This window comes from Canis aureus, chromosome 11 (genome assembly GCF_053574225.1).
Source record: "Canis aureus isolate CA01 chromosome 11, VMU_Caureus_v.1.0, whole genome shotgun sequence".
Lineage (NCBI taxonomy): Eukaryota > Metazoa > Chordata > Mammalia > Carnivora > Canidae > Canis > Canis aureus.
In genome coordinates this window covers 57,768,967-58,270,330 of record NC_135621.1, presented here as the reverse complement: position 1 = coordinate 58,270,330, position 501,364 = coordinate 57,768,967, and the positions used below count along the sequence as shown (strand labels likewise).

General features: G+C 39.5%; 5 protein-coding genes, 5 long non-coding RNA genes and 3 pseudogenes across 31 annotated transcripts; 6 read left to right on the top strand and 7 right to left on the bottom strand.

Moving 5' to 3' along the window:
* Positions 1 to 21,688: 21,688 nt before the first annotated feature.
* On the top strand, positions 21,689 to 58,488 carry LOC144324145 (uncharacterized). Of its 4 annotated transcripts, XR_013389557.1 has the most exons (6): positions 21,689 to 22,309; positions 22,746 to 22,923; positions 42,657 to 43,245; positions 43,398 to 43,537; positions 49,080 to 49,145; positions 58,003 to 58,488. It is a non-coding gene; the product is annotated as an uncharacterized LOC144324145 (long non-coding RNA). The 4 variants fall into 4 exon arrangements; XR_013389559.1 differs by lacking the exon at positions 49,080 to 49,145 and having other exon boundaries at positions 43,058 to 43,245; XR_013389558.1 differs by lacking the exon at positions 49,080 to 49,145 and having other exon boundaries at positions 43,053 to 43,245.
* On the bottom strand, positions 42,966 to 61,018 carry LOC144324143 (uncharacterized). 2 transcript variants are annotated; one of them, XR_013389555.1, is made up of 4 exons: positions 60,735 to 61,018; positions 56,064 to 56,624; positions 47,372 to 47,513; positions 42,966 to 43,275 (listed from the first exon to the last, which is right to left on the bottom strand). It is a non-coding gene; the product is annotated as an uncharacterized LOC144324143 (long non-coding RNA). The 2 variants fall into 2 exon arrangements; XR_013389554.1 differs by lacking the exons at positions 42,966 to 43,275; positions 47,372 to 47,513 and adding an exon at positions 55,372 to 55,571 and having other exon boundaries at positions 60,735 to 61,017.
* LOC144324146 (uncharacterized) lies at positions 59,027 to 60,724 on the bottom strand. Its single transcript, XR_013389560.1, has 2 exons — positions 60,415 to 60,724; positions 59,027 to 60,163 (listed from the first exon to the last, which is right to left on the bottom strand). It is a non-coding gene; the product is annotated as an uncharacterized LOC144324146 (long non-coding RNA).
* Positions 61,019 to 61,420: 402 nt separating the features above from the next.
* Positions 61,421 to 63,533, top strand: LOC144324147 (uncharacterized). The gene is made up of 2 exons (XR_013389561.1): positions 61,421 to 61,704; positions 62,295 to 63,533. It is a non-coding gene; the product is annotated as an uncharacterized LOC144324147 (long non-coding RNA).
* Positions 63,534 to 71,283: 7,750 nt separating this feature from the next.
* LOC144324471 (U6 spliceosomal RNA) lies at positions 71,284 to 71,357 on the bottom strand (annotated as a pseudogene).
* A 9,145-nt stretch (positions 71,358 to 80,502) lies between these two features.
* Positions 80,503 to 104,839, bottom strand: CIMIP6 (ciliary microtubule inner protein 6). Its single transcript, XM_077915392.1, has 5 exons — positions 104,699 to 104,839; positions 100,458 to 100,668; positions 93,937 to 94,090; positions 81,892 to 82,007; positions 80,503 to 81,033 (listed from the first exon to the last, which is right to left on the bottom strand). Exons 1-5 carry the CDS (start codon positions 104,722 to 104,724, stop codon positions 80,665 to 80,667), a joined length of 876 nt encoding a protein of 291 aa, XP_077771518.1. The 5' UTR covers positions 104,725 to 104,839; the 3' UTR covers positions 80,503 to 80,664.
* On the top strand, positions 101,257 to 147,279 carry LOC144324142 (uncharacterized). Of its 2 annotated transcripts, XR_013389553.1 has the most exons (4): positions 101,257 to 101,451; positions 131,016 to 131,089; positions 132,058 to 132,190; positions 147,109 to 147,279. It is a non-coding gene; the product is annotated as an uncharacterized LOC144324142 (long non-coding RNA). The 2 variants fall into 2 exon arrangements; XR_013389552.1 differs by lacking the exon at positions 147,109 to 147,279 and having other exon boundaries at positions 132,058 to 132,747.
* Positions 125,051 to 372,721, bottom strand: ACYP2 (acylphosphatase 2). 13 transcript variants are annotated; one of them, XM_077915395.1, is made up of 12 exons: positions 372,397 to 372,721; positions 322,052 to 322,171; positions 309,877 to 310,187; positions 308,615 to 308,808; positions 308,095 to 308,233; positions 307,002 to 307,092; positions 306,210 to 306,300; positions 256,743 to 256,759; positions 255,304 to 255,413; positions 246,386 to 246,412; positions 175,852 to 175,971; positions 125,051 to 125,490 (listed from the first exon to the last, which is right to left on the bottom strand). In XM_077915395.1, exons 7-12 carry the CDS (start codon positions 306,283 to 306,285, stop codon positions 125,376 to 125,378), a joined length of 465 nt encoding a protein of 154 aa, XP_077771521.1. In that variant the 5' UTR covers positions 306,286 to 306,300; positions 307,002 to 307,092; positions 308,095 to 308,233; positions 308,615 to 308,808; positions 309,877 to 310,187; positions 322,052 to 322,171; positions 372,397 to 372,721; the 3' UTR covers positions 125,051 to 125,375. The 13 variants fall into 13 exon arrangements, 11 of the variants coding, with proteins under 11 accessions (XP_077771521.1, XP_077771522.1, XP_077771523.1 ...); XM_077915396.1 differs by lacking the exons at positions 308,095 to 308,233; positions 308,615 to 308,808; XM_077915397.1 differs by lacking the exons at positions 306,210 to 306,300; positions 307,002 to 307,092; positions 308,095 to 308,233; positions 308,615 to 308,808 and having other exon boundaries at positions 372,397 to 372,720.
* Positions 167,203 to 168,266, top strand: TSPYL6 (TSPY like 6). The gene is given in 2 exon segments (XM_077913236.1): positions 167,203 to 167,356; positions 167,359 to 168,266. Coding segments are annotated over 2 exon segments (1,062 nt in total).
* Positions 357,941 to 369,973, bottom strand: LOC144324136 (protein FAM136A pseudogene; annotated as a pseudogene). The gene is made up of 2 exons (XR_013389547.1): positions 359,181 to 369,973; positions 357,941 to 359,105 (listed from the first exon to the last, which is right to left on the bottom strand). The product of XR_013389547.1 is annotated as a protein FAM136A pseudogene (transcript).
* Positions 372,722 to 373,096: 375 nt separating the features above from the next.
* PSME4 (proteasome activator subunit 4) lies at positions 373,097 to 478,146 on the top strand. 4 transcript variants are annotated; one of them, XM_077915389.1, is made up of 48 exons: positions 373,097 to 373,352; positions 391,980 to 392,120; positions 392,732 to 392,848; positions 403,334 to 403,399; positions 405,470 to 405,514; positions 407,357 to 407,506; positions 410,392 to 410,455; positions 410,975 to 411,049; positions 412,217 to 412,339; positions 414,687 to 414,779; positions 415,332 to 415,597; positions 418,414 to 418,600; positions 419,372 to 419,461; positions 420,206 to 420,270; positions 420,528 to 420,678; positions 422,135 to 422,233; positions 422,438 to 422,507; positions 422,979 to 423,046; positions 424,323 to 424,538; positions 425,221 to 425,378; positions 426,802 to 426,897; positions 434,144 to 434,199; positions 435,748 to 435,804; positions 436,012 to 436,067; positions 436,159 to 436,257; positions 438,000 to 438,062; positions 438,205 to 438,300; positions 439,647 to 439,778; positions 442,661 to 442,870; positions 445,018 to 445,154; positions 446,279 to 446,332; positions 446,626 to 446,755; positions 447,425 to 447,506; positions 449,155 to 449,308; positions 449,847 to 449,916; positions 450,996 to 451,121; positions 451,628 to 451,780; positions 453,608 to 453,712; positions 454,193 to 454,284; positions 455,002 to 455,133; positions 455,495 to 455,703; positions 457,572 to 457,657; positions 468,339 to 468,467; positions 469,350 to 469,505; positions 472,638 to 472,800; positions 474,918 to 475,051; positions 475,916 to 476,054; positions 476,598 to 478,146. In XM_077915389.1, exons 1-47 carry the CDS (start codon positions 373,111 to 373,113, stop codon positions 476,048 to 476,050), a joined length of 5,598 nt encoding a protein of 1,865 aa, XP_077771515.1. In that variant the 5' UTR covers positions 373,097 to 373,110; the 3' UTR covers positions 476,051 to 476,054; positions 476,598 to 478,146. The 4 variants fall into 4 exon arrangements, 3 of the variants coding, with proteins under 3 accessions (XP_077771515.1, XP_077771516.1, XP_077771517.1); XR_013389546.1 differs by lacking the exon at positions 474,918 to 475,051; XM_077915390.1 differs by lacking the exon at positions 403,334 to 403,399.
* LOC144323140 (DNA-binding protein inhibitor ID-2 pseudogene) lies at positions 395,047 to 395,454 on the bottom strand (annotated as a pseudogene).
* A 4,551-nt stretch (positions 478,147 to 482,697) lies between the features above and the next one.
* Positions 482,698 to 490,219, top strand: GPR75 (G protein-coupled receptor 75). Its single transcript, XM_077915853.1, has 2 exons — positions 482,698 to 482,851; positions 488,585 to 490,219. The coding sequence occupies exon 2, from the start codon at positions 488,690 to 488,692 to the stop codon at positions 490,217 to 490,219; it is 1,530 nt and encodes a 509-aa protein (XP_077771979.1). The 5' UTR covers positions 482,698 to 482,851; positions 488,585 to 488,689.
* The last annotated feature ends 11,145 nt before the right edge of the window (positions 490,220 to 501,364 follow it).

Genomic DNA, 501,364 nt, shown 5'->3' with positions numbered 1-501,364 from the left:
CATACTGTTATTTTTTAAAACTATTTTTATTTTACCTTTCATCTGGGATCAAATCTGACAGAAATACATAAGGTAGAAATAGAAGGTGCTCCAAAATGCCAACTCCCAGAAACAACCAGCATTCACATTTTAGTATATATGTCATTACATTTATTTTTTCTTTCACACAGAACAAAAATGGAGTCCTTTTCTACATTATTTTTTGTAACTGGCTCTTTTTCCTTTTTACTGCCTCTTGGAACACTTGGAACACTTTGTATGTTAGTACCTGTAGCTCTACCTCATTCTTTTTGATGGTTTGTTTCCAGTTGATAGCTATTAGGAACTATGCTGCAATCATCATCCATGTGCATTTTTGTCTTTGTGTACTTCTGTGAGGTTTTTTTTAGATTATATTCACAGAAATGAAGTTTCTGGACCAACTTTAACATTGCAAAACTGCCACCACTAAACATTATATCGATTAACACACTCCATGAATATGTATCAAAGTGACTGTCTCCTCACATCTTCTGGTTTTATCATCATTCTTTTTGATTTTGCCAATTGGAAGTGAAAATTGCTATATCATCATCCCTTGAATTTTTAAACCACGAGCAAGGTTAAATATATTTTTGTATGTGTTTCTTAGGGTTGTTTTTTTTTTGGAGGCGGGTGGTTCCCTGAATTATCTGTGTCTATTCTTTGCCAATTTTCCACAGGATTGTTTATCTTTTTCTTACTGGTTTGTAACACTCATTTTTATGTTAAGTAAATTAGTCATTTGTTTTCTGTAGGCGTAATAATTGTTTTGTCCAGTTAATTGAAGCACCTAAGTAACATCCTATGAAACATGTTGCAAAGAATGTACATAACTAGAAAAAGCAGCCATGTGTAGATCCGTCTCTTCGAACTTTCCATACAGGAAATAGAGGCAGGGCACCTACTTAATTCAAATTTCTATGTGTGAGGGGTACATGGGTGGCTCAGTCAGTTAAGCATCTGCCTTTGGCTCAGGTCATGATCTCAAGGTCCTGGGATCAAGCCCCATGTCAGGCTCCCTCCTCAGCTGGTGAGTCTGCTTCTCCCTCTCCCTCTGCCCCTGCTCATGTGCTCACTCACTCTCTCTCAAATAAACAAAATTTTTCAAAAGAATCTCGATGTATGAATAAAATATAAGTTATACGTTTATAACATATACAATGGACACTGTATAATTGGAAAGTGGTTTTCATTTTTTTAAAATTTTTATTAAAGATTTTATTTATTTACTCATGAGACACAGACAGAGAGAGAGAGAGGCAGAGACACAGGCAGAGGAAGAAGCAGGCTCCACGCAGGGAGCCTGACATGGGACTGAATCCCGGGTCTCCAGGATCAGGCCCTGGGCTGAAGGCGGCACTAAACCGCTGAGCCACCTGGGCTGCCCTGGAAAGTGGTTTTTAAAAAAATGTTTTCTCTGTGCTAATTTTCTTTAAAAAACAAAACAAAACAAAACTATGTTGAGATGCTTGCAGATAAAATTCTTAAAATGCTGGGCTGTCGTGGATTATAAGGTAGAAGGAGAAATTTTTCTGAAGCTAGAAATAGGCTACAGATAATCAAATCCGGTGTTCACAGCTAGCAAAATCTTTTTTTTCCCCCTATGGCTAAACATAGTTTGGAAATCATCCCTCTGGAAGGTCTCAGGAAGCACTGAGAACAGCATCTTCAGAAGTTAGACTCTGTCCACTGAATTTTCTACTACCTTGAGCTTCCTGGTTCAGTTCCGTGGCTGCTCTTTGGCAGCTTTGCAGACAGCATTGCTAGGGGCACTGCCAGCCTAAGTTCAATCTTTGGAAAATATTTCCAAACAGAAATGACTTGTAGGCCAAAGCTCTTTTGTTTTTGCTTTGCTTTACCTGTCCTAACCAAGTCGGATGCTTTTTCTCACAATTTGGATCCTGTCATTGCATTTTGTAGGAGCAACTTTGTCAGCTTCAGAGACGCCTCCTACATTTGGTGATAGTGAATTATGTTCAGCTTTTTTACAACATTCTTCTTAATCATCTATCCTAGTTAAGTGGACATGCTGGCTGTGTGCCTGGTACAAAAATTAAAGATTAGTTCACTGGATGCACTAGGTACATCGCCCTCAGCTCAATTTAGGACACATGATTAACTCTCTTACCTCCCCTAAGTGCTACCCTCACTCCTCTGGCCTAAAAGTAACACAATGTTTTTTTTTTTTCTTGTTCAATTCTATTGACTTCCCCCATAGAAAGAAATGGGAGAAAAAAATAATCTCCAATTTTTGATACCCCAGCTGGATTTGTCAGCAAACTGGAAAACTTTGAGTCTCCAATAATAAAGCATTCTCATATGTTGCTTAGAGGGAGTTAGAATACATTTCATAGGAATTTGATTTCACACATGTAGGCGGCCCATGAGGGCAAAAGTAAGATATCCACCCCCAACCCCCAACCCAGCCAAGAAATTGGAAATAGAGAAATAAACACATACAGCCAAAAAAATAGGAAATAGAGAAACAAACACAGTTTCTGGCTGTTAAACTATGAAATCAACACATAGCACTGGGCAGAGATACACAAAAATCTTCTTAAAGGGGCAGAAATCAATGATCTATCCTATGCCTCTAAGGCTAAACTGCTGCTGACTCAAGCATGAACTCATATTCAAAGATAAAAATGCACAATACTTGTAAAAGGAAACACAGAAATGTTGCATGACAGCTTTTTTGGTGGTTATATAATATATATTAATTTTGTTTCATCATTGCTATTCTTTCCATCTGCTTTTTTTTCTCCCCACAGGAGTTACTCTCTGGAACAAAAGTACTTTTCCCTTTTATTTTTTTAAAGTGCTGTAATTGCTAACATCATGGGTCTGCCTCAGGATGGTGATTAAAAACACTCATCTGACTTGGTCGGAACAGAATCTCCAATAGCTACTTGATTTGTTTAGCTACAGCTGAAATATTTTGATAAGGAAAAATGGGAAACAGCTCTACAAATAAACAAAGGTATGTTCACGAGGGAATCAAAACTTTTCCTTCATGAGAAATAAACTAGCAATGTCTCTTCTTTTGAGCAGAGAAAAGCTCGCATAGAATGTGGTTTATTGCACTACTGATAAATTGATTTTAAAATTAGGTCTTATGGATGAAACATATTGACCATCATACCCTTTGGTTCCATTCCTCAGCAGCTATTCAACGAACTAGAGCTTCATAAACAGAATGTTCAGAAAAATATTCCTGCTGCTTCACAGACACACCCATAACATACCCGTACAGTGGTCTCCCACACCCTGGATTTCCACACTCATTCTGCAGTACACGGCAAACAGTGATCAAATACATGTTGATTCGATCCTAGCTAATCATCTGTCAGGCATATCATTTATCTCCTAAAAACTTTGAATGGCTAGAGATTTTGCAAGAATTTTGACCATCAGATTTGATGTTCCTGCTACCCCACCAGTTAGAAGAAAAACCAACCAACCGACCAACTACTGCACTCCTCATTCTTTTGATCTGAGTGATTGTGCCATGATTACTTAATTTGCGTTTCATACTTTGCAGAGGAATTTAAATAGCTCAGATGTTTAACTCTTGCAAAAATGGTTACTAGTCACACTTAGCAACTACTTCCTTAGAGAAATATCACAAGGATGTTTACAATTTATTGCTGGGCTTGTTCAGCCTAGCATGCAAACCAACCTAACATATTTACATCCTGTATCAAATATGATCTTAAAAACAAAGGCACCCCACAAGCCAAATAGAGCAAGGACTCTCATTGGCAACGCCATGGCGCTACTTTCCCTCACTCCAACGTTTCTCTATATGTTAAAATGGTTCCATTCCTACGATATATGTATGTGTCAGGACACCATGCCATGAGTGTCTGTCCAACTCAAAGCTATTGACCATAAGGCAAAGAGAATTCCACAGCAAAGGCCTCACTGGAAACCATGGCCACAGGGATTTAGTGGAGATTGCTTTGGGGAAGAGCTGTGCAACCAGCCTGAAACCACAGTGATGCCAATAAACTTGTGGACTCAGTCCCCAAGAGCACACCTGAAAGCACAGGTAGAAACACATTTAGGCTGAATAAATGGATTCCGAGGTGAGAAGCACTTTGGAATACACCCCAGGACCCCCACCCCAATAGAAACCTTCTGCAGTCTCTGACTGCTATCTGAAATTGCCTTACTTCTTTCATCTAGAGCTTTCTTAAGGCTTTTTTAGATAAAAATAATTTGAGAGAGGGATAATATTGTTTCTTAGTATGATACCTTGGTATAATAGCTGTTCTTAGTAACTCATGCCTTTATGTGAGGAAGGAATAGAATGTTCCTAAGATAAAATGTGCTTCTAGAGCACAGGGAAGAACCTCCCTGGGGAGAGGATGCTACAAAGGTGAGGAGCTGGGGGCTTGATGCTTGATGTTTTGCTAATGGCCTCGCTGGTACCCTCCTTACATTTCACTTCAGTGGAGAGCACTCTAGTATTTCAGCTGCCTGTTGGTGATCCCTTACAAAGTTGAAGCAAATGGGGAGTGGGCTGCCTGAGTGTCAAGCAGAAGAAAGCTGCTAATCCACAGAGGCAGTGCTGTGTAGCAGAAAGAAACAGAGTTTGTTGTTGGAAAACTCTTTTGTAGCTCTCTGTGGATTATAGGTTCTTTCTTTGCAATCAAGTCCCCTCTCATGGAGGATCGGCCTTCTCTAGATATTATAAAATTAACATTTCAAGTTAATTCCCCAATTCAAGCCTCCCAACACACAGGGAGGGCTGGAGAAACTTCCATAAGCAAGAAATGGCAATTGGTGGCTCTCAGAAGTCAGCCAACATCCCTCCCCCATTCCTCACTTGCTGCCACCACTGTGTCTGTGCCCAGAGATTGAAGATTTGTTTTGCACCTTTCTGAGTGGATCTCAAAGCCCTTGACAGACAAGAATGAGGGTTATCCCAGGACAGGACTCTTAGTTTGTATTCATCAGATTACACTTGGCCAAAGCAACAGTCTCAGTTGGAAGCAAGAACAGGCTTCATGCTTCCTAAGAAGTCTGGTAGGGATTTTGAAATCACAGGATGAGTCTGGAGTATAAGGCAAGTCTCAAAGTAACTAAAAAATGTGGCAGGGGTGTGCCTCACTGTGACCTACACACTCCATATGCTCTTTCCTTTAATCCAACAGGCCAGGTGGTGGCAGTGGCGATAATGGGCAGTAGAAAACAACAACCAGCACTTTGTGACATGCCTGATATTGTTCTAACACGCCCCCCCATATGTTAATTAGTAACGACCCAGAAGATCGGTACTATCAGCATCCTCCCGTTTGACAGATGAGAAAACTGAGGCTCAGAGAGATTAAGTAACTTGCCAGAGGGCACATAACAATAATAGAACTAACTACATTTTAAATTCTCAAAATAACTGCTACTATTATTGCCTTCATTTTGCAGATAAGGAAACTGAGGCTCAGAAGCCTACTGTAATTTACCTAAGGTCCCACACGCAGTGCTGAAGAGACAGTGTGGCCTGCTCCTAACATGGAGGGGGCCTGTAGCAAGAGTACAAATTGAGACCCATATTTCACGACAAAAGCTATACATCAAGCTTACAGTTAAATAAAATCTCTTCTCTTCTCCTGCCTCACAAAAACCTGGAAGGCCAGATTCAAATTCAGAATTTTTAGACTTCTTGGCTGAGCAGGGAGGAGGTGGTACAGTGAGTAATGCCCCCATCCTTGGCCTGGTGCCCTTCTCTTCCCACCCCCGAGACTCATACACAGATACTCTGGCATGCGCTGTCAGACTCCTGTCTGTACTCTCTTCAAACAGCTGCCCCCGAGCCACCCTGGAATCTGGGGGACACATACCCTTGGGAGGACACGCCTGGGAAGTGGCCTGCGCTGGTCCTGCAAATAGGCTCGGGACCCTTGCCACAGGGAACTCTGGTTTCTTAGTACCTGGAGCAGGGTCTGGATGGGGAGATACGGGCTCTGGTGGGCATATTCCTTTGACCTATGGACTCTTGCCTCCACAGGATGAAGCATGCCAGGAGGAGGGCCCTAATAGGACCCTCTAGACCTCATAGCCCAGGGCAGATGCCCTTCGGTCAGGGTCTGAGAGCAGCCCCCCAGTAGTACCAGGACTTTCAACCTGTCTGCTTGACTGCAACATCCTTGCCCTACCAAACCACCATTGATGTCATTCCTCTGCTTCTGATGCCAGTTTGCATGTCCCTGGGACTTGAAGTGGTAGAGGAACACCACGGGAAGGAGGGAACCCTAAAGGGTGCAGTGGATGAGGGGAAGGAGCCTGAGACCTCCCCTCACCCACTCTCACACTCCCCTTTCCCAGGCCTCTGCCTCTGGCCGCCAGCTCCGCTCCAGCAACAGGCCCAGAGCAGATCCAAGTCCTGACCACACCCTTTCCTTGTTTACAGGGAGAGAATAGCAACAGTTTTGGAAAGGATTCTTTCAGAAAAACTGTTAATTCCCTCTTAACCTGGAAGATGAGACTTCTGAAAAATTAACTAGGCTTACAGAAAAGCCCCCCCCCCCCTTTTTTTCCTCCCTTCAGATTTTAGAGGACAGCCAAGGGGCCTCGCTGGTCCTGCTCCTGCAGTTACTTCCTGGCACCTGGCATGGGCTATTTACATGGATTTAGTAAGGATCCTGTCAATCTGTCCAGGCTTCTAAATTTAGTTTCCATACATAAATGCAATTTCCTGTGTTAGCTATCATAATTGAAATTTTCCACAGGCTTAATTTTGTATTGTTGACGTTCGGATGTCATCATTCGCGGTGTCATGCTTCCCTTTTTAAAGGACTCCATTAACACCCCCACTAACCAACAGCTCGCAAGCTCTGGGCTGTATTCAGAGCTAAAACTCCAGGCAGCAGGGGAAGGGCCTGGGGGCGGGGGGGACCCCACTGCTGCAGTGCAATCCCCCCCACCCGAGCAGGCCCTCATTGCACCCTCTCTCCTTTTCCAAAGGCACTAGGGGAGCACAGCCAGACTTTATGCTGGAATACCAGAGCCAAGTGTCCTTGTCCAGGGACCTCAGAAACCCAACCAAATCAGCAGGAGGGAAAAAAAAAAAAAAAAAAAAAACCACGATATTGTTTCATGAAGAACAGGCCAGACTCCGCCAGAGAATGCATCCAGATCTCTCCAGAGGATTGAAAACAGGAACAGGAAAGCTGTTAGGAACTGATCTCTCTTCTCGCCAACCCCTACCCCGCCTTGATAGTTTATCTTTTCTCTCTCTCCCTGTGGTCCACTTGTCTCTGCTTGCTTCCCAGCTCCTCTGCACCCCAAACAGCTGGGCAGGCGGTCCTGTGTCCTCACTGTGAGCACCCACCTGACTACTGCCCAATTCCAAACTGAGAGCATCTGATTGGCCCCGCTTGAGTCAGGTGCCTAAGTCTGGTCTGATCAGCTGTGGCCCAAGAAGATGGGTGGAGTCAGAGACAGTATAAATAAGCCTGCAGGCCTGGTCCTAGTGATGGGTAAGAAGTCCTCTTTGGAGGGCACGTGGGTAAATACCCTCATGGTAGGCCTCGCTGCACTTCCCAGATCGTACGTGCAGAAGACAGTTGGATGAATACCTCTTTACCTTTACTTTAACTCTTTCTGCAGTCTGTCTTCACATTCATGCGTGTTCCATTGCACCCTGGGCACGCTTATTTACCGGGAATCGGCATCAGGCAATAGTCTCATCATCCTACCTCTCATCATTAACACCTTTCCTGGCTTTCTGTTGCGGAGCCATGACTGAAGGCCAAATTCAGAAATAGGAAGAAATATTTTTGAGAACCCAATATGATTACCCCTTAGCATTGTGCTTGGTTTAAGCCTGCTTGGAACTTGCATAGAAAAATGACTGCTGTTGATTTGATTCACTTTTTAGGCCTGGAGCCTGATCACAGCTTTCATTGCATTTACTTGACTTGTCTAATATATAAAACAATAGCCCATTCTACACTCTGAAATATCATAAACCTCTCAGTCCATAAATCCCAGACTGGGATATCTGAGGAATTTTTGGCAGATCCACCCAAGGAACATGGCCAATCTAGATGTTAGAGGAATTTCTTGAGTTTCAAGCCAACCCAGAACATTAACACTTCACCCATATTTCAGAAGAATGCAATCATTTTGTACAGTTGGACAGTCTTTAGGGAATGGGCAATATTACTATTATATATTTTAAGAAATGTGTATTTGGTTTCCCTGATATTAATGTTCATGGGGAACAAAGCACTCATTGCAAACTAAATTTAGGGCATGGTATGGTCTGTGCTGCCAGATTTTTTTCTTTTTTCTTTTCTCCCTCCTCCTCCTCCTCCTCTTCTTCTTCTTCAACTCTTTTTTGCTGGGATGACTGAAGAAATGCTCTGCACCAGAATCAAGACATAAGCTAAATTTCATTAATCTCTTTATTAATCAGTTTGCTGTTCACTGGGGATTTGTGATTTTGCTGGTCCCTGCACTAGATGCTGTGTATGCAGAGATAAAGGACCCAATCCTTGCCCTCATCACATTCACAGTGCATTGGTGAAGATAGATTTAGAAACCGAAAATGACAGTGCAATGCACTAAGGGTAATGAGTGCATAGAGTAATAAAGGAGGACAGACCAGGCACTCCTAACTCAGTCTGGGTTGAATGGGGTGAGGAAAAGCTTCCTGGTGGAGAATGAAGTCTGATCAAAATTTTAAAAGGAGTTATAGATGAAATGAGAATGGTATTCAGGCAGGGAGAGAGCACAAAAGAACATGATGCATTGTAGATATTTGGTGATGGCTTATTTTGGCTGGGGTGTAAGCCAGAATTAGTGCAGATAGGGCTGGAAAGGCTGGAAAGGCTGGCCTGTGCCCAGGTCACAAGGGGCGTTAGGCCAGGCTGAAGTATTGGGACTTTATTCTCAGATGCTATGGAATCCTCAAAATATTTCTATTTTAAGAAAAAAATTTATCGAAATGTAAAATATATGCAGAAACATGCACATATGATAAGTGTTCAGCCTGATGAATTTTCATGACCTGAACACAGCTGGGTAACCAGAAACTTGATCGCAATGTAACAAGAACCCCTGAAGGTCCATCTCCTTCCCTTCTAGTTACTACTTCCCTCTTCAAGGGGGACCACCTGCTGAACTTCTAACACAATAGATTTGTTTTGCTCGTTTTGAACATTATTTAAGTGGAATTTGAAAATATGTACTCTTCTGTCTGGATTCTATCAGCCAGCCTTATGTTTCTGAACATTGTTCACTCCATCACGTGGAGCTGCAGTTCATTCAATATCTGGTTGTATTATATTCCATTATATGCATTTGCCATAATTGATTTCTACTTTCTACTACATGATAACATTTGAGTTATTTCCAGTATGAGGCTGTTACGAATAGTGCTGCTGTGAATGTTCTTGCATACGTCTTTTGGTGAGTATATGTACGCATTTCCATGGGATAAAATACGTAGGAGTGGATTACCTGGGTTATAAACTCAGTATCTATTCAACTTTATTGGATCACCAGTTTTACAAAGTGATGGGACTAATTTAAAGTCCCAGCAGCAGTGTATGAGAACTTCAGTTGTTTGTTTCCAATGACTGGTATTGTTTACCCTTTTCATTTTAGCTATTCTGGTGTGTATGTGTATGTGCAGTTTTTATGGACTGATTTGTGCCTCCCCTTACCCTCAACCTGCCAAATTCATGTGTTGAAGCCCTAATCTTCAGTGTGACTGTATTTGGAGGTATAACATTTACGGAGGTAATTAAAGTTTAATGAGGTCATAACAGGGGGACCTAATCTGATTAGACCAGTGTCCATATAAAAAGGGGAAGAGACACAAGAGAGCTCTCTCTCAATCTGTGCACACACACAGAAGAAAGGACATGTGAAGACACAGTCAGAAGGCAGCTATCTGCAAGCCAGGAAGAGAGTCCTCATCAGAAGTAAACCCTGCTGGCACCTGGATCTTGAACTTCCAGACTCCAGAACCGTGAGAAAATAAATATCTGTTGTTTAAGCCACTTAGTCTGCAGTATCTTGCTATGGCAGGCCAAGCTGGCTAATGGAGTAATGGAATCTCACTGTAGTTTTAACTTGTATGTTACTCCTCAAAGTGTTTTAAATAACAGAAGGAAGTTACCAGATTTGTCCTGTAGCTGCAGAACTAGAAATAAGGAGACTAATCAGGAAGCTTAAGGAATAATCTTGGCAAGAATTTATGAGCTCTTGGGACTGCTGTGTGGCTCGGTGGTTTAGCACCTGCCTTCAGCCCAGGGCCTGATCCTGGAGACCTGGGATCAAGTCCCATGTTGGGCTCCCTGCATGGAGCCTGCTTCTCCCTCTGCCTGTGTCTCTGCCTCTCTCTCTCTCTCTCTCTCTCTCTGTTTCTCTCATGAATAAATAAATAAAATCTTAAAAAAGAGAGAGAGAGAGAATTTATGAGCTCTCAATCAAAGTCAGGGCCAGCGGCATTGGATAGAAGGAGTTAGGTCAATAAATGGAAAAGAGGTAGAATTGGCAAATCATTTAGATGTGGAAAATAAAGGAGAAAGAGGTGCCAATCTAGCATTTTGTGCAAGAGTGGCCCTGGAGTCAAGCTGTATGAATTTAAAAACTGGCCCTATCACATAGTAACTGTGTGGCCTTGAACTACATATTTTACCATTCCAAACTTTCATTACAAATTAAGGAATTAATAAAAATAACTTCCTTCTAGAGTTACTATGAAAACCAAATGAAATAACATAAACTATCTATTGGGAATAAATCTAATATATAATATAACTAATATATAATCAATATATATTTATATAGATTTATTTTCTGAAATTAATATAATATAATAAAAACCAATATATACTATTAATGTATTAATATATTATTATTTATGATCAATATGATTTTTAATTCACAATTAATACCAATATATAGATTATATAATTAATAAAATAAATCTGCAAATTATGATATGCTTTTAGATTGATTATAAAATTAATGTTATACTTTATTTATTTATTTATTTATTTATTTATTTATTTATTTTAAGATTTTATTTATTTAATCATGAAAGACACAGAGAGAGAGAGAGAGAGGCAGAGGCACAGGCAGAGGGAGAAGCAGGCTCCATCCAGGGAGCCCGACGTGGGACCCGATCCCAGGTCTCCAGGATCACAACCTGGGCCAAAGGCGGTGCTAAACCGCTGAGCCACTGGGTCTACCCTATAATTTAATAATATAAATTAATTACACAATTTAATAGCTTTATAGAATCAAAACCAGAGGCTACAATTTTATTATTAAAAGGTATTTATTATTTTATTAAACTTGCAAGAATGAGAAAATTCTTTTAGTCTGATGAGTACTTGTTTTCTATTATTTTTTTGTGAATACTTATAATTGTGGAATACATATAAATTCTGTATATTTTGTATCCTATTCTAGATGGAATATCTTGACAAGAGTATATCTTTCAGTTTTCTTTGCCCATGTTTAGCTGATGAAAAGTATAGGAGAAAATATCCAGAAAGTCCTGAAAGCCATAGTTAGTCCACTCCAGGGCGAGGGATTAGTAAATCAAAGGCGCAGTTAAATGACAAATGCTTTCTTTTAATTTAATCCTTGTGAAATAAGTTTACTAAACCATGCAACTATGTTTTCAAGCCATTCTTGCTCAAAGTAGGCCTTTCATTTAAAAAAAAAAAAAGGATTTTATTTATTTATTCATGAGAGACACAGAGAGAGAGAGGCAAAGACACAGGCAGAGGGAGAAATAGGACCCACACAGGGAGCCTGATGTGGGACTTGATCCTGGGATCTGGGATCACGTCCTGAGCCGAAGGCAGATGCTCAACTGCTGAGCCACCCAGGCATCCCTAAAGCACCCCTTTCATTATGGGACAAGCACATAATGATGAATGAGGAATTTTGACATCAATTTAGTTGTTTGTAAGAATGAAAAGTTATTAACCCAAGGTCTTTTAGGAATACGAAGCATTAGATTAGTAACCATGTTTGTTTTATTGTTAAATAAAGAAAAAGTAGTAATTACTGTATTTCCATATTGGTTGCCATAAAATTTAGGTTAAATTTACACGTATTCTCTATCATCTCATAATAAAGTTGAAACTCCCATATAAATAAAATAAAAGGTGATTTTAATAATCAACTTTAAACACAATGCAAGATTTGTCTTTTCCTTGACATTAGCTCAGAGCAGGGTGTGGGCTACGCACTCAGTAAACATTAGCTAGCTGCCTTCATCACCACATACCACTATCGTCACTACCCCCATCACCACCACCACCACCACCACCACATCCTCAATATGGAGGTGTCTAGGATTACTTCTGTGTAGATTGCAAAAGTCCTGCCCTTCTCCACCACTCTGTGTATCCACACCACTTGCAATTTGACTTTGCAGCTTTTTCCATTAAAAGGTGTGTATTTCTCCATTCCTTGACCCTGGGCTGGCTTTGTGACTTCTTGCTGATAGAATGCAATGGAAACAATAGTATGTTAGTTCCCATCTTAGGCTTCCAGAAGCCTCGAATGGTTTCCACTTTCTGTCTTAGAACTCTGCACCTCTGCTATGTGAATAAACCTAAGCTAACCTGTTGGAGGATAGACCATATGGGCCAGTTGCAGCAGGTGTCCCAGCAGAGACTCCAGACATGTGAGAGAGCCCAGCCATGATCAGCTGAGTTCTGGGTCAGGGCAGAGTAATGCCAGCTAATCCATTGACTTGTTAGCCAATAACGAAGGGCTGTTGTATTAAGCCAGTGTTTGCGGATGATTTGTTAGGTGGCTGTAAATAGCAGATACAAGTTCCAAACAGAGACATAAACTAAGGTAGAGAATACAGGAAGGAGCACCCATCTGAAGGTGGGAGAGCTCTGTTTCAGAAATGTGGAGTTTAAGGTAGCTGGGAGACATTCTGCAGAGGTGTTGAGGAGTACAGTCTGATCTGGAGGCAGAGATTTAGAAGGACCCAGCATTAGGTGGAAGCAGAGACCCTGGGAATAAGTTACATTTTCCCGGAAGACAGAAAAGAGAGCTGAGGAAAGTACCTCGGGGAAATGACAATTTAAGCAATAAATGGAGGAAGAAGAAGGTAAAAAGAACAATTGGAAGAAAGGAGTATAATGGAAGAAAGGCATGACAATTTAAAATTATATTATTACAATAAGAAGGCAAGGAAAAGGGCAGCCCGGGTGGCTCAGTGGTTTAGCGCCGCCTTCAGCTCAGGGCCTGATCCTGGAGACCAGGGATCGGGAGTCCCACGTCGGGCTCCCTGCATGGAGCCTGTTTCTCCCTCTGCCTGTGTCTCTGCCTCTCTCTCTGTGTGTGTCTCTCATGAATAAATAAATAAAATCTTAAAAAAAAAAAAAAAAAGGCAAGGAAAAGATCCAGAACACCCTCCCACATCTAGATGACTCTACGTACTGGAGGTACAAGGGAAGCATGGGATGAGCCTGAAAGATCAAGAAGGAGCTCAAATGCCATTTTAAAGGGGTCTGGATTTTATCCTGAAACATTCTTAGCAAAGGAGTGACTTAAACAGATTTTTTTGTTTGGGGGGTTTTTTGATTTTGAACATCATCACTCTGCAGCAAACGGGGTAGGTGAGCTGATTGGAGGGAGCGAGGCAGAAATTAGGGAGACTGGTTGCGAGGCTGTCAGTGAATCCATGTGAGAAAGGATGAAGGCCTGAGCTTGAAGGGATGATGAGCATGAAGGGAAAAGATGGCTTCAAGCCAATGTCAGGCAACAGAACGGACCGAGTACTTGGTGACCGAGTATGTGCAGTAGGTCAGGGAATGCCAAGGACTCCTAGGCCTAACTGCCTAACTGCCTAACCCGCCGGGAATCAGTGTAATCCAGGGGAAGGCCCTGGCCCCACCAGCCTGTGACTGTGACATAAAGTTATTCTTCCTTCATCTGCCCACATTCTTATAGCATAGAGCCGGCGCCAGAACTACTTGCTGGAAACCAGCTCCCGTCAAAGAGTGTCCTATCTGTTATTTCTCAGTGTCGCAGAGCCTCGCAGTTGAGCTACAGAACGAGTCCCTTGGGTCCTTCCCCTCTAACCTTCTAATCTTGCTGCTGAGCTGCTGCTGCTACTGTTCGTGCCCTTTGGAGATCCCTACTCTCTGGGATCAGTTGGCGTATGCGCAGCTGCTGCCTGTGGGCCCCATTCCAGCCTGGAAAACGGGATGTGCCCTCTCCAAACTAACCAGGCCCAGAACCTCTGCCTCAGTCTGGCATCTTCAGAGATCGGCTGCCCTTTTGCCTTGCCTTATCAGCCTTCACGTTGTTGCTGGATCAGAAATTTGGTGTCATCATTCACTGCCTCCATGTGACAACAGCAGTTCCTCTTGCAGAACAACTCTAGGCTTCTCCGTATCTCAGATTCTGACTTAGCTGGTCTTAGGCCCTAGATCTTTCTCTATTCTAGTTCAAAGCATTCCCTACCTTTGTTTCTAGCCCTAAGAGAAGCTACTTCACAGGTTGATGGAGCCAGAACACCCATTCTCTGCTGGGTAAACCTCCATCCCTGCATATCAGCATGTGGTTTTATCCTGTTGCTCAAAAGATGCAACCACACAATAGTTCAAGGTTGGCACATGTTCCCTAGCCTGGGTCACTCACTCCCATCCAGGGTTTCCTTGATAAACTGGCAATACAGGAAAAAGTTTATAGGAAGATTGTGTGTCTGTTTTGCTCTGGATGATGTTGAGAAGATGTGACATTCAAATAGATTTGAATGGGAAACGAACTCAGAAGTGGGAGAGACACACACACACACAGAGGGAGATTTCAGTGTGGAGGCGGTAGTGGAAGGGATAGGGGTGGTGGGTGCTGGAGCTGGCTCTTACAGCCAGGAGGGCCAATTTTTTACATGAATCCCCAGGTCCACAGTGATTGGTAGCTTGTAATCAGCAGGGATGAGAGTTTTACACCGCAGAAAACACAACGTTTATTGCACACTATTGTAGAGGGTGGGATCATCCCTGGAGAGCCAATAAAGTGAGAGAGGGAAAGGCCTGAGAAGGAGTGCTAAGGAAGTAACATTTACGGAGTGGACAGAGAAAGGGGAGTTATAAAATAGAACAAGAAGCATCCAAGATACAGCAGAAGTTTGTGCTATAGACATTAAAGGAGGACAGATTACAAAATAATCCATGGGCTATGCATCTTGAGATGTCCACAAACAAGTTCAGATTATGTGGTGATGACCAATGGATCAAAGGTGGTTATTCTTATTTTCTAAAAAGTTACTGTGATTGTTTCAAAAGCTGTTTCAAGCAAAGCATGGTCAAGCCAGTAAGTGGTTACAGCTGTTGAAATAACTAGCCAAGGATTTTTAAATCTTGTTACCTTGGTCATTGCAGCAATGGAATGATGTGACCAGTTTATTCTTGGGCAACAGATCTATTCAGAACTTCTGTCCAATTGCACAGAGTTATAAACATCAAATGATATTATTCTGGAATTCGAAAAGACCTTAAAGATCATCAGTACTCTCTGGTCATCCGGCTAAGACAACAACAGTTCAAAGGAAGGTGGCACGACACATCTGACCGACACACAGCCAGCGCTGGTTCAGGCAGCCTAGATCCCCACCTGCAACTCCTCTCACCTGCCGTCCCTACCTCTTCACAGAGACTCTCCCCAGAAGCAAGTTAACCTAAGTTCAGCTGAGATGAATCTTGAAGCACTCTTTGCAAACTTTCTATTAAAACTCAAATAAGGGATCCCTGGGTGGCACAGCGGTTTAGCGCCCACCTTTGGCCCAGGGCGTGATCCTGGAGACCCGGGATCGAATCCCACATCGGGTTCCTGGTGCGTGGAGCCTGCTTCTCCTTCTGCCTATGTCTCTGCCTCTCTCTCCGTGTGTGACTATCATAAATAAATAAAAATTAAAAAGAAACTCAAATAAACCAGGGTCACTGGACCTATTTTCTTCTGCTTATGGATCCATCTCCAGGAGTGGCAGGATTGAAGCCCTCCGAGGGCTCTGACTGCTGTAGCCAAGGGAAGCCGTGGGGTCTGGGACCCATTTTGTTTTCAAGATGTTTCCAGGAGGAGAGTGCTGGGCAGATGTTCTCTGGTCTGGGAAGTTGGTACCAACTACCTTTGCTTGTCCTGATTATCAGGAAAAGTCCTGCCTGCTTGCTGAATCACAAGATACGATTTTGAATCCGATTCAAAAATCACACATATGGGGGGGCACCTGGGTGGCTCAGCCATTGAGCATCTGCCTTTGGCTCCTCCGGTCATGATCCCGGAGCCCCGAGTCCTGCATTAAGCCCCCTGCAGGGAGCCTGCTTCTCCCTCTGTCTATGTCTCTGCCTCTCTCTGTGTGTCTCTCATGAATAAAAAAATAAAATCTTTAAAAAAATCACTCATATGATGCAGTGTTTCTTTAAAATATGACAATTTCTACTAGAACAAAATAGGGAGAATAGCTTTGGTTTTCCTGGGAATTCAGATCTATCCACTCGGATTGTTTTCCACCAAAGCTCTTCAGGGGGTGGGGGGAATCTGTGGTTCATGGTATCAACTTACTGAACAACCTCATTTCCTGACTGCTGTTCAGAAGCTCAAAAGACACCCCCATGGCTTGGGAAGAACATTCTACTTGGTTCTCTCATCAGAGGGGGCAGGGCTGGGAGGGCGGAGGGCTGCTAATTGAGTTTTCTTACTTTTTGACTTGAGTGGATCATGCAGCTGCCACCTGCAGAGCAAGGGTTCCAGGACAGAACCAATATGATTTCTCTTGTTACTGTTATTTATCTAGCGAGCCAGGCAGCGCCCCTGTTCATTGCCCTCCAGAAGCCCACGGGTCAGCGAAATGCCCAGAGCACGTAGTCCTTATTGTTATTTGCCTCTTATACATGACTACACTCCTCCAAAGCTCCCCCTGAATCCTGAATTAATTTCTTAAAATGCCACCTAACGAACTGTGACACATGTCCCAGCCCCCCCCCCCCCGCCCCCCGCTTCTTTCAGATTCTAGCTGGCTAATGCCCCTTCGGCCCAGAATCTTTCTCCTTCTCCCGTTACAACTACATTTCCACTCACTGTCCTTTGCCATCTGCATAGGCCCTGCAAGCGGATTTTCCTCTTTTCATCTGAAGTAGGTCATCTAAGGAAATTATTCACATTTCCATTTGCAAAAATATATCTTCCTTCTCATGTGGGCGTTACTCCTAAATAATTTGGTTCAGCCGTAAATGTAAATAATGCTTGATATCATCTGCCTCCCTTAGTTTTGTTTCTTAGTTTCCTCAGTAGACTAAACACTTTTTTGTTTCATTTGTCTCTGTTATTGGTGCCTTTTCATCTTATTCCTTAAAAAAAAAACAAAAAACATTTATCTTTAAAATCATTTACAGTAAAATGAAGGAATCCTCCTTTGTGTTCTATGTAAGAGGACTGGGATCCCAAATGTGGTGGTTATTAGTTTCAGAAGCTACTCCTAATCTTCTTTGCCTAGTAAAACTCTGTCAATCCACCAGTGTCTTCTTGATGCCTTACACCCACAGGGGCACACACATGCACACACACACATGCACCCGTGAGTACACACACATACATACATATTTATTTATTTATTTCAGATATCTTACTTGGGTTTTTGTTTGTTTATTTTGATATGTCTGGCTGTATAATTGGTCAATGTATGAGGAAACTTTTTTTTTTTTTTTTTTGGAAACTTCTAATTAACATTTCAATGCTAGGTTTCTGAGCTCACCTGCACATTACAATGCCCTAGTAGAGAACATTTTTTAGAGAGCTTTAACTCGCCAATGACATGCGAAGACATAGATATAGGAGACTTGCCAATGATTGCTCTTGATCTTGAGCCAGTCACTCGTGTCCATGACTCCCCATGATGCCAGTGATGACATCTCTGAAGGATGAGGGTGCAATGAGAGAAATGAACTCAATAAAGGGACAAATGAGGAAATGAAATCAATATATAGTTTTCATAAAACAAAGTTTATTCAATTAAAAAAAAAAAAACAGTGAAAGTTGCGGCACCTGGGTGGCTCAGTTGGTAAAGTGTCTGCCTCCAGTTCAGGTCATGATCCTGGGGTCCGTGTCAGGTTCCCTGCCCAGTGGGGAGTCTGTTTCTGCCTCTCCCTCTGCCACCCGCCCCCTCGTAGTGTGTGCTCTCTCTCTCAAATAAATAAATAAAATATATATATTTTTTAAAATTGTAGGTTATTTATGTCTTTTCTCCTTTTTGGAAGTAAAATGGACTTTATTTTATGGCGTGATGGTGAGAGTAACGGTAGATGATAATGTTCCCCCTAATATCTTTACTTAGCAAAATAAAAATAAAATGATTATGTTTGTCTCTCAACGGTTTTCTGAACATTTAGGGATTACTGTAATACCAAAGTCTAGAAAGTGAGCAATTTAATTCCTTGTGTTTTTCTGTTTGCTTACTATACCCCAATATCCTCTGCCCTCCTTACTGTCCATATGGCATCTACCATCCCCAAATCAATTTAGAAATTCAAGGTCATGCCTGAATTGGTATCTTCTTTCTTCCCAGTTATCATGCAGGCTTTCTGTGATACTCACCCTCTGGTTTTATGGGAAAACAGCTCCGCAGGGATGTCTATGTGCATGCATATATGCATTAGTAACAACTTGTTAAGGGCCTAGGTATTAGTTGATTAGCAGTGACTAAGATAGATAAGTCCCAGCTCGGTTGAGGCTCATTTTCTGTCGGGGTGGTGGTGGTGGTGGACAGAGCTGTGGGGTGGGGGGAGAGTAATAAGAAAAAGGCAAATAGGTAATAACAGAATTCCATATAGTGATAAATAAGAGGTTATAGAGCCATTGCAGGTTATCTTCATGACCACCAGAATGACTGGTGGTGCTGTGAAAGAGGGGACTACTTTAGGTGGGGGTCCAGGGACAGCTTCATGAAGGACGTGGTGTTTGAGTTGAGATCTGAGTGACAACATTTCTTTCCAGGAAACGACCAGCAGAAGAGTGTTTCAGGCCCAGGGAACAGCATGTACAAAGGCCCTGACCCACAATTTGTTCTTCGCAGGTAAAAGGTGTAGGGTATTGGGTGTAGGGAATAGAATAAAAAACTCTATTCTAAACATACTACGTTTAAGGTGATCATTGACATCCAAGTGAAGAGTTTTACATATGCATCTGGATATATTAGTTCTGAGTTTAGGCAAGAGGTTGAGGCTGTAGATAAAACTTGGGAAGCATCAGCATATGGCTGACATTTAGCCAGGTAGTGGGTAAAAAGATAGGGCCACGGAATGAATGACCCTTGTGTGAACTGACATTGAGGAATCAAGGACATACAGTCTGCAAAGGAAACAGAGCGGGCAGCTAGTGAGGTAGGAGGAAATCTAGGGAAATTTAGAGATGAAAGTATTGCAGAAATGAGGGCCAACCGTGCCAAAATACAGTATCGGCGGATTTTTTTTCAAATGCAAAAACCACTTTTCATTTATGTTGTTTTAATATACTTGCAGTTATAATACATACAAAGGCAGCTCCTGCCACTTGATTCAGGCACCGCTTGATTTAAATTAACCCTGGTTCCACGTTCACTTTCCCACCGCTCAGCCCTGCTTGCTGCTTCTGCTTCCAGAACAGCCTGGGCCACTGGATGCTGAGCACCATGCTAGGCTGAGGTACGTTCCCCATCCAGAGCCCAACAGAGAGTTCAGCCCCCTGACACAGGGTTCACTCTTAATTATCCTTCTAATTTTGAAGGCTTACTTCCCTCTCATGCTGAGAAAAGAGAATAGAAAGCCTTCTGAGACGTGGAGTCGGCTCAAATTCCAAGGTATGATTCAACCCAGTTTCCCTCTACCTCGACAATATAGATTAAAATTATTTTGCATAGGATAGTTTTGGTTTCCCTTTAACTAGGTTAGTGAATGATCAGATTCCCACCCCCCCACCCCCCATTCCCTTTTTAGACCGTTGCTGTCTTTAAAGACTGTCCCTTTTTCCTCTTTGGGTTTGAAAAACAGGCAGAGAAGCAGAACATTTAGAAAGCAGCTTCACATGGGGCTTCTCACATTCCTCTTTGATGGAGAGATGGCTGTGAAGGTAGCCTGGAAACTGCTGAAGCCTTATATTCTTTTGTATAATATTCTTTATTGTTATAATTCTCTTTTTGTATATCACATGGGCAAAAGGCATATGATGGAGTCAAAAAGTACTGGACTGGAATTTGAGAAAATCAAATTCTGTTCCTAACTCTGGGCAAATCAGAATCTCTTTGATTTTCAGAGTCTCTCAAGTAAAGGGAGGCGGCGTAGGCCTCCCTCTATCAGCTGTCTCATAGGTTAAAGCATAATCTTCAATATTCTCAAAATTAAGACTAAGACATTAAGATGCTAAAACTGGTAAGAAGAGCATTGGAGATGTGTGTGTGTGTGTGTGTGTGTGTGTGTGTGTACATAATTTAATAGAAAAAGTAAAAGATTGTCAAGTTAGATACCAAACTGGTTAAGTGACAGGGCAATAAACTGTAATCTCTGTGCTTATCTACTCTAATAGACAGAAATTATTTGCATCTTCATGAGACAAAAATTTTCACATTAGCCCCTATACCTTTGGAGGTATAAAGTCAATAGAAAATTATTCTCAGGGCAGCCCGAGTGGCTCAGTGGTTTAGCGCCTGCCTTTGGCCCAGGGCGTGATCCTGGGGTCCCTGCATGGAGCCTGCTTCTCCCTCTGCCTGTGTCTCTGCCTCTCTCTCCCTCTCTCTGTGTCTCTCATGAATAAATAAATAAGTAAAATATTTAAAAAAAAGAAAATTATTCTCAGTCCTGCACTGACAGGAGGCCCACTAATCTTTTCTGCCCATTTTCAAATGTCATATAATTTTTCTGACAAATATTTATATATATATAGCATATATATGATCTTGGTTAGCATTTCTTCAGCACTTAGTACATGCTGGGCAATGTGGACACATATTTCCTCTTTAGATGCTCACCACAACCCTATGAAATAGGCACTTTTATTATCCCCATCTTGTAAAAGAGAGAAAATTGATGCTCAGAGTAGTTCATGGATCATCCCAAGGTCACACAGCTCATAAGCAGGGCTGGCAATCAGACTGAGGTCTTATTCTTAAATCTTTGTCTGAACTCTTGTTGTTATTATGTGAAGGGTTAAAAGGAATAATGAATGTGGAGGTGCTTTAAAGATTGTGAATGTGCAGGACACCTGGGTGGCTCAGTGGTTGAGTGTCTGCCCTCAGCTCAGGTTGTGATCCCGGGGTCTTGGGGTCGAGTCCGGCATGGGGCTCCCCACAAGAAGCCTGCTTCTCCCTCTGCCTATGTCTCTGCTTCTGTGTGTCTCATGAATAAATAAATAAAATCTTGAAAAAAAAAAGATCGTGAATGTGCCAGAAAAATGAAAAGTGTTATTGTTAAATCTAGATTCCTATTAAAGAATAAGGCAGTAAGAGTTACGCCGGCCTAGGGGGAGATGTGTTAATTATGGAAAAGGTCTATTGCCCTGGGAATGCCTCTGAGACTTTATCTTTCAATCTGTTCCCTTGAATTGAATAGGTTTTACTGAACTCGGCCTTTGCTTAACTCAGCCTCTGTTTTCCTTCCGCCTTTTATTTTTTGGAGTGGATTTCACTGAGACAGTTTCTTAGCCCATTTCTTATTACGTGCACGGAGAGGTGTCCACTCTGAAACCTTTCTTCACATCTCTTTGTGTTTTTCCTCAGCGTAGGAAACTGGAAAGAACACGGGTCTCAGACCTGGACAGGCCTGAGTCTGAACTTCAGCACCTTGATGAACTCGGAAGGAACTCCCTTCCTCCTCTTGGCCCCCCTCCCCACTCTGTCCTCGCCCATCTCTTCTTGTACCCTTCTTTCCCCTCATCTCCTGAACTTCTCCTCCCCTTCCCCTGAGTTCCTTCCTTTCTGACTTCCCCTCCTCTTTCATCTTCTCTTCCCTCTCAAGAGGTCCCAGAGAGCGGATGCTTCCTAAACCATGAGGTTGGTCCTCACCTTACTAATTTGCAGAACCTTTGGAATTTCACTGTAGCAGAACTACTGGAGCCTCTTTCTTTTCTTTCTTTCTCTTTCTTTCTTTCTTTCTTTCTTTCTTTCTTTCTTTCTTTCTTTCTTTCTTTCTTTCAGATTTTATTTATTTATTCACGAGAGACACAGAGAGAGAGGCAGAGACACAGGCAGAGGGAGAAGCAGGCTCCATGCAGGGAGCCCGACGTGGGACTCGATCCCAGGACTCCAGGATCACGCCCTGGGCCAAAGGCAGGTGCTAAACCTCTGAGCCACCCAGGGATCCCATGGAGCCTCTTTCTATTCCACCTCTCACTTTATTTACGAGGGAACTGAGAACAGAGAGGTTAAACCCAAACCCGCATGTCCTGACTCCCAGTCAGTGCTCCCCCTAACACATGGCTGAGCTGCCTCCGAGTCTGCCCTTTTAACACCGTGTTGGGATTCATCCCTGTCTTTGCTCGCTGTTCGTGGGGGGACTGGGAAAATGGGATGATGGATTACTGCTATAGTTTGCTCATAAAGAGAGATAAAGTCTTCTAACCCCTGAGACCAAAGAGAATTTGTCATAATGCATAAAACAGAAAAGTCAAGCTTCACCAGCACATGTGCAGCGTCCTCCTTAACTAGTCAGGGAAACACAGCAAACACAAATCGCAAGCTAACTCATCTGCGGTCACTTCCACAGAGAACCACAGTTTTTGCATTCAGTGTCTCTGGGAAAGGAACAAAATGGCGTCTGGCAGGAGATAAAGCTGGTGAGAAAGAGACCTAATGAACTTGGTGGAGGCGCCGGAGACCAAGACCACACCCATCATGTCTCCTGCAAGTTTCTCAGTGGAAAAATGAACCTTCTCCACCAGCAGGTATGCCTCCTGCCCAGCCCTCCTGCTCTCCTCACAGAGGGAGGGAGCTGAGATGGCGCTCACCTCAGGGAGGGGCTCCAGTTAGGATGGTAGGTAGCTCTGCCACCTGTAAGGCAGATCCTCTAGATTGACATGAGTCTACATTTAATCCCCTTGTGTTATGTCTGAACCTTTAATCGATGGCCTTTGGTCTCAGTCAGCTGCCCTTGGTGGAGGACCAGTATCCACACCGGGGCCAGAGCACAGGACAGGTGTTGTCCCTGAGGAGGGCAGCAGTAATTTGGGACCTTCTCTCAGGGTAAGATGCACAAATAGGCAATTCTACAGACACAGAAGGTAGATTAGTGGTTGCTGAAGGCCAGGAGCAATGGGGAGTTTCTTTTTCAAGTGATGAAAGTGGCCTGGAACTGAATACTGATGATGCATAACTGTATGAAAATGCTAAAAAGCATTGAATGGTACACTTCAAATGGATGAATTTTACAGCATGTGAATTGTATTTCAATTTTTAAAATTTGAGGGGAAAAAAAGGGGCAAAGGTGAATTTTGGACTAATGCTCAGGGCTGTCAAAGCCAGCAGCTGCTCTCCTGCCAAGTATCCTGCCTGCATATTGTAAATGTGGGTTTTAAAAAATATTTTATTTAAAAAAATATTTTATGTATTTATTTGAGAGAGAGAGAGCACAAGTGGGATGGAGGGCAGAGGGCCAGAGGAAGAGGGAGAAGCAGACTCCCCGCTGACCAGGGAGTCCAATGTGGGGCTCGATCCCAGGACCCTGAAATCATGACCTGAGCTGAAGGCAGATGCTTAACCACCTGAGCCACCAGACATCTCAATGTTTTTAAGTGTCTTATATACTTTTTCATAATTTTCATTCTTACAGTGGAATGATGGTCCACCGTGTATCATAATTCATAAAGAGATAATTCCAGTGCTGGTGATTTAAGAATGTTCCATGTTTTACTGTTATAGATGGCAAAGAAAGTAAAAAAACCTCCCTGCACTCTGCCACAAATCTTGATTTTCCACAAACTTACTCCTGGAATCTCTATTCTAGTGCTGGATGACGCATGGTCTCTATTTTAACCCTGTTCCTTGTTGCCTGTAGTTTCATCCTGTCCCCTTGGGTAAGCCTCATCATAAAAATCTAGCTCATCCGACTTCATCTGTGTTTTTATTGCTGGACCTATTGCACCATTTTGTGATGTATTTATTTACCTATCTGCTCTGCCAGACTGTGAGCCCCCTGAGGTCAGACACAGTGTCTTACTAATTTCTAATTCCCTGTTGCCTCTGCTTGGCAGGTGGAATGTGTAAAGTATATGTTAATTGAATTTAATTGAATTGCAAAGATTCTGAAGAACACTGCTGAGGGTGTCTCTTTGCTTCTGTTCAATTATTCTCCTTAGTGTTAATTGCAAAAACTGGAATCACTGTGGCTAAAAGGCACAAATGTGTCTCCTTACTTGCCACGATGTTTTCTCAAAGCGGGTCCTGATTTGCAGCACCCCCTGAGATGAACACCAATATCACCATCACCTTGCCAGCCCATCAATTTAAAAAACGCTAATTTAGTAGATGTCAAATAACATTTCTCATTCAAGGTTGCTTTGATTTACATTTCTCTGAGTACTACCAGGGCTGAACATTTCTCAGGTGTTTATTTACTATTTTTCTCTTGGGGGGAACTGCTTGTTTATATTTTTCATCCATTTATCTATTAGAGTAAAGAAATATAACTAATAAATTTGAAGAAGCTCCTTTTATATTTTATACATCACCCTATATGCTGTCACATATGATCTATATTTTTCATATGCTGTATTTTGTTTTCGTACATTTTTGCTGTATTTCATTGTACAGAAGCTTAAAATGTATATACATATTTACCTATCACTTTTTTTTATGATTCCTTATGAAGTTTCAGGGGAAAAAAGTTCTCTTTCATGAATCTGCTAAGTCTTTTATCAATGCTCTGTTCTTTTCGCATAATAAAAAAAATCAAGTCATTAACCTCGCTAAATTATATCAAATCTAAGCTATTTTTAATATTACTATCACTAATTTCTATGCCTCTTATCAAATATTCCTTGGGTCAGTTATGATTATGTGACTGCAAGTAACAAAAGTCCAAATAACAATGGTTTAAACAAATAGGGGTTTATTTTTCTCACTTTACAGAAAGTCTAGAGGTTGGCAGTTTTCCTGAAATGTAACTGTGGGATTTTATTTTAGAGAGGTGACTAAGTAATGACACTGGGAGATCCATGCCATTGAAAAAAAAAGAATTTACTACTTACATATGCTGATTGAAGAGGGCATGCATGCCATCCCGGACCACAGGAGAAGCAGGTTTTGGTCAGAAGCAGTAGCTAGAGAAAGCCTAGGCCAGAGCCTTTATTGGGGTTTCTGCAGGCAAGACAAACCAGGTCAGAGTAAACAATTAGAAACGACTAGTTTGAATAATCCTGCTGGGCTTCCAGCTATCAGGGCGGTCTCTCTAGTTGCCTGGTCCCTGGCCCTGAGATGATGTTGGACTGGAGAAACGTTGGCTCTGTGTGTGTGAGTTACATAAAGGGGGTGATTGGTTACTTCCCAAGTAAGTTGTTTATGGTCTTGAGATATTAGCTGGCCCCGAAAGGGTCATTCTCCCCCAGCCAGCAAGATGTTTAAGATGTCAGGACATCATCAGATACAGAAAAGTTTAAAAACAAACAAAACAAACCATGATTGACATAGTATCTTTTTTTTTTTTTTTGACATAGTAGCTTTTGTCATCATTTCAGTATCTCAGTGATTTGGGGCTGGAGACTCAAATTCTCTTGGCCTCTCCCTCATGCTTACCACCTCATGGTTCCAAGATGGCTGCTGAACCTCAAGCTATCCCTGTATTTAAAGAAGGGAGAATGTTGCATCCAAAGCAACAAGAAGGAAGGGCAATGGGAACCAAGCCAGTTTCTTTGATCAGGAAAACAAAAATTTTCTCAGAAACTTACTAATAGGGACACCTGGGTGGCTCAGTGCTTGAGCATCTGCCTTTGGCTCAGGGCATGATCCTGGGGTCCTGGGATCGAGTCCTGGATCAGGCTCCCTGCAGGGAGCCTGCTTCTCCCTCTGCCTGTGTCTCTGCCTCTCTCTCTGTGTTTCTCATGAATAAATAAATAAAATCTTTAAAAAAAAAGAAACTTACTAATAAACTTTCGCTTAGGTCTCATTAATCAGAACTGCACCCTATGGTCACATCTAGCTGAATATAACCCTGCTTTAATAGTAGAAGAAAACAAAAGGAGGAAAAGGTTGAAAGGGACCATTGAATCAACCAACTAGAAGTGTTTGCCACACTCCTTCCTTCTCTCCTCATGTTTAAAAAAACTATTTTGTAATAGATTAAAATATTTTAAATGTATACGCATGTGTGTATTTTATATATATATATACACATATATACATGTGTATGTAGTTATACTTCAATTTATTCTATACAAATGCTTCTATAAATTGTTAGGCCTTTTAAAGTCTCTTTATCTGGTTCCATTAATCTGTGATCTACCTAGCACATTAATCCTTATTCTATTATATAGGAGTTTTTAATGGCTGATACTGGTAGGAACCCCCATTAGCTTTCTTTTCTGTACTCCCTGTTGATGATATTATTTTTATGCATATATTTTAGAACAATTTTGTGGATTGAACATAATTATTAGGCTTTCAATCAAAATAGTATTAAGTCTATAAATTTAATTAAACTCAAATGCAATTCTACCGGTTGGTTCAGACATTTTAATGTTATTGTCTTTTTACCTTGGAATTGTCTCTATTTCTTATTTGAATCATCTTAACCATCTTTTAAATGTTCTAACAAAGCTTTGAAGTTTTCTTTTTAAATGTCACATTATGTAGTTCCTAATCATTTTAAGTTTGGAAATTTGTGAGTGTGATTGTGTGTGTGTGTGTGTGTGTGTGTGCGCTTATAAATTCGATCTTTTTATTCATTATGTTATCAGGCTGGTAATTAAGTGTATGTAGGAGTTGTCTTTTATGTTTGTCTTGAAAATCAAATTCCTCATTTAAATGAACTTGTCAGTTGTAGGTAAGGGATTTGCCTACTTGTTGATCAAATCTCATTTTCTGTGTCAGTTAGTTTGGGTTTGGTTATAAGTAACAGAAAACCCAAGCCAAGCTTTCCTAGACAAGAGAGGCTCACATCACCGAGGTTAGTTCAGCAGCTCTACCGGTAACAAAGGGTTTAATTTCTGTTTAGCTCTTCACTCTGCTGGGCGACATAGCCTTCCTAGTGAGGCTGCTGGTCCTTGTAGTGATCAAAGGGCCAACAGAAAGTCACACTTCCTAGGGCGCCTGGCTGGCTCAGTGGGTAGAACATGTGACTCTTGAACTTGGGGTCATGAGTTCAGAGATTCCTTAAAAATAAAATTGGGAATAGAGATTACTTAAAAATAAAATCTTTTTAAAAAAAGTTTATGCACTTCCTTATTCGTATCCATGAAAGAAATGACAGGATTTCTTTTCCAGACCTTCTTCCCACCCAAACCTCCCTTTTTTTCCACAGCTTTCTCAGTCTTACTGCAGCTGAGTCCTTGCTTACCCCTGAACCGATAACTGGGTAGAGGAATGAACTTATACTATTTGACTTGATTTGAGGGTGGTGAAATTGTTTCCCCTAAAGCATGTAGGCTTCATGTAGAAGTTATGACTATCCACCCCCCCAATCCCCAGTCAATTCCAATCTCTACTGCCAATTTAAGGTAGTTACCAAGATTTGAACAGTGGAGATCAAGGAGGGAACCATAACGCCTGCTATAGTTTAGATGTCAGTTTTTCCAGGACACCTGCCTTGCTGCCCTAAGTCCAAGTCCCAAATCTCTCTTATGTACTCTTTTAACCACAGTAGACCTGCCTGTTTACTTATGGGACCAGAAAAATGACAATGTACTTATCATCCCTGGCCATCTTATATGGAAGATATATCTTGCTAATGGGAGAACTTTGTTGGACACCTGAAATGTAAGATTTAAGAAATTTCCATAAGGAAGAAAGATCCATAGAGCAACTTCCAGGGCAGGCTCTGTGCCAGGGACCTATGCCTAGACTGGGAGACTGGGGGGAGGAATAGGGTGGTGGGGTAAGGAGGTTAAGGGTTGTTGTAGTATGAGGACAAAGATGCTTATGGGGAATTTCAGAGAGAAATTCTATGCATTGTGAAATGTAAACTACTTCTCCTATACATTCCTCAGTAAAACATCCTTCATCGTGGCCTAGTACAGTGAATTTATTTTAGGAACATGAAGAGAAGGGCAGGGGTTTGCTTTCAAAATGGCAGGGCAAGAATGGGATCAAGCCTCAGGATATTGTGATATTGGGTTTCACTTGTCTGTCCTCCTCCCTAGACTCCAAGTTCTGTGAGGGCAAAGACCAGGTCTTTCTTGTTTACCTCTCTGCCTGGCTCAGTGCCTAGGACATGGGAGTTTAGTAAGCATTTGTGAAAGAATGGACGAATGAATGAATGAAGAAACAAACTTGGTAAAATTAGAGAAACATTAGTCAAATCCCAAGTCTGCCACTTTCTCATCTTTGGAATGGGCAATATAATAATCACCTTTGGAGCCTTATCGTGAGATTTAAGTCTAATAAATGGTAAACAAATTATAATTATTAACTCTTCCTAAATTATACCAGCAAAGCTACAAATTCTGATAACAACAAACACTAACATTTATTGAACATTTTTTTTTTTTTTTTTTTTATGATAGGCACACAGTGAGAGAGAGAGGCAGACACACAGGCAGAGGGAGAAGCAGGCTCCATGCACCGGGAGCCTGACGTGGGATTCGATCCCGGATCTCCAGGATCGCACCCTGGGCCAAAGGCAGGCGATAAACCGCTGCGCCACCCAGGGATCCCTGAACATATTCTTTGAGCAAGAACTTTTGGTAGGCTCTTCATATTCCTTACTTTATTTTTTTAAATATTTATTTATGTATTTATTTATTTATTTTTTCATATGCCTTACTTTAATCTCATTCCTCCCAACCAGCCTTTTCCTCCAGGACATTCCACACACACAGCTCCAACAACACCTCTAGTCACTCACAGGCACCAAAATCTAGGTAGGGAAAGAAGGAATGCTTTGCTGATCTGTTATTTGCTACTTCACTCTGGAGATGCACAGCTTAGTTGCTCTAACAAGATTGGATAAAATGTAAGTGACTATTTTTAATGGTGAAATGCGATAGATTCCTGGTTGTTGTAGCAATGAAGACCACGTGACCTTAAAGGCAGGCAGAGGCTGAGCCTGTGGTCACCAGTGATAGGAAATGTCGAGAGTGGATTTGTGAGCACCCGGAATCAGTGAGCTTTGTTTTCTCACAAGGTCCATTCCCGGAACAGTTGAAAATGCCAAGGGCTAAATTCAGATTTCTAGAAGATACTCAAAGATTGCCCAGCAAGGAGAAAAGATAAAGGGACATTGTTATGGTTCATATAAGTCCTCTGGGCATTTTAACATTTTGGGATGTTAGTTTTCTTATTTCTAGAATAGGAATAACAAATCTGATTCTTCGTCTCTTATAGGAGTATTTGGGTGTTTAATAAAATGATGTTTGGAATTTCTCTATGGAAAAATGTTACAGAGATAAAAATTATTTCAATAACTAAATATATATATATGAACTCCATATATACTATGAAAAGTTGAAGGAGAGGTAATACAGACTCATTTAAGATTAATTTCTCCATGCGTTTCAGGTCGGTGCTATGCACTGAAATCTGAAAAATACATTTACAACTCTACATGTATATATAATATGAATAAAAGTACTCTTATAGTTATGGATGTTCTTAGAGGCAGAATCATGTACTTGTTGCTGTTCTTAACTCCTTAGATTTCTGTCTTTTCAGAAAATATCAAGTGATCACTTTGACAATATTGTGTAACACTTATCATATGAAGTTGCCACTTGCTTTGTAAGTTAAAGGGACTGCTCAAAACTTAAAGCAGCTGGCAAAGAAATAAGGTAACGAGAAAAGCTGACTTCAAGAATTTCAAATCTTCTAGACTAAAATAAATCCATTGTGTGGGAAAAGTGTTTTCATCAAAGCAGTAGAAGATTTTAATCAAGAGTGATAATGATGGTCCTAATGATTGCTCTTAAGTTTTGGTAGTTAAAAGGAACAAGCTTCAGTTATCTGAAATAGATCCCCTGACATGGGATGTTCAATCTCTCCCTGTGAGTTCTTCTGTCACTAATTCTAAGGGATGCAGCATGGGGAGACCTGTGTTCTGCTCCTAATTTAGTGGGTGTGGGTGATCTGGAGAAAGTCACCTTATCTTGCTGCATGTTTTCCTACCTGTCAGTGAAGAGAATGGAGTAATTAATCTCTACAGTCTTTTCAGCTCTATGATGTTGTGACTACTTCCAATCATTTCCAGAAAACTTACTGCTTATCTTTCTAACAGTGCTAAACAATAGCCTGAAATGAGAGCCTAAAATTAAGTGGGGCCCATGAGGGTCACTGTAATAGCTACATTAGAGTGATCACACTGCACCAGACCCCATGCCTCAACCTTCGAGTTTGCTATCCATCCTCAGAATGACCTCAGGAATACCTGGCCGTGCATCTCAAACAAGGAATTTAACAACTTGTGGAACTTCTGTTACTAGCTGGTGGGTCCTTACCTACGTAATGACAGATCTAAAGCCTGTCAATACCATTTTGGAGTAGTGCAGGGAGAGAGGGTGGCTGGGATTGCTCTACGTGGTGCCTCTCCACCTGAGGTATTTAAGTAGGTGTTCACCAAGCACCAGAGCAGATCAATTCTTTGTCTTCATCTTCCTAGACATTTTGGTAGCATTTGACGTGGTTAATTGAAGCAGTTCTTTTTTTAAAAAAATATTTTATTTATTTATTTATTTGAGAGAGAGAGCAAGAGCCAGAACACAAGCTGGGGGAGAGGCAGAGGAAGAAGCAGGCTTCTTCTTCTTCCTGCTGAGCAGGGAGCCTGATGTGGGGCTTGAGCCCAGGCCCCTGGGATCATGACCTGAGCCAAAGGCAGATGGTCAAGTGACTGAGCCACCCAGGTGCCCCGACTGAAACAGTTCTTGAAACAATTGCCTCATATGGCTTCCATGACCCTGAACCCACCTGGTCCTTTGGCACCTCTCCAGCACGCTCTCTTGGTGACCTTTGTAGGATCCTCCTCATCTTCCCAGGCTCCACTTGTTGAAGGGCCTCTTCTCTTCTCCATCTGCACTCATTTGCTGGTGATCTCATCCAGCTTGTGGCTTTAAATAGTACCTATACGCTGATGATTCTAAAATTAAACCTCCATCCGGATCTCTGCTCTGAACTCCAAACAAATATATTCAGCTGCCAACTCAACATTTTCACTTGGATACCTGATCTCAAACTTAAGAGACCTGAACTTTTGATTTTCTCCTCCAAACCCACCCCTCCCACCATGTTCCATGCAGTAAAAGGCACTAGGACAGGGCACCTGGGTGGCTCAATGATTGAGCATCTGCCTTTGGCTCAGGTCGTGATCCCGGGGTCCTGGGATCAAGTTCCGCATTGGGCTCCCCATAGGGAGCCTACTTCTCCCTCTGCCTGTGTCTCTGTCTCTCTCTGTGACTCTCATGAATAAATAAAATCTTTAAAAAAATAGGCACTAAGATGTCCCTAGCTGAGAAACTAGGAGTCATCCTGGATTCCTCCTTTTCTCTGCATGCCACCTTTAATCCATCAGCAAATCCTGTTAGCTGTAGCCTGGGAAGTCATCCAGAAGCTGAAGGCTGTTCACTGGCTCCATCACCTCCTCTTATTCCACACGCCCAACACCTCTGCCCGAGACTATTGCAATAACCTTTGATGGGTCTCCTAGCTTTCACTTTTGCCATCAATCTATTCTCCAAACGGCAACTTGTGATTCCTTTAAAATGCCCATCATTGCAAATCCAGGTACCTCCCTTGTATTGGCAACACAATCCCAGATTCTTAGCTTGGCCTGTGAGAGCCTGTGGGATCCAGCTTCCAGCTTTCTCTGAAACCACATCTCTTGCCCCTACTCCCTCATTTACTCCAGCCACACTGGATTATTCTTTTTTTTCCAACACATCCAGTAGGCTCAGGTCTTAGGACCTCTCTACTTTCTCTTCTCTCTGTCAGGCAAAGCTTTCCCCAGAGATTGGAATGTTTCACCTCCTTACTTCATCCAGGTTCTGCTCAAATGGCACCTTATCAGACATGTCTCTTCTGACCTGCTCTATGAGAAAGAGGTTCCCCCTTCTCCCAGACACTTTCAATGTCTGAGCCCCCCCTTTTATTTCTTTGTAACTGTTAACTGTCTTCTCTGTTAGGGGCTTTTTTCTGTTGCATTTAATGCTGCATCCCTTTGGTTACAACATTGAGTCCATAACAGGTGCTCAATAAGTATTTGTGAAATGAATGAGTACATAAACACTATAACAACAAAGGCAAGTTTTATGATGTGAATAGATAATCCAATAGAGGAGTAACAGTAACAGTAAGAAAACATGTTGGCAGCAATCAAAGACACAATCTGTTTCTCTGACTTCTAAAGTTCTGGACTTTCTCCTGCCCTGCTTCAATTGCTCCTAGAGAAGCCCTCACTTCCTGTCTGCTCCACTGGCATGCTGTTCCTTGCTCTGCTCTGATCTCAGGGAACTCCCGAGGCCTTGGCTGTATAACCATCCCTCCACCTCCATCTTCCCATTTTAGGTTTTCCATGTTCTGATGAACCCATATGGACCTTTTTCTTTACTTGCACACCCGTGCCATCACTATCAAAGTTCAAGTCATTAATAAAATATCAGAATTATTATATAACCATTATCAAGGCAGTACATATTCAATTTATAATTAGAAAAAAATGAGGTAGAAAATAAATCAGACAAAACCTCTTGCACACATTCTTCAGAGATACCCTTCAAAAGACTATTAGCATTTTGGTTTAACTTAGGTCTGGGTAAGAAGCTACCTTGCCCAAGCTATGGTCATGTAGGATCCTCCCTGGCTGATTTAGACCTGTGGTCTCCTTGCCAAAAAGAAGGAAAATAATGGAAATTAAATATAATGTAGAATGTAGCATTTTATGAGTTGGTGAATCAGCAAAAAAAAAAAACAAAAACAAAAAACAGAACAAAACAAAAAACACATCTAAATAATGGTAGTACCATTCTGGTGATGTTGTTGTTAAACTTACAAATGTATACATATACAAATGTGTGTGTGTGTATATATATACATATATGTACATACATGCATATATATAATTAGAAGAATTTTAAACTGCAACAGTCATTCTGACTATATGAGAAATTGACAATATCTTATAAGTGATAAAAATATAGCTTTTTTGAGGTATATTTGACATATTATATTCATTTCAGGTATAAAGCATAATGATTTGATATTTGTATATATTGTAAAATGACCACCACAGGAAGCCTAGTTAACATCTATCATTATACATAGTTTAAACATTTTTTTCTTGTGATGAGAACTTTTAAGATCCATTCTCTTAGCAATTTTCAAATGTGCAATACTTTATTATAAACCATAGTCACCATGGTTTACATTATATTCCTATGAATTCAGGAGTTATTTTGTACTTAAAATAATCTAATAGCAGAAAAACTTACACTGGAAGATGTTATTAGTATATCTGATTTAGCCAAAATATAATAATCTATTTTAACCAAAAAAAAAAAAAAAAAAGGAAAAATCATCTGAGTTCAATAATGAGGAAATGGTTGTCATATCTTTCTTTTTTAAGATTTTATTTTTATTTATTCCTGAGAGACACAGAGAGAGAGAGGCAGAGACACAGGCAGAGGGAGAGGCAGGCTCCATTCCATGCAGGGAGCCTGACGTGGGACTCGATCCCAGGTCTCCAGGATCACACCCTCGGCTGAAGGCGGTGCTAAACTGCTGAGCCACCGGTCTGCCCTAAGTTGTGATATATCTTAAGGAAAAAACTTTCCATTCACAATTATAATTATAAACAATAAATAGGAAAATGTTTACAGCATAGTATTAAATGGAAAAATACGATGCTTTAAACAGGTAAAAACATTTAAGAATGTGGACTATGAACAAACAGGGAGTGGAAGACAATACACAAAAAACAAATCTTCATAACAGGGGGATGGGATTATGGGTGATTTTTTTTTTCTTTTCTCAAAGTACTATTTGAATATATTGACTGCTATTATTTTGATATTTTTTTGTTTTATTATAAAAATATGCAATTGCCGATCTCTAAGAGTTTATGACTTTGTGTCAGATGTTTGTAACCTACTCAGTAGCTCTTCTCAGGCCCCTGTCTCTTTGCCCATCTCCTACATAAAAGGTTGAAAATGCCCTATTTGGACTTCCCAGCCCACTTCACAGCCAGTGCTTGTCATGACCCACTCCTGGCCAATGAGATCCAAAGGAAAGCCTGGTGGACTACAGCTGCAAAAAAGTTTCCTCCCTTATAATGTCAGGCCCATTAAGAAGACCAGAAGACCCTTTTTGCCTTTGTCCTTTTGCTCCACCTTTTCGCTTCTGAAGACTGATTCTGGAAGGTGTGGTAACCATCTTGAAATATCACCAACTCTTTGTGGAGGGCAGGATAGAATGACAGAAGGACCCTTGGTACTAGACAATACCACCAAGTTACTGAACAAACTCAACAGGCTGCCTCAATACTTCCTAATAACTAAGCAATAAATGTCCTCGTGGTTTGAACCACTATTAGGTTTTCTATTACTTGAAGTTCAGTGCATTCTAACCAAGACAGCCAGACAAAAATAAGACTCACTGGCACTCAGAGCTATCTAGGTATATGGAAACCACAAAATGACAGGAAACATCACAATAAACATGCAGATTAATTTAAAAGAATGTTACACTCTTATAGATGGAAGCAAAAAAACCAAGAACCCCAATACATACTTATTTGTTGCGAATTCCCTGGATCTGTTAATGTTTCTTGGTAGAAAAAAACATTATATTTATTATATTTATTTTTATTAAAATAAAACAAGCATCCAGATACCTTTTTTGGCTTTAATCTTTTTCAAGTGTGTATCTCTCAGGAAGCAACCTTTTAGGGAATGATACGATGGCGGTTTTCCTCCCTCCCTACATCCTTTGACCCCTTTTATTATTATAGAATCCTACTAAATTATGTAAGATGGAGCTCCCTGGGATTTGATGATCCACTGCCTGGTGGGGGTGGGGGAAGAATGTGATTTCTTTATTGATCTAGTATGGGGAGTCTCTTCAACTTGGGCTTTGTGTCTACTCGATACAAATCTGTTTTTGAAGATGATAACGAGCAATTGAGTTTGCTGAAAAAGAAGTTGATTGACTAAAGCTGGAGAAGTTGGTGATGAAATAGCTTTGTATAAACAGACTTTAGAAATAGAATTCTAATGTATCCTATTTTTTCTTTTTTCTTTTCTTTTCTTTTCTTTTCTTTTCTTTTTTCTAAATGGCAGATGACCCTTATATTAAACAAAAAGCCAGGAGAATGGACCCCGTGATTATTGTCAGTGAGGTGGTAAATCCTTGGCTTGGTATGGACAGTGAAAGTGGAATTTAAATAGCACATAAGTGATAAAAGTGAAGACACTGGCTCTGCCCCACAGTGCTCTTAAATGATGATAGGGTGAGGGTGAAGTAGCCACATCATGTTTCATCCCTGTGGTCACTGGTGTTGGTTTGGAAACTCCAGTTGGCTGAGATTAGTGCAGGGAGAGAAAAGGAGCCTCCATCCTTTATTTCTGCATGATATTCCCTCCTGAAGCTGCATCAGGAGAGAGTGATACCCTCAGTTCAGATGGTAGTTATCTGCAAGTAGCAGAAAACCCATCTTAAAGTGTCTTATACAGATGTCTTTCCTTTCTCTTTTTTGTTTTTCCACATAACAAGAAACCCAGAAGTAAGCTGATGCTCATTTAACTCAGTTGATCAGTAGTAGCACCAGGAACCTAGTCTCTTTCTACATATTAGCTGCAGCATCCTTAAGGTGCTGGTCTTCACCTTCATCATTGACTCCTAATGATGGCAGGATGGCTATACTCCATTACTTGAATCCAAGGCAAGAAGAAGGGAATGGGGCAGGAGGATACTACTAGCAATATATGTATACATATACAGACAGACAGACACACACACATATATATTTAAAATCTGGAAAGTAAAATATTTCACAGAAAAATTTCGAAGATTCCTGTTTATGTGCCATTGGTCCAAATTGTGTCACATGGCCATCCCTTGATGCAAGGAGGCTGGGGGAAAAACAGCTTGTCACATTGCCTGCCTGAGCAATATTGGGATTCTGTTAGTACGATGCTGTCATAAAAATATAGAAAGAATAGAAACATTCTCTCCTGTTTTGCTAAAGATCATTAGTCCACTTTGGGCTCTTCAAGGGCTCCAGAAGTCATAGTGGAAACTTGTAGGAGACAGCAGCAGAGCTCAGGAAGGGATGCCCCTGAGAAAAACAACCTGGCCTCTCTCCTCATCCTTTACTCTCTTCTCCCCTGAAAGGAACAGTGACGTCTCTGATGGGGGATGTTAGGGGAGGGAACTGAGCATACTCTCATCATTCCTTTCCTCCCTCCTCTCCTTTGGGATTTCCTGATTCATCTATCTGTTTCTGATCATGCAGGAAACTTAGTGGACAGTCCTTGACCCCATGGGTGAGGACTGAGATTGTCCAGCTGTGCCTGTGACCGGGAGCAATGTGGAATAAGCCTATTGTTGCACAACTGGCTAGTCCTCTAATTTAGCATTTCTCAGTAAGAAAGCCAATAATTTTCATTTTCACTTATCTGACACCTGTGTCTAGCAGTTAATTATTATTGAACTCAAATGGGTGAAAGAGAGGTTGTATGTATGAACACCCTAATACTCTTCCATGCACGAGCCTCTGTATCCTCAGACTAGTATGGCCCCGGGACGAAGCTCTAATAGTCCACTGATACGCCTGAATATGGAAGATACCATCAAAAGATGTAGTCTCCTTTATGTGAGTAATGTTTAGCTTCCATTTCTATGGCCTTTTTCTTTTCTTGCCAGGATCATGTAGTTGAACACTTTTAGGCTCAGCTGGAATATTAGTCTATTTGCTTAAACTTATACAAAGTGAATCCAACATAAAGTAGCTGAGGTTTAAAGATGATTAAGGCAGTAAGACCGCCCCCAAATTACTTCAAGGATGGATGTTTAGTTGACAAAAAATAAGTCTTCATTCTTGGATTGAGTGAAAAACAAACTACAGAGGAAAGAAAACAGATTTCTGAAAATATCCTTTCTGTCCCCTCATGAAAAGAACATTGGCAATTCTTCATTGTAGAACAGCTGTGTTTGGAAACTGTTCTTCTTCATCTAGGTTTGGGGTTACTTAAGATCCTGTACAAGTCATGACCTGTATATCTGAGTCTGATCCAAAAGAAACTCATGTTAAAACAAAAAAAAAAAAAAAAAAAAAAAAAGGAAAGAAGAAAGAAAAAAGGAATTATATTCAGGAAAGTTCAGCCATGAGAACAATACTGAGAATTTCCTAAAGTGTTTTCCAGATCTCACCAGCTCTCTATGCATAAATATGCATGTAACCAAAATGTAGTTTTGTGGCTTCTGGGCAACTCTCATAATTTAAAGCATATCCTTAAAAATCAACAGACCCACCCATGTAGAAGAGTTAAATAAATTCTCACTGCTTGGCTGCTCAGCAGGCTTACTATTTTCCCTGAAAAGACCTCTTTACAGGATATGCTAGTCCTGTAATGTGGTAGGGAAGCTGATTGGGCAGACCAGAGGGCCTCAGGGTGCCCTGGACCACCTGGTTCTGAGGAAAGACTGGCAGTAGGGCATTCCCAAAGGTGGAGTTTGTACCCTGGCCACTTAGTGCTCCATTAACCCATCCTGGTGTTGTTCGTGTATGAGAACCTAAAGCAACATTGCTGAAAACAAAACAAAACAAAACAAAACACAAAACACTTAAACTGCTCCAAGCATTAGGATGGAAGTTGATTGCACAGAAGGTTGCTGGTTTGAGTTCCAGATGTTTGACCCAAATAGACATGTTTAAATGTAATTGCAGGTTTCCCACCCAGGTGAGGCTCATGGACGGGTAACCTTGACCTGACCAGGTATATCCTAAATCCCTTTTACCTTTACTTGCAAAAATGTACCCAACCAAACAAAATGGGTGTATCCACAAAGACTTTACCAGAGAAGCACACTCACTAGGGGTGGCACAATAACAAGGGATTGATTTTTAGGGATTTGACCTTCTGCGATGTAGGAGCTAGTTGAACAGTCTCTGTGAAGTAGGAGAAACTACTTCACAACTCACTAACTCACTCAAAGTTAGCAGGCAGGCAGTTGGGAAGAAGTGATGGGCGTGAAGTAGGGGAAGCATAGACAAATTGGAACATGTGAGAAGGAGGCAGAATTTGTAAGGATGGCTGGACCTCAAATGGCTTTCTTGGCTACCTTCAAGGCGCCAAGACTATAGCCCCACGCCAGTCCAGCCAGAGGAGCTCTGGATCTCTACGCACAGTGTGAGTGGCAAGAGCACCCTTGGCCAGTACCAACCTTCTAAGCACAAAACAAAAATGGTTACTTCATTTCTGCCTCCTGAACCTCAGACAAAACTTTACTCAAGCCCATGGGCCAAGGAGGAGGACTCTGGGAAACACAGTCCCAGCTTAGCTAAATTGACAGGATCCACATCCACCCCAGAGAAGAAGAAGGCAGCTGGGGAGGCTGTAGGAACACTAGTATCTTGATTATGTTTCGGGACGGAAAACTGAATGTGCTTTACAATCAAGTAGCCAGGTCAACTGAGGGCAGGAAAGTGGGACATTTTCACTTTACATGACAAAAGGAATCTGAGATGGAGCATAGAGAAGCTAAAAGCTCAGCATAAATTATTCAAAATATAAAAAGATACAGAGAAAATGAATAGACACCTTGAATAGAAACAAAGTGTGAAAGGCATACAAACTGCCCTGGGGAAGGGAGATCCTTGAAAGGGCTCTAGCAGCAACAGCAGTAAGAGCACCAGCTCAAAGGACAGCTAGGTCTTCGCTGACATCCATCTGAATGAGCAGGGGTGCGCTGGGGAGTAAATCAGGGGATTTCCGTGCTTACAAGAATCCCTATAAAGGAAAGAGATCCAGTTCTCCCTGTCAATTCTCAACATCTCTAGACAAGGTATCTCTGCTAACTCATCCAAAGGATGAAGTGAGGTAATGTACCCTAATCCATGGCCTGCCGGTATCGTCACATCTTTCAGAGTTTGGGGGTCCCAAAGGTGGATTTCTGATTGGGTTCCTGGAATTCTTAATACACAAGTTTGAACACTCTCTCATACTGTCTCCTCACTTTCTCTTACATTTTTCAACCCGCATAATTTTCTCTAAGGGGAAACTGAAGTTGAGTCATAAGCAGATGGGGAGTAGGAACCAGCCACTTACTTCTGCAAACAGACATGGCAGCCTTTAAAACCATCACTGTGATAACTGCTGATGACAGACATTCTGAAATGTTTCAGAGACATTTGGAAGATGTGATTTAGCCAGAGAGGCTTATGTTATTTGGAACTGTCACTTTTTTCTGTATATCATTAGGCTGTGCATCCTGCTAATTGCATATATACAATTACCCTCAAGTGCACTTATCCTTGACCTGCCCACATTATAAATATTTTAGATCTATGTGATTCTAGTCTGACAAGATGATTGTGATTCATCCTTTCCTCCCTGGGTTGCAAACCAGGTTGCTCTTTACAACTGGAATAGAAAGCCGGGACTCATTATGTTTTGGTTTTTATGATAATATTTTAAGGGGAGAAGAATTTTAATAGGCATGAATGACATAAAATGTATATAATGACTCTACGGGTTTTTTTTTTTTTTAAGATCTTATTTTTAAGTGATTTCTATACCCAACGTGGGGCTTGAACTCATGACCCCAAGATCAAGAGTCACATGCTCCACCAACTGAGCCAGTCAGAAGCCCCATGACTATATATTTGAAGATTTTATTTATTTATTTGAGGGAGAGAGTGAGTGAGTGAACAAGAGTGTGTGTGCATCCACAGGGAGGGGGAGGGGGAGAGGGAGAGAGAATCTCCAGGAGACTCTGCTCTGAGCACGGAGCCCAACAAGGGGCTTGATCTCACGACTGTGAGATCATGACTTGAGCTGAAACCAAGAGTCATTTAACTGACTGAGCCACCCAGGCCCCCTGAGTGTAGATTTGAAAGGGAAATTAATGCCATGAAAATTTAAACTAAAAGGGGAAAAAATAAAATAAATACATTATTTTACTGGTAAAAAGATAGGCATCTTGTTGACCCACTAAAGAAACAAAATCTCTTCATGGATGTCCCACATTAACCTCAGAATATTGCTTTCCAGTGTTTGACGGAAACTAGGCCTCTACACTTACAAGATGTAAGTGCAATTTATATTGACTCTTTCAGTTCTTTAACTTCTGACTCATCGGAACTGGAAACATCTCCAGAGCACAGAACACATACCGACAACTGAACATCTCAGCAACATAAAAAAGTATTGCGATAACATTAATACATTATTTCTAGTACTTACCCAAAGTGTTCCATGAATTTTCAAGATCTGTATAGTTCAAATCAATTTCTATCCAGAGATCTACATGGTGACCCTTCAAAGGTTTGAAAGTTTTGACACTAAAGACAGAATTGTAATAAGAGCCTGTAGTGAAGCCTTAGTGGCTTAAGGCTCTAAACTGACAGGGATTAAGATATGACCAAGTTCCATCTGAAATGGATGGTCCCTGACAAGCTCCAAAGAGCCAAGTACACCTGCCATTTGGTATGAATGATGCTGTCTTTGGAGACAGCTTCCTTTTAGGGGTCGAGTGCTCACGGTTCTCTTGGTATGGAGGAGCCAAGACACTGGTCAGCCTCAGAATCACTACCCAACGCCTTCCTAAGAGCAAGCAGGACAGCTTATGGCTGTAGACAATGGGTGTGGTCAGATGAGGGAACCCCCCTGTCTCCAGAGGTAACTTCCTAGTGACCTTCTTTATTAAAAAAAATAAATAAAAGAGAGAAAGAAAAGGTCTATTAGAACAGGCATGTCTTCCTTCCCCTCCACTCTCTTCCTTCCTCCCTACAACCAACCGGGACAAAATGGCCATTTGAATGAATGCTTTGAATGCTTCCTCAATCACCTTTGACATTACCACCTGGATGGGTGAGGCCTATTGTTTTTCTTTCCTCCTTCCCCAGCTCGGTTCTGAAAGAACATTGATGCAGTTACTGATCAATTATTTGTGGGGACTCAATGACCAGTCCTTAGTTTAATAGAGTAGAATGGATTCCTCTCAGGGTAAAAGCAAGGCCTTAATCAAGTCTTTGAGGGATCCAACATCTTTCTGGAAGCTATACTGGATCAGGGAAGGCATTCTGGTGCCTCTGTACACTGGGATAGCATCGGAGCCTGGAAAACCCTATGTGTGTAGTGCATATTCTCCAATGGCCTGGTCTCTGGTGCACCCTTGACTTTGAGAGACTTGTCTGATGAGACCATACTATTCCTGGGGCTGCCTTAGAGGAGAGTAGGGCAAAGTATAAAGCATTTCCAGCACCCAGAAGGCTTCCTGGGGGTTTCTAATTGTCTCTGGCATCATAATAGGCTCTTGGTTAACAGAGGCCTCCAGTTTCAGAGAAAATCAGAACAAGGACGCCTGGGTGGTTCGGTGGTTAAGCATCTGCCTTCGGCTCAGGGCGTGATCCGGGAGTACCTGGATCGAGTCCCACATTGGGCTTCCTGCATGGAGCCTGCTTCTCCCTCTGCCTATGTCTTGGCCTCTCTCTCTGTGTGTCTCTCACAAAGGAATAAATAAAATCTTAAAAAAAATAATAAAAAGAAAGTTAAAAAGAAAATCAGAACAGACCAGTGTGACATCAGTGACCCTCCCCCATCCCCAACAGAGAACCACTAGCCACAGAAGCAGATTTCTTAAGTCTCTCCGTCTCGAATCTCCCAAGAAGAGAGCTAGCACCCCCACCTGCTATAGAGAGCTAGCCCCTGAGAAGCAAGGGGCTGCTGGTGTCACAGCAGGTCTCATGCCCCACGCCAAATACACATACCCATTCCAAGCCTACTCTGGAGAAGGGGAGTAAAGCTTTGAATCGCATATGACAGTTTGAACAAATTTTAATAACTAAAAGAGACCTGGAGATCTCCCTATATCTCCCTAAAATAACACTAGGGTATGAAATGGATGATATGAAAAGACATGGTTAAAAGCAGTGATTAAAAATATATAAAGCCAGGGGCGCTTAGGTGGCTCAGCTGGTTAAGCGTCTGCCTTGAACTCAGGTCATGATGCTGGGGTCCTGGGATCCAGCCACCCCGGGGCTCCCTGCTTAATGGAGGATCTGCTTCTCCCTCTGCCCTTCCCCCCACCCCACCCCTGATTGTGCTCTTGCATGCTCTCTCAAATAAATTTTTAAAATATTAAAAAAAATGTATAAAGCCATTTCCTTCCTCAAGTCAAGGCTCCTCAAACTGGTTACCTAAAACTGTGTAAAAACTTAGTTTCTGGGGGCACCTGGGTGGGCCACTGGTTGAGTGTCTGCCTTCCCGCTCGGGTCATGATCCCAGAGCAGAAAGCTTCAGATTTTTCTAATTTTCTCTCCCTTGAGGGTATTTCACTTGTCCATGAAGAGGAACCCTGTGGCAGCCTGGGCTCTGAGCCCTGGGCAGAGAGTCAAGAGACCAGAGCCCCGGATCCAGCAGTGGCAAAGCCACAGGCCCAGACAACCCCACTGCCTCAGTCTCGGTTTTCTCATCCATCAAATACCCTGCAGCACTGGCTCCCTGGGTGCTTCCAATTTCTCCTCGACTTTCTTGTGGATGACTCATAACCTGATGTTTTATAGGGGCCAGAGCATTTGAAACACATCAAATATAGGGTAAATGCAATTCAGACAGTTAAGCCACATAGAACACCAATTACAGACGTACAGAGATTCATTCCTTCACTCCAGGGTTTGTGTGTTGCTCTGGAAGTCAGGCTAAATCTCCCCCCTGTTCCGAAGCACAGTTATTAAGTGGACATCAGTGATGCAGCCTGCGCCTGACATGGTCACTGCGAGATGGATCACCTGGGACCTCGAGGTCTCCACCCCCATCCGCAAGTGCAGCCCGGGCGCAGGCTCCTTCAGAGCAGCCGTTTTGCCATCTCAGTATTAAAGGAAGAAGCAAAATACATCAGAGCTCCTAGGGAAGGAGGTATTTGTGGCTTCTTTTTTTTTTCTTTCCCTGAAAAAGTTTTTAAAAAGTTATTTATCAAATATTTCAATTGTACAAGAAGATACAGATAAAAATATAAAACAGTACACCTTTACCTTACCCAGGTTTTGTTTTTTTTTTTCCTTACCCAGGTTTTAAGATCATTAACATTTGACCACATGTACTTAGATTAAAAAACCACAAGAAGGAAGGAAGGAAGGAAAAAAACATTTTAGTTGGAATCAAAATGCCTCCCTAATCTCAACTGAGGACGTACTGCCTCTCCCCCAAGGTAATAATTTTTTTATTCGTGTGCCTTTTTGCTGCTCATGTTTTTATACTTTTTCTACATATTTATTCATAAGTATATATAAGTGTGTGTTTTAATATTTTACGTAAAGGCTATGTCACTGAAAGTGACATTTTGCAACTTGCACTTTTAACAGTACATTTTAGATGAATCCATGCTGAACTAGGTGGATGCTTATTCATTTTAACTGAATGTACTATTTCCTTGTACGATGTTGAAACCATAATTATAAAAAAAAAAAAAAGAAACCATAATTATCTGTTCCAGTATTGGAAGATATTAACCCTTCTAATCGAGTCACATGACAAGCAGTGGAGCAGGGGACCTGTACCTATCTGATTGGCAAATAAGGGGAAATTGATTCCTTGAAGGTTGTGAGCACCTCCTACATTAGCAGAGGTTGCGGAATTGTTTTCCTAAGTGGCTCTGCACATTGACACCCCATTAGTAATATGTGAGTTCTTGCTGCTCAACATGCTTGGTCACATTTGGTATTACCAAACTTGGATTTTAGTCAGTCTGCTAAGTGTGAAATGGTATCTATCTCATTTGTGATCATAACTGGCATTTTCCTGATCACTAGAGATGAAGATTTTTTTCCCCTGTTTGTTGGACTTGAGAGGCTTCTCTTTTATTAACCGTATATATTCTTTGCTCCTTTTTCCATTGGGTTGTTGCCTCTTTCTTGTTGGCTTGTATTTCCTTCTGTTTTGAGATAGATAGTAATCCTTTCTTGGTTGGAATTAGGAGTTGCAAAGTAGGAGTTGTTCTGCTTTCTGCGGGTAGACGCTGCTGTCTCTTAGAGTGCTAACAACGGACACCTGGGTTTGGACTTGGGGATGGAGAGGAAGAGTTAGCTTCTCATTTGGCTTTGGTTTTCTGGCTATTCAGGTGCAGACAAAAGTATTGATTAGGTCCAGCCTAGTTCGCTACAGTACTGTAGTGAGACTGGGGCTGAAGCTCCTCGGAAAGGGTTACTTGTTTGGTTCTCTTCTCTGTGCATCTCATAGGAATGGATGGTTATTTAGGAACGGCTTAGGACCCCAGTGATCTTAGACCCAGGTTTCCCATGGTGACCTACACATTCAAATCTCCTGGGGAACTTCCAAAAATAGTATGGACAACCTGGCCTTACCCCCAAAACAATTAAATCAGAATTTCTGAGGATGGATTCCAGGCATCAATATTTTAGAACTTTCCAGGTGGTTTTAACATGCAGCCAGGGTGCTAAACCACTGCCTGCCACAAGTAGCATCTTCACCACACCCTGTTGTAACTTTCCACACTTTGATGTTTGAGTCAAGATACCTGCTCTCATTAAGAATTATTAATTAGGGGGGGTGGGGGTGACTGGGTGACGGGCACTGAGGGGGGCACTTGATGGGATGAGCACTGGGTGTTATTCTATATGTTGGCAAATTAAACACCAATAAAAAATAAATTTATTTTTTTAAAAAAGAATTATTAATTAGCTCTGGGGAGAGTTTAAGAGTTCTCTACGCAGATAGGGAAGAACTAGTAATACATGTATTTTTTAAAGGCCAAGAGACTGACTATGTGATACAACAAAGCTTCTAAATCACATGCACTGTTGAGGTCAACAAGCCAGGGAGTTCTATATTCTCTTTTCCTACCCCCTCCATTATTTGATCTTTGTTTTTGTCTCCTTGGAAGACAAAAATGCTAAGTCTATTATATTTTTGCAGCTAGAACTATAGTCCCTAGAGCCTGAAGCCTTCATTTTATTCTAAAGGTTGTGATGGTGACGCTGCAGGATTTACAGTATTTTTCTGTCCTGGTAACTCCCTTCTCTATTTTCCGGTTAATTCTTGTACTCAGAATCTTCTCTGCTATGTTGTGCTGCATTTTGGTTCCACAAAGGACCCCACTGGCACTGATCACCCTAGATCCTATTCTCCAGGGCATCTGGGAGCTTCCCTCGGCTTCATAGCCTTCTTGGAGGTAGGACCAAAATCTCTAGCATACATCACACAGAAGAACAGAGCTTCTTGGAAGATGCTGGGTTCTTGGAAGACAAATGTTTCCAGATTTCCCTTTGAGCCTGCCCTATTCTTTTCTCCAGGGAAGAGGGACAGGATTTCCTTTTGACATCGACAGACTGTTCAGATGCAGTCCCGGGGTATATGAGAAGAACTGGGCACATGTCTAAACTCCAAAGGAAATGTCTGCTGAAAGGAACTACTAGACGCTCCTTTTCTCTACTGATTAGAAACTCACTGATGAACGATGGAAGGCCCAACACTTCGCATTGTCCCCTCTCCCTACTACCCCCAGGTCTACACTGACCTCAGCTTCATTCTTGCTCACTTTCACCTCAACATTCAATGACAGCTATGCATTTTAGCCTGTTTCCATGCCAAGGATGTGGGTCTTTCCCTTTATCTTGTTTTGTACCGCATCTCTTAATTTTTTTCTTGAAAGAATGTTAGGCTTTTTCTCATGCTAATTGCTTGCTTGGAGGCTTGGGTTTCTTCTAAAACCTTTCTTTAGTGCTCTCATCAGAAAGTGTACCCCACTGTCTTAACTTTCCGTGTGACCTCAGGAGGCCGGGCCTGGAAAGGGACAACACGGTAATTAGCTTTTTCTTTATAAGATTTAAAATAGGGGACCCTGGGGGGCTCAGTGGTTTAGCGCCTGCCTTTGGCACGGTCCTGGAGTCCCGGGATGGAGTCCCGCGTTGGGCTCCTCGCGTGGAGCCTGCTACTCCCTCCGCCTGTGTCTCTGCCTCTCTCTCTTTCTCTATGTCTATCATGAATAAATAAATAAAATCTTAAAAAAAAAAAAGACAAAATAGGCACGTGTGGCTTCAGTTAAAAATATTAAAAAGTACATTTAGTGACACATAAAACTAAAAAACGTGCACCCTTTGTTGGAATTTATGCAACCCCATAATGTGTACATGTTGTGATAAATTTATATATTCAATGGAGGTACATGTACAAATACATAAATATAAATACCTGAGTGTATATAAAGCACTAAAGACACCGTTGAGCACCTAGTAAATGAACAAAAACAAACAGATGTGCCATCATGCAGCAGAACAAAGGATTCGTGGGGAACGGGCAGGCCGCAGGGAATGCCTAGTTGGGGGTGAGGATACAGCATGGAGAGCGCTGCGCAGCTCATGGGGAAGTGCTGGTGTTTTTTTTATTCTCATCAGAGAAACTGGAATGAGTTAAAGTCAAGGAGCATGCTGAGCTTTAACCCCTTCCATAGTTCCAGAGTGACACAAGGCATGATTTAGAGCCAGACAGCTTGCCCAGGTTTTTGGTTCTTAGTGGAAGTTGCCTGTGATTGATTACACAGGACCACGGGTTCGAACACCCATTGTGCCTGACCCAGGGCTCAATGCAGCCAGGCAGATGCTTTACTGCATTCCCATAATTTTTCTGGCTCCAGTCAAAGCCCTTGGATTTGAGTAGTTGTGAGATTGACCCAGGACTAGTTGGATGGTCCTGGACCCAGCATCCACTGCTAGGACCCCAAGGAGTTGAGGCCGTTTGCATGCCAGACCAGGGCACCCAAACCCGGAGACTGACAGGAGGCTCTGGGTACTGACCAGGGCTTTGAACATCCACACAACTAGGGTTGGGCTGTAAGCTAAGTTCCAGTGGGAGTGGGACACAAGGTCAACCAGGGGCAGTCACAGCCTGAGATGGCCTGAGACAGAATCATCATCAGACCCCTGCCTGGCAGGGAAGTTGGATTGGACGTGTTCTGACCTCAGCTCCATGGGAGCAGCTTTGGTTTGGGACCCATTGCACTGGTGGCAATGCTGCTCTTCCAACTTACAGTTTTCCATGAAAGCAACCGAAAATAGGAGACAATTACATTTACAATATATTTTTTTTGCAGATATGTCTTCTTGATCATTGTACTTTGTAACTGCACTTCTTTTTTGTTGTTGTTGTTGTTAGAAAAAAATGTCTGAAGCCTAAAGAAGCAAACAAAAAGCTGTATTACATGGTTACATTGGTGGTTGGAAATGATGTTTTTGGTAAATATTTTTTGAAAGTGTAACTTGTTTTCATTGGCATGGAAAGTTCCACGGGGACTTGTGAAAAAGTACAGGGGCTTCTTTGTGTTCTTAGGCAGTGATTCAAGGAATTGTTGATGGATCAATAATGCTACAACTACTTAAACTTCTGAGAGAATTCATCCTACTGGAGTGTCTTTAAGTTTAAGAGAAAATATTTTTATAAGGCTTACTTTGATGGGGGGGGTATTAATTGTTGATTCGTGATTGCTTAGGGAGGGACAGTTTGGGAACTTTCCTAATGACCCCATTCCGAGTGAGGAGCCAAGTCCAGCCCTGGGATCACACACTCACATCCTTCCGGCTATTTTAGCTCTGGAGGGAAGTCCATGAGTACCTCCTGTCCTGAGACAACTGCTTAGGGTGGGGACCAGTCAGAAATAGAAAGCAAAAGTACCAGGAGCTGTCTCTGTCCACGTCCCAGGCCGAAATTCTTGATTCATTTAGCCTACATTACCCCCCTGAATCAGTGCCCTCTGAGAACCTGACTTTCCCCAAAGGGTAGGAGTTTTTTTATAATTACTATGTGATGAAATCAGCCTTACTAGAAGTGAATCATATGCATGTTGAACACATGGAATAACTAAATGGTTCAGGTTCATTCTCATTTTAGTTCTCCCAAGACTTATGCTGGCCAAAATGTTGATTGTAATATTTAGAAATGGCCTGGGCACTTCTGTTTTTATTAAGAACAGAGGTGCTGATGGTTGGACCTTCTTTTCTCTTACTATCTGTGTCTACCTAATGACAGAGATGCGACAAATACTTATTACATAAATGAATAAAGAATAAAGGATGCTTTCAGTTCCATTTCAAAGCATTTATCAACTATCTGGTATGTCCAGGAAGAATGGACACAAACACCTGCTCCCAAATCTGGCCAATCTCGACTTCACCCTTGATATGTCATACAAATAATGATGAGACAATCCCCCCCACCCCACCCTACTTACTCCCTGAAAGTGAGTTTAAGGTGAATTTCTATGTGTTATGCAACAGAGTCAGCAAATGAGGTTTTCCCAATCTGGACACAATTGGCATTTTGGACTAAATAATATTTCACTTTGGGGACTGCCCTGTGCCCTGTGGGGTATTTAGCAGCCTCTCTGGATGCTGGTAGGGCCCACCCCCCATGTATGACAACCGAAAATGCTTCACGGTGGTGCCAAATGTCCTTTGAGGAGGAAATCACCCTGAGTTAGAAACCCCAGCTCTCCAAAAAAAGAGTAGCACGTGGTTACACCATCCTAAGCAATGCTGAAATGACAGAAAAACCCAGTAACCCACTTTTCTGTTGCTATCCAGTGAAGGTGTTCTATAATATTCTGCTCCAAGGAACTCACACTGAGTGGACTCTTCTCTGAGAAGCAAGGCTTTTGTTGATGGGAACAATAAGTGCTGTTTTAGGGTAGAGATTTAGAGTTTAAAAACCTACGAAAATAATATTTTGTTTCTTTGAAACAGAGTAATGGAAAAATGAAGACCCAAATAGTCGAATCCTCACCTTGGTGGACTTAAACGTTTAAAGAGGTAAAATGAGTACATACACGTAATAAAAAATTAATCCAAGGAGGGAAAAATGGAAAACAAATGTCTCCCCCTTTCCGGATCCCCCCTAACTCTCCCCAAAGCTAACCACTTTACACATTTTTTTTTTTTATTTCAGGAAAGTGAACGTTTATAATAAGGCAGGTTGAAGCTCTCCTTGGGGAGATGGGAATAGATACAGGTGTGACCTTGGCAACAGGGCAGTGACTTGAAGCTAATACTAATTCTGAATAAATCAGAGAGACCTGGGCTTTGAGACTATTCATTACTTATCTACCCTCCCTAGGAAGGGATAGTCTTCTTTTTCCCAGGCTGCCCTGGCTGCATACTTTAGAAATTAAGCTGTTTTAGTTTAAATCTGATAGGGTTTTCACTCCTAGAGCGAGCTCGCAGAGACTGGTCTTTGGCAGGGAGTTCTGACCCCATCTTTGTTAAGGCTGACCGGCTGTGTTTGTGCCAGGGACTCGTTGACGGCCTTTCTGCCTTGGTACACAGGGCACCCACTCTTTCACTGCATTAGCGTGTTGATCTGAAGAGAACAATTGGGCCTTTGTGGTCACGCTGAGGTTCCCCCGCCAGGCCCCATGAATGGACACAGGTTTCTAGAGAGATGGGCACCCATCGGTACAGTAGCTACTGTCTTCTCCCTCAACGTGCTGGTGGAGTGCAGTGACTTCCCTTAATGAGGTCGGCTCTTCAGAAAGTCCTGAATTGGTTTGATGTTCTGAAGCACTTGGGGCTCTTGATCTAAAACTACAGACTTTATGAAGAATTTCTTAGTATTCTCTAAGCATGTTTTTCATCCAGTCAATGAATCTCTTTATGTGTTCTAGCCTCTAACACCCTAAAGTTCAGACGCATACAAGTAAAAGGGGGCATTTGTATGAGGAAAACAAGATTTCAGGACAACAGGTTTTTTTGACTGTGAACTTTCATGACATTTTCCCTCTTAATATATTGCCATTTGTTCATTCACATTTTCCTGCAGTCACAGACATTTATTAAACAACAACTGTATGCAAGAGACTGTGTTGGGTGCTGTGTGGGATACAGGGACCGAGGGAGGGAGCAGATCAGAGTGGCTGAGAGCTCTGGGTTGGAAGCAGAACCCTTGGTGGCTTTCCCTCATCTGGGCCATGTGCTCTGGAGCAAGTCACTTCACCTCTCTGTCTCAGATTCCACATCTGAAAAATTATCACAAGGATTAATCAATAACATGCTTGCAAAGCACATACTGCCAAGCACCTTCTAGCCACTTGTTTGATGTTCATGAAAAAAAGGCATTTATGCAAATAATTATATTCCATGTGGTAAAGAACAAAAGAATGAAAGGAGGGTATAGTCAGAGAGAAAGGAACATTAGCTACTGTAACAAGCCCCGTACCTCTGGGGTAACACAATAGGGATGGCTTTCTAGGCTACCTCTGCTCCAAATGATTCCCAGATCCTGGCTCCTCCTGTCTGTGCCCTTCTTCAGCTTCAGAATCATTCACTTCAAGGTACGTGGGTAGGACAAAAGAACATGAGTAGGAAAAAAGAGCGTATGTGTGAAATAGTGCTTGTCATGTCTTGTAGCAAGGCCTATTAGTCACCTATTGTTGTGAAACAAAGGGCCTCAAATTTAGCAGCTTAAAACAACTCAGTTTCTGCAGGTCAGGAATTCCACAGCGGCTTAGCTGGAGGGTTCTAGCTTTGGGTCTCTTGTGAGGCTGGAATTCAGATTTTGCTGGACTGTAGTCATCTGAAGGCTTGAATGAGATAGGAGGATCCTCTTCCAAGAGAGCTCATTCACATGACTGTTGACAGAAGGTCTGTTCTTTGCTGGCTCTTGGCATGATGCCTGTTTCTTGCCATGTGGACCTCCCCACTGGGCTGTTTGTGTGTTACTACAACATGGCAGCTGGCTTCCCCCAGAGCTGATGATCTGAGAGGAAGAACAAGGAGAAAGCTCTAATGCCTTTTATGATCTAGTCTTAGAAAAAAAAAAAAAAAAGATCTAGTCTTAGAAGCCATATGCTGCCATTCCTGCTATGTTCGGTCATTAGAAGAGGGTCATTAAGTTCAACCACGTCAAGGAAAGTGGAATTAAGCTGCAATTCTTGAAAGGAGGGGTATCACAGAATTTGTGGACCACATACATCCTGAGCACAAACATCCTGAAGCCCAGGGAATTTCCTAAGTGATAAGAGGAGATAAAAGTGAAAGGAGTATCTTTGGTTATTTAAAAGAAGCCCCCTTTAACCACTCCTCAGTTTATTTTGAGGAAGTGACTTTTGGAAAGACCCAAGGGTTAGGAGAACCAGCCTTGTGATTTGAGGATTGGCATTTTCAGCCCCACTCCAACAACTTTGAGTGGGGAGCTGAAGGTTGAGTTCATTACCTATCATGCCTATACCATAAGGCTTCCATAAAAATCCCTAAAGTATCAATTCATAGCACTTCTTAGCTGGTGAACACCTCCACGGGCTGGGAGACTAGTGCACCCTAGCTCCACGGGGACAGAAGCTCTTGTGCTAAGGACCCTTCCAGACCTTTTGCTGTGTATCTCTTCATCTGGCTGTTAGTCTATACGCTTTACCAGCCTTTATAATAAACTGGTAAATGTAAACGAGTGTTTCCCTGAGTTCTGGGAGCCATTCTAGCAAATTACCAAACCAGAGGAGGGGATTGTGGGGACCCCAATTTATAGCCAGTTGGTTAGAAGTGTAGATGATAATGTGGGGTGTGCAATTGGCATCTGGATTGGGGGAATGGTCTTCTGGAACAGAGCCCTTAACTTGTGAGAGCTGAATGCTAACTCCAGGTGGATCATGTCAGGATCATACTGGATTGGACAGTATGCCCAGCTGGTGTTGGAGAATTGGTTGATATGGAGAACCCCCCCCCACACACACACCGGGTCACAGAAGTGAGTGGAACAGTGGAGGAAAACTTCACTGAACAAAGGAAAGGACTTTGCCTTTCATAGGTTCCAATTCCTTCTTGGATCCTCATTAGCTGTGTACCTTCGGGTGGTTTACTCAATCTCTATCAGTCTTGGTTTCTTCACCTGGACAGTGGGAACAATAATACCTCTTTTAACAGGTGTGAGGAAGGTTTGAGAAAACATGTATAAGATACTTAAGGCAGTAAATGGTAGCTCCAGTGATCAATGGAAGCTCTTTATAATGAATAAAGAAATAGTCCTAGAGAGTTTTAACAACTTGCTCAAAATCAGATAGAGGCTTGATTAGAACCTCACATTAGAACCAGTATGAACATCAGCCTAGAGATCCAAAATAACACCTGGGTCTGGGATAGAGGTGGCTGTGGAAGGAACAGAGAGACAGGACAGCACCAGCCCTTGAAAGCAAGAGAGGAACTTAAGCTGATGTACTAGAGAGAAAGATGTGATCATAAATTCTTGGGCAGGGAGGTGTTTTATGCAAACATATTCTGAGATTCAGTTGCAAATAGATGAATGATATAATTAATACAATAGACTTTGAATCAAGAATAGGAATATTCATTCAGCCACCAAGGTCAGTAGAGAAAGCGCTACTAAAAAGCACCCGGCGGCTTTCATCATGTAGTCAAGGAAACAAGGAGACTAAAAAAGATATCACCAAAGAAACTGTTTTGAAAATATCTATACAAGAAAAAGGAAAGCCAGCTACATATTCTGAACCCATGTTCCCATGGCAGCATGTGTCTGTATGGAGTGCCTGTCCCATAAAGCATGGGTATAATTGTGTGTGTATGTGTGTGTGTGTGTGCAAGTGAAAGGAAAATGTGGAGGATTCATACCCAACCCATGTGATGCTGCAGTTGAGGGAGAGGGTTTAAGCACATGGTCCCCCTGTGGCATCTATAGGTGGATGAGAAATTTCCAGGAGCTTTGTGAGCTTTTCAGTCTTCTGAAATATGATCTGTGGAGTAGGAGTAGCATCTCAGAAGTCCTTTTGTCGACATGGAAAGTATTGACTGGAACCTGGGATCTCATATGTATGCAAATAGAGAGAACCCTCTGTAGTAGTGGGGTGAATAGTGTAATGTCATGGACAGAACTAAACACACGGGGCCAGATGGACCGGCATCAGGATCCAGTCTTTGTACTAACTCACTGTGGGGCCTTTGGCAACTTGTCTTATCAGTACATGAGCATCTGAGAGTCCTCTCTGAAAGTCCTGAGAGAAAATGATGAAATCGACCTTTAGTGGTGTGAGAATCCAAGGAGGCATCTTAAATATCAGTACCTGGCATATGGGAGCCATCTAACACTTCTTTCTCCTCTCTCCCTTCTCTTCTGAATAAGAGATTCTTAAACTTTATAGTGTGTAATAATCATGTGGGAGATGCAGCCCTCACCTCCCACCCAAGAATCTGATCCAATGGCCTTTCAGGGGAGGGGGGGTGTCCAGAAATCTGCATATTTCCCCTGAGCCACAGGAGATTTGAGGAGGTGATCCAACAAGCCTACATCTGCAAACTCTGTCCTAGAGGAGATACAAACCAGAGAAAGCTAGATGCCAAAGGATAAGATCTCTAAGTGAACCTCAAGGGTTCCTTCCTGGCTATTTTTATTATGCTGGGGATGAGGAGGGATTGTGACCTGTCACCCTGACCCCAGACTAATCAGCCACATTAACAGTGGAAGCTTCATTTTTAAATCGAATCCCTATCAGCTCCTTGTGTAAAGGCCAGGTGAGGAAACGGGGCGCTGCAGAAGCTGTGCTTTGGCCAAATCCATAGCGTTCGTTCATTGGTTGTGTCATTGCTTCGCTTCTTCTTTCATGAATTACTGTCTATTATATGAAGCTTACATAGAAGTACAGGACCTGCTCTCTGCTACCAAAAACAGAAGATGTTAAAATAGGACAATTTGAGGGGTTCCTGGGGGGCTCAGTTGGTTAAGTGTTGGCCTTTGGCTCAGGTCATGATCCCAGGGTCCTGGGGTGGAGCACCACATTGGGTTCCCTGCTCAGGGAGGAGTCTGCTTCTCCCTCTCCCTCTGCCACTCCTCCTGCTTGTGCACACATGCTCTCTCTCTCTCACTCTCTGTCAAATAAACAAAATCTTTAAATAAAAAAAAAAAGGACAATTTGACTATCTGCAAAGACAACAGTACGGAATGTGATGAAAGTAGAAACCGAGCAGTAGAGATAACACATTGCGTAGCCGTGGGAGTTCAGTGGATGGGCATCCAAGAACGGTTTACTGGAGCCTTTGAGAACTGGGCTGGGGCTTGAAAAGAGAATTTGATTTGGACAGCTAGAGTGAGTGGAAGGCATTCCAGCTTTCTCCCTTCATTGAGTACTTTTTAAAAATGTATTATTTAGTGAATCATTATATATCCATTACATATCCTACCACATATCCTCTGTTTTTAGATGTGTTACTAAGTTTTGTCATCATTGTTCAGACCAGTACTTCTGCCCTTCATTGTTGGTGATACTCTGTTTCCTGGGGAAACTGAGCACTCTTGTAATTCTTGTACCCTAGACAATTTTTTGGTAAATTCACCTCCATATTTTCTGAAGGATATTTTAAAATAAATTTTTGATGTTCCCAAAAAATCCATTCGCATGTACAAAGCATGTGATTTGATCAGTTAACTAGAGAAGAGTTCAAATTGCTGTTATACATAGTTTTCCTGTTGAAAACCTTTTTACAAACTCTGTTGAGGCTCACCTTGGAGAGGCCTAGCACCCTGGGTAAGCTCGTGTGGCTGCAGAGCCTTGGGAGGCTGGGATGGTTCCCAAGAATGAAGGCAACTGATTATCCATCCAACCTGGGTGACCCAGAGGAATATTATCACCACAGACCCAGGACAGTTTTGTCTGTAGAACCTGCCACACAAGGGCAGCTCGCCTAGGAGATTAAACGGCAGACTGTTGCCAGGCACCGGAATGACAAAGTCAGGGTTGCTCCCAACCTGATTTCCAAATCAGGTAAAAAGAAAAGGAGTCAGGTTCAGCCTGCCGTGTCCTGACACTGCCTGGCTCTGCAGGCCTCTTTAAATAGCCCCAATCGATTACCTGGGATCTGTGGAGGTGCTCGTTCAAGAGAAAGGGTGCTGATACGTACTAAGCTCCTCTCAAATGCTGAGTGTTGTACAGATGTCCTTAAACATCACATCTGTTTTAAGAATATTCTCTACCTGTTTTATCTCTTTTTTTAATATAACATAGGCAATATTTATTAAATCATTAAATTAACAGTTAAGGAATTACTAAATGGTACATTAATGCAGAATGGTACTGGTTTATTTGACTCTGGTGTCCATGACTTTCCTTATCTACTGCGCTGTCCAGCCCCGACACCAAGCCCAAGGAGCTGTGAATCCGGACATCTGCGTCAACATAGGCCCTGCCTGTCAACATATAGACAGGCACATGGGTTGTCCAAAACATAGGGAGATCTGAGTATCTGTTAAGGAAATAAATGACTGTGACTTTTCCAGGCAAAAGAATATCTGTAACATCTTGCACTGTGGGAATCTCGGGGTGTGCTGGAGCCAGTTTGTACTGGCTTGCATGAGCCAGTTGCTAAATTTTCAGGAATTTTGTGAGACCATTCTTAAACTCAGCCATTTTTAGATGCTAAACTATGTGCATTTATGATTAAATAACTTATATTAAAAACAAATGTTGTAGGTGCAACTCACTTCCTAATGATTTTATTACACTTCCCCATTACCTCTGCTCTTAAGATAGAAATAGTAATGCTAGTATGTGCGTATGTTCCCAATATTCAGTGACATTTTGTTGGTATCTTGACCTCAGTCTTGGAAGTTGCCATTACGCTAAGGAAATTGATAAATATTACTAGCCTAGGGGTAGTTTGTCCAGCAAAGCTGGTTGTTAAACATTTACCAACACACCACCGGGCAGTATCCATACAGGTGTTGTCATGAATTACCTTTATCAGAAATAAACAGTCTACAAAGACTAACAAATGCCTTCTGTCAGCCCAGTGTGGTATCCACCCAGCAGAGACTTGGCCAGGAGAGTGGAAGTCAGGAAAACAAAAAATCTGTTGGGAGTATTAGTAAGGTGAGTAGTATAGACTCCCTATGTCAGAACACTTGGGCATTCACAAAACTGTGACACACAGGCTCTTGGGTGAGCTTCACACTGGTTCTGGAAGGTGGTTCCTCTGCCATCAAAGAAGAGCAAGTCTAATTTGTTGTCCTTGCAATGGTCAGCTGACAGAAGCCCTGGAGTGTGGCTGATGCTTCTTCCAGAGGACTCTGCTTCCTGGGCCTCAGTGCTAATGGCCAAGCAATGACAGCCCTGGCTGGTGAGCTGTGCGATCACCCATTCACAGCAGACTTCAGGATGTGGTTTCTGGATGGCTTGCTTTAACTTAGTACAACTCCTGTTTCTGGGTGCTACCAGCGTACTGGCCCAGTGAGTGTATACTGGTTTATGTCAGGTGACCTTCACCAAAGGTCAGATTTACCTCCATGGGTAAAGGCATCTGGAAATAAATAGGACAGAATAATTGGGAGAGGGTCAGAAATGAAACTCCTAGCCTTGCATGTAAAATCATATATCTCTATTCCAGTGTCAAGAGGAGGAGCTGTAAAGTAAACTTGAAATTTTATGGTAAAGATGGTCTTTCAGGGATCTTTAAAACTTGGTAGGTTGATACCCATGACAGAGATATACTTAAGATTTCTTTGGATCTTATTTCTTTTCTTCAATTGTCTTGATTAAGAATTTAGAAAACAATTCATTCCACTGAAAATTTTAAACAATATTCAAGAATATAAAGCTAAAAAGGAAATTGCGTGTGTACACCTGTTCTCCAGGGATAATTGCACTATGATTTGTATTCTTCTAGAACTTTATCTAAACATACACCCCTCCACATGATTTGAAAGTTTTTGGTAAAAAAAAAAAAAAAAAAAAAGGAATATACCAACTATATAAGTAGTTCTGTGCCTTGCTCTGCTCATAGTGTATCTTAGAGAAGATCTAGACCATGTCTTGCATGTATAATAGAGAATTCTATTGTGCAGATGTACCATCAGGTATCTCAAGAGCTCCCCATTCAAGAAAATAGAACTTTTCTTCAATTGTTTTTAAAAAAATTACAGCAAATAAACATCCACATAAATATGTTCTTGCCTACTTGTACTGTTATTTCTATAGGATAACTAGGAATAAAACTGTAGGGTAAAAATGTATGTGGATTTGCAATTTGGAAAGTTCTGTCAAATTGCCCTTCAAAAGTAGTACTTATTTATACTCCCACAGTATTACAGTAAAGACCTATTACCCCATTGATTCTTACCAATATTTTATATAAACAATCTTAAATTTTGTTCTATCTCAGGTATATGTTGCTCTTATTGTGCAATTACATGACATTGTTTACCTGCTTTTTGTGTTTTTTCTTTGAATTGCCTGTTTCTGCCCTTTGTCCATTTTCCTATTAATTTGTATTGACTCTATTTGACTTATAGAAGTCATATTCTCTTCATATAGAACATTTGGTAGCTTTATATATTAGGGATATTACTATTTGTAGTGCTACAAATATTTTCTCACTTGTCCATTTATTTTTGAACTTTATTAAAGTTCTATTTGGGGCCATATTTACAATTTGCATTCCTTTGTAGATAAATCTGATCTGTTCCCTCATAGCTTCCGGGCAAGGAGTGTTGTTTTGGATATTCTGAGATGAAGACAAGGTAACTAGAAAGCCTTAAGGAGAAAAAGAAGCCTTGAAACTTTGATTGATGTCATAAAAAGCCAGCATTTTTTAGATACTTTACTATTAATTCTATTATGTACAGGAGCAAAGCAAAATAAAATGTTTTTCCAACAAGTTTACTAAACTCTTTTTACAGACCAAGGAAAGAATAGAAAGCAGCAAGGACATCTGTGCTCAGCAAACACACAAGCCTGGAATAAAGCAGCCCCGACAGGAAATGGGGAAAAAGTCTTGACATGTAAATTTCATCATTTGCTCTGGAGCTGAAATTCAACACTCAAAATCATTCTGTTTTTATTTTCCAAGTAAAAAGAAAAGAAAGGATTAGAAAACTGCCAAGTGCTCTGTGTTTGAGAAGTGACCACTACTTTCAAGCTCAGGCATATCCAGCCTTCTCTTTGTAACACACATTTTTGAGTAACATGTATAATATTCCTGAAAAGGGGCCAAAATGTGAACAACTGGTTGATGTTTAAGTTCTTGAAATGTGGAGATGAATTAGGCTGTGATTTTGGAAGGAATTAGTTATTCCCTAAGAAATTGAGGGCATGTTTACTGGTTCTGTAAGCATTATATTACCTTTACTTAAAATATCAAAATCTTTATGCTCCTTTTACCCTGAGATCTTTTTTTTTTTTAACTTTAAATGCCACCAATAAGAAAAGGAACTATGAATGTCTAAACAATTCTTAAATATCATTCTTCAACGAGATAACTCTAATTTAATTGCTTAGAATAGCTTGTTTTGAATAAGACTTCCAGTACATGGGTATATAGTTGCTTGAAATATCTCATAATGGAACAAGAGAAAAGAAAAAAAGACCTCCATTTTCAGCATTTTAGGGTTCCGTCTGTAAGAATAACTGTAGGGCAAAGAGTGGTCAGCTAAAACTGAAACACCAGTTACTTTGGAGAGTCCTGAGTATGAGAGAGAAGGCACCATTGCAGGAAGATGTTGCTCAGTAAAATACAGATTACAGTGATTGGAAAGGAGACCAGAAACTGTATCTCTGGCCTTCGGTGTCTATATTCCATTGCTTTGGCAATGGGCAAGAAAGAAAGTAAACTTTCTTTGGAAAGATGGAACAAAAGCTAACACCCAGAAATAAATATGACCTGCTGGCCATTCCTGAACTTAATGTGGAGACTCAAAGGCAAAATAGAAGAACAAACTTTATTTATTTTTAAAGATTTTTATTTGTTCATGAGAGACACAGAGAGTGAGAAAGAGACACAGTCAGAGGGAGAAGCAGGCTTCCTGGGGGGAGCCCGGTGTGGGACTCGATCCCGGGACTCTGGGATCAGGCCCTGAGCAGAAGGCAGATGCTCAACCACTGAGGTATCCCGGTGTCCCAAGAATAAACTTTATCCAAGAGAAAGAGACTATGAGGAAGAGAAATCTAGGAGTAGAAATTAAAAAACTGAAGACCATGTGCCATGCCGGAGAAGATCTGGGTACAGATGGGGAGACGGGGTCAGAAGCAGCACAGAGGTGGGTAATAACTAATCCAGCCAACTTGCTGGGTGACTTCAACTCTTTGATCCTTTCTTCAGGTCTCCTTCAGTCTAAAGGCATAGATCACAGATGCTGTGCTAAGTTTTGTCTTCATTCAGTGGGGAGACCCCTACTTTTTTGAGGGGGGTGGGGGATGGCCTGTTGGCAGCTGTACTTTAAGAAGACATATTAGCGTGAAGATTATTCTCTGAATTAGGGTAGCAGCGGTGGAAACCCTAGAAGCATTGATGGATGACAGCTCGTATGCCAGGCAGGCTACACAGCAGCCCCCAGAGATGCAGAGTAGAGAGACAGACAAGGAAGTGCTACAAAAGCGACCTGTAGGCTGGGGAATAATGGGATAGTCAGCGACGAACACTCTGTTCTGCTTGGTGGAGGTGGAGCTTCAGAGAGTGTGAAATAGGGGACATGTGAGGGTGTGGGAAGTCCATACAGAGGGAAGAACATGGTTAAAGGCACAGAAGCATGAACGTGTCTGGAATGTTCTGGAAAGAATGAGTCACTTCAGGTGTGAGCACGGGGCTTTGGGCTGGAGGCATGACTGGCTGGAGGGAGGCTGCCAGACTGCGGAGGTCTTGTAAGTCCTTCTGACGGCAAGGAGGAGCCTTTAGAGAATTTTCCACCAGGCCGAGACTGAGGTGAGCCTGCAGAGACCAGTGCCAGCAGCCGGCCAGGGAAGGAACAGAGTCTGAGAAGCTGAGGCTGACAAGTCAGTGGGAGACGTGGCCTGGACATGAGCGGCGTGACGCGGTGGTCAACTAGGGCAGGCAGAGGCCTGGAGCTAGGAAACAGACGTGAGAGCTAGAATTCGGTGACCGATTGGAGATGAACACAGAGGTTTCTGACCTATGGGGTGACCTGGGATGCCATGAGCTTAAAGGCAGGAATTTGCAAGGGGGGACATGGGAGACACATTAGGGTCTCATTTGGGGCCTAATGAGTGTTCTGGTTATCTACTGCAAGACCATAAACCACCCTAAACTTAGTGGCCAACGACAATAACCATTTTATGATGCAGTGGGTGCGGCTCACCTCTCCTCTCCAGTCTGGGGCCTCTGCTGCTGCAAAGACAGACAGACGGCCAGCGCTACACCAGCCTGACCCGGTGGGGTGTCCCCGGGAAGGCCTCCTTCCTGGCCTGCCGGCTCGCGGGGCCCCTGAACCACCGCCTCCTACGACCTCGCCTGGGAAGGCCCGTGCCGCGGCCCCTGCCTTGGTCTCCAGATTCAAGGGGAGGCCTCCCAGGCTCCCCTCCAAGGGCGAGGAAGTTGGAGGTGCTGTTTGAAAACCGCCAAAATGAGTTAGAATAGAAACAAGAGGACAAATACACGACACAAATGCATGATACAGACCTCAGCAACTGCTCAAGTGTCAGGTCAGGGGTGAATGCACCGGAATCTCCCTGTTATCCTGCGCTGGCTGGGCGGCTTTTTTTTTTTTTTTTACTTTTTTTTTTTAATTTTTATTTATTTATGATAGTCACACAGAGAGAGAGAGAGAGGCAGAGAGACAGGCAGAGGGAGAAGCAGGCTCCATGCACCGGGAGCCCGACGTGGGACTCGATCCCGGGTCTCCAGGATCGCGCCCTGGGCCAAAGGCAGGCGCCAAACCGCTGCGCCACCCAGGGATCCCTGGAGGGCTTTTCTTTTCTTTCTTTTTCTTTTTTCTTTTCTTTTCTTTTCTTTTCTCTTCTTCTTTTCTTTCTTTTCTTTTCTTTTCCTTTCTTTTCTTTTCTTTCTTTTCTTTTTCTTTTTCTTTCTTTTCTTCCTTTATTCATGAGAGACAGGCAGAGAGAGAGGCAGAGGGAGAAACAGGCTCCGTGCAGGGAGCCCGATGCGGGACTTGATCCCGGGACCCCGGGGTCACGCCCTGGGCCGAAGGTGGGTGCTCAACCGCTGAGCCCCCCGGGGGTCCCAGCTCCCCTGCTTCCTAACAGCGTGGGCACAGGCAAGTTACATCATAATCTGGCAACTCCCCCCCCCTTGTCTCCTGCAGCGGCTGCAGGCTCGGGACCCCCACCCCGCGGCGCCCCGGGACGCGAGCCCCGCCCGCGCAGAGTCCCCGCCTCCCGGCCCGCGGGGTCCTAGCCGAGTGCGTGCCCCCCCCCCCGCCCCCCAGTCACCGCTGGAGGACCGTGACCCGGAGAGGGGAGGGGAGGGAGCGTTCTCAGGGCCTCCGAGCCCCCCCCCCCCCGCCCCGGGGGTTCGGGGTCAGCGGCTGTTCCTGGCGCGGGTGTCGCCCTCCGGGAGCTGCTGGGCCCCCCTCCCCCCTCGGCACGTCTGAAATTTACTAGAAGCCGGATTCCTGCAACTGTGACAGCAGGTGTGATCCCGCGGGCACCCGCCTTCCTGCTTGAAATGCGCAGCCGCTTGCACTTGCTCGGGGGTGGGGGTGGGGCTGGGGGTGGGGGTGGGCACCCGGGATTGGACCCCCTAGTGCACCCTGTGCTCCAGAGCACGTCCTAAGGCCCAGATGTTCCAGCCCCCTTTCCTGGCCGGAGGCAGAGGCCCAGACAGCACTGGAGGGAGAGTTGAATACAGGCAGGCTTGCTTCCCCCCACCAAAAAAAAAAAAAAAAAATCCGAAGGGAAATATCAGAAAGGGAGACAGAACATAGAGACTCCTAACTCTGGGAAACGAACTAGGGGTGGTGGAAGGGGAGGAGGGCGGGGGGTGGGGGTGACTGGGTGACGGGCACTGAGCGGGGCACTTGAGGGGATGAGCACTGGGTGTTATTCTATATGTTGGCAAGTTGAACACCAATAAAAAGTAAATTTATTATAAAAAAAAAAATCCGAGGGGAGCCAGCACCCTGGTGAAGGCCATCAGCCCCCAGTGGCGGGCGGAGCCTGCGGGGTGGTGCTCCTCAGCCCCGGCTGCTCAGGCGGGGATCACTACTTCTCCCCATCTCAGCCTCCCCACCTTCCCATCTGGGGTGCTCAACAACAGCAAGAAGACGTTCAGCACAGTGACGGGCTTCCTATTCCTCCCTGAACCACCTAAAACCCTGGCGCATCTGTGAGAAAATGAATTTATCTACTCCTCAGGGACCCTGAATCGGGCTGGAAAGGCAAAACTATGTCCCCGGCTCTCTGCTAAAGGGCACCCGCTAGGCCCCGAGGCGTTTTTTCCTGAATTACAAAGGAGGCCCGGCTCAGATGCCTGTCATAACACACTGCAGCAAACAAGGAGCCACCAGAAGTTCCCATTCATCTACAGAATCTTTGAAAATCCTGTCTTGGGTGGAGTGACATTTGGTAACAATAAAAGCAGTTCACTGGGCAGGCAGCCCGAGTATGGCCCAAGCTGTCCCTCCACGGATTGGGGCTCACCTCTCAAGGCTTCCAGGAAATTCCCAAGAATGTCAGGAACCCTGTCTGGCCGTGGTGGGTCCCAGCCCACGCCCACCCAGGCTTCCTCTCCACCCGGGTCACAAGAGAAGGTGCCTCCTTAACCGAACTTTCTTCTCCTGAAGACTGGCCAGGCTCCTTCACCTTTTCCCACAGCTCAAGCTGAGCAGGGTCAGTGTTTGAGAGTCCCCAGGCCGAGCCACCCACAGATCCAGAGTGTGTATCCCACCAGTTGTCTGGGTTCCTGCCCAAATCAGATTCTAGGGGCGGAATCCTGGGTGGAAAACCCAAAAAACATCACATCAGCTCTGCAGCAACAAGTCTGAGTTAACAAACTCGCTACTCCTTTTTATAGTTTTATTTTTTTTAAAGCAGCAAAATAACAGCTAATATTTGTAATGTACTGTTAAAGGAATACATACTTTTTATAATTAACATCTCATGATTGCCCATAACATTCTTACAGAGGTGGTATGGAATTTTATTTCCTTTGCCTCTTCTTTCTCTGAAAATGTAATTTTCACTCTTTTTTTTGATAGCAGGCACCACTGAAAAATAATACAGGACTAAAGTAGGATGGAATTACTCAGTGTTTTGTACTGTGTGAATGTACTGACGACAAGAAGCAAGATGAAGGGGACACTTGGGTGGCTCAGCAGTTAAGTACCTGCCTTCGGCCCAGGGTGTGATCCTGGAGTCCCAGGATCGAGTCCCACATCGGGCTCCCTGTGTGGGGCCTGCTTCTCCCTCTGCCTGTGTCTCTACCTCTCTCTCTGTGTCTCTCATGAATAAATAAACAAATCTTAAAAAAAAAAAAAAAGAAAAGCATGATGAAGAAGGGAACTGCCCTGCAGGGATGCCCTTCATTCCTATCCATGGGTTCCTTCGACAACTCTGGCAACATTGATGTTGTTAAAAAACAAAACTCATCCACGTAAATTTAAAGATCAAATTGGCTTTATTCAATAATTCATGAATTGGGCATCATCCCATCCAGCAGATAGAAAGAAACTCTTTTGAACTGCAGAAAAAGTTTTAAAAGGCAGAGAGAGAACAGGAAAAAGGAAATTATTAGCAAAGAATGCCTTATTTCAGGCAAGGTCACCCTGGTAAGTGGGACAGAGTGTCTCTCAGTGGGGTACCTCCTCGAGCTGACCAGGAAACTCCAGGTTGGCCGGTTAGAAATCACATTTCGTAGGGGATTGAAACCGTAGTTAGGTTAGGTATTGAGCCTTGGTTTGCTGACATGGACTTTAACATCAGTGACTCCATCTTGAGGTGGTAGTTTTCTTAATAGCAGGGTGATGAGAAATGTCAGCAGCCTCGCATTGACTTACAAACTACTCTGTGGCCTAAGAAGAAAACTTTTTTTTTTTTTTTTTTTAAGTAGGTTCAATGCTACTTGAGGGCTTGAACCCATGACCATGCCCCATGCAGGGCTTGAACCCACAACCTTGAGATCAAGACCTGAGGTGAAATCAAGAGTTGGATGCTTAACCGACTAAGTCACCCAAGTGCCCCATAATATACGTATGTATGTACATATACACATGTATATTTATGAAAATAAATGCACTCAGCAGTATTCTTTTTCCTCCCTTCCGAACAGTGCTTCACTCTAACCAAGGAATTGTTCTAGTTATTTGAAACAACCATTTTTATTTGCCTATTAAAATTTTCACAGGATCAGACTTCAAAGATAGGATAAAGGAACTCCACATCTGTCTGCTGTTTTACACATCTTAAAGCACTTTCAAATAAATTTTTTTTTTCAATGTGATGACCCTTCAGATCACCTGTGACTTAGGCAGAATGAATATAATTTTTCCTGGATTACAAAACTGATATTGATGTGGATGAGGTGACCTGTTCCAAAACCTGCCTTGGGGTTAGAAACCAGATTTTTCAGCCTTTGGCTTAGGTTTGGTCCCAGCTGCCTCCTTAGAGATTTCCAGGATTTTTTTTTTAGCTTCCCGAGAAGGGATTACTGGTAGATGATATGATTGCAAATGTCTGTATAAATCTAGTCTGTCCAAATCACTTCAGATAGACAGTCGTACAGACACACACGCTACACAAATTTTTGAAAGTTTTATCTATGTCAATTTCATTGTACTTTTTGGTAAACTGAGCATTTAAGTTGTTACTGTGAAAGGGATATCATACCATGACCCAGAAGGATGGCGAAAGGTTCTCGTGGCCAGGTGTGTGTCCTGTGTGTAAGCCGCACAGCGCCACAGGTGAGCAAGGGCCATTAGGATGAATGAGTAGCTCCTGGGGAAGCTGGGACTTGGTTCTGAGAGGATTCAAGATTTTCTGAAAGATTGGAAGGACAGGTGGGCTGGATGTGATTGAAGCTCCACACTGGGGTAGAGGTGAGGCAAGATGCACCAGAGAAGGGTGCCCCACGGCTAAGGAAACATCTGGGTTGGATCTTGGTGCTCTGCTGACCAGGTCCTACTACATGTGGGAGTCCATGGACGTGGTAGCCAGGAAGTAATGAGCCAGAGGGGAACCCCCTCGCCCTGGTCCCCTTCGCGGTCTGGAGGACAATGTCTCTAAGAGGGCTGGTGTGAAGAGATGAAGAGCTTCTTAAGAGGATGCGTACTTGGGGCCTAACGTCTGGGTCTGGCAGCAGCATTGGTATTTTATCTGACCAGCTGTGTACTTAAAATGTTTCTGAATTATGATTCCTCCCTTTAGAAGGGGCCTGGACTCCATAGTTTACTATAGGTTCAAGCACTGCCTATTGTCTCATTTTTAATAACTTCACTGAGATATACAGTTGGCATGAGTTTGAACTGTGTGGGTCCACCTTTATGCAGAGTTTTTTGGATAAATTCAGGGCCGTACTGTAATTCTTTTCCTTATGATTTTCTTAACATTTTCTTTTCTCTAGCTTACTTTCTTGTAAGGATACAATATGTAATACCCATAATATACAAATGTGCGTTAATCTATTTGTTATCAGTAAGGCTTCCATCAACGGGGCCATTGGTTAAGACTTGGGGACGTCAAAAGTTATGCCTTTTGGATATAAGTTTGGATTTTAGACTGCATGGCGGGTTCAGCACCCCAACCCCCTGCATTGTTCAAAGGTCAACTGTAATCAACATGCAGTAAAAAATGTACTGTTTTAGAGTGTAGAATTCAAAAAATAAATAAATAAAAATGTAGAATTCAGTGGTTTTTATCGCAGGGTTGTGTGTCGATCACCGCTGTGGGATTGCAGAACCCTTTCATCACCTCAAAAAGAAACTTTGTACCCATTAGCAGTCAATCCCATTTCTCCCTCTGCCACTCCCAGCCCCTGGCAACCACAAATCTTTTGTTTCTATGGATTTGCCTATTTTGGACATTTTCCATACTTGGAATCATACAACTTGTGGCCTTTTATGTCTGGCATCTTTCACTTGGCATAACGTATTTCCAACGTTTGTCCATACAGCTGCATAAGCTTCCATTGTATGGGTACACTGCATTTTGTTGATCTATAAATTGGTGGACATTTGGCTTGTTTCTGCTTTTTACATATTATAAATAATGCCAATATGAATATTTGTGTATAAGTTTTTGTGTGGACATATGTTTTCCATTTTCTTGGGTAATATTCCTAAAAGTGGGATTACTGGCATTACTGTATGGTAACTCTGTGTTTAACTTTTTGAAGAACTACCAAACTGTTTTTACAGTGGCTGCAGCATTCTATAATCCTACCAGCAATGAATGAGGGTTTTAATTCTCCACATCCTGGTTGACATTTATCTTTTTTTTTTTTTTTTTTTTTATCTTAAGGGGTATGAAGCAGTTGTTTGGTTTTTCATTGTGGTCTTCATTTGCATTTCCCTAATGTCCCTTGATGTTGAGAATCTTTTGTGTGTTTATTGGCCATTTGTATAGCTTCCTTGGAGAAAAGTTTATTCAAATCCTTTCCCATTTTTAATTGGGTGTCATTTTAATTGTTGAGTTTCTGAGTGGTTTATGTTTTGGATACAAGTCTCTTAAATGATTTGCAAATGTTTTCTCCATTGGGTTGACTTTTCTTTTTTTGATGGTGCTCTCTGGAGCACAAATTTGAAAGTCCAATTTACATAAGTTTTCTTTAGTTTCTTGTGGTTTTTGGTATCATACAAATCATTGCCTAATCCAAGGTGATAAAGATTTACACCTTTGTTTTATTTGTAAGGGATTTGTAGTTTTCACTCTGACATTTAGGTTGCTGATCCATTTTGAGTTAATTTTTTGTTAAATGTAAAGAAAGGGTCCAGCTTTATCCTTTTGGATGTGGTTATGGAGTTGTCTAGAGCTGTTTGTTGAAAAGACTATTCTTTCCCCCATTGAATTGTCTTGGCACCCTTGTTGAAAATCAGTTGACCATAGATGTATGAGTTTATTTCTGAACTCTCCAATCTCACTGACCTTTATGACCTCTATTTTATGCCAGTACTACCCTATTTTAATTCACTGTAGTCTTATAGTAAAATTTGAAATCAGCAAGTTGGAGGCCTCCAGCTTTGTTCTTTCTCAAGCTTGTTTGGCTCTTCTGGGCCCCTGGCATTTCCATATGAGTTTTAGGATCAGTTCAATTTTGGCAAAAAAGGCATTTGGGATTTTGAAATGTACTGTGTTGACACTGTCAACCAGTTGCGGGAGTGTTGCCAGCCAGTTTAAAATGATTTGTTCCAATCCATGAACATGCACTGTCTTTTTATTTGTTTAGATCTTCTTTAATTTCTTTCAACAACATTTTGTGGTTTTCAGTGTAAAAGTCTTACATTTTTTGCTATACTTATTTCTAATCATTTTATTGTTTTTGAGAATGGGATGGGAACAGGGCAAGTTAAAATACCACAGAGCTTACTGTTCTCACAGAGATTCAGTCATTTTTACTGAATAAATGCTCTTCCAATTGTTGTAAGCCTTTGGTTAATTTCCAGAGTTTTGAAACAGTTGATTTTGAGAATTTTTGTTAGTGTTCTCATTTCTTTTACAGAGAAATGGATTTTTATAATTCTTTTCTCTGATGTGCTAGAAATCAGAATTATCCATTGTTTATATCATTGCCTTTCTTAGATTACCTGTCTGGTCTCTGAGGATATTAGAGATACAGAAGCAAGTGACTAGCAAATAAGGAGGTATGATACAGAAATTCATTGTACCATGGGGCGTCTTGGTGGATGTCATATATTAACAGATATATTGGGCCCAAATTCTCATCACTGAGGTCACAGACAGAGTGGTAAAACTAGGTCTTAGAAGTTGTTCCTCAGTGAATTAGAAGTGAGAGGGCAATGAGTGTCTAATAATAAGGCACATTTTTCATGTTTCTTGGAGGAAGCTCACACGAGAAAGACTATTATTAAATCCCAAATCTAGGAATGACAAATGCATTTCAAGTGTCAACTTTAATTAATTCATAATACTAATCTGGAGCTCAGTGATAAGAAAATTCTGTGATCATATGTGGCCTTAGTGCCAATCACAGTATTGATCAGGTCCAGCCAGGAAATAGTGGCCACTCAAATTGGGTGAATGAGGAGAATTTAATAAAGGGAAGCTGTGAGCAGAGCTAAAGGAAGTCTGTAAGGGAGTGGTGCTAAACATAGGACAGAAATTGTGATTCCTACTCCCAGGCCTAAAGGATCTTTAATAGGATTGATTGAAGAAATGAGAGTTTTAGTGCTTAATCTAGAGTTCTTTTTTTGGCCATTTTTTAGTACCGAATATGAGATTTCTTGTAGTAAAATCAATACTTTGTCCTTAAAAAGTCCAGAAGTTCTTTTTTTAAAAAAATATTTTATTTATTTATTCATAAGAGACAGAGAGAGAGAGAGAGGCAGAGACACAGACAGAGGTAGTAGCAGCCTCCCTGCGGGGAGCCCATTGTAGGACTCGATCCCAGGACCCCAGAATCATGACCTGAGCCAAAGGCAGACTCTCAACCACTGAGTCACCCAGGTGCCCAGAAGTTCAGAAGTTCTTAACTAAAAAGGCTCGGGAACATTTTTAGAGCAAAACAAATACAATTTATTATTAGCTTTTATCAAACATTTCAACTTTATCTAATATAGTGAGATTCCACATTACCAATGATTTTCCTATAGATGTCCTGATCTTGCTCAATTTTCACAGTAAATAAATCCCTATTGCAAGGTTTGAGAGTCCCCAAGCCCATCCTGACTTTTGACATCAAGCTTGGGGGTTGTCAAGACAACCCTCACATTCAATAATTTGCTGGAAGGACTCACAGAACTCATGAAAAGCTCTTATACTCACAGTTATGGTTTATTACAGTGAAAGGAGGATATGCATAAAAATCAGTGGAGAAAAGAGGCACATGGGGCAGGGTCCAGGGGAATTCCAAGCATGAACTTCCATTTGTCTTCTCCCAGTGAAGTTGTGAGTAGTGCTAACTCCTCTCAGTAATGTGTGATGATACACATGGACTATTGCCAATTAAGATGCTTGAGTTTTGGTGTCCAGAGTTTGGTTGATTTTTTTTAAAGATTTTATTTATTTATTCATGAGAGACAGAGAGAGGCAGAGACAGAAGCAGGCTCCCTGTGGGGAGCCTATGCAGGACTTGATCCCAGGACCCCGGGATCACGCCCTAAGCCAAAGGCAGATGCTCAACCACTGAGCCACCCAGGCATTCCATGTCCAGAGTTTTTCAGTGAGCTTGGTCATATAGCCATAGTTGGCCATTCACCTGGCTGACCTGAGTCTCCAGCCCCTCCAGAGGTCAAACCACTACTGTGTGGCCCAAGACTCTTCCCCTTCACCAAAAATTGCATTGTCAGTGTAGACTTTCTGGTAATGGCCCAGGGTCCTCAGATAAACAAAGATACCCTTATCAAGCAGGGTATTCCAAAGTCTTAGATGTTAACTCACAGAAGTCAAGGGCAAAAGCCAGACTTCTCTTTGGGTAAGGTTAATCCTTCACTATACAAGCATGCACTGAGGTTATAGAAGCCTAATATGAAAACAGAATGGAGGAAACCCTACAGGCAGGCAGACATTGATAGGGATTTTCCTTTTGTCCTTTAGCTCAGTGATATTTTTTAGTGTATAGAAGAATTACTTGATACAAAATTTTGAATACTGGACATCATGGACTATATTTTAAGGAATTTTGACTTTACAGGCTGACTCTTAAAAATACCTTCTCAATATTCCCAACTCCTTGCAGAGTGAGACACATAGACTCTTGCTGCCTTAAAAAAAAAAAAAAAGCAAAGCAACATACAATAGTACCCTAAAAAAATTAAATTGTTTTTACAGAAGAATTTAATCTCGAAATTTGGTTTCTGTTAGTGCCGCAATTAAGATACTAGCCATGAAAATGTGCTAAGTCGTACATTTTTTCAATTAATTTGCTTATGATTGTGAAACAAATTGCTGGGAACTCTGGGAACCATTTTTGGGGTATCTCTTTCTGATGTAAAGTTGACTAGAGAATGGGGAAATTATGTGTCCTATAAAATTACTTAAGAATAAAACATTTGGGGATCCCTGGGTGGCGCAGCGGTTTAGCGCCTGCCTTTGGCCCAGGGCGTGATCCTGGAGACCCGGGATCGAATCCCACATCAGGCTCCTGGTGCATGGAGCCTGCTTCTCCCTCTGCCTGTGTCTCTGCCTCTCTCTCTCTCTCTCTCTCTCTCTGAGTGACTATCATAAATAAATAAAAATTAAAAAAAAAAGAATAAAACATTTGACTTTCTTAATCTTACAGAATTAGAAAGTTTACAAAGTAATTTGAAGAAAACTTTATGACAGTTTTTATTACAAGTAAAATGCAACGTGTTTTCTCTATTTCTCACAAAACTTACTCCTTCAGAAGTGTTCTATGTAGTTACTCATCTTTGATGAGCATGTAACAGACCTGGGTTCTGCATTCTGAGCTGAAATATTGTAGATCACCTTGATATAATTTATCAACAAAAAGCATTTTCCCCATAAATCTTAATGAATTAGCAATGAGTTTCTGTAGTGGAAAGGGTTTTTTTCTCCTTTGTTACCTTTTGATTGATAGCCTGTCCTTCACAGGAGCCATGTTTGAGGAAAATAGTGATTCTCACTAATGGTTACATGCAGCTTCTCCCTCTCACAGTGTGAAGACAAATAACAAAATATATTAATACCAATAAATATTTTTTGTATGGCATGCCAGTAATTAACTTTGCAAATTTGCTCTTCAAAAAAGAAAGAAAGAAAGAAAGAAAGAAAGAAAGAAAGAAAGAAAGAAAGAAAGAAAAATAACCTTTGTTACACAATAGATCAATAGTTGCCAGACTATGATTTCACAGACTAGGAAAATTACCAAAATTTTGGGAGGAATTGATATAGAGTTGCCAAGTATTTTCTTTTGCCAAATAAAGACACTATGAGAGGAAAAAAGTCCCCTAGAACCTAATAGCAGGATTATTTCATGAACGAACATTTTTGGAGTTAATATATAAGTTGATCAATATGTTTTGCTGATTTATTTTTCTTGTTTTTCTGCTTACATCTTACTTTTTCTGTCCAGGTTCCAACCTAACCTTTTGCACATGATCCCTGCACAGGGGCCGTGCTCATTTTCCCTGTATCATTCCAATTTTAGCAAATGAGCTGCCAAAGCAAGTACCAACCAGACCAACCTTTTAAATGACATCTTTCTGTAGTAATTTCATTGAAGGTCTGTGAGTCATGAACTCTATTCCTGTGAGTGATTAAACCCATAGAATCTGAAGCAGGATGCCTGTGTTTGAATCCCAGTTTTGCCGCTTCCTAGTTGTGTGACCTTGGCCAGTTACTTAACCTCCTTGTATCTTAGTTTCATCATCTCTAATACAGTAATATTAGTGGTATCTACGTCAGAGGGTTGTTGTACAGATTATGAGTTAAAATATATAAAACATTTAGAACAGTGCCTTGTAAAGTTGTATAGGTGCTTGCTATTATTGCTAACCTGTGTATGTCTGGCAAAGTCCATATTTTGTCCTTATTCTTGAATTATAGTTCAGGTAAGCATGGAATTCTTTTTTTTTTTTTTAATTTTTATTTATTTATGATAGTCAGAGAGAGAGAGAGAGAGAGGCAGAGACACAGGCAGAGGGAGAAGCAGGCTCCATGCACCGGGAGCCCGACGTGGGATTCGATCCCAGGTCTCCAGGATCGCGCCCTGGGCCAAAGGCAGGCGCCAAACCGCTGCGCCACCCAGGGATCCCTCTTTTTTTTTTTTTTTTAACTTTTATTTATTTATGATAGTCACAGAGAGAGAGAGAGAGAGAGGCAGAGACACAGGCAGAGGGAGAAGCAGGCTCCATGCACCGGAAGCCAGACGTGGGATTCGATCCTGGATCCCCAGGATCGCGCCCTGGGCCAAAGGCAGGCGCCAAACCGCTGCGCCACCCAGGGATCCCAAGCATGGAATTCTATGTTGAGCATTAATGCCTTTCAGCATTTTCAAGATATTATTCCATTTTCTTCTTGCATCTCTCATTGTGGCTGAGAAGTTCATCTATCCTTAGGGGCAGCAATCTCTTTTTCTCTCTGATTTGCTTTTAAGTTTTTCTCCACACATTTGATGTTCTGTGGTTTTATAATTCTGCACCCATGTGTGAATTTAATTTCATTTTTTCTAGCTCAAAACTCATTTTGCTTCTTCAAATTGAAAACTCAGATCTTTCTTGAATTGTAGAAAATTCTTTAAAAAAATTGTAGAAAATTTTCAATCATACGTTACAATTAGATTCTGATGCAAGTAGTTATAAAAAAACAACTCGGGGGATCCCTGGGTGGCGCAGCGGTTTGGCGCCTGCCTTTGGCCCAGGGCGCGATCCTGGAGACCCAGGATCGAATCCCACGTCGGGCTCCCGGTGCATGGAGCCTGCTTCTCCCTCTGCCTGTGTCTCTGCCTCTCTCTCTCACTGTGTGCCTATCATAAATAAATAATAAAAAAAAAAAAATTAAAAAAAAAAAAAAAAAAAAACAACTCGGGATCCCTGGGTGGCGCAGCGGTTTGGCGCCTGCCTTTGGCCCAGGGCGTGATCCTGGAGACCCGGGATCGAATCCCACATCGGGCTCCCGGTGCATGGAGCCTGCTTCTCCCTCTGCCTGTGTCTCTGCCTCTCTCTCTCTCTCTCTGTATCTGTCATAAATAAATAAAATATTAAAAACAACTCTAGGGCAGCCTGGGTGGCTCAGCGGTTTAGCACCTGCCTTCAGCCCAGGGCATGATCCTGGAGACCCGGGATCGAGTCCCATGTCGGGCTCCCCGCATGGGGAGAAGCTCCCTGCTTCTCTCTCTGCCTGTGTCTCTGCCTCTGTGTGTGTGTGTGTGTGTGTCTCATGAATAAATAAAATAAATAAAATCTTTAAAAAAAATAAAAAACAACTCTAAATCAAAGTGGTTCATATCAGATAGAATTTTGTTTTTCACATAGATTAGGCTCTCCAGGCGGTGTCTGATGGTGTCAGGGGCTCAAGGACCCTTCTGTTTTATTGTTCCACAATTCATTCTCAGAAAGTAGATTCTTTAAACAAACTTAAATCATACCATCTGCATTTCACCTACTAGGAAAGAAAGAGAGAAAAACTCTACCTCTTCCGTTAAAGGACATTTCTTGAAGTTGTACATCCCGTTTTGGTTACATCCCAGAACACAGTCAAGATGGCCAATCCAGGTAAAAAGGAAACTGGGAAATACTGTATTTATTCTGGGCAGCTGAGTTCTCAGCTAAAAATGGGTGATTCTGTGAAAATGGTAGAGGGGAAGATTGGCTATTGGGAACAGGTAGCAGTCTCTATCATAGTCATTTTTATTGCAGATTTCTCTCATATTCCCTGTATCATGTCCTTCTGGAACACTTAGTAATGTTCTGTTCTCTGTGCCTCTTTTTAATATTTCTTTTTTATCTTTTTGTGTTTCATTCTGTGAGATTTCTTCAACTCTGTCTTCCAACATATTTTCTTTTAAGCTATGTTTAGTCTATTGAGTTAAGTTTTTCTATTTTTTTAATCTATTGAGTTAAGTTTTGAAAAAAAATGATGCATTTTTTTATCTTTTGAATTTCTATAACTCCCCCCCCTCCCCGAAATATGCCTCTTATTTTTTTATGCTGTTCTGGTTTTTCTGTATGGATTTATTCTTTTATGTCCAGTATCATTTATGCTTACTTACTTTATAGTCTCTTTGCTCTGCTGCCTGTAATTCTCGGGGCATGAATTCTGCTAACCTCCTCCCCTGGAAGATACGTATTTTCTTTTTTTTAAGATGCATTTTAGAGGGAGAGAGAGCGAGAGCAAGCATGAGTGGGCGGAGGGGCAGAGGGAGAAGCAGACTCCCTGCTGAGCAGAGCACCTGATGGGGCTTGATCATGACCTGAGCCAAAAGCAGACCTTTAACCACCTGAGCCATGCAGGCACCCCTGGAAGATAGGTATTTTCCATCTCATCTTAGGTATTTCTTTCCATGATGTCTCATGTCCCCAGGATTGTAAAGTGTGACTATGGGGCAGCATTGTATTTATCTTTTGTCTATATTAAGGTCCTTCAATTTTCCCTGATTCTTCTGGATCCTTGGTTTAGTTTTTCTGTTGCTACCTTGGTTTGAATTTTCTGCACAACACAGGAATATACATGTGGCTCCCACTTGGTGCACAGCTTATTTTGGGAGGTGTGCTGTCTGGGAAGTAATCGGTTTGCTTTACCTCCTAATTTTCAGGCCGATGGGAGAGAGATTCTCCACTGTATATTGGGTTTCAACTCCCATTACAGCTCCTAAGCTCAACTTCTGATGCCACTTTGCCAGTTGCCTATTTAACCTTACCTCTCGATTACTACTTTGTAGTGTTCTCTTTATTTCTGGCACTTGAGGATTTCACTTTCTTGTTTTAGTGCTTAGTTGTGTATTTCAAATGTTTTTGTTTATTGAGCCTTTGTCTGTGTAGGAATGATAGGTGCTTCCCACATCAACTTAGTCCATCGTAGTGATAAGTAGTCTAACAAAGAGCATATTAAATCCCAGTGGTCATAAAGTGACAATCTCTTAATAAAAGTTTTGAAATTATTTGCTTTGATACTCCTTACACCATCCTCGTGTTTTCATTTGCAATGGGCCAGTATTGTCCTGTGCATTGACATTCAGGAATGAATGGACAGAGAGCACTGAGAAATTTAGGTTTTAGCCCTGGCTTTGTTGCTTGCTAACTGCTAACATGGGGAAATTACTTAAGTTCTCTGAGTCTATGATTTTTTTAAAGATTTATTTATTCATTTACTTATGATAGATTGAGAGAGAGAGAGAGAGAGAGAGAGAGAGAGAGGCAGGCAGAGAGAGACACAGGAGGAGAGGGAAGCAAGCTCCATGCCAGGAGCCCAACATGGGACTCGATCCCGGGACTCCAGGATCGCACCCTGGGCCAAAGGCAGGCGCCAAACCGCCGAGCCACCCAGGGATTCCCCCTGAGTCTATGATTAACTGAAAGATTGACATACACAGTATTATTTGCCCTGCTTCAGAGGACTATTGTAAAGATCCAATGAGATAATAGAGTGGAAAATGCTTTAAACCTTAAAGCACACAAAGGTTTATGTTATTATTAATAGCAATGTTAAGGACTGAAAACCATCAGTGCATTCATTAAGATATTTTTTAAAATATTAAATTTTATGAAGGGCCATGTTTTTTTGTTCGGTTTTCTTTGGTAAACAGAAAAAAATCCTCTATCCTGGTAAAAGCTATAATTCTATGAAACTACCTAATAAAGGAACTACTTGAAACCATTCGAATACTCTTGTGAAATTTAAGGGCACCATTTGTACCAATAGGCAGTTATAACTTTAATAGACTATGGAATTCATTGTGGACAGACACACCCTTAGCAGTTAAAAACAGGGCATTAAACCTGGAAATCATCATTGCATTTTGTTATTATGTGTTTTCTCAAACAATGGCTACTAAAAGTTCAATTACTATTTTGTAAGGAACCATAAACTTTTTTAAAATGCAGAAAATATGTCCTTAATATTTGAAAACGTTGAGAACCACCAATCTAGCCTATGGTAATAGTCCCTGAACTGGCCTATTTGACCCAGACCCTCCATCTCTCACTAAAGCACATTCCCTAAGACAGAAGGACTATGACAATCCTCAATAATGTTTACCAGTCAATTATGAGGTCATGAAAATTCATGATTTACTAATGGCCAAAGTACTAAGTTTGCAAATGATTTACTTAAAAGAAAATCAGAGAATGATTCAAGATGGCAGACTGATCATACACATCTACCACTTACTGCCCACTAAATCTCACAAAAATATATGTAAATAGATATTGATGATAAAATATAATTTAATAGCATTGGAAACCAGGGAAACCTACTATCAGAAGAAATAGATTTTTATTAAGTTCTGAAAGATATTACCAGAGGACAAATGTTTGGAGGAACAAAATTAAATGAAAGCAAAACCCAGGGGTGCCTGGGTGGCTCAGTTGGTTGGGTATCTGCCTTCAGCTCAGGTCATGATCCTGGGGTCCTGGGACCCCAGGCTCCTTACTGGGTAGGGGGCCTGCTTCTTCCTCTCTCCTGCTTTCCTCTCTCCTGCTTTTGCTCTCCCCCTCAAATAAATAAATCTTAAAAAGAAAAGAAGGAAGGAAGGAAGGAAGGAAGGAAGGAAGGAAGGAAGGAAGGAAGGAAGGAAAAGAAAGAAAGGAAGGAAGAAAGGAAGAAGATGCAGAGGCACCTGTGTGACTCAGTCAGTTGAGCTTCTGACTCCTAGTCTCTAGTTGTGATCTCAGGGTGTCATGGGATCAAGCCTCTCGTGGGGCTCTGTGCTCAGAATGGAGTCTGCTTGGGGTTCTCTCATTTTCCTTCTCCATCTGTTCCTCCCTCCACTTGTATACTTTCTCTAGAATAGATAAAATCTTAAAAAAAATAATAAAATAAAAAACAAGGAAAAAACCCAACATGTGGAGATGACTGCTGTAGAGGGAGGAGGGGATAGAACCACGAGCTTAAAGCTAATGGATATTAAGATATGGAAGGGGCCTTGGGGCATTTATCAACTTGGAAAATGAGAGAATTGCATGTGGAGCAGCAAATCAGTAACCTCTCCGTGTTCTGCATGCGCTAGGCACTGGGCAGCTGTGGATGAAGTGACTCATACACGAGGCCCAGAAAAGCAGGCCAGTGCTCAAGCAACTACTGACCTCTAGGAGGGTCATAAATCCCATTACACAAATCTTCTGATCCTGTCTGACTCATATCCCAACCCTGTCCCAAAGTCAGGTGCAGCAGACAGAAACAGTTTACACAGATAGGGATCTGAAAACCATATAATCGGAGAAGAGTATACAACCAAGAGTCACCAAACATTTGAGGGAAAAAAAAAAGTACAATACCAATAAGGTGAGGCATCATGCTCAACAAACAAAAACTAACAGAATTAAGAGAACAGAAAAAGATGTTAAGATGTTAAGCTTCATTACAATATTCTAACAGTGATAAGAAGAGCTATTATATCCAAAATATAGGAAGAGTCTTATGTATTTTTTATAAATATTTATTTATTCATTCATTCATGAGAGACACAGAGGCAGAGACACAGGTACAGGGAGAAACACACTCCCCGCTGAGCAGGGAGCCTGATGAGGGACTCGATCCCAGGACCCCAGGATCACGACCTAAGGCAAAGGCAACTCAACTACTGGTCACCCAGGTGCCCCAGGAGAGAGTCTTATGTCTTAAGGAAGCATTTATAGATCTTATAAATTAAAAATAAAATACCAATTAAAAATTGTTTTCAATAGACGGCCTGGTATAACAATTGACATGGTTGAAAAGCAAATTAGTTAGTAGAAAATTAACGTCAAGGGATTCTTGCATTACTTAGTGGTAAAATATCACAATGAGAGAAAAGTTAGAGCACATAGAAGATAAAGCCGAGTGTTCCATCATTCAGCTGGTAGCTGTTCCAGGAGGCAAGAGAGAGAATGGAGGGAATGGAAATAATAAAGGCTACAGAGTAAAATTTTCCAGAACTAAAGAAAGACAAGTACCCTCAAATAGTGTTTTCATTCTATGACCTCTAGTTTTGAGGCTTAACCATTCGCTTATTTATACTGCTGACTCTTACTCAGCTTGGTTTTCTTTTTTTTGTGATTTGTAATTTTTGTTTGTGACCTTACCTTTAGCAGGGACTGTTTCTTTGTGGATTGTGGAAATCTCTTTCCGGGGGGTTTGTATCTGCTTTAGTCAGGCACCTCAGTGATCTCACCAGCAGGACTAATTTTTGTGTGAATTTTGTGTCCTATGAGACATTCTGCATGTAAATTCATATTCCAAACTGGAATGTGGCACAAGCTTGAGGTTTTACTTCTCGACAAAGATTTTAACTGCTATGTATAGCTGTAGGAAGAGGCAAACTTGCTTGCTGTCTACCTGATTATACAAGCGAAGTTCTAGTCTGCCGTGTACTGATAGGCCAGCTCTTTGAGGGTTCTAGCTTTTTTTAAGATTTAAATTCAATTTGCCATCATCTAGTATAACACCCAAGGCTTATCGCATCACATGCCCGTCACTCAGTTACCCCAACCCCCTACTTACCTCCCCTTCTTCAACCCTCCATTTGTTTCCCAGAGTCAAGAGTCTCTCATGGTTTGTCTTCCTAATTTTTCCCCACTCAGTTTCTCCCCTTCCCCTGTGGTCCATTTGACTATTTCTTATTTTCCACATATGGGTGAGACCATATGGTAATTGTCTTTCTCCAAATGCCTTATTTCACTCAGCATAATACCCTACAGTCCCATCCATGTCAATATAAGTGGTAGGTATTTACCCTTCCTGATGTAATATTCCGTTGTGTGTGTGTGTGTGTGTGTGTGTGTGTGTGTGTGATGTCTTCTTTATCTATTCATCTGCCTAAGGACATCTCAGCTCCTTCCACAGTTTGGCTATTGTGGACATTGCTGCTATGAATATCGGGGTGCACGTGTCCTGTTGTTTCACTACATCTGTGTTTTGGGGGTAAATAGAGGGTTCTAGCTTTATACAGGTTTTAATCTCAACTCTACTTTGGAAGCCGTAAAGTTCCATCTCTGTTCTATTATGGATTAAAATTCAAGTCTTTAGCTTTTCAGACGTCTCTCCACATTTGCTATCAAATGCACATACACCCCCCACCGCCTTTCCCACACATACACTGAAGCTTGCATTCTTTTTTGCTCCAGTTCTGTTGTATATCTATACTCTGGAAGACTATGCAGCTCTGAAAATAATGAAGTAATCTACACATGTTGACAAAAGATCTTTAAAATATATATTGACACACAAATAAGCAAGTTCTCTTTTTTGGAACATGAGGGTTTCTCTGTCTTGTGAGCTTGGCTATATATTTGTTTGTTGGTTAGTTCATTTTATTCAGCATTTCAAGGTGTTTGTAATGAAAGGGGTTTGCTAGTTGCTTAATATGGTGTGTTGTAAGAACTGAAAGTCCTCTATACACAAATATATAATAATGGCATACATTCATTTGCAATCCATTAAAATTTCTTTAGTGGAAAAGAAAGCAATAAAGATACACCTATTGTCTTATCAACACTACAGAGAATAGTGTGCAACTGATATATTGCCATGGAAATTTGCTGAGCATATAAATACTCTTTTGGCAGCAGAGAGACATTCCACCTACTTCCACTTGTGTACAACAGAACATAGCTTCTGATAGATACATTTTGGCACACCAAACGTGCCAAATAGAATGGCTGATAGAATTAACCACACCAAACTCATCCAAAAAGCAAAGATTGAGTTAGTGCTAGAAGTGATCTAAGTAAAATAGAAAACAACTTAGGAAATATTTTTATATTCTAGGTACCCATATGTTCTTGAATTAAGTGTGTGTATGTCTGCTCACGCACACATTTGTGTAACTACCACAAGAAATGCTTTCAGACTTTTCACACTCTTTTTTTTTTTTTTTTTTTTTTTATGATAGTCACACACACAGAGAGAGAGGCAGAGACACAGGCAGAGGGAGAGGGAGAAGCAGGCTCCATACACCGGGAGCACGACGTGGGACTCGATCCCGGGTCTCCAGGATCGCGCCCTGGGCCAAAGGCAGGCGCTAAACCGCTGCGCCACCCAGGGATCCCCCACACTCTTAATTGTATACAGAGGGACTAAAGTTTTAGAATAAGGAGAAAATTCAAGGTTATAAGAGAACATTATCCTTAACTCGAAACTTTTATTATAGTAATAGTGATAATGTAATTACATTGGTTACATACTGATCGATGTACATGATCTCCTGCTCACTAACCTTGGAAAGTTGCTATTACCCTGATTTTAGAGATGAGGAAACTGAAACCTAGAGAGGTTAAGTACTTTACCCAAGGTCACATGGCTCATATGTGGTAGAGCCAAAATTCCAACCCTTCTTTGATTCCAGAGAATGACTATCTCATAGGACCTCTCCTCTAAAAGTTTTATATTTGTTAATTATGTTCATTTTTGTGCAAAACAAAATTGTTTTGTTTATAAATAATATAGAAATATGTCTCGGGCAGCCCGGGTGGCTCAGTGGTTTAGCGCCGCCTTCAGCCCAGGGCCTGATCCTGGAGACCCGGGATGGAGTCCCATGTCGGGCTCCCTGCATGGAGCCTGCTTCTCCCTCTGCCTGTGTCTGTGCCTCTCTGGGTGTGTGTGTGTGTCTCTCTCATGAATAAATAAATAAAATCTTAAAAAAAAAAAAAGTCTCATAATCCACCACTCATTAGAGACCACTCTTAAATTTTTGGTGCCTTTTAATTGTCTTTTTTCATTTTCCCATTTATGTAAATAGAATTTTTGAGGTTATTGATATAAGAGAAAGCAACCTGTGAGGGTTTGTATGATTCTGAAATTTCTCTCCATTCCAAGGATTAGATTTTTGTCTTGAAGAAGGTAATTTATCCTGATTTATCCTGACTTTTTATTGGTGGATTTAAACGATCATGCCTGGGGAGAAGAGCATTTACTGCAGTTATTTGGAAGATGTCTGCAACCTTCTCCCTTCTCTCAGGACTTCTGGGGCATGCCTTGGCTGCCTCTCTGACGTCTGTTTCTGATAAGTGAGTTTCAGTCTCTAGCAGCTCTGGGGAATTTTGTCGGCAGAGACCTGGTGAGATCATTTTGCTTTCCGCTGAGTTTCCTTTCTCTGTTTTTTTGGACTGTTCTGATGAGCATGACCCCGGAGCATTCCGTAATACCTCTGTTCCCTTAGGAACTATTGGCCTACTCCCTGGTTTTATCTCTGCCTGCACAAAAGCTCCATGTCGCTGGAAAGGAAAAAAACAAAGTTGACATTAACCAGGGCACACTAGTTGCTGGAAGATGCAGCTGTGAACTCAGTTCATGTGTTAGTTCAAGTTCTGGCGAGGCAGGCACTTATTTCTCTGCCACATCACTGACTGTCACCTTAGTCTAAAACTGAAGACAGCAGCATAATAATTATTAGTGAAACTTTTAAATCAATGATAAAATAGGGTGTGCCAGAAAATAAACGAAGAGGGAAAAGCAGAAAATCAAAAAAGCAGCATCTTATCTCTCATTCTCAACATTTCTATCAATCAGCTGGGTTGTATAAGACTATTCTTATCAAATTTCATTTCTTACTCTATAGGTTGCCATGGATACAAAGGCAACTACAGTTCACAGACCTAAGGATTTGTGATTGTATCCCAAATGTCAATTAGTTTCTTTTTTATTTATTTTTATTTTTTATTTTGTCAATTAGTTTCAATGAAAGAATTAAAGTGAAAAATGTCAAAACAGACATCTGCAGTTGGGAAAAAAAAAATCCAGCAACTATTAGATTTATGTTTGGCTTTGTAAATCTTAGATGCACTTCCCTGCCACACCCACATGAGCATATCCAACAGTTTATAAAACTGCTTTGATATTACCTTAAGTGAATGATTGTAGTAATTGAAACCAAACTCCAAAGACTGTGATCCAAAATTATGATATCATTCCTTAATTTTACCTATGTCGTTGAGACTTTATCCCCCTAACAACCATGTTAGTTTGTTGAAATAGACCTCTAGAAAGATGGCTATGACCTGGAAAGGCTTAATGTACTACCATAAATCTGTCCCAGCCTAAAGTATTAAATAATTGATTCTGAAGACTCTCACCTTTCCCCGGATGGGCTCATTGGGAATTTTCCTAGCATCATATTGATGTAAAAAAGAGATGTGCTCTATAAAATTCTTTTGAAGTTCTGCTGATACATCAGGAGAGGCAATTGGAACTGAGGAAAAAGATTTTGTGAAGTCAGGGCAAAAATTAGATTTGTACATGAAAATATAATCAATATTCAGAATCATGCTTTATCAAAAATTCTAATAAAACTACATTTTTTAAAGTATGGGTAAATATAATGGATACATCATCTTTTCTCCATGAAAAGAACCAAAGGAAAACAATTGAATTAGCCCCACATATGGAAATAACTAGTAATTTCTAAAACTAATATTAATGCAACAATGGCTTCAAAAGTATGTTAGATAGGTCTCTTGCATAGATACCAACCAAAATCTTAGGAAAGATATAAGTATAATTCATTTGTCAACCTATTATTTACTACTAGAAAGGCTATTACAAATTTATGCATAAGGTGCTCCCAAATGGCACTAATAGAATGAACTGGAAGACTCCAGGGCTGCTGTAGTTGTAGTTGAACATGTGATTCTTTTCAGTTCTCATTTACAGACATTCTGAAAATTTGTAAGACTATTAAACCCTTTAGAAAATCACTTTTAAATAATCTTTCAAGCTAGGTGATGGGTATATAGGGATTCATTCTATTGGTTCTTCTCTGTTTCACATTTTTAATGACTTATTTTATTTTTTTTATTTTTAATGACTTTTAAAACTCACTTTATTTTTACTTTTAACATGCAAGGTTATGTTAGCATTTTTTCCCTGCTATCAGGGAAAAAAAGATTGCCATTTCATATCATGTAATATACAAATACTTAAAGACTCATCATTCCTGCCGGTAAAATTAGTTTATATCAATGTCTGAATATTGAATTGAATTCATGAACACTTAATAAGTACGTATTTACTAACATATTTCTCCGTATATATTCTCCCTGATAACATATTTTTGAATTCTAATTGAGATCATTTACTCAAAATGCATTTTCTATGTAATGATTACCTTTTTTAAGGATTTGCTAATGCACAAAAGAACAGCAGGTGCCAAAGATTTACTAAAAATGTATGGGCAACTGACATTGAGAAAAATCTAACCATAACTTATACATATTTTTTCTACCATTTGAGAAAAGACTAACTGGGTTTTGGGTGAATGCCATTGTCCAGCTCACAGAACATTAGTGTTTTTAGAAACATGGTTTGATAGATTCTTGAATAAAATCAAACAGCTCTAAATTCGGTCATTAATCAGATGGAGTTAATGGAGTAACAGAAGCATGGGCTTTGGGATAAGATAGACATGTTTTCAAATTCTAGCCCTACCACATTTCCTAGTGGTGTGACTTTGGACAAATCACTTAATTTCATTGAGATTCAATTTCCTTCTCTCTAAAATGGGGATAATGATTTGCTTTGAGAATTGAAAGATGCTGGGATCAAATTAGAGAGGGTCTTTAAAACTAGGCAAGGGGCCAGTTCTTTTGTATCCTAATGAAAGGGAAAACTGTAGAAGAGAGAAGAGGCATGAATCTGAGGAACTATGGACTGTGAGAAACCCAAAGACTTTAGTGGACTGGTGTGAAGGGTTAGTGTCAGTGTGGGCTGGAGGGTAGGAGGGTCAGATATGGCCAAGAGAGAATAGGTGGGGGAGAGGTTTTCTTAAATCTCCTGACAGCCTCCGCCCACACATTGCCTTGGGAAGATTATTGCTTGCCTCAGGGGCAAGAAACTGGAAGCAACTGGCTAGCCATCTGTTGTTAACTTAGTAACTTTCAAACAGCACAGAAGTCCCTCTAGAGTAGGGAGCTGGTGAAAATGGGTGCATGCTGCCCCCTTGGGCATTTCCTCTGCTACCATTCCCCCAGCAACCATTAGTGCTGGTAGATTGAAAATATCAAGAGATTGTCTTTTCTTAAGATGCCTCTTTTTAAGAGTTTAAAGTGGAGAGGAGGGATGGTGTTCTGACTAGAGGACTGGCCTAAGACAGTGACAGCAGATGGAAATGGTCAAGGTCAGTTTTATGGGGTCTGACACTCTCCAGCCTGACCTTCATTTTCTTTCCTTTAAGTTGACTGAGAGGCACAAAAGCCAGACCCTCGTCCTTACATTTTCCCCCCACAGGGCTGTTGATTCCTCTTGGGGAACATAACCTAAGATACTATTAAGAAAGACATTGTAAAGAAAGACAACAAAATTTAAAACATCTACTATGTGAAGCAGAATAATTAGAACTGGTACTCCAAGAATTTAACGTAAGCATAACAAATACCCTGAAAGACACAGAAGGCATTTTTAATATGAAGCAAGAAGAGGCCATTAAAAAAGAATCACATAAATGTCAGAAATCAAACAAAATATAATAGCTGAATTGAAAAAGATGAGATAAACAAAAAGACTCATGAATGAGACAGACTGAGAAACTCCCAAAAGGCAGCAATAAAGGATAAAGAAATTAAAATATAATAGAAAAGCTAAAAGACATGGATGGTAGAATTTAGGAGACCTAGATAAAGAAACAGAGGGAAGGAAATAGCTGAAGAAATAGTGATGGGGTGCCTGAGTGGCTCATTTGGTGGAGCACATGACTTTTGATCTCATGGTCATGAGTTCAAGCCCCATGTTGGGTGTAGAGCCTTCTTAAAAAGAAAAAAAAAAAGGAAAGAATGATGATAAATATCCAAGAATTAGACAAAGATCAAAGACCTCAGATTGAAAGGGCTCACAGATTACCACGTAGGATGGCAGGTCCAGGAATAAGATGAGACAAGTGAAACTCATATGCTTACAATTTAAGGAGGCATTTACATAGGGAGTGAGTGCCTCCTTGTTTTGCATCCTGAGTCACTCTCTTGCCTCACTCTCCTCCCTATCCTGCAGGGTATGTAAGGGAAAACTCACATCCGAGACACTTTATAGAGAAATTTAAGGTCATCTGGGGCAAAGAAAATTCTAAATGCTAGCTTTTTTTTTTTTTAACTTAATAAAGTCTTTTTTTTTTTTTAAGATTTTATTTATTCATGAGAGACACACACACACACAGAGAGGCAGAGACACAGGCAGAGAGAAGCAGGTTCCATGCAGGAAGCCTGAAATGGGATCCCAGGACCTCAGAATTTTGCTCTGAGCCAAAGGCAGATGCTCAACTGCTGAGCCACCCAGGTGTCCCTTTAAATGCTTTCAAAAAGAGAAGGTAGTGGGGATCCCTGCCTTTGGCCCAGGGCATGATCCTAGAGGCCCGGGATCAAGTCCCGCGTGGGACTCCCGGCATGGAGCCTGCTTCTCCCCTGCCTGTGTCTCTGCCTCTCTCTCTCTCTCTGTCTATCATGAATAAATAAATAATTTTTTTTTTAAAAAGAGAGAGAGAATGTAGGTTACTTACAAAGGAGGAAAAAGCAGATTTATATCAAAATCCACAGCAACAACATTATAAATGCAAGGAAGAAAATATAGGAGAATGTTTTTGTGACTTTAAGGTAGACAAACTCTCCATAAACACCCAATGCACAATCCATAGGTGAAAATTCGATAAACTTGTTTACATTAACGTTTAGGACTCCTGTTCAATGAAGTGTCTGTGCCACAAAGATAATAGTGAGATTGTGAGGAGACATTTTTAACCTGAAAACTAAAAGGGATAGGATATTAGTAGGAACAGTGCAGTAAGAATCTGTGAAAAGTGCTCCTCTGTAATAATGATGAGAACACTTGGAAAAAAATAATCAAAATCAACTTTTTCAGAACTCTGGAAATTAATCAAAAGCTTGCAACGATCCAAGGGACATTTATTCAAGAAAAATGGCTTAATCTCAGAAGTGAAAGCAAACTTTGTGGCATTTTAATTTGCCCAGTTTTCATGTCTCTCTCCCCACACCTGTACAGAATCCTTGAAAACCAACAGCCCTGCAATTACAGTGAAACTGTATTTAAAAATTAAGGGCTTAAGGAATAAATTTTCATTTATAATATTCAATCTGTGATATTAATTTAAATCATAAGTAACTATAAATAACTCTTTCTGTATACAAAGCCCCCTTTCCACATTAAAAATCTTACACTGAAACATATTACTCTCAAAAGATTAACAATTGGGCTTCCTGCAGACTTGATGTAACAGTAGGATCCAGGAGACAATGGAATGATACCTTCCAAATGTAAAAGGTAAATAACTATGAGCCCAGAATTCTATACCCAGCTTTACTTTCATTCATTTGAGTGAGGGCAATTTAAAGACATTTTCAGACAAAATATAAGAGTTGGCTACTCCTAAACTCTCATGGGGAGAACAATTTAAGGATGCTGTGGTAGTCTATGACAGTAGTGGACCTAGTTTATTGGTCTCCCACTATTCATCTGTGCACAGTCCCCTCCTTGTGAATGTGGGGTGGCTTTGTGATTAGCTTTAACCAACAAGATGTGGAAAAAGTAACACTCTGCCAGTTCCAGGCATAAACCTTGATAAAACCTTTCAGTTTGTGTTTCTGCATTTTGGGGAGTCCTGAGATGCTACCTAAGAAGTTCAACAACCCTACTGGAAAGCCCACATGGAGGGACCACATGTTGACCACATGTCATTCCAGCCTCCCAGTCAAGTCCAGTCTTCAGGTGATCTGCCAAGTGAATGCAGCCACACAAGTGCCCACCACCAAGACCAGCCAAAGAACTGCCTGGCTGAGCCCAGCCCAAATTACAGAATCAAGAGAAATAAAATGATGGTTGTTTAAGCAACTAAATTTTGGGGTGACTTGTTATACAATTAAGAAACAGAAATGTGGGCAGCTCGGGTGGGTCAGCAGTTTAGCACTGCCTTCGGCCCAGAGCCTGATCCTGGAGACCTGGGATCGAGTCTGTGGCGGGCTCCCTGCATGGAGCCTGCTTTTATCTCTGCCTCTCTTTCTCTCTCTCTGTTTCTCATGAATAAATAAATAAATAATCTTGAAAAAAAAAAAAAAAGGAAAGAAAAGAAACAGAAATGTGCAGCCTGGGTGGCTCAGCAGTTTAGCGCCACCTTCAGCCCAGGGTGATCTTGTCCTGGGATTGAGTCCCGTGTCAGGCTCTCTGCATGGAGCCTGCTTCTCCCTCTGCCTGTGTCTCTGCCTGTATCTCTGTCTCTCTCTCTTTCTTTCTCCATGTCTCTCATGAATAAATAAATAAAATCTTAAAAAAATAAAAAGAAACAAATACTTCAGAAGTCAATTAAATCAATTAAAATATTTTTAAAATAGTGATCTAGAACCTCCCAGAATCTCAAAAATAATAACTTAAAAAAAAAACCCACTTCTTTATGGGGAAGAATAAAAGGAAAGAAAACAAATCTGAGCTATTAGAGAAATTCCTTACCCGGACATTATATCTATTAAAATTAGACATAACTACCATATTCATTTATTCAAGTATATGAGACTTTTAAAGAAGGCCATAGTAGTGAAGAACATCTAAGTAGGAAAACATCAAAGAAGATATTCAAGTCGTTAGTGGTTATTCTACTTCAGAATTCAAATTGAACCCAAAGTAATTACTTAAAAGAAGCCTTGTTACACAAGGATTACAAAACATAAAGCAAAGCCTATGAAGAATGTTTGAAATCCACTCTCTGTTTCTTGGAAACTTGATCTAATTAAAATAGAAATTTTCTAAGCAAGGATACGCCAAACAAGTTGGGGTCCAGCCATCTATATTTTATCAACAAAGCCAGGATTTATTCAAACACACAACTTGATCCTTGTATTGGTGGGAATTCAGCAACTTTTACTTTGGGAAATTTTCTTAACTGTTTGGGTCTACTTAAAAAAACATTCATCAATCATATTTTTCTATCAGAAACTCCATTCTTCTAAATAGTATTTATTTTGATCTTATAGAGAAGTATTATTAATGAAAAAGATAATGTTATAAATTTTCAAAATATAGTGAAAAAGCTTGAACATAACTCTAGAAAGAAATCATTAAGCTACATCTTGGTGCAAAAGCAGAACACAAACTAAAATCCACTTTAGAAAATTATTTTTGGGGCAGTCCCAGTGGCTCAGCAGTTTAGCGCCGCCTTCGGCCCAGGCCCTGATCCTGGGGACCCAGGATCGAGCCCCATATTGGGCTCCCTGCATGGAGCCTGCTTCTCCCTCTGCCTGTGTCTCTGCCTGTGTGTGTGTGTGTGTGTGTGTGTGTGTGTGTCTCATGAATAAATAAATAAAATCTTAAAAAAATATATTTTGATGATAATCGATTTTTTTGATAATCTGATTTTGCAATTCAAAACAAAAGCATTAAAATATCAGGTTGTTGATAAAGAGTCAAAGTTTTGTTTAAGTATGACATTCCTCATAAATTAGATCAGCCTTTCAATTTATAAAGTTTTATTATATAAAACCCAAAGTGAACACTTATTCTTGTAGTGATTCAGATATGATGGGAGCACAGCCATTTGTTGAAGTGACTATGGATGGAAGCCAGGAAATTGGGTGGTGGTACAAGAATAAAGGGCACTTTCATTATCAGCACAAGATGACATTGCTGAAATGCCAAAGACCAGGCGTAATTAAGTGGGCTGATGGAACAGAATGACCAGGAGATGACTTTTAATTGGTATGATGCATGTTTACATACATATTTTCTATATCTGTATGTATATGCACTCACATATATATACATATATATACATACATATATAAATATATACACATATATGTAAAATCTAGAATATACATATTTTTAAATGTTACACTAAAATATTTTTTTAAATTATTTTCACTAGTATCCAAGCACTATTCAAAATGTGAATAAATTGCAGGTGTATATTGTGATGTGTTTTAGTTTAAATTACATTATGTCTTTAATCTGTTGAATAATATGTAATTATTAAACTAATCAATAAATTTTTTTGTTGAGTCTGGGCATCATCTGGGACACAACAATGACTTTGGCAATGAGGAACACCAATAGAGAACAGAGAGACAGAGGCAGAGAGAGGAGGAGGCAGAGCAGGAGGAGGGTTGGGTGAAGGGGGAGGGAAGGTGAGGAAGGAAAAAGTGAGACTTCTACACCTGGTTTCCAATGCTAAATTCCAATTAAACACCTAATGTAATACAATACAATAATTAATAATAGAAATATTTTCCATTTGTTGTCTACTATGTACTAAGCACTGTGGTAGACACTTTACATATCTCTTATTTCTCCTAATAATCCTCCTAAGTAGGGATTATTATTCCCACTTCTTGAATTGAGTGAATAAAATGATGAAATTTAAGTAATGAGCCTAGGATCAAACCACTATTAAATGCTAAACCAATATTAAATTCTAAGGTGAGCGAATATTGATGGTGATAAGGTGACCATGATTTCCAGTTAAACATAACAATTTCAACATGTGCATTTCCTCCCGTTCCATCCCAAAACATTAGTACAATGATAGTAAAGATGTTAAAAAGCTTAAATCTTTAGGAAAAAAGGGAACTAAATGAGAGCAAAGATACTAGCAAATTTGGAAACTGGAAAGCAGATGGTTAAATGGCAATGAACTTGAGTAGACCACAAAAAAACTGGAAGATAAGTGCTTGTGGGGATGGGGTGGGGTCCCACCCAGTAAGGCTCAGAAAATGGAGGCATCTGACACCTCTGGGGCAGGGAGCATGGGACAAGGAGAACCTGCCAACAGGGGACTTATTTGAGAAATTCCAGACTTTTTGATCCCTGATCCAGATAGAGGTTTGGAAGATTTCACTCTGGGAAAAAACCGACTGGTTCAATAGAACAGACTTATAGGCATTGATCTGGGTGGGGCAGGGGGGCTTGTGTCTTGTGTCTCTCTATGAAATGGCTGGGCCTTGCCTGGTCATCCTAGAACAAAACCTAGCTTTCTGCTCTTATCCTCTACTATGTCCCATGGTAGAAGTAGAAGCAACTACTCCTTATGAGAAAGAACTGGGATCTGACTGGTTACTTACCCAAAAAATTAAAGAATCATAGAGAATTATATATACTAAACTTAGATACTTTATTTTAACCAGTTCATTCACCAAATTTTTATTGTAATGCATTTCCTTTGTGGAAGTACCCATGGATTGGAATTGCACTTTGTGTTTCTTGTGCAAACCTCACCCCTAATGTATCTTTCCTAGTTTGTTTCTTTAAAACAGAATGGAAACTTAAAGACATATTTGAAATAAAATGAATGCAGAAACCTTTAAGATTTAAGAAATTCACTCCACCTCCTCTTTTATAGTGATTTTGTCCACACCTAATTATCACTTTTAAAAATTAATAATATTTTAGGGCACCTGGGTGGTTCAGTTGGTTAAGCATCTAACTCTTGATTTCAGCTCAGGTCATGTTCTCAGGGTCATGAGATCAAACCCTGCATCTACTTGTCCCTATCCCTCTGCCTCTCCCCCTGCTCACCTTCTCTGTCTCTGTCTCTATCTCTCTCAACTAAGTAAGTAAATAAAAAAAAAAAAAAAAAAAAAACTTAGTGACCTTTTGGCAAGCCTTTCCAAAGTATTCGACTTTGAATGTATTATAGAAACTCTCTTAGTACTCAGATTTTAATTTACAAGAATATGTAAATTATGGAAATAAGTACACAGGCATAAATTGGTTTGGAAATAACCATGACTGTCAGAAAACATTCTCTACCTCCTTGGCCTAAGTTACATGCCACTCTTGAAATGGCCCTATCATGATATCATGAGCAATAGGAGATAGAGTCCATAGATTAAATGGGCCCATGTAGGCCATGGTGAGAAATTTCAAATTGATTCTACAGACAATGAGAAGTAACTCATCTAATGGAGGAATGCAGTATCATTTGTGTTTTTAAAAGATCCTTCTAACAATGGTGTGGAAAACATTTTTTGAAGGAGAAAGAGAGGAAGCAGGGTAACAGGAGCATTACAACACTAGTAAAAAGATTTGGAGTATATTTTGGAGATAGGGGTGTCAAGATTTGCTGATGGATTGGATATAGAGGGTAGGGAGTTTTGGAATGGCTTCTAGGTGATCAAAACTTAGGGGGATTAGAAGTGGCATTTATGGAAAAGACGTAAACCAGCAGGGGATATGTTTGAATGGCAGAGATGAACTGTTCTATCCCAGCCATGTTGAGTTTGAAAGGACATTAACTATCCAAGCAAAGATTGTTAGGTAGGTGGCTGGATAGGAGTTTGAAGTTCAGCAAAGAGGCTAGGGCTAAAGAGATAAATTGGTTCTTATATTAGTTCCTTTGACTTCAACCTTAAACTTCTATTCTTTGTTTCATCTACTTTGAGTAGTTTTTCTTGAGTATTTAAGTTAAATAAAGATATTAGCAAAAAAAAAAAAAAAGATATTAGCACCTTTCTCTTCTACTTCCCATCTTCTGTCAACTGTGCTTTTCTTGTTAAGGCTAATGAAATAATTCTGTTCTGTAACAACATTTAAAATTTCCATACTGTGTCAAGATAATGCTAAAAGCTGAAAACTATGAAATAGCATTTACAATATAATTATATGCGTTTTATTCATTTAAGGGCCAAATATTGTGCTAGGACTACTTTTCTTTCTCACTGGGTCCAAAGCCTGGTGCTGCTTGAAAAAGACTGGTTCTAGTATTTCTGTTAAATCCTCTTTTGTAAGTAAAAAAAATTTTCCCTTGGAAACTTTAAAGACATTAACTCCATTGTGCTTTTGTATCGGTGCTGCTTAATTCCATACTGATTCTTGTTTTTTAGATAGTGACATTTTTCTTTCTCTTTTTGGAAACTTATAGAACCTTCTTTTTATAATTGTATCTTTGCAATTTCATAATGATGTATAGGTTGTATCTTTTATCCCTTCATACTTGGAAGTGCTCAGTAGGCTCCATTAATGCCTCTCTTTTATATTGGGAAACGTTCTTATTATTCCAGAGGCTGTGTAGAGCACTGGTTTTAATTACAGGTAGATTGAGTTCAAATATCAGTTATTTGCTCTGTAGCCTTGAGCAAATTATTTAAACTCCATGCTTGCTTTCTTATATGAAAAATGAGAGTATTAATAACATTACCATACTAATATATTCCTTAGAGTTGGTATTGAATAAGTAAATATTTAGGAAGTTCCATAAAGTGCCCAGCAAATAGTATGCGCTCAATAAATGTTTTGTTGATAACTATCTGCACTTTCAATTTTACTCTTTGCTCTTCTAGAGCTTCAGAAAAGTTGGACCTCCCAGATGGATTCTCCACTTTGCTTTTATTCTCTTACACTTTTTAGGTTTTTTTTTTGTCGTTGTTGCTTTATATTCCGTGATGTTTCCTTAACTTTAACCGCCATACATTAAAAAAGATAATTTGGCATAATTGTAATCTTTGGCTGTCCATTCATAAACTAAGAATAGGACAAGAGATCAACTTGAATTACAAAAAAGGTAACTGGTGTGGTAGTTGACTATCTGGCCGGGACATTGGGCTCAATTAGTTTTAATGTTGACAGAGTAGTGTTCCTGACTGGGGTGGGTTTTTTGTTTTTGTTTTTTTAAGATTATATTTATTTATGAGAGACAGAAAGAGAGGCAGAGACACAGGCAGAGGGAGGAGAAGCAGGCTCCATGCAGGGAGCCCGGTGTGGGACTCGATTCCGGGAATCTGGGATCAGGCCCTGAGCCAAAGGTAGACGCCCAACCGCTGAGCCACTCAGGCATCCCTGGGGTGGTTTTTTAAAGACAGACTTTCAGGTTGCCCTTTGGATTCTCCCCTTGGATTCATTCATGCCTTCTGCTTTGCCTGCTGGCTGAGCCTCCAGCTACTTTGGGGTTTTGTCAGGCAGACTGGCTCTTTGCTGCTTTTCCCTCTGTCTTTTCTAGGCCCTTGCTTCTTTGCTTGCTAATCCATCAACAAGTTTTCATTCCTTTCCACATTACAGGAAATTCTTCTTTCCACTCTCTTCATCTTTATGGGTTGATGGTTTTACTATCACTTAATAGAGTCTTGGGAGGAGGGGCATTTAGATGTCTGTGTTCAGTCTACCATTCGGAATCGGAAGCGCAAGCATCATTACCTTTCTGAAGAAGAGACCATGTTACAGTTTACCTAACCGTCCTCTCCATTAACTCCTGCCCTTGAGGTGGAAATCATGCTGACTATGACCATTTTCTAATGTTCTGATCTTCAATCTACCCCCTACCCTTGTAACCTTAACTAGACTGGCCAGATCACAGAGGCCTGAAGGTTCAAATTAAGTAAGGGACTGTTGAATGATAAAAGTAACCCTTTGTTTACTTGTGTACCATTCAGTGGACATACTGTCATGTTCAGAAAATTATGTGAAATTTAGCTTATGAACTTTTACATGGAATGATGACCAGGGTGGGTACTCGGTAAATACATTTTTGTTTTGACTTGATTGTCCACTTCTTTAAGACTTAACTAAATAGATCTAATAATGTTTTAATAGTCCATGTAACATTGGTTTGTGGGATACCAGTTATGTGAAATACTCTCCTAGAAAAAGGATGAGGTGGTTAATAAGTGGGGAAAACATAATATTCTTTATTCCTCGTCTTGGAATGCATTATGCTTGTGTTTACAGTAAGAGTTTTAAGAGTTCTGTGGCTTAAATCTGTTTAACTTTATAAATTCAGTTTTTACAAATCTCATTTGACCACTTCCCCTTTTTTTGAGCAGCATCTATAAACATAAGGAACTAATGTCCCTCAGAGTACACTTAGAAAAATACTGCCATATAGTATTGCCTACAATTGTAGTAGTTACACTTTTAAAAATTTGGTGGCAGTAATGAGCAGAATGCTACTAGGTTGCATGACTTGGAGGCTGTTATCAATGATCAAGCCAATTTTTATTATGTTGCAGTAAATACATTTGGAAATAAGCTGTCCACCAAGAAGGGATAAAGAACAAAGTTGTCAAGGACTGCATTTGCTGTATGTATGTTTTCAACTCCTATAGCGAGGTAATTTTCTCAGGAGGTACCAGTATATCTAATCCATCTTAATTTGATAGCAGTAACCTGAGAAAATGCGAAGGAGGTTTTATCACAGCTAATCTTACCTATTCCACAAGAAGCCTTTTGCAACTTGCTGTGTTTGACTGGCAAAACCAATGGACACGTTGGTTTTTGAAAGTCACTCCTCTGGGTGCTTGTAGTGTCATAAGATGGTTGGAAGGGATATTCCAGTCCTTTACCATGTGACCACCAGTCACCCTTTATGGGGAAAAAATTGGAAACACAAAATTGGATACTGTAGGACATTTTCATGAACTGCTTGATGACTGTAAATGTTCAATAAGTTGATTCAATAAGTTATTGGATATTCTAGCATAAAATGGAATTCTGAAATCTAGGAATAGTTTTACAAAGACTGAATTTTTAAAAGGTACTTAAAAGTGAATTATCACATATTTTTAGCTAAAACATAGCTGCTAAATTCTTAAACTACTTTCCATCAACAGATGGAGTGGTAGAAATCAACCAAGTACTTATAGTTCTATGTTTTGTACTACCATTGTATTTATATATATGTATACACATGTATGTATATATATATGGCTTGATTTAATCTAAAAAATCAGATTCTATACTTTCAGGTAAATATAAATAATGTATTATCAGGTAAATATAAATAATGTATAAATAATGTATAAACCACCACCTAAGATGGTGGTTTTCATAGTTTTCAGTCCATGATCTACACCACGAAATATTTTGTCATGCAAGAAGACACAATGTATACACATACATAAAATGAAAAGTTTCACAAGACAATATTTATTCTTACTCCATTAAGTGCACTTGACTATTTTTCTATTTTATCCTTTATCTCTTCTATTCCATTTCACAATGCTAGTTGCAACCCACATTGCTTTATAACCCACTAGTGCCTCAGTTTGAAAAACTTTGTTCTTAGGAAAGATATCTCCAATGTTACAGAATTTTGAGTAGTGAAACCTGACTTAAGGACCCAGGCAAGGGAGAATTGATATACTCTCCATTAGCACATATTAGAATCTGATCTCTCAGAAGTTGTGAAAACAGCAAGGGAAACTTACCCAATTCTAAGTAAGCATTTTTTTAAAAAATCTGGATCATCGGGTAGACCTAAGACAACCTTGGGAAGGGGCAACTGTGACACCTAGAAGTTCCTGGATATTATTAAGACAATGAAGGCAACTTTGGGTATAATCTAACATCTACTTTGGACTTTGAGGAGGGAAATCAGGCTTCTAAAAATCAACCATGATTTTGTAGCCAGAAACTTGAAAAATATGATTCAAGGGGGATGAAGACTAGATTACATAAGTAAAACCCTGACAGTGCAATTGAAGCTATAGGGGTAAGAAAAGTAAGAAGGCATTTGAAGACATCTATCTGACTCCACAGGGAGTCAGCTCCCAAAGTGGCTTACCTTCTAAAAAGGCATGTATAAAAGAAGTGTACAATGTCAAATTAAAAAAATAATTTCATGGAGTCACCTTGTCAGGAGATTGTCAAGAAGCTTAGAAGAAATTCATGAAATATGCCAAAGGCTGCAAAAATAGGGTTTTCTAGGAGAAAAAATTCTGTTATATCAAGAAATCACAGAAAGGCTAAAAATTTGGAGAAGAGTTATACAATTCAGAGCTGAAAGAGCTACTCAGCTTTAGGTTCTTCGTTAAGGGAAATTATCTTCAAACTGAAAAAAGACAAGATGAACATGAACCTAAGAGGGAACTAACTGAGCCCTGACTAATTGAGGAGAGAGTTAGACCTCACTTGTCAACTTGAAATGAGTGCCAGTTTTCAGGCCAATGGCAAATTGAAACCTGGGGTACTAAATACGTTTGCAGCGATCGAAGAAATTTAGGAACTAGGGAATTTTGGAGAATAGGAGAGATGGGCTAATACCTCATTTTTTCAGAATGAGCTGAAAGGTGAATTACAAAAACTAAGACTACTTGATGTCGATCCTGGGAATTCTAGAACAGATTACTAAACAGATGGTGTCTTCTCACTATCTGGCTGAAAATAGTCACATCTAACTGTTGTCAGAAGGCCTGCTTCTTGCAGGCCTCCTCCACTGCACGGTTATGAGAGTTCTTATTATGCCCCAAGGTCTCAGATTTACAGGCCTTTTCTCACTTACCCTCACCACGAATCTGCAAGTAGATAGATACACCCACTTCACAGATGAGAAAACTGCTAGGAAATTAACTGTCCCAGTCAGAGCCCTGCCCCCATCTGTGCAAGCCTCATTCCGGGCTACATGGCTTTATGAAATCTGCTGTAGAATGAAAGCCAGATAAGCACAAACCTACTTAATTTATTTCAGAAGTAACAATGAAGAGATTTTAGGTATCATGAGAAAGATCTTTTATGAAAAGGTTTTAAGGAGTACACTGTGTATTATCTTCTCTTGTTGATCAGAAAACTTATTTTGCCAACACCCAAGTTACTGGGTAAGTGATTCTGGGATGAGCAAACTGCTAGGAAATGCCTGGCAGCATTAAATTATTTCTTGAACAAAAGTTATCTGAAAAGCAGAGGTATCAATTCATCTCTCAAGATTTCTTATGAGAGATCCCTGGGTGGCTCGGCGGTTTGGCGCCTGCCTTGGTCTCAGGGCCTAATCCGGGAGTCCCAGGATCGAGTCCGCATGGGGCTCCCTGCATGGAGCCTTCTTCTCCCTCTGCCTGTGTCTCTGCCTTTCTCTCTCTCTGTCTCTCATGAATAAATAAATAAAATCTTAAAAAAAAAAAAAAAAAAGGTTTCTTGTGGATTTAGAATTTTACCAAAATGGTCTCTTGAGTTTCACAAAACATAAAGGAAATAATGAACAATGTTTCCTCACGTGTGACTGATAACTTTTAAGTCCTCAGAGTTAGTGGAAGTATTCTGATTAGTGTTGTAAATTGGATGAAGCTTCGCTTGGGCGGAATGAAATCCCACAGTTCAAAAAATGCTGTTTTTATGTTTTCTATTTCTGGATAATCTGCCCTTTGCCTGAAGAGTCTGGTTTGTTCCTGGAAGAGTGAGAATGTATATGGGTCTGTGCACATGTGCGTGCCATTTTGGTCCAAGCATGTGCTCATAAAAGATTATAAGATTAAAGAGATAGGTGGAAACTTATTTTTCCTTCACCTCACGCTGGAGGGAAAATCGAAGAAAAATTTATTGTGCTGTCCACCATCACTTGAAGTGGATTGTGAGGGGTTGACATGAGTTTTGTATGATGAAATAAGCCAAACAGGGAAAAGTTGTACTGTGACTGCTTTGTCTAGGCTTCAGGGATCAGCCTACCTCTTACAGATTGTGGAAGGGTTTTTGCCTGAACAGATAGTTGCTCTCAGTTCAAAACTTTGGACCCAGAGAAAGCAGATCTTCCCTTCTAGCCCAAGGGTAGTTTTCTTTCCTGCTTCAGGGTAACAGTCGTTGGAGCTCCATAGTATGGACACATCTGGAGATTCCTGAAGAAGAGGCTCCCATTACCCCCACCCCTGGAAGACCTCATGGCCATTATACTGTGAACCCCTTAGCTGCATTTGGAAACCACTGTGAGACAGTCTTTGTGATACTTCTGCTATCTCTAAGCCTTCAGAAATGCATTAGGAGACATTCATTAGTTTTTATTCTTTGGGAAATTAGGGAGAGTCTTGGGAGAAGTAGTAAAAGCACTTGGGGCATCCTGGAGAAGGCAGTTAAGAGAATGCAAGAGGTGGTGGGTAGAAGTCCACAGCAGCCTGGCAAGGATGGCTGCTGCTGGCCCTGGTCATCTGTGGGACACAAAATCATACTTCAGGGATCCCTAGGGAAATACGGACTTTCGACACCTTACAGAGAATCACGGTTTAGTAGAGCTCAATGGCTTTAAACATTGAAGTGTTATGGGAAACACTAGAGTTACATTGTATCTATGCTCATCTCTATTTTGCTAAGGATACCAGGAATGCTGAAAATACCTCTTTTTAAGCAACTCATAATGTTCCTGATAACAGTTATTCCTAAATTGTGCTCTGTGGAATGCTAGCCCTGTGGCATATTAAATAAGGTGTTATATAAAAGAGGTTTCCAAAGTTAAATAAATTTGGGAAATATTGAGATAAGTTAAATAAGTTTATCACAGGATTTCTTAGCACCTTTACATACAAATGTGACTTGTGAAGTTTTAAGATCTAAATACACAGCTTTTCCAAAATGTATCTGACTTTGGAATGTTATTTTATTGAGCACATAGGCAGGGGCAATGCTCTGAAACATACACTTTGGAACATAATGATCTAGTATAATCTCTTTTAAAATACCAATATTTAAACACACAGGACCACCAAACTCTTGTGACTGGAAGTGACTGAGCTACAGCTCCTTTTTACTTTTTCTGGCACCCCCAATTTTATGGCTTTAGGTAGAACCGTGTAAGTGATTGTCTCATTTAAACATCTTGTAAATAAGAAAAATCAACCAATCTGGTGTTAGGTTCTTAAGATATTATCTTAGCAAAATACATGAGAGCAAATATGTTACTTTAAATATTAGGTAACTTTATTTTCTTCACTCATGCATTAAAGCTAGCACTATTATACAGTTACTTTTTCAAAATAACCAACCTAAACCTTTAAGAAGAAACTTGTCATCTTAAATAAAGGAACAAACGGTACAGATATGCGAAATGAGTATTCTTTATTAATCCTTGGGTACATGGAAATGAGTACACTTAAGATTGTTTTTTAAATATGAACAGTACCTTCACTCCATGCCCCAAACAGATACACTCTTAACTCTGATGCATCTTCAGTCTTTCTTTGTACCTCCTCACTCCTATCTACCAGCAGCCTCTCTTCCCTATTTTCTTACTTCATCTCAAACTTTTAAAGGTCTCTGACTCATTTAGCTTTGACTCATTTAGCTTTTAGCACCAATAAACAAGGATCCTACTGCTACTATGTTGCCCCACCTCAACAGCAGCTCCTAACATTTTCTCAAGACACCTATAAACTAGGAATACGAGAAAATTAGTTGATTAGTTTTTGAGATTTTTTTTACATTTTGCATCTCCATTCTCAAACCCACTTCTTTTCCTTAGTATCTCCAAGATAAGGATGGGTTCAATTAATAGTTCGGTTTTAATTCAGCCTGGAATTAGAGCTCAGCAGAGTCATTCATTAACTTTTGTAAGAAACATGGGAACTTCACAAACCTGGATTTATGGACCAGACTTATTTCCCCAGTGAAGGCTTGGACTATGAATTTCTTTTAAATCTCAAATAATTGCCTGTTTATAAAACAAAATAGCCTTAAAAGTGCCCACATCAGGTTTTACTATATGACATTAAAGCATATTTGAGGGACGCCTGGATGGCTCAATGGTTTAGCACCTGCCTTCGGCCCAGGGCGTGATCCTGGAGTCCTGGGATTGAGTCCCACATTGGGCTCCCTGCATGGAGCCTGCTTCTCCCTCTGCCTATGTCTCTGCCTCTCTCTCTGTCTTTCATGAATAAATAAATAAAATCTGAAAGCATATTTGACTGCATTAATTCCTGCCCAAAGAAGATCTCCCATTCACACACAGTGCCCTGGTATGCTATCTCTTTTATGACAAGAACGTTGGATGTTACCGATATGAAAGCAGGTCACTAAAAGCAATCTCCATTTAAATGTTAAGTTAAATCACAACCACACATAAATTTACAGGACAAAAGAAATTTTGCCACTGAGATTAAGGTAAACATTTTGGAAAGAGGACATTAGTCAGAATTATCTGGGTGGGCCCAAGGTAATCACACCCGTCCTTAGAAAAGGAATGCAGGAGAGTCAGAGATTTGAGGATGCCATGCTGCTGGCTTTGAAGAGGAAGGCCCCAGGAACCAAGGTAGGCAGGCAGCGTCTAGAAGCTGGAAAAGACAAGGAACTGGATTTTCCCTTACATCCTGCAGAAGGAAACCAGCCTTGCTAATAGGCAATGAGACTGATTCCTGAGCAAACCTAACTTTAAAGAAATAAGATAAAAAAAATAAAGAAACAAGATAATGAAATATATTTAGTATGATAGTGAATTAAAGTGCAGTTTGACTAAACCAACCATCCTGGGTCAGAATCATAATTGTGACATTTGCTTACTATGTAATCTCAGATATCTTCATTTACTTTGCGGTATGTTACCATCTGTAAAATATTCTAATACTACCTCCTAGAAACTGTTGTACAGATTAAAGGATATAATTTATATAAAACACTTAGCTCATCACTAGTACTTCATATATTTTAAATAAATGATAGCTATTATTTTACAGAGAGTATCATGGGAAATTTTTATATTAGAATATGTGACACAAATACAATATTATAGATTTCTTCAGTATCTGCCAAGCACTACTGAGTGGCTATAATCTGACCCAATCTAGAAAAATGATTATTTGGATTGTTTGTATGTAGTGGTTATCTGGGAGAGTAGTGTCAGGTTACTGCTTTTAAGTATTGGATTATAAAAAGTTGTAGTCTGAGATATGTCATATCCTTTACATAGTCTGTGACCAAATTATCCTGCAGACCAGCTTCTGAATCTAAATCTGTATTTGTATATAAGAAACATCCATCCAACCTGCTTTTCTGGGCCTTTTTTGGGATCTATGTAGGGAACTGGTTCGTTAAGTGTTCTTGCATTTGTATGAATGAATTTCGCATAATATACACGTCCTCTCCCAATACATGGTTTTGAATGTTGTATACTTTTTCCAGGTTTGCTGTCATGTTTGATTTCTTCTTTTTTTTCAGCTACATACACTATACCAGCATCTTCTATTTTATGCTCTCTGAAAAATAGAATAGTAAATTTATTTAATGAGCATTTCAGGACTGTCATAATTGTATAAAACAAAATTTAAATATATTTCAAGTATCAGTCAAGACAATTTAGGCTTTGTTAATAATTATAAGAGACTTGTGCTATTAAAATATGGAAGGATATCTTCTCATTTTAAGTCATTTAAAAGATAAAAGGATTTGTGTTAATAATGATTATTCATAATGATATACCACTGCAGTGTACAGACTTTCATTTGCTGGAGTAAAGAAGTAGTGATTTGATCATGGTTATGGATCCTGTTCGTAGGGTTTATTCACATAGCTAAGTTTCATGCTAATCTGAACTCATGTTTTTTAAAAGTTACTTAGGGTGTGCCTAGGTGGCTTCGTTAGTTGAGTGACTGACTTGATTTCAGATCGTGAGCTGGAGGTCTAGGGATCAAGCCAGAAGTCAAGCTCTATGGTCAGCAGGAAGTCTGCTTGAGCTCTCTCCCTGTCCATCCCCCTGCTCACATAAACACACACACTTTCTCTCTAAAATAAAGGAGTGAATCTTTTTTTTTTTTTTTTTTAAGATTTTATCTATTTATTCATGAGACACACACACACACACACAGAGGGGCAGGGACACAGGCAGAGGGAGAAGCAGGCTCCATGCAGGGAGCCCGATGCAGGACTCCATCTGGGACCCCAGGATCACACCTGGAGCAGAAGGCAGACGCTCAACCGCTGAGCCACCCAGGCGTCCCTAACATGGAAGCTTTTAAAATTAAAGCCCTGAGCCATGGAAGGTGAGTAAATAAGATTCTAAATTTATATAGAAAGTGAGTAGTTCTGCTTAGTGTTGGCCCTTAAAACATAACCCCTACATTACTTCAAACCAAAGCCAGGTCCATCTTTTCTATCATGTCATTTTTTGCTGAAAACCCCCAAATGGCTTTGTGTTGCATTTACAGTGAATACTGCTTCCTTATCACACTGAGGCCACCTGACCCAGCTCCAGCTAATCTCTTCAAATGCACTGAGACCTCCCTCCCTGCACTTCCCCAGACAGCACGTGTGCTTTCAGTTTCCCAGACACACCAGTTTTTCCCTTCAGGGCATTTACATACACTGTCCCCTCTGCCTGGGCAGCTCTTCCCCAGCTCCCTGCATGAGCTGGTCCATTATCATTTAGGTCTCAGCTTAAAAGCTGTTTCCTCAAAAGCTTTTCCTAGATTTCCCACCTTCTTTTCCCATGTGGTCTCTATTTGGGCACTTTCTTTCCTAACACCACGATTTATAATTTATGTACCTAGTTTTTGGTAAGCACTACAAATACCCTCTACTAGTCTGTACGCTCCATGAAGGTGAAGACTGTGTTTCTTTCATCATTATGTAGCCCCCCCCCCCGGGGAAGTGTCCTGTTCCTCACAGGTCAATGGAGTCCCATGACAATATTTGCGTATTTCTCGTGAATCTGCTGGGATTGTTTTTTTAGTCTGGCCTAGGAGAGCTGTATACTCCCAATACACCTACAAACAACATTCAGCACCCTTGGATTCTGGTTTCCTGCATCCCAACCAGAACTGCTCTCTGTAAAAGGTTTGGAAAAACTGATTACTGGTCAAGTGTGAATAACTTCTAAGGCTTTTTCTAGTACCTTTCCAGAGATATAAGTGTTTATTTAAAGGTCATGATCGATTTATTATAGACTTCTGACATCAGTTTTTTCCATCTGCCTTTTATGGTTGTAACTCAGCAATGCCTTTGTACTGGCGTCAGGTCCTTGAAGAAGGGACTGTGGCCATATGCTTGCATACATACGTATGCATTCGTTCAATTAAGTATTTGGGGTGTGAGCAGCTACAGATTAACATATAAATGTGAACTATATGATTCTATAGAAATTTCTTACCAGAAGGAAACACAAAAACACTAATGGGCAGTGAAGACTTGACCTGGGTCTGACTTGATCTGGGTTGGAATCCCAACTCTGTCATTTAGTATCTGAGCCTTGGTTTCCTCCTTTGCATGGTAAGGGCAAGAATGCTATTGAGAGAGATGTGACAATAACGTTGAATAATTCATTCTTTCAACAGGTATTTATTGACTAATGTGCCTGGTGCTGCTCAAAGCACTGAGGAAACAGGAGTGATGAAACACAAATTCCTGCCCTCGCAGAGCTCACATTCTAAGGAGGGAAGGCAGATGAGAGAAATCAAATAATAAGTAAAACATACAGTCTTTTGGATGGTGTTAAGTGCTAAGGACAACAATAAAGCAGGGAATGGGAAAAAGGAATGCATGTATGTGGGAGAGAGGCTGCATTATGAAGGTGGCAACTGAAAAAAAAGGAAAGAGGGAGCGGCTAAGAGGATATCTGAGGAAGCGCATTCTAGCAGAGTGAACTGTAACTGCTGAAGCACTGCAACAGAAGCACCTGTCCTTAGGTGCTTCTCAAAGAGTGGCCCTGGAAGTAGCTGCAATGGCATCAATTGTTACTTGTTAGAAGCACAAATTCCCTGGCCCCATCCCAACCTGAGGCAGGTTCCCAGGAAACTGTTTCAACCAGCTTTTCAGGTGATTCTTATGTATGTTATGAACAACTTATTCTACAAAAATACAGGCTTTGGAGGCAGATACCCCTGGCCACCTTATATTTAGCTGTAACACCTTGATCGACAGTTCTCAAAATTTAGGATACATCAGAATCACCTGGGGGCTTGTTAAAACTCAGATTATTGTGCTCAACTCCAAATTTCTGATTCAGTTTATCTGTGGTGAGGAGCCTGCAAGAATATGCATTTTTTTTAAAGATTTTATTTGTTTATTCATGAGAGACACAGAGAGAGAGGCAGAGACAACAGGCAGAGGGAGAAGCAGGCTCCATGCAGGGAGTCCTATGTGGGACTCCATCCCTGGTCTCCAGGATCATGCCCTGGGATGAAGGCAGGCGCTAAACCGCTGAGCCACCCAGGGATCCCCAGAATATGCATTTCTAATAAGTTGTCAGGTGATGTTGGATGGGGGTGGGGGGCACACTTTGAGAATTACTGTTAAGGATGGAGGCCTGTGCACTGGAGCAGAGTAGAGCCCGAGGGCAAGCAGCTGTGATAAGACCAGATAAAGGAGGAGGAGCAGTTGTGAAAATCCCACAGGCCTTTGTAAGGACCTTAGCTCTCACTCTGCAATGGCCCATAGAGGAGTGATCTAACTCAAACTTGGCAAAAAATAAAAAAAATAAAAAAATAAAAAAGAAGACCACTCAGACTGCTGTATTGAGGCGAGTGGAGCAGTCCAGACTGTTACAACACCCAGGTAAGAGAGGCTGGTTGTTGGGCCAGGGTGGGGTCGATAGTGGAATTCTGGATGTATTTTAAAGGTACAGCCTACAGAATTTGCTAATAATCGAAGTGTGGGGTGTGAGAAGCAGCGGATGATTCCGTGGGACCTGAATGTCGGGCCAGGCGATGCTGTAAAGTGCCTGACATACAGTGGGTGCCCCGTAAACAGGGTGTTTTAAAAAGTACGGGGATGCCTGGGGGGCTCAGGGCGTGACCCCGGGGTGCTGGGATCGAGTCCCGCACCCGGCTCCCCAGGGAGCCTGCTTCTCCCTCTGCCTCTCTCTCTCATGAATAAACAAACAGAACTGGAGTAGAGAAAGAGTAGTGATTTGATCATGGTTATGGATCCTGTTCGTAGCGTTTATGCACGTAGCGAAGTTTCATGCTAATCTGAACTCGTGTTTTTTAAAAGCTACTGAGGGGGTGCCTAGGTGGCTTCGGTAGTTGAGCGACTGACTCTTGATTTCAGATCATGACCTGGAGGTCTAGGGATCAAGCCAGAAGTCGGGCTCTATGCTCAGCAAACAAACAGAAAATCTTAAAAAAACAAACAACAAAAACAATAACAACAACCCAAAATAAGTGTTCGGGTGAGCGCTCAACTACTGGCTGCAGGAAGGCCTGGGCCGCCCCTCGGGTCTCACTTCACCCTCCCCGAAGGAGGGAACTATTTTTCACAAGGGGAAATAGAGGACCAAGCCCCAGCACTTACGGCTGCTCGTCCTCCTTCCGCTCCATGGGCTCCCCCGGCCCGACCCGAGGCGGCGGGAAGACGAGGGACCAGGCCCCCCGGAGAGGGACGCGCGCGTTGCTAAGCGACGGCGGCTCCCGGCGCGCGGCCTCGGGGAGCGGCGTGGGGGGCGGAGCCGGGGCGCGCAGGCGCAGTCGCGCGGAGGGGGCGGGGCCGCGGGATCGCGGCGGGGGGATCGCGGCGGGGGGATCGCGGCGGGGGGATCGCGGCGGGGGGATCGGGGCGGCCTCCCCGAGCCGCTCGGGGCTGGAGGCTGCGCGGCTGCGCTGGGCCTTTCGCGTCGGGCCGGGCGGAGCCCCCAGGAAGGCCCGCGGTGGCCTTGGGGGGCCCCACAGGGGGCGGCCCCGAGCCCCCCGCGGCGGCGCCCACGTCGGCGGGAGCTGGCTCCGAGCGTGCACGCGGGCGGGAGGGGATCGTGTTTTCGCCGCTGGAGAACCGCGCAAGTCAGGGGCGCTGCCGCTGGCCCGACCAGTCTTTGCTTGAAAAAGCGTGGCTGTCGCTGTTCTCCACGGTTTCTGGCCCATCTTCCTTCCCCAGCCCGGCAGCGGGCGTTCAAATAGAGCGAGGGAGCCCTGCTCTCCTGCCAGCGAGCTCCCCGCGGTGCGCGCATCTGCTCCAGCCTAACGGGGCTCGGCGGGGGCGGGCGGGGGCCGCGGCAGCGGGTCGGGGGGGGCTTGTGCCGCGCGGACCCAAAGGGAGTAAGTTCCTGGGAGAAGCGGCTGGGGGCTCTGCGTCCACCTTCTGGCCCCGTCCACCTTCTGGCCCCGGATTTTCTTACCTCATTTCAGCCATTGCTTCCCAATTTCCACTACCAGAGCCAAATGTCTTTGGCAGCAGTCGTGGTAACTCTTGAATTTATTTGCCTGAATAATGGGGGAAAAAATATCCTTATTGAGTGGAGTTCTGCTGTATAACCAACCTATGCAAGTGCGTAGGTTTTGTGACCTAGAGCGGGTATTAAGGGGTACGTTTTTAGCAGAGCCGAGTGTGGGCCCTGGACTCCTTGCACGTATGTGAGCTTAAGTCCTTCCTATGAGGCAGAGGAATATATGAATAGAAGTTTGGTATGTAGGTACCCACACACCTAAGTTGGTAAAAAGAATGGAGCATGTGTAAATACATGTGTGCATGGGGCGTAAGGATTCGATGGGCAAATAAATAGGGAGTGGGTTGAAAATCCATTGAGCTCCTGCTTGGGAGCCAGGCATTTCTCTGCAGCTTGTCAACCACCACCTGCTTACCCGGGTTTTGTCCTAGTCCTCACACTCTGGGAGCGTTGGCCTTGGGGGCAGTCAGTGTTTGAATCCTGGTGCTACCATTTAGGAGCTGCGTCAGTTGGACAAATGATCCAGTATCTCTGAGCCTCAATTTCTTTGTCCACAAAATGAAAATATTCTTAAGGCCTTTCTCAGGTGTGGATACTTTTTTAAAGATTTATTTATTCATGAGAAACACAGAGAGAGGCAGAGACACAGGCAGAGGGAGAAGCAGGCTCCATGCAGGGAGCCTGATGTGGGACTCGATCCTGCGTCTCCAGGATCAGGCCCTGGGTTGAAGGCAGGTGCCAAACCGCTGAGCCACCCGGGCTGCCTGGTATGGATAATTTTTAATACGGGCATAGTAGGGCCACACTTCTGATCAGTCTTTTCATCATTATTAGCTCAGGTTTGGTTTGAGCAATTTGATGTGAGTATGCTACCACATGTCTTTAGAACTCAGTCAACTCATTGTTCCCTCTAATATTCCATCCTTCACCAATCTCTTCAAGCCCCTAAAAGCTCTCACCTTCAGAGACAATCCCAACTGCTATCTGTGAAGAAATGAGGCATTTGTCAGCTTTGTCCCTTTCAAAACAATTAACACCTGCATCCATACAAAATGACAGTTGTTTGATTTTGAGTCATTTAGTAGAAGTCTAAAATCTAAATATATTTATGTCAATCGCTTTCCAATTGTTAAACAGTTCATACATAGATTTATTGAAGGATGTAAGAAACATTAAAATAATTATGCCTACCACAGAGAAGTCACAATCTGGTTAGGAATAAAAGACCTACATACTGGAAAAATTTGTGAACAATGATACATAATAATAGTTTGTAACTGATAGTCACAAGGGTCAAATTTCAGTACTAAGGATAATACAGTATTATAAAAATGGGCCAATTATTTAAAAATGCCAATTATGATTGGTACATCCTCGGCAGGGCACTGCAAAATAATGTGGATCTTATACTCACTTTTTAATGTAGAAAAAGCACTGGGATGTTAGTTTTTTCTACTGCTAACTAGCTACTCCGACCTAGGAGACCCTTGAACTTATCTGCTGTAGATTCTTACTGGTCAAAAAAAAAAAAAAAAAAGTAATTATCTAATCTTTATGATCCCTTCCAGCTGTAAAATACAGTGATTTTACTGGGAAATTTATGTTTGAAAATCCGTGAACACACTAGCCTCAATAATAGATGTAGTTTTCTCATTTATGTTAGGTAGTTTGGATTCTTGTCAGGGAAGAATAATTCAAAGTGGCTTACTAATATTGTGCAAGTTAAAAATACCAGTGCTATTTGAGCTAGAACACCATATGTGAGGAAACACAATAGGATAGAAATTGCTCATCCAAAATGTTATAGATGCAGAAAATCGTCAACACTTTTTTCAAGCCATAGGAAGATGCCAAAAATAATGAAGGTACAGTTGTATAACCTCATAGGAGAGTCCAGCTTCCTCTCAGTTCTTTCTTCAGTAATATGATACCGGTGAGGAACTCAAGAGTATGGCATCAAACCAAAGCTATCTCTACTTTTATTTTTTTTAAAAGATAGTTTGTTTGCCTCATTTGTATGTACTGTAATGGTTAAATGAGAAAATACAGAGAATTTATCCTGGCACATAGTAAGCGCTCATTAAAAGTTGGCTCTTAGTATTCTTCCTTTTTTTTTATAATTAGTAGGGTAGATAATTCACCAAGTATATGCATTACATTCTTTTTTACATTGTCTTTATTTCATTGCCTTAGACTAAGAATTTTTTAAAAGATTTTATTTATTTGAGAGAGAGAAGGAGGGAGGAAGGGAGGAGCAGAAGGAGAGGGAGCCCTAACACAGGACTCTATCCCACGACCCTGAGATCATGACCTGAGCCGAAATCAAGAGTTGGACACTTAAATAACTGAGCCACCCAGGTGCCCCTTAAGCTAAGAATTTTATCAAACTAAAATACACATTAGTTTGAAGGCAATGGGAATGAGAAATGTTAGTGCTAGGTTTGCCTATCTTTGAAAATGAATAGGTTCAAATGAATTACATATAGGAATAGAACCCCGAGTTTTTCTCTGGTCTAAGTTAATTGTACTTTTAAGAAAGAGAGATTATAAAATAAGTAGGAGGTGTTACATCTCTTAAATGGTAGAAGTCTCTAGATTAAATCACAGAAATCACTCTGGTATAAGTGATCCTGGATATATGCATGAATATGTTTATATTCAGGTGATGTATACATTTAAAATCTTAGAAACTTTATGAAGTCTTGAAATAACTAAAGCAATTACAGACAGCCCGGGTTACTCCAAGATCATTGTTGGAAATCATGTGTTTGGAAATTCACTTCATTGAAGGAAGAAATCTATATTTCATGAATTTGGAGTGTTCTAGTCCTCTCTATAATTTCACGACTAAAGGTTTATTTTGAAATAACCCACCTATGATATCTTACATAAAAACTGTATAACGAAAGGATGAGTGAAGAGAGCTGGTCCTAGGGAGCCTGTAGTAAAAGGACATGTTGGTGCTAGAGTGATGGCCGATGTCCTCAGTAGCGTGATCACAAGGTAAAGATTTGTTGAATGAATATGGACATATTACTTCTTGAGAAAGGAATGCAAAATGAAATATGGTTGAGGTGGTTACCATTCTCACAAAGTTAGGAATCCCTAGTCTAAGCTGTCTAGTTTTGTTGGTTTTCTATCTTCTAGCTTCTTTCTTGGGCTGCTTTCCTTGTTCTTTATGAAGAATTCCAGAGATGTGATCATCTTCCTTGGAAGTCATTTCTACATCTAATTATTGAGGAATCCAGCACATATTCTGCATCGTGTATTCTCTGGCCTATTCTCGCTGGACCATGAAATTCGTAGTTGATTCATTTAAAGTTCTCAGTACCTTGTAAACAACAGGTCCTATCAAATGAAATTGATCCAGAAAAATTCTTCCTATATCCTGCAAAATACATTGTGCTACTTTGAGCTTTTCAGTCTTTTTAACGGCCATAGGTAGTAATTGTTCAACAACTCCTTAGAGAATCTCTGAATTTAAAAAATTGTAATTAAAACTACCTTGTAAACTAAGCAACTTAAGGTCTTCAGCTTCTGCCCAATAAGATCTACCTTTCATCTCTTTGATGATATAAATTGTACTTGCCCTAGGAGAGGAGAACTAATGTTTATTGAAATTCAGGGTTAGAGCTGAATTTAAGTCCTAGCTATGTTTTTAAAGCTCTATGACTCTAGGTAAGTGATTTAAATTCTTTGAGCTTTAGATTTGGACTATTAAATTTATTTAATTTATTTGGACTATTAAATTTAAATTTATATATTCAAATTTCTTTTAAAAATAAATAAGACCCCAAAAGAGTAGGGGTAAGGGAACTTACCTTGTAGGGTTATTGGAATAAATATAAGGCAAGTGTAAGGCACCTTACATAAAGTAGGCACCTAAAAAGAATAATTTCCCACCACCCTGCCCTAGCCTTACCCATGGTGGATGCTCTCCCAGCTGGAAAGTGGTATAGCTAGGATTTGTTTTTAGATCAGTCTCTCTCTTTTATACCTCATTGCCTTTACCTAATGTTTCTCTAACTCTTATTGAAATCATGACAATAAAAATGGAACATAAAATTCAAAATAGGGTCTTCCTAATGTCACTATGGTGTGAGAATAGGTAAAAATAACTAGAAAGAGTAAACCCGGCCAGTGTCTCAGGAGTAGAAGCCTTCAAAACAGGAAGGCTCTGATAGGGGAGGAGAACATAATAACTATCAGGGACGGGGGGATGGAGTATGTGAAAAGTGAAAGTTTGCACTGTCTACTTGTAAAATGTCACCGTACCCAGTGCATTATCGCAAACGTGTAGTTAGAGCTGATGTTGAGGTGCCATGGTTGGTAAAACAGAAAGAGTAGCACACAATTGCCAGTCACCAGAGCTCCTGTGCCACAGTGACAGATTGTGGCGATAAGCTGGTCAGTGATGGTAAATATTTTTAAATGGATGGGTAGACCTATGTTAAAATGTTTTTCTTCTTTTTTTTTTTTCTTCTTTAGTACAAGTGGAAAGTTAAAAGGTAAGCTTCATTGAAAGAAAAATGAGGGTTTTGACCTAAAAGTTGGAATATATACCTAAAAAACAAAACAAAACAAAAAAAACCAAAATCACAGGTGAGGCTTTAAATAGAAAAATGCAACACTTTTAATTAATAAGGGGTAGTTTATTCAAATACCTCCTAGGCCCAGCTTTTCAATCTGACATGGCAAATCAACATTTCACAGGTCATTTCCTTTAAACTATTATTCTGACCTATTCCTTTTCCCTTAGGTAAATTATAATGGTATTATATGCTTCAAGTTATAATTATTTCAGTGTTTATAAGCTTTTCAAGAGTTTGGAAACTTATTTTCTTTTTTTAAAATCATCTTAAGGTAAGCCAGGAGTAAACTTCGTGATTTAAATTTCCTTTTTTTTTTTTTTTTTTGGCTTTCTCTGCCAACATTGCTCTAAGGCTTTAATAATGGGTTGAAAGATTCAGGAAAAAGAAATCTTCTAGGATTTTCCTATATTTTAAGAGAAGGGAGGCAGCATTAGAAAGAAAGCTAGTATTTCTGCAGTTTTTTTTGCCATGCAGAGGAGAGAGAGGGAAACACCATAGTCCTTACTTTATGATGGCTAGTCAGCATGGGGGGACCGCATGGAAGCCTCAGAGGCCATAATGAGCTCCCCTGATGAAAACCAAGAGGGCACATCTGACCTCTCTGAGCTTCTGTGCCTTTGTCCATACACTGGGATGCGAACATCTACCCTATCTGCCTTGGCAAGGCTAAGGGAGCAGTTGCACACCAAAAGGCTTTGTTAAACCACTCTTCATTGAATACATTGGTTGGGCCTTGTAGTGTCCTAACCTCACTTTCTCGGGTTAGGTTAGGTTCTTCCTTGCAAGGGAAAATGCAGCTCCTCAAATGTTCAGTACAGTTTGCATCCAAATGCACTTTGGTAGCAGACTGTCCTGCGAAACTTGAATCTGCTTTTGCTTTTTTGTTTACATTTTAGCTTCTGCTCACTTGTTGAGTTCTCATTTTAAGCTGTATTTCATCTGTGTTAAGCCCATTGGAGTGAGAAGCTCATCCATAAGATAATGTGCTCCAAACTCCTATTTCTCTCTCTGAAGATGGGTCTGAATTGAGTAGAAGATAGGACCAAGCAATTAGACTTTTGCTTTGACTGGAATATACTTTGATTAGAATAGATCAGAAAAGAAACCTCGCGAATGGGAAAATACAATGATTTTAATTATGTTATTTCACTAATGAAGGTTTGATGTACATAAAATATATAGAAGCTATATAATTTCATGTTGGCCTTACTTCATGGGGTTATATTCTGAAGTTACTATTTTCTAAAATCATTTTCTATTCATATATGCAGGTGTTGTGTTTTTTCCCTTAGAATTACTCTCTTTAAACTTTTTACCTTCTCTAAGGAAATTTTTTATACTTTTTAACTTGGATCCATTATGGTTTTTGTTGTTGTTGATTTTGGGGGGGGGGGGGGGAGAGGCAGGGAGAGGTGGTGAAGGGCAGAGGGGGAGAGAGAGAGAATCTTAAGTAGGCTCCAAGGTCAACCTGACTGGGGCTCAATCTCACAACCCTGAGATCATGATCTGAGCCAAAATCAAGAGTCATACACTTAATTGACTGAACCACCCAACTGCGCCATCCATTATGATCTTTTCTTCTGAACTGAATAGAACTGAAATTCTACTTCTTATATTTAATATTCTATTTTCATTCAGTATTTGCAGGAATATAGCATAACGGTCACAAACTGTGCCCTAAAGTTGGGACCACTTCTTAATGACATGACTTTGAGCAAGTTTTACCTTTCTGAACCTTAATTTCCTCATCAAAAAGTGGTAATAATTATTGTCCCTGTCTTCCTCATAGTGTTTTTGTGAGGCTAAAATGAGATGACCCATATGTACTGTCTGGCACATGTTTGGCTCAGCTACTTACCATCTGTCAGCATCACTATTAAAAAATAAATATCTTAAAAGTTGAGATTGTCTCATATTCCTCTCTTTGCACCAAACCCCATGTACAGTGCTTGGCATCTGACAGATTCTCAGTAGTTATTTCCTGAATAAATGGCAAAAATATCCAGTAAGTTTTATAGTCCCCATTCTTTGTTTGCCAGCCCACTGGTTTATCCCTGCTTCTGGAATTTTTCACTGAGAGTTATGGATACCAGAGATTGGACTCCTGGAATGTACTGAAATCTTGGTGTTTATGCAAGAAAGGTTGCATTTTTTAAATCAGACTGCATATTCTGGGGTGTATTTTTCAGCGCTCTTTTGGCTTTGGACTTGACACTCTCACAAGTCATGGATCTCTCTCTTTACACTGGCTCTGCTGATCTCACAGCTCCACAGTTTTGGGGTTTTTTGTTTGTTTGTTTTAAAGATTTTATTTATTCATGAGAGACACAGAGAGAGGCAGAGGGAGCAGCAGGCTCCATGCAGGGAGCCCAATGTGGGACTCGATCCCAGGGCTCCAGGAGCACGCCCTGGGCTGTGGCAGACACTTAACTGCTGAGCCACCCAGGCATCCCACCACAGGTCCACAGTTTAGATCATCTGGTCCAAACAGTATGTTTTACCATAAACCACCCTCATTTCTGCTTTACTTTTACCAACGGGTGGGATCATTGCATTAAAGGTCATGGCTCAGGAATGGTGTACTTCCTGTCGCCAAGATTTGGACAAACCAGAGTCTGTGTCAGCTGGTCTGGCCATTTCAGTGTCTGTTCTACCTGCAGCTGGAGGGAGCTGATGGAGCAGTCATCCATGATCATGCAGCTACTTAGAGAATAGAACTCAAGGGAAAGCACATTGGGAAGTAAGAGGGCTTGCTTTCACCTCCCACTCTAAATCAGTTTCTGTAATCTAGCTTTTATTTGTAGTCTACTTTTAGTCCATTGCTGAACTGGGTCCTTGTCCAGTTAATGAAATTACTACTTTGTTTACTATTTGGCTATCATTTCTTGTCTATATACTTCTTTGGCAAAGACTCCCAGAGATATGTCCAAAGCCATGTGCAAAACCAAATCCTTAACATCATTCTCCATCCAGTCCAAACTAGTTCACAAAAACTTTTTAGACAGCCACTGTAAGCATCTTTTTCTAAAGCTGGACCTTTTGCAGATTAAGAGAGGTAGCCTATTCTAATCTTGTCCTATTCACCCTGTTGATGAGGGAGAGATTCCAGCCCTACAGTTATGAGGATGGTTGAACACATGACACCTGACACTGGACTGCTGACACTGTCAATGGTTTACTAGTCACTTTTGCTTACAGCCACAGAGATAGACACCATGTCCTGCAGGGCCACATGGGAGTTCCATCAAGAACGGAATGAGGGCAGCCCCGGTGACCCAGCGGTTTGGCGCCGCCTTCAGCCCAGGGCGTGATCCTGGAGACCCTGGGATCAAGTCCCATGTCGGGCTCCCTACATGGAGCCTGCTTCTCCCTCTGCCTATCTCTCTCTCTCTCTCTGTCATGAATAAATAAAATCTTAAAAAAAAAAAAAAAAAAAAAAAAGAATGGAATGAACATCCAGAGGCTGTGAGGAGGCAGGCTTTGTAAGTGTCAAGAGGATGAGGTCACCCCTGGTTTCCACTGGGGAATGTGATTGGGTTGTTTGAATGATCTCGCAGGCTGGCAGGGAACTAAAACTTGATACTCAGAGATAAGCAGCAAGTGCATCTGGTCCCTTGGAAGCAAGGTTTTTGGCCAGAGGTCCTCTTCCGTAAGAGCAGGCTGGGAAAGCAAATTCACAGTTAGGCCATTTGAGCTCCTCCTGATTTCATCAAATGTCAAGGCAGCATGTAATATTGGGCCTTAATTTTTTTAGGATTAACACCATACAGGCCATCCTAACATAACATCATTCGCTCATCACTTTGGAATGTTACTCTAGATGGGTGTTTGTGGTCTTACTTTTGGTAAAATTGTGAGCTACACGGGGACAGCCAGCACTTCCAAGACCAGGCACTCTATGGTTTGGAAAGACATGATTAATAAATAAAATCTTAAAAAAAAAAAAAAAAAAAAGGGCAGCCCCGGTGGCGCAGTGGTTTAGTGCCACCTGTAGCCTGGGGTGTGATCCCGGAGACCCGGGATCGAGTCCCACGGCAAGCTCCCTGCATGGAGCCTGCTTCTCCCTCTGCTTGTGTCTCTGCCTCTCTCTCTCTCTCTCTCTCTCTCTGTCTCTCATGAATAAATAAAATCTTAAAAAAAAAAAAAAAAGACATGATTGGCATTAAAATAACCTGTTCTGTCCTAGTCGAAGTGATATTTTCAAATTTAGTCCTACGAAGACCATTTAATACACTCAAGTTTTGTTCCTGGGTGTGGTTAGTTTTTTAAATGTAGCCAAACCTTTAGTCCTAAAGGCTGTGCTGGGTAGAATTTAAACTTGTATCAGTGAAGAGTTTGAACTCATGGCTGGCACCGTTGCCCACTTACCATCCTCATCCTGCTGAATTAAAGCCCTGTGATGTGCCACGGATTGACAGCTCTACACATTTAGACTTACCCACTGTTTGCTGACATTCGAGAAGAGCTAATGTGTTTTCTTTCCACTCTGTTTTCAAACAATGGGTAAAACAATAAAATGAATGGAACATGGGCATTCTTTTTAAAATCAGAGTTAAGCTAAGGCCTAAATACCAGAATGCTGAGGTCTCAAATGTATTATTCAGGCTGCGTATTTTAGGCACTAATGGGGCCCATTAAGAGGTCTTATTGTTGCTAAATTGAAGCAAATTGGTGTGAAGAAGGAAATGTGAGGAGGTTGCAGACAGATTGAAAGAATTTACAATATATCCCCTCAATTTTCTAAAAATCTAATATGAAATCTTTTATCCATCTCAATTTAAGTCCATTAAACTGATTGTATTTTCTACTTTATTAAAATATTTGTTAAATTCTACACAACCATAAACACAAAGCTCTTTCCCTTTTAACTGTGTTTTACAGTTAGACAAATGAAGTTTTCAAAATCTCGCTGATTTTGATATTGTCAGGGTAATCCATTATGTCTCTGAGACAGAATGCCTTTCTTGTACGTCTTACAAATAATCCAATCTAGATCCATCACAGAACAGAGGAAATACTGTTGTAAAAAAACGATTCATTTCACTTGCACATGAAAACTTGAACAGTTAAATTCAAATGAGATTTCCATTTACTCGACTCTTCATTGGCATAGAAATCCCTCTCCAGAGTTGAACACTGCTTTTAAGGATTAAGTGCTAACTTTCTTTCCCTACTGTTAGTTCTAAAAATTTTCTAGTGAAATCACCACTTATATAATTCCAAATTCGGGATTAGGAATTTGATGTACATGTTTTCAGTAGGGTTTTTTTTCATATTATAAAAGAATACATGCTCATTATAGAAAATTTTGGTAAACATAAAAAGTGCAATTTGACCTGCTAAAGACAACAACTGTTCACCTTCTGTGAATTTGTTTCCATTTTTCCTTCATTCAACCTAGAGGTGTGCTGTCTCATATGGTAGCCACTTGTAGCTGGGCCTCCCAAACCCCATTTGGTCTCCTCTTCAGCAATGCCTCCAGGCACGGTTTGCATTCCCTCTTCCTGCTCCTGCAGTCTGGAAATTGCCTCTAGGCAGAAAATAATGGCAACTACAGGGCTCACCTCAATTGTTTCCCTTTCCTCGGAGATCACTGTTCTGTAAGGCGTGTTGTCCAATGTCTAGAAACAGTTGTTTTTATTTTGTGCAGTGTTCTGGTTGTTTTCCATGGGAGGTTGTCATTATATCATGAATGATGGTGGAAGTTTTTGTCACCTTATTTTATGTGTCTCATAATCAATATATGGTTAGATTATGGGAGAAGTATTTATAGGGGAATTTAAAACATTTTTAAATATATTTTCATGAAGACAGAGTCGTTTGTCGTCTTAGTTTAAGCCTTGGAGGGAATATTTCTTTCTTTCTTTTTTTTTTTTTTTTTAAGATTTTATTTATTCATGAGGGAGAGAGGGAGAGAGAGAGAGAGAGAGAGGAGCAGAGGGAGAAGCAGGCTCCATGCAGGGAGCCTGACAAGGGACTTGATCCTGGGTCTCCAGGATCAGGCCCTGGGCCGAAGGGGTGCTAAACCACTGATCCACCCAGGCTGCCCTTTTTTTCTATATTTAATTCAACAAATTAAATATAGCACTTACTATGGCTATGTGCTATTCTAGGTGCTACAGATACGGCAGGGTACAAACTTAGATAAATTCCTGCCCTAAGGTAGCTTCCATTGGGATAAAGACAATAAATAAAATATGGAATAATAGTTAGATGGTGATAGGCACCATGGAAAAAGAGAGACACAGATAGGAAGATAAGGGAATGAGTGATAATTTAAATAGATGTTCAGGGAAAGGCTGGTTAACGAAGTGACATTTACCCAAAGACCCAGAGTGATATCTGTGGATGTCTGGGAGAAGAGCATTTAAGTCAGAGAAGATAGTAAGTGGAAGGGATGCAGAGGATGCCTGGAACTGGCAAGGAATAGTGAGAAGATCATGAGGCTGGAGCAGGTGAGCAAGGGGAAGAGCAGTAGGAGATGAGGCCAAAGACCTAGGAGGGGGGCAGATTGTATATGTTTGAAATACATTGTAACAGTTGTGGCTTTTACTTAAAGTAAAATAGATTGGAATCAGAAGATTTTAAGTCAAAGAGTGACATGACCTAACTTCTGTTTTAACGGTGCCACTCAATGCTATGTTGAGCATAGGCTGAGAGACAAAGGCAGGAGTGGGGAGTTCAGATAGGAGGCTATTAGAGCAATCATGGGCACTGGGATCAGGGGTGTCACCCTGGAGTTAGTGAGATGTGGTTGGATTTGAACATATATTTTTTAGCTTTTTTTAAAAATATATTTTATTTATTCATGAGAGACAGAGAGGCAGAGACACAGGCAGAGGGGGAAGCAGGCTCCACGCAGGAGCCTGATGTGGGACTTGATCCTGGACCTCTGGGATCACACCCTGAGCCGGAGGCAGATGCTCAAGCACTGAGCCACCCAGGCGTCCCTTTTTTAGCTTTTTATTATGGAAAATATAAACATAGGAAAAAGTAAGGAATGGGCTAATGATCTCCGATGTGACTACTTTCGTAGTTGTCAGCTCATGTTTAATCTTGTTTCATCTATACCTCTAGTCACTTTCTGCCCCTCCTTTCCTCCTACTGGATTATTTTAAGCAAATTAAAGACATTTGAAGACACATCAGAGGAATGAAAGAGAAAAGCCAAGGATGACTGTCTTTTTCTAAGTCTTTGCCCTTGAGCACCTCAAAATGTGGTGTTGTCATCCTCAACAGAGATGAAGTCGTCTATAGGAGCACTGGGTGAAGTGGGGAGCCTGTTGGAGGAGTAAATTTGGAACTCAATTTGGGATATGAAAATTTGAGATGTCTTAAAAAGTTCAGGTGGCAATGTTGAGTAGGCTGTTACATGAACCCGAAATCAAGAGAATAAGCCCGAGAAGGAAATGTAAATTTTGGAGTTGTCTGCGTGCACATGACATTTAAAGTTACGAGATTAGAGGGACACCTGGGTGGCTCAGTTGGTTAAACATCTGCCTTCAGCTCAGGTCATGATCTCAGGGTCTCTCACATGTGGCTCCCTGCTCGGTGGGGAGCCTGCTTCTCCCCTTGCTGCTCCCTCTGCTTCTGTACTTTATTTCTCTCTGTGTCTCTGTCAAATTAATAAAATCTTTAAAGTTATGAGATTAGATAATATTGCCAAAGGAATGAGTATAGATTAAGAAGAAAAGATCTCCTAAGCTCTTGGGTTCTCCATTGAATGGTACAAGGTCAGAGAGAGGAAGAGAAATCACCAACGAAGACTGAAAAGGTGTAAATAACCAGGTCAGAGGGAAATCAAAAAAGTGTGATGTCCAGGAAGCCAAATGGAAAAAACTGCTGATGGGCTTAAGTAAGAGAAGACTAGAGAATTGAGCAGTGGAGTTAGCAACAATGAACAAAATCATTCAGGATAACAAGAGGAGCGCTGGTAGAAGGGAGGAGGAGCAAAAGCATGTTGGAAACAGATTCCAGAATGGAGAGACTGGATTACAGCAAGTATAGACGACTTTCTTGGAGGAGTAAATGGAAAGAGCTATGTGGTGGCAGAGGGAGGGGTCGAGCAGGAGAAATAATAGCATGTCTGTAGACTGATAGCAAAGATTGAATATTGAGTAGAAAACACAAATTGGTGGTGAGGTGTGAGAACTGCAAGAGCAGCTTCCTTGAGGGTACGGGATCCGGCATTGCCTTCTGGGGTGGTAGATGGCTTGTCTACAGTAATCAGCTGGAAGGTAGAGGAAGTACCTGGGTACCGGTGTGGGTAGTGGGACCTGGAACAGTGGGAGCTTCTGATGGAAACAGGAGGCAAAGCCACAGCTGGTATGGAAAGGACTAAGTATGACATCATCGTTTAGGAGGGTGGGGATGAGAGAACCCGAACAGTTGTTGGGCAGCAATTAGGTTCTTTGGGTGGTGAATGCCAAGGGCTCTGGTTTGTCTTAATAATTTTTTAGCCAGACTTCACGTCTGGGTCTCTTTACAGTAAATTTTGCTTAAAACTTAAGTCCTTGGGGATCCCTGGGTGGCTCAGCAGTTTAGCACCTGCCTTTGGCCCAGGGTGCGATCCTGGAGTCCTGGGATCGAGTCCCACATCGGGCTCCCGGCATGGAGCCTGCTTCTCCCTCTGCATGTGTCTCTGCCTCTCTCTCTCTCTCTCTGTCTCTGTCTCTGTGTCTATCATGAATAAATAAATAAATCTTAAAAAAAAAAAACAACACTTAAGTCCTTCCTAGTATAACCTTATACTGTATACTTGGTAGCTAGCTCCTTCAACTCAAGAACGTTTTCTTCTATCATAACTGATTTTTCCTTGTTTCAATTATTTCTGGCTTTTTTTTTTTTTTTTAAACCCTAAACTTCTTTTGATTTACCAGTGGGTCACGTAGGTGCTCGCTCTCCTCTAACCCACTCATTTTTCACTCTCACATTTTCTTTTTCATTGTTCTTTGTTTCCTGATGACCTTTTCAGATTTAATTCTCTACACCAGTGTTTCCAAAGCCTGCCTGGTTGTCAAAATCACCTGCGGGTATTTTTAAACAGGCAGATTCAGGGAAAAAAGCCATGGAAGATTCTGAATGAAAAGGCCTGTGTTGGGGCCTGGTAGTATGTGTGTTTAAAAGGCTTTCTGGGTAATTCTGATAATCAGCTGGGATTAGTGACCACAGCTCTAGTCACTGATGAAATTTGCCAGTTACTAATTCTAGAAAGGATTGCAATTCCCGTTCCCTTCTGGGTCTCCTACAGTCTGTCCACAGCTTCAGTGTGTGTCTGTGTGTGTATTGCCTGCTCTTCAGAACATGATTTTTACATCTCCGCCAATTTCCCTTAATCTTTATATTTTATTTTACTCTGCGCTTGTCCCCCTCCCCCTCAGCAGCTCCCTGCTCTTCTCTCAAAGATCAACTTTCATTACAAGCTGTCGAGGATGAAAGCACATGTTCCCTGAAATTTCTTTTCCTAAAATAACTTTTTGAGGTGTGTACTTCGCCTGACTCTAAAGGACCATGTTCCATTTACCTTGGCTGTGGTGCTTTTTTGGTAATTTTTTTTTTCTTTAAAGATTTTACTTATTTATTCATGAGAGACAGAGAGAGAGAGGCAGGCAGAGACACAGGCAGAGGGAGAAGGAGGCTCCATCCATGGATCAGGCCCGGGGCTGAAGGCAGGCACTAAACTGCTGAGCCACGCAGGCCTCCCAGCTCTTTTGGTAAATTTTAAGGGTAGTTTTGTTTACCGTTTATCTTTTAATGAGAGTTTGGGGGCACCTGGGTGGCTCAGCGGTTGAGTGTCTGCCTTTGGCTCAGGGTGTGATCCAGGGGTTCTGAGATCAAGTCCCACATCACGTTCCCCACAAGGAGCCTGCTTCTCCCTCTGCCTGTGTCTCTGCCTCTCTCTGCCTCTCTCATGAATAAATAAGATCTTTAAAAAAAACAAAGAGTTTGACTATATACTGGTATTTGCCAACAGAGGGTGGGTATCCCTCTCAAGTCTAAAGCCCTACAATGGTCAATCTCTCCCGATCCAATATTTTGTTGTTTTGCTATGAGTTTTCAAGGAGACTGAAATTTTTTAAATTATGAAATACACATTTGAAAGAATATTTAGAATAATTTATTACTAAGTTGAAATCATTAGCAAATGAATACATCAGAAGCTACCTGGCCTCGGTTCCATGCTGTAAGTAAAAAGGGACCACCCAGTGTGCCACTACCTATATACTTCTCTTTCCTGTGGACTATGGTTGAGAAGTTAGATTATCTCAGGTTGTGGAGAAAGAATGGTAGTTGGGATCAGAAAACAGAAGGGTTGATAATTCTTTTGTTATCTTAAAAAATAGTACCCCAAAAGTAGGATTTCTAGTCCATTTGTTCTGGGTGTTGTAGATATTGCATCTCAAAAACAGTGGTATATCGTGTCTACCTGTTTATGCCAGTTTCTTGGTGAATCATTGGAAGCATGTTGGTAATCCAGATTAATGTGCATTGAATTCAGTTAGAAATTGTCTTGATGCTTGAAAATGACCAAATGACTGACTATAATCCTTGCTCTTAATACTTGTTTTGAAACAGAAATTCTATTTCCAATACAGTTAATCTCTTGGAATCTTCTCTTTCCCTATGCGTTGCTAGTATTTGTAAAAAATGAGAAGCAGGGGGTGGGGGCAGCATCTGTTAGATCAGAGGCTTGTATTCACTGCTGCTTGCAGAGTCCATTGTGCCACCATGGGATATAAGACTAATACAAGAAAAACATAGTTTGAGGATAAAAGAAGTATCTTGGACATATAACCAAAAATGTATACAGACCTTTTAGCAGCAGAGAGAGCATAAATCATGTCTCTAAGAGAGGGGGAAAGCCCACCTTCTGGAGAAAAACCTGCTAATGAGATCACACAGTAACTAGACTTTTTAATTCTAAGGTTTAAAATTTTTATCAGACTTTGCTTTTATTCAAAACAATTTGAATAAGTGAAGAAAAGGAAAATGACCTCTTACACGTAAGTCTAAATGTCCAGTTAAAGATCTCCAAGGTATGTTTATAAAATACATTTTAATTAAGCCTCTAATTATATATTTGTAGTTCCTCTTGCATGTTTTTCAGTTTGGTAACAAAGAAACAAAAAAACCACAGAAATCAATTTCAGAAATATTTTAGCTACCAAGGACCTTTATGGAGGCCACTGTGAAAAAAAGAATTTATTTCCAATAGTACTTTTCATAAATTATGCATGCTTCAGTGAAAGTGGCTAAAGGTAGAGTATCATGCCACACTGGCTTGACAATGAATTTAAGGTTAACGTGTGGTGGGTCACTTAGAAAAGAAGACCCCAGATACTAAATTCCATGTCATCTTGTTGTTTATTTTTGTTTCTTTGGAAGAAGATTCTTCTTAGATGTCTTAGGGAGAATCCTAATGCATAGAAGAGGAGAGAGCTCTTTTCTATGCATAGTGCTGCTCTGGTTGGAGCAGATATTGGGACCCTCAGCTGTCCATCTTTCACATCACCCTTTTCTACCTCTCCTGGCACCAACTTTTGGGAGGCCTCTGGCTTGCTGGAATCCCACAATAAGTCTCAATGTAGTTGAAATTCTTGACTTTGCAAATATATCTAGACATTACAGCTAATTAATGGATGGGGTTGGGCCCAGAATGAATTCCTATTTTCTACTGCACAAAGTTGCCTGTTTGCAGCTCCTGAAATTAGTTCTGGATAGAAAAATCTCTTCCCTTTAACTAAATAGTAGACATTCTTTGATATTTAAATTAATGGAGGCCAGAGAGAGCTATCCTATGAAATGTATTTGTGAACTATATACCTTCCAAACACAGGCTCATTTTTGGAAGTAGATTTTGGTATTCTGTTGTGTCTAATTATGAGCTTAGAGATAGGTGGGGCTTCTCAAAAATGCCTTCAGTAGACAAAGTTAAAAATATTTAGTCAAAAATAGTGCCCCGCTTCCAGCACAGATTAGTGTGTGTGGCCGTGTCCCCTGCCCAACTCCCCCACCCACCCAAGTTGTCTTCCTTCAGTGCTTCCCTGCCCTTTGTTGAAGAAAGTAGCTACCCTGAAGCACAAGGATCCTTCAGGCTGCAGAGTAAATCCCTGAATTTAGAGATTCCCAGGGTCAAATGACACATTCTGTGTTTCTTCTCCAGTTCAGAAGCCTTTAACCTTCCTAACGGGAAAATCTCATGTCTCTCCCACGCCCAAGTTGCTTCTAAGGGCCCCACCTGGGTGCTTATAGTCTCTCTTAAGCATATGCCCTCCAGCCAAGAAGATTGTACTGAGCTTTAGTTCCTGAGCTAGCATTTTAAAAGACAGGCATCTTTATATGAATATAATAAATAGTGTTTAATATGTTTCTACAAATCATACCCCCAAATCTGAGGATATGGGCATGTGGGGTGTTAGGACACTTGGTTGATAATCAGCTTTTGCTTAATTTTTTTCCTTGGTTTTTAAAACGTCTAATCTGACAAACTAAACCTGTCGAGGCTTATTATCTAAAATATGTACATTCAAAATCCTTTGTATGAGTTCACGGTGGCAACTGTCATATCAAGTTTACCGGTAAGATGTATCACCTGGTCTCAAGAACCCCTTTTTAAAATTGTTTTACTGGGCAGCCTGGGTTGGCTCAGTTTAGTGCCACCTTCAGCCCAGGGTGTGATCCTGGAGTCCTGGGATCAAGTCTCATGTCGGGCTCCCTGCATGGAGCCTGCATCTCCCTCTGCCTGTGTCTCCTTCTCTCTCTGTGTGTGTCTCTCATGAATAAATAAATAAATCTTTAAAAATAAAATTGTTTTACCTTTTTTCCCTCTTGCTTTCTACCCATTCGTGAACACCTACTTTTAATCATTATTTACAACATTTTTCATCCAGTAACAGAATTAGTTATGTGTTAATCACTAAGCAACCTTGACTAATGTGATTCACTTAGTGCATTTAGAAGATTGTGCCAGCAAAAAAAAAAAAAAAAAAAAAAAAGATGATGGTACCAGCAAAGTACGATTTTCTTATAAGGAGGATATGGAGGTAATAAAAAGTGACATATTGGTGTCACTTCGGAGATGGTATTATTCTAAAATCACTTAGCCTTTCTCTTATGTGTAAAGAGATACAGATTTTGTTTCAGACTTGAGTGTGCAAGAAATGTCTATTTTGTTTTCTGTAAATCAAATCAAGCCTGTTTCAAGTCTCATCCTGAGAGGTGGAAAGTTAATTCTCAGTCTTCCCTGGGGTTTTCTATCCTCGTCTTGAAGGACCACATAAAGGATCTCATGCAAGGAGAGAATTCAGGAAAGACTTCCCTGATTTCTAGTCCATTCCAGTTACCAGGACTGCTGTCCAAGCCACCGTCTCCTGTAGCAGGATATTTTGTAGCACTTTTTGGGACAGGAATTTCACCTGGGCCTGGGATCCCATTTCTCTGGATGCTCTAGCTGCTTCCTCTTCAAATGGACCCATCCTACAGAGGCACCACTGGGGGGAAAAAAGATGCAGGTCTCTGTTTCTTTGGAAACCTACAGCCTTTGGTCCCTTTTCAAAATCTTGGATAATCTCCTCCTCCTCTTGGCTCTTAACACTTCTACTTCTCTTTTACCTGCTAAAGGCCTAGGGTTTATCTTTGTCCTCAACTCATAGCATCATGCCCTCTTTAAAATAAGATCTTGGAAGATAAGTTGTTTTCAGAAAAAAAAAAGTTGTTTTCAGGAGACTAGCACCAAAGCCTTCCCTGAGCTTAGGGAACACAAAGGCTTTTCTATCTTCCTTCAACAAAGAGTAGGGAAATAAGAGCAAAATTCAAATGAGTATCACAATAGAGTCTCCTATATAATATTTGACACGTATAATAATTTACATGATGATATTAGAGTAATAGGAAAGTTCTTTATTCCTTTAAGTATGTTTGGAAAGCTTAAAAAATATTTGTCATTCGCTGATGTTGTGTTGCCTTACATATATTTGGTATCAACATTACCGTTATCCATAGAGTTAACCTTTCAAAGGAATGTAAGCCCCATTTTATTTCCTTTTTCTCAATTCTAATCTTGCAGTAGGTGAAGGAGAAAGGCCTGAAGTCATTCTCCATGCTATGGAAAGGAGCAATGGAGATTAGCTACATAGCCAGAATGGTGGTTTCTAATGTGTATTCCTAGGGGATGTGCAATTGTGCAAGGCAGACAAGATGCAGGAGAACAAGTGAGACCAGCTGTGTAGGGATCCCGGGATCTCCATGCCTATTTCCCAACATCCCAGTTGTGCTTTTTTACTTACTTTTTGTATTCCATGTAATACTTTGTTTAAATGAAGGATTCCATTGCTATAAAAATTAGGAAATCATTGAAGGATATATGCATGTATATACCTATAACATTTGAAACTCCCCAGCACTTGGAGTTAAAGATCTTCCTTTTTCAATAGTATAATTCTATGGTGTAGAAATGAACATTCCCCTTGAACTATTCTGTTGATGAATTAATTACTATTTACATGTGAAAATTCCCAAATGATAGCTTAAGGTTAGGGGATAGTATAATTTATTTAGACTCTCAGTTCCTTTTCTGGTTTATAGGACATCCATTGTAGATAGTTGTTGGCATAAATCTTGCTGCTTGTTATACTGAAATCGTTCACTTATCAGTTCCATCACTCACCTCCCTATACAGAAAAATACGGTTCATAGAAAGCATTAACTAGTATTAACCTATATACTGAATTGTGTCTCAACCAGGATTTTAAAAATTAACTCTTTATTGATACTATTTTATGGTTATATTGATCATCATACATTTATATCTATTGGTTCTTCATATTAAACAAATTACTCAACTAAAATAACAAATTATTATGCAGAAGGTTTTAGAATTCATTTCAGAAAACAATACTTAATTTTTAAATTATGAGCTTTATTTTATGCCTAGCCAAATGACATGTTTGCTAGGACATTCATCAAAGATTTCATGAGACACAAGTTTAAATATTCATATTAAATGTTTTGTAATGACATTTATAATGTTAAGTTTTTACTTTTTAAAAACATAGTTGAGTAAAACTATTTCAGTGTCAGACATTTTTAGTAACACATACTGTGTTGTAGCTTTCAGAACAGAGTTCCTTTTTTAACTTACTCTGCTACTAATATTCTCGTACATAGACTTAAGAATATATAGAGTTTGTTGTGCAATGTAAGCATTAAAATTTTTACTTCTATTAGTATCGGATACTAAAATTCGAGTATTCAACTTTAGAGATGGTTTTTTCATTAGAAAAGTTCGTGCGGTCGATGCGAGAACTGGGACTTCCAACCTTGCTCAGCCAGGACATCCTACAAAAAATAAACAAATAAAACTTAGCATACAGCATACACATGGACTAGCTGAAACGCTCCCACTCTAGGTCACAATGGGGGTTTACTAAGTAATTTTTGCATTTAATGTGAAATACAAATTTTTTGTTGTTGTATACATCATATATACTCATGTATCAGAGTACCAGAGAATTTAATCCATAATTAAATATGGACAAAGAAAAGCTAGTATCAAATTAAGCACAGTAAACTGATGACTTCATATTATTCCCTCCCAAACATCCAAAGCCATTATAATCTAGCTTTTATACATAAAAGGATTGTAAGCATACAAAGTAGTAATAAAAACAATTCACCATTTTTTTTCTCAATACTCAGCACATGGTAGATGGTGTATACATACATATATATTTGTGTAGACTGAGAGAAAATGAAAAAATGTATAAAATGAAATTAGATGAACATATTTTCTTATCTATACAAAAGCCATTTCTTACTACATATATTATCAAAGTGACTATATTTAAAGGGACAAGTTAAATGCTCTGAAACTATTTTTCTGCTTCTGTAGTGTGATTTTTTTTTAAAAAATATTTTATTTATTTATTCATGATAGCCACAGAGAGAGAGAGGCAGAGACACAGGCAGAGGGAGAAGCAGGCTCCCTGCAGGGAGCCCGACGTGGGACTCAATCCTGGGACTCCAGGATCACGCCCTGGCCCAAAGGCAGGTGCTAAACCGCTGAGCCACCCAGGGATCTCCATGGTTTTCTTTATTAGCAATCTGTGTGTCTCATTTAATGCATTTGGATACTTCTCTGAGATGCTTCCTATACAATTCAGGCTTATTTTAATATTGTTGACATTTCAGATATTACTGTTAAAGATCTTCCAGAATCTACCTATTAATAATTAGTTGAGATGACACATTAAGTGGGACGATGGGTAAACAATAAAAGCAGTTTTATACAAGTGACGGCTGTTATGCCAGCATTGTTGTAGAAGTAGTCGACAAGTTCACTGGTATCCCCAAAGTTCTTGCAAGTTACGAAGCTGGTGCCATGCACAGCTGTGTAATATAAGTAACAATCTCATATAACCTTGAATTAAAAATGTTTTGTAGGCTAAAGTCTGATTTGCTGAAAATTACTCTTCATCAGGTTAGACAAGAATTCCTATGACTCAAATTGGAATTGTGCTATTTTTCCCTTTCTTTGGCTCTTGTGACAGTTTACTAGGTAAGGGAAATTTCCATGTTTCTCCCTTTTGGAAGCTAAGCCCAATAACACATCTTATTTTCTTCAACTCAATCTTGAAGTTGCACATATTGATGAATTTCATTTCAGTTATTATGAAAAGGAGCCGATGGCTTCAATTTTACTATACATTTTAGAAATCTTCTCTGAGACAGACTGGAAATAATAAAAGTGAAAATGTACTGAGCACCATTTGCTCAGCGTTGTATTAATTTTTTTTTTAAGATTTTATTTATTCATGAGAGACAGGGGAGCTGAGACATAGGCAGAGGGAGAAGCAGGCTCCCTGCAGGGAACACTCCCTGAGCTGAAAGTAGATGTTCAACCACTGAACCACTGAGCACCCAGGCATCCCTGTATTAAGTTCTTTAGATAGACACTCAACCCTGTACATTATAGTCCTGGACTATGCTCTCAAGTTACAGATAAGGAAAGAAAGCAGAAGAGTTATGTAATGTGCTCAGGGTAACAGTGATGGTGGTGACAGATGGTCAGATTCTGGATGTGTTTTGAAGGTACAGTCAATAGATTTGCTGACAGATTGGACATGATGTGAGGAAAAGAGAGAACTAAAGGATGACACCAGAGTTGCTGGTGAAAAACTACTTGGTGGTGGTTGTGATTCACTGAAAAGGAGAGACTATGAGAAGAGCAGATGAGGGGTGTAGGGAAAATTAGAATGTTGACTTTGAGCTATCTAGTAGACATCTATGTGAGATGTTGAACAGGCAGTTGGATCTTTGAGGCTGGCTGGAGAAGATGAAGTTTGAATTTGTCTGCAGGTAGCCAGTACTGAAAGTCATAAGATTGGATGCCATCACTAAGAGAATGAATATAGAAAAGGGAAGAGTTTCAAGGACTGTGTCTTTGGTTAGGGCATCCCAAAGTTAAGAGCTCAGAAAGCAGAGAAAGAACCAGGAAAGAAAAGAAGTGTCCAGACAAGCTGGGAGGGCATCCTGGCCCAGGAGTCCAATGGAGCCCTCCACGAGTAGGAAGGTTCAACAGGGTCCCTGCTGCTGGCAGGGCAAGTAAAGTGAGGACTGAGAACTAACCGTTGCATTTGGCAACACACTGGTCACTGATGACCTTGAGAAGAACAGTTTTGGTGGAGTGAAAGCTATATTTGAGCTCAAGAGAGAATGAGAAGAGAACAGTTGGAAACGGTGAATCTGAGACCAGGACTAATGGCCCTATGAGTTGCAATGACTAACCCACCTAGGATGATAACTCAATGTATTTAGCTAGTGGAGAGCCTGGCTACCTACTTGAAGCTGGTCTTCAACACTATTTAAGAACTTCATCAGCTATAAGTATGGCCAAGGAGAAATGATGCCCCTGGTAGGAGCAGAATGGTTGTGCTGTTACATGATTCAGCTGTGTTCACACTGTGTGTTTGTAGCAGATGGAGGGCCAGTTTGTGCCAAGCCTCCAAGATGGTCCCTGTTGCTAGGAACCATCTTGCCTGACTTGTCTATTTACCTTGGAGTGTTCTGGTCACCTGTCACTTTGCAAGCCCTAAGACTTCACTTGTGTGCTGCTCCTGTAATCACCCCTTTATAGATGTGGCTCGGGTCTGGAGATGACAGTTCCAGGAGTTCTGCTAAAGTGCTCTAGTTTCACTTCTTTGGTCCAAGGAAGGTATTAGTTAAGAACCACATAATTAAACAGTACCAATTGCTGAGTGAAGTAAGTCAATCGGAGAAGGACAAACATTATATGTTCTCATTCATTTGGGGAATATAAATAATAGTGAAAGGGAATATAAGGGAAGGGAGAAGAAATGTGTGGGAAATATCAGAAAGGGGGACAGAACATAAAGACTCCTAACTCTGGGAAATGAACTAGGGGTGCTGGAAGGGGAGGGGGGTGGGGGAGTGGGGGTGAATGGGTGACGGGCACTGAGGGGGGCACTTGACAGGATGAGCACTGGGTGTTATTCTGTATGTTGGTAAATTGAACACTAATAAAAATAAATTTATTTAAAAAAACCAAACAGTACCAATTAATTCATTTTGATTCAATAAATATTTAAGTAGCACTGTATACAAGGCATATCCTTGATATTGGAATGCATACATGGATATCTAAAATGAAGTGGTTTTTTTTTTTTTTTTTTTTTTTTTTTTTTCCCCCTCAGTAACTCACAAGCTAATGGAAGAGTTTGGAGAATGTTAAAAATAACTATAATTCAGAATGTGAAATGCAATGTGACTTTAACATAAAGCGAAAGGAACTAGATGGGGTTAATTTCTGGACAAGGTACTCAGGGACATCTTTGTGATAGCAGTGGCATTGAAGCTAAGTTTTAAAAATAATACTAGAGAAATTTCCAAATCTTAGAATAAAGAATACCACCTTAAACATGACAGAAAACCGAGAAGCATAGAGGAAAAAATGTTAACTAATTAAAGCTATAAAACTTTTGAATGGCCAAAAAATGTTTTAAGCAAAGCCAAAGCAAACAGCAAACTGGAAAACTTATTTGCAGTTTTCTTACTATAAAAAGAACACTTAAAAATCAATACGTAAAAGACAGCCATCCAATAGAAAAATGGGCAAAGAAAATAAACAGATGAAAGGGAAAGAAATGTAAATGGCCAATAAATATGAGAAAATATTCTCTTACTCATAATTTTAAAAATACCAATCAAGCAAGAAGGAGACACCATCTGTTACTTATGGAAACATGTGAAAATGTGATAATATCTAATAGTGATAGTTAAGGTGTGGGAAAAGAGGCACTTTTCTGGATTGTTGATGAGAATGCAAATTTGTACAGCCTTTTAAAAGGGCAATTTGGAGCCATTTCTCAAATTTGTATATATCCATGACTTATAGACAAGCTGTCATAGGGAGGGGAGCCTGGGATACAGACTCTGAGGTGGAGATAAGCCTGTAGGGATGCTCTCAGGTTAAGAACTATGGGAGGCAAGGAAAGTAGACAGGATTGGACTGAGGGAGAAGTTGGGAGAGGTAGTTTCATTGAAGACCTCAGGTCTTCAGGAGGAGCTCTGAAGCTGGGAAGATCCTTCAGGGTGGTCCCAATTTACAGTGAGAGGGCTGGGTCTTTACACCCCCGGCAGGAGCCAGTCATTAGAGTAGAGCTGCCCAGAGAAGGAAGTGAGACAATTAGTGTGGGGATTTCCTCCTTCTGAGGCAGCTCGAGAAGCAGGCTGATAGCTGAGGATCAGTACTCCGGGCATCTGAAGAAGAGGCCTTCAGTCCTGAAAGGGAGCCTGAGTGGCACATCTCAGCCCTACAGCAGAGAGCCTCACAAGTGGGAAGAAGGAATGAACTGAAGATGTAAGACAAAGAAGTGGTCATTGAGGGGACAAGACCCCAGGGCAGGATGGAGGAAACAGGATCACTAAGTAGATTCATTAGGGTTAGAAAAGAGGACACCTCTTCTCTGTACAGAAGAGAAAGGGTCCAAAAAAAAAAAAAAAAAAAAAGCAACTTGGATATGAAGAGAGACTGGCATACGATAGATTCCCTTTTCTTTTTTTTTTTTTTTTTTTTTTTTTTTTTAGATTCCCTTTTCTTAGGAAAGTAAGGGGTAAGGTAATTTACTGAGAATGAAGGGAGATGAGGTAGGGTTGAGGAATCAGAGTGACAAGGGTGTTGATAACTGCTATGGGAGTTCATTATTGAAGAGTAGGGACAGCCCTTGGAGGGGCTCGAGGGCCAGGAGTGGCACACACACCTGCATGCACCACACTGTGCTTCCTGTCCTACAAGCATGGTGGGACCAATGGGGCCACAGGCTTCTCCACAGAGACATCCCCTCCCAGGGGCAGAGTTAACAGTTCAATCAGATGTTTCCTAGAGTGAACAATGGAAGGCAGGACGCCCCATCCCCCAATCTGGAATGGACTTCCCTTTAGCCAGCTGCAGAGCTGTGGTCTTAGGTTTACTAGAGGGAGGTGAATAAGCCATCTCATTGCAGAGTCTCCGATTTTGGTATCTTTTTATCTCTTCTCTTGGATTGGCCATTTCCTCCAGGGAAGCTGTGTCCAATGTCCTGCCTAGAGTCTATCCATTTGGCTGTGTTCTGGGAAGAAGGGTAAGGCCTCAATATTCACTGTGTAACTTTCACTGAATACCTTGTTTTCAGCACTTTTGTCTTTTTTTTTTTTTTTTTTTTCCAGCTGTGCCTAGAAGACCCTCTCCAGAGCATGAAACTCTGGCTTCTGCCTGGCTGGGCAGGGAAGCTGCTCTGCAGAGTGAGGGAGGGAGAGAATAGCTTATTAAACAAATTTTAAATCCCCACCTTTCTGCCCACTTCCAGGGGCTTGACTTGGGGGATTTCCGCTGTTAAAAGGGCCATGTCTCTGCTTTCCCCACCGGATGCTTACCATTCAGGTCAGTGTGACCACCAGCTTGTCTGCTTTCTCATTTCCCAAGTTTTGTTGCCTTGTTTTCCAAAGTTTTATAGCTTTCTCTCCCGTTCTTTGTTCTAGTGGGTGTTTAAACCTTTTTAAAAAAATCTATTTTACTCATACTTAAGTGAAGTTTAGGTGGGAACAGAAGTTAAATGCATATGTTCCCAATGTGACATCTTTAACTGAAAGTATGGCTTCACCCTTTATATTTAAATCTTTAATCCATCTGGAATTACGTGATTGCATGATACAAAAAAGAGGTCTTAATTTTGAATGCTTAGACATTTTCCCCAGCACAACTATTATCATAGACTAAATCTGCGTTTATGTTTGAATCTTTTTCTAGACCTATTTGACTCCATTGATTCCTTTGGTTAATCTGTAAACCAGGACCAAACTCTCTTAATTCTTATAGCCTTAGAATATTTATTAATGCTCAGCAGCCCCTATACTACCCCAACCCCTAACTTAATAATTCTATTTCTAATTGTCCTTGTTTATCTCGAGGTCTACGAGATTTTAGCATAATTTTGTCCAATCCCTTCAAATCCCCTGTTAAAAAAAATCTTAAAATAATTCAGAACTGGCATTCTAACATTTAATCTTGTCAGGAAGAGTAACAATCTTCCCTGCTTTTGTTCAAGTCTTTATGTTCCTCATCAAAATTTTGTAGTTTACTTAATTCAAGTCCTCTTTCCCGCTAAATTAATATGTAAATATATTCTATTTTTCTTGCTGTTTTGAACAAGATGCTTTTTAATCCTTATGGTTTTAAACCAGCACATAGGGAACTAGTGACATCTTCATTGTCATCAGATGCCTTATTGAAGTTTCTTACTAGAATAGTTTTCTTTTCTTGGGGTTCCGAGGTAAACCACCCTATGTAGCTCTCCAGAATTTGTTCTGTTAATCCATTGACTGAATAATTTAAATTATTCTTTATTGTAGGTTATGGAACCACATTTTGGTGACTTCAATGCCTTTGAGAGAATTGCCTTAGTACATCAAAAAAGAATCATAAAAGTGTTCACTCAGGGGGCCAGCATTCATGGCTCTGGCTTCAGCATATTTTACCTATTAGGTTAGTAGACTCAATAAATACTGAATGGATGGTTGGATGGATGAGTGAATTATATTTGCCTGAGCGACACTGAAGTCTAATAGTTCTGCTGTAAATCTCAGTCTGCTTTGTGTGTATATATATCTTTCAGGTATTTTTATTTAAGGAATATGATCCACTGATAGACTTTAAAAAACAATAAGAAGGTCCAACTCATAAAAATGGAAGGATACCAATGTAAAGTGGAAAATTCTATTAACAGGAGTCATGTTATTTGATCGTGTTCTCCCGTCACTCTAGTATATTTTAAACGCTGTATGTAGAGATTTTGAAAATGAAACTAATTTCTGTAAAGTTTAATTCTTTTACCAAAATCATGTTGTCCTTAACAATAGAGTAATTATATAAGAGGAAATTTCATTATAGATCTATCCTTTACATGTTTAATGAGGATTATATATTGTTGTAAAGATAATTTTTGTATAGAATGGCAAGACCATGATCTTGCATGCATGTTAAGTATTCTTGAGGCCAATCTTTGTCTGAAAGGAAATAAAACAGTGCTGATAAATGTTAAATGACGAAGAAAAAAATCTATTCATTTAATAAATTAACTGTTGTGTTTTTCCATTCCTACTCAGGCAGGCACCAACTACGGGTCCCCTTGGGTTTCCACAGCACTCTGATTCTTCCGTGCAGATGGCACATATTTAGCTATCAAGTATAGTAAACGCTACACATTTATGGCCTCAGCAGCCAGCAAAGAGGCCAGCTGTGGTCTTTTAAAATGCACTCAGGGATCTACCCTCCTAGAGTCCCTTCCCTGATTGCCCCTATCTAAAAAGGACCTGGCCCCCAACTATTGAGTGCATCATGGGAATTACTACATTCTGCAACTGCTATGTTTATGTAATTCTTGATGTGTTCACTATGTGCCTCCTCCGCATTAGAATGCAAATTCTAAGAAGGCAGAGGAGTGTGACTCACTACTGCCTCCCCAACATCTAGCATGTTGCCTGATGACGATGGGCACGCAATAAAAAACGATACATACTGAGTGAACCCATTTTTGTCACCTGCCAACCTTCTTCAGGTTTACAGCTTCGGTGCATGAGAAAAGGGGCATTCCCAGGGTCGTCTATAGTCCACGCACAAAAGGGAGCCCTGGGCATGACTTTTAACACTTTGATTTTATCTCACATGAAACCAAACACTCCCATTTTTTATACACTTTGAAAGGTAAACATAGTTGCTCTTATTACAGAAAACTGATAAAATTCATGGCAGTCCCAATGAAATAATACAAGTAATGACTATATTCATCCTCTTAGAGGAAGCTGGAGGTCTGTGGGTCTGACCTAATAACCTGAATGTAAGCATGCGAACTTAGTTTATTTCCAGAATCTGTTCACGTATTTTTGCCAGCCCCCATGTTACTGCAATTCTTAAGTTTACCCATTCTACAAGAAGCACAGTAACTGACCTCACCCAGAGGGCAGAGGGACTATTAGAACACCAGAGGGCCAAGTCCATCCTGCAAGCCCAGTCACCTGACCCACCGCCATTTATGTTCAGGGCACAGTTGGTTGTATATCCTCAGATACTGTACTTATCAAAAATCTTTAGACCCTGTTCTTAGTATCCCAAAGATGTAAAACACCTATTGTCGTAGGTGTATTAATTCAAGATTTTTAAAAAGAAAAGCCCTTTCTTCCCTCATAATCTTGCATGAAAGCTTGATGCCTGTAGAAATGAAGTGCTTCTCTGAAGCAAGGGGGATGGTAGGGGTGAGGTGCAGAACCTCCGCCCTAGGCCTGTTTCCCAGCTCTACCTCCAGCACATCCGGGGAATTCCAAGGGCTCTGAAGAGCCCAGTGTAAAAACTTCCCTATTAACCTATCACGGACGAGGATATAGGGAGTGGAATTTACGCAGAATCTGTCATAAGTAGAAGGTGGGAATCAACACAGGACTGTCTCTTCTATTACTCAGGTCATTTAGTGTTTCCTACAAAATGTAGTAAGCTCCTGGCATGAAATGAAAAACTCCATTTAACTAATATCCTTCTTGAAACAAAGAGGTGGAATTAAAGCACTAGAAAGCCAACAGTATTAATAATTCATACCAGTTCTATTTCCTGGGTCTGAAGTAGGACAGAAAAATCCTTTCGGATATCTCTGCAGTGCTGGTATAAAATGTAGACCATAGCAAGAAAGACAGTAAGAAGAGACAGCTAATGAATTAAAAGCAAATGTGGTGCATGCTGGAAAATATTGAGTTGCTTGCCCATTTCAAGCTTTTAAACTAGCATTAATAATGGAAGGAGAGTACACGGTATTTTTGCTATTCTCCGTTCTTAAGCACGTTTCTTATTCAGTTCCATGTGGACAACTAATACCATAGACTTCTTCATTATCAATACAAGCTTTTTAATGGTATTTTACTATACAATTGACTCTTGAACAACATGAATTTGAACTGCACAGGTCCACTTAAATGCAGATTTTGTACAGCACAGTACTCTAAATGTGATTTGTCTTATTTTAATAACCTTTCTAGCTTATTTTAAGAATATAGTATATAATCAGGGGGGTTTGGTGGCTCAGTTAAGCATCTGCTTTTGGCTTGGGTCATGGTCCCAGAGTCCTGGGATCGGGCCCTGCGTCAGGTTCCCTGTGCAGCATGGGAGTCTGCCCCTCTCTCTGCTCATGCTCTCTTACATTCTCTCTCTCAAAATCTTTTTTTAAAAAAATATAGTATATAATCTAACATACAAAATATATGTTAACTGTTTATATTATCAGTAAGGCTTCCTTCCAGTCAATAGTGGAGATTTAGCAGTTAAGATTTTGGGGAATCCAAAATCATCCAACTGTCTAGAGGGTTGGCACCCCTAACCCCGGCATTAAATGTCAACTATCAGGTCTCAAATTTCTGTCACATGAGCAATGAAGAGTTAAGTGATTTTTCAAGGGAATCCCAGCACTTCCATAATTAACCTGAAACCAGATTGCTCCTCCTTAAAATGGGGATAACCCTCACCTTACCGAGTTACTGAATGAATTTAAAAAAATGATTAGAAACTGCCCAGTGCAACATCTGACACACAGTGAGCCCTCAACAGCAGTTATTCCAGGGTAATTGTTCTGTCTTTGCTGAGGATGGTAGAGAGCCTCTTCAGCAAGCTCTGTGACAGTCAGTGTCACATACTTTTAGTGCAATTCCACTGGGAAAACCTGTTAGGTTCCTGCTCAGCTGTAGTAGGAAAGGGCATGTCATTCACCTCCTCAACTGGGAGAGTCTAGAAGGTCATTGACCTCCTTAGTTGGGAGAGTCTAGAACTACCCAGGCACGAGCTCTGCCCAGGATTCTGAAAGCCAGACAACTGGATCACAGAGCCTGGGAGCAGAAGAGGCAGAAATAGTGAAGGCATGACTGGAACCCCTGGCTTCTCCGCCATACCATGGTTTTGGGGTCAATGAAGTGACATATACCCTCTCCTTTCTGTTTTTTGTGGGGTTTTTTTTGGGTGGGGGGGAGGAAAAGAGTAGCACAGTGGTAATGGAAGTGGACTCTGGGATCAATTCTGCTTGAGTGCGAGTCAGCCACGACTTCCCCACTAGTCACACTGGGCAAGCTTCTTAAACTCTCAGTGCCTCATCTGTGAAATGGACAGTGTGCTGCCTGCCTAAGAGTTGTTACTGAAGATTCAATGAGATAATCTGGAAAGTGTTTAAGACAACATGCAGAACATAGTAAACACTCCAGTTTTAGCTATTGGATCAGCCAGGGTGCTGTAGCAGGTCATGGAAACCACTGTAGCTATTTTTTTTAAAAATTTTTTTTTATTTTATTTATGATAGTCACAGAGAGAGAGAGAGGCAGAGACACAGGCAGAGGGAGAAGCAGGCTCCATGCACCGGGAGCCCGACGTGGGACTCGATCCCGGGTCTCCGGGATCGCGCCCTGGGCCGAAGGCAGGCGCCAAACCGCTGCGCCACCCAGGGATCCCCACCGTAGCTATTTTACAAAGGAATTTAATGTAGGGAATTAGGTCTTTACAAAATCACTATGAGGGCTGGAGAAACATATTTAGATGGGGCTTTTTTTTTTTTAACATTATGAGTAGTACATTATATTTTAATATATTTTTAAAATATGAACATTGTTGGAAGTATGTATTTGAAATGTTTTCATTGGTACATATCACCTCTTCATTTCCTTTTATATGTTTTTATTTAAATTCCAACAAGTTAATATACTGTGTCATAGATGGGGCTTGTTGGAGCAATTCTGAAAACTGGTTGGTAAAGTATAAAATGTTAAAACGGTGGTTCTCCTGCAAATATAAAGCAACTTGTGTCAAAGATTTCTATTCAATGAATTAATTAATGACAGAACCTGGAAGATGTTCTGGTTCAAAAGAGAATTCAGAGACATATATGTGCATATATGTGTGTATATACATACACACAATCAGGGATGCTGAATTCAATGGGCTAATAGAAGCAAAACTGGTTGAAATTCTATAGGGTAGGAACATCCAACAGTGCTGTCATTAAGCATCCTCTAGGAGCCATACTAAAGTAAAAATGGTGAAATTAATTTTGAAAGTATATTTTTTAGTCCAATATGTCCAAAATATTACTCTTATAATCCATATAATTTATGAATAAGGTGAGATCTTTTACATATATTTTTATATTGAGACTTTAAATTCTGAAGTGTATTTTATATTTAAAACATATCTCAATTCAAACTTGCCACCTTACAGGTGCTCAATTACCACATATGACTAGGGGCTCCCATATGAGGGTAGTTTTAGAGCAATAAAAAATATGTTTGGGATAATCTTTTTTTTACGGCAAAAGTCAATTCTATATCTACCAGAAAAAAAGTAATTTGCTTTGCTATGAACAAGAAGTATTTGCATTTCTTTGGTTTGCTACAGGTAAATTTCTTCCTTAGAGTTGTAAAATAGCCTAGTTAGTAGATAATCAAAGGTCCACATCTGTATAGATTCAGAAAATTCCTTAAAGTTCCCCTAGACAATACTCAGAACTTCCCTGAAAGACACTCCCTAATCTCCATTGCTAAGCCTTGAACAATTTTCTGTGTGACAAGCCCATGGGGGGAGCTGCTGGGCATCAGGAGACTGTCACCAAAATCACTGTATTGATGAAGGTGCTATGCTAACTGCGTTCCAGGCATCAGATATCCCACCAGGATTTTTGGCTCCAGAATCTCCTAGATTCTCACACCAGCTAAACGGATGACTCAGGCACTTCTGCTTCTCTTTCCACCTAGACCAGTTTCAAATTCAAATTTCACATGAGGACCTCTGATGGATGAAACCTACATCACGTTTGAGACTCTAGCTGCAAGGGAGTCAGAAAAACACGGTTCCTACCTCTTCTTGGCAATAAGGAAAAGGCACGATGAGGAGTTAGGAACCGCGACTAAGCAAGGCAATGTCCCGTGTCTACCATTACTATTATTCAGTGAACAAGAACTTGATGAATTTCTACATTATGGGATACAGAAGATTAGACGTATGTTTTTACTGGTTTGTATAATAGCAATACTTCTGTGGGCTCTTTCAGAGCTAGAGTTCTTCTCAGCATGAGGACAGAATTCCAAGGAACCTACCGACATTGAAGAGTCAGGTGGAAAGGGAGAAGCAGGCAAAGGACAGGAAGGAGGAATGACCAGAGAATGGGGAGATACCCACAAAATGCGGGATTAAGGAAACCTAAGGGTACAGAATATTTTAAGAAGGGGAGAGAAGTCAACTTCCAGATGCTGCTGAGACCTAAGTAAAATATGAGCCGAAAAGCGCTTTGGGGACCTTAGCAGGATTAGCTTCAGTGACGTGGCAGGGGTGGAAGCCAGATTAAAATGCTTTTGGAGTGAGGAGGCAGTGAAGACATGCAGACAGCAAGAATAGATCAATCTTTTGAGCTGTCTGCCTCTGAGGGTGAGGAGACACACAGAGAAGCTTTATACATCTTTAAGGTTCTGTTCTTGGCGAGCAAGCCTGCCTTGATTATGAATTCAGTGCCTTCCAATATGTACGAGTACTTTGTCCCAGAAGAACAATATTTGAGGAGGATTGTTTTAACAACACACAGTCTAGGGCATTTTCTATTCCAGATATGTTAAAAATCTACTCCTATGTGAAGCCAAATGAAAAGCGAGTTGGCCAGTCTCCCCTGTATTTTCACCCCTCACCCTGACCTTTCCATCTCCTTTCTCCCCCAAAAATGCTCACCAGCAAACTGAGTTTTTGGGGTGATGTCATTAGCTGATAGAGGGCTACTAGATAGTTTAGAGGTAAACACTGACCCACTCAGAGCAGAGGTCATTATTTTATACATTTTTTAAAGCCTTGTTCCTGGCCCTATTTTAGGTTCCCATCTTGGTTTTTTTTTGGTCCTCTTTCATTCTTAAATGTACACGCTCTCATTATAATTTTATATATTGTGACAAATCACTTTAAATCATGTGGGAACACAGTGAGGTATAAACACATAAAACTGAGGGTTTCTTTTTCCTTGCTAATACTATTTCTTTGATTTTATAAAGGAAATTACTGGAAAAGAGGGTAGAGATTTCTTTATGGAGTTTTGCTTTACAATCGACTTTACTAGATACTTTTTCCATTAAAGCGAGGCATGCGATGTTCCAAGGCCATAAAGACATGTATCTTTAGAACAACAGTCTCTGGTGCTGGCTGCCAGTCTGCTAATGGCTCAAATTTGGGTACTAAGAGCTCTCAGCCCTGGCCCCAGGGGATGGGAAGCTTGGGGCTGGGTGGGTCCCCTGAGCGGAGGGTAGCTGGGCACAGCAGTGACTTTGAGCAGGGTGCTGGGTGAGAGCACCCCCCACCCCCACCGCTTTCCTGGGGCTGCTGTGGAGGAGCACCAGTTCTCCCAGGGGAGGCCAATGCCAGTCCAGTGGAAGCCTCACAGAGAGGTGTGTGCACAGGCTTTACCTGACAGTCACTGAAAATAAGTTGTGCAAAACTCCATATAAAGAATAGTTTGAAGGAGAACGGAGAAGCAGGTAATAACACAGAAACTGCTAGAAAAACAAGAAATTTGATGGGTGGAAAATGAGAAACAAAAATTTTAATGGAAAGGAGACTGCTGGGGTGTCTTTTAAGGGTATCATCTGTGACAGCATATTGCACTATATGTTGTAAACCCTAAAGATGGGGGCTTCCAGGTCTTTAAATATTTGCCAAGAAGTCAAAATCCTGAAACTTTTCTTTATTGGGATGTTTCGTAATTAGGGAAATGGCTTATCTTTTTAACCTCTCAGGGTTAAAAAATAAATCTTTTTAGATTCTCATTTTTCCCTAGAAGAGTTTTTATTCTAAGTTCAAGTATGTGACTCAGTTCATAGGGAGGCTCATGATAGGATGTAAGAACGTCATTGAAGTGTCTCAGTTCATAAGTGGCCACCTGTAAGTGGTCCTCGGATATTATACTCTGAGTATTTTTCAGCACTAATGTATTCTTTGCAAATGAATTTTAATCTGTTTTAAGAGCTGCAGAAAGTAGCCATTTCCTCTCAAAAATGTTTTCCTTTTTGTATTCATAAAGATATATGCCAGTTTATTCCTTCCTTTTACAAAAATAAAGAGCAAAATAGAAGATGAAGGAAAAAAATGTATGTATCCTAACAATGATTTTTGGCTGATAGTAAAAACACAGCCATTGCTAAATCCCAACGAATACTTTGGCCTAAATTTTAAAAACTAAAATTGCATGTATTAGTGTCACCCTAATAACAAAAATTTTAAATGGTGTGTGCTTGTTAAAGGACTTTACACTGTGGTATTTTTCATAAAGAAATCTTATGAATAGCTTGATGAATCTTAGACAAATAAAAGGACATCATCCATATATTCAAGTTGCTTATCTAGTGGGAGGTGACAAGGGGAAAGAACAGATTATAGGCTGAGAGGGGGAAGGGAGAAGAAAATGTAATGGAAGATGCTCAGAGACAGGTAATGATCCCTCTGTAAAGTAAAATTCTTCATCATTTTACTATTGCATTCTAAGATGTGCTCCGTTCCTCTGACACCATTAATAAAATGATCAAAGAACGTCTAGTCACCAGGATCAAAATGCGATTTAATTAATTATATTACATCTTCCTCTGTTGAATCGAAAGCTTCTTAGAGAGTAGATGGCTGTCTTATTTAGTTTTCCAAATGACTTTTAGATAAAGCTGCTCAAACCGGGCATATAAACCCACACTCTCCAGAGTGATATGCTTGCACTTAAAGAGAATTAAAAGTCTGAGGTTTCAGAAGTTACAATCACGAAGCTAAAGTCAGAAGATAGGTCCTACTGTGGAAGAAATTGGCCTCCCTGACATTGGATCTAGAAAGTGCTCTTTGGGCCTGGCAATCAGCCAATTGAAGACTAATGTTTGAGAGCCTCTTCTAATTAGACACTCTTTCCTGCTACAGTGAAACTTGGATCACAGATAGAAAGAAATTAGCAGCTTCCTCTAGAATCCTATGAGGCATCATTACCTTGGTGGAGACGCCAACAGTCTTCAGTGGTCTAGGAAATTGATCCTAAAAGCTTTCTCTGAAATGGTCAAGTTTAAGGGCACAAATAAATGCTAACCAAATTCACAGATCAATTTATAAAACAAAATACCATGTATTGATTTATATTGGGTGCTGTATTTGTCAAATAGATCATCCATTTGTGCAAGAATTTTTCAACTGAGGAAGTGTGCTGAAATGGAATTACATTAGGTTTTTTTCTCCAGGCTAGGCAGATTTCGGCCTTGAGAATCTATACTGAGAGTCCCTTCTTCCGTAGGAAACACTGAACAAGTGATAATGCAGACCGCCTTTTTACAAACTCTCCATCACCTGCTGCTTTTCACTTAGCCCATCATTGCCCCAGACAGGTTAATGAGGCTACGGTTTTCTTTATGCCTACTTTGTTCCTGTCCTGAGCACATTCTCTGGTCACCTGGGTTATACTGAAACACATTCCAGGCTGTTCTTGTTTTTAGGGCAAAGACAAGAAAAAACCAATCACCTACTGTACCATATTTGCAAACTACATCATAAGACAGTTTGTTTTGAAAGAGCCGATTTTGTTTCCATTTTGGAAGGCAGCATTTCTGCTATTTTCTCTAGGTCTGGAAAAGGTAAGAGAACTGGAGCCCTTTCTAACCAGTGGCCACAGAAGTTGTAGGTGACTGCAATGCCCCTTTGTCACAGAGAATTATTCAGAAAGGGAATGCACTGAAGGGTCCTAATGGTCTCCATGGTAATCAAGCAATACTACTCTCATGGCAACATAGAAGGTCAGCGTGCTGTGTCAGGGAATGTTTCCATTATCATGGTTGCTACTCAAACTACCCTCAAACCTAGAGGCTTGAAACAGTATGTATCCTGCTATTAATCTGAAGTTTTGGGCAGAGAGAGCCCATCTCTGCCTCACTTCATGGGGAACAAAGCTCAAAAGCAGAGGATGGGAATCACTGGAAGGCTCAGCCACTCAAAGGTGTGGCAGGTGATCCTGGGAAAACTCAATCAGCTACAGTCTGGAAAAGCCGGGCTCCTCAGGCTCTCCAGCAGGGTGGCTTCAGAGCAGCCAGATTTCATACACTCATGTCAGCTCAGGAATCCAAAAGCAACATGTCAGAGAGAGTGCCAAGTGGAAGCTGCACGGTCTACTCTAACCTCGTCTCCATAGACCCTCTGTGTCACCTCCGCCGCGTTCTCTGATAGAAGCCAATCACAAGGCTTCTCCATATTCAGGGGGAGAGGAATTAGGCCCCAATCTCAGTGAGAGGAAAGGCAAAGAATCTGTAAGCTTGTTGTAAAATTACCACAATAACTTTGTATAGCTGAAGAATTACAGGAAAATATACCATTATTTACTCATTCATTCAACAAATAACCTATAGAACTTTTACTATAAACTAACTTAACTTGGCCTTCTTAAAAGATCCTAAATATTCTAACCTGAGACAACTTCTATTCGGACATGATTTATGCATCAGGAAGGATGTATTTTATTTCAGGCCTGTCATATGAAAATATTCAAACCAGCACAAAATATCAGATGATGAAAATCATCCATTTGGGGAGGAGTGTAATCTCAGCATAAATGGGTTTTTATTGGAACTCATTAAAAACCTGAGAAAATAAGAGTACAGATCTTCATCAGACACAAATATATTCTAGAAAATGTATTTCTTGAACACATTTGTGTAAAAGCAAATCAACTTTTCTACTAACTTTATCATTTTAGTGATTAATATATAAGAAAAGTTTTCCTTGACATTCCAAATATTCCAAATCATCTAGTATGTGAAAGGAAGGTTGTTCTCTGATAGATAAAAGATAAAATATGGAATACACTGGTGAATGTATTGAACAGGAATAGATTCGGCTACGAGGCACAGTGACTTAACAAGGGAGATCTTCACTTCTCCGTCATGGGAGCCTGGAGGCAGGTAGTCCAGCACCGCTGTGACAGCTCAAGGACCCTCAGAGCCTTTACAGGTTTCTACTCAGCTAGCTCTGGGATGCTGTCCTCATCTTCCTCAGCCAAGACGGACACTAGAGCTCCAACCATCATAGTTATATTCTAGGCAGCAGAATGGGAGAAAGGGCAAACAAAGGGAAAGAGAACTGGTGTCTTAAGGTAAATTGTCTTAAGATATGGTTTGTAAATATGGTACAATAAGTGAATGTTTTCTAGAAGCAGCCACACAATACTTCTGATTACATTTTATTGGCTAGAACTCAGCTACAAGAGAGAAAGAAACGTAAGCATTGTTGGCTTTATCCTGAGTGGCCATGGGTCCAGTCAAAGTCACTAGCATCATAGTAGAAGAAGGGAAGGATGCTTCCTGGAGGGCAGCTAGCAGTCCCAGCCACAGGGAGGAAATCAAGTGCTCTCTTTTGTGCATGTTAAGCATGAGATGCCACTTAGACATTTGAGTAAACAATAGTATCTACAAATTGGGAATTTAGGGGAAAGACTGAGCCAGGGTAAAAAATTGGGTACTTGTTGGCCTACAAATGATAGTACCATGGGGCCAGATGGCAACACACGGGGAATGAATGGAGACAAGGGAGAGAAGTGGCTGCCAGCAGAAGAGGCTGAGAGAACACGGTGAGAGACAGGAGAAGAACCAGGAGACTCTGGCATCTTGGAATCCTGGGGAAGAAAGGAGCTCAAGCAGACTGGAGTCCCCACAGTCTCACAGGCTGCGAGGAGTTTAAGTAACACAAGGCCTGAGAACGGATGACTGAATTTGGCAAGAAGGCGATCCCAGAGCCCAGATGTGGCTGGTTACAGGGCAGAAGTGGAGAGCAAAGCCTTCTGGGAGGGGCGAATGGGAGCTAGGAGGGGGAGGGAGTACAAGCCATCAGAATCTAGAGCTTTCTCCAGGAAACGGGCTGTAAAGGGCAATAGCTGGAGAGGAACATGGGATCTAGGGAAACCTTTTAAAAGCAGGATTGTACGTAACAGTACATATTTGCCTATGGAAATGAACTAACAGGAAAGCAAAAGGTGATGATGTGGAAGAAAGGGATAATTGCAGTAGAAAACCAGGGTCCAGTGTACACGTCGAGACAAGACGACTATAGAAAGGATAGGCCAGCTGAGACAAGAGAGTAAGGGAAGAGACAGAGAAATCAAGGCAAAATATGTGGGGAATGGATTCTGACAGTGGAATCAAAGAGCAAATACTCAAAAGACAAAGATGATTCATCTTAAGGGCCACCCAGGATTGACTGGTGGTGGCTGCCTGGGGATCCGTGTTGAGTAGACCTGGAGAAGCCTTATCCACCTCGGGGCTGGAGGGGCAGTGCATGTGCTCCCCAATATTCTGACCTGAAATGCGTAGTAACCTACTTTTGAAAGTGTTTTTATTTTTTAAAGTAATCTCTATGCCCTACATGGGGCTCAAACTCATGACCCCAAGATCAAGAGCCACATGCTCCACAGACAGAGCCAGCCAGGCACCCCTTAGTAGCCTTCTTTTCACACTGATACTTTTTCACAAAGTTCAATCATACTATAAGTACTGTTGTAATCTTTTCTGCTTAATAATATGAAGAGAATTTGCTTTTATGTCAATGGATCAATACCTACATCAATTTTGTTTTTCTTTTTTAAGATAATTTATTTGAGGAGAGAAGGGGGGAGGAACAGAGAGAGAAGCAGACTCCCCCCTGAGCAGGGAGCTTGATATGGGGGCTCAATCTCAGGACCCCAGGATCATGACCTGAGCCAAAGGCAGATGCTTAGCTGACCAAGCTCCGCCCCCCCCCCCCCCCCCCCCCGCCAGGCACCCTTCTATATCATCTTTTTAAATGTCCCTCAAGTCTTGCATTATAGGGGCGGATGCTATCATACTTACATCCTATTGTTGGAGATTCAAGTTGTTCCCATTTCAAAAATAAATATCTACTTCTAAAACTCCTTCTACTAGATTACACTGACTTTGTGATCTGGAAGGCACTGTGGTTTAAAAGGTTTAAAAGGATGTGGTTTAAAAGGATGGGCTGTTGAGCTGGAGCCTGATTCAGGCCCCTGGGATTCAAATGACTGCCTTAGTTCCTAGCTGTGCAGCCTTGGGTAAATTACTTATCTGTGTCTCAGTGTCTTCATCTGTAGGACAGGGTTAATGATACCTCTACCATATACAGTGATATGAAGATGAAAGGAGATAATACATATAAAGCACTAAATACCACGCTTAGGGCATGGAAAGCATGCAATAAAGGTTAGCTTGTGTAAATGAAGGAGATTTGGGGCAGCCCAGGTGGCTCAGCAGTTTAGTGCTGCCTTCAGTCCAGGGCGTGATCCTGGAGTCCCGGGATTGAGTCCTACGTGGGGCTCCCTGCATGGAGCCTGCTTCTCCCTCTGCCTGTGTCTCTGCCTCTCTCTCTGTGTCTCTCATGAATAAATAAATAAAATCTTTAAACAAAAATAAATGAAGGAGATTCATGTCTGTCTACTCTATCCTCGGAGCCCAGCCCAGGGGCTAACAAGGAGATGTTCAATAACCCTGCTGAATGAGTGATTTGTCCACAAGATCTTAAGTAACAGTATTAAAAGGTAAAAGGTTATGATCCTAGTCACAGAGATAAGGAAAACCAGGGTCGATTGTAGAATCCTGAGCCAAGATATATGAAGTTAACAGAGGGTTTATGTATAAGAATTATTTGGATAATTTTTTTTCTTATTTATTTTCATTCATTCATCAGGATAAAACCTAAAATATACATCACTGAATTGAAAACACCATTTTGAAAAATATAAAGACTGCACATCAGTAGAGGTGCTATTATTTCACAATGCTGTGGTCTTAAATATGTGAATGGTTGTTAGAAATAATATTTTAATTCCTAAGCTGTTAATTAAAACAGTAATACCTGCTTATCAAAAAAATCTCAGATTTACAAGATACAAGTATATGAAGCAGAAAGTGAAAGCTCCCCTTCATCACCTCCCAGCCCCACTCTTAGATGTTGCCACCCTCTGAGGTACAGTCCAAGGGGGGTATGCACCCCATTCCTGTGCATATAGAGATTCAAGTATACACAAAACTTGATGTGCAGATACCCATACACAGAATCATCATCTGATCTTAAGTCACAAAATGATGTTCTTTTTTTAAGATTTTATTTATTTTTTTGACAGAAAGAACACAAGCAAGGGGGAGTGGCAGGCAGAGGGAGAGAGAGAAGCAGGCTCCCAGCTGAGCAAGGAGCCCAGCCACAGGACTCCATTCTAGGACCCTGGAATCAGGACCCCAGCCCAAGGCAGATGCTCAACCAACTGAGCCAGCCAGGGACCCTCTACTTTCTTATTAAAAACAAAACCAAACCAGCTTCTAAATGATTTCTTTCAGAAAAGATTATCACCAGTCTGGTGTTTTCATTTGCTGAAGTTCATTTCTAGTGGTGTCTATGCCTGGGAGTGACCAACTCAGTACAGTTAGTTAATCCCTTAAAAACAAGTCAAATGTTTTTGTTCTGTTAATAAGGAAGTGCTTTTCCTTAGACATTCATAGGAATATATGAGGCAAGGGGGCGGGGGTGGGTGTGGAGACACAAGACCAGAACTAAGAACAAATCAGGGAGAACTGTGCTCCAGTTCAGAATTAATTTCCAGGATCTTGAAAATTAACCACAAACAGGGTGATCTGCCTGCCACAGAGTGAAGGCAAGTCCGGAGCAGGCAAAGGACACAAAGGAGGATTGTGAGCCAGGTTGGGAACTGCTGAAATTCCCAACACGAACACATGAACACTGATTTTTAGTTTCTCATCATCCCTGCTAGTCATTTATTGCTGGAGTTGTTTTATTTAAAGCCCCTGATCCCCACCCCCAACAGACAGGGGAGTGTAACTCATCTTGGGATTTAGAGTTGTATTCTAAAGGAAATTGTGAAGGATTTGGAGAACTTGGATATTCTTCTGTTGTTCTTTCATAAGAGATTTTGATTTACTATAGAAGTCAAATTTTTGAGGCAAAAATACTCAAATTAACATGAATTTCATTTCCAAGGGAACTGGGGTCTCCTGCATAATGAATTATGAATAAAACCACATAAAATGAATAGCAACAGTCACTTCAGCTCCTTTGTGGAAGGAGATAGGATAGAAATAAGTTAACGTATAAATGAAAAAATGAAAATAAACAGTAATGAAGTTTGCTAATTATGATGCTTGCTTCTGTTGTAAAGTCATTCATCCTAAAGAAGGAAATAATTAGTGGGTAGGCTACAATTACTATTTTTATAACTCTTTTTTGTTCAGACATATTTCTGTTCAAACTGAATTTGTATAATTAGGAAAAAGCTGAACTCGGTAAAGCATGTTCTATTAATCATATAGGTTCTATGTCACTTGGATCTGTATTTAACTCCTCAGGAAATGGTTCCACAGTCAAGGCCGGCTTGCTGATTCTCTCACCAGGAGTTAAGCCACTGTCATTTAAAAAAATATGGGGACGCTTGGGTGGCTCAGCCAATGAGCGTCTGCCTTTGGCTCAGGGCTTGATCTTGGAGTTCCAGGATCGAGTCCCACATCGGGCTTCCTGCAAGGATCCTGCTTTTCTCCCTCTGCCTCTCTCTCTGTGTCTCTCATGAATAAAAAGATAAAAGAATATGGTTCTGATTTTGTCTTTTTAATTTTCCTTCAGGATACCAGAGCCTAGAACCAACTTCTACATCACACACACACACACAATTGAGCACATGGGTCTCACCAACCCAAGCTCTGATGATTTTGTTATGTGATTTCTTCACCATCTAGTTCCGAGGAGACGGGGAATCCTAAAAAAGTGAAGTTTGGTCTAGTCCCCAAACTCGGCCCATTCTTACTTTTCCTGGGCATTATTAGGCTAATACGGTACTTCTCAGCCTATTGATTGAGACACTGGTATCCACATAAGATCCACTGACAGCGTCCTATCCATGTGCACTATCATAGCACCCCTGTTTTACTTTGCACATGGTGCTTAATTTTTTTTTGGTGCTTAATTTTTTTTTTAAAGATTTTATTTATTTATTCAGAGAGAGAGAGAGAGAGAGGCAGAGACATAGGCAGAGGGAGAAGCAGGTTCCATGCAGGGAGCCCGACATGGGACACGATCCCGGGTCCCCAGGATCACACCCTGGGCTGAAGGTGGCACTAAACTGCTGAGCCCCCGGGCTGCCCATGGTGCTTAATTTAATGAACTGAATCAAATAAGGTATCTGGATAGGATTTAGCAATCCCATTCCTGGGTGTCTCTCCTAAATGATTGAAATAGAGATCTCAAAGAGATATTAGCATTCCCAACTTCACTGAAGCACTCTTCACAGGAGTCGGATATGGAAACAACCTAAATGTCTGTTGACAAATGAATGGATGAAGAAAGATGGATGAATGGGTAAAGAACATGTGGTATATACATACAATGGAATATTACTCAGCCTTAAAAAGAAGGAAATTATGCCACCTATAACATGGATAGACCTTGAGTACATTGTACTAAGTGAAATGAATCAGTCACAGACTAATACTGCACCATTCCATTCATATGAGGGGTCTAAAATATAGCTAAACTCACAGAATCAAAAAGTAGAATAAGAATTGTTAGGATCTGAAGGGAGTAGGGAATGGGGAGTTGCTAATCAGTTGCCATAACATTTCAGGCAAGATGCATACATTTTAGAGATCTGCCGTACAGCATTGTACCCGTCATCAATAATACTGTATCACACACTTAATAGATTTAAGGGGGTACCTCTCATGTTAAGTGTTCTTACACACACACAAAAGTAATCTGGCATCCAAAGCATCAGAATATATCCAAATGTCAGGAGAAGGGACTTGTGCCCTGATTTCTGAGCTGCAGTGACAAGGTTAATTATAATTAGATTCTAATACTAAGTCATATCAACGGAGACTAATCAGTCATTGAGTCGAGGTAATAAACTGGAGTCAATAACATAGAGAGTAATGTACTTTAGAAAAGTGCTCTATTTTTAAAATGTTTTTGGTTATGTTATTTCATTTATTTATTTATTTTTTTTTTTTTTATGTTATTTCATTTAAACCTCCAACTTCTCTCTCAGTAAGATATTATTTCTATTTACATATGAAGAGACCTGGGTTCAGAGAGATAAATTCCTCTCCCTCTTGGTGATGTCTCCTTTTCCACTTGACTTTTAAACACCTTCCCCCAGTCCAAGTCCCTGCTCCGCTGTGTCGGGTATACTTGGACCCAAGCTCGAGCTTGCTAATAAACCCCCGTGCGCTTGAAAAAATAATAATAAATAAACAAACACTTTCACCCTATGATCCTGACACCTGGTAGATCCCCTTCAATCAATCAATCAATCAATCAAGCTAACCATTTAATGAAACATAAACCCACTTTCCAGTTACCATCTCATTTCTGTTTTTCTCTCAATTTTCTCTTTTGTGTCTTAAGAGTAAAATCTGTTCAATGCCTCTTCCCTACTCCTCATTAACTCTTCAACCCATAGAAAGTGGCTTTTAAGTAAGGTACCCTCCACTAAAGCTGTTCTCAGCAAAGTTATCAGAGTCCTGCGTATCACTAAATCCAAAGCATCATACATTTTTTTGCTGTTTCCTTACTTGACAATTTCTCCTCCTCTCAGGCCTAGGCTTCTGGGACACCACACTTTTGTCTTCCTCCCACATCTCCAGGTGATCCTTCCCAGGGAGAGATCCTCTTAACTTTGCTAAATCCTTACTTACATCTGATCCTTAGGCTTCCTCTCCTAATCTTATGTTCTCTAAGCTCTATCCACTCTTTGAATGATTTCATCTAAACCCAGATTTAATACAAAAGTTCCAGATTCATATACTCCTCTGCCTACTGTCACCACTCGATTGCACCATATCTACCTCCACTCACACCTCCCTTACCCAAAATGCTCTTCCTCCCACATTGTAAAACTTGACAGAACCTGGGGAGTCAAAGACTCTTAACATTCCTGCATAGTCAGTCAGTTGTGTCCTGTTGACTCTAGCAGTCTTTTCATCTCTCCTGCTCATTTTTATTATTTATTCATGAGAGACACATGACTTGACTTACATCAGGCTCTTGTCTACTTGCCAGGTATACAGGTGAAGATTGGCTCTGAGTCTTGGGGCCATTACTCAGCAGGTGCAGTGAAAAGATTTGATATTTGTCACCTTCCTATTACAGTGTTTGGCTCTGAACAACAACTATTGCTGGAAGATTAGGGGCAGGGAGGTGCTTGCTCAGGAATAGAAAATTATAAACCACAACGTTTGCATTTCATCTTCACCACAGTTGAATTTTATCTTCAAATAGCCACAAAAGAGGATGCGGTGTCAAGTACAAACCAATGAACAAATAGTTAGAGATCTCTCCAGTCACCTGTATTAGGTATCTGGGTTACAAAGACAAATATGGCATGGTTTCTCTACCCAACAGACTCACAGTCTAGTGGGAAAAGCAAATGATTAGAATTCAGCATGATAAATGTGATAACCAAGGAATGTATGAAGCATTGCATGAGCGCAGGAGAGTTCCCATTCTGCCCTTATTGCAGTAAGCACATAAGGTGGTGGAGGAGGGAGTGACATCCTGCCTGAGGAGAAAGAGTAGGGCTTCCAGAAGATGTAAAAATGTTCTCTCTCACAGAAACCTTAGGGGACTGTAGCTCTGCAAACTGACAGCCAGCTGTTTTCGCAAGTTACACAACCTAGGTGATTCCCAATCTCTACATCTCTAAAATGAAAAGGCTGGTTTGAATCAGAGGTTGGCAAACATTTTCTATAAAGGGCCGGATAGTAAACGTTTCAGGTTTTGTGGTCCATATAGTCTGTCACAACTACTCAACTCTGCTCTTGTAATGCAAAAGCAGCCATGGACATTACATAAACAGATGGGCCTGGCTGCTTTCCAATACAACTTGATTTACAAAAACAGGCAGTGGGCTGGATTTGGCCTATGGAATGTAGTTTGCCTATGCTCTGTCTCAATTATCTTTAAGATGCCTTCTAAATTTACCATTCTATTGGTTCCTGAAATGGTAGTTCTCAAAAACTTGATATACTTGATATTTTTTAAATATACTTTTGTTGTGACTGGTTAGGTCAGTAAGTTTAAGTCAGGGATCCCTGGGTGGCTCAGTGGTTTAGCACCTGCCTTCCACCCAGGGCGTGATCCTGGAGTCCGGGGATTGCGTCCCACATCGGGCTCCCTGCATGAAGCCTGCTTCTCCCTCTGCGTGTGTCTCTGACCCTCTCTCTGTGTCTCTCATGAATAAATAATAAAAAATAAAATAAAAATAAAGTAACATTAAAAATAAGATTTGAAGTTCAACTTATTGTGGGTCAATTAGCTTCTCTGTTTCATGACCACAAGCCACACTGGGAACTTTAACAGATTCATGGTCCTGCCTGGAGTCCAGTAAGGCAAGAATGACAAGGCAAATGTCATCCTTTCCAGCTTCTAAGAATATCCCCCCCCCCAACACCTGCTCCACTAGTGATTGTGCAAAACTCCCCTTTACATGTATATCAGCACCAGTGAGTTCATTTCAAAAGAGCAACTTACTTTCAAGAAAAGTTATCAATGTAAAAGCAGGCTTTGGGCATCTATAGGTCAATAGGAATGTCTCATCACCTTTTCATTAAACCAGATTCGTTTTTATGGCTGCTAAACAAAAGTATGGTACAAAAGCATGCTGTTATGCACCTAAGCTAAAGCAGAATCAGGAAACTACAGGGCATGGATACCGACAATCCTCCCTGCTTCCTCCCTTTCCTTTGGTAGACATTACTACTAAATTCTAGCACTTTTCCCCACAGAGCCTTAGATGTGTTTCTCAGGATTCATCCCAACACACTGAACCAGGAAGCTGCTCCAAGTTGACTGGCATCACTGCACTAGAAGCATAAGTTAGGCCCTAATTTTTCCTATCATGTTCCCTCCTACCACCAAGTTACTCTTGTTAAAAAAGATACACATAAAAATTTAAAAAGATAGACAGACAGCATTGAATATAGAAGCTCTAAAGTTCAACAATACAAAACTAAAGATACTGTAAATCTCATATAGCAGATAGGAGTATAAATCAGTAAAAACATTTTATGGAGAAAAACTCAGCATTGTTGATTAAGTCTTAAAATGTGCATACTAGTTGGGCACTTGGGGCTTCCTTATATTATTCTTTCTGCTTTTGAGTGTGTTCAAACTTATCCACATAAAAATTTTTTAAAGTGTTTAATGAAGATAAAAATGTCATGGTAGTTGATAAGTGATATATTATATAGAAGTAAAATCTGAATTAAGTAATCATACAGAACTGAGATAATTCAATGTTGCCTCATTATAGAAAGTTTTGTACTGTAATTATTTAGCATATAAAACTACAAAACAAATTCTACTACTGAAATCATTTTACTAATTTCTTAACAGGCACACTAAAGGATTTATACAGGCTTATAAATGCATAAAATATTTCTGAAAAAATAAATGGAAACTACCATAAGCAGCTGCTTCCCAGGAGGAAGGATGGAGACTTCTCACTGAATATTCCATTGTTCCTTTTGAATTTTTGTATATCTTGCATTTACTGCCTAATTATATAAATAAATTGTGACTCCATGATTCCACTCCCAAAAATTTATCCTAAAGTAATAATTGAGGAGTAAAGGTACTACCTCAAGGATTTTCATTGTATACAAGAAAATATTTCAAGTAATTTAAATATCTAATAATTAGGAACTGATTAAATAAATTACTATATTTTCATACAAAGGAATATAGAAGATGAATTTTTACTTATAAAGATGTTGTAATATGGTGTTAAGCTTTCTAAAAGCAGGTTATATGTAATGTATATATAGTATGACATTAGTTTTATAAGAAAATATATACAGACAGAAAAATATTTGAAAGATATATATCAAAGTGTTAAGAGTAATCATCTCCTGAAATATAAATAGTTTTCTTTCCTTTCTTCTGTGCTTTCAAATTTCCCCAGTAAATATTATTAATTTTAAATTAATAAAAGATTATTGAGAAAATGCCTAAGGGAATAAAAAATTTTCTCTTTTTTTTCCTGTATGAAAGAGCAATCTGAACACAGAAATATAAAATTTGGCTTTTCTGATCAAGGTCATTACAAAAAAAATGCTGAAATTTTATTTGTAATGTCTCTTGCAGGGGGGTAGTGACATCTAGAGCTAGATACTACCTAATATTTTACAAATGATATCAATTCTTTTCAACATTTAGTAATTCCAGGGACACCTGGGTGGCTCAGTGGTTGCATTGGGCTCCCGGTGAGGAGCCTGCTTCTCTCTCTATGTCTCTGCCTCTCTCTCTCTGTCTCATGAATAAATAAATAAAATCTTAAAAAAAAAAAAGATTTAGTAACTCTAACGTGGTAATGTAAGGAATGATTTTCCCCCTGTGTGAAAAATAAATTTTGTAATATTGAAAAATGTTAGACTAACATATATAGAATGTAATTAACAAAAGAGAATGGGGATCTCTGGGTGGCTCAGTGGTTTAGCACTTGCCTTAGGGCCAGGTCATGCTCCTGGAGTCAAGGGATCAAGTCCCGCATCAGGCTCCCTGCATGGAGCCTGCTTTTCCCTCTGCTTGTGTCTCTGCCTCTCTGTGTCTCTCATGAATAAATAAAATCTTAAAAAAAAAATGAGAATGATGGCTGAAATACCAAACATTTTGAGTAGAAGACTCGTATGGATTAAATAGGTTATTGCAGCCATGGCTGGATAGTGAAGGATCTGTACAACTTGCTTGGGATTTGACTTTTTTTTTTTTTTTTTTTTAGATTTTATTTATTTGACAGAGAGAGAGCACAAGCGGGGAGAAGGGGGTATAGGAAGAGGGAGAAGCAGGCTCCCCATGAGCAGGGAGCCCAAATGGGGCTTGATCCCAGGACCCTGGGATCATGACCTGAGCTGAAGGCAGACACTTAACCAACCAAGCCAGATGCCCCTAGACTTTTTCTATAAAGACACAGACTGAGTTGTATTTCAGAATGAAAACTCAAGGTGCCCAGAGAGGGAGTAAAAATTAAAAATAGAGTACACCTGGGGCACTTTTTATGGCAATTTCTTTAATCTCCCCTACAAGGATAGAAAAGGCACACTAAAAGCTATTTAGCTCAGGAAAATAATAGGGATATGCTTAATTTTGCATTTTATTGTTTGACTAAATATTAATAAGAAATTATATTAAATTGGAACCTCCTTCGTCCTTACCAAATACAGCAGCATTAGGCAAATCAAGTACAGCTTAGATGTTCATTATAGATCAGTACATGCTGACGTTCCAAGTTCACTTAAATGGAATTCACTTAAGATGTTAGAGTCTATACATCTGCTTAATCATTCTCAGAAATTAATATTCCTTAGAGAAGTGTTAAATACGATGCCGATCTCTACTCTCTGAGCTATCAGTTTCTCCCCAGTGAGACCCTCAGGAAGCACATTCCTACGGTTGCCAAAAGAAAGTACTAGAAAATTTCCCCATTCCACCTTATTTTTTTCAAGATTTTAGGGAAACGTTAAAAAATGGTTTTCTTTCCTGATCTAATACCAGAAGCCAGAAATATTCAAGTGGCACTAGTTTCCTTTCAAAATTAAAAACTGATGAAAACATGAAATTTTTCATCTTTAGCCAATAGTCCCACAGAGCTAATGCTCAGGCTCCTGTGGGTGGGCGTGACATGTGACAGGTTAGGAGGTCCAAGGAATCAGATGTTCCCGGAAAAGTATACTTGGATTTAGGTTCATTGTTATAGGCTCTCTTTCAGAGAATATAGTTGAACTCCTATAATTTAAAGGCTTCTATGAAATGAAATGTAGCTCGAATAAATCAGAGGGGCGGCCCCATTATAGTCAGCCAGTGGAGCTGGAACATTTTAACTCAAGGTCAAAATAAACTTTATTGGAGCATTTTTTAAAGACCAAGGTTATTTAGGTAAGAAGGTCTCCTTCTTCTTTGTTCATACCTCACCTTGCACAGAACTGTAAAATACCACCAGGATGCCTGAAACACAGTCTAGAGCATTCGGGACCACCTCAGCTCAGGTTGCCATGGCATTTTCTACGACTGAGCCTTGTGCCTTCCCTTGCAAACTAAAATAACACTGAGCATGTGAAAAACATCTATGCTATGAATAAGTTATTACCGAAATTTAATTAACATGATGTTTACCGTTTCCAATTCTGGGACAATAACACTAAGCACTGTTACAAAGTGGTCAAAAAAACAACAACAAAATCCTGAAAGAATGACATGTGAATTTATTGCTTCTCAGGTTGCAATCGGATGCAGATGTTTTGGATAATAAAGAGTAAGGAAATAAAGGATAAGGAAAGCACCCCGTGGGTGTTTACCGTGGCAGCACCAACTTGCCACTGTGGTTCGCATCCTTCTCCTTTGTAATCACATTAGGCCAAGCTCTTCTTGGTTTTATGTAATATTTTCTTGTCCTGTGGACGCTGCGGCTCATTAAAAAAACAGTTTGACTCATTATGGCAAACAGAGCTTCCTCCCTGGGCTTCCTTTTTTATCAAAAGTTAGTTAAAAATTGTTTGACATGCTAAGTAATCTTCAACAAAAAATGTTTAATTTTTCCCAGATCTGTCTTTTGGTTTTAGAGAACAATAATTTTATTGTCTTGATATGATGCTGGTCTTTGTGAAGCTCAGGAGACAAAGCCAGCCACTTGTGCATACTGCAAATTCCTGTTTTTATGCCAAAAATAACCTTTGTGACTAGTGGCAGTGCAGGTTGGTCTTGCCTCCCTACCCTCTTTGGCTGGGGATGGTGGAAGGAGCAGGAGGAAGGTTGTTGGGAATATCTGCTCAGAAGGCCTTGGACATAAAGGTTGAGAAATGTTAACTGATGAGATTCAGTGAGATTTTATATTTAAAACCGGAACCCACAGATTCGATGTTTCCCAAGGGCTGTGTATCTCCCTTCCGATTTTTTGCCATAAAAGAGAATATTAAATAATGCAGAAGTGATTGTACTCTATCTTCTGAGGGTACATTGAACACACTGTGTGTTTCAGTTTTAGACAGAAGCTTAAGACTTCCTAGCTCTCTAGCACATGCCCAAACAGAGAGGTTAAGGCATGCTCCCCCGTAGTTTGTCATTTATTCAAAATTGGGTTTGGATAGGCTCTAGTTTTGTTAAATCTGAACAGTCACAGTTTTTCATATTGTTGCTGTAACTGCAGCCCAGAGATAGAAAGAGCCCAAACAGCTTTATTAAAGTCTACCTACCACAGCTCCCACCTTGATTCTTCCCAGACTTCCTGTCCCTAAACTCAATTCTTTGTTCTTTTCAGATGAAAACAAGCTGACCCTTGCTAAATAAGCATCTTCTTGTGATAGGCTCTTGACAAATGTAGTCTTTATAAAATAAGACTCCAGAGTTGAAATGTGAAATATTTTAGGGGCCCCTGTGTCCTAGCATTGAAAATGTCTTGTGAGAAAAGCCCTATTTTCTTTGATTGATTCATTCTGCTCAATATTCACTTGACACTTGTTCATGCAAAGCAATAGGAGTGATTCAAGATTATGGAAAGTACAGTCTCTGACTTGGAGAAATTTGCAATCTCGAAGAAAATAAGTATATAACATGTATTTAACAGCAGAGTTGCTATCCAGCCTGTCAAAACTGAACCATTTATCTGACTCTTTCATTGTACAAATGAGGAATCACAGTGACATGAACTGCCCGAACCATATCACCAGTGTAGACATCACTGGGAGAATGGAGAAACCACTTGGTATCGAGCAAGTCACTTATTCCATCACTCACTATTTATATGATTTTGGACAAATTACTTAACCCAATGAGCTAAGCCAGGCCTTGAAGGGTTGACGTGGGTTGGAAGACTGGCTGAGAAAGGGAACACAGACTTCCTACAGGACTGTTTCACACAGACTTACTGTGACCCAGAGGCAGGAAGTATGAAGTGTATTTACAAGATAAGGATGAAAGCGAGCTGGTGCAGCTTCTATATTTCTCCCGACTTCCTCACAGAACGTTGGCTAAAGTTCAGTGGTCAATGCAGCCCCCAGGGAGTGATAAACCTGCCAGGTCACTGACTCCAGGCTGTGGGCTCACGGCCTTTCATATTGCCACAGTTGGGCATGAGGGTGCTCCATTTTTTACTGCTTCTTTGGGCCTAGCATGGGCCAGCCTTGGCCCACTGCACTTGCTCAACTTTACTTTCCTCACTTATGATAGTGATTCTCTATCTCTCTCTCTCTCTCTCTCTCTCTGTAGGCTTATTCTAAGCCTTGGGCAAGATGGTGCACGTCAAGTGCCTAGCAGGATGCCTCATCCAAAGTGCTTCATAGGTGGCTTTCTCAGTTGAGGATATGAAAGTGGGATTCAAATTTCCTGACTCTCAAGCCTGTTGTTCTTTTCAATATGCAAGTAATGGTGACTTCATTTAGTGGGTACTCATTTTGCACCGATGGAATGTGATATATTAAAGAGTGACATAAAACTATGATTATTTGCAGAAAGCACTGCAGATCTAGAAATCCTAAGAATCTGTTTAAACTTATTAGCCTATATGCATTTATTAAAGTGACTGGGTTTATAATGAAGTTACCATAAGTAGGAGCTTTTTTTATGATGGTTAAGTATAAGCTCAAAAATATAATAAAAAGGGAAGAAATTCTATTCAGAATAGCAAAGTGAAACAAAACAAACAGGAGGGAGGATAAACTCAGAATTGTCTATAATATTTATAAAGAGGATTACAAAGCATTTTATGGACCATATGTAAAGAAAACTACAAAGCTATATTGGAATAAACAAAACAAGGTAAACAAATTGAGATATATACTATGGTATCATATAGGAAAAAAACTTCAAGTACAGTTATTTACTATTTGTTAAATATTAAAGTTTTACACTAACAATGAAACCATGAGTATAACGCTGAACTATTTCCTAGGAAATCCTAAAACAAAGCATATTAATTATTAAAAAGGGGGCACTTGAGTGGCTTAGTCAGTTAAGCACCTGACTTTTGGCTTCGGCTCAGGTCATGATCTCAGGCTTGTGGGATAGAGCCCCACAGCAGGCTCTGCATTCAGTGTGGAGTCTGCATGAGTTTCTCTCTCCTTCTCCCCCTCCAAATAAATAAATCTTTGAAAATAAATAAATGAATAAATAAGTAACCAAGGCAGTGCGGATCAGAGAGATAATTTACATGTATCATAAAATTAGGGAAAATAATAATTATTTAATAATTGCCTAATTATACTTTATTAATTCCCAAGATAACTGGCTAACAAACACAAAACAAAATATGATTTGGATCAGCTCTCATACTACATACCAGAGTAAGCCCCTAGTGAATTAAAGAGTTAAATATTTCATTTAACTCTTTGCAAAGCTAGAGAAAAAAGAATCAGATATTTATGAAATCTTTAGAGGGATAGTATCTTTGAAAAGCTTACAGCAAAGGAAAAAAATAAATGGCTCCCAAAAAATCAAGCAAGAAAATGACTAACATAAAAAAACTCCCGAAATTAAAAGAAACACAATTGGGAAACATTGGTATGGATTATAATAAAAAAGAAGCTGGTATATATAACACATGCAGAATTTATTTAAACCTACAAAAATATTAAAACCTCAAGAAGGGGCAGCCTGGATGGCTCAGCAGTTTAGCGCTGCCTTCAGCCCAGGGCGTGATCCTGGAGATCTGGGATCGAGTCCTGCATCGGGCTCCCTGCATGGAGCCTGCTTCTCCCTCTGCCCGTGTCTCTGCCCCCCACCGCCCCCCGGTCTCTCATGAATAAATAAATAAAATCTTTAGAAAAAATAAAAAATAAAACCTCAAGAAATGGTCAAAGGATACAAACATACAATTCACTTATGAAGAAATGTATGTAAATTATATATATTAATAAATATGTAATATATAATCAAGTAAATAATATATTTGCATTATCATTATATAACTAACATTCTTGTACATTTATAACAGCAAAAACTGGAAACAAGTAAAATGCCCAATATAATTGTACTATATCAACTTAACTATGATATAGGTATTAGAGTTATAATTACAAAAACTGGAAAAAACTGTTCTTATTTAATGGTGGAAGGGAGCCAGTAATTATTCCTCTTACTGTGTATACTGAAGAAGACAAAAAAGAAAGTCACTAATGACATAGAATAGTGGAATCATGGATAATATTTTTTCTGCATATAAATCTGGAGAGGAAGGAGGAACCAGCTATACCAGTCATTGAACAATACTAGTTGTTAAACCTTATGGACTTTAACACCCAAATATTTTTCAACACCTGTCATATTTATTATTTTTTAAAAGCTTTTATTTATTTGAGAGACAGAGAGCACAAGTGAAGGGAGGGGTGAGCAGGGAGCCTGATGAGGGATCAATCCTAGAACCCCAAGATCATGACCTGAGCTGAAGGCAGACACTTAACCGACTGAGCCCCCTAGGTGCCCCCACACTTATGGTATTTTAGAGGAAAGTAAAGAGAAGAAAATAAGAATATCAGTGTCAAATGGCTAGTTATTAGCTTTCGTAGAGGAAGGATCTTTCACTGTGCCAAAACCTTACATAGACCCCAATGTTTCCAAAAGACACCAGAGAATGCAAGGAACACACCTTGAGAAACTAGTGTATTTGATTTTTGCCACACCTTTGTCTTTGAAGCCCTTTTCTGGGCTGGTGGTATCCTGTTTGTTTTCCCCTTTCCTGATGTTTTACTTTTACCATAATACTTGTTTTAAAAGTTTGCCTGGCTTTAGACAAATGTCTTCATCATTTATATCTTAATTTATTTCTTACAATTCCTAATACATTTCAATTTCTTTTTATGGTCTTTCATCTTCTCCTTTACTACATCACATATAACAGACATAATTTAGGAGTTAATAACCAGGAATAACAGACATGGGTTTAAATCCTGACTTGGTTGTGTGATGTTAAGCAAATTGCTTATTTTTAATCTTTCAATATCTTCATTTATAAGATGGAAATAATAATACTCCACTGATCGCTCCTGGGGAGCCTGATACGGGCCAATACCAGGACCCTGAGATCACGTCCTGAGCCAAAGTCAGAAGGCTAACCAACTGAGCCACCCAGGTGCCCCCTGTCATTGCCTTTTTAAAGATGCCCTTTCTTTCTAAAACGTAATCGTGTGTAAATAAATAGGTATACCAAGTTCTTTTAAGCACAACACCCAAATGAAAACTTTCATTTACTAAAACTGAAGAAAAGACAGAGGGAAATGCATCTGTTCAATCCTGGCTTTCTGACTTTAATAGTCCATCAACCTCATTTCAACTACTGAAGGCTGCAGAATGATCAAAACCGAAATATAGGACTATGTGACGGAGTTCATATTTAAACTTCTGAAAATGAAAATGAATCTCAGTCGGAAAGTTCAGGCAGGGAGAAAGGGGTGTTTTAAAGAATTAAATGTTATGGCTCAGGCTCAAAATAACTACAGCTGGCAGGAAATCAAGGCTTTCCATATTGTGTCTTCAGTATTGTCAGTGACTAGTGTAGGTTTTCTGGATGTGTATTTTTTAAATGCTCCTTGAAATCGGTAAGTAATATGAGCATTACTTGGACCTTATTTGAATTTATTTGAATTTCAACAGCTACCAACAGATGTGCTTAGAAGCAATAGGCCCCAATTCCCAAATAGCACAGTATTTCAAATCTATTTTAGACTCTGAAATGAGAGCCCATTCCAGAAAGACAGTTCTGAACCTTTCTCCCAGCTGCAGAAATACCTCTTCTTGTTGCCCCCCTGACCTACACCAAGGGAAGCCGCTTGAAAAGATGTTCCTTTGCCACAATCATTTTACCATTGTAACCCACAAATGGAAAAATAAACTGTTGGCTCCTCTTCAGAAAACCTGTTCCCACATTGCCCAGAACCAGGCAGATAAATAAAACCATAGAGTGCTTTTCATTCTCATCTCATTTTCCAAAACGATCTTGTTATTTTTGATACCTATTTTGATACCTTGGTGAGCTCATAAAATGGGGCTTATCTACTAACAGTTAAGTCATATGAACCTTTTTAAGGTAAGTTATTTTATCCAAGGTTCTAGGACCATCCCTCCTTCTGGCCTGTTCCTTGGGACTTAACTCCATCGGTTTTCACATTCACTTAAAACGATTTGCTCTCCCTCCCACCCCTCTCTTTAGGATATACAAGCCCTTCCCATTGGAAAATACAAACCTCTAACCTGAATTCTTCTCTGCCTATTGGCCTATCTTATTTCTTCCCTTCATAACCCAGCTCCCAGAGGTAATAAATCCCTAGTAAATCAGATGGAAACTCTAGGACTTTGCTTTCAGACATAATGGCAATGACTTTATTAGGTGCCTCTCTGTTAGAGCCAGGTACTCTTATAGGCCTTAGAATTTATCTATCTATCTATCTATCTATGAGAGAGAGAGAGAGAGGTGGGGGGAGGGACAGAAAGAGAGGTAGAGAGAGAATCTATTTTTTTTTTAAGATTTATTTACTCATGAGAGACACAGAGAGAGGCAGAGACATAGGCAGAGGGAGAAGCAGGCTCCCTAAGGGGAGCCTAATTCGGGACTCGATCCCAGAACCTCAGGATCATGACCTGAGCTGAAGGCAGATGCTCAACCACTGAGCCACTCAGGTGCACTGGGTAGAAAGAGAATCTCAAGCAGGCAGCATGCCCAGCATGGAACCAACAGGGGGAGCGTGGTCTCACAACCCTGAGATCATGACCAGAGCCAAAATCAAGAGTATGTTGCTCAACCACCTGAGCCATTCAGGCACTCCTCAATTTTTTTTCTTGATTATAAAAATATATGAATAATTCATGTCCTTTATAACAAATCAAGCAATACAGAAACAGACAAAGACAGAATCAATGCCTCCCCTGCCTGAGCTCCATATCTTTAACTGTCACAACCACTAGAAGAAAATTGAGGCGGAGAAAGGGTCAGAGTGTACCCTGCAGCGTTTAAGAGGAAGAGTTGTGGAGTCTGAGTGCCTGGATTCATACCTTGACTTTGTCATTTACTATGTGTCCCCGAGCAAATTACTTATTATTTCTGCACCTCAGTTTTTCTATCTATGAAATGGGGCTAAATGATAGTACCTAGTTCACAGGGTTCAGTGAGGATGTAATACACCAAAACACAAAAATATTGTTGTTTCTAAAGAAAAAAAAGATCAAAAAGAGATTTAAAAATGACAGCTGAGAAGAACTCACTAGGCATTAGAACAAAATTCTATTTACCATTCTGTATCTACTGTAGAGATAAAAGAGTTTTTAAAGCAGCTGGAAGAATTTGCTCAAAAAATATGCTCTTGTAATGATGACACCATTGATGCACTTTGTTTTTTAAGGTCATGCTATGTTTTAAAAGATCCTACAATATTTCAAATTTTCATAAATTTATTGATTTGCTAGAGTACCAACTTTATTTTTAACCATTAATTGTATTGCAATCACACAATAATTATGTTTAACGTTTAGAGATTACAAACATATTTGATATGATGTTTTATACTATATTTTTCCATTTTTATAATGGCTCTGTATACCCTTGGGCTGACCTTAGTCAGACCCTGGGGCCTGTCTGCCCGGCCAGCACCCGACACAGACCTTCAACCTCACAGATTCATCAAGCATCATCATGCATATTTGCTCTGAGTGCTGCATTACTAGAAAATGATTAAATCACAATTATTGACTTTTCTGGAGTAAATCATTACCCACATTCTGGTAACTAAAATATTTTCACTCCACTTCTATTTATATACTTTTTCTAAGAGGCCACAGAGAGATGACTGCCACCGCGAAGCTACTTGGTTAATCACGTAAAGCCTCTTTCTCATCATCCCCTAGGCACACACAGTTTCGTGAGCTTTTTATGGGAAACTGAGGAAATGAACATAGTGTGCATCTCCTCCTCTCACCTGCCCACATTCTTTCCGGTCTTCACCGAATAAAATGGTATTGAGGCCCTCAGCATTCTACACTGAGTGGCCTCGCCCAAGGAACCACGGCTCTGCAAGTCACTAGACAAATACACTTGTTTAAAGAATTAAGTCAAGAGTGAGAGATCCCTTTCAAAGCAAGGAAGAACTGCTCAACAAAATTTGAAGAATCCAAGAGAAATAAGACCATACAATTCACAGGCTCTCTTCATTCACCTTATATTAGGTTTATCTATTGAAAAAGCATGCTTTTTCTGTTTCCCAGGAATTTAAACATGCCACAGTTCTACAGTGTGAAGATCTGTGACCACAGTGCACTTCTCCTGAGAAGCCCTCCTTCTTTCCTCATTTTTCTTTTCTCTTCTTCCTTCCTTTTTTCTTTCTCTTTCTATCCCTCCCCGCTCCCTCTTCCTCTCTGTTCACATCACTTTCTCTTGTTGACTGGATGGCTCAAATGTTTTCCATCATCTCTCTTTATTCCCCCTTTAAAAAAAATGTATGTGTGTGTGTGTATATATATATGTGTGTGCGTGTGTGCGTGTCTGTGTCTCCCCAGAATGTTTTAAGCCCCAACTTAAGACCTTATTTTGTCCTTTTCAATAGTTTCTGGTCTGTCTAGGACACAAACAGAATGAAAGACCCCAGAGAGAAAATTACATTTCACAGTAAACTCAGTTTTATCACCTCTCAGTTTCCGATTTAAAAAAACAACATATACTTTCCTTATTTTTGACCTGCTAATGTATGTGTAACTGTCATCTAGGCACTTTGAGAAAAAGAAAAACAGTAAAATACAGGGTCTGTGATGTTAATATGCAATTTTAAAGGTGCCTACTTTCCCACAAACTGATTTCAGCTAAGGGTGGCATTACTGTATCATTAACCATGGCCCTAGAATACAGAATGAGCTTTAAAATGTCCTGACCTCAGTCTCGATGGCCTAATGTCCTGCATTCATGCCCCTCCTACTTCATCCCCCCACATTTCTTAATGATTTTAGCTCCTGGCTCATTCTCACTGCTCTGGACTTTTAGCTTTCAGTGTTTTCAATACAGACATCAGTGATCCTTCCCACCCTGGCCTCCTGATTCATTGACCTCCTCCCCGGAACGGCCTCACCCCCAGTGTGCCTCATCTCAGCCCCCCTCTGAGGAGGAGGAGGAAGATTCTGAACCATCCCTTGCAGTCCGCTCCCAGACTGCTATGGCATCCTTCTAGCTCACTCTGGTTCTTGGCCCCAGTGACCTTCAATTCCCTGGGTCTTCCAGTGTATGGATCAGGCCACCTTTTCACTGCCCCTCATCCCTGTATGTCCTCTACTCCTCCAGGCTTAAATTCTAAGATCGATTATGATCATCATTCTCTTGCCCATCTTGCTTCAGCTCTAAATCTGACTCTGCTTACTCATGCTGTGCCTTTATACTGAATGTGGCTGAAGAAAAATTCACAACCAGGCTGAAGGGCCTCACTTCAAATTCATGACCTTGTTGATCTCTCTTTAGAGTCCCACTGCCTCTTGCCTCATACTCACTTGGCAATCTTGCTTTCTACTTTACTGGGAACACTGAAGCAATCAGAAGAGAATTTCATAGATACCACCACTTCAACCCACTGACCAGATACATATATCCTCATCCTTTGCCATCCCGCTGGTTCGCACAAGTGAACTTGGCATGCTTTCAGCCCCCTCCTCCACCAAGGCACCAGATTCCATCCGCTCTTATCTATTCAAGACATCCATCCACTGATTCTCCTTCCTCTCCCTTACATCATGAATTTTTCCTCCCTGCTGAATCACTGACATCAGCATGTACACATACTTCTTTTTGTCCCATTTTAAAACCATTTTCTTTGATCCACTTTCTCCACCAGCCATCATCCCACTTCTCTGAAGTAAAACTCAAGAGTCGTGAATACTTGCTGCTTTAACTTTCTCCCTTCTTCTCCCTTCCCATTTCCTCTTAAACCCATTATAGCTGAGCTGTCACCCTCCCACTCTTCCAAAACTGTTCTTGTCAAATGATGACCCCATTTATTTCCTTTTGGAGCAAATTCCTCAAAAAAAAATTGTCAATATTCACTGTCTCCAATTTCTTTCCTCTCGTTCCTTTCAAACCCCATTCCAACCCCCCACCACTCCACTGGAAGTGCTCTTACTGAGTCACCAGTAACTCTTTTTGTTGTAAAACCCAATAATGAGTTCTCAGACTTCATTTTACTTCACCTGTCAGCACCATGTCACCCAGGTAAGCACTTTCCCTTCCATATCTGGCTGCCAGTACATTGCACACTCTCATATTCCCTCCTACTTTACTGGTCTCTCCTTGGTCTTCTTATTCTCCTTGACTTTGTAATTTTGGAAGCCTCGGGGCTCAGTCTGTCAATACTCACACCCTTGGTGATTTCATCCAGCTCTCTGGCTTTAAATATCATGTATGTTGATTATTTGCAAATATGTATCCCTGTCCCAGACCTCTCCTGTGCTCCAAATTCCCAATGCCTACTGTCTTAACTCTGTTGTCCAATAGTAATTTTAAATTTAGCTCATCTAAAAGTAACCTTCTGATTCTCCCATAGAGATCTGCTCCATCACAATCTTCCCTGTCTCTCCTGGCAACTCCATCTCACCAGCTGCTTGGGTCAAAATCCAAGGAGTCATCCTTGACTTCTTATTTCCCCTACCCAATTCATCATGAAACCATGCTAGCTATACCATCATACTATATCCACTGCCCACCTCCATTGCTACACTTGATCTGAGAAATTTCTTCCACTTGGATTACTTTTGTAGCTTTCTAAAAGATCTCCTGACATATACTACTGCCCCCATCCAGTCTATTCTTCACCCAGGAGCAATCCATGCAGAACCTAAGTCGGATTCTGAGTTCTTTTTTCTAAATCCTGAAATAAGGGCAACCTGGGTGGCTTAGTTGGTTAAGTGGCTGCCTTAGGCTCAGGTCGTGATCCCAGGGCCATTGGATCAAGCCCCACATTGGGCTCTCTGTTCAGCGGGGAGCCTGTCTCTCCTTCTCTCCCTCTGCCTCTGCCTGTTGCTCTACTTGAATACTCTGAGGGAAGAAATCTTTGTTCGATTTGCCAATATATCCTAAAAGGCCTAGAATAGTGCTAGGTATAACATAAGGACACAATAAATATTTAAAGTTTAGTAGATTATGTATTCCTTAAAGGTATGTATTCCTTAAAGGTAGTATCTGCCTCAGAACCATTTCAGCCTCATGCTATTCTTGTGGGAAGATTCTTTTCAAACTATTGATTCAATCTACTTCTTCTTTCTGTGTTTAGGTTTTCTACTGTATTTCAGTCAGTGTTGATGAGTTATACGATCCATGAAGTAATACATTTCATCCATGTTTGAAAATGCACTGGCTTAAAGTTAATGTGCTCCCTGATATTTCTTTAGATCACTACTGTGTCTATATTTTTCATTCCAAACACTGTTTACTTATTCTCTCTCCCCTTTTATTGTTAATCTTTGGGGGGTACTCTTTTGTCATTCATTTTTCTTATGTTCCTCATTACCTTTTCTCTACTTTCTTTGGCCTAACTCAGCTGATCTTTTACACATTACTCAAGTTACACTCTTTTTAAATTTTTTTAATTAATTAATTTATTTATGATAGTCACGGGGGGGGGGGTGCAGAGACACAGGCAGAGGGAGAAGCAGGCTCCATGCACCGGGAGCCCGACGTGGGATTTGATCCCGGGTCTCCAGGATCGCGCCCTGGGCCAAAGGCAGGCGCTAAACTGCTGCGCCACCCAGGGATCCCCAAGTTACACTCTTTGATGGGTGATATAGTGCTCACCAGTACTCAGAATTTCCTTCTTCCAGGCTCAGGGAACGGTAATACTTACTACCTGACCTTTGAAGCTAGGTAAGGCCAACTGACTGGCTCTGGCCAATGACACATGACATTTTTGATAGAAACATTTAATTCATGGGGAATGATGGTCTTTTCAATAAGCAGTGTCTGGTCAACTCAGTATTCATATGGAAAAAACAAATCTTGACTCATCACACGGTTCACAAAAACCAGTTTGAGATCGATTGTAGACATAAAAGTGAAAGATCTTGGAGAGGGGAGATTTCTCTTTTTTTTTTTTTTTTTTTTTTTTTGAGAGGGGATATTTCTTCAACAGAGCACAAAAAAAAAAAAAAAGAAAACACTAATCTAAAGGGGAAAATGATAAATTAGAATATATTACAATTTACAACTTTTGTTCATCCAAAGACATCATTAACATAGAGAAAAGTAACTCAGAAAGGGAGAAGATACTTGCAAGACATCTATCTGAAAGAAGATTTGTATCTAGCAGGTACAAAGGATTCCTACAAATCAGTATGAAAAAATACAGAATTTTGGAGGGCCTGGAAGCAGCCTCTTGGGCAACTGACAATAGCCTAAAAAATGGCTTGCACTGTGAAAAGCCACGTGGCCCTGGTGGGAAAGGCGCCTAGAAATGGGGAAGCTGGGGTCTGAAGGGATGGCTGGGGCAAAAGCCAAGGAATCAAGGACTGAAGGTTGTGCCATCTTCTCAGGAGCAGTGGCTGAGGAGGAGGGCGCTGAAGTGGTGGAGCAGAAGCCAGGAGATGAAGAAATGGAAGTGGGGGAGGAAAAAAAGCGGTAAATGAGGTGAAGGTGAAAGCAGGTCCCTGGTTCCTGAACGTGGATCTCCACGTGAGCTCCCTGGAGGCCATCCAGCTGGAAGTGGACACTATAAACGTTCAGGCTGACAGAGCCGTACTACAGTTGTGGTGCAAGTTTGGTCAAGTACATCAATACTACCTAGAGCAGAAGAGCTACATCATTCGGAATATTCCTAGCTTCTGGGTCAGTGCGTTTTGGAACTAGCCACAGCTATCCACCTTGAGTAGAGGCCAAGAAGCAGACATGTTAAGGTACACAGCCAACTTGGAGGTGAAAGACTTCAGACACCCTAGGATGGGCTCCAAGTTCAAATTCCTCTTTCGAAGAAACCCCTTGTGCAGAAACAAGCTGATTGTCGAGGAATAGGAGGTCAGATCATCCAGCCAAGTGGAGTCTCTTGCCACTCCAATCATATGGCACCCAAACCATGAACTCTAGACCTTCATTCATAGGAATCAAGGCGTCACCTGCAGCTTCTTCACCCGGTTTTCAGACCACAACCTTCCAGAGCCTGAAAGAATTGCTGAGATTATCAAAGAGGACCTCTGGCCAAATCTATTCCAATACTACCTGTTGCACGAAGGGGCCTCCAGAGCTAGATTTTGCCAGATAAGGAAGCCAATGGAGATCCCTTTGGTTCCAATCTGGTTAACCTCTGCCCTCGGAAATACTCCCATACAAGATCCCCTACCACTTCCTGCTGGAAGTGCCTTGGCAACAGCACTGGGTGTGCCTATTGCTGCTTTTGTACTGACCTTCCTTCAAACACTCATGCTCTCAACCGCAGGATTGAGACCTTCATGGTTTTTCTGCATTAACATCACGTGCCACGTGGCATGGTTCACACTCTTCTCAGCCAAACAAATGATGCTATAAATTGCACTGCCTTTACCTACACTGTTTGGACCCTGTTTCTTCCCAGGGCCTCTAGTCTGGTTACTACCCCCTGGATGTCTAGCTATGTTCAGAAGCCTGTTTTACTCACTCTGCTCATCACCTGCGAAAAATTGCTGGGCATTAATAAGGCCCAGGGAAAACAGCAGTGTGCCACTTGGCCTATGTGATTCATGCAATTCCATTGATCTTCCTGCCCTTCCAGGCACTGAGTGCTGCCTGCTACTGGCTACACCCACCCCTTAGGCTGCTGCCTGATGGATGTACATCGTCCAGACCACTGCCAGCTTCACTTTCTGGGTTTCGATGCACAATGATCTCCAGAAGTGATGGTAGGCCCAGGTTCCCTGCCGGCCCATAAAACACATTTCAGTTCTTCCCCTGAAAGATCTCAATTCCACACCACCACTACCATCACTTAGGAACCCTACTGGCTGTCTAGCAAGTGGTTGAAGTGACAAGTTAGACCCTATTCACATGGCAAGGATAACGGTAGGGTCCTTGATGACAAAGCACCAGGCTTTCTCAGCCTTACCCAGTGAATTCATACAAAATTTAGAGACTTTGATTTGCCTCCCTTCTTCATCCTCAACATGATGAAGTGTCAAAGGTGCCAGGGTGGTGTACCTTTTCTCTGCCTCTTCATCTCCTTCTCTTTGTCTCTCATCTCTCTTCTACCTTTTTTTTTTTTTTTTAAGATTTTATTTATTTATGAGAGAGAGAGAGAGAAGCAGAGACACAGGCAGAGGGAGAAGCAGGCTCCACGCAGGGAGCCTGATGTGGGGCTCTATCCCGGGACCCCAGGATCATGCCCTGAGCTGAAGGCAGATACTCAACTGCTAAACCACCCAGGCGTCCCTTTTCTACCTCTTTTTAAAAAGTGGTAGCCACCCCTCCTTAAAAAAAAAAGGAAAAAAAAGTGGTAGCCCAGATACACCTGCAAGAGCAAGCTCTTCAGTTTAATCTAGCTCTCTTTCCATCTCCAGAGGCAGAGCGGGTGTCCTGTCAAGGAAACTCCTGGAGCTCTTATTGCCCCTCCATGCTCTCCCAGCCCCTCCCCTCCCTTAGCAATGCCTACAGGGCTTACCAGAAGACTAGTCCACAGGGAAGGAAAGGTGTTTCTGGTTCAGAATGGATGAAAGGAACCAAAGAGATTGAGGTGGGTGCCCTAAGCAGGGAAAACTGAACCAAAGGCCAGATGCAGAAATGAGCCAGGGAAATGCAGGGCCTAGAATTAAGACTGGGTCAACCGAGAGCCTGCAAGGAAGGCAGACTTGCTCTGGGAGTAGTGATGGGAGGAGAATATTTTTCTTGGGACTGGCACAGTAGAACTGCAGGTAGCCAAAGCCTTAACTCTGATACCTCGCAAAGGGTTCTTTAAAGAAAAATAGTGCCATGTTGGCTGTTTTCCCTCCTGTTTTCATGTGACCTTATGTATGTGGAAGATGAATACAGTACTACTGTGCCCCGAAGTTCACTTGTATTTCATAAAATCCTATTCCTTTCTCTGCTTCTGGGAAGTCTTACTCCTTTCTCTGCTTACTGGGAAGACTTGGAGGTATAGATTTTGTTTTATTTTCAATTGGGAACATTTAGAAGAATATCCATCTCTTTCCTGTTTACTATAGAGAATTCTCTCAATATTACTAACAGTTTTCACCTGTTTCTGTTAAAACTATCTTTAGAAATACAACTTGCATAACTTGGTCTTGTCAGAAGCTCAAGACTTCAGAAATTGTTGTCTTCATGGAAAAGTTACCTAACGAAAAACTTGTGGCTCTGATTGTCTTGACAATTTACCCTGGTAACAACTTAGTAATTGAGTGTCTCTTTCCATAAATAGCAAAATTACTTGTGAGATTGCTCTGTAAAATTGGAAGGGCACCATTGGCATATTTATCTTTATTTATCCACATTATGGCAAAATAAAAGCATGTCAGCCTGAAAAAAAAAAACACAGACTAAAAAGATGGAAAATAACAAGGTGGAAAAGTACACAGAGAAACCAGAATGGCAGGAGAGTAGCCCGACACAAATACTCTAGACAATTGTTTGGCAGTATCTATGCACACCCTCTGATCCAGCTCTGGGAACATACCCAACAGAAATGCATATATGTATTCACAAAGACATGCATAAAAGTGTTGATACTAGCACAACTGAATACCTAACATTGGGAACTGCCCCTATATTCACCACTGGTAAAAACCCAAAAAAACAAAAAACAAAACCCACCACCCAAGTTTTAAATATTCACACAATGTAATACTGTGAGAAATAAAGAATTATGCCTGCATGCAGTAATATGAATGATTCTCACAAACATGATGTTGGATAAAAGAAGCCAGACTCAAGGCAATGTGCGATATAATTCCATTTATATATGAAGTTTAAGAACAGGTAAACTTTATCGACGGGGGTAGAAGCCAGAACAGTAATCACTACCAAGAACAGTGAAGACTCTGGCATCTGACCCTCCTTACAAACTTAGCGTGTTAGCCTGCCTAGTTAACAGTTGCTGAGTCCAAGACAAAGGACCTTACAACTCAATAGCCAGCATCGGTACTTGCACCAGTCTCTTGGGCTCTAATTCTTACTCTGTAGCATGAAGAAAGCCCCATGACACCTGCACACACAGTGGGTTGTGTTAGAGGAAAGGAACCCTGGGCTCAGGAAAAGTGAATCCTTTATAATGGGAATTAAGCACGTCTGCCCTTTGCTTTTGAAGGCACACATTATCTTTATTATACTGAACAGCAAGTAAACCTGCACTTTGCTCCATAGGGGACACAATGTCTACTTTTTCAAGGCTGTAAGCAAACCTGCCCTTTGCTCTGGAGGGAAACACTATTTCTGTCTTCCAAAGCTATTCATGGATATCCTTGGAGAGATACTCTGAACAAAGGCAGTTAGGGTTTCTGCTTCCAAGAGTTCAGAAACATCAGCGACCCATGATGATTATCTCCCAAATGTTCTAGGGGGTGGGTGGGTACCTATTGACTGGAAGGGACTATGAACCCGACTCTATAGGGCAGAGGATGTTCTGTGTCTTGACCTGGGTACTAGATACCTGGGTGTATTCAATTTGTGAAACTTCACTGAGTTGTACATCTGTGAAACACACTTTTCTATATGTAATTATCCTTTAATAAAATACACTTGAGAAGAACAAAAATAGAAGTCCAAAGAAAACTAAGGAAAATAAAACCATGAAACAAAACCCAACAACAACAAAAAACAAAACCTCATCATTTCTCGAACCTCTATGTTAGAAAATAACTGGCCAGTTCTAGAGTATGTTTCAGATCTTTCTGGGTAGGCAATGATTTCATATATGTGAATTCTAACGGAGTCATTTACTGTGTCACAATTCAAATGGCTAAAATCCATTTTCTAAGAATAAAAGTATTCAATTATCTAGGTACAGGCCATCAACTTTTAGTATTTTTACTGTAGCTGTTCATTTTGTCAACTGACCTTTATCAGAGTTTTTCAGCTATACACAGTTCATTAACCATGGCTTGTGAGATAGTTCATTTCTTTTTCCATCATGATAAATGTACTCTTTAATCCCCATCACCTATTTCATCCATTTCCCTTCTGGTAACCCATCAGTTTGTTCTCTATAGTCAAGAGTCTATTTCTTGGTTTGTATTTTTTCCCCTTTGTCCATTTGTTTTGTTTCTTAAATTCTACAGATGAGTGAAATCATATGGTATTTGTCTTTCTCTGACTGACTTATTTTGCTTAGGATTTTACTCTAACTCCATCCATATCATTGCAAATGGCAAGATTCATTCTTTTTTATGGCTGAATAATATTCTCTTATATATATATTATATATATATTCTTATTCTTATATATTAAATATATATAATATTCATACACACACACACACACACACATACCGCATCTTGCTGCTTCCATAATTTGGCTATTGTCAATAATGCTGCAATAAACACAGGGGTGCATGTATCCCTTTGAATTAGAGTTTTTGGATTTTGGGGCTAAATACCCAGCAGTCCACTTAGTAGATTGCAGGGTAGTTCTGTTTTAATTTATTAAGGAACCTCCTTACTGTTTTCTACAGTGGTCACTAATGTCTGCATTCCCACCAACAGTGCAAGGGATTCCTTTTTCTCCACATCTTCACCAACCATTGTTGTTTCTTGGGGTTTTTTTTTGTTGTTTGTTTGTTTCGGGTTTTTTAAGCCATTCTGACAGATGTGAGCTAATACCACATTGTAGTTTTGATTTGCATTTCCCTGATGATCAGTGATATTGAGCATCTTTTCCTGGGTCTGTTGGCCATCTGGATATCTTCTTTGGGGAAATGTCTGTTCATGTCTTCTGCCCAGTTTTTAATCAGATTATTCATTTTTGGGGTGTTGAGTTTTATAAATTCTTTATGTATTTTGGATATTAACTCTTTATTGGATTTGTCATTTGCAAGTATCTTCTCCCATTCCATAGGCTGCCTTTTACTTTTATTGATGGTTTCCTTCACTGTGGAGAAGCTTTTTACTTTGATGTCATCCCAATAGTTTATTTTTGCTTTTATTTTCCTTACCTTGGGGGATATACCTAGAAAGATGTTGCTGCAGTCAACGTCAGAGGCATTACTGCCTATGCTCTCTTCAAGGATTTTTACGGCTTCAGGTCTCACATTTAGGTCTTTATTCCATTTTTAGTTCATTTTTGTGTATGGCATAAGAAAGTGGTCCAGTTTTCTTCTTTTGCATCTAGCTATCCAGTTTTCCCAACACCATTTGTTGAAGAGATGTCTTTTTCCCATTTACTGTTTCCTCCTTTGTCAAAGATTAATTGACCACAAAATTATGTGTTTATTTCTGGGTTTTCCATTCTGTGCCATTGATCTGTGTGTCTATTTTTATGCCAGTACCATTCTGTTTTAATTATTACTACTTTGTACTGTAACTTGAAATCTGTAATTGGGATACCTCCAGTTTTGTTTTTCTTTTTTAAGACTGCTTTGGCAATCTTATATATAATATATATATATTTTTTTCAGGGTCTTTTGTGGTTCCATACAAATTTTAGGATTATTTGTTCTAGTTCTGTGAAACTTCACTCAGTTGTACATCTGTGGAACACACTTTTCTATATGTGATTATCTGTCTTGTGAAAAGTGTTGTTGGCATTTTGGTAGGGGTTGTATTAAATCTGTTTATAGCTTTGGGTAGTAAAGGCATTTTAACACTATTCATTCTTCCAATCCATAAGCATGGAATGTCTTTCCATTTCTTTGTGTCATCTTCAATTTCTTTCATAATTGTTTTATAGTTTTCAGAGTACAGATCTTTCATCTCTTAGGTTAAATTTATCCCTAGATATTTTGTTGGTTTTGGTGCAATTTTAAATGGCATTGTTTTCTTAACTTTCTGCTGCTTCATTATTAGCATATAGGAATGCAACAGATTTCTGTACACTGATTTTGTATCCTGTGATTTTACTGAATTCGTCAGTTCTAGTAGTTTTTTTGACAGGGTCTTTGCGGTTTTCTATCTATGGTATCATGTGATCTGCAAATAGTTAAAGTTTTATTTCTTCCTTACCAGTTTGGATGCTATTTTTTTTTTTGGTCTATTGCTGTAGCTAGGATTTCTAGCACTATGTGGAATAAAAGCCATAAGAGTTGACATCCTTGTCTTTTTCTTGATCTTCGGAGAAAAGCTCTCAGGTAGTCCCCACTAAGCATGAGGTTCACTGTGAGTTTTGCATATAAGGACTTTATTATGTTGAGGTATATTCCCTCTAGAGCTACTTTGTTGAGGGATTTTATCATGAATGGATGTTGTACTTTGTCACATGCTTTTTCTACATCTATTGAAATGATCATATAGTTTTTATATTTTTTTATTGAAGAGATGGATCACATTGATTTGAGATACTGAGGCATACTTGCATCCTAGGAATAAGTCCCAATTGATCATGGTGAATGATTTTCTGAATGTATTGTTGTTTTCAGTTTGGTAGTATCTTGTTGAGCATTTTTGCATCCATGTTCATCAGAGATATTGGCCTATAGTTCTTTTTTTGGCATCTATCTGGTTTTGCTATCAGGGTGATACTAGTCTCATAGGATGAATTTAGAAATTTTCCTTCCTCTTGTACTTTTTGGAATAGTTTGAGAAGAATACATATTAACTCTTCTTTAAATATTTGGTAAAATTTGTCTGTTAAGCCATCAGATCCTGGACTTTCATTTGTTGGGAGTTTTTTGATTACTGATTCAATTTAATTACTGATAATCAGTCTGTTTAAATTTTCTATTTCTTCCTGATTCAGTATTTGGAAGATTATATGTTTCTAGGAATTTATCCATTTCTTTGAAGTTGTCCAATTTGTTGGCATATAATTTCTTCATAATATTCTCTTACAGTTGTTTGTATTTCTGGTGTTGGTTGTTATTTCTCCTCTTTTTTGCTTTTGTTTTTGTTTTTGTGTGTGTGATTGTTTTTTGGGGTCTTTTATTTGATGAGGTGATAGTTCGTTTCAAAGTTCAGCTCTGCCAGCCAAATTAATAATATCCATGTATAATTTAGTTCTATTGATCAGCAAGGATGATGCTATTCCAAGGATGGGCCCCATTATATACTTGCTCATTAAGATAGTCTTTATCAAAAATTCCATAGCCTTTCTTTTCAGGCCTCCCTCTTTGAGGTATAAATATTTCACTTGATAATTAATAGTTAAAAACAATTTCAAGCCACAACTTTGGCACATGCCATAGAAGACTGTCATTAATAACAACACAATCTTCTGTTAAAAATGTAAAGAAAAGGGCAGCCCAGGTGGCTCAGCGGTTTAGTGCCACCTTCGGCCCAGGGCCTGATCCTGGAGACCCGGGATTGAGTCCCACGTCTGGCTCCCTTTATGGAGCCTGCTGCTCTCTCTGCCTGTATCTCTGCCCCCCCCTCCCACCCCGTCTCTCATGAATAAATAAAAATAAAAATCTTTAAAAAATGTAAAGAAAAAATTGGTTTGTCTTAAGCAAAAATCTGTCCATTTCTGTATACTGTAAGTGTATTGGGGGATAATAAAAATAATTCAGTGTTGGAAATGTAGCAGGCTTCTTTTTTACATAAGGGATATAAAAACATTTAATAATGCACAAGATTAGCTTTTTGCCTTTGAAGCATAAGGTAGACTTACTTACGCTTTTTACAATTCTATCAATTCATATTACACATTATAATTTTAAATGGCATCCATTTGGATGGCTTGTCCTGTGTTTTCCAATGGCAAAATTTTCTCTTGGCTATTAGTAGCCAGAAGCATAGGACATATAGGTTGCTTTGATTCATGTAAAGGGGTCCAAAAATTCAAGTTTAGTCTCTCTTACCGATATATAGAGATGGGAAAGGTGGTAGGTGGGATTTTTAAACTTAGCATTAAATGAGAGTCCAGAACATTAAACTAATAGTGCACTTAGTTACAGGTGGGGGCACCTGGGTTTTAGGGGGTTCTTCTTTAAATTGAAGGCAAGTCACTTAATTCCAAAGATACAGTTTAATTCATCTTCAAAATCTGAAGGTTTACTTACCCCTTAAAAATAAGTTTTCCACAAAGTTCTATGCCTTTGCCTGGCTTGCTTTCTCTGTACTTTTTCTGGGTGACTTTAGCCACTGTCATAGTGTCTGCCATCACCTTTGACAAAAGGACCCTGAAATTGGAATTTCCAACCCTTACTCTTGATCAAGGTCTGACAAGTCCATTTACATAACATCTTCAGAATTGCTCTATTCCCCCTTGTGTTTGACTACACATTGTTATGTTTCACTACAACATCTCTTGCTATGTTACTGAAAATCTCCAGATTGTATCTCCTAAATCTGATCTTTCTTTTCCCAACATTCACCCTGTTGACAAAGTGATCAAGTCCCTTATACCCAGATATCCATATCAGCCCACCACTGCCTACAGAACAAATTCCCAACACCCTGCTACTGCACTCAATTACAATGAAAACCCTGCCCCAAAATCTTGCTGGAGCCCACTCACATGAGACTCTGTGCTATACCTCAAGCAGCCCAAACACTGTCCTGGCTTCTGTGCCTTTCCTTCATCTTCCATTTTCTTCCCAACCTTCTTACCTATGGAAATCCTGTCATTCTTTCTAAATTCAAATGCCATCTTTTCTAAATAACATCCCCAACCCCCTACCTCCTGTAGCATACACTTTGTAGGCATCTATTTCATACAAACTTATACTGTAGTTCTTTATATATGTTACTTGGTTGTAGGTCTTTGTTACTCCATGTTAAGGGCCAAGATAATGTTTTAGTTATCTTTTTCTTCTGTAAGGGATAAGACACAGTCCCATCCTCAAATAGCCTGGAGTCTAGCACAGAAGACAATTTACAGTGTGAGAAGTGCTAAAATAAGAGCAAGCACAGGGACGCCTGGAGGCTCAGCAGTTGAACATCTGCTTTTGGCTCAGGGCGTGATCCCAGCTCCTGGGATCGAGTCCCACATTAGGCTTCCCCCAGGGAGCCTGCTTCTCTCTCTGACTCTCTCTCTGTGTCTGTCATGGATAAATAAATAAAATCTTTCAAAAAAAAAAAAAAAGAGCAAGCACAGAATGTTATGGGACCACATGAGAACAGTGTTTCCTCAAGCTGAGGCTTCAGGGTGTCAGGGGAGGCTTCTATTATTATAAGTGGCTTTCAAGTTCCTTTGTAGATACCATACTTGACTGTAAGCTTTTTCGGAGCAGAGATTTATCTTTTCATCTCTGAATCCCTAGGAATACATATCTTATGTCTAGCACAACATAAAATAGACCCTCTAAGGTTACTTAATGAATGTGTAAATAAAAGAGGCCCAAGACATTCATTTATAGTTCTAAATGTGTAGAGCAAATCATATTAGTCTTTTGTACTTTTTTATCCTACTTATCAGATGGTCAATAAATAATATAAATAATAATTGACTAATGAAAACCTCAAAAAAAAAGTTAAGAACCTATTTTTAGGCTTGAGGTTTTAGGTATTAACTGGCATAGTTACCCAAAAAAAATTCCTAAGAAAAAAGAGCCGGAGCAGAAACTTCAGTCAAATCCTTATAAATACCTTAATTCCAAGTCTCAGAAAGGAATATATGTGGACAAATGAGCTGTTTTGAAATTACAGATCCAAAATGTGCCAAAACTGTGATACTTGCTCCTTAATCTCTAAATTCATCTCAGTTAAAAAGAAAAACAGGCTTTATTACAGCCCTTAACAATATATTAAATATATATTAAGTATATATATATATTTTTTTAAATTTTTTTAAAATTTATTTATTTATTTATTTATGATAGTCACAGAGAGAGAGAGAGAGAGAGGCAGAGACACAGGCAGAGGGAGAAGCAGGCTCCATGCACCGGGAGCCTGACGTGGGACTCGATCCCGGGTCTCCAGGATCGCGCCCCGGGCCAAAGGCAGGCGCCAAACCGCTGCGCCACCCAGGGATCCCCAGTATATATATTTATTAAATATAATTGATTTATGTATTAATATAATTTTAAAATTATATTAAATATATTTATAACATATTAATTAAAATTATGTTATTAAATATAATATATATTACATATATATAAACTATAAATAAAGAGCCTTCAATAAGATATTAAGCAATATATTAAGCCCTAAACAATATAATAGTTCTCATTTATTAAGTCCCTACATCATGGCACCACTGTGCTAAGCACTTACGTGCATTATTCTTTTAATTCTCATACAACTCTACAAGGTATTCCTGTCCTCATTTTGCAAATGAGAAAAATGGGACTCCGTTGAGATACCTGTTTTTGGTCACTCAGATAAGGCAGTAGTAAAGCCAGAATTCAAACCCAAGTCTGGCTCCAGAGTCTCATAACTGTATATGGATAGAAATACTATCTTTTGTTTTATAGTAGAAAATTATCAAGATAGTCTGCCAATGGCTTAGATTTTTCCCATTTGTGCACAAAAATTCTTAGCATATAAAACACTTTACTAATTTTGATGATTAATGAAAGTTCTAACAACAAAGGTTAAGTGCAAAATCAGAAGCACAGTACTGATAATACATAATTGTTTGTTTTTCCTTTAACAATTATCAACATAGTATGACCTAATGTCTTTTGAAATCTGAATACCGCCCACAAGTGACTTTAAGATACAGTGGCATTCATGGCACATCTACTGTTGGTTCAAATCACTTTGCTGCAGGCACAGTCACAGCTGAAGCATATTTTTAGGTGTTCAGGTGGCTCCACCAAGCTTTCTGTCCCAAAGTAACCAGCAGGATTTGGAAGACAATTCACTTTGTCCAGGAAGACCAAATAACAGAGGTCTTTTTGGGTGGGGAAGGGATTATGTCACTGTCTAGAAATCTTTGATAAACTTGGCTCCTCAGCAATGGCAGGCTGGGGAAAGAATCCACAGCCAAGCAATACATGTGAGGTCCCAGAAATATGGAAAGAGAAGGGTAAAATGGAAAAATCTCAAGGAGAAAGTACAATGGAAGAGAAAAATAGTCATAAGAGAAATTTTCAATGTTAGTTGTGCATACCCAAAGGAATACTAGTGTGAGACCTAAGAGACAGTGATTTTTTAGTTCCAGCTTGTTTTCCAATCTAATTTTGGGACTTCTCGGGGGAAGTGTCATCTCCCTGTGGTTGGAATTTATTACTCATGATGAGAGGAAGGTGGAGTAGAAAGTCTTTATGTTTCCTTTTAGAGCTTTGAGCCCCTCATGCTAGGGAGGCTGCAGATACATATCCCTGGGACTTTACTACTACTTGGAAATATGATTGTCTTAATAAAGCAGAAATAAATGGGTATCTTCTTAACTTGATAGAATATACCTTGGCCCCAAAGTCACCACCGTGCTTACGGGGGCAACAGTAGGGATATTCCCACTCAAGTTAGGAACAAAGAAGGGCATTCACATTCACTTGTCACCACTATTATTTAACAGTACTGGATGTCAGACAATACAATTAATAAGAAAAAATAAGTAGAGGTGCAGAAATGTAGAGAAGGAAATAAAAATATCAGCATTTGTTATTGTTGTGGGAAACCTGAGATATTCAACTGTAAAGTACTATAAACAAGAAAAATTAATAAGGTAACATGACAGAATTACTAAAGGGATAACAGTAAATTTCAGATGAACAAAAAGCAAATTAGAAGACGAAATGGAAGAAGACTACATTTACAGCAACAGTACAGGATGAAATGAAGTATCCAAAAACAAGACTTAGAAATATGTAAGATTTATAAATACAATTTTAAAGCATTCCTGAAGGCCACAAAGATACGTAGAAAAGGAATGGCATAAGTTCTTAGATAAGAAGTCTCAAACTCAAAGTGATTAGTTCTTCCTAAGCAAATTTTAAAAGTTATCATAATTACAATAAACAAGGCCAAAAACTCCTGAGGAAGGGTGAGAGAGAGACAAATTCTAAAGTATGTTAAAAAAACAACAATTCAAGGACACTCCAAAAAAGAGTAGAAATGAAGGTGTGCCTGGCTGGTTCAGTCAGTAGAGCATGTGACTCGATCTGGGGGTTGTGAATTCAAGTCCCACATTGGGGGTAGAGGTTACTTTTTAAAAAATAGTAGAAATGAGGGGATGTACTCCTAATACTTTTTACAAATTAACATAAAGCTGCAATAATTAAAAGTCTTGAGACAATAATAGACAGATGAATCAATGAAATGCAAAAACAAATCTAGAAATAGACCATACTGCATATAGAATTTGGTGTAGGATAAACATAGTAGCTAAACTCATGGGGGAAAAGATAGACAACTCAAAAAACTGTCTTTAAAAACTGGAGAGAAAAAAAAAAACTGGAGAGATGTTTTTAATAAAATTAATTTGAATTTATGCCTCATGATATATACTGGGTAAATTTGAAAGAAGATTTAAATTTTTAAAAATGAAATCATAAAAAAAAAAAACTAGAACACAAGAGGGAATTGATTAACCTGTAGTGGGGAGGCCTTTCCATTATTTAAAATCTGGAGATATTAAGGAAAAGACTGATACATACATAAAGGATAATAGTGATAAATATAGTTCATGAAAAAAATTTAAAATCTACATGGTCAACATCCATGTGTGGTAAAAACCCTTAACCAATTAGGCACAAAAGAACATATTGCAAAATAATAGAGGCTATATGTAACAAGCCCACAGCTAACACCATACTCAATGATGAAAGGGATGAAAGCTTTTATTCTAAAATCAGAAACAAGACAAAGGTATGGACTCTCACAACTCCCATTCAGCACAGTACTAGAAGTCCTAACGAGAGCATCCGGGGCAGGGGCGGGGCGGGGGGCGGGGGAGCTCGGGGAGTGGGGAAGAAGAGAAGAAAAAGAAATAAAAGGTATCAGAATTGGGAGAGAAGAAGTAAAAATATCTCTATTTGCAGATGGCATGATTTTATTTTAGAAAATCCTAAAGACTCAACTAAAAAACTTAGATCTCATCAATGAATTCAGTAAAGTTGCAGGATACAAAATTAACCAACAAAAATCAGTAGCATTTCTCTATACTAACCACAAAATTTCTGAAAAAAGAAATTAATCCATTTACAACAGCATCAAAAACAATAAAATGCTTAGGAACAAATTTAAGGAGGTGAAAGATCTCAATGCTGAAAATTATAAGAAACTGATGAAAGAAAACATGAATAAATGGAAAGGTATCGTGTTCATGGACTGGAAGAAAATTGTTATAACATCAATGCTACAAGAGCAATCTAAAGATTCAATGCAATCTCTACCATGAGTCGAATGGCAGTTTTTAAAGAGCTAAAAAACAATAAAAAACTCTTAAGATTTGTATGGAACCACAAAAGACCCCCAAATAGCCAAACCTGAGAAAGAAAAAGCAGGAAGCATCACACTCCTGATTTCAAGCTATATTATAAAGCTACAGTCATTAAGACAGTATGCTACTGGCATAAAAACAAACCCAAGCATATTCTCTCAACTAATATTTGGCAAGGAAGCCAAAAATACTCAATGGAGAAAAGACAGTCTCTTCAATAAATGGTGTTGGGATCACTGGATATTCACATGTAAAAGAATAAAACTGGACCCATATCTTATACAACTCACAAAAAAATTAACTCAAAATGGATTAAAGACTTAAGTGTAAGACTGGAAATGATAAAACTCCCAAAAGAAAATAGAGACAAAGCTCCTTAGCATAGGTCTTGTTGATGATTTTTTAGACATGATACCTAAAGCATAAGCAACAATAACAACAACAAAATAAAAGTGGAACGACATCAAGCCAAAAAGCTTCTACACAGCAAAAGAAACCATCGACAAAGTGAAAAGACAATCTATGGCATGGGAAAAAATATTTGCAAGCCATGTATGTGATAAGGGGTTAATGTCCAAAACATAAAGAAATCCTACAACTCAATAGCAAAAAGGACTATTAAAAAATGGGTAAAGGACCTAAATAGACATTTCTCCAAATCCAAAGAAGATAAACAGGTACATGAGATGATGCATCACCAGTCATTAGGGATAGCAAATTAAAACCATGATGAGGTATCACTTCATGCCTGTTAGAATGGCCATCATGGAAAAGATAAAGAGATAAGAGCTAACACGAATGCTGGTGAGGATCTGGAAAAAGGGCCATCCTCGAGCACTGTCGGTGGGACTGCAGATTGGTTCAGCCACTATGGGAAACAATACGGAGGATGCTCTAAAAGTTAAAGATACGAGTACCATATGCTCCGGCAATTCCTCTTTGTTTTTTGTTTGTTTGTTTGTTTTTGTTTTGTTTTTTATTTTTTAGTTTATTTTTAAATAAATTTATTTTTTATTGGTGTTCAATTTGCCAACATACAGAATAACACCCAGTGCTCATCCCGTCAAGTGCCCCCCTCAGTGCCCGTCACCCATTCACCCCCACCCCCCGCCCTCCTCCCCTTCCACCACCCTTAGTTCGTTTCCCAGAGTTAGGAGTCTTTATGTTCTGTCTCCCTTTCTGATATTTCCCACACATTTCTTTTCCCTTCCCTTATATTCCCTTTCACTATTATTTATATTCCCCAAATGAATGAGAACATATAATGTTTGTCCTTCTCTGATTGACTTATTTCACTCAGCATAATACCCTCCAGTTCCATCCACATTGAAGCAAATGGTGGGTATTTGTCATTTCTAATGGCTGAGTAATATTCCATTGTATACATAGACCACATCTTCTTTATCCATTCGATGGACACCGAGGCAATTCCCCTTTGATGAATAAATTCAAAGGTAACAATAACACTTGAGAATATGTCTGTACCCCCATGATCCTATCAGTATTGCTTACAATAGCCAAGACATAGAAACAACCCAAGTGACCACTGATGGATGAATAAAGAGGTTGTGTTATACAGATACAGCAGAATATTATTCAGCCATAAAAAAAAACATGAGGACAGCCTACCATTTGTGACATCGATGGACCTTGAAGCCTTATACTAAGTGAAATAAGAGAAAGCCAAAATCTGTATGATCTCACATTAATGTGAAATCTAAAAAGCAAAATAAAAAAATCCCAAACCCACATAAAAAGAGATGAGACTTGTGGTTACTAGAGATAGGGGTTGATTGGAGGAAACTGGTCAGAAGTACAAATTTCCAGTTTTAAGATAAGTACCAGAGATGTAACACACGGCATGATGACTACAGCTAACACAGCCATGTGATATATAAGAAAGCTGTGAAGAGAGCAAATCCTGAAAGTTCTCATCTCAAGGAGAAAAATTTTCCCCTTTATTCTTTTTTTTATGCTTTCATTTTTATCATATCTCTAGGAAAGAATGGAGCTGAGCTGACTACCATGGTAGTCACTCCACAGTGTATGTATGCAAACCATCATGCTGTATGCCTTAAACTTACAGTGATGTATGTTAATTTTTTCTCAGTAAAACTGGGGAGAAAGACTTTAAAAATCTACATGATAAAAAAATCCACAAGCAAGTCAAAAGAAAAATTACCAACTGGGAATGCATAATTTTGTATCACCAAATTTCTAGAATGGTGTGAAAGGTTTACACTGAAAGGCTGCAAATCACTGATCCAGGGATTTGCCAAAAAAAGGATGCTAACTTCAGTTTATGTATTTATTTCACCTAAGGTGCCAAATAAATTTTTCTTCTGTCAAACATAATTCTATTTTTCATTTTAATGGGAGAAACCAATAGCCACAACACGACCAGGGTAAAATGAGTAATACAAGCCTGCACCTGTCTCGCAGGACATCAGTGATGGGCAAGGTCATTTTGGGTTTACTAAACTCAGGAAAGATATTCCATTTAACAAGCCCGGTCATTCCCATCTTGTTTGATGCTATGTTTTAACTGCTGCAGACTGCAGTGACTGCACCGTGAAAGTCACTTCTGTAGTGGTGTGCACGAGTTTGCACAGATTTACTCGAATGTTATGAACACAGTCAAGCTGTTACTTTCACCAAGTATGCAATGTACTCATGGCCTCTACACTTTTATTAGGCCTATTATAAATACACAGCCAATTTTCCCATATACTATTATTTCATCTTAGCATCTTAGCATTAGAGGAGAAAATCTGGTACTACTGAAATATGGTTTCTCTCCTGGACAAGAACTTAATTTGATCATTCAAGGGAAGAATATGATTACCTCTGGGTCTCTAGACATAATCTCTATCTTATAGAGGGGAAAAAAATAAAACCACCAAACTTTTTTGCAGACTCTTCCAGTGTTTGACTTCAGATAGAAACAACCCAACAACATTACAGGTTTCAATTAAAGAGGTTTGAGGGAATGTCCAGAGTTAACACACCTAGAATCTTTTCAGTGAGTTTTTTTTTTTTAATTCAGCCTACTTCCTGAGCACCTGAGTACATACTTGAAAAATGTTCTGTTAGTAGAAGGATTTCTTTTTTAAGTTCAGTATCACAGAAAGCAGCTGGATATTTCAAAACAGTCCAAGAACATACTGTGTCATAAGAATGCTATTTCCATGGAAATTTGGATAAGGTCAACCGGCATATATTATAAATAGTTTCCCACGCTATGCCTAAATTAGAAATCAATTCAACTTATAATAATTGAATTAATTAACAAATATTTTTCATGACTTGCCATTCATAGGCATTTGGGGAGGGGCTGAGGGTGCTCCATTTTAGTACTCCTTGCTCTAAGGGTGAAAAGAATACATTCTTTGGACCATGTCAATGGCCCTTGCTCTCCAGCTAGCCAAAGAAGAGAAAAGAATACAAATCAAGATAAACAGATTAAAAATGAAGATTTTACCAAGAAAGAATGAGACAAAACTCTTAGCTTCAATGAGAACACAGATTCATCCCTCCGCCTAAACATCTTTCTACAATTACTAAAATAAAGTCAAGGGCCAGGTCTAAGTTACATGTCAAAGGTGAAAGCCTAAGCCACTGAGGCAGAAAAACATAGTCAAGGTGAGGCTGTGAGGGAACAGGAGCCCTAGACCCAGCCCCTAGGTTTTCTGTCCCAAACATCATGTTGTTCCTCACCCCATCCGCAGGGAAGCCACACATGGCTATAGCACCCTTCGTGATACAAGTCTGAACCTGGGAATTTTAACCTGCCATGGGTACGAGGAGGCAGGGGATGCTGCAATGGCAAAGTTCTGACCACCCATGAAAACAGGAAAGCTAGAAGGTGGTGAAGAAGAAAGTTCTAGATGTCTTTGGGTATGGTACAAGAGCTCTGATTATAGACATTTCCAAGTTATTAGAGAAAGAAACATCTCCAGAATAGAGAAGAAGAGAGTTCTCTGGGCCACAATAGTTTGATGTATTACTTTATAGAAAAGGCTTTTTTTTTTTTTTTTGGTGCTTTGCCTGCCAAAAAGGGTTCAGTACACATGCAGACGGATTCCTGAATGAGGTGTGTTTTCTATTCTAAATTAATACATTCATCATTCTCTTCTTAGTTATGAGATTGTGACTTCATTCTTCACCTCAAATTTAGTTTCTAAAATTTAGGTCACAGTGATGCTCCCTAGTCCCAGCCCAGCCACGTCTGTGGGCAGTCTCAATCCCACCCATCTGCATTAAAGTAACCCCAGAGACCTCTCTACCGTCCACTTGGTCACATAGGCAAGCACACACCTTGAACTTCATTCTGAGAAGAAATTCCCACCACTAACCAGAGAACTCTCAGCCTCTAACCACTAGAGTCACACTTCCTTCTAGAAAAACTCTTAATTTTAAATTGCTGAGTATATGTATAATTTTTTTACAAATATTTTTTATTAAGGGATTGTTTTTAGAGTACTTTTCACAAGAGAAAAATCCTAAAAATATAGGAATGAATAAATTCATATGTAAACGTATGACATTTAGAAATATTTACCAGTCTCTTCTTCCCTCTTCCACCATGAAAACAGTGTATTTGGCCTTTCAGTGAGCTGTGACTAAGCCCCTCTATTTAGAGTTTCTCTGCCATACCACCCTCTTAGGTCACCATGGGTGGTAAACTAAAAATTACATTAAATTTTAGTGCAGCTGCAATAATGCTGTGCCCCCTATAACCTTGGTGGCTTAGACAACCCCCTGGTGTTTCTTAGTCATTATGAGATCAGTGTTTCTAACAGGGACATATGGCATAGTCCTCATCCTCCTCTAGTTCCTATCAGATGCTAACAATCCTATTTCAAGGATGAGGAATGGGAGGAGCTGTGGGATGGTGGATGCTTTCCCTCTTAACCTTTGTAGGAAGTGCTTATTTATATCATTAACTCCATTCTAGACTAGAAAAATACATGGGCTGTCCAGAGAGGCTCTGAGTCGATGCCTTTATCAGTTCCATATCTGGTTTTAAGCTGGCTAAAAGAACAAGACAGAGACCATTCTTGCTGTCTTTATATCAGGGAAATGTTATAGTGTGGCATCTTTCTCTCAGGCAGGATCCCTCTGAGACATTCTTGAAAAAGCAGCACAGTCCATGAACATCAGGAAGGCCTGCTGACCTCAGGCAACCTGGCAAAATACAGTGGGCAGCAGTGAGACCAAAAAAAAAAAAAAAAAAAAAAAGCCTTACTATTAGGGGAGTCCAATCTCTCTAGACAACTAGTTTTGACCTGCACTATAGATTCTTTCTGAGTAGCTATCATGACAAACATCATATGTAAGTCTAGGCATTATAGGTAGACTTATGGTTTATTTGGGGAAGAAATTTATGAAGACACTTATAAATCAGAGTTAGTTATTTTGCCCATAAAAATGATCTATTCATATGACTCCCTAAATAGCTACAAAATAAACAAATGAAATAGACAATACCCAAGTGATAATCAATTTAGCCTTTGTTACTCATAAGCATTCACACAGTATTTTGCAAAAATATATCAATAAATTTTTCTGTGCAATCACAATAATTTCACACTATGAAAAACACTCAAGTAGTCTTGAATGTACATATTCATTATTTCGCTGGAAAATAATGAATCATATTTGGTGGGTGCTGTAAACTGAACTGTATACCCCCCAAATTTATATGTTGAAGCCCTAACTCCAATGTGATAGTATTTGGGGATGGGGAATTTAGGAGATAATTAGGTTTAGATGAGGTAATGAGTGTGAGGCTCAACTGATGGGATTAGTTCCCTTAACTGAAAAATACACCAATATACACACTCTCTGACACATGAGGACACAGCAAGAATTCAGCCATTGACAAGCCAGGAAGATGGTCCTCACTGGAACCTGACCATGTTGGTACCCAGATCTCAAATTTCTAGCCTCCAGAACTATGACAATATAAATCTCTGTTGGTTAAGCCACCTATTCTATGGTATTCTATTATGGCAGTCCAAGCTAATACAGGTTTAATTATTTTTAATTAAAATATTTTTAAAACTAAAGCATATGGGGCACATGTTTAAACTAAATGATGAGATGCCAATTAATTTAAATTAATGAAAGCAATGTTTTCAAACATTGACATTTCATTTTGCTATTTTTAGGTAACAATGATAGAAATACAATTGATACTATCTTTATTTACAAAAAAATAAAGCATAGATATAATGAAATTTAAATGCCTTGCTTTAGTTTTCTTCATCTGCTTTCCTCCCCTTCTGCAGAGAACTTTATCTTCCTATATGTATTATCTATTAATCATTCATGCATTCATTCATCCCACAAGCATTTATTGAGCACCTAGCTCTGCTCCAGGAAGAGTTCCAGGGATTGGGATAGAGCCATGAGCAAAAGAGTCTCTTTTTCATGGAGTTTATATTCTAATGGAGGGAGACAGAGAATAAGCAAACAAATATTAAAAACAAAATGTGTCCTATTGTAATAAGCACTGTAAAGAAACAAAACCAGGTAAAGGGTAAGAGTGCCATGTAGGGGAGGAAGAATCAGAGTAATCATTTTGAAAAAGTGATCAGGGTTAGCAGCTGATAAGTCCACATTTGAACAGGGGCCTGAATCATGGAAGGAGTCTTGAGCATATAGGGAAAGCAGTGTTCCAGGCTAAGGAAGTGGTATTTTCAAAAGTCGCAAGGCAGGAGGATGCTTGGCTTGTTAGAGAAACAGCAAGGTGATTAGAAATAATTATGGAAATAAGACAGAGTGTGCTGGGGATGGGGTTAAACAGGTTCCCAGGGATCCATGCATGTATGCCCAGAAAGTTAGATAGATAATAAGAAAGTCCCTGAGGGCGGGGGGGGGGGGGGGGGGGAGGAGGGGAGGGAGGGGAGGCGGAGAAAGAATAGGAAAGAAGCAATATTTGAGAAGATAATGGCTAAGATTTCCCCCAAAGTAGACAAAAAAAAGTCATAAAGTAGCTCTCTGAACATAAAGATAAAAAGAAAAACACACATGACACATTAAAACTGCTAAAAGTTAGAGAGAGAATATTAAAAGAAAACTGAAAGAAAAAAGATGAACTTCAAAGAAGCAAATATTGACTGATACTTGATTTCTCAAAAGAATCAAGGAAACACAGAAGAGAATGGGACCTTCAAAGTGCTAACAGAATAGTGAAGTTAATCCTCAATAATGCAGTGAAAAACAGACATTTTTCAGGGAAGAAATATGGAGAATTGTTCACAACAGGCTACTTTTTTTTTTAAAGCTCTAAACCCAATGTGTGGCTCAAACTTATGACCCTCAGATCAACAGTTGCATGCTCTACGGGTGCCTGGGTGGCCCAGTCAGTTAAGAATATGACTCTTGGTTTTGGCTCAGGTCGTGGTCATAAAATCAAACTGCGTGTAGGGCTCCACATTCAGCACATAGTCTGCTTAAGTTTTTCTCCCCTTTTCCTTCTGACCCCTCCCCCTAGCTCCTGTGCTGTTGCTCTCTAAAATAAATAAATAAATCCTAAAAAAAAAAAATAAAAAAAAAAAAAGAGTTGCACGCTCTACCAACTGAACCAGCCAGGTACCCCAACACCACCAACAGGCTACTTTAAAGAAAGTACTAAAGGGTGTACTTAGCTCACAGATGGGAGCTCAAAGGTGCTGGAAGGAATCTAAAACCAATATGAAGGACAAACCTGTGAATAAATTCAAATGAATTTTAACTGAAGATAGCAATAATCATAATGTATTAGGGAATTTTAATTACATATAAAATGAAAATATTAAAATAAGGGACTAAGTCAAAAGCCATTACTAGAAATACATATACTTCAAAATTATAAAGGTTTTTCAGTAAAAGATAATTATTCTATATTTGTATGCACCTAATAACATCCCAAAAATTATATATTAAACAAATATTGACAAAACAGAGAACTAAAAAAACAGAGCAGTTTGAAGATACCTCTTTCACGTACATCAGACAAAATAGTGTATACAAATATATAAGATTTTAACAAAATTTACTTATTTGACCTAATAATCACACATACAACACAGGCCCTCAAAACCATAGAATATACATTGCTTTCAAATATCCACAGATCATTATAAAAATCAGTCATATATGAAAGGAAACTGCTACAAATACTAACAAATTGAAATCACAAAAGCAAATTTTTTGAACACTAAGAAGTTAAACTAGAAATCGCTGACAAAAATATACTTAGAAAATTTATAATGTTTGTAAATTAAGAAATATAATTCCTAATAACTCATAGGTCAAAGAAGAAATCATAATGGAAATCAGAACATACTTTTAAGTCCATGTTCATGAACATTTATTAGATGCATTCCAAGTATTTTGAAAGAAAAATTTATGTTCCCAAATACATATATTAGAAAAAGGAAAGCTGAAAGGCATTAAGCTAGACACCCATAAAAAGAATTTATAGAAGGAACTTAAAGAAAATAAAAGGACAAAAAAAGAAGGTAAAAACAGCAACAAGTAAAAAACAACACACACACACACACACAGAGAAGATCAGCAAAAATAAAAACTGGTTTTTTGAAATGACAGAGAAGCTTATAAACCAGCCCCCCTCCTACTATCAAGGAGAATAATGAATAGAAACACAGAGTGAGCTTAAATAACCAATATCAGAAATAAAAGTGGGGATATCAGTATAGAGCCTACAGATATTAAAAGATAAAATATTATGAACAACCAATAAAGTGAGCATTTGTAAAAAAAAAATCAACCTTTGTACCTATATTATGCACACTTTATGTATATTTCATAAAAGTCAAGAAAACATGCATCTTATAAAAACTGACAGCAAGAAAAGAAACAAAGTGTGAACAGTTCTGTATCTATTTTATTCTGTTCATTTCATTTTTCCATGTATTTTAAAAATTTATTATTTTAAGTCCAGTTATTAACATATAGTGTTATATTAGTTACAGGTACTCAATATAGTGCTTCAACACTTCCATAAATCACCCAGTGCTTATCACAACTGCCCTCCTTAATCTCCATTGCCTATTTCACCCATCCCCCTACCTCCTCCCCTCTGATAACCATCAGTTCTCTGTTACTAAGAGTTTGTGTGCCTCTTGATTAGTCTTTTTCCCTTTGCACATTTGTTTTGCTTCTTAAATTCCCACATGAGTGAAATATGGTATTTGTCTTTCTGTGATTAACTTATTTCACTTAGCATTATAATCTCTAGTTTCATCCATATCATTATCAACTGTATCTGTTTTGACAATAAATCAGTAATTTAAAACTCTTCCACAAAGAAAACTCTAGGTCCAGTTGTTTTCCCTGGTTGGTTCAAGCTAAATATTTAAGGAAAAAATAATATTTCTTTTATACAAGTTCCTCTAGCCAACAGAATAGAAAATACCCTCTGGCTCATTTTATGAGGCCAGCATAACTTTAATGCCAAAGTACAACAAGGGCATTAGTAGAAAGAAAAATTAGAGTCCAATTGCAGTTATAAACATAGGATTTTTGCATCCAAGCAGAACATGAAATTACACGAATACAGAAATACATCAGACAGACAGCTAATACATAATGATTCAATTGGGTTTCAGAAATGGTAGGTTAGTTTAACATTCAAAAATTCAATGAGAAAAAAAAATTCGATGAGTGATGCAGCTCATTTATAGTGACAGCAGATGGTCATCTACGGTGATAACAATAGATCAGTGGTTGTCTGGGACCGCATGTGCAGGGGCGGATGTGAAGGAAAGGAATGGAGATCGATTATGAGGGTCATGAGGGTACTTTTGTTTGGAGAGGGGTGATAAATATGTTCATTATTTGATTTCAGTGATAGTTTCACAGGCAGATACATATGTGAAGAATGGTCCCACTATATAAAGAAATAGTTTATTTTTTGCAGTTGTTAAAGTTGTTTTTAAAAAGGAAAAGGAGTTATGGTATAGACATACAATAGAATATTACTCAGCCACAAAAAAGAATGAAATCTTGCCATTTGCAGTGACATGAATGGGGCTACAGAATATAAGGCTAAGCGAAATAAGTCAGAGAAAGATAAATACCATATGATTTCACTCATATATGGAATTTAAGAAATGAAACAGATGAACATAGAGGGGAAAGAAAGAGAGGCAAACAGTAAGACAGACTCCTAACTAGAGGGAAAAACAGAGGGCTGCTGGAGGGAAGGTGGGCAGGGGGATGGATTAAATGGGTGATGGGTATTAAGGAGGGCACTTGTGATGAGTACTAGGTATTGTTAAAAATTTGGGGGGATGCCTGGGTGGCTCAGTGGTTGAGTGTCTGCCTTTGGCTCAGGGAGAGATCCTGGAGTCCCAGATCATGTCCCACATCAGGCTCCCTGCTTGGAGCCTGCTTCTCCCTCTGCCTATGTCTCTGCCTCTTTCTGTCTCTCATGAAAAAAAAAATGTTAAAAACAATTTTTTTAAATAAAAATGAGTTGGCCAATTTAGAAAAAAAGTTGATCAGTAATGTATCACATTGATAAAGAATCCACATGATCATCTCATCAGAAATGAAGAAACATTTGATAAAAGTCAACTTGCATTCATGATTTTAAAAAACAACTTTTAGCTAACAGTGAAAGTCTAGAAAAAAGAAAACCCTCCTATAGTACTACATCATAGCTCAAATTAAAGTGTGGAAAGCTCTCCATGTGAGACTGAGAACAGACAAAGATGCCTTCCCAGTACCACTTCACCCCTTGCTCCATTATCCCCCTCCTTGATTTGGGTGACACAGACCACAGTCGCAGGTATAGGTAGGTCTGAGCTAAGCAGCTGAACAGATTCTTCTTGTTCAGTGATTAATCCAGGAAAGGACAGGGATAAGTTAGTCAATGCGCTCCAACCCCCTGCTCCCAGGGACTGTGTCAAAGACAACACAAGATCTAAACTGGTTCAAAGGAAGACAAGAGTTTCTGTCTGAGGGAACAGAAGCTCTCATTCCAGTGGAGAGTGTGTAGTATAAAGATGTCCTGTCAGGAGCTGCTGCAACAATTTCAAATATAATAAAGGGAGCCATTGGAGGCGGAGAGAGTGAAAGGAATCACAGAGAAACACAGCCCAGTAAAGAATTATTCAGTATATGTTTGTGAAAAATTCTCTTTATTTTTTGAGCCAGACTGGTTCTGCTTTTCTGTTATTTGTATCCCAAAGCCTCCTGATACAGTTTGGTTACATAAAAGTACCATAATTAGTTCAATCCAATAGAAAGAATAAGGCAGATAGAAGTCAAAAGAATATATGCCCTAAAAGAAAATACACGCAGTTCAAAGTCATGGTACAAAATCAGAAACCAAAACTTTCTTCAAAGAATGACTGTTCTGATTAAATGACATCATACATGGACATCACTTGGCACAGTGTCAGATGCCCACCAAGCCATCACCATTAACTCCAAACAGTTAATGATATAGCAGACTGCACGGAGTGCCCAGAGAGGCAGGTAACAGTCTTCTATATTAAAAGTATTTTCTTACAATTTGAAATAATTTGACTGGTTAGTCTTAAAGTTCAGGTGCCAATGAGTGTTATTCAGCTTTTACTGAAAACCTACATTTGCAACTTCACATACATTTGTTTTTTCATAAGGACCCTGCAAGACGGGTACTATTCCCATGGACACATCAAGGAACAAATTCAGAGAAGTGAATGGACTAAGCAGCTCATTAAATAGCGAAACTTGCTTTCACCACAGGTCCCAACTCAAGCCCCTCTCATGCTCCCTCTCAGTCTGGCTCTCTAATGGGGAACGAGACTCCAAAATGCCCATGAATTGTAACAACTGACAGAATGGACATCACAGAAAGTCACTGTAATTCCTGGATGCGTCCTGTAAGTACTTTTGTACATCTCAGACTTGGTTCATAGTAACAAAGCTATTTACTGAGATCAGGACAAAGATACAGATCAAGAGAAAGATTTTTGAATAGAAACCACCTCATATTACGGCAGTCATCTAGAAAACAGCTTCCTAACACAAATGAAGCTAAACTGGGTTCTTAGAAAATTTGGGGGAGACTTTTAACAGCCCTTACAACTAGATCTAGGAAATCATGAGCTTTAGAAAGAATAGATCATTGTACAGTCTTTAGAGCGGTTATAAGATAAAATTTGAGAGCAGTGGATAAACACCACATGAAAGAAAAAATAAAATTGCTTTTTTCTTCCACAGAATAGAGGATGAGAATAGCAAATGTAAACTATTTAAATGACTCTCCCAAGTAGTGCTATCTTGAATGTTTACTCTATCTTTTAAGGGTACAAATCATATCCATTCTTCAGAAGTTATTATAAGTCAGAATAAACAAGTGACATGAATTATTAGAGAACAATTTCCTATCTACTTGTTCTAATAACCTCCCAAATGTCTTAGCAAACTCCACATTCAATATATTACATAACATATTATGTTTCTAAAAATAATAACAATAATAGCAACTCTATAGCCCAACAGATTGGGCCCTAAGATATATGTGAAAGATGCTATTTAAGTTTGTAACTGTGCTATGAAAGTTCATTGCCATGCTCCACAGTCTTTGTGTATCTCCTGTCACTGCCACGATGCCATAATCTCTCATCATCTCCCACAGAAGGAGGAGCTGCCATGGGGAAAAATGAGGTTAGTGAAATGAGCAGCACTAGCCTCTTCCCTGGAACCCCAACCCACTCTGGTTAGGCTGTCATGGCTTACCCAGCAGCTGTCCTTGCTTCTTTTTCCCTCTGAGCTCAATCTATGAAATTAACCGGACCTTCAGTTATGCATCCATCTCTGGGGCCAACCCCAGCAGGTAAGACATGGTAAGACATTCTTTGTCAAGATCTTTCTGCCTCTGTACTGAATTATTATTCCTCTGATTTTACTCCAGTCCCCTGTTATCTTGGTTCCTTGCCTTATATTCCAGTTTCCCATGCTTGGGTTTCTAAAGTCTCAATTTTCTTGTAATAGGTCTTTAATACTTCATGGGAGAGTCCCACAATACACAGTGCCTGTTGGGCTGGACCTTTTGTTTTGTTTTTAGGAATTTCCTTGCTATTTGGGCCACTTCCCAGGACCCCGGGATCACAACCTGAGCCAAAGACAGACGCTTAACCACTGAGCCACCCAAGCGTCCCAACCCTAGAATTGTTGAGCTGTGACCTGAAAGATGGAATCTGAAAATAGACATGTATGAACCTTTGCATATAATTTCACTGTTCCAAATATTTGTGGAATTTTTATAAAATATGAACATATTTATTAACTATGAATAATAATAAAGCACTTTTAAATAATATAGCATTAATAGGTTAATTAATATATATATTAATAATATAGCATTTATAGGTTAAATAATATAGCATTCATTTACATGATTCTGCTATTGCTATGCAATGTTGGTTATCCAACCACATAACAATACCTTGGATTGATAAAGTCTTAAAATATCACTACTTCTGATATTTTATGAATATACGTGTGACACCTATAGACACAGGGAAGCCAGAATTAGTGAACTTATTTTATAAAGTGAGTAAAATAAAGGAAATAAAAAGTGATTTACTCCAAACTCTTATAAGAAAGAGTTAAATAAGAAACCCAGTCCTTAAACATCTAATTCTCAGCTAAACTGCCTTTGGAAAAAGAAAAACTTGTTGCTCACTCTATGTAAAAAGAAACTCTAAATATATACAGGTACTAAGGTTGGATTTCAAACTGAATACATCCTAACATGAACTGTCCAATTTGGAATGCTAAAGCAGTCAACTATCAAATTCAACTCAGTTTCAATATTTATACCTAGTGGCTTACAGACTGAGCTTCAGATTCTATGTACCTTCACCAAAATAAACTCTTACCCAATTCATAGACTTATGCAGTTTTCCATTACTCCAGCCAAATGTATTGATACAAATCCAAAATCTGTTTTTAAAAATGTGATCCTATTTCTTTAAGCATCAAAATGAGTGTGCTACTAAGACTCGGCCTGTTCAGAACCTCTAATCTGAAATTATGTTTTACTCTGTGCTTGCTGATAAGTGTTGATTCATGGTAAGGGAGTGGTGAGGGAAGTAGCCACTGCCAAATCTAAAGCTGGGGTAAGAACATCAATCAGAGAAGACTCTGTGTTCCATTCCTAGGGCTGAACTCTATCACCTCTTCTAGCATTTACTCCTCCTCTCTGTGGTTTCACTTAGGGATTGATTACCCCTATGCATCTTGTGACCCACGGCCTATGAATTCCCCTGTTACTTTTCAGGAGTAGATCACAGAAGTGCATTCACCTGTGTTTGAAATGAACCCTTCTTTCTTACCAGAAATGGCTCAACTCTTCCTGACATCAACATATTATTATTGAAAGTTCAATACTGTAAATTCTTTGTCCTTCCTGACCCTGCCCTTTCTTACTGCCTGCAGCCAGTAATAACAGACTGTCTATCAGAGCAAAACAGGGGACTCACAAAGGCACATAACAATTCCAGATGCTTAACATCTTTAAAAGATGGGTCCAGACTCAGCCAAGAGAATCCATTTTTGCTCACTTGGGTACTTAAATATTTTTTGTTTTGAATTCTGATCGTGCGGTTGGCTACCATCTCCCAAAGAATTCAGTACATTGTGTGACTTAATGGTAACACTGAGTATTTGGGCCATACTGGTGCCACTGTGGGATTTATACCATAAGTACAAAGACCAGCATGTTTACACAAGACTTCATCTTCAGACAAACTTTCCCATATTTCCTCTAAATATTTAGGTTAAAGTAGGCACCAAAGTAGAAATTCTACTGGAGTAAGACAGCAGTTAGATACAGTAGAGAATCCGATTTAATACCAGATAACTCCCCAACTCCCTGGATTTTCTGTAGTTTTTAATACTAGATTAGCTTCCTTACATTACTTGGCATTTTCTGGAATGTCTCCACTCTCTGTTGTTGTATACCCTGAAAACGAACTGCTTTTAAATTATTCTTCCAAGAAAGTAGTAAGTTGGTAAGAAATCCTTAAGGCATTTTAGAGTAAAAAAATGATTACCATTAACTGGAAGTAATCTTTGTCATTGGGGCCTCATTAATATGAATAATTATCCACTCATTTCTTTTTAAAATGGCCAAAGATAAAGCTCACCAGCAATTGAACTTGTGAATACAAAAGAAAGATTTAGTGTCCAGTAGGAACACAAGCAATAGAATAGAATCTCATCCTGACAGTGTCCTTGCAAACTGAAAAGAGCATATGAGAAACATGAAATATGACAAAACTGTAAAGAAAACACTAGTCCTGTCACTCCTCATCTATTAAAATTAAAAACAAAGTATACTCAGGGACCAGGCTAATCTCTGTATCATTCCCGTTTTAGTGTATGTGTTGCCCAAGCAAGCACAAATCAAAACCACAATGAGATACCACCTGACACCCCTCAGAATGGCTGAATTCAAGAAGACAATAAATGACATGTGTTAGGATGTGGAGAAAAGGGAACTCTCATGTACTGTTGGTGGGAATGCAAACTGGTACAGCCACTGTGGAGAACACAGTGGAGGTTCCTCAAAAAATTAAAAATAATTACCATATGGTTCACTAATTCCGCTAGTGGGTATCTATCTACCCAAAGAAAATGAAAATACTTATTTGAAAAGATACATGCACTCCTATGTTAACTGCAGTATTATTTACAATAGCCAAGATATGGAAGGAACCTGAAGGTCCATGAACAGATGAATGGATAAGGAAGACATTAAGATACTGGATAAAGAAACTATTTGAGATGATACTCAAATTTAAAAGAAATTTTTTAAAGAAAAAATTATGATTATAGAATTTTGGTTGTCACCAACCTTTTTAAACACCCTTAATTTTGTTTTATTTAAACAGTTAAAAATATGGTGGATTATTATTTTTTTATTTAGGTATATATTTGCACACAATGTTACATTAGTTTCAGGTGTATAACATGATTTCCACGAGTCTAAAACATATGCTATACTTCGCGACAAGTATAGGTTAAATTACCCTATTCAATGATGGAGAAAATATGCAAGACCCAGTCACAATAACCAGTTCTTTTCTGTTCCAATCACATGCTGCCCAGCCCTTCCCCAGCTCACCCCTGCTAGGGATGCACAGTCATGTTGTCCATCGCTGGACTGGAAACTGCTGGAGGGCAAGATCTGTATCCTGTCATTGTGGGTATCCCTAGCGACTATCATGGCACCCGGCCCGTTGTAAACACTCAACATTACTGAAATGACTGGAATTGGCATTCACTAGGGCCAGTGAAAGAGACCTGTCATTGCTGTGCCCCACGTTGGTGGTACCCTCCCTGCCACCTTTCAATTTCAATTTAGGATTTGAAGATTCCTTTTTCAACCACACTGTGGAAATGAATTTAAGAGAAACCTTCCTTCTTCTCCATCCTGCTTACTCTTGTGCTCCACAAATATAATCACTAATGTCTATAGATACTGTATAATACAAAGTACTTTCCCATTTACTGTTTTTATCTGATCCTTACTTACAACCTTTCGAGACAGGCAAGGCAAATACAATCCCTCTGTAACACATAGGGAATAAGAAGTTTAAGAAAGGTTAAAGAATTTGGTCAAGGACACACAAAGGTAAAATGTTATTTTTGCAATCTTAGAAGTAAGACCTCACTAACACCAGTGTCCCAGAGAGGAATCTTGAGACATCCCACTTTCAAATGCATCTCACTTCTGGGATCTACCCCATCTTTCATTCACTCCCTTTTATTACTCCTTACATGTTTGAAACATGCCCCAATACAACACTTTAATTAAGAAAATAATGTTTGTTAAGTAAAAAAACAAAAAACAACAAAAAAAAGTACCACTATAACCATGAAATATTAAAAAAAAAAACATGATGAGATGAGCACTGGGTGTTATACTATATGTTGGCAAATTGAACTTAAATTTTTAAAAAAATATACTGTTTATACAATTAAAAAAAAAAACCTGAGTTCCTCCAACAAATTCTTAAGGCCAGCATCTTTGGTAAGGTTTTATTTAAAGGAACTAACGTCTGCTGAATTACTAGGAAAATTGCTTCATAAATTAAAAATGAACCAATGAATATTGTATTAGAAATGAGTGAGAATTAGTTTTTAGTCAACTGGTTTTTAGATTTCTCCTATTAAGAATAATTCTGACAGGAATTAAAATTTTAGTGGCCAATCATACAAGACAAGACAGTAGTCTGGGCTTCTCCAGAAGCAGAAAGCAGTTCTTCAACTATGTCTCATACAGTGTTGTAGAAGCAAGGGCTTTAGACTCTTTGAAGTTATACCAGTAGCGAAATTCTAGGATCATAAACAAACCAAGCTCTCAACCTCCTAAAATTCACTCTGAATAGCTAATAGAAAAAGTGGTCTGAAAAATGAACAGAAAAAGCTTATATTTGGATTTATTCTGTAATTTTTGTAAATCACATTTTTGGAAAGAGGTAGGAAGTAAAATTCTAAATATAGGCTTTTTCTTAGTTATGTAAAATATTTTATTTCTAATCTAAGAAGAGTAGCTCTTTCTTATATTAGTTTTCAGTTCTCACCATTTAAGGTTGAACAAAATTGTTGATGTTGAAAATGCAATGAAATTCAAGTCAAAATCAAGCTAACTGGGGGCTGTCACACTGATGGAACTAATTCCAACTTTTGCTGTTTTCCCAGGAGAGTCTATTTTTGCCTTTAATGAGATAGAGACAAGGCAGGCACACCGTGATGCTCCAGTCTGGGGAGAGAGAGGATTCCCAGAGTTGTCAGGTGCCTGGAATATTGAGGCTGCAAAGGAATAGAAAGATATTCTGCAGAACAGGAGGAGAATTTGGAGAGGGCATTGCAATTAGAGGCAAGAGTGAGAGAGAGAGAATGGTGTAAGACTTTGGGGGTTGCATGGGGATCCTTACTAATGTTCATAAATTACTTGGTGAAGGTGTGTGCTACGGGAACCAGGAAGGACAGAGCTCTCTACACCCAGACTGACAGGGCAGATCAAGGTGGTCTCCAGACACATGGGAGGGGGTTCCTAAGAGCGTGAACTTGGAGATTAGCAATAGTGGGGAGAGCTTCAGACTTTCAAAGGCTGTAACACAACTGGGGTCTAAGCTAATTACTGATTTCTGAATGCTAAGATGCTTCCAGGTGATACCTGGTTTATATAGCAAATGATGGTTAGGGACAGCACACCAACAAATGTTAGGTAAATCAGTTTGTGAATTCTATCTTCTCTCCTACTTCCACCCTTCCGAGCAGGAACAATACAATGATGAGAGTAGTTTGATCTTTGAAGTCAGATCTCAAGTCAAATCCTAATTCTGTCCCTTCTGGTGAAACTTGAACTAGTCACCTAACTTTTCTGAACTTCAGTTTCTTCATTCCACAAAAATGAATGTAAGACACAACTTTCAATATGGCATAAAATTTGTGGCTCAATAAATATCTGTTTACTGAATGACAGGTTTGCTAGGAGAATAAGATGTGATATTAATGGCCAAACCCTGAACAAATGTTAGCCATGGTTCCTATGTCATTCCATTTTGTGATTACTTAATGTACCAGCCATGTTTAAAAAGAAGGGGAGGGGTGGGGTTGGGAGAGGAAGTGAGGGAATTCAACAAAGAATTAATCAAATTGCATTTCAGGCATTTTACTCAAAATTTACAATAGCCACTAGCCAAGAGATATACACAATTAGTGTTATGTGCTATTACTTTTCAACTAATAAAGAAGAGAGCTGATAGTTTAGCCATGTATAATTATGCTTTTTCTTAATGAAAATATAGACTGATTTTTTTAATAGACTATACTAGACAGCTATTGCCACAATAATCCTATATCCCAAACTCAATGGCTTATAACAAGCATTTACTCTCATGCTTATGGCCTCTGTATGTTGACTGAAGTTTGGCTGGTCTAGGCAAGGCTTGGTTGAGTAGCTCTGCTTCAGACTGTGGTTGGGCTCAGGCTCCTTCCACCTGTGTTCACTCTGGGAATAGTGGAAGAAGGGGCACCAACATTCCATTGACCAAAGCAATGGCCAAACTAATTATCAGTGGGATGGGAGCTGAACAATCAGAGTAGTCAACAGTGAACAATAAAATTCTAAGTAGTTGAGTATAATCGCATTATATATCTATTTCTACATGGAGTTAAATTTATACTAAGGAATCTCTGAAAGGAAAGATCTTATGGTAATTAAGAGGAAATTTTGGAGACAGAAGGAACTAATGAAGATGAAAATTTCTGATACTCCAATTACTAAATAAATGATGTAACTCGGGCTTCAGATGTTCACTTATAATTAAGTAGGAAATAATTTCAAGCATGTTTTATGTGTTTAATCAAATCAAACTGTCTTCTTATTCAAACTATGTCAAATCATCATAAGTAATTGATGTCACTATTAAAATAGAAGATAAATCTTTACTATTTAGAGATTTACAGTTGAATAAATATCTGTCATTTTGTAAAATTCTTAAGTGTATTGGGGAAAGCTCTAACATACCCCACTTATTTAAAAGAAACTCTGCAAAATGTACTAAGATTGACTTTAAAAGGCTAATGAAACATTAGGTCAACTTAAGTACTTTGAAGTTTAAGCATTTGCAACAAACTTAAAATTCTAGGTTGAGAAAATAGATATCAAAAGTACATTTAGTCAAAAGAGCACCAATCTGTTTTCAATCATCTTTTTATAAATTATTCAGTGCAAGGTTAGAGAAATGATTTTAATTAAGAAAGATTACACTTGGGTGTTAATATGATACAATATGCTGACACAATATTAAAAATCTATGTGGTGATAACAAAAACAAAGAATTCCTTAGCAATATAAAAAATAAGTTTAACAGAAAATTTGATTTCTAGAGTTCCATTAGTCTGTAATTGGAGACTTCAAATATAACAATATTGGATATCTGTTTTAAGTATTGGAGACTCCTTAAAACCAACTGCTTTGGTCAAAAGTATTATGAACCATCTTAACTACTGGATAGGAGGTACCACGTTAGATATTAATTCAAATGAATGAATCTGTGAATTATTCTTTTAAACTTTCTCTAATATTAACATGTCCATTATCATATTTACTTGTTATTTCTTTTCTACTTCCCCCAACTATTCCTCTTTTCAGCAACTTCCAATAGATCTGATCTGAACAAGTCTCAAATCCAAACTTCTCATGGTGGCATACAAAATCCTCCATTGTGTTGTCCCAGCTTATTTTCTCTTGCCCCATAATAGGAGTTCATTACTTTTGCTATACTGGTCTAATGATTCAAAAACATAGTTTAAGCATGTTATTCCTCACTTGCAAAACAGGCATCCAGTACCCCTGTATAATACTTGACCAGTCTTTTAAGGCTCTGCTGAAGTCCTACTACCTCTTGTACTGAAGATTTCCTGGTCAACTCCATCTTTCAGAGAGCTCTTGTATCTCAAATCTTTAGTAGCAGTACTGTCTGACTGTGCATATGAAATTTATCATATAATTGTCTTGACTTGTTGAACTTCTCACGTGTATCTTAACTTCTTGCAGATTTTAATGGCTTGAAGTGTACATTCCATACCCAAGATACATACTCCAGATGGCCCATCCAAGATTCATTCTCCTTTTCTTCCTTATGAATAGAATCCAAATTTTGCTGGGCAACAATGTACCCAGTTAAAAACACTCACCCTCCAGAATTCCTGACAGATGGAAATGTCCTTGTGGCCCTAGTTTTGACTAAAGATATAAGAGTAGAAGTCTATTTTTAGAGACCTCTAGAAAAGCTACTACTCTCCTGATAGAAAGGAACAAAAATATGAATATGATGCGTGAAGGTGGAAGACCTCCCATGATAAGGACAAAATGTGACATGTTTTATATGGGACCAAAATAACCTGGGACATTCAGGACATCATGGCACCACTGTACCACCCCTAGACTATGTATTTCCAGACTTCTTACTATTTGAGAAAAATAACTCATGTTTCATTAAGCTAGTCTAATTGGATTTCCACCACATAGAGCAACATATGGATCCTAAGTGATAGGTCTTAAAATTTTTACAAATATTTAAATAATTACCAAACAACTGTTCAATGCTTAGCATTGTGCTAATACACAGAAAATACAAAAACACATACGATCTCTGCTCTTCAAAAGTTATTAATTGAAGACATACAAGATATAAATGATCAATTCAAATTGTATGTGAGTCATTTAATATTTACTGAGCACGTGTATGTGTGTATGTATATATATATATATACTTATATATCTGTGTGTGTGTGTGTGTATATATATATATATATATATATATATATATATATATATCTCAATATATATATAACACATACACAGCACACCAGCAGAGGAGAGAAAAGTAAATCAGTCAAGAATTATTCCCTCAAAGAAACTATAATAGAGGGGATCCCTGGGTGGCTCAGCTGTTTGGCACCTGCCTTTGGCCCAGGGCACAATCCTGGAGTCCTGGGATTGAATCCCGCGTCGGGCTCCCAGCATGGAGCCTGCTTCTCCCTCCTCCTGTGTCTCTGCCATTCTCTCTCTATGTCTATCATGAATAAATTTTTTTTAAAAAAGAAACTATAATAGATACGTATATCTATTGTAATATTTATAACATATTTTGTAAAATCTATCAATATAGATAGGTATCTGATATGTGTTCATAAATACCTATAAGACAATGTGCAGGACTAAACACTATAAAAACAAAGTACAATTGAAATCGAGTTTCAAGGAAGACAAAACTACTTTTAATCAATGACATCAAAAAAGGGCTCTTTTATACAGAGGGTATATTTGTGAAGCACTTTGAAGAATGGGTAAGATGTAGGTCTGTGGAAACAGGGGTTAGTGGAGGAGAGTCTGGGTATTAGGGGACAAGAAAGAAGGAAGAAAAATTGATAAGGTTTTGGGCTAGGATAATGGTGGAATTACAGAAATAAGGAACACAGAAGATATATGTTTGGGTGGATATATAAGGGGTTGAGTTTAGGACAACACTTAGTACAAAATAAATAGCTGAAAAACAGGCTTTCCTTCAACCCTTATCCAGTTATTCTACTCTCTACTCCTTTCCACATTCTGCTAAAGGCGTTTCACTTTTACATCATCATCTTTATTCTAAGCTGATTTTACTATCTTTAAAACTGCATATAAAATAAATACTCAAAGGGTGCCTGGGTAGATCGTGGGTTGGGCATCTGCCTTCTCCTCGGATCATGATCTTGGAGTCCTGGGATAGAGCCCTGCATCAGGCTCCCTGTTCAGTGCTCCCTCCTCTTCCTGTGCTCTCTCTTGCTTTCTCTCAAATAAATACAATAAAAATAAATACCCAACACAATTAAACTCTTGGCTGTTGAAATTTAAGGTATTCAAAATCAAATAAAATTTAAATTTAGTTTTCAAATTTCAGTTTTCTCATTAGCCACATTTCAAGTTGTCAAATGGCCACATGTATGGGACTTTGGGAAAATACCCATAGCTACAGAAGTTCTACTGAACAGTGACAACCTAGAGTCTTTCTCTCTCAAGTAAGGAATTAAATGAGGAAGCCCAGTTATTTCAACACTTTGCTACAACAGGTTTGAACCTAACACAATGGGTCAAGAAGAGGAAATGAGATCTAATGGAAAAAAATAATAGTCTCCACAAAAAAGCCAGAAAAATAAAATAAAAATCTATTGGAATAAATAAAAGTTTAAAAACTAGGATATAAAACAAATATAATCAAATTCACATATATTTGTATTAACAACAATCACAAAGAGAGGAGCACCCAGGTGCCTCAGTTGGTTGGAGGTCTGCCTTTGGCTCAGGTCATGATTCCAGGGTCCTGGGATCCAGCCCCAAGTCAGGCTCCCTGCTCAGCTGGGAATCTGCTTCTCCCTCTCCCTCTGCCATTCCTCCTGCTTGTGCTCTCTATGTCAAATAAATATGTAAATAAATAAATCTTTAAAAAAATAATAGAGAAAAAGGTCCTATTCACAATATCAACAAAGAATAAAATATTTTGCAATAAACTTAAAAATATGCAATAACTATATGAATAAAACTAAAAAATGTCATTTGGAAGTAAAATAAAGATGAATAGATATAGGTATGTTTTATATGATGTTTTTCCACATTTATTGAGAAATAATTGACATAATATTGTGTATGTTTAAGGCATACGATGTGATGACATGATATACAAATATTGTGATATTACCACAATAAGGTTAATTAATACATCCACTACCTCACATAGGTAGTTACCTCACATAATTACATTTTGTGTGTGATGAAAACATCTAAGATCTACTCTCTTAGTAACTTTCAATTATAGACTATAGTACCATTAACTATAGTCACCATAGTTTAGAATTGGTGGAAAATATTATAAATATGTTAATCTCCCCAAATTAATCTTTACATTTAACATACTACCAATAAAAAAATCAAGTTGCAAAATAAATTGTAACTTGACAAATTATTCTCAAATTTATCTGGAAGATGACAGGCTGTAAGCCTAGCCAAGAAACTTTAAGAGGTTTGGCTCAAACGGACATCAAATGAAGAATATAATAAACAAAAATTAAAACAATACACCCAGATCTTACACAGGAAGAGAATACATCAATGAAATAAATTTTAAATGTCTAGGAACATATCTAATTATTTATATGGATCAGTGTTTATGACCAAACGGCATCTCATATTGGTGGAGGGATAAATTATTTAACAAAGGGTTTTAGAAAAAAATAAACTTAGCTTTCTGTCTCATATTGGTTAAAGTTTTTAGTGGTAAATTAGAAACCAATAAAGTACTAGGGAAAAAAACAGTGCTGAATAATTTTTTTAAAATTTGCATTGAGAAGGAATTCCTAAGCATGAGCCCAAAAACAGAAACCATAACAAGAGAGATTATACTCCTAAAAATGGACAACTTATGTATGGTACAAACCTTACCATACACAATTATAAGAGAATTTTTTTAATCATCATGAATTTTGTTAAATAATGTATTTTATATATTTATATATATTTATTGTATTATTGTATTGTATATTTATTTTATATATTTAAATATATATTAATATATAATTATTTATATATTTATGGAATGTCACACAGCCTTTATTAATAATGGGGATATCTATTTACTGACATGGAAAGATACACACAAAGATTATACATAAGCATGTATGGTGTGCTTCCATCTAGTCATAAATTTATATAATTTATAGTGCAATTCAAAGTCTACAAGAATATATACCAAAATCTTAGTATTTGCTATCTCTAGATGGTATTACAATGGGTATTTTTTTATTTTAATTATTAAAATTTTAAAATCTATTTTTTCTACAAGTAAATACATGTTACCTGGCTATTAAGTATTTTTAAATTCTTGTGGTGAAAACAGCCAAGACACACACACACACACACACACACACACACAAAGGTACCTTCTATTAAAATGTGATTATTTCTAAGAAGTAGGGTTATAGTTGATTATTTTCTTCTTCACATAGACCTTTTGAATATTTTTGCACAAGAATATATTTACTCTTTCAGTCAAAATAAAGTAAACTTGATTTATCAAGTACCTCTGGCTACTGTGCAGCTAGTGATTACACAACCACTTTATAAAAGGAAACTTGCTGACCCAATGGGCAAACTAATCAATGAGGAATGCACATGACCTTCTCTGCTTCACATTTATTGCCTGGGTCACATATAATAAGCTATATGTTCAAGGTCAGAAATTAAGCCATTTTCTTTATATTCTTTTAGTGTCCTCACTAAATACAGATGCTGGGAACAGGAAAGCAGATGGTAAAGGCCTACAAGACAGATTACTACTCATATGATCAAACTGGGTTATTCCAGCCCCAGTAAGGCACAGAGAAATGCACTCTCAGTCAATAGTGCAGGGAATAGGAAATTACATCCAAAGATCCAGGATGACAGTTGAATACAAACTAAAATTGAAAATCAAAACAAAGTAGAAATTCTATGTGCAATTTGATGTATGATCTATGATAACTGTTTCCTGTTATGTGAAAGGCAATCCATCCACTTGGTTATCCAAAGATCATGGTCCCTCTAAATACGTTAGCTAGAGGAACTAGCAAATTTTCCACAAGATTCCTGAATCTCCAAAACTAAAAGTTCAAGCAATACAAAAATCAGTAAGACAAAGCCTCAAGCTTCAAGTGATAAACAATCTAAAACATGCCTCTCCTGAAAAACATGGATGGCCACACCATCACCACTACTACTATACCAAATTCATCCATCCATTCTTCACTCGTTTGTTCCTTCCTTCACCTCCAATGAATACCTATGTGCCAAACACCATGGCAGGCAGTGGGGGGGAGCTTACAATCAGCCCCTTATCAAATGTAACCATGTTATGCCCTATTGAAATCATGCTAGATCTAAATTACTAAAAATACGTTCAAAAAAGAAAGCAAGCAAAGCAGAGATTCTGGTATCATGAAGAATACAGGTCTGCTCTGCTCAAATTTTCAGGCATTGATCCTGTCTTACCCTTTTGGTCAATTAGAGATGGAAATAAAAAGTCTTGAAATTGTACAAGAAAGAAGCCACTCTATGCAAACCACAGAGAAATTGCAGACATCAGACATCTAAAATGCAAAAAAGGTGGGGGACAAACCTGGTGAGACTAGAGGTAAATTTATTCTTTGGTAAATGAATCACCTCTATTATTTAGAAATTAAATATAACCAGTAGCACATGAAAATGTGAATATCATAGTTTCAAAGGAAAATAAAACTACAATGTCAAACACAAAACCAACAACAGTGCCCAAAGCCAGGATTAGATACAGATGCAGAAGCAGAGTTGGGGCACCTGGGTTGCTGAGTTGGTTAAGCAACAGACTCTCAGTTTTGGTTCAGGTCAGACCTCAGGGTTGTGAGACTAGGCCCCCGTATCAGGCTCCACACTCAGCTCCAAGTCTGCTTGTGATTCTCTTTTTTCTAACCTTCCCCACTGTAACTTCCCTCATTTGCACATCTGCATGCTCGCTCTCTCTCTCTCTCTCTCTCACACACACACACACACACACACACACACACAGTAAGTAAATAAAAACTTTAACAAAAGAAAGATGACGACACCAAAGCTAAGCTTTGTGGTCAGTCTTTCAGCCCAGCTAAGTATATCCAAATGTTCATAGCCTCAGAAGAACATATGCTAACAGCAGTTAGGTTGTCTGTTAAAACCTAAGACATATCCAAATTCTTTATAATATGTATTCCATAAATAAATTTAAAAGATATTCCATTGTCAGGTCCTAGACAGGTTTAAATATGGATCTAGTGGATTTAAATAGTGTATCTAGAATTGAGACCCTATTCACAAATCTATTTAAAGAGATAGAAATTTGTATTCAGAGCCCAAAGTCTTGTTTTTAGTATCAGTAAGCTACTGAGAACTCTGTGGCAGTATTTCTCAAACTGATATCTATGGATATGGTATTAGAGGTCTTCAAATTCTGGATGATGGCTTAAAGAAAAATACATGCATTTTGGTTTTTATAACTTTTTAAAAAGGAATATAAAGATAGTCTGCATCTTTTGGATGATCCCCCACGCAACTGCATACTGCCACGAGATTTTTATGCAGTAGTTTGTATGTACTAGTGGGTTTATGCCAATTAACATCAGGGAAAGCCGTATGCCTGAAAGGTCTGGGGTTCAAATAAGCAGAGTGGTGGAAGAGCCCATATCATCTTTGTGCCAACCATGTATCCTTTCACTGCAAGTACAAAAAATAACTTTTCTATTACTAACACAACAATTACATCAGATGCCTTTTTTTTTTTAATAAAGATTTTATTTACTTATTCATGAGAGACACAGAGAGAGGGGCAGAGACACAGGGAGGGAGAAGCAGGCTCCATGCAGGGATCCCGATATGGGACTCCATCCCAGGACCCCGGGATCATGCCCAAGCCAAAGGCAGACGCTCAACCGCTGAGCCACCCATGCGTCCCAAGATGTATATTTAATGAAGATGTCAGGCTAACTTTATCAAGTGATGAGGCTTTACAGAGTTTCCCGTATTGCAGCTTTCATGTGCTGTTCCAAGACTGTCAGAGTTTCACTACAGATGAGGCTTGATTAGCCTAACTTCCAGTTATTTCAGGGTAGTAACATTCTTTGAATAACATACTTACGTAAACAAGGCATTTGTTGAGTCTTATCAGAATCCGAATACAGAAACGGATGAATGACACAACTAGACTGGGGTGACATCTTTCTGCTGTGAGCCCCCATATCAACAGCTATTTTAGCAAAACGCCATCTCTCATCCCATCAAATCCATGTGGATGTGCCTTTAATTGTAATACTTATTTGAACTCTACGGCTTTCATAGTCCTATTTATATGTAATATGCAAACTTGTTTTGGTTTTATTTAGTCTAGGAGTTATAAAGTATAAAAGACTATATTGTAGTTTTAAGTTTGCGCATATTAAGTAACAGAGTGAACTGAAGTAAAATAAGTAATTTAAGTAATATAATAATTTCAGTCAACACTGGAGTTCGCAGGGATTTTACTTCTCTTCAGCAAGGTGGGACAAATCCCTCAGTTTGAGGAACTCTGCTTTATGGCACATTAATCTTATCTAAGATTTAAGAGAAAAGGAAGCATATTACTATGGTTCTCTGTGGGCAGCTTAAATTTTACTTGTCTATTTCAAAGTAAGTTAGTTGCTCTGTGTCCTTGCTTCTGCTTTATTCCTCAACTTCAGGGATCAAAGTAGGAGGCCATCCAGAGATGACCAGAAATGGTTGGACACGATCAGGAAAAGGAACTCTTTTTGTAACAGTCATTATAAAGAATTTTAATTGCTTTCATTTTTATCTCAACTGTCAGTCTCTGCAGGGACAGGGCAGCGTCAAAGCCTGTCACAACTGGGAGGCTTAATAAATTTTTGCCAAATAAAGGAATGAACCATTCCAGGTTATTCTCTCAATTCCTCTTACTCCAGTCTAGTTCCAAGAAAATGCATCAGAACAATGTCTTTTAACTCTATAAGAAATACTCCACAAGAAGAGAATTTGATGTTGACTGACCAAACAGCCACAATTGATTAGTAAGTATCAATATCCTTGAACACTAACCTCTGTAGGTGGCTTTCCAAATCATCATCAACAGTCCTAACATGACATGAACAGCATATTCAAATTTTCTGAAAAAAATAAACATGAGACCTTTATCTGCTTTCCATAACAATCATTAACTAGGAAGTAATGAATACATCAACCCAGAACAAGAGTCCAAAAGCCAGGAGTGAATTAAAATAAGCTATGTATATAAAGGCACTATTCAAAATGCTGTAAAATATTTTCTTAATTTACTGGCTCACAAAAATGAAAAGACTTCCTACCTCCCCTCAAATATATTTTAAGAAAACAGATTTAAGACAAAAAAAAAAAAAAACTTTCTGGGTGGTACTAACTTAGAAGCCAGCAAACGTTCCTAGCTTCATTCTTAAGAACTGATGAAATACATCTGCAAAAATAAACAGCTTGAAAAAGCTGAGCTTGCCAAAAAAAAAAAAAGAAGAAGAAGAAGAAGTTTTTGTCATTTCCTCAATACTTTTCTTTCAGAAAGGAGAAATCAAAGGAAAGGCTAATAAACTTTATATTAGGGATTGCCTCAGTGAACATATATGCCCTCCACACACACACAGTCACACAATAAAGTGTGAGAACACAATCTGATAACTAATCTCATAAAATTTGATTTATGACAAAGAATATTGCTCAGGACCATATGCAAGTAACAATTTTTCTCCCTAATTTTTTTTTTTATAACCAGGACCTATACTAAGCCTTGAAAACACACACACACACACACACACACACAATCTCCCTTTCCTATCAAAGTCTCAAACTAAATTTTTAGCAGACTGTCTAATGAGTTAAGTCAATCACTAAGCAACTATTTTAGTTTGTGCTTCTGCAGCAAAGAGGCTTTGGACTAAGAAAATCATTTCTGTTGTATCCTGCTATTCTGTACAAAAATTAATTTCCTGCCCAACCCTAGGGGTCACATGATACCAGTTAATGGAAAGTCATGTAGAGATCGAGCTCCAACAATTAAAAAGACACACACACAGTAAACTTCCAGTCACTATTCTAAGATTTAAAGAGTAAACTGTGATCATCTGAGGGAAACAATATAGTTGAAGACTGTCACATAAATTGAGAATAACTCTAAGATTAAGGACAGTATATTATTAACAGCAGGATCAGAACTGAAGGGGCAAAAGGAGGGAGGGAGAGAGAGGAAGAAGAGGAGAGAGGAGAACCACTTTAGGATTCTAGAGAAAAAGAGAACTACAAAAAAAAATTTTTTTAACTTGGAGACAAAAATAAAAATTAGAGGGTGGAGTGCAACCTCCGACTGGGTCATGTTAGGTCAAAGGAAAAGCAAGCTCCTCGTGTCCTTGAGCTGAAAAAGCTGGAAGCATACACAAACCACATGAGGAACATAACCCAGAAGATACACTTTATGGATCTGTGGGAGGTCTTGGAACATCCTGTGTTGTAACAATTTTAGGATTTCAGAAATTCTACAGGATAGCCAGTTGATCAGCCTTTTCTCTTTAATGTACCTTTTGGCTAGTATTCTAATTATGTGTTCATGACTGCCTCATAGTGAATTCACACAAAGAACTTGAAAGCTAAGTCTCAAAGAACAAACTGGAACAATACTACTATAGGAGGTTCACCCCTCCTCCCAAAAAGGGGAAAAAATCCAAATTAAGAAAAATGGCTTATGATGTATATGTTTCATGCCCCCCACTTAATTAGAGTACTAAGGTACAAATCGATATCTTTACTACTGCAGAGTTGTGCCAAATATTGAATCCAAGCTACCAAAAAACCTAGCTAGCATTATCTTTAATTTAGGTTCATCCCTACATTGATAAAAATGTATGCAAGATGCCAGTGATGATGAATTTTATGTGTCAACTTGGTTAGACTCTACAGTGCTCAGTTGTTCAGTCAAATACGGGGCTAGATGTTGCTGTAAAGGTATTTTAAGGATGTAATTAGCATTTATAATCAGATTTTAGGTAAAGCAGATTATGCTCCATAATGTGGGTGGGCATCATCCAATCAGGTGAAGACCTTCAGAGCAAAACCTGAGGTTTCCAAGAGAAGAAGGAATTCTGTCTCCAGGCTGCAACTTGGAAATTCTTCCTGAGTTTCCAGTCTTCAGACTAAACACTGCAATATCAGTTCACACCTGAATTTCTAGCCCGGCAGCATTGTCTACAGATTTCAGACTTGCTACTTCCGGTGACAGTAAATCGATTCTATATTTATATGCAGTGTGTGTGTGTGTCTTATAGTATACTAGTATACCACTTAGACACATCCTATTGGCTCTGCTTCCCTGGAGAACTCTGATGAATACAATGCCCAAAACCCTAACCAAAAAGTGATTATCTCATTTATCCTAATTCCAATTTTATAACTAGCAGCAAACATCGCCTATCATCAAATTTTCATGGTTTTCAAAGCACTCAAAGAACCTGTGTTAATATGGAGAGAGCCTACAAATGTTCCCTCTCTGGTTTATAGCTTTTATTACACTTATTAAGAGTTTACAACAGACTGCACCCCCTACAGGGGGACATTTAGTTTGCATTTGTAAATTATATTTTGGAACAACCAACAGCCGGAAAAGATGACAAAGATGATTTGATTAAACCAAAGTGAAATGGCTTGATAAACCTGTTTCAGGGAAACAAGGAAGAGACGTCAGTACCATCCAGAATTTATATAATGCTCATAGGCACCCGGTATCAATAAAGGATGTCATCTCTGAAAACTAGAAGAGTCTTAGGTCTGTCAAAGCATAAAGGATAAATTATCTTGTTTTCAGAGCACCTTTTAGTATATTAGTTTTGAATCAAACACAATAGAGGTATCACTAATTATACCTATAGCAAAGTGACAGGCAACCTAATTAAGTGAAAACATACAACAGGCTTTGGGTAGAAACATTTTATAAACACCATAGGACTTGCGGGAAAGAACTTTTTAATTGACTAGAAAACAATGCCAAGCCATCCTCTGGGTGCAGCCAGCAATGACAATAAATAACAGATCTAAATTGCAATTCATGACACATGCCTCTAATTCCCAGTATCATCCATTACAAGTATTTAAGAAAATGACTGGCAAACAAATTATAGTGACATCTTGAGCCCAAGTTCCTCAACTTAAAACCCAATGCCTTCAAGAATAAGGGGTGAACAGAAATGTAGGGTAGGAAGATGAGGTGTAAGAGAGGAGCAAGGATGCAGGGTGTGCATGCCCCATCGAAAAGTTTATGTTAAAATGACACAAGACCAACTTTATTCCTTCCCAACAAAATGCATCAGCCCCAGGTAGAATTCAACAAACAGCTGCCATTTTGTGATCCTTGAATTAGACAACACAAGTACATTAGAACAGTAAATCCATGCATTAATGATAGAGAATACAGCCCTAAATCTTTAGAAAATATATTCTAAAAAGGGGTGTCTATTCGCTAAGTGAATTACTCATGATTATTGTTATCTATTTAACCCTAAATCAAAGCCTGTGTCACAGGAAAAGTGAAAAATTAGCTGCAGATAAGTACCCCTGACTCAATTATCTGAATCACTTTGGTGAATCTATACAAATTAAAGGCACAAGGAGGAAAACTAAACTTTGGGGAGAAGAGGATTTTAGGAGAAGGGATTTAGGCACAGAATGAAATTATTGGAAGAGATAACTAAAAAGGAGATACCCAGTGAGGTAAATCTAAGCCACTATGGAAAGAGTATTGAAGAGATGGGTCCCCACCATCTCCCGAGCCCTGTGTGGAGACGAAGGCATCGCAGGCAACAGTGATGTGACTGCTGCCTCATCTGGGAAGAGAAATCAACTCAAACCATCTCAAGAAAGGGGTGGAGGGAAAGGTAGGAGTGGAAGAGTACATATGTAACCAGCATCCTAAGGGGATATGCAAAGGTTTTGTGAGAAACCAATGATTTAAAAAAGGAAAAAAAAAAGAAAAAAAGGCCTCCCTATCAAGAACCAAGCCTTCCCTTTCTCACCGATAACCTATCTGCTTCTCTCTAGGCATTATCTCTTCGATGCAAACCAGTTTCCTTTGGTTCTTCAACTTGCCTTTGACGAAAGTGGCCTCTCCAGGCCCACAGTTTGTGAGATCAGCTCCCACAGGTCATCAGCAATATCTACTATGGCCAGGAGACATCACCCACCACACCTATAAGGTGCTTGGGAGAGAATACTCCCTTGATGTAAGAAAGCAAAAAACAAAAACAACAACTACAACAAAAAACCTGCACAGACAGCTCAGGGACTTAACAGGTCAAGCTAGGGAAACCAGAATGGACAGAATAGGCTTCTACCAATGCCAGGTTAATAGAAGAAACAATAAAAATGTATTAAGAATGTTCATGGGGTAACCCTGGGGTAACCAGATCCCAACTCAAAACATCAGTTGCTGATTGGCTGTTTTTCCTTCCCTGTTCACTCCTTCTCTTCCATCACTGCTCTCTGGGACTGCCTCCCAAATCAACCAGCCACACCCAAACCTGGGTCTCAGGGGAATTGAAGCTAAAATAACCTCCAAAACTCACTTTTCTCATCTGTAATGTGAGGGTAATAATACTATCTAATGTCATCAATACTTTTAAGGCAGTGCTATTAAGAGAAATACATCCGGTAATTTATGCAGTTTCTCATCCTGGTGCCTGACACATGATAAAAATTCGGCCAATACTTTGTTCATAACAAACAGCTACGAAGTAAAATCTGCAGTGACATGCTTTTACAGGAAACCAAACAGGCAATTTAAATAAATGTGGGGCTATCTTCTGGCACAGCAGTTTTCAATGGGAACAATTTTGCCCCCCAGGGAACTCGCAGCAACCTGTGTGGATTGTCACAACTAGGAGCTGTTACTGGCATCTAGTGGGTAGAGGCCAGGGACGCTATTTAACACCCTCTAGCACAGGACAGTCCCCTCACAATAAAGAATTATCTGGCTAAAATGTCAACAGTGTCAATGTTAAGAAACACTGTCTAGCTCAGCTTCTTGATTACAATAGGAGCCTCATGAATATTTAATGTAATTCATCAAACCTCTAAAAATTTTTTTAAAAATATAATCCTATCAGGGGGTACCTGGGTGGCTCAGTGGTTGAGCACCTACCTACCTTTGGCTCAGGTCATTTTCCCCAGGGTCCTGGGATCAAGTCCCACATTGGGCTCCCTGCTTGGAGCCTGCTTCTCCCTCTGCCTGTATCTCTACCTCTCTCTGTGTCTCTCATGAATAAACAAACAAAATCTTTAAAAAAAATAATCCTATCAGAAGAAGAAAATTAAGTGTTGACAGAATGTTTATGTTGACCACAGAAACAAAACCATATGAAACATATCTCCATGGCTCACTTGGTAATAAAGGACAAATCTTAAAAATAGGTTAAATATCAAAAAGTAGCAGTTGTTTCTAGATACCCATATAATACACATTTAGCCCTTCTTCCTTAGTAACAGAATCCCAATCTTTTTTTAAAGATCTTATTAAAGATAACTGAATGTCAAAGGAACTGTATGTAAAATATCATCTCTCAGGTGATTATTATGCCAACGAAGTCTAAGAACCTGAGAAGGTCTGCTGCAGGGCAAGAGGCTGACTGAATCAGTCTGTGGCTAGTGTAGCCCTCCACGGTGGAAGTGCTGCAAGAACAGACATTCCACCCCTGACAACAACATTCCCGAAGGAGTTAATAACGTTAAGAGAAGAGAATTGTCAACCTGCAGAGAGCTGCGTGACATGTTCATTGAAAATCACAATCTGCTACTGAAAAATCTAACTAAAGAAAAAGAAGTGATGCTGTTCAGCTGGAGTTTTGAGGTCTCTATTCTGACCTAGTTTGGGGAGGTCCCTCAAACAAGCAAATGCATATATGGTTCTCTTTCCACTTGAATATTCATTATTAGAAAATACAACCTCCTAAAAATAGCTCCTAGGGTTTTCACAAGTGATATTGACTCTGAATATTTACACTTTAAGTAATATCACAGTTGAGTGAGCACCCACTGTGGGGATAGCATTTTAATAAGGCATAAAGGTTTATAAAAGAAAATAATTCATTTCTGACCTAAATATGTTTAATATCTAGGTAGGAATATAAAACATTATACTTAAAAAGAAATCAATTGTAAATTACAAAGCAAAAGGAAAAGAAAAAAAATTTTTTTAAGATTTTATCTATTTATTTGACTGAGAGAGAGCACAAGCAGGGGAGGGGCAGAGGGAGAGAGAAGCAGGCTCCCCAGTGAGAAGAGAGCCCGACGATGGGGCTTGATCCCAGGACCCTGAGATCATGACCTGAGCCAAAGGCAGACGCTTAACTGACTGAGCCACTCAGGTGCCCAGGAAAAGAAAAAATGTTAACAGAACTTGTAAAGAGATTAAATATAGGAAAGAAAATAACAAAATTAAATGTTGAGGAAAATAAGAGTCATTGATGTTAATAGTACTACTCAATAGATATGATATATATTCTATCTTTATATATAATTATAATATGGACTTCCTGATGAGAGAAAAAAAAAATCAGTGCATTTAAGATTTGATTCAAATGCTTCAAGGATGAAGAGGCTGGGTTGAACAAAAGCTTTAATTCAATAAAAATGCAGAGTTAATTTTTTTTCATCTCCAATTATTGATGTCTTCCTGTAGAACTGACCAAAATCCATTATACAGTGTTCCCAAAAGAAAGTGCCAATGGAGTGAAAGATGATCAGTCTTAAGGTTTCAAATATCATGCCTATTTAAACTCCAGTTTTTAGGTTTTTTTTTGAGAGAGAGAAAGAGTGAGTGTGAGGGGGGTGAGCAGGGGGACAGAGGGAGAGAGAGAATCTTCAGCAGGTTCCACACCCAGCATCACTGAAATGAGGCCGGGCTCAATCTCATGACCCTGAGATCGTGACCTGAGCTGAAATCAAGAGTCCCACACCTAACTGATCAAGCTACCCAGGTGCCTCTCTTTCTGAGCATAGTACAAATAAAAACAAAAGAAATATTTTACTCTTATTTTACTTGAGGAGGGTGGCAGAGGGAGAGAGAGAATCTTAAGCAGGCTCCACACTCAGCATGGAGCTCCACGTAGGGCTTAATCTCACTAAATCGAGACTTGAGTGGAAATCAAGAGTCAGATGCTTAACCAACTGAGCCACCCGGCTCCCTTTACTCTGTAATTTTAAAGCAAGCCTTAACTGTATTGTAAATGGGAATGTTTCTATTTTCTGCAAATTCATAATGCCAGCTATTTTCTAATTTATGACTATCACTTTCAGATAGACAACAATAATGCAATTATAAAACACACAAATTGCTTCCATTGTTCTACCAGAATGTGCTATTTGTGTAATAACAGTTTTTGATCATTCCAGGCTGTATCCCAGCCTATATTATAGGCTAAAAAATATGAGGTTAATTTTTATGGTAGTGAAAGTTCACATAATTATCATTAGATGGAAAATTGGCCTTTTGAGAAAACAAGAACACACCTTCCAGGAAACAAACAGAAAATGAAGTTTTATTTGATATATTTTATATTTGAGCACTTATCCTGAGTGTGCTAGTTGTCAGGAACTAAGTTCATGATTCAAACTCATAGTGGAGTCCTCCGTGGGGGCTCTTCCCAGCCCTACCACCTATAAAAGGCATCAGGGTGAACAAGCTCCTTCACCTTCCCTAAACTTCCCTTTCCTCAACAGTTAAAAAAGTTTGTCACCGGGATGCCTGGGTGGCTCAGCAGCTGAGCATCTGCCTTCAGCTCAGGGCGTGATCCCAGGGTCTGGGGATCCAGTCTCACATTGGGCTCCCTGTGTGGAGCCTGCTTCTCCCTCTGCCTGTGTCTCTGCCTCTGTGTCTCTCATGAATAAATAACTAAAACCTTTTTTAAAAAAGTTTGTTAGTAATTATCGTTTTACAGGACTAATCTAAGAATTAAATGAGATACTATATTCGTGTGACAACAGATTCAAAAGCATTCAGCAAAGAGTACCTGTTATTTCTATATTGTTATAATAAAGCTTTATCAAGTACACCTTGATAAACAAGACCTCTTTTCCTCCTTTAAAGGACAGCAAAGACCTCAACAGGTCTTAAAACAATTTAAACCAAGCCCTCAACCTGCATCCAAATGTAGGATATGGAAAAGGCTTTGATCAGGTTTGCTGTCATGTTTAAATTAAATCTCTAATATTATTCAAAATAAGGACTATTTGAAAACCAACTTTCTATTATTTTAAAAATATTCCAATTTCCCATTCTTTGTAAAAGGGAAAATCTAATTAAGCTGCATCAAAGTCTACTAATAACACAACTTCCCAGGTCTTTTGCTGGAGTCAGAACCTTACATCCATAAAATTGAATGTTATCTGCATTTGTATTCTGAGCAGTGCTCAGAATTTTGGATTTCACAGACCAGTTTTTTTTTTTTAATTTTGAAAAGTACCATAATGTTGACAACTTTTCATCCTTCAAATTTTTAAAGATAAAAAAACAGGGGTAATAGGAGTATTTTGTTAAATAGAGTAATAAAAATAAGGATACTAGGAAAACATTTAAAACTATTATATACTATCTAGAATATTTAATTACATAAAGGATATTTTGACACCGTAAGAGGAAGAACATACTTCCAGAATAAGGAAAAAAGTACTTTCCCAAGCAAGAATAGCTGGCCACTCTATAGATACCTATACATGCTCATCCGGATACTGTGCTAGTATTCTTTTTAATCTTTGCCAATTTGATGGTGGGGGAAAGCTCTCTAAATTGAATTTCCGTAACTACTAGGGATATTAAACCTTTTGTATGCATTAGCTAATCCATAATTTCTTGTGAACTACCTGGCCATTTTTTTTTCTATTTGGATTTTTTTCAGGCAATGTTTTGTTCAAATATTTACTGTTATTTTATACTTACAACATACATTAACCATCTATATTTTAACAATTTACCTTTTGACCATAAGTTTTGTTCGTAGTGTCCCCTACCATATAAAGCTCTAAACACTTCAAGTCTACCCTATATATCCTTCACATTTTATTTGCCTTTCACTTTATAAGGCCCTCGCTAACTCCAATGTAGATACTTGGTATCTATATATTCTTTTAGTTCTTTAATGATTTAATCTTTTATCTTCAGCACTTAATCTAGATAGCTTCCTTCCTCCTACCACGTAAATCCTAACATTCTTCTCAATAGTTACCCATGGTCTCAGCATTGTTTATTAAATAATCCATCTTCATCATATAATAAGTGCATGCATTAGGGCCTCTTTCTGTATTTCCTATTCTCTTTCACTGACCTAAGTAATGTATTTGGATTAGTCTTACACTGCTAAGATTACTGTAGGATTTTTTTTTTTTTTTTTTACTGTCGGATTTTAAATTTGTCATTTTTCCAAATAAGTTTGAAAAGCCTTTTCTCATTTCATTAAAAAAAACATCCATGGGAGATAACGATTACTCTATTAGTTAAGATGCTTCGGGATGCAAAACACAGAAAGGCCAATTCAAGGAGGTTAAAACAATAAAGGAGTTGTTTGGCCTTCATAACCATGAATCCAAAAACAGATCACATTTCAGCATTGCTTGAAACAATGGCCCATCTATGTCATTAACAACCCATGTGTCTCCATCTCTCAGCCTCCAGCTCTGCTACCCATTATGTCAAGTTCATCTTACAGCTATGTTTCCTCGTGGATATAGGATGGCTGCCAGAAGCAACCTGGACCATCGCATCCTCATTCACAGCCAGCTGAAGACCAGGAACCACCAGTAATTGTTTGCTGCGTGCCATTAGCCTAAATCGTGTCACCAACCCATCCTCTTTTTTTTTTTTCCCTAAATCACTCTCAATTAAGAAAAACAGTATTAAAATTATTTCCCATGATTAATGTTGGGCACCCATAAATCTGGCATGGAATGGGTCTTGAGGAGACAGTCACAACTTTCACTACAATTAGAATTGTTTAAATGCATTAATTTTATTTTATTTTATTTATTTATTTTTTTTAAATTTTTATTTATTTATGATAGTCACACAGAGAGAGAGAGAGAGAGAGGCAGAGACATAGGCAGAGGGAGAAGCAGGCTCCATGCACCAGGAGCCCGATGTGGGATTCGATCCCGGGTCTCCAGGATCATGCCCTGGGCCAAAGGCAGGCGCTAAACCGCTGCGCCACCCAGGGATCCCTAAATGCATTAATTTTAAATACATTGATATCTTTATAATTTTGAGACTTTTTGTCCAAAGACATAGCACCTCTCCCCATTTATTCAAATTTTCTGCTTTTCTAACATTCATTTTAGTAAGGACTTACAGTTTTATTCCTATACATACTATACATATCTATTTCATAAGTCTACCTAATTCCAGATAATTTTTATTTAAGGTTATATCATGAATGGGATCTTATTTTGTTGTGTGAAAGTTGACCGGTTTACATAACCACGAAGACCTAGAGAGTACTGCCCTTCTACACAAGCGAAAGGGCTCCTGCCCTGGCCTCACACACTATAGCCCCCGACAAAAAAAAAAAAAAAAGACACTAATAAAAACATTTATTAAACAATGCACGAGTGCCTCTGTTACTCAGGAAGTGATACCCGGAGGTGACAAATGCAACCCACAATGCTGAACATCAACTCTTGTGACTATTCAGGCCTCTGGAAAATATTTCTCCACATTTCTTGCACTGTATCCTCAAAATTGAACAACTTTTTCTAAATATTCTCCAACTGTGACTTTTGAGACAGACTCTACTCCTAATTAAGAATAGTTCTATTTTCATGAAAATACAAGATAAAATTATAACAAGATTAAGTTTTCAAAAGATTGAACGTTAAATCTTCATTTATTTAAATGACTTAATTTTTAGATATTATAATTTGTACTATATCTTTGAATATTAGCATAATTCTAAATATTTTAGGGAATAAACAACATTTTTAAAGAATATATTAGAGGGGGCGCCTGAGTGGCTCAGTCAGTTAAGCATCTGCCTTCGTGATCTCAGGGTCCTAGCACCAAGCTCCATGTGGGGCTCCCCGCTCAGTGGGGAGTCTGCTTCTCCCTCTCCCTCTGCTGCTCCCCTCACTTGTGTGTTCTCTCTCCCAAATAAATAAATAAATAAATAAAATCTTTGAAAAAATAAAATTATGCTAAATTACGGGACTCGATCCCAGGATCATGACCTGAACCAAAAGCAGATGCTTAACCAAATGAGCCACCCAGGTGCCCCTCTATCTTTTCTCTTAATGAGCTCATTAATTCCAAATTCCCATATTTTTCTATTTGTTCTTGTGAATTTTCCAAGTAAGCAATGATATAAAAGGGCAATAGTGACACAAATCCTATCTCCTGCTTCACAAATTTGTTATATCTTTTGTTTTTATTATATTACCTTAAACTCTCAAATCGGGACTCAACGACGCTGAGAGCAGATATCCCTATCTTCTTAATACCTTGAATTGGATTTACCTTTAGCATTTCATCATTAAACATTATTTTGATGTTAGTTTAATATATTCTTTGTCCTTTCCATAGGACGTCCTTCCAGAACTCTATGGCCAGTTCTTCCTAGCAAGTTCTGGGGAGAACTTGCTTGGTCTGCACCAATGTGGACACCACTGCTATATACAAATGATAATCCAGAGCAAACAAAAAAAATACACACAAAAATCCCCCACAACTGCCAATTGGATAAACTGCTCAAAATTCAAATCACTTCCAGTTGTATGACTTTGCATGACTGCACCCCGGTCCTACTCCTCCAAGCCTGACACGATCCAGAAGCAAGGCTGTCGAGGCAGCAAATGATGGTCATGTATGCTATCTCTGTTTTTCTGTCTCCTTTCTTATTTTTAGTGGAGGAACAAAAGTTTATGGCTGGCACATAATAAGCATTTTATACGACAGGGCTCATCAGATTTTGAGATTTATAGCCTATTTTTTATGCGATTTTTGTACATATCTATTTCATTTCACAACCACAACAAAATGTTAACATAAAATGTGCTACCCGTAAGGTAAAGTGCTGTCACCACTAGTCATGAGAACCAGTGGTGAGAAAATGCTTTGTCAGTCACAGACAAAGAAGCTCATCAGATGACCTCTGACAAGGCAGGGATGGTATCTATTTGATTTGCCATAATGTATCACCATGGACAGGAGCACAGTAAGTGCTCAGTAAATATTTGATGAATTAAATTGATTGATAGATGTATAGAAGAGTTTTTCGAAGTTAGATCATTGGGAAATGGGTATTACGGAATTCAGATTATATATAATTTTAAGAGTTTTAACAAGGAAATTAATATTTATTTGGGCCTATGTGACAGAAAATAATGCTCATAGTGTCAGGAATTTTCTCTAATTCTCCAACTACGGTAGGCATCATTATCTTCAGGATGTCAAGGCTTTCCAAGAGGTTAAGCAATTTGCTAAAGGTCCAGAAGCCAGGTCTCCATTTGACTCCCTCATTCCATTCTAGGGTGCTAACTTATGTGACAAGAGGACTTTGGACTTATCCCTGATCACCCAATCTAAAGTGTCCTACCTCATTTACTCTCCATCAGCCTATATATCTCCTTCTTGTCATTATTCATGATTATCTTATTTGTTTACTTATTTGTTACTCAGTGCCTTTAAAAGATGTCAGGGTATGCAATTAAGCGATTTATCCAGCTTGTTCACTGTCATATCCTGGTGCCTGAAACTTGGTAGGTGCTCAATAAATATTTTTTGAAAGCACTGAATGAGTCAGTGAATGAGTGGGCTCAAGTGATTTTTGTAAAACTAGGGGAAAGTTAACCTAAGAGAATTTACAGAGGGTAAGCTAGTAAGATAGAGAACTAGCAGCCCCGAATTTAAGAGCATATGGTGGGCTTTGTGTCCTACTCCTTGATTAAACCCTACTCTTACTGTTTTCAAATATGGTACTATTCCTATAGAAGCTACATCATTATCAAACTATATTCTCTTTCTAATCTTTTCCACTGAATGCTTTTTATTTTTTCTAGAATTATGAGCACACAAAGAACAACAACAAAAAGGTCACTGGTCCATTACCCAGCATCCAAAACCTGGCCCAGAAGACAGAAAAAAATCTCAGACTCAAGGAAAAGTGTTATTTCTTCCAGCCCAACTGTTTTAAGACCCCAGAATTAAAGAACTTGAAGTTGTGGGTTTAGGCCACAGCCTTGCTTTATTCTGTAGTAGCTGTAGAGTACAGAGTACAGCCAGCCAACCATCTTGAAAATATACTTCTTTTGTCATTATAAACACTACATAAAATAAACCAGATGGATTAGAGCAAATCCCTTGTCACTATTCAATAAACAACTCAAGCTTTATGCTTTATCCATAACAAAGTAAACATTTAAAAAGATGTTTATTAGGAGTTTTTCATGGTTACCATAAATGCTTTGATGTATCGTGATAAAAATCAGTATAACACTGTATACACACTTCAAAATCAGGGAACTAGTTCAAGAAACACGGGTTCATCTATGAGAATTTCACATGGTCAATAAAAATCTTATTTTAGAAGAATAAGAAGTGGGAAATGCTTTCTGCTCATCTTTGTATGAGTCATGGTCCTTCCAGGGAAGAGATGGCACACTCAAATCAGGTGACCAAGCTAAATGACTGCTTTCAAAGGACTGGGCAGGGATAAAAGAAACCAGCGAGAGAAGGTAAAGGACCCCAGCACTGGCAACGCTGGAGAGCTGCTGTTTTGTGGTCATCTACATACTGCCAAAAAAACTTAGAAGAAATATTTCTCTTCCCTTGTAATCCCTACTGGGATGCAGATGTACATACGGGAAAGAAGGTTGGTGCCCTGGGCTACACAGTCCATTGGATGGCATAAGGACTGAGGTCACAGGCTATTGTTACCAAGTCTGTTACCACTTCAGTGTAATCAATGTGATAATAAGTAGATGCCAGTTAGTTTAACTTTAAATCCTGGGGCTGGTCAGGTGGCTTGCTATCAAGAATCACAGTCCAGAGTGGTCACTTGATGTTATAAAAAATAATATCCCAGAAGCAGCCTCTACAAACCCTTCTGCTGTTTGCACCAGTAAATGACACTTTGCTATTTAGCTGCTATTTTATCAAAAACAAGTTTTTACTGAATTAGCAACTTGTTAATTGGCACGACAAATGTTTAAAATGAATTATCACTGGTGAAATTAAAGGTATTCAAAATATGTTGATTACCTCAAATGGCTTAGAAACACTCCTCTATCTTTGCACAAATATAGTATAAAAACAATGACTTATACACGGTTAGAGATGACATGAGGGGTTTGATTCTGTAGCTGGTCCCATATGAGCTACTGGTTTCAGAGGAGTTCTGACTCCATGATCTTTTTTGCCCTGAGAACATATATCTGTCTCTAATAAACTTGGCATAGGAGATACAGTCAAAGTACTTATAAGAACAGAGCACTAGAATTCCACTGGGTTTATAGTAAGTTTGAATGAACTGCTTTGGGCTACTTGCTAATGAAAGCTTAATAAAAACCTATGTGTGTGCCTGAATTTTGCCTGAAACCTGTTATTATTATAAGTAGTAGCAAAGTTTATGAGAGTAGCTAACCATACCACCTTTTTGATAGCTATCATTATTCACCAGAAAGAACACAAGAATCGTGCATGTCTAAACTGACATGAGACTCAATTTGCAATATGTATTCTGTTAGCCAGGCCAAATCCAGAGGACATGGAAAGAGTGAATATTATCCTTATCCTTCCAGAACAATCTATTTATTCAGAATTGATTTACAAGAATATTTTCACATTCTATTTTTTAGAGTAAATATATGATTTCTTCATATAAAAATTCCTCCCTTCCATTCTACTTTACTAATTAACGCATTATAATAAATTGTAGTAAGTGTTGGCTTGATACAGATGGTAGGTCAGATTTTGCCCACAAGCAAGAATGGTTTTTATGAATTTAAAAGGTTATGGCTGGAGTATTATTTACAATAGGCAATAGGCAAATTATGAAAGCAGCCCAAGTGCCCATTGCTAGATGAATGAATAAAGAAGATATGATGTGATAGAGATATATACATACATATACACACATATATAAAATATTGTATATATATGTAACATATATATTACTCAGCCATATAAAAGAATGAAATCTTGCTATTTGCAACAACATGGATTGATCTACTGCTAAGTGAAATAAGTCAGAGAAAGACAATTATCAAGTGATTTCAATTCTATGTGGAATTTAAGAAACCAAGCAAATGAACAACAAAAAGAAATGAGAGAGAGAGAAAGAGAAAGAGAGAGAGAGACACCAAAAAACAGACTCTTGTCTACAGAGAACAAATGATGGTTACCTGAGAGGAGGTGGGTGGAGGATTGCATGAAATAGGTGAAGGAGATTAAGATTTCATTTATCATGATGAGCCCCAAGGAATGTACAGAATTGTTGAATCTTGGGCAGCCCGGGTGGCCCAGCGGTTTAGCACCATCTTCAGCCCAGGGCATGATCCTAGAGACCCAGGATCGAGTCCCACATCAGGCTCCCTGCATGGAGCCTGCTTCTCCCTCTGCCTGTGTCTCTGCCTCTCTGTGCCTCTCCCTCTCTCTGTGTGTCTCTCATGAATACATAAATTAAATCCTTAAAAAAAAAAGAATTGTTGAATCATTATATTGTACACCAGAAACTAATATAACACCATATGTTAAGTATACGGACATTTTATTTATATATATTTATACACACATGTATATATTTATATATACATATTATATATTTATATATAATATATATATATATATATTACATTGGGAAACCAAGCGCTTATTTTTAGTATTTTGTTAGTGCATACATTTAAAAAATAAAACCATAAAGCTATCCCCCCAAAAAAGGTTAAGAAAAAAGACTAATAATGACATATAAAAATTATGTGAAATTCAGGTTTCAGTGTCCATAAAGCTTTACTGAAACACAATTTCATTCATTTGTTTACATATTGTCTATGGCTGCTTTTGAGCTTTGAGAATAGAGTTGAGTAGTTGTGACAGAGACTATTTAGCCCATGAAGCCTAAAGTACTTATCTGGTCCATGACAAGAAAAACCAATTTGAACCCCTTCCCTTGATGATGGGGTTATACCATTGAACCAGTCAGAATGAACTGAACCAGGCTCAATTCTCTTGGAGCTTCGATTCTGAAAGGAGATAGAGAAAAACACAAAAATACGCAATGGCACTAAGTGCCATGGTGAAAACAAGGCTAGGGTGACAGAGAGGGACACCAAGCATACCTAGATGGGAGTCTCCCACAAACCTCTCTGAGAAAGGGCTATTTGATTGGAGAACTAAATGACAAGGGGATAACCATGTGATGATGGGGGCCCTCCAAACTTGCAGTATTAGGCGGAGCACAAAGATGGCCAATGGAACAGGTGCATGGCCAATGGAGAGAGGGTGACAGAAAAGTTTATGTACTCCCCATGCCTCTACAGATTGTCAGGGACAGTAGCAATCTCCCTGGAACTTGGTGAGTACAGGTGAATAGTCATTAGTAACCACCACATGGTCAATGTCAAAGACATTACATCATCAAAATGGCAGACAGGCTGAGAGTTTGCACCATTTCCCTCTACTCACACTCCCAGAAGGGGCAGCAAGTCATCTGAAAAATTATCCTTTTCCTTCCACTTTTCATCTTTAAAGTGTCTGGAAAAGATGTGAGCAATTCAGTGTAAATCCATCAAGGTAACATGTAAACCTTGCAACGTGCTAGGTCCACCAGCTACCAACTAGAGACAGAGGAGCGGAGGGCTGCCTGCAGTGCAGTCCACCGTCCTCACCACCCAGGCTCACTGTTCCTAGTCCGGGAGTGGAAGGTAACTGTCTCCATAACTATTCACCATCCTGGGTTATATACAATGCTGTGTGTTGCGGATTTGGGGAGATCAAAGTAATTTAACCCAGGCCATCATTTCAGTTGCTACAAATGTGTTCCCAAATGAAAGCATGTGATCATACTCAATGACTTCAGTGTGAAAAGTTTACTTAAAACACAGGACTTTCAAAAAAATAAAACAAAACACAAGACTTTCATGTGATCCCTTTGCAAACATATACATAGATTTTTAATGAGTATGGTTGGAGGGAATATGAATTTTTAAAAACAATATCCCTGTTAAAGAACTTAGCACCTCTTTTTAAGAACAACAAGCTTCTCTAAAGAGAAGAAATGTAATTAGAAATGTATTAAGTCCTAAAAAGCGGTTTTTAGCTTGTTTCCTAAGAAACCAAAAATAGAATTGACAAGTATAACTTCCAAAGAAGCTTAGATCTACTTAGTCTATTATTAAGTTTTCCAGTTCAGATTTTTAGAATCATTAACTTAAGGGGTGAAGAAATCTCTTACATGAAATAAAATTAAGTTCCCCAGTTAATTTTGTTTGTAATTCTTCTATTCACGAAAACTGACCTTCGTAAACAAAGAAACTGCCACCACTGTTCTCCAGCGGGGTAATAACATATCTAGCAGCCAATAACACATTGCAATTCTTATATAACCACAAGTGACATCAATAGAGTCTGCTCAATTTATGCAAAGAAAAATTCCTAGCAGCTAAAGTTACTTATTTTTTGTAAATTTGGTCATCAGAAGTGAAAACTCTCAATAGATAGGTAACAATGAACTCATTCTTCTACAATATTTCCTATTCTAATTGCTATCTTCAATGTGAGGATACTTGTGACTGAAAACTGAGCTCCTGCATCTTTTTTTTCTTAAGATTTTGTTTATTTATTCATGAGAGACATAGGAAGAGGGAGAAGCAGGCTCCCTGTGGGAAGCTCTATGTGGAACTCAATCCCAGGACCCCAGGATCACGATCTGAGTCAAAGGCAGACGCTCAACCACTGAGCCACCCAGGTGCCCCTGAGCTCCTGCATCTTTAAAGTTAAGTAGTTTTGTGACACTGAAAGAGTCCATATTTGGGGCTGGTCCAGAGCAGACATGAAGGAAGGTCAGCAGGAAACCTTGGGAATAGGAGATCAGCTCATAAGCCTCAAAAACCAGCATGCTCAGCCTCATGCAACCACTCCTCTCCCCCCACTCACAAGCGATAGGAAGAACAGTAAAAGGTTAACCATGAGCAAGAATCCTTCTGCCACCCTTGACTGCATAACTATATTCCATTCCAGGAGTTCAGGAGCTTCAGATAAAGTCAAGAGACCAAGAATAAAAAAAAAGACATTCCCTTCTTCCTGTGGCTTCTCTAAATCCTAACCTTTCCTTTTTTTTTTTTTTTTTAATCCTAACCTTTCCTTCTCAAATCCCCTATTCAGAATCCCTGCCCTCAAGACTTTTCAAACTCTAGCCAGAGATATGAACATGATCACATCCATCAAAGAAATTATGTTTGGCTTATGACAAAAAGTGTTCTTGGGGCACCTGAATGGCTGAGTCACTTAAGCATCTGGCTCTTTATTTCAGCTCATTATTTTGGGGTCCTGAGATCAAACCCCATGTTGGTCTTTGCACTCAGCATGAGTCTGCCTGAGATTCTCTCTCCCTCTCCACCCTCCCTAGAATAATTTTTTTTTAAAAAGTGTTTAATAAAATATAACTGCATTCAGAGACAAAAGTTTGCCAACAGTCTATAACTGACAAATGCCATTAAGTATTACCAAATTATAAAAAGGAGACAAAAAATGGAGCCAGATTCCTCCCTGGGGGCTTCTTAGGAGGATGAATTACAGCTATACTCCCTCCCAGGCTCTAAAAAAGGGGCATCTGGGTGTCTCAGTCAATTGAGTAACTGACTCTTGATTTCGGCTCAGGTCATTATCTTAGGGTTGGAAGATGGAGTCCACCCTAGGCTCTGTGCTCATCAGAGAGTCTGCTTGAGATTTCCTCTCTCCCTCTCTCTCTGTCCCTCCCCTTGCTCACTCACATGCTTGTGCTCACTCTCTCTAAAATAAATAAGTCTAGAAAAGGAGGGAGGGAGGGAGGAAACGGGGAGGCAAGCTACAGGTACCTGCAAGGGTAGCCTCCCAAGCACTCACAAGTATATTCTTGGAGGATACACTACCTACCTAGCAGTGAACACCGAGATCTCAGAATACAAAAGCTGACTGCTGATTCATTTAACCCAAAGTCAGATAAAGACACACGGGAGGGGGGGCGGGGGATGAGGAAATGTAAGTGTGGTATAAGCAATTTAACAAGTTACCTCTTCATCTATTGTAATAGAACATCAACAGATTCATCTATTGTAATAGAAAGTCAGTAGAGACATACATACTGTATACTCTAAGTATACTTTAAGGATACTAATTAGAAATTCAAAGGAACACCTAAAGAAATCATTAAAACAATTGTTGAGGAGTAGGATGGGAATGGTTTGGAGAGGGGAGGCTGCTGCTATTTTTAGCCCTATTTGACTTTTAAAACAAGTGCAGTTATTTTATTGAAAAACAAAATTGACTTACAAAAACACGAGGCTGTGGTTTTCTTTAGTGAAAAATAAACCTATTATTTTTTGTGGACCTTTCCTGTGAGCTGTTTGTCAAAAATGTCTAGAATAACATGGATATAGCTGGTAGACCATAGCTAGTTTGAAGCCAAATTCCTAGAAGCTGAAGACTGTCTAGTAATTTTTCTGATGTCAGGGCCAAATAAAAGTACGTGTGTATTTATGTCAGTGATGCCCATAGATTAGAAATAGAAGGTTAGGAGGAGACAGAAAGGCTTTCATGGGCATGCCCCCAAATTTACAGAAATCAATAAAATCCAAGCAGACCCAACAAAGTCGAGAAGAATACCATAGAAGGACTGGAGAACTCAAGAACACAGTGACCATTTGGCATTAGCACAAATAACACTACAAATGTTAATTGGCCCTGGAATATTTGTTCTGAAATTATAGACTGGAGTTGTCCAGAAAAGGCCAACATCTGCAAAACAGCTTCCAACTGTAAGGGGGAGGTAAAGGGAAGAATGTAATATACTCTAGTAGTTTACAAAGAAGAGCATCTAAAATTATTAAGGTTAAAAAAAACAAACAAACAACCCTCTAATATTCCTAATCAGCTCTTTAGGCAGCAAAATCGTTTTACAAATCCCAACAGGTTTAAAGGGATGGAAACTGGGGCCAAAAATAGAGTTTGGGCTCACCTTAGCCGTGTTTCACCATGGCTGCCCATTTTGTATGCCATTTAATTGAGCACATGCAATACATATTTTGCCTTTGTCATCCTTAGCTCTCCAGAAAACTGCAACACTCAAAATTTTATCTCTAATAGTTACAGATACAGCCAGACTACAACTAATGTATTATCTATAATAATCATCCTCCCTAGTACTGGTGTCCTATCATCCATGTTACATTTTCCTAAGAGATGTTTTATATTCATTTTCACGGTTCTTCCTTATTAAATGGAATTTCTTACTTTAATTCAATGACTATCATATATATTTTAAGTAACTCTGCAGATATATAATTGATTCTACTACACCTGTCTAAATATTATCCTGGTAATGCGTGTAAAATTATAGTAATAACTCTTTCCTCGGTAATATCCATTACTTTTTTATGGTCCCTAATTCACCATTCTTGTTGCCTTTTTCCTTTATTGGATTATTTTGATGTAGCAGATTTGACACAGTGGTTTTGTCTGGGGCGTGTTTGGATGGAGCCAACAGCAAAATGGACAGTTCTGAGACGTCTATACCAAAATACAAAAAACACTTTATTATAAATTACAGTAATACTAAGGGTGGAGAAATGAGATGGCTTAAGGCTCTGGTATGGCACAGGGACCAGGAGGAGGATTTCTGCTTTGCATATAATATGGTAAGTTTTTTTTAATTGGCTTGTGGGGTTCCTGGGTGGCTCAGTTGGTTAAGCGTCCAACTCTTGGTTTTGGCTCAGGTCCTGATCTCAGGGTGATGAGACTGAGCCCCACATCAAGCTCCATGCTTAGCATAAAGTCTGCTTAGGACTCTCTTTCCTTCTGCCCATCCCACCCCACACTCTCCCTCTATATATAATAAATAAATCTTTTTTAAAAAATTGGCTTGTTATTTAGAACTTACCAAAACATTCCAGATTCAAAAGAACTCTGTCAGTACAGACTGACATCAGACCATTAGCCATTACTCTCTCTTTAGGTACCTCCTACCCAACTGTGTACCCTGGGGTTTCCTCATGACAGGCTGAAGAACTGTAAGTAAAATAACGACATCACAATATTCATACTTCAAATACTTCACGATACAGTTTTGAAAAACAAAGACCTTTCCTACCTAACCATGATGTTACTGTCACACCTAACAAATTTAACATCTTTTCCTGAATGTTTTCAGTTCCCAAGCCATATTCAAATGTCCCCCAAACAGTGCCTCAAGTATCTTTTACACCCAGTTTATCCAAATCAAGAAAAAAAAATTAGTATCTATATTTTTGACAGAAATCTAGAAAAATATTACAACTATGAAATCTAAATGTAAGTGTTCATTATGCTATTCCTGCACTTCTTATCCACTTAAAAATATTTATAATGTCCAAAATACTCTAATCATATTTTTGCACATGTGTCTATATACGCGACAGAGGAAAGAAGTTTTCAATCATGTTACTGAGCACTATTCTGTTCAATACTGTCACCACTTGGGATCCCTGGGTGGCGCAGTGGTTTGGCGCCTGCCTTTGGCCCGGGGCGCAATCCTGGAGACCCGGGATCGAGTCCCACATCGGGCTCCCGGTGCATGGAGCCTGCTTCTCCCTCTGCCTATGTCTCTGCCTCTCTCTCTGTGTGTGTGTGACTATCATAAATAAATAAATTTAAAAAATTAAAAAAAAATACTGTCACCACTTACTTGGACAAGGATATAGAAATAGGTTTGTCAAATTTCTCAGTTGATGAGGTGGGAAAAATAATGGATGTGTTGGATAACTCAATCAAGACCAAAAAATGTTTTGGCTAAGTTTAACAAGAATTGGATGAAATGAGTGGTGATACATAGGATATATTTTTATGTTTAGCTAGGGCTGGAAGCAGAAGGACATAGGTTAAAAGATGTGGTAATAAGGAAAGGACCTAAGGCTTGCCATTTTGTGATGGTTACAACAAAAGTAATTGTTGCAAGTACTTGTTTTATTTTTTTTATTTTTATTTTTTAAAGATTTTATTTATTCAGAGAGACACAGAGGCAAAGACACAGGCAGAGGGAGAAGCAGGCTCCATGCTGGGAGCCTGATGTGGGACTCGATCCCGGGACTCCAGGATCACACCCCGGGCCGAAGGCAAGGGCTAAACTGCTGACCCACCCAGGGATCCCTATATTTCTTTCTTTATTTTTTAATTTATTTTTATTTTTTTTAAGATTTTATTTATTCATGAGAGACACAGAGAGAGAGGCAGAGACACAGGCAAAGAGAGAAGCAGGCTCCATGCAGGGAGCCCAATGTGGGACTTGATCCCAGGACTCAATCCAGGGACTCCAGGACCACGCCCCAGGCTAAAGGCAGGCACTAAACCACTGAACCATCCAGGGATCCCCGTATTTGTTTATTTTTTTATTTTTTTTAACAAAACAGATCCTTTCTTAAAAGGAGCCACTGCCCTTCCCTGCCTGTGAGTTCTATCTGTCAGCTCGGCATTACCATGGATACTAGGATGGTAAATGTCAAACTAAGAAATAGGACAAGGAGTGGCATGAAAGGCAGGAGTACAAAAGCCAAACTGCTGCAAAAATCTTCATGTGTCTATGGTTATGGAAAAACTTCAAAATGAGAAGCAAGGCAGCCTAACTACCTTGCTAGTGAGTAGGTGAGTATTGACTGTTCAGGCTTCTAACTCAGGCACTTGGTCTGGCCCACAATCAGAGATTACCTGGTTCTGTTTGGCAGATTTCACAAGGACAGAAGCATCAACCAAACTGAAGATGGGGACATGATTGAGCAATAATAAAATATCACAGTGTCAGAATGATTGTCACCTTGGCATACAGATGACAACGGAAGCAGGAGGGCCTCAGTTTCTGAGAAGGGTGAAGTCCTTTACACAGCTCCAAAGACCCTCTTATGTCAAATCCTTGTCTTGCTTCATCTTGTATACAAATTCATTTGTCCGTCTTTCCTGGAGTCTTTGAGGGCAGAGACTACATTACTCATCTTTGTAACCACAGTTCCATCACCCTACCTGATATCCAGTAGGTATTTCATGGAATGAATGAATGCTTACCTTCCAGGAAACAGACAATCATCAATGCATCAGATCATTTATCAAAGATTTTACATAATGCTCTGGATGCTCTCAAGAAAGTATCACAGCCATATGGAAAATACACTCCTTAGTCTCCTTGGCTAGCTGACCAGACGGCATGTTGATAATTGAGGCTGCACTCCTATAAAGACGATGACGAGGCACCACTGGATAAGGCTCCAATTATGCTGAGTAACTGAACTAAAATACACGGCTGCAATCTTAGAGTTCACACTAGTGTGTTTTGGCGTAGTAAGGTATTGTGTTTTCTTCAATAAGTTAGGCTAAGTGGTTCCAACTCAAACCTTGTAAGTGTTCCAGGGATTTTTTCAGAGAGATAATCTGCAAAAGGCCATCAATTGTCAAGAGCCATCTAGATTTCCTGCCAGAAGATCCCTCCACCTAAGGTCCAAGGGACACTGATTTTCCCCTGGGGTAAAGCAGGGAGGAGACTCTTTGGAGACTGGTTCAGAGTGTTCTATTCATACCAAGATTGCCCCCCCCCCCACCTCCGCCTGAGGCACCTGTGATCAGGTCAGACACAGCTCTGTAAACCATTTTATCATGGATGAGGTATGGTGATACTAGGCATTATTTTCAAGTGCAGTTTCCTCCTGCCTCAAGTTCTGGAGGGCTTCTGCTGTCTCTAAAGGGTAAGAGAGAAAGAGACAGAGAATGTGTATATGTTATACTCAATTACTTCTCAGGTTCCTTCTAGATTTAAAATTTTAAGATGATTGCTTTCTTAAGATGAAAAAACTAGGGACGCCTGGGTGGCTCAGCGGTTGAGCATCTGCCCCTGGCTCAGGGCGTGATCTGTGGTCACAGGATGGAGTCCCACATCAGGCTCCCTGCCTGGAGCCTGCTTCTCCCTCTGCCTAGATCTCTGCCTTTCTCTCTGTGTTTTTCATGAATAAATGAATAAAATCTTTAAAAAAAAAAAAAAAGATGAAAGAACTACCTAACAGTGGGTTTCCAGCTTGGGAATTTGTGACTGACAGTATGCAAAACATACTCGTGATTGCAGAAAGTAAGGCAGAGGACCATAAAGGGAGATATAAAACCCACAAGATAAATGTGTAATAAGATATAAATCTCAAACTATTAGAAAGGTAGTATTACTTAACTCACCTACTCTACACAGGGTCTTCTAGATGGTTATGCAAGAAATAAGCCTGTTTGCTACAAGGAGGACCTCAAAAGGAGAGACCTATAGTCCCAAGTGCCCCTAGCTGGCCATTTAAATTACTTTATCTTAACTTTTTAATATACTTGTATTTTCAGTTTAGATTGCTCCTTTGAAAAAATAAAAAAATAAAATAAAATAAAAAAGATTGCTCCTTTGCCAAATCTCTTCCTATTTCGTGCAGTGTTCTCTCAGGCCTACTGCCAAGGCCACCCAATGCAATCTGACAAGTGTTTCTGCCTCCAGTCTTTGCCACTTCAATTCATCCTGCATATTTCCTTAATGACCTTTTTCTAAATCATCAGGATTGGGTCATTCACACTCCCCGCCCCCCACCAAAGCCTTCTTCAATAGCTCCCTGGTGCACAAGGAATTAAAGTAAAAACTCATAAGCCTGGCACTTAAATCCTTACCAATCAAGCTCTAGCTCACCTTCATAACGTACCCAAAACAAGAAGTCTAAACTCTGTGTGGTCTGAAATAGTATCCTGTTCCCACGTGTACCGAAGGCTCACTCCTAGAAGCTACACCTTGGCTCACACCACCTTGTCTTCTGTGGAGTCCCCTTCTGTCATTCCCTTTTAAATATCCCAATTTTACTAGCCCCAGAACCCAGACTCCATAGTTTTAACCTCCTCAGTCAAGAGCTATACTTTGGTCTTCTGAGGTTGCAGCACACTTCTTTACCATTTAACAGAATGTTCCCTATACTGGTAATTAATTGTCACAGGCATTGGTTTTATTTCCTCAGGTTGACTATAATCTCCTCAAGGTCAAGGACTTTTTTTTTCTTCCTGATTTCCCTAAGTGCCCAGTGCAATGCATCACATGGCAAGTGCTCAATAAATAGGAAGCACTCAATGACCGATTTCAAACATTTGTGAACCACTTCTTTGGCTGAAATTATTTTGCCTGCTAACACCAAACTTCAGAATCATCTCTCTAGCTTTATCATGCCATGAATGAACTAGTTTCCTTGATTAAAAAAGTATAATGCAATCCTCAAGTGTGCTTGTTTAGTATAGAGGGTCTCAGATTCCGGCAAATAAACCCTCTTGTAGCATTTAACAAGGGTAAGTCACTTTAAACTAGACAAGGCAGCATTACATTCTAGAAATTGCCTCTTCACACTGTGATTGATAAGGGAAAACTCATGGACTCAATCAGGCATATTCAATCTTTAGGCATACTCAATCAAAAGAATATTTTACTAGATCATAGATGACCGTCTTATATGGGCATGAGCGTATTCAATATCCTAGTCAATAGCCTCCCTACTCAAAATTTAATGCATGGGCAAGAAAAACGCACATCAGTTGTGAGCTTGTTAGAAATGCAGAGTAAGAGGCTCCACCTCAAACTTAATCAAGACTTCTGCCTTTAAACAAAATCCCTACGTAATTTCAAAAGCACCTGAGAACCTAAATGAGCACAGCTGACTGACTGCACAGGAGTTTTTGGATGTAGGCATCAACGAATAGGAGATTTACCTCCTTTCAAAACAGCTTAAACCAGAGGCTCAACACCGATTGCTAGACCCTACCCCAGGGTTTCTGGTTCAGTAGGTCTGGGTTGGGATCCCAGAATAGGCATTTCTGACAAACCTCCAGGTGTTAGCAGTGGTGATTCTGCTGGTCCAGGAACCACAACCACTGAGTTATGCCATCCAAAAATAACATGCTGCCTATTCTGGGAATTTTGCTTCAAGTGCACTCTCAGTAGAAGGGAGAATACTGAGCTAGTAAACAAGGAAGAGAAAAAGAAGTGGCAGGAAAATAGCTCATTTTTGCTACAGGAAGGTAGCTGTTAATACTCCTTTGTACACAATGGGGTAAAAACAGCTGAAGAAATTACTATAGCAACAACTGCGTTCTCCACAAAGTCTTTCTCCACCAACAAAAGGCATCCCATCTTATGTAAATTCAACACAGACTTATCAGAAACAAAAACCATAGGAAACATCCTATTCATTAAACATCAGGAGATAACAGTACGGATTTAAGATGGATTTGAAAAGGACTCTTTTGAGGCCTGGATTTGGATTCTTTCATCAAGCAATGAAACAAAAATAGAAGTTTTTATCAATATGGCTCTAAAACAAGAAAAGGAGAATTAGAAATGTTAAAAATACTTATAAATTTTTAAATGTCTTTTTAACAAGAATCCCAAATAATTTTTTTAAACAGACTCTCAAAATTATAAATAGAATAATGAACATATAAACCAAAGAGCTCCACCTAGAGTTTGAAAACAGGTTCTCATTACTTAAACACACAAATGACAAAGCACTATTTACCTGTATGTTATCTATACGCTAGTTTTCATTAACATTGAAAAAATATTTTTACAAAAAGGGTAACTTTCTCAAGTGTGAAGTAATGTTAACTAAAAGGAGAAAGTAAAGGTTTATAATCCTGCCTGTAACCTATTTTTCCCCTCTAATAATTTGTCAGTTTTGTCATTGTGAATGATTTAAAAACCAGTCTGTAAAAGCAATTTATTAAAAAGTGAGAATGGGACACCTGAGTGACTCAGCCAGTTAAGCATCTGGCTTCGGCTCAGGTCATGATGGGGGTCCTGGGTTCTAGCCCTGCACTGAGCTCCCTGCTCAGTGGGGTGCCTGCTTCACCCTCTCCCTCTGCAGCTCCCTTGCTTGCTCTCTCACTAACAAATAAAATCTTTTAAAACAATAAAAAGTGGGGATAGTGTTCACTACAGCACAGAGAAGACAGCTTAAAAAATGAACTCTTACAGCACCTGAGCAGCTCAGTTGATTAAGCATCTATCTCTTAATTTCGGCTCAGGTCATGATCTCAGGATTGTGAGATCCAGCCTCCAGTTGGGCTCTGCAGTGTGTGTGGAGCCTACTGAAGAGTCTCTCTTTCTCCTTTTGCCCCTCCCACCCTTGCACACACATGCTCTCTTTCAAAAAGAAAGAAAAATCAAGAGAGAGGGAGGGAAGAAGGAAAAGAAAGGAAGAAAGGAAGGAAGGAAGGAAGGAAGGAAGGAAGGAAGGAAGGAAGGAAGGAAGGAAGGAAGGAGGGAGGGAGGGAGGGAGGGAGGGAGGGAGGGAGGGAGGGAAGGAAGGAAGGAAGGAAAGAAAGAAAGAAAAGAAAGAAAAGAAAAGAAAGAATCACTCTTACTTGAACTTGCTGTATGACCTTGAGCAAGGTCTGGAAGTCCTGAGTTTTCTCATCATTAAAGGCTACACAAGATGGGTAGTTCTCAGCCCTGGCTGCACACTGGAATTCTCTGGGAGGAACAGAGATAAATTGGTGTCTGGTTCCCACCCCAGAGATTTTTATTTAATTGATCTGATGTGAGGCCCTGACCTAGGGCCCAACCTGACATAAAAAATATATATATTAAAGCTGCACAGGTGCTTCTACATACAAGTTGGTTGCATAAGACCAGATGACTAAGCTCTTCACCTCAAATATCTACTGCTCTAGGTAGCAGTTCTCAAGCTTTAGTGCTTCAGAGTCCCCTGAAGGGCTTGTCACAACAGACTGTTAAACCCACCGCAGGGATTCTGATTCAGTAGGAGCCCGTGAAGTTCCATTTCTTTTTTTTTTTTTTTAAGATTTTATTTATTTATTCATGAGAGACACAGAGAGGCAGAGACACAGGCAGAGGGAGAAGCAGGCTCCCTGTAGGGAGCCTGATGTGGGACTCAATCCTGGGACCCAGGATCACGCCCTGGGCCTATGGATGATGCTCAACCACAGAGCCACCCAGGCGTCCCACGAATTTCCATTTCTAACAAGCTGCCACGTCCTGCTGATGCTACAGGTCCAGGGTCATAATTGGAGGATTACTATTTTAGCAGAGGACTTCAAAATGATGCTCTCCAAATTCCCCCAAATTATTCTGACTCTACCCTAACAAACTTGATCAGCCCCCCTGACTCCAATCGCTCTGCCCCCAGTTCCTACACCTCACCACCAACACAATCTCCTAACCCATAAATCCTACTGCCACTGTCTTGCCTGAGACTCTTCTGTGACTCCCCAGTGCTAATACAGGGAACGGATGAATTACCGTGACATTCGAGGCTCTTCACGGTTTGACCCCACTCTACTTTTCTAGCCTCAATTTCCGACTGTCCTTGTCACCTGCCTTGCTCCCGTCACTTGTCCCCAAAGACACAAAGGAGGCTCTTTCAGCTCAATGCCTTTGTACTGAATATTCCCTGGGACATACTTATTCTACCTCCTTTTCCTAACATACGTGTCACCAGTCGGTGTGTCAGGTACTGTGCTCAGCATTGGGAGTTCAAGGAAGGACAGGACACACAATCCCTTCTTGTGACGAGTCTCGGTGGGTGGGATGGACATGAACAGTGAACCCAACACGTCTTAATTATCCCTATTCTCTCATCGTATTATTTCTTTTACTTTCTGTATATTATGTTTTGACATCTTAAAAAACCTTCTAGCCAGTGTAGTGGGGCGAGGGGGGACCCATGGAACCTGCCTCTCCTGGGGACTAGATTCTTAGAGATAGCAGAGTTCAGCACCAAATACACCTTTAATATGCAAACTAAGCAATCCAGAGCCTCACACCTCCTCTATCACACCCTGCATCCCAGGAGGCAATATTCCTCTCCCTAAACATCCCAGGGCCAGGTACCAGGCAACCAAAACCCAAAGCCCTCTGGAATGCCTCAAACCATGCAATCCTAAACTGTCCACCGTGCCCTCTCTTGCCTTTCCCTCGGAAACCCTAACATGGGCTCTGGCCTAACCTTCCCTTTGCTCCCTCCTGACCACCCTGGGGATCCCTGATTCCCCTGTGGCCCTGCATGGCAGGCCATACCCTCTGTCTCTAGGAGTTCTAAGTATAATAAACTTTTTTCCTTCCGCGTCTCTGTCTCCTATTGTGGCTGCACCAGATTGACCAGCTCATAAAAGAACACAAAACACCTTCCATATCAGTTGCTGGAAGAACTGTTCGCAGCTACAGATGGCAAAGGCACACACATGAAAGTGTGCTGCAGGCTTCTCGAAAAGTCTGCTTCCGAGGCAAAAAAAGGACAGACCCAGGGCCATGCCTTCCTTCAGCCTTGGATGTGAGTAAGGCTAGAAGCTGAGGTGGTCATTTTACAACCAGGAGGGAAAAGAGCCAGCGAATCCTGCACACCACAGACCTGACATGGATAAGACAACCACCTCCCACGTCCCCTGACCTCCAGCCTCCTTCCTGCGAAGACCCAACCCCTGTTAGTTCGAGTCACTTGTTTATCAGGCTTCCTGTTACTTACAGCTGCAAGCGTTCTCTGGGGGTGGAGGTGGGGGATATTAAGCAAGTAATTCTTCCTAACAGCTGTAGTAAGTGTCATGAAGAAGCAGAGCATGGGCTGTTAAACCTAACAGGCTGGGTGGGGAATAATCAGAGAGGCTTGGAGATCAAAATTCCAGGCAGAGAGAGCAGCTTCTGCAAAAGTCCTAAGGGTAGAAGAGCATGTTGTGGTGGAGGGACTAAAAGCCAATGAGAAAAACAGTGGCACAAGAGGCCAGAAGAGAGGCATGGCCTGGACTGCTCCCCAGGGCAGGAAGGGCACCCTTGCACTGGCACTACCCCCACACCCTGCACCCATTCCCAGGCCCCACCTTGTGCTGAATCCACTTGTTCACCTCTTTTCCCCCAGTCAGACCAGACTTGTCACGATACCTTTAATCATCTTTGTGCCCTCAGCGCCTAGCAGAGGGGCATGTATACTACATATCTGCTGGATAAAAAATTATCACGATAGACTATTTTAACTATTAAAAATTATCCCAGAAGACATTACCCAATAAGAGACTTGACTGATGACTATTTTGGAGGCCTCCCACCCACGCAGGTATGCCTTCTTCACATGATTGGCTGAGATGCCTGTTCCAATAGGACCTTAACAGGGTTAAAATATTAGGTAAACTCTGCTAAGCCTAACAGCTTTATAATTTCCTAATTTGGGGTATCTTCTAAAATCATTAAGATCTTGACTTTAATACCCCAGCAAAAGAGAAACAGAAATAGAAATAGTTCCATTATGAATCAAAATAGTATCCGTATTTATTTGTTTGTATTAATTTTTTAAAGGTTTTATTGAGATGAGAGAGAAAGAGAGAAAGAGTGGGGGGAAGGCAGAAGCAGAGGGAGAAGTAGATTCTGCTGAGCAGAGAGCCTGACCCCAGGGATCATGACCCGCACTGAAGGCAGACGCTTAACCCACTGAGCCACCCAGGCGCCCCTGTTTGTATTTATTTTTAAATGGCAAGTTTATGGATGACTTTATTTCATTTCTTAATTTTCACTTCTTAATTTTTGTAATAGTCTTGACTCACTTACATTACCTAAGCCTATACAACTGTTTACTTACAAAAATACATAGAACAAAACTTCCTCATTCATGAGCCCCTATTTTTATATTCAGTATTTCTCTGAATACTTAATAATGTTTATAATTAAAAGTGAACCACCGATTTACATTTAAAATGCACACAGCTTTCATTTGACTCATTTCTAGGATTCAATACTTCAAAACTATAGAGATATAGGGATAAGCACACAATGTCAGTGTTGTGGTGGGGCGGGGGCGGAGAACCATGTTATTGGTTAAAATTGCTGGCATAGGGTGGTAATAAAAAGCTGATGTTAGCTAGTTTTCTCATTTTCAGGTTTCCTACACGCATGCACCTTATTGCCTGTACCAGGCAGATGCTCCCGCTACCTTGCCTTGTGCACAGCTGCTTGTTCCTGCCCCTGCCACACTCCCAGACTCAATGCACTGGCAGCCTCATCTCCTCCTCTACGCCATGCAGCTCTCAGCTCAGATGTCAGCTCCATGCAAACTTCCTCCCCGGCCACCACATTTGAAGTAGGAAAACCACCACTACTCCCTTCACAGCATCTTTTTTACTATCTGAAAATATTTACTATCTGAAAATATCTCGTTTATTGTTTATTGTGGGTCTCCCCACACAAGAAATTGAACATCATCTCTGGCTCACTGCTGAATCCCTACCTGGAACTGCCTGGCACACATAACAGGCCAAATAAATAATTATAGAATAAATGAAAAATAAATATATATATATGTAAATATGGATGCTCCCTGCAATAAGATTCGTAATAGCGAAAAATTACAAGAGTATGAATGTCCAGTAATAGATGAATGATTAAATTATGATTCATCCATACAGTGGAATACTCTGCAGTGATTTAAAAGAACATTCACTACCATGAAAAGATATTCATGGTATTTAAACAGTGTTGTATGGTGACAGATGGTAGCCCCGCTTGTGGTGAGCACAGCATAAGGTATAGACTTGTCAAATCACTATGATGTATACCTGAAACTAATGTAACACTCTGCATGTCAACTATAGTTTTTTTTTTTAAATATCCACAATACACAGTACTGTGAAATGTATAAAAGTTGCAGAACAATAGGTATAGCATGATCCCATTTTTGTAAATGATAAAGAGATAAATGTAACCACATAGGCATATATAGTTGTACGTTTTTTTATAACAGGATTATACCATATGTATTTTTAACATACACACATAAGAAAAAATGTGTAAGACTATGATCTTAGAAAGACATGCAAGGCCTACATCTTTTAGCCCATATAATTCTATATCATTTGAATTTTTGCAACAACCATGTAAACTTTCTGCAAATTAAAAACAAAAGCAACACATTTATCTTGTAGTGGGTAGACTGAATTAGGTTTCAAGCTGCTGAAAAATTGAGATCTTTTTAAAAATATTTTATGCTCACATTTTCATATACAAGCTAACTTTAATATATATAACAATAAATACTTAAGTATATTTTTTACTTTATTTATATTTTCAAAAGTAATTAATGTAATAACTGCCAGAACATGGAAGCAATCAAGATGTCTTTCAATAACTGAATGGATAAACTTACTGTGGTACATCCATATAGTGGAATACTATTTAGCAATAAAAAGAAATGAGCCAAACCATAAAATGTACAACACCAAGAGTGAACCCTAAGGCAAACTGTGGATCTTGTGTGGTTACAATGTGTCAGTGCAGGGTCACCCTTGGTTAATAAAAGGGGGGGGGTGCCATTCTAGTGAGTGATACAGATAATGAGGGAAGCTCTGCATGTATGGGGGAAGGCGTACCCAGGATATCATTATGCCTTCTTCTCAATTTTATTGTAAACCTAAAACTGCTCTAAAAAAGCAAAGTTTGGGAATGCCTGGGTGGCTCAGCAGTTGAGGGTCTTTAGTTCAGGGCATGATCCCAGGATTCCAGGATCAAGTCCCGCATTGGGCTCCCTGCCTGGAGCCTGCTTCTCCCTCTGCCTGAGTCTCTGCCTCTCTCTCTCTCTCTGTGTCTCTCATGAATAAATAAATAAAATCTTAAAAATAAAATAAAAATTAAAAAATTAAAAAACGTTTAAAAAAGTCCATGTTTCTATAACTTTTAAAATTCAATGTACACAAGTACCATCTAACCAAAATCTATTTTTTGAAAAAAAATTCAAAACAACACAAACACACACACACACCCCCTGCAAAAGTAGGAAGGGAGGAACTATCAATCCATGAAAAAACATGGAAGAATTTAAAGGCATATTTCTAAGTGAAAGAAGCCCATCTGAAAAGCCTGAATACTACAGGATTCCAGTTATAAGATATTATGGAAAAAGTAAAACTATGGAAAGAATAAAAACATGACTGGTTGGCAGGGATTAAGGGAGAGGGACAGAAGTATAAACAGGCGGAACATGGGATTCCTAGAGCATCAGAACTATTCTGTATGATACTATAGTGGATATGTGTCATTATACATTTGTCAAAACCCACAAGATATACAACACAAAAATGGAACTCCAATATAAACTAATAATAGTGTATTGAGACTGGCTCAAAAACTGTAACAAATGTGCTACACTAATGTACCATGTTCATAATATAAAGGAAATGGGAAGGGGTTAGGGTGGGAGCAGATGTGAGGGGGGATGTGTCGAACTCTATTTTCTTTTTTTTATTTTTTTTTAAGGATTTATTTATTTATTTATGATAGACACAAAGAGAGAGAGAGAGAGAGAGAGAGGCAGAGACACAGGCAGAGGGAGAAGCAGGCTCCATGCCAGGAGTCTGACGCGGGACTTGATCCCGGGACTCCAGGATCGCGCCCTGGGCCAAAGGCAGGCGCCAAACCGCTGAGCCACCCTGTACACCTAAAATTCCTCTTAAAAATAAAACCTAATATTTTTAAAATTAGTGCTGCCATTACACATTTCTTAAATATTATTATCTTACTAAATTCACATATCTAAAATGTAAACTTGCAAGCAAAAACCATGAACTTAAGAAGTTTTTAATAAAGATGTTATATTCCAAAGGAAAATAAACGACTTAGTATTCGAGGTCTAAAACCTGATGCGAGAACTCCACTTCCACTATAGATATTTTTTATGTTTCTAATTCCCCATTGGAATGATTTATATCAATCAGGTCACACCAAAATTTTTTTCCAAAATTACAGCTCCTCAATGAATTTTTGTCCTGAAAAATGTCCATGTCTTCTGTATTTCAGTAGGACATGCAATGGAAAACATACCTACACCCACACTCATACAGAACATTCAAAGCAACTTTCTTAATAATCCCATCTATTTGTGTAAGAAACATTGATGAATAAGGCATAAAAATGTTAGCTAAGTGCTTTACCATTCTCAGATGGAAAGTTAGGAAAAGCTAGCAATTCTGGTTCCATAGAAATCCATGTCACTAATGGTCTGCCAGAGAAAAGTTATTTTCAAAAATTTTGAATAACTTTGAATTAGACACTACCTAATTGTTTACAAAAGCCATTGCCTCATTCCAATCCACCACTGTAACAACTAGAAATTCAAAACAATGGCATTTCATAGTCAAAGCAGAATGCTATTAAAATTCACATTTCACACACATGCTAAATATCTATGGAAGAGATATACACAACTGAATTGGTGAATACATCTATTTACTTCTCTTAAACTATGAACAAATTTTAAGTATATGTATATTATCAACTCTGTATAAAACCACAGAATCAGTTGTACAGGACCTATGAGGTCACCTACGCTAACTTAGCATCCAATGAATTAGATCTTCTACAACACCCTTAACTTGTCTGACATCTACAGCACAAGTTGGCAAACTCTCTAAAGGGACAGATAGCAAATATTTGAGGCTTTGTGGTCATTAGGTCTGTTTAAATTGCTAACTCTGCCAAGGTAACACAAAATCAACAGCAGACAAAACATGAATGAATGGGCAGGCTGTGCTCCAATTAACCTTTATTTACAAAATAAGCAATAGGCCAAATCTGGCCCAAAGGCTATCTAGTATGTCAATCCCTACTGTATACCATTCCCAGTTACTGATAAAATTCCATTAGAAGTATTAGATGCCTTTATGGGAAAATTCTTAGTCAAGGTGAACTGAAATAAACTAATTCACCCATGGTTATAGTCAAAATTATCACCTTCTGGAACAACAGAGAACATTCATCTTTTTCCGGGTGTTAACCCCTCAAATATTTGACGTAAACTGTCATGATTCCCTCAAAGTATTCTTTTCTCCACTCTAAAATATCCTCAGTGCCTTCAAGCATTCCCTGTATTGTGACATAGTTCTCCAGACCACGTATTCTTTGATCACTCTCTTGAGCACATACCCAGCCCATCAGTGATGCTTTCAAGTACAGAAAGTACAGATACATGACATATGGTTTTTAAAAATATGTAGCAATCAAGATGTAATTTTAATTTTAGAATTTGGCTCAATGACTCCAAATGCAAATGCTTTTAGTTGTTTGTGTTTTGAGAGTTTGGTTTGTTTTTTTTTTGTTTTGTTTTTTACAGAACTACCATTTAGTTTTTAAGAAAAATATATTTTGTATAGATTTAGTCAAAAGTTTATGCCCAGAATCCTAACTTTATACATTAATTGTAAATGATTACCAAGAAATAGAAAATACTTTTGTTGAATTTTGGGAGGAAAAAAATTAGGTTTACTAAAACAATAGACTCGAATGGTTTCTACGCATCCAAAAATGTTGGCAGAACTTACCACCACAATTGGGATCATATAGTGCAATTTGCAAAAGAAAGCCATCAGTCATTCCTTCTGAGAAAATGAAACACAGAAGGGAAAAGAAGCACACACATCTGCAGCGAGTCTTGGGATGCTGCTGGCTCCTTTGCAAGAACAGAGCAGAGTTGCTACAGTCATAGCCAGGCCACCTCGAAATGATTGTCCCTGTTAAATTCCACATTTCAATAACTCAGGAAGAAAACCACACTCATGTTTTTAAAAACAATTTAATTCTGATTTTTGGATGCCACAGCATTCTCAAATAAGTAAATAATAAAGTTTTTAATAACTAGAAGAAAATAAGGCAATATTTCTTCAACTATAAATATACCACATTTAGTCTGACCTTACCACCTATTTCTGTAACTTCTCTTAACTGTGATTTAATTTTTTGATAATTCAGTACGTTAAACAATATATTGCACAAAGTAGACGCTAGAGGAATAAATTCACTCTCCACAATCTAAATATGTTTATTTGTAATGACATCCCAATTCATAATCTTGCTTAAGCTTGATTTACATTCTCTGATGTATGCTTCCTGCTTGCTTGTCATCACAAAAGCTCTCCCTGAATAATTCCATCCATGAACATAACTTCAAACACTATCCACATAGTGATGACAACCAAATTTATTTCTCTAGCCCAGTTTCTCTGCAGGGATGACCCATATATCCAAGAGCCTAGTGGCATTTCCACCTGGCCAGTCCAACTGCCACTAAAGCAACATGTGCTGAGATGGAGCACCATGGGTCACATAATGATAGCAAATGCTTATTTATTACTTACTCTGTGCCAGGCTCTGTGCTAAGTGCTTTATGTGGATTTTCTCACTTAATCTTCACAGTGCAATTAAACATGGCACATTTATCTCCTTCTATCTGACACCCCCATTAAAATGATAGCATCAAAAGACAAAAAATGTAGCAGACAACGTTTATTGCCTAACTACCACTGCCCGTTACCCTCCCCTTCTTCCTCGCCAAGAGAACACCAATTTTGTTCAAAGAATCGATATGCCAAACCAATTTCCCAGTCTTTTTTTGTAGCAAGCAGTATTTATATAACCATATGCAAGCCAATGAAACACTTGCAGATGTCTGTTTGGGCAAGTTCGGGAAAAGCAACACAACCATTATCCCTTCTTGCCGTCTTTAAGCCTTAATTATGGATATTCTATGCAGCTGCACTTTCCCTTTTTTTGACCACGAAGGAAGGCTGAGAGAATCACAGAGACATTGACCCTGATACCACTGAGTTATTGAACCAAGGTCAGTTACCATCTACCTCAGACTTCTTGTTACTGAGAAAAATGAGCCCCTGTTCATTTTTATCCATTCTAAGTCTGGTTCTCTATCAACTTGCAGCTGAAAATAGTTCCAGGTGATAGAGAACTATAACCTGAGCAAGAGATTTCAATAAATTAGAAGGAAAGCAGAGGTAGGGTAGGTACACAAAAAACAAAAGGCTTCAGTCTAAGTGCCTGCAGAACCAAAAACAAGGAGCAGCAAGTCAGCTTACCTCCCAACTCCACAGAAGACTCGGGATCTGGAGGCACCAGGAAGAAGAAAAGACAAGACTTACAGATTTAACATTCTGGAGGTTTGCCAGCAAAAAGGCCAACTCTTCCCAAGTCTCCACCATTCCTCCAGCCAACAGTTTAAAATTACAAGTTGGAAAATTTCCTTAAAAATATGTTGATTCTTGGCTGTCTATCCATATTACTGAGGAAGTTACTGAAAACATGATTGTAAGGAAAATATAATAAACAGAGAAGCAAAACAAGCAAACAAAAAGCAAGGAAAGGCAAGGCAAGGTGAAAGAAAAAAGAAAGGAACTTGGAGGAAGGAGAAAATGCAAAAAGCAGAAGATAACAAAACACACACACACACACAGGAGACCCTCAGGGAGAGTCAAAGAAAACAGGAACAGGGTGCTATGAAGCAGAAACAAAATATCGCAGCAGAAACTAAATTAATCAGAAAGCTGGAAGATAAAAGTGAGACAATTTCCAGAGAAAAAGGTTTGGAAACTCGGTGAGAAAATAAATTAAAATCAGGCCCGCATGGAAGTTTCAACAGGGGAGAACCAAGAGGAGAATGGGAAAGAAATTGTTGGAGACAGGTAATTCTCCTTCTCCAAGAGGCCAGCATTGAAAGTGAAATCAAAACAAGCACCAGGGCAGATGATCATGAAACACAGAAAAAGAGGGATACAATGCATATCTAAAAAGCTTCCTGAGAGGAATAAACATATAATTTCCACTCCTTTGTATGAGAATGACATCAATTCTCTTGACAGCAGCACAAAAAGTCATGGAGCTATGCCTTTAAAATTCTGAGCGGGAGAGGATTTGGGTGCAGAGAATCTTTTTTAAAGGTTGATTTATTTATCTTATTTGAGAGAGAGAAAGAGCTGAGGGAGGGGTGGAGAAAGGAAGAATCTCAAGCAGACTACCCACTGAGCGTGGAGCCCAGAGCGGGGCTTGATCTCACAATCCTGAGATCATGACCTGAATGGAAATCCAGAGTCAGCTCTTGACCAACTGAGCCCCCCCAGTTGGTCAGTCAATCAAGTATGATGACAAATGAAGGCAGACAAGGATACAAACTCTTTATCTCACATATCTTTCCTAGGGAAGCTTAGGGAGAATTATGCTTCAACAAAACAAAGGAGGGCACGTGGGTGGCTCAGTGGTTGAGCATCCGCCTCAACTCAGGTTGTGAACCTAGGGTCCTGAGATCAAGTCCCACATCTTCTCCCTCTGCCTATGTCTCTGGCTCTCTCATAAATAAAAAATAAATAAATAAATAAATTAATTAATTAATAAAATAATAAAATAAAAGGAATACATCAAAGATGATGAAAAATATGATTGAGAAAGCAGGAACCCACTCCACAGGAAAGGGACAGAGGGGAGCATCAGGATGAGAATGACAGCTGTCCAGTAGGCCTACCCTGGGAAGAAGACAAGCCTCAGGGAAGGTGCAACAGACAGGTGACAGGATGCACTTTGACATTTGAAGATAGATTGTTGTGGGTTTAGAAAAATATACAGATAGTATATAGAGTTTCTGTTAGAGAAAAATAGTAAAACTTGTAGACTGAACAATGTGAAACTGCCATCTTGTGCAGTTTTGAGAACACTGGCAGTTTCACATTGTTCAACCTTGCTTACAGGTGCCTAATATGATGCAGGAAATTGGCTTTAAATACTCTAACAATGAGAAACGCAAAAGAAAGGGTGGAGGACTGTGTGGAATAAGAATGCAAGCTTTGGTTACTGAAACTGGGCAGACACATAGGGTTCGTTGTCTCATTCTCTCTATTCACGGATATGTTTGAAAATCCCATAATAAGAAGCAGTAAAGAAAGAAAAATCATGACACCAAACACCAAAACGTGCAAGATTTCATTAATTTTTCAGACAGCTGGAGAAAATTCCACTTAGCAATACCCAGATGAAGTCCAGTTAAAGAACCATTGGGCACAGAAAAAGTCAGTGAAAGAGACCATCTACACTCGCGCTTCACTCACAGTGGGGCAGGAAATATCAGAGATGTCTCATATCCCCACTCCATCCCTTCCTTTCTGCACTGATTCTGCTGATTCCCAGACTCCATTGTGCAACACAACAATGCTCCTAAAAGCTGTCACAATTCCTTAGACCCACAATTGAATAAGACAACCATTCCTCACTGTCCATCAATTTCCTACCAGCTCGTTTCTCATTTTGTCCAAACTAGATTCCCAGATTCACCATTCTATGTGCACTTTTGTAAATGCCCTCAAGCCCTGCTCTCTCACTTCTGCTCCTTGTAGATGGCAACAACCAGCCCTGGATGAACTTCCACTTCATGCCTCCTCCGCATTATGTACCCAGAGAACTAAGTATTACTGGAAAAAATCACCTAAACCAACTGACAGGCTTAATGTTATATTTATTATCACAAACTGTAAAAACCGGCAATTTTACTACTGTTGCCATTTTAAATATGGTGAAATTACTTTAAAGAAGCAAAGTGTAAAACTGGCAGCCAATTTCACAACAAAACAATGGATGCTAGGCACTGTAATGGTATCCACAGGGTACTGAAAAAAATAACTGCCATGTTAGAATTCTGTATGCAACAAAGATATTTTTCAAGAGTGAAGGTAAAATAAAAACGTGCAGACAGAAACAAAAACTGAAGTAACACATCACCAACAGTCCAAATGAAGGAAAATACTAAAAAGGAAGTATTACCTTAAAAAGACTAGAATCAAAGGAAACTACAACTCATGTTGAAGACTTAGAGAAAGGGCAACAAAGAAATAAAGAGGGAATCAGAAAGATGAAGGTTTAAATTAATGAACAGAAAAAAAAAAGAAGTGGTCAATAAATCTAAAAGCTGTTTTTTAAAATATACCAATAGATAAATTCCTTCTGAACCTGATTAAGGAAAACGGAGGAGAAAATAAAATTATATAAGATTAGGAATTTTCAAAAAATATATAACTACAGATACAAAAGAAACTTTTAAAATATAAAATCCAGGGGCACCTCGGTGGCTCATCCAGTTAAGCAATCAGAGCTTAATCAGAGCTTAATTCAAGGAATGCAAGAGTGAAATTCAACGTGATAAACTATAGTTAATGAAAATCAACAGCAAACTCGTCTACTTGGTGAAACAAAACCATTTCAAATATAATAATCAGACAGGGATCCCCACTTTCCTATTATTCAAAATTGTCTTGATGGGTCTGCCAAATGAAACAAACCTGAAAAAAGGATACATTATTTTTTGCTAATTATATATTTGTGTACTTAAAAATCCAATAACTACAGTTTACCCCCCCCCAAAAAAAAAACTTAGCAGAATTAATGAGAACATTTGCTAATAAATACACAAAAGTCATTAGGCTTCCCTATTCTAGCATAAGCACACAGAAATAGAAATGGGAAAAATATTCCATACACAATCATGTAAAGAGGATAAAATATTGTTATGGAATGAATGTGTCCACCTCCCCCCCAATTCATATACTGATGCCTTATCCTCAGTGTGATGGTATTTGCATGTGGGGTGTTTGGAAGGTAGTTGGATCATGAGCATTGAGCCCTCATGAATGGGATCAGTGCCCTTGTAACAAGAGGCCAGAGAGCTAGCTAGCTTTCCTTCTGCCATATGAGGATAGAATGAGAAGTTGGTAGTCTGCAACCTAGCAAAGGGCTCTCACCAGAACCTGACCATGCTGGCACTCTAATCTCAGACTTCTGGCCTCCAGAACTATGAGAAATAAATCTCTGTTGTTTGTAAACCACTTGGTCTATAGGACTTTGTTAGAGCAGCCCACACTAAGACAAAGACTTAAGAATAAAGTCAGCAAAGAAAGCACAAAATCTATATGATGATAATCCTAGAACCATATTGAAGGATAAATTTAAAAATCTGAGCAAATGAAAAGACATCTATATTTTTATATGGGAAGATTTAATATCAATTCTCTTAATATCATAAAAGTGTGGAATTAAATAGCAAGTAAAATATGGGTTCCTGAAAGAGAAAAGGAACATAAGGTAAAAAGCTGAAGAAATCTGAATAAACTATAAACTTTAGTTAATCCTAATGCACTGATATTGCTTCATTAATTGTAACATATGTATCATACCAATGTGAAATGTTAATAGGGGAAAGTAGGTGAGAACTATATAGAAACTTGGTAATATCTTCATTTACAATTTTTCTGAAAATCTAAAACTGTTCTAAAAAATAAAGTTGTTGGAGTTTTTTAAAATTTTATTTTATTTTTTTAGTATTTATTTATTTTAGAGAGAGACAGAGACAGCATGAACAGAAGGGGCAAAGGGAGAGGGAGAGGATCTCAAGCAGACTCCCCACTGAGTGGAGGGCCCAAAGCACAGCTGGATCTCAAGTACACACCTGTGTGCTCTCTTTCTCAAATAAATAAATGAATAAATCTTTAAATAAATAATAAAAATTAAAAACAGACATAATTCCAACTAAACGGATGAGTATCTTAAAGTTTTTTTTTTTTTTTTTTTAAAGTTTTTTTTTTAATCTTAAAGTTTAGAGAGAAAATAAATGTCCAAGAAAGCAAATAAATCCATGAAAAAAATAGTAAAGGGAAATACCCTACAAAGCTGCTGTAATTAAATCCATATGGAGTATTAGTCTAGGAATAGATAAACAGATATAGTAGGGGACCAGAACAGAGAACCAAGAAATAAAATCCAGTTTATATATTTCAATACATGATAAAATGTTTTTCAATTCGATGGGGAAGGATTGATTATTTAATAATAGTGCTGGCACAACTGGCTATCCATCTGGTACAAAATAGACCCCAATCCCATATTATAAATAAAAAACCATTTCCAGATGGAATAAATGCTTAATATAGTAAATAAAGCATCAAAAAGTTAGAGCAACACTTACAATCTGTTTCTTAACGAGAAAGAAAAGATAACCATATTTGAGCTTATAAAAATTAAAAACAATTTATGTTGCAAAAGCTATCATAAATAAACAAAACTAATGACTAGGCAAAGGATAGATTTGGGAAAATACTTGCAAAAGAGATAACAGATAATGAGTTAGTAATCATTACCAATATAAAAAGAGCTCTTAAAAATTGGCAAGAGACAAGCAGCTCCATAGAAAAATGGGGAGAGGATGTGAAAGGGAATTAGTTCCTGAGAACAAATCCACATAGCCACAAGCATGAAGATGCTCTAAACAACCAGTAATTAGAGAAATGCAAATTATAGTGAAAAAATAATACATCACTCTACACCCAATCAGATAAAAGAAAAATTAGAGACAATAATACCAAATGCCCACAAGATGAAGAGGAAAAAAAATGTAAATTGTTTACAGCTGTTTTGAAAAGCAGTCTGACAAATATTTTTTAAATTAATAGTGCACAGACATGTCAACCAACAAACCATACTTCTGGGAATCTATCTCCCAAAAATAAAATCATCAGTAAAATATCCATTATGGCATTGCTCTTACTAGAAAAAAAGAGAGAAAAAAAAAGAGAGAGAAACAAAATGAATTATCAGCAATAAGATAATAAATAATGGTACATTAATACTGTGGAATAAATATTAAGCTGCTATTAAAAAGAATGAATTAAAGCTCTACCATTTGACTTGGATGGGTTTTCCTGGATGTATTTTTGTTTTGTTTTCTAATTTCAGTATAATTAATATACAGAGTTGTTATATTAGTTTCAGGTGTACAATATAGTGATTCAGCAACTCTATATACTACTTAGTGTTCATCATGGTAAGTGTACCCTTAATCCCCTTCACATATTCTAGCCATCTCCCCGCCCACCTCCCCTCTGGTAACTATCTGTTCTCTACAGTTAAGAGTCTGGTTTTTGGTTTGTCTCTTTTTTCTTTGTTCGGTTGTTTTGTTCCTTAAATTCCACACGAATGAAATCATATGGCATTTGCCTTTCTCTAATTTCACTTAGCATTACACTCTCTTGGTCCATCCATACTGTTGCAAATGGCAAGCTTTCATCCTTTTTTACGACTGAGTAATATTCCATTTTATATATATTTATATATTATATATAAAACATTCTCTTTATCCATTCATCTATGGATGGACACTTGGGCTATTTGTAAATAATGCTGCAATAAACATAGGGGTGCACATATCTCTTTGAGTTAGTGTTCTTATTTTCTTTGGGTAAATATCCAGTAGTGGAATTACTGGATCATATGATAGTTCTGTTTTTAATTTTTTGAGGAATCTCTTCCACAGTGGCTGCACCAGTTAGCATTCCCACAATGCACAATGGTTCTTTTTCTCCACATACTCGCCAACAATTATTTCTTGTGTTTTTTTATGTTAGCCATTCTAACAGGTATGAGGTGATATCTCAGTGTGGTTTTGATTTGTATTTCCCTGATGATGAGTGATGTTGAGCATCTTTTAATGTGTCTGTTGTACATCCAGATGTCTTCTTTGGAGAGATGTCTATTCATGTCTTCTGCTCATTTTCTAATTGGATCATTTGTTTCCTGGATATATTTTTGAATCATAAAGTGAGATGCAAAGAAGTGTATATACTATGATCCCATTTTTAAAAAGCAAATACTGATCACAAGCCAAAATTGTATGTGCCTCCAAGCGTGTATGTGTGTGTGTGTGGAGGAGGGGGGTGAATATGGAGACAAATGTGGGAGGAAGCCCACTCAGTTGCTATCCTAGATTACTGGTGGTACTAGGAAGGAACAGGGGAGCGGAGGCACCTGGGTGGCTTAATCTTAGGTTAAGTGTCTGCCTTTAGCTCAGGTCATGGTCCCAGGGTTCTGGGATCAAGCCCTGCATTGGGCTCTCTGCTCATCAGGGAATCTGCTTCTCTCTCTCCCTTTGCCTGCTGCTCTGCCTATTTGTGCTCTCTCTCTCTGTCAAATAAATAAATGAAATCTTTAAAAAGAAAGAAAAAAAAGGAAGGAAGAAACGGAGTGTGCAGGGGTTGACCAGAAAAAATGGGCAGAATGGATGATATCATTACATTTATGTTAAGGATATTAATCAAAAACCTGCTACAACATGGATTAGGATATCATGATAGGCATGAGTATCTATCCTCCCTCACAGCCCCCATTCCCAATACTTCATAGTCATTTGGTACTTTATCATCCACTGAACTACTTAGTTATGTACAACATAAGTCTCATAATCTTTTTGGCATTTTGTGGCAATCCTACTGAAAATTATCGTTTTTCAGTAACTGCTACTGTACATTTTATGAAACTGAATTTTTAGATCCCACTTTCCAAGTTGGGGTACAGTTTTATACACAAAGTATGTACTTACATGTAAAGAAATTAGAAAAAAATTAAAAATTAATTTTAAAATTAAAATTTTAATTATAAAGAAATTTAAAAATATTTACTGATTGATGAATGTCTATAAAATGAAAAACTAGTTACAGAAAAATATGCATAAATATGGGACTCCTGGGTGGCTCAGTTAGTTAAGTGTCTGCCTTTGGTTCAGGTCACGATCCCAGGGTCCTGGGATCTAGTCCCATATCCAGCTCCCTACTCAGAGGGGAGTCTGCTATTCCCTCTCCCTCTACCCCCACCCCCGCTCGTGCTCGTGTGCACATGCTCACTCTCTCATTCTCTCTCTCAAATAAATAAAATCTTTTTTTAAAACAGTATTCTATTTTCACAAAAACAAGCAAAGCCCATACTACAAATGCTTAAATACTTTTAAATGAAAAAGAAAGCTTCAGAAAGTATTCAAGAGGCCAGAGGTACAGGTTCCATCAAGGGGAGGGAAGCAGAGGGGAAGGGGCAGATTAATAGCTTTGCTTTTTTATCTCTCAGCATCTTATTACTTCACTTATTACAATAAGCAAAAAAGTATTACTTTTTTTTTCAAAAAGTATTACTTTTAAAATGTGAAAGCATTAAGTAATAAAAACAAACATAAATTGCAAACAATAAAATAAAATGAGTTAAAATGAATTGGGTATGACTTAGGGCCTATGCCATAAGATGTTGTGAAGATTAAATGAGATAAACTATGTGAAATGTGTGCCATATTGCCTAATGCTGCAAATACTCAACAAATATTAGCTATTTTTTATTTTAAAAAATGCTACAAAAGCAGTGGAATATGAAACTGAAAAGATAAGGTCTTTGAATATGACAGGGCACTACTTTCCTTACTACTGAACCTGGTCTCCTTTAGAATGCAAGGACTCGTTTTGGTAACCACACAACTCATAAAACACACTTTCATTGACAGTAAAAATAAAATAAAATTAAATAAATAAGATACTTTATAAAAAGAAGAGGACAGCCTTTTTGCCTTGAAGTATACCTTAGGAACTTCAAGAACCAAGGGCACCTGGGTGGCTCAGTAGGTTAAGTGTCAGACTCTTGATTTCGGCTCAGGTCACAGTCTCAAGATTGTGAGGTTGAGCTGCACCCCACACTGGGTGTGGAGCCTCCTTGAGATTCCCTCTCTCCCTCTCCCTCCGTACCTTCCCCTCCCTCCCCCTGCTCGCACATGCTCCCAATGCTCTCTCTCAAAAAATTAATTAATTAAAAGAATTTCAAGAACCATCCAAAGGCACTATGCTTCTTCACAACCACTTTGGATGAATGATATGTGAGCCCAGAGGTTTCCTCCACATAAGAAGAGACAAACACAATTCAAATAGATTGGAAAATGACGCCATTGCTCTTTTGGAGGGCCTGCCCTAGTGGGAAATCCATCCTAAATGTACAAATTCCATTCCCATCTCAGGATTTCCTTGCTGGTATGCCTAAGAGCACATTGGTTTAGTTATAATCTACAAACTGAATTTGTTCCATCGATACTATTCTTTGGTCCAGTGAAATATTAAAATAAGTTCATTAATCACATGAGTGCATTATTAGTCTTGCTACTTACATGGAATTGACTTTCTCTTCTGGGCCTTGCACTTGGCCTGTCACAGTGCCTTTGCTGGTATTCTTCACCCAGCCAACCACTCCTATTTTCTTAGCCTCGTCTTCCGTGTACTGGTTTTAGGAGAAAATAAGTGAAACAAAGTCCAGCATCAAAAAAATGTAACTGATAATAATTTTTTTCCTACAGTCTATGCTGAAAATTATGTAGCTGACCTCTAATCATACCTCTGTTTACAAGAACCTCCACTTAAATGGTATTTTTTATTAAATTCTACTTTCCTCAAAGACAAGCACGTTATGAGAAAATAAATGGTTAGTGGGAATTACTTCAGAAAACAGATTCCGTAATGTGTTCTGGGATCCATAAAATTCAGTTGCATTGCTCCTATACCTGCTAACACTGAATTACATTGTCTGGGTTCCAAATGATGATCACTCCAAGATTTTCAATCACTGAGGGAAAATATCGAGTTATGACCAATATACAGTATTCAATTAAAAGATTCTGATGTCTTCCATTGGCTATGGACTTGCCACATAAGGGAAGTTTAGTTCTCCTATTATTCTTTACAGTTTTTTAAAATTTCTCTTCTCAGTTCCAAATTCCATTATGCTAATGACAAATAAAAACCTAGCAACATTTTTATTTTGAACTATTTTAACTACATCATACTAAATTTTTGTGGATCCTGTCTACTGGAACTTTTTTAAAACATGGTCTTGGAGGTCAGAGTGACCAAGAATCTATACGTTCTATAGCCCCAACTAAACAGAGATGGTTATATCTAGGATTTATGTAGGAGCTAGCTCTGAAAATAATAACGAAAAAAGAGACAATCTGAAGTGTGAGGCAGGGGACTATCTCAAAATGAGGAGACTTTAATGGTTGGGAACATCCTAAATCCTCGGAGTTTAGGAACAGAGAGCTAATCTAGTGACTGTCAGCTCAGACAGTCTGTGAAAAATACGTGCACGTTTTACTTTCAGGAAAGGAGTATATTAACAAAATTAAAATGTTAAAATCAATAAGGAGTCTCAACTTCTAAAAACCTTTATGCAACATGAGCACTTTTCATTGTGCAATTCAAGATATAGACATTTGCCTGGCAGTTTTCTTCCATCCAGAACAAGGGGCAGATCCCATATTTTATATTCAGCGTACCTAACCAGAATGTTTAATTTGATTATCCCAGTAGAGGTGCTTTTGAAATTCATACAAAACATTAGCTACAAACTAGGCAGGCTGTAACGTTTTTGATATACTACTTTTAAAAGACAACTTTAATAAAAAAATTCTCAAGCAGTAATTTGGAAGAAATACAAATAGTTCATTTACTGTCAAGGATAGAAAATAAGCAGTAGACTAGCATTAAATAGAAAACTGCTCTATCTCTGTAAATAGAAATAATAAATAGAAAAAATAGCAAAAAATTGACTTACCATTCTGAAGCAAACACCTGTATAAAAAAGAAATAAAAAGAAATGTCAGTTTGTCTACCTTTAAAAACATTATGTATTTCCTGACCTTTCATTTACTTTATTAAATAGTAAGTAAATGAAATGAACAAAAATGTTCATATCTGTACATACTCAGAAAGTGTTTTTTAAATTATTTTCTTTTAAAATAAAAACAGAAAAGGCTATTTTTGCAGAAACCTAGTAATATTCTGAAACCAAAGAATCACGAAAAGCCACACTGCATATTCATTCTTTTTCAAAAGGATAAATAAAACAAAATACTTATTACCACGGACAGTTAAGTATATTTGACATACAATTTACCCATCCTCAGCTTTTAGAATTCCTTTTTTAAATGCAAGGACTAAATTCAAATTTGAATGCAATAAAACATTTCTGTTTTTATTTTAATTCCATATTCTGGAAAAACCCAAACTATGGGACAGGAAACGAATCAGCAGTTGCCAAGGGCTGGGGGAAGGAATGCTGTAGAGAGGCAAGAGAGAGCTTACTGGAGTGAAGGCACTGCCCTGCATCTCAACTGCGGTGGTTGCTACATGACTATATGTGTTTTTCAAAACTCATTAAACTATACACTAAAAAGTGTGAATGTTACTGAACTTAAATTACACAACTGAAAAAGAAAAGTTTAAATACATTGGGAAATCGTAAGTGATAGATCAAACCAACATCCAAAGAGGTCAAAAGATGGAGCCTATCCATACAACAGTGGAGCCTACTTAAAAAGATCCAGAAGGATCGATGGCTTAGATAATGTTGTGCATCGTGTAAGCAGATCCATAATAGCAGGGGGTGTCAACTGTTTCCTGATGATAAGCATATTGTGGTATCAAACGAATATGAAGAGAAAGAGGAGTAAGGCGATAAAGACAGGATATATCACAAATGGAATTTTTATAGGGCTATAAAAATATTTTAAAAGATACATGTAAAAGGAGGAGAAACGATGAGTGGCAAGCATTGATCTGAAGGGGAGTCAGAAAGGCAATTTGTTACACAGACGGAAGGAAAGACAGCAGCTTGTAGATATGCAAGGAACTGGAAGAAAAACCACAGAGCAACTTCAGCTAAGGCCGACCATGGAGGAGAGAGGGACAGAACAGGAGAGAACACAGGCAGGTCTGTGAAAAGTGTGCAGCCTTTTATTTGTAAGCTTGAGAGGATCCCAAAGGATGCTGGCCAGGAAGGTGGGCTGCTTGGGCCTGGGATGAGCTGTGCCCATTCCCCTGAGGTCCTCAACAGCCAGCAGCCCCCTATGATGTCAGCATTAGGAAAAGCAGGCCTGGCAACTGAAGTAAACAGAAATTGGAAACATCTGGTCCAGCTCTTGCCTATTCAACGAGTAGCCCAATGCCTGGCAGCGCCAACAGAGCTGGGGTCTCAGCTCATCTTATCCTCAGGCCCTACCCCAGCCCTACGGAGGCAGAAACTGCAGGTGAAGTCCTGGAATCTGGTCTCCACAGGCTCTCCAGGTGGTTCCCACGCCCACTGAAATGTAGAACCAGTGGGTGGCGTTACCTTAATGGAAGGCCTGGGAAAGGTCTGCAAAGGATCTTGATTTCCCATCAAGAATTGCAACATAAAGGGAAAAGTCTCGTAGGGTATCTCAGATCTGATGCACGACGACCGGTTGACGTCGTTCCAATCATGTTGGCAATAAATCACGTTCCCTCACCTATTTTACAAGTCGGCAGCACTACAGGAGAGGAGCTGCAGACAATGAAAAGGCAAAAACCCCTCCCCTGTGCCCTCCTTGGACCTGGTGCTGGAGCAGCCCAGGCAACCGGTCACTTATTTGCCACTTAGTTACATATTCAGAACCATGTCACTACACTCACTTTACAAATTATTTCTAGCCCCAAACTTCATTTAAGACTTAAAAGAAAAGAAAAAAAAAAGTTGATTCTGTTTCAACTATCTCTAGAGAAATGAGTAATGCCCAAACTTCATTTAAGACTTAAAAGAAAAAAGAAGTTGATTCTGTTTCAACTATCTCCAGAAAAATGGGTAATAGTGTTTTTATGCCCTAGTCCAAATTATCATGAACTCTCAACAGCTTCCTTATCTAGCCCTCCTGCTTCTAGCTCTGCCCTTCTGCAGTCTACTCTCTATAAAACACCCAAGGTGATATTCCTTTCTTAAGTAAATGTCCTATCACTTTCTTCTTCCCCAGCCTAAAACCTCCACTGGCCGGCCATTGCACCCAAAAGGTGTCCTACTTGCCACAGCCTCTGGACCCCGCCTGATGAGTCTACCTCATATTTTAGGACTGCCCTCTTTGCTTGCTCCATTTCGCCAAATTTGCCTGCTTCGTGCTCTTCAACATGCCAAGCATATTCCTGTCTCACAGCCTTTGCATGTACTATTCTCTCTGCCTGAAATGCTCTTCCCCCTTCTTCTCACTGCTAACTCCATTTCATTATTCATGTCTCTGCACAATGTCATCTCCTTAGAAATATTGATGATGGATAGTTGGCAGAAAGCCAGTCAGGGACAAGGGGGCCCACCCTAAGAGGAAACCACCCTTAAAAGGATTTTACACTACCCTGGAAGGAGCCCTCCACCCCTTCCCATGTGATAGGTAGATGACAAAAACTTGATTGGGTGACAGGCGAATAGGTTAATCAGATTAAAACAGCCTGCCGACAGGCCTATAAACTCTAAGCCGTAGACTTAGAAACTGCTGGCAACCCTCTCGGGTCCTCTCCCTCTTCAGGAGCTCTGTACTATCACTAGGTAAGTTTTGTTTTAGTCTCACTCCATAAGCTTTGCTCGGCTGCCCCCCACTCTTCCTCTGGTCTACCTCTACATTCTTCAAAGTGGCATGACCAAGAACCATAGGCACTAAAGGAAAAGAAATCCTGTAACAACATGTCCCCTGACCAATTCATCTAAAACAGCAATGCATCCCATATGTTTCCTATATATGCAAAGTACTGATTACCATGTGACATTACAAAGGTGATATTCCTTTCTTAAGTAAATGTTTACTTTCTAAAATTTCCTGTCTTCCCTATAAGTTCCATTAGGGCATGATTTTTTTCTGTCTTGTTCAACACATGTTCCTGGCACCTAGATAAGAGCTTGGCACGTAGCTGTTGAATAATGAATGAAAGATAAACCAGCTGATAAATATTTAAGTGAACTATTTAACTCTTCTGCAATAATTCATTACTAATATTGCAAATATACATATAAGTATATTGATTAGACTTTAAGTCTCATTCAAAGTGATAATAAATTTATTGCATTCCAGAGCTAGAAGGAATCTCAAGAATTCTATGTTGATTCTAGCAGAACTTTACGTAAATGATAATACACAGTGTCATAAAAATTAGTAATGGGAAATTTTACTAAAACGGAGTCAGGAGGTTTCAGCAGGAGGAGCTCTCACACCCTATGACTCAGTCCACTGCATACCCAACAGGAAGTGAGGAACATGACCTTACAGCGGCTTGACCTTGAAGATGGATCCTACTCTACTACTCCAACCTAAGGAAGAAAGGCTTTCCTTACCTCCCTCCACCCCCTGCCTCTCCTGGTCCCCCTCACCCCCACAATGCTCAGCCAATGAGAAGCCACCATACTCGGAATTCCCAGTTTACCCCAAGTCTTGATGGAGACTTGAGTCCAGTTTACTGGACTTTCCTTTTATTCACAACAGCCTTCCTTGGCACCTGGGTGGCTTAGTCAGTCAAGCTTCTGCCTTGAGCTCAGGTCATGATCTCGGGGTCCTGGATTGAGTCCCGCATCAGGCTCCCTGCTCAGCTAGGAGTCTGCTTCTCCTTATACCCTTCCTCCCTGCTCACACGCTCTCTCTCTCAAATAAGTAAATAAAATATTTAAAAAATAATAATAACAGCCTTCCCAATATACCCCTTTTCTCCTTAAAAAAGCATGCCTCTCCTTTGTTGCCCCGACTCTTCCAAGGTTATGTGCCACCTTGTTTATTCTCTTTTATTCCCAAATAAACTATTTTTTTGCTTGTGAAATAACTGGCAGTTTTACTTTTAAAGTTAACAGTACGTGTATACACACATATTTAGTATATAATATAAAGGATAGCACGAAGCCACTAGATCATGCCTAAGTTGACAAAACCAGAAATACTAATATCAGCATGTTTTATAAATAAAGACAGAACAACCACAAGAATGGAAAAACAAAACGGTTAAATTGGTCATCTTATAGAACTTACAGGATTTGAGATAAAAGCCTGGAGCAGGATCTGGTGGCTCTATTTATAATTATGAGTGATAAGGGCACACACAAATTTATTGAACAAATCCTAAAACAGTAGAACTAAAGGACTACCATTTAAATTTAAGAGACATAATTTTAGGCTAAGTGCATACAGCTTGACAAACTGGGTAGAAAACGGAAGTGATGCCCATGACTGTAGGCAGTGACAGAGGGATGAAAAGCCTAAGACTGAAATAAATCAGGTATGAAAAGATTCAATACGGACTTAACAGAAACTTAGCTTGTCTTGGCTATAGATCTAATGTTTTGAGGTTGACAACCATGGAGATCAAAGATTTCCTGAACTATGTCCTACTACCTGGGAATGAATGTAATAATTACTCTGTTAAATTTCTTTAATATACGAATTATGGGTGGTAGACAGTGCTAGCTGCCTACACAAAATCCATTCTCCCTTTTACCTTTCTAAAAGGCTCTGATTTTACTTAGGCATGTTGCCTTTCTAGATTTCCCATCTTCCTTGTAAGAAAAGATGTGAGCCACGTCACTGGTTGAGGGCTTCAGGAAACCTTGTTGACAGGACTGGCTCAGCCAGTGGTTTCATCCTTATAACCTCCCTCTTCCTGAAGGGTGAATATCATGCATTCATTAACGGAATATAGGGTGTATATCTGTAGGGTGAATATCATGTATTCATATGTGGAATATAGGGTGAATGTCATATAGGGTAAATATCATGATGGAGCTAGAGCAGCCTTCTTGAAACCATGAGGAAAAGGCCAAAAACATCGCAGTGGCCTCAGCCCTGATCCCCCTGAAGGGAATGAGGAATGATTGCTAAAGGGCAATGTGACAGAGGGGTTCTTTTTAGGGTGGTGGAAATGTTCTGGAATTAGATAGTGGTGATGGGTACAAAAACATGACTACTGGAAAAAAAATCACTGTATATTTAGTATGCTTTGAATACTTTGAAAGGGTGAGTTTAGGGGTGCCTGGGTGGCTCAGTGGGTTAAGCATCTCTCTTCGGCTCAGGTCACAATCTCAGGGTCCTGGGATAGAGACTTGAGTCCATGCAAGGATCCTTGCTCAGCTAGGAGCCCGCTTTTCCTTCTCTCTCCCTACTTGCGCTCTCTCTCTCGCTATGTCTGTCGCTATCTCTGTCTCTCTCAAATAAATAAAGAAAATCTTAAATAAATATTTAAATGAACAAGCGAGTTTAATAGTGTGTGAATTATATCTCAATTTTTTAAAATATCACAATAAATAAATAAATAAATAAATAAATAAATAAATAAATAAATGGCAAAGAAGAAGGAAAGCCGAAGACAGGCCTGTGGTGTAGGCCCTCCTGCCTCTATCTGTAGAATGGGGGCAGGCAATCTCCCACTTCGGTCACCATACCACCTCTCTGACTTTTCCTATCGTCCCACAACAAAAACACTCTGGGGGAACAGGTCATCTGGAAGAACTCAAATGGTTGAGCTCTCTCTGGACTTTACAACCTATTTCTAGAGGAGAAAGCTTCTTCGCCTCCATGACAGTTCCTTCTTTGAGGAAGAATAGCCATTAGTGTGACACTCCTGGCCACCGTACCCTGTCCCTACTCCTCCTCAGGGACCTGCAGTGATTTATCTAATTGGTGAGTTCACAAGGAGAAGCAAGCACAGCCCAGGTGCTCCCTCTTCTTCCTTCTGGGAGCGAGTTTCTCTCAGGATCACATCTTCCCACTCCCTTGTTAGGGGAGCCCTGCCTGTACCCCGGTGAGTGTGTTTGGTTCCGCAGCAGAGACTATCGTCAAGTCCACCTACCTGCAGATTCATACCACGTTCCCCAAACTCTGCTTTCCTCTTTGTCTTGTCAATAGCTCACATAATGGAGGGGGGTATTATTTCTTAGGCCCCTTCACCACAACCCTTATTTTAAAGGCTTACAAGGAATGTGCATCAAGACGGGTCAGGACCTCCAGCCCATTAACTTTGTGAGGCAGTGAACCGTGCGAGAATTACCCATTCAAAGCTCCATAATCCACTAGGAATTTTCTCAGAATCCTTGAGAGTCCTCTTCCCTAGTTTGAAGCACATTGTGCAAGAGAGGAAGGTCCGTATAGAAAGAAAAAAGCAAACGTGGAGATGGATTTTCTGCAGTTTACCGGGCCTGGCTAGAACACAGCATTTCTTGGGATTGGGCCTGTGTTGGGAGAGATGCTTCTATGGGCTTTTATGGCCTCTCCGCACCACTTCCACTTCACTTGTTAAAGAGAAGGGAAGCTGATAAGACAAATGCACGTTTTTTCCAGATACACACCACCCTGGAAACTGGGACAGACATCAGCCCCTTCAGTTCTGAAAGGTTCCAAACACAATATGTTGCTGAGCTGAGGCTCAATTGGCCTCAACTGTGTAAAGATGTGTCAGCGAGAACCTCTGAGGTATATACTTGCAAAGCAAATCTTACTTTAAATTCACAAAGAAACCGTGACGTTTAAAGAAATCATGATGAGGGACGCCTCAGAGGCTGAGGTGGCTCAGAGGTTGAGCATCTACCTTTGGTTGAGGTTGTGATCCTGGAATCCTGGGATCTAGTCCCACATCAGGCTCCCTGGAGGGAGCCTGCTTCTCCCTCTGCCTCTCTCTCTCTCTCTGTGTCTCTCATGAATAAATAAATAAAATCTTAAAAGAAAAGAAACCATGATGAATTTTAAACAGCATCCTTTCATGTAAAATCAAATTTTTACATTATAATGTACCCCTTCATCTGGGATCTGACTGCATGTGTCAATTTTGAATGCAGGAAGTCATCCAGTCACTACCATACACAGCAGCCCTGGAACATCTTTATTTTTTAGAAAGACCTTCCTTTAACCTTTCACCTTCCATACACAGTCTGTCCCCTGGAGCCACACACCATGGCATCTTTCAAATTGTTGAAACAGCCGTCACACTACTGTTTCTTCTCCAAGCCAACTATCCCCAAGCACTTCGATTTAATTGAAGACACTTTTGAAGTCCCCACCAGAAGCACAGCTGCAGAGGCTATAAAAACAAGCCATCAGCTTGACCTTGAAAATACTACCCTTTTTGTCTAGTAAGAGGCACGGATATGTACACAAATAATTGTAGTTGAAAGCAGAATGGATTAAACGAGAAGTAAAAACAAGAAATAGAACAGGACTAGAAATGAAATGCTATAGGAACAAAAATAAGCAAGGGAATCAGACCTCGCTTATTAACGATATTTATGTTTCTGGACTTTAGGTACTAACATTTTCAACCTCTAAAACACAGCTTTTCCCGTCTACATAAGAAAAAATGTGTACACTCAGATCATGTGGTGTCTGACAAAGCTATTTAATAACTCATCCTGATTTTTATCGTAAGCAATCTTAAAGAAAAGTATTTATGTCTGTAGGTCAATAAGCTACTCCTATTCTAAATCTGACTTAATATCGTCAAAAATAAACTGTTAAATTCCTAAAGCACAGGTAAACCAACAGATGGCCACAATCCATTTCTATGACTGTCATTAGTATTCACCCGAGAGCTGGTAAAGCATCAAAGCATCCATACACAGCTTAATCAACTTCCCTTTCAAATTTTCAGATTATTCCAGATCCTTTGTAATTAAAGATTTATAGGAACATTTTAAGCCATGCCACGGCTATGACTGCTCTAAAATCACAGAAGGTCAGTCCCCTGCTCCCCTATCCCTTATCCCAAAGCCTCCAGTGTAACAAATTGGTGGGGGAAACACATGGAGCTTCTTGGGAACATGGAAATTAAAATGTAGAGGATGGAAAGGGGGGGCAGGGAGTAACTTCACAGGGGAGAAACCTGACAAACACTATCTCGGCGGGTGATGAAGGTTAACATCAACAGTGATAGTCACAGGGATAGTACGTACCCTTGATATAGTGTAAAGGGAATGGCATTCTCTCTGTGGTCTTCCTCCCGATAACCCATAACCCTGGGCTTATTGTGACAAAAATACCAGACAAATCCCAAGTGGGGGGCTTTCTACAAAGTACCTGATCTCAAAGTATTCCTCAAGACTGCCGAAATCCCTGAAAATGAGGGGAGTCTACAAAACTGTCACAGCTTACAGAAGCCTAAGGAGACCAGATGACTAAATGTAAAGCGGTATCCTAGATGAATCCTGGAACAGAAAGAGGACTCTAGATTAAAAACTAAAAAAAATCTGAATAAAATATAGACTCTAGTTAATAATAATGTACCAGTATTGGCTCACCAGTTGTGACAAATGTACCATACTAGTGTAAGATGTTAATTAAAGAAACTGAATGTAGGGTATACAGGAATTCCCTACAGCATCTTCCAACTTTTCTATAAATCTTAAACTATTCTAAAATGAAACATTTTTTTTTTAAAGGTAGAGGAAGAGAAGCAGCCTTGGAAAGCAACAGCAACCAAGGGCTCTATATGGAAACTTTGCAGAGGCACCTGAGAAGTGAATCCACTGTTGGTAATATCATTCCTATAAGTGTATTTTCCTGAATTTCAAACAACCAAGTTATGAACTAGTCTTGGAATACAATCTGTAAATTAGGCCATGGGTATCTGAGAATAAGGCAGGTAGTACCTGGCCTCTAGAATATTCCGACTGCCTTTTGTCACCAAGGATGTCTTAAATTCAAACGTTCTAAACAGAAATATAACAAACCTTGTTTTTGGTTGGAAAATATTTTCTGTCATAAACTTCTTCAAGCCAGGTTAATTCATTGACCAATTATCCATCAGGACAATTAAATCATTTTCCACATCTTCCGTGTTCATGTTTATCTCACTGAAACCATCTTCACTGGGAATATTTTCCATTTAAATATTTTACTGACAATTTTATCTATCAATCTATGTTTTGTACACATTAAATATTCCCAAGTGGGGAGCTTTCTACAAAGTACCTAATCTCCAAGTATTCCTCAAGACTGCTGAAATCCCTGAAAATGAGGTGAGTCTACAAAACTACAGCTACTTCCATTGTAAATTTATTTTCATAGCCATTATTTCTAGCAAGCCAGTTTTCACTAAGATTTTATTATTCCATACTTTCAAAAGTTAAATTTGCAACGTTCCATCTAATTATTATCCATGTTATATTAAAACTAAATTTTATTTGTTATCATTGTCAATCATGTCTACATAATCATTATGACTCAGACAAGAGGCTAATAGTTTGTATTTATTTCTTAGGTAATCCATGAGAAAATGGTGAGTTTTGTGAGACAGAGATACATACTGATACAGAAATAGTGGCAGTGTCAGCAAGCAACAGAGAGAGAGGGAGGTCTGATTGCTTACAGACCAGGTCAAACCTCCCTGGAGCCAAAAGCACCTTACAAATGTCCTCAGGGTTATCCAGAATGGTCCACATGGCTGAGTCCAAATGTCCTGCAGCAGTGTATATATGTGTTTGGTGCATAGGTTAGGAAGAAGACAAATAAAGGTGGAAAAGTACTGAAAGGAGAATCGATAGATTGTAACGATGAAAAGCATGGGCTCTGGTGTCAGACTGTTAAGGTTCAAATCCCAGGGCCACCACTTAACTCAATGTGTAACCTGGGAAAGTTACTTCTCTATGCCTCAATTTCTCCACCTGTTAAATGAGGAAAATATTGAGGTCACGGGGTTGAGAATTAAATGAGACAACCCATGTTAAACATTGAGTACGGAGCTTGACACAAATGTCACTGTATGTGTGTGCAAACACGTGATTGTGAAATTGTCTTACATACTACTACTTAGACGCCTTGATAAATGAATAGTATGCATGTACTCTTCCATTTAATAAACTGCAAACTATGGGAGTTAGCCCTAAAGCCGATCTTTTAAATCCCATTGTTCACATGCAGTACATTTTTCTTTCTTACATTTGTAATGCTACCCAAAATTGATCGTCATATAGCAAATAATCACCATGGGCACAAAAGTATAAATATATTGTTAAAATCAATAGAAATACATTATGTATTAACAGAAAAACACTGCATAATGGAAAAGTGCAGGTTTTCGAATTTAAGAGATGCAGGATCAAATCCCATTTGTCAACTAAGGACTTGTCAAAGTTAGCCAACCTCTCTGTAGCTGTTTTCTGATTGTGGAAACAGGAATAAGACATAGACCTCACAAAATTGTGATGAGGATTAAGAAAACCATAATAAGATGTTCAGCACGTGGAATGTACCCCATAAACGCCACACATGTGCATATGCATGTGCGCACGTGCACATGCACAGACACACACTCCTTACCTACTGCCATTTCTGTCCAAAGGTCCCAAGATTTTGTCAGGTGGTCTCTGCCACCATTTTCATATTTTATGTCCTGTGTTTCCAATGACTTATTGTGGCAGTTTTCAATCCAGAATACCAGATCCTTGGGTGTACCCAAACACTTTCTGCCATGGATAATTTCAAGAAAATCAATTTCCAGATCTTCAGCATTCACATGTATTCTTTCCTGACACAGGCCTGAGAAAACACCTGTGGTCTGAAATCGTTTTCCTTTCCTATCTCCTTTTTCACAACCATTCTTTGAAAGGAAAACCCATCTGTTTACAAAAGGCATACTCTTACCCATCTCTACGCTTACCCTGTACCTCACCCCAAAGTCTAAAAACCTCTAGAGTACCAAAACAGAGCACACTTCCTTTAATCAAGGTCCCATAAACACCCCACCTTTCTCAAGAAATAAATTGCCAATACAAATTTTCCTTTTAAGTTGAATAATGTTTATCATGTCTTTAAACGTATTTTTATTATTTTCACGAACTGTGTTCCAATAATAATGACAGTGGCAACTCAAACCAGAAGGGAGAAAACAATAGAGCTTTACAGTCAAAGAGAATTTTTCAAAATCTATCTAAATGTATACATGTGTATGTGTCCACATACATACTACCCATATGGACTGCAAAAACAGCTTGATAGGGTGATCAATAAGAAATTCTCACGCATAACAACGGGATAAAATTCTGTGGCGGAAGTAGAATGGAAATCAGACTCAAAAAATCAAACTCCTTGGGGATTCCTGGGTGGCTCAGCGGTTCGGTGCCTGCTTTTGGCCCAGGGCATGATCCTGGAGTCACAGGATCGAGTCCCGCGTCAGGCTCCCTGCATGAGGCCTGCTTCTCCCTCTGCCTGTGTCTCTGCCTCTCTCTCTCTCTCTCTGTCTATCATGACTAAATAGATAAAATCTTAAAAAAAAAAAAAAAACTGAACTCCAATAAAAAAAATATACAAAAAAAAATCAAACCCAAAGAGAAAAAGGTATGATGCAAAATCTCCCAACGTTAAAAAGCTTTAATTTAAATGAATAATAGTGAATATTAAATCACTAGCATATTTATATCCCACTGCATAAAACTTCAGAGGGATTTAACATTTTCATTTAGAAATAACAACAGTAAAAACAAGCCAGACATGACATACTTTGCAACTTAAAGTTATCATGAAACAAAAATTAGATAACTTAGGTCTTTTTTTTAATTTTTATTTATGATAGACATAGAGAGAGAGAGAGAGAGAGGCAGAGACATAGGCAGAGGGAGAAGCAGGCTCCATGCACCGGGAGCCCGATGTGGGATTTGATCCCAGGTCTCCAGGATCGCGCCCTGGGCCAAAGGCAGGCGCCAAACCGCTGCGCCACCCAGGGATCCCCCAACTTAGGTCTTTTAAGAACTACATGGGGCCGAAAAAAAGAACTGTCCCCTCCAGGAGGGCGACCCTCAGACGTCAATCACCCAGATGTCCTTTCTGAAACTCAAGTCGGGCGCAGGACTTCCAGGGCCACGAAACGGGGACCCCTAGGGCGAAGGCCTCGCTTCCTCCGCCCGCAGCTTCCCCGCCCCCTCCGGGCCCCGCCCCCTCCGGGCCCCGCCCCCTCCGGGCCCCGCCCCTCCCGCTGCGGTCGCCGCTCCCTCCCCTCCCCCCCGCGCTCCGGCGCAGGCGCGCTGCGCTCCCTTCCCACCCGCGGCTGCTGTGTCACGGCCGAGCGGAAGTCCGGGCCGCGGCGGTGCGGGCTGGGGGCTGGGGGCTGGGGGCGGGGGGCGCTGCTGGACGCTCTCCCGCCGCCCCCTCACGCGTCCCGGGGCGCCCGCTGCGGGGCCGGGCGCCTACCCTGCACTCTGCCGAACACCTCGTAGTCCACGGACTTGAGCGGCCTGGCGGCAGACATGGCGGCGGCTAGTCCTGTGCGGAGGAGCCGGAGCGGGGCTCGGCACGCGGCGGCGGCGGCGGCCAGGGGAGGGCGGGCGCGCATGGGGCCTGTCGGCGTGGCCCGCGCGTGTCACCGGCCCGGGACGCGAGCGCGCCGGGGTCACGTCGGAGGCGGCGGGGAGCCGGCGGGCGCTGGCAGCCCCCCCAACCCCCCCCGCGTCGGCCCCGGCGCAGCCCTCGGCGCGGGCACAGCAGCGCCAACGCCAACGCCAACGCCGGCGGCGCCCGGCTGCCCGTCTGCCCGTCGCCCCTCGCCGGGCGGGGCTGTTGTGCCGTGGAAGCCCTGCGGGCCGCGGGGCCGGGGCCCTGGGCCAGCGAGCGACTCCTTCCTCAGCGTTTAGGCGACTGCCAAGTCTGTTGGGCGATTTTAAGCCAGTTCTCAGCTGCGTCCTCTCCGCCTTTTCTGTGGGGTCAGAAAGGTTTGGGGCCTGAATCCGTCTCCCAGGCGGATTGTGCTATTTTCTGGGACGAAACTTTAAAAATCTACCCTGTTCTGTGCTAGTGGAAACGGGGCGGAAAGGAAGTCTCGTCTGCTGTTCACTCCCATAGCTCTTTTTTTTTTTAATGGTCTTGATTATTGTTCAACAATATCCCAGTCGCCTACAAGGTTCAGGCCCTTGGTGAGCTGTCATGAAGTCTTCGTTTAAAGCAGCCCATCACATGGCTTCTCGGCCTTTTGGCTAAGATCAAGTGGAAAGCAACCCATCACTCCAAGGAACCTGGAATCTGCCGCCTTCCAGAATTCCAAGTCTTTCCGCTTGTGAGGATTTGCATTTCTCAACCTATTTGTTGGCTTCAATACCTTTGCATATTTCTCTGCATCTGGCCAGAGAGTTAAAATAATCCCCTGCAATCTGATTTTCAGTATTATGTGCCAGCTCTATTAGGGAACACCAAAAATCATCTAAGATTTGGATGAGAATTTGGTTCAAACATTTTAAAGTAAAATAGAATCTGGAAGTGCTAATCCAGGTAATTTCACGTCATGAAGATCCTGATTGATTGCGGAGACCTCACAATTTGTGTCTTCTTCTTACCTCCCTTCCAGTTTATTCCCTGCAGACTCTAGAATACACATAGATCTTAGTATCATTCTTTTTTTTTTTTTTTTTTTAAATTTTTATTTATTTATGATAGTCACAGAGAGAGAGAGAGAGAGAGAGAGAGAGAGAGAGAGAGGCAGAGACATAGGCAGAGGGAGAAGCAGGATCCATGCACCGGGAGCCTGACGTGGGATTCGATCCCGGGTCTCCAGGATCGCGCCCTGGGCCAAAGGCAGGCGCCAAACCGCTGCGCCACCCAGGGATCCCAGTATCATTCTTTTCAGTGACATCTCTTCACAGTCTCTGCATTGCATTTTGAATAAAACTGAAGGTCTTCACCCTCCACTAACCTCTTATTACCTGCTTATCCCCATCTATAGGTTATTCTATAGTTTATAGGTAACCTATACTCAAGGCACTTTGAATTATTCAGCTCTCTGAACATAAGCTGACCTTTAAAAAAAAAAAAATCTTTGGTCTTGGATATTTCCTCCTACTCCCAGATCTTCCTCTATCCTGTTTAGTTGCAAATACTTACCAGATTTCATCCTAATTATTTAGTGTCTTCCTGCTAGTACTGTGCCTCCCAAGAAGTAAAAGTCAAATTGGGTTGAGATCCTGCCACTATCTAATCACTGATAAGGTTGACGTTGACATTTTTCTCCACATTTACCCAAGAGTAACCCTGCCAATTATTATGTAGCTTTATTGTAATTTTAGAAATGCTATAGCAACAATTGACATTTGCTTAGCTAAAAAATTTTCTGTCTGCCAACTACAGAACATTAGCAAACAGACATTTTTATGTACTGTTTCGGCATGGATTGCCAATACTATGTGATTCTAAGACTTTAAAAATTTTTAGCAAACGTTGCTAATACTTTAATATTAAGTAATACAAACATCTACGCGCAGAGAAGTTTTTTTAAATAGGACAAAATCATCTATACCCTTAACATAATCATCATTTGTGTATTCTCTTATACATATAGTTTAATTAGTTAAAATCAGTATAAACTTAACCTTTATTCTTTCTTTTTCCATATTATAGTCTTTCCAATTAATATTTTATTAATTTCATGATATTCTGTTGAGTATAACCATAAGTTTACATATTAATTCCCAGTTGTTACACACCGTTTTTTCTAATTTTTCATTACTATAAAAAATATTGTGAAGAAAAGAGTCATGCACATAGCTTCCTTCCCATATTTTTTAATTACTCAGGATAGAAGTTAGAATACCCAAACTGTATAAATGTGTATTATTCTTGATACATATTCCCAAGTGGTTTTTCAAAAGGCTGCACCAATTTCAATACACCACCACCAACACTGAGGGTATGACTTTTTGGCTTCTCATGCAAACAAATCTAAGTAAGTGCTTCACATACAATACACGATTCAATTAGAAGAAAAGTTTTCATTGTGTGACCTGAGCAATAGCCTTTAAATAACTAGGCTTTGTGTTACTGCTGGTTGAAATTAAAACCTAGCAAAATCATTCCATTTCTTGAACCCTTTGAGACAAAGGGTTTGTGTGTGATGTAGGATGATGTTTTAGGTAATATACAGAAAAGGAAAATCCTGCCTGCATAATATGAGTCTAAAAAATTACCAAGCCCCAGAACCTGTGACCTAGGGAGAGACAATATAGTCTCTGTACCCCCAACAGAGACTTTTGAGGAGATCCCACCTACATATCTCTAATTCATCATCACAAAGGATCGGTTGATGTTTATAGCAGCAATGTCCACAATAGCCAAACTGTGGAAGGAGCCTCGGTGTCCGTCGAAAGATGAATGGATAAGAAGATGTGGTCTATGTATGCAATGGAATATTACTCAGCCATTAGAAACGACAAATACCCACCATTTGCTTCAATGTGGATGGAACTGAAGGGTATTATGCTGAGTGAAGTAAGTCAATTGGAGAAGGACAAACATTATATGTTCTCATTCATTTGGGGAATATAAATAATAATGAAAGGGAATATAAGGGAAGGGAGAAGAAATGGGTAGGAAATATCAGAAAGGGAGACAGAACATAAAGACTCCTAACTCTGGGAAACGAACTAGGGGTGGTGGAAGGGGAGGTGGGCGGGGGGTGGGGGTGAATGGGTGACGGGCACTGAGGTGGGCACTTGACAGGATGAGCACTGGGTATTATTCTATATGTTGGCAAATTCAACACCAATAAAAAATTTATAAAAATAAAAGATTAAAAAAAAAAACAAAGGATCGGTTGAGAGTGATTCTTAGAGTGATTTCTCAGAAATTTGACATTAAGTTCTAGCTAATTTCAGGGACAACTTAAAATTACTTTATCCATCAACATATTTCTACCATTGAAATAGTTTTATAATCGTTATGTTTAAAGAGTAGGAGCCGTGGGTTGGGTGTTGGGGTAACTGGGTGTCGGGCACTGAGGAGGGCACTTGATGGGATGAGCACTGGGTGTTATACTATATGTTGGCAAATTGAATTTAAATTTTAAAAAATTTAATTAAAATAATAAAAAAAGCAGAAGTCAACAATACAAACTGTTAACTACCACAATTAAAGAGGCCTAAACAACTTGATTCCCTCATGGAAGAAATAGTTTATAGGCAAAGAAATGGTTGGACAATTACTACTAAACTGGATTCAAGATCATTAGAGGCCAGACTATTAGTCAGATGAGAAAGTAGTTAGTTTCCCAGAAGAGGCTTTAATCTCATTACAATTTATCAGAAAATTGCTTAAGCATTTTATCAGGAAAGCATATTTCTTCTCAGAAGGAAATTCTGTCCCAGGTTTGAACCAATTTTTCTTTATCACAGTCCAATTTGATATTCAAAACTCAGAAGTACATTTGCCATTAAAATCACTTCCCTCTCCTAGCTTGGTGGTACTTAGGCTAGAGAGGGGAGAAGGCACCTTTTTTTATTTTTAATTTTTATTTATTCATGAGAGACACAGAGAGACAGAGAGAGGCAGAGACACAGGCAGAGGGAGAAGCAGGCTCCATGCAGGGACCCGACGTAGGACTCGATCCCGGGACTCCAGGATCAGGCCCTGGGCTGAAGGCGGCGCTAAACCGCTGAGCCACCAAGACTGCCACTGGGGCTGCCCGAGAGGGCATGGTTGATACCTCCCTACCTCAGTTTCTCTCTGCCTAGATGAGAATTAGAAGGAACTCATACTTTTGGAATCCAGTTTGGGCTCTCCAGGATTGGTGATTCTATTCACAGCTGATTAGTTCTTTTGAAAGAATGTTTCTGGGGGAGACTCAGAGCTTTTCCTCACCAGAAATTCCTGACTTTTCCTCTCTTGATGGACAATACCTACACTTCAGCTGTGCATCCACACCCCTATCCCAACTTCTGTATCAAATGCTATACCTCCAACCCCTTTCTGCTGAGAGACTACCCCTCAGCAAGAAGGATGCATGAGTGGGATCCCTTTTACAATGAACACGGGACCAGATCCCTTGTTCTAGTAACATCTAATGGTGGGAACTCCTATCTCTGCCCTACCACTGAGAGAAGTTGCAGTGTGCTCTGAATTTGCCTCTTTCTGTGGTCTTGGCAGGCAACATTCAGGAATCACCAGCCTTTCCTCTTTACTTTCTGCAGGTATGGGCCAAATACCAGTCCCTTCTACCTCCAACAAGTAAATGCCAAGCTCTCAAAAAAGGGGGTTCTTGTAAGACCCTCTCAGTAGACATGTGATTTCTCTCTCCATAGTAGGAGAGGGGAGAACAGGGAAAGCCATTGCTCTCCAATCACTTTCCTGGAAGAAATCCTCTCAAGCCTGAGTGGAAGTTGGGCTAAAGATCTTAAAGCTGGTTTTAAAAACCTCTTTTAAATGGCATGATAGTGCAGTACCTCATCTTGAAATGAGGGTATAACTATTGTTTTTAGTCTCAGGTCTCAGCTAAATCTGAGACAAAAGTCTCATTTCTCAACTCAACAGAATTCAATATATAAACCCTGTTTGGATCTTGATTTGAAATTACTAGTTCAACAAGACATTTTTGAGACCAATGAGGAAATCTGAACACAAGTTGACTATTAAATATTATAGCATTATCATTGTTAATGTAACCATTACATTACATTGTTCCCCTCTCCCACATGCATGCATGCTCTTTCTCTCTCTCTCAAATAAATCTTATTTGAGAGAAAGAGAGCAAGCGCATGAGATGGGGAAGGGGCAGAGGCAGAGGAAGAAGCAGACTCTCTGCTGAGCAGGGAGCCTGATGTGAGACTTGATCCCCAGGATCCTGGGATCAGACTAAGTCCAAGGCTCATCTACTGAGCCACCCAGGTGCTCCTATAAAATTTAAAATTTAAAAGAGTCCATTTATATTCTATAAAATATCCAATCAATATTCCTTAAAACTGTCAAGGTCATGAAAAACGGTGAAAGCCTGAGAAACAACCAAGAGGAGCCTAAGGAGGCATGTTGGTTAAAGGTAATGTGTATTCTGGATGGGATTCTGAAACAGAAAAAGGAATTTAGGTAAAAACTGAGGACATCTGAATAAAGTGTGAACTTTAGTGAAACAGTAAGGTATCAATAACTGGTTCCTCAAAACTGTGCCAAGTGTATGACAGTAATGAAGATATTAATAATAGGGGAAGCTAGATGCAAGGTATAGGAGAACTCTGCACTATCTGCATAATAGCTTCTATATCTAAAACTGTTCTAGAACTAAACATTTACTTTTTAAAAGTCCATTTTAATATCCTGTTATATATTTCATAATAACATAATTTCTCACTGTAGTGCATGAACAGAATAATTTAAAATTTTTTTAACTATTTCAGTAAATGGGCGCATGATTTAAATTTTTGTAATTCCTAAGTCAAGCTAACATAGGACTAAACAGTTGACTTTCAAAGCACTAAATAAGATCTTAACTGGTATAAAGAAGCACAAATAGATACTTAAGTATAGTAATCCCTCAATTAATGAAAAGAAACATAGTCCACTTCCAGAAGAAGAAAATGTATAAAACGCATAAGAACATGTCTAGATGTGAAGAAACAGTTTGGGAAAATGCCATTATGCTTAGCCCTGAATGCTTTAGAAAACAGGAAATACACATCCGTATGTCTTGACTAAGGAAAGGATACAGTTAAGATTAGATTAAGAGAGAACTAATCATAGATACTGCTGCTTGGATGCATTCCAGAGGCAACAAATGGCAAAGCCAGGTATTGAACAGAGTATGCCCAGGCTCTGAGCTATAGCACCAAGATCAGGAAGGGGAGAGGGGACAGACACTAACTCAGAAAAAAGTAGGCAGGACTGGCCCTTCCCTTCCTAATACTTCTCAAGCACAGACTTCAGCCAGTCTCAGATTTGCTTTTCCTAAGGAAGGAAGCAAGGAGCCTATCTGGGCAAGACATTCTTTCTGATTCCTCCTTAGTTTATATACACCCCTCCACAAAAGCATGTGCACAAGTGCACACATGCACACGCTTATTCCCTGAGAGGTATAAATCTCCATTACCCTCAAATCTGGGCTAGTAACATCAAGGCGCTCTCCTATCTTTAAAACAAATCTATTTCCTGATGCCTTTGGTAGATAACTGGATTGATATACAACATCCATTTCCATCTCTTTCTAGCTTACTTTCCTGCTCTGTAGAGCTGGAAAGGTTAAAGCGACATCCCACAAACATTCTTGCAATTCAGATTCCTTATGTGATAGAGGATCAACCATCGGAAGTACCGCGCTAGATGCAGAGGGAGGACGTGAGTGAGGTGGAGGCCATCTGCTGCTGGTTCTGTGATAAGCACAACCACAGAGGAGTTTAGTTTCTCTGTGGTGTTGTTAACTGAGATCACAGTGACTGCAGCTTCTTGGGCACCAGGAGGCAGACTGCAGGACATCCATCTTACTAGTGAATATCATAGCAAGTGTGGCAGGTTCTGGAGTCACTATGCCCTGGATGTGGCAGTTTCTAGACCATGGCAGCTTCTTGATGGCGGCAGGGGAGACATAATTTCAAAGCCAGCGGCTTCTCGATTCAGCACATTTCTTGATTGCAAAAGAATCAGTAGCTCCCTTGGTGGTCCAGTGCTGCAATGAGGGTCAATCCTGAAACCTCAGCCTCAAAGTGGTTCTCAACCCTATCTGCACATTAGAATCACCAGGGGAGCCTACTAATTATACACATACACATGCTCCCCCAGAAGTTTTGATTCAATATGTCTGCAGTAGATTCCAGGATCTATATTCTTAAAATCAACCCAGATGCTTGGGGTCTGAAGCTAAAGCTGAGAACCACTGACCCAGAGACTCTTTCATTAGCCCCCCCAGCAACTCCATAAGCCATTTAATACCCAGTGTTAAATCCATTTCTGTTTAAACTGTCTAGAATGGATTATTTTTTCTGTAACTGAACCATGACCAATGCAATGCCTGGAGACAAAATCTTCACAATAGGCGTAGATCAAAGTTTAAGCAGAATGAAAGTTCAAATACCACCCACCCTCCTGTCAATAAAGAAGCATTAAAATTTTCAGTGCTTACGAAGAGAAGGCAGAAAAAAAACGTAAGAAAAAACAAGCTAAGAATGGTAATAAAACTAAGCCTAGAGTTTTAAAATAAAACTTGCTGTTGAGAGATTATAGCATAAAGATTTAGGCACCCTATCCATATTCTGTAAACGAGTTACGTCACGCTCATTTATTTTCATTGTCTACTTGCTTTGCAGCTGTGGTTTTTATTTTGAAAGAAAGTTAATGAAATAATAAATTAAAAAGCACCCTTTTCAAAGCCCAAATTGTTTAAATGAACTACAATTTCTGATCTGTTGCTGCCACCTACCATCTGTCCAGGGCAAGGCAGGCCATGTGGTTGTGACAATCCTTCGGGAATGTCAGGAGCAGCTAAGTTCTCTTCCTATCAGTGTCACACTTCTAAAATACTTTTAGGTGCATACTGAACCCTTAAATGAGAAGCAGTTTAAGTGTTGTGAGGCCTCTTTACTCAACAGATCACTTAAATACAAAAGTATCATGACCCTGAATTACTATTAGGTATGGGCATTTAGGAAAAGCAAAACTACAACATTCCTTCAGTAAATGCTGATTGAACTACTATGTACGAGGCATCATGGTTTACAGTCCACTCATCTGCTGCATCCTTTAAGTTAACTCCCTTTAAAGATCATTTGTGTCGGGGATATCTTGTTATACTAATAAGATGCTGATTACCTGGGCATAGAAAACTTTTTTGCAACATGGAAATTTTTCATCTAGAATGATTTACTTTTCACTACCACTTATAAAATCTTGTCTTAAAAGGTTGATAACAAAATAAAGGGTTGATAATTATGGTGAATATAATAAATTGTCAATAATTCAGCACTTAAAACATATTTGGCTGATTGAATATGCACGATTTCCCTTTGAGTGAATCAATAGAACACTAAATTACATTTGCAGTAACATTTTACACGTATTAAGAACACTTTTACATACCAGCTCCTATTTGACACTTACAGTAACCCTGAGAACTAAGCACAGCAGGGCTATTTCAGAGACAGGGAAATAGCCTCAGAACATCTAATGGATTGCCCTAGATCACCCAGGAACAGAACTCCACCTAGAACCTGCCCTTCAAACATCAACTGAGTTCCTCAATCAGGTCAGCCCTGAGACCAACATCCAGATGAATGAGGCAATAAATCTCATATCTTGCTTAAACTAGCATGTATTAAATCTCTGTCATTGTAACCAAGAGGCCAAACACACCTATATTATTTGTATTTGTCCTAATATAACTGAGATGTTGATTTCCCTAAAATCAAAAATAATAATACCCAGCATTATTGATGATGTGCCAAAATAAAAACTCTCACACACAGCCAGTGTTTGGATACAAACATTTTATAATTTGACTGTCAACCTCAAAAGCCTAAAAAATTACACATACTTGGAGGAGAGAGAAAGAGATGACGCAGGTGGAACGAAAGGGATCTTTAGAGTAGCAGAACTAATCTGCATGATACTGTAATGATGAATACACAGCATTATACATTTGTCAGAACCCAGAGACCCATACAATACAACACACAAAGTTAAACCTGATGTAAAATAGGAACATCAGTTACTAATAAAGTATCAATATTCATTCATCTATTTTAACCACAAAGGTACCACACTGATGTGAGATATTAATAATAGGGGAAACTGGGTGGGAGCAGGTGGGTATAGGAAAGCTCTCTATATTTTCTGCTTAATTCTTCTGTTGTCCTAAAACTGCTATAAGAAGTAAAGTGCAGGGTGCCTGGGTGGCTCACTCAGTTAAGTGTCTGCCTTTGGTTGGGGTCATGATCCCGGGGTCCTGGGATTGAGCCCCATGTTGGGTTCCCTGCTTCTCCCTCTCCCTCTGCGCACTCTCTCTCTCTCTCTCTCTCTCACTCTCACTCTCTCACTCTATCTCTCTCTGTCTCAAATAAATAAAATCTTTAAAAAAAGAAGTAAAGTGCATAATTTTTAAGGAAAGAAAGAATTAACACATGCATTACCCAGCAGTTCTGCAGTACAAATTTATCCCAAGGAAAAAATTGGACAGGGATGCAAAGACATGAATACAACAGTTGTCATTGCAAAGTTGTTTGTTACAGTAAAAGATTAGAACTGGAATCTATTCAAATATCCATCAGTTTTTAAAGGTTACATAATTCCTAGGTAGTCTTAGAGAATGCTGATGTTGATCAGGGCTTCTTACCTAGAGTTCAGGATGGTCTGCAAGGTTCAAATGCTGACTCTCTCGTGGAGCCACTTGTGGGTTCTTTGGGTGCCCTGTGAGGCCCTGTCACCCCGAAGCTGCCTGATGTAGGGAGTGCTATTAAAGGCAGCAGTGGTACTTGGAAATTCCCTCACCCTGCTAGATCTTCTTTGGACAACTGCTTCCAAGAGAGCTTAAGCCCTAGTACCTTTCACTCCTTAAAAACCCTCTAAAGCCTCGTAGAACCTACAAAATCCAAACTTCCTGGCATGATATTTTTGACCTTCCATTACATGGTTGAGTTGACTGTTCCAGCCTCATTTCCCATTCACAAGGGGCTATTTTTTTAGTACTAGGTACTTTTGGGATCCCTGGGTGGCTCAGTGGGTTAACGCCTGCCTTTGGCCCAGGGCGTGATCCTGGAATCCTGGGATCAAGTCCCACATCGGGCTCTCTGCATGGAGCCTGCTTCTCCCTCTGCCTGTGTATCTGCCTCTCTCTCTGTCTCTCATGAATAAATAAATAAAATCTCTTAAAAAAAGATACTAGGTACTTTCCTCTATTATGGTTCAAAAAATAGTCCCTTATGAATAAGCCGATGATGGAATGGTCAATCCAAACCAGTTTCAAATACTATTCCTGTCGAGTACCAAATACAAAGCAAGTTAACATGTAGCATGATTTTGTGCAATTGGTGGAGTATAAAAAAAGGAGAATCTATTTTAACATGGCACTGGAGGACATTCTGTTAGGACAGGGGTTCTAACATTGACTGTATAAAGAGGAAATCAAAGGGTATTTTTTGGCTCCGCAGTGAAGTAAACCTGAAAAGCCATGGTAATGTAAATGGACATTTAATTTTTATAATTTAGAACAAACTAATAGACAAATCACAGAACGCAAACTTGTGACTACAAAAAAGAATGTTATCCAACCAGAAAATTTAAAACTAGATTTGCTGCCAATAGTTTGGGAAGTAAAAGGAAAGAAGAACAGGTGAAGAGGACCATTCAAGCATGAACATCCTCAATAAGATATGCTCTCCTGGTTGATGGAATGTCAGCTAGAGATTCAAGAATATCATCTGAAATCAAAGAGGTGGAAGAAACGGAGATTCATGACAAAATTATTTTGGGAGAAGAGAGGTAGTGGAGGAGAGAGGCAGGGCATGCAAGCTAAATTTGCACACATCATGATATCTATATCAAGAAACCCTCATCTAGAGATATCAAGGTAATCACGAAAAGAACTAAAAACAGAAACTGCTATAAGTAGTTACCTCCAGGGATCAAGTTAAAGGACACCACAAGGAAGCAATCAGTCAAACCCAGAATATGGGACATTCCGCAAGATGACTTGACCTAGTTTCTCTAACAAATTGATGGTATGGGGGTAGAAATGAGTTATAGCATAAATGAAATTTAGGAGATGAAACAAATTCAATGTGGAGATTTCATTTGGGATCCTTATTAGAATGATTTTGAAACAATTTGAAAAAAATGATTAAGATTTGGACATAAGATGATGATAAAAGGAATTACTAATTCTGTTAGGTATAATAATGGCATGGAGGTTAAATTTTTAAATACTTTCATAGTTAGAGGCATCGCGAGGTATTTCTACATAAAATAACATGATCCCTGGGCGTTGCTTTAAAATACTCCAGTACCAACCTCCCATACCCTCAAAATACAGCAGGATAAACAAACAAGACTGGCTAAATGTTAATAACTGTACAATCAGGGTTCATGGGGTTCACTGTACCATTCTTTCTGCTTTTATGTATGTATATATGTTTGAAATTTTCCAAAATAACAGACTATTTTGTTTTTATTTCTATTTATTTATTTTAAAAGCAGGTGTTTCTGAAGAGTGTGATAGGGTTTGGGAAGCAGTGGAGCAAACAAGATTGTTTCATATTTAGGGACTCCTGGCTGGTTCAGTCAGAAAAGCATGCAACTTGGTCTCAGGTTCATGAGTTTGAGCACCACGTGGGATATAGAAATTACTTAAAATGGAAAAAAAAAACTATAGACATAATAAAAAAGTTTTAATATGTCAGAAGTGGATAAGTGCTATTAGAAAGAATAAAGTAGGGTAAGCTTGATAAAAAGAATTGAAGATTAACTTAAAAATCAAATCAAATCACCCTCCTCCTCAGTCTTCCTTCCGCGCCTATCAAAATCTTATTTTATTTTTCAGGACAACTTCAAGAGATCAGCCTTCATGAGGTCTTTCATCTACTGCCAGAATTAACTGCTCTTTTGTGTTCTCTAGTACATGGCTCGTAACATGTGTTCTGTTCTCCCATATAATATATACATACTAATCTGGCTTTGCTGAGCATTTTCACTTTCATTATTTTGTTTATACCTCACAATACTCTTGCATAGCTTTTATTTCAATATCATGATTATTCCCACTTACCAGATAAGAAAACTAAGGCTCTGAAAGAATAAGTGCTCTAAACCAGATTAGCCAGACACAAAGTGTCTGAATTCCAGACCTCTGAATGCAAACGTTACTTCTTGACCTCACTCCGCTATCTCTCCATAATCAGTTGCTTCTAAGAGTCCTTTTTAATGTTCAAATTAGATTTGAATCAAAGTACTATTTGCACTTGACTTGAAATTAGTGATATGAATTAGTTCAGAAAGTCTGAGGAGGAAAAGCAAGCCTCCTACCTAGGAAGTCCGCAGTGACTTTACAAGGACGCTACTTTGTTCGTCATTCCTATCTCTAGTTCTTCTAGAGGTTGCCTGTGGTAACTCTAGACAATATGCTCATACCTTTATATGTTGATCTTATACCCTTTAGTATTATTTGCTGACTTTCTCCTATGAAAAGGGAGGCTTTTGCTCATTTGCATTGCCCTAACATCTCAGATTAGGTCCCCCAGGACACTGACTCTGAGTCAGAGATTTGTGTGCAGGAGGCTTTGGTGACAACCCTTGGAGGAGTGAAGGTAACAGGATTGAACCACAGAGGAGACCTGCTGTGCTGCACCCCGCCATCGAGCAGTCTTTACATGTGAGCTGGGCGATGTAAAATTAGACACCTAAGAACCTCTCCAGAAAAGGACTTGCAGGAAGGTTGTCAGCAGTCAATATGTCTGACAACTGAAGAATGGACAGCTTGGCTCTCAAGCGGTTGGAGAGGTGAGCAGAACACCATGGCATCCATCACCACCCACCCCTACAGCACTCGGATTCATTTACTTCTTACAGTAAGTCCATTCTATTTGTAATTAGCTCCCTCAGATTTCTGGTTGGTTCCTTTGTTTGGAGAAACATAGGAAAATGTTGGTGAGTCAGGTTACACCCCTTGCCTCTGCAGGTGCTCTCAAAACCCCATCTGAGACACTCCATTTCCCTTCTCTGTTGCCAATTCCAGATTGGGGAATCTGGAATCCCCTCAGCTAGCACTTCTGCGGGTCTAAATGGCTTAGCTGGAGTGGGGGGGGGGTGTTGGGGGGGTGGAGAATCCTTGACCTACATTTCTGAGGGGTCTGAGTCAAAAAAGCCAGCTCTACTCAGATTAGGTCGGCTGCATTGCCTACTTACCATCAAAACTGGGCAGGTGAGAAAGAAGAGATGCCCTGGATCAGCCTGGTGCCCTCCAGGAAGCTGACGTCTCATCCTCTCCTGATGATCAGCGCCTATTACCCCTTCACTATTCCTTGCCTGTCCTATGGGGTTTCCTTCCCTGTTCATCTCTCTTCCACATCTCACATACTTACAGGTGCCTCTAATACAGCTCCAATCCATTGTCCCCTAGGACCACAAATTCAACACCTTCAAAACTAAATTTTTTCTCACTCCTAAACCTGTTCTTCTGCTTTCATCCATTCAGCTCCTGTGCTGGGAACCTGATTTATAACCTCCACCTCCCTCCCCTGTAGATCTACCAAGCTCTGTAAATTGTGCCTCCTACATGGCTTTTAAAGTCATTCTCATTCTCCTTCCCCACGGTCACTAGCTTTACTCAGGGACCCATTATTTCTCACCTGGTTTTATAAAAAAACCTCTCAACTGCTCTTTTTCCATTCTCCCCTGCACCCCTCCCACCCACAACATACCACATCTTTCAAAAAGGCATGTCATTCATTTCACTGCTTAAAATTCTTTTCATGTTTAGGGCTTTTTACAGCTTGGTCCCTCCCCCTTCTCCATTCACTCCCTCTGCATCCCCTCCCACTCTCCCACTTGTCACTTGCAGGTGCCCAAAGATGACAGACCCCCTTCATGCCCTTATGCCTTCACACACTTTTCCTCTTGTCAGACTACTTTTCTTTGGAAATTTGCTTCACTCCATCCATGACTCTCCTGATAGGTAGGATCAGGTGCTTCTCCCCCCGTGGTCACATTGCAATTCTTCTGCCCCCTTTTTAGGACACTCATCCCATTATGTGCAATTATTTGCCTTAGACACACAAATATATGTGACTGAAATATATAAAAAATTGCAATGGTCTTGTATTATATTCATTTGTGATCCTAGTGTTTTGCTACTTTCAGAGTTCCTAGAAACAACAGATAATCAAAAAAACATTGAATGAAGGGCACCTGGGTGGCTCAGTGGTAGAGCATCTGCCTTCGGCTCAGGTTGTGATCCCAGAGTCCTGGAATGGAGTCCTGCATCAGGCTCCTGGCGGGGAACCTGCCTCTCCCTCTGCCTGTGTCTCTGCTTCTCCCTCTGCGTCTCTCATGAATAAATAAATAAAATCTTTAAAAAATAAAAAAACTTAAAAAATATATTGAATAAATAAGTGAAATATACAAATGTTGCTTACAACATGATTCACCCAAACCACCACCAGCAATTGAGCTTATACTTCACATTGTTTCCCAACAGTGTTGACTGATGTTTGCTGACTGGCCCGTATTCTCTGGCCTGACCTCAAGATGACTGCCAAGATTTTATGTTCGTGGCTGAAGAATGAATAATTCTATTTTCCCTGGATGATGAACCAATGACTGTCTTTTGTTTTAGGGAAGTGACCACAAAAACTAAAACAAAATAAAGCATGCAAACTAAAAGAACGTTGGAGAAAAATCATCTCAACCGTGAGAGCTTACTTATCAATTACTTACTTATCCAGGACCTAGCACAATGGCTGAAATATAGTAGGCATTCAATAAACACTTGTTCAATGACTAGAGAAAGAAGAGGAAGGAATAACAAATGATGCCCCGGGAGTGATGCAAAGTCGTAGAAACCCATCAGAATAGTAGGAGGGAGAGAGATGAGCTCAGGTTTTAAGCAAATAAGTTGTAAGCTGGGCACCTGGACGGCTCAGTTAAGTGTCTGCCTTCAGCTCAGGTCATGATCTTGGGGTCCTGAGATCAAGCCCCATGTCAGTGGGGAGTCTGCTTCTCCCTCTCCCTCCCGCCGCTTGTTCTCCCTCTCTCTCTCTCAAACAAATAAATAATTTTTTAAAAAAAAGTTGTAAGCTGTTTACTCAGCTGGACACATCGTAAAGATTTAAACAGAAAAAGGAACTAGGAAATTCAGAATTGGAAATGTATTATTTAAAATCAAGAGAGTGAAATGTGCTCCCAAGAGATAAAAGCTCTACAGAGATAACCATTTCTTTGTACTTTTTTAAGCTTTTGTTATTTACTTCCATGATCCTAAATAACATATTTACACTGTTACTTTGTTGAATTGTTTCCATTCTAGAAATTATATATTGATTTCCTAACTACTATGGAAGATGAAGATGTAGCTGTCTTCTTGTGCCCCATGCCAATATACACATTCTTTCCCCATCTTCCAATATAGTTATATTACATATGTACCAAATCAATATTCAGTGTTTATTTTATTCATTTATTCACCCAATAAATACTCCTTTGAATTGCTTTGAGAATTTTAATCAGGGTATATAATAACACTCACACTTTCAATCATTCCAGGCTGCCTGTTCTGGGTGTTGCCTTTTGAGAAACATTAGCACAGTTCCTCTGCCTATTTTAAAGCAGGAAAAAATCCATTTTAAATCAATCAAATTATGTCAGTTCTTATTATCTCCAAGGAATGTGAGGGAAATCAAAATGTCTAAAACAGAATTGGGGTGCCTCTCTGGCTCAGTAGGTAGAGCATGTGACTCTTGATATTGGAGTTGTGAGTTTGAGCCCCATGTTGGGTGTAGATGTTACTTAAGTAATGAAAAAAATCTTAAAAAAAATAAAAAGAAAACATCTTTACCCTCAAAACGTCAAAATCCAGATGGTCAAATTATGCAAATACACACAAAAAGTTAACACGTTAATGCCTCCTAAGTAATATATCCTGGTAGATCCCCCAAGAGTCAGAGGAGAACATCCCTGTGTATTGGGCTGGCTGGGGACATTGCTGTAGAGAAGGTGGGATGGGGTTATGAAGGCTCCATTAAGATGCAAGAGTAGGCAGGGCAAAGGGCAAAGAGGACTAAGGAGAGCACTCCAGGCAGGAGGAAATCATTAGACAGGAAGGGAGGAAACACTGTGCATTTTGGGATGCCAAGTAGCTCAGTTTGACTGCAAAAGAGGTTCGTGGACAGAAACAACAAGAGAGAAGGGGGCAAGGACATGTGAGAGCAGAGTGTAATCAGGCTAGAATGTCAATAAGAGAATTCCTGGCATTTCCCCATCTTGTGGCTCCACTAAAAGTTACTGAGCAATGATGCAGGGATGTACAAAGTTTTTTATAGTTACAATTCAGTTAAAAAAAAAACTGCTGAGGGATCCCTGGGTGGCGCAGCGGTTTGGCGCCTGCCTTTGGCCCAGGGCGCGATCCTGGAGACCCGGGATCGAATCCCACGTCGAGCTCCCGGTGCATGGAGCCTGCTTCTCCCTCTGCCTGTGTCTCTGCCTCTCTCTCTCTCTCTCTCTCTGTGACTATCATAAATAAATAAATAAATAAAACCCTGCTGAATTATGATTTGAGGAATGTATTAAAATGATATGCTAGTAAGATTAAATTCTCACATTGAAAAATGGTAATAACTCAATAGCATTAATATTACCTAAATATATATTTAATAAATCAACAATACTGATTTAACTAGTAACATTACTTAAGGTACATTAACCACATAGAGTAGTTTATCGGCTCTTTCTGTGTTCTGGCAATTGAAGTAAACACTGGGAAGTAAAGATGAGTAAGAACTAGTCCTTTGTTGCAAGGAGTTCGTGGTCTAGTGATAAGACAAACATTCTCAACTCCTTTATGCATCATTCCAGGCCATCTCTTGTGTCTTCTAGAAACATCTGAGAATTGTTAGAGTAGAAGTGCTGTTAACTAACATTATCAATCAATGTTACTATCTTCTCTTCCTTACTTTCTCATCTATCCATCATCTAACACTCAACAGACAGGTAAATGCACGACTTGTGAGGTGCACGACTCCAAAATAATGCCACCGCAGGCAGAGGGAAAGGTCGTGACCACTGGAGCTGAGCAACAGAGATATGTGTGATCAAACACGACTCACGACTTTACTTCTATCTTCCATGTGCTCTTGATGATGAATTAAGTAGGGACAACCCTTGCCCTGATCTGAAATGAGAACAGTGGCAGACTCCTTAACTTTTCAGCTCAATCTTAATTAACAGATCATTCACTCTCACTTTAAGTGACTGTCACTTTAAGTCACAGTCTTAATTCATAATTAGAATTTCCAGTCCAAGATGTTGGACAAAATTCTGAACTTGATTTAAAGGTGATGCTCCCTGTGCCCCTGGCTGGCTTATTTGGTAGAGCCCGTGACTCTCGATGTTGGGGTGGTGAGTTCAAGCCCCATGTTGGGTGTAGAGATTGTGATAGATAGATGATAGATAGATAGATAGATAGATAGATAGATAGATAGATAGATAGATGATAGATAGATAGATAGATAGATAGATAGATGATAGATAGACAGATACATACAGTCTGCAATTGTTTCAAATGCCTAGCAAATACACCTGCATGCATGCACATGGGTGCACTCACATAGGCGTGGGCATGCGTGCAGCTTGTTTCTCACATCAGAAACTCCCTGCATTTTGGTGTAAAATGTTGCTCTTTGAGACCAGGGAAACATCTAGTTCTCAGCCCAAAACCATAATAAATGATGCAGCAAAATAAAGAAAAAAGAAATATATTAATCTAAATTAATCTAAATTAAATATATTAATCTAAATTAATCTAAATTAATCTAAATTAAATATATTAATCTAAAACACCTTATGTTTTTTGCTGTTTTTTAAATTTTAATTCCAGTGTAGACCCCACACGGTGTTACATTAGTTTCTGGTGTACAGTGCAGTGATTCAACTGCTCCACATATTACTCAGTGCTCATCAAGCTCCCTCCTAATCTCCTTCACCTATTTCCCGTATCCTCCGTTCCTGCCTCCCCTCTAATAACCCTCTGTTCTCTGTAGATAAGAGCCTGTTTTTTATTTGTATTTTTCTTTTCTCTTGTGGATTTCTTTTGTTGCTTAACAAAAGAATATGAAACCATATGGTATTTGACTTTCTCTGACTGGCTTATGTCACTTAGGGTTATACCCTCTATATTCATCCATGTTGCTGCAAATAGCAAGATTTCATTCTTCTTTATGACTGAATAATATTCCATCTTGTATATGTATCACTCACTTCTTCTTTATCCATTCATCTACTGATGGACACTTGGGTTGCTTCCATAATTTGGCTATCATAAATAATCCTGCAATAAACATAAGGGTGCATATATCCCTCCGAAGTAGTGTCTTTGTATTCTTTGGGTAGGTCCGCAGTGGTGTGATTACTGGATCATATGGTAGTTCTCTTTTTAATTTTTTGAGGACCCTCCATGCTGTCTTCCATGGTGGCTGCACCAGTTTAAAACCCATCAACAGTGCACAAAGGTTCCTTTTTCTCCATATCCTGGCAAACACTTGTTTCTTGAGTTTTTTATTTTAACCATTCTGACAGGTGTGAGGTCATATCTCATTGCAGTTTTGATTTGCATTTCCCTGGTGATGAGTGATGTTGAGCACCTTTTCATATGTCTGTTGGCCATCTGTATATCTTCTATGGAGAAATGTCTGTCTTCTGCAGATTTTTAAATTGGATTATTTGGTCTTAGTGAGTTTTTTTGTGTGTTGAGTTATATAAACTCTTTATATATTCTGGAAATTAACCCTTTATTGGGTATGTCATTTGCAAATATATTCTCCCATTCAGTGAGTTGCCTTAGTTTTGTTGGTTGCTTCTTTTGTTGTGCAGAAACTTTTATTTTGATATAGTCCCAATATTTTAATTTGCTTTTGTCTTCCTTATCTCAGGAAATCTATTTAGAAAGATGTTGTTATGACTAATGCCAAAGAGATTACTGCCTTTACTCTCTTCTAGGATGTTTATGGTTTCAGGTCTCTAATTTAGGTCCTTAATCCATTTTGAGTTTAAGAAAGTGGTCCAGTTTTATTCTTTTGCATGTAAGTGTCCAATTTTCCCAACATCATTTATTGAAGAGACTTTTTCCCATTGCATATTCTTACCTCCTTTGTCAAAAATTAATTGACCATATAAGTGTGGGTTTATTTCTGGGCTTTCTATTCTGTTCCATTGATCTATGTGTCTATTTTGTGCCAGTTTTTTTATTACTTTTTTTTATTACTATAGCTCTGTAATAGAACTTGCATTCTGAAATTGTTTTATTTGATACATCCAGTTTTATTTTTCTTTTTCAAGATAGCTTTGGCTATCTCAGGTCTTTTGTGGCTCCATACAAATTTTAGGATTGTTCTAGTTTGTTCTTTGGATAATACTTTGTGCTTAACGGTCCACCTCCCACATCTTACAAGATCAGTGAGTCAATGAAATAGCATCCGAGGCCCTCCCTCTGCTACCTGGAGTTCTGCCCATAGCAACCCTCCTACCCACTTATTTTCTAGTTCTTGGAAGAACAATGCCTGAACTAACTAATGCCTGGACCCAGATGCCTGGTATAGAGTGTCAGCCTCCCAGTTCTGATTCAAAGAAACTTGGACAGATAGTCCTTAAATGGGTATAGTCTCTAGAGTCTTAAGGACGTTGACATAGAAATCATTCTTATATTTTTGCAGTAGGGGAGGCTTATTCATTAGGATCACCTTTCACTTAACATGCAGAATTTGATTTTGGGTTTTTTTTTAAAGTGATTCAAAGAAAATTCTAGAGTCACTAGAGGCCAGGACTATAATTTCTTTTTACATATGTCTCTTTTCCAGCATTTTATTTCAAAAATTTTCAACTTCCAAAAAGTGAAAATAAAATTGGTACAATTAACATCCATACATTCTTTACTGAGATCAAATCATTTTAACTTTTGTTGCATTTGCTTATATCTGCCCACCTCCTGCCTCCCTCCTTTTTTTCTCTTTTTCCATATGTATATTTTTGAAAGTAAGTTACAGACATCAGAAAATTCCACCCCTAAATAGTTCACATGCCTCATCTAAAATAAGAACATTCACCTACATAATCACAATGCCATTACCACATCTAAGAAACTTACATAAACTTAAGAGTATATTTTCATATACAGTCTATATTTAAGTTTTCCCAGTGAGGGATTTTCTGAGCGCCAGCCTCCAAAGTCCTTACTTGCTCTGGGTGGACATGGATGGCAGGAAGGGGGCAGCGCAAGGCAAGCAACTGATGGTGAAGTCCCTAGAGATTGGAGCCCGTTTTTGTTGATTCTCATGGTATTCCTATCCTAATAAGTAATCCTACTAAATGGTTAGGAATAATCAAACTTCCCACTTAAATTATTGTGATATTCTTTTTTTTTAAAGATTTTTATTTATTTATTCATGAGAGACACAGACAGAGAGAGGCAGAGACACAGGCTCCATGCAGGGAGCCCGACATGGGACTCGATCCTGTGTCTCCAGGATCACACCCTGGGCTAAAGGCAGGCGCTAAACCGCTGAGCCACCCAGGCTGCCCTGATTGTGATTTTCACTTGTACTTTCAGCAAACCCATTAGAGGAAAATCAAATCTGCATTATTTATAAGTTAAGAAACAAACCAAAAACTAAGATTCCAATCTAATCATTGTACTGTCCTTTTTTTTTTTTCCCCATTGGACCGTCCTTAAAAGGGTATGGTCTCTAGGCTTTTAAGGATGTTGGCATAGAAATCATTCTTGTATTTTTGCAGCAAGGGAGGCTTATTCATCAGAATCATCTTTAATCATCTTTCACCTAGAACGTACAATTTGGTTTGGGTTTTTTTTTTTTCTAAGATTTTATTTATTTATTCGTGACTGACAAAAACAGAGAGAGACAGGCAGAGGGAGAAGCAGGCTCCATGCAGGGAGCCCCACGTGGGACTTGATCCTGGGTCCCCAGGATCAGACCCCAGGCCGAAGGCGGTGCTAAACTGCTGGGCCACCGGGGCTGCCCAGGGTTTTGTTGTTGTTGTTGTTGTTGTTGTTGTTGTTGTTTAAGGTGTTTTTGCCCAAGATCCAGAGTATGAGAGTATATTCTGTCCAGATTGTGCCCTTTTTTGTCTGTAAAGGTGGAGGTCCTATGATTATCGCAGGACCTTGGAGCCTCATGTCAGCTTTTCACAGCAGGCCAGACTCTTAATTTGCTCATGTAGAAAGTCATTCCTGTAACATGTGTTTCTTTTCATCCTCCTAGCTTCACTATTCTTTCTTACTACTCTATTTACCACTGACCATTCTACCAGTGACTATTCCCTATAAACTTAGAACTTTGATTTCTCTTGAAAGTAACAACCCATCAGGACTTGTCCCAGTTGAACATTCTGGGTCAGCTATGGGTTCTTAAATCTTTACAGCTCACCAAAAAAAAAAAAAAAAAAAAAAAAAGTAATTGAACAAAGAAATATAGGTGCGCTGTCATCAGAGCTTCAGATATAATGGAAAATGAAAATAATGTGTCAGCTTCACATGGCTTGCCATTGCTGTGGTCTCTGGGAAGGTAATGTTCTTATTGATTAGTCCTCAAGAAAGACATCATTCACAAACTGACCCCTGGCTTGTGGCAGCAGACTAATATTTGTGTTATCTTCAATAACCATATGAACAGATCCTGTTGCTGGGAAGACATGGGCAGATATTGCCTTGACAACACAGCATGCAAGTCTCTGGTTCCCTGAGAAGATAGTGATTACTTATCAGTCCTACATATGAACGTGGGTTTTGCTTACAAGAAAAAGAATGTTAACCTTGAATCCAATTACTGAAAGTTTGTAAGTACATGAAAATTTCATCTACATTCAAGCTGCAAATACATAAAATAAGCTTAAATATGTGAAATGCCATGATAATGTAAAATAGTAGGTTTAAAACTTGATTATTGGGGATAAACATTCTAATTTAATAATAAAATACTTTTACTATGAAAGAATTGTACAAATTATAAATCCTGACAGAAGACAAAAATAAGGAAAATTGGGGACCCCTGTGTGGCTCAGCAGTTGAGCATCGCCTTTGTCTCAGGGCGTGATCCTGGAGTCCTGGACTGAGTCCCGCATCGGGCTCCCTGCATGGAGCCTGCTTCTCCCTCTGCCTCTCTCTCTGTGTGTCTCTTATGAATACATAAATAAAATCTTAAAAAAAGAAAAAGAATAAGTAAAATTGATTTGGCTCCATTGTTAAAGATCCTTTATGGCCATATCCCTATTCCTGTACCTAATTACTTTTGGATCCGGGGTAGGACTCAGGGAAAAGAGCCTGAGGCCTGCCCAAGGCAGGGTTTGAATATTGGGAAGGGTTTGTGAGACTCGTGATCCCATCCATGAAGCAAACAGAGACTTGAAAACAGAGACTTGAAATTTTCATGTACTTACAAACTTTACACGCTTTAGGGCTTGCTTTCTCTTATAGATCTTGTAACAGTGATGACCCTAAAAAGAAGCCCAAGTGCACTTTCTGGAAGATGGGACACGCAAGGCCTAATCTTCCCCACAGCCTTAGCTGAGGGCCAGCCAACCACCAGTCACCAGAGAATCCATCCCAGATCATCCAGTGACCAGTCAACCTGCCAGTTGACTGCTACTTCATACTCATCAGTGAGTGAAATCATCTAAGCTGAGTCATGATTCAAGGAACTCGATCAGATCATCAGATATGTGAGTGTAAGCAGAAACAGAAATTCTCTCCTGTCAGACATATACTGGATGATGCAGTATATATATAGTTAAAAATACACCAGTGGGGGCACCTGAGTGGGTCAGTGGTTGAGCATCTCCTTTGGCTCAGGTTGTGATCCCAGGGTCTGCGATCCAGTGAGTCCTGTATCAGGCCCCCCACAGGGAGCCTGCTTCTCCCTCTGCCTATGTCTCTGCCTCTCTCTGTGTCTCCCATGAATAAATAAATAAAATATTTAAAAAATAAATAAATAAAATAAAAATGCAGCAGGCTCTTTCTATTATGATGGGAATGATTTGAGATAGAACTTATCAGAATTTCTGTGCTTCTAGGACAAAAACTACATCAGTACAATAAACAGAACCAAGGGAAGCCACATGTATGTAGCTGCTCCAAGATCCTGAGATCAATGACGTTAGCATGAAATTCATAACTTACACTAGAATGAAGACATTGAGGACAATTGATAACTATATGTGATCAACTGAAAGTCATTAAATTTTACACTTTGAGATGTAAGATTTAAGACTGTCATTGTTCAAGAAAATTTGAAATGTGCTGAAATCCTGTAAGTCATGTATGAAATATGAGAGAGGGTTTCCCAAATTTGATAAACCTGTACACTTTGCATGACATTACAAAAATGCTGTAAAAATTTTGTTTAAGGTTTAAACAAAACAAATTTGGATCATGGAAGAGGAAACACTGGACTTTCTTCAAAACTACAAAATCTCTCTAGTGCTATTGTCTTATGAAGAGGACATAAAAAAAAAATGCATCCCAAGGAGTAGGAGCAAAAAGTACCATAAAGGTAAGTCAGGCAGGAAATAAAACAAAAAGACTGTTGATTGGGGGTATTCTTTAGATTTTCAAAATGGTTTGGTATGATTTTTTTCTCATTCTAATTAAATATTCACATTTGACCTTACTGTTGCATTCGTAATCTTGCATTCTTCCTCTTAAACTCTCAGTGTATAAGCTTTGAAGTCACTTCAAACCTATACCTGACCATGGTCAGGTTTCAAGGTTAGTTTGATGGGAATCATTTGACATAGTCTCAACACTATCATCAAGGATTTTCTGTCTTTCCACCTCTCTGCTCTGACATCTATGGTGTCAGCATCATATTAACTCTGGCTTCCTTCATTATGACAAAATGACTGCAGCAGTTTCAACTTCCCATCTGTATTCCATTTCAATCAGAAGGAGAGAGACCAATTTCATCATTGTCTCAAAAAAGTGAGAAATCTTTTAAAAACAGAAGTCCCTAATTATTAACCTGAATTGGTTACCTGCCCTTTTCTGAATCTGATTGACTTAGGTTTGGATTACCTGAATAAATCCACTGTAAGAAGGTTTGGATTACCTGAACAAACCCACTGTAAGGAGTACTGGAGGGGTCAGTCCCCTCCCCAAGCCTCCTGACTGGTGCATGGTGAAGATGAGAAGCATGAGGAGAGACAAATACAATGTCCAGTAGAAGGAGAAGACATGAGAAGAGTGAGATGGGACTCATTTGCTTCACAGTCATCTCCTTAGGACACACTGTGAACTCAATTCTATGTCAAGTGTCAGATGAGGGAAACCAGGTTAAGTAAGAACTAGATACTCCCCAAGCTTGTCCTCATTGGGTGAGTTCTTTGCTTTAAAAGACAATTTGGGTCCCCAAAATAAATAAATAAAAGACCATTTGGAGCTTGGGATATTTGATTTTGATACTACTATAAAGTGAATTTAGAAACCACAATGGGGATCCCCGGGTGGCGCAGCGGTTTGGCGCCTGCCTTTGGCCCAGGGCGCGATCCTGGAGACCCTGGATGGAATCCCACATCGGGCTCCCGGTACATGGAGCCTGCTTCTCCCTCTGCCTGTGTCTCTGCCTCTCTCTCTCTCTCTTTCTCTGTGACTATCATAAATAAATAAAAATTTAAAAAAAGAAAGAAAGAAACTACAATGAATTTCAGGGACATCTGGCTGGCTCAGTTGGAAGAGCATATGATCCTGATTTCAGGGTCATGAGTTTGAGTCCCATGCTGGGCATAGACACAATAAACAAATAAACTTAAAAAAATGAAACTACAATAAATTTCACAAGTCTCCACTTATTTAATAAACAAACAATACATACACTGCATACTCATTATGGAGTGGGATGCAAAATGCAGTTTCTGACTTCAGGAGTTGAAAAGCTTGTTGAGGTGTCTTAAACAAGTGAGAAATTAAAACGATAAAATGTTTAAATACCTAAAATAAATAAATATCTCTTCAAGATGGCAGAAGAATGTGCATCAGTTTGCCTAGGTAGCACAGTCAGTTAGGTATCTGACTCTTGATTTCAGTTCAGGTTATGATCTCAAGGTTGTGAGATCAAGTCCCATGTCAGACTCTGCACTGGGCTGTTGAGCATGGAGCTTGGTTAGGATTCTCTCTATCCCCCTCTCCCCCTACCCCCCCCTCTAAATAAAATTAACTAATTAATTTTTAAAAAAAGAATGTGTTGACTATACTAAAAAAAAAAAAATAGAGGACTTGGGTGGCTCAGTCAGTTAAGCCTCTGACCTGATTTTGGCTTAGGTCATGATCTCAGGGTTGTGAGATGGAGCCTGGCATCAGGTTCTATGCTGGCATGGAGCTGCTTAAGGTTCTCTCTCTCCCTCTTCCTCTGCCTCTTCCCTGCTCATGCTCTCTCTCTTTTTTTTTTTTTTAAGATTTTAATTATTTACTCATGAGAGACAGAGAGAGAGAGAGAGAGAGAGGCAGAGACACACAGAGAGAAGCAGGCTCCATGCAGGGAGCCCGATGGGGGACTCGATCCGGAGACTCCAGGACCACGCCCTGGGCCGAAGGCAGGCACCAAACCACTGAGCCATCCAGGGATCCCCTCATGCTCTCTCTTTAAGAAAAAAAAAAAAAGATGGCAACAGAAGAGGTGATCCAAGAGAGTGCAAGAATAACTTCTGATGAGTTGTACAAAGCTACAGTTCTTAAAAATTACTATTACTTCTTCTTTAGTAAATGACTGGTTTGGGCCTAAAGTGTATACTTGAATTTTCACCTTCTTTTTTTTAAGATTTATTTTATTTATTTACTTGAGAGAGAGATTGAGAAAGCACATGCACCCATGCTTGAGCAAGAGAGGGGCACAGGGGGAGAGGAAAGACAGAGAGGGATAGAGGAAGGAGAGGGACAAGCCGACTCTGAGCTGAGCACAGAGCTGTCACGTGGCTCGATTTCACAATCCTGAGACATGACCTGAGCCAAAATCAAAAGCTGGAAGCTTAACCAACTGAACCCCCCAGGTGCCCCTTGAATTTTCACTTTCAACCAGGGTTTGTTATCAGTGATTACTTCCCATCTGGGTGAGAGACAGTAGGTACTAGTATGTATACATTTTGACCTGCAGGACTGCTCTCAGATATCAGTTCTCTCATAGGACAACATACTTCTGGGTGTCAGAGTTGAGACAGAAATCACAATAGTTATTGCTTCAATAGGCTGGGGGCGGAGAGTAGACACAGAATACATGCCTAGTCTAGCATTGCATGACTTTGTCTCATAGTCTCTAAAGAAGGTGAACTGGTACAGGGGGAAAACTATTAGTCCAAGGAGTCAGAAGTCTTGGTTTTTTGTTTTTTGGGTTTTTTTATAAGAATTTATTTTATTTTATTTATTTATTCATGAAAGACAACACAGAGAGAGACAGACATAGGCAGAGGGAGAAGCAGGCTCCATGCAGGGAGCCTGATGTGGGACTCGATCCCAGGACTCCAGAATCATGTCCTGAGCCAAAGGCAGGCGCTTAACCACCGAGTCACCCAGGCATCACAGAAGACTTGGTTTCTTCCAACCCTGTTACTGATTTACCAGACACCTTGGGAAAATCAGAACCTCACTGAACCTTAGTTTACTTGCAACATAGATCAATTATTCAGCTCATTCCCTTGTTCTATACTTTCCAGGCTCCTTGAAGCATTCTTTACTCTGCAGGACCAGTTTGCTGCATATTCTGACAGTCACTGTATCCTCATGGGCCATTTCTCTGTGTCACTACCATTTCCTATGCTCACAAGCCTCTTTTCCATGGCTGGCTTTGCCCTTTGTCAATAATTATTTGCCCACCTCCAGAGGCCAAGCTGCAATATTCCATGCACTAAAAATTATTTAACCTCTGTTACTGGTTCTGCAACTAGCCTTAAAATCATTCATTTCACAAATATTTATTGAGCACCTATTATGTGCCAGGCACAGAGTCTGGAATAAAATGTTAAGCAAAAAACAAGTTTGCCCTGATGGAGCAGTGGATAGATTCACCAATAAGCTTGTAAGAGTAAAAGGAAGTCATAAACTTACGTCTTTTGGCCTTTAAATTTACAGATGAGCTAAGTTAGCTTAGGTGAATCTATGACTTTCTCCAACTCTTAAAATCTCTAATTCTGCTTTGACTGTTCTATTTTGTGAAAATTCATCTTAAATTTTGACAAGAAAGAAAATCAAGACACCGAATATAATGTATTAAAAAAATAACTCAAAATGTGGATAGTTTGTATTAGCTTTATCTACAAAGAAAAGCACATTATTGAAAGCCAGATTTATATATGTGTATATGTGTGTGCTTGATAAAATTAAATACGGTTGTTTTGTTTTGTTTTGCTTTTTTAAGTAGGTTCAGCATCCAGCGTGGAGCCCAATGTGGGACATGAACCCATGACCCTGAGATCAAGACCTGAGCTGATATCAAGAGTCAGATGCTTAACCGAGTCACCCAGGCACCTCAAAATTAAATACTGTTTTATTTCCAAATAACATATAGCTAGAAGACCCTTAAGACCCAGGTTCAGGTTTAGAGGTAAATAGAAATGGTTTCTAGAAATAGTTAAATCTTCATGCTCACAGGTGTAGAATCACTAAGGAAACTTCTGGACTCAATAATATAAGTCAACTGCTAAGTGCTATGTTTTTCATACTCCATGGGAGCCATATTTGACTGCTGGTAAGGGACCTGGTCTGTGCACCAGCCCCACTCCAGTGTAGCCATAAGACTCTCTACTCTCTTTCTCTCCCTCCTTGACTCATCTCCAGGCCCATCAGTTCTTCAGGATCCTTCTCCAAGGCCCTGGAAGACATGAACTTAAATCTTGCAATTGAATCTCTATAAAAGAACCTACTAAGCTTCTAGACTAGTTAATATTTTCTATATTCAACATATGAAAAAAAAAAGCTGGTTTTGATCTTTGTAGTACCTTATTGGCTGGGTAGATGATTTACAGCATGAGGCTAAGCAACAGGACAACTCGCTTCTAGTCCTGTCGCTACCAATAGAATGACCAGCCACCATTCTGCAATCTGCAAAATAAGGGATCAGATCACTTACATTATTTTTTCGCTGCTAATTACAGAAGTGATAAGTGCATATATTCTTTATATCATTTTTAAATATAATATGGATAAGTTTGAAGACCACTTTGAATTTCCCTCATTTTATCAACCCCAATTCCCCTTTCATCTCTCCATTATTATCTCTTCAGTATATCTCCTTCCAGAATTCTTTCTTCACATTTATTTAAGCTATCTCCCAGGTTTAATATTTTATACAGAAAACTAAGCATCCTTTTACAAAGAAATAAGAGCATAACTTGTGTTTAAATGTAAGAGTTTAATAGTGAAAGAGAATAGAGGGGAAGGGAGAAGAAACGGGTGGGAAATATCAGAAAGGGAGACAGAACATGGAAGACTCCTAACTCTGGGAAATGAACTAGGGGTGGTGGAAGGGGAGGAGGGTGGGGGGTGGGGGTGACTGGGTGGCGGGCACTGAGGTGGGCACTTGACGGGATGAGCACTGGGTGTTATTCTGTATGTTGGCAAATTGAACACCAATAAAAAATAAATTTATAAAAAATAATAATAATAAATAAATGTAAGAGTTTCCAGATGGGAAAATTTTCATTTATAGGCCCTGGCGAATGTTTAAGAAAGATTGTTGCATCTAAAATCAAAACACTTTGGGGGCCCTGGGCCAGTTAAGCAGCCAACTCTTGATTTCAGCTCAGGTCATGATCTCAGGGTCCTGGGATCGAGCCCCAAGTAAGGCTCCATGCTCAGAGTGGAGTCTGCTTGAGATTCCAGCAGACTGGAATCTCCCTCTCTCTCTGCCCTTCCCCTACTCTCGTGCTTTCTCTCTCTCTCTCAAATAAATAAATCATTAAAATAAAATAAAAACACTTTTTTAAATGCAAAGTTCACAATATCTGCTACAAGGAACTCACAAAATAAAAAGGAGAAATGTCAATATGAATGACATATTTTAAACCTTTAGTGTGTAAAAGTTTAGGAAAAAGGAAGCTTCTAGAAGTAGATACTACATCATTTTATTATTAAGAATTATCTTTTTCGGGATGCCCAGGTGGCTCGGCGGTTGAGCATCTGCCTTCGGCTCAGGGTCCGATCCTGGGATTGAGTCCTGCATCAGGCTCCCTGAAGGGAGCCTGATTCTCACTCTGCCTGTGTCTCTGCCTCTCTCTTTGTGCCTCTTATGAATAAATAAATAAAATCTTTTTTAAAAAAAGAATTATCTTTATCACCCCATTATTAACTCTATTAGTAGCCTAATAAGTCTGTCAGGCATACACTGTCCGCTGAACTTTTCCTGTACACAGCAAGCTATATCTAGAACTGCTTTTTAGACAAATTAACAATGCCATTTCCCAAAGTTTTGCAGTCTCTGGGACCAATGAGAAAATGGGAAGAATAGACCTTTGTGTTAATTTTCTGTGCCAACTTGACGTGAGCCAGTGTGAGCCAGTGTCCAGATATGTGGTCAAACATTATTCTAGATGTTTCTGTGGAAGTGGTTTTTTGGATGAAATTAAGATTTAAATTTGTGAACTTTGAGTAAAGCAGATTCTTTATAATGTGGGTGGGACTCATTCACGTAGCTGAAGCCCTGAATAGAACAAATGGCTGACCTCCTGTGAGCAAGATGGAATTATGCAGCAGACAGCTTTCAGATATGAACTGCAATTTCTGCTTATCACTGGATTGCCAGCCTGCTGGCCCACCCCGCAGATTTTGGACTTGCCAGATTCCATAACCATGAGTCAATTCCTTATGTTCAATCTATCAATCAATCAACCAATCTCATTGTTTCTGTTTCTTTGGAGAACACTAATACAGCTTCCTTCTCCCCATATAAAAAAAGTACATAATTCTTACATCATACAATTCACTGATGTAAAGTAAATTCGATAATTTTTAGTATATTCACAGAATTGTGCAACCATCACCATAATCAATTTTAGAATATGTTCATCACCTTTAAAGAAACTCCATACACATTAGCGCTCACTTTCCATTTGTCCCCTCTTTTCCCAGTCCTAAACAACTACTAATCCAGCTTTTGTCTCAATAGTTTTGCCCATTCTTAACATTTCATAGAACTAGAATCACACAACATGTGTTTTTTGTTTTTTGTTTTTTTTGTTACTGGCTTCTTTCACCCTTCGTAATGTTTTCAAGGTTTATTTATGTTGACATACATATCAATACTCCCCTCCTTACATTGCTGAATAATTTTCCATAGATGCCTATCCCACATTTTATTTATCCATTCAACAGTTGATAGATGTTTGGATTATTTCCAGTTTGGGTTTATTATGGGGTTACTATCATGCTGCTACCAACATTTAAATACAAGTTTTATATGGACATATGTTTCATTTCTTTGGGGTATATATCTAGGAGTGGAATTGCTGAGTCGTACTGTAACTCTTCATTTAACCTTTTGAGAAACTGTCAAATTGTTTTCAAAAGAGTTGTATAATTTTACATTCCCACTAGCGATGTATGAGAATTCCAATTTCTCCACATTGACACCAATTGCTATTGCTATTGTCTGTCATTTTGATTGTAGCCAACCAACTGTGTGTGGTATAATATCTCATTATAATTTTTATTTTCATTTTTCTGAAGACTAATGACATTGAGCGTCTTTCCATGTAATTTATTGGCCATCTATATTTCCTCTTTGGAGAAATGGCTATTCAGATATTTTGCCCACTTTTCCATCAGGTTATTTGTCCTTATTATTATTACTATTTTTAAGATTTTATTTATTCATGAGAGAGAGAGAGAGAGAACACAAGCAGGGAGAGGGACAGAGGCTCCAAGCAGGGAGCCCAACATGGGACTTGATCCCGAGACTCCAGAATCACACCCCGGGCTGAAGGCAGGCGCCAAACCGCTGAGTCACCCAGCGATCCCCAAGAAGCAAAACATCTTGATCTTTAACTTATCCCCATATAAGTATTCTAAATTAATTATTCCTAGCGCAATCTACTCTATCTTTTGTTAAAATCTGTATATTTTAGCGATCACTGTTTTTAAACACATATAGCTTGCTAACTACAATTATGCCAGTCACATATCTAGATTCAAAACCTTAGTGGTCTACATGCATATTCATCAACGGGTCACCTTTACTGTGCTTCTAAATATAGTGACAATATGTGAATCTTTACATTTATCCCAAATTTTGCTTCACTTGGGCAGTGGGAGATACTTCTACAAGTAGAAAAGCTGGGGAGTGGGGAATGTCAGGCTACTTATTTTCATAGATGACAAACCTGAATCACATTATGTCCTGCTTTGGTTCTAGACATACCTCACCCCTCTGACTACTATCGATGGGCATATTTTGATGCTGACCTGTTACTATCAGGGAATCTGTAGTTGGCAATGGCAAATACAGCAAAATGGAATCCTAAATCAGAATTTAGCTGATTTCCGATTTCTGAAACTTCAAATAACTCTGGAGCAGGAACTACATTTTGGTAATCCCTATACTCCCTGCACAAATACAACTCATGTTAATTAACAATGAGACAAAAAGTCACCTACTTGTTTGTAAAATAAAATAAATTATATTATGATTTGATAAGAATTGTCATTTTGTATGATTCCTTAGCTAATTAGAAAAACCACCTTTCAATACCACATTTATTTCCTCATTTTGCTTACTTCAAGTATTTCATAGATAGTACTGTCAAGGTTGAACAGACTAACTATTCCTGATCTCCACTATGTGCCATTGATCAATACATGGTTAATTGTTCTCATTAATTCAATTCAATTGTTTTCAATTTAATTGTTTTCAATTTAATTCAATTGTTTTCTTCCACAGAACAAAACAATAACAAAACACTCCTTCGTTAGACATATGTTCCAATTTACTAAAACTGGTTAGGCTTGCTTAAATATGCCCCATCTAGGCTACATCTTATGCTCTTTACATATTAGTTACCAATTAAACTAAGTAAGGATATTTAAAATAAAATTTCGTTAGACCACTTAAAATGGCTGTATCAATAAATACATGTACCAGCAGCCTCCTTTTTTTTTTAATTTTTATTTATTTATGATAGTCACAGAGAGAGAGAGGCAGAGACACAGGCAGAGGGAGAAGCAGGCTCCATGCACTGGGAGCCCAACGTGGGACTCAATCCCAGGTCTCCAGGATCACGCCCTGAGCCAAAGGCAGGCGCCAAACCGCTGCGCCACCCAGGGATCCCTGCAGCCTCCTTTTCAAGTAGCCTATGTAAGACTATCCATTTTATTAATGACCACTAAATAATGTGTCATTTAAGATACTTTAGGCACATGTAACAGAAAAGAGCTAGTCCTATGTTTAGCAAAAACAAAAAGAGATGATTTATTATAAGGACACAGATGTCTCATAGAATCTAATGTCAGGAATTCAACCACGCCCCAGAAAAGAACCGGAAATAAGGACTGAAAAGCCATCAGAATGCAGGTAGTTCTCGTCTTTGGACCTGTTTTATCCTCCCCTTCTAGCAGAATAGCATCTTCTTGATCCTATAGGAGGAAAACTCCTGAGTACATATGTATCATGGCCAGACTGACTATTTCTTCATTCAAATTCCTAGGGAGAAAATCTTATTGGCCCAAAGTGCCCTTACCTCCACCTGTGGCCTGTGGCCAGAGGTGGGCATCCTGCTGCCTGGCAACCCATTCCTGGCAGTAAGGAATTATTCAAAGGGTTCTTTGTAAGCTAGGAAGACATACCAAATAGTGTCTCTACAAATGGATAGGACTATGCAAGCCCAATTCCTCTCTCAAATTCAACAAAAAATAAGTCATCCCTCTTCGCTTGGAATGAAAAGACTAAAGAAGCATAGAAAAGCCCTAGAGTGTTAAAGAAATCGATATCCCTCCACATAGAAATATCAGTAACAGTGTAAGAACAAGCTAAGCCAGCTTATCAGTAATACATTCAACTGAACAACTTCCAAGCCAAAACATACCTGTAAAATAAAATGTCCCCCTAAACAATATGCATTTGCTTCCTCTCCCTTAATGTTTTGCTTAAATCCTATGGGTTATATAAATAGAGATTAAATATTTCACACTTAAGATAACCAAAGTACCTGGGATACTAATTAAACGATTTGTGCTTACAGCCTGATTTTGGAAAAGGCAAGTTATTTATTTATTTATTTATTTATTTATTTATTTATTTATGGGCGTGGGGAAGGGAAAGGGATGGAGAATCTCAAGCTGACTCCACACTGAGCATGGAGCCCAAAGTGGGGCCTCAATCTCATGACCCTGAAATCATGACCTGAACTGAAATCAAGAGTTGGACACTTAACCCACTGAGCCACCCAGGCCTTGGAAAAGGCAAACATAAAGTTATATGTTAACTTTAAAGAGTCACTGGATAGTCAACTATGCATTGTTTTGTTAAGTTTTACTTTCCATTGAGGTCTTGCTAGTGCACTGTATAGACATACCAATAAATATGGGACACCTTGCATAAGAAAAAATAAATCACTTTAAAAAATCACTTTCAGATATAAATTCAAAGTTGGTATGCTTTAAAAAAATTTAGGTACAGTTATGACAGACTGTACACTCCTTAGTAATGAATAATTTGCTAAGCTGAGTTCTAGGAATACCTGAAACATTTTTTTTTACTAGCAGATAACAATTCATATTAAGTAGGCTATCTCTCTAAATATATTCTCCTAGTCTCATTTTTCAACATTATCTGCTAAATTTAACCACAGATGCTTTTTTCCCATAAATGGTCTTAAGCAAAGCTATTCTAAAGAGGGGAAATGCACAATGCAAGACAGAATTAAATCCTGATTTTATTTCTGATTTTCTCTCTGACACTGGAGAACTTATTTCTGCTTCCTGTTCTGTAAATTTTATACAATGGCAATGCCTCACAGTGCTGTTATAAGAAGAAAAAAAAATGTGAAGCTTGAGCAAAGTTAAAATTGCCATGATGGTTGGTATTGCTGCTAGGAACATTGCTCTGTTTATAGGAACACAGACATCATCTGCCCTAGACTTGACTTCTAAAAATTCAAACTTTAAGGTCTCAAGTAAGTTAATAATCTGTATTCATATGACACTTTATAATTGATAAATAACTTCTGTAAATGTTGTTCATTTAATACTCACAAATGTTACATAACAAAAGTGCTACCATCTGAGGAGACAGAGACTCTGAGATGTCAAATGATTTGCTTAAGTTTACACAACTGCTAATAAATCTAGGATTCAAAAATCAATCAATCAATCAATCAATCAATCAATCTAGGATTCAAAGCTGAGATTCAAATCCTGTATTTTGATTCCAGGGCCAGTATTTCCCCTTTATTGTAGGAGAGATTGTCTGATGTTTCATTTTTTTCTTTTAAAATGTATTTATATATTTTAGAGAGAGCAAATTTGGGGAGAGGGAGAGAAAGTCTCAAGCAGACTCTGCGCTGATTGCGGAGCCCAATGTGGGGCTCAATCCCAAGACCCATGAGATCACAACCTGAGCTGAAACCAAGAGTCAGATGCTTAACCTACTGTGCCACCCAGGCTCCCTTTGTCTGATGTTTTAAAAAGCCTCTAATCCTAGGGGCATCTGATTGGCTCAGTCAATAGAGCACACAATTCTTGATTTGGGGGTTGTGAGTTCAACCCCCATATTGGGGATAGAGATAACTTAGTTTAAAAAAAAAAAAGCTTTTGATCCTATTTCTTACCCTAATTTATAGGAGCCATATGGAAGAATCCATTGAAAAGTGTTAGACCAAGTTGTCTGGATTAATCAGAGATTCTGATGATTTCCTTAAATGGTTAAATTTTCAATTCCTTTAACTACTTCTTTAAATCCTCACTCTACTTATTCATTAACTTGTCTATGCTTTTATCTATATAAGAATACATAACATGATGTCTTCAATTTCAAAACAATATAATACATTCTGGATTGATAGCAGTTGAGGGAATGTAGAATAAAGGAGAGGAACAAATGATAAGTCAGATGATTTTGTGGCATAGTGATTTGGCATGGGCCCAGTAACATATTAGTGGGTTCAGATTAGGATTTCTAAATGTGAACCTGAATTCTTCTATATGTCAAGTGGGGTCAGCAATAATACCTATTTCACATGGTTAGAGTGGGAATTATATAAATATATGTTGTGGGAGGGGTGTATAAAAATATATTTATTAGTGGTGGACAAAGTAATTGGTACAAAATAAGTGCACAATAAAAAGAAATTTTATTATTTTGGTTGAGGAAAGTTGCAAAAAAGTCAAGTTGGAAGAGGTATTAAACATGGCTTAACCCTCATTAAGGAGGCTGTGAACACCAGCAAGAAACAGCAGCTTCTCAATTTCCAGATGTCAGGTCATGGTGTAAATGCTGATGCCAGTGGACTTTATAATTAATTCAACTCAGGATGTATAAACAAGCCCAGAAGGGCATTTAAGCAATGTCCTTAAACAGAAAACAAAATTTAGAGTTTTCTCATGAATGAAGATGCTGCATATCACTTTCCAGCTACCACCTGTTAAATATTTTATTCACCAGTTATGTGTAAGAAGCAAAGCCCATGCACAACAGATGGCAGCCTAATTCTGGCTTCTCTAAAAAGGTTTTCCTCCTACTCATAAGAACCCAAGGATATGTTGATATGAGTGTTGCAGATGAATCCTCAGCACTGAATACTACTTAACAATGTGACTCAGAGACCAACTGTGTTTCTTCTCATCAGTGATAGCCAAGCATTGAAACATGGTCTGAATTCAGAGTCTGGATCTGAAGACAATTTATGTGCAATTCGTTATCCAACTCCAACAAGTTTATGCATGTATATAAAGCACAGAAGGATGAAAAAATCATTTTGACCAACGATTACATCCTCGATAGGGATCAAGGCTTTAAACAAAGTAGTTCAATCTATGGAGTCAACCCTGGTTCAGGAAGCAGAAAACTGAGGACTACCTTTGAGGCCTCTCGTTTCCTTAATCTCCCTCACATTTAATAATAATCTAATCCTTTATGATTAGAGGCTTGCTAACCAATCCTCATGTCCGTGTACTTCTGTCTGCCTCCACTGCAAGCCCCTCTTGGTCTAAAACAACATCACCTGTTTTGTGGCATCCCTACATTTAATCTAGACCCTCATCTTTTTTTTTTTTTTTAAGGTTTTTAAATTTATTCATGAGAGACACACACACACACACAGAGGAAAAGACACAGGCAGAGGGAAAAGCAGTCTCCATGCAGGCAGCCAGATGTGGGACTTAATCCTGGGACCCCAGGATCATGCCCTGAGCTAAAGGCAGACGCTCAACCGCTGAGTCACCCAGGCATCCCAATCTAGACCCTTTTCAATGTAGTCCGAAACACTTTTCCAAAATGCAAACTTGATCTGTCACTGCTACTGCTCTATTCCTGCCGCTTAAAAGCTTTAAATAGCTTCCCTTTGTTTCTATGGTAAAGGTCAAAACATTTATCGAGGTCATGAAGGCACAAAGTTCCTTGTTACCACAGTGTACTTAGTTATCAGGTTTCTTAGTTACCAACTATGGAAATTGATTCTGGCCAATTTAAGGAGCAAAGAAATTTATTAAAAGGCTATTGCCTCATGGAAGAAATCGATTCTGGCCCATTCAGGCAACAAAGAAATTAATAAAAGGATGTGAACCACCCAGAAGGCTGAAGGCCAAGCTGAGAAAATGGATGCCACAGCTTGCACCGCCAACACCCTGGAAAGCACTGCTGGAATCACAGCCATACCTGCCAAGATGAGAAGAAAATTCTTCGCTGTTCTGCTTCTGGCTCCAGATCCAAAAATGGAGTGGGTGTTCTTCATTGGCTGTGAATACACCTAACCACCGGGAGGTGAGCTTCTATAATGGGAAACCATCCAGCCCCCCCACCAATACTCCTAAATTGGGGAATTCCCCAAACACAAGGAGTATCAAATTTTGAGTAGCCAAAAGAGAGAAAAAGAAAGAAAGAAAGAAAGAAAGAAAGAAAGAAAGAAAGAAAGAAAGAAAGAAAGAAAGAAAGAAAATCAATAGATCCTATGACCTAGGATTTGGCCCTTGCCTCCCCCTCCAGCATCATCTCACCCCTTCCCTCTCTAGGCTCCAGCTGCACTGTCCATTCTTCAACACATCCACTCTAGAACTCCTCCCTTTACCAACAGTGATCTCTGCTCCATCAACAGCCTCACTCCCCTTTGGTCTAGGTTAATGTTTCAGCCCAGGTGCTGTTAGGATGAGTTCAATGGGAGTGAGGGGTGGGGCACATTTACAGATATATGGGTCCTGTGAAAGGAAGCCAGACAATTATGGTGAAGCATCCTGGGCTAGCAAGAACAGGAAGCCCTATGGCCCCTCACCTAAAGAAGGAAATGTTGGGGGTGGCAGGGTAAGGGGGTTTGAAATCCAGAGGGAATAGCTGTACCCTTCAGTAAAGAAAGAACTCCATCTATACTAGCAGGGAGACATAGAAAATAGCCTGACTCTACTCTGCTTCCATCCTCTAACCTCCTACTCATGCCTCTGATTGGGCAAAACCAACCTGAGACCCAGAGGGATGAGTTGCCTGTTGATGGAGGCTGTAGAACTACCTCCTGGAGCACAAAACAGGGTCAGAAAGATAGAAGGTGCATCTGGAAAAAAGCCAGAGTGGTGAGTGTCTTTTAGGTTCCTTTCCTTAACAGTATTTATCTCTATTTATAACTATTATAACCATAAGTGGTTTTTAAATTTATTTTGAACATTAAACAATTATAGTTAAACTCCTCGAGGTCAGAGCTTGTGTCTCTCTTTGCTCAGCATTGTTTCCCCAGAAACTAGCAAAGTGTCTGACACACAAACGGGCCTTAATAAATATTTCTTGAAATCATAAAAGTATCTTCAATGTGGAATATTGTGCTTTTAACAATCTGATTCTCAAGCCTTTAATAACTATCAATAGGGAAATTATGCCTTCCTACTTCCTTGTTAGCCAGGCTCTTTCCAAGTTTCTGCTCTGCCTACCTAGTAAAATGGCCTATAATCACAAAATCTCTGAGCCCTTCCAAGATCAAACTAAAATTCTAATAACTTATTTTTATTTTGCCCAAACATTCTCCTGCTCAGTTATTCTTTCTAGGTAATTTACTGAGAGCTCATTCTATGGCATATATGTAAAAAGCTAACTTTCTCAGGTTTCATGATAACCAGAAAGTTTAAACCTCAATGCATACCACACATTTCAGCTTAAGCCTTTTGCCTTTGTGCTATATTAAAATATCCTTGAAATAGGCACAATGCCATATGATGAATAACATATGGTACACGACAGTCCCTATTCACATATGGAAATTATGCTAATGCTATCCCATACAGGAAGTAAAAGTGGAACCAGATTTATTTTTTCTATGTGGGTTTATCTGGATTCGTATCTAAAAATTCTGATTTTTACTGTCACAGAGGGAATGATGTGGAAGTTGAACAGAGGTGACTGGTGCTCAAGGTCAGTTACACAATAATCCACTGGAGGGAGTTAGGAGTAATCCATGATCTTGATGGTCAGAGTAAAAGTAATGTTAAGGACTAGAAGAGATGTTTAGAGAAGCCCCTGAGCCTTATCAAGAGAGTGTCCCCAGGTCCAAAGAACTCATACCTACCAGCTGTGGGAAACAGACTCCGCTTCCCTCAGATGGTACTTTCACTAGTACATCATCTTGTTTTTACTGGCCAGGGCTCTATCAGGCCCAATGCCCCCTTTTTATAACAAACACATTTTGTAATGCCTCCTCTGCTTTCCTGAAATGGAATTCATAGATAATATAATTTACATGAAACATTTTTTAAACCAGTATAATGATCCAACTATAAAATAAAGAATAAATAAAATACACTTACAATAAAGTGATCTATAGCTCAGAATGTAAACTCTTAGACACTAAGAGCTTACATCTATGGGTAGAATCACTCTGAATGTAACAACCACAAATGCATACCATGTGGTACTGGAGACTCAAACACCATGAGCAGTGCTGTTGTCAGGGACATGCATTTTAAAATTGAATGCAAGAATACCTCTTGCATTCCCCAGCAAACAGTGTGCAATTTTCTCTCAGCTTACACAGCAGGTACATTCCTAGGAAATTCAATGATCTTGAGAAATACGTGAAAACTACATACGGCTTCATATAAAATAGAGTTGGGTTCAGGATGCCTGGGTGGCTCAGTGGTTGAACGTCTTCCTTCAGGTCCGGGCGTGTTCCCAGGGTCCTGGGATCGAGTCCCACATCAGGCTCCCTGCATGGAGCCTGTTCCTCCTCCTCCCTGTGTCTCTGCCTCTCTCTCTGTGTCTCTCATGAATAAATAAATAAAATCTTTAAAAAAATAAAATAGAGTTGGGTTCTAGCACAGATAAATTAAGTTTTATACATACATGAAAGTCCTGTGGGGCATTCAAAAGTCTCATTCAATGCAAAGAACAATTTTTTAATGTGTGAGTTTGTCTTGTACATTGCAGAACATCTCTGGCTCCAGGCCACAAGATACCAGCACATCCTCCAATCATTTTAACAAGCCAAAATGGGTCAACAAATTTTTTAAAAGTCCCAAGGGCATATAGTGTCTCCTCTGTTGACAACTATTAGGCTGGAGGCTTCAGTAATCAGTTTTCTGACTATGATAGAATCACTGTGATGTTATCAGTATGTGACATTCTAAACCTTCCTTTGGCTGGTACAATTCTTTCCAGCAGGCCCAGAAACAATATCCTTCTAATTCAAAAAAAAAAAAAAAAAAAAAAAAGCTAAAGCTTATGAGAAGGATACTGGAACAGCTCATACAATTGAAGAAGGGGCTGAACAAGAAAGCCTCAGTGTATCACTTAGGATTAAGTTCCATTAAACATGATAGAAAGCAGTGACTTCATCAAAATAGAATTTTAATTCTCTCTCACACAAACTGAGCCTGAAGGTGAGACATTCAGAGTTGGCATAGCAGTCTACTTCATGAAGTCCTCTGGAAGCCAGGCTTGTTTTACTCACTCTCTACCATTCTTCAGATGTGGCCCTGGTCCTCATGGTCCAAGATGAAAGCAGAACATAAGACGGGATAAAGAACCAGGCACATCCCAACAATCTCCTTAGGAAGTTTCTCAGAAGCTTCCACAAGACAATTCCACTTATAACTCATTGCCCAAAACTTTGTCATATGGCTATGCCTACCTGCAGGAAGTCTGGAAAAGTGTTTATTCTGACTGGTCATATGACCATTTATTCTGAATGGATTCTATTAAGGATGTTCAAAATCTGGCAAATGTTTTAGGAAGTATGCGTTGATAATCAATGATCATGTCATCAGCATTTAGTCTTAAATATCAGTCCGAAAATTCTATTACTAAAGAAGAGAAGAGAACAGATATCAGATGACAAAGTAATAATCAGTACCTGCTTGTGGGGAGGAGGAATCAAGGCACCTCTGGCGTCTCCGCTGATGGCATTGTTTATGCATATTCAGTGTTGGCAGTAGCTAGAGTTTATGACCATGCTGCATGCTGCAGTGTAATCCAGCTGTGTTCACAGTTGTTTAGCTCTCCTTGATGTGGTGGGCTGAAAAATGGCTCCTCGGAGATCTATGTTGTAATCCCTGGCTCCTGTGAATACATTACTTGAGATGGTAGAAGAAACTTTGAGGATGTAATCAAATTAAGGTTCTTGAGATGGGGAGATTTTCCAAGACTATCTGGAATCACAAGAGTCTATAAAAAGAAGGCAGGAGATCAGAGAGAGAGAGAGAGAGAAAATGTGTCAACAAGGAAGGGGCAGCTTCTAGTAGCTGAAAAGAGTTAAGAAAACAGATTCTTCCCTGAAGACTCAAGAAGGAACAGATCTTGATTTTAAACTTTGGACATCCAGGACTATAATAAAATAAATGTGTGTTGCCTTAAGCCACTACATTTATAGTAATTTGTTACAGCAACAGTGGGAGACTAATACACTGGTAACTGATTATTCTCTGAATCTGATTCTAAAATCATGTCATAAATTTCATGAACCACCAATATGCTCCCATTAAATCCCTTTCCTGCTGTAGCAAAGTTGGTTTCATTGAGTCTGACAAAGGACCCAGGCTAGTCCAATCATAAGCCGTCTCTCTAGTGGTCACCAATAAGAAAACTCAGCACCATGTGTACTCTTGGTCTCTATTTGTCTCTGCTCAGGAGTCATATTCCCAGGAGAGTAAAGCCAGTTTTCCAAATTAGATCACATGCCCATTCCTGTGGTCAGGGGCGGAGGTCCTGTGACTGGCAGCCCCACCAAAATCCCTGGATTAGAGAAAGGGCAGTTTGCTCAAAATAATGAACCAAGTGTTCACCAGAGGAAGAAAGAAAATAATGCTGGCAGTCAAAACCGACATATTTTTTATTAATTTAATATTTCAGAGACATTGAAGACATCTTCATATCTATGAGTCAGATTGCCAAAATCAAAAACAAGTAAGGAGCTTTTAGTTAAATATGGCAGATAAACTAGATGTATTTGTCTCCTTTTGGGAAGGAGGGGAATCCTAACAAAAAAAAAAAAAATGGTACAAACCTGAAGGGCAAATAGGAAATGAACATCAGCAGAGGGAAAAACAACACATTTTTGAAAGCTAGGAAACAGATGGAAGAATGGTAACAGACATTGCTGAGCAAAAGAAGCTAAGCCCTAAATATCCAAGGAGGTGGATACCAAGAAGCAGGCAATTTACCCTGTAGACATTCAGAAAGGTCAAGGACATAGAAGCATGAGTATTTCTTGTGCATAAAAAGAAGCATTTCACACCTCATTATTAAATGTGGGCAAATAGAGATTTAATAAAATCTGTCTAATAAGTATAAAATATATTTGGACAAATAAATTAGTATACACTATTTATCTCTGAAGAAAATTGTTAGATTATTAAAATATAAGTAGATAACCAATGACTACAAGATATTTGAGGAAAACTTCCAGCATCAACAACAAATCACAGAGAAAAAGATAACATGAGGAACAAATCTTTATTAAAAATTGTAACTGATATCATCGGAGAGGTAAAAGAAGGTATTATATTCATGAAACAAGAGAAGGGTGGTTGTTTTAAGAAAAGAATAATCAGAACAAGAAAAATAAAATTAAAATTAAATGGAAATTAATCAAAATTAAAAATATGATCTTGAAATAAAATTATCCAATAAATGTATTAGAAGACAAAAGCCAAGGAAATCTAGAAAGTAAAATCAAAAGGAAAAAAAAGATGGACAATAGGAGGAGAATAAGATGCTTAAAGGATCATTTCAGAATGTCCAACATCTAATAAATAGGATTTCTGGAAAGAGAAAAATGAGAGTATAAACTGATAGGAAGAAATTATCAAATAAATCAAACAAGTAAATATCCCAGGGTTGAAAAACATGATATTTTAGCCATGCAACTTCAGATCAAAAAAGTCCACTAAATGCCCAGCCCAATGAATAAAAAAAGACTTAACCCCAAATCACATAATAAAATTTCAAGATACTAAGAACAAACTTAAAATTTCTAGAGAGTTGCAGGAAGGCGTAATCACAGGAATCAGAATAGTCATGAAGCTTCTTGAGAGCAATGGAGTTCAGAAAACAATGAGACAATGCCTCTTCAGTTCTAAGGGAAGCTATTTTCATCCTAGAATTTTATTTGTATCCTTACATAACAAGCACCTATGAGGGTAAATATGCAAAGATCCCCGTGCGCTCTTTGTCCGGAATCTACTGAAGGATGAGTCCCAGCAAAATGAGGTCCCAGACCGAAGGAAGAAAATACAGAAGCTAGGAAACAGGGAATGTCACACAAAACTAGTAAAGATTGTCAGTCCTGAGATGACTAGGCATTACCCAGTCCAGATAGGAGCAGGAGGACAGAGATAATCAATAGACTATCTGAAATGTTGAATGTTGTATTGATAAGCATCTGAAAAACCAACAATACATTTGATTGGATTGAAGAAAATTGATAGGATGAAAAACTAGGTAATTCTTAATTCTAAAGAAAACAAAAGGTTGTACAGTGAAAGAAAAGTAATCAAACACAGTTACTTGGCTTACCAATGACTAATGCTTACATAATAATGTAAATACTAAATACTGAATTAGCTAGAAATTAGATTAGCTTACATTAAGAGGATGGGGTGGGGGAGAAGGGAAGGAAAAGGAAGTATATGTGTGTATGAAGTTAATAGATAAAGCCTAAAATTTATAAACCAAGAAATAGCAGTACAGCTAGCTATAGGCATAATTTAATCAGGAAAACTGCCAAAAAGTTAAAAGCCTCAGCTGTGGGAGGGAGAAGACACAGCTTTTTTTTTTTTTTTTTTTAATATAAGCTTTGTAGTATTATTTAATATTTTGTCTAATCTTAGTTTTAAAAAATTTATACTGGGATCCCTGGGTGACTTAGTGGTTAAGCGCCTGCCTTCAGCCCAGGGTATGATCCTGGAGTCTCAGGATGGAGTCCCACATCGATCTGCATGGAGTCTGCTTCTCTCTCTCTGCCTATGTCTCTTCCTCTCTGTTTCTTTCTCTCTGTCTCTCATGAACAAATAAATAAAATCTTAAAAAAAAATAAAAAGATAAATTTAAAAAATTAAAAATAAATAAAAAATTTATACTGCAGGCACCTGACTGACTCAGTCTGTGAAGCATGCAACTCTTGATCTCAGGGTTGTGAATCAGAATACCATGTTGGGTATAGAGATTTCTTAAAAATAAAATCTAAGAAAATAAAATCTTTATTTTTTTCTTTTAGGGGAGGAGGGAGCAAGAGTAGGGGAGAGGCAGAAAGAATCCCAAGCAGGCTCCAAGCTCAGCACAGATGTCAACATGGGGGCTCATCTCAAGACCCCAAGACCATAACCTGAGCCAAAATCAAGAGTTGGACACTTAACTGATCGAGCCACCCAGGCACCCCTAAAAAAAATCCTTAAAAAAAAAATTTATACTTTACTCTTCTAAAGAAAAGAATCAATGAGAATAAATCCACAGATTATTCATGTTTTAGCTTGTGCACTAATGCCAACACTCTGTTTAGTTCAAATTCTCTTCAGAGATTGAACATTTGCTGAATTTAGAAAAAGCTCATGGTTCCATATGCCTTGTCTCCCTCAAAGACCAGTATTTGAATTTCTAAAGAATTACTCACAATGGGAAAAATGTTCTCTCCTATTTCTCCTGTGCAATTAGAGAATATCCCAAAGCATGAAATATTTTAAAATATTTGTTTTCTGAAGGTTCATTTATTCTCCATATTTATGACTACACCTCTGTTTGGCATTTGATAACCAAATGAAAAGCCTCCCTGGCTCTCCCTCAATCCCCTCTAAGACTTTGACTCCATTTTATCATTCAGGGCCTTCTCTGCTCCAGTTCCTAGTTTATGTGAGTAATTCCTACATTTCACCTTATAAAGTGTCAATGTATTTTATAAACAAGAGTATCGTATATATTTTTGCAAACAACAAATACATATACATTACAGTAAAGAAGTTTATGAATTCAGAACCTATTAACAATCTAGAGTAAATACACTTTTAGCATAATAAAATGTACCTTCCTAATAGAACAAAGTCTGTCAGTGTTACTATGTAACAGTAAACAACTATCTCAGAATTGAATTAATCAAACATAGTCTCAATATTCATTTCTTTTTTTAAAAAAATATTAATTTCTAGGTGATCTGGGTGGCTCAGTCAGTTGGGTGTTTGCCTTCAGCTCAGGTCATGATCTCAGGGTCCTGGGTTTAAACCCCACATGGGGCTCCCCACTCAGCAAGGAGTCTGCTTCTTCCTCTGCCTCTTCCCTGGCTCATGTGTGCTCGCTCTCTCTCTCAAATAAATAAAATCTTTAAACAAATATTCATGTCTATACATGGGTGTTTTCTCCTCAAACTATTTCTAAGTGATAGGTTCAGCCATACTGAGGATAACTTTACAGACCAAAGCCTCTGAGGAACTGTAAAGAGGACATATTCATTAAAATTCAGTATTTAGGGATGCTTGGGTGGCTCATTGGTTGAGTGTCTGCCTTCGTTCAGGTCATGATCCTAGGGTCCTAGAATCAAGTCCCGCATCAGGCTCCCTGCAGGGAGCCTGCTTCTCTTCTGCCTGTGTCTCTGCCTGTCTCTGTGTCTCTCATGAATAAATAAATAAAATTTTTTAAAAATGCAGTATTTATGTGAAGATTCACTTCAGCTAATTACTGATTTTAAGCACTCAAGGAGCAAACAAAATGTTCTCCATACATGATTTTTTTAAAAAGATTATTTATTTATTTCAGTGGGAGTGAGGAAAAGAGTGTGTGTGGGGGGGTGAGGGGTAGAGGGAGAAAGAAACTCAAACAGACCCTGTACTGATCACAAAACCCCTCATGGGCTTGGATCCCATGACTAGAGATCAGAACTAACACAGGTGACCCTCTCTGTCCATGATTCTTCAACTCACATTCATGACTTGGTTAAAAATAAACTCTAGTACTGGGGTGCCTGGGTGGCTCCCATGGTTGTCTGCCTTCAGCTCAGGTCATGGTTCTGGGGTCTTGGGATCAAGTCCCGAGTCAGGATTCCTAGGGAGTCTACTTCTCCCTCTCCTTCTGCCACTCCCCCAGCTTATGCTCTCTCACACTCTCTCTCTGTCAAATAAATAAATAAAATCTTTTTAAAAAATAAACTTTGGTACTTATGGATTTCTAGCTCGGAAAAGAGAGAGAGAGAGAGAAAGTGAGAGAGAGAGAAATGTATAGGTGCAAAGCAAAATGTGAAAACAGTAAGAAAAATTTCATCACCAGGAAACCCTCAGGGGCAGATTGCATAGTTATCTCATGAGATTAATAAACCTAGATGGTGTATATCATAGTTCAAGCCAAAATTCATATATCCTCCCCCAGTACTCATATACGTGGGGGAGAGGGAGAACTCACTAGAAAGCTAGTTGCCGGATTTTTTGGGATAATAGCTCCAATTTCCATTTAATTTGAATTAATTTTTATTTAATCTTAAGGAAGTTTTTGGTAAATTACTTGTCAAGCACTGTTCTCTTATTTTATTTATTTATTTATTTATTTATTTATTTATTTACTTGAGAGAGAGAGAGAGAGAGAGAGCAAGCCAGCAGAGGGAGAAGGAGAATCCACAAGCAGACTCTCTGTTGTGCGGGTAGCCTCATTCAGGGGTCTGATCCCAGGACCCTGAGATCATGACCTGAGCTGAAATCAAGAGTCAACACTTAACCAACTGAGCCACTCAGGTGTCCCTGTTCCCTTGTATCCTTAATGCAGGAATCCACAGATGATATAGCAGAAAACTGAAAGTAAAGGTAAAGGACAGCAACTAAAATGCCTTGGGGGAACAGCATGCAATATATTACTACCTTCTGAATAAAAAAAATCTAGACCCAGATAAGCAGAAATGCTTTTAGGGAAAAAACAATAAGTAACTTGAAATCAGAAACTGTCCCAGAAAATCTAGAATGTGTCATTGAAATATATAATATCCCCATTATAAACATGGGGAAAGACACCACTCAACCAAAGAATACAAGGTCCCATTTTATGCTCATTTAACCACCTATAATTCAACTTCATACTCTCGGCAATTTTTTTCAAAGAGAAACAGAAATGTATTTAGTTAGTATAGCCAATTATGCTTCTGCTACACTCAATGACCAGGTGCTCGTGCTAATGGATATGATCTAACTTAATTTGTCTATTGATGTTGACAAACCTTTGGAAAGAATGTATGCTTTTTGCTTTATTTTGTTTTCCCCCATTGTATCATTGCCCACGGACAAAGAAGTCAGAAGCATTGCCCATGCTACGAGGCCATGAGTGGTGATGTCCCCTCTGTTGCCTCTCAGATCAACAGAAGACTAGTTCTACCAGTGGCTTCCCTGTTTCCACTCTCTAATAATATACTAATCCTTTTCAAAGAAGGGCCTCATTCTATAGTCAAGCTGGTGGAAGAGGGCCAGCTCTTTCTCCCTGTTCCCTGAAGAAACTTCCCAGATGAATATCTCTCTTGAAGTCAGTTACATTAATCCAAAAAAAGCACACATTTTGGAATCAGAGGGATCTGAATTTAGATTATTTACTTCTCTGAGCTTCTGTTTCTATGTATATAAAATGAGAGAAATAATAATATCTACATTTTACATGTGGGGGTACTATATCTGAGGGTACTATATCCATATTATAAGTCTGTGTGTTTATCACAAGACATGTTATAGAATCATTTAATTTTAGTTTGTGCCCACTCTTTTTCTATTTGACTTCAGAATTAGACTCATGCCTGGAACACTTAGAAGCTCTGTTCTCTCAACCAGACTACGCCTCTGGCTGCATATAATTTGCTGAACAACAGATATGCTTAACACGTCTTTGGCTATTATATAATATATGGAGGAAAGTATGACTAGGAGAATAGGAGTCAGATCTGAGTTCAGATTCAACCTCTACCAGAACACGAACTATATATCCTTGAGAAAGTCAATTAACCACTCTGAGCCTCTAATTTTCCTTTATAAAATAAAAAAGTACTTTTTCTACCTACCCAGCAAATATTTTTGAGGTATTGAAATTGGATTATATATACGGGGCCCCTGGGTGGCTCAGTCCATTAAACATCTGCCTTCCACTCAGGTCATGGTCCTGAGTCCTGGATTTGGGCTCCGTGTCAGTATCTCTCCTCCTCAGGGAGTCTGCTTCTCCCTCTCCCTCAGACTGCCGCTCCCCCTGCTTGGGCTCTCTCTCTGTGTCAAATAAATAAATAAAATCTTTAAAAAAAAAGAAACTGGATAATATAGATCAGAATTCTTTATAAACAATGGTGGGTGAGTATGCAAGTATTACTGCTTTATCTTTATTGTCATCATTATTATTATAAATAATACTTAATTTTTACTATTCCTGACAGATGATTTAGAAAAAAAGAAATTATCCCATTCAAGAAAAATGAGTTATTGCATATCCAGCTCTTTCCTATACTGAGGAAAAGCTAAAGTTAGTAAATATTTAAGTAAAGAATACCAGCCAGAGAGTTAGAATACAGCTTCCAGATAAGTGCGAACACTAACAATTTCTTGGACAAATCTTACCAATTTATTTAGCTTGGCTTTCTTATCTCCAAAGTAATTCCTACCTCACTCGAGTACTATGAGGACAAAATAGAAAAACAATGGGAAAGATGCCAAGTCCTTTATTTTTTTTAATTTTTAATTTTTATTTATTTATGATAGTCACAGAGAGAGAGAGAGAGAGAGAGAGAGAGGCAGAGACACAGGCAGAGGGAGAAGCAGGCTCCATGCACCGGGACCCCAATGTGGGATTCGATACCGGGTCTCCAGGATCACGCCCTGGGCCAAAGGCAGGTGCCAAACCGCTGTGCCACCCAGGGATCCCGGTCCTTTAAACAAGTCTCCCATATTCAGATGAGATTTTTGTTCCTTCCTTCCTTAGGTGTGTGGTCGTGAGCAATCATCTCATCTCGGTTAGACACCTTGTTTTACAAGCAAGACTGCTACCTGATACAATCATCGGAGATTTATAAGATGTCGTCAAGTTAGCCAAGGAGGTCTTTAGGAACATTGAAGGTTTGACAAAGCAGGAAAGAATATCCAATGGAAAAAAGACAGTCTCTTCAACAAATGGTATTGGGAAAACTGGACAGCTACATGCCGAAGAACAAAATTGGACCATTTCCTTACACTATACACAAAAATAAATTCAAAATGGGTGAAAGACCTAAATGTGAGACTGGGAACCATCAAGATCCTGGAGGAGAACACAGGCAGCAACCTCTTTGACCTTGGCCATAGCAGCTTCTTATTAGAAATGTGATTGGAGTCAAGGGAAACAAAAGCAAAAATCAACTACTGGGACTTCATCAAAACAAAAAGCTTCTGCACAGCAAAGGAAACAATCAACAAAACTAAAAGGGAGCCTATGGAATGCGAGAAGATATTTGCAAATGACACATCAGATAAAGGGCTAATGTCAAAGATCTATAAAGAACTTATCAAACTCAACACCCAAAAACAAACAAACAAAATCCAATCCAGAAATAGACAAAAGACATGAACAGACATTTTTCCAAAAAAGATAACCAGATGGCTAATAGACACATGAAAGATGCTCAGCATCACTCATCATCAGGGAAAGAATGAGATATCACCTCACACCAGTCAGAATGGCTAAAATCAACAACACAAGAAACAACGGGTGTTGGCAAGGATGTGGCAAGGGTGTGCAGAAAGGGGAACCCTCTTGCACTGTTGGTAGGAATGCAAGCTAGTACAGCCACTCTGGAAAATATATGGAGGTTCCTCAAAAAGTTAAGCATAGAACTATCTTACAATCCAGTAATTGTACTACTAGGTATTGACCCAAAGGATAGAAAAATAAGATTTGAGGTTGTACATGCACCCTGATGTTTATAGCAGCATTATGAGCAATAGCCAAACTATGGAAAGAGCCCAAATGTCCATCAACTGAGAATAGATAAAGAAGATGTGATATATGTATACACAAGGAAATATTTTTCAGCCATCAAAAAGAATGAAATCTTGCCATTTGCAATAACAGGATGGATCTAGAGTATTTATGCTAAGGGAAATAAGTCAGTCAGAGAAAGACAAATACCAAATGATTTCACCCATATGTGGTATTTAAGAAACAAAACAGAGGAACATATGGGAGGGGGAAAATGAGAGAGAAACCATAAGAGATTCTTAATGATAGTGAGCAAACTAAGGGTTGATGGAGGGAGGTGGGTGAGTGATGGGCATTAAGGACGGCACTTGTGATGAGCACTGGGTGTTATACGTAAGTGATGAACTGCTAAATTCTACTCCTGAAGCCAATATTGAACTGTATGCTAACTAACTAGTATTTAAATAAAAATTTGAAAAAAATAAAGAACATTGGACGATCTCAGCTTCACTCTTTAATTAGACCATGGCTAACAAACAATACTGCTAGGTCAACAAGACTGTTCAAACCACAACCAGGTAAAAACCAGAAACTATACAGAATAAGAGAAACAGAACATTCAAGAAATCTAAAGTAAGATCAGTCTGTCAGCAAAATCTTATAAAAACTTCAAACTTCCTTTTCAGACCCAGGAAATTTTCTTTTCTTTTTTCTTTTTCTTTTTTTTTTTTTTTTAGATTTCATTTATTTATTCATGAGAAACGGAGAGAGAGAGAGAGAGAGAGAGAGAGAGAGAAGGAGGCAGGCAGGGAGAAGCAGGTTCCTGCTCCATAAGGAGCTTGATATGGGTCTCGATCCCAGGACACTGGGATCACAACTTGAGCCAAAGGCAACCGCTTAACCAACTGAGCCACCCAGATGCCCCCAGAAATTTTCTTTAAAAGATAAATTTAGATGGGGTGCCTGGCTGACTTGGTCAGTAAAGTATGTGACTCTTAATCTCAGGGTCATGAGTTTGAGCCCCATGTGGAGCCTACTTAAAATTCTTTAAAATATATATATATTTTTTTACAGATGCCTTTGTGACTCAGTGAGTGAGCACCTGCCTTTGGCTCAGGTTGTGATCCCGGGGTCCTGGGATCGAGTCCTACTCTCTCTGCTTGTGTCTCTGCCTCTTTCTCTGTGTCTCTCATGAATAAATAAATAAAATCTTTTTTTAAAAAATAAAACAAATAAATAAATTTTTAAAGAAATATTAGAAATGTATTATTGGCAGGAATCAAAAAGAAGCATAGGAAGAATTCTCCCATTTTTTAAAATTAAAACATACCTAACTTAGTAACTATACGGTTATTATGCCATTTTTAAGTGTCAAGTTCAATGAAAAGAATCTGTATTTTACATCTAAGTACTATTGTTCCCAGAATACCTCCTCTTATTCCACCATAGGCAGATGTCTGACATACATTTTGAATCTTCAACAGCTCGGGTTATGACATGTACTCAGCATTGTCCCTTCATCATGCAGGAAACTCCCTTTCTCAGAAGAACTCTACTTTAAGCTACAAGCCAGGACCTAGGGCCTGGGGCCTGAGTACAGTTGGGATTTCTCTACCAACTGGATGCTCTACCCAGAGAGCCTGGGCCAGTATTATCAAGTTTCCTGACGGGAAATCGCTTTCTTCTCTTTCTTGAAATGAGATTGAACAACAGGCCAAGAATACCTGTGCCCTCTCCAAGTGAGAATAGATTTTAATTAGTCACAGTCAAATCAAGAGCAAGAACCATAGAATAATTTAAGCAGGCGAAGCTTAATATAAAGAATTATTGAGCAATGATAGGAGAGTAACTATAAAGATGGAAGGAGAGTTCCAAGGGGTAATGAAGAACTAAGGGAAAGAACAAAAAAAAAAACTTGGAGGAGGTCAAACTTCAAAGTTCATTGAAGAAGGTGTGAACACAGCCCACTTGATGGCAGAGAATTTGCCTAGGGCAGAGATGGCACAGAGTTGCCAGGAAAGCAGAAACAACCCTCTGGACACAGACCAGCTAGAGCTGGTGGGCAGTCTGGGCCTGCAGAGGGAAATAGGTAGAGAGAGAGAGGGGTGGGGGCAGAGAGCAGGCCAGTGCACATATGAGGCCTGGAATGCATGGTGCCCGTGTCAGGATAGTCATGAGACACAGGTGAGGTCAAGCTAATAGGGAGTGGAGGAAGTGTGCACAGAGAGAGGCTGCTGTGTGGGCACTGCTGGGACTGGGACCCACAGAGGCTTCCTTCTTTAAGAACTTAGTGTGCCTCTGCATGGTGCTGGGACCAGAGCAGCCTTGGGCCACTGAATAAGACAAAGGCTGAACATCCAGCTCGCTAGACAGCCAGGCCTGAGAGGGCCCCACCGTGTCCATGCAGAACATCAGGGCCTGGGGTAAAGGCTGTGCCGTCTGGGGCTCCCAGCCACACTGCTGCTGTTTAAGAGAGGAGCTCAAGAAAACACAGAGCAAAAGCTACATGCTACAGGCACTTAGCCCTGGGCAGAGCAGTGAAAATGCAAGCACGCTCCCACCAAGCCTAAGAGCCATCAGAAGCAAGAAGGAAAAGCCGGGTCTCCTTCAATGTCTCTCTCCAGCGCCCTCTACCGATAAAACATCGTGCCAGCTGCCACAGGAAAACTATTTAAAGGGCCCAGACCCATTGTAACACATTAGCCCATGAAGGGAACCAACAAGCAATAAATTGATAACCAGCACGTTCTTTGGCTGAAAACCTCCATACAATCAGACCTCCACGGGTAATTGCTCTCTCTGGTGTCCCCTAGAATTTATTTTGTCCCCATGTGCCACCTGCTTCCATCAACTTCCCAGTAACTCTCATCCAACCCATCCTTCCAGCCATTTTCAATGGGATATTTAGAAATAGCTCCACTGCCTCATTAGTGTAAACCAGTGGAGCCCCCTGGTGGGGGATACAGTATTGCACAACAGCTCTTTAAAGGAATTTGACAGCGCAATCAAAAGTTGAATCAGAGATTAGGCAATTTTTAGAGTGACAGTATTGTTCTAAACTGCCCTGGGGTGTTATATACATAACTCCATTTTTCAAAACATGTAGAACTTGGGCTCCTAGGTGGCTCAGTTGGTTGAACACCTGCCTTCTGCTCAGGTCATGATCCCAGGTCCTCGGATTGAGCCCCATGTCCAACTTCTGGTTTAGCAGGGAGCCTGCTTCTCCTCCTTCTGCTGCTCGCATTGATTGTGCTCTCTCTCTCTCTCTCTAGCAAATAAATTAAATAAATAAATAAATAAATAAATAAATAAATAAATAACTATTTTAAAAACACGTAGAACTGTATATTACAAAGGATGAACTTTTATGTATGCAAATTAAAAAAAAATCAACCAGGATGTTAGAAGGTCCTAGAAGTGCAGACTGTGAGAAATGAATCTAACTGTATTACAAATGCATGACATAACCTTTCTGAAAGGGGTAAGGAGCTGATCTAAAATACTTTTGGAAAATGGTATCTTGACTGGAAACTACAAAGCTAAAGATAAAAAGAATTATATACAAACACTATAGTCTGAAAATTGATCTCTTACACAGATACAGGTTAAGATTCTGAAAGTACTTCATGTCTAAGTTAGTCTATGCTGGAAAATTTATTTTAAAATATAGATACTAGGGGCCAGCTTCCTCACAGTTAAAGGAAATGGTTACAAATAGACAAAAGGACAGCCTAGAATAAATCCTGTGATACCAAGTTAAAGTTGAGGATATTAGTATGAGTTCATGTTTAATTTAATATACAATGAATACATAGATGGGGAAATAGATTATTATAGATATGTGTATATACATAGGAATACATGTATACATTTCCTAGCTCTGTCTACTGAGAAAGTCTAAAAGCAGTGTCTCCCCTCCCCACCAACAGCAATAAGCACCCCTGTTCCCAGATCTTGGTTTCTAAAAACTCTTCTCCAGTAGAAAGAACCAGAGCTCCTTGGAGAGATGGCTGATTCTAGGGCCTGGGCAGGTAAAATACAAGCTGAGCTTGGAGAAAAGTAAGTATAGCGCCAGAAAGTAAGGGAGTGCTCAGTCAACAAAAGGGACACATGAGCCAGTCTGAAAGAGCTCCTAAAAGCCAAAGCTAGTAAAATTTAACATGAGTGTGATTCTGAGATGTGGAGGTGAATCTTAAAAGTACATTTATCATCATAAGAGTAGAAAGTGGCTGTTTCTGGGAAGTAAAAAGCAGTAGAGAGGTAAGGATTGTTGTTTGTTGTCAAATGCCTTGGAAGATAATTTGACACTTTAAACCATGTCCATATTGGCTTATATAGCTTTGAAAGGGAAAAAAAAAACACATTAAAAAAAATAAGAAGAATGTGGAGCTAACAAGGGAGGATTTTGACAAGAGAGGATTTGTTGGTTGGTTGGTTGGTTTGGTTTCTCTGTTTTGTTAAAATGAAAGACACTTAGTTTATGTGTGGATAGAAAGCCAACAAAGGGAAAGGACACAACTGCGTGGAATAAAGGAATGATGTGTAAAGGCAAATATCTATGGAGGTGAGGCAATCATACAGTTTGCTGGGAAGATTTCCCAAGGACCAGGGACAGCACTAAGTTCATCATTTCTAACCTATCCTGCTACAGAGACTGGCTGACACCTCTATAATCTCAGGAAACCTCTCTCCTGTCCCCTCTTGCTTCTTGCTGAGTCCTGAGGTGCACCCACTCTTGCCTGGTGTGATGTACTCTCTATAAGCTGCAAAGGTGCACTCCCTAGCAATGTCAGAGGCAGTCTGTCGCTTCCTTTTGTAAGTGTAAAAACTAATTATAAAGACAATTCTCCATATTTAGGCATTGAGGCCCTCTAAAAAAATGCAGTATGTGTGAATGTACTTAATGCCACCAAAATTGTACACTTAAAAAGGCTCTGGTGGGTGGCACAGTCAGTTAAGCATCTCACTCTTGATTTCGCTCAGGTCATGGTCTCAGGGTTGTGAGATTGAGCTCTGCTTCAGGCTCTGTGCTCAGCTTGGAGTCTACTTAAGATTCTCTCTCCCCCTCTGCCCCAAACCTCCTTAAAAAATAAATCTTTTTAAAAAATGGTTACAATGGGGAGATTTTGGCTGGCTCACTCAGTAGAGCATGTGACTCTTGATCTTGGGGTCATGAGTTTGAGCCCCATGATGGGTATAGAGATTACTTAAATAAATCTATAAACAAATACATTTTTAAAAAATGGCTGTGATGGTAAATTTTATCTTATATAGGTTCCACTACATCAAAAAAAGTTTTTTTTAAGTTAGATATAAAATTAGAGAGAGTTATCTCTAAACCCATAATGCTGCATTTGTCAGATTATACTTAGTGATAGAGTAAAGCCCAGGTTAAAATGTATAGAAAGAGGTGGGAGAGTAATTTTACCTTCACATGTAGAATTAGCCTTGGTTAGGAGAAAGAATCCACTTTCTACATCTCTACATGAGCAATTTTGTCTCCCTAGCAATTAAAGCGTTTTCTTCCAGAACTATGACTCACCTCTTTGGAGGAAAGTTCCTTATCACAGTATAGTAGCCGAGGTATTTCCACTAAGTGGAATAGTCATGGCATATTTAATACATTAAAACCTTCTTTAAAAAATCCATTTCACACTTTAAAAATTTTCTCTCAACTTCAGAAATAGTTTTAAAAGGACATGTACTGCCAAAGACTACTTTTAATTATAGTAATAAGTAAGGAATTAATAGAGGGTATTTAGTCAAATGGAAGAAAATCCTTCCACTCAGCTTTACTACTCATGGAGCCCAAACTGTATTCTAATACAATACAATCAATTTACTCATGACAAAGTGATAATTAATATGTAGTCCTAGCAAAATGGGTCTAATGATTTTTTTTATTTGCATCTTCTTTGGCTGAGAACATTATATTAAATACTATATGGCAAATAAAATGACTTGGCAGGCCCACGCAGCGAAGGAAGTAGTTTCAATAGCAACCTGCCTTTATATGGGCATATTTCTACATTCTAAAATAATGTCTCCATTATCTTGGTTAGAGTTCAACTCTTTAAATCTATAAGAAATATGTGATGCATGAGTGTGTGTGATGATTCACAGATCTGAAATAACACCTACTCTCCTTCGGTTCTGGCACAAAATGTGTCAGTGAAGCCTGCAATTAAGAAAATTATCTTGGCCTGTCTTGCCACAGGGATGGTGACATCAATACACACACCCAGAGCAGAAATATGTTAGTAAAAATGAATTTCGAAAACAATTCTACTCCAGCACTGTTTGGTGCCTTGATGCCTTTGCAATGTCATCCAGATCTTTGTCATTGATAACACTATCTACTGAACACTGCTATATTGGTTTTTTGTCTTCACAACGTATTGTTTCTTTCAGCCTGTCTTTAGTCTTCTGCTAGTCTTCTACCTATCTAGGAGATAGGTACCATTGTGATTCCTATTTTACAGATTAAGAGAGGTTGAATAAATTGCCCAGGATCATACAGCTAGCCAGTGGTAGATCTGGGATTTGAACCCAGGTCTCTCAGACTCAGATCTTCTCTCTCTTCACCAGGCCTGGCTACATAATTTTAAGGGCAGTGTAAAATGAAAATGTGGGGGCCCTTGTTAAAAAATTATTAATAATCTCAAAATGCTGACAACAGAGCATTAAACCAAATGTGGGGCCCTTTTAAGCACAGGTTACATAACCATGAAGCTGGCTCTTCTCTTTATATATATATATATATATATATATATATATATATATATATATATAAAGATTTTATTTATTTGATAGAAAGAGAGCGTGAGTGGAGGGACGGGGTGCAGAGGGAGAAGCAGACTCTCCCCTGGGCAGGGAACCCGATACAGGACTCAATCCCAGGATCCAGGATAACAACCTGAATTGAAGGGAGATGCTTGACTGACTGAGCCACCCAGGCCCCCAAAAGCTGGCCCTCCTCTTAACGATATCACTTCCCTCCATTGTGTCTTTCATTTCCATACCTCAGTCTAATTCAGCAAATATTTGGTCCAAACCACAACTCCACTGTAAGAGGTCTTGTGTGGATTTATGAGACATACACATTGAGTCTGGAGACAAACATTTATTTCTCAGTCCATCTTTTTACTTGCTGAGATTTTATATTATGCTCAATAGCAGAAAGTATCCCATAATTTTTATGTTTTGACTGTCAAGCCTTCTTCTTGGTTGGTCCCTAAGAGCTTCTTTTTAGTCTGTTTCTCTCTTTAAAAAATCACTTTGCCATTTACCACTGCAATTTTAAGCATATAACATTGTGGTGTCATGCACTGCTCCTTCCTGTTGTGATTATTTGCAGCTGCTTCAACCTAATGATGGGAAAAGGCCTCACATCCTCATAATTGTAGGGTCCTGATTAATGAACACTTTGCCTCTCTGAATCTTCTTTTGAAGATCTTTCCAAACCTTTCACTTAGCACCTTCATTCAAGTGGAATGTCTAGAGCTAGGTGGAGGGCATGTTTTAGTGTAAACCTTCTACCGCCCAGCACACATCCTGAGAAAAAAGGAAGTCTGTTCACAGTGTGTATGGGGTAATTGGGACATGCACTTTACATTTCCAGGAGCAGGAGTAGGTTGTGTGTGTTTATCTGGGATGGGGAGATTTTGGGGGTGGAAGGTTAGAAGACAGAGTACGCATGATCTCCGCCCATGGCGGATTCCACTTAATTTGATGCCTAGCCCCAGACTCTCCCATCCTCATATACTCTTACTGTGATTTTCTTTTCCACAAGTGCTGGCTGTTACCATCTTTAATTTCTTCCTAATATGAGGTACGGTAGGTGGAAACACAGCCAGCCCTCCGCTGAAACTCTTCATACTTTAGGATTTAAATGTAGACTCCTGAGATTGATGCCTCCCTAACTTTCATGCCTGAAGTTGGATGAGATTATGGATAATTTGTGAATTTGCCATGGAAAAAAGATAAGGCACAATCAAATATCTAGAACAGTAGCTCTCAGTCATAAAAGAGCTACTCCTTTTTACAGTGAAACATCTCCTTCAGTGTCCTGAAATTAAATTCATATATAACTTACCAACACACAGAAAAATCTTTTCTTAAATTAAGATAATGCTCTATGTGCAATATAGAGAAGAAATAAAATTAGAGTTAGGGTCTATGTTCAAATATACTATAAGTAGGTTTTTACCCACATCAATGCCCTAAAGGATATGTGAAAGATAGGCAAGACCATTTCTTTGTTCTATGGAACTGTTTACACACATTTGTCAATCCTGGCTCCCAGCCACCACATACCAGTTAGCATGCCTTCAATCACTGTGATAACCAGAAATGTACCCACAATTCCCAGAACACCTCCAAATGGTGGTACTGCCCCTGTAAAGAATTGCTGGTCTGAATAGGAATGCCTGTGTATTGGGCAGCCCGAGTGGCTCAGCAGTTTAGCGCTGCCTTCAGTCCAGGGCGTGATCCTGGAGACCAGGGATCGAGTCCCACATAGGGTTCCCTGCATAGAGCCTGCTTCTCACTCTGCCTGTGTCTCTGCCTCTCTGTCTCTCTCATGAATAAATAAATAAAAATTAAAAAAAAAAAAAAAAAAGGAATGCCTGTGCATTGAATTCCTTCAGATTCTCCTTTGGTTAGGATTTCCAGGTAACAGGAACAGGATATACTTGCCACACTCCCAGGCTGAGAGTTCTGGGGCTTGGCAAGCCTGAACTCAACAAACACACATCTTCTACTTGTACACAACTATTTTTAGGCCACTAGTTTTAATATAGTGCACGCACACTCCATATTCACCAAGGTGCCTGACCACAAAAGAGTAACAAGGATTTGGTCAGGGAGAGGCCATGCTATGTATGTAGAATGAAGGACAAAGAATGCTTATTTTGTGCCATATTTAAAATTTAGGGAGATGAAAAATGATGGGTGTGCCAATGTGGTAGGTCGCTAAAATAGGCTGCTTGGCCTTGTACTTTGTTTCTTGGCTCTCTCTGACCCTGAGCTTATATTAAAGGCAACTGTGCTGTAACATTTTTTCCCTGGCTAAAGACAGGTACTAATATTTGCCTCTCTTCCTGTCTGCTGAAGACACAATTGAACCAAACAGGGACCCAACAGAAATAAGAGTCCCTGCGCTATCATGCCTCTTGATACACAGTCCTAATTAGGATAAATCCAAGTATTTATCAGGCACTTATAAGGATGCTGAGTTCTGGCCAAAAAGAAAAAAGTTCTATGTTCGTGGAAGCTTCTGTGAGTCACTCTCCAGCATTTACCAGAGGTCAGGCTTTTGCTGCCAGAATAAGCTAATATTTGAATAGCAGATGTGTTCTAAACAATCTAATAGAAAACTTAAATAGCAAAATCCCTCTTCACTGTAACCTATGACATAACATTTGCCCCTCTTCAATTTTTCTTATCTAAGAACAAGTTTACTAGCTTAACCCCAAGCCTGATTTTGGGATTGTACAATTCTTATGTGGGCCATTAAGAATCAAGTGTGTTAAATCAATGGATGGAAGAGAAAAAAGCTTACTCCAAATGGGAAAACAGTTCATTCATTCCTGTATGCATTCATTTGATTCCTTACTTAGCTTAAATTCACTTATATTACATTGCATGCGTCCTTAGCACCTTGATCCCTGCCACACTTTGAGATACTCACTTGATTAAACAATGACCCTTGTTAAAAGCAGTGTTCCACATAGCAACTACTATACATGCTAAATGTGGCTGGCAGAGGACCAAACATGCTGAGATCCCACATTAAATTACAATCGTAAACAGCAAGTAGGCCCTAATGCTACCAGCAATCATACTGTTTTCCTGGTCCCTGTATTCTCCTTCTCTTCCTGGGGATATTTTATACCTTCTCTCTTCTACAAACCTCAAATACCCACTCACCACCTATTTTAATTCCCTGTTGATGGCCTTGCTTCTGATTTCACTAAGGAAATAGAATGAATCAGAAGAGAGCCCCCACAAACACCCACCACTTGCATCCATGGGTTTCTTTCTCGTGGCTAGAGATGAACACCTTGTGTCCCTAGAAAAGGCCACTTTCTCCACTTGTAGAGTAGGTTACTCTCACCTATTCAAGGTCATCACTTCAATAATTATCTTCTCAATTTTTTCTTTTTTACTGGATCTTTTCCATCAGTCTATGGACATTATTTCTACCTTTGAAGTACACTCTCTTAACTTCACTTCCTCCTCCAATTACTACCCCCATTTCTTTCTTTCTACAGGTTGTCTATATTCACTATCTCCAATATCTTCCTTCTCATTCTCTCTTTTTAAAAAAGATTTTATTTATTTATTTATTTATTTAGTTAGTTAGTTAGTTAGTTAGTTAGTTAATTTATAGAACATGAGCAGGGGTAGGGACAGAGTAGGAAGGAGAAGAAGGAGAGAATCCCAAGCAGACTCCACACTGAGCACAGAGCCCAATGCAGTCTCAATCTCAAGATCCTGAGATCCTGACCTGAGCCAAAACCAAGAGTTGGACCCTTAACTGACTGAGCCCCCCAAGCGCCCCCCTCCAAGTTCTCTCTTAAACCCAATCCAATCAGATATTTATCCAATCTACTTCAGTTAAATTGCTCTTATCAAGGTCACCTTGACTGTCCTGTGGCTACATCCAATGGCCAAGTCTCAGTCTTCATCTCACTTGATTAGCAGAATATGATCACTCTCTCCTCCTTGAACCACTTTCCACTTGGCTTTTGGAAGCAGACTTAACTGGTCTTCCTCTTACCTCTCTGGCTGTTCCTTCTCAGTATTCTTTGCTAGGTTCTCTTCATCTTTCTAATCTCCAAAACTTGGAGTATTCCAAGATTCCATGCTTGGACCTCTTCTCTTTTCTATCTTTACTTACTTATTTGGTCTCATCCAGTCTCATGGCTTTAAATACCATTTATTATACACTGTGTTCAGCCTGCATTTCTCCCCAGAACTCCAGACTCACATACCCAGCTGCCTCAATATCTCCACTAGAATGACTAATAGACATCAAATTTAACAAGTCCAAAACTGAACTGATCTCCTCTAGCTGCCACCTCAACTATCAAACTCTGTTTCTCTTCTACTCTTCCCCACTTGCTCAGTCCAAAACCTTGAGGTTATCCTTGATGCTTCACTTTCTCTCCTGCTTCAAATCGAATCTGTCAGCTTAACCTTCAACATATGTCTAGAATGTGACCATTTCTTACTACTTCCACTACTATCACTGCTACCACTGTTCCCTGCGCATTTCCTCTCCAACTTCATCCATTGCTTTTTCCTCCTTTCCTGTCCCACTCTAGCAGCACTCTCCCCACCTTTTGCTGCTTTTTGACCTTCCCAGGCATCCCCGGACCTTTGTGTTCACTGTTCCTGGGATGTTCTTCCTTCAGACATGATTCACTCACCTTCCTCCCTCCCTCAGATGTTACCTTCTCAGTGAGCCCTTCTCTGTTTGCCCATCCACATTTGTTCATTTTTTAAGTATCAACTTGACTAGACCATTCAGTGCCCAGGCATTTGGTCAAATGTTATTCTGGATGTAGCTTGTGAGGATGTTGCTGGATGAGATAAATACCTGAATCAGTAGACTGAATAAAGCAGATTGCCCTCCTGAATGTGGAAGAGCCCCATCCTATTAATTGAAGACCTGAACAGAACAAAAAGGCTGGAGTAAGAGGGAACTTTGCCTGCCTGATTGTGGAATTAGTCTTCTACCCTTGGACTGGAACTTACTGGAACTTATGTCATTAGCTCTCCTTCGCAAGTATTCAGACTCAGAAGAGAACTACACTACTGGCTCTCCTGGGTCTCTAGCTTGCTGACTACAGATCTTGGAAATTCTCTGCCTCCATAATCATGTGAGTCAATTCCTTATAATAAATGATTATATATATAATTATAAAGTCTATTGTTTCTGTCTCTCTGGAGAACGATGACTAATATACCATCTAAAATTACAACTCCTAGGGTGTCTGGCTGGCTCAGTTAGTAGAGCATGAGACTCTTGATCTCAGATTGTGAGTGTAAGCCCCATGCTGGGTGTAGACATTACTTAAAAATAAAATCTTAACAAAATAATAAATAAATAAATAAATAAATAAATAAAATCACAACTCTCAACTTTTCCTCCATGTGAGGACACAGGGGGGCCCTAGCTATGAACCAGGAAGTCAGTCCTCACCAGCCGCCTCACTGAATCTGCTAGCTCCTGATCTTAGACTTCCTGCCTCGAGAACTGTGAGAAATAAATTTCCATTGTTTACAAGCTAGAAATAAAATAAAATAAAATTGCAACTCCAAGTTACCTCCTCATTACCTTCCCTGATTTATTTTTTTTTCTGCCATATATTGCCATCTACAAGAACATAGGTTAATTTTATTTATCTTTTTTTTTTTGGCTTATATCTACCAAACAGAATATGAGTTCAATTAGGGAAGGGTTTATGTCAATTTCATTGATTGCTGTATCCTAGCACCTAGAAGAATAGCTGAGATATACGGAGTATTGAATATTTATTGAATGAATGAATGAATGAATGCCTACCCTATGCAAAACATCAGCTTTGGGAGCCAGCAAAAGAGAGATGAATAAAGCTAAATTACTTAACACCGTACTTTGGGTTCTTCATTATAAAATGGGAGTACTATCTCATGGAGTCCTCACATCTCATGGGAATAAAATAACCAATATTTATGCAATGTTTGGAATAATGCCTGATATAGTACTATAGTATTTAAAGTACTTAGTATTTAACATATAGTATTTAAAGTAAACTAAATTTATGTATACATATACGTATATCCCTACTATCAAGAAGCCTGTGTATAATAGAGTAGACATCTTCAAAAAGTACAGAGTGTGCAGGGCCTGGATGGTTCAGTCGGTTAAGCATCCAACTCTTGATCTCAGAGGCCTGAGATTGAGCCCTGCAATTAGCACCCCCTTGGCTCCATGCTCAGTTGGGAGTCTGCTTGAGGATTCTCTCCCTCTGTCTCTCTGCTCCTCCCCTGCTCTCTCTCTCTAAAATAAATAATAAATCTTAAACGAAAAAAAAAAAAGTACAGAGTGTTGCATTGGTAGCACAGAGGATGGAATGGGTCAATTTCCCGTTAGGACCAAGGTAGTGATGATCCAGAGTCATCTCAATAAATCTAGCTTGCTTTTCCTACTTTACACTTTAATTTCTTTATTATGTAAGGGATGGTGTTGGTAACACTGAATATTAAGTTGCTTAAGAGAAAGTTTTAGAGATTTTTACACTCTCAGGAAATGTTTACTCCAATCGGCTTAATGCACTTGATGAAAAGAATCTGCTAACTTTAAGTCACCCTAAGATTCTTGAAAGAATCTTCAGGTTCCTTATAATAATTAGTATTTCTGACATCTTATCTGCTGATAATGATCACTGGTAACCATTTTGCTTAAAAGTGTTACATTATAATTCATTTGTTTAAAAGGCAAATCCCTGATTTCAATTTTACCATACAATTTATCATTAATTAACTCAAAGTAGGCTTTATTTATTGTTACAATGTCAGAATATTATCAGTGCTTATTTTTAAAATGAAACAACCCTAATGTCTATTTAAATATTTTCCAAGAGACTTTTTTTCTACATAAAAAAATATTACATAGAAACAGCATTACTTCACATGCTTTTGCCTAAGTCCTTTTTTTTAAGGTTTTATTTTTAAAGTAATCTCTACATCAAATGCGGGGCTCAAACTCACACCCCCAAGATCAAGAATCATACACTTTGAGCCAGTCAGGTGCACCACCATCCCCCCCCCACCCCAACATAGAAGGTGACCTTTTAAGTTAATGATTTAGTAATCGGTGAAGGACTTCTAGAAGCTGTAAAGGGCAAGGAAATGCATTTCCTCCAAAGTCTCCAGGAGAAATACAACATTGCTGACACCTTGATTCTAGCTCAGTAAGACTCACTGTGGATTCCTGACCTCCAGGACTATAATAGAATAAATTTGCAACATTTTAAGCCACTAGCTTGTGACAATTCATTATAGCAGCAAAAGGAAATTAATATCGACTCTGATGCATCTGTATTAGTTAGAATTAGATTCAGCTATAATTGGCAGAATTCCTCAAATATCAGTAGCTTGAACAAGGTATACTTGAACTACGGCAGCCCAGTGGCTCAGCGGTTTAGCGCCTGCCTTGGGCCCAAGGCGCGATCCTGGAGTCCCGGGATTGAGTCCCGCGTCGGGCTCTGGAGTCTGCTTCTCCCTCTGCCTGTGTCTCTGCCTCTCTCTCTCTCTCTCTCTCTCTGTGTGTGTGTCTCTCATGAATAAATAAGTAAAATCTTAAAAAAAAAAAAAAAAGAAAGTCCTACTTGAACTAGTTATGATCTCTCATTGAAAGAAGTCCAGATTCAACAATCCAAGCCTTATATAACAAATCCAGGCTCCCTCTCTCTTGTTGCTCTCCCATCCTCATGAGGTTCAACCAACATCATGGTTCAAGATAGCTGCTTCATCGCCAGCCATCATATACACACTCTAATGAAAAGGAAGAAAGAGAAAGTAAAGGAAAACATGTCCTTTCCTTATTAAAAAAATTATTGAAAATTGTACACACCATGTAGCTTGCTTACATCTTTTTTTTTTTTTTGCTTCCTTACATCTTATAGACAAATACTTTTTTTTTTTTTTTAAAGATTTTATTTATTTATTCATGATAGTCACAGAGAGAGAGAGAGAGGCAGAGACACAGGCAGAGGGAGAAGCAGGCTCCATGCACCGGGAGCCCGACGTGGGATTCGATCCCGGGTCTCCAGGATCGCGCCCTGGGCCAAAGGCAGGCGCCAAACCGCTGCGCCACCCAGGGATCCCCACACCTCATTTTAAAAGAAGCTGGGAAATATAGTCTTTATTCTGGGTGAACTTATGCCCAGTGAAAAATAAACGGTCCTATTTCCAGGGGGAAAAAAAGAGAAGAAATAATAGGAACTACTTATAATAACTGGCACAGCATCAATCTCAGTTGAGATTTTTTTTACAAAAAGAATCAAAATCCTCAATAATCCATCAGCTGTCACCTCTGCATCCATCTCCCTCAGAACCAGATACATTCAAGCTAAGACTTATTTTCCTTTACTCTGAGCTTGGATGAGTACTGCCCATTTTGCCTATATGTTTCTTTACCTAAGAGTTAAAGACTAATCAATCCTTTTTTTGACTGAAATCTTTAGATATATTAATATGTCATGAGAACGGTTATTGGTATTTTGCTGGCCCAAGTCAGTCTATCTCCTTTAGCTAATTAAACATTTTTTCTCCTATGATCCTACAGTATATTTTCAGAGGACATTCTTATTTCCTCATTCACAAGTCCTTAAAAGGTACTTCTCCTTAGCCTCAAAGGACAATAACAAATTGTAAAGATATTTGCCTCTGGGTTAAAGCCTGGTGCCCACAGCTAAGTTTCACTTTCCTGTATGGCCACTGATCATGACCAGGCATTCCAGTTCTGGAATTGTCTGAAATTTGTCCCAAATGGAGCAAATTGTGACCATGTGGCTGAGTATAAATCCATATACTACTTGAAAGATAACTGTGCAATCTGCTCTTGAAATCCTTTTTGACTACAATCAGGGTTGGTCTAACAAATATGTGGAGAGAATATCTATGCTCATGAAACTACCACATGGTTGGTAAATAATATCCCAATTTTGCTTATGAAGAAATTGAGGCCTAGAGAAATTAAGCAGTTTGTCCAAGGCCTGGACTCTTAAACATTACACTATTGATACGAGAAATATCTCTGCTGTAAAATATTTCCCAATGAATTTTCAGGATGCCTGAAATTTCAAACATTCTTTTGGTCTGGAAAGCAAATATACTGGGAAAAGTAAAGCTCACTCTTTAAAGAATCCAGTGGGAATCCTTCATGAAGGCCACCATCATTTCTCATCTGGATTACTACAGCAGTCATCCAATTAGTCTCCAGATCCCAAGACGGCTCCTTCCAATCTGTTCTCCACATTACAGCCAGAGAGATCTTCCCAAAATGCAGATCTGCTCATGTCATTTCCTGTTTAAATGCTTATTGGGACACTTCATTTCCTTCGGCATTTCTGCACCAGTAGTTTTCAACTTTATTAGGCAAAATTTTATAAACAAATAATTTTGATCGTCATCCCCCCCTTATTCTGAAAGTTAATTCCTAGAGAAAGTAAATGATCTATGTACACAATTTAAAAATAATTTTTTAAAGATTTTATTTATTTATTCATGAGACACACAGAGAGAGAGACAGAGAGAGAGACAGAGAGGCATAGACATAGGCAGAGGGAGAAGCAGGCTCCATGCAGGGAGCCTGACATGGGACTGGATCCCCTGTCTCCAGGATCAGGCTCTGGGCCAAAGGTGGCGCTACACCACTGAGCCACCAGGGCTGCCCTAAAAATAATTTTAATATAACACTCTAATGTTAATATAAAGGAGAAATAAAATTAATTAACATAAACAATATTACTTCAATTTTTAACAATGCTTGGCTGTGATTACATTAGAAGCAAAAACTTTACAAATATGGGATAGCAGAGACAGCACTGGCCTCCCCCATCCTACACCCAGCTTTATCTGGGTAATTCCTTTTCATTCCAGTCTCTGCTTAGAAGTAAGCCTCCTCTGATACACCAATAAGGTGTGGCAACCCTCCAGAGCATCCTGAAATTTCCTCTGTTATAGCACACACATCATACTACATTGCAATTTTTTCTTTACCTCTCTGGTCACTCCCTGGACAATGAAGCTTTTTTTTAAAGATGTTTTATTTATTTATTCATGACAGAGAGAGAGACAGAGAGAGACAGAGACAGAGACAGAGACACAGGCAGAGGGAGAGGGAGAGGGAGAGAAGCAGGCTCTATGCAGGGAGCCTGATGTAGGACTCGATCCTGGGTCTCCAGGATCACACCCCGGGCTGAAGGCGGTGCCAAACCGCTGGGCCACTGGGGCTGCCCAAAATTGAGTTTTTTGAGAGCATAGACTGTTTGTGGTCACTGTTACAGGACGAAATGGTTGCCACAGAATTTGCATTCATAATGGCATGTTAAAGGGAAAGGAAGTTGGAGAGCATCAAAAACTAACTTATTAAATTGTTTTGTACTTCTACTGAAGGACATTTTGGGGAAGGAAATAATGAAGTCGGGAGTATTACAGTCAGCTATTGTTTTTTTAGAAACATATTATCTTGGAAATGTGCATAAATGTCAAAAATACAAAATGTATTTTGAAAAAATTTTTATTTTGAAATAAAATTAAAAACCTGACAATACATCGGTCACGTTACTAAGGTCAACATCAACAATGATAAGTCATGTTGATAATATGTACTCTTTGATGTGATATGATGAAAATGGCACTGCACCTCTGTGGTTTTCCTCCCCCAACCCATAATTCCAGTCTACACAAAAGAAAGACATCAGACAGGGGTGCCTGCGTGGCTCAGTTGGTTCATCATCTGCTTTTGTCTCAGGTCATGGTCCCCGGGTTCTGGGATCAGGAACGTGTCTGGCTCCCTGCTCAGTGGGAAGCCTGCTTCTGCCTCTCCCCCTGCTTGTACTCTGCCCCCCCCCCCCCGCTTATACTCTCTCGAGCTCTCTCTCAAATAAATAAATAAAATCTTAAAAAAAAAAAAAGACATCAGACAAATCTCAAGTGAGGAACATTTTACAAAATATCTGATAGGTACTCCTCAAAATTGTCAGCATCTCAAAAACAAGAAAAACAGTCTGAGGAACTGTCATCACCAAGAAGTGCTTTTAAAGAGATACAATGACTAGATGTAATATGATGTCCCAGATGAGATTCTGAAACAGAAAAAGGTAACACCTAAGGCAATCTGAATGAAATATGGACTTTTGTTAATAGTAATGTTTCAGTATTTCATTAATCATAATAAATGTACCATGCTAATATAAGAGGTTAATAATTGGGAAACTGGGTGCAGGGTATATGGGAACCCTCTGTACAAGCTCTGCAATTTTTCTGTGAATGAAAAACTGTTCTAAAACAAAAAGGTTATTTTTTATGGGAAAAACATTTAAATAGACGCTGCATCCAAAAATAATTATATAAATGCAATAAACCCATGAAAATATTCTTAACATCTTCAGTTATAAGGCAAATGCAAATGAAGACATGATATAATGCCACTACAGACACGTCAGAATGCTTAAAATGTAATAGGGTGGGAAAGTCAAGTGTGTGGACAAAGAGAAACTGAAATTTTCAAACATTGATTTCCCATAATCAATGGGAAATCATACAAATGGGAATCACACAAAATGATACAGTTGCTCTAAAAAACAAAGTGGCAACTTCTCACACATTAAACATACACTTTCCACAGATTCAGCAATTCCACTCTTAGGTTAATTAACCAAGAATAATAAAATATATGCTCACTCACATATACATACATACAACGTAAAATGATATCGTCAACCACAAGGACAACAAAAATAAAAAAAGCATTGTCACTTGGAAAATCAAGAAAACCCTGAAATAGTGATGCCTGGGTGGCTTAGTTGGTTAAGTCGTTGCCTTTGACTCAGTCATGATCTCGGGGTCCTGGGATTGAGCCCTGCAAAAAGCTCTCTGCCCAGTAAGGAGTCTGCTTCTCTGACTCCTTCTCCTTCTCCCTCTCCCTCTCCCTCTGCTCATGTTTGCATGAATAAATAAAAATCTTTAAGAAGAAAGAAAGAAAGGAAGAAACCCTGAAATAACCACAGGTTTATGTTCTTAGGCTACATATGCTAAAATATTTAGGGGTAAAGTGTCACAAGGTCTACAACTTATTCTCACATGGTTTGGCAAAAAGAAAAAAGGAAGGAATAATGAAAGGAAGAAAGGAAAGGAGAGAGGAAGAGACGAGAGAGGACAGCAACTTTGGCAAAATTGTTAAAAAGTGGTGAATTAAGATGAAGAAATGAATGAGTCACATTATTCTTATAACTTTCCTATACATTTGAAATTTGCAGAATAGAAAGTTGTGGGAAAAAGCCAGATCAGTAATAGCACTGGCAAGATGACAGGAATTTTTTTTTATTTTTTTTATTTTTTTATTTATGATAGTCACACAAAGAGAGAGAGAGAGAGAGGCAGACACATAGGTAGAGAAGCAGGCTCCATGCACCGGGAGCCCGACGTGGGATTCGATCCCAGGTCTCCAGGATCGCGCCCTGGGCCAAAGGCAGGCGCTAAACCGCTGCGTCACCCAGGGATCCCAAGATGACAGGAATTTATCTAAGGGTCAATTTTTAATTTTTTTATTTCACTCACAGACTGAAGGTCAGTAAAAGTATTTATGTTGCCTGAGCACTCACAATGTGACTGTCTTCACAGAACAGGCTGTGAACTGTGATATGTTTCTTAAACTGTGAAATGTTTATTAAAAGTTGCTCAGAGGAGCATCTGCCTGACTCAGTCGGTTGAGCATCCAACTCTTGATTTCAGCTTAGGTCATGATCTTAGGGTGGATACAGCCCCCAGGTGGGATCCAAGATCAGTGGGAATTCTGTTTCAGGAGTCTCTCTTCTTCCTCCCCTACTCACTCTCTCTCAAATAAACAAATCTTTAAAAAATAATAAATAAAAAAAATAAAATAAATAAATAATAAATAAATTATCAAATAAATAAAATCTTTTGAAAAAAGAAAATCATAAGGGAAATATATTTACAGTAGTATTGTACAAAATCTGCACATAAGTGGATCCACACAGTTCAAACCTGCCCTGTTCAAAGGCTATATACAATTGTATATAGCTTTCCAAAGTGACAGCAATAACTGGGATATATAATTCTGGGCTTAAAATTTTTTTTTCACCCACTGTTTAATAGCCAATAGTAAGGCATTTTAAAATCTTGTTCAAAAGCATTATATTTAACAGCATTTGAATATTGTACTGATGCTTCCTCTCCCAGAAGGGAAGCAATTACAAGTACAGTTTTATCATTCAATCAGCAGAAGCTGTATTTTGATTTTTAAGATGATCATTAAAAGCACAATGTATCATCCATCACTCCAAGAGTACTGTTGTAGACTCCATTCTTCAGGAGGTAACCTGAGGTCAGCTCATTCAGTATCAATATAATCTTTGTAAAAAAGAGGAAGAGGGGAACACATAAATATAAAACATAACAAGCATACATGCAAAAAACTCAATGTCAGAATGATAATATGACCAATTAATAGTGAGTAAAAAATTAGTCTATCCAAAACATCAAAGAGAATACAAGGTGAAACCAACCTACAGAATACCTCTAGCATTATTTATTCATTTTGCTGCCACATGAAAAGAAAACAAGCATGTTTCTTTTAAAAAATAAAACTAGGGGATTCCCTGGGTGGCTCAGCGGGGACCAAAGGCAGGCACGATCCTGGAGACCCGGGATCGAGTCCCACCTCGGGCTCCCTGCATGGAGCCTGCTTCTCCCTCTGCCTCTCTCTCTCTCTCTGTGTGTCTCTCATGAATAAATAAATAAATAAAATCTTTAAAAAAAAAAAAAACACAAATTCTTGGACCTTACCCCAGGCCTCCTGAATCAGAAACTCTGGGAATGGGGCTCAGGGACAAGCCTGCAGGTGATACTGATGCTTACATAGGTTTGAGAACTACTGGTCTACATCAGCCAGGTGTTTACGTAGCTACCGCAAAAGAGAAAGAGCCATATTCTTAGTTGTTTGGTCCCAGCACAGGCCAACCTCAAGTCTCCTCACCCTCTCCATGTTTTACTAGCTCAAATCAAAAAGAGAGGAGAGTGAAGATGGCTTTCAAATGCAAGCCCATACTTACTCATAACTGCTGTTATGCCGTTCCATCTACCTAATCCACACGTAGACTTAACATAGTAGCACATGAGGCATCTACACTGTCTCACTCAGCTAAAACTCAAGGACTAAGAGTGCATAATGGGGATGGGAAGTATTATTATTTTTCGTAAGAAGAATTACATAGCAATTGACTCCTAAACCATGTGTATGTATAATATCAATTGCAATAATATCTTTGGTATTTTCAAAAAAAAGACCCATTAAGCCCTTCCCTTTTAGAATGTTCATTTACATATAACATGTTTTTGTATACTGATTGGAAATAAAATGTCACTGAAATTACTGCACTCTCATATGGTAAAAAAAAAATTCACCTCCAAATAGAGAAGCACAAGAATATATTGTTTTCAGATTCTTTTTGCTCAGCCTTAATGCCTGCCTGATCAAAGAAATTATAGCCCTAAAAATGAACAAGCCTATTCTGAATTAAAACAATTTTTTTAAATAAAGAAGAATGTAATTAATGAATGAAAACACTGTCCCATGCACATGCACTGTTTTATAATAAGCATAGTGGGAGGGGAGGTTATACATTTTATTTTTATTGTTTTAAAATTTTTATTTATTTATTTGAGAGAGAGAGTGTGTGCGTGTGAGAGCACAAGCAGGGGGAGAGGCAGAGGGAGAGGGAGAAGCAGACCCCTGCTGACCCTGATGTGGGGCTCCATCCTAGGACCCTGGGAGCATGACCTGAGCTAAAGGCAGACACTTAACAGACAGCCACCCAGGCGCCCAAGGTTATAAATTAAAAACAAAACAAAACAAACAAAACAAAACAAAACAAAACAAAAAAACACCCAGCTACTGGGACAGCTAGTTAAGATGTTCAGAGGATTAGATAGCAGGGTGAACTGAGGTCAGCAGCAGGAACCTCCAAACAGATGTGGAAATGAAACTGGTTTTTGAAGGATGGATATGTAGAGAGTTGGGAATGAAAATTCCAGACGGGCAAATGCCATGAGCAAAGACTGAATATACTTGGCACATTTGAGGAATAATAGAGTAGACCAATTTAGCTGGAGTAGGACATCCGTATGGGAAAAAATTGGTATACTGGGCCCATTTTACTGTGGCCTTAAATGTCAGGCCCAGGCATTTGATTTGTTCTAAGGACAATGAGGAACCATTTAAAATTCTAGGGACATAAAGGAAGCTGTATTTTAGGAAGATCAATTTGACTAAATGTGTGGAATAGATAACAGCTAGGTTTCTCAAGTTGTAAAATGTGTATGAAATCACCTGGGATTCCATTAAAATGCAGATTCTGATTCAGTAGGTCTGGTGTACAGGCTAAGACTCCTTATTTCTAACACAATCCCGGTGATACCCAGACTGTTGGTCCTCAGCACTTTGAGCAATGGGAGGATTAGGGTATGGTTCTAAATTTGTGATATACTCTGAGGTCTAACATTTGAAATAGGAAGAGAAAACATGCCATAAAGAAAGTAACTTTTCTTTTTTTTAGTACAAGAAGACATATCTTAAAAGCTGGTAAATAAAAAAAAAAAGAAATATTAAAATTATATTCTATTTGCCTTAAAAGAAGGCAGGAAAGGGTGTAGAGGGAAAAAAAAGAAGGCAGGAAAGAAAGAACCAAAGAACAACAACAATAGATTGGACAAATAGAAAATAGGCAAACCATAGTAATAATCACATACAGTGAAATAAATGGATTAGAACCAGACATATATGTGTGATTAACTGATTTTTTGACAAAGTCTCAGAAACAAATCAGTGGAATCTTCTCAGCAAATGGTATTGAAACAATTGGATATTCATATGCCCCATCCCCCCAAAAAGAACCCTGCACCATGCTAAAAAATTAACCAAAAATAAATCATGAACCTAAATGTAAAATGTAATAAAACTATAAAACTTTTGGAGTACCTGGGCGGCTCAGTCAGTTAAGTGTCTGCTTTCGGCACAGGTCATGGTCCCAGGGTCCTGGAATGGAGTCCCATATCTGGCTCCTTGCTGAGTGGGGAGCCTGCTTCTCCCTCTGTCCTCTGCATCTACCCCTGCTCATGCTCATTCCCTCTCTTTTTCTTTCTCAAATAAATAAAGAAAATCTTTAAAAAAAAAAAAAGCAATTATTAAACTTCTACAAGAAAGCATAGGAAAAAAATCTTTGTGACTTCAGTTTAGACAAAGATTTCTTTGCTTACAACACCAAATGTGCTATTCATTTAAAAAAGAAAAAAAGAAATAGGTTAACCTGGCTTCATCAAAATTCAAAACTTCTCTCTGAAAGACATCTTTCAGAAAATGATAAGCCACAAACTAGTTGAGAATATCTGCAAATTACATATATGATAAAGGACTTGAATCCAGGATTAATAAAGAACTCTCAAAATTCAACAATGAGAAATACAACCACTCAATAAAAAGAAAGGGCCAATGGAAAAAAATAGCTTTTTACAAATTTATGACACTGGTCTGTTTATTTGTTTGCAAGGAACAGACATTTCTCTTTCAAGCCGCTAAAGTGAAAACAGAGGCTATAAAAAAAGAACATGTGAGAATCTTACAGAAGCAAATGCAGAAAGTATGGTACAATGCCTCTCAGGAAGTACTGATCTCTGCACCTCTCTGCTCTAGACTTTCCCATCTTCTCATGCTTCTTCTGCTTATTCATTATCAGTTTGCCCATTAGGACTCTCACTTCTGACTCTGAATTAACTTTCAGTTAAGTCTCAGTTCAAGTTCTCAGGGGAGGGGCAGCTGGGGGGTTCAGTTGGTGAGGCATCTGCCTTTGGTTCAGGTCATGATCCCAGGGTCCTGGGATCAAGCCTCATGTTGCTGTCCCCCCAGCAGGGGATCTGCTCTCCCTTTCCCTTTGCCCCTCTCCCTTTGCCCTTCCCCATTTCTCATGATCTCGCTTGCAATCTCTCTCTGAAATAAATAAATAAAATCTCTTAAAAAATGCTTTTAAAAAAAGTTGGTTGGTTCAGGAGAGAACCAGCTTGGATCAGTCTTTGGATTGGTTACCGGGGTCAGGAGTCCATCTCTGATTCAATCATCTGTTACCTAGACAGAGACTTTCTTATAATATTTCAGGGTCTATGAGTGAAATGAAGAGGGACAGTTGAGCATGGCAAACAAATTGATAAACAAATCTGTTAAAATGACTGGCAGGAGAGACTCTCAGGTTCAGCTGAGGCCTCTATTATTTGTGTAACAGAAGTCAAGTACTTCCCTTGCTCTAAAGGTGTGTGCTTTTCTGAGCATGTTAAAACATGGAGAAACCAGTTCTGCCAAACCTAAGGTATCATCCTCCTCCAGATTATGGGAGTTGATGAAAAATTCACTGAGGTTGAAGAAGCAGGTGGTTAAGTCTGCGCCCTGTATTGCTATGCATGAGGCAACATGGGCGTTCTTGTCCCTCAGAGGAGGTTTTTAAGAGAATCACTTGGAGAGTTTGATATTTGGGGGTATGTGGGAATTGTCTCATCTTAAAAAAGCTGAAAGTGTCTACATTAGCCACAGATGGCAGAGCCAAAAGGAGGAAGGACAGGAGAGAGAGACGCCATCCCAGGAATGAGCTGGACTTAAGCCTATAGGGACATTGCGTGGGAGTTGGAAAAAGTACAACCCTGCAAGAGGAAACTGGCCTGGATTTAAAGGGTGCCTGCCTCTTTTAAGAGCAACCATGTCAAATGTGGACCCTTTAATGTGGACTAGTTTTTTTTCCTATCTAAGAATTACCTGAAACTGAGAGTTGATCAAGATTTTATCTGAGGTATAGAGAAGCGTGAATCTTCAGAGCTGATTTAAATGGAGAATGGGGAGGTGCCTGGGTCACTCAGTCAGTTAAGCGGCTGTCTCCATCTCAGGTCATGATCCAGGGTCCTGGGATGGAGTCCTGTGTCAGGCTCCCTGCTCAGCAGCAGGTCTGCTTCTTTTCCCTCTGCACTCCCCCGCACTCCTGCTCTCTCTCACTCTGTCTCTCTCAAATGGATAAATAAACTCTTAAATAAATAAATGGAGAATGGAGGTGGGGTAGGAGGGTCTTGCCTGCACTATTCTAGTCCAACAGCTTTTTTTTTTTTTTCCCCTAATGAGATAAAGCCTACTGCTTTATTCAGGTTATTTGCATATTCCAGCAAGCTTGGGGGGGGGGGGGAAGGCGGGGGAAGGGAAAGAAACCACAAAGAAAGTCACTGATGTATAGGGCAAATGTATTATAAACCACGGTTTTCTTTTTTTGGTTAGAGGAAAAAAAACTATATAATCAATATCCCACTCATAAATAAATGTGAGGAAAAAAACTGATAGTTTTTACTCTAGCATTTATGTGTATATTCTCATTTCATATGTACAGTTTATTTGGGTATTACTACTATCCACTGGCAGAGTACCTAAAAGCAAAAACAAATATCAGGAAGGAAAAAGCATTACCAAGGGGGAAGCTCAAGAAGATGGGCTCAGGAAGGTGGGTGGCCTACCAGGCACCAGGCCAGTTGGGTCAGTGGAAGCAGACTGTGCCGGAAGGCCCTGTAGCTCTCTTCCAACTCCTGCAGCAGCTCATCATTTTAATTCTCCATGTCCTCCCTGTGCTGAGTGCACTGGCGTAACTCACAGATGAGCCATGCCCCCAGGGGAGCCTCTCCGTTGTTGTTGTTGTTGTTGTTGTTGTTGTTGTTGTCCTTGATGTCCACGTTGCTCATAAGCATGGGCTGGCAGGTCTCCTGCTCTCTGCAATTCAGATCTTCAACCATCTGGTCATTCATTCATTCTCTCTTCACAGGTGAGGAACAGATCAAACAGAGATTTGCAATTCTGGAACCTTTCTGGCCCAGTTTCATTCTCTTATTTCTGTCCTTTCTAAGGAGATCATTGTACATCTCAGGTAGTTTTGAAATCGTATATATCTGGCTTGACGAGAGCTCATCCTGTAAACTTCACATGAGTTCCTATTCCAAAAAACTGGATACTGAATCCTCATTTGCTGAGGATGTTGTGTGCCTCCATGCTCCCGCACACCACCCCCACTGGCGGCAACAGCAAAGACTACCTGAGGCAACTGCATGCACCCCATGTGCCCTCCAATGGGCCCTTTAAAACACTCACAAATGCAAAATTATGTCACCTCCATGGTGGTAGTGGATTCCATTCACTAATTAATTGGAGAATAGTCTGGCATGCTGAAAACAGAACTTGGAGTGGGGCACCTATGTGGCTCAGTTGGTTAAGTAAGTCTGCCTTTGGCCCAGGTCATGATCTCAGGATCCTGCAATTAAGCCCATCAGGCTCCTTGCTCTGCTATTTCCTCTTCCTCTGCCCTTCTCCAACCCCCTCCAGCCTATGCTCACTCATTCTCTCTTTCTCTCAAATGAATAAATAAAATCTTAAAAAAAAAAAAAAGAAAGAAAACCAAAGGGGGGGGGGGATCTGTTTGGTTTTTAACTTCTAATTCTTTCTTGAAGTAAAACTGCTTCATTTGGGATTTAGAACCCAACACAAAATTTGCTAGAAGCTCCAATGAAGGAGAAGGGAAAGAGCAAGATACATATTCTTCTGTAAAAGCCACATAAGATTTTCTAATGAAAGCTTACGACAGATTGGGGAATGGAAAAACTAGTTAAATCATATTATATACTTTCATATAGTCAAGTAAAAGCAATCCTGCAGCCTCAATTTAGTTTAGCTAGACCAAGAGAAGATACGTGCTACCCGAGCTCCACCCCTTAGCTTCACCAGGAGATCCCAGAAGCTGAAGAGGGAGGTCAGTCACACAAACCAAAAGGTTTACATTCCCTACTGCGCCAAGACCTCTAAGATTCCACTAGGCTTCTGAAAGATTCCATTGTAACCACAGATTCTTATCCAGTGTCCTAGTATGTCATTTTGTTTAGCAAACATTTCTCATTTCTCATGCTAAGTTAATTCATTCCCTTTTTTTCCTTTCTTCTTGCAGAGCCTTCTCCATGTCTGGCACTGTTCTATAAGCTCCACATGGAAGTTATATTTGAGTGTATGGCAGTGCCGGTAATAAATAATACATCTACTGAAATATATTAGATGATAGTAAATGTTTTATTAACCAAAAAAAAAAAAAAAGACAGGGGAAATGAACAGAGATTGCTGGCGAAATGAATTTAAAATAGAGGGTCAGAGAAGGACTCCTTGAAAAAGGTAACATTTTGAGCGAAGACTTGAAGATAGGAGCATCTTGGAATATTCAAGGAACAGCAAGAAGTTACTAGAGCTGGAACAGAGGGAGACAGAGAGAAGTGTAAAGTGGGAGAGGGAAGAAGGGCCAGATCACTTGGGAACTCAGCTACTATGAAGACTTTAACTTTTACTTTGAATGAGATGGGAAACCATTCAAGGGTCAAGAAGTGACATGACCTAACATTTCAATAGGATCATTCTGGATAAAGATGATATGGGACGGAGTGCCAGGAGCAGCCAACCATCTGGGAGGTTAAAACACCCCAGGCCACAGATGATAAAGGCAAGGACTGTGGGTCAGGATGGCAGCTCCTGGAAGAAATAAGGATGAGAGGAATAACCAGATTCTGATAAATAATTCCCTGAATACCATACCAAGCAAGGTGTTGTGCTTGTACTTGGCATAGAGAAGACAAAAAGGCAAATGCAAAACAAATTTAAATTTAGCAATTAACCTATCAAGGGGAATTTGGCTATTTCAGGAGTATTTTATATTAGTAAAGTCTACAGGTACTTTTCAAGTATAAAACTTTTAGGTGTAGACATTCTGGAAACCAGAGAAGCCTTGAAACAATTTAAAATGCATATCAGATTCATTGAAAGCATTTATGAATTTGACAAAGTATCTTACGCAAGGAAAAAAATGCCCTAGAAGGAAAAGACAGATATTAGATTTTCTCTTAAAAAAATACACCAAAGGAGATATAAATAGAAAATAGCTGAAAATACACGTAGGTGTCACAATGTGCCAGATTATCATCTGATATTTCCAATCAAGATCTAGTACCAAAAGTACCAAAGTCAATGCTAAATGACACAAACCATTTTCCAATGAGGAAAGGGCAATCAGTAGAAATAAGAAAGGACTAAAAAAAAAAAGCACAAAATATGGCACTAAATGTATGTGATTTTAAGAGATAAAGAACTGCAAGGCAGAGGTCTTCCTTCTAGTATGATAACAGAGATAGAGACAGACAACTAGCAAAAATGCTATGTATTCATGAAGGATAATATAATACAAATTTGATAATGAAATTATACAAAGCAGGGAACATTTTTGAAATGTCATCAAACAGTGCCAGTGAATATTATTTCTGCCAAAGAACAGCACGAGGAATGTTTTATTCAAGAGTATCCAAGGAAATAAGAAGTACATTTAAATGGGACATGTCTCAGCTATATCAAAAATTTTTTTTTTTTTTTTTTTTTTTATTTATGATAGTCACACAGAGAGAGAGAGAGAGAGGCAGAGACATAGGCAGAAGGAGAAGCAGGCTCCATGCACCGGGAGCCCGACGTGGGATTCGATCCCGGGTCTCCAGGATCGCGCCCTGGGCCAAAGGCAGGCGCCAAACCGCTGCGCCACCCAGGGATCCCTATATCAAAAAATTTTTAATGAAAAACAGAAAAGCACCTTCTGGGAATAAAAGTATTACATTTTTGTTCCGGGAATAAAAGTGCTATATTATGTATACTCTCATGAAAAATGATTAGAGGTATCCTTGGCTTTTTGAAAGTTCATGTTATAGTACTTTGCTTTTATGAAAGACCTACCTGTTTGTGTTAACTGAAAGAAATCCAAAGAGGATTTTCACTTTTAAGAAGGAAGATGAAAAGTGCAAATAGTGTTCAATGCTTGTTTTGCAGCAAAACAAATTTATGCTATAAAGGTGGTGTACACCTGGAGCAGAGAGAGTAGGCCCACCAAGCTCCTTCGCAGGAACTACGCTTAGCATCTAAGCACCAAGACATCATAGCTTTGAACCGTGTCTGTGAGTATCTGTGCTTTATCTTGATTTATTGTGTACATCCATTAACAAGATGTATCCCAAGATCCCAGAAAAGCCTAAAATAGGTTATTTTTTGGTCTGGGAATGCTAAAAAAATTTTCCATATAAATTATTGGTAATTGCTTCTTCACTTTGCGTCATTCAGCTTATGAAAGATTTCATGGGAACATTTTACTTTTAAATCGAAGGGGAAAACCTGTACTTAGTATTTAATAGCTTGGTTTTAAAGTTAAAACAAGACAGGCAAATAACAGAGATTTAACAATTTATTTTACTTTGTCACCAAGTAGCCATGATTATTAGCAGTGCAACATGTCTTCTTAGTCTTTGTTTTTTCCTTCCCTTTCTCCTAAAAAGAGGAAAGTTGTTCTCTCCAGGGGGAGAGGAGAGGGAGAGAGCGATTATGATAAATTACATAATGGTCCTTTGATACTTAGGACAAATGTTTATACTCCTCTTTTCCCTATCAAATTTGTCCCCCAGGCTTGGGGATATCCCTTATCTTCCCTGATAGTTTCTGGAACACCCCATTTTCTCTCCAGTCACATCACCCTTGATAACTTCAACATCCCTGTCCATGACTTTTTGACAACCTGACCTCATATTTTCTCAGCCTGATTGACTGCTTGCACCTATCTTCCTTGGATATTGAGTCTGGTCAACCTCTCAGCTTGTAAATAAATGCCCATCCCCAGCCATCACCTCTTTTCTTGTCATTTCTCCCATTCTACTGAATCCGGTATTTGTCCTCAGAGTAATTATAAATTCCATCAACTCTCAACTAGTAGTGCTATGGTTAAGACTACGGATTGTCAAGTCAGTCTGCCTAAGTTTAAATCCTGACCCTCTCTTCACTAGCTGAGTGACCAGAGACAAATTATTTAATCCCTCTATGCCCTAAATTTCTGTAAAGGTGAAATGAGATAATCCACATAAGCCTGGCACACATTAAATCTGTGGACATTAGCCAGTTGTGTCAGTATTCCAACTGGCTTCACTTGTCCTTTGTGGAGCTTGGTCCCCATAGAGATCTTGGTTTTCTCCCACTGGTTGGTATTTGTCCCTTCCATTGTCCACTTTTTTCATTTCAGCTCCAGGATTGATTTAAATCTTGATTACTTCCTCGACCTAGTTGGATCAACTCTAGACTACCAGGGACACTTAGTAATATTTTTATAATTAATCTTTCCCTGAGGGGCAGTCCAGGTGGCTCAGCAGTTTAGTGCTGCCTTCAGCCCAGGGCCTGATCCTGGAGACCTGGGATCGAGTCCCATGTCGGGCTCCCTGCATGGAGCCTGCTTCTTCCTCTGCCTGTGTCTCTGCCTCTCTCTCTCTCTCTCTCCGTGTCTCTCATGGATAAATAAATAAAATATTAAAAAAAAAAAACTTTCCTTGAGTCCTTATTCCATTCCCCACAATAGCTGCTCTAAACCACCTCTATTTTCCTAAAGTTCCCAAATCTTGCCCTGCCTAAAATGTTTTTATGACACGAGGTTCCTACTTCACCAGAAGACAGAGGCTACCCGGTTACCAAGAAAGCTTCTCCTATACTCTTTCTTCCCATGAAGAAGGAACCCAATGAATGTAACTCTTAGCTTCTCTGTCCCTGTATTCAGGGAATGACTCACTTGATTGGTAAGTTCGTGCAGAATAAACTAGCATTCTTTAACCAGCCTTTAGATCTCTTGGCAACCAGCCACCCCACACAGACTGGACCAATCACTCTCTCATTTCACTGGCCATAGGAGGTACAGGAGGCCAGCTCAGTCCTTGGAGGGCCTGGGAAACCTATAGTTTGGAGAGGGAGTATAGCCCTGAAATCTGAACACCTCCCAACAGACATGTTGAGGAATATTAAAAAATCAAAACCCAAACTGGGAATTTAGAAGAGTTATATAAATTCAGAGTTTTGAGAGGACTTTAGAATGTTTTAATCTTGGCAGTTGTATGGGCTTTTAATAGCTGCAGTTTGGGACAAATGCTGGCAAGGATATGGAGTAATAGGAATGATCATTCATTGCTGATGGACATGCAAAATGGTACAGCCATTCTGGAAGACAACTTGGTAGTTTCTCACAAAACTAAACATGCTCTTACCAAAATTTAGAAGCAAGCAAGATATGTTCCAGTTGGTAAATGGATAAACAAACTGTGGTATATCTAGTCAAAGGAACATTATTAGGCATTAATAATAAGCTATTGGGGTGCCTAGGTGGCTCAGTCAGTTGCGCATCCAACTCTTGATTTCAGCCTAGGTCATAATCTAGGGGCTGTAAGACTGCGCCCTGCATTGGACTCTGCACTGGGAGCACGGAGTCTGCTTAAGATCTTCTCTCTCCCTCTCTTAAAAAAAGAAAAAAAGTATCAAGCCATCAAAGGACACGGTGGAATGGTGGAATGTTAAACACACTTAATACTAAGTGAAAGAAGCCCATCTTAAAAAGGCTAGGTACCACTCCAACTATATGACATTTGGAAGAGGCAAAACTATAGAGACAGTAAAAAGATAAATGGTTCCCAGGAGTTGGGGAAGGAGGGATACACAGGCACAGCAGAGAATTTTTAGAGCAGGGAAACAATTCTATATACTATCTTAGTGGATATATGTCATTATATACTTGTCCAAATCTATAGAATGTACAACACCAAGAGTGAAACCTAAGGTAAACCTTGGACTTTCAGTGATAATAGTACATCAATGTAGATTCATCCACTGTAACAAATGTACCATTCTGGTGCAGAAAGTTGGGGGGGGGCAGGTTGTGTGTTGGCGGGGGTTAGAGGAGATACAGGAACTTTTCTCCGTATTTGCCACTAAACTTTTCTGTGAAGTTAAAACCACTCCCCCCCCTCAAAAAAAATAGAGTCTATTTTAAAAAACAACAGTGGTACCTGGGTGTCTCAGTCCTTTAAGCCTCGGCCTTCAGCTTAGGTCATGATCCTAAGGTCCTTGGATCAAGTCCTGAATCCAGCTCCCTTCTGGGCAGGAAGTCTGCTTCTCCTCTTACCCCTCCACCCTGCTTATGGGCGCTCTCTCGCTCTTTCTCTCTCTCTCTCTCAAATAAATAAAATCTTTAAAACAAACAAACAAACAAACACCCCTCACACATACAAAACCAACACCACCACCTATGCTAGGAAGGAGGTTTCCTTGTCTAATAGAGGATATTTTTTAAAAATACAGATTCTTAGGCCTCATCTCAGAACTACTAAATCATTACTACAGGAACATGACATAGGAATCAGTACTTTTTTGCCTACAGTTGTTACTAATAAGCACCCAGGTGATTGTTTTGATCAGACAAGTTTGGGAAACATTGGCTTAGGTTATTCTATAGGTGAAAGCAGTTATAGCAACTGATGGCCAAGGATCACAATTGTCTGCTCAGAAGATACTACACAAGCAGTATTGGTGAACGGAATTCACTCTAAATGCAGCTCAAAGCCAACAGTATCCTTCCACGCACCTTTGGAGTCAGAGGGCTACATAACATGCTTTGACCAATGGAGTGTGAATGGAAATGATGTGAATAAAAGAAGCATGTGCTAACTCTGGGCAGAAGTTCTTAGGGGTAGGGTATAACTTGTTACATTCCCTTGTCCCTGCTGTGAGAAACATGGAAGAATTTGTGGAGATTGTGTCATCCTAGTTCCTTAAGTGAATACAGTGTGAACAGAACTCCCTGCCAATCCACAATGGATGCATAGTATGAGTGAAAAATAAACTGCCGTTGTCTCCAGCCACCAAAATTCTGAAGCTCTTTGTTACTGCAGCGTAACTTCCCCTACCATTACTGATACAGATTTTAAACTCTACAAATTTCTAAGCTTCCAAAAAAACAGTATCTCAAATGCCAGTCTGAGAGAGAAATTAATATGAATAGCAAATTATCCTTCTAGAAATGGAAAATTCAAAGTGCCAAATTTAACATCTCCTAATTATGTTCACAGGACATGGTTTCCTGAGCCTTGTGTCAGACCAACTATCTTGGTAAAGCTAAAACTCAGAATCTCCCTGACTGACCCCAGAGAAATTGACCTGGTATTTGACAACACCAGTTAATGGGCTTTTGAGAACACAATTTTGCTTGGAATGACACCACCAGAGACTGGGAATAGGTTTTTCTAAATTTGATGGGTGTGGGGACAGAGCTGCAATAATTTTGTGGGTCTCATGGACTTTTTTGATTCTCCAGAAACTCAGTGAGAGCTGAGTTTGATATTAAAGTAATACAATTTTTGTGGGGCACCTGGGTGGCTCAGTGGTTGAGCATCTGCCTTCGGCTCAGAGTGTGATCCTGGGATCGAGTCCTGCATCCAGCTCCCTGCATGGAGCCTGCTTCTCCCTCTGCCTGTCTCTGCCTCTCTCTCTCTGTTTCTCATGAATAAATAAAATCTTTAAAAAAAAATACAATTTTGTCCAAGCTACAACTGTTTACAAAAAAATTCCAACCTGATTTAAGCCTTGAAAAACTCTTCTAATTAAGATTGAGTGAGGGACACCTGGGTGGCTCAGCAGTTGAGCGTCTGCCTTCGGCCCAGGGTGAAATCCTGGAGTCCCAGGATGAGTCCCACATCAGGCTCCCTGAATGGAGCCTGCCTCTCCCTCTTCCCTTCCCTCTCCCTCTGCCTATGTCTCTGCCTCTCTCTCACTCTCTGTGTCTCTCATGAATAAATAAATAAAATGTTTAAAATATTGAGTGAAATATGAAGTGGAAAGGATGAATTCTGGACATTATATTTCTTTGAAGTTTAAATTTCAAAGGCAAGAGAATTTAAGTTTAGTCATTAGTTTCCCTAGACTCTTTAAGGAGTTTTAATCTTGAGACTAAAATTTTCCTTGGGAATTTGATAATGGGAGAGAGTTTGTGGTCATATTTGAAGGGTCTATGTCGACTGCATTTTATTGTTGAAGTATCTTGATGGTACTATGTAATCTAATTGCAAGCCCTCTTACATGTGAAATCAGACAATACTACTGAATATAACTGGTAAAGAAAAGAGGGGAATGAATTTTCAGATTTGGAGTTTTTATAATTAATATACTATTTGTGGTAGTTGTAACATGGCCTCTTTTCTGTCTTGTCCTAGCAGACAAGAGAGAGAGGCAGAGACACAGGCAGAGAGAGAAGCAGGCTTCTCTCTCATGTAGGGCTTAGTCCTGGTGGGGAGTCAGGTTGGTTGTGAAAGTACATACACCTTAGACCATTCTAGCACCATTGCATAGGGCCTAGACCACTGTAGCACCATCTGATCTTCCAAAAGTTTCTAATGTTTAACTGAAAAATTGAGGCCACAAAGCTTCTCCTCCATTTTGACTACTAACCTTATATGAACTCTTTAAGCTTTGTACACCAAATGAGACTCCTTTTTGTAATCTGGTGCATCTTTTTGTAATCTGGTGTTGTGTTTTATTTTGGCTTTCTTGACTTATCACATGTGAATCTTATTGTTCTCATGATGTGTGCCTACCTGCATATATTTGGAAATTCATACCTTGCTACCTAAACTTGTTATTAATGTTGTTTGTGGGGTTTAGATTAAGCTTGTTTCATTTTTTAGAGAGAGAGAGAGTGAGCATTAGAGCCGAGGGAGAGGGAGAGAGAACCCTAAGGAGGCTCCACACCCAACATGGAGCCCCATAAGGGCTGAATCTCATGATCCTGAGATCACAACCTGAGCCAAAATCAAGAGTCAGACATTTAACTGACTGAGCCACCCAGGTGCCTCTAGGCACCCAGATACTAATCGACTTGCTCTGTTTTTGTAGGAAGATACGGGAATATTTAAAAACTATACCATTTTTAACTTCCCAAAATGCTTTTTGCTTTTTTTTTTTTGATCCTTTCATGTAGCAAAGATAATTACATGCTCACCAAATCTCTTTTCATATTTTTTCTATATTCTCTGTCCCTCCCTTCTGCCCCCCTTCCTGAATTAAGCATGACCAGGGGACTTGTTCTGCCTAGTGAAACATGAATGGAAGTAACAGGTGTCACTTCACAGTGGTGGGAGGGAGGCCCTTCTGCATCACTCCTTCATCTCTCTCTTCCCCTCTGGTCATGAGCATATAGCCCAAGAACTGAAGCAGTCAGCCTCAGTGGGTCTCAGCATAGAGGGTAGCCATCTACAGTAGAGTCTGCATTATTAAGAAATAATTTTTTATTTCTTAGGTCACTATTCTCTTGGTGGTACTGCTAAAGCATAAACCCAGACTACCCAGACACTTCCCCATCTACTTCCACTATTATCCCTTTTCACTTCTTCCTTGTAAATATGCTCAAGTATCTCCTAGCCAAGAAAAAAACCTTTCCCCGATCCTACTATTTCTTTTAAGATTTTATTTATTTATTTATTTATTTATTTATTTATTTATTTATTTATGAGAGACAAAAGGAGAGACAGAGGCAGAGACACAGGCAAAGGGAGAAGCAGACCCCATGCAGGGAGCCTGACGTGGGACTCGATCCCGGGTCTCCAGGATCACGCCCTGGGCTGAAGGCAGCACTAAACTGCTGAGCCACTCGGGCTGCCCGATCCTACTATTTCTTAAATTATCATATATCTTCCTCTCATTCACTGATACATTTCTCGAAGTAAAAATCTATATTTGCTACTTCCATTTCCTCACCACCCACTCACTCCTTAATTCCTGGGGATCTGACTTCTGTTTTCTTCATTCTTCAGAAACTATTTTCTTTAAGGTTATAATAATCTCCTACTTTCCAAATCACATTCAACTCTGCTCAACCTCTCTTCTACCAATGCCCCAAACTCTAGTCAAATGGTTTTAAGTCTCTTTATACTCAGAGACTCCTTTGAAAGTCAGATGTTATGAATCTTATTCTCAGAAAAATCACATATACATATATACAAAATTTCCATAAATTTCAGAGATTTTGACCTCAACACTCTCCCAAAGCCCATTCATAATTAACCTAAACATCTCTGTACCTTGGGTAAAGAATTCTGCTCTGGTCTGTAAAACTAAGAAACAGAAAGTGAAGAAAGTCATCCATTCCCACAAAACAGTCAGATGGAGTATTTTTTCACTTCCGAATGTATTTTCCTATACCACCCTACCCTAAAGTTTGGTCTCTCCTCTATTTTTTGCATTTCTGTAGTGGCTTCATACATTGCCTATTCTCATGCATCTCTCTCTTCGTTCAGTCATGGAGTACTTGTGGAGTAAAACACAATGTTATGTTCCTCTTATCCCAAAGGATATGACAAGATAGTTGGGAAAGAGACATGTTCACATTAAAACTTGAGTAATAAAGGGCTCCTGGCTGGCTCAGTCAGTAGAGCATGTGACTGACTCTTAATGGCAGGGTCAGGAGGTCAAACACCACATTGGGAGTGGAGCCTACATAAAATAAAATAAGATTAAATTTGAGTAATAAAATAAGGAAGAACATGAGTAAGTGGGAGACATACGGAACTATTTCTGAGGAAGGTTCAGATACTGATTTCTGTTAGAAAGGGAAGGCAAACTGGATCTTGAAAGATGGGCCTGGCTTTTCTGTAAGTAGAGAAGGAAGAATGTGTGTCGAAAGGAGTAGAAGCTATTATGTAAGCAATAAGAAACATGTAAATATAAACGGAATGTTGGAGAGATCACAAGGAGACCCCACATGGACTGACCAGCAAAAACACAAAGTTAGAGAAAAAATAGAATGCTTAGTTGGGGCTAGTCCTGCCTTAGCCCTGAGCACCAGGTTAAAGAGTCTGGCTTTATTTAGTGAATAACAGGGAGACACTGAATATTTTTGAGCCAAGGACTGATAGAATAAAAATGGTCTTTTCAGAGATTAATCTCAAAGAGTATCTCATGAAGAGATGAGGGATTGGCCAAAAGGAGAAAAGTCAGGAAACTGTGCAATAATCCATGATTTGAACTTGTGAACAACTGAACTATTTGCAAACCAATCTTAACAAAAGGGGCACAACTGATGTAGGAGGCATGAATATGTATTGCTTGGATCTCCCCTCATCTGTCAGAATGCAGTCAGCTAAGGACCTCCAGCTACAGCACCTCTAGGACGTACTATAGCAGTACTCTAGCTGAAGTCATCACCTTCCTATGCAGCCCCCACAAATGACTGATAATCACAGCACTACCAGGGCCCAGCCATGCCCATGGAAGGCAGGCCTTCTCTACAGATGATCTTGGCTCTGGAGCTCCCCATAGGTTGGCTGTACATCAAAGGCTGAGGCTCCCACCATCCAGTCCCGTTTCCCAGCCACTTTTTTCACAGTCTTGAGATCAGCATCTAGGTCTGCAGTTTCTCCCTACTCAATCCACCTTCCTCCACCTTTATCTCTTGTAGGTGTTAGATCTACTCCCCAAACGATATAAAAATACTTTGGAAATACATGAAAAGTTACACATTATAAAATTCATTCAAGTAGAAATTAAGTTGATAATGGCGATGAATTGTGTCTAGGAAAGACATATTTAAGTTTAATTATTTCATACACTAGAAAATTAAGAAATGTTGATAACGGTGATTTATGTATTGAGAAAAACACCAAGGTCAGACTACAGGTTTGAATAAATTTTCTATGTACTGAAATCTTTTCTCTGATTTAACCTGAGATTAAATAAGAGACTAATGTAGCTATTTGAACATTATTTGAAGGAGCCAATTCATTTTAAAGGGAATAAATGGAAAGAGCAGGGCAGTTCTCTGAGACAAGTGCTACAGCTGGGGTTCAAACAAATATGAGCGTCAGTACAGGCACTAAAAATATCCATCAGATAGAAAAGATTCTTGGAGGTTCTTTTGAATATACTTAATGTTTCTGTTCATGAGACCTATCTGTGAAAATGGAAAGATATTCCTGCTATGGCAGGATTGAAATATACTTATATATATCCTATATATGATGCATATATATACATAACTGCCACATAATACAGTAAAACCTGATAAGCAGAATGTAACGGAAACTATATAATAGACCATCTCACACAATCAGCTAAACATAACCACTCTTCCTGTTTTGTTTGATGGGGGAAGTTATAATATAGTGTTAGAAGTATATTTTGTATGTGTGGTTAGGCTGAGGAGATTAGTTGGTCATTCAGTTTCAACTCTTCAGTGGTAATTTGGGAATGAAATGGTTACATTAAAGTAGTTCTGAGCTACTAAAGCACTGTTTGGTTGACAGCCCCATCATTTCCTTCCTATTTTTAACTGCTATCCAATACAAGTTTCCTTTTGAAGCAGATCTTAGTAGAGGTTGAAACATTTTAATGATATAAATTCAAATTATTGCCTCTCATTAATAAAGCATTTTAAATAACTATACAGTCCTCCTAAACCTCTACCATGACCTCTCTCCTGCCAGCTTCCCATTTTATATCTTTCCCAAATTATTTTCTTCCTTACTGTAGAAATTCCCAACTTTCTACTTTTTCCTCACATCTTTCACATCTTTTCCACAACACTATACTCTCAACTGAGGACATTGCCTCATACTTCTCTGAGGAAATAAAAGCCATCAGAAGTTGCTCATTTTGGGGGGATGTGGGCCACGGAGGGCCCTTCTCCCTCCACTTTGCTGTGCCTTCGCTGGCTTGGCTGTCAGCTTGCTCCAGAGCGCCACACAGAACGCAGGCCTGGTTTTTTTTTGTTTTGTTTTTGTTGTTGTTTTTAGACTTTTACGTTTTATTTCAAAACAAAAGTTGAAAATAGACAAAATAGAGCCATACCAAGTTGTAGGGAAGGAACATGAAAATACCAAGGGTCAAAAAGGAAGAATAAACTAGAAGGGTAGGTAGCACTGGCATAGACATGAAAAGAATATAAAACTAGAAGCTTCTGGATAGAGAAAAAAACGTACAAAATGTGTATTCAGTATAAATTAAATAGTTCCTGTTCAAGATGACAAGTGCACGCAAGAAAGCACTCGCCACCCAAAAAATGTGTTGGGATAGACACCAGTAATGGTGTGAGGGCTCAGGCTGGGGAAATCCGCCACCCTCCAGGCTGGAAGTTCTGTTCTGGCGAACGCTCTCCCAACATGAGGCACAGGGACGCCAGCCTCCAGCCCCGTAAGTCCCACTCTTCTTTTTTTTTTTTAATTTCTGTACAAAACCATGTTTCTATTTTACATAAAGAACCCCCCCTTCTCCCCCCCAAACAGCACCTTAGCCCTAGGGAGCATCCCCCAGGAAGAGGGGCTGGGTGAGGCCCCACCCACTGGCCCTCTCCTCCACCGGCCCCAGCGGGCTGGCCCAAGCTCCACTCAGGATAAAATAAGTAAAAAAGCTCAAGCAGAGTCTATGCTGGGCCAGCCAGACTCTCTGCCACGCAGGGCCGGGCAGCTGGGCCGTCAGCATGGGCAGGCCCTCGGCTGTCAGTCTGTGAGCCCCGGGGGTGTGTGGAGCCTCACCCACAGGCCTGAGCTTCCGGGGTTACAGTAGGTTTCCTCACTCTCCTGGGAGGTCAGACTGTCCTGGGAGCAGTGGTGAACTGCATCCTGGGAGCGGTGATGGGCTGGATCCTGGGAGGCTGAGTCCTGAAGGGCTGGATCTTGGTGGGCTGCATCCCTGGCGGGGGCACATCCTGTGGGGGACACGCACATCCTATGGGGGACACGCATCTTCTGTGGTGGCTGCCCCCTTGGCTTGACTTGGGGTTGGGAGCTTATCCAACTGCCCACTTGCCTTTGCCTTCGCTCCTTCTCCTTCTGGCTCTGGGTGGCTTGGGCTTGCCTTTGGAACCAGGGAGGGGGGTATCTGGGGGCAGGCGGATGTATGGTGAAGGTTGTAAGGTCGGCCGGGGCCTGGCTCTGCCTCCAGGATGGCCTTGGCACCATGCAGCCTGGGCAGGGAACAGCACTGCAGCTCACCCCGGGTTTCTTGCCAGCACCGCAGCTGAATGAGGAGCTGAATGAGGTGCTCACGCTCAATCTGGCGCTCTGTCACTGGCAACTCTACCACCTCAGCCAGGTCTCCGGATTCTTGCCCTCCAAGAAAATCTAGCTGTGATTGGATAGGATCCCCCTCCAGGAAAAAATTCAAACTTCGACCTGCCCACTTTTACATCCCCGAAAATGGCTCACCATTGTAACAAAAGCTAAGAGAATTAAGACAAGAAACACAAGAATGGAACCAACAGTCTGGGAAAACCAGAATTTGACATTTCATAAGGAAAAGGAAGAATTTATTCACTCAAAATTAAAAGTTAAAGGCCTGGAACTGAGAGTCAGATCGGGTCAAAAAGTAACATTAGCTCCAGAAGAAATGGCTGACTTTTATAAGGAACTTTTAAGTAAAGATTTTCAGAAGCACATGTATTATAACAGGGATTGGTAGACGAGTAATTTTCCCATCACCTTCTTCATGGGAAAAATGGCCCTGGAGAGGGTTTGGAACAAGCGGACACTGAAACAAAAGAATTTTCCCATCACCTTCTTCTTGGAAAAAATGGCCCTGGAGAGGGTTTGGAACAAGCTGATACTGAAACAAAAGAAGATGAGTGCTTAGAGCCCACTCTGATTCACCCATCAGTGTCTGACTTTCCAGGAGAAGTGACTGCTTGGGAAATCATCTTACGAGGTCTCTAAAATCCTGTAAGTGAACGGAGTCTCTCATTTTTATGGGGGCCTCCTGGCTTATGTCAGCGCAGGGTAGACTGCCAGAATGGAGGTTCTGGTGAGCCATGGGCCATGTGACTCTGTCCCAACTGTCAATTCCAAGCTGGTTCTCGGTCACAGACGTGATTTTAAACAAAGTGCAAGCATGTATACTTGTCAAAAAAAAAGTTGCTCATTTTTGGATTCCCAAATCTCTAGGTCTTCTCCTTCATCTCTTCTGTTTCAATGTCTCTCCTCCCATCATTTCATTCCTGTGGTCGATCCAATCCCTCACTCTATCACCCCTCGCTTTCTAATGAATAATTCTGATCCTAAAACAAACATGTGCTAGTATCTGTCATCCGTAAAAAGCCTCTTCTTGACCTCTGTCATCTTTAAACTACCTTTCCTTCTTTTGCTTCCTCTCACAGAAAACTTCTTGAACTATCCTACCTCTACATGCTGTCTCTATTCCCTCACCAGGTCACTCTTGAATCCTCTCCAATCTAGCTTCTCTGTTTTACCATGCCTCTGACATCGTCTGCATCAGGGCCAATGAATTACTTTTATACTGTCAAACCCAGTGGCCACGTTGTTCCTTACTTTACTTGATTCTTCAGCTGCATCTCTCTCCCTGAAAACATCCTCCCCCTTTAGCATCTGTGATGCCATTCTGTGCAGAAGAGAGTTAACATAGCAGGCCTCAGACTGCTGTCCTTTGAACGTGCTTGCAAGGTTGACCCTTGGCTGGCATTTGAAAACTTGATTTTCAGTAGTGCTCCTTTTTTCCCTAACTGATAATGATGGCTCACTGTGCCTAGACAAAGGGTGCCTACATGATCAGACCCAGATAAAAATCTTGGGCACTGAGTCTCTAATGGGCTTCCTTGCACAGAAACATCACAGACGTATTATTGCATTTTCACTGACGGGAAGAGTGTGTTCTATATGATCTCTTACAGGAGAAGAGGGCATTGAGGAAGGCTGCTCATGGATTTTTCCAGATTCCATCTGTCTTTTTCCCTCATGATCCGGCACAATGTATTTACTGTAGCACTGTGATAAATCTTAGCTGTGAGTACGACTATATGCTGTTTCCAGTGAACCTCCTGGTGAATATCCAAACACAAGAGCTGGTATTCGCCACTTGGTCCTGGTTTTCTTTTTCTCATACTCCTTTATTGGTTTCTCCTGCTCTGACTCACTTGGAGCCTCAAGGTTTTACTCTCCCCTCTATCTTTTAGGTGATCTTATTTGGTCCCTCAACATTACATAAAATATCATCTATATGCTGACAATTTCCAAATTTATATCTCCAGTTTAATTCCTACCACTAACTCTAGAAACTGATATCCAAAGACTTCTTGAATCTTCACTTGAGGATCTTGTAAATAAACTTAGTATGGGTAGTATGAAACTCATGATTGCTCTCTCACAAACCTGGTTCCACCTTCTGTTTTCCCCATTTCAGTGATGAGTCAACCACACGTTATTACCAAATGCAGAAATCTGGGAGTCATCTGACACCATATTCTATTTTGCTAATACCATATTCTATTACCAAATTTTGCTAGTTTTACCTTCATATTATCTCAAATCTGATACTTCTCACTATTTTACCTTGATACAAGTCATCATCAACTCTCACTGGACTACTGAAATAGCTCCCTAATTAGTCTCTCTACTTCCATTCTTATCCCTGTATAATCCCTTCTCCATTCAGAGAAATCATTTGAAAGTCCAAATCAAATGATGTCATTTTCCTGATTAAAACTTGTCTGTTGGGGTTCTGGGTTGGCTCAGTCAGCTAAGTGTCTACTCTCAGCTCAGGTCATGATCCTGGAGTCCTGGGATCAACCCTGAGTTGGGCTACCTGCTCAGTGGGGAGTCTGCTTCTCCCTCTCCTTCTGCCCCTTCCCTGCTTGCACTCTCTCCCTCTCATATAAATAAATAAAATCTTAAAAAACAAAAACAAAAACTTGTCTACTGGTTTCCAATGCAATTAGGATAAATCTAAATTCTTGGCCCACTTAGAAGAAAAAGTAGGTGCTCTTGCATTGAGAAAAAAACAGGGCTTGATCAAGAAACAAAGAAGGTCGGAGTACCTACAATAGAATGAGTGAAGAAGGGGATCAAGATATAAGAGGAAATAAAAAAGGGGGGGTCTTTTCTCATAGGCCTTGGTTTTTTTTTTTTTGTATTTATTACACAAATCTCTGCTGCCATATATTAGAAAAAGTCATCATAATGTTCTCTAGTGAACTGATCATTTATAAAATGAGTCCCAACTCAAATTTTTTCCATATAAAACACCAGTACTTATTTTCCCTACCCTATCTTATTCAGTTGCCTCTCAGCTGACATCCTTATTGGTTTGAACTTTGAGATTGTGGTAATACCCCCAAATATCAATCAAGTGCAAACCAAATGAATTGAAAGAATTTAACTGCACACTTTGCTACAAGTGCAAGATTTCATGAAGTTGATGAAAGCGATGTTAAAGAATTCTTCCAATTACACACAAGGCTGTTGGCAAGTGAGACTGCAGTCATACTAGTTAGCAAGAGGAGCAAAGAAAATGAAAAGGAATTGTTTCAAAAAAGAATTTGAGTATCAAGCAATTAACAGAAGTCATTAGGAAAACTGATGAGGCTTTTGATGATTTTGGTAAAAATGATTCCTGCCTATTAAGAGAGTAAAAAATAAGAGGCCACAGACTGGATAAAATACTTGCAAGTTACATTTATGGTAGAGAATTAATCCCCAGAATATAGAAAGAACTCTCAAAACTCAGTAAGAAAACAAATTAAGACTCCAAAATATTGGATGAAAGATGTTAATAGCTATCTCATCAAGAAAGATACATGAATACATCTTTGTATAGATTTCTTTGAGTATACACTCAAAAAAGATGTTCACCATTACTAGTCATTAGGAAAATGCAAATTGGAAGCATAATGAGATACTATTACACTAGTAATACTAGAAAGGCTAAAGTTAAAAAAACTGATCATACCGAGAAGGCAAGGGTGTAGAACAACTAGAAGTCTCGTACACTGCTGGTAAAAAAAATGTAAAATGGCAGAATCACATTGGAAAATAGCTTGCAGTTTCTTAAAAGTTATACATAAACCTACTATATGTTCCAGGTTGTCTTCTTCCACATATTTGCCCATGAGAAAAGGAAATAAAGTCCACACAAAGACCTACACATTTATATTCGTAGCAGTTTTATTGGTAATAGCCAGAAATTGTAAAAAACCAAAATGTCCATCCACAAATTAATGGATAAGCAAATTGTGGGGTACTCAAACAATGGAACACAAATCAGCAGTTGGTTAAGAGAAAACTAGAAAATCACAACAACTTGATGAAGATCCAGTGTGGTCACTTGATCATCATCATTAGCAGGAGGAGCAGCTGGTAATTTGTTAGGAAAGCAAATTCACAGGCCCCACTCCAATCCACTAAGTCAGAAACTCCGAGGGTGGGAGTTCTCCAAACCACACTTTAGACTAATTTGCTAACAGTTATCAGTAAGGGTTCTTGATGTCTGTCATCTTTACTATCAGTAACCAAATCTGGCTAACTTAAATTGAAGATAAATTAATTGGCAAGCATCAGGTAACTCACAGAACTGATAAGAAATGCTAGGAAAGATTTTTAGGTAAGGACCTGGAACCAAGAGAGTGAAGATAATAGAAACAATCTGGGTAAGATGCTGCTGCCACCAAAACATATGCCACCTCTTCTATTTGATATAGTGTTCACTGTAGGCAGCTGCTGCTCCTGAAAACACAGTCACGGATTCTGGACTGCGTATCTGTCAAAAACCCAATACCATCCATCATCCCTTCATTTTGCCATCACTCGGTCTTAACCATCCTTTCCCCCAACTCCTCATTTATCAACTTCTACCTCCTCTAGGAAATCTTTGTAGTGTAGGCCAGGTCCCCCTATTCTACAATCAGAATTCCCTTTATCCCATTAAAGCATTTAACATTAAGTATAATTAAAATATCTATAGAATGAGTTGTTTAATGTCTGACTGACCCACTAGGCAGGATAAAAATCACATAGAAAATAGATCTTTTAGGAAAAAACTTTTATATTAAATATTAGGTTGTTTGTTATTTCTTCTTTTCTTTCTTTTTTTTTTGTGGAAGAAAAAACAAACCTTATTAATTTTTAAAAACTGAACCACTAGGAAAATATATCACAGCCTTGAAACATCAAACACAGGCTATATTATATTTCAAGTAGTAAGTTGGTAAAAAGACAATAAGGTCTTTATCAAAATAAACAGGTGCTAGAGCTGGGATAGGAACACTGCTTGCTGAAAGGCCCCAGGCAAAAGTGATATTTGGTAATGAGGGAGTTGCCCCTCTTTTGCTTTAAAGGAATCATTGCTCACCCCTGAATTGCCTAACTTTTCTTCTTTGACCTTCCTGTTGCCAAGGGATTGTCTCAGTAGGGCTCTGTTATTTCAGGGGGCAAAATAAGCAATACTGAGTTTAGGCTTTCATTCCATTCTGTTCTATAAAAACCAGGTTTTTCCAAAGCCAGTACTTAATAACTCTCTTAATTAAGAAGAAACAATTCCTCCTTCAATGTTCATTCCCGCATACCATGCAATCAAAACTCCCTTTCCCTTCAAGGGAGAGCGTCACCGCAAGAGACTGTCCTGTTCCTCTGCTGCAGATAGCCTCAGGGCTCATCATGACAGCCGAGAGGGAAGGTCTGCTTCCCATACCCAGTGTAACACTGCTTGTCATGTTTTTTGCAGGGTGTCCCAGCTCGAAGATATAATATGTATTTCAAGAAATGTATACCCACATCTTGATGGCCAGAAAGATATCCACAAGAACTGTTCAAAGTTCTTATCCAAACTACCTCTCCTAACTCCACATCTTAAATCAACTTCAAGCACTCGTATATAAAACAAAACCAAGCAAAACAAAGATCCAGAAACCTTCTTTCCCTTCTAAATTAGTGACTTTGTGGATTTTTACAGCTTATGAAAAACAATTTGGTGATCCTTCTGGTAAACAGGAGGTTGGCAACAAACAGAAACACCTCTGCTCACACCACTGGAACACAGGCAGGTTAGAGGAATCTTCCAGCCTGTTGGTATTTGTGTACTAAGAAGAATCTGGTACCTTGGAGGGCTCTGGCTTGCTACAAGGGAGATCCCTAGTGCCAGGACAAGCCCTTGAAATTTAGGCTATCAAAAACTCTCCTGTGCCATCTCTGACCTAAATTTTAGCGCCAGTTTTTTCCATTTCACTTTCTAGGGTTGAAACATAAAGGAACCAGTGTCCAGAAGCAAGTGACACAGGCCTCAAACTTGCTGCCATCCTTAATTTCTTCATAGACACCACTTAATAGACCAAAACTCCCGTTTCTTTTTAAATAGATTCCTGCTGTCAGTCTCAACGGCCAATTGCAAAGACTTCTATTTCCCAATGGACAAGAGAAACACCTTCATCCTCTTGGTCATGGTCGGGATGAAGTGTGTGTGGTCATTCACACACTTGGTCACACAACTCTCCAGCTGCCACTTCACCTGAAGTTCTTTACTTCCTACATCTATTGAATCTTTGGCTTTGTCATTGCAATGCATGGTGCACTGGGCCAAGTGGTCCTGGAACATCTCCAACTCACTGGTCACAGGGGCTTGGGCTTGAGCCAGTGGCACATGGTAGCATTCGATGCACTGGTGCACCTGCTACAGGGACACCTGGCTGTCTTTGCATCAGCCAGCACTGCACTGGAATGTGACGCCCTGCATCTTCCTAATGTTCTCTCTTTCCAGACTCTTCACCATGAAGTCCACTGCCTCCTGCACCCACAGCTGCTGCAGCTCCGCCATCCTGACCCCGTGCTGCACAGTGTTTGTTATTTCTAGCATAAATCCCTTTGTCTCTTTGAACTCACTTATTAAAATTTATTCTCTGCCAATCTCTCTCTTCCCTCCCACCCCCACACAAACACATAGCCTTGTACGAATGGTTTATTGTATAGAAATTGTGGAAAATAAGGGGAAAGGCTAGATTCCATGTTTAGATTAAAGCAGTACTGAAGCCTTAGGGTAAAATGATCACTTGACAGAACTAGTTTACCAGAAGCAAAGGTTTAGAGCTGGGACTAACTATAAAAATATAAGCTCTCGTCCTCCAAAACTGGCAGAACTACTGGGTGAGGCACTGAATTTTTCAGTCTATGAAAGGCAGTTTCAATTAGTTTCATCTAGAGATTTTAAGAGGTAGGGAGATCCCAGCTGACATTTGGTTGCCATTTTATCTGTTTACTTGACTGTCAACCCACTAGATAGTGAACTCCTTGAGGACAAGTACTGTGTCATTCACCTTATGATCTCAAACTTGGCACTCAGGGGGCACTCAATAATGCTTATTGAATTAATGAATATGTAATTCACCCTGGAGAATTAGGGATTTGATTTATTACCCCTCTTATGAGTCTGTAAATTTCAAAAGAGATTCTAATCATTTAGTCAAAGAAACAGATTGCAAAGGGCAGCATTTCAAGCATCAGATATAGAAAGAGTATCTTGCTGGCTCTTCAAATTTTTCATGCAGACAATTCCATTCTCTGCTTATGAGCAAGGCCTGTTCTATTTATATATATAAAAACTGGGGGTAGGTGGAAAGAGTGTATAACTTCTTTGTGCATTAGTTATTATCTCTCCACTGCTTCTATTGTTAATTTCTTCAACTACTGTTAAAAAATACATCTCTTTACTATATTTGATTAGAGGGAAGCTGTGACCTCCTACATTATTCATGGCTTGTCAAAAAGAAGAAATACAAAGAGCTTTAGTTGTGCTGAAAAACTCTACATTTAAATATCAAATAGGTATTTCCTAAATGATGTTTTAATCCTTAAATAAATATAGCTTGAAGGATAGACATCACCAATGACTACCTATATGATATGAGGATTCTGAAAATACTCTTTATCATCCACAATTACTCCCTTTTGCTCCAAATGATGTCTAATACTTTAGAGTTCATTCTTTAAGGGTCTCCAGTTCCAGTGGCATGACAGCCTGAGCTAATGCAGAAAGCCTTACATAGAAATGATGCATTAAGGGGTGCCGGGGTGGCTCAGTTGGTTGGACATCTGCCTTTGGCTCAGGTCATGATTCTAGGCTCCCGGGATGGAGCCCAGTGTCGGGCTCCCTGCTCACTGAGGAGCCAGCTTCTCCCTCTCCCTCTGCCACTCTCCCTGCTTGTGCTGGCTTGCTCTCTGTGTCAAATAAATAGTAAAATCTTCAAAAAAAAAATGATACATTAAACATAACAAGTGATAACTTGCTTGTGAGATGAGCTCACAAACAGAAAAGAAAAACTTCCAGATACCAGAAACAAAGAGGAAAGGAAAGCCAGAGTGGTAAGTGTTAACTCTGCATCAATTTGGGGGCAGTGTTATTGGATCTTAAAACAGCAAGTGACTTGGGTTTTTTTTTGTTGTTGTTAATTTTATTTGTTTTAAAGATTTTATTTATTTATTTGAAAGAGAAAGAGAAAGCAAGCAAGCATGAGCAGGGGAGGGGCAAAGGGAGAAGTCAACTCCCCACTGAGCAGAGAGGCCCCCAGACATGGGGCCTCAAATCCAGAACCCTGGGATCATAACTTCCGCTGCAGGCAAACAGTTAACCAACTTAGCCACCCAGGTGCCCCAGTGACTTGGGTTTTAATATCTACTCAGGGGAAGAAGCTGAAGCCTCAGACCTAAGGGAGTTGGAAATAAAATACTGCAAAAAAAAAAAAAAAAAACCCTAAAATTCTCTAAGGGCTACATTCTCAGGCCTGTAACTTGCATAGAATAGAAATTCTAATTTACATTAGCTGAGAAATGAACATAAATATTGATTGGTACTGAGCCTGTGCTATTTCTGTGGATCTGGTACAAGCAAACAAATAAACAAAATGCTCTGGGTCACATGGGATATCCACAGAGAAAAAAGCTGTATGAAGATAATCTCATAATGTAAAAAATTGTAAAATAAAGCAAATGATCAACCATGAACAAATGTCAACAAACACAAAGTATCCCTAAAAATCTAAACAGGGAATCCCTGGGTGGCTCAGCAGTTTTGCACCTGCCTTCGGCCCAGGGCGTAATTCTGGAGTCCCGGGATCGAGTCCCACATCTGGCTCCCTGCATGGAGCCTGCTTCTCCCTCTGCCTGTGCCTCTGCCTCTCTCTCTCCCTCTGTGTCTTTCATGAATAAATAAATTCTTTAAGAAAATAAAAATAAAAAAAAATCTAAACAGAAAGGGCTGTCAAAATATTATTGTTTAAAATAATTAAATAAACATGTCTAAAATGATTAAAGAAGTCATTGGAACCATAAAGAACATAAGTCAGTGAAAAACAGAATAGCAGACTTGGAAAGGAACTAAGTAGAACTTCTAAAATTAAAAATATAATCATTGGAACTAGAAGCTCAATGGACAGATCAGATGCAGAATAACAAAGAATTCTGAGTTAGAAATAGGTCTGATAAAGTTATCCTGAATGAGATAAAGAAATGAAGACTTGCAAAATGAAAGTAACAAATATAGAGATCAGAATGAAAGGTATAATATATGTCTAATGGGAATTCTACAAAGAGAAGAGGAACAGAAAAATTGTGAACAGTTAGTAGCCCAAAATTTTGCATGATTGATGAATGATATGAATCTTTCCATTTAAGAAACACATATCCCTGCAACATAAATAAAAAGAAGTCTACATCTAGCTACATCATAGTAAAATGGCAAAATGCCTAACAAAGGGAAAAACTGTAATTATCATAGAAAAATTCATTCCTTTAGCTGTGATTTCCTCTTTAGTAAAAAAATGAATTCCAGGGATCCCTGGGTGGCACAGCGGTTTGGCGCCTGCCATTGGCCCAGGGCGCAATCCTGGAGACCCGGGATCGAATCCCACGTCGGGCTCCCGGTGCATGGAGCCTGCTTCTCCCTTTGCCTGTGTCTCTGCCTCTCTCTCTCTCTCTCTGTGTGACTATCATAAATTAAAAAAAAAAAAATTAAAAATGAATTCCAAATATACTCTAATGAAGTGAAGTGGATGCTGTGGCTAGATGAGAAGGGCTTTTGGATGAAAAACTCCAAAACTTAAAAATCATATAGGAGGGGTGTGTGGGTGGCTTAGTCGGCTGAGCATCTGACTCTTGATTTCTGCTCAGGTCATGAACTTGGGGTTGTAAGATGGAGGGAGAATCTGATTGAGATTCTTTCCCTCTCCCTCTTTCCCTCCTCTGCTCGAGAGTGCTCTCTCTCTCAAATAAATACAGAAATAAAATCTTTTAAAAAATCATATAGGAATTATGGGGTGCTTGGCTGGACTGGCTTGGTCGGTGGATCATGTGACTCTTGGTCTCAGGGTTGTGAGTTCAAGCCCCATGTTGGACACAGAGCCTACTTAAAAAAAAAAAAAAAGTCAGATAGGAACTAGGGGAAAAAAAACCTCTCATTTCTCAGGTCCAATATTTTTGTGCCTTAGTAACTGCAACACAGCAGGAGTTTGGACATTTGATTATATTAGAATGAATCTTTAGAAGATTCTAATCTTCTAATGAAGATTCATTAGAATGAATCTTTCTAATACAATTCAAATACTTCTAAAGTCAGGAAACTAACAACCTGTCATTTTTTTTAAACTACTTAGTGGATTATCAAGTAGTCACCCAAAGGCATAAATACTTGATTGGTAATTATCTCTAGCAGTTCCTCTAGCCTGAGAAGGGACCTCTGTCTTCAGAATATTTTTATGAAGGGCTCTTGCACTTTCCAGGAATAGTGATTTTAGTCAGTCTCCTGGAGGGGTCTGATAAGAGGCCAATGTCTCCCTCAGGGTCTGCATAATATGCCGTTATCTTTTGGCAGAATATCCTGAGCTCTAAAAGATAAAAAAAAATGCTTGGAAGTTGGTCTGAGATGAGAACATTAACCCCATTAATGAGCTTTGGGTCACTGTCTCCAATGATAACTACACTAGGTCCACAGAGAAACTTAAGGTCTCTCAACTTTCTCACCTGAAGAGGTTTCACTAGTGTTTTCCATTAAACTTCACAAAGAATAACAGAAAGAGACTTAAACTTTTTTGTTCCAATAATTCTTTTGACCTTTCTAGTTCAGACCATTTCCAGGGAAATTGACATCATCGGAACGGCCTCTTTGAAATCTTAAATCCAAATATTCCTGTTTTTCCAGATCCCTTGCTCAGGCTAATCCTTTCACATTGCTCTTGTACCTCATCGGGATCTGAGTCCCTTGACCTCTCTATTAGCCTCCTTCTCTCTTCAGTTAGACCTCAGCCAAAATGTTGACATTAACCACTCTCTTTTAAATATTCTCAACCCAATGATCTCTACTTAGAAAAGAGAATTCATGGAGATATTGTAGGTAAAGCACTGGCTGAGAGAAGTGCTCAACAGTGGTAGCTAACACCAGTACCATCACTACCACTAACATACACCCTTATTCCTTTGTCATTGTATCATACCAGACTGCATGGTATATAATCCTGGGCTACTAAACATTACTGGGGGGAAATCACTACACTGTTCTTGCAGATGAGACTAAATTCATGCTTCCAGACTTATTTTTTTTTTAATTTTTATTTATTTATGATAGTTACAGAGAGAGAGAGAGGCAGAGACACAGGCAGAGGGAGAAGCAGGCTCCATGCACCGGGAGCCCGATGTGGGATTCGATCCCAGGTCTCCAGGATCGCGCCCTGGGCCAAAGGCAGGCGCCAGACCGCTGCGCCACCCAGGGATCCCCATGCTTCCAGACTTAACTGACAAGTAATTGTGTTTCTCTAATGAGTTTTCGGAATTTTAAGTCTACTCTAACCCTTCCCAATCTCCTTTTTTTTTTTTTTTTTTAAAGATTTTATTTATTCATGAGAGACAGAGAGAGAGAGAGAGAGGCAGAGACAGGCAGAGGGAGAAGCAGGATCCATGCAGGGAGCCTGATGTGGGACTCGATCCCGGGTCTCCAGGATCACACCCTGAGCCAAAGGCAGGCACCAAACTGCTGAGCCACCCAGGGATCCCCCCCAATCTCCTTAAACCTCCCTTGCCCCACTTCCTCCCATCATTCTCATTCTATTATTTCACAAAAGAGAGAGAGAGAGAGAGAGAGAGAGAAACTACCAGAAAGAACTCCTCCAACCTCCAGCCACATCTGCAAACCTTTCTGCTTTTGCACCTATCCTCCTCTGCCTTCCTATGACAATGGAAGCACAGTCTGGTTTATTGCTAGAGGCCAATGACTCCACATTCTCTCCCACTCTCTGTCATCCTCACCCACATATCTTCAACCTTTCTCCACTGGCTCCTTCTCATTAATATTGAAAACATATCCCATCTTAAAATATTTCTTTTTATTCCAACTACCTTCTTATTTCTCTTTTTCTTCCCACCCAAACTTTTTAAAAAAGGTTGTCCACTTTTGACGTCCCTAGATATTTATTTTCCCATCGTCATTGTAATCTGGTTTCCATTCCTACACTCCCCTGAAACTGTTATCTGTCGCATGAGTAACTCCAATAAACACTCCTCAGGTCTCATTTCATTTGACTGACTGGTCAACCACTTTAGGTACATTGATTACTTCCTCCATCTGAAACACTCCATCTTTAGGAATGCCCACCTTGCTAGAACTACTTCCCTGAATGCTTCTCGGGAGTACTCTTTGTGGTTTCTCTCCTGTTTCTCTATTCATCCTTAAATATGGTTACCCCTGAAAGTTTGGTGAAGGGCTCCAATTCTTTTTATACTGTTAAGTACATAAAGGCCATTGGACTAAAGTGGCTCTAATGTCTTTGCCCAAAATCTGTGTCAATGCCTCAAGGTTATGAAACCTAAACACTAAGAACAACCAGTCACAAACAGCGCACTAGGTTTTGAGCTATGGCAATCAAATAATTTCCTTTGTCTCCACACCCCTACATAAATCTTTCCCCAGGCTCCTGTAGGAGCTCCTAAACACTTTTGGGTTTGGCCCTGCCCAATTCCAAGAGACTTTTTCTCAAGAAACTCTTAAAAATTTTAATATGCCTCAGTTACCTTTTAACAGTCTCTCTCATTCCCTCCAAGCCTACCTATACTGCTAATAAATGCATGCCTCAGTTTCCATCAGGCTCCTGATGTATTTATCAAAGTACTTTTCTACCCTTTAGGCATTCTGCCTCTAAATCTGTTTCTGTGAGGGACTTTTATTATCTCTCAACTTCCCAAACCAGAAATCTGCAATCGTCCCGTCTTTTCCCATTGTTTCAGTCTTGAGAGTCAATCAGCTACCAAGCCCAGGCCATTCTTCTCAGGGCAATAGTTCTCAAATCATTTCAGCGGACACCCAGGCCATCATTATGTCACAACTTCTTAAGGGGTCTTCCAGTTTCTAATCCGAGTCTGTGTTAATCTATGCTGTACGTAAAGTCAGAGTGATTCTTTGAAAATTGAATTCTTTTCTTTGAAAAGTAGATCACGCCACTCCTCTGCCTAAAGTGCTTCAGAGTTTCTTGTTTTGAGGTTCAAAGCTCTGAAAACTCCCTAGCATTTCTCCCTAGGTTTCGCCCCTGCGCTCCCCTCTTGCAAGCAACCTGCAGCCCTTCTGAATTTCTCTGAATTCCTAGAGGGCATGCTTGCAGCCTCCCCGCTGGTCCCCTCAGCGGAAATAAACCTCCTCCTTTTCCTGACCGACTCTGCATTCAGCCCCTTTTAACCTCAACTTTATGTATAATCACATCCAGGAAGCTTCTAGAAAACTGCTTGACAACCCCCCCTCCAGTTCGAACTAACTCCTCGGTAGGTGTTCCCAGGGCGTCCGGTACTCATCCAGCAATTAGAGGACTGTCTCGCAATTGCCTATTCCCTCAAGGCCCAGTTGACTGTAAAACCCTGGAGGGCAGAAACCACGTGCTCTTCTTCCCCCTCCCCCCACCCCCCAGGGCCTAAGAGCAGCGTCTGACCCACAAAACAGTAGTTCAATTCATATTTGTTGAACGAGTACCTATTCACTTCTGCGGCCCGAAGGAGAGCAGAAAAGAGGCGGGCTTAAGGGAGACGGAGTACGGCAAGTCTGTAGGCAACAAGTGCGGGGGAGAGAGTACCTAGGTTCTTCCACCCCTCGGGGCGGGGGCCCGGGCCCACTGCCTAGCGGAAGGCAGGCGCCGCGACCTCCGCAGGGAGCGCGCGACCCCGGCGAGGAGGGACAATAGCTTGGAATTCGGCCTCGTGTTTCCGGCGGGGCGGCCTCGCGCTCGGCGGGTGCGGCCCGCGGTGGGGGCTCCGAGCCGGGCCCGCTGCGCTCCCGCCGCCGCCGCCGCCGCCACCGCCACCGCCGTCGCCACCGCCACCGCGGTCGCCACCTCCGTCGCCTCCGTCGCGTCGCCCCGCCCCGCCGCCGTCGCCCCGCCCCCGCCGCCGTCGCCCCGCCCCGGAAGTGACTTGAGGCCCGTCCGGAACCTGCGGGCCCGGCTGCTGCAGCGTCACCAGCCGAGCCGGTGCGGGGCGGGCGGAGCGGCCGCTGCCGCCGCCAACGAACCGGGATCGCGCGGGGGCCAGCAGCGCGCCGGCCAGGGGAGGGGGCCCAGCGGTCGGGCCGAGGGCGACGGGCCGCCGGCGGCCGCGGGGCGACGACGACGCGGAGGAGGCGGAGCCCGGAGAGGGGTGGGGGCCGGGGAGGGCTAGGGTGGGAGGGGGTGGGGGGGGTGTCCCTAGGCTCATGGAGCCGGCCGAGCTGGCGGGCGGCGGGGACCCCCCGGAGCCCGGCGGGCGGCCCGGCCCGGCCCCGCGGAGCTTCGTCCCGCAGAAGGAGATCGTCTACAACAAGCTGCTGCCCTACGCCGGGCGGCTGGACGCCGAGTCCGACTTGCAGCTGGCCCAGATCAAAAGCAACCTGGGCCGGGCCGTGCAGCTCCAAGAGCTGTGGCCCGGGGGCCTCTTCTGGACCAGGAAACTCTCCACGTAAGTGTGCTCGGGCCTGCGGCGGGGGAGGGGAGGGGGGCAAAGGCCCTGGGAGGGCGGCCGGGCGGGGGGGGGGTTCCGGGGGCGGAGGCGGCTCTTTGTCCGCGTGGGACGGCTGGACTCCGCTCTGCCCCGACTGCGGCCGGTGGTCCCGGAGCAGTAGTCTGGGCATCCCTCCAGCCCTCTCCCTGCCACTTTGCTGCGGGACCTCCTTGGTCCTCAGCAGCCCTCGACGTCCTCCCCAGCTGCTTCTCCCGGAGGGTCCGGGTTGTTGTCCTCCGACCTGCGGGGCCCCGGGGAGCCGGAGGGCACCGCGCCCCCCGGGAAGGAGGTGAGCGGTCCCCCCCCCCCCCAAGGGTCCTTCTTGGACCTTTGCTCACGGAGGAGGAGGTGCAGAGATGATGCATCTATGGGGGAGCGACTCTCGACTTCTCCCGGTGCTTCCTCCAGCTCTTCCTCTACGGTCTCCGCCTCTTCATATCCCTCAATTCTCGTCTAGTAACTTTCTGAATGGCAAGGAGGCCGTGGGGACCGTGTAGGTTCTGCTTTCTCGGGCCTGCTCGGTCTTCGTGTTTTTGACTGAAAAGATTGGCTTGAAATCAGCCCTTAGCGCCTTCTTGGGCTGTATACTAGACGTTAATGCTGAGAATGTTGAGCCTTAGAACCTCGGGAAAGTGTGTGTTTCTCCAGTTGTGACATTTCCTTTGGAAATGTGCGACCCTAAGGAAAATAGAGAAGAGAGCTGTCAGACTGTCCAGGGCGTTACTAGTACCTGACTTGTGTTAATTGGAGTCGCACAGGTGAATATAGATGACCTAAATCAGTTTCAGTTGTTACGTTATTCTTTTATTGCTGTAACTTTTTTTTTTTTTTTTTTTGGCACAAACACCCTGCAAACTATAGTGCGATTGAAATTAGGGGGAAAGCAAATAAAAATACAACCTGGGAGGAAAGGTTAGAGACTTTATTTATAAACCCCAACCATTTATGTCTAAGTACCAGCAAGATGAGCATCTTAAAAGTGTCAGAAGCATTTTTTAAGAAAGTTGTGCTGTATCTTGTTTGGTTGACTGTACACCAAATCTGGTAACATTGTATGTTCACGCATTCACACATGTGGTTATGGATGGATAAACACAAGACATAAGTCACTTATCCAGTGTTTACCCAAATCTGCTGAGTGAACTGGGTGATGACTCAGGGTTTTGTAATGCAATAGTCTTCTCTACATTTCCTCACAGGATGATTCTTATATGCCAGTTATTAGGGAGACTCTGACAAATTTCTCATGTCCAATTGGCTGCAGTGCTGGTGGTGGTGGTGGGAATAATTACCTTTTTAATTAAAAAGCAAAAGTAAAGCACTTAATTTGTCCTTTTCAAAAAGAGTGACCATAATAAAATGTCAAGGTTAACAGCTCTCCTCTTGATTAGAGTACAAAGAAGTTTGTGTATTTAGGATTCATAAGAGACTTGAGGGAGGAAGAAATGCAACAGGGAGAAGAACCACTTTCAGTCAGAACAGAGGAATGTTTGATAAGTGATTAAAATCAGATGATTTTTCAAGTGATCCTCCTTTGTGTTTGTGTTACTTACGCATAGGAAAAATAAAGTTATTTTGTCAGTCTCAGTAATTCCCCATTTTAATCACTTACTAGATTTACCAGAAAATAACCATTTTGGGGGACACAGCTTCTTTTAGATGCACAATATATAAGTATACCGGTGTGAAAATGCATATCTGGTTTGGATTTCTGAATCTGGAATCTACACAGGTAGAGTTAAGCATTGTTTTCTGACATATTACTAGGCTTGGCAAATTAGCATCTAGAGTTTGATTATTTTGGACTTACTAGGTAGAAGTAGCTTTTACCTAGAAATGGCTAAAAATACAGTGGAGACAGTCCTTGGTGTTTAGGGCAAGATTGCAGTTAATAAGACTTACTAGTCTATGAACCCCAAACCATTAAGGTCCAGCAAGAAGTGCTGTCAGAATGTTATTTTGAAACAGTGGCTAATGCTGCAAACTAATTCTCAGGATTACACTAGGAGACATTTTGAACCTGGTGGGACATGTTGTGATCTTGGATGTATTTTTTTTCTCCGAAGTCATGTTGAGGTGACCTGTTTATAGTTGTGCTTGTTGTTTTTCAATAAGGCTTGTGTGTTGCACAAGTTTATGTCTAAATGATGCCAAAACATGTGATGATAGCTGTCAATTACCTGAGTAGTGATCATATTTAGTACTTGTAGTAGAATGGAAAGTAGTAAGGAAAACAAAACCTGACAACTTTTACCAGTAGCTCTGTGACTGTGGGAAGGTTACTTTAATCATGTGTTTCAGTATTTTTTTTTTTTAGCGTGTGTGTGTGTGTGTGTGTGTGTGTGTGTTTCAGTATTCTTGTGAAAGAAAAGAGGGGGTTGGACTAAATCATCCTAAGAAACATTCCTGGTCTGGTATTTTATGATTTTATTTTTTATTCTGTAGAGCCTCAAATAAACTAGTGTGTATCTTTCTGCTAGAACTATTTGAGCAACTTGTAAAGTACTGGAAATAATTGCATAGATCAAGCACATTCCTCAAGCGGACCAGAGTGTAAATGCGGTTCAGAGGCACTGGGACTAGATCCCATACCAGAAGTGTACACCCCTAATCTGGGCATCACAGTCTCCTGCTCCCGCCCCCCCCCCTTTTTTTTTTTACTTTTTACCTCACTAAGTACTTACCAATCTGTTTCAATCCATTTCAAAACTTGTGGGTCGGCGTGGTATCTCTGTGAAGAAAGGTTATTTCTGTGTATTTTAAGAATTGGCCCTCTGGTAAAATAGAGACCCTCTTGTATGGACAAGTTAAAGTATTGGTACTACCTGTTAAAGAGACATTGTGTGAGGCAATTTCATCACAGGGACTGTTTTTAAGAAGCAGGGAAACAAATTGGAGAAGAGAAGCACAAACCTAATGATCTTTGGAAAACAGCAGTAAAGATAGCTCCTGGACTCTTAGTTGAAAGGTGTTGGTGGATAACTGCTATGGCCCATGTAGAGAATGACAGAGTTGAAGAAAGGTAATTTTTTTTTTTTTTTTTGAAGAAAGGTAATCTTAAACTTAGTTTTCTCCCTTGTCCCTATGTATCTTTCATGTGAGGTCTAGTCTGAAGATGTCAGTTGATCTATACCTGGCTTTGCCATGAACATTATTATCATCTTGGTCTTGTTTAACCTCTCTTAGCTTTAGGGTCCTCTTTCGGAAAGTGGGAGGAGTGTAGACTCCTAGTAGCTTTTCAAACTTAAAACTTATCGGTGAACTGTTCTATAAAAGCAAAATCTTAAACACAGTATTGGGCTCCTCGGGCAGGATACGATTGCACTGATTTTCTTCTCAACGCTTCATTGATCGTAGAACCCCCTAAAGCCTGCTTAAGGGCTCTGAAACATACTGTTTGAAAAATTACTGAGTTAGTCCCAAAGGGCCTTTCTAGTTCTGTGTTCCTTTAAATTGGTTTAGAGGAAGGAAAACAAGTGAATGGCCGACCCTTTCCTACAAGTTTACCCCATCCATATTCCTTTCTTTCATATTTCACTTTTTTTAACAGAATTTTTGTTTTAGTGAAGGATGTGTACTTGCTGTATTAGGAAACAGATTTAAATGTCTTATTTGTTATAATGAGATGTTATATTCTGTGCTGTTTTATTATAATGAAATGACTATTGACAAATGATTTCACTTGCTAATTAAACTATAACTTCCTTGTTTAATTATTAGTAAGAACATTATGTAGCCTCCTTGGATAGGAATTGGATTATCCCAGTTGAAACCACATGATATATTTAATTAGATTATATAACCACCGGAAACTTAAGTCTGGTTAAGATATGAATTATCAAATACACTGAACTTCTTTTGTGGAAAGTAATAATCTGACCACAGGAGTACCCAAATTGTATCATCTTTGAATTGGGGGAGAAAGTAGAAAATGCTAACCACTGAATCTCAGCTGTTAACACAATGTACTTGTTTAGGATATCTAATGTTTAAGTGTTGAAATTGTGAAGTACTCAATAAATAGAAGTGCATTTTATTTGTAAAAATCTTGACAAATTACCAGATTCTTCAGTGAGAACCAGTTAGGGAAAGTAGTAGAAAAGGTTTGCAATTGTTATGTGACCACGCTCAAAATGGGAACCAAAATTTCTTTGTTGAATTAATTTGAAAGTTGATTTTCCATAGAAAAAACAAAATAAATGAATTAAATTATTTTGGGGACATGAATTCTTTTCTGGCAGAGTTGTGTAACAGTGCAGTAAAATGTCCTTCACGTTTCTTTCTTTCTTTTTTTTTTTTTTTGTTAACTAACTTTAGTTTTTAGAGCAGCTTTATGTTCAAAACAAAATTTGAGCAGAAAAGAGTTCCTGTGTATCCCCTGTACCTACAAATGCACACATTTAATTTTTCATTGCAATCTCAAACTTAGATACTTTAAATATATAGAGAGATTCTTCCCATTTTTCAAACACCTTTTTAGTTTCTTCCTTGCCTTGTTTGCTTGCTTTCATTCGCTCATTTTTTTTTTTTAAAGTAGGCTCCATGCCTGATGTGGGGCTTGAACTCATGACCCTGAAATTAAGAGTGACATCCTCTAGTGACTGAGCCAGCCAAGTGTCTCGAAGAACCTCTCTTAATCATTCTTTTAAAGCACCTTGTCAATTTTTTTCTCCTCTCTAGTTAGCCTGGATGTTTTTGCCAGAATCTCATTTATCAGTATATGTGATCTGAATAGTTTTTGAATACTTTTTTGTTTTGCTTTAAACTTTTCTATTGTGGAAAATATCAAACATATAGAAAGAAAGACAATAATATAGTGAACTCTGTGTACCCATCACCTATCTTCAATTATCAACTCCTTGCCAATCATGTTTCTTCCACACCCACCCACCACCTATTTTTTTGAAGCATATTACTTCATTTCGTAAGTGCTTCCAGTATGTATCTACAAAGGAAAAGGAATTAAACCAAAAAAGTCAATACTGATGGCCATTCTCAAACTTAGGAAAATGAACAGTAATCGATCATCACTTTAATCAACCTCATGGAGTTCTTAAAAATTTGTGGTTTTACTTCGGAGTTTCCATTTACGTTGTTTTGTCTAAGGTTTACTGTAAACAGACCCCATGGATAATGATTTTAAATTCAGCTTATTAATGAACATTTGTGTCTTATGGCATCTTTCTTCTCCCTCTCTCAACTGTGGAGACCTAGAATCCGTTCTAGGGTAACCAGAGCTTCCTTGAATTCTGTTTTAAAAACAAAGGTACTTATTATTATTAGTTAATACATTGTTGGATGCAAAGGAGTAGCAGCAGGAGTCTTTGAACCAATTATTTTGCTAGTGCTTTGTGTGGTCCTGGCACTCTTCTTGGTCCTTGGGATATATTACTGAAGGATTTCGGCCCTCTTGAGAAGTTCCGGTGTGCTCTTTAGTCTGAGCACACATTTTTGTTCTTTAAGGATAGGGTAGGCAAGGTGTAGCTGCATCATGAAACTTGGAGAGGGAAAATCGAATTCTAAGTGTATTAATTACTTAAAAAAAATACTTACTCTGACCGGTATGTTTTAATGCCCTAAATGGAGACAATGAGAAGGGCATTTAGGGAGGAAAAAATTAGTAAAACAGTACCATCCCTTGTTCTTCAGAAATCTGAATATAGCATTTAAAAACAATTTTCCCAGGTGGTCTCACTGCAGTGTTATAAAATTGTCCTTGAAATACATATTCTTGACTGAAGTAAAATGGAGGTAGCTTCTTGTTTTTTTAAGGGATGCTTGTTTATTTAGTAGTTAAGTAAGGGCATAACTTCTAAACCCATTTTCTCATTTTGGAACCTGAGTGTTAACTTTTCCTGTCCAATGAGGCTTATTTCTATCTAGTGAATCTTCTCTCACTGCTTTCCTTTTTAATGCAAAATCCAAATCTGTGTTTCTCGCTAACCTGTGTAGAAAATTAGATCAAGAACTCATGCAGTGTGAATGGCAAGCTGAGAACAGAGCAATAAAAGCAACAGCAAGCAAACAACAACAACAAAAAACCTTTATATTCATTGACATGGCCACTGGAATGTTAAAAGCAGCACATACTATAAATATTCCCATTTGGAATTTTGAGGTTGGCTACTTCCATATTCGGCCTACACTCAGCATTTCTTCCCTTTTAGTGCATTCTCTTAATCGTGCTTTTGTAGAGTTTGTATATAATCTTCCCTCTTACTGTGAGCCTTCTTGAGGTCAGTGTTCCTTGTTTACCTCCTTTCCTCCTCTCCCAGCATTCACTACAGCGGTGTATATATGCATTGGTACTCAATATTATAATTACCTTTTTTGTTCTTTGTAAACTAAAACATTATGGAATTCTAGAAATTGGTACTGTTACAGTCAAAATGGAGAAAACAAATATGGGATGAGATCTATCTTAATACAGGATTCAAAAGAAAGTATATATTTAGTAAAAGAAACAGAGGGAAGGAGCATTTTGGTTAAAGAAGAGAATGGTGTGTTTCATAATCACAAGTGGGAGTCTGGGGGAGTGGTTTAGCGAAGTTAGAGAAGAAAGCAGATTATATTGGTTGCATTGGTAAATTTGAGACTTTAAAAATCTTTCATTATTGTTATGCTTAAATATTTAGTACTAAATAATTTGGGGTGTGCTTAATACAGTTTTTGAATAGGTGAACCATACAGTTTTGGTAGTGATCATTACCTTTTTTATGCTAGTTTGCCTTTTTTTTTTTTTTTTTTTTTTTCAGAATTAATAGATCCTAAATTTTAGAGTTTAAAAATATAACAAGGGGGTACCTTGGCTGGCCCAATCAGAAGAGCATGTGATTCTGGATCTCAGGGTTGTGAGTTTGAACCCCACATTGGGGATAGAGATTATTTAAAAAGAAAAAAAATAGTTTTAAAAATTAAAAAGAAATCAAAATACAGTAAAGACTTTTTCCCTTCCCAAGAAAAAACTAATAAACACCATTGCATCTGTGACATGGATTGGAGAATACTATGTTTCAAATAAATTGGAAATTGCATAAGAATTATTAAAAATCCTTTCTAATCTTCTAAGATATATCCTTTGGATACTCTAAAAGAAATGTGTTAATTAATCTTTGGGCTCTTAAGTGTGAGTATTTCATCTTGTTTTCTGACAAATCATTTTTTAAGCCAAGGATGAAGTAGAAGTTTTTAGAGTAAGAAACTTTATGAATGCAGTCTTTTGCATTAGTGTTTATATTTGGGGCAGATTCCTGAAGAGTTTAGTTGGGATCATTTCTTTTATGAGGGAAGATGGGTTACTTCCAGACATCACAATAAATATTGTCAAATTTCTGTCAACATATACCAAATAGCGGTACCTATTTTGTGTATGGCAGGAAAAAGTTTATCATTTAACAAATTCCGGAATGATTTAAATCTGTTAATTTTTTTTAAAGATTTTATTTATTTATTCATGAGTCATACACACACACACACACACACACACACACACACACACAAGAGGCAGAGACGCAGGCAGAGGGAGAAGCAGGCTCCATGCAGGGAGCCTGACCTGGAACTCCATCCCCAGTCCCCAGTATCAGACCCTGGGCTGAAGGTGGTGCTAAACCACTGAGTCACCTGGGCTGCCCTAAAATGTTATATTTTAAAAATCAAATAGACAAATATCTTTTTTCAAAAAAAAGATTTTATTTCTAAGACAGAGAACACAAGCAAGGGGAGCAGAGGGAGAGGGAGAAGCAGGCTCCCCATGGAGCAGGGAGCCCCTACAGGGATTGATCCAGGACCCTAGGATCATGACCTGAGCTGAAGGCAGACGCTTAGGCAGATGCTTAACCGACTGAGTCTTGTAATCAGAAGGGTCCAAAGTGTGTGTTTTCTCAGTTGCAATTTTAAATTTTTATTATATCTATATTTATTAGATACTATTCTGTATATAAGATAATTTTATTGACATTATTATTCTTCCTTCTTTATATAAGATGGTTCTAAACACTGCCTGAATTCTTCTGTGAGGGGCCCCCCAAATAGATATCTTAAAACTTTATCACTATGAGGTTTTTTCTTTTGGTAGTTTGTATGGTCTCACAATTTTTCATCTATATGTTCATTTATTAGGGCTTTTATTTTTTTTAAAGATTTTATTCATTCATTCATGAGAGACACAGAGAGGGAGGCAGAGACACAGGCAGAGGGAGAAGCAGGCTCCACGCAGGGACTTATCCCGGGACTCCAGGACCACACCCTGAGCCAAAGGCAGGTGCTAAACCGCTGAGCCACCCAGGGATCCCCCATTTATTAGGGCTTAATAGAGAATTTTTCCTTTGTGGGTTATGACGAAAGGGTTGTGAAATCAATTTAGTTCATGATCAGTTTTTTGTTTTGTTTTGTTTTGAGGGGGTTTATTGGAGTAAATTTAGAAGGTGAATTTTTATGGTGATGAGTGAATGTTTATGACCTTAATTTCAGTTTTATTTATGTTTATATACTGGGTTATGCATTTATAATTGTGGGTTGTGGCCCCCAAACCATGAAAGCTACTGATTTTACAGGTTTCTTTCTATAATTCAGATCATCTAATCAACACCTGCGCCTTGAGCTAAAGATAAAGATATAAGGGTGAAAATGAAAAGTTGAAACGGTCTTAAAAAATCAGTAAACCAAGGGATCTTACAAGAGAGCATTAGTTAATAGATTGTTGAGTGAGTGGCATAGATACTTGCCTACCATATGTTGAGGCCTCAAAATGTGCCAGCACTATGCTAATGACTTTCCATTCATTATTTCATTTAATTTTCACAAGCAAGCCTATGAATTGGAGGTATGTTTGTTATCTCAGTTTTACCTTTGAAGAAATGAGACATAGTGAGGTAATGTGTTAGCTGATTTGTCTGATGACCACAGGGCTTGCTCTTAACCATCCCAGAGGAAGGAAACTCCAGGGCTGTATAGTCTGAGAAGACTACCGGGGGAAGAACTGCACTTGAGCTGTGAGGTGGGATTTGGTTAGGTAAGCAGGAATTTTTAGAAAGCCATGTAACGTGGGGGAACAGAGATATGAACAAATTGACCATATAAATGTTAAAGTCTGTATTCAGAGCATTATATTGAAATAATTAGTTATCTGTCTCCCTCTAGGCTGTATGCTCCAGAACCATTTGTTACTTTAATGTTTCCATCCCCTGTTGCCATGTCTGGCTCTTAAGGGACATTCAGTAAAGCATTTCAAGAGATAAATAAATGCCCCTTATCCATGCCTCCAGAGAGAAGCAACTGGATCATTATTAGGTATTAATAGTGAATGTCTGTATTACTCCAGAAATTGTCATATCAGTTTTAATAAGTCATAAAGAATATAACTCTGAAATACAATATGCTGAAGCTCCAGTGAATATTATTTAGCCTGTGATAATAGATGGAGATAAAGAGAAGTGTCTACTTCAGCTCTCCTTGTCTGTTTAGAGACTTCCATCAGAAATACTAAACTTGGGGGGTGCCTGAGTGGCTCAGTTGGTGTGTCTGCCTTCAGTTCAGGTCATGATCCCAGGGTCCCCTTGTCAAGCTCCCTGCCCAGCGGGAGTTCTGCTTCTCCCTCAACCCCTCCCCACTGCTCGGACTCTTATGAATAAATAAAATATATATTTAAAAAAAAAAAAATATATATATATATATCCCTGGGTGGCTGGGATCCCTGGGTGGCTCAGCAGTTTAGCGCCTGCCTTTGGCCCAGGGCACGATCCTGGAGTCCCGGGATCGAGTCCCACGTCGGGCTCCTGGCATGGAGCCTGCTTCTCCCTCCTCCTGTGTCTCTGCCTCTCTCTCTGTGTGTCTATCATAAGTAAGTAAGTAAGTAAATAAATAAATAAATAAATAAATCTTTAATAAAAATAAAAAGGAAATACTGTACTTGGTAAAAATAGCAAACCTGTTTTTTAGTGTGTTTTGGAAACCTACTCAAATGTTTTAAAGCCAATTTGCTTAATTTGGTAAAATATTTATTGTTAGTTTGAAGTTTTTTTTTTTTTCTTTTTAAAAATAGAATCAGCGCTCATGAACTGTTTTTAATTATATAAGACCGTGTATCTCTCAAGATATACGTTTTGGTCAGTCAAAATATTTTTCAGAACGTCCATCTCATTTCATTCTTTGATTAGAGTTGAGGGTTACATTTGTATAGAGGAATGGTCCCAGCTACCCTTATCTTTCAGTCATCTAAAAGAACTAAAATAGGATATACGTATAATAACGTATACATGTATAAATCTAGTAAGAAATAGAATGTGGAAAAAACTCAAGTTTGGTACAAGCTATTAAGGGACAGAGAGGACAGAGATAGCACTTTTGGTTGGGAATGAAGGAAAACTTTATGAAAGAGGATGCCTTAGAGGATAGATAGGCTTCTAAGGATTGAATAAATAATTCACAAGAATATATATGGTAAGCAAATGTGTTAAGCTATATTTATCCCCGTAACTAAAGAAATATTAATTGAAACAGATGGTATAAGTATTTTATTTTTAATGATTTAAATAGACTTCAAACCATATCTTGTCTCCAGTCTGCTAAGATGCAGTGGTTCTCAGATGTAGTGAAATATCTGGGAAACATAAAAACAACTGATACCGGGGGCCCCACTGCAGATCAGTTAAATCAGAATCTTTCTTGTGCATTAATCAATTTCTCATCACCATAGCCTTGTGAGAAAACCCAGGTTTTCCAAATACAGAGATTAAATGTCTTGCCCAAGGGACTGACGTAGAGCACTTTGAATTCTCTGCAAACTTGTAGAACCGAGCTGCTCCTGCTGGCTTGGCTGCTGTGTTGAAATCAATAAATATTCCGGCTATTCAGAGCTGATTATAATGTTGACAGTTGCAGAGCAATCTAGAGCATGGAAACAGAAGATATTCTCCACTTCAGATAACACCTAATTTGCCTTTCTTCCTTGTCAGCAGACACTTGAAATTGATGCTTTATTGTTATTTGTTTTTTTGTGATAGTGCATCCCTTTTCTTGATCCTCAGCTTGACCTCTGTGGAAGTGAAATGAGAGAATAAGGAACATTCTCTTGGTGGCATCTCTCTGCCACAGAACTATGCTGTTCTTGCTCCGTTCCTCTCCCTAGAGCTGTCTCCTTCTGTGCCTGCACCTGACTCTTTCCCCACGTGCTCGGGTCTTCTTTTTTTATTTTTATTTTTTTAAGATTTTATTTATTTATTCATGAGAATACACAGAGAGGAGAGAGAGAGGCAGAGACACAGGCAGAGGGAGAAGCAGGCTCCATGCTGGGAGCCCGACATGGGACTTGATCCCGGGACTCCAGGATCGTGCCCTGGGCCAAAGGCAGGCGCCAAACCACTGAGCCACCCAGGGATCCCGCTCAGGTCTTCTTGACCCTGGGTTGCTTACTCAGAGTGATGATGGCTTTCTAATCTTTGAAGATTCAGTTCAGTGGTCACTCATCTATGATGAAACATTGGTTTTAAAAAAAAAAAAAAAGAATCATAAAACTCTGACAGTACTTCATTTATCTCCCTTACTTCTATATAGTTAGTTTTCCGGTACATGTTTCCTCATCTAGAAATGCATTTTGAAAACATGGGTAATTGAGTGATAAGAGAAGGAGAGGTGAATTTGTGAGAAAACCCTACATTTTATGTGTTCATTTCCTATTCCTAGCAATGAGAAGCTATATCTGCATTTTTAATATCATGTGTTATAATGAAGGGCTTAGCCCTGGAATAAACTCAAAATGATTAACTCGTGATCCTCTAGCTTTTCTCGGCACATTTTGCATTTTTATATTTTTTATTTTTTCAGTTTGGTGATATCTTAGGAACAGAAGGAAAAGACAGTATAAAGTGTGGAGGGAGGTTGGGTTTTTTGTTTTGTTCTTTTATTGTTTTTTTTTTTTTTTTTTTTTTTGGTTAGAGGGAAGAGCTTTTCAGGTATTTTATTGGTCATGGTAATTTTACTTGCTTTAAAGTACTTGTCATTTAGGGGCCCCTGGGGTAGCTCATTGGTTGAGCATCTGCCTTAGGCTCAGGTGGTGATCCCAGGGTCCTGGGATTGAGTCCTGCATTGAGCTCCCTGCTCAGTGGGGAACCTGCTTCTCCCTCTGCCTGTCTCTGCCCCTCTCTCTGTGTCTCTCATGATTAAAAAGAAAAAAAATGTCATTTAGCCCTAGCCATCAGGTATGAAGTTAGAGTTTTAACATTTTTTTCTGTCTCATCATTTATTCAGATATTTTACATTTTAGTACTGTTTTATTATTTTTTAGAAATATGTTTATTTTGTTTAAAGATTTTTATTTATTTATTTGACAGAGAGAGCAAGCGAGCACAAGCATGAGAAGCAGCAAGGAGAGGGAGGAGCAGGCTCCCTGCTGAACAAGGAGCCCAGTGTGGCTTGATGCCAGGACACTGGGATCATGACCTGAGCCAAAGGCAGACACTTAACCAACTGAGCCACCCAGGCGCTCTAGTTTTATTGTTTTAAAATGTAATTCCTATACACTTCTTTTAGAGAAATTTTCTTTTTTTTTTTTTTTTTACTTTTAAAGAATTTATCTATTTGAGAGAGCAGGCACACTCCTGTGCGAGACCTTGAGTGGAGGGAGGGGCAGTGGAAGAAGCAGGCCCCCTGCTGAGCAGGGAGGATGTGGGGCTTGATCCCAAGTCCCTAGACCATGACCTGAGCCAAAGGCGGACACTTAAGTGACTGACCTACCCAGGTGTCCTCTTTTAGAGAAGTTTCTTTTTTTTTTTTTAATTTTTTTTTTTAATTTTTATTTATTTATGATAGTTACAGAAAGAGAGAGAGGCAGAGACACAGGCAGAGGGAGAAGCAGGCTCCATGCACCGGGAGCCCGATGTGGGATTCGATCCCGGGTCTCCAGGATCGCGCCCTGGGCCAAAGGCAGGCGCCAAACCGCTGCGCCACCCAGGGATCCCTTTAGAGAAGTTTCTAATGAATCTTTTAGTTGATACTATGAATGAAACAGTTTTGCTTCATTCACCAGTATTTTTTATCTGGGTACCATACAGGAAGCCTGTTGATTTTAAAAAACGAATTCTGGGCAGCCCGGGTGGTTCAGCGGTTTAGCGCCTGCCTTCAACCCAGGGCCTGATCCTGGAGACCCGGGATTGAGTCCCACATCAGGCTCCCTGCATGGAGCCTGCTTCTCCCTCTGCCTGTGTCTCTGCCTGCCTCTCTCTCTCTCTCTCTCTCTGTCTCTCTCTCTCTGTCATAAATAAATAAAATCTTAAAAAAGAAAAAACAAATTCTGTGGATTTTCTTATTTAGTCTGTGAATGGGTTTTTTTGTTCCTGGTTTTGGATGACACAAACCACAACTTGGTTTGTGTTTCCTAGTTTACTTTTTAATCTCTAGATTTAGAATAATGCTAAATAATAATATTAAGAATAGTCATTATTGTCTTGAATCTCTCTGGTTTTTTGTTTTGTTTTTCTTTTTTAATTTTTTTTATTTATTCATGAGAGACAGAGAGGCAGAGACACAGGCAGAGGGAGACGCAGGCTCCATGCAGGGAGGCCAATGTGGGACTCAATCCTGGGACTCCAGAATCAGGCGCTGAGCGGAAGGCCAATGTTCAACCACTGAGCCACCCAGGCACCCAAATCTGTGTGGTTTTAAAGGTTGTGGACCTTTAAAGGTTTTTGGTTTTAAAGGAAGTACCTCTTAGAGTAGGGAATGTCTTAAGTCTGATATTGGCAATTAAGATTGTGTTTTTAAGTAATTTGGTTTCTTTTTGTTATACTATATTAATATTTCCTGCTTTATATTTTATTATAATCAGGCTATTTGGCCAGAATAATGTCCATTTTAGAATTAAGTGAGTTTTTGACCAGTTTTATAGGTATTCCACAGAAGATTGAAAAGAGAGCACAGTTTCTTAATCTGTTTTTGTGTTTTTTAAAGTCAGCTTTATTAATTATATAATTTTAATTACCTTTAGTTGAAGTCTGATTGAAATGTTAAAGACATACTTTGATTTTGTTGCTACTATTCAGCTCATAAAGTTTCATATTCTTTTTCAAGACTAGGTGTTATGTATTTTGTATACTTCTATCATGAGAGGCATAATCTCTGGTTCTTTCTGATGTTAGTAAACTGTTCTTTACTTATTAGCTTAAGTTCTCTAAAGAACTTTTCCTCCTGAACTATTGTTTAGGTACAATTCCTATAGGAGCCAGGATAAATGTTTCATTGGTTCTCTTTATTTACCAGGTTTTTAAAAAAGATTTATTTATTTTAGAGAGAGAGAAGGAGAGAGAGAGAGAGAGCACAGGTGCCCATGGGAGCAGGAGAGGGGCAGGGGGACAGAATCTCAAGCAGACTCCTGGCTGAGTGCTGGGGCTCCTGCGGAGGGCTCGATCTCACAGCACTGCGGTCACAACCTGAGCTGAAATCAAGAGTCCGAGGCTTAACCGATTGAGTCACCCAGGTGCCCTATTTACTGTTCTTAAGATAATGATAGCATTGGTCCCATAGCATTCTTCAAGGGCATAAACAATGGGGTTTTCTTTTGCATGTATGTATATTTTTTAGTTAATTACCATGATTCATGCTCTGGTATCATTTTTGGCTAGTGAGAACCATACAACTTGCCTCCTGTGCTCTTTTAAATAGGACTTGAGTAGTCTTTGCATAAGGGTCGTTTTTATTAAAAGAAATGTAGAAATGCAGAAGTACTGATTACCTGATTTTAAACATTGTATTTTACAGCAGAAATTTGATATGAAATTTTTTTACGTGTTAATTTTAATTATAAAAATAATGCCTTTTTACTTTAGAAAGTTAGAATAAGCAAAGGTAAATAGGAGTATGTGAAAATCACTCAGTTTTACCCTACAGAGGTGACTTGTTACACTGTTTATCTTTTAATCCTAATGCATGAGTACATATTTTTCTTTAGTTGTATTCATGTTTTGTATCCTGCTTTTTTAAAAAGATTTTATTTATTAGAGAGCATGAGCACATGCACTTGAGAGTGCTGGGGCACAAGCAGGGTGTTAGGGAGAGGGAGAGGGAGAAGCAGACTCCCCACCCTTCATGGATTTTGGTCCCAGGACACTGTGATCATGACCTGAGCCAAACAAAGGCAGATGCCTAACCAACTGAGTTACCAGGTGCCCCTTGTATCCTGCTTTTTTTTAAATGATATTTTTTATTTTTTTTATTTTTATTTTTTTTTTTTAATTTTTATTTATTTATGATAGTTACAGAGAGAGAGAGAGGCAGAGACACAGGCAGAGGGAGAAGCAGGCTCCATGCACCGGGAGCCCGATGTGGGATTCGATCCCGGGTCTCCAGGATCGCGCCCTAGGCCAAAGGCAGGCGCCAAACTGCTGCGCCACCCAGGGATCCCTTTTTTTTTTTTTTTTTTTTTTTAATTTTTATTTATTTATGATAGTTACAGAGAGAGAGAGAGAGAGGCAGAGACACAGGCAGAGGGAGAAGCAGGCTCCATGCACCGGGAGCCCGATGTGGGATTCGATCCCGGGTCTCCAGGATCGCGCCCTAGACCAAAGGCAGGCGCCAAACTGCTGTAAATGATATTTTTAAAATGATATTTCATTTTCCATCCACTAAAGTTCTTTAAAAACATAATTTTAAATGTCTGCATTATATTTAAAGGCATAAAACACAGTTTAACTATTCTCTATGTTGGGCTTCCAATTTTTTTTTTTTCAGGAAAATTTTATTGTAAATGTACTTTGAAAAAATTGGTATTTTGACTCTGATAGTCTAGATTTTTACTTATGTATTGCTAGATGTGAGGTTTTCTTTTCTTTTTTTTTTTTTTTTAAGATTCATTATTTGGGAGAGAGCAGGGTGGGGAGAGGGGCAGAGGAAGAAGGAGAGAATTGCAAGTAGATTCCCCACTGAGTGAGGAGCAGAAATCGAGTGATGCTTCACTGGTCAAGTGACTGAGGCACCCAGGAGTCCCTGGATGTAGGATTTTTTTTTTTTTAAATCTGATCCATGAATACTTCTGAGTGTTTTAAATGAAACTAAATGAAATGTATTTAAACTCTGGTTTTTTAAATTTTATAGCTAAAATTCCATTTTTTGTCTTTTGAGTAGGACTACCCAAAATAAAGCATTTACTTGAGGTTAAAGGTCATTGCTAAATGTCTTACATGTTTTATAATTACAAATAGTCTTAATGTTGCTCTCAAATGATGTTAATTTTACTTGATTGATGGATTTAGTTAGAATCTTAGAAACCTAGTGATTGCCTTGAAGAAAAATAACTGGTGAATGACAGAGCTTGTATTGAAAACCAGTATTTTTAGCCTCTTGTCAAGCTCTAATTCTTAATTCATTTCAGTAACGTATAATTCTGTATTTACTTTAAACTTCCTTGTAATGAATTATGTACTATCTTCAGGATGTGCAGTAGAAAAAAACCTTGATAGTATTATACACTTTATTAAATCATTTTTTGTTCCTGATATGCTATGGCATAATCTCATTTACTTGAGATTAAAAATTAAAGCATTTGATTAACACACTATTAAGGTTATGAGGAGAAAGGAAGCAGTTCAAAAGTGCTTTCTTATTATCTTTCATAGTTTCCCCCCCCCGTGGGAGGATGGAACATACTGACTTATCTATATATTGTGGATAGTTTAAGGAAATATTATGTTCAAAAGATCAATCATGACTGTTACCAAGGTTTTCAAGTATTTTAGACATCTACTAGTAATTTTTAGTTCCAAAACTTAATGTGAAAATGAATTGGGAAAAGAATAGACTACATAGTAATATGGGCTAAAGTAGGATTTTTGAACATAAATATGCAGAAAAAAACAACTGGGGTAGTTTTTGAAAAATGAATACTCCACCCTGAGTATTTTATTTCCCTTTTTATTATTAAAAAAATAATAATTCTATTGTATTTCATACTCCTTGTGTTTTTAATGGTCTAGATTTAAGATGGAACTCAGGAATATGCATTTTAAACAGTCTAATGTCTAATAGACATTCACTAGGTAATATCAGGCACTTTTTCCGAAGTGGCTATCACCACCAGTAACATATGAAAGTCTGGTTTTTCCACATTGTCACCCAAACTAGATTTTTTTTTTTTTTTCAAACTAGGTATTATTAGGCTTTTAGTTTTAGCCAGTCTGGGGGTGTAAAGTAGTACCTTACTGTGGTTTTAATTTGCTTTTACTGATGAGTAAGGGTGTTGAGTATCTTTACATATGCTTTATAGTCATCTGTATGTTGTCTTCTGAGAAGTGCCTGAGTCTTTCGCCTGTTTATTTTAATTTAATTGAGTCTTTTTCAGATTGATTTGAAGGAGTTCTTATGTAATTTGTATAAGAATACTTGTCAGAGGGCTGTATTCCAAATATCGGATTGGGGTTTTCACTTTTTTTTTTTTTTTTTAACAAATATATTTTTTTTGTAATCTTTATTTATTTATGATAGTCTCAGAGAGAGAGAGGGTTTTCACTTTTAATAGTGTTTTATTGAACAGAATTTCTCAATTTTCTTGAAAAGTGATTATCAACTTTCTTCTCGTAGTACGTTTTGTGCTCTTCAGAATACATTTTTCTTGGACTGCATTTTGAGAAATGCTGAGACAAGAACCACTTTCTGGTTGACACGAACTATTTCCTGGCTGACAGGGAGAATAGGAGGTTTCTTTCTGAGTAATCCCCTAACATCTCTAGTTTTGTCAGCAGTTATACCTCCTCTAGGAATCCCCCTGTTGGTCTCTTTTCATGATATTAAGTTTAGGGCTCTGAATCTTCTTAATATTAAGCATGGAGTTGTCTTTCTACTACAGTAAATGAAGTGGGCCATAGGTAAGTTATTTCCGTGGTTTAGAGCAGTGTTTTCCCAATTTTTCCACAGAAGTATCCTAGCCACAGAGGAGAGTGAGGACTGTACCCCAGGGGCACGCTGGAGGGATGGCTCTTTGAACTCTTCTCTGTGTGGTTGTTGGGAATATAGTTTGCTTTCATTTGAAAGTAGCATCAATTCTTCTTTTATTCCAAAATTTAGAGTGAACTTGAGGGAGGCTGCAGGAGGCTATACCACCTTTATTCAGCAACTCGAAGTACCTTTGGTAGCCCTGGGCTTGAAGTTTTTATATATTGCCTTCACTGTTCCAGCATGGTTAAGAAACTTGCACGGTAGTTACTGGCAGAGGCAGAACAGTATGTATAGAGTCTCATGGCTCTGCCTTCCATACTATCCGGTCACTGAGTACTAAGGTGAAGTCATGGGATTGGACCTTGAAACAACAGGAAAGAGCTGAATGAATAAATAAATACACAATAGCCTGAGAAAATGAAAAAGTGTGTTTTTAGTGGACTAAGGATTTTGAGGAATTTCTGGAAAGGAAAAGCAGTTAGATATCTTAAAGGGTGTATAATACTCCAGTGTGTGTGTGTGTCTGTGTACCACATTTTGTTTATTCATTCATCCATTGGTGAACATTCACATTGCCTCCACACATTGGCTGTTATGAGTATTGCTGCAGTGAATGTGGATATGTCACCATACTTATTTTTAAAGTCTATGTTGATTTTTCTCTTGCAGATATATTCGACTTTATGGGAGAAAATTTAGCAAAGAAGATCATGTTCTTTTTATCAAGTTATTGTATGAGCTGGTATCAATTCCAAAACTGGAAATCAGCATGATGCAGGGATTTGCGCGTCTCTTGATCAACTTGTTAAAGTGAGTAAATTTCCTGTGATTTCTGCTAACACATTTTGGTTCATTTCTTCAAGGTTTTAGACAACAAGAGCTAAGTGTTCTTTGGTAAGAAGACCCAAGTCCCAAATTGCCAGTTTGCAAAAAGATTGCAGAAAATTTTATCATAGGTTTAAGGCATATGTGTTAATTAATTAAAATTCTATCTCCTCTGTGAGGCCTTCTGTTTTGTAGCACACATGGAAATATATGTTATCTGAATATATGTTCATTTAAACTAATTATCTTCCCTTATATATATAAGATCCTTGAGAAGTCACGAATCATTTATTCTTATTCCTAGGCATGCAGAAAATTTGTTGGCAGTAATGATGGCATGAATTTATTTATTTATTTTTTGTTTTTTTGTGTTTTTTTTTTTTGATGGCATGAATTTAAATGCCCCTTTTTACCTGGTGTTTTTTGAGGTTTGAACAGCAATAATCTGGTACATTCTTCCTATCTGTGGATAGGGAAAAGCAAGGCCTACCAGGATGACAGCGACATTTAACAACTGTCCTCCCTGTGTAGTAGGTGTATTACACAAACAACTGTGTACGAATGTATGCCTATATGTTTGTTTATTTTTTAATTAGGAAAAAGGAACTTCTTTCAAGAGATGATTTGGAGTTACCTTGGAGACCACTTTATGACATGGTGGAAAGAATATTATATTCCAAGACAGAGCACCTGGGATTAAATTGGTTTCCTAAGTAAGTATTTCCTTTTAAAGGACTTCTTTGGAAGCACTGGGGTCTTTTAGAATTTGGTCATAATTGAGAAATAATTGGGTTATTTGAAATAAGCAAGCAAATATACATTTCAGTGTGCTCATTGCTTTGTAACTTGGCTCCTAAAACAATTTATTACCCTCTTTAAACTATATCTGAAATTGCACTTAAGAATTTTCCACTAGGATATCTGACAGCCAACATTAGCATACTGGCCAGAGACCACAGGGTTTTGTTTGGAATCTAATATTTTGTCATTGAAAGTAATGCACATTTGGCTTTCTTTATTATATATTCACATGTGTTTTAATACTTCAAGTAAAATGAATGCCTCAAGAAGAGGAGCTTGGCATATTCCAGAGGGTACCCCCATGCCAGTTAAAGAAGCATTAGTTTCAGTCGCTGTTCGTGGAATGCAGGTTGTTCAAATGCATGGCTTCTTGGTTTAGACGCACTAGGATGTAATGTTTAGACATACTAGGGTTATGGACATCTGGCTGATTATACCTTCTTTTGCGTACATCCTAACTCTTCCAGATATCTAATTCTGGTACGTTTTGTATTTTACTCTGAATTTACAGAGTACAATATGATGATCTATCCTTTTTTGGTGAATAGTAATTTTGGACTTGACTCCATAGCATCATTTTCCCCTGTTAACGAGGCTTTGTTTTGTTTTGATCTAGCTCTTAATTTTCTCAGTCTTAACCATATTTGGCTTAAACTTTGGCTTATTTGGTTACGTGTCCGACTTGTGATCTCAGCTCAGGTCTTAATCTCAGAGTTGTGGGTTCAAGCCCTGCATTGGGCTACTTCAAAAAACAAAACCTTTTTTCTTTTTAATTTCAGACAAGTTTATTATAATCTTAAATAACCTATATCCATAAATTTGAACTTGTATTTATTTGGGTTCAGTTATAACATAGAATAAAAAGCAAAGCACTGGTCCTCTGAAATAAAGCAGGCAATTGCCATTCAATAAACACACCATCTGGGCAGCCCGGGTAGCTCAGTGGTTTAGCGCCGCCTTCAGTCCAGGGTGTGATCCTGGAGACCCAGGATTGAGTCCCATGTCAGGTTCCCTACAAGGAGCCTGCTTCTCCCTCTGCCTGTGTCTCTGCCCCAATCTCTCTCTCTCTCTCTCTCTCTCTCCCCCCCCCCGTCTCTCATGAATACATAAATAAAATCTTTTAAAAAATAAACACACGATCTATTTGTCTAAAAGGGTTAAGTTTGTAACTAATTTTTTATAAAAAGTTTAGCATGAATAAGTACATCAGTATACTTTGAATACAGAAATGTACATCTCTGCCACTGTATAAGAAAACTAATTAAAGAACTCACAGGGTTTCACCACATGTGTGTACACACACACACACACATACACACACGTATACGTACTCATAGCATTTGGTAGGTTTGTGTCTACAAGGTCATATCTGGCCAAAAGACGTAATATAAAAGTAACTGAATACTGGATCCTTCTGGTATTCATTCTCCACCTTTGAAAAAAGGCAAAGCCTGCTTAAATTGGGAAATTCCTTATGATTTTAACATTATCAGTCCCCGAGGTGGGAACAGCATATAAATATTTTGGGCAGCCCAGGTGGCTCAGCTATTTGGTGCCGCCTTTGGCCCAGGGCGTGATCCTGGAGATCAAGTCCTGCATCTGGCTCCCTGTATGGAGCCTGCTTCTCCCTCTGCCTGTCTCTGCCTTTCTCTGTGTGTGTCTCTCATGAATGAATAAATAAATAAAATCTTTTTTTTTTAAAAAAAAACCTTTCAACTGCAGAAAGGGCATTTAAAAGTCTTTTTCACAAATAGCTAATATCACAGTCACCTTGGGGAAAATGGTTGTTCTTAATTTTCTTTCCATTTTTAAAAAATGTCCATTCAACGTATTGTTATCCTTGTGAAATGGTTGAAAAGAAGTTCGGGGGTGTGGGGTGGCTGAGTTGGTTAAGTATCTGCTTCATCTTGGGTCAGGACCCCAGGATCCTGGGATTGAGCTCCACATTGGGCTCCCTGCTCAACGGGAGTCTGCTTCTCCCTCTCTCTCTCCCTCTGCTCCTCTCCCTCTGCCCCTCTCCCCATTTGTGCACACACACCTTCACTTGCTCTCAAAATCAATAAAATCTTTAAAAAACTAGAAGATCAGTGTCTTAAAAGATCCTTTGGATTCATTGCTGTTGTGCAAAGAAAAGGAAAGTCCTAAACCGTTTATTCAGCCATAGAGCACTGTCGTTTGACATTGATTCAGGAGGGAATTCAGCAGCATGTGAGGACAGGATGCTGATGTCTGTGTTTAGGGTGGTCAGTGATGTCCTGGACGCCTTACTCTGCCCAGGTCACTAGTGGTACAGGCTGACAATACTGGGGTGTGAGTCCAGGGCGATCTGCAGGTCCAGTGTGCCCTGTTGCAGGATTTCCATCTTGCTCACCTTGTCCTTGAGCCTGGAGTAGCCATCATTCATATTGTACAGCAGGCTCATTTGGTCCTTCACCAGGGTTTTGTTCCGGGAGATGACCAGGCTGTGGTCTAAAAGGCTATTTTTCCTAACAGACCTCACTGGACGGAAGGCTCTCATACTGACCTCCTAGGGAAGGAGAGTCCAGGAGGGAGCCAGCTGCCCAGCAGCTTATGCCTCTGCTGCCCATAGAGCTTCTTGAGTTTCCTATCCTCTGCACTGGGCTGGGCTCAGAATGAATGTTTGTTTGTTTGTTTGTTTGTTTGTTTGTTTGTTTGTAGTAGCCTCCACAATGTGGAGCTTGAACCCATGACCCTGAGATCATGAAATCAATAGTCTGATGCTTAACTGACTGAGCCACCCATGCATCCCCAAGAAGAAACTCTTAAAGTATTTGTGATCAAGGTTATTTTTAGGAAAGATTCTACAATTTTCTTCAATTTGCCTCTCCCCTCAATACCTATAGTTGTTTGTCATACACATGTACTCATTTCCTGCAGAGCACCATTTTATAGGCTTGTATAAGTCTAAGGATTTATTCCTGCATTTTCTCTCTCAATTCTAGGCGTGTTTTCATTATTTCAGGACTTCTTGTAGCCTCCCAGTTCAGTTTTTTTAACCCATGAAAATTTCTCAGGTTTCACTGAAGTCAGCAGCCTTTGTTAAACCCTTAATAGAATTTTTTTTAAATGACTGCAAATAGCAGACTTTAACAGATTTTTAGGTCATAAGTAAATAGTGAAATGATGTAAATGAAAATAATTTAAAAAACAAAAACATGACTATAGGTGATCCTGAAGTTAGGCCCTAATTGGTTTTTGGCTAGTGGTCACAAATGCAGTGGTGAGAGATCATTTCTGAAGATTCCATGGGTTAAAACAAGGAAACCAATTTCCACCATAGAGCAAAATTCATCATGAAGCTAAATGGTACATCTTCAAATATATTTTTTTCAAATATTTAGTATGAAAACCCAAAATTTAGCATAAAAGCTTTGTTGTGAAGGTTCCTTTTGAGTATTATTTCTGCTGGAAGAAACATGGCATGAACTGGGGTGACTGGGCCTTCTTAAAATATGTGGCCATTTAGGCTTTGATTGGAATCACCGTTTCACAGACCAGTTATCTTTCTGAAGTTTTCCTGGCTGATTTATTTTGGCTGCCTCAGAAAATCTTTGGTAAATGCTAGGGGAAAGAAGGCGATTTCTTCAAAAATTTCTTCTTTTTCTTCAGTAAGTCCCTTACTTGCTTTTTCATAAGTAAGCGTCTTGCTTCCTGCACTGAGATGTACCTTTTCAAAGGCAGCTGCTTCCTTTTAAGTCTGGCAGTGCGCAGCTCTGGCTTTCTTCCTTCCTGGAAATTTTGTCAGTGCTCAACACTGTTACTGTCAGCCTGTGCGTAGAGTCCTCCCCTGCATCTTCATCCTCTGCTTACCATGTGTCTTTTCCTACAGCATCCCCTTGTTCTTGCTCTTAAGGAAACCTTCTTCCTTAGAAGTTTCACCATGGCTGTTCTTGATCTTTTGAAGAAACATCGTGTCTTTGCTGAAATCTTTCCTTGGCTTAAAGCAGGCAGACCCCCTTTTGTATTGTGTAGTTGGCTATTCTGAAATGAAATATAGAAGTAATATAATCTACCTATACTCTTTATCTGTACTCAGTGACAAAAATAAGTACAAATAATGTCTTAACCATAAAATGATTCCTATAATGAGACGGTAGTTTATTATAAAACAATACATAGGGCAGCCCGGGTGGCTGAGTGATTTAGTGCTGCCTTTAGCCCAGAGCCCGATCTGGAGACCCTGGATTGAGTCCCATGTTGGGCTTCCTGCGTGGAGCCTGCTTCTCCCTCTGCCTGTGTCTCTGCCCCCCCCCCCCTCTCTCTCATGTATAAATAAAATCTTGAAAAAAAATACATATTTCAGACATGCAGGCATCATTACACTAAAGACACAAAATGGTATTCAGATTTTGCATGTACTTATAATGAGTAAGTTTGGATTTAAAAAAGGTCCAAATACATTTTGTTTAGGATATATAGCACAAGAAAATAAAAGAGCAGCATTATGAGTGGACATTAAAATAAAAACTAGTGCTGGGATAAAGAATAACAGATAAGACTTATTTAAATATGAGAAAAGAGAGGGAAGTCGTTTTAATTTTAGAGCACTAAGCTGAGGAAAAGGAAGTGCGATATTCTTGCAGATAAACTGGTCTTATTTCTAATACAGTGCCACAGTTATCCTTTATGTGGATGGTACGGAATGGTATCACAAAAATTATTTTTGAACTTTATTACTTGTGAAAGAAATAGCGGGGTGCCTGGGTACATCTGCCTTTGGCTGGGGTCATGATCCCAGAATCCTGGGATCAAGCCCTGCGTTGGGCTTCCTGCTTAGCGGGGAGCCTGCTTCTCCCTCTCCCTCTCCCTCTGCTCCTCCCCCTGCTTGTGCTCTCTCACTCTCTCTCTCTCTCTCAAATAAAATCTTAAAATTAAAAAAGAAGTAGAGGTAAAGGAAGAATTGGGAAATGAAACTTTGATATATGAAGTCATAGAGAATTTGTGCTATGGACTTCGGGGGACAATATCTTTAAGGTTGAAAGGTAACAATGCTAAATTGAATCAATAACGTCAATATCAAATTTTTACAATGTAAACTGCCTTTTGTGCCATACCAAAAAAGATGACAGTAACATGAAGCATTTTAACAACAAAAGTATTAATGAAATTCTGTGACATCATGTCTTATGTCTGCTTTTGCTAGTGTAATGACAGTTGGCTCTAGACTGTAAAAATAGTCTTCAGTCTTTGGGTGTTTCAGGTGCCTGGGTGGAGGAGTTGGTTAAACATCTGCCTTTGGCTCAGGTCATGATTTCAAGGTTAGGAGATGGAGCCCCACACGGGTGGTCTCCAGGCTCAGTGGGGGAAGTCTACTTGAATTCTCTCCCTTCCTTTGCCTCTCCACCTCCCACCCCCATGCTTACTCATGCACTTGCTCTCTTGGTCTCAAATCAAAAAATCTTAAAAAAAAAAAAAAAAAAAAAAACTTGCAAAAAATACTTAATGGTTAAAGCACTTCTTCACTTTTAGGATCAAAATTTTTTTACCTGTATCTAAGTTTACAGTGGGACATTTAAAGTCTTACAAAAATTTTTCATTATTTGTGGCTATTCCATGAATTGCAGGATACCCAATATACCAGGATCACTAAAGTTCCATTGAATCCTCCCCAGTAATTGGGATCATTAAAAATGCCCTGTACATTTCCAAAATGTTCCCTCCATGTGCATAGATTTGCCACCGCTTACCTTGTGTCCCCGCAATCTAAAGTTTTCTGCCCCATTAATCAGGCCCTCATGTTTTCTTTCCATGTTCTTTTCTTTCTTTTTTTCCTATTTTGAATTCTGTAAGACCTGGATCTTGTAGTTTTAAAACCAGTATTCTTTTTTCCTTATACCAGTACTGTCAAACTGTCTACTTAGTACCTCCTTTCCTTTTCCTCAAGGCTCTGAGGTGTTTCTTAAAGTGCTCTGGTGTGAGAAATTTCTTGGAAATTTTACATGTTATTTTAAACATTCATATCTATATTAGGCTTATTAAGTGATGTTTTCATAAGTAAAAATTTCTCTCCTCTGTATCTCTTGACTATAATTGATGCTCCAGGAAGATAAACCATTTTGGTTCAGTGGCTTGGAGTGCTCACACCCAGGGCTATGTGCCTCCAACTGAATAGAGTACACGTAAGGAAGTGCAGCTCTGTTGATGCAGACTTTTTTTTTAATTGCTAATGGGTTGTTTCAATTTAAAGAGATCACAAAGCATAGTGAGGATTTGGAACCACTCTTGAAAGGGGCTCTTGCTTGGTGAGAGGCAGCCCTATAAGATAAAATTAGAAACTAATGTCTCTGTAAAAAAAAGTAGAGGAATTGTACTTAAAACATTTCTCAGGATTGTAATTATTTTTTTATTTTCTCTAATTTTCTGTAATCTTTTTACTGTTATCAGATACCACCTTTTGAAAGGAGTACCTGTTACCTTATTTCCATTCAGGTCAGGCTATGTGTCTGTGAAGGATTATCCGATTCTTTGGTTCTTGGACTTTCTTCATCACACTTGCCTTGATTTTTAAAATCAGAGAAATCTAGTAGTCTTAGTTCTTCTGCAGAAATGTTAAGGAAACCAGTTGGAGAGCCATAGAGCAATACTTTTTAGTTTATGTTCTTCAGAGCTAGTCTATGTCCACTGAATTTCTAATAGGGAATCAATTTAAACGTTTTAAAATTTACCTTTCTACCTAAGTTTCTGTTTAGTGTATTAGTATAGCAAGTGTTCATAGTCTAGTGATAAAGTTATAACTTCACAAACAGTTTATTTCAGAAAACCCCAGAAAACCCTTCAATATGGCATACTTTTGGAATTGGTGTTCTGCTTGGAGTATTTTCATCTTAGATGTATTCTGATTCATTTTGAAACAGTTTTGTCAGCTGACTGCATGTGTTCATACTATTTTTAGAATACTATTTTTATAATCAAAAGTGAAAGGTTGCTTCATTTAACTGTCTTTCAAGTCTTAAACTCATGTGCCTTGTGTATATGTCTTTATTTGAAACTACAGCTTAGGGTGCCATGCATTTCAACATGTTTTAAAAAGCTGGTTCTATTTTTTGGAGCAAGGATTATTTAGCTTTCTTTTTTCCTGTCTCCTTTTCCCTTATTTTTCTCCGTCGTCTTCTCCTCTCCCTTTTTTACTTTCTGCCTATATGCCTCAGGGGCAAGGGAACATTTCGCACTCTTCTCTGTTTCTAGGTTCTACTGGAGAAACAAATTGTAGAGTCTTTTTTTTTTTTTAATAAAAAATCAAAATTGGAAAGGAGTTTGAATTTGATAATAGCAACTTAAGAATCACTTATTGTTTACATTAAAAAGGAAGCATTTATGTGTTAGGGGCCTAGTTTTATTTCCTAAAATAATGCCCCATACACTTAAATTAGAATAACATATTGCAAGTTACTAATGAAGACTCTTGCTTCTGACAAGGCTTGGAGGAATTATGCATAGATCAGCTTGTACAAATGGGCATGGACGATTCATATTTGAATTGCTGTGTTTAAATTTGTTTTAGTTTTGTCACCATCAGTTTCGCTTTTGTGAGTTTTTTAAGGTTTACATATTTGCATGATGAGCAGTTTGGGTCTAGATAGCTCAGTTTATTTTCTTAAGATCTATTTTTCTTCCATATATCATTCTCTTTGGGGATCATAGAGTATTAACATTTTCATTTTTCATATTATTCTGCCTCTGGAGAAACTTGATTATTACCTTGTTCTCTTTTTTTTTTTTTTATTTATTTTTTATTGGTGTTCAATTTACTAACATATAGAATAACCCCCAGTGCCCGTCACCCATTCACTCCCACCCCCCGCCCTCCTCCCCTTCCACCACCCCTAGTATTACCTTGTTCTTGATGGTGTTTGTTTCTGAGTTGATCTGACAAAGGACTTTGACTTGGTATTCTTATCCCTGAGATACAGCTAAATCCTTTGTTCACCCTTCAACACATGGAAATGACATGTTCTTACTGCTGGAGGGTTTCTTGAGACATGTGGTTACGTTTCTAAGCTTAAGTTACTATCAGCAGCTCAAGAATGATCTCTGGCTATAGAATTTAACATAATAATGAAATGATGAAAGTGATTTCTCTGAGGACCTGTTGAAATTTAAAATAGTTTATGGTTATTTTGTTAATAAGCAGTGATTATTAAGGTAGGTATAGAGGGGATCCCTGGGTGGTGCAGCGGTTTGGCGCCTGCCTTTGGCCCAGGGCGCGATCCTGGAGACCCGGGATCAAATCCCACGTTGGGCTCCCGGTGCATGGAGCCTGCTTCTCCCTCTGCCTGTGTCTCTGCCTCTCTCTCTCTCTCTCTCTCTGTGACTATCATAAATAAATAAAAATTAAAAAAAAAAAAGGTAGGTATAGTGATTTTTAACATGGTATTTGAGGAACATTGTATTTGCTCTTTTAAAATACCACTTTAAGGGCAGCCCGGTGGTTCAGTGGTTTTAGCGCTGCTTTTAGCCTAGGGCGTGATCCCGGAGACCTGGGATGATTGAGTCCCACATCAGGCTCCCTGCGTGGAGCCTGCTTCTCCCTCTGCCTGTGTCTCTGCCTCTCGCTCTGTGTCTCTCATGAATAAATAAATAAAATCTTTAAAATAAATAAATAAATAAATAAATAAATAAGTAAATAAATAAATAAAATACCACTTTCACTTTTATTTGGAAATTAGAAAATAAGTAGTTGATTTTTATTAATAACTTTGGTAGTGTTTCCTCCAAAAGTTGTATCTGTGTCATAATGATCTTTCTATAGAAACTGCTCTTTTTAAAGCTTTTAAAAAAATATTTAGTTCATACTGATCAGCCTTATCACTCTCAGCAGTTATGCATGCTCTTTTTACTTGAGTGGTCAGGATTATTACAACTTCTTACTACTAGCCATAGAAGCATACTTTTTTCTGAAAGTAGTTATGATGAAAAATCAATGTTAATGCTACTTCAGTGATGAAGATGTTATACTTTACTTATACCTTTCTTATGATAGAATTATCTTGACTCTAATTTTGTGTGAAGTGGCTGTGAAAAATAAGTATTGGCTGATTTAAAGACACAGTATTAGATTTTGAAGGATTAGATATGAGATGGGTAGTGTTTGATGAACTGACGATTGTGTTTGTTTAGATATAGAGAAGACAGGTAAAACTTGAGGTTCTTTGGATGAAATGAAGTACATTCTTTTTTTAATGAAGTACATTCTTAAAGAAAATATTATATAGGCAATTACCATTAAATTATAAGGAGGTTAAGGCAGAGGTATATAGAATAGGCCAGTGTTACAGTTGTCCAGTTCATTTATAAAAAAGCAAATATGATAATTCTGAAACTAAATTTTAGTTCAAGAATTGTCAAGTCAAGCTGAAAATACTTCTGACTATGGGTAGTCCACACTGCTTTCATCTTGAATGTATCATTTGCTATACATTTCTCTGGTTTAGAAGTGAATATTGTCCAGAGAATTAGGTAAGGCCAAGGAGGTAGGAAGCATAAACCTCCAGGTTTATATAAGTCCCCTATCTCAATAAATGGTGTAACTGGAGGCTAAAGTTTTTGGCTTTCCTCAAGCTTTTCTGCTATATATTTGGCATTTATTTTACTAATGTCATCATAAAGAGTAGGAAATTGTGGCCCAGAGAGGAAAACTCACACAGTCATTTGTTGAAACTGGGACAAGAGCTCAAGAACTGGGACAAGAACTTAGTGTCTGCCCTAATAAACAGGGTGGGACTTGGGAAAGGAATTACATTTAATTACTAAATCACATCAAAATAGATGTAATTTCCTAAATCATACATTAATAATTATTAAGAGACAGTAGAATAAATGTAAAAGCAAAATGAACACAAGATAATAGTTCTTGAGGAGCCTGAAAATGTAATTTGTTTTGGATAGTATGAAATAATAATTATAGTTAACAATTTTAGTGCTTAATTCTGGGCCAGATAACTGTATTCTTTACATTATCTCATTTAATTTTTTAACAGCCTTCTGAGAGGTAGGTATTATTATTATTATATAGATGGAAAAACTGAGGCTTTACTATTGAAGAAAGTAAGTAGGAGAACTGGTAATCAAATATAGATCTGTCCCAACTCTAAGCCCAAGTTATGAACTATTGCATGATATGCTATGGCTTTCTTTTCAACTTAACATGCCTTTTCTAACAGGAAGTAGGATATGAGAAAACCCATTCAAAGCTTATTCCTTCTGTAGATCAATCCCTTTTGATAAAAACCAAAAAAAAAGTGTTTTGAATTGTAATCACTTTAGTATAAATTTCCAACAATTGGGAAAGTACATAGTGATTATCCACTCCCTCTAAAAATTAGTGCAATATAGTTTAGTAGCATCTAGCCTTAACCTTCTATTTTATTTTTAAACAGAAACATTGTTCCCTTCATCTTGAGAGATTACAAGAATCACAAAAGGTCACTATACAGATATCACAGGTTAGAGAGATTGTACCCTTTTCTGGATAAAGAGCATAAATCCATTGGCACAGGCCTTATATATAAGGAGGGGTTGAAGTTGACTTTATTTTAGATGAACTAAAGCACCTTCCCACATACCCCATCCCTCTAATGAGTGAGGTGACAGCTATCAAGTATTATAATTAACCACCTATTCTTGTAAAGAGTGAAGGGAACTGGAGAAAGCAGGTAGCTGGGCAGCCTTTCACTGCCTTCTAGAAACATTTTTTTACATTATATGAAAGTTTGTTGGTGGAATAGAAAATAGCAGGTTTTCTGTGTTGCACTCAAACGAGTTGTCACAGAAACAGTAAAATAAATACAAAGTCAACATGAACACAAACTTTAGGACCTGGTAGTATTACAGATCTTCAGCTTATCTCCTGGGACAGAAAGTTTGCCATTTTAGAATTATCTTTTTAAAATCTGCATTTGAGTTGATCAGTTACTTAGTGTAGAACTAGATAGTTCTTTAAACCTTGTCTATATAATTTGTTTCTAAACGGGGTTCTTCCATCCAAACTAAAAGAAGACCCAAAGATCTGTGCTCTTTGTTGCTCTCATAGAAAATGTTTACTGTATATTGTAAATTCATAAATATAAATATGCATAAATATGTATATGAACACATAATTTTGTTAAAAGTACTTTGGAAATGCCCGGAGGTAAAAATCATAGTCGTGGTTTTCAGGGAGTTTAAATGTCGTTGGAGAAGTTTACCCCTTTTTTAACCAGGCGAACTTAGATGTTCTCTAAACTGATTCTATGTCCTCAATTGCTTAGCTTTTTTGTGAGTGAAGATAGAATCTCTCCTTGATAATCAAAGAAAATGTTCCATGTCTCTCTGGCCATATGGTCATCTTTTTAATGTTAGAATTCTCTCATGTGTTGTAGCCTTCAGTTAATTTTTTTCTAACTAGTTTTGAAATTAAAGAGGATTTCTACAGCTTCTAGTAATGAAATCATAGTTTTCTCTTTTGGTTGTATAATTGATTACTTGTGCTGAGTTTGGTTTGTGTTATTCCTTGGAATTTCTTTACAGATTAGTTCTTAAGCTTTCAGGGAGGTTGGATAGACTTCTGGACTTAACAATTTCAAGAAGCTTAATGCGAAAGTGTCAGGTGGAAGCACTGCCTGAAAGTTACCCCTTTCCCCCCTGATTTTTTTTCTTGAGATTTGGGGACTTGTTTTATTTACTTGTACACATCATACTGTAAGTAGCCACACATTTATTTTAAAATTCCAGTCCAAAATTACCTTGTGCCCTTTGTTTTGTTTATTTGTGTTTTACCTCTTTTGACAATAGTCTAATTAATTTAAATATTCCATTCTGGCCATGTATGTTTAAACCAGTACACATTGGCCTTTTTTTTTTTTTTTTTAACACATTGGCCTTTTCATTAAGACAAGCATTTATTATAAATCCATAATCAAATACTTAATGTTTTCTTAAATTCACTTGAACCACCTACAAAGTTGGAAATAAGTTATAGCTTTTTAATGTTACTCAACTAACATTTTAAGTAGGTCAAAAAGATGGCTGTTGCTGTTTTTGTTAATTGTTGCTGGCAGTAAAATAACCTGATAGTGTTATAGAACTCCCACCATTGGTTACAGAAAACTAGTTTCTGGCAGTTGCTGATATAAGCACACTAGATTTTGTCTGCTGTTTGTGTTTCAATGTAAAAGCACTTTGATAAAAATAAAAATTAGTATTTGAAGTTTTAAGCCACTTGAGCATCCTTCTTGATATGCTATGTATGTCATTGCTGCCTACTTTGTAAAGATTGAAAATGGTTTGTCCTTTTCCCAGTTTTCTTCCCTTTAGTTTACAACAGAGAATGAACAAATCAAGGGCAAAAGGAAGAGTAGATTACAGAGTTTAAGTAGTTAATCCTTGTAGTTCTGTTTGTATGAAAGAGAAAGATTACTTATTGCATCACACATAATTTTTAAATGTATGAGCATATCTTAGAGCACTTATTAATTGGATTAGATGCATTTCAAAATACACCAACCTAATTTATCAAATGGCTTTTTCCCCCCTAGTTCTGTAGAAAATGTTCTCAAAACACTCGTGAAAAGCTGCCGACCGTAAGTAGCTTCTCAATTTATAAAACTTCTTTTATTTCTGTGGCATTTCTCCATTCTTAGTATGCTTGGAAGAGGAAACTAAAGGTATACATCATTTTTAACATTTTAATGTTAGTCACTGGGCACAACATATCATTTCCAACTCTTGAACTGAATTATTCAGATTTCATTTATAAATTGAGAAATTTTTAAGTGGTGTGGGTGTCAGTTACCCATTATAAAGTAAGAATGCCATAATTTATGTATAATTGTCTTTATTTGAAAGATTTTCCTAGAATATCATTACTCAGATCAAAAATATTTTCCAAAATGAGCATTGTAGGTATTGTATTAAAATGTGAGTAATAAGATAGTATTCAGACATTTTTAAAGTATGTTCTCTTTCAGTAGAACATACAGAAATATTGCATATTCTGATGTTTAAAGATGAATATGGGTTGAATTTAGTTTTAATCAATTCAACTCCATTACATGAACTTGAGACCCCTGGTTGGCTCAATTGGTGGAGCATGAACTCTTGAGATGTTGGATGTAGAGCTTAGTGTAAATAAATAACCAGTTCTGTGGACTTGAACTATTATTTATTGGGCTGTTCTAAGATTGCTTATCCTGCTCTGTGTGGATACAGTGAATTTTTTTGAATGGAAATCACTTTTATCATATTCTTATGAGTTAAAGTTATATAAATGGTTTTATAAATCAGATATTTGTTGCTGACCTTTTATACTCTCAATCTTGAGCAAATGTATTTTTAGGATGTAGTTTCCCTTTTAAGATTGAGGCTTAAGATCTAAGCTGAGTCATAAGCCACGTCATTTTGAGGTAGGCAGTGACCTCTAGGCCTGCATTTCCTCACCAGCAATTTGATTATCCTTGGGGTACTTCGTGGTTTTTAGCCTCTTAGGTAATTCATAGAACACCCAAGGCTAACAGTTGACTCTGAAAAATTAAGAAGGAGAATTGATGTATGAGATCTTTAAAGGCAGAATATATTCTCTGTTTTTTCTTTTTTCATTCTAAACTGTAGCATAGTGACTTGGCACATAGATGCTTGATGAACTCAAAGGAGTATTGCTAGAAATATAGTTTTACTTTTCATATTAAGGAATGAAGTGTGGTTCTAATTAATACAGATGAACAAAGATATAATAGTATTAATAACGTGACACGTAGGCCAAACCTACACATGTATTTGAAAGGGTTTCCTAACTTTTGACCATGCCCAAATCTGAATTTCTCATTCACTTAATGTTATTTTAACCTCCCTTAATGAGTATTTGGTAATTATGCATGGGTCCTCTTTCTCCATTTTACCTGTTTTGTGTGTGGATGTACACTTCAGATTTTAATTTTGTGAATATTCTCTACCCTAGGGGCTCTCCTGCCCATTTCATAGACTTGTAGAATGTTAGCACCTGTAAAACCAGACCATCTAGTTTAGTCTACTCTTGTATACAAAAGAGCTCTGTGGTGCAGTGAGAGTAAATGGTTGGTCCAGATGTGCCTAGAGGTTCCTGGACTATTGTTCTCTTTCACATTTTACTGATTATCCATTTCTTATAGACTGGATTCTCTGTGACTGGATTTTTTTCCTACTGTATTTTAGGAGTTTTATTAGCTTTATAGCAGTTTTCTAAGTCCTATAGACAAGAAGAAATTTACCTTTAAGTGCTACAAGGTATTTATTTTAGAGTTGCAAAAATGTACTTAAGTTAACATTTTAAGGGTCTATTGTCCCTTAGGAAATTCATTCCCTACCTCCCCCTTTTTTGTTGGTCATGTATTAATGTTGTAGACCTTTTAGCCAATGATCAGATAAATGAAAACTTTCTTTTTTATCAGATACTTCCCAGCAGATGCCACAGCTGAGATGCTAGAAGAATGGCGGCCTTTAATGTGTCCTTTTGATGTAACAATGCAAAAGGCCATCACTTATTTTGAAATATTTCTTCCTACCTCCCTTCCTCCAGAACTTCATCATAAAGGTTTTAAGTAAGTATATACACACCTTGACAAATTATAGAACAGAACGAGAAATGGAGATATTTAAGCCAACTAGTAAAGCCATAATAAGTAAACAAAAATTTAACTCAACCGTTGTGTTAATTATACTTGAACTGGCTCAGGGGTTTAGCGCCTGCCTTTAGCCCAGGGCACAATCCTGGAGTCCCAGGACCCAGTCCCGCATCGGACTCCTGGCATGGAGCTGCTCTCTGCCTGTGTCTGTGCCTCTCTCTCTCTTTCTCTCTCCCTCTCTCCCTCTCTCTCTCTCTATATATATATATACACACACATATATATATATATGTCTATCTCTGTGCCTATCATTGAAAAGAAAAGAAAAATATGTGGAGGGTGAAACAGAAGATTGTAAATGAGGAGAGAATAATGCTTGTATGTCAAGCCAAATACCATGAGGGCTTTATGCGGCCCTTGGCTGACTCAATTGGTGGAGCATGTGATTCTTGATTTTGGTGTTGTGAGTTTGAGCCCCACTTTGGGTGTAGAAATAACTTAAAAGAAAAAAGTGAAGATAGGGACTTTAAGAAATCAAGAGAAAGAATAAAAAGTGAAAAAAGAAGTAGAAAATATCAGTAAATAGGCAGTGATAAGAAATGTTAAATTGTGTGGAGTACAGGGAAAGGAAAAGTATTTTGCTAAAACTTGGTCTTATTCGTCATTTGTAGTTTTTCTTAGTTTTTTTTTAATAATTTTTTTCTTTACTCATTCTAGTCTTTGCATTGTTTTTAAGAATTATTTTTTTCTAGATGACTCTAGGTATATAACAAATCCTAGCATAAAAGATACTTAGGGACACCTCGGTGGCTCCGTTGGTTAAGCGGCCGACTCTTGACTCAGGTCATGATCTCAGGGTCCTAAGATTGAGCCAGGTGTTGGGCTCCACCCTGGGCATGGAGCCACCTTAAATTTCTCTCTCCCTCTGCCCCTCCTTCCATGCCTTGTGTATGTGTTCTCTCTCTTAAAAAAAAAAAAGAAAAGAAAAGAAAAAAATATTTAGATTATGCTCTTTAAAAAAAAGATTTATTTGAGAGAGAGTGCATATGAGAGAGCATGAGGAGGGAAGAGCAGAGGGAAAAGAAGAAGCAAATTCCCCCCCTTCTGCCCCCCCCATCCCAACTGAACAACTTTTTTATGAAAAAAGAAAAAGGTATGAAAAGAAGACTGGAAGAAAATAGGTATTATTATTACTCTGTTGTGGGTTCATGCTTATTCCCCAGACCCCCCATATTTTCTGTAGTGAGGTTTTAAATCAGAAATTTTGTACATAGCTATATATTTGTGAAATTTTAGTTATAATTCAGAAATTTTTTTATGGTGTTTTTATTTATTTGAAAGAGAGAGAGCATGAACAGGGGGAGGGGTAGAAGGAGAAAGCAGGCTCCCCACTGAGTAGGGAGCCTGATGCAGGGCTCAGTCCCAGGACCCTGAGATCATGACCTGAGCCAAAGGCAAATGGTTAACTGACTGAGCCACCCAGGCGCCCCTATGATTCAGAAATTCTAAAAACTTTTTATTTTCTTTGACATTTATAAAGATTGCTGAATAATATTCCAACATTTTCTTGCCCTTATAATTCTCTTCTGTTTAATCTGAGATTATTTCCCCCATGATAATTTAATTGTACCTAATAGTTTATAGCTAATTTCTTTTGTCGAACATTATTTTGGTGCTAATTAATGGTATAATTACTAATTGGCTTGGGAAGCCTGGGTGGCTCCGTGGTTGAGCTTCTGCCTTTGGCTCAGGGCATGATTCCAGGATCTGGGATCGAGTCCCACATAGGGCTCCCTGCATGGAGTTTGCTTCTCCCTCTGCCTGTGTCTCTGCCTCTCTCTCTGTGTCTCTCATGAACAAATAAATAAAATCTTTTTGTTTTTTTAAGATTTTATTTATTTGTTCATGAGAGACACAGAGAGAGAGGCAGAGACACAGGCAGAGGGAGAAGCAGGCTCCATGCAGGGAGCCTGACGTGGGAATTGATCCTGGGTCTCCAGGATCAGGCCCTGGGCTGAAGGCGGCGCTAAACCGCTGAGCCACCTGGGCTGCCATAAATAAAATCTTAAAAAAAGAAAAAACTAATTGGCTTAAGGAAAGAATATAAGGGAGAATTGCAAGAACAGGTAGTAATAGGAAAATATGAGAGGAGAAAGGGAGAAGGAGACACTTGTCAACAGTATCAGATGGGGGTGGATAATAATTATTTAATAATGAAGTAGATGTGTTTTGGGTTTTTTTTTAAGATTTTATTTATTCATTAGAGACAGAGAGAGGCAGAGACATCGGCAGAGGGATAAGCAGTCTCCCTGCAGGGAGCCTGATGCAGGCAGGGCTAAATCCCAGGACCCTAGGATCACGACCTGAGCCAAAGACAGAGCCAACCACTGAGTCACCCTGGTGCCCCAAGGTGTTTTTTTGTTTGTTTTTTTAATGATACAAAAATTTTTTTTTTTATTTGAGTGTGCTTGCAAGCACGAGCCAGGGAAGGGGCAGAGAATCCTCAAGTGATCTCCCCACAGAACATGAGCCTGATGCCTCCATCCCAGGACCCTAACTAAGATCATGACCTGCACATAAACTAAGAGTAAGAGTCAGGTGCTTAACCAACTGAGTGACCCCGGCACCTGTACCAATGAAGTAGAGGTTTGAGGAGATGACTCTCTTGGCATAAATATATCGCAAGAGGAATATTCAGACAACAGTAGTTATTAGTTCCATTAAATTTATAACATTCAGTATTATTTTTTCTAGGGTGTGTAGTTATCAGTAAGAATAATAGATTAGAAAATTCAAAGGATACCTGGCTTTGAACCATTTTCTATAAATCACTTGCTATTCATAACATTTTTCTTCTTCAGACTTTGGTTTGATGAATTAATTGGCCTTTGGGTTTCAGTGCAAAATCTCCCACAGTGGGAGGGGGTGAGTATTCTATTTTTTCCTCCTTTGCTATCAGGTCATTTGATAAATATTATCAGTTCCTTAGAATTGACTATTAACAATATTGTAATTTTTTTTTCTGTTTGCTGTTTCTAACCGAAATAGATACTTCTTTTGGTTTTATCAATATCTAGAAGCATATACATGTATTATAAAATGCATGAAATGTAAGGCTGTTGTTTCCTTTTGTACTACCTTCACTAGCATGTTGCTATACACATAGTGGATGTTTTCTGTATGCTTATTAGATTAAAATTTCTCCTTCTATTTGCATTGTGGATGATGCTTTGTCATTTCCCTTTTAATAATCATTTCATCTGCAGTTGATTTTAAATGGGTGACAATAATTAGAACTTAAATTTGGAGATTATTAAAAAATGAGTCATAAACCGTATATTAAGCTGTGCTAATGATAACAGCTGGGAACAATAAATAGATGTGACTGTGACACTTAATAACAACAGGTGTATTTCCTTAACTTTCTTTTTTGTTTACTTTCAGCAACTAGTAAATCTCTTTGCTCGATTGGCTACCGATAATATAGGGTACATAGATTGGGATCCATATGTACCAAAGGTAATTAAGAACTTTGAACATACAACATATACAACATACAGTAGCATTCATAGCACTTTTTGTGTCTTTAAGAAGTGTGTTTTGTATGTTGATGCATAAAATATTTGTTGACCACTAGTAAAAAGATGAAATTTACCAGGGTAGATCATTTATTTTCAAAAACTAATTGTAGTTTTTGATTATACCAAGGTATCATAAATGTGTGATTTTTATCTTGCCTGTGTAGGACATGAAATAGAAGTTTCAAAGTGAGTAATTTAGGAAGTACTAAGTATATTATTCAGGGTGTCTTACATTCATACCTCCTGACAAATTTTGTGTATTGTTTTTGATTGCTATTCTAGAGTGTTCTTCACTTTTTAGATCATATTTCCTAGAGTAAATACAGCTATGAGTGTCTCTGGGTACAGTGTTCTTTAACAACACTTAACATCACTTAATATCTTCCATATTGTTTCACCTCCAGTAGGTTGAGGAGGGCTGGCATGAGGCATCCAGTGATTCTGATGTACAGTGACAATAGAGCAGGGCTGGGGAGCAGCAGATGAATATTCTATTTACCTTTGCTTATAGTCTCCAGTATAGGAGGAAAAGTGATTTTCTCCCACTGTTGGGCTCCCTATTACTAATGACAGATTTTAAATATAAATTTAATTGTATTAAAATGCAATTATTAAATGACAGATTAAAATGCAAATTCCTAGGGAAAAAATCAAATAAATGTTAGAATTTTGAAAAGGATTCTAGGTATTTGCATTTTGTACATTCTTGACATGGAATGAAAGCATAAGAAAAATAATTTTATATGTAGAGAGATGGAAAGGAGCCAAAATACTTCATGTTTAACTGTACTTGTCTATATTTTGTGTTTTTATGTGTAACTATATCTCATTTGATTATTTATGGGTACATGGATACAGCTGCTTCTTATCCACAGCCCTGTGACCTCAGTGTCATTTAAAAGAAAGTAAATAGGGGCTCCTGGCTGGCTTAGTCATCAGAGCATGCAGCTCTTGATATCGGAGTCCTGAGTTCAAGCCTCATGTTGAGTGTAGATATTATTTCAATAAACTTTTAAAGAATGAAGTAAAATATAACACTTCAGTTATTTAAGGAGTTACCTGATACATATAAATATTTACTCTTTATTTCTTTTTTCTTTTAAAGATATTTACAAGAATTCTGAGAAGCTTGAACCTCCCAGTGGGAAGCAGTCAAGTGTTAGTCCCAAGATTTTTAACAAATGCTTATGATATAGGACATGCTGTGATATGGATCACCGCTATGATGGTTTGTAACACATTAGTTCATCTAATTTTGTATTAACCGTACAAAAATTCTGCATAATCACATAATGGCCATGTTACTGTCTTAGTTGGTCATTGGATTCTTGGATATTTTCTGATGTTGTATGCTAATGTTAACCAGACCCAGAATGTAGAAAAATGCACCATTTGTAAATCTCTCTAGCCAGTGATTCTTAATAATGGAGTCAAAGATTAAAGAGATTTAGAATGTCTGACAGCCCTACAGATCAAGAACCAGACTCAAAAATGTAAGGTCAAATTGAAAATGATAAATCTGTGATTAGTACTCAGGATTTTACATATGCTCGGTACGAATGCATTCAGTGTCGAAGATTACACTGACACAGAGCTTACTAAACAAAGGAAATTATCTTGGTAAAGGGAGAATATGGAGGATTACTTTACTGACATCGTTGAAGGAAAGGAAAAATATATCCACATGCTTGGATTTCAGTGTCATCTTGCAAATAGGAATATTAGAATAATTTTATACTCTAATTTTCTGGATTATCATTTATATTGCTTCTACTGCTCTCTCTTTAAAATTATTCTGTATTTGATATATTCACAGATTATGTTGTTTGGTTGGTCGTTTCTGTGGAAAAGGCAGGAGGTGTTGTGAGAAGTTTGGCTATTAAATTTTATTTTTAGATTTAAAAAAAATTCATTCTCCCCATTTTTGCTATTTCATTATTAAATATGGAAAAATCACATTTTCTTTCTAATACTCCATAAGAGCAAAAACATTTAGATGTTTACTATCTTACATCAGCAGTGAGTTGAAATGCCATAGGATTATATCATGATGACTATCAACTTTATTTAATGTTGCTATTCTCAGTTTTTCCCATTGACAGTTTTGTATTAAATATGAATGTTGAGTATAATAAATCAAAAATGCTAATTATTATGTTACACTATTAATATTTTTGTTGGGTTTTTTTGCAATGGAATTATGATGATCTTTTTAGTAGTTGACCTATTATCATTTGGGAACGTGTACATGGATTTCCTTTCAGCAGGAAGAAATGTTCCTAATGTAACTCAACAGTCTACCTTAGGTCTATGCCCTTTTTGAAAGATCATCTTGAGAGAGGGAAGGTGGGGATCCTTGGGTGTGGCTCAGTGGTTTAGCACCTGCCTTTGGCCCAGGGCATGATCCTGGAGTCCCAAGACCAAGTCCCATGTCAGGTTCCCTGCATGGAGCCTGTTTCTCCCTCTGCCTGTGTCTCTGCCTCCCTCTCTCTGTGTCTCCCATGAATAAATAAATAAAATCTTTAAAAGAGAGAGAGCGAGAAAGAGAGAGAGAGAAGGTCTTAAAACCAAATTAGAGGCGCACCTGAGTGGCTTAGTCACTTAAATGTCTTCCTTTGACTCAGGTCATGATCTCAGGGTCCTGAGACTGAACCCTGCATCAGGCTCCCTGCATGTGTTCTCACTTTTCTCGGTCTCTTAAATAAATAAATAAAATTTTAAAAAATAAATTAAAACCAAATTGTAGTTCTTTATTTCTAGGGCTGTCAAACTTGGTAAGATGCATGCTGACTTTTTTCCTCATTTTTTTCCCCCATATTGTTGTTTGGTGTATTTGTTTTGGTAATAGATTAAGAAAAAAATATTTTTCTTTTTAATCAAAATGTGGATGTGGTCAAATATAACAGATTTACTCATTTGAAACATTTAGGAATAATAGAATATTTGAATGCATTTGTGTAAATGCATTCATTCATTTCCTGCAATAAGAAATTGACTTCTTGGGGATGCCTGGGTGGCTCAGCAGTTTAGCGTCTGCCTTTGGCTCAGGGCGTGATCCTGGAATCCCGAGATCAAGTCCTGCTTTGGGCTTTTTGCAAGGAGCCTGCTTCTCTTCCCTCTTCCTATGTCTCTGCCTCTTTCTGTGTCTCTCATGAATAAATAAATAAATCTTAAAAAAAAAAAAAAAAGAAATTGACTTCTTGAATCCTTTAAGGAATGCTTTTTATGCCTGGTGTTACCACTCTTGTTTTTTTTAAGAGAAGTCTTAGTGACAAAAGTTATTTCACTGCAGAAGAGTAAAATAATGCTGATACCCAAAATTGAAAAAGATCTTTCAGTGATCTAATTTGGTTTCAGTAAGTTGCCCATATTTTTAGTAGAGTGTTTTGCATAGAAGATTGTAGGAAGTTCACTGGGGAATTGTTTTTGACTCTTACATAGAGGTAGAATTGGTTTTTGTCAGCAAAATGGATGTGTACTATGTTAGAAAGGTATATATAAGCTTGGGCCTGTCAGTCCTTTCATTTTTCCAGTGTATTGTGGTTACTAATATTTTTGTTCTTTTATTTGAATAGGGTGGACCAAGTAAGCTAGTGCAAAAACACTTGGCTGGTTTATTTAACAGCATCACGTCTTTTTATCATCCCTCAAATAATGGGCGCTGGCTGGTGAGTGTGTTCATTTTTCATTGTAGGGTTTGGAATTTTTTAAAGATATGGTCACACAGTTTACATTGCTCTATTGTGTAAAACCTGTAATACATTTTCTGTCTTTCATATAAATGTTGGCTATATATAGGTGATTAAGATAAAAAAAAAAAGATCAAATTAAGTTACCATGTTCATAGAACGTAAACATAAATGAAGATAATACTGGTCTAGTAACTGATGACAAAATGTCACATTCTGGCAACAGGAATGTCAGTTGTGGGTTTTGTTTGTTTTGGGTCTTTTTCCCATAATGCCTGGTTAAAATGGTTTCTCATGTAATAGAAGATTCATCTAGTGTGAAAAATTAAAATTGGCATTTGAAACACATTTTTATCATCAATAATTAATTGATAATAGCATTTTATTCTATCTAGTTATGCCATGCAGGTCTTTGTAATAGATTGTAAGAGCTGCTATTTTAAGAATCTTTATCTGGAGGGTAGAAAAGAACCATAAATATCTGTATGGGAAATAGAACCTACCTTGGACTTTCTGCTTCTGTATCCCCAGAACAAGTTAATGAAACTACTTCAGCGGTTGCCAAACAGTGTTGTTAGAAGATTACATCGTGAAAGATACAAGAAGCCTTCTTGGTTAACTCCTGTGCCTGATAGCCATAAGCTTACTGATCAAGATGTTACAGACTTTGTACGATGCATTATTCAACCTGTCCTCTTGGCTATGTTTAGCAAAACTGGTAGTTTAGAAGCGGCCCAGGCTCTGCAGAATCTTGCACTCATGAGACCTGAGTTAGTAATACCCCCTGTACTTGAAAGGTAAGTGTAGCTTTACATGTTTGGTTGAAGCCTCAGCTGTGGCTACAGCTGTTCTGGTTATGTCTTCCCTCTATTCTTCTTTTCTGCTTGGCTTTCCTTTGTGGCTTTTGTTTTGCTTTCTCAGTGCTTATTCCTGTTCCTTTAGGGGAAGCAAAACATTTTAACCTAATGATTGGTAACTTGATAAAGGTTTACTAGAGAAAAAAAATCGATGCGGAATGGATAAAGTATTTTTGTATTAGGCACATTTTTGCTCATAAATTAAGGGGTGACTAACAGGCTCAGTTGGTGAAGAATGTGACTCTTGATCTCGGGGTTGTGAGTTTGAGCCCCTTGTTGAGTGTAAAGATTACTTAAAAATAAGATCTTTAAAAAAAATTAATAAACTAATTAATTAAGCCCTGGCTTATTTTACATCAGTGTGTGTCACTAAGTACTGGAAAGTGTTTTTGGATTTCTTTTATTTCTTTGAATCAATCAATGATACAGAAAAAAAATTTGACTGTCTTGATTATTTTCATATACTGTATAATTTTTTGTGTATTATTAATCCACAGTGTGGATTTTTTTGCATTCATTTTGTTTCATATGTTAAAATAATAAAAATAGTTTTCCCTTTGCCTAATTACTGTCACAGTATAGGCCTTCTGTGCTTATATAATATTACTTAAGCTTTCTTTTAATTCCTCTGCTGCCTGGACTTGAGCTTTATGATTTCTCTTTTAATGTCTTCCTCAAAAATGGAAGAATATTAGTTTTTCAGGCCCAGAAGAGTCTAACAGTTTGAGCTCCGTAACTAAGAGTCCAAGATCCTTAGTGACAGGAAGCAAGTGACAGCCTGTTTTCTGACTTAAAATTGAAATAGGAGAATTGGGCACATTTGCTTGGAGTCGGATATTGTGTTAAAGATCTTGACCAAAGTGGGGCTCCATTATTTATAAATTTGAGTTGCCAAACTCTGCTAGCACATACAACTTAAGTAGGAAATGGGATGGGAAAGTTAGGCTGTTGCTACTGTCTCAACGTTCCCCCAGTATCCTTTGCTCTTTGGCTTCCATGTGGTAGCAGCAGCTCACAGTTCAGTGGCAGTTCCCTTGATGTTTCTTGTTAGGAGAGACTTGCCTCTATGGAGGGACTTCAGCTACTTGCATAGTTAAAATTTCCAAGATTGTAGTGTTTGGGTTATTTCCTGGCTTTCCCTTTCTTTTGCCTTATTTTATGTTTGCCAGCTGATGAATTACGAATAGAGAGATACATATTTTAGTAGAAGGAATAAAGCTTACAAATACAAGTAAATGATGAATTGCTGAACTCTACCTCTGAAACTAATAATACATTATATGTTAACTAATTGAATTTAAATAAAATAAAATTCAAAAAATAAATACAAGTAAAATTATTCATTTTTTTAAATTTTCAATTTTTGGACAGATTAATAACATATTGAGTGATATATGCTTGGACAGAGAAATATTCTTAAAGGTTTTTCTTTTATGAAAGCAAAAGTCCTTTATGGTGCCAGGTTGGCTCAGTTTGTTAAAAGTCCAACTCATATCATGATCTCAGGATCATGAGATCAAGCCCTGCCTTGGGCTTCGAGCTTGGTTGGGGAGCCTGCTTAGGATATTTTCTCTCTCTCTCTCTCTCTCTCTCTCTCTCTCTTTCTGTCTCTGTCTCTCTCTCTCTGAGTACCTAGGTGGCTCAGTGGTTAAGTGTCTCAGGTTGTGATCCTCGGGTCCTGGTATCAAGTCCCACGTCAGGCTTCCTCTGCCTATGTCTCTGCCTTTCTTGGTATCTCTCATGAATAAATAAATAAAATCTTTTTTTTAAAAATTCTTTCTCTCTCTCCCCCCACCCCCCTCTCTCTCCTTCTCCCTCCCTCCCCCTCTGCTGTGCCTGCACATGTGCGTGCACTCACACTTACTTGCACTCGCTCACTCTCAAAAGCAAAAGTCCTTTAAAAAGTAAAAAGGTAGAAAATAAATTTTAGGTACTGACTTTTATATCTCCTAAGGACAGCCTGTGTTAAAGAGCTGGGTTGCTTTCTTCATCTTCTAAAGCATAGGCTTGGTTTTTTTTTTACTCTGATTATAATTTCTTTTTTTTCTACTTATAATGAAATTTCCCTTATTTACTTTTTCTGCATAAACGAAATGTAAAATTACTGCATTTTAGATTCCCCTACCCACCCCATGTGCAACAGGATAGATTCTTGGAAAACATATCACTGTATCAAAGAGTGAATGTTCTTGGCTTGTATTTTACTTGTTGATCAAAGATTGTATTTGTATTATTCTCCCTCGTTTATTCACTCTAATTTCAGGAATCTCCTCATATGTTTCTAGAGCTGATTTCCAATTTAATATACCCGTCTTATTAAAGGTATAAAATGGGAGAAATCTCATCATTTTAGTAAAGATTGTTTTTTCAATAAAAGGATGAATAGGGTAGTTTTGACTTGTTCCTAAATTCTAATAATCACTGATTATTAGATTAGATTCAGTCCTATTGGAATGTCGAAGTGCATTCAGAAGGCTGAAATTAATGCAAAATCTGCCAGCTTATGTTCTTTTTCACTGTGGAATTTGTGTAGAGAAAGGTGGTGAGGTGGCAGGAGGTTGGGGAAACATGTACCTATCCTTTATGTGTGTGATTCCGTTAAATTTGAGAGCAGATATTTACTCAAAATATTCTACTAGCTACCAGCCATATGGCCAACATGCAGTTTATGAGTTTGATAGATTTAATGTATTGTGCATGTTTACCTGTGATTAAGCTTTTTTTTTTTTTTTTTTAATTCTGTTTTCAAACTGTAGAACGTATCCTGCACTAGAGACTTTAACAGAACCTCACCAGCTCACAGCTACTTTAAGTTGTGTAATTGGAGTAGCCCGCAGTTTGGTATCAGGGGGCAAATGGTTTCCTGAAGGTCCAACACACATGCTACCTCTGTTGATGAGAGCATTGCCTGGGGTGGATCCAAATGACTTTAGTAAATGCATGGTAAGCATATTTATTATTCTGTTTTGTGTCTGAGTTCTAATTGTGTGAATAGACATCTTTTTAAGTTTTGTTCAAATATTCTTTAGAACATAGGTCAGCGTAAAACTTGTTAATGGTAAAAGGGTTATATCTGTAGATGCCCAAGTTTAGATCTGCGGATGGCTAGTTGATCCATATGTCATCCTTTATAAGTAATATGCCATAATCTGCATACATTGAGTAGTCATAAGATATTTTTAAGGCTCATTGTATATTTACTATTTTCCTTGAGCAGAGACATTGAAAATCTTAGTATATGATCATTTGGACTTTCCTCCGTCTACACTGGTGACAGGGAGCATGATAAAAGCCGCTAGTTGCAAAATGTCAGGTCCCGTTTTATACACGTCTCCTTAAAACGTTGCTCACCCTCCCACTTTTCCCAATCTCTAACTTTTGCTTCAGCATTTTCTATTTATCCTCAGGTAAAGTTGCATTTTTAGGTGGGGGGCAAAGTAACTTTTCATTGACAAAAGGTTGGAGAACATTGTGCTTAAACCTAATAAATGACTATGAAAATAAATATTTAGTATAACTTCATTACTAAAGTAACAGCTACTCAACTGTGAGGAGCCTTAAAATGTTCAGTTCTAAGTGAAAAATTTCCAGAAAAATTATTGTAGGATTTCCCTCAAGATAATTTAATTGGGTATTTTATTGTACCTCTTGGTATACTTGTATTTTTGAACTATAATTACATAATTAATGTTAATTTTTTACGTCTTCCCACAGATCACATTCCAGTTTATAGCAACATTTTCCACTCTGGTGCCTTTAGTAGATTGTTCATCTGTACTACAAGAAAGAAATGACCTCACAGAAGTAAGAATGCTTTCTGCTTTTAAAGCTAATTGATTAACTGGGTTATAACTCTTACTGTCAATTCATAGTCATATTTGACAGTTTAAATACTAGTAGTTTAAAATTACTATTTGTGACTAAAATGATCTATATGGAGGACCAGGTCTTTGGTAAGATAGTCTAGGAGATACCCACCAAAGGGCATAGGTCAAAAATAGGTTATTTTTGTAAACAACTGATAGCTAGAGATGTATTTCCATTTTTTGTCACTTTTAATTTTTTGATAAGCAGAGATTGTGTTGGGGTTTTTTTTTTGTTTGGTTGGTTTGTTTTTTTTAGCTTAGGAGAATTTGCTGAGGGGATTGACATCTGATAAACAGACATTTTCTTCATTATTGACTGCTTCTTTTAGAACTGTGTTCTTTATTGGAAGCATGTTTCTGCTTGACATTTGGATGTTCACAGTAGTAGGAAAGAATCCTGTGTACATATTACCAGAAGCTTGAAAACTAGTTGATGATAAAGATGACTGTTTGACTTCTGTTTTGGGCCCTTATAAAATATGTTAATTACTTCTTATTTTGGTTCCAGAAAGTAGTAGATTGAGTTACCCCAAAATGATAAGCAGCCATGGTACTATTTCTCACTATTGTCAGTATATTAATGTAGCATAAAAGCTATTTTGTGGGCCATAATTGAGTTTTAGTAGTTCCAAGAAAAATTCAAAGGCTATTTTAAATTTTTCTCCTCACTGAAATATCACAGGTAGAACGAGAACTTTGTTCAGCCACAGCTGAATTTGAGGATTTCGTCTTACAATTTATGGATAGGTGAGTATGTTCCCCAGACCCGCCCTTTATTAGACATCAAAGAGATGACTGCCTGTTATCTCTGCTTGCAACCTGTCCATAACCACTGTCTGGGACCAAACATCTGAAGTTTCAAGAGGACAACTGATAGTGAGCCATGCACAAATTGAATAGTTACCATTTGAATAGGCGTGACAATGGAGACTTACGTAATCATCATCGAAAACATTAAGCTAGTTTGTAGTTGCTAAACTTACACTTTTTTTTGGATTATTTAGATGTTTTGGACTTATAGAAAGTAGCACATTGGAGCAAACAAGAGAAGAGACGGAAACTGAGAAAATGACTCACTTGGAGAGTTTGGTCGAATTAGGTCTGTCTTCTACGTTTAGTACAATCCTCACACAATGTTCCAAAGAAATATTTATGGTAAGAGTCCCATTGCTGCAAAAATTAAATTCCTGTCTTGTAAGTTTTTTTATTGTTTTAAAAATTGAACTTTAAGTTACACTAGGTATTATGCCATTTACCCTTTGTTTCATACTAAAATGTGAATTGAGGGATCCCTGGATGGCTCAGTGGTTAAAATGTGAATTGATTTTCATTATACTCGCAAATTTCATATTTGCAAATCCATCTGCTTGCTAAAATTTATTTGTGATCCCCAAATCAGTATTCGCAGTGCTCTTGTGAAGATGTGTAAATGTGGCAAAAAATGTGAGTTGTGCATGTTTCCAACTGAGGTTGAATAAGAAGGTAACACACTCTGCCTTGTTTCAGCTCTAAAGAAAACACACTCTTGTGTCTTATTTACTGCCAGGTTTTCCACATTGTATGCTTTTTGTTGAGATTTTGCTGTTGAAAATGGCCCACAAGAGTAGTGCCACAGTACTGTTTAGTGTTCTAAGTATAAGAGCACTGTGATGTGCCTCCCAGAAAATAACACATTGTAGATAATCTTTGTTCAGGCATGAGTTATAGTGCTCTTGGCTGAGTTCAGTGTTACTGAATTAGCAATATATATTAAATACATAAAAAACAAATTCATATAATTTAATCAGTTCAAGATAATGTAAGCAGAGACTTGTAATAACTTAATCCTGTATTTCCCCTAGGAAGAGTGATTCTGTATTTGCTAATTCAGTGCTCACTAGCAACTTTATTGGTAGATGTCTCTTACATACAGTGTAGTCTTAAGACCAGACTTTACTTCCATTTCTGTTTCTTCTCCCTTCATCTGAGATTATGACTATTCAGTATGTTTATCCTGATTAAAAGCTAAATTCCTTTACAGCTGCATGAAATATTTTCTGAGATTATGTTAGTATAAAGAAATGAACGTAAATAATCTTCTTTAGCCAAAATCTTTTGAAAGGAGCTATGGATTAATTGATCCTAAAAATTATAAAAGTCTAGAGCTCATTCTTTCATTTAGCAATTAAGTTGAAATTCTGTGACATGATTGTAAAATTAGACTGCTTCAGGTCTTTTAGAGTAGAGGTAAATGTTTATAGTTTGTAGTTGTCAGAATGACAAAGTCTAAACATCAGGTAATCCAAAAACTTCCTCTTTGTTATATTGGATTAACCAACAAGTTAATCCAATAATTTGCATTTGCTTCTAGCAGCTGCAGTTTTGTGTTTAATGTTTCTGTAGCAAATAAAATCTTGTGCCTAAAACGCTTTGTTCACATTAGGTCTTGTGTAAAGATTATTCATAGATCTTGATGTAGCCAGTAATAAGCAAATCTTTATAAAATTTAGATGGTTAAGGATTTCTTACTTGTTTTTATAGTTTGAGTCTCATTTTCTTCTGTGTTTCAGAAGGTGTTTAAGGTTCTTAAAAATACTGATAAGGCATTTACATTTCTTACATATCTTAACAGGTGGCCCTTCAGAAGGTTTTTAATTTTTCTATTTCACATATATTTGAAACAAGAGTAGCAGGCCGCATGGTGGCAGACATGTGCCGTGCTGCTGTAAAGGTGAGTTTGGTTTTTTGAACTGATGAATTAATGAAGCAGTAACCAACAGATTTATATGGTTAATTATTTTAGACATGCTTGTTATGTACTTAAAATACATTGTTCTTTCAGTAGTAACCCTTACTTGCCTGTGAAAAATATGCTTTGTGACTATTGAATATTCATGGCCTTCCAAAAGACTTACTGATACAAATATGTTTTCAGTGCTGCCCAGAGGAGTCTTTGAAGTTATTCGTTCCTCACTGCTGCAGTGTTATAACTCAGCTTACAATGAGTAAGTCATAAAATTATTCTTTACGTATAATTTTAGGTAAAAAAATGTTTTTTGTTACTACAACTCTGTTGATAAATAGATTCTATAAGCTTTGCAGTATTTTAATTTTGTAGTTTGGGCAGAGATTGCTTGAATTACGGTATCATCCAGGTGACAACTTAGAAATTTTACTTTGTTAAATTACTATTTTCATATATGCAAGAACCATGGAGCATTTGTCATAAAGAGTATTAATCAATTTTTGAGATGTGAAGGAGCAAGTGTCCTGATTGGATGTGCTTATTTTCTTGAAAATTGAGTTTTCACTTCCTCTGGAGCAAGTTTAGCTTCATGAAAAAGAAATGAAAAGTCTCTCAAAAAGAGACTTTTCTCAGCCTATAAGAGATATATATACTAAAGACGGATACTAAAAAATCATTCATTTAGTTGGATGCATAGTTCTTTTCCCTGATACTATTTTGCCATTTTTAGATGATGATGTATTAAATGAAGAAGAGCTAGATAAAGAGTTGCTGTGGAATCTTCAACTTTTGTCTGAGGTATTGTAAATTTTTTAATAAAGAAATATTACTGTGAAATGTTGACTTGGTTTTAAAATTTATTTACCTTCTTTTTTTTCTAAATTGACTTTTATTTATTTTTTTTAAAGATATTATTTATTTATTCATGAGACACAGAGAGGGAGAGAGAGGCAGAAACACAGGCAGAGGGAGAAGCAGACTCCATGCAGGGAGCCCAGTGCGGGACACGATCCCGGGGCTCCAAGATCATGCCCTGGGCCGAAGGCAGGCACTACACCGCTGAGCCACTCAGGGATCCCCTAAATTGATTTTTAAAAATATGAAAAGTCTAGTTTGTTTTTTTGAAGATTTTTGTTTATTATTTATTTGAGAGAGAGCACAAATGGGTAGCTACAGAGGGGAGAGGGAGAAGTAGGGAGCCCAGTGCTGCCAATCCGAGGACTAGGGGATCATGACCTGAGCTAAAGGTGGATGTTTAACTGTGCCACCTAAGTGCCTCGTGTGTGTTTTGTTGTTGCTGTTTTTAAGTAGGTTCCATGCCTAGTGCAGGGCTTGAACTCACCACCCTGAGATCAGGACCTGAGCTGAGATCAAGCAGACGTTTAACTGACTGAGCCACGCAGTGCCCCAGAGATTGATTGATTGATTGATTGATTGATTGATTTAAGTGATCTCTATACCTGTGTGGGGCGTGAACTTATGACCCCAAGATGAAGAGTTGCACACTCTACTGACTGAGCCAGCCAGATGCCTTCAGACTAAAACGTTCTTAAGTTTTAGAAATTTCTTGATATCGCTACAAAAAGTCACATAATGGCATTTTCTTGTTATCGAGTGTGGTAATTGTTGATAGCTTCATTTGCAGTGCTATACTTTTTATAATAATTCTGATATTCATAATTCATTAATTGAAAATTTTATCAGATTTGGCAGTTCTTTTTTTTTCCTCTGTCTCTCCATTCTAAATTTGGCTATCAGTCAAACTTGATTTTCCTTTATGGGTTAAGTCACCAGCAGAGCACCCCAATTCAGTTTTGTCTCTTTGAAGAGATAGACTCTTTGAAAAGGACAGTGCTATGGCATAGGAGAGCCTGAATTCAGAGAATGCACTTTGATCTTTTAAAAAAAAAAATTGTAAGGATATACTTAAAATGACAAATCTAAAATGAAAGTCATTTTAAGAAACACTCTCATTATTTTAGGCTACTTCAGTAGCTAAACATTGTCCATTGCATTAATTATTGATTCTTAATCTTTTTTCCAAAATATCTTCTACTTTTTCTTCCTCTTTTAGATTACTCGAGTGGATGGGAAGAAGTTGCTTCTTTATAGGGAGCAGCTTGTAAAGATTCTCCAAAGAACCCTACATCTAACCTGTAAACAGGGTTACACTCTGTCTTGTAACCTTTTGCATCACCTCCTTCGTTCTACTACACTTATCTACCCTACAGAGTACTGCAGTGTGCCAGGTGGCTTTGACAAGCCTCCTTCTGAATACTTTCCTATCAAGGCAAGCATTTTCAATAATTAAGAATTCAAGTACATACTGGGTTATTTTTCTAAGGATCCAGAGTGTGGGTTTTTTTCATGTTGTGTATGAAGGTGTCACCTCTTTATTTTTAAAGTAGATTATTAAATTATCCTTGGAATGTTTTAAACTTGGGAAGTGTAACATAGTGCTAAAGCAGCCTAAGGTTTTTTTCTTTTCTGTTTGTGTATGAAGTGGGTTGATAGGCTATATATATTACTTGTATATTCCATATAATTTCATGCAATTTTATTTGGGGGAACTTAGTAGCCTTATATAAGCTTACTCTTACTGTTAGAGGAAACTCCTATTTGAGTAGCTCTTCAGGGAGACCTTTTTCTGGAGTGATAACGAAGGGGTAATAAGTTTTTATGCCCTTTTTTATTGCTTTATTTGCTACCTGAGGTTTGGGTTACTTACATATTTCCTGGAAGACCTTTTTTTTCTTGAGAGAGAGAGAGAGAAGGGGTGGGGAGGACATAGAGACAATCTTAAGCTGGCTCCGTGCCCAGCATGAAAACCCGACATGGCCTCGATTTCAGCCCTCAGAGAGCACAACCAACTGAGCCACCTGGGCACTCCTTCCTGGAAGACCTTTTAAGTTAGGTGTGTATATTCTGTTTTCCACTTCTCAACTTGATGGACAAATGCTGTTCTTTTCTAGGACTGGGGTAAACCAGGGGACTTGTGGAATCTAGGCATCCAGTGGCATGTTCCTTCTTCAGAAGAAGTGGCTTTTGCCTTCTATCTATTGGACTCTTTTCTTCAGCCTGAGCTCATCAAACTCCAGCACTGTGGCGATGGAGAACTTGAAATGTCTAGGTTAGTTTTCTTTTAGAATCACATAGTATTAATATGGTTGCAGACTGAGAAAAATATATTGTGCCTTTCCCTTTCTCTGTGACATATCTGATATATTCATTTTCAGTGGGTCTTTATGTCTGCCATACATATAATTAAAAAACAATTTAATACAATTTATAATACAGACTTTGTCATAATATTTAAACCTTTTTTTTTTTTTAATATTCAAACCTTTTAAATAGAAAAGCTCATTTTTTTTTCTAGTCTGGTTTTTGTGATTCGCAAGCAATTTCACTTGTGCATCTTTTGGGAAGTGTATGGAAATGCTTGTTTTGGGATCCCTGGGTTGCTCAGCGTTTTAGTGCCTGCCTTTGGCCCAGGGCGTGATCCTGGAGTCCCGGGATCGAGTTCCACATCGGACTCCCTGCCTGGAGCCTGCTTCTCCCTCTGCCTGTGTCTGTCTTTCTCTCTCTGTGTGTGTGTCTCATGAATAAATAAATAAAATCTTTAAAAAAAAAAAAAAGGAAATGCTTGTTTTTCTAGATTTAGATTAGATTTTGGGTGGGTTTTTTGTTTTTCTGTTTTTTTTTTTTTGTTTTTATTTTTGTTTTGTTTTTTTGTTTGTTTTTTTTTTGTTTTTTTTTTTTGTAATTCATGTTATTGATATTATGTTACCTAGTGAAATATCTCTGAGATTTTTCTCTTTCCTAAGAGGCTTTAACAAAACATAGTTATTTAAGATCCTTAAACTTTTATAGTTTGAATCTTTGGAAGTTCCTAAAATAATAGTAAGAAAATTACTATGTGTGAAATACCAGGAAATTTTATAAGCAAATTCAGTAGGAATGGTGTTGGAGGAAGAAAGAAGTATGATTGATGATGTCTGAACTACTTTTTGGAGTAAATGTATTAGCTAGTCCATTTTTAAAAGATGGACGGTGCTGGAAGAGCTTCTGTAGTACTATTTTCTGTTTTTGTTAATGGTAGTAATGTTTGGGTACATAATTGATTACGTTCAGAATTGATTCACAAAGGGCAATCAGTTGGTATTATTTCTGGTTATTTAGAGCCTGTTTAATAACGTTGTATTATTAAGTGGGTAAAGTGAAGACATTTGCCACTTCTTGGCCTTTTTTTTTTTTTTTTTTTTTAAGATTTTATTCATTTATTCATGAGAGACACAGAGAGGCAGAGATGTAGGCAGAGGGAGGAGCAGGCTCCATGCAGGGAGCCCAATGAGGGACTCGATCCCAGGACTCCAGGATCAGACCCTAAGCCAATGGCAGATGCTTAAACACTGAGCCACCCAGGAGTCCCTTGGCCTTAATTTTATATATCCCCATTTAAGGTTCTTATACTTCACCCTAGACTCTCCAAGACCTTTTGTTAGGCAGGGATTTGGAGTCTTCTAAAATACAAAATACCTTTTATCTTTTTTCAGAGATGATGTTCTACAGAGTCTGACTATAGTGCACAACTGTTTGATTGGCTCAGGAAATCTCCTACCTCCATTGAAAGGAGAGCCGGTTACTAACTTGTAAGTAAAAATAACTACTTTACATATTTTGCTGTTTTGCCATTTGACATATATATTAAGTCTTAGTCACATAATGAGTCACTGGTTTTGTTATTGTTGTTTTTTCTGTATCACTTTAACCCTTTTGTCATTGTTAGACCAAAAATACCTGAGACAGAATTTAGGCCTATATACTTGAAGGCTTTAATCAGATTTCCGTATGGTACCAGGATAGGATAATTTCAAGTGTTATTTTGAGCTTTTAGATTCTACTAAGTTGCTTTATGAATTTAAGTGCTTTCAGACTGTCACTATTTTGAATGAATGCCTTGATTTAGTCCATTGTTAGTACAGTTGAAAAAAATGAGTTTAAATGAAATCAACAATATGTAACCTTAGCTCATTTTTTAGTTAGTTGGATGCTATTTTCAGATCTAGTTTCAATATACCACCTTAGATCATTTTCTCTCAACGTCAATATCTCATTGCTGAGCATGTTCATGAAAAATCACGGAAAAACGAGTAAGTAACCCCTGCCCCCTCAGAAAACACAAAGGGAAGAATTATTTGTTGATTTGCAACAAAAATCTTAGAAATTTCAAGGAGTGGTTTTAAAATGTGACTTGCTTGTCTTTCCCATATTTTGTATGATCATTGTTTGGAGTCATACTTTCTCATGATTCCTACTTATTTCACTCTAAAAACTGTTTCTAGGCATTGAACTTTAGATTGCTCGTTAGATTTGAGAGGGAGAAGTAGGGTCATCTCAGGTAAGGAAATCTGTTTTAAGTTTGTCTAGGAATTTGCTGAGTTCTTTGAAAGCACTTTAGGTTTTCATCAGTATTACAGTTTGATTTAGGGGCAGTTTTACAACAGTTCGTTTTTGTTAAGAGATTGATTTTAAACATTAAAAAAATTGAGAGACTTATAGAAATGGTTTTGATTTTCCTGATGATCTTAATAGTGTGTAATAATGGTAAGAATTGAACTCTTATGGCATGCTAAAAACCGATTTTGTACATAACAGACTTATTACATCAATAAATTTAGCTCTGCTTGAACATATTGACAGTAAGAAATACGGTAACTTAATATAACAATTTAAGAGCAAAAGCATGTATCTTTTGTATATATGATTAGAGGATTTTTAGTATTGAGTGATCCTTAGGATGCACCGCTGAAGGGTCCACTCAGGAGGCTGAGAGGTTTCTGTTGCAGTTCATTTCAGTATGAATATGTTTATGCCATGTGCACTTTAATAGTGAATTGAAGTGAGGTCTTTATCACTTTTAAAATAAATGTGCATCAAGACCAAAGTTCTGTATATCTGGTTATGATAAAACCAGTTAGGTTTGTAAATAATGAAATGCATTTTCAATAAGGAATAGAATACCATGTTATAAACACTTTATGAATTCTGTGGAATAAAAATGAGTAGACTGTTTGCCTGTATTACTAAACATTATAAACTTTAAATTTGATCCTGAGTTTCCTTAATAGAGGTTTTTCCCAGAAAACTTGAGAAGGAAAGATAATTTAGACTGAAAGTTTTACATTTCAGAATTTTCACTTTCAGAGTGAAAATTTAATATAATAAGATACAATGAAGTAACACAAAATTGTATTCAATATAAACATATATAGTGTTTATATAATTTAATAACTTAAATATAAATATGAACTATTTTCTGATATATTTAATAATACATAATAATGAAATAGAATAAGAACAAAAACTTCAGTTGTCTTAATCATTGAACAATACACATTTTTAGGACTCTTTGACTAGTTACATTTAGGCAGGGACAATTTTACAAAGTAGAATCAAAGATTCATGAGCAGCCCTTTGCCTTTGAATTGCCAAAGAGGGTGTTTATAAAATCTTTCCTGGACTTCTAAATAATTCTTACCAGAATCCTTTCCTTTAAAGCCAATTTCTAACTGGTATCTCCTTCATCTGAAATTTTAACTTATTTTGACAGTGTATGACCTTTTACATTTATTTTCTTTATATAAGATTTCAATTTTGTGCAAATAGCAAATTAGTTCTCACTAAAGTATAAAATAAAGTTAGCTTTTTTAAATTTTGGAAGTGCTTATTCTAATATAGGTTTATAATTGTTAAACATTTCTAAATGTAAATTGATTTGGTAAAACTAATCACAGGCACTTGGCTGGCTTAATCAGAGGAACCTGCGACTCTTGATCCTTTGGGTTGTGAGTTCGAGCCCCATGTGGGTGTAGAGATTACTTAAATAAAACAAAAAAAACCTAATCAAATAATTTCAATTGATGTTGTCATTGTTCTGTGATAATAAATCATACCTCCTAGTGTGAAGAAAGAATATCTGTAGCATAATTCTTGGAGGTTATTAGAAGCAGGTCTCCATAAGAAATAAAATATACTGGGCGGGGGAGAAAAGGAAACAGAATTGTGACAAGTGCATTAGTTAGTGTAATGCCAAAGGTGCCTGAGGAAGTCACTCTTGTTAATAATAATTTGGCTGTGATATTGTGGGAAATTATATATTTTCTGAAATACTAGAACAGGTTTTGGAAGCACATAGCTACTTAGTTTTCTTTAAAATTAGTCTTCTATTTTTCTTAGATAAATCTCAGTGAGGTAAAAACATTCTAGCTGCTTAATTTTTTTGGTCAGATCTTTCATTATTAAGTTTGCCTTGCACATGTTAGTAGTATTTGTCTTCTGGAAAATTGGAATAATGAGACTGGAAACTTGGTTCAGTTCTGAGTTTTCCTGTAAGAAAATCTGACTTAGTTCCTAAGAGAATATATGGCATAGTCTTAGAATCCCATTGTTTAAGTAAATGGCTACTAAATGTGAAAACCCAATTTTCTGTGCATTGTATTAGAGACTGACAAAATATAAAAACTTAGATGAGTTGATTGTCCTAAGTATAAAGTACATAATAAACCTAATGGTATCTTCATTGTACTTTTTTTGGCCTTTGGCAATATAGGATTACTAAGCATCTTGTTGTATATATTATAAATTTTACCATTTCAAAGGATGGGTAAAACAGGGACCCTTGAGTGTAAGTAGGTGTAAATTTCTTTAGTACAATTTGAATTTTTGGCCGTTTTGTCAGATACCAAGGTTGCTGAATGAATTTTAAAATGGAACCTCTCTATTTTGCTGTTGGAACCTTTAGTCAATGATTGAATAGAAATATGTGTGGTATAGTTTATACTCCTAGTTCTACCTTTATAGATGTGGAAGTTGGATTATGTCTTTGCAGGGTCACACAGGAATTTTGGACACTTGCCTTTAATCCTGAAATCGTCCTTAATTTCTCCTTTTGCAGTCCACTCTTTATAATCTTCTAGGTCTAACAGCTATCACAGGGTGCAGAAAACTAACATCTATACAAACAGGGTTACTCAAGGTAGAGGAGTCATCATTTTTCATCTCCAATATTTCTTCTTGACTTTGTGCCCCCTTTCCTCTGATAGATCTGTTAAGCCATTCTTAGTTAAATCATTCTAAGGATCTCAGCTTTTACTAACTTCTCGGGCAAAGAAAACTTCGTAGTTAAGGTCTAAGACTTGAGACCATTTCATTAATATGTGAAAGGATGTGTTGTTCTGCGATGAGGGGCAGGGCTAGCTAACCTCTCTTGGCACCTCCAGGAAACTACCCAGCTCTGCTGGGGGAGCTGCACACAGAAAAGGAAACAGTTACTACTCCACGGTGAGTAACCCTGTTTTCTCCTTATTTCACCTTCTGACTGTTTTCATTGATTTTTAAAAGCTTGTGTGTCAGACATGGAAATAGTTCTTATGCTCAGAGTTAATTTTAAACCTAGCAACCTTTTGTTCACATGGTAGAGAGTTAGCTTTTCATTTGTGTTTATAGCTATTATTGATGCCTAGGATCGAATTGGATAACAACACAGAAATAGGCCAATTGTTTCTTGTGAAACACTTTTAACCTTGAATGGAAAACAAAATCTGTTAGTATTAGTGGCTTGGTTTTATACCTTTTATATTTGCTTTCTTGGGGTGGGGGGATGATTGGGAAGAGTAGACAAGAATTATTTCTCCACCTATAGACGAGAGGTATTGTTTGCACTTGTTTCATGACAGTTCACCTAGCCTTCGTTTGCATAATGGATTTGCATTGTATATTTTATTTTTATGTTATTAGTCATTTCTTCCCTTTTCACCATCCTTTCTCTCCCACCAGTGATTATTTTCATAGTTCTGCTCTAATCAAATCTGGAGAAGATTGCCATCTAGTGGTACAAATAACATAGCTGTTGAAAACTTCTAGGTCTTTTTTTTTTTTTTTTTGGTGGCACAAACATTGAACAAAATTTGTTATAAATTAGGTGGCCAGGTGCTGTCTGGTGCTTTGAAGGTGATTTAACATTATTATTGTATAAGTGATATTTTAAAAAATATATTGTGTAGGAATTGTCAGAATTTTATTTAGTTCCAGAGGTCAAATTATTACTATTTGTAAAATGTATGAGAAAAATGAATTTCACTTGGGGTGGGGCAGTGATGGTATTTGATTTAAATTCTATGTATTTCTACTATAGCCTTAAATCAGAATGCACATCTGTAACTGTTGATGGCACTTTAAATATGTTCAGTTAAGATTATGTGCAAAATTAAAAGCATTGAGCAGTTTTAAGTATCAAAGTACAGGGCAGCACACGTATACTTAGTGTGGCCACAAAAAGATATAATGCTAAAGTCTTACTTGGGTGATGGATAGAGATTTCTTTTAGAAAATTATTCTTCCGAAGACCAGAGGAAATAGTATAAATACATATTTAACACTTGCTGAGAAACATTTCACGTAGAACTTGTCAGTCCAACCAGAGTTGAATTAATTTGTTAGAGAAGAAAGGAACTATTAAAACTGAATCTTAGATAAATAAACATAAAAGGATTTTGTGACAGCTAAGAACAAATAAAGCTGAAATACGTGTCTAACCAGATGCCTTTTATACACTTGAGATATGAAAGATCTGTTTTAATTCAGGTTTCAAAAGGAAAGCCTAAGCTGAGTTTATTTAAATGTACTTCTTAATACTTCAAAATCCCAGTTAGGTTGAGATATTTTAAAACACTTGTAAATCAGCAATAATATTTCTTCAGATTTTCTGGTAGGTAAGCAATTCAGAGTGACATGAATTTTAAAAATTAGCATCAGGGCTCTTAGATGAGGCTTGTTTTTAAGTGTCATTAAAATTAGTGTTATTAATTTTGCTGTTACTAGAGTCAGAAATGCATACAAGCAAAACATTTCAAATTCCCAATTAATCTTTTTTTTTGATAGCTATGGTTGTGTGTGTGTGTGTGTGTGTGTGTGTATTAAAAGTTCAAAATAGTTTACTATAGCAGTTGCTTTATTATGTCGTGTAAGAACAATTTTATGACTTGACTAAAATGCATGCTTGGTTCAATATTATTGGAATTAGGTACAGACTGGGTAGGGTACAATAGTATTCTTACTTTACATAACTACTGATATTTGTAGCAGCAGCGAGAAGATATCAACTCTCATATGATAATTCATGGCAAGAATTTTCCTGTGGTATTAACAGGGAGGGAAGGATGAATGGGTGGGGGTAAAAGTCTTATGCTTTTTGCTTGTTACTGTTTGATCAGTCTTTCTCTTTGGTGGTGAAATCTAATATCAGTAGAGATGTTGGACTCCTTGAAGTTCATTGTTGTAAAAGAATCTGATTTTTTTTTTTTTTAACAAGATTTTATTTATTTGACATAGAGAGCACAAGCAGGGGGAGTGGCAGGCGGCAACAGGATCATGACCTGGGCGGAAGACAGATACTTAACCGACCCAGGCGCCCCGGAATCTGATTTTGTTTTTAACTGACTAGATTCTGGATACATATATATATTATTTATTTAATCATGTACAATTGTACAGAGTGCTCAAGTTTGCAAGATGTTGCCAAAGGCAGAAGCTTTATAGAATGAAAAGCAAATTTTATAAAAAAAAAAGAAAAAAAAAAAAAAAGAAAAGCAAATTTTATGAATTTGAATTAGAACTTCAAAGTCTCTGAAAAGCAAATTACTATTTTATATTATAAAATATAACCATTCTTTGTTTATACTCTTTAGGCTTGGTTTGAAACATGAGACACTATCGTTGCCATCCTAGGCCCTAGATTATGGTGAGGAACATAGTTAAATAATTGGCAGTTTAGTAATCTTAATATTATTACCCATTTAGATAAATCCAAGAATTCATAACTACCACATATTAAGATAGAGATAACTTGCTTAAATTCAACTTAAAAAGTACAATATAGGTGGGGGTATGTTGATTTAAAAATAGTTTTTTCTTCATTACAAATGCTGTGTAGTTCATGAGTGATGACTAATCACTATAAAATTTCTATCTATAATAATTAGCTTTTTATTGGATAAACTTATCCCATGTTTCCTTGGCATTTGTGCCTGTTTTTCCTCTTAGAAAGGAAAGAAAGTACTATCCATTTTTAAATAAAAAGTTGTTGAATTGATATGCATTTTTAAATGTTGAAAGTTGTATTTTTCATGGAAGAAAATTTAGATTTCAGATATAAAGGTTCGTATTCCCTAGTAAAATCTGTTCTTACATACCTTAAAAGTGACTTTTAATTGTTTAATAAGTTTAACTAGCTGAGTCTGGTTCTGTTAACATAATTCTTTGTGGCAGATCTTTAATTGGGAAATGCAGTATTTTTATATCTAATTGTCTTCCAAAAGAAGTTAATGGCATTTTACTGCAGGTGTTAGGAGAGATCAATTTGAGTGGTTTTAAGAGGAAGGGTGATAATTATTTAAGAAGTTTGTCTGCTATGTATTCTATAATAAATTTTGACTTGAATTTTTGGTGTCTAGTTTTAACCTTTCTTATACTATTATAAAGCTGACTTTTCTTTGCATAAATGTTTATATAAATGCTTATTATTGGGTTTAAGCTTTTACACTTGAATATTGAATATTATTATTTTTTTTTTATTTGGGTGGTGAATTTTCCCCCATAAAGTAACTAAATTTAATTAGCATTTTGTTTAAGATGAATAATACTGTCCTTACTGGGACAGGATAGCATTACTCTTCAGAAGGACAGAGTAAACAGTTTTGGAATATTGAAGATGAGAAATCTTTTGTTTAAAAGAGCATCATCTTTGTTTTGATTTAAACATTCTAGCAATGACACTTTTCCCTTTAATCATTTTTATTGGTATTATTAATAAATACAAGCACTCTTGTTTTTATACAGGGTACCAAGTATGGTGTCCTTGGAAGAGACAAAGTTATATACTGGACTTGAATATGGTATGTAAATTCTAATCTGAATAAAAATTTTATGGACAGTTTAAACTGAACTAAAATTAACTAAAAAAAGAGTTAATACAGCAACTCTGGAAAACAGGAAGGAGGTTCCTCAAACAGTTAAAAATAGAGCTACCTTACAACCCAGCAATTGCAATACTGGGTACTTATCCAAAGGATACAAACAGTGATTCAAAGGGGCACATGCACCCCAATATTTATAGCAGCAGTATCCAAACTAGCCAAAATATGGGAAGAGCCCAGATGTCCGTCGACAGATGAATGGATAAAGATTGGGGGGTGGGTGTGGAATATTACTCAGCTATCAAAAAAATGAAATCTTACAATTTGCAATGATGTGGATGGAACTAGAGGGTGTTATTGCTAAGCAAAATAAGTCAATCAGAGAAAGACAGTTCTATCACTCATGGAATTTAAGAAACAAAACAGAATCATAGGGAGGGAGGGAAAAATAAAGTAAGACGATATCAAAAGGGAGGCAAAACTTTCTTAACTATAGGAAACAAACAGGATTGCTAGTGGGGAGCAGTGGGAGGGCTGTAGGGGTCGGGGATAGGGTAACTGGGTGATAGGCATTAAGGTGGAGGGCAGGTGATTTAATGAGCCCTGGGTGTTATATGCAACTGATGAATCATTGGACTCTACCTCTGAAACAAATAATACACCATATGTTAATTGTTGATTGAATTAAAATAAAATTTTTAAAAAGTCGAAATGGAACAGTATATACTTAGAATTCTCCTAGTCTCTTTTTATATATTAAATGAATATTAGTTAATTACATAATAGCTATCTTTGCATTTCCTGGAGAAACTGGAAAATTACTTAAAGAATAGCTAATAAAAGACAGAAATTGGACCAGGTAAATAAATTTTTTTTTTGTTTTGGGGGTTTTTTGGTAAATAAATATTTGTATGCTTTCTGAATGCAGAGGCAGATTTTCATATTATCATCATGTTCATTTATGTTTAGCATTGTTTTAGAACTGATACATTATACTTGATGAGAATGTGGGAATATTATAACCTTTATTCTGTGTTTGTGTCTCCCTATCATAGTGGATTAAATTTCATATAAATATGTAAAACATTGTGTTAATTTAATGTTCTGAGCCTAACATTAATAGAAATTTAGCACATTACTTGTTGGATTAAGAGTGGAATTAACTCCTAAAGTGTAAATTTTGTTTGCTTGATTTGGGTCACCCATAACCAATTAAGGAATTCTGTGCACTTATGATCTCTAATTAGTGAATAGAGCCTTTGAAATATTGGCAAAGATTTTTTTTCTCCCTCTTCCTTGCCTGCCCAAGTAGTTTTATAAGCAGATTTTCGTAAATGTGAAGGTTTTCAAATTTACTCTGCATCATTATTTTAATTCATTCATACTCCAGCTATGAAAAAGGCAGACTCATTTGTTTTTTTTCCTGGATACATTATTTATTCTTGACATAAACTGTTGATATAAGCTTGAACAGTCGGGGGAGCATTCATTGTATCTAAATGCCCTGTCTCATTTTTTGAAAAATAGATCTATCCAGAGAGAACCACCGAGAAGCAATTGCTAGGGTCATAAGGAAGCTTCTTAGTAAGTACATATATGCATTTAACTTACTTTTGCTAATAACTATTTAGGAATTTTATAGCATATGTGCTTTTATGTAACTTCATTTAAATTCTAAATAGTGAGAATATCAGGCAGTAGTTTTTTCCTTAACTAATAGATTCCTGATTTATCAAGAGTCCTGTAGTAATTCAGAATATTTTAACCAAAATCCTTTTTCTTCTATTATAGACCACATACTTAACAATTCAGAAGATGATACCAAGTCTTTGTTTCTTATCATAAAGGTACAATTATCCTTTAATAGTTGCATGATTATTAATGTGACTAGGTTTGACATGATAGCTTGTAAATAAAAAATTTGAAATTTTCTGACAGATTATTGGAGACCTTTTGCAGTTCCAAGGATCTCACAAGCATGAGTTTGACTCTCGTTGGAAAAGCTTTAACCTAGTAAAGAAATCAATGGAAAATCGGGTCAGTTTTCGCCTAAAAACTGAATTATTTTTTTTAAAGTGTATAATATTGATAAAGCCACTTGATTTAGCGATATTCAGCATACAGAGGAAGTTTCCCTGTAAGTAGAAATCGATTTTAAAATATTCTATCTTGGTATAATAAAAAAAATCCTGAAAAAAAATATTTTCCTCATACAGACTCTTCTTTGAGTTTCCAGGAGACTCTCTGAACTCTCATTGGAAATATGAAGTGTAATAATATGGAAGGCTGCCTTGTAAGAACTTGAGGGGATAAAGGATAAGAGGAATTGTCCACAGGCATAGATTTAAAGCATCTCATTCTATGGAGGTCTCAGAAAAATATGTTTTGTATTATCCTGTGTTCAGGAGAGGTCAGTACAAGTTTCTCAGGAGCAAGGAAGAAAGGATACTTAAGCCAGCCATTTCATGTTGATAGCAGTGTTTTTCTGTAGGAGACTTTTATTGAAGTTGAGTTAAAAAGATTGTGGAAAAAAATAAATAAATAAATAAAAAGATTGTGGAAATTTATTGTTTAAGCAAAAATCACTGTATTTTAGACAGAGGGAATGGCATGTAAAAGGACAGGGAGACATAAAACATGGCATGCGTTAGGAAATGGTGGCTACAGGGCAGAAATGGCAGGAGGCAACTAGGTCATTTATAGTTTTGGGTTTTTTTTTTTTTTTAAGTTTATTTATTTAAGTAATCTCTATTCTCAGTGTGAGACTGGAACTGAGATCAAGAGTCACATGCTTGGGCAACCTGGGTGGCTCAGCGGTTTAGCACTGCCTTCGGCCCAGGGTATGATCCTGGGGGCCCCGGGATCGACTCCCATGTCGGGCTCCCTGCAGGGAGCCTGCTTCTCCCTCTGCCTGTGTCTCTGCCTCTCTCTCTCTCTCTCTCTCTCTCTCTCTGTCTCTCTCTCTCTGTATCTCATGAATAAATAAATAAAATTAAAAAAAAAAAAAAAAAAAGACTGACATGCTCTCACATGTTCTTCCAGCTAAGCCAGACAGGTGCCCCTAGGTTGTTTACAGTTTTCTCCCAAGGCAGTGCTTTGTCAGCATTGAGGAGTCATTAAAGGTGCTGAAGTAGGTCTGATTTGAGTATTGGAAAGATCAGTGTCTAATTCAATGACTTTTGAGAAGCTCTGTCACCACTGAGGAAAAAAACAAAGCAGTTGGAGATTGAGACTGGAAGCTATTATAGTAGTCAGATGGAAAAACACAGCCTGAATCAAATCACTGTCATTGGGATGGAAATAAGGTGTTTTAAAAAAGAAAGAATTGTGGAGACGTGATGACTAGTGAGATAAAGGTGTGAAAGAGGAGCAATGTTTGTGTTCCAGATATCTAGTGACTGGATTATTCCAGATATCTAGTGACTGGATTAGAAGATTGAGTGGTAGGGGAGAGCATAAAAGAACATTTTCTTAGTAGTCTGTTTATGTAGTTTCAATAAGGACCTGCGTAGTTCCTCTCCCATTAATAAGCTACCAGAGAAAACCAGGATGTTGGATGAGCTATTTAAAGGGGATATTTCTACTATTAGCCATGAAATTAATTGAAATAGTATCTTTTAATGTAAGCCTGGTCACTTTAGAATAAATTAAATACCTCCACTATCTACCAGTCCAGCATGAACCTTTACTGAACTAATTTTTCAGTAAGGGATTCAGGGGAACCCTTGGGTGCAGTGAATTAGGGACAATGTTGAAGTGTCTTATACTTTGTTTTTTAGCTCCATGGGAAAAAACAACATATCAGAGCGCTTTTGATTGACAGAGTAATGTTGCAGCATGAGGTAAATCTCTTTAAAAGTTGATAGCTTTTTTAAATAACAGTTTTCCAGATGAATATGTAATTATTTGTGTTACTTCATAATTAAATGAACTTTTTTTAGTAAAAACTTTGAGATTTGATTTTACCTTGCTTTCTTTTCGTAGCTACGAACACTGACCGTTGAGGGTTGTGAGTACAAAAGGATACATCAAGATATGATCCGAGATCTTCTTCGTTTATCTACAAGTTCATACAGTCAGGTAAGGCTCTTTCCCTCTGCCCCCTTCCCTGACCCACTTTCCCATCTTATTGCAGCATAATCTAAATAGCCTCATTTCAAATACTAACAAGGAAGTTTAAGTAATGTATTGGTGGGGTGCCTGGGTGGCTCATTTGATTGTCTGACTCTTGATTGCACTTCAGGTCTTGATCTTAGGTTGTAAGTTCAAGCCCTGCGTGGAGTCTACTTATTATAGTAATAATAATAATAGTACTTTACTAGCATAGAAAACACCTTTCAAATTGCAAATATTTTCAAGCTAATTTTAGTAGTCTTTTAAAAATAATGTTCCATTTTACTGTTTGTTATTGCTTCTCAAAATTTTCTTTTTATGTAAAGTTGATAGTGCTAGTGTAATATTACTGCCACTTAATCAAATCATGTTGTGATTGGCAGTCTGTGAAGACTATATAATTCCCCCTAGATGTTCTGCTTGGGTTTCAGCAACATACTACCATATGAATTATGGGGTTCGTCCTTTAAGGTGACATAGGACCAAGATATGACCTTAAGCACAGAGAACTGGAAAAGCAAAATTCATAAGTAACTAATTACTCTGTCTTTATAAAATAAGGTAAGTTAGGACACTAGTCTCTAACTCAAAAGATTTCATCTAAAGAGTTTGAAATATATAGTGTCACTTTTACTATAGTTGATTATTATTCATTACTATTTAGGTCATGGGTTCTAATCCTATACTGAGTCTTTTGTTTCAATTCAAAACATATGGGCTCTACTTAACGGTTTGCATCGAAAAGGTGAAGTTGTTCTGTGATTTATTTTATTTATTTTTTAGAGATTTATTTGAGAGAGAGAGAATGAGCTGGGAGAGGGGCAGAGGGAGAGGAAGAAGCAGACTCCCCACTGAGCAGGAAGCCTGATATGGGGCTTGATCCCAGGATCCTGGGATCATGACCCAAGCTGAAGGCAGCTGTTTAACTAACTGAGCCACCCAGGCACCCCTGTTCTAAGAGGAAATTAACTTTTTTTTTTTTTTTTTTGAAATTAACTCTTCTCATCAAAAGTAACTCAGAATAGAAAGTTAAATTGTCTGCTGATTATGTTACAAATGCATATCAGTTCGATTCAGTTTCTCCCTTATCAAAAATATTTAAATCTATGTAACTTAAACCATAGATGTGGTTGGTGGTAATGTGCTTTCCTTTTGGTAAAAAGATAATCACTTGTTTTTGTTAAGGTATATACTTCAGTGTATTTTTCGGTTACAATAATATTTATCATTTTGTTTTTGGTAATTCCTTAAAAATCTTTTTGTAGTTTTTCTCTATAATTTAATAAAAAGTCCTCTGTTAATACTTGTTTCAGGTCAGAAATAAGGCTCAGCAAACATTTTTTGCTGCCTTGGGTGCGTATAACTTCTGTTGCAGAGATATCATTCCTTTGGTTTTGGAGTTCTTACGGCCTGATAGACAGGATGTCACACAACAGCAGTTCAAGGTATAGGGTTCTTTGTTTTATTTTATTATGAAAATTTTCAGGTACACAGAAAGTTGAAAGAATTTGTACAGCAAACATCCATATGTTTTTGTATTTAATATTTTGCTATATTTGCATATATTTATCCAAGTCCACCTAATTTTTTTATATATTTCAAAGTAAGTTGAAGACATCAGTACCTTTCACCTCTAAACATATAGTGGGGGTTTTTTCTCCCTAATTTTTTACTTACCTGTGTTTATAATTGGTGTTATAAGAAATGTACGTTGAAACAGTGGATAAATAGCCTGCCTGACCCATAGGAGAGGAAGATGAAAGAGCAAAAGGTTTAGAGTAGTGTGAACAGCATGTTGAAAAGCCTGAGATAGGAAGAAACATAGTAAGTTTGAGCAACTGAGTGTAAGCCTGTGTGAGTAGAACAGAGAAGGAAGGAAATGACACAAGATAAGGAAAATAGTTTATCTCACAGGAGTACAGTAGTAGAATATAGGTGAAACATAATGCTCATGCTACGAGAAAGAAGTGGGTTGACTGAAAGTGATTTAGGAGGGAGAATTGATAAGACGTGGTTGAATATGAAGGGACTGTAAAAAGGAGGTATCAGAATTTTATTTTTAAAGATTTTATTTATTTATCCATGATAGAGAGAGAGAGGCAGAGACACAGGCAGAGGGAGAAACAGGCTCCATGACAGGAGGCTGATGCGGGACTAGATCCCGGGACTCCAGGATCATGCCCTGGGCCAAAGGCAGGCACCAAACCACTGAGCCACCCAGGGATCCCCAGGTATCAGAATTATTAAGGTTCTAGATTGTACAAATGGTTATTGAGTGCATCAGACAGGGAGAGGACAAGGAGCATAGATGATAAATTAGTCTGTTTGGACAAGATATATTTGAAGTATTTCCTCTAAACTAAGAGGCAGTGTCAGGTAATTAGACATCATTCCACCAAACATAACATTTCAGTGTGTTTTGATGATAATTGAAATCTTTGGCCACAGGTAAGAAAGCGTAGGAGGAATGAGAAGAGAAAGAGGGCCAGGAAGGCAGGTGTTGAGAAAACTCCATTAGGACCCCCATGAAGAAGTAACTGAGAAGAGAAAGATCAGAAATATACCAAGATAGGAGTTACAGAAGCCAAAGAGAGATCTTTCCCTGTGAGAAGAGAGACTTGTTAGCAGTATCATTTGCTTTCTGGGTAGAGTTAACATGACAACTAAACCTATTCTTGAAGTTGGCTTTCAAGACAAGTCAACCAACCAAAGCTGGGCTCAGTTACTTTCTTTAGTAAGTAAAGTTGCATTTGGAACACAGCCATGTCCATTTCTTTATATATTATGTCTGTGACTACTTTCATACTATAAGAGCATAGGTAAGTAGTTACAACAGAGACCATATGACCAACTATTTACTATTTGACCCTTTATAGAAAAAATTTGCTGACCTCCAGTGTAGATATATAATTTAAGAGTGTTGTGGAATGTCTAACTCTTGGGGTGGTATATATATTTATTTTTTTAAATAAATTTATTTTTTATTGGTGTTCAATTTACCAACATACAGAATAACACCCAGTGCTCATCCCGCCCTGTGCCCCGCCCCCCCCCAGCGCCCGTCACCCATTCACCCCCACCCCCCGCCCTCCTCCCCTTCTACCACCCCTAGTTCGTTTCCCAGAGTTAGCAGTCTTTATGTTCTGTCTCCCTTTCTGATATTTCCCACACATTTCTTCTCCCTTCCCTTATATTCCCTTTCACTATTATTTATATCCCCCAAATGAATGAGAACATATAATGTTTGTCCTTCTCCAATTGACTTACTTCACTCAGCATAATACCCTCCAGTTCCATCCACGTTGAAGCAAATGGTGGGTATTTGTCGTTTCTAATGGCTGAGGAATATTCCATTGTATACATAAACCACATCTTCTTTATCCATTCATCTTTTGATGGACACCGAGGCTCCTTCCACAGTTTGGCTATCGTGGATGTTGCTGCTATAAACATCGGGGTGCAGGTGTCCCGGCGTTTCACTGCATCTGTATCTTTGGGGTAAATCCCCAACAGTGCAATTGCTGGGTCGTAGGGCAGGTCTATTTTTAACTCTTTGAGGAACCTCCACACAGTTTTCCAGAGTGGCTGCACCAGTTCACATTCCCACCAACGGTGTAAGAGGGTTCTTAGGGTGGTTTATTGCTGATTGTATCGGGAGCAGTTTAAATGGATAGAGTCGGATAGGTCAAGTAAGATCAAATTTGAAAAACATCTATTAGGTCAGTAAAAAAAGTTACCAGTGACCTTATGAGAATGTGTGAAAAGGAATATAGAGTACACAGTGGGTAATAAAGCCAGATCAGAATTGAGTTACAGTGAATGTTTAGAAAATAACATAATATCTCTTTTCATTAAAATAGAGTATTATTCTGACTAATTGAGCTTTTATGAGTAAAAAGCACACAGTATAATTAAGTAATCTAGTTTTAATATACTTAAGAAAATATGCAGTCAGATTTTGGAAATTATCCCAAACATGCCCTAAAATGTTAAGAGTGGCAAATGTTTATGGCCTCTGTGATACTAGAAAAGAATTGGAAAGGAAGTTATAACCTTTAAAACAATGACCTTACATTTCTGTATTATCTTATTAATAGCTGTTCTTTGAGCTAACCTTTTATTAGATGACTGAGGTAAAATATTACTGGATGACAACTGTCGGGTTTAAGTTTCTAAAAGTAACATGTTAAATGTATGAATGTGAATCTATTTTACTAACCAGTATCAAGCACTTAAATAATCAGTGTTTAGTAAATCTACAAATATGTAAATGAATTGGCGACAACTAAATAATGCCTCTTATTCCCTATATTATTTTTTCCTGCAGGGTGCCTTGTATTGTCTCCTTGGAAATCACAGTGGTGTATGTTTGGCAAACCTTCACGATTGGGACTGTATTGTACAGACTTGGCCAGCAATTGTTTCTTCTGGACTTAGCAAAGCCATGTCCCTGGAAAAGCCATCAATAGTGAGACTGTTTGATGATCTTGCAGAAAAGATTCATCGGCAATATGAAACAATTGGCTTGGATTTCGCAGTGAGCAAAACCATTTTTTTTTTAATTCAAATTTTAGTGGATATTAACATTTACATTGTTTCTTATTTGTACTTTAGTGCAATCACTGAATTTGGAACATGGCCAGGAAAGAGCTGGGTTGTTTTCTACCAAGAAGCAACAAAGGGTTATTACGATGTTGCATTTACCATTATCCTCTATATATCCATGGCCTCATTTTTTCGAAGAGTATTTTAGGAGGTCACTCTTTTTTTTTTTTTTTTTTTTTTAAGATTTTATTTATTTAGGGATCCCTGGGTGGCGCAGCGGTTTGGCGCCTGCCTTTGGCCCAGGGCGCGATCCTGGAGACCCGGGATCGAATCCCACGTCGGGCTCCCGGTGCATGGAGCCTGCTTCTCCCTCTGCCTGTGTCTATGCCTCTCTCGCTCTCTCTGTGTGACTATCATAAATAAAAATTAAAAAAAAAAAATTTTATTTATTTATTCATGAGAGACAGAGAGAGAGAGACAGAGACACAGGCAGAGGGAGAAGCAGGCTCCACACAGAGAGCCAACGTGGGACTCGATCCCAGGTCTCCAGGATCACGCCCTGGGCCAAAGGTGGCGCTAAACCGCTGAGCCACCCAGACTGCCTCAGGAGGTCACTCTTAATAGCTGAAGTCACAAAAGTTTGATCATCAGGTTCATAACTTACAGTGATAAAAATTAAAATTGGATGAGTTGACAAAAGGAAGGTAAAAAATACAAATTTCAGTGCTGCTCACACAGATATAGCAAGTGAATGTGTACACACCTATGATAACTGAGGTGGATAAAAGTGATGTGAGTACAAGTGAATTGTCCTCTTCTCTAAAGTAATTATGTTTGACATCCATCCTTTGGTTCCAAAACCACTGCTCCAAACTTACTCTTTTTCTTTTTTTTTTAAAGATTTTTAAAAATTTTTATTTGTTTATTTTTATTTATTTTTTTTATTTTTTTATTTTTTTTTATTTTTTTTTATTTTTTTTTTATTTTTTTTTTTATTGGTGTTCAATTTACTAACATACAGAATAACCCCAGTGCCCGTCACCCATTCACTCCCACCCCCCGCCCTCCTCCCCTTCCAACACCCCTAGTTCGTTTCCCAGAGTTAGCAGTCTTTACGTTCTGTCTCCCTTTCTGATATTTCCCACACATTTCTTCCCCCTTCCCTTATATTCCCTTTCACTATTATTTATATTCCCCAAATGAATGAGAACATATAATGTTTGTCCTTCTCCGACTGGCTTACTTCACTCAGCATAATACCCTCTGTTAAATATGTTCTTGCTATCTAAAACTGTCATTAGATCATACTTTTTTAAAAAAAAAAAAAAGATATTTATTTTTAAGTAATCTCTGCACCCAGCATGGGGCTGGAACTCACAACCCTGAGATCAAAAGTCATATGTGCTTCCTACTGAGCCAGCCAGGCACCCCAGATTATGCTTTTATTTTTTTTTTTAAGATTTTATTTATTTATTCATGAGAGGCAGAGACCTAGGCAGTGGCAGAAGCAGGCTTCCCTGCAAGAAGCCTAATACGGGACTCAACCCCAGGATCCCGGGATCATGACCTGAGCCAAAAGCCGAAGCTCAACCAGGTGTCCCTTTATACTTTCTTTAAAAATGTTTTTTTTGAGGGGAGCCTGGCTGGCTCGGTCAGAAGAGCATGTGACTCTTGATCTTGGGGTTTTTGAGTTCCAGCCTCACATTGGGTGCAGAGATTACTTAAAAAAATTTTTTTTAATCTTTTTTAAATAAAGATTTTTAACGTAGTATGTAATTCACATGACAAAAAGTTCACCTTTACATAGCACAGTAGTATATTGTATATTCACAATAGTATATTCCCAGGGTTCTGCAACTATCACTAGTCTAATTTCAGAACATTTCATCATTCAGAAAGAAAGTCTGTACCCAGGAACAGTCACTCCCATTCTCCTAGCATCCCTAGCCCCTGGAGATCACGAATCAACTTTCCTAATCTGTGAATTTGCCTGGTAGGGACATTTCGTATAAATGAAATCACACAGTAGGTTGTCTCTTGTATCTGGCTGCTCTCAGCATAACATTGTCAAGATTCCTCTATGTTCTGGCATGTGTCAGTATTTCATTTTGTGCCCTCGCTTTTCTTTTTTTTTTTAAGATTCCGAAGTCCTGTGTTGAAATAGCAGAATTACTTCAACAATCAAAAAACCCCTCCTCCAACCAGACAATGCTTAGTTCAGAAGAAATTAAAGAAGGACTTAAACGCCAACAAGAAAAGAATGCTGATGCCCTAAGGTAATTATGAATGCCTACTTCTCAACATAGATAGCATGGGTAGGAGGTTTTGAACATCTGAAATATAGATGTGCTATAAATACCTCATGAAATTTACACATCGACTCTGGAAAAATACAAAATGTTAGGAGATAATATTATGAAGGCCCCAGATAGTTACTTTTAGCTGTAGAAGTGGAAAACTATCTTAAAACAGTCTTAAAAAACTGGTTTTAGGGGTGCCTGAGTGGCTTAGTCAGTTAAGCATTTGTCTTCGGCTCAAGTTATGATCTCAGAGTCCTGAGATTGAGCCCCACATTGGGCTCCCTGCTCAGCCAGGAGTCTATTTTCCCTTTCCCTCTGTCCTTACCCCCATCTTGTGCTCTCTCACTCTCTCTCTCTTTCTCAAATAAGTAAATAAAATCTTAAAAAAAAAAATAAAAACCAAAACCTGGTTTTAGATTTTTGGAACCCAGGCAATTCAATGATAACACTCAGGCAGATGCCTTGCCGGCTTGATTTTGTCTTTGCCTCATGAATATGCTTATTTTTTTTCCTAACATGTCTGTAGAAGTAATAAACTATTACATGATAGCCTACCTCACCTATACCTGGAATGCCATATAGGTAGACCACTTCTAACTACTTGATTACTACTCAGAGATCTATTTTTGAATATCTGCTTGGGAAGAGTTGAGGTGCTCAGTGTACTTAGCAATTTTTTTTTAAGATTTTTTATTTATGTATTCATAAGAGACACAGAGAGAGAGAGAGAGAAAGGTAGAGACACAGGCAGAGGGAAAAGCAGGCTCCATGCAGGGAGCCCGATGTGAGACTTGATCCTAGGACTCAAGGATCACGCCCTGGGCCAAAGGCAGGCTCTAAACTGCTGAGCCACCTAGGCGTCCCTGTACTTAGCATCTTTGTTTTCTCTCTGCCCTTCATGTTCTTTTCCCCACTGTCTCTCTTCATCCACCTGCTTTCACTCCGGCTTGGTTCTCACCAGGCCTTTTATAGTCTTGTGATGACACATAAGAAGAAGGTGAATTTGGCTAGAAGTTGAATTTAGGTTACATCATTTGGTGTTTATCTTACTACTGTATTGAAACAATAACTCACCTAAAGGTTTTTGTTTCTTTTTTAAGGAACTACGAAAATTTGGTAAACACTTTATTAGATGGTGTGGAGCAGAGAAATCTGTAAGTGCAATTTTTTTTTAATTCTTGCGGGTTTTATCTTAAATACTATATATAGGAGGTTTCTATCCTGAAACCCATGAATGACTGTGTCTCAAAAAATTATAGTCTGATTCATGAATTTAGAAGAATAAGAAGAGGTAAACTTTGGGGCTGATGATAGGAGTGGCGTTCATCAGTATACCTGTATTAATCTTAGGAAACTTAAAACTATGATGTTTCATATACAGTTTTCTTCTTAATGTGGTTTTATGAGTGATATGTTTTGTGATTTTTTTTCCCCCTCCCCTTTATAGGCCTTGGAAATTTGAACATATAGGCATTGGGCTTCTGTCTCTACTTTTGAGAGATGACCGAGTGTTACCTCTTCGTGCCATACGTTTTTTTGTTGAGAATCTCAACCATGATGCAATTGTAGTTCGAAAGGTAGATACTTGATTGAAGCTATAGTCTTGGGTTTGAGAATTTTTACCACACCTGAAGCCTTTAAAGTCTTCACAGGATGCACTTAATAAATGCCTTGAGGTGTATTGGTTTGGAATTTATCAGTTGATTCAGAGATGGTAATTCATCCAGCAAACACATGAGGACATGTTCAGACACTGTGCATTTCAATAATACAGCAGGGTACAAGTTTATAGATTCATGGGAAATGCTGACTTTGAAAAATTAACGACAGGTATGAAGTGTTAAAGGAAGGGAAAGATATCTGAGTATACAACTTTCTGGTTTTATTCACAAAGTATTAAGGTAGAGTGCAAGATGGAGCTGACCTAACCTGGTGCATTAGAGAAAGACCTTTCAGAAGAAATTTCTAGGCTGAGATTTGAAGAATGAGCAGATACTGGCTTAACAAAGAAGGGATTAAGGTTTACTAAGCAAAACTAGCTTGGATGAAAATAAGAACTTCAAGTGTGATTCATTCCAAGTCAGACTTAGCACTCATATGGCTGTGCCACCAGATGTCAACAGGTGAGGTATTTATCTGATTTTGAAAGAAGCAGAATGCAGCTTCTGCTTTGCTCAAGGCAGGCAACCAACCATTCAAGAAATTTAAAAATGTTGACACCTGAACCTTACCTGTTTCTTTTCTAGATGGCAATTTCAGCTGTGGCTGGTATTCTTAAGCAGCTCAAAAGAACCCACAAAAAGCTGACCATCAACCCCTATGAAATGAGTAAGTACTACCAAATGTAATTACATGCCTCTCAGTCAAACTTGGAAAGTTTCTTTGAAATGTATAAATTATAGTTCTTGAGCTCAAATATTTTTCTTGACAAAGTATAGAAGTATAGGAAGATCTCAGCACACAAAGTATGAATATTATAAGGGGAAAATGGTTGACTTAGTGAAAACTAGTGATTAAAAGTATTTATAAAAATAGATGGACTCTTGAGGCACTTGACTGGCTCAGTAAGAACATGTGACTCTTGTTCTTGGGGTCGTGAGTTCGAACCCCACAATGGTTGTAGAGATTACTAAAAAATATAAATAAACTTGAAAAAATATAGGGACGCTGTCTTCATAATACATGTACCTTTTGCACACTCTCCACAAATATCTACTTATTTATCTCACCAACCAAGCAATTATATTAGTTATTTATCAAACTGTGTTCAGAGATTTAAATAAAAATGAAAAGTCCATTATCATTAATACATCAATATGTGAAGTGTTTCTGGATGTAGGTTTAGAGGCAACGTTAATTTTCTTCTTTATGCCTTACTGTGTTATCAGATTTTTTTGAATAGTAATCTAATCAGATTGGTGATCAGAAAAAAACAGTGAACTAACTTGATTGGGGGGGGGTATATCATTTTTATTCCGCTCACTACTACATTTTTAAATCTCTGATAACTTCTGTGATGTTCAAACAGCTGTCTTCAGTCTGCCCCCTCCCCACGTTTGGGAGGGGACTATAGCTATGCAGCACCATTTCTATTGGGAACACTATGAAATGGAATTAAATTAACTAAATGTGGGAAAGAGTTTCATTATGCTGTCTACTACTACTTTTGTTTGTTAGGTTTTTTAGAAGGTGAGAGGAAGAGGGAGAAGAATCTTAAGCAGGCTCCATGCCTAGTACAGAGCCTGATGTGGGGCTCAGTCTCACAACCTGAGATCATGACCTGAGGCAAAATTAAGAGTTGGATGCTTAACTGACTGAGCCACCCAGGTGCTCCTAATCCTGCTTTATCATCACTTGAAAGACATATTTGTAGGTCTCATATTAAAGGGAATATATAATGATTCCTAAAAACACAAATATGTAGAGAGAATGTCAAAGTACACATGGTAAAATGTTAAAATTTGGGGCATCTGGGTGAAGAATATATGGGAGTTCTTTGAGCTCCTTAAGCCTGAAATTAATTCAAATCTAAAAAGTTTTAACAAGGGACGCCTGGGTAGCTCAGCAGTTGAGTGTCTGTCTTTGGCTCAGGGTATGATCCCAGGGTTCCAGGATCGAGTCCCACATCGGGCTCCCTGTGAGGAGCCTGCTTCTCCCTCTGCCTGTGTCTCTGCCTCTCTCTGTCTCTCATGAATGGATAAATAAAATCTTTAAAAACAAAAAAAGTTTTAACAAAATTAATCCTTTTAATTTTGGTGAAAGGAATGAAGTATGGATCATACTTGATTTTTTTTTTCACCCCAAATAATTAGCCCATTAGTGGATAATGCCTCATATATATGTGATCTTGCCTTGAGCAAATTTTTATGATCTTGTTATGAAGACAAGGTCACACCAGTACTGTTGATCAAGAGTTGACAGTAATTATTGCATGGCTATTTTAAAATTTACCAAATGTAATTGTTTTTTCCTTAAGGCGGATATTCTAAACCTACCCAAATTCTTGCTGGTGATAGGCCTGATAATCATTGGTTGCATTATGATAGCAAAAGTATACCAAGAACCAAAAAAGAATGGGAGTCAAGCTGCTTTGTGGAGAAAACTCACTGGGGATACTATACCTGGCCGCAGTAAGTTGCCTTGCACCTCATTATTAAACAGCTTATCTTGGATATAGTTTTATCATTTTGGATTTCTGGAGAGGTTCAGAGGCACTTTTGAAGCAGGTGTGGAGGTCCTCTGCCACCAAAAACACATAATCTCTAGCTTTTTTCTTCTTCCTTCTTTTTCTTTTGCTCCTGCCAGTGCTGTGCCCGGGTCTTGCCTCGTTCTTTGTCTTTCCACTGACACTCTTAGACTTCCTGTTTTGATCTTTATATATCTAAAGACTCAATAGCTGCGCTGCATTATATTCTTACATATCAATACTACGTACGCATAAACCAGCCCAGAGAAATACTTACTATCTCTTACAGTTGAGACCAGTGGCATACATCGGTAGCACACAGTGACCTGAGAGATTTTTAAGGCCACAATTGTTAGAGATGTACTCATATCCCCAAACTTATTAGCCTGATTAGAGTTTTTAAAAGTGTCTTCTAATGCTTTCTCTCCATGAAGCTCTGTTTTTTTCTATATGTATTACAAATACAAACTCTTACTTTGTAGGAATATGGTTATTTATGCTGGAGTGGAAGAGCAGCCTAAGCTTGGCAGAAGCAGGGAGGATTTGACAGAGGTAAGTAAGCATTCTATTCTCACTATGTGTAAGCACTCACCTTGGTTCACCTGCATCTTACTCTTGGCCTCTAATTTTTTTCAAATGGAGTTTGTGGGATTTTTTTCCCCAGTCAGTGTATTTCAGGATAGCACTGGGTAAATACTGGTAAATGTGTACTCACTTACTCCACCCCCTTGTATCCCCCATCCCCCACCCCACTGCATTCTGTTAGGGCCAGTTGGCACAAGTCTTCATATTTAAGATTACTCACGTTACTACCTCACTTTACTTGGGTACTGCTTTATATAGTTCTCTGCATGTTTCTTGTGTCTGTCCTATGTGGTAACAAGCTTCTTGAAGGCAGAGATAAAGACTGGCTTTTAGGTGGGTTTTGTCATTTGCTGTTGTTTGCTTTTAGTTTTTTATTGCATATAAATGATGAGTACTCAGTGAATAGTTGTTTATAGATTTAAGTTGAAACTCCTTAGTTTTCAATAAGGTTTATTTCTTTACCATTTTGGAAGTTAGGGACTTTTAGTGACTTTCTCACTTAAGTTAATGATGTAGCTTTTTATTTTTTATTTATTTATGCTTGTATGTATTTTTAAGTAAGCTCTATGCTGTATGTGGGGCTCAAACTCATGACCCTGAGATGATAAGTCAAATGCCGTACTGACTGAGCCAGCCAGGCACCAACTCTTTATTTTCTAATTCAACAGTTTACCTTTTAATTTCTGATGTTTTATAAATAAGGAAATAATTTGTTGGCATTTACAGTTTAGAGGATTTTCCTAAATTATACACCAGATGGCACAATAGGACTGTCTTCAAGCAGAACTTGGTAGATTTTAATTCAGTTTGAGAAATGGAATTCAAACTTGAAGATCTGAAGGAAAACTTTCGACTATAATGGATTTAACATTTTTAGGAGATACTATTTTGGTTGTAAAAAGCCTCTGAGAAGTAAAAATGCTTTAAAACAAAAGTAACAGCCCAGTGTTAATAATCAAAACTTCACAGTTGAATTTTGATGTTTCAGAATCACGTTCTAAAATAGATCTTAAACCCTGAATGTTGTTTTTTCTTTAACTTTATAGGCTGAACAGATTATATTTGATCATTTTTCTGATCCTAAATTTGTTGAACAGTTAATTACTTTTCTATCTTTAGAAGACAGAAAAGGAAAAGATAAGTTTAATCCTCGCCGTTTTTGCCTCTTTAAGGTAAATATGTTATTTAGTATCCCTCTTCATATAGCTTACTGACTGGTTAGTTTGTTGGCTCATAAGTTTTAAAGTCAAAGTTTGAGTTTGGTCATCTGTTTTCATCTACAGTGGTTCTAGAAATGATGCTAATCAAATTGATCTTAGTTTAAGGTCTAGGAGTTTTGAGAAAAAGAAGCTTTTTAGTATGTGTATCTCTAATATCTGTAATTAACAGCATAAGAAAAAAAATTCAGCAAGACTATACATTGAGTGTTTTGAGGTATGTGTGATATTTTTAAAGTCAGAAGGATTATTTTGATTCCATTCATTGTATTTTACTGTGATCTGTAAATAACAGTATTTTTATTTTAACTTACAGACCTTGTTAAAACATTTCTAAAGGGTAGAACACTTGGGGTTTTGTAAGCACAGTAGTGATGTAGTAAATAAACACAAGCATTCTTAGGATTATAATGGAGATGATAGTCATTTGGGAACTGAAAAACTTTCTTTTTTTTTAATAGGGCATTTTCAGAAATTTTGATGATGCGTTTCTGCCGGTTCTGAGGCCCCATTTAGAACGTTTGGTTGCAGATTCACATGAAAGCACCCAGCGCTGTGTTGCAGAAATTATAGCTGGTTTAATCAGAGGTTCTAAGCATTGGACATTTGAAAAGGTGATGTATTTGTACAGCATGTTCCCTGTTAAAGCTATAATATCCTTGGGGCAGCCCGTGTGGCTCACTCAGCGGTTTAGCGCAGCCTTCAGCCCAGGGCGTGATCCTGGAGACCTGGGATCGAGTCCCACGTCGCCCTGCATGGAGCCTGCTTCTCCCTCTGCCTGTGTCTCTGCCTCTCTCTCTCTCTCTCTATGTGTCTCTCATGAATAAATAAACAAAATCTTTTTTTTTTTTTTAAAGCTATAATATCCATTTTTGTAGCAGTTCCCAACACAGCAAATATTAATACTTAAAACATGAAATGTTCAAATTCCATATTGCTTTTGAGTATAGGTCACAAATCAGTGGTCTACGGGCAACATTCAGTATCTTTTAAATTTTGTAATTATTTACCAGCATTAGGGGAAGAACCCTAAAAAAAGATTTCAGTTTCTCTTGATCAGTGAAGAGATCCTGGAACTGGTCCTGCATTATTGCGCATTAACAGTTGGCTAGTGTGTTGTGTATGGGCTTCTCCCTTCATGAGGCACACTCTCTAGCTTCTCATTAAATCCTTTCTCTTAGCCTCCTTGCTCATCTACATTACTCATTTGGTCTCATAGACAGTTTGACATCCTTTTTTTTAGTATCCCTCTTAATTGCAAGATTTCATTTTACACACTTGCCCTAAGGTTAGTTTCTTAGCACAATGCACTAGATTGACAATAACTAGACTGAAAATATCCAGAATGCCAAAATGCAAGGTAGGCCACCATATCCTCAGAGAAAAGATGCAGACACTGGTTTTAGCAGACTTTATTACACATAAGTTTTGGACTGTGAACACTTTTTAATATATTAATTTAGTTATACATGTTCAAGTAGCTTATTAGATAAAAGTATTTGTTGATTTATAATATTGCCTTTTTGTTGCTCACATAACATGAAACAGTTTTGTTTAAATATGTCACACATTTCTTTGTCATTCTTTGTCATTTTTTAGTTACCTCTTTTCCAGAACACCCCTCCTTTTTTGATAAGTTGTTTAAGATACAGCTTTTCTGCTCTCCTCCCCTACCCCCTCCTTTCCCTCCTTCCCTTCCTCCTCCTCCTCAACACCTGATGCTTCCACTGGAAATTTTATCCCAAGCCTCCCTCCCCATCTGTCCTGTATAGGTCCTTTTGACTAAAGTGCAGTCCATGGATCTGCAGCATGGGTATCACTTGGGAGCTTGTTAGAAAAATAGGATCTCAGGTCCCACCTTGATCTAATGAATCAGTCTGCATTTTATCAAGATCTCAAGGTGATTTGTATTCTCAATAAACTGTGAGAAGCATCTATACACGTATATTCGCAATCTCTGTGTAACTGAACACTTTTTAAAGACTATAGTAATCCCAAGCTTGGAATTTGAAGATTATACTTTAGGCTAATACTAAATTGTATTAAAAAGTCCTTGCTTCCCTGTATTAGGACTTAATCAAGTGACCCCAATAAGCATGTGAAACTTAGAAAAATAATTGAGGTTTTGTTTCACTCCAGTGTACTTTGTTACTCAGAATTTTTGAAAGGAAAATTTTCAGTAGAGATTTTGTAATGAACCATATAAGGCATGCATCTCCTCTCTTTTTTTTTTTTTTTTTTTAAAGATTTCGTTTTTATACGTGGATATTTATGATGATAAAATGGTGAAGTTACTTTCCTGGATTATTTGGGTGTTCTAAGAAATAATTTAAATAAGTATCAGGTCATGTGTTTGTATGTGTGTATTTCCAGGGAAAGATAGTTGAAGAAAAATGTTCTGAGTATTACTAACTTTTTCCCATATATTTTGTTTTGAGTAGGTAGAGAAGCTTTGGGAGCTTCTTTGCCCTCTGCTTAGAACAGCATTATCCAACATTACAGTAGAAACTTATAACGACTGGGGAACGTGTATAGCAACATCCTGTGTAAGTTCTGCTTCTTTTTGTGTTTAACTGATCTATTTAAACTGTTTTATACCCTTTCTCAAAACTTGGGAAATCTCATTATACCTCTTGAGTCTTGAAATTTTCTTCATTGTTTTTTCATCTTCTGTAATTAAAGATGGTTCTCTTTAAGCTTTCAAATAAGCCTTGAGTGGAAACTCTTAAGTGATTATTACATCTTCTCTGTTATCGTAATGCATTCTTAGATGAAATGGCAAATCATATCACATATCTGGAAATGCAACTTACATATACTAAAAGCCAGATGATACAAGTTTTTAGGTGTTATTTTCCACGCTAAATATTTCCATAGCATGAACTATTTTTGGATTTGACTAACCTATGGGTTTTACTTTTTCTTGCCTTATATTTATTTATAATATTTGTAAAATAACAGGATATAGTTTATATACAGAATTCTAGGGTCCCTGTTTTAATTGCTATTTTATATTTTCACCACAGGAAAGCAGAGATCCCCGGAAACTTCATTGGCTTTTTGAGCTGCTGTTAGAGTCACCATTGAGTGGTGAAGGAGGATCCTTTGTAGATGCATGGTAAATAAAAAGAAAACTTAGAAGGTTAACAAAAGATTTTTCAACAAAAGATAACTGCTTTGCTTTTGATGTATAAATGGAAGTGAACTGTGTACTCCTAAAGGCTTGATAATGTAACTATTTTCTTCTGAGAGTCGAGTGAACCAATTCGGTACAATTTATGATGCTAAGTAGAGTTATTTCTCAGTTGGAAAGAAGTAGAAATAGAGACCAATGTTATTTAGATTCAGCCCTCTCTGCTGTTGGGACAGCTTTTTTATCCTGTGACAATACTAACTTCCTCATCACATCATCTCATTTGTCCCTTATTAAGAAAAAACAGAGTAATCCTTCAAAGGAAAAATATTCTTGGTGGGATAGAAGGAGTTAGAAAAAATTGGTAGGCTAGAGAAGGAAATCTAGGTAATCCTTAAAACAAGAAGAATAGGCTATTAGTATTAATTAGTGGGGAAAGTTCTGATTAAAAATCAATGACTGTTCTCAAGTCAGTATTGCTCTTGATTGTATGCTAGTGGAGAGAAAATGAGAATAAAGCAAAAATGATGCAGTAAAAATAAAGTAATCTTCATTAACGTACTGTTTTGAATTGTTGGTTTTATTATGTATTAGGTGAGAAAATATAACAATTTTAAGTAGACTATAGATTCCATGAGTCTGTACTGTCATATGTAAAGCAGGGAAGGGCTCTAACACAACTCTACTGTGCTTTAATTCTAGTCGACTCTATGTACTACAAGGTGGCCTTGCCCAGCAAGAGTGGAGAGTGCCTGAGCTCTTGCACAGACTACTGAAGTACTTGGAACCCAAACTCACCCAGGTTTACAAAAATGTCAGGGAAAGAATAGGGAGGTGGGTATTCTTTTCTCTATGGTATGGTACACTTCTTGAGTTCTTTTTTTATTAAGCTTTAATATCTAATAGTACATACCGGTTATTTTAGTATTGAGTTTTGTGGGTCCTCCTCTTCAAATTTTGTTTTATATTGTGTTTGGGACACAAGAGGCTGTGGTGTGAAAGAAGACATCAGTAAGCTCATAAGCCAGAGGGGATTATTCGACTGGTTCTCAGTGCCTCCAAATTACACACACAGCACAAGAGACCCTCCCTAGGAGTCATCGTTCAAATATTTACTTTGCTTGGATCATCGCTTTTAAACCTTAGTTTTATTGATAACATGGGATCTCTTCTCACTATATATTTCATTTTGCAGTGTGCTGACCTACATATTTATGATCGATGTTTCTTTGCCAAACACTGCGCCAACAGCATCCCCACGGGTCCCTGAGTTTACTGCTCGAATTCTAGAGAAATTGAAGCCCCTCATGGATGTAGATGAAGAAATTCAGAACCATGTTATGGAAGAAAATGGAATTGGTGAAGAAGATGAGCGAACTCAGGGCATTAAACTCTTAAAAACTAGTGAGTGTCTAAAATTAATAGAAACTCGCTTGAAAATAGACATTTATTACCAGGGGAAAACAAAACAAAAACAGACATTTGTGTAGATTATCCTTTTGGGGCTGTTAGGATTTCCTATTTTTTTGTTGTGGTAAAACATATATAATACAAACTTTACAGTTGGGTGGCATCAAATACGTTCACATTATTTACAACTATTGCCGTCTTCCATCTCCAGCACTCTTCATCTTATAAAAGTGAAGCTCTGCACCCATTTATCTGTAAATACCCTTTCCCACCCTTCCCACCCCAGCAGCCACCATTTTTTGTCTCTGAATCTGCCTGTTCAGGTGCTTCATATAAGTGGAACCCTACAATATTTATTCTTTTATGTCAGGCTTTTAAATTCTGCATAGTGTTTTCAGTATCTATCCATTTATCTGTTAATGGACATTTAAGTTGTTTATGCCTCTTGGCTGTGATTTTTGCTGTGAGCAGTGATATAGACGTATCTGTTTTGAGTCCCTGTTTTCAATTCTTTGGGGTATTGGAAATAGACTCGCTGGACAGATGGTAATGCTGTTTAACTTTTTTAAGAGCCACCAAGTTGTTTCCCTCAGTGGTTGGTTGCACTCTTTTACCTTCCAACCAGCATTGCAAGAGGGTTACAGTTTTTTTCAGACTTATGCCAATACTTGTTTTCTGTTTTTATGGCTTACAACTATCCAAATGCATGTGAATGAGATACCCTGTGGTTTGGATTTGCGTTTCCCTAATGATTACTGGTTAAACATCTTTTCATTGTTTACTTGCCCTTTTTTTTTTCAGTCTTTTTGAGAGAATTGTCTACACATTCTTTGCCAATTTTTGAATTAGGTTGTTAATGTTGTTGAGTTATAGTTCTTTACATATTCTGGATATCACCCCCTTATCTGATAAATGATTTGCAAATATTTTCTCACTCAGTGGGTTGTCTTTTCACTGTCTTGGTGTAGTATCCTTTGATGCACAAAAGTTTTTAATTTGGATGAAGTCAAATTTATTTTTTCTTTTGTTAACTTTGCTTCTGGTGTTATATCCAGGAAATCATTGCCAAATCCAGTGTCACGAAATTTTTCCCTTAAATTTTTTTCTAAGAGTTTTATACTTTTAGTTCTTAAGTTTAGATCTTTAATCCATTCTGCATTATTTTTTTTATATAATGTAGGATAAGGGTCAGCTTCATTCTTTTGCACAAGGATGTTCAGTTTCTTAGCACCATTTGTTGAAAAGACTCTCATTTCTTCATTGAATGTTTTTGGTGCTCTTCCTAAAATTACTTGGCCATGTGTATGAGGGTTTACTTCTGGACTCTCTAGTTTATTCCATTGATATGTATGTTTATCCTTATGTCGGTGCCGCACTATCTCGATTACTGTGGTTTCTAGTAAGTTTTGAAATCGGTGAGTCCCTCAGCTTTGGTTTTTTTTTTTTTTTTCAAAATTGTCTTGGTTATTGGGGTGTCCTGTTTCTGTATTTAAAATTTTTTCAAGCATTCGAAGTATAAGCAACTAAATTAGTTACATTTTTGCTATGTTAGGATTATTCCAGTTTCGTTTTAATTTGTAATTGGTGTTGGTATTTAATAGGCTATAAATTTATTGATACATTTTTTTGAGAATGACTTCAGTAACCTAGTTGATTGACATCCTTTTTTCTGGTTCTTGTCATAATGCTCTTTAGTGTTAAATTTATGAAGGAACACAGATAATTTTTTTTTTCTCTTAACATTGAAGAGTTAATTACCAGAGTTATCAGAGTGGCTCTCTGAAACTAGCACTACAATATTTCTACTTCGTGGTCTCTAACTCTATAGCAGAGACTGATTCTGTATGTTTATTTTCAAATAGTATTGAAATGGCTGATGGCCAGTGCAGGAAGATCCTTCTCTACAGCAGTCACAGAACAACTTCAGCTTCTACCTTTGTTTTTTAAGGTAAGTTTATGGCTGAAATTAAGAATGCATCCCCCTGTGTTAACTAACTGAAATTTAAATAAAAACTTGGATAGAAAAAAAGAATGCATCCCCTTCTTTCCTTCCCCGGGATTTTATATTTATCAGCTGATAGTGGATAGTTTTTCAGACTGTGTATGGCTTAGTTGGATCCCTAAGTAGAATAGTCACAGGAAAATCATTAGGAGATAGCAGTTTAATATTTGTTGAAATAATCTTTTTAGTATTTTTTTTAAGATTTTTAAGTTTATTTATTCATAGAGACAGAGAGAGAGAGAGAGAGAGAGAGGCAGAGACACAGGCAGAGGAAGAAGCAGGCTCCATGCAGGGAGCCTGATGCGGGACTCGATCCCGGATCTCCAGGATCACACCCCCGGCTGCAGGCAGCGCCAAACCGCTGCGCCACCGGGGCTGCCCTAATCTTTTTAGTATTAAGTCAGACTAGGATCTTGACAGATACAGGAAAACTTTATAGACAGAACATTGTTACTTGATAAACAATTTCCAAGTTTAGGAGAATATTGACAGCTAAAAAATAAGCCACGGTGACATTTTCTGAATATAGCTATTTCTGATTTATTTTACTCAGCGTATAATAAACCTGAAGACTTACTGTATATTGTACTTATACATACAGTATTTGTATTAACTTTACAGTATTAAATGGGACTATAATTGCTTCAAACAAATACCTGTGGAAGTAACTTGTTTCTGGTGATCCTATGCAGACACTGAAGTTTAATTTGAATTGATGAAAGTGTAGCCTGAGGTGGTTCTGATTACTTATCGAGGCAGATGATGAAGCTAATAAAACTAAGGTCACAGATCAATATATTGGTTGCCACAGTTAGAGTTTGTAGTCATACTGTGATTAGGAAAACAGGCCAGGGATCCCTGGGTGGCGCAGCGGTTTGGCGCCTGCCTTTGGCCCAGGGCGCGATCCTGGAGACCCGGGATCGAATCCCACATCGGGCTCCCGGTGCATGGAGCCTGCTTCTCCCTCTGCCTGTGTCGCTGCCTCTCTCTCTCTCTCTCTGTGACTATCATGAATAAATAAATAAAATCTTTAAAAAAAAAAAAAAAAAGGAAAACAGGCTACTTTCATTGCACATTTGGAAGGCTTGGCACAAACCTCACCACTACTTGATAGTTATTGTTTGGTACAGTTATTATTTAAGAAGGAGCACCCTTGTTACTCTTACTCAGCAAATGGTATGTTAAACTTCAGATTTGCCACAGCATACTTTGTCTTCAGGAAATCTGAAAAAGATAACTCTACTGGTAATTTTCAAAGGATTCACCACTAAAATACTTCTAAGAATGCTATGTAGGGCAGGATGCCTGGGTGGTTCAGCGGTTGAGCATCTGCCTTTGGCTCAGGTCATGATCCTGGGGTCCTGGGATCGAGTCTGGCATTGGGCTCCCTGCATGGAGCCTGCTTCTCCTTCTGCCTATGTCTCTGCCCCCCCCTCCTCTTTCTCTCTCTTTGTCTGTCTCTCATGCATAAATAAAATCTTTAAAAAAAAAAAAAAAGGAATGCTGTGTAGGGTCTGATACCCATGGGTACCTCTGAGATCTTTTGGGTTAAAAGAGTGGACAGTAGCTATAAGTGTATATAGAATCCTTGTTATTTGTAAGTCCTTGGTGTAGATAGGGTTTCTCTTGAGGGCAGTGGTGCTTAAACTTTTTTCCACTGACACATACGCAGTGGATACCAAACATAGACTGTATGTTCATAAATGGGTAATGTGCAGTGAATGTTGGGATAGTTAGAGTTCTACCCTGATTCTTTCACTCAAAATAAAAAAAGAAAAGAAAAAATCAGGGGTGCCTGACTGGCTCAATCAGAAGAATGTGCAACTCTTGATTTTGGGGTTGTGAGTTTGAGCCCCACGTTGGTTATAGAGATAGCTTAAAAATAAAATCTTTTTAAAAAATCATTCTCCCTCTCCCTCTGCTGCTCCCCCTGCTTGTGCTTGATGGTGTGCGTCCTCTCACAATCTCTCTCTCTCTCTGTCAAATCAATCAATCAATCTTCAAAAAGGGGTGGGGAGGGGATGCCTCAGTTAAGCATCTGCCTTTGGCTCAGGTCATGATCCCAGCGTTTGGGATGAAGCCCTGTGTCAGGCTTCCTGCTTGGTGGGGAGCCTGCTTTTCCCTCTCCCTCTGCTGCTCCCCCTGTTTATGCTTGTGCGCGTGCTCTCTCTCTCTCAAATAAATAAATAATCTTTAAAAAATAAATCAGAAAGATACATGAGAGTGAGGTTGGTAGAAGGATGTTTTGAATCCACATGAAATTTATTTTAAAAAATCATTAGAAAGCTGTATTGTGATTGCTTATGCCAGGCCTAACATTTTGCCTGGATGTACAGATACGGAGGTTGATACTCTGCTTTGGGCCATGATGGCAGAATGGAGTATGGGGTACAAAGTCACCATGGCACAGATAAACAGTTACTTTGCAGGCAGATCAGCTGCGTGGAGTGAGGATAAAGAAAATCTAAAAACAAGTTATTGCTTATTAAACTGTAGGAGGCAGAAATTCTGTTTTGGATATATTTACAGTGCTTTTTAGATTCTAAATAACTATTCTAGATCCTATCCCATAAAAACCAGTCTTATATCAATTTAAAAGAAACCCCACCTTGAAATCTATATCGGAGTGAGTTTTAGTTATTTACCTCTAGTCGAAGAGTCTCCATATTGCTGAAGGTCAAGGGAAGAATAGATAGAGACCTAGTTAAAAATCAATGTCTTGGGCAGCCCTGGTGGCGCAGCGGTTTAGCGCCGCCTACAGCCTGGGGTGTGATCCTGGAGACCCAGGATCGAATCCCACATCGGGCTTCCTGCATGGAGCCTGCTTCTCCCTGTGTCTCTGCCTCTCTCTTCGCTCTCTCTGAATGAATAAATAAATGAATCTTTAAAAAAAAATCAATGTCTTCAAATGTCTTCGTATATATAAACTGAGGAATAATACCAATATCCTCACAGTTGTAAGTATGAAATGAAATAATGCCTGTAAAGCAGAGAGCACAATGTAAAGTACTTGTATATGTTGTAATAATGGTATATTATTTTTGTTACTAGTTTTTAACTGTACTTAATTTGGAATAATGAGTTCAGATGCCTATGATCAGGGAGGAAGACAGGATGTGTTGTATCCTGTTTCAAACTTTGCTAAGTGCTCATCAGAACTCACCACTGTAGAATAATAGTTTTGTATGTGTTAAACTTAGAGAAAAATTTACAGATATTGTTATAACTGGTACAAAATTACATGCCATTGATGGTGTTTCTTCAGAAAAACTATTTTTCTCAATAATTGGAGGAGAGGAGGGGCACCTGAGTGGCTCAGTAGTTGAGTGTCTGCCTTTGATTCAGGTTGTGATCCTGGAGTCCTGGGATCAAGTCCCACATCGGGCTTCCTGCATGGAGCCTGCTTCTCCCTCTACTTCTGTCTCTGCCTCTGCCTTCTCTGTGTGTCTCTCATGAATAAATAGATAAAATCTTTTTAAAAAAATTTAGAGCAGAGGAAAACTGAAAAGTGTTCTTTTGCCAACTAAATTTTTGTGCAGATTAACACAGCAGGGCATCATTTTGTACAGGTTAACATAGTTTAATGTCTGCTAAATCTTATCTGTGATACACTAAAAATAATAAATTTGGGTGAAAACAAACCAAAAGAAAGATTAAGATCTCCTTTTTGTATATCACAGTATTAGTTAAGGATCTTCAGTTCTAGGCACTGAAAACCAAACATCTGCAACAGTGAAAGGAGGAAATTAGTTACTTACAAGTATCTAGGCAATTCACTACCTGGGGACCTAAGTAACAGAAGCTAACAGCCTTATCAGATTCTGTCTCCTTGCATTTCTCTAAGATTTCAGATGTCCAGAAAAAGTCTTGTTGGCCAGACTTAGGTCTCTTACTACACTTTGGCTAAGCAATATGATCCCTTGGTTGACAGACCCACCAGAATGACAGAAAAGGAGGAGGATTTTTCCAAAAGTTAATCAAAATGTGATCAGCAGGAAGGATGGATATTTTTTTTTAATTTTTTAAGAGTATTTATTTATTTATTTGTAGAGATGCAGAGAGAGAGGCAGAGACACAGGCAGAGGGAGAAGCAGGCTCCATGCAGAGAGCCCGATGTGGGACTCGATCCAGGGTCTCCAGGGTCACACCCTGGGCTGCAGACGGTGCTAAACAACTGCGCCACCGGTGCTGAGAAGGATGGATATTAACAAAGAAATGCACATATTTTTGCTACAGACATTAAAACACCCTTCTTACTTCAAGTCTTAAGGAAAACCCAAATCACTGTATGTCAGTCTGTCCTGTAGTATGGCCAGAAAGCAAAAGATAGGAATAGGCATACCTGAAGAAAGCCCCTAAATTTCATGGACATCGACTTTTCCCCCAAGCTGTTTATATTAAAATAAGAGTGGCAAAGGTACTACAAAGAGGTCTCATGAACCCTCCGCTCAATTTTCCCTAGTAGCTACATTTTCAAAACCAGAAAATTGAAATCTGTACAACATGCATATAATTCTGTGTCATGCTATCACACAGTAGATTCCTGTAACCAACCACCAACACAATCACAATACAGAAATAATCCCATCATCACAAAACTGACTCTGTGTGGCCTTATTATAGTCACACCTCCCTCCCTCTCCTTCACCACCACTATCCTCCGACAACCACTAATTTGTTCTCCATCTCTAGAACTGTCATTTCAAGAATGTCATATAAATGGAAATGGGAATAAGTGACCTTTTGTAATTGGCTTTTTTCACTCAGAATTCTTTTAAGTTGTCCCAAGTTGTTGTACATGAGACTTTTTTTTTCTACTTTGATCTTTTTTTTTTTTTTTCAATATTGGAAGGAAGATTACAGCATACATTTTTATGAAAAGGCTAGAATCCACCCCCTTCAGTGCCAATTGAACATTCCCAAATTTTAAGGTTGTCTGAATCTTAGTCTTTCTGTAACTATAAATATGGCAGTTGGATCATCATGACAGTGTACATATGTGTTCTTTTAAAAGTCATATCTGGAAAGAAAAATGATACTTTTAGGAAAATACTAAAGTTGAAAATGAAAAAGTGGAAGTGAGTAAGATTCAAATAAACTTACCTACAGAGCAGTTGCTGATCAAGAAATGTGTTTTTTTTTATTCTGATTTCCCTATTCTATGTATTCTATTTAAAGATTCTTATTTATTTGAGGGAGAGAGAGAGAGAGATGATGTGTGCTTGGGCACATGTGTAGAGGGGAAGGAGCATAGGAGGAGGGAAAAGGACTAGCAGACTGGGTGCTGAGTGTGGAGCCCGTGGTGAGGCTCAATCCCATGTGCCTGAGATCATGACCTGAGCCAAAATCAAGAGGCACCTGGGTGGCTCGGATGGTTAAGCATTTGCCTTCAGGTCAGGTCATGATATCCAAGTCCTGGGATCAAGCCCCACACTGGGCTCCCTGCTCAGCATAGTCTACTTCTCCCTTTCCCTCTGCCTCTCCTGCTTGAGTGCACGCTCACTCTCTCTCAAATGAATAAATAAAAAATCTTTTAAAAAATCAGTCAAGAGTTTGACTTAACTGACTGACCACCCAGGTGCCCCAACATTCTGATCATTTAGAACTGAGATTTTAAGAGTGTCTGAACCCTAGATGGATGATGGGAACCAAGTGCATAGACCAGGCTTACAGGATGTCAAGTAGGAATTTTCTTTTGCGACTTAGCTACTGTTAAGACCCAAACTGAAGGGTCACCTGGATAGCTCAGTGGCTGAGCGTCTGCCTTTGGCTCAGGTTGTGATCCTGGGGTCATGGGATCGAGTCCCACATCAGGTTCCCCACAGAGAACCTGCTTCTCCCTCTGCCTATGTCTCTGCCTCTCTCTCTGTGTGTCTCATGAATAAATAAATAAATAAATCTTTTGGGGTGGGGGGAAGGATCCAAACTGAAGATAAAAGGCGCAGTGTGTTCCATATTCTAAATTTATAAAGTAACCAGTAGTTGGGGTTAGCCACTGTCCTGTAGGACTCTCTCTGAAAGGCCCATAGTTAGAGGACTAGTTCAGTCACTCATTACATCTTCTCAAGGGAGGTTAGAAGTGGGGAAGACAGTCCCTGGGAAGTAGTGAATGTATTCTTTCTTTCAAGACTAGTATGTGAGGGAGGGGAGCTTAAGTAAATCTTTTGAAAAGTAGACATTTTGTCTCTGGATGTATGGCCTCCTTGGGTAGCAGATTTGCCAGTACACCTTACGTGCTACAGGAATATAAGTAGAGAACTGAGTGGAGATGAATGAGTGGAGTGCACCTAGGTGGAGAAGCTGAAGTAGAGGTGAAGTCCTCACTTGGCTGCAGGCGTTGATTCTGGGAGTTAGTTCTAAGAATATATGAGATTGGCAGCCCCAGTTGTCCCAGAATTGCAGTGTTAATAGGATTTTTCTCTCCACTGGTGCCCGTGGATCTTGGTTATGCCACTTTGAAGAATGAAGATATAGACCAGACAGTGGTGGGCAGCAAAGCAAGGTTTATTGAGATTAAGCGATAGTAAAATGCTAGTACAAAACTGCTGAAGAGGGAGGAGACCCAGAAGGGTTGCCCTCTAATGTTAGTTCTTGAGATGAACTAAGGACAAACTTAGAGGCTTTACTACAGAAAGGGTTTTTGTTCCACAAACAGTAATACTGTTAATAGATAAAATCACTACAAAGTAAAATACGAGACTTTGAGGTGCCTGGCTGGCTCAGGCAGAAGAGCATGCAACTCTTGATGTCATCAGGGTCGTGGAGTGTAGAGATGACTTAAATAAATAAGCAAAACCTTTAAAATCTGCATATAAAATTTTGATCTCATTGGCTTATAGAAGTAGCCTAGCCCAAACGAATTGTTATGCTGTGCTAGTAATTAGTAACGGCTAATTTGCTGCTTTGGAACATGATAGTCTTTAGTTTATGAAGTTTTATCTTTTGGATTTCGGGATTTTGGCTGGGTTTTTTTTTTTTTTTTTTTTTTTAAGATTTTATTTATTCATGAGAGACAGAAGCACAGGTAGAGGGAGAAGCAGGCTCCATGCAGGGAGCCTGACTCAGGACTCGATCCTGGGTCCGCAGGATCAGGCCCTGGGCTGAAGGTGGCCCTAAACCACTGAGCCACCAGGGCTGCCCTTTTGGCTGATTTTAGTAGGACGTTTTAACCTCCTAACATGAGAATACTGTGCCCTAATTTCATTCACAAAACACACTTTTTTTCATGAATGGTAGGAAGACAGACTGCTGATTCACCAGGTGAGTGAGTCACCTTAAATTTTTCTGGTAGTAATTTTAGGCCTGCTCTAGCATATGAGTATCTTCTTTGTCATGCTACAGTTCAACTAACCAAGCTCTAAATCACCTCATTTTTATTGTGGGTAAGTTAAATGACAAAGGAAATCAATTCATGTACATTGCCTGCAGGTTTGGACCGTTGAGAATTTGTAATAATTTTTATCCTAGAAATCTGTTTGGTGTGTATCTTTTTATACATTCCTCTGTGAGCACAACTGTGCCATACACCAGGTTAGTGTATGTATGGGCTTGTTGTACGAAAAACGAGAACTATTTCATTCTGCAAATTGTTTTAGAGCCTGATACATAATGACCATTTTCTCACTTAACTGCCTCTTCCTCTTTAATGACTGTATTGTATTATCATGTATTTAATCCATTTTCTACTCCCAGCTTTTGACTGTTAAAAACAATGTTAACAATCTTTTACAAATATGTGTATATTTATAGAATAATTACTGTGTAAAAGATCTGCTCATATTTGTCATTTTAGTGGGCACTGCCCTCCAAAGAGTCTTGTGTTATCTCTTTCACACAAACCCTGACACTTCTTACATCTTTGATGGTAAAATAAATTTTGTAAAAGATTATTGCACTTCTTGGGATGCCTAGCCGGCTCAGCCGGTAGAACCTGCAACTCTTAATCTCAGAGGTGTGAGTTCAAGCCCCAGTCTGAGATAGGATAGATAGATAGATAGATAGATAGATAGATAGATAGATAGATAGATGATAGATAGATAGATATAAGAAAAATTAATTGTATTTCTTTAATGAGACTGTCTCCTTGTACATTGGCTATTTGTATGTTTTTGCCAGCTGCCGGTATTTTGCCAGTTTCCTGTTGTGTTATGAAGGAGTTCCATTTTTATGATTTTCTTATTTTAAATGATATTTTGAAGTATGCCAGTCGAAGATTTTTTTTTTAAATAGTTCCTTTTTTCTTTTAACATTTTTATGCTTTTATCTTTTGCATTTAGATTTGTAGTATAAGATAGAAAATTGATGGTTACTTTTATATAAAGTGTTGATGTAAAGATGGAGCTTAATTTTCAAGATAATCTATTTTTTCTCCATTGATTTAAGATGAAATCTCATATATTTTTTTCAGTAAAGTATGCCAAGAGAAATTATTTCCATCAGAAAATGGACAAATTATCACAGTGATTATTATACTCAGCTTGGAGGTTTCTTTATTAAAAAAATTCTGACACATGTTAAAATTTTAAGAAGGACTTTATTGAGAACTGTTGGATAGGTGTCAAGACTCCAAGTACCCCCAAGACCGCTGGGGATATTTAGCCAATAAGTGGAATGAGGGGAGGTGTTAGTGCGTAGAAGATAACTAAGAGGAGACACCAAGGATAGGGGATTCTTGCTGAAAGCAGGGAGCCTGACTCAGGGCTCCATCCCAGGACCCCGAGATCATGACCTGAGCCAAAGGGCAGATGCTTAACCAACTGAGCCACCCAGTTGCCCCTAAAATGGAAGGATTTTGAAGGCAGAAAAGGGATGGGACAAGGAAGGCATAAACAAAAAAGATTATTTCAGATAAGATCATCTTTGTTTAAGAAAAGGCAGGGGTCTGTCATGCAGTTCATTTTACTATTACTGATCAGTTAATTCCTAATTAACTGATTGAAGGTCACATACCTGGGAATTAAGTCCCAATTTGCAGCTTTGGAGGCAGTTGACTTCATTTTGGCCTGTTCCTATTTTAACAATAGGAACCAAAATTTTTAGTGTGATGAGATAGAAAAATCCAGCTGTTGGGGCGCCTGAGTGGCTCAGTCGGTTGAGCCTCTTGATTTTGGCTCGGGTAATGACTCGTGAGTTGTGGGATCAGCTGGGCTGGGCTCTGCGCCCAGAAGGGAGTCTGCTTGAAGATCTGTCCCTCTGCCTCTATGCTCACTTGTGCATGCATGGTCTCTCTAAAATAAATCTTTAAAACAAAAAAAACAAAAAACAAAAAAAAAACCCCAGCTGCTTAGTAAAATTTCAGTAATCCTAAGTTTGAAAATATCAATATGATCTCATGATCTGTTTCTCTTTAGAAAATAAGCCTATTTCCTAGCTCTGGCCACAAAACCCCCTAACCAGTAATCAACCTAGTAGAGATCAGTACTTTAGTGCCCAGATTATGGTTCCTAGATATCATTTCCTGCTAGGAGAACCAGGTCTTTGTAGAGAAAAGGCTGATTTCAGGTTTAGACCAAGAAATGTATGTGATAAACCTAATTCATATTGTCCTACCAGAAACTAAGGATGCTATAGTTGTGTTAAAGGATTTGAGTCCAAATAGCTTTATTTTGAAGTAAAGCTATTTTGAGCACCAGTTAGATTAAAACCATTAAATTTGTTGAAATTCATTGGTTCATAATGGCATTGTTTTAAAAATTCACTGTTCACTTTTGGAGGATAGAAAGGAAACATTCTTCTGAAGAAGGGAAGGCTTTTCTGTATGAAGTATTCCAGGTAATAATGAAGAAAAAGTGAGTGTCACCATTTTGCAAACCATTTTTAAAAATAGTTCATCACAGAAAGAGAAAACTGACCATAATTGAAGGAAATACACATCACTTATGTTGTGCTCAAAAATTAGACTTCAATAAAATCAAGCCTCTAGATCTAATGGCTACTTTACAGGACATAGTGGAGCCAAAGAATGCCTCTACAGGGATGCAGTCAGAGAAGGAAGGCCACTATAGGTGCCACTACAAAACCAAGTAACCAGGCCTGCCCTCCCTCCCTCCCTTTAATTTTTAAAGGGCAAGGAATTTTAAAAGATAGTAGAGAGAATTTAGAGATTTTTTAAAAATTTTTTTTCGTAGAATCTTTTACCTTTAAGAGCCACATGAACCAAATGCAGTGTGTGATCATCATGTTGAACCAGGTTCCAAACACCCAACTTACAAAATATTAGGGGGAATTTGAACATTACTGTATATTTTATATTTTAACTGCAATGAATTTTTATGGCCAATGTCATTCCAGGTTTTTTAAATAAGAGATTTTTCTCTTTTAGAGTTACATAGTAAAATATTCATGGGTGAAATATGTCTGGGATTTGCTTAAAATAATTGGAGGATGAGGAAACAGGAAACATGGGGGGACGGGCAAAAAAATGGGAGGATTATGCATATGTCTTTGTTGGAGAGGTGATTGATTCATGGGGACTCTTTATACTAGTCACTAGTTGTGTCCATATTTGAAAATTTCCATAGAAGTTGTTCAGAGGAAAAATGTGATTTCTTTTCTGTAAGGATACCTTATTTGTACTCATTGGCTATAATTTTCAATTACATGTTTGTTTTGTTTTATTGTTCTTTAGATTGCCCCAGTGGAAAATGATAATAGCTATGATGAACTGAAGAGAGATGCAAAGTTATGTTTATCACTAATGTCTCAGGGCTTGCTTTACCCTCATCAAGTGCCTTTGGTACTTCAGGTGCTAAAACAAGTAAGACTGTCTAACAAGTATTTATATGTCTTGGTTAGAATTCGGTTACCCATTCTAAGAACTTCACAAAGTCAGCTGTAGTGCACACAGTACCTGAAATTTGTTTTTCATTTTGAGTTTTCTTTTAGTATGAGAGAAGATATATATTGACCGAAGAAACAGACCTAGATTCTGTACCCGTCTCTGCCACCAACTTCTGTGACTTTGGGGAGGTCATTCAACCCCCAGATTTTCAATGTATGCAAAGAGCTAATTAGTGAAGCACCTTAGATACAAACTGCTTATGAGGGAGGAGGGTGGCCATTCCCTTTTACTATTTCCCCTTTATTAAATTCACATGTATTTCCCAATCTCTGGTTTACAAAAAGAAAGGAAGGAAAAAGACCTAAGGTATTGTGTATTTTCTAGCTGCATTTTTAGTATACTACGTGCTCAGCCTTTACTCAGGTCATACATGTGTTATATAATATAAAAAATGGACCTGTTCCATGGTTTTCAGGTTTTTAAGTTGAATTATCAGTGAAAAACATTTTTTAACAGCCCAGTTTTTTTGTGTGATGGAACTTAGCAGTTCTCAGTCATTGCTTTCCTCTACCTGCCACCTAGTAAAATAAAATAATAACTCTTAGAGGAGTCAAAACTATTAACTAGACGTCATTTATAAAGTTGACTTTTATCTGTGTATTCCTTACCCTTACCCTGACTTTACCTGAGATAGTTCGTGCAGCCTTTTATTTAGAAGGAACTATAACACGAGCTTGCTCTAACCATGCCTGTAAAAGTAGAGTTATAGTAGAAGATATGATTTATGTGTAATTCCTGTCTGTCACCTCATGCTCTTGTCAGACTGTTTCCATTGTTTCTACTTCTTTTCATTCACAGACAGCAAGAAGCAGTTCTTGGCATGCTAGATATACAGTGCTGACCTACCTCCAGACCATGGTATTTTATAACCTCTTTATTTTCCTAAACAATGAAGATGCAGTTAAAGACATCAGGTGGCTGGTTATAAGTCTTTTGGAGGATGAACAATTAGAGGTAAAATTTCAGATACCACAAATCAAAATATATTTAGAGAAAGCATCATCCCCCCCCCCCCTTTGAAAAGAAGTATTTATGCACTGATGAGTTTTCTTAAAGCATAAATTATTGGGCAGCCCCGGTAGCACAGCGGTTTGGCACCACCTGCAGCCTGGGGTGTGATCCTGGAGACCCGGGATCAAGCCCCACATCGGGCTCCCTGCATGGAGCCTGCTTCTCTCTCTCCTTGTGTCTCTGCCTCTCTCTCTCTCTCTGTCTATGAATAAATAAATAAAATATTTTTTTAAAGGCATAAATTATTAAAAATAACTTCAATTTTTAACATTACCCCTTGTGGTTAGTTTGGATGTGATTTCCTATCATACAAATGGAAACAAACATTGGGCATGTTCTTGTGGCATCTCTTTGCAGTTGGGCAGGTAACATTTGTGAACCAAAGTTTTTTTGTATGTGAAATTGCAGGTGATACTATTTATTTACCTTACTAATTTCTAAAGAACTCCTGGAAATGTGTATAAAGGCAGTTTCAATTTCAAGAGAATAAAAATCGAGGGGCACCTGGGTGGCTCAGTCGGTTAAGCGTCTGGCTCTTGCATTCAGTTCAGATTATAATCTCAGGGTGGTGAGACTTAGCCCTGACCAACATCAGGCTCTGCACTGGGTGTGGAGACTGCTTAAGATTCTCCCTCACCCGCTCCACTTTGTGTAGACCTGGGCGTGCTCTCAAAAAAAGAATAAAAACCTATATACACAAATGCTGTTACCCAGTTAAGACTGTTGCCCCTTTTTGTTTTCCTTGGTAGAGAAATTAAAGGCCACTTTGTGGTGAGGTTACATTAATATTTTATACAAAAAGATCAATCTCTTAGTTAATATAGTCTAATGTAAGAAAAGCATGTTGTAATAAATATGGAAGAAGATACAACTTTTGAAATTGGCCTTCGGTAAAGAAAATGTAATTGAAATTTTTGTGAAATTTGTACTTTTTTAATTTTATGAGTTTTCTACAGAGTGGAGCACTCCCAGTAATTTTATATCCTCTTTGAGAGCACTAAAGATAGATTGTCTTCATAGGAAACTGAGAATGGAAATTCCCCCCCTACTCTAAGGAGGCCCCAATCATTTTGCAGTCCAGCTTTCTTGTGTTCTGGGGGGCGGATATGGATAGCCCCTCGGGTACTCACAGTGGGTTATAACAGCTACAACAGGCTTACGATCTTTACAGCTATCTGTAATTGTTTGAACTTGTATTTTTTTTAATAACTAAAGGAATAGAAATGAAAAGGTAGAATCTTAGAAATCTTGAAAATCAGGGGATCCCTGGGTGGCTCAGTGGTTTAGTGCCTGCCTTTGGCCCAGGGCATGATCCTGGAGTCCCAGGATCGAGTCCCGCATCAGGCTCCCGGCATGGAGCCTGCTTCTCCCTCTTCCTGTGTCTCTGCATCTCTCTCTCTCTCTCACTCTATGTCTATCATGAATAAATAAATAAAATCTTAAAAAAAAAAAGAAATCTTGAAAATCAGTGTTTAATTTTAAATATTACAGCAATTACATTAAATTGCATTAATTGCTTGCTAAACTTTACATTCTCCTAAATTTTATATTCCATGCTGTATACTTAAGCATAACTGTTAATATAAATAAAACCATTACATTCATTAAAGCTATCATTTTTTTTTAATTTTTTTAATTTTTATTTACTTATGATAGTCATACAGAGAGAGAGAGAGAGAGGGGCAGAGACATAGGCAGAGGGAGAAGCAGGCTCCATGCACCGGGAGCCCGACGTGGGATTCGATCCCGGGTCTCCAGGATCGCGCCCTAGGCCAAAGGCAAGGCGCCAAACCGCTGCGCCACCCAGGGATCCCGCTATCATATTTTTTAAGATTTTTTTTTTTTTTGGTTATAGTATGTTAGCTCTTGCGCTTGAAAAGCAGCTGATAGCCACAAAATTAACAGTAAAATTGTTCATACATTGAAATTTAGTAATCCCAATTCTTAGACTCTATCCTAAGAAAATACATTGCAGGGCAGCCCCCGTGGCGCAGTGGCTTAGCGCCGCCTGCAGCCTGGGGTGTGATCCTGGAGTCCTGGGATCGAGTCCCACGTCAGGCTCCCTGCATGGAGCCTGCTTCTCCCTCTGTCTGTGTCTCTGCCTCTCTCTTTCTGTGTGACTCTTAAATAAATAAAAATTTAAAAAAAAAAAAGAAAAGAAAATACATTGCAATATGGAAATTATGCAAATTAAGATTTTTAGTACAATAGTGAGAACTTGAAAGCATTCTAATCAGCAGTTGAATATAAAAATGAATCATGGTATGAAAGAGAATAATGCAACCAAGTATGAAGTAGTACAAGCAGAAACAATTTATAATTCATTTAATGGTATAATGAAAATATTAAGTACCTAAAAACCGTCAAACTAAAACAAAAGAAAAACCCTTTTGAAGCAATAAATAGCAAAATATTTAGGTGGAGATTTTTTTCCAAATTATTATTGACTATCTTTATGAGTATGTAGCAAGAATTTTGTGATACCTCTGAGATCATAGCATTTTACTGGTTTTTGTTTGTGTATCCAAAACTTGGGTTCCCATTCCATTTTGAAATGCACTGTTCTACCCTCTGCATTTGATACTTCCATAAACTGTGTGTGTAGTCTGACATCAGCCTGTGAAAGTCCTAAAAAGTAAACTGGATATAAATCTCTACAACACATGCCAGTTATACAAATCGATTGTTCTATGTCTCTATTACCAACGAAAACAACCACAGCAATAGTTTTAAGAGATGTGGAGTCCAGGAAAAATTCATTTTAATGTTAGGCTCTGGCACTGCCTGATAAGGACAACTGCCAGTCAGTGGGAAAATAATTTATGAAGAGCTTTAATTTTGTATGAAATAGTTTCAGCATTTACTTTCCACAACCCCAGTGCAGTGGCTCTCATCCATTTTCAAGTCACAGACCTGTTGAGAATCTGATGAAATCTCCCTGAGGAACTCGCATAAGAGCATAAGTCTGGGAAAGTCATCCCATGTGTCCCCCACCTACCACCACCACCCTCCCAGCCTCCAGGGTTCTCCCCAGGCTTAGGATCTCTGCTCTAAAAGAAGTGATTGTCTCTGCAGGTTCGAGAAATGGCTGCTACCACCCTGAGTGGTCTGTTACAGTGTAACTTCCTTACCATGGACAGTCCTATGCAGATTCATTTTGAGCAACTTTGCAAAACAAAACTCCCGAAGAAAAGAAAGCGAGACCCTGGTTCTGTAGGAGATACGATTCCTTCTGCAGGTAACAAGGCTGGTATAAAATACCATATGCTTTTGGGAATTAACCAGGCTTATGCAACAAGTATTTATTGGTTGTGGGGCGCCTGGGTGGCTCAGTCGGTTGAGCATCTGCCTTTGGCTCAGGTCGTGATCCCCGGGTCCTGGGATTTAGCCCCACATTGGGCTCCTTGCTCAGCAGGAGCTTGCTTCCTCCTCTGTCCCTTTACATGTTCTCTCTCTCTCAAATAAATCTTAAAAAAAAAAAAAAGAATACTTGGATGTATCTAAGTCTTTGCTGGGTACTGAGAATAGTTGTCCCTGCTATTAATGAGCTTTGCCTACAGCAGGCAAGACCTGGAACGTAAAAGCGAAAATGGAGAGGTATGCAGGAACCTGTGCACTGCAGCAGACAACAACTGATAGGGTAAAACTGGTGCCTGCCCACCTGAAACCACTTTATACAGAGAGGCATGCAGAATGAGTTGAGTTGGAGAGTGTAAAATATTTGTGTTTAGATTTTATAGCTTAGGTGTAGATATAAAAGGAAAATACCAAGAAAACAAAACAAGCCTTGCTTTCATTTGAAGAGGGGACGGTTCACTACTTCACAGGGCATTTGGTGAGAGGTTGAGAAGAGTCATCAACGGGAGCTTCTACTCTAATTGAGCATGAAGATAAACATAGATCTGAGGACTATGTCACATTTAAAGAGACGTTTAAACTTGATTGTGTTGTGCCCTGGTCCATAGGATATGAGAGTTGTGATCTCGGGGTTGTAAGTTGAAGCCCCACGTTAGGTGTAGAGATTACTTAAGAATAAAATCTTCTTTTTAAAAATAAACACAATTGCAAAAAGCCATCTGACCTTGCCACTGCTGCCTGCAGTCACAGGAAGAATGGAAAATATATAGAAAGACTCAGTAAGTAGGAAGCTTATTTGGATTTACAAGAATTACTTGGAATGTGAAGCTCTTAAACGCTGACTACAAGAGGGTCTTAATTTAGGCATTTAGTTTCCTAATGGCAATTACTAATAAAATACCAATGAATGTTCTAGTTGCTTTGCTTGAAAATTCTGTTCTGTAATAATTACCAAAGTAGTTTGGGTCTTTGTTATCCAAATGGCATTATTTATAATTCTGTTTCATATTCTTTTCTTATTGACTTCAATTCCCTAGGCACCGTATTTCATGTATACACATATAATACACACACATACACACCTTAAGGAAAAACATGAAAATTTGAAAGCAGAAACTATCATAGGAGAAGGAATAGATCTAAAAAAAAAAAGAATTAGAGACCCCGTAGAATGCAGTTGTTTTGAGAAATGCAGACATTCTTCATATACAGTATGTTCTTGCCTCATGACTTGATACATTCTGTGTGGAGTAGTCCCATCCAGAAAAGTGGGGTGTAATTTTGATTAGAGATTGTTTTAGGGGGCACTTGGGTGGCTCAGTGGTTGAGCATCTGCCTTTGTCTCAGGTTGGGATCCCAGGGTCCTGGGATTGAGTCCTGCATCAGGTTCCCCATAGAGAGCCTGCTTCTCCCTCTATGTCTCTGTGTCTCTCATGAATAAAGAAATAAAATCTTTAAAAAGAGAGCAAGAGACTGTTTTAGGATCAGGAATTGTACTTTTGCATAAGATATGAATTGATCAAAACTATCATTATGTAAGTTCTAGCAAATAGGTGACACATTTCTGACCTGTCGTATGATGTGTCATTGAGGGTCAGCTATAGGATGTCTTTAGTTCAGCCTCAAAATCATGTTTTTGGTGTGTGTGTATACAGATGCATTTTTATTTTTTTTTTAAGATTTATTTATTCATGAGAGAGAGAGAGAGGCAGAGACATAGGCAGAGGGAAAAGCAGGCTCTACACAGGAGCCCGATGTGGGACTCGATCCCAGATCCTGGGATCACAACCTGAGCCGAAGGCAGCCACCCAACTGCTGAGCCACCCAGGCATCCCCAGATGCATTTTTAATGCAGAAATTCACACTTTGGAAACAATTAGATTAATCAAAAACTAGTTCTATTTTACCATAACATGTGCCAGAGAGTCCTATAAATATTCGCACATTTATTGGTGGAGTTTTTTTTTTTTTTTTTTTTTTTTTTGCTCTGTTTTTCAGAGTTGGTCAAACGTCATGCGGGGGTGCTAGGACTTGGTGCATGTGTTCTTTCTAGTCCCTATGATGTTCCCACCTGGATGCCCCAGCTCCTTATGAATCTCAGTGCACATCTGAATGATCCGCAGCCTATTGAGGTAAAATTCTTCCGTATTAGTTTCTATGCCTACGTATTTTATCAGTGATGTTTTGTAAGAAATCATTTTACTGGTAGTTTCCTGTCACTCTGGACCTTCTGCTTTGATAGAGCTGCTGCCGCTCCTGCCTCTGCTGGGGCTAAGCCTACTCAAGTAATTAGTAACATCTTGTGGAGGGAGGCCTTGTTTTCATGTATATTTGAGATCTTTTGGTAGCAAGGAAATACTAAAGCTTCTGTCTCTCCCAGTCCAGTAGAAGTAAAATATGTCAGTGTTGTCAGGATAGTTCATCTTCTTTGGTTTTACTAACATTTTATATCTAGGAAGTGTCTAACGGGGAGCTAATACTAAAAAGGAAATTGTGATGGTATTATTTTGAGAACAGCTGTGTCTAAATGACTGACGAGACCAATGGCTTTGTGCTTCTCGCTTTGGTAAAGAGCTATAGGTGTGTCTTGAAACTCGTTTCATAATGCGGTGTAAGGGCCAGTAGCCTCTCCCCGAGTGCAGCTAGTCACTTTAAAGAGGTGGCCCGGGTGGCCCAGCAATTTAGCGCAGCCTTCAGCCCATGGTGTGATCCTGGAGACCCGGGATCGAGTCCCACGTCAGGCTCCCTGCATGGAGCCTGCTTCTCCCTCTGCCTATGTCTCTGCCTCCCTTTCTCTCTGTCTCTCATGAATAAATAAATAAAATCTTTTTTTAAAAAAATGAGCTTTGGGAAGTTACAGTTGGCTTGTTGGTTTTGCAGCACTCGGTGAGATCTGAAGTCTGGAGGGATTTTTACTTGGCTGAAGTTATCCTCCTGAGTATAATCCTAGTCTTTGAGAGGTTAAAGTAAAATGTGTGTGGGTTGCTCCTCTACAGATGACTGTAAAGAAGACCTTATCCAATTTCCGAAGGACGCACCATGACAACTGGCAAGAACACAAACAGCAGTTCACAGATGACCAGCTGCTCGTTCTCACCGATCTCCTTGTGTCACCGTGCTATTATGCATAGAAGGGTAAGTCAGCAAGATTCGGGGTTTCAGGAAGTCTGACATCCTTGGCAGATGTCATGGGTTTGATGATTGAGAAGTGACTGCTCATAAGTTTTCTTTTTGCTTACATTCTCAGCTGTCCTCCTTATTTAGACAATTAAAAAAATTTTTTTTAATGCGACCTATGCTATGACCAGTGGAAGTAAGTTCCCTGAGAACTTTTCCCTGCTTCTCTGCTTCAGGTATCAAGCAGAGAATTGAAGTGACTGCTTTTGGACGTTTATAAACGAGTAGGCTTAGTATCCTGGCAGTGGTTAAAAGAAATTTTCTTTGTTGCCTGCTGAGTGGGGCCTAAGCGTTTTGGGTCGCCCAGAAAACCCTAGGTCCTATACAGTCATGAGAACATTTCATCTGAATTCTTAAGTATTTATTTTCCATCCCGAATTAAAGAGGAAAACCCAGAAACCTTTCCGCTAGGTTAAGAAAAATAAAGTAAATTTCACTTATTGGGCTTTAGAGTTGGATGTCCTGTTGTCTGACTGAAATTTTTTTCCCTCCCTGATACAGATGAGTAGTCCTCACTTCAAGCTCTTTTCATCAAAAATTCCAGATCCTCAGGTACCATCTGTGGCGGCTCTCTGCAGGTTTTAAAACTCTGCCTCCGTTGAGCTCTCATCATTTTGATGGCTTCTGTGTTTGGTCCCATTAGTCTCCGTTCCACAGGTTCTCAGCTGCCATTTGATTACCTAGCTTGTCTGGAAGTGTCTCCAGAATATTGATCACTTTTTCTTTGAGGCATCTGACAAAGCCACAATGTCTCAGACTAGAAATAATTACCCAATATGATCATGGCATCCAAGACCAAGCAGAGTCTAGGAACTCATTGAGAAACAGTTTACTTGTAATGGAGAATACCTATCTGTAATACAGGTCCCGTCATTTCATTCATCTCAAATTATTTTGAATTTTTTCCAAATGGCTTTTGGGTGTAGATGGTAGTAGGGCTGTGGGCCATAAATCGAAGCCTTTGAGAGCCTTGGGTCTGGAGAGCCATGAAGAGGGAAGGAAAAGAGGGCAAGTCTTGAACCTAACCAAGGACCTGATGGATTGCTCCACCGAGACACAGAAGTGAAGGCTGTGTCCACGTGCTTCCCACAGACTGGAGTTTTTGGTGCTGAATGGAAAGAGCAATTGCTGAAAAACCGGGGGTTTGGTGAATAAATTTTTGATTGATTGTTGTGTGTGTATACAATGTGTGATTTTGAAAATAAACAACAACAACGATAAAAACCCTGACTGGTTGATTTTTACCTGTATTCTTTACATAATACTGTTTGATCAGCCCTCAAAACTGTTATACTTCACCTAATGGAAGAATGCTGTGTTTGTGGAAATTCTGTAAGGTTTTCTTTCTTTTTTTGATTTTTCTTTCTTTTTTCTTTTTTTTCTTTTGCCTGCAGAATCGTTGAGAGACTAATAAGTCTTTATATTTAATTGACTTGTTTATTAATAAATGTTATATAGATGTAAAAGACTGTATAAACTGTAGAGATAGCATTGGCAAGACTTTGTACAGATGCAACCTTTTACACAGCACCATTGTGTAATTAATTTGTAAAGATTCACGTGTAGCTCTTTATTATAGTGACTTTGGCTTTTGTACCAATTGAATGCCATTTTTTTGTGTTTTTAAATTATTTTCTCTATTCATGTTACAAAAGCTGAGGTGTGGGGGGTTTTTTTTGTTTGAGTTCATTTATCGTTAGAATGTCTGGATTTTTATGTAATTTTCTTGTGTGCATCCCTAAATGCAAACACCACCTGTTTGCTATGACAAGTTTATAGAATGCAAGGTATCTTCTAGGTTAAAGTAATTCACAAGTTGGTGAATATCATCTTGCAGCACACCCTGTACAGTCTTCCTTAAAGGAACACTACAGTATATTTTTTAGTATCTACTTGCTGAATGACTCCATACAGACCGAAGCACAGCAGAGGTCCTGGTACAGTATTGAATTGTCAGCGTACACAGGCGTAATCCCTGTATAGAGTAGTGCCAAACTGATGATTTCAATTGTGTAACTAGTTTAAAACCCAATAAATGGATTGTTTTTAACACCTGGCTTTTGTCTTCATTAAGAAGAGAAGACAGTTGTATAGGCAGTAACTCTCGTGGATGCCGTTTGCATCCATAGATCTGAATCCATAAATGCATGCCCTCTAACCGGACCGAATTATCCAGAGCAGACCTGTCTAGTACAGTAGCCAGTAGCTTCATATAACTATTTACATGTAAAGTAAAATCTCATTTCCTCAGCCTCAATAGCCACATTTCAAATGTTCACTAGCCCCTTGTGGCTAGTGGTTCACCTTACTGAATAGCACAGATGAATTTTTTTTTTAATTTTTATTTTATTTATGATAGGCACACAGTGAGAGAGAGAGGCAGAGACACAGGCAGAGGGAGAAGCAGGCCCCATGCAGGGAGCCCGATGTGGGACTCGATCCCGGGACTCCAGGATCACACCCTGGGCCGAAGGCAGGTGCTAAACCCCTGAGCCACCCAGGGATCCGTGAATTTTAATTCTTGCTGCTAGCTCATGATGTTGATGTCTGCCTGGCCCGGAGGTCACACTTTAAGTATTAGAGCTTTATGTTATATACCAGCAGCTTGAGCTTTTTCTAAAATAAGCTGCATGAAACTATGCCTTACTTAGCAAGTTTCCTAAAGCGGGAACTTTATTTTTTTTAATTTATTTTTTATTGGTGTTCAATTTACTAACATACAGAATAACCCCCAGTGCCCGTCACCCATTCACTCCGACCCCCCGCCCTCCTCCCCTTCCACCACCCCTAGTTCGTTTCCCAGAGTTAGCAGTCTTTACGTTCTGTCTCCCTTTCTGATATTTCCCACACATTTCTTCTCCCTTCCCTTATATTCCCTTTCACTATTATTTATATTCCTCAAATGAATGAGAACATAAGCGGGAACTTTAAAAAAGAAAAGATACTGGGCACCTGCTGTGGCATTTTGGATCAGAATTTCTCTGGTTGGGGCTCAGGTATCAGTATCTTTTAAAGATTTATTTTATTTTTAGAGCACAGCACACTTGTGTGAGTTGAGAAATGGACAGCAGGAGAGGGAGAAGAGGATCCAAGCAGACTCCCTCCCGAGCACGGAGCCCCAAGCCGGCTCCACGTGGGGCTCAATCCCAGAACCCTAAGATCATGACTGAGCTGAAACGAAGAGTCCCCGACGCCCAACCCCCTGGGCTATCCAGATGCCCCAGGCATCAGTTTTTAAAAGCTTCATAATGTTTCAGTTGTGCATCAGAATTGAAAACCTCTGGCACAGATTCTTAGGGCCCACCGTCTATAGACCTAAAAACAGGATTCTTTAATTTCAGTGGTTTTTTTTTCTTTTTTTAAGATTTTATTTATTTTTTTATGAGACACACAGAGGCAGAGACACAGGCAGAGGGAGAAGCAGGCTCCATTCAGGGAGCTTGAAACGTGGGACTCGATCCCGGGTCTCCAGGATCAGGCCCTGGGCCAAAAAGCGGCGCTAAACCACTGAGCCGCCCGGCTGCCCCTTTAATCTCAGTTTTTAACCTTTGCCCCATTTGATTCTGACCCCAGGTGTAGATGCTGCTTATTACCTTGATACACCGATCTGGTTACAATATAAATTACTTAGTTCCCTAAATTTTCTACCGGTGGCCTCAAAAGTGGAAGGGCTGGGGGAGAGAAAAGGGGTGGGTGCTTACTATTGTCTAAGGTAGTTCTTAAATATATGTTGTTGTTAAAAAGAATGGAGAGAAAAAAATAATAAAAAGAATGGAGAAATGGGCACCTGGGTGGCTCAGTCGGTTAAGGGTCTGCCTTCAGGTGAGGTGATGATCCCAGGGTCCCAGAGCGAGTCCCGCCCCCGGCTCCCCCTCAGCGGGGAGGCTGCTGCTCCCTCTGCCCCTCACCCCGCTCCAGCTCTCAAAATCTTTAATAGAAGAAAAAGAACAGACCCACAGCAGCGGCAACTGCTAAGGATGGGGAAGGCAGGCCCTTTGGGCCCATATGGGAGAGCGTTAAGGTAAGTTTCTAGGTCAGGGGCGGGGAGTCTCTTTAAGGTTGTCGTGGCTAATAATCTAGTTTGTGAATGGATCCTTTAAAAAGACAAAGACTTTGCAAATTGCGTTTCAATATTTAGGAAGACCATTTGCCCTCCTAGTCTTTTAATGTGAATGAAAGTTTTAGTGAAAAAAATAATAGGACGAGAAAGCTGTTTTCAAATACCCCCATACTTGGTGTTGCCAAGCCCTTTAGGTTGTAGGCCAGTTGTGATTAGTAGTGTGGCCAGAAAAGATTACTGAGGAATTTTGTGATACTAAAAAATCCATTTTTTCCACATAGTCTTCATAGTTATTTTTGTGCACGAAGACCACTGTCTTGTTAAAATAATTGTTTTGAGTATTTCTCCATATTGTTGAACATCAAGGTTTTGTTTTCTCTACTACAAATTACACTGTGATGAATATTTTCATATCTTCATGCTTAAAACTTTCTTCTTCAGCTATTTCCTCAGGATAAATTATGAGGAATAAAATTTTAGGTCAGGAATCTAGAATTGTAATTGCTCTAATGCATTGCTTTCCTCCACCTGCACACGTATCAACTTGCATTGCCAATGATAGTATTAGAGTGCTGGTTTCCTTGCAAATTGATAGCCCACTCATGTGTGTGTGTGTGTGTGTGTGTATGTGTATATGTATATAGTTTTGGGGTTGTTTTATTTTTATATATACATTTTTTTGGAGAGAGTGTGAGTGGGGGGAAGATGGGGAAAGAGAATCCCAAGCGGACTCTCACCAGTCCCCAGATCACAATCTCAGCCCAACATCAAGAATCCAACGCTTAACCAACTGAGCCACCCAGGTGCCCCAGAGCATTCGTACTTTAACATTTATAGTCAGCCTTTCTTTTTCCTTTACAATTTTTTTTTTTTTTTACTACTACTAATCCTTTGTTCAATTTGGCACCACTAGCACATTTTGTAGACAATTCTAGTAGCTTTAGCATTGCTGATGATACTGATTTTTGTCTGGAATCTTTTACAACTTGGGAATTGTGGGGTTTTTTTTTTTTTCCCAGTATAATTTATCTCAAAGATTTATTAACTGAGGGCCACATTCTAGCCTAAACCTATTGTAATCTGTCATATGGCCAGAGGCCTGGAAATCAGCTAGCAATGATTTATTCAGCAGCTAATTCATATGGAGGGAGAGAGAGAGAACTTTGGTTAGAATTCTCTAAGCAGTAATGGGCCTTCTCTTTCAATTGCTTATTTCTAAGGCCAGAGTTCATAACTGACAACCTAGAACTGCACTGCAGGTGGTTGGGGAATGGAGTATTATGTGGGAATTAACTGGAAGTTTCTGTGTAGTTTTTTCTACACAATTCTAAAAGCCCCATCAACACCTGGATTGAATGCCTTCATGAATTATCCAGTTCTTTCATTTTTCTCTTAATGTAAGCACAGGATATGGGGGTAGATGTGCTACACGTAAATCAAATTCTTTGGTACTTGTTGGTAGCCAAAATAGGGACTACTGTAGCAATATTCTAGGTTTTGTTTTTTTTTTTTTTTTTTAAGATTTTATTTATTTATGAGAGACACAGTAAGAGAGAGGCAGAGATACAGGCACAGGGAGAAGCAGGCTCCATGCAGGGAGCCCCATATGGGACTCGATCCTGGTACTCCAGGATCACACCCCGGGCCCAAGGCAGACGCTCAACCACTGAGCCACCCAGGCGTCCCTATTCTAGGTCTTTAACTTGCACGAAATTTTCTGGATTTCTGGCGCCAGGGCAAAGGAAAGGGCGATCACCCAGTGTTGTATTTCTGAATAGTACCCCCGCGGTTAGAAAAATGGGAAGATCCTAATTCCCAGGTCCGGGCCACGAGGTTTAACTGGTCGGCTTTGTGCCCACAATAGGAAACACACTTAGGAACGTTGCTTATGGCTTTGAGACTCAAATTAAGCCACCAGTTCCTTTTGGGCACGTTGTGGACATAATTAAGAACGAGGGGACAGTCGTTTTCTGTGTTCCTGCTTGGCCAAAATTAGCTGCGTACACAGCGCACTGCCTTTCGGGTTCTGCGGTCGACGCGGCGCCCCTGCCCTGCGGTCGCCTGGCCCTGCCCCGCCCTCCCCGGCCCTGCCCTCCCCTCCCCGGCCCTGCCCTCTCCTCCCCTGCCCTCCCCGGCCCGGCCCTGCCCGCGGCGGTTGGCGCACCTGCACCTGCACCTGCACCTGCACCTGCGGGCTGGGCCTCCTTTAGTGGCACTTGGTTTCCTGGCAGCGCCTCCCCTCCGCCCCCCCCCCCGCGCCCCCCGTGACCTCGGGGCTTTGGGGCGGCGGAGGAGGAGGCAGATGCGTGGTTCCCTGATTCACAGTAAAGACGGATGCGCCCTAATTCTGTTACAACGACTTGCCTGCGAGCCGGGTCTCGAGGCCGCGGGCGCCCGCCGCCCCCGGGGTCCCCGCCCCGCCCCGCCCGCCGCCCCGGGGCTCCGCGCCCGCCCCCCGCCCCCCGCCAGGCCCCGCGGCGCCAGCGGCCCGGGCTCCGGGGGCCCCGCGAGGCGCGAGTGTCCGGCGCAGGGGGCGGCGCCCTCGGCGTCTCGGTGCCTGCGCCTCGGCGGCCCGGCTCGGCGGCTCCGGGATGCGCGGCGGCGGCGGCGGCGGCGAGGATGCCCGGGCGGCGGGCGGAGCGGGGGTCCGGGCCGCGAGACGCCGGAGGGGGGCGGCGCCGCGGCCGCCGGGCAGGTGAGAGGCGGCGGGCGGCGGGGGGCGCCCCGCGGGGGCGGGAGGGCCGGGCCGGCGGCGGCTGCGCTGCTGCTGCTCCAGGCCCGGGCCGCGCACCTGCTGCCCCGGCGCGGCCTGCGGGGGGGGGGGGGGGGGGCTCGCCCCGGCCTGGCCGGACCGCCGCGCTCTCGGGGGGCCGCCCGCGCCCCCGGCCCCGCCAGCCCTCGGCCGCTTCGCCGACGGGCCCCCCGCCCGCCTAGGCCCTGGGCGGCCTGACCTTCCGCAGCCCGGCGGGGGGGGGGGGGTGCCCGGCTGGGGTCCAGCTCCCCTCCCCGGGGCCCCTCCGCAGCCGCACGGAGCCAGCCGCCCCGCTCCCCGCCCCAGCTGGGGACAAGGCGCTGGGCTCGGGCTGACCAAGCCGGCGCGAAGCTTAGTGACCTTGGGCGAGTCATGGGACCTCCCTGCGGGGCCCCTGACACCACCGCGCCCGCCGGGAGAAAATAGTACGGAGCCTGCCCCCCCCCCCCCCCCCGTTAGACCGTGCAAACGCCTGTCCTGGAGGAATTTAAGGCCCACGGGGGGGGGGGCGGGGGGGGGATGAGTCGGAGGAATCGAAGCCTGGAGCTGACTTGCAAAGGCTCGGCCAGGGTGCTTCGGGATGTACTGGGGTACCAAGGAGCACGCTGGAGGGTCGCAGGCGCCTCGCACGGCCTGATGACAAGTCCTTGCCTTTGCCACTGTGCACAAGTCTCCATGTACGGTCCCTTGCCTGCTGGTTACTCCAGGATCCTTCCTCCTCGGTTGTAACAAGATGCGCGCGGCTGCCACTTCGTTCAGCCTTAGTGAGGCTGACCTCCCTGCTCCGGTGGAGCCACCTTACAATTTTTCTGACTTTATGACTTTAATCGCCTACTTAGGGTGCCACAAATAAAGAGCAGGCTTGCATGCGAAGAACGTTGGTGATCTGTACCCACTATTTAGGAGTATCAAACAGTTATTCCTGCCCCCCATCTCATGTACCCCCTGACCCCTCAGTCACTGAGCTTTATAGCGCTACTGTCAAAACTTTGTTCCAGATTGTGATCTCAGCCTCCTCGTTCTTAAAAGTCCTAGAAGGGGGTTTACTTTTCCTTCATTTCCTTCTTTGCTCTTAAAGTTTCTTTGCCAAAACCTTGATTTCTGTTCTGTGTTCAGCTTTTCCTTTTTTTTTTTTTTTTTTAAGATTTTATTTATTTATGAGAGACATAGAGGCAGAGGGAGAAGCAGGCTCCATGCCGGGAACCGACATGGGACTCGATCCTGGATCTCCAGGATCAGGCCCTGGGCCAAAGGTAGCGCTGAACCACTGAGCGCCCCGGGGCTGCCCCTGCTTTTCCTTTTCTTCCCAGCCTTTCATTCCTTTTTTTCCCCTAATTATCCCAGTAGGAATGATTTATGTTTACTACAGCCAGAACCATAGTTATCAGCCTTGCCAGAAAGGTACATAGAGGTGTGTGTGTGTATGTGCTCATATTTTGGGTTCCAGGAACTTAAAATTGGGAAGGGATTGTGATACCTACTTCCTGGGGTTATATACTGAACATGAGAGCTTTGTCAAGCTTTGAGAGCTTATGTAAAGCTTCTGGTATGAATGCTCACCACCCAGTACGTGGGGGCTGCTGTGACTATCTTCTGGCCTGCAGGCCGCCCTCAATCTCTCTGTTGTTATTTTGGGTTGTTGGTGACGAGTGTCAGCTGTAGAGACCACCTGCTTCAAATCCGCGCCCTACCGCTTTAAGTCGGGAGCGCTCTCTCCAACTGCATTTCCTTATCTGTAAAATGGGGATAACTTACACCGTGTCAGGGTTGTGAGGATTCAAGGAGTTAAGAGCTTGGAGTATTGCAAACAGTCCCTGGCATGTCATAAGCACTCAACAAAGTTAATATACTGTTCCTGTATAATATTCCTTTTTTCCCCTGTATAATATTCCTGACCTAGGGTTCTCTTTTTTAAAAAGTCTGAAAATTTTTAAATATATGGAAAAAATTATTTCTGTGCTGAAAGTGGAAGTTGGTCCTCAACTCCTCCAAATCCTTTTTTTCCTCCTACCTCTTATTCTTTTTAAAAATTTTTAAAAATTTTTTAGATTTATTTTTTTTAAGATTTTATTTATTTATTCATGAGAGATACAGAGAGAGGCAGAGACACAGGCAGAGGGAGAAGCAGGCTCCATGCAGGGAGCCCGATGCGGGACTCGATCCCAGGTCCCCAGGATCACACCCCAGGCTGACAGAGGTGCTAAACCCCTAAGCCACTGGGGCTGCCCAAGATTTTTTTTTTTTAAGTTTATTTGAGAGAGATGGAGCACAAGTAGGGAGAGAGGAAGAAGAAGACTCCCCACTGAGGGAGGAGCCCAACATGGGGCTCTGGGGCTCGATCCCAAGACCTGGAGATCATGACCTAAGTCAAAGGCAGACACTTAACCATCTGAGTCCGCCAGGTGCCCCTCCTGCCTCTTATTCTTGACAGATGTTGGTGCCGCATCATCCCATCTTCCCCTTGACAATTCCGTTTGCAAATATCTCCTAGCCTGGGGTCTCTGTAATTTCCCACCCCACCTCTTGATTACTATCCACCTACTCGATATTTCTCTTAGCATCATGTCCAGATGCTTCATTCTTCTCATTTCCCCAAACCAGATGCCTGCTTCCGCCTTCACCCTGTTCATGTCCCTGCTTCCAAAGAGGAAACTTCTAGGGCAGGGGATTTGCTAGAAACAACAGCATCACCTCTCTGCCTTCCTGCCTTCTCAAATTGAGTTCTCTTTGCTACTTCTCTTTTCATCAGCTAATTCCAATCCCCCAGCTAACCATGAAAAAACCAACAGTAAAAGGTTATCTTTTTTTTATTACGTAGCTGTCAAAAACAGTTCAGAAACAGGCACATGGCCTTTAAGTGAAAACAGTAAGCTATCCGTTATTATTTTGATTCTTTTTTTTTTTTTTAAAAGATTTTATCTATTCATTCATGAGAGACACAGAGAGAGAGAGGCAGGCAGAAACCCAGGCAGTGGGAGAAGCAGGCTCCATGCAGGGAGCCCAACGTGGGACTCCATCCCAAGACTGAGATCACGCCCTGAGCCAAAGGCAGATGCTCAACCGCTGAGCCACCCAGGTGTCCCTTATTTTTTTATTCTAATCAAGAGACAAGAGGACAAGATTTATATTTTTCCTCTCACAGAACTTCTATAAGGCTGGTCTCCCTTGCCAGTGGAGAAATTCATCATATTGTTGTGATCTGCACTATTTGACCGTTGAGAATAAAAAAAGAGGCCATCTTCTTCCTTTTTTTTTAATTTTTTAATTTTTTAATTTTAATTTTTATTTTATTTATGATAGTCACAGAGAGAGAGAGAGAGAAGCAGAGACACAGGCAGAGGGAGAAGCAGGCTCCATGCACCGGGAGCCTGATGTGGGATTCGATCCTGGGTCTCCAGGATCGCGTCCTGGGCCAAACCGCTGCACCACCCGGGGATCCCCCCATCTTCTTCCTTCATGAAGAATATGCATTACATATATGGGCCTTCCGAGGACTGAAATTCGACTGATACTCACTGGCATTAGCCATACCTGCTCCTGAATGCTGAGAGACTTCTGGATCGGGTGCTTCATGGCTGCTGCTCAGAGCGCCTAGTAATCCTTCATGGGTCTGGTTCCCTCTTCCTCTGTGCCCCATGATCCAGCATCTGAAGGGTTAACCCCTGGCGCAGCTGGAGGCCTCTGGGACCCAGTTGGAGCTGGTGGTTAAATATTTGGCACATCACTCCTGGACCTCCCTGGTGCCATTGCTTGTTCCTAAAAGGCTGGATGAAAGCAATACCTTTGAGTTGTCAAGAGCATTGCAGCGTCTCCAAGGAACCATTTTAAGCTGTCCCACAGGAAGCATCTTTCAGAGCAGAGTGGGCACCAGGCCACACAGGGCTTGGGGATTTGGAACAACAGAAGATTTGTGAGTGTACTTTAAATCTCATTGAAAAGAGAAGTTTAAGGAAATAAAGAGCAAGAAGAAAAAGAAGTTATTCTTTTAAAGAAGAGGGTAGGTCTTCCTCCTCTTTCTACCCACAGCACCTAGCATAGAGCTGGCATGCGTGTGCACATGATCAGTGTAAACTGAGTGAATGGACGCCTCCTGCTTCATCATGACGATATTGCTGTTGGAATAATAACTCACCTTTGTACAGCACTTTAGAGTCAACAGACGGGTGCTTGGCACCTTGTAAATCTCCAATATAATTGACACCTGTCAGCACGTTCATTTTTTTCCTTTCAAATGTAGTCCTGCACAAAGTTTTTTGTTTTTTTCTGCCAAAGGAAGGTAGGGAGTTGGCCAAGGTATTACAGGCAGGGAGAAGAAATGATAAATAATGGAAAATAAAGGCTTGTTCCTAGGGAAAGAAATAGAAGGTTAGTGATTTGTTCTAATAGGGGTCACAGTATAGTCAGCTATACCCTCTGGCTTCTATCTTTTTTTTTTTTTTTTTTTTTTGAAGATTTTTATGTATTCATTTGAGAGAGAGAACAAGCAGGAGCAAGGGGAGGGGCAGAGGGAGAAGCAGAAGCAGACTCTGGAAACCGGATGTGGGGCTCCATCCCAGGAACCTGAGATCATGACCTGAGCTGAAGGTAGACAATTACCCAACTGGGCCACCCAGATGGCCCCGCCCTTGGGCTTGCATCTGAAGCATAAGCAGTAAGACCTACTCAAGGTGGCCCTCCCCGCCTGTCCTCCGCAGGCCCTGCCCTGGCCCACCCCGCAACTAGCTCCCCCTCACCACCATTCCCCTCAGCCTCCCTGGGCCTCCAGCCCAGGCTGGACTAGGTTCCCCTTCTCTCACTTCCACAGCGCCCTGCTGCCCCCTGATTCATGACATTAGACTGCGAGTAGATTGTGATCTCCTTGGGGGACAGGTTATATCTTCAGATCTCCAGCTAGCCACCCCCGAGTGCTCCTAAAAGGAACATTTGCATTCCCTTCAATCAGAAACCCCCGGGGGGTGGGAGACCAGGAATCTGCCTTTTTTTTTTTTTTTTTTAAACTCCCTCTCCAGGTGATGCTTAAACCATTTGGAAAACCACTGTGCCACGGAACTTGGAAATAATATTTTTTAAAAGATTTTTTATTATTTTTATTTATTTATGATAGTCGCAGAGAGAGAGAGAGAAAGAGAGAGGCAGAGACACAGGAGGAAGGAGAAGCAGGCTCCATGCACCGGGAGCCCGACGTGGGACTCGATCCCGGGTCTCCAGGATCGCGCCCTGGGCCAAAGGCAGGCGCCAAACCGCTGCGCCACCCAGGGATCCCTAAAAGATTTTATTTATTTTTTCATGAGAGAGAGAGAGAGAGAGACAGAGACAGAGACACAGGCGGGGGGAGAAGCAGGCTCCATGCAGGGAGCCTGACGTGGGACTCGATCCCAGGTCCCCAGGATCACGCCCCGGGCGGAAGGTGGCGCTAAACCGCTGCGCCACCCGGGCTGCCCACGGAACCTGGAATTAGCCGGAGGGACGCATTTTGAGGTGTTTGTGTCTCGTCCCCTGTTGGGCTTCCAGTCGAGAAGGCCTGGGGCCGGAGCTAAAGAAAATTTGAGTACTTTTGTAAAAAAAAAAAAATAATAATAATAATAATTAATAATAATAATAATAACAAACCAGCATGAGCTGGCTCCGCTTTGTGCATTAACTGCTGTGTGTGTCGGGTGTGCCTTCTCCGCGCAGGCCTTGGAGCGTGCCCCCCGCCGGGCCGTGAGCCGGGGCCCTGACCCCGAGCCGAGCCCGAGCCGCAGAGGCCGGCGCCGCTCCCCGAGGAGCCGCTCCCCGAGGATGAACGACACGGAGCCCCTGGAGGAGGCTCCCAACGGCACGCTGCTGCGCGGGCCCCGCCCCCAGGGCGGCCCCCAGGACCTGGTCCACACGGCCACTCTGGTCACCTGCACGCTGCTCCTGGCCGTCGTCTTCTGCCTGGGGTCCTACGGCAACCTCATCGTCTTCCTGTCCTTCTTCGACCCGGCCTTCCGCAAGTTCCGAACCAACTTCGATTTCATGGTCCTGAACCTGTCCTTCTGCGACCTGTTCATCTGCGGGGTGACGGCGCCCATGTTCGCCTTCGCGCTCTTCCGCTCGGCGCGGGGCCTCCCGGACGCCTTCTGCTTCGCCTTCCACGCCACCAGCTCGGGCTTCGTCATCATGTCCCTGAAGACGGTGGCGGCGATCGCGCTGCACCGGCTGCGCATGGTGCTGGGCCGGCAGCCCAGCCGCCCCGCCTCGGTGCCCGGCGCCGCGCTGCTCGCCGCGCTGCTCTGGGCCAGCAGCTTCACGCTGGCCGCCCTGGGCGCGCTGCGGGCCAGCAAGGCCCACCTGTGCCTGCCCCTGTCGGGCCTGCCGGCGGCGGAGGGCGCGGCCGCGCTGTCGCTGTACGCCGTGGACTTCGGCTCCTGCGTGGCCGTGGTCGCCGTGTCCTACATCCTCATCGCGCAGACGCTGCGCAGGAACGCGCGGGCCCGGCGGCGCCCCCCGGCGGCCGCGGCGGAGGCTTCGCGGGCGCCGCCGCCCTTCGCGGGCGGCCCGGGGCGGCGGGGGGCCGAGCCCGCGCTCTACCGGCACCAGGGCTGCCCCAGGCCGGCCGCGCCCGCCGCCCGCCGCCCGCGCCCGCCGCCCGCGCCCGCCGTCAACCTGGCCGCGGCCAAGGACTCCAAGGCGGTGCTCACCTGCGTGGTCATCGTGCTGTCGGCCCTGCTGTGCTGCGTGCCCCTGGGCGCGGCCCTGGCGCGGGGGGCGCTGTCCCGGGGCGGCGGCGGCGGCGGCGGCCTCCGCCAGCTGGAGCTGCTGGGCTTCGCCCTGCTGTTCCTCAAGTCCGGGCTGAACCCTTTCATCTACTCCCGCGGCAGCGCGGGCCTGAGGCGGAAGGTGCTCGCGTGCCTGCGGGGCGGCGGCCTGGGCGCCTGCGGCTGCCGGCACAGGACCCGGCTCCGCGCCGTCGGGAAGGGGAACCTGGAGACCAACCGGAACAAGTCGTCCCACCACGAGACCAACTCGGCCTACGTGCTGTCCCCGAAGCCGCAGAAGAAGTTCGTGGACCAGGCGTGCGGGCCCAGCCAGTCCAGGGAGAGCGCGGCGAGCCCCAGGGCCTCGGCGGGGCGGCCCGGCGGCCAGAGCAGCTCCACCGCGGCCGACACGCGCCTGGAGCCCTACTACGGCGTCTACGGCGGCGGCCCGCGGCGGGGGGACGGCGCCCCGCGGGGCCCCCGCTGCCCCGGCCCGGCCGCGCCCTGCGGCGCCAGGCGTCAGCGCGCGGCCGGCGACCTGCTGCGGGGGCCCGGCGCGGCGGGGCCCATCCCGGTGCCCTCCGTGTAGCGCCCCGGTGCGGCCCCCCCCGCCCCCCGCCCCCCGCCCGGGTCAGCCCAACCGCAGGCCCTTCGGATTCTCCTCCGTCTGCAGGATCCGTAGCATCTGTGGACCTGCCTCGCGGTCCCTGAGGGTCGGAGGATCCCATGCGAAGGGGTTGTTAGTGGACGGTTTCCCCGCCCCGCGCCCCCACTTTGGTCCTAAACGTCTCACCGGACGCCGGGGATGCTCGCGCTGAGCTACTGCGGGGACGAACCCGCTGTGCCCGTGGGCGTCGGTGCTCGGGGTCCTCGAAGGACGCGGGAGCTGGATTTTTTTTTTTTTTTAAACCATGTGAAGGTATGATCTTCACCGAGACGGATTTTTTTTTTTTTTTAATGAATCGAACTCTGAATTTTGACCCTCTGAAGTGTGGGAAGGGTATTGTTGTTCCAATACGAGAGTCTTTTTGGTAGCGGGTTTACTTGAATACATGCCGTATTGTCAAAGCAGAAAATCAGAAATGTTTTCTCTGTGGTTACCCTTGACCCAAGACACAGGTACTTTGCTTTCGGCAGACAGTCCACCAAGTATTATGATTACTCCCATTCCTTTTTTTTTTTTTTTTATGATAGTCACAGAGAGAGAGAGAGAGAGAGAGAGAGGCAGAGACACAGGCAGAGGGAGAAGCAGGCTCCATGCACCGGGAGCCCGACGTGGGATTCGATCCCGGGTCTCCAGGATCACGCCCTGGGCCGAAGGGAGGCGCCAAACCGCTGCGCCACCCAGGGATCCCTGATTACTCCCATTTCTTATTAGAGACATCATTCTTTTGTGTGAATCAACTAGCTGTATAGTTTTTTTGTTTGTTTGTTTGTTTTTTAAAGAAGTATGTTTCTGCTTGCTAAAAATGAATTATTCTATTTTGGAATGAGCTTACCCAAGGATCCTAGTCGAGAGGACTGTTCCTGTAGTGGAGGAATGTGATTTCTGGGAGCAGAGGCACTAACCGGGGCCTCTGCGCCAGGGCCTGGTGACATGGGTCACAGTCGGGACTGCTGTTGCGTGTCACATGATCTTCATTATTGCCTAAGAAGGTGTCAAGAATGAGATCGAGAGGATTTCCATCTACGCGTCGCTTCTGTGCGAGGATGGCTCGTTAACAACCTGACAAAGAGTTTCCAAGTAACTATTTAAAAATGATTTTTTGGTCTTTGTTTAAATATCACTAAGGTAAAAAAAAAACTTTTTAAGGTGATGCTTTCAAAATAATTGTGTGATTTCTCTCCCATTAGTCTTGGTAATGGGCAATAAGGAAAACTAGAAGGATTTCTTTACCTGGAACTAATTTTATGATGAACTCTGTGATTCCTAGCATAACAACCGTAAATTCATATTTTTATGTAAAAATATTTTCATTATACAGTTAGCTTTTGAACTTGCCACGGCTTTGGAACTACAGCTGTTAGGCTCAAGATGGGCATCGAGATCCCAAACCTGTCTTTAGGAATGGTCGTATTGGAGAACTGTTACTGCAGGTTGGAAGGAACCGTGTTGTTCTGGAAGAAAGGTATGCAACGCACGGCGCCCTCTCCAGGCTGTTCCCCCGTACAAGGGTGCCCCCAGGTGTGGAGAAGGCAGCGGGAGCTCTGCACAGCCTCGCCCAACACCCCCCCTTCCAGCACTGACCCGCCGTTTTGTTTCTAGGTTTCCTATGAGATATGGCTTTTCTTTTCTTTTTAAATTCACCTTTTAGGAATTTTTCCTTCCCTTCCTTCTCTCCTTTTCTTCCTTTATTTTTGCTATTAAATTTTATAGCAGAAGAGAAAACACCCCCTCTGTCACATTTTTTCTTGTTTGTAATTGGATGCTATTTTTGGAAGTCACTATAACCTATTTCAATTATGCTTTTATATTTTTAATACGACACTGTTTTCATTTATTACCACTCCCACGAGATAGGTTAGTATATTACCCCTTTTTAACAAAGAACTAAGAAATCTAATATCCTCTCCCAAGATCGTTTGAAGATAATTCTAATTAGGAGTTAGACTTTTGTCAAAATTTAGAGCTGGCTCTTTATTCCAATAAGCCAAACAGCTTTATAATTACTAAGATTAAGCAAGAGGATACTTCCTACTTTTTAAGGTGTGTTTCTCGTTTTTGGCTAGGCATTTCCAGTGTGATTCAATAAAAGATTTTTTAAAAGTAATTTTTACTCGTAAAACTTAAGCTGACAGGTTTCTTGTACGACTTTTTGAGTTAGAGACGACCCGATCCATCTTTGGGAGGTAAAAGTTACAGTATAAAGAAAAGGAAGCATGCGCATATGAGGTACTCAGTCTCTTTGTGCTCATCGAGAAATTACTGATTTATTGCATGAAATACATGTTGGGCTAGATTCTTAGCCCTCCTCCACATCTATCTCTACATCTATGTGGAGATACGGAGATAAATGTAACTTATCTCTTCATAAGTTATATATGTCTATCCATAGAGGGAGTTATGGATAGGTACATATAACTTCTCTATAAGGGCTAAACTGAGAACTAAAAATAATGAGAATTCAGTTGAATATGACTAATTATTAGCAGGGTATATTAATTAGTTCTCTTGATGCTTTACTGTGATGCAAAGTATGTGATGTATTTCAAACATTTTATAATTGTTCTGATGTTAACCTTTAGGCCAGATTTGTATTTCTGATGCTTTTAATGTTCTTTTAAAATAATGTTTGGAAAATAAAAACCCTAACATTTCTGAACATCAGATTGCAGTGCTATGACTTTCCTGTCCAGTCATTTGAAAACCATCAGAGGAAAGTAGTGATGATTAGTGCACCGTAGATAACAATGTGTTGGCCCTCAGCATTCTCTTCTTTAAGACATGAAATAATCATGGGTTTTGGGGGTTTTGTTTTAATTTTATTTACTTATTTATTTAAAGATTTTATTTATTTATTCATGAAAGACACAGAGACAGAGAGAGGCAGAGACACAGGCAGAAGGAGAAGCAGGCTTCACACAGGGAACCCGACGTGGGACTCGATCCCAGGTCTCCAGGATCACGCCCTGGGCTGAAGGTGGTGCTAAACTGCTGAGCCACCGGGCTGCCCTGTTTTAATTGTTTTTCAAGTAAGTTCTATGCCCAATGTGGGGCTCCAACCCACAATCTCGAGATCCATAGTCTTATGGTCTACCAACTGAGCCAGTCAGGCGGCCTGAGTCCCCGGGAGCTCTTTGTTTTTATTTATTTTTTTTAATATTTTATTTATTTATTCATGACAGACACAGAGAGGGGGTGGGGAGGGGGCAGGCTCCATGCAGGGAACCCAATGTGAGACTTGATCCCAGGTCTCCAGGATTACACCCTGGGCCGAAGGTGACGCTAAACCCCTGGGCCACTGGGGCTGCCCTGTGTTTAATTTTTATTATTTATTTATTTATTTATTAGCGAGAGCACACGCGAGCATATGCAAGAGCGTGGCGGGGGGGGGGTGGCAGAGAGAGAAGCTAACTCCCCGCTGAGCAGGTAGCCAGATCCTAGGACCCTGAGATCATGACCTGAGCCAAAATAGATGCTTAACCGACTGAGCCACCAAGGGCACCCCCTCAGGATCTCTTTATTGGTTCCAGAGAGTTCTCTGACTCAAGATCAGTGCTGCATATGTTGGGAATGTTGGTTATCTCATCAAAAGTGGTATTTCCATTGTGCTTAATGTTTTCCTGCTTCTCTCTCTTGGTGGTTCCTTGAGGGCTTTGATAATTAGGGGCAGAAGGTACCACGTTGTTCTGGGCCTGTCTGTTCTGGTCAGTTTCACTGTAATCCTCACACCCTCCCAATCACCGTTTCCTTTGGTGATGTCATCACCAACCGTTTTTGGAGACAGACCCACAGGACCTGTTTTGGTAGATGTGCCACCAACTTCCCCACAGATGTATGACTTTGATCTCCCTGGGGCCAAACTTAGGCAGCATGGTGGAGGCTGCTGGGTTTGGATGAACCCAGATTCAGGATGACCGAAGACAGTTGCACCTTCGCATCCTTTGAGCTAAAAGCCAAAAGCAAAAATGCGTATCCTAGAATTGGTGATAGAGACGGTGTGTATAAGCGAGGGAAAACTCAAAATTACAGTCCTGCGATAGATAACGTAAAGATCCTTCTTTGAAACTAATATTTTGAGTAGTTTCTTGGTTAGCAACTCTACATCCAGGAGCAATGCCCTCCTAGGATTCCATGTGGGAATTCTTTTATAGAGCAGGAAGGGGACACTAACAGAGGGGTAGTGGTGAAGAAAAAGCAGCATGAGATCCTGCAGAGTTAAGGCACAAAAGCCTTTTTTTTTCTTTTTAAAGATTTTAAGTAATCTCTATACCCATCATGGGATTCGAACTCACAACCCCAAGATCAACCAACTGAGCCAGCCAGGTGCCCTGACATAGAAGCCTTCTTCAACAGCTCAGTTGTAGGGTCCTGAAAATGAGCATCTGTAAACCTCCCTTTTTCTTTTCTTTTTTTTAAAGATTTTATTTATTTATTCATGAGACATACACACACACACACACACAGAGGCAGAGACACAGGCAGAGGGAGAAGCAGGCTCCATGCAGGGAGCCTGATGTGGGAATCGATCCCAGGTCTCCAGGATCACGCCCTGGGCCGAAGGCAGGCATTAAATCACTGAACCACCCAGGGATCCCCTAAACCTCCCTTTTTCAATTTCAAGTTATTCATACCCCAGTTCGAAGATTTCTACTCCAGGCCACCAAAAGCACTTCTTGGGTTCCTCTCCAGATCTGACTTGTGATTATAAGTCCTTCTTAAAGAATTCTCCAAAAATAAATAAATAAATAAATAAATAAATAAATAAATAAATAAATAAATAAAAATAAAAATAAAAAAAAAGAATTCTCCATAATCTAGCCAGGCCGGGGTCTGGAATCTCCCCTTTCCAAGCCACCCTCACATTCACAGTTCAGGGCAATGTATACCTAGTGAGATTTTTAACTCCCAGGAAGACCTGTGTGTTCTCCTGGATCCACCAAAAGCAGTTGTTTTTCATTAACGAGAGAAGCTCAAGGTCCCGCCAGAGAAACTCACTCCACTGTTCTCCTACTGGAGTTGAGAGGAGGCCAAGAGTCAGTGGAGATCCCAGGCCTATGGGAGGCTGGCAGGCAGGCTGCTGGAAAGGGCTCGACTCCATCAGAGATTCGAGAGGCCAGGCCAGGCCTGGACTGGGGCTAGAACACGAAGCAGCAAGCTGCTCTCTGCGGGGCAGGTGCCCCTGGCCCAGTGTGACGGAGGCGGGAGAGCCAGAGTCACCGGTAGGAGCAAAGACGATGACCGCTTGAAGCCAGATGGGGTCATCTTGGAGAGGCTGAAGAAGGGAAAGCAGAAAGATAGGGAAATCGCCCCTATCGCCTCCCCGCACCCCTAAAGATGGATCTGCAAAGGCCATTCTGATGACTTTCCATCTCCTGGCTTCCATACCGTTTACATGCTAATGACACTCAATTTTGCATCACTAGTCCTAAGCTCTCCCTGAGCTCCATGCTGGTCCATCCAATCACCGTCTCCACTTAGATGTCTAATAGGCATCGCAAATTTTAGCATGTGCAAAACTGAACTCTTGATTTCAACCCCACTCCCTACCAAACTTGGGCCTCCTGCTGTTTTATCGTCTCAGGAAATGGCATGGCAATCACACAGTCACACAGCTCCGCTTGTTGTCCTTGACTCTCTTGCACATCACATCCAACTTGTTGGGACAAGAATTATCTTGAAAATAAACTCTGACTCCAACTACTCACCTCTTCATCTCCGTGCCCTCTAGCCCGTGTTCCCCATCATTTCTCACCTGGGGTGTGAAACCCGCCTCGTAACCGTCTCCCAGCTTCCAGTCTCTCTCTCCTGTCGTCTCCCTGCTTTGTAACTTGGGACATGTTTCAGGTAAATCATATTTGCCACTCTCCTGTGAAAACCTTCCAGTGGCTCTCCATTCCACTTAGAACAAAATCTGAAGTCCTTTTTCTTTTTAATATTTTATTTATCTATTTATTCATAAGAGACACAGAGAGAGAGGCAGGTTCCATGCAGGGAGCCCGATGTGGGACTTGATTCTAGGACTAGGATCACACTGAACCAAAGGCAAGAGCTCAACCGCTGAGCCACCCAGACGTCCCCAAATCTGAAATCTTTGCCACGACTGGCATGGTCCTAATGACCTGGCCCTTGGTTTCCTCTCTGTCCCCATTTGCTTTCAGTTGTTCCCTGCCTGATGGGGATACAACAGGCTTTCTGCCCCTTATCGCATGCCTCGGTTTTGTTCCTCTTTCCGTGGCTTGTAGAAGGTCACCTTCTCATTGTGTCCTCACAGGGCCTTTCTCTGTGCATGCAGGGGAAGAGAGGGGGTGGGGCAAGGAGGAGAGAGAGTTGGGGGTGGGGGGCTCTTGGGGTGTCTCCTCCTCTTCTTATGTGGACACCATTCTTATCAGATTAGAGCCTCACCCTTATGATCTCATTTGCCCTTAATTACCTCCTTAAAAGCCTTATCTCCAAATAGAGTCCCATTGGGGGTTAGGGCTTCAAATATGAATTCTGGGGGGACACAATTCTGTCCATAACAGTTACGTATAATGAATGAATCAAATAATAAATGATCAAATGGCTGAAGCCTGGAAGTGATCTCAACCCTAACCTCTACCTGGCTGGCTGGCTTAGCCTCCCGACATTTGTGGTTTTTCGTATCCCTCTCTACGTCCCCAGGGTGGTTATCAGCAGGACTCTGATGAAAGGGGACATGGATCAGGATTCAGGATTTCTGACTGTTGACGCAGGGAATCAGCTCTAAAGGCGTCTTCTCCCAGGGGCCACCTTGGCCACCCAGGTGTTGCCAGACAACCTGCATTCATTCTCCTGGACCTCTTTGGCTCCTGACGCAGCCTGAGGACACAGAAGATGAAAGGAAACTCTTTGGCAGCCGCAGAGAAGTTAACAGAGTGAAGGGGTACCTGGGTCTTGGGGGGAGAGAAAGGAGAATACTAATTACTTTAAAGTGCATGGCAGGGACCCCTGGGTGGCTCAGCGGTTTAGCGCCTGCCTTGGGCCCAGGCTGTGATCCTGGGGTCCTGGGATCAAGTCCCACGTTGGGCTCCCCACAGGGAGCCTGCTTCTCCCTCTGCCTGTGTCTCTGCCTCTCTCTCAGTCTCTCATGAATAAATAGATAAAATCTTAAAAAAAAAAATAAAGCATATGGCAATTTGAAAAAAGTCACAGATTCAGTGAAATTCTGTTTTCCATGAAGAGACAGTTAACAGGCAATCTCTCTAAGCCCAATGGTTTTAGATTAATTTTACCAAAGTAAAAATATCCCTTTGTTGCTTATGGACAAATCAGTGAATTTTCCCCTCCTCTACTCCAGTAACCAGGTAATTTTGCTTCTCCATGAATACACTTAGCTGGTGCCAAGATAAGTTCAGTTTGTTTCTGAGTTCCATTTAGGTGAATGTTTGCCCTTCTGATACTTTCTTGAACCGCAAGCTGGCTCGTAGCATGCTGATGAGTGGGAGATCTTTCATCTGACTCCCAGTGTGGGAATCTTGATTTTCATGCAAAGCCTGGTGTTCTGCAAAATGCAGCTTGTTCAGATAGACCTTAAAAAGTGGAGCAATTTACAAAGAGTGCTTTATGCCTGTCTTCTGGGGCTGTGGCACTAGGGTAAATTCCATAATCTCGGTAAATGCTTACGTCGTATTTTGTATCTGACATTAGCAAGAGCTTATGAAAGCTTCTTGCTCGTTTGTTTGGCTTTAGCAACAACATATGTCAAAGAAATGGTAAGAACTGATTTTATTAATATTGCAATGGGGATGGGGGCCTGGGTGACTCCGTTGGTTAAGCATCTGCCTTCTGCTCAGGTCATGACCCTGCAGTCCCAGGCCCCAGCCCCACGTTGCATCATCCGGGCTACCTGCTAGGTGGGGAGTCTGCTTCTTCCTCTCCCTTTGCCCCTGCTCCTGCTCTCTTTCACGTGCTCTGTAACAAATAAGTCTTAAAAAAATTTTATTACAATGAGGAAAGATATGGCTGGGAATTGTGTTCTTCACAGAGAATCGTAATTTAGACAATTTCTTTGAGGAATTCAGAGTACCTTGGAACTGGGATGTTTTTAGTTTATGGAGTTGGAGGTGGAAAATTCAATTCTTTTCTTGACCTGAGAGAACAGGGACTTTATTCCAATCATGGCCCACAAGTGGGGGAAAAAGAGACACAGGCACTGTCTTCTTGTTAGGGAGTGGTGCAGAATTTGAGAAGGAATACAAATGAGACAAGTAATTAATTCTCCCTTTTCTTTCCCAACCAATTTAAAACTGAGGAAAATATTGTTTTCTTCAAAGTACCAAACACTCAAAAAGTAAGAGCTGGTAGGAAAGTCCTTGGAATTGTAGTTGGGGAAGGTTTTATAAGTGTGGGTAAGAGAGGATGAGGGTTCATTCATTCATTCAGCAAATATTTGTTGAGTGTCACTGTTATGCAAGGTCTGAGGAGAAGGATCTGAGAAAGAAAATAAGATATATTCTTTACCAATAAGTAAAAGATGAAGGAATTTTATCATTTACATAATAAATACAACCTAGTTCTAGACAAATTGCCAGTGCAGCTGCATCGTTTACCAACACCAAGTGATTATCAGAGAAGGGAATTTTTTTTTTAAGATTTTATTTATTTATTCATGAGAGACATACACAGAGAGAGAGATAGAGGCAGAGGGAAAAGCAGGCTCCATGCAGGGAGCCTGACATGGGACTCGATCTCGGGACTCCAGGATCATGCCCTGGGCCGAAGGCTGGTGCTAAACCCCTGAGCCACCCAGGGATCCCTGAGAAGGGAAGTTTTGATGATATTTAACCAAGCCAGAATTCCCAAGGTGACACTTTAATTTTACCAGTGAGTTTTCTTTTTCTTTCTTTTCTTTTCTTTTTTTTTTTTTAAGATTTTATTTATTCATGAGAGATACAGAGAAAGAGGTAGAGACACAGGCGGAGGAAGAAGCAGGCTCCTCAAGGGGAGCCTAATGTGGGACTCGATCCCAGGACTCGGGATCACACCCTGAGCAAAGGCAGATGCTCAACCACTGAGCCACCCAGGCGTCCCACCAGTGAGTTTTCGTTTGCTAGATTTTGAGTCGCATTAGCTTAAAGAGAAGTTAGTGGTGTTCCATATTTAAACAAAAAACAAAAAACACACAACCGTATGAAAGAAAATAAGTACCATATGTTACTAAGACAAAAATCAAGCATTTTGCTTAGCATTTTGCTGAGCCCTTTGGGATGTTCCTTCAGGTGGGAGGTGATGGCACAGAGAGATTCAAAGGGCAAAGCTGGTTCTGTGAATAGAAAGCCCTATAAAATATCCTTTACAAGGGGACGCCTGAGTGGCTCAGCGGTTTGGCGCCGCCTTTGGCCCAGGGTGTGATCCTGGAGACCCGGGATCAAGTCCCGCATCAGGCTCCTTGCATGGAGCCTGCTTCTCCCTCTGTCTGTCTCTCCTGAATAAATAAATAAAGTCTTAAAAAAAAATCCTTTACAAACATGGCTTCCACAATCTGAATTGATTCCAAAGCTGGCTCAACCACGTGCAGTTTAGTTCCATTCTTTGAGCCTCATTTTCCTTATCTGTGAGTTAAAGATAGGATTGTGATCACAAGGTATCTGAAGTGTTTAGCATAGTGCTGGAATATTTAACCAATGTGCAGGAAGTGGCAGCTTTTATTATTATAAAAGCAGAGTTTGGGGTTGCCTATTATCTGAGATTCAAGGAACAATGACTGAAGATTGTTCACAACTGGGTTTTTTTTGAGCGAAACACTCTCTTGGAGGTGATTGACAAAAGCTTTTCCAACAAACGATTTCTGTCACTGTGGCTTAAGAACACTAAAACCTATAGGTATGGAAAACTAATCCAGGGGTGGGGTGCATGGGTGGCTCAGTCAGTTGAGCAACTGACTCTTGGTTTCAACTCAGGACTCTTGGATGGTGAGATTGAGCTCCCCATTGGGCTCCATGCTCAGCACAGAGTCTGCTTGAAATTCTGTTTACCTCTGCCCACCTCCTACTCACACTCTCTCTCTAAAATAAGTAAGCAAATAAAATCTTAAAAAATTTTTCAAGAATTTATTTATTCATGAGACACACACACACATACACAGAGAGAGAGAGAGAGAGAGGCAGAGACATAGGCAGAGGGAGAAGGAGGCTCCCTGCAAGGAAGCCGGATGAGGGACTGGATCCCAGGACCCAGGATCATGACCTGAGCCAAAGGCAGGTATTCAACCACTGAGCCACCCAGGCATCCCTTATAATTTTTTTTTTAATTAAAAAAAAGGGGGTGGATCAGATGGTTAAGCATCTGCCTTCAGCGCCAGTCCTGATCTAAAGATCCTGAAATCAAGCCCCGTGTCAGGCTCCTGGCTCAGTCAGAGCCTGCCTCTCCCCCTGCTCATGCTCTCTCTGTCTCAAATGAATAAGTAAAAAAATCTTAAAAAAAAAAAAAAAAAAAAAAAAAGGGCATCCCAGGTGGCTCAGCAGCTTAGCGCTGCCTTCAGCCCAGGGCCTGACCCTGGAGACCCAGGATTGAGTCCCACATCGGGCTCCCTGCATGGAGCCTGTTTCTCCCTCTGCCTGTGTCTCTGCCTCTCTCTGTGTGTCTCTCATGAATAAATAAAGAAAATATTTTTAAAAAATTAAAAACTAATCTGGGGGAAGATGACTCCTGGTTTCTTTGACCAACTATTAACATTTCAAATCTATGGGTTATATTTAGAACTCTGATAGAATTATTAAATGAGTAAATTATGGGGCACCTGGGTGGCTTGGTTGGTTCAGTGTCTCTTAGTTTTGGCTTGGGTGCCCTAATCTCAGGCTTGTGGGATCAAGCCTTGCATTGGGGCTCTGTGCTCAGTGGGGTGGTGCTTGAGGTTCTCTCTCTCCCTCTCCCTCTGCCCCTCCCCCACTCATGCTCACTTGCTCTCTCTCTAAAATAAATCTTTAAAGAAAAAAAAGAATTCTTAAATAAGTAAATCAGGTTTTACTGCTATTAAGGACTACTGGTGACTAGCAAGCTCGTGTTTTAATTGAGGACAGGGAAGCTATTCTAATCTAACAAAGTTTGCTATTT

What these genes read in the sequence shown, in the direction of transcription:
- CIMIP6 (XM_077915392.1), bottom strand. Translation starts at nt 104,724, where the DNA reads ATGGAGCGGAAGGAGGACGAGCAGCC. An exon ending in CGGAAGGAGGACGAGCAGCC is followed by an intron (nt 100,669 to 104,698) that starts GTAAGTGCTGGG and finishes TCTATTTTTCAG; the next exon opens with AGAGCATAAAATAGAAGATG. An exon ending in ATGAGCCCATCCGGGGAAAG is followed by an intron (nt 81,034 to 81,891) that starts GTGAGAGTCTTC and finishes TTTCCTTTCCAG; the next exon opens with CGACATGGAGCTTTTGTGCA.
- ACYP2 (XM_077915393.1), bottom strand. Translation starts at nt 269,257, where the DNA reads ATGCGCGCCCGCCCTCCCCTGGCCGCCGCCGCCGCCGCGTGCCGAGCC. An exon ending in GTCTTCTGTGGAGTTGGGAG is followed by an intron (nt 175,972 to 246,385) that starts GTAAGCTGACTT and finishes TTCCAATTTCAG; the next exon opens with GGTCCTTTTGTCAAAGGTGA. An exon ending in GGAAAACTTATTTTTAAGGG is followed by an intron (nt 125,491 to 175,851) that starts GTAAGTAAACCT and finishes TATTTTTTGTAG; the next exon opens with GATGTCCTGGCTGAGCAAGG.
- PSME4 (XM_077915389.1), top strand. Translation starts at nt 373,111, where the DNA reads ATGGAGCCGGCCGAGCTGGCGGGCGGCGGGGACCCCCCGGAGCCCGGC. An exon ending in CAAATAATGGGCGCTGGCTG is followed by an intron (nt 414,780 to 415,331) that starts GTGAGTGTGTTC and finishes CTGTATCCCCAG; the next exon opens with AACAAGTTAATGAAACTACT. An exon ending in ATGCAATTGTAGTTCGAAAG is followed by an intron (nt 446,756 to 447,424) that starts GTAGATACTTGA and finishes TTTCTTTTCTAG; the next exon opens with ATGGCAATTTCAGCTGTGGC.
- GPR75 (XM_077915853.1), top strand. Translation starts at nt 488,690, where the DNA reads ATGAACGACACGGAGCCCCTGGAGGAGGCTCCCAACGGCACGCTGCTG.